Below are 521,595 nucleotides of genomic sequence, written 5' to 3' on the forward strand. Positions count from 1 at the left end.
GCCCAGTTGTGTCCGGCCCTCAGCGACCCCATGGACTACAGCCTTCCAGGCTCCTCCCTCCATGGGATTTTCCAGGCAGGAGTACTGGAGTCGGGTACCATTGCCTTCTCCGCAATAAACGCCACAGCTACTATCAATTCTTGTCTCCTAAGCTCCCTTACCCCAGGTCTGGCAGCTGTCCCCAAGGCATAGCCTCTTTTCTAAGTCTCTGCTCCTTGACCTGGAGGCAGTGCCTCCCTCTTCTGACCTGGAGAAAAAGAAACAATCTAAGTTCACCTGGAACCTGGAGGGCTGAGAATAAAGCAGAAGTGGCCATTATAACATCTTGCCCCCCTCCCTTGCCCCAATTCCCAACAGAGCTACAAAGGCCTGGATGGGTCCCCTTTGGGAGGCCTTCACTCAACGACATGAGCTCCTCGCATCCACACAGCCCCCTTCTCAGTGTCTGACAACAGGGCACCAGGACAGCAGCAGGCCCCAGAGAGCCTGACTGTGCCCAGCCAGCGGGCAGGACAGTACTGAAATGTCCACGGCCCAGGGGCTGGTTTCTAGGACCCTTTGAAGGGCTCATGTGGGGAAGGCTTGCTAGGAGCTCTGTCAGTGAGTGGGGCTGAAGACTGGGTCTAGGTTCATTTTGAGGTCCAAAATTCGTACCTGGGGCAGGCCTAGAAGAAGCCCAACTTTCCTGGGGCATTGCTGTGTTGGGGACTCCTGCCAACCACTGCCCTCTGCCCTCAGGCACTGGTACCCCTGCTTAGTGGGCATCTCCACGGTGCTTCCCCGGGGGCGGCTGCCTCCTTCAGCACCTTCTAAATTTAGGGCTTGGGCTCTATGACTCATTACTGAATTTGCTTTGCTACCCTCCTCCAGGAGTGTGCTCCCACGGTATTTTTATCTTCTGCTGCCTCAGACTGATTAATAAGGCCCTAGAATCCTGCAGCAGCCACACACACACCACTGAGAGCTCCCCAGTCCACCCACCCCAGCTCGGCTCTGGACTGCTCTCTGACCAGGTCCTGTACTCCCCTTCCCTTTACCTGGCTGTGCACCCACCCCCACCCTGCTGTGCCCCAAGCCACAACCCACCCAGGTGTCCACATCTGGCTCCAAGTGTGACTGCAGTGGCAGGGGGAAAAGAGAGATGGAGCCAAGGCCTGCCCCCTCCCAACCAGCTGCCAGGGAGAGCCCTGGCCAAACACCAGGACACCTGAGTTCTGGCCTAGACTCACCCCCACCTTACTTTGGGGCTCTGGGTGAGCTCGGTGGTCATCTCTTTCCTTCTCTATAAATAAGGGGTTTGAACCAGACCTCCACTAGGGTGGCCTGGACCAGAGCTGAAAGTACCAACGGACCAGACCACCACCTTCAAACAGGGTGAGCTGGGGGTAGGGTATCTGATATCCGGCCCTGTCTTCCACCCAGGCGCCTCTCTGCCCCCAGCTCCTGCTCTGTTCAGGGGACACACACAGGTCAAGACGCTGCTATCAGCCTTTTGGGACTTCTGCCCTGCAGGGAGGAAGGGTCATGGTTCTGGTCTCACTGCCCAGGGCTGTACTGTACAGCTGTACTGGGTAAGAATCACCTTAACTCTGGACCCAGGTCATCGGGAACATGAATCACATGTGTGTGGAGGTGTAAATGCTCCCTGCCAGGTTCCTAGTGCCAGAGGGAGAAATGGGGATGCAAGTGTCCCTCGCCTCAACTTTCATAAACACAGGCTGCCTGGGCGCAGAGTGGAGGTATCTGGGAGGCAGAGAGACCAGGGGTGGTGGCATCTCCGCCCCTGCTGGACTCTGGGAGAACCCTATCTCCAGCTGGCCTCCACCTGTGTTCATGAGTAACAAAGAGCGGCTTAGTTACTAAGTGGGTACCATGGGCCTAGTGCTGTTATATGCACTTAACAGTTCTTAACTCATTTAATTCATAGTTACACCTCAGACAGCCCTGGATACGGCTTACCACTCCCACTCTAGAGACAGTGAGGCTCAGAGTAGGGTAGTGACTCACCAAGGATCACAGCATTAAGTCACTGGGAGGGCAAGTTAAAAGCTGAGTCTGACTGCAATCCTGGCTTCTGTTTGTACCCTAAGGTAGCTCTTCTCAGCGTATACATTAGACACTCAATAAATGTTTGATGAAGATGTTTGATCACTGCCATGCCATGGAAAGATCCCTATCCTAGTCCAGTTTTATGCCAGCTCCTTGTGTGTCCTGAAGAGAATGTTTTCTTCCATTAGCCTCAGTTTCCCCTGCTGAAAACAGAGACAAGTGAAGGCCCAGAGAATGAGATAGTTAGAGGTGGGGAAGATCTTGAATTTCTATTTCTACAAACACCTTCCTTTCATGACTTGCCTGAGGAGGCCCCATTTGCAACCGGACCTTAGCTGCTCCAAGCCCCTCCCACACCTATGTCCAGAACTTCTAAGAGCACTCCAGAGAGACAACTGGGCACAGCCCCGCTCCAAGGGACAGAGAGGTCAGTATCTTGGTTGGTGGTATGCTTTGCCCACGATGCCACCTGACAGCTCCACCTGGTGGGCAAGTGGCTCCTAAAGCCTCTCAGCTCAACCTGCATCACCTCCTCTCAGCATCCAAGCCAGCACAGGTACCACCTCCAGCTGTCATGGGCAGCTGTCAGAGCCCCAGATGGAATCATCTGAGCACCCAATTCCTCTCAGGTTCAGAAATAGAGACCACCCTTTTCCATTCAGGGTTGGTCCCCTTAACATTAGCCCCTCATCTGTTACATCTGATCTCCTTCCCTTACCTGGGCCACTCTTCTGAGAAATAGGATCTGTACAGCTTCTGCCACACTGTCCTCTGTCTCCAGGATTCTCCAGTTCCTCCTTAATTTCTTGCCTTTGGTAGTCATCTCAACAGAGCAGGGTCTTCCTCCACTAGGCCCAGCAGGTAGGAGGATTAGTAATAGGGGCTTCTCTAGACTCTGGGCATAGTCTGTCTCTCTAACCCTGTATGCAAAAAAGACACTAATCCAGGAGGTGCAGGGAAGGGCTCCAAGCCCAAACGCTGGCAGCCTAGGTTTTAGCCCTTGCTCACAGACTGCTGAGACCTGGAGCAAGCTCCTGCCCCTGTAAGGGCCCTCAGTTTTGCAATTTGTAGTATGATGAAATAGTTCCTCAATCTGCAATCACCCGATTATAATAATCTGCTGCCCTTATAGACTGCTCGGCAACTTAGTTTCATTTCTGCATCTTATTTGATCCTTCCAATATCCTATTTCCATTTTCAAATCAGAAAGCTTAGGTCCTCAAGGGAACAGAATTACCAAGGTCACACAGCAACTCAGAGACAAGAGTCTAGAGTCCTTGCATCCTGAACCATCGTTGGTCCCTCACACGCAAAGATGCTAGGACTCTCGCTGTATCACTTTCTCTGACCCGCTGTTCCACTGGTAAAATGAGTGCTCAATGAAGGGAGCTGTGCTTAGCAAACCATTAAAAATAAAAGGGCGGGGGGCAGAAAAATAACGGGACCGTTACGTTACTGTTTATTACTGTTATCTTTGCTAAGGCGCCCCCGCGTGTCCATCCCCAGGCGCTACGTTGGCGCAGGCGCTCTTCGGTGTTTACAGAAGCCCTGAAGCCCGACATTTGCGCTTGCGCCTCCCATCAGGGATCGCCCCACCGATCGCCGTCGGACGCTGCTTTCAAGTCCCCTAGTGGTTGTGGCTGGAGTGTAACTACGGTTCCCTGGGGCCCGGTCGGCTCCGCCTTGGGTTGAGGCGTCTCTACAACTCCGGAGCGGCGGAGATCTAAGCAGTGGCAGGGAGAGGCATAGCGCTGTCCCTCCAGACTCCTGCATCTCAAGTCACCGTTGCGCTAAGACTCGGGTGCAGACTTTCGGGTCCCTCAAGGCACCCTTGGCGGCCGCGGTGAATTGGACTGGAACTGACCACGCACTGCCTCATGGGAGCCTTAGTTGAAACTACATTTCCCAGAAGTCCAAGAGGCCAGCGTCTTAGAAGACGGGCCCGGGGCTTGCTGGGAGATGGAGTGTGGCGATGGTAGTTTGTGCAGGAAGGGAAACGTGAAGAAGCGGTGGAGCCTCCGGTTTTTAGCCTTGGTTGTGGTTCAAGCTACAGTTACACGGTAGCTGTCAAACGAAAAGAATAATGCTGTTGGGCTGAGTGTTGGGGTGAGACTACACTCCCAGGGGTCACCATTGCCTGTGACTCTCAGTTCTCTTACTGCTTGTAACGATGGAAATATTCTACAGCTGCACTGTCCAATTGGAGAAGGCAATGGCCACCCACTCCAGTACTCTTGGCTGGAAAATCCCATGGATGGAGGAGCCTGGTAGGCTGCAGTCCATGGGGTCGCAAAGAGTCGGACACGACTGAGCGACTTCACTTTCACTTTTCCCTTTCATGCATTGGAGAAGGAAATGGCAACCCACTCCAGTGTTCTTGCCTGGAGAATCCCAGGGACAGAGGAGCCTAGTGGGCTGCCGTCTCTGGGGTCGCACAGAGTCGGACATGACTGAAGTGACTTAGCAGCAGCACTGTCCAATAGGGTAGAGACTAGCCTGTGGCTACTGAACATTTGACATGAGGTTAAGTGCCATGAAGGAAGAAAAATATTTGAATTTATTTAAAAATTAAATCCAATTAATTACTTTTAGTTAAATTTAAATAGCCACCTATGGGCTCAGCTCAGTCGCTCAGTCGCTTCCGACTCTTTGCGACCCCATGGACTGCAGCCTGCCAGGCTTCCCTGTTCATCACCAACTCCCGGAGCCTACTCAAACTCATGTCCATTGAGTCGGTGATGCCATCCAACCATCTCATCCTCTATCGTCCTCGTCTCCTCCTGCCTTCGATCTTTCCCAGCATCAGGGTCTTTTCCAGTGAGTTAGTTCTTCGCATCAGGTGGCCAAAGTACTGGAGTTTCAGCTATGGCTAGTGGCCACCTTATTCCACAGCGCACAGTGTACTAGACCTCCTAGTGTTCATAATCAACAATCATCTTCCTGGTTCGTGAGACCTAAGACTTTATAGTTTTCTTTCTACTCTGGACTGAAAAAAAAGTACACCACGTAAAAGTTGAGAACTACGTTTTATTTGTAGCCTTACTGAGGACTATAATTTGGGATGGCAGCCTCTCAGATAGCTCTGAAGGACTGTTCAAAAGAGGTAAGGGAGGAGCAAGGAATTTTTCCTGAAAAAAAAAAATGTATAGTGAACATCCAAAGATTATTGCTATTCATACACAAGAAACCAGACGTCACAAATTAACTCTTAGTGCCCTTTTATGTATGGGAAAATGCAAGAGTCTAGGCTCACTAAAATTATTCCTTTGGGATGCTTTTGAACTGTGGTGTTGGAGAAGACTCTGGAGAGTCTCTTGGACAGCAAGGAGATCCAACTAGTCCATCCTAAAGGAAATCACTCCTGAATATTCATCAGAAGAACTGAGGCTGCAGCTGAAACTCCAATACTTTGGCTACCTGATGTGAAGAACTGACTCATTGGAAAAGACCCTGATGCTGGGAAACATTGAAGGCAGGAGAAGTAGACGACAGAGGATGAGATGGTTGGATGGCATCACTGACTCAATGGACATGAGCTTGAGTAAACTCCAGGAGTTGGCGATGGACAGGGAGGCCTGGTGTGCTGCAGTCCATGGGGTCGCAAAGAGTCGGACATGACTGAGCAACTGAACTGAACTGATGCATGTTAAACTATCTAGGGTTAATATACTGTTTTTCTCCATCCAGAACTCCCACTCAGGGTGCGCCCATTGTAGGGGGTAACTGCAGGGGCTGATGACTTGATGGCAGGAAACATTTTTGTTTACTTACTTGACACGCAACATTTTTTTTTTTTTTTGTCCACATTGCCTACTTAGTCTATGCAGATTCCACCTCCTTTGTGTGTCCCTTGAAAATCTAAAAATTAGTTCAGGCTGTAAAAACCTGTTGTGGTATTCATCAGGCTGGAATAACAGACAGAGAGAAAGCCAGCAGCAAAATTAATAAGAAACAAAATTTTTCCCAGGGACATACTGCAGCTATAAAATACCGTAACAACCCTCTTTGTGGAGTGACTATTTCTTTCTTACTCACTGAGCAATTTTGTTTTCTAAAATCATAGACTATCAGAAATTTTGCTTTTAGAATAGGAATGGAACTCTTGCCTGGAACAGCTAAATCACTAAGAGGACAGGGTTTAAAACCCAGGTGCAGAGAGATTCAGAAAAGGGACTTCTAAACATGTATTCCACATGAGCCTTAACTTTATTGTTTCCAAGGAAACAAGACCCTGAGTCCACTGAGCAGTCCAGACCTGATGTAGGCTACTTTACACACAGCTCTGGTTTGCTTTGAACTATCAACTACTGCATGATTTACATTTCACCTAATTCCACCTCTCTCAGATCCTATAAGAACTCTTTTTCTTTCTGTTTGGTAGGACACTCCATGATTCCTCTGATGTGCTGTCTTCCTCATAGCAATGGGTCAATAAACCTGACTCCATTGGACTATGGATTGTCCCCGGTGGTCTTTGACTGACTGGGTTAGAACACCCTGAAATACTGGTGTCCTCCAGGTTCCCTCACAGGCCCTCTCTTCGCTGCATACTCTCTTTGGATGACCTCATTCACTTCCATCCATAAGCTGATGATCCCACAATTTATGGCTTAGGTCTCTCTTTGGCCTCTGAGACATCTACTTCTGGTTGACTCAGGTTCCTTAAACTCCGTGAATTTAACACTGAATCTTTTTTTGGAGGGGAGGGGCAGCCACTTTTCACTGCTGAACTATGCACTGACCACCTCTGACCATGATGTGGGTAGGGACACTCCTCACCTGGGTCAGATACCTCCCCACACACTGTCCTCAAACTGCAGCACGCTGGATCAGCTGCTTTTCACATAGGTCAGCAGCCCAAACCTTAGAAAGCTGGGTGGGGGGCGGCGAGCAGGGGTTGGGGGCTGCAAGTGGAAAGTGGGTTTCAATTACTCTGCCCCTTTCCCCTAATCCCTCAGTAATGGTCGGGGCCTCAAAAAAGAGACTGCAGAGGCAATCCCACCTGCCTTCCCCTCCTCATGTCTCATGGTCCCCTCCCTGGAACCTTTTCCAGTGGGGTCTCCAGCTCATCCAGTCTTAGACCCTACTAGTGCCTTGGAAATTTCATAGCCAACTGTTTTCACTGAGCCTGGTGGCTATGCAGAAGGGTGAGGTGTGGCCTGCCTGCTGCCTGGAGGGAGGGTGAACGCTGTGGGAAGAAGCTTCATCTTGGGCTGTGTTTGGTTTTCTCTTAAACACAGCTAAAAGCAAATACACTTCAACATCTTGAGGATTTGACTTCCATGTGAAGGACCCTCTAGCCATTTCTATTCCACTTTACCTCTGCCACATCTCATCTACCAAAGATGTTTGTATTCCTCTTATTCATGTAACTTTAATCTGACTTTTTGGAAAATGAAAAGGGGTCATCTTTCCTGTCCATTTCAAAGCACTGTTTACATTTACCCATATTGACTGATGCCCAAATCACAAGTTTCTTTCCTTGGTGGATATAGCTTCAGTATCCCATTCCAAACATTGTTTTCCCTTTAAAACAATAGTCAACAGTGCGTTCATGTGGTTTGTGAGGAAGGTTGGGGGTCCTAGGACCCCATCAGCTACAGATGATCTTGTTTCCCTCAAACCCTGAGCGTTTTGACCTCTTCATGCTTCTAAACCATTTAATTTTTAGTTCTATATTGTTTAATTCATAATCTTTGGTGGACCATTGATTATAGACATAAACAACTATTTAAAGAGAAGCATAAAAATAAACCTGTAAATCTGTCTAAAGATGATTGTTACCAGATTCTTGCATTCATCCAATCAAAATTTATATACAGTATATCCAGATGTCACAGAGACTACAAAGCCACAGCTAGAAGAAAGAGAAAAAAAGCAGACATGATGGCTTTTTGTGTATGGCGAATAAAGCCAGTCCACTCTCACAGGTGTCATTTGTGAAAACTGCTTGCAAACAGCTGTCTGAACCTTTAATCTCATCGTTTAGAAACAAAACATAAACATTAGAAACAAAAAAATAAACCTGTTGGATTTTAAAAAGTATTATGAAGTATTTCAGACATATACTTCCAATGTTAGGACACACAGATCCAGTTTATTCTTTGGGTTTTACTGAATTCCATCTTTTGAGTATACCATATGTAACCATGCATCTTGTCATATACTGGAGTGCAACTGCTGGGACCAAGGGTGTGTTTGAATGATTCTGTGTGTGTGTGTGTGTGACTGTGATGTAGCCAAAGTGCCCACCCAAGAAGTTAGGTCTATTTACACTCCCACCAGCAGGAATGATGGCTCCGTTTCCCACACCCTCACCAACTCTAAATATTAATAAATTTCTTAATTTTTACCAATCTGATGACTGTAACATGACCTCTCATTCATACTTTAACTTACACTTCACTAGTTGTGCATAATTTTTGTGTGTGAACCATTTGGTTTTGTTCTTCAATAAAAATCATTGCCCATTTTTAGGTTTTCTGCTCTTCAGCTGACTTTACATCCTTTGGATTTTTACTAATTTGTTATACATGTTGCAAACATTTTCTCCTCATCTACCTCTCTATTTGCCTCTCTTTTTACTTTGTACATAGTGTCTTTTTTTGATAAAAAAAATATATAACGTAAAATTACTATTTTAAGGACTTCCTTGGTCCAGTGGTTAAGACTCCACACTTCAAAAGCAGGGAGTACAGGTCCTATCCCTAGTCAGGGAACTAGGATCACAGGGAGCAGCCTAAAAATATATACATATATTACCATTTTAATCATTTTTAAGTGTACAATAGTTCAGTGGCATTAATTACATTCATCATGTTGTAAAACCATTACCACTATTTCTAAAACTGTTTCATCATCTCAAACAGAAATTCTGCAAACATTAAGTAATAACTACCCATTTCCTCCACATGGCTCTGTAACCTCTAATCTACATTCTGTTTTCATGAATTTGACTATTCTATACATTTTATATAAGTGGTCACAAAATATTTGTCCTTTTGTGTCTGACATTTCATGTGGTATAAATTTTCAAGGTTCATAGAAGTTATAGCATGTATCAGAACTTCATTGATTTTTATGGCTGAATAACATTTCACTGTATGTATAAACCGCATTTTGCTTATTTATTCACCTGTTAATGGACATGAGTTGTTTCCACCTTTTTTCTATTGTGAATAATATTATTACGACCCTGTGCCTGTGCTCGTGCACGTGTGCTAAGTCGCTTCAGTCATGTCCGACTCTTTGCAACTGCACAGACTGTAGCCCGCCAGGCTTCTTTGTCCATGGGGTTCTCCAGGCAAGAATTCTGGAGTAGGTTGCCATTACCTCCTCCAGAGGATCCTCCTGATGCAGGGATAGAACCTGAGTCTCCTGTGTCTCCTCCGTTGCAGGTGGATTCTTTACTGCTGAGCCACTGGGGAAGCCCCATTATGAACAAGGTTATACAAATATCTGTTTCCACTGTTTCCCCATCTATTTCCCATGAAGTGATGGGTCCAGAAGCCATGATCTTTGTTTTCTGAATGTTGAGCTTTAAGCCAACTTTTTCCTCTCCACTTTCACTTTCATCAAGAGGCTTTTGAGTTCCTCTTCACTTTCTGCCATAAGGGTGGTGTCATCTGCATATCTGAGGTTATTGATATTTCTCCCGGCAATCTTGATTCCAGCTAGTGCTTCTTCCAGTCCAGCGTTTCTCATGATGTACTCTGTATATAAGTTAAATAAGCAGGATGACAATATACAGCCTTGAGGTACTCCTTTTCCTATTTGGAACCAATCTGTTGTTCTATGTCCAGTTCTAAGTGTTGCTTCCTGATCTGCATACAGATTTCTCAAGAGGCAGGTCAGGTGGTCTGGTATTCCCATCTCTTTCAGAATTTTCCACAGTTTATTGTGATGCACACAGTCAAAGGCTTTGGCATAGTCAAGAAAGCAGAAATAGATGTTTTTCTGGAACTCTCTTGCTTTTTCCATGATCCACAGATGTTGGCAATTTGATCTCTGGTTCCTCTGCCTTTTCTAAAACCAGCTTGAACATCAGGAAGTTCACGGTTCACGTATTGCTGAAGCCTGGTTTGGAGAATTTTGAGCATTACTTTACTAGCATGGGGAATAGATGGGAAATAGATGGGGAAAGAGTGGAAACAGTGTCAGACTTTATTTTTTTGAGCTCCAAAATCACTGCAGATGGTGACTGCAGCCATGAAATTAAAAGATGCTTACTCCTTGGAAGGAAAGTTATGACCAACCTAGATAGCATATTCAAAAGTAGAGACATTACTTTGCCAACAAAGGTCCGTCTAGTCAAGGCTATGGTTTTTCCTGTGGTCATGTATGGATGTGAGAGTTGGACTGTGAAGAAGGCTGAGCACCAAAGAATTGATGCTTTTGAACTGTGGTGTTGGAGAAGACTCTTGAGAGTCCCTTGGACTGCAAGGCGATCCAACCAGTCCATTCTGAAGGAGATCAGCCCTGAGATTTCTTTGGAAGGAATGATGCTAAAGCTGAAACTCTAGGACTTTGGCCACATCATGCGAAGAGTTGACTCACTGGAAAAGCCTCTGATGCTGGGAGGGATTGGGGGCAGGAGGAGAAGGGGATGACAGAGGATGAGACGACTGGATGGCATCACTGACTTGATGGATGTGAGTCTGAGTGAACTCCAGGAGTTGGTGATGGACAGGGAGGCCTGGCATGGCTGCGATTCATGGGGTCGCAAAGAGTCGGACACGACTGAGCAACTGAACTGAACTGAATGAATAACAACACTGAGCACTCTTTCATGTGTTTATTGGTCTTTTGTATATCTTCTTTGAAGAAATGTCTATTCAAATTATTTGCTCATTTTTTGAATTGGGTTATTTTTGTTGTTGTTCAGTCACTAGGTTGTACCTGACTTTTTGTGACCCCATGGACTATAGCATGCTTGGCTCCCCTGTCCTTCACTGTCTCCCAGAGTTTGTTCAGATTCATGTCCACTGAGTCTCAGTGATGTTATCTAACCATTTCCTCTTCTGCCCCCACTCCCTTCTCCTTTTGCCTTCAGTCTTTCCCAGCATCAGGGTCTTTTTCAAAGAGTCAGCTCTTCACATCAGGTGGCCAGAGTATTGGAGTTTCAGCTTCAGCATCAGTCCTTCCAGTGAATATTCAGGACTAATTCCTTTAGGATTGACTGTTTTAATCTCCTTGCAATCCAAGGGACTCTCAAGAGTCTTGTCCAGGACCACAATTCGAAAGGATCAATTCTTTGGTGTTCAACCTTCTTTTATGGTCCAACACTGTATTTGTACATGACTACTAGAAAAACCATAGCTTTGCCTATTGGACCTCTGTCGGCAAAGTGATGTCTCTGCTTTTCAATATGCTTTCTAGGTTTGTCATAGTTTTCCTCCCAAGGAGCAAACCTCTTAATTTCATGGTTGCAGTCACTGTCTGCAGTGATTTTGGAGCCGAAGAAAATAAAATCTGTTACTGCTTCCACTTGTCATGAAGTGATGGGACCAGATGCCATGATCTTAGTTTTTCGAATATTGAATTTAAAGCCAGGTTTTTCACTCTCCTCTCTCACTCTCATCAAGAGGGTGTTGAGTTTTAGGAATTCTTTATTTTTTCTGGATACTAGACCCTTATCAGAGATATATCTGCAAATAATTTCTCCTATTCTGTAGGTTGTCTTCTCACTTTCTTGATCATCTCCTTTGATGCACAAAAGCTCTTTTCTTCCTTTATTGCCTGTGCTTTTGGTATCTGGAAAAGGCAATGGCACCCCACTCCAGTACTCTTGCCTGGAAAATCCCATGGACAGAGGAGCCTGGTGGGCTGCAGTCCATGGGGTTGCGCAGAGTCCGACACGACTGAGAGACTTCACTTTCACTTTTCACTTTCATGCATTGGAGAAGGAAATGGCAACCCACTCCAGTGTTCTTGCCTGGAGAATCCCAGGGACGGGGGAGCCTGGTGGGCTGCCGTCTATGGGGTCGCACAGAGTCGGACACGACTGATGCAACTTAGCAGCAGCAGCAGCTTTTGCTTTCATATTCATAAAATTATAGTCATAAAGATTTTCCCTAATGCTTGTTCAAAGATTTTTAAAATAGTTTTAGCTCTTAAGTTTAGGTCCATTTTGAGTTAGCTGTCTTGTATATGACATGAGGTAAGGATCTGATTTTATTCTTTTGCATATGCAAATCCAGTTGTCTCAGCCATTTGTTGAAGAAAAAAATATTTCTTTATTAAATTGAGTTGGCATTCTTGTCAAAAAGCAATTGGCCATTGATGTATGGGTTTACTCCTGGATCTCAATTTTATTCTAATGGTCCTTGTGTCTACCTTGATGCCATTACAACCCCCCCCTTTTTTTTTTTACTGTTGTAGCTTTGTAGTATATCTTGAAGGGTAAAGTCCTTCAAATATATCCTTTTTCAAGATTATTTTGGCTATTCAGGATCCCTTGTAATTCCATATGAATTTTAGGATTGGCATTTCCATTTCTGCATGAAAGACTTGTAATTTTGATAGGGCATGATGTGTTTTATTGTCCAGAAATTTTATATTTTGATATGGTTAAATTACCTATCTTTTCCCTTATGACTTTTGTGTTATGCATGTTGTTTAGGAAGGTCTTCCCTATCCCAAGGTTATCAATAAATTATTCTACTTGTTTCTGATATCTTTATCATTTTATGATTATAAGTCATAATGTAATAATAATCCATCTGGAATTTACTTTTGCATATGGTGTGAAGAAAAAAAATTAATTATAAATATATATTTTTGCTAACTGAGTAACTAATTGTCCTTACATAAATTATTGAAAAGATTCCTTTTTTCTATATATTTGAAATGCTACCTTCATCTTATATTAAATTCCTACATGGGAGGATCTATTTTTGTTCTCTATTCTATTATTATCTTGCCTATTTTTGAACAGGCAGCACACAGTTTTCATTATATTAGTCCTTCCTCAGTCTTAAAAATATTTTTGTGGTATTCTTTTTGAGATGAGTTTTAGAAACAACTTGTCAAATTCCATAACAATGAAATCCTATTGGAATATAATGGGAATATATTGACTTCATAATTTGTGTAAATTACATTTTTATTTTTAGTCTTTCCAACTCCAAACATTTATATTTTTTCTTTCATTTAGATATTCTTGTATGTTCTTCAGTTAATTTAATTGAGTCCATTAAGATACATTAAATATATAATTGATACGATCAAATTAATTTATGTTGTTCATTTTCAGCTAGTACATTTTTTCTTGTTATACTTCTAAATATATTTATTTTTGTTGCTGTCATGAATGACTTTGTTTTTACTACATTTTCTAACTGGACATTACTGGGATGCATAATAACTTCTGAATATATTTTCTATATATTACTTATAGAAACCTTCCTACAGGTTTACTAACAGAGTTAAGCAGAGATCTATATACAAGGTTGTTCAGTGTAGCACCGTAAAAGCAAATAATCGGAAATAATCTAAATATTTATCATTATGATATTGATTTATATATATAATACATCTATACAATGAAATACTTTGAAGCTTTATTTTATTTATTTTTGACCATGCCCCCTGGCTTGTGGGATCTTTGTTCTCCAACAATGGATTGAACCCAGGCCCTCAACAGTGAAAGTGCAGAGACCTAACCACTGCCTGCCAGGGAATACCCTATTTTGCAGCTTTAAAAGGAATGACGTATGGGAGGTTGCTTTGTAACACAAGAAGTTCAACTCGGTGCTCAGTGACAACCTAGAGGGGTGGGAAGGGATGGGGGTGGGAGGGAGGTTCAAGAGGGAGGGGACATATGTATATTTATGGGTGATTCATGTTGTATGGCAGAAACCAACATAACATTGTAAAGCAATTATATTTCAATTTTAAAAAAGAGAAAATAAAATTCTTGGCAAATAAAAAAAGGTTAATACCATATTAAAAATCAATGTGTACAAAATAAATTGGTGGTCTTCAAGTGAAAAAAAAAGGAATGAAGTAGATCTATGTAGTCTGATATGAGAAGTTCTTTAAGATATATCGAAAATATATTGTTACATAAAGAAGCAACATGTAGAACAGTGTGCAAATGCTACATTTGTGTTTTTATATTCTTGTATATACCATGAGGTCACAAAGAATCAGACACGGCTGAGTGACTTTTACTTCCACTTGCACATATATAAATATTTCTGAAAGGATGGGTACACACTAAGTTGTTAATGGTGTTAATTGTTAATGGTGATGCTTCCAGAGAAAGAGACTGGGAAATTGGTATGTATCCGTAAAATGATGTGTTCACGCCCATTTTTCTCTTCCAGGGAGCAGGGGAACACTCTGTTTCCCAACCTCCTAGGAGATGTGATCTCACCAGTGAGGATGTGGGCAAAGAGTGTGTCACTTCAGGTCTAAGGCAATTAATTATCAGTGTGAATGTCCACCCCCTTCTCCCCCCACCACAACCTTTCTCCCATCTGAACAGTTGGGATCAAAGTACTTTGTGATGATGGAGATGCTGGTGGAAGCAGCTTGGATCTGAGTCACTGCTGAAGGAGAATAGTACACCAACATGGTCTACCTGGCACTGGAATATGAGGGAGACAAATGTTTGTTTTAAGCCACTGAGATCTGAAGGCTTATTCTGAAAGCTGGGGTCTTTGTCCCGGAATCTGGGCTGGACTAGGACTGCTCTGGCCAACAAAACACAGAGGAAGTAAGGCTATGCTAGTGTCTGGTCTCGAACCTTAACAGACTAGCAGCTTTCTTGCTGTCTGCTGGAATGTTTGTTTTGGGATGTATCCTTTCAGAGCCTAGCCACCGTGTTCGGAGAAACCTGAGCTGTGTGAGGGGCCACATGCAGGGCTTTCATTTTAGGTTTTCAGCTAGGATTCACCTTCCAGTCAATAGCCAGCATCCCCTGCTGGTTAAATAAGTGAGCCATTCTCAGCAACCAGCCCCGCTGAGTCTTCATATGACTCCAGTGGTTGTGACTACAACTATGTAAGAGACTCAAAGCAAGAAGCACCGGAGCTCAGCCAACACTCACAATCATGAGGGCTCTTAAGAAACAGTTGTATTAAGTAAAAAATAACCAAGAGACCTGGAGGAGGAAATGGCAACCCACTCCAGCATTCTTGCCTGGGAAATCCCATAGACAGAGCAGCCTGGTAGGCTGAACACACATACACACACAAAACCAAGAGACCACTGAATAGTCTGTCCTATGCTAGCCAATAGAAACATGTGAAGCAAAGAGGCTCTCTCTTATACTATTTGAATTTTTGACTATGTCCATGTTATTTTTCAATTAAAAATAGTTACAATTTTGAATTCCAAACTTCTACGCACTGGGTCGTGAGAATTGTTTCTGCATATTTTTAATGAGAGCAACAGGGGTAAATACTTACTGATCACCTAGTCAGTTGACGCCAGGCCCTGTTCTAGGTGCTTGAAGACAGAGCTGGGATCAAGGCTGAACTGGTCCTGGCTTTCCTGAAGCTTCTAGCCTGGTAGGAGAGAGAGGTCATAAACAACAAAACAAACAACACAGAAACATGATCCTTTCTGAGAGTGATAAATGCTCTGAAAGGAACAACAACTGGATGATCTGCAGACACTGATTAGGATAGAAGCTATTTCATTCAGATTGGGTCTTCTGAAATCTGACTTGTAGGCAAGAGTCAGCCCATAAAAGTTTAGGAAGAAGAGCACCAGGAACAGGGGACAGCCAGGGCAAAGGTTCCACAGTGGGAGTTTGCCTGTGATTTATTTTTCTTTTTTTAGAAAAATTGATTTATTTTTGGCTCTACTGAGTTTTTGTTGCTGTCAGGTTTTTCTCTACTTGCGGTGAGTGGGGACTACTCTCATTGCAGTGGCTTCTCTTGTTGCCAAGCACAAGCTCTAGGGCTTCAGTAGTTGCGGCTCCCAGGCTCTAGAGTACAGGCTGTAGTTACGGTGCACAGGCCGAGTTGCCCCTCAGTTTGTGGGATCTTCCCGGACCAGGGATAGAATCCCTGTCTCCTGCATTGGCAGGCAGATTCTTTACCACTGATCCACCCGGGAAGTCTTAGCAGTTATTTCAGTGTTGTGAATAAGGTTTCATCCAACAGTAGAAGAGGTAAAGTCAGAGATGTGGGCAGAAGCCAGACTAAGCAGGGCCTTGCAAGCAACAGAAAGGATTTAGGGATTTGAGTAGAATATGCGGAAAAGCTTTAGGAGGGTTTTAGGTAGAGTGACAGGAACTGATTTAGGTTTTAATAATCACTGGCTGCTGGGAGATGCCTAATCCAGGAGCAAGTTTCAAACTACACTCTAAAGTACATTAGGTCTCTAAATCATGATATAACCACTTTTTATATTTATTGGTCATCACATCATGGCTTTCTAACATAATCAAAGATATATTAAGCAGCATGTTAAATGTGAAGCATAAATAATTCATCTATATATTATGAATATCATCTAAAAATTTAAGTGAACTTTATAGTACAACTTTTCATATTCTAAAGATAAAAATATTTTTAGTCAAAATCAGATACTTCTTTTATCATATACTATTCAAACATGACAAAATTATTTTAAATTTCCTAGATTAGGAAATCCTGACCCCAATATGACTCTCCAACTGAGAGAAATAATACCTCTCTGCCTCACAGTAAGGCAGAGCCTTGACAATATGCCCTTCAATATACAATAGCCTTAGTTCCTTTGATGGCGTCCCCAGGCACCTGCAAGTCACTCACTTCTAAGAGGGAATTTAATTGTTGCCAATTGGCCCTGAGCCTCCATGGGTACCATCCCCTTCTCCTGGGCACACCTAGTTAATGTTAACACCCACCACCCATTCCTTCAAGGGACAAGGCTAGGCTTGGGCTGGGGCCGAGTTTAGGGAAGGCTTAACTGAAGTGCAGGCTCAACAAAGCTTTCCTGGAAGAGGTGACTTATGAGTAGGAGTCAGGCCCACTAGAGGGAAAGGTGTTGCACACAACACGCATGGCATGTTCAAAGGAAATGAGGGTCAAAGACAATGGCACAGGAGGACTGAGCGCAATTCATTGTGGTTTCAAAGCACAGCAGCATTCACGCTCCTGCGGGGGTCTCCAGCAGTTACAGCTTTCCAAGACCTGCCACCCATTCCCATTTGCATTTCAACAGACCTGTCACCTCTACGGCCTGCAGGGCTCCACTGAATCACTCCTTTCATACTTCACAGCAGCCTGTTTGCAGAGCTCTGGACTGGGGTCTCGCTGGAGACAGTTTTATCACAGTTCCTGCAAGCTGAGGACTCAAGTGAGTGTACCAACAAGAGATGCCGCCGCTCTTCCAGAGCCGCCCACATGGAGTAATAGGTGCAACCCCGAGTCAGGATACTGCTGGCCGGCTCAGCCATCCCCTCTCGTGCAGTCTCAGGAAAGCATTTTTTTTTTCCCTCTGGGCCAGGGGTTTGCTCGATGAAATCAGCTGCATTCCTTTACTCTCAAGGTCGTAAATTTTCTGCGATGAACTGGAGCCTAAAACCTTGCTCCGGACAGGGGCAGTTCTGCCTCCAGTCCTTTCAGGCCAGAATCTACTGGAAGTTTTTATATCCTCAAAGCTCTGCGTTTGTTCTTCTCGCTCGCTGCCTGGTATCCGTTTCTCTCGGCGAATTCCTATTTCATTCCTCATGATCCAGATCAGTGCCATCACCTCCGCAAAGCAGGGCCTCGTCCCTCAGTCCCTTCCTCTTCCGTACTTTCGTATCTCGCTGTTTCACACTGTCTGCCTTGTCTGTGTCGCCTCCCCTCACAGATCTTGAGCGCCTCGAGAGGAGGGTCCGGGTGTGAGGGGATCTCCAGGTCCCCAGTTTAGTGCACTGCCTGGTCCAGAGTGTCTGTTATTGTTGACTTCGGTCCGGGAGCGGTGGGGTTAAGGAAACAGGCCCCGCCCCCCCAGAGGCCCCGCCTGCGGAGCGCGCCAACAGGAGAGGGAAGCCGTCTCAGAGGCTCCGATCTCGGTCCTCGCTCACAGCTCCGACTGCCATAGGAGCCCTCGGAGAGGTGAGACTTTTTGTGGACTCCTGGTGGTCTAGACCCCGTCGGCGGTTCCCTGCCGGTTTCGTTCCGTTCTCCCCCCAAGACCGCACTTGGTACAATCCGGGGATTCCCCGCCGCGGCCCGCCCCCTGACGTCACGGAGTCCCCTCGGGGCCCCGCCCCTGCCCGGCCGCGCCTCCCTAGACTAGAACCGCGCGCGGTGCTGGCCGGAGAGGGCGGCCATGGAGGGGCCCGGCGCCCCCGGCGCCCCCGCCGCCCGCTGGAAGCGCCACATCGTGCGGCAGCTTCGACAGCGGGATCGAACGCAAAAGGCCCTATTCCTGGAGCTGGTGCCGGCCTGTGAGTGCACTGCGCCCGGGGACCGTCGAGGGGATGGGGCTCCGGCCCGGGGAGAGGGTTTGGCTGGCTCTTCCGGTTGTGACTCAAGTGCACCGATGCCTGGTCGCCTCCGAAGCCTGGGGCCTTCTGGCCCCTCTATCTATTACGCCCCATCTCCGACTAGCCAGCGTTCCTACCTTTTCCGATCCAGGCTCTGCGGAGAACCCCCTTCTCCTGGACCGAGCTCCCTCCTGGTTCTCCCGCTCTTTCTCGCCCCTCAGGGCCTGGGATGGGCTGGGCTTCCTATGCACGGGTTCATAAGCGAGTGTTGGATTTTTAGGGTCTCTTAGCCTTCCCCTTTCTGGGAAGTCCCCAGGACCTATCAGTCCATTTGGTCCCCATAAGCACAGTGAAAGATCTCGGAATTGGCCAGAACAGCTACTTCAAAACTCTGAATCTCTAGAGAGGGAGCTCAGAGTCCGAGGCTTCGCCACAGACAGGTGATCCTGGTTCAGGTTTTTGGAGCATCTCGGTGCCCAAGCAACCCCAGCCTGAGGGGGAAGTAGGGGCTCCAGGCTGCAGAGGGAGGTGGCTGAGCCTGGGGAAGTCAGATTCTGAGAGTTGTTTCTGGGGAGCTGGTCAGGAAGGGGTGTGGCAGTTCAAGCCAGGATGAGCAGGTGTGCATCTGTGTGTGCACCTCTGGTTATCTGAGATTGTATGTCTCAATCTCAGGTTCAAAGTCTAACCACAGTCCCTCCAGCTCCAACACTGGTCCTAATCTTGGCTGCTGCTTAACCATCTCCCCCAGCCTCACAACTGAACTTATTGCTCTTGTCCTGGGACACTTCTTTGCAACCTTCCAAGCTGTTGGTCCTCTCTGGGGATGTGAGGCCAGCCCTCTACCTGTAGGCAGCCTCACTTCTCCACTGCTCTAATGGACAATGGAACCTTCCAATATGAGAGAGAAGTCACCCCCACCGACCCACTGGGAGCTGCAAATCTGTGGGAGTGGAGTGATCCTGGAGGGCTGAACTCAGAGACATTGCAGGTCCAGTCTTCTTTGTGGTCTTGGACAAATCTTAACCCTAAACCTCAGATTTCTCACTCATAAAGTGGGCAAAATGGCATCCTCTTTAGATTTGCTAGTGGGGCCAGAACAATGCCCTGGGGCTTGGGGTGGGGTTTTGTGTGAGAACAAGGCCAGCAACCTAGGTGATCCAGCAACCTAGGTGATTGACCTAGGTGACCAGTAGGGAACAGGGAGAGGGAAAGGGGCTGAGGAGTCAGGCCTGGTCCTCACCTCTACCCCACCCTGAAACTGATGAGAAAAGAGGAAATGACCAGGGATGGGGTGGAGGGGCTGTATTCCAGGGTCTGTAACAGAAACTACCAAACTCAAGAACTTTCTGTTCTGGCCTGAGGGGAAACTTAAAACAACCCAGGGGAAGTCAGGACTGTTTTTTAGTACTGCTACAGAAAGTTAGAGTTCCTGGAAGGGAAGTTTCTTGCCAAAGGCCACAGGCTAGTGGAGCTTAGTTTGTTTCATCACTCTAGGGCCAGGCCCTGCCTTGGGGGAGGTTGAATCAATCCCTGGCCCCTTCCTTCCCTCGAGACCCTCAGCAGGCATTGGCCAGCTATCTCCTTTCCCCTAATGGTTGTCCTTCTCTGTCCCTGGGAGAGCAGGTCTTCTCCTGGGAGGGTCTGGGGGTTATGCTCTTAGGAGGCTGTGCAAGGGCTGGAGGTCCTGATGGAGCTATACTCATCCCCTGCAGGCAAGGCAGAGCCCAGCCTGCCAGTGGCTCCCCCTTCTGCATCACTAGACTCCTGCAGCCCTCCCAGCCAGAGAGGTAACTTGTCTGCCTGGAGTCTGCTGGAAAGTGTCCATCTCTGCTCCAGGCTCACCCTTTTGCACCCCTAGATAACCGCCTCCTGGAGAAAGCTGAGCTCCTGGCCCGATTCTCAGAGGAGCTGCAGCCAGAGCCAGACGATGTCACTCCCTCTGTCCACCAGGGTCCCTGGTGAGTGTTTGTGTCTGTTGTCACAATGGGCTTCCTGTGCCCAGGCCCTGCCCCCACCACCTCTGCTGGGTTCATTCTCTCCCTGGCACCTCATTGGCCCTTGGCTGCTGCCCAGGGGAGGGGGAGGCAGGCTCTTGAGCCTTCCCCCAGGCCAGCTGCTTAGAATGTCCTTCTCAGTTCATCTCTCTGCCTTTATCCCACCCCTCCCCCTCAGCCCCTCTGCACATCTGTCTTTCTGTTTGCCTGCTCCTCACCTGATGCCTACAGAAAGTACATGATGCCACTTATTTCAAAGAAGGAGTGAAAATGAGAACCAGGGATGGGCTGGGGCTCAGAGTTGGGAGATGCTTCTTGAGAGGGGTCCTGGCAGGGGAACTCTGGGGCAAGCCCAGAGCAGAGGAGTCATGGGCAGCTCCAGTTCCTGGAGATTTAATCTTTCATCTGCTGACTTTTGGGCTCCCACCTTCCTCAGGAGAAAATGCATAGCTCTGGCTTCAGACTTTTCACACGCATCCTCTGGATGAACGGTGGGAAAACGAACACCGCTCTGATTTGTTGGCAGGGAGAAGGAGTCAGACCAAGGCTTATCACCAGCAGCTCTGAGGGTGAAGTGGCAAGAGGAGGCGGAGGGGCTCCGGCTGGTGTGTGGAGAGGTAGGCGGGGCAGGGGTCTGAGAGAGAATGGGGTGGGCCCAGGATCCAGAACTTTGAGGCTGGGAGATGTGGTCCAAGGGAGCCAGCAAGTGAGGTAGATTCCCCAAGTCCAATGCCTTGAGACCAGACAAGGCTCAGAGTGCTCTCAAGCTTGGCCCTGGCAGCCTAGGATGAAGTGGGCTCCAACAGCAGCTGGAGGAAGTGAGGTGAGAGCTTGGGGAGGAGTGTGAGGTGTGCAGGAAACAGGCAGCCTCTGTTCCCTTTGGATGGTTCAGCCTGCTCTGCTCATCACTTGCCCTGCAAACCGTGGGGCCCAGCACCAGCTGACGCTCAATACACATTTGCAGACTGAAAATAAGGTGGTCCACCTCCATGGCGGGGTGTGCTACCTCTACCTGACACTGAGCACCACCCCCCCCACCTCTCCTGCTGCCATGGTGTCTCTTGGCTTTTGTTGCTTCTGAACTTCCTTTTCGGGAAGCTACTTTCCCTCCTCTTTATCCCCCTCCCTGTAGATGTGGGTGTTCTTTAGAACTTGCGTGGGTTTACTGACTCTCGTGGACTTTCTGTGTTTGCTAACTCCCAGATCCATCTCTAGCTCAGGTTTCTCTTAGGAGCTCCAGACTTTTTCTCAGCTGCTTTTTGGACTTCATATCTAAAACCAGACTCATCGTCGCCTCTGTAATAATATGGTCAACACCACGTTGATGATACTGGGTTAAGTGTTACTTCAGCTAATCCTCTACTTTATGGTTTCAGAGGAAGCAGAGGCTTTGAGAGGTAGAGCCAGGATCTGAACTCTCTCCTACACGAATCTGCTTTCTTTGATCTCCATTTATTCTGTCAACAAATATTTATTGACAAGTACTATATTCAAGGCACAGGCAGCGCAGCAGTAAACAAGACCTGGCCCCTTGAACCTTCTAGTCCACTGGATGAGGCTGAGGAGCCATTAAATACTTACCTAGATGTTGTTGTTCAGTCACTAAGCTGTGTCCAACTCTTTGCAACCCCATGGACTGCAGCACACCAGGCTTCCCTGTCCTTTGCTATCTCCCAGCTTTTGCTCAAACTCAAGTCCATTGAGTTATTGATACCATCCAACCATCTCATCTTCTGTCATCCTCTTCTCCTGCCCTCAGTCTTTCCCAGCATCAGGGACTTTTCCAATGAGTTAGCTCTTTGCATCAGGTGACCGAAGTATTGGAGTGTCAGCTTCAGCATCAGTCCTTCCAATGAATATTTAGGGTTTTTTTTCCCTTTGGATCAACTGGTTTGATCTCCTTGCAGTCCAAGGGACTCTCAAGAGTCTTCTCCAACACTACAATTCAAAAGCATCAATTCTTTGGTGCCCAGCCTTCTTTATGGTCCAAATTTTACATCCATACATGACTACTAGAAAAACCATAGCTTTGCCTATATGGACCTTCATTGGCAAAGTGATGTCTCTGCATTTTTTTTTTTTTACTTAAAAAAATATTTATTTTTAATTGATGGATAATTGCTTTACAATATTGTGTTAGTTTCTGCCACACATCAACAGATGTCTGCTTTTTAATACACTGTCTAGGTTTGTCATAGCTTTCCTTCCAGCAAGCAAGCATCTTTTAATTTCATGGCTGCAGTCACCATCTGCAGTGATTTTGGAGCCCAAGAAAATAAAATCTGTCATTGTTTCCATTGTTTCCCCATGAAGTGATGGGACCAGATGCCATGATCTTCATTTTTTGAATGTTGAGTTTTAAGCCAGCCTTTTCACTTTCCTCTTTCACCTTCGTCAAGAAGCTCTTTAGTTCCTCTTCACTTTCTGCCTTTAGGGTGGTATCATCTGTATATCTCAAGTTGTTGATATTTCTCCTGGCAATCTTATGATTCCATCTTGTGCTTCATCGAGCCTGGCATTTCACATGATGTACTCTGCATAAAAGTTAAGTAAGCAGGGTGACAATATACAGTCTTCACATACCTGTTTCCCAATTTGTAACCAGTCCATTGTTCCATATCTGGTTCTAACTGTTGCTTCTTGACCCACATACAGGTTTTCTCAGGAGGCAGATAAGGTGGTCTGGTATTCCCATCTCTTTAAGAATTTTCCACAGTTTATTGTGATCCATACAATCAAAGGCTTTAGGGTAGTCAATGAAGCAGAGATAGATGTCTTTATGGAATTTCCTTGCTTTCTCTATGATCCAGTGAATGTTGGCAATTTGATCTCTGGTTCCTCCATCTTTTCTAAACCGAGCTTGTAGATCTGGAAGTTCTCGGTTCACATACTGCTGAAGCCTAGCTTGAAGGATTGCCAGGTCACTTGCTCAACTAATGTCCAGCTGGGACTATGAACCCAGGGAGAGCCCCTCCCTCAGAGCCCCTACTGTAGTTGCAGCCACATTTGAGAGGTGATTCTCAAACATCTGAGCCCCTTTCTGGGCTGTGAGCACCCCAAGGATTGAGCTGTCTTTGCTTTGTCCATTATATCTCTGGGGCCTGTCTCCACAGTCCATGCTGATGAATATTTATAGACTAGGTGATAAATGCAGAGAAGGCAATGGCACCCCACTCCAGTACTCTTGCCTGGAAAATCCCATGGATGGAGGAGCCTGGTAGGCTGCAGTCCATGGGGTCGCTAAGAGTTGGACACAACTGAACAACTTCACTTTCACTTTTCCCTTTCATGCATTGGAGAAGGAAATGGCAACCCACTCCAGTATTCTTGCCTGGAGAATCCCAGGGACAGGGGAGCCTGGTGGGCTGCCGTCCATGGGGCCGCACAGAGTCGGACATGACTAAAGTGACTTAGCAGCAGCAGCAGCAGGTGATAAATGAGGTAGATACTTTGGCCATCTGATGCAAAGAGCCAACTCACTGGGAAAGACCCTGATACTGGGAAAGATTGAGGGCAAGAGAAGAAGGGGGCGACAGAGGATGAGATGGTTGGATGGCATCACTGACTCAGTGGACATGAGTTTGAGCAAACTCAGGGAGATAATGAAGGACAGGGAAGCCTGGCGTGCTGCAGTTCATGCGGTCACAAAGAGTCGGACATGACTTAGTGACTGAACAACAACAATGGGACTTCCCTGATGGTCCAGTGGCTAAAACTCCACACTCCCAATGCAAGGGGCCTGGGTTTGATCCCTGGTCAGGGAATTAGATCCCACATGCCACAACAAAGACACACCTAAATAGTTTTGTTTTGTTTTTTTTAAAGGATACTTAAGAAAACGAGGTAGATCATTCCCCCCTCCATTGGTAGTTATCAGTCAGGAAACCCAGGGTCACCGCTGCCTTTCCATCCATTGCAACCTTCCATCCATCCTGAGCTAGTCACCAGCTCATGGATCCTGCCTCCAAATCCATCAACTTCCACTTCCTGTACCCCATCTGACCTGGTCCAAGTTATTCTCATTACTCTCTGGATAACTCCTCTTTTGGCACCCCCTCCTTTCTCCATTCAGTACTCAGAGTGATATATTTTTTATAATAAACAACGATCTCTATTAAAAAAGACAAGTAATACACAAATACATGCTTGTTGTGACATTTCAAGAGAACAGAAGTCCATAGAGTAAAAAAGTAAAAGCCCCTTTCGCCACTCTCCCCATTATCAGTTTGGTGCCTATTCTCCAAAGCTTAGCCTGGCTCCCCAGTTGGGTTCTCCAGCCTCAGGTTGCATTTCCTGCCCCTCTCTTGTCCTGAGCTCCTGGTCCCCTTGTCTGGGATACTTCCAGGCACCCCTTGTCCTCAGCACTGCCTCCTCATGACATCCTCAGCCACAAACCAGTCAGTTCCCATTGGATATGCCAAGGGACAAGGAAAGACTTTTTCTTTAATTCTTAGTCCTGTTTCACATATCACAACAAACATGTGTTATCATTTTAACTTTTTACTGAAGTAATTTTAGATCCACCGGAAGTTGCAAAGACAGCACAGAGAGGTCCTGTGCAGCCATTTACCCAGTGCCTCCCAGCGGTTACACCTTAGCCTGACTGGAGCACACAGTCAGGGAACAGATGTTAGGATGAAGTGTGTACAGCTCTTTGTCATTTTGCCACCTGTGTAGATCTGTGTGCCCATCAGGATACAGCACAAGTTCATGACCACCCTGTTTTAGTCACAACTCAGCCCTCTCCTCGGACAATCCCTAACTCCTAACCACTAATCTGTTTTCCACCTCTATTATTTGGATTTTGAAAAGCATCAAAAAATACTGAATCCCAAAACATCAATGAAAGTATATGATAGGTGAGGAAACAGAAGCAATGGTCAGATTGTTTAATGGTGGAAGGAATTATAAATGTTATAAACTGGGCCAGGGGCTTCCCTGGTGGTCCAGTGGCTAAGACTCCATGCCTCCTAATGCAGGGGGTGCAGGTTCAATTCTTGTTCAGGGAACTAGATCCTGTATGCCGAAACTGAGATCTCATGTGCTGCAGCTAAGACCTGGCACATCTAAATAAATATTAAAAAAGAAAAAACCTGGGCCAGTTATAGACCCTGAATGTGCAAGGCCCCTACCCCAGCCCACTCACAGGGAGTCAGTGCAGGCAGACACCAGCCTTGCTCCTCAGTCCGCCTCGCACCAGGCCCACGCGAGGAAGAGTGCAGGGACGGGTTAGTAGCAAGAGCCCCCAGCTTCAGTGCTTTCATGTTCCTCTTGCCACCGCGCTGGGCACTGCTTCTCTAAGCATCTGTCTCTCTCACTGACCCTTCAGCTCTGTGCTTTCCCCAGCTCTTGGCTCTTGGATGGACGGTTCAGTAAGGCGGGGGACAGATGAGATGACCCTCCCCCGACTCTGGGGCTGGGGGGCAGCTCCAGTATTCAGTCTGGGCCCTGTGGCTCGCACAGTCCATTCCTGTTCTTAGCCTGCGTGCCTCTGCTCAGAGCATCTTGTTGCTCTCTGGGACTTATGCTTGGTAAGCCAAGGCTTGGAGAGGTGGGGAACAGAACACACATCCCTTGAACACTTGCAGCCCTTTACTTGGAGCATGTTAGGTGGCCTGGGTTCAGATATCAGTTCTGCCACTTAGCTGTATGACTTTGGGCAAGACACTTAACTAGAGAAGCATCAATGTCCTCATCTGTAAACTGGGGAGAATGGCAGTAACTAGCAGATTATAAAAGAGTTGGTACTGTAGAGTGCTCAGAACAAGACCCAGCACATGTTGAGTGCTACATAACCAGTCACCATTATTTGAAATACTATTCCTTATAGTAATTCAGTGTTACCCTACGAGGTAAGCACTGCTATTCGCGTTGGACAGGTTCAGAGCCGTTAAATCACTACCGCGGGTCACAGAGAAAAGTGGCGATGCAAGGAGTGAAACTCAGGTGTTAGGCTCCAGAGCCTAAGGCCCTTCCTTTGATCCCTGAAACAGCAGTGTATTCCTGTGCTTCATGCCTTAGCTGTCTGCTTCTCAGCTTTCTGCTGAGCTAGGGGGCGGGTGGGAAGAGAGGCACACCCCGTCCTACCAGTCTCTCCCGCTGGAGAGGGGCTGGAGGCTCTGCCCAGAGGCGCCCATGCCTACCTGTCCCGCGCCTCCGCCGCTGCAGATGGCCTACCAGGTGGTGGAGAAGAGCGCGACCCTGGGCACTTTGGAGTCGCAGCTGGAGGAGCGGCAGAGCAGGTGAGGCGCGGGAGGGGCGCACCTCGGGGAGGCTCCAGGCCATCACTGCCGGGGTGGGGGGCACGGGGTCACCCCGCGGGTCTCCAGAGGGGCCCGACAGCGTAACGCCCCCTAGGCCTGTGGCTGGTCGCAGAGGCCGGGAGCTGCAGGACTTCGAGGGAGACGTGGCTTAGCCTCCGCGCTGGCCGCGTGGCCAGGAGCAAGTCTGTCTCAGCTCTCAGACCGGTTCCCCCAGGGTGGTGACGGAGATGCTCCCGGTCCTCTAGGCTGGCAGCTCTGAAGGCCCGCGTGGAGCAGCTGGAGGAGGTTCGAGCGAAGAAGGCCGGACAGGTGCGCGCGCGGCGCGCGCTGAATGAGGAGCAGCGGGCGGCTTACGAGGCGCTGCGGGCGCGCGTCGGGCACCAAGAGGCGGCTCTGCGCAGGCTCGAGGAGGAGGCGCGCGACCTACTGGAGCGGCTGGTGCAGCGCAAGGCGCGCGCCGCCGCCGAGCGCAACCTACGCAATGAGCGCAGGGAAAGGTGAGAGCGCCCCGGGGGTCAGTCTGGGAGGCGAGCTGTCCTGGTAGGGAGGGGCCCGACCCCCCTGTTCCGACACGGGAACCACCCGACTCGAGGCTTTTCTATCCCAGGGCCAAGCAAGCGCGGGTGTCCCAGGAGCTGAAGAAGGCAGCCAAGCGGACAGTGAGCATAAGCGAGTAAGAACGGGGATGCGCCGGGGACCTGTCTGACGAGCCTCCGCTGGGGGCTCTGCAGTGCCCTTCCCCCGCCCCCCCGCCGCTGCTGTTCTACCCTGACCCCACCTGCCTGCAGCCATCTGTGCACCTGACCACAAGTGTGCACAGTCACGGTGCCAAAGCCCCCAGGAAGACTGAGCCCAGGACACGTGCGGAGACAGGTGGTCATAGGAGCCAGCATCTGCGCCCACCACACACGCTCCCGCACTGACCCTCTTCTCTGGGGATGCCAGTCCTCACCGAGTAGGGCCCAGGGGCACGGAGCGGCTGGCCTGGTCTCTTAGCCGTCCTAAGCTTCATTCTCTCTCCCAGGAGCCCAGACACACTAGGCGATGGGATCAGAGAGGAAGCAGAAACTCTGGTCCTGGCTAAGCCAGGGTCCCTGGAGAGTGAGGCTGGTGAGAAATGGAAGCGGCCCTTCAGGTGAGGACTGTCCCAGCGCTCTGAGCTGGCCCCCTCCAATCTTTCTAAGGTGAGGACTACCCGAGCTCTGAGCTGGGCCCCTCCAGTCTTCCTAAAGGACCTTGGGCCAGCCTTTGGGTTGAGAGGGCTTTGCGCAGAGACTGGGGTACTCTTGGACCCCAGGGCAGCTGAAACTTCAGTACCTGGAGCCCTTTGGGGTCAGTGCCACGCCAGGGACTCCAACCTTTGTCCTCTCCTTTTTCCTCCTCCCTAAGACCAGAGCTCTGGGGCTGGGACGACAGGTTGGTGAAAGAGGGTGACAGGAGGGAGCTTGTGGGCAAGGCCCAAGGCTCAGCTGTCACAAGCATGTGTGTACACACATGGGGACATCAGAGCATGTATTTGTACAGACTTAGGTGAGCGTACCTGAATGCATGTGAAGCATGTGTAGATGTGAACTCACATGGGTGGGACCCGATTGAGGCTTCAGTCCTTGGGTGCCCCTCCCTCCCTCTCCCCCATCTATCTTGATTTGCCTGGCATTGAAACTGCCCCCCTCCTCTAGCCCTTTCTTGCAGGTGGCTGGTGTCCAGGCCTCAGGGTGGTGAAGGAACCCTGGGGAGGGGCATGAGATGCTGGTCCCCAAAGCCTTGGCAGCCTGGTGGGCCATGTCATCTCAGGACACATGCTTTCCTGGGTATTTCTGGGATCTAGGTTTCCCCACACCCCTGTCCCCAGCCTTGTGCTATCTCAGGTTGGGGGCACCTTCATCCTACCCCACAGGTCCCAGCTCAGCCTCCCATGAACTTTTGTTGGGGGGCACCTGGGTGGTGAGGCAGTTTTTACCTATCATGGTGAAACTGGGAGACTTCATTCCAAATCCCTGCCCTCCTCCACCTTCCTGGGACTTCTCTGGGTCACCGTGCTCTCCTGGCATTGGAGGAGTAAGTTCTTGTTCTGGCTCAAGAGTGTAGGGATGAATGACTGCGGTCCACACACCCACCGGCCAGTCCCTTAAACATCTCTCTCGATTCTGCCCCAGGTCAGCCTCTGCCACCTCCCTGACGATGTCCCGCTGTGTGGATGTAGTGAAGGGGCTTCTGGAGTAAGTGTGTGTGCAGCGCTGTGTGTGTGAAGGTGTTGGGTGCCTTGGATGCCTGTGTCAGACTCCTGGAGCCCAGGCCTGGGCTGTGTATGAGTCCTGGTCTGTCCTTCCATACTCTGCCCAGCACTGTGTGTGTGTGTCTCTGCTGAGCCCCAGAGGCAGGAGCTGGGTGCATGGCCTCATTCCTAGCCCCTGCCTGGCTGTCTTCTGGGCTCTGTCCTTCATCCAGGGTCCTCACAAGGGACCAAGGGCTCCAAGGTGAGGCCAGACAGGAACTACCGCTCATTTGGGAAACAGGCTCAGAAATGTCAGGGCTTCGTTCAGGGTCACAGTACCAACCAAGCAGTGCTCCGAGGTTTCTCAGGATCCACCAACCCCATCCTGCCTCTGTACTTGTCTCAGTGCCGCTGGCCATGTTCTGCCGCCTTCTGTGTCTGCTTCCTGTTGCTGTTGCTTCAGGAGAGCTTGAAGGGCCTTCTCCTTCTCAGAAGGCCTTGCTGAATGCCCTCCTGACCCCCTCCCCCAGTTTCAAGAAGAGAAGAGGCCACTCAATCGGGGGAGCCCCTGAGCAGCGATACCAGAGCATCCCCGTGTGTGTGACCGCCCGACTTCCCACCCAAGCTCATGATGTGCTGGTAAGGAGGAGCTGGACCAAGTGCATGGGGTACGATATGGGAGTGCCGGTCCCAGGAGCAGTCTCAGGAGGCTGGGGAAGCAAGGATGGGCCCTTCAGTGGGAGCAGGAGTTTTCCTCCCACAGCTTGTGCTGGGAGCCCTTCGGCATTTTATAATGAGAGGGAGAGACAGGAGGCCAGGTAGGGGAGTACTGGGAACATGGGAGGAGGCTACTACCAGGGTCCATTCAGGGGTGATGAGCCCCCGTGGGGCCAAGTTTGAAACTCAGAGTTCAGAGAGAGACCTCATGTGTGCAAGGTTGGTGACAGAGAGCTGGCTGTGAGTGTGCACAAAGAGGCGTGTGTGGCAAAGACCAAGAGCACTGACCTCCCTTTTTCCTCACAGGATGCCCACCTCTCCGAGGTCAGTGCTGTTCGTTTTGGCCCCAACAGCAGCCTCCTGGCCACCGGAGGGGCTGACCGCCTCATCCTCCTCTGGAATGTCGTGGGAGGTGAGGGTCGCTGCCCTCAGGCAAGCTCAGTCCTTTCTCTCCAGACCTCACCCTCAGCTTGCTCCTTGGGAAAGGTGTTGGGTCTCTTTGTGTTTCCTCACCCGGTCATCCTTGTGGGTAGTGGCCAGATGACCCCTTGGCAAGAGTTCTGGGCTCAGTGCTCCTAAGAAGGGCAGAGCCTCTCACCTCCTGGAGTCGAGGCCTGCATGGTGGGCAGGGCTCAGCTCAGATGGTCCCTGTTGGGGTGGTGAGAATACCATGTCAGGACATTCTACGGGGATAGACCCTTAAGCAGGTCTCTTGGGTCCACCAGGCCACCTAGCATCACTGAGCTCTCAGAACTCAGTTCTGAGACATGTGTTAGCTGTCTGCTCTGTGCTCTGAAGATGGGGGTGCACTGGGGAGCGAACGCTGGCTCCTAGAGGCTTCCTGGAGGAGGCGAGTCCCCAGCTGCCTGGCCTGGCTTGCTGTGTGACCTAGGGACAGTCCCTTCTCTCTAGTCCTCTCCGGACATCTGTGAGGTGACCTGCAGCCCCCTGCTGGCAGTTCAGGAAGGTGCAGCCTCTAGCTAGAGTCCCCCGACCCCCAAGAACAGACCCAGCAATTCTGTCCTCTAACTTGGGAGAGATTCATCTTCCCACTCACAGTACAGGCTCCTCCGTTTCATGAGATTAGTGACTTCATTTCGCTTGTTCCTTCCCCTGGTCCCCCCAGGGCACCTGAAGGCCAACCAGACCCTTGAAGGAGCTGGCGGCAGCATCACCAGTGTGGACTTTGACCCCTCGGTGAGAGGACCTGGGTGGCATGGGATGCCCCTCCCCGAGTCTCCACACCGGGCAGGTGGGGCTCTGGGGGAACATCATGGGTATCCTAGAGCCATGTGTCCTGAGAGGGTGCCTGGATAAATCCTTCTCCTGGGCCTCGATTCTCCTCTGCCTGCCTGGGTGACCTGGGCCAGGGGAAGCGCTGAGGCGGCCCGACTCCAGCTTTCTGGCCAGGCCCAGGATCTCTTCTTTCCTGTCCCTTCTCCCCAGGGCTCCCAGCTACTGGCAGCTACTTACAATAAGGCCGCCCAGCTCTGGAAGGTTGGGGAGGCACAGTCCAAGGTGAGGCCTGACTGCGGAGGCAGCCTGGGGGAAAGGGGTCACGCCTCGGGTGGAGGGGTTGGTGACAGGGTTTTGGCCATGCCCTTGACACTTCCCTGGGATGCGCAGGAGACACTATCTGGACACGCAGACAAGGTGACGGCTGCCAAATTCAAGCTGACGAGGCACCAGGCGGTGACTGGGAGCCGGGACCGAACGGTGAAGGAGTGGGACCTCTGCCGAGCCTACTGTGAGGCCCAGCCCTCCCCTTCTCCCCTCACCAGGACCCTTGCAGGCCGGGCCATGGGGGGCTGCAACCTGATCTCTGGGAGGGGCTCCAAGACTTACAGGCATTTGGGATGAAACCTCCGAAGGCTCCTCTTCTGTCCTCCATTGGTGACGCTTTCCCTGGTTTCTTGGTGACCTTAGGCTTTGGGCTGGAAAACAGGGGCCTGGGTTCTAGTTCTGGGAGGACACTGTACCTCTGGGGCTTCTGGGCTTCAGCATCTCCGCACGTCCAGTGGGCTGGCTCACAATCCTTCTCTGAGTCCAGGGTTCTCTCTACTCCTTGGTTTAGGTTCCAGGACCATCAATGTCCTTTCCTACTGTAATGACGTGGTGTGTGGGGACCATATCATCATTAGTGGTCACAATGACCAGAAGATCCGGTTCTGGGACAGCAGGTGATAGGCGCAGGCTGTGGGCAGGGGAGGTGGGGACAGGGCTCCTGTGTTTTCTTCCTTTTTCTGGCCATGGAGCAGCTGAGGGTACCTTGGGGAAGTGAGGCTCTGGTGGCCTCTGTGCTAGGCTTGGTCCCTTGAAGGCTTTGTGGCCTCTGGAGAATCGTGCCTCCTTATTGACCCTTGGTCCAACCACCATACTCTGCTGGGTCTTGCCAACCGAGTCCCATGTTCAGTTCAGTTCAGTTGCTCAGTTGTGTCCGACTCTTTGCGACCCCATGAACTGCAGCATGCCAGGCCTCCCTGTCCATCACCAACTCCCCGAGTTCACCCAAACCCATGTCCATTGCATCGGTGATGGCATCCAACCATCTCATCCTCTGTCGTCCCCTTCTCCTCCTGCCCTCAATCTTTCCCAGCATCAGGGTCTTTTCAAATGAGTCAGCTCTTCACATGAGGTGGCCAAAGTATTGGAGTTTCAGCTTCAGCATCAGTCCTTCCAATGAACACCCAGGACTGAACTCCTTTGGATGGACTGGTTGGATCTCCTTGGAGTCCAAGGGACTCTCAAGAATCTTCTCCAACACCACAGTTCCCATGCAGTTACCACTTTTTAGTCAAAAAGAACCTAAGAGCCCAGTGTCAGGCTTGAATGGTTTATAAAAGTAGCTAAGACTAGAACCAGAGCTAGAGCCAGCCCTGCCTCAGGCTGCTTCTTAGCAATTGCCTTTGAAACCCTTTGCTCTCCCTTTCACATATTTAAAGACAGACTTTCATTGCTTTCCCCCCAGCACTTATTTTAGTGGCTCAAGGGTTTCAGGGGCTCTGGCTTCAAGTGAGTTCCCGCTGGAAGGCGCTGGCTGTGGTGGGAGATTAGTTGTCAGCCTTGGGGCCTGAGGGCTGGCTCTGGACTTTTGTTGGTCTGTCAGGAGCAGCCTTGTCAAGGTGATTGCTCCTCATCCTCGTCTCCTTTCCTGCTCCTCAGGGGGCCCCGCTGCACCCAGGTCATCCCTGTGCAAGGCCGGGTCACCTCCCTGAGCCTCAGCCACGACCAGCTGCATCTGCTTAGCTGTTCCCGAGATGACACACTCAAGGTCATCGACCTGCGTGTCAGCAACATCCGCCAGGTGTTCAGGTACCTGCCTTGTGCCCGCCGGCCCTGTGGCTTTGACTGGGGCAGTTGGGCCTGTGAAAGGCCTGTTGGCGGGGGGCCCTCCATGGAGGCCCCTCTGGACCAGGGCCTGCTGAGGGGCTGAAGCCCTTGACAGAGAGGAAGCTCGTTAAGTTTTGGGCTGAGGGCAGGAAGTGGCAGCCCCCTCCATCCTGACCTGTCTATTCTCAGGGCTGATGGTTTCAAGTGCGGTTCTGACTGGACCAAAGCCGTGTTCAGGTGTGTCCGTGAGAGCACCCATGCCTGAGTGTGTCCTGTCTGTTTGGGTGTCTGCATGTCCATGTCCTTACCTCTGGTCTCTTCTCTCTCGCTCTGCTGTGGCTCCTGCAGCCCAGACAGAAGCTATGCCCTAGCAGGGTCCTGGGATGGAGCCCTTTACATCTGGAACGTGGACACTGGGAAACTAGAGAGTAGCCTTCGGGGACCCCACAGGTGAGCATGGCCACTGACCACCACCCCAGCCCCACGGCCAGTCCTGCTAAGCTGATCCCAGGTCCTGACATGCTTGGGATCTGGAGTCCCCGGCCCTTGTCCCATGCCTTCCATCCCTGCCCCCAGAGCCCTTCACAGTTCAGTCTTCCCATGTGCACCTGGGTCCACTCCCACCACAGCCCTTAGAGCCCACTTTACAGTGAGGCGATGGGCGCAGAGAGGCCCTCACACAGCCCAGGTCCAGTGAGGAGGGGCAGGGCCAGCTCCCGACGCTCCTGAATCCTGTCTCTCCCTCTCCTCAGCGCTGCTGTCAACGCCGTGGCCTGGTGCTACTCTGGGAACCACGTGGTGAGCGTGGACCAGGCCAGGAAGGTTGTGCTCTGGCACTAGCACCACGACTTCCTTGCCTGAGCTGAGGCTCTAGTCCGAAGCCTGAAGCCGGAGGAGTTCCCCACTGCCCCAGACACTTCAGGGTTAGCAGCGGGGTGGGGGTGGCTCAGGGTGTTTAATGGGTAAGAAGGCCTAGCAGGACCTGGCCTGTTGGTTTAAAAACAAGGTGTGAGTTGGTGTGTGTGTGGGGGGAATCACAGTATTATTTTGTTTTTTTATCTGTTTCTTCACTTTCCTGGCAAAAGTGGGGGGAAAAAAATGCATTTAAACTGGTATGTGCTTGCTTCTCTTCAGCATTTAGAGAATGGAGAAGCCTCTGGCTGGAGGCACATGGAGACCCAGGCTTGGCTCCTGTCCCTTCCATACAGAGCCGGGGCGGAGCGGTCTGATCAGGAGACAGCAGGAAGAAAGGGCCAGAGGCAGCAAAGGGCAGTGGCTTTTGGAGCCGTGGACATTTCTCCTGTGCTCCAAGATAGTCCTGGTTCTTGGGCCCTCTCTTCAGGTGCCCAGGGTAGACTGAGGCTGAGGAGGGACCATGTGAATTCTGAGAGGAGCAAGAGAGACAGCCTGGAGGGGGCCCTGTGGAAAGAAGCCTAAAAAACCAGAGTGACGTCAGGTACTCTGAATGCCAGGCCTGCCTTTAGACTGGGGCCATGTTCGTGCCCCAGAGGCAGACCCTGGAGTGGGTGGGGAACACCTTCCGTGTGTGTCAGGGAGGACAGCCATGGGCTGGGCCAGGGCCTTCACTTACTTTAGCAGATTTAATCCACAGGACAAGCCTCTAGAGCAGACTTAGTAGAGTGGAACCTGGGCACCCCACTTTCTTCCCCAACCGAGGGCATGGAGGAGGGTCAGAAGGACAGCCACTGCTGGTCACTGGGTGTCGAAGGGGACGCCTGTCTCTGAGTGATGGGGGCTGACCTCTGGGGGTCTGCTTAGTTGAGATTCAAAGGCTTTACTCTGCAACTCTTGGCCTCCTCCATTTATTACCTTACAGAATCCTCCCTGGGGAGTCCTGCTGCCAGTCCCAGGGTTTTGGAAAACCATTTCCAGGATGGGCAGGAGAGAGCTAAGAGCCTGGACTCTGCAGCTAGACTGTCTGGGTTTGAATCTCTGCTCTATTGTTTAGTAGCTGAATGATTTTGAGCAAGTTACCTTCATGTCTTTGTGCCTTAGTTTCCTCCTCTGTAAAAGGGGCTAACAGTAATATCTACCTCAAAGATTGTTGTAAGGACTCAGTGTATTAGTATTTGTAAAGTTCCTGGCACACTGCATACCCAAATCTACACTCTGCTGATCCCAGCTCACCCCTGGGCTCTGGTGACATACCCAGCTGCCTCCTAGGCATCATCTCTTCCCCTCACACCCCACATCTTCTTGGCCACAAAGGCCTGGGGCTGTTGTGTCTAACTCTCCATTCCTGCTGCCACTGCAGGCCACCTTCTCCTAGACCTGCTATCTCTCCAACCTAGACCCTTTTTGCCACAGCCAGAATGACTTTCTGAGGATGCATGTTGGTCACACATCCGGCCCTTTGAAGTTCTCCACTGCCCACAGAGAAACTCCTTACCTGCAGGATGTGGCCTTGCTGGCCTCGGCCGCATCTTCACCTCCTTGCTGCTCTGCAGTGTGTCTCACACAGGGTTTTCTCTCTGCCCAGAATGTTCTTCCTGCCCAGCCTCTAATTCAAATTTGTCCTTTAGGATCCCCTCACTGAGAGCCTTTCCTCACCTGCCAGGCCGGCTAGGAGCCTCCTCCGTCTCTATGCCTCCCTGCTTTGGGTATGCCTCCCTCTGTCTCAGTCAGGGAGCTCTTGAAGGAGGCCAGGATGGGAGCAAAGCACTCTCTGGGATCAGGCCTCAGAGGCACAGAGAAAGCCTCAGGAGATGTTTATTAAATGATTAAATTCTCTTACTCGAGGACTCAGCAAGTCTGACAGTCGAAGTCTCTAGCGGCCACCAGGAGTCAGCAGCTGCCTAGGTCTGCCGAGGCCATTCTCCCACCTCCTGGGGTGGAAAGACCAATGCTTCCAGCAGCCGCCATTACTGAGCTGTCAGGCCCTGTGCCTTCTATCCAGTGTCTTACTTGTTCTCCCAACCACCTTGTGATGTAGCTATCTTACAGATGAGAAAATCAAGGCTCAGAGAGGGTAAGCGATACGAGGTCACCAGAGCTGGCACAGCTGGACTGTGGTCTTTAAACTATTGCATTCCCTGCCATGCTCCAGCGGTGTGCCCACGGCCTCCACCACCAGGTGGGCGATTCTAGCTCCCTGGACTTCCCTGGTGGTCCAGTGGTTAGGAATCCACCAGCCAATGAAAGTGTCACAGGTTCAATCACTGCTCCACATGCCGCAGGGCAACTAAGCCCACGTGCCACATCTACTGAGCCTGTTCTCCAGAGCCTGCAAGCTGAAACCACTGAAGCCTGCCTGCCTAGAGCCCGTGTTCCGCAACAAGAGAAATCACTGCAAGGAGACACCTGTCCACTGCAACTAGAGAGCAGCCCCCTCTCACTGCAACGAGAGCAAGCCTACATGTAGCAACAAAGATCCAGCACAGTCAAAAAAAAACAAAATAAAAAATTACTGAAATCCCTCCCTGCATCTTCTCTTCTTCATTCTGGCTCTGGGAGCCTATGTCTGAGTCTGGAGGATTAGTATCCTTTGAACTGAGGGACATGCAGGGCTACAGGAGGGACATGAACTTGATCCTGGAAGGCTGTTACCAGTTCCACCATCTGGGGCAAGCACTTCCCAGGACTGCAGTGGAGACGGCTTAGAGGACACAGAAGCGGTCATCAGAAAATGCCTTGACTCAACTCCTGGCAGAGTGCCCTCCATTCCCCTCAAGCCTCCCTTTCTTCATGGGGCAGCACACGCTTGCCTCACCTCCGGGAGCACGTGCACACCTTAATTTACTTGGAGGGAATGCTTCCTGAAGGAGCAAGTCTGGAGGGTCAGAAATGGGCCTAGGCATTGCAGGGAATGAGGCAAGTGTGAGGAGAAGGGTTGGTAATGCCATGCAGGGGAAGAGCTCGGAGGGGTGCCAGCTGGGCAGGCTGCACCTCTAGTCCTTGTGGTCCTGGGCAGGGCCAGAACCCTGTACGGAAGACTGCTCTGGGTTTCCGTTCTCCAGTCACTACTCAGGTGTTCAGTCGCTACTCAGCCTACTCTGAGGTTGCTGGCCTGAGTTTGTTCCCTAAAGTCCAAACTGTCACCTTTGGGACTTCCCTGGTGGTCCAGTGGTCTTTGCAAGGTAGGAGGCACAGGTTCGATCCTTGGTCAGGGAACTAAGATTCCACATGCTGCAGAGCAACTGAGCCCATACGACGCAACTACTGAGCCCATGTGCTCTGGAGTCTGAGAACCACACAAAGGAGTCTGAACCACAGCAAAAGACCCTGCATGATGCTACAGAGGTCCTGAGTGCTGCAACTGAGACCCGATGCAGCCAAATAAATAAATATTTAAAAAAAAAACCCCTTCAAAACTGTTGTCCTTGCTGTCCATACGGATTGAGGTCCAGAGAGAAACCAGCAGAACCAGGATAAGAATCCAGGCTCCTGATTCACTCTTCTCAAAACTGGACTCAGGTTCTGCAGAGGTGCTGACCCATCTTCTGGAGGCCAGGTTCTAGGTTCCACTCCCAGTTGTCTTCCTGAGACCGTGGGCAAATCACAGTGGGTGGATTTTCCCGACCTGTGAGACCCTTCCTGCTGCATGGCTCTGGGCCTCACCAGTGGAGACCTGGCTCTTCCCCGGGTTGGTGTACAGACATGAGTACCGCCTCCTCTGCCAGCCTGAGGCTTGAGAGGGAGATGTGACAGAGGTTCTTGTCCTGGGCTCTTACTGCCCCTGGTCATCTCCCTGTCCTGGGAGAGGCACCTTGGCTTCACACTGCTGTTGCCAAGTCACCCCCACCAGACATAAGCCCTCTGGTGACAGGAATGGGAACTGAGCCATTTGTGTCTCCATGACCAGAATGTGGCCTGGGGCAGTAGGTTGCTGACTGGACAAATAGAGATTGAGCGGAGGTGGTCTTGGACCTTAGTTCTGCTCTGGAGGAATCCTGGAGGCACGAGGTGTGGACCCATCTGTGATATGTGAAATGCCATGTCTGGTACAGGTTGTTTTCTTTTTATAGATGGACATTTCACCAGTCAATAATATTTCAGCTTATCTCTGCATTATCTTACTCAATTCTCCTGGCTCTTATGAAACTCGTATTGTCTTCTCCTTCCCACTTTACAGATGATAAAAGCAAGGCCCAGAAGGGTGAAAGGATGAGTCTAAGGTTACAGCTAAGTGAGGTAGCCCAGGGACTTGAATACAGGTCTCTTACACTCCCCTGCTATTCACAGGAGCAAGTGAGTGACAAGAAGCATGTGTATTTGTTTAGCACACAGTGTGGAAGAGGTGTTCCTTTCTGTTGTTTCAGGATAACATTCCAGTAAAGTATTTCCAGACCAGGGCTCTCTGAAACAGACGAGGCAGAAGTATTGCATTTATGTTTTCAGCCAGTGGGACCAGGGGAAAGTGGTTCAGGAATCAAACGCCCTCTGGAATTAATTCTTGACAGATCAAGCGGTAGGTAACAGCCTCTAAGAGGAAACTTAAACTGGTTGTGTTAAGTTGTACAATTTGGGGACAAATCACAACTCTCTCCTTATAAACCAAAATTTCCGTAACTTGGTTGTATTTTTGTCATGAAAAACAGCTTCATAATGAGCAATTAAATGCAAAGATTCAGCCAGATTGTGTCATAAAGCCACTCAGAGGCCAAAGAAATAACTTGCCTCACTATAGAAAGCTTTGGCTGGGTTCCCTGGGCAGTGAGTGAAGGGTGCAGCACAGTGAGATTACAACCCAGAGGAAGGAGTTCGTTTTGTCCTGGTGGAGAGTCCAGTGGCTTGAATCTTCAACTTCTGGCCATCCCGAGAGGTCTGTTTTAGTAGAGTCTTCTCAAATACTGTGACTTTTTTGTGTGATGTTCTCATTGTGCATCTAGAAACTGAACTTACATGGAACATAAAGGTTGGATGAGTCCTTGGAAATCATCTCATTCTGCTTCTTTTAAAGCTGGGGGGTGTGGCAGCCCAGTGGAAAGGGTATCATCAAGCGGTGGCAGGGCGGAGGCTGCAGGATATCCTCCCACTCGCTTCTGCCTGCCTGTGGCTGTGGGCTGGGGTGGGCGGGACGGGTTATAGAGGAAAGGGATTCAGGTGCTGTGCTGTGACTCTGGTTTGGGTGCCTCATGTTTAGTTCCTATGATGAAGGAGGCCCCGCTATAACTATGATACAGGGGTGGGGCAATCAGCTTAATTCTGTCCCCTGGTCATAGACCAGGCCTCTGGTACCAACGGTAGTCTTAAATGTGAGCACCTTTCAGTAGCAGGGGAAGACAGAAGATGGAGATGATATTAATGTGTACTGATAGCCCTTAACATATTTATGGTAAGGCACTTTCACACCCACTCCTTCCTTTGGGCCTTATGACAGCTCTGGAAGGACAGCAAGGCACAGCTCTGTAGGGGAGGTGCTGAAGGTGGGGCAGTGATGCTGAGGAAGACCACGCTGTGCTGCACACTTCACATGTCCTTCTTGGAGCCACGGCATTACTAGGTTTCTGATGGGGACACTGAACAGCTTCAGTGGGACCCAGGATTTAACTCAGACCTTCTGAGTCCAAAGTCCACGTTGTCTTCTATGCTGTTGGTGGGAGTGTCAACAGATATAATCATTTTGGAGGCCAATTTCGCAACATCTGACAAAATCAAACCTATACATATTTTTTGTGCTGCTAGTGGTAAAGAACCTGCCTGCCAACACAGGAGATGTAAGAGATGCAGGTTCGATCCCTGGGTCAGGAAAATCCCCTGGAGGAGGGCATGGCAACTCACTCCAGTATTCTTGCCTGGAGAATCCTATGGACACAGGAGCCTGGTGGGCCACAGTCCACAGGGTTGCAAAGAGCTGGAGATGGCTGAAGCGACTTAGCATACAGCATGACAAAATGAAATACACACATACATTTTTAACTCTTAAATTACACATTTAAGAATTTAGCTGATATTTTTACTGGAACAAATTTATAAACAATTAGGTAAAAAGGTATTAATTTCAGCTCTCTGATAGCAAATGAATGGATACAACCTCAACATCCATCACTATAGGAATGTTTAAATCATGCTATGCCCAAACAATGGAATATAATGCTGCCTTCAGAAAGAATGAGGTAAATCTAAATGTATTATATAATTTCACATATGAAAAGGCAGTGTTGGCACATGTAAGTTCTATGCACAGAAGACGTCTGGAAGGTTACATATCACACTTGCCCAGCTCTGGAAGAGGAGGGTTGTGGGGGCCCTCCTCAAACAGTGGTCCTCACTGGGGTGGCTGGTAGCCAGATGGACTCAGCTTTCTACCTGGAATCCTCCAGCCACCCCTGTAAAATCTCCTTCTCTTGGCTCATGACTCCTCAGGGTAGAGGTTTAGGAAAAGGACAGAGGACTACAGAGTGCCCACTGCTGGGAGTCAGCAGTCGCATCAATCTGAGGGGACTCAGTGGCCTCCTCCTGGCCCTCGCAGCTGCAGATTTGGGGCTCCCTCCTCAGTCACCTCAGCACATTCTCTGCCTCTCCTTTCCAGCACATATCATACAGTACTGTCCTCAGGTGTATACTTTCCCTCCATGGAAAGAACCTTGACGGCCAAGGCCACAACTTACTTATTTTTATCTCTAGCATTCAGGGTATTACCCTTGGCAGGTGGGTGGCACGGAGGGCTGTTTGTTCCATGGATGGGTTAATTTACGTCCCTCTCTTTGTATCTGTTGTAAGATTTAAAGGAGGGCCTGAGAGTGTCTTTAAAAGAAGCACTGTCTATTTGGAAAAGCCTGTTTACCCAAATCTTATAAGAAAAACTTAGAAAACGTAATTCCATTCTTTTTTATTATTCAACATTTTATACATAATAAATACAAAGTTTTTACAGCCACTGTAAAGAAAGCACTTCTGCACAGAGGCGCCTCCTCTGAGCCCAGCCCTGTGCACTGTGGCGCGGGGTTACATGTCCTGGAGGGACGGGTTCTTATTAAAAAGGAGGCATATTTTTACAACTTCGTTTTTTTAAAATAAAATTAGCAGCTCTTCCAAAAAATATTTAAAATATAACAAAAGATTTCAAATAACTCTCTGAGAATGTGGAAAACCCAGATTCAAGGACAATTTTGCTAGCTAAAGAGAGAATACAAGACTGGGTGGCAAGAACTGCCCAATTTCAGCACTTTGAAGATTTTTAAAGTGCTTTGAAGATTTTTAACTTGTCCACAAACCTTAAAATCTTAAAAAAAAAACAAACCCACCCTTTTAATTTCTTTTGTAAACTTAAGAATAAGTTTGATAAACACAAAAAGACCTCAAATAGATCAACAGGTTTTAAGAAATGCAAAAAAAAAATAAAAAGCCTCAAATCACAGAGAAGATTCATCAATGGATACTGTCATTAAAGTGATCAAATGACTATCTGAAAACTTCTTCAGTTTTATTTCTGGTCAAAAATCCCATGGGGACATTTGGTGAGCATTTCAAGTTTTTAGAGATTCTTAGGAGGGATGGCATTTTCAAAGCAAAAGACAACTTTTGGATTAAATTCTGAGAATTTTGATTTTTTAAAAAAAGGAAAAAAAAGCAACTGGCAAACATCCCTTAGTTCCTAAGTAATGCACTCCCTATCTTCCACTGGAGGTGGAGGGCCACCAGAGGCCTCTGGGAGCCACTGCTGTGGGTTTGTTAGTCTGCAGGGAAGGCTCCTCCTGGCTCTCCCTGTGATATGGAGAACTCGTCCTTTCCTTGTCAATTTGCACCGTTCAATCCTTTTGTCCTTCTTCATAGGAAGCTGGTTTACTCCTTGAGCCACAGATTCTTCCTCCCAAGGAAATGTCAGGTCAGTGGGACCTGGGAAGCTGCATTTTATGTGGTGGGTGGCTGCTGGTCTAGGCCAGTGGACTAGCTTGGGAATAAAACAATGCTAGGTGCCTCCCCAGTAGAGAAGCTTGACAAGGCAAGTATGTGTCCTCAGTTTTATCAAGACATTCAAATTCTAAGGATACTGGTCATGATAGTATATGCTGCAAAAATTAAGATGAAAAATACCCAAATATAAAAAGAACACTAAGTCGGCTCATTGCAGATCTGGAAGCTCCATTTCTGCTTTAGCCGCAGCCTCCTTTCTATTAGTCTATGTGATGGATGAGATTCAGCTACTAGTTCAGCCCCTCCATGTTAGCTCCGCTAATACTAAATGAATGGCATAAATATTAATACAAAGGACACTGTTAATTGTTTTAAATCTGTTAGCTGTGGAAGAGATGTGCATTATTGCAATCGGTGCTAAACTCAGGGCAGTCTACTTTTTTCCAATAAGGTTTCAGTTTCTCAGTCTGGGGACCAACTGCGGGGAGGAGCCAGCCTCTCCTGAAATCCCTCCTGCTGCTTTCCTTATGTAGCCAACATGATCTGATTAAACTCAATCAGATAAGCCAAAGCCACTTGAAGAAAGATGAGCATCTTTGCCACGTCCTCGTGGCCACAGTAATATACTGTACGAGTGCATATGATCAGCATCTCTGTGACTGTGCCCTGAACGAGGCCTGGTCTTGAGTCTCATACAAAAATGGGTCCCTGGTAGGCAAGAGGACTGTCCCCCTTCTCTGCTTCTAGGGCCCACTAGGATTTGTGCTGTGCTAGGAGAGATGACATAGAAAATGACAACAAAAAAAGGCACGAAATATTAAAAACGTGGGAGGTGTCAACCAGGCCACCCGGTCACATATAGTCCTCCTTGTTTTCGCTCTGTTCGAGTCATCATCATGCAAGCAAAGGTGCCTAAAAAACAAGACTGGCCAAACTCCAAGCCTGGCCTTGATTGTAGCAGTAACGGACAGGCAAACCCATCATCACACCAGTGTGATTTCCACATCCTCGATCTTCTCTGCGGGCCTTCGGTGGTTCTGCGTAGGAGGAGGGGGAGCTGCCCGGACCTGAGCAGGAAACCATCACATGGTCAGTCAGCTTCCTGATTCAGTGGCTGAAGCACTGAAATCCGACCAATCATTTATTCAAGGACATGGGCACTTGAGGGCTCTCAGAAATGTTCTAGGCATGTGCTTTCAACTTAATTTTCACAGCTTCTTACATTGAGAAGGACAGACTGCTCTGGATGAAATGTGAAACTCACAACTCAGGTTCTTCCCTGGGCTGAAAGCCTCATGGCCACAAGAGTCTGTAGTCCTGACAACCTTGGCCCAAGCAAAGGCCTAGAGTTGGAAGCGAGAGAGAGCAATGCTTGGAGAACTGAAAAACCTTTAAGCATGTCTTGGAAGGAGAGATGCAAGAGATGAGACTAGAGGGACAGGCTGGGGTAAGTCATGAAGGGCCTCATTAAGTCATATTTAAAAATCTGAGCTTTATTCTGTAGGCAAGGAAGAGTCTTTGGGGGATTTTAAGCAGTAGTACCAGATGTGTGAAAAGATGACTCAGGTAAAAGTTTGAAGAAAACAGTGGTGGAGGGCAAGAATACAGGTTGACAGTTTTGGAGCCTCCTGTGGTTGTCTCAAAGAGAGCTGATGTTGGCTGGCACTGGGGGAATAGAGGGGGACAACTTGACAGTCATCTCTAGGTAACCCTGGCAGGCCCTGCGATGACTCTTCACAAAAGGCAGGGTCAGGGAGGTGTCACGAGTGATGCCAGAGCACTAGCAGGATAGGGGTACCACTCACCAGGATGGGAAATAAGGAAGAAGGATGACATCTGAGAAGGAAGATAATTAGCCAGTTTTTTGCTGAGTTTTGGGGGTTTGTTATATATATACACTGAGATTTCCACAGATCTGAAGCTCAGAGAAGAGATTGGATAGGTAGTTATAAATCTTAGAGTTGTCAGTAAATAAATGGTTATCAAAGTCTTGGGAGTAAATGAGATAACTCAGGAGTAAGTTTAACGACTTTAAGAGCAGTAGCCCTGGGACTCCTCTGGTTGCTCAGTGGTGAAGAATTTGCCTTGCAATGCAGGGGACATGGGTTCAACCCCTAGTCATGGAACTAAGATCTCACATGCCATGGAACAACTGAGAGGCCGACCTGAATGCCCAACTACTGAGCCTGCACACAGCGGCTACTGAAGCTGCGTGCGCTGCAGCCCACACTACAGAGTCCGTGCAGTGCATCGAAAAGATCCCACACGATACAACAGAGATTCCACTTGCTACAACTAAAATCTGATGCAGTCAAACAAATTAAAAAAAAAAAAAAAAAAAAAGAGGGAAGCGGTCAGTGGATGGAACCCTGAGAAGCATCAAGAGTTGGAATAAAGGCAGAGAATCCCTCAAAGGTCAATGAAAAAGAAAGCCAGGAAGTAGAAAGCAGACCAGGAAAGTGTGGTGGAACAAATGGGTCCACTTATCTCCACTACTGCTCTTCCCCACTAGTTCACATTGCTGTCCTCTCTTGCTTGGACCATTGCTCCAGCCTCCTAACGACTCCCCATGTTCATTCTGTCACTTTCTACTCATTCTCCACCTAGCTGCCACAGTGTGTTTTAAAAAATCTGGGATGTCCCTGGTGGTCTAGTGGTTAAAAATCTGTCTCTCAATTCAAGGGATGCAGGCTTGATCCTTGGTTGGGGAACTAAGATCCCACATCCTTCAAGGCAACTAAGCCCACTCACTGCAACTAAAGAGAAGCCCATGCCCAGTGACAAAAAGCCCATGTGCTACAATTAAGACCAACTGCAGCCAACATAAAATTATAAAAATTAGTAAGTAAAAATAATTTTTAAAAATGCACAATCAGTCATACCACTATCTGGCTTACAATCTTACAACAGCTTCCTATCACATTTAGGATCACGAACCAAGTCCTTAACAAGGCACTCAGTATCTGCTGAATGAACAAAGACAAAGGTTGTAAGTGGCTCAAAGAACTGTGTCAAATGCTGATAAGAGGGTCTAGGAAAATAAAACTGCAAATATAACTAGATTACCATGTGGAAGTTAGACCCTGGAAGAACTATTTCACAGTGAGGTAGTGGGATGGATTTGATGACAGCTGAGTGAGGGGTGGGTAGAGGTGATTATTTGTAAAGAACAGATTTTCTTTGAGAATAGAAGCTCTCAAACCTCAAAAGGGCATGTATCTTATATCATCTCACTGTCTGTCAAAGAGGAAAGCAGAGGCCTGGGGGAAAAGTTCTCAATAAATGCCTGCTGGGAAAAAAAAAAAAGTTTCTGTTTCACAATTAGACTGCTTTAATGCTCACAGAGCTTGTTATAATTTAAATATACTTCCCATAGTTGTCACCTGGCAATCTCACCATGGCTCAGTGAGGAAAGTGCCAGTGTAATAAGCTAGACCTTCCAAGATGTGTTGATTTCTATAGCCTTCCTTTTCCAGAGCTCTGTTTAATTTCCCAAGTCCATTGCAACCTGGCATGGAAGAAATTAGCAACAACACAGGGGTCATGGAGCTCCATTAATTTCTAACTTTCAATCTGGAAGAACTATGCACTCTATTACTCTGCTAGATAAGAGACTTACAGGTCGCAGTTTCCCATATGAGGTCTCAGGAGTATGCCTGGATGCCTGCGAGAATCCTGGCGATTCGGCATGGAAGCTGTTTTCTAAGGGAGGGAATCAAAGAAGCTCAATTTATTTGTGTTGCTGAGCAATATAGATGGTAATTCAGATCTGTTTACCCTTCAGATGAACACATGGCTTTCTAAATTAAAGTGTATTTTGATACATGCCCAGGAGACCCCTTACCATTTGCTGAAGGAGAACGGGAGAAGTACTGGGAGCCCCTCTTATCTGGGCTGGGGTAAGGGCTGCTGGGAGGCTGGTCATACAGCGGCAGTGGAGGCAGGGAGCCGGGCGGTTTGGGGGAAGGAGAGACCTGCAGCAAAGGAAACAGAGGTTACATAGTGCTCACTTCAGGAAGGAGATCAGCTGGCTTCTCTGACTGCTCCTGGCAAATAACCCTTCTCTGGAGCTAAGTTATGATTGTTAACTTTTTTGACCAGCCTGCTGCTGCTGCTGCTAAGTCGCTTCAGTTGTGTCTGACTCTGTGCGACCCCATAGACGGCAGCCCACCAGGCTCCCCCGTCCCTGGGATTCTCCAGGCAAGAACACTGGAGTGGGTTGCCATTTGAAGATGATCTCTCTTGGTAAATGCATGCATGCTAAGTCGCTTCAGTTGTGTCTGACTCTTTGTGACCCCGCGGATTGTAGCTCGCCATGCTCCTCTGTCTGTGGGAATTCTCCAGGCAAGAATACTGGAATGGATTGCAATGCCCTCCTCCAGGGGATCTTCCGGACCCAGGGATTGAACCCACGACTCTTACATCTCGGGCGCTGGCAGGCAGGTTCTTTACCACTAGGACCACCTGGGAAGCCGCACTTGAAAATATGTGGGTTAAAGTATCTTTTGATATTTATTTCTAACATAATTCCACAGTGCTAAGAGAAGAGACTCTGTATGATTTCAATACCTTTAGACCATGACATTTTTGCACCTTGTTTTATGTCCCTGTATATGTTCCAGTGTCTCCTAATTTACACTCTATGGGAACTTGAAGAGAATTTGTATCCTATTATTGTGTGAAAATTGTATAAATCTTAATTACATTGAATTGGTTCACAGTGCTTTTCAGGCCTACTATATCCTACTTCTCTGTATATTCATTCTACTAATGTTTGAGAGTTTGATATTGAAACTCCATCTAAAAACCTTAATTTATCTACTTAAAAAATAATTGTAAAACATGGTGGAACTATATGCAACCTTGCTTTGTATTTTCCAAGTCTCTTGTGAATCTGTTATCATCCTTTCATAATTAAAAAAAAGTAAAATAAAAAAGCAAATGAGCCTGGAATAACCACACTACCACCAGTTTTGTGTTGCATTTAACTTTTTCCTTCCATAGATCTCATTATATTACTGATTTTAGTTTAAACAGTTACCAAGTCAAACCATTCTGTAGAGTTCTATTGAAAACATATCAAATTAGTCAATTCAATGAAGAACAAAAAAAAGAACAAGTTGTATTTTTCGGTGAAGATAAAATAACTGGCTGAGTTTCTGACTTCCCCAGGCTTTGTAACTGTCATGTTCAATGGTCATAATACTGTACAAGCAAGATGGGCAGACATATTCCTTATGGTCCTGGACCTGCCAAGCCTGTTGTGACATATCTGAATCAGGAGTTTCCCGTAAAGACAAGTTTTGCTATGATGAAGTAAGCCTCGGGCCACATGAGTCCATGGGGCTTTGGAAGTCTCATTAGTTCTTGGAAAAGGACTAGCAGGACCTGGGCTGGGCAGGGAGATTCTGACAGTGAGGGAGAGAAAGAGGTTGCTAATATTTTTACTGTATAAACTAACCACAGAGACAATATATTCCCTCTCCAGTTTCTTTCTTTCTCCTCGCCAAACCAGTCTTTTGTAGGTCACACACAGTGTAGTATTTTGGTTCCTCAATTCAGAGAGCAGAATGTGGGAGACATGAAGTGTAATATAGCCATTACACAGAGCCTGACTGACAAGTCTCTGCTTCCCAAATTCAGTCTTGTGGAAACTTGGCAACCAAAAATTGGAGTGGTAAGGGCAAGGTTGAGACCACAGCCCACTTCTGTGTGGGTCAACAGACTCTTTGGGAGTTATTTTCTTTAAATATCTTTTAATTCCGCTTTTTTCCCCTGTTGTGCACCTGAATCTCTCGCATCCAAGGAGTGTCACCGTTTTCTGAGGTTGAAAGTTCTTCCACTAGCACCGATGGGAAAACTCCAATCCGCCCATTGAATTCTCCTTCCCAGAAGCCATCGTCATCCTGGTTTTCTTTGTTCAAGATTCGGATGATTGCTCCCTCAGGAAAAGATAATTCATCATCTGTCTGGCCCTCGTAGTCATAAAGTGCTTTCACGAAACAGACTAGGTAGCAAGAGAGAAAAATGCAGTAAGAACACTGACAACCAGGTAACTCTTACAACCACCCCATGCACAAGTGACAATTAAAGACTGTCGAACGGAATAAGAGCAGAGCTGTGATTTTGTACTCACTGAAGAGCAACTCTAGGGTTCTACTGGACATGATACACATGGCCAAATAAATACATTACAGAAAGGGAATAAACCCATGTTTTTAACCAACTGAAGGCTGACTCCAGGGTAATAGGGTTTATGCCAAATGTGACCAAATAAAGAGTGCCTTGTTTCAGTCTTTACCACTGGCATCTCCGTTGAGGCTGCCTGAAACGAGTTCGGCCTCCGTGGAATTGCTGGATGTGTGTGACCGACTGTCCAAGGCAGCCAAGGACTGCAGCATGCTCAGCAGACTGTTCGAAGTGGGGAACTGTAGGTACTTTTCTGGCACATAACCCACTTGGCCGACTTTATTTCGAGCCTGAGTAAAAGACATGTGACAAAACAGGTTTGCACACACAATTTGGACAGGGTACAACAAGAACCAAAACAAACTCCTGAAAATGTCACAAGAAGGGGTGATATGAGCAAAGGAATATACCTTTACCCAGTCTTCCATATCTCCATCTTCAATCACTTCTAACACCTCATGTTCCTCAATGGTCAACTCATCTGGTTGAGAAGCCTGCAATGTAGGATGGTCATGGACAAAATTAAAAAGGTTAGATAAAGAGCAGATGTGAACTGATCATAACAGAAACTGGGGATCAAAATATTGAAATGATTTTGAAAAACGTATTGAACATAAAAATTTGAGTGTTGTAAAACTATCATAATGAGGTGAAGTTTTACTTAAAAAACTAAACAAAATAAAGCCACAACAAAAACTGGAGAAACGGAATCCTCAAGAGGCAGTCAGGCTCAGTGAACACAGCACTCTGCTGGAGTAGGGGACCTGGGTTCCAGCTCCAGCTTATGTATCTATTGGTAAGTTATTCAACTTCTTGATGTCTCCATTTCTTCAAAATGACAATCCCGCCATTCTTGGGAAGATGGGGGTGGTGGGGGGTGGGTGGAGTCAGTGTGGGATGAATAAGCACAGAACCATGATGGTTTGGGAAGCACAGGCAAAGGAGAAAGCAGTGAACCAGAACTCCAGCACAGGGCTACAGTGGAGGTGCAGGCGGTGAGAATGCAAAGAGCTATGTATATGGACTGAATGACAGCTTGAGCGGTGCCTGGAATTGGTCTCGAATCACCATAAAATAGTGGCCAAGAGAAGTAAGTTGTAGGAGAGAAATGATTGATTTTGGTCAAGGCTTGGATTTAAGATGCTCCAACTTGACTGTAGACACTGGGCTGATCCATTTGGGTGCTTCTGCAGAAGTTGCTGTGACTTTTTTTTTTATTTTTAAAGTAAATAAAAGCAAGAGTCCACTGGCATTGGACACCCAAATGCTGCCCGTGAGGCTGTAGAATCTGAGGGCAAACTCTCAGGGACTCTGCAGAGGGGTTAGAGGAAGAGACTTTGTTTCCTGAAGAGACTTGTCTGTTACATGTAACAGGAGGGATCTGCAGGCATTTTCTGGTTCTTAGTGAACAGTTGTAAAATCTTTCCCCAAGTCTCAAGATCAGTGAAAACTATCAGTTAAGACCATATAGCTTTTCAGATCTCACAGTCTCAAAGTATAAAAATATCTCCAAGTTACATAAGCAAAAATAAGGCAAGGCTCATTTCCCAAGACTCATTTCCCATTGCATGTACATTTCATCAAACCCAGATTCTGGACATTGCTATAACAGCTGCTTGAGATAGAAAAACAGTACTGAAAATGGCTGACTAATTACAGAACTACTACAGGATCAGAATTTTAAGCAGATTACCTCTGACCTAACAAAATAAGAGAAAAAAAGAGTCCACTGATTTCTGATGGCTTTTCCAGTGGAACTTCTTCACTAATCTGAAACCACACTATGCCTTGAATATACCAGAAAAAGACACCTATATAACAAAGATGTTTTTCCTAATTCTGTGGCAAAACTTTTCAAAGGTTATCAATACAATCAGATTTCAATGTGTGTGAGAGCAAAGCAGGAGAGTTAAACACCTTTAAATATATTGCTGTCCTTGTAGAAAAGTCATGAAGGTCCATGCAAGTTGTCCAACACTGTTACATAAGCAGTGCTATATATAGCATTGTTATACTAGCTTGATCATACCATACCTAAGCAGTGACCAATTCTTTCACTTGACAAGGTCAAGTTCTTCCCATGACACTCAAGACCCTGTGGTCTCCTGATGTTTTGGCCCCAGCAAACTAATCCCTAGTATCTGAATACACCATGTTATGTATTGTCTCTATGCCTTTCTTCCAAGAGGCCTTGATCTCTCTTTCCCATTTGGTAACTGGAATTAGATTACTGTGAGTTCGAGTCCAGCTTCAGTCTCTTTCTACAGGCAAGTGACTGTAAGACCTTTCAGAGTCTCAGTTTTCTTTTTTATTCCTATTACAACACAAGCTCCAAGCAGAGATTTCTGTCTGTGTTGATCAGTGCTGTATCTCAAAGCCTAGAAAAGAGCACAGCATGGTACATGGAAGGTACTCAAGTAATATTTGTTGAATTAATGGATTGGTTGATAATTTCTTCCTTATAGGATTATTGAAGGGATTAGAAAAAAATATATATATATAGATAGATAGATAGATACTCGGCACACAGGAATTCATAAATGGTAGCTATCATTATTCCCCATGATTTGATGCCTGGCTTATATGTATACCAAGACCACCCACAATGAGCTGGTTGCTTTTTCCTCCTTTCATTCTTACAAAGCTTTGAGCGTCCCTCTAACACTGACTATTGTGGCACTCCAGTTAGCTGTTTGCACTTGTGGGCTTTCTAACAGAATGACTTCTTTAAGGCAGGGAATGTAATTCTTCTCACTCATCCCAACCAAGGACAGCAAGTAGTCAGTACATGGTTATTAAATAAACACAGGGTCACACACTACTTCATGAAGTCCTGATACACAGTGACCGCCAGAACCCCAGAAGCAGCCATGCCCTCTGCTTCTACCACCACCTTTCTAAATTTCCTGTTTTCTGTTAAAACAATATGTTTTTTCCTGATCATAAAAGTAATAAATGTTCACTGTAGAAAAGCTAGAAATAGGTATAATCGAGATCTTAAGGTAATACAATTTGGCATCTTACTTTCTTGATGTATCATTTCTTCTTACAAAAAAAACCTCAAATGTAATTTTTCAATTATCCTCATAATATTGTTAGGATTATATTATATGAATGGTTAATTTATTTAATTATTTCCTTATTGGACTGCTAACTTTGCTCTTATAAAGTGATACTATGATGAAAAAAAATTGTGTACCCAGAATATTTTTCTATATTGTGGGTCACTTGCTTAGGACAAATGCTAGTAGGGTCAAAGTAACAAGCATTTTTAAGGCTTTTGAAACGAATCCTTAAATTTAGCTTTTCTTTGCTCTTGCTAGATTAATTTAGGCTTTCTTTGCTTGTCTGGACCATAGGAATCACAATTAGGCTTATAGTTAAGCCTCTCTCTACTCTAACTTACCCTCTCTGGAATATCTCTACCATGAGCAGGGTTACTTTATTTTAAAGCCCAGTCTGATTTTAGGACACATTATGGCTTCCCTCAGCCAGGATAGAAGCCAAACCTTGGTGTGATCTACAGGTTTATCTGACATCTTTACTTCCAGCTGCTCTGTTTCCCACGTTTGATGCTCACATACCTGTCATTTCCTGGACACTCTATTATCTCATCAAACTGTGTCTCTGCATCTGTTGTTTGCTTAGAAGGCTCTTTCCCTTCTCTACCTCATCATTGTGACTAGAGAGACCTTACTCCTGACCTCACTGAAATGCTACCTTATCTGCAAAATTCCTCAGATGCAATAATCAATCACTCAGATCCTTAGGACCCTCTCCATTTAAAGACCTTAAGTTTAATTCTGGGACTTCAGAGTAAATATTACACTGAGACAGAAGACAGGGAAACAATCCCAACCTAGCTGTATAATATTTTAAAAACATTGTGTAAGTGTTTTAAAGATGACTTCAAATTTTCAGAAGATTATCAAAACAGTTTACATTGGGAAGACAAATCCCAACTCTTTTAGAAAAGAAGAAGTACTGTTAAATATACAATACAAGGATGTTAAATGAAAAGAAGTCTGGTAATCACCGATATTGAGGAGTAAATGATGTCAGTTTTTCACTCTCCAGGCATGATGCTGGTGGGAGTGAGACTATTCCACATATGCTTAAGATTCTCTCCACATACGTCCTCTGTTCTTGTTCCTCAAGCATGGCATTAACATGAAAGGGATTCATTAAAATGAAAGGGATTCATTCATTCAAGCTTCCCTCACATCATTCATTTATTTGTTCCACAATTATTACCTGAGGACCAACTATGTGCCAAGCACTGTCCTAGGTGCTGAAGACATATATGCAAGGCACACAAAGTTTCTGCCTTTAGGAAACTTTAGTGCAGAGTTAGATAAAGAAATATGAAAATAAACAAGATTAAGTTTGGTTAGTGATAGGTTCTATATAGTATCAATTAATAAATGAGGACAGAAGGGCAATGGGATAGAGTAGTGACTGGGAAGTTGTGTATGTATTTAGGTGGTCGGGGAAACCTGAGGAGGCACTATTTGAGTTAAGCCTATATGAAGTGCACTGGGCAGTCAACCAAGAATTGGGAAAAGGCAGTTCTAGGTAAGGGAAAGCAAGTGCAAAGTTGTCAAGTCAGGAAGGAGCACAGTGCTTTTGAAGACTGAAAGGCAGCCAGAGTTGCTAACGTGTAGTGAGTAGGTTCAGTGGGTTGGTCTGACATGAAGCTAAGGAGACTGGAAGGGGCCAGATCAGTCTGGACATTACAGAGCCTAGTAAAGAGTTCATTTTTCTTTGTGTGATGGAAAGCTTAAAAAGAATTTTAGGCAGGGGAATAAAATAATCTCCTATATATGTTAAAGTTAAGTTTGGCTGTAGGGTGGGAAGTGGACTCTTGGCAGACAAGTATGAAGAAGTGATACCAATTATTAATTTTTTTTTTTACACTAATCAAAGTAACGGCCTAGACCAAGATGTGAAATGTGAATGGATTCCGAATATGTTTTGGAGGTGGACTCAACAGGACTGGCTATTGACTGATGAAGGGAGTGAGAAAAGAGAGGAACTGGGAAAAGAAACTCAATCTACTTTGAGTAAAAAGTTAATGTGAAAGCAGGGCAGGGGTAAGAGAGATTAAAAACTATTATACCAAATCAGCTTTGGAAGTTAGAAGAAAAATCTATTTATCCAGGCCCCTGCTTAACCTGGAAACAAGAGATGGTTATATTAATATTAGGATAGGCAAAGTTTAACAAAACTATTTTTTCAAGAAATTTTACTTTAATACCAATTTTGAGAACTATCCTAATGGAGAGCCTTGTGCCAAGCAGGCAACTGATAAGGAGAGGAGTCTTATTTACAGAAAATTTACTAGATGCCAGGCCTTGTGCCAAGCAGGCAACTGGTAAGGAGAGGAGTCTTATTTACAGAAAATTTACTAGATGCCAGGCACTGTGCTAAATGCTTTGCTATACAAGTGTTATCTCATTTAGTCCCCACATTAGCCCCATAGTATTATCCCCATAATATAGATAAGAAAACTGAGGCTCACAGTGACCAAGGGACTAGCGTGGTTATGTAGCTTGTTAGTGGCAGAGACAAGATTTTAACTGAGGCCGTCTGACATCAGAGCCTAGACTCTTCCCTGTTATGTTACACTGCCTCTAATATGAACAGAACACCAACATTATGGTAAGTACAGCATAAGAGGCTGGGTAGATACCGTCACTTGTACCTTCAGAGTTGTCACAATTTAACATGAGAAATATGTTAGAGAAATACAAACCTTATAGGAATAAACAACTTTGCAGGTGAGTGGGTAATTTCTTAAGGTACCAGAAGGGCTGGAACTGCTGTCATCAAAAACATCCATGTTGTCCTCAAACTCTTCTCCTTCTTCTCTTTCAGTATCTGCATTAAGCTAGGAAAAATCAGAGGCCACTGGCTAGCTTACTTAGTTACTTCAAGAAGATGCATGAAAGCAGCAAACAACGGGATTGTTTCAAAATGTTAATTTACTCATTCAACTGCACATAGGAAAGTGTCTGTTCTGTTCTCACTTGCATTTTTCATGTTATGAAAGGACTGAGATTTTTCTTTCTTTTTAAAACCAAGAGTCAGTTAAATACTGACTAATGAAGGCCTCTTACCATTTAAAACTGATCATATTAGCAAACATAAAAAGATTTCTAAATGCTACCAACACCTTGGAATGCAAGAAGATCCAACCAGTCCATTCTGAAGATCAGTCCTGGGCGTTCATTGGAAGGACTGATGCTGAGGCTGAAACTCCAATACTTTGGCCACCTCATGTGAAGAGTTGACTCATTGGAAAAGACCCTGATACTGGGAGGGATTTGGGGGCAGGAGGAGAAGGGGACGATAGAGGATGAGATGGCTGAATGGCATCACCAACTCGATGCACATGAGTTTGGGTGAACTCCGGGAGTTGGTGATGGATAGGGAGGCCTGGAGTCCTGCGATTCATGGGGTTGCAAGGAGTCAGACACGAGCGAGTGACTAAACTGAATGAACTGAACCAACGATGTAGAGAAACAGGTTTTCATCTATGGCTGGTTTAAATGTAAACTGGTACCTCCTTGGAAAAAAAAAAAAAAAAAGCCTGCACAGCAATGAAGACCCAGCACAGCCCAAAACAATAAATAAATAAAATTACTTAAAAAAAAATAGATACGGATAAATTAGAGCATGTGTGCTCTGCTGGTAGGAATGTAAAATGGTGTAGCTGCTTTGGAAAAATGCTATGATGGTTCCTTAAAAAAGTTTAACATAGAATTACCATATAATCCAGCAATTTCACTGTATTCCCAATGCTCTTCAATTTTAATTTCTATTCTGTTCTTTCAATCATTTTTCCCAAAAGACTTTGAAAGCAGGGATGTGAATAGATATTCGTATACCAATATTGACAGCAGCATTTATTCACAATAGCCACAAGGTGGAAGCAACCCAAGCATCCACTGACATGGCTGGATGAACAAACTGCGGTATATGACAGCAGAATATTACTTAGCTTTAAAAAGGAAGGCCATTCTGACACATGCTACAGTATGGGTGAACCCTAAGGGCATTAATATTAAATGAAATGCGCCAGTCACAAAGAAGACAAATACTGCATGATTCTACTTATATGAACTACCTAGAGTAGTCAAATTTATAGAGACAGAAAGTAGAATGCTGGTTGTCAGGGATTTTGGGGCTGGGGGAACAGGGAGCTACTCTTTAATTGGTATAGAGTTTCACTTTTTGCAAGATAAAGAGTTCTGGAGATGGATGATGGTTAATGGTTGCACAAAAAAATGTGAATGCACTTAATGCCATTGAACTTTGTATTTTAAAATGGTTTAAATGATGAAGTTTATGTTGCATATATTTTGCCACAGAAAAGGGCACAGTTTCTTTTGAAATGTAATTTCAAGGAAAATAAATGAAAATAAATCCAGTTTCAAGGTATATTACTGGCCATAGCTAAAAGGCATATATTAATTAAAATGGAATTAAGTGTAAAAATGTATTTATCTAGAGTACTGTCTATTACATTAAAATGCAAATAACACTTAAATGAGCATAAACATCTGACAGAGGTAGGCAGAGTAAGAAGAACTAAGACTGGGGAACATAGGAGATTGGCTTGTTCTATATATCTCTGAACTATAAACAAAAAGTAAGTTTTACTTTTTAAATTAAAAATCCATCAAAGAAGAAACAAAATAAGTTTAAAGGTTTCTTGGTTTCTAGCTACATACAAACACTTATTTGGCTACTTTTCCCAATGTTCAAACATACAAAGGCACTAAGATTTACACAGTAAGGATATAAAGGATAGGCAGTCAGAATTGGGCCTTATGGTAGAACAATTAATTAAAATATCAAACACCTACTTAATGCTGAACACTAAGCTAGGCTCTGAGATATGAAATGAAGGACATAGTCTGCTTTGCAGGAGTTCACAACCTAGACTGGGAAGTCAGCATACCCAAACGCTGAGTGCACAGACAGCCCTGTGAGTGTGGAGAGAGTGACTCGAGAAGAAGGTCAGAGCAGATTTCTGTCCATGGGATTCTCCAGGCAAGAATACTGGAGCAGGTGGCCATGCCCTTCTCCAGGGCATCTTCCGACCCAGGGACTGAACCCTCTTACTCTCCTGCATTGGCAGGCAGGTTCTTTACAACTAGCGCCACCTGGGAAGCCCTCAAACTAACAAACATATTTACATATACTTGGAAGATGCCTTTATACTCTAGAAAAGGTTACAGACAACTGTGGGCACAAAAAGCAAAACAAAACACCCATATATCCATGAAAAAATTAAAGCCAATGTGGGTAGAGCAAGTTTCCAAAAATACAGTGTAAGGAATGTTAATATGTACTGTGTTTTGGCACTGGGAATCAGTTCAAAATGTTTCATCTTGGCAATGTTATCTGATACTAAACATTCTTTTTTTCTTCTTTATTTTGAATTCATTTTCTGATTCTCACAGAAGGGAATGGAAGGTTGCAGTGACAGCAGCAGGGGTCACTGCTACATGCTTTTGCACTGCTCTTGCAGTTTTCCAAAGTATGTCATCTCAGGACAGCTTCTTCCTTTTTCCTCTGCCACCTTCTGTAACTTAACTGTTGCAACGTTTCCTTTTTTTTTTTTTTAAACTGTTGCAATGTTTTCTTGACCTAGCATTTCTAAAAGCACGTTCTTCCTGTTTCTTAACTGCTCACTTATCCCTTTTCCTTCCTGTCCCCTGACAGAATTTTAATCAAAACTATTCTTTCCAGTGGTACTAATAATTTTCCTTTCTGAGATGTTGTAAAATGCTTACTCTTATTGCAATGGCAGATAAGAAGAACCTTTCTGAGTTGGTTTTAGTAGCTGACCTCATACTCAGCAAATTACCTCTGAAGGGCTTCATCAGCTTTATGGATCTGACAGACTTGGGTCTGAATGCTGACTATGCCATTTATTTGCTGTATGACCTTGGGCAAATTATTTGATTTCTCAACTTCAATTACCTCATCTCCATAATGAAGACAATTACTTCTTAACAAAGTTATCATGAGGATTAAGTGAGGCAACACTTAAACCCTTAATATATGCTTGGTACAAAGGTGACACTGAATACATAATTGTTGTTTTTATGAGGAAAGGAGAAGATAGATTAAAAAAAAAATATCTGGTGATATCCAGCTTAGAGGAAGACAGCTCCCTGTAAGTGGCTAGCAGAACCTCTGAATTCCATCTAGACAGAAAAGTGGTCACTGTGAACATCATTCCAAATACAACACAGGTATATTATAAAAGATGATGTTGAAAATATCAGCCAAATGGATTTCTGTTTCCAGGCAAGATGGAGTATCAGGGACCAGGGTTAAACCTTCCAGAAAAGGCTAAAAAACTGTTCAAAATTTACAAAAGAACCGCTTTCAAGACACTGGACATTATGTGATGAAGAACAGTGATCCTTGCGGGAAACAAACAATTTCCCCAACCTACTACCTGAAAAAAGTTTCCAAGATGACATACACCAGGAGGGAACCTAGAAGAGGTTGGTGATCTACTGGAATTGAAGACATGAAACTGGGACTTCAGGAAGGCCAAAGTGGCTAGGGCTTGCACAGTAATGAAGAAAAGAGAAATGCATAGAGAGAACTCAGGAAATCTGCAGAGGGTCCTCCTTAAGTCTTCAGCTAAGCACTGATCAGAACATGTACATCAAGAATGACTCGAAGCCACTGATAGAACCCCTCAAAGGATTAGAGGGAACCATCCTCAGCATTCACACGGGCCTGGGAACATTTCCTGTTCCCTCTTAACAGAGCAGAAAACCTCACAAGGCATAGGGCATCAGGTAGAGAAATTAGAAAATCAGTAAGGATGCGGAAGACTTGAACAACATTACAAACCAATTTAATTGACATTTATCAAAGATAACACCTAACAATAGCAGATTATATATTCTTTTCAAGTACACATGGAACATTTATTGAGATATACCATACAATGGGCCACAAAACAAGTCTTGATAAATTAAAAATGATTCAAGTGTGTTATCTGACCACAATGGAAATATATTATGTCATTAACAGAAAGGTATCTGTAAAATTGCCAAATATTTGGAAACTCAATAACACTTCTAAACAATCCATGAAACAAAGAAGAAATTAAAAGACCAATTAGAAAATATTTAAAATTGAATGGAAATAATAACACAATATATCTGAGTTTGTGTGGTGGTGCTTAAGCAACATGTAGTGGGAAATGTTTAGTATGACATGCCTATATTGAAAAAGAAGTAAAGTCTCACATCAGTGACCTCAGCTTCCATGTTAAAAATATTAGGAAACAGCAAATTAAGTCCAAATTAATCAGGAAAAGGAAATAATAAAAAACAAGAGCAGAAATCAATAAAATAAAAAAACAGAAAACAACAGGGAAAAAAGTCAATGAAATCAAAAGCTGTTTTGTTTTTTGGTGACGATACATCAAATTTACAAACCTCTAGTAGGATGATCAAGGGGGAAAAAAAGGAGAAACAAATAACCAGCATCAAGGAGTAGGAGAAGTGATATCACTACAGATCCTCCAGACAATCAAATAATAAAAAATATTATGAACAACTTTATGCCAATAAATGTGGCAACTTACATGAAACAAACAAATTTTTTGAAAGACACAAATGATCAAAGTCTATTCAAGAAGACTAAGTTGAAGAACCCTATCTCAATTAAAGGAATTGAGTTTGTTGCTTAAAAAACTCCCACAAAACTCCCCTCCAGGTCCAGGCTCTGTTGAGTTCTACTAAACATATAAGGAAGAAAAAAATTCTACATAGGCTTCCAGAAAATTGAAGAGGAAGGGATTCAAATTATTTTATGAGACAAGCATTATTCCAAAATCATACAAAAACAGTTTAAGAAAACTATAGACTAATAAAGTATCCGCCATAATCAGACATATAAAATGCTAATCAAAATTTTAACAAATCAATTCTAATCAATATATAAAAAGGATAACAGTTCATCAGGAATGCAAAGTTGGTTTAATATGTGAAAAATCATCAGTGTACTTCACCATATTAACAAACTAATAAGAAAAATCATTTAATATTTAGGACTTTGCTGTAGCTCAAACAATCAAGAATTTGCCTGCAATAGGAGACTGGGGTTCGATCCCTGAGTCAGGAAGATCCTCTGGAGAAGGGAATGGCAATTCAGTCCAGCATTCTTGCCTGGAGAGTCCCACGGACAGAGAAGCCTAGCGGGCTACAGCCCATGGGGTGGCAAGGAGTCAGACACAATTAAGCAACGAACACTTCACTTCAACATCCATTCCTATCAGTAAACTAAACAAAAAATGGAGGAAACTTCCTTGACATGGGAAAGGGCATCTACAAAAATCCTACTGTGAACATCATACTTAATGGTGAAAGACTATGCTTTCTCCCTAAGTTTGGGAACAACGCAAGAACATCATATTGGTTCTCACCACTTCTATTCAAGCAGTGTACTGGACACTGGAGCTGTTACAATAAGGGGGGGTGGGGAGGAAGTAAGCATAGAAGGAGATAAAAGGCATTTTGAATTGGAAAGGAAGACGTAAAACTGTATTTGTATAGAGGTTACATGATTATCTATATAGAAAATCTACATTAAAAAAAAACTAATGAATGAGTTTAGCAATGTTGTAGGATACAAAATCGATATACAAAAATAAATTGTATTTCTATATGTTAGTAATGAAAAATCAGAAGTTGGAATAAAAACTATTAGGACAGCATCAAAAACTATGAACTAGAGATAAGTCTGACAAAAGATGTGCAACATCTACACACTGAAAACACTGCTTAGAGAAGTGAAAGACAATTGAAAGACTCAATATTGTTATGATATCAAATATCTTCAAGCTGATCTACAAATTCGCTGTAATCCTAATGAAAAAATTCTGGTAGGTTTTTCTGGTAGAAAACCGATTTTAAAATTCATATGGAAAAGCAAAGGAATGAGAATATCCAAAACAATTTTGAAAAGGAAGAAAGGTGGAAGATTTCACCTGACTTCCGGACTTAAAAGTTACAATAATTAAGACACAGCAGCACTGTCATCAAGCTAGGCAAAAAGATCAATGAAACAGAATAGGAGGTCCAAATACAGACCCATACATATATGGTTAGTTGATTTTTGACAAAGATGTAAAGGCATTTCAGTAGAGAAATGACCGTCTTTTCAACAACAACAAGAAAAAAGAATTGTACTCACTCTTCTTAACTCATACAATCACAAACTTAAATGTAAAACCTAAAATTATAAAACGTACAAGAAAATCTTTATGACTTTGGGTTGGTCAAAGGTTTCCTGGTTATATCACAGCATGGTCCGTGAAAGAGAAAAAAAAGTAAGTTGGACTTCAACCAAAAAATTTCTGCTCTGCGAAAGATACCGTTAAGAAAATGAAAAGACAAGGCACAGACTGGGAGAAAATTACATAAATCATCTATCTGATAAAAGATTTGTATCCAGAGTATAAAAAGAACTCTCAAAATACAATAAAAAGAGAACAAACAACCTAATGAAATATGCCTGAAAGACATGAATGGATAGTTCACTGAAGAAGATATACATGTGGAAAACAAGCATGTGAAAAGATGCTCAACATTATTAGTGAAATGTAAATTAAATGATAATGATCCACTACTGCACACCTATTAAAATATCTAAAATTAATAAGATTGACCATACTAGCTATTGGCAAGGTAGTGGAACAACCGGAACACTAGTACTCCATTGATAGGAATGTAAAATGGTACAACCACCACTTTGGAAAATAGCCTGAGAGTTACTTAAAATGTTAAACATATAGCCACTATATGACCCAGCTAAAACAGACACACATAGCAGTTTTACCTGAAAGAGCCCCAAACAACTCAAATGCCCATCATCAGAGTGAATGAATAAACAAATTTTGTGGTATATTCATACAACAGAATATAACTCAGCAATTAAAAGACTGACATGTAACAACATGGATGCTCCTCAAAATAATTATGCTGTATGAAAGAGGTCAAACAAAGTGTATGTTTTTAAATATGTGTAATCTATTGTATTTCAATTATACTTCAGTAAAACTGTTAAGAATAATAAAGCTTGGGAATTTTAATGACAACTGGTTGCACAGTACTTGAAGATGCTATAAGACCATTAATTACATCAAAATAGGGCAGTCGATAATTCACCAGATGCTTAAAACAAGAAATGAAAAAAGAAAAGATACAGCAATTGAAATGAATCACAAAAAAGGTTAGCGTAATAGTCATCCAAGGAGTGAGAAAAAAAAGCAGGGCTTTAGAGGCAGACATATTTGGGTTCTAATCCCAGCTCTCTCCACTTACTAGCTGCGTGCTGCTGGGCAAGATAGTTAATTCTTCTACCTTCTCATCTGTAAATACATTCAGGATGGTTGTGATCATTAATTAAAATAATATATGAATGTGCCTGACATGGTACCTGGTACAGAACAGATGATTTACCAAAGTGAATACCCTCTTTTCGGTAGTATTTTTAGCTTAGTTGGTAGAACTGGAATAAATTGCTTAAAGTTCAGATTAATATTTTTGAACATGTATCATGTGTTAGGACCTGTGTCAAGCACTTTACTTGTTATGGCTATGGAGAAAGTCAAAGAACATAAAACGGCTAGAGATACTTCTCTTAGAAGTGAAATGCTCTAGCTTTTCAATGCCTATCTTTGGTCTTGGCTGTCAGTATGAGACACTGGTTCTCTTGATCTGTGGACACCAACCCAACAGTCATTATATGCAGCTAGATAATTTCCAGCCCCTGGCAAAGGGTATCATGAGCAGTGAAGGCTCAATACATGCTTACTGAATTGAATTAAACTGATCCTACTGGGAACCTGAAATGTCAGTTTCATTAAAAGTGTGGACATTTTTAGTATGGAGTTTAGTCCAGTAAAAAGATGAATGCCCATCTGGAAATACTGTAAATAAAAAAGCAACTGAAGATTTTTGTAGGTGTATTCCATTATTTTCTATAGTTTACATTTCTCTCATCATGAAAATCCATTGTTCATTTCTTTGGGATTTAGCTCAAGCCAACAAACAGGTTTCTGTGTTATAAAAACAAAGCCCATTGGATGCAAGGACTATAAAGCATTACTGAGGCAGATGGGAACCAAATTAGCATCCTAAAGGTTTAAAATCTTTACTCTTGCCTTTCAAACACATACTTAGCATGATCTTCATAATGAACAGACTAGAACTTATTTCTATGCAACTCTGTGAAATGCTCATATACTTAGGGATGCTTCCCAACAGAGTAGATGTCAGGATGCCTTGGCATAGTAGTTGGGGGAAGTGGTTGAAAACAAGGAAGTCATGTAAACACTGTCAGCTACAGTCTGAAAATCTAGAGGGGAAAAAACAACAGACAGAAAGAACAAAAATAAACCAACCTCAAACTAAGAATCTCTGACTCAGTAATTCTAAGATTCTAACTTACAGAAAAAAAAAATCCCCGGTATGGAAAAATGTGTAAAAATGTTTTAAAGAGTGTTATTTAGACTATGTGGAGGCAAGCCAAATACTAAACACAAAGAGTTAAGTAAATGCATTCCTGATGGGATATTACACAGACATGAAAAGGATGATTATGAAGGTCATCCGTCAATATGGAATGTTAGCTAAAAATACCCAAAATTAACCTTATTATGATACAGGTGTTCAAAAAAGGAATAGTAGAAAGAGGAAGGAATTCAATTAAGTTGCTAACAGTGTTGTTATAAGGATGGCGCTTTCTTTATTTTCTTCTCTGCCATACTTCCTAATTTTTTGTTATCTAGTTATATAATTTTTCTATTCTATAATAAATATAATTTCAAAATTAGGTTTTAAACTGGGTAAGGGTTTCTGAGTAAGAGAAGGCAAGAAAATGAGAAGGGATAAGTGACAAAAGGGGCGACTGGGTCACTGGCAGCAATCCAATCATAGGAGACTGTAGGCAGGGTCTGATTAACCATCAACTGAACAGTTATACCAGTAGAATGCCCTCCATTAAAAAATGTTGCTATATTGTGATTTTTTCCCTTCCTATTCCTATATTCTGTACCACAGCATAATACAGAAGGTAAAGAGTTAATACTCAAGAAAGTATAGTCCCTTCCTTATTCTGTAAGATAAACAATATACGTTTTTAAAAATATTTATCTCTATAGGGCACTTTACATTAGTAATGTCTAATAGTACTATTAACTATGTTTTCCAGATGAAAGGGAATTCTAAACCTGATGATTAATGCTTTTGCTGGCATCTGTAATGGAAGAAATCATTTGGCCCCCGAATGTGTATTTCTACTCTCTGTTCCTCTCCAGCTAGCTGTCAGTGTGAAGAGCTACAAATTCCTCCAAGTTATTTCAGGGTTGTCATTTAAAATCAGGTTAAATAAATATTGGGACTTCATTAAACTATTTTATGCTTACATCTTTCCCTTATTTATACTGATAGTAGAGCATCCACAAAATACATCCCTCAGCTGAAACCGAGAAAACACAGGTTCTGTAAGAGCGACTAGAGGGAAGAAAGAGTGGAATGGGATTGCAAAATGCTCCTTTCACAGAGGATACGACATGTCTCTAGATGAGCTGATGTTTCGGGACAGTTGTCAAAAATACCCGATTTATTCAACACTTACAGCCAGTCTGTACTACTCACTGCCAGATACTATACTAGGGACATCTCCTTCATTTCCTTCCTTCATACTCAGATGCCTTCCTTTATCTCTTGTTAAATTTCTTTAAAGACTATCCCAAATGACATTATCTTTGTGAGGACATTTCCTTCTCTCCGATTTTTCAAGCTGGTATAAGCATACCTTGGAGATATTGTGGGTTTGGATTTGGACCACCACAGTAAAGTCAGTTCAGTTCAGTCACTTAGTCATCTATGACTTTTTGTGACACCATGGACAGCAGAACATTAGGCTTCCCTGTCCATCATCAACTCCTGGAGCTTGCTCAAACTCATGTCCATCCAGTCAGTGATGCCATCCAACCAACTCATCCTCTGTCATCTACTTCTCCTCCTGCCTTCAATCTTTCCCAGCATCAGGGTCTTTTCCAGTGAGTCAGTTCTATGCATCAGGTGACCAAAGTATTGGAGCTTTAGCTCCAATGAGTCCTCAATGAATATTCAGGACTGATTTCCTTTAGGATTGACTGGTTTGATCTCTATGCACATAAATCTATGTTTACATTATACTGTAGTTATTAAGCATGCAATACTGTATGTCTAAAAAATTTATATACCTTAATTAAGAAATACTTCATAGCCAAAAAATGCTATCATTTGAGTCTTCAGTGAGTCATAATCTTTTTGCTGGTAAAAAGGTCTTGCTTCAGTGTTGATGGATACTGACTGATCAAGGTGGTGGCTGCTGAAAGTTGGGGTGTCCATGGCAATTTCTTAAAATGGGATAACACTGAAGTTTGTGGCACTGACTGACTCTTCCTCTCATGAACTATTTCTCTGTAGCATGCAAAGCTATTTGATAGCATTTTACCCACGGTAAAACTTTCAAAACTGGAGGCAATCCTCTTAAACCCTGATTTATCAACTAAGGTCATGTAATAGTCTAAACCTTTTGTTGTTACATCAGCAGTCTTCACAACATCTTCACCAGGAGTAAATTCCATCTCAAGAAACCACTTTCTTTGCTCATACATAAGAAGTAACTCTTAATCCATTACAGTTTTATTACATGATTGCAGCAATCAGTCACATCTTGAGGCTCCACTTCTAGTTCTAGATCTCTTGCTATTACTACTTCTCTTGCATTACTTCCTCCTCTGAATTCTTGAATCCCTCAAAGTCATCCATGAGGGTTGGAATCAACTTCCAAAGTCCTGTTCATATTGATATTTTGACCTCTTCCCATGAATCATGAGTGTTCTAAGTGGCATCTAAAATGGTGAATCCTTTCCAAAAGGTTTTTAACTTACTCTGCCTAGAGGCATCAGAAGAATAACTATCTAAGGCAACTACAGACTTATGAAATGTATATCTTAAGTCATTAGACCTGAACATCAAAATTACTCCTTGATCCATGGGCTACCAAAGGGATACTGTATTAGCAGGTATGAAAACAACATGAATCTCATTGTACATCTCCATCAGAGCTCTTGGGCGACCAGGTGCATTGCCAATGAACAGTAATATTTGCAAAGGAATCTTTTTTTCTGAGTAGTAGATCTTTTAAAATTAAAAAAAAAATTTATTTGTTTTTTGGCTGTGCTAGGTCTTGGTTGCTGCATGGGCTTTTCTCTAGTTGTGGCAAGCAGGGGCTGCTCTCTAGCTGCAGTGGGAGGGCTTCGCATTGCGGTGGCTTCTCTTGTTGCAGAGCACAGGCTCCAGGGACGCAGGTTTCAGTAGCTGCAGCACATGGGCTCAGCAGTTGTGGCTCACGGGCTTAGTTGCTCTGTGGCATGTGGCATCATCCCAAACTAAGGATCAAACCCCTGTCTCCTGCATTGGCAGGGCAGATTCTTTACCACTGAGCCACCAGGGAAGACTGCGTAGTAGATCTTAAACAGTGGGTATAAAATATTCATAAAGACATGTTGTAAAGTGATACACTGTCATCCAGGTTTTGTTCCATTTACAGAGCATAGCAGAGTAGACTTAGCATAATTCTTAAAGTCCCTGCTGCTGCTGCTAAGTCGCTTCAGTCGTGTCCGACTCTGTGCGACCCCATAGACGGCAGCCCACCAGGCTCCACTGTCCCTGGGATTCTCCAGGCAAGAACACTGGAGTGGGTTGCCATTTCCTTCTCCAATGCAGGAAAGTCAAAAGTGAAAGGGAAGTCACTCAGTCGTGTCCAACTCTTCGCAACCCCATGGACTGCAGCCTACCAGGCTCCTCCATCAGTGGGATTTTCCAAGCAAGAGTGCTGGAGTTGGGTGCCACTGCCTTAAAGTTCCTAGAATTTTCAGAATGGTAAATGAGCACCGGCTTCAACTTAAAGTCACCAGCTTCCTTAGCCCCTAACAAAACAGTCGGCCTGTGCTTCGAAGCTTTGAAGCCCAGGCATTGCCTTCTCTCTATCTATGTAAGTCCTAGGTGACATCTTTTCCCATGGCAAAGCTATTCTGTCTACATTGAAAAATCTATTTTTCAGTGTGACTACCTTCATTAATGATCTTAGCTAGATCTTCTGGATAACCTGCTGTAGCTTCCGTCATTAGCATTTGCTGCTTCACCTTGCACTTATATGTTACAAAGACAGTTTCTTTCCTTAAACTTTATGAATCAACCTCTGCTAGCTTCCAACTTTTCTTTTACAGCTTCCTTACTTCTTTCAGGCTTCATAGAATTGAAAACAGTTAGGGCCTTGCTCTGGATTAAGCTTGGCTTAATGGAATGTTGTGGCTGGTTTGATCATTTATCCAGACCACTAAAACTTCCTTGCTACCAGTAATAAAGCTTTTTTTCTTTCTTATCATTCACATATTCACTGGAGTAGTACTTTTCATCTCCCTTAAGAACTTTTCATTTGCATCCATAACATGGCCAAACATTTGGCTCAAGAGGTCTAGCTTTTGGCCTATGTTGGCTTTTGATGTTCCTTTCTCATTAAGCTCAATCATTTCTAGCTTTTGATTCAGACTGAGAGATGTGCAACTCTCCCTTTCACCTGACCACTCTATAGATTATTAATCAGCCTAATTTCAATATGGTTGCATCTCTAGGAATAGGGAGGCCAGAAGAGACGGAGATAGACAGAAGAATGGCTAGTCAGGGAAGCAGTCAAAACACACAAACATTTATCAATTAACAGGTGGGATTTGTGGTGCCCCAAAATGTTACAGTGGTAACATCACAGATCGCTGATCACAGATCACCATAACAAACGTAAAATGAAAAAGGAAACCTTTAATTTGTTAAAAAATGCAATTGTTTGTGAGCACAATAAAGTGAAATGCAATAATAAGATATGTTAAGTTTTTCTGATACAATTTTACAAAACCATGAGATTTTGGAGCTGGAGGGTATCTTAGAATTTCTGAAATCCAGAGACTTTTTCCAATATGTGCTAAGGAGTTAGTAGTTATCAAGTTCAAGTTTGCTACACAATAGTTCAGTCATACACTTCCATGTATCATTAAGATCCATAGAAGTCTGTCTGCTCTACCAGTGTGTAAGCTTTTTGAGGAGAAATACCAAGTCTTGTTCATCTCCAATTTGCCAGGAAGTGGGCACATAGGGATAAATGCCTGCCCAGTTGATAGAAAAGATGCTAGTCTGAGGAAAACCATGGGGTTGATAAGTTGCCAACAGTAAGTACTGTTGAAGAAGCCAAAAGCAAGAATGTATCTGGAATTTGTTATCATTGTAAGCTTTGTTAAACAGAATAACATGAATTAGATGGAAGTTGTGGCTTTTAAAAAGACGCAATGGGAAGAGACATTCCATGAGACAGAGCAACTCTGTTGTATTTGAAACAGGCTAAGTTCTTCTAACTCCAACGTCAAATAGGTGATATGTACTTATTTTCCCCAGCTGGATTACCATTAATAGTGAAATAAAAATAAACCTTCAGTAGACTGCTTTTCCTTAAAATGCACATGCACTCACAATCTTCTTTAAATGTACAAGCGTATTCTCATTAGAAAGTCAGAATGCCATGTGAAAAAACTGACAAAACTTCCAGGAATGTTCTTAAACTATGGCCACTTTCTCTAGCTCAATTCCTTTTATCTGAAGAGCACAAATATTGAAGAGGCATTATGGATATAGTGGAAAGTCAGGAGATTAGAGTTTTAGTTTGCTACTATGCCATCTGGGCTTCCCAGGTGGTGCAGAGGTAAGGAATCCACCTGCCAATGCAGGAGACAAAGAGACATAGGTTTGATCCCTGAGTTGGGAAGATCCCCTGAAGTAAGAAGTGGCAACCCACTCCAGTATTCTTGCTTGGAAAGTTCCATAGACAGAGAAGCCTGGTGGGCTACAGTCTAGCGGGTTGCAAAGAGTCAGACATGACTGAGAAACTGAGCACACACACTATTCCATTTATCTGTTGATTCATTCACTTTGTACTGACATGTGCCAGACACTTTGCTGTGCAGAACAGTGAACCAGGTAGGCATGGAAATTACATTTCAGGGAAGAAGATAGATGATAAATAAAATTAAACAAGAAGACAAATACAGATTGTAATAAATGCCATATGGAAATAAACTGGATGAAAGAGAATAATGGGTAGGGAGATAGTAGGAAAAAATAGTTTGACCAGCAAGGCATTATATATCCACCTATGTAATATCAGGCAAATCACTGAACTTTTCTGATACTCAGATTTCCAGGATGAAAAACCATGGTTGAACTGGATGACATCAGAGTGGAGAACACTCTTAACCTGAAGTAAGAAAACTTAAGCATGAGTTCTGGCCTTATTCATAAACTTATACCTGTAGCACTGTTTCCCTGATGAAAGAAAGAGACTGTGAGCAGAGTGTGACAGTCCTTGTGAACTGAACAGACTAAGTCATGGACTGTGTTCCTTTCCCTTCTTTAACACTGTTTACAATGCTTCGGATGTTTATTTTCATTTACACTGAAGAAGACCTCTGAAAACTCTGGAAACATTAGACTAAAATTTTTATCCTGCTACCTCCGGATAAGAAATATATCTACTTTTATGAATGGGATAATGATAAATCTACTAGTGATAATATTTTGTCACTATATAATGCACATTTTAAAAAAGTACTATTTTTTTCTTCTCTCTTTCTTTCCTACACTAAGTTTAACTCAATTAGTGATAGACTAAAGGAAAAAACCACAAACCATTAGAAAATCCATTACTTTTTCTTTAAAATTTTGGCTATTATCAAGTTTGGTTACACAGTCATAGGAGAGCATCCTTTAGTGGAGTTAGCCCATCATATTCAAGAGAAACTGTACCGAGTGTAAGGTTCCGTTATTAGTCACTGCAGGAAGGCGGGCCCATCGTTCATTTTCCAGTTCTTCCATCACTTGGTTCATTGCACTCTTTAGCCATGTGTCGACAGAAACGCCAATCTGCTTTAGTAGGTCCAGTCGGGCTTCAGCTTTCAACTTAATTATCTAAGAGAACCAAGAAAATGGTCAGAAAGCAAAGCATTCTTTCCTCAAATTAATTGATTTAAAGTTATTCCTGATTTAGTAATTAGGACAATCTTGATATTCACTAGTAATTCTTCCTTGGCATAGATGTTAATTTTTCACTTGATGAGAGAGAGAGAGAGAGAGAGAGAGAGAGAGAGAGGTAACCGGGAAGGAAAAGGAAGATGTTAATGCAACATAAAGTCTGCTCTCCTCTCCTGTTAATAAGGCTACGCCTCAGAACATTCTAAAGTTTAACATATTCAACAGCCTTCTAAACCATTTCCTGGACTTTCTCTTTTCCTCTATAATCCACCTTTTACAAGTCTAGGAACGATCTCATCAGTCACTTCTCTGCTTAAAAACACCCGTGATTCCTGACTGCCTACTGAGTAAAGATTTTAAATTAGATTCTAATGCAGCTACCAGAAACAGGAGATGTTGAGGAATAAAAGAAGTTTCTATGCTCCAAATTCAAGAAAAGGAAACACTGCCTGTTCTTTAGCTCTTGTTCCAAGCCATAAGCAAGTAATCATAGAATTACTTCAAACCTGTCCCAATCAAACAGTAACTGCTTTGCCCAGTAGCCATGCCTCTAAGTCAGCCAGTCAATGACAGTCCCTTGCTTCGGCAAGGCAGCCAGTCAACCACAGCCTCACTCCAGTAAGATCAGCAGTCAAGCTTGCACTCCTGCTTCCAACAGTCCACCAATCTCTGTGTGCTAGTGCTTAGTCACTCAGTTGTGTCTGACTCTTAGAGATCCCATAGACTGTAGTCCACCAGGCTCCTCTGTTTGTGGGGATTTTCCAGGCAAGAATAGTGGAGTGGGCTGTCATGCCCTCCTCCAGGGGATCTTCCCAACCCAGGGATCAAACCCAGGTCTCCTGCATTGCAGACGGATTCTTCACTGTCTAGGGAAGAATAGACCTCCTTCCCTACCAACTTCTAGGGAAGTCCTATCTCTATACATCAGTTAAAAGTGGTGTGCAAGTATGTAGTACATTTCCAGTTTTGAAAATCTGCCAGTCCCTGAAACCCACACTTCTCAAAACCCTTTGCATCAGTTCTACTTTGTCAGAGAGATTATATTTTGTAAATATCATTCTTTTTTTTGCTTTAGCAAGTAGTAAACTCAGCCTCACTGTTCTTTGTATTAAGAGTGGTGGTGTCTTCCTCAACATTTGAAGGCACCATTGAGATCATTTTGAGAACCTTCACTGGATGGTCTTCTATGGGACTCTTGGACAAACAAGTGTGCTCACTGAGCCCTTACAGTATACAATTTTGATCACTCTCTGGACTCTCTGCTAAGGGAGTTGGTATCAAAAAGGATCTGAGCTCTGACTTCTTTCACTGAGCTCTCATTGCTAAATTTATTTTGTATTTCTAAGTTTTGCACAGTGAGACTTCCCTGGCACTCCAGTGGTTAAGATTCCACTCTTTCACTGCAGGGGGCACAAGTTTGATCCCTGGATGGGAAACTAAGATTCTATATGCCACATGGGGCAGCCAAAGGGAAAAAAAAAAGAGAGAGAGATAAAAATTCATATTATATAAGATTAACCATATTAGTCACTTTAAAGTACACAATTCAGTGGTTTTGGATATCACATAGACCTTAATATACAGTAATTAAAGATTCTGGCTTGTGGCACACTACTTGGCAAACAGACTTGCAAAAATCTGTTTCTTCTAATAATTTTTTCTTGGTAACAACTTTATTGAGATAAAGTGCACATATAATTTACTAATTTAAATTATATAATACACGACTTATAGCATATTCACAGACACATGCAATTATCACAACTTTATTTTTTAACTTTTTATTTTAAATTGGAGTATAGTTATTTAACAATGTGACAGTTTCAGGTATACAGCAAAGTGATTCAGCTATACATATACATGTATGTGTATATACATATACATGTATCTATTCTTTTTCAAATTACTATCCCATTTAGGTTGTCACATAATATTGAGCAGAGTTCCCTGCGCTCGTGCCATACAGCAGATCCTTGTCCATTTTAACTGTGGCGCTGTCACCACAACTTTAGAACAGTTCAATCACCTCCAGACCTCCCCACAGCCCCGCCATGTCCTTTAGCTATTGCTCCCCTATCCCTTATTCTCTGTAGCCTCTGGAACCACTAACCTACCGTCTTTCTCTATGAAAGAAAGTGAAAGTCATTCAGTCGTGTCGGATTCTTTGTGACCTCATAGATTGTACAGTTCACGGAATTCTCCAGGCCAGAATACTGGAGTGGGTGGCCTTTCCCATCTCCAGGGGATCTTCTCAACCCAGGTTTTAGATTTGCCTATTCTGAACATTTAATATAAATAGAACCATACAATATTTCCTGTCTGGCTTCTCTTACTTAGAATAATATTTCTAAAGTCCATCCATGTTGTAACATGTATAAGTAATTCATTCCTTTTTATGGATATTGCATGGATATAACACATTTTGTTTATCCATTTGTCAGTTGATGGGTTGTTTCAACTTTTCAGCTAATATGAAAATGTTGCTATGAACATTTGTATACAACTTATACATCAGTGTACAAGTTTTCCTGTAGACCTATGTTTTCATTTCTTGTAGATAAATACCTAGGACTGGACTTACTCAGTTATAAAGTCACAGTATGTTTGACCATTTGGGGAAATTGTTTTTCAAAGCAGCTTTCTCACTTAACGATCACACCAGCAGGGTATGAACATTACCATTTCTTCACATCCTGGCAACACTTGCTAATGTTTGCCAGTTTTGACTCTAGCCATCGAAGTTGGTGTGAAGTGGCATTTCACTCTGGTTTTGATTTGTTCCCTGATGACTAACGATGTCAAGCATCTTTTCATGTGCTTTTTAATCATCTGTATATCTTCTTTGGAAAAATGTCTGTTCAGAACTTTTGTCCATTTTAAAGTTGGGTTGTCTTTTTACTGTTTTTATTGTGTCTTTGTCTTTTTATTGTAAGCCTTTTGATGTATTTTAGATAAAAAGTCCCTTATTAGATATCTGATTTGCAAATCAGGTCAGTTTAGTCACTCAGCATGTCCAACTCTCTGTGACCCCACAGACTGCAGCACGCCAGGCCTCCTTGTCCATCACTAACTCCTGGAGCTTGCTCAAACTCATGTCCATTGAGTCGGTGATGCCATCAAATCATCTCTTCCTCTGTTGTCCCCTTGTCCTCCTGCCTACAATCTTTCCCAGCTTCAGGGTCTTTTCCAATGAGTCAGCTCTTCACATCAGGTAGCCAAAGTATTGGAGTTTCAGCTTCAGCATCAGTCCTTTCAATGAATACTCAGGACTGATTTCCTTTAGGATGGACTGGTTTGATCTCCTAGCAGTCCCAGGGACTCTCCAGAGTCTTCTCCAACACCACAGTTTAAAAGCCTTAACTCTTCGGCACTCAGCTTTCTTTATGGTCCAGCTCTCACGTCCATATATGACTACTGGAAAAACCATAGCTTTGTCTAGATGGAACTTTGTCGGCAAAGTAATGTCTCTGATTTTTTATTTTCTGCTTTTTAATATGCTGTCTAGGTTTGTCATAGTTTTTCTTCCACGAAGCAAGCATCTTTTAATTTCATGGCTGCAGTCACCATCTGCAATGATTTGCAAATATTTTCCCCCATTCTATGGGCTGTCTTTCACTTCTTAACAGTGATACATAAAAGTTAAAATTTTGATTAAGTCCAATTTATTTATTTTCTTTTGTAGCTTGGGTTTTTGGTGTCATATCGAAGAAATTAATTCAAGGTCACAAAGGTTAATCCCCATGTTTCTTATAAGGGTTTTATAGTTTTAACTGTTTTATGGGTATTTGATCATTCTGAGTTGAGTTTATTTTTATATATGGTGTGAAGTCAGGGTCTAGCTTCATTCTTTTGCATGTGGATATCCGGTAGTCTCAGAACCATTCTAGTATGTATTTTAAACTAATATAGGCAATGAAATGTTTTTAAAAAATGAGTAAACTAACAAACCTCTTTTTGGAAATTATAACTAAGTCATTTAACTGCTAAAGCAGAGAATCAAAGAAAATACAAAGAAAGAGAGGGAGAAAAAGACACATACACACACACACACATAAGAGAGATCAGTATATTATATTTTCTCAAATCTAATTAGTGTAGTTTTCATAAGATTTATTTTTGTCGGTACTTTGCCAAACAATTAAAGAACATGGTATTTGCAAACTTAGACTGCAGTTCCAGAATAAACTATGTTAGCCTTTCTTCAGAGTTCCAACTGTTTATATTTCAACAACTATTTAAAAGCAGAACTTTGCAGTGTTTTCAAGTGCATTTTGATGATCTGCCAATTAATTAAAATTCTGCAGAGCATCATTCTCTGAAACTGGATGGCATTCCAGATACTGCTTGACCAAATCATCTTTAAAACTTGTAAAAAGATAGAACTTTTTAAAATGATGTTTTAAAAAGTCAGATCTTTTAAGATATATAACCTTGGTGTATTAACACTGTCAATTAACCAACTTTAATGTAAAACTGAACATACGCGTATCCAAGTGTCACACCACGGTTGAGTTTATGAAACTTTTTGACAGTTACAAAATCTGTAAACCTAATTTGGGCTTAATTAACTTATATTCAAAATATCATTTCTCTAAGGATAAGAACTGTGTCTATTTGTAACCCTACTATTTAGGTCAGTGCACACAGTAGGAAATGAATACTGGTAGATAATACCATTTGCCACTCAATTACTTTTGGTATCTTAAACCCCTCCTCACCCCCAAACAACTTTTATCATATATACTAGGTACTATATAATTATACTATTTCATTTAATTCATACAACAAGCCTGAGAATGTATATCACAAACTCTACTGAATAGGTGAAAAAATGATTTAACCAAGGTCATATCAATTGTGGTAAAAGGTTACGTCCAATGAAACATGGGAGTCTCCATGCATCCCCTCCCACATTGATTGTGGCCTTGTCCATATGATTATCTTTTTGGCCAATGGAACATATACAAATCTGATAAAAGCAGAGGCTTGATAAGAGTGTTACTAGGACTTGATTTCTTGGTATATGCCTCCACTATGTGAGGAAGACCTGTTTAGCCTATTTGAGGATGGAGGGCCATACGGAAAAAAGACCTAGTTCTCTAGCTGTGTGCAGCTCTTTGAGTAATCATGGGCAAGTCATGGGAAGAACTACACAGACAAAACCCAGATGATGAAAGACAATAAATCATAGTTGTTTTTGCCATTAAGCTGGATATTTTCCCCCCTAAGGGCAACAACAAATTACTGTACTTAAATAATTTAATTCCCAAATATCTGGGATATCTTTCTGTTACTGCTTTCTAATTTTATTCTGATGGGCCAGAGAACATACTCCACATAACATCCTTTCAGACTCAGTGACATGGGTTTGTGGTATAGCCTATGGTCTTGCTAAATATTCTCTATCTACTTTATTTATATTATTATTATTATTTTTTGTCCAGGCCTCATGGGTTGTGGGAGCTTAGTTCCTTGACCAGGGATTGAACCCAGGCCCCCAGCAGTGAAAGCACAAAGTCTTAACCCCTAGACTACCAGGGAATTTCTCCATGTCTACTTTAAAAGAACATAACAATATATTCTACTCCTGTGGAGTGGAGGGTTCTATAAATGTCTATTAGGTAAAGTTGGTTCATGTGTTATTCAAGTCTTCTATATATTTACTAATTTTATAGCTCCTTGTTCTATCAACTACAGAACGGAAGGCTGAAGTCTCAAACTACGATTATAGATGTGTTTATTTTTCATTTTGTTGTCAGTTTTTATATGAACTATTCTGTAACTATTATTAGCTACAAACACATTTAGGATTGTTTTGATGAACTGTACTTCTTTTTAATCATTATGAATCATCATCTCTCTTAACATTTCTTATGCCACCTATTTTGTCTGATATTAATATAATCACTTCCATTTTCTAATGATTAGCATTGCTTCCCTGTGATGAACAACAGCTGAAATTTATGCTCATTTTTTTGGAGGGGGGCGGGGGGGAGCCTTCTAGCTGTTGTTTCTTGCCAAGTTCCTTGGAGTTTCTGTTCCACATGTCTATTTAGGTTTGGCCAAGGATTTGGATGGCTATTTATATGCAAATCTGAGAACTCCCTGACTTCCCAGCTCAAGCCAGTGAGGCTGAGGCTCTCTGCTTGAATCTTAGTTGTACAGCCCTTCAGGAAGAGCTGTAAAATGTAAATGCCACCAAGTATAGTCCCATTCTTTGAACAGTCTATTCCTCTCAAGTTCTTATATGCTTTGGGGCATTTTCCAGTTCTATCAAATAGGTATTTTAAATATTTTTACCCTAGATTAGATTAGTAATTGTTATCTAAAAGAGGATATAAGCTAGTCCCTTATTATCAGAAGCAGAAACCCTTGAAGAGATATAGTCTACATTCAAGAAGAATTCCAAGAGATCTTAAATGTCACTCTGTAGTATTATTAATATTTGCATTTTAATTTTGAAACTATTTAATACATATGCAGAATAAAGCAAATAAAATATCATGATAATATAGGAACTAAAAATCTCAATATAAAATAAAAGATATACACATAAAAGCCAAAGAAGTTTAATAAAATCTTTCCAATTTTAAATTTTAACTGGGAATATCAGTATGAACTCATGATTCTAAAAAAATTCCTAGCTCTAAACCACAAAGAAAGGGCCAAGAAATAGATGACTCCCATTTATTTCTATACCACAAACCAGGTGCAATAAGCACCTTCACAGCCTAGACTTTGGTATCTAAATATTATTCTATATACTAAAAGAAATCAGGGCTTCTTGGAGAAAAGGTTAATTCTAAATATGGGCAGAGAGAATACAAAGCAAGCCTAAGATAGCTTTCACTCATTTCACATGCTAGCAAAGTAATTAATTCTCAAAATCCTCCAAGCTATGCTTCAACAGTACCTGAACCAAGAACTTCCAGATGTTCAAGCTGTTATTTAGAAAAGACAGAGGAACCAGAGATCAATTGCCAACATCCACTGAATCACAGAAAAAGCAAGAGAATTCCAGAAAAACATCTACTTCTGCTTCACTGACCACACTAAAGCCTTTGACTATGTGGATCACAACAAACTGGAAAATTCTTCAAGAGACGGGAATACCAGACCACCTTACCTGCCTCTTGAGAAACCTGTACGCAGGTCAAGATCCAACTGTTAGAACTAGATAAGGAACAACAGACTGGTTCCAAATTGGGAAAGCAGTACATCAAGGCTGCATTGTCACCCTGTTTATTTAACTTCTATGCAGAGTTATTGTCTAACATCATGCGAAATGCCAGGCTGGATGAAGCACAAGCTGGAACCAAAACTGCCGGGAGAAATATCAATAACCTTAGACATGCAGATGACACCACCCTTATGGAAGAAAGTGAAGAGGAACTAAAGAGCCTTTTGATGAAAGTGAAAGAGGAGAGTGAAAAAGCTGGCTTAAAACTCAACATTCAAAAAATGATCATGGCATCCGGTCCCATCACTTCATGGCAAATAGATGGAGAAACAATGGAAACAGTGACAGACTTTATTTTCTTGGGCTCCAAAATCACTGCAGATGGTGACTGCAGCCATGAAATTAAAAGACGCAAAAAATAAAAATAAAAATAAAAGACGCTTGCTCCTTGGAAGAAAAGCTATGACCAACCTAGACAGCAAATTAAAAATCAGAGATATTACTTTGCTGACAAAGGTCCGTCTAGTAAAGCTACGGTTTTTCCAGTAGTCATGTATGGATGTGAGAGTTGGACCATAAAGAAAGCTAAGTGCCAAAGAATTGATGCTTTTGAACTGTGGTGTTCAAGAAGACTCTTGAGAGTCCCACGGACTGCAAGGAGATTAATATAGTCAATCCTAAAGGAAATCAATCTTGAATATTCATTGGAAGGACTGATGCTGAAGCTGAAGTTCCAATATTTTGGCCACCTGACACATTAGAAAAGACCCTGATGCTGGGAAAGACTGAAGGCAGGAGGAGAAGGGGATGACAGAGGGTGAGATTGGATGGCATCACCAACTCAATGGACATGAGTTTGAGCAAGCTCCAGAAGATGGTGAAGGACAGGGAAGCCTGGCATGCTGCAGTCCATGGGGCTGCAATGAGTTGGACATGACTGAGCAACTGAACAGCAGTAAGATAGCTTGCTGTGCTAGAAAGCAAATTATGTTAAAAGACTAAGAAGAGTAATATGAAAAGGACACAGAAGTTAGCTTAAATGGACTCCCACTGGCCAAATTTAGACAATATGGGGCTTAAAGTAGAATAACTATAATATTAAAAAAAATCAAATGAATAAAAATCCATAATAAATTGAAAGTACATAAAGTGGGACTCCATGAGGAGACACAAAGAATAAGTACTATGGAAAGAATGTCTACCATGGAGCTGTGAACTGAAAAAAAAAATCCCAGAGATTGTATAGGGCTGAAAGATGTTGCATTTCTATACAGCCAGAGCTGAGAGACCAGAGATCTTGTTGGATTCTCAAGGCATAAGAAGAAATGGCAGAAAGGAGATCCATTAGTAATAAGGCTAAACTAGACCTACTGGAAAGGCTACTCTAAACCAATCTAAACAAAGCTTAAAAATAAGTCTTGAACAGATCTAACTGATCTGCAGATCAAACTGAGCTGGCTGCCCAAACAAAACTCAACAGGCTTTAACAGAGGAAAAGAGAATCCAGACACTCACTCAATAGCCAAACAGTCACTATTTCTTGTATTCAGTGAAAAAAAAAAAAAGTACTAAGTATTTGAATAAGAGAAAAATACAAGCCACAACCAAAGGAAAAATCAGTCAGTAGAGAGTGAGAAATCATAGAATGAGTAGATGAGAACTTTAAAGACACTTTTATAAATATACATAAGGACTAAAAGGACATCATGAAGATAAACAAGAGTGAACTGTCAGATACAAGGAACCAAACCAAACTTATAGACCTAAAAATGTAATATATGAAATAAAAATTCACAGGATAGCCTTAATAGCAGGTTATAACTACAGAAGAAAAGATTCATGAACTTGAACACATAACAACTCATCAAACTGAGATTATGATAAAAAATAAGGCTGGTAAAAGTGTGTGAGGTCATCTTTATATGTGATGTGTAGGACAATATCAAGTGATGTATTATTCATGTTGTTGGAATTGAACTAACCTATTTGACATCAGATCATTTGTTGCCTGGTCACAAAAGAATTTTTGGGATGACAGAAATATTTTCTATCTTGGCTGTGGAGATAGATATATAGGGGTATGCATTTGTCAAAGCCCATGAAAATGTTTACTTGAAATGGTTACATTTTATGTATATTATACCTTAATAAAATTGATTTTTAAAATTTCAGGATGACATTGTAATGATACTTAAGAAAGGGAGAAAAAGACTCACTTGCTGCCACTGGAGGTGACTAATACTTGTTAATTGCAATGGAAAAAGAAAAAAGAACTTTAACAGTGGAAAGATTTGGTAGTACCACCTAAATTGAAAGTGACTATTCTTAGCATCAATTGTGAGAAAACTTGATAAAAACATACTATGATGAAAAACAGTATCATCTATAAAGTATTCTTGCCTAAAATAAGACTATGATCAGGCCTTTAAACTTGTAACTTATAGCACAGAAATACACTCATAAATTTTATACTGTAAAATATTAATAGTTGATTTAGCATGTTGAAAAATAAATACTCTTCATCTTTTTTGTACATTTGAAAACTTCTCACATTAAAAACTGAAGAAAGTGATTAGTTAAGACGTCCACCAACATGCTACATTATAAGAGTACAGTATCACCTTGCAATAAATAAATCTGAAGGTAATATAAATTTGGATATATATGATTGGAAATTTTGTTTTTATAGCAGGGTCACCCTTAGCATTTCATTAACCTTGTAGCAATGAGGACTGAGCAGCTTCCCAAGTGGCTCAGTGGTAAAGAATCCACCTGCAATGCAGGAGACACGGGTTTGATCCCTGGGTCGGGAAGATCCCTGGGAGAAGGAAACGGCAACCCATCCCAATATTCTTGCCTGGGAAATCCCATGGACAGAGGAGCCTGGTAGGCTACAGCCCATGGGGTCACAAAAGAGTCGGACACAACTTAGTGACTAAACAACAATGAGACCTCACATTTTATGCAACTGAAGTTTTTATACTTCTCTTATAGCATTATGGCAAAGTCTTACCATTTCCCAGTCTTGGAGTACAAAAGTGACACTGTAATTTTGAATTACTCAAGTACAAGAGAATTGTGTCCTGAAACACAAGTCATGTACAGCCTCCAGAAAGGGCATTTAAAACTCCTAGTTTCTTGAAAAGGTATCTTAAAAATGGGTATGATATGGGTGGCTCAGCAGTAAAGAATTTGCCTGCAATGCAGAACACACAGGAGATACAGGTTTTATTCCTGGGTCAGGAAGATCCCTTGGAGGAGGGCGTGGCAACCCACTCCAGTATTCTTGCCAGAAAAATCACAAGGACAGAGGAGCCTGGTGGGCTATGGTCCATAGGGTTGCAAAGAGTCGGACACGACTGATGTGACTGAGCACTAGCATGTCAGATCAAGAAATGTGTATCTGTATGACAAAAGACATTTCAAAAAATTCAAATACCTAAATGCCAGATTAAGAAAACTCTTTAAATTTTAATTTGAGCAGCTATTGCCTCGTTTCAGTTCTTAAACTAGGGGCTACAAAGAGTAGCACAGCTAGCAGTCATAGAGATCATAACAATGTAACAATTTTGTTCATCAGTTTAAGTCTAGTATATTCATCAGAATCTGGCACACAGCACTCATTGTTTTTTAAACTAATCAAAGAGTCCATCCCGAAATTAACCAGCCAATAATTATTTAATCATTACACAACCTCTATTATACTGTTCTTTGGAAATAGTAATCTATTCTTATCCTTTAGAAAAGCACAGGCCATTTACATTTTCAATTTCTTATGACTGGAAAATTTTTTAATCTATTACTGAGTACCATAAAGGTTTCTATTCTAATTAGCAACACTAAATGGAAACACAATATAGAAAAGATTAGATAAAGCAGATTAACCAACAAGGGAGGGTAGGATTCATGTTGGTAGGAGTTAAACACCAAACATAAAGGATATAATGGATTTTTAACTAGTTTCTTCTCCCTTCTGTTTCAGTATTTATAATAAAGTAAGTAACTGTTGAATGGAAAGAGAAAATCCAATGCAAATGACATACAGGCAGAAGAAAGAAAAAGGAAATCTATTGAAACTTTTACTGTCAATTCCTCTGAAGGCTCTAATGGTCCAGCCTATACAAAAATCTCATCATGACAATACTGCAAATAATCCCCTAATACTACCCTCATATTTGCCATCTAATTTAACTGGATTATTTTTTGTAACTGATAAGTGGAAATCAAGTCAGAGATCATTTTATACAAGTGGTAGGATTAACTGCATTTCACAGATAATAAAAACAGATAATGATTCTGGCATTGTGGTTTTTAGAATATTTCATATTTCTGGTAAAAAAGTTATCTTTGAGAATGCAGACTTACATACTAGTATTAGGAGAGATGAGACATTCTGTTGTGTGAATCTCACTTCATATTTTAAGCTTTACAAACACAGGGCAGTTTAGCACATTCATGGAAATAACAGGTCATTCAACCTAAATGCAGACTTTGTGTGAATGATACCTACTACTGCTATTACTGGAGGGCATGGTGGAGGTAGGGTACCAGATGGTGACACTATGGATAAAGTCTGGAAATGGAAAATACAAGAGAGAACACATCCTTCAGAAAACTTCTGAGACTTGTCCTGTCAAGACTCTGAAATTGACTTCACCCAGAGTTTGTAGAAACATCAAACAAGAAAAGCTCTTCTACACAAGCCCATGTTTCTCAGACTAGGCAAGAGCCTGCCAATGTACTTGGCCAGCACCCTAGGGCAGCTGTTTAGCCATGACCTTGAATTCAGTGAGGAAAAGGGCTATTTATTGTTCATTCTGCTCTCTTTACTATGGAGGCTGTGGGTCATGTGCTAGGAATAAAGGCAAGCTGAGGTTACTGGGGCTTCTCCAGGCCAGGTAGACAGCAAGTCTTGTCTGGTTCAGATCACTTCCATGGGTGGTGTCACAAACACACTCATATTCCCTGTCTTTGCTGATGCTGCCTTTCCGCTCACTACCAACCCCTACTCCTTGCCCCACCTCAATCACTGAAACACTTCCTCAAATCTAGAGATCTGAGAGAGTGTTTGAAAATCACTAGTTTAGATTAATGCTCAATCCAATGCAAGAAGTGCTTGTACAGAATCTTCTTACACACTTACAGCGCTGCACTAGATCCTGGGCAACTTATTTTGCCACTGGGCATATCTGACTGTTACAAAGTATTTCCCAGTAGCAAGCTCAAATCTGCCTTCTTCCTACCTTCTGCTTTTAGGTCTAGCTCTGCCTCTTGAGGTTGCAGGGCACAAAACTGTGCTATCCCTTTTCCATCTGTCAATGCCCACCTTAAGTTTTACCTCTTTGTATTACCTGCCCTAATAACTTATCCCACAGTGACCCGTGTGCCCTTTGGTTTCCTTATGTGTAGACCACTACTCCTTGGCACTTATGCGTTAGTCTTAACTATCTTGGGCATTCTTTCAGCCTTTCTAATAAGAACATGTTCTCACTGAGGGCTGCACACTCAGTCTTTTTTTTAAATGTCTACTTCCATATCCCTTAACTATGATGCATTGGATATGTAACTAAATACAAATGAGCAGGGGTCCTCCATGAACTGGTCTTAACCGTGATGACTTTCCTTACTTTGCACCACATTTTCTTACAAAAATCTTCTATCCTAATCAAATCCAACTGCCAACTATATCCTATATCTTTCTCCTTTGCAAATAACTTTTCTTTCCATCTCAACTTGTCCCTCTCTAGGTCACAGAATATTAGTGTATGGTACACGAACTTCTGAACACTACACATAAAATGTGTATTTTTCTGTGGTTGAGAGGGTTTTATACTGTCATATAATCCTCAAAGGATTCCATGACTCCCTGAAAGATTAAAATTCAGTGCTTTAACTTTATTTTTGCCTTGTCTGCTTAATCAACTCTTGGCACTAAATTTACATGGATCAGTTTCTATACTATTAATCTTTATTGTGGCCTAATTCTTTTGCTATTTAATATTTCATGATTGTAAACCCTTCATAGTGGGCTTAGTGTATTTTTGTTATGTGTACTACCTTGTATGAAACAGACATTTAAAAATAATGCTCTGGACACAGATGGTGAATCACCCTTCACATCAGTCAGGGTGTAGAGACTGGATTCTAAGGCCCAGGGCGCGCCTGTGACAGCGCTGGAGCTGGGCTGAACGCCACAACGGCTCCCGCCTCACCTCTGCTTTACGAATATTTTCTTTAGCTTCATCTATTTTCTGTTCCAACTCTGCTCGGTTTTGTTCTGGGACTGAAACTCCATGGCATTCCAGATCATCTAGAACCTATTAAAGAAAATAGGAAAACGATAATTATTTTCTATTTTTCTCTTATTAAATGACTAGAATGTCTAGATAATTTTAAAGACTTTAGTGACAAGTTTCCATGATTCCCTTTTTAACCTTTGTTTCCATTTATTTATTTGAAAAAATTTTTAAAAAGCTCTGAAGTAATTACAGACTTACAAGAAGTTGCAAAAGTAGGACAGAGTCTCTTCACCCAGGTTCCCCAATGGTAAAAACCTGTCTAACTACTGTATAAGATAAAATCCAGGAAACTGACATTGGCACAATCTATAAATCTTATTTGAATTGCATTTTTTTGATATGCACACCTTTAACTTAAAAATGACATGAATATAAAGCACTGCTTCCAAACAACAACTAATACAAAATGGCAGAAAGTCTATTGTAGCTTCATACCCTACCAAGTGTTCCCTACTTCAAGATAACCACTGTCCCATCAATTTACTTGCATTTTATCAAACCGTTTATTACATATTTCCTATAAACTTTGCCCATTTTTAAAAAATAATAAGATCTATCAAATGTGTCTAAGAAACCTTCGTGTGTTTGTACAAATAGACTGACATCATCCTCTAATCCACTGATTCAATAATTCAACTGTATCATACTTTATTTGCTCTTACTTTACTGCCATTTGAGTTTTCAAATTTCTCAATATTATAAATATTACTGTACTAACTACCTGGGCTTCCCAGGTGGCTCAGTGGTAAGGAATCTGCCTATAACACAGGAGATGCGGGTTTAATCCCTGGGTCAGGAAGATTCCCTGGAGAAGGAAATGGCAACCTAGTCCAGTATTCTTGCCTGAAAAATCTCATGGACAAAGGATACTGGCAGGCTACTGTGCATGAGGTCACGAAAGAGTCATACAAGACTTTGCAACTAAACAAAAACAACAACAACCTAGTCAATGACTCTTTGAACACATGAGGATATTTATCTAAGGCAAAACATAAAAGTAGAAATTGTACATTTTTATAGACATTGCCAAATTGCTCACAAGAGGCTGTACCTATTTTTCTAGTAGTGTGTAAGAGCACATTTCTCTACATTTCACCAACACTGGATACCATCAATCTTTGAAATTTTAAAAAGATTATCTCATTGTTTCAATTTTTGTTTCTCTGTAATAGAGCATCATTTCATATCCTCTATTCATTTTTCTAATTTTCTGTCTTTTTATTATTATTTAAATATATTTCCTGCTAAATATGAGTCCTTTTTCTGTTATTTATGTCATAAATATTTCCTCCCATTCTATTGCCTTTCTCTTAACTTTCAGAAAACCTGTTGTTTTACAGAAAGTTTTAGCTTTTATGTAGTCACATTCATCAATCATCTTACGGTATAGGTTCTGGGTTTTGTGTCTTACTTAAGAAACCATTTGTAATATGCCAAAAATATTCTTATTCTTTTTTTTTTTTAGTTTTCAGTAGTCTTGTGTCTAGCACTCAGGTCTTTAATTCTTTTGAAATTTACCTTGCATATGGCAGAAGGGAGAAATCTAACTTTATATATTTTTCCAAATACACAAATAATTGCTATAATGCCATTTCCTGAGTAAATCCTTTACTCAAAGATTTGAAATGCCATTAACAAGTTTTTATTATGAAATATTTAAATACACTCAATAGACTAGTGTATTTTAAATACACCAAAATACAAAAATAGACTAGTATGATGAATTATTAAATATCAATCTCCAAGATTCACTAGTTAATGAAACTTCTCCACATTTGTTTTACCTATTCTTTATTTTTCTGTGCTAATGAAAAGCATTTTAAAGCAAATTCTAGACATCTTGTCATTTCATTCCTACATGCTTTAGTAAAAGTCTCTAAAAACTTAAAAAAAATACAACCATAATACTATTATCAGACTTCACAATAATCCCTTGGTCACCTTAATATGCTGTTCATCATTAAAATTCCCTGCTTGTCGAAAAATGACTTTTTATAGTGTTTTTTTGAATCAATATCTAAAGGTCCATACATACACAGATCATTTTCTTTGATACATTTGTTAACTTCTGTATGATGCTACAGCTTTAAAACTACAAATATCTCATTATTATTATTATTACTGGCTATTGCTGTTTTGCTGTTTAGTCATTAAGTTGTGTCAGATTCTTTTGCGACCCCATGGCTATAGACCTCTAGGCTCCTCTGTCCATGGGATTTCCTAGGCAAGAATACTGGAGTGGGTTGCCATGCCCTCCTCCAGAGGATCGTCCCAAGTCAGGAATCGAATCTATTTCTCCTGCTAGGTAGGCAGATATCAGACATGTTTTAGGATCAGATGAAGTTCCTTTGAAAATATTTTTAAAGTTTCACTGAGATTTCACTGAAATTACAAATAAATTTAATTACAAAAATTTTTTTAAATCAGAGAAAGACAAATACTATATGTTAGCACTTATATGTGGAATCTAAAATATAAAACAAACTAGTGAAAATAACAAAAAAGAAACAGATTCACAGATAAAGAGAAAAAACTAGTGGTTACCAGTGGAAAGAGGGAATGAGGTAGGGGCAAAATAGGGGTAGGGGATTAAGACGTATAAACATGCATAAAATTAAGAAGCTATAGGGATATATTGTACAGGTATTTAGTAGATAGTGGAAAACATTGCTGAATGCTGAATTATAGGAAAAATATCTATCGGATATTTTTCACACAATAAAATTCAACTCCTTAAACTGGTTTGATGTTTGACTTAAGTTAGATATAACCTCGGAGAAGGCAATGGCACCCCACTCCAGTACTCTTGCCTGGAAAATCCCATGGATGGAGGAGCCTGGTGGGCTGTAGTCCATGGGGTTGCTAAGAGTCGGACACGACTGAGCAACTTCCCTTTCACTTTTCACTTTCATGCATTGGAGAAGGAAATGGCAACCCACTCCAGTGTTCTTGCCTGGAGAATCCCAGGGACAGGCAAGCCTGGTGGGCTTCCGTCTATGGGGTCGCACAGAGTCAGACACGATGGAAGCGACTTAACAGCAGCGGCAGATATAACCTACTTAAAGTTAGATGTAACCTACTATTGCACTTACCCGTTGTTGGTGAACAATAGTTTTGTGCTCCCGTGCCACACGTGTGGCCCATTTCCGAGCCTCTTTGTTTAAACTGTGCTCTTCTGTGGTCCCTGTTTCTGATTCTAGCTGTCGGCTCTACAACACAAGAGAGAACAGAGGGAAAAGTACTGTTATCCTTGTTGAAATCACTACCATTTTGTAGGTAGACCAGAGGGCCTTCATTTAATCAGCACTCAAAACAGGAGGCATGCTCCACTACTGTGGAAAGCAATGTCTCATGTCATAGGAGATTAGCAGAAGACAAAGAGGATGGTATAAAAACCATAAATGACCACAGATTTTTGTCTTCCACTGCTGAACATTAAAGCTTCATATCTAATACTGTAGCTTGACCCATTTTGGGTGTGAAGAAAACTAAGCTAAGCAAAAAAGTATTCATGCCAACTTACTATGACACTAAAATAGCTGCACAGACAAAACAGAAACAATTTAATAATTTCAATGAATTCAATAATCCAATGATTCAAGAAGGAATCATTGGATAGAAATGAAAAGAAAAAAAATAAAACAATACAATAATAGCAACACAACCTAACCATCCTCAAAAATACTGGGCTTTAGTTACAGGTCCATCACCAACTTACCACCAAACCTCAAGCTAGCTTTTGTCCTTCTTCTGGGCTTTACTTGTCATCTCAAAGATAGGGATGCTAGAGCAAATGATCACAAAGAACAAACTGCAAAATCTAACTAAACAACAGTTAATAGTTAACCCCTATTATGCAAGGTACTGTGGCAAGTGCTTCATGTAACTTTTATAACAATTTTATGAAATGGGTCACATGGTCATTTTATAGAAAAGGAAACTGAGGTTCAGAGATGTTAAATAAAATTTCCAGTGTCTACCAGATAGTAAATGTTATAACTTCTGATTCCAGAACTAGAGCTCTTAATCATTAAACTGTTTTAACTTCTTCTAAATAATGAAGAATTCATAAAAAACAATCTTTATTAAAATTGGATTAAAAATTTAATATTTGGGGGGGACTGTAGGCAATGTTGAAAAACTTTTTCTCTATGCAGACATTTCAGCTAAAGCTAGATTATATAATGATAAAAGAATTGAAACATATCTAAATCTAACCAACTTTACATTTACATTTTATACTGATTCATTCTTTGGGCTATTAGGGAATTATATTTGGTTTGCAAAAGGATCTAGGCATTTAAATTCATCTCTGTACTCAGAAGCCAAGGTTTAAAATGTTAAACCCTGAATGTAGAATGGAAATGTAATCTATAGGACGTATGGTAGAAAGGTATACTCTGAAGAGCTCAGGTACAGATTTTTGAGCCAGAAAGATCCAGTTTTAATCTTCTCTATGCCATTTACTAGCTTTATGATCTTTTGGGTTGTTAGTTAATCTGCGTTTTAGTTACAGTTGAAATTGGTGAAAAATGCCATCTATCTCAAAGGGGTTATTTAGGACAAAATGACATTTTCTTATAGCATATGTGTAAGTATCCAATAGATGGTAATTGCTAAAGACCCAAAAGAAAACTACTTGAAACAAAAAAATTAGCATTATTGCTAATAAAAAAATCCAAATAATTCCCAGGTTCCTGATAGCCCAAATAATGAGTCAAAAACAAGGTGATATAATGAAAGATTGAGATCCAAAAAGAATAAAACTGTAGAGCACAGAGTAGATGAGAAAGGAGGCCGCTAACACAGAACTTTAATTTTTATTACTGAGGCACATTGTAGGAACTGGTAAACTGGTCTAAAATGTGTCTTGGCTGCATGGCCAACTTGCCTACACAGAATCTTTACCTTTTTACTGAGTATTATCTGTGCTTGAAAGCTGTGCTTTTTTTTCCTCATTCCCTATGGGTTTACTATTACTCAGAATGGAGTGCCAATGATCAGGACAGATCACAAATACCACTGACTGGGAGATGTGATTTTGGGATCTTCTGGGCAAGGAATGACATGTAAAGAAAATTCAAGTAGATTGATTGCTTTCATGAATTCTGACATCAAGCCATGGAAAAACATGGCTAACTATAATACAGTTCTAGACAAATGAGAATTCCTTATAAGGAAAACACAGGCCAGGGTACTAAACAATACATAAAGAAATGTTCTAATGCCACTCCCACAAATAAAGGTCAACATAAATGAGAATCTAGTAAAGATCACTACCTTTTTAAGATGGTAGTGTCAGTAGTGGTTGATTCCAGGAAAGGATCTGTTAGTGACTGCTTCTTTTTAAAATGGTGGCTAATTTAATCTTTAGTTCATACTTTTAATACTTTTCCTCTATTTCTTAAAAATGTTAAAATATATAAAAGAACAGTAACATACATAGGCTATTCAGAAATAATTTAAAAAACACTGTTATTTTCCTAAAGCAGAATATGAGACTAAAAATTAAATACCACACAACACAGTAGATTAGCTCTGGAAAAGTTCACTTATTTAACTTGATTATTTTATAACAATTCTCTGCATAATAGACAAAAATAGTTCAAATTGCAAACTGAAGAGAAATGCTATAAAAGGAATTTCCTATCGACTTTTAAATGTAGGTTAGGTAGTTTATTAGTCTGTCAGTTTGGATTATTTGATAACTCAGGTCAACTCCCATGATTCTTGAAAGTTTTGGAAACATCAGATTTCAGAAATCATACAAGCTTTAATAAAACATTCCAGAAGCAGACAGATATTTTCCTGGAAAATAAATGTCAATCCAAACACAAGCCTATGCTTTTGAGTACTCTTCTTCTGGTTGGAATAACTACCCTATCTTTTTTGGTCCACAGACAAATTCCCAGTTATTTTTCAAATCTCAGTTCAAGTCCACGTTCTCTGCAAAATCTTCCCTGATATTCCCAGACAGACTCAGGGATTCCTTCAGTTTAGACATATCTCCATTATATTAATTTATTCATTTGTAAGACATCTACTATGTGGCTGCTGTCAGGCTAACATAACATTATACTGTGACTACTGCACGTAAGTTTCTTCCTGTTTGTCTTCAGGCAATATGAGGCCCTAAAGGATTCATTCCTGGCGTGTAGCACCACGCCTAACAGTACACAGAATGCCCTCAGTAAAGGCTGGTTAACAAATATAACCTAAAGTGAGGGCCAGGCCACCAGATTACTAGTATGGTGCCTTCAGAAGTGATGAGAATAACATACTGTATTGGAATCAGTTTCTAATGGATAAAGGAAAGTATTTTGTGTGCAGAAGAACAGGATGAGCAGGAGAAAGAGGACTAATAGTAAATTAATGTCGTGCATTTTAATCCAGATTCTCAAAGCTCATTTTAGGACTGAGATCCCTCTGCTCTTGTAAAATAAAAGATCTCTTTTTTCATGTTTAAATTCTCACTACAAAATCCATTCAAAATGGATGGCTAAGGAAGGAATTTTTTTTTTTTTTGATTCCCCAACTTAAGGAATCTTTATACATTTTATTTTATGAAATTTATTTGTTCTTTAAAAAGTAGCCATTGAATATGAAGTGCATTCACTCCTCAAAGAGGCCTGGGTATGTCACTCTGGCTCATATACTTAACTTTCTCTCTGGGCCGCAGCTTTCTCAACTGAAAATCAAGACATCTCTAGATGAGATGAAATCCCAGATCCTTACCAGTGCTGCAATTAAGAGAACAAACAGGCTCACGCATTGGCTGTAATCAGAGGGAACAGTGTGTTTCTCTGCGTAAGAGACCCAGAAATTATGCTATTCTATTGCTACTGTTCTCTGCTCCAAATTTCTTCTTAGCATTATCTGAGAGGATAGTCTCAAGAGCAGAAGGGCCTTTGTAAAGATAATTAAAATATTCTAAAAGCCTATAAATTTACTTGGAATTTTTAATTCATGACATAATTTTAGGATGTACTGGAGATGAAAACCATAAAGACAAACCATGGAAAGTGCAGGATGTCAAATTTCTAAGATGGTTAGGGAGTACAGATAATGCAGATATTAAATATCTATGATGCACTACTGACTGAGAAAAAAATAGCTGAAATTCAAGTCTATTAATAATCTACTTATAAAAAGTTGTGTGTCCATTATCTAGGTAAGTATATATCTGCAGAGAAATGTTCAGAAGGATATTGGCCAAAACGTTACCTGTGGTTACCTCTGAATAGTGAGGGTTTAGGTGAAAAAATTTTTAATGCTTTTTTATAATTAGAAAACTATACAGCTATTTTAATTTTTAAAAGGGTATCATTTATTGAATATTTAAGCTCTGTGCTTAAATGTGTGTTTTACATACATTTAGATCTCAAAACAATACTAATAGAGACTATTCTCAATTTATAGGTGTGGAAATCTAGGCTCAAAAAAGATATATGTCTCTCTAAAGCCTTTTAGCCAGTAAGAGCTAGATCCAGAGTTTGTGTTGAGACCTCTTGAGATTCCTGCTATCTTTTTATGACCATAGAGAGAGACAGAGAAAGTCACTCAATCGTGTCAGATTCTTTGCAACCCCATGGACTATACAGTCTATGGAATTTTCCAGGCCAGAATAGTGGAGTGAGTAGTCTTTCCCTTTTCCAGAGGATATTCCCAACCCAGGAATCAAACCCAGGTCTCCCTCATTGCAGGCCGATTCTTTGCCAGCTGAGCCACAAGGGAAGCCCATACTTATATGACCATACTGTCTATTACTTGTTCTATTTATCTAACACTGATAACATAGAGAGAGTAATACTGAAAAAGACATTGCTAAAATACAAATTTCTTTTCAATGAAATTTTGGCTAAGTTTTTACTGAATGCTAAGACATCTGTAGGCTTAAACTAATATGTCAAGAATATTGGAAAGTGTGGGACTTCCCTGGTGGTCCAGTGGCTAGGACTTCACACTTACACTGCAGGAACACAAGTTCCATCTCTGGATGGAAACTAAGATCCTGTAAGCTGCACAGTGTAGCCCCCCCCAAAAAAAAGAAAAAAGAAGAAGAAGATATTTTTTGATGTAATGTTGTTTTTAAAAAAACAAAAGTCAAACCATTTTAAGAGTTTAGGAAGGCTTTCAGAGCCTAGCAATGTTACTTTCAAAAATCACCAATCCAAAAAAAAAAAAAAAAAATCACCCATCTTTTTAGAAAGTAATATTAAAGTCTTTTCAAAATTTATAGTTATTAAATAACTTTAAAGAACTACACTACAAAAAAAATTTTTTTTGGGGGGTGGCTGCTCCTGTGGCTTGCGGGATCTTAATTTCCTGACCAGGGATTGAATGTAGGCCCTCAGCAGTAAAAGCAGGAGTCCTAACCAGTGGTCTGCCAGGGAATTCCCTTTCTGAATTTCCTTTCTGTCCTAAGGCTGAAGAACTTAGGACAGTCCTCTCTGAACACCTGACAGTAGACACTGCTGATTCTAGAAAGGGACACTCATGTCTATAATCAGAATCTTTCCATTTGGATATTATTGCCAGTATATGTACAGGGGGATGGTATCTATCTATTCATCAGGAGTATTTTCCATAAATTTTCTACCACAATGTGTTTATGTTGATGCTGCTGCTGCTGCTAAGTCGCTTCAGTCGTGTCCGACTCTGTGCGACACCAGAGACGGCAGCCCACCAGGCTCCCCAGTCCCTGGGATTCTCCAGGCAAGAACACTGGAGTGGGCTGCCATTTCCTTCTCCAATGCATGAAAGTGAAAAGTGAAAGTGAAGTCGCTCAGTCGTGTCCGACTCTTAGCGACCCCATGGACTGCAGCCTACCAGGCTCCTCCACCCATGAGATTTTCCAGGCAAGAGTACTGGAGTGGGGTGCCATCGCCTTCTCTGATGAGTCAATGCTAAATGTAATGTAAGATTCCCATCAACAGAAAGAGCCACTTGTAACAGTGAGAATTTTCAGGTAAATGCTTTGCATGATATATTGATCACATATAGATGTTTTTATAGACAAGGGCATTTAAAATATATTTATTTATTTGGCTGTGTTGGGTCTTAGTTGCGGCACATGGGATCTTTTAGTTGTGGCATGGTGGATCTAGTTCCCTGACTAGGGATGGAACCCAGGTCCCTTGCAGTGGGAGCACTAAGTCTTAGCCAATAGACCACCAGGGAAGTCCAGACAAGGACATTTTTGCTAAATACTTATTTTTAAATAGATGCAAAAATTGCCCCACTTAAGTGAAACTTTAATATGCAAAATTCTAATTACAGCAAGCGGTTGTCTTATTTAATATAACTGTTAATCTATAGAAGGTGGAATTAAATGTCAGAAGTAGCATTTTAAATAATAGAAAAAGATCATATATTGGAAATTGATTGTCAGCTCTTTTCTTTTTTTCATCATTTCTGTGAAGATCTTATTATTTGCAGTTCCAAGAAGGTAAACAGGAAAGGGTCCTCTCATCCCCACCAGGAAGTTTGAGGGAAATGTTCCCTTAAGGTTTTCCTGCTTGTGTGTGTGCTGTGTGTGCAGCTGCTTCAGCCATGTCTGACTCTTTGTGACCCCATGAACTGTGGCCTGACACACTCCTTTGTCCATGGGATTTATCAGGCAAGAATACTGGAGTGATTTGCCATTTCCTACTCCGGCGGCTCTTCCCTACCCAGGAATTGAACCCTTACCTCCTGAGTTGCAGGCGGATTTTTTACCACTGAACCACTGCCTGTTTGTACAGATCAGTTTTGTGGACATGCATGTTTCTTGTATTCTTTCCCAGGTTAACTTTGTCCTTTGTCACAAGATGTGAGGAAATGCTCCCTAAGTGTACACAACACTAGTTCTGATAATGGAAGGGAGACACACTGAGATTTATGTAGGGCAGAGAGGTGCTGAGCAGAGCAAGTCATGTACTTTTAAGAGGAGTAAGAATGGACAGTAACTATTAGCTACTTTTTATTCCAGACATATTGCCTCTTAGCCTTAAAAACTGCTGAGAGGTTGGTGAGTTATCCTTTGTAGAATAAAACAGGAGAGAAAATCCCAAGGAACTTCCAGTGATCAACTCAGTAAGGGAGTTGAAAACTGGAGGCCATGACTACAAAGTGTTATCATATTTCATAATCTTGGTAATGTCTTCTATATTTTATATTTAAGTATTTCCCATAGTAATTTGTGGCACAACCTAAAAAAGAAAAGAAAAGAAACATGCTTGTCTTGAGGATAGGAGAAAAAAGGCTGTCAACATTTATTTTCTATCTACTACGTGCCAGGCATTGAGTCAAATCTAATTTTCAAACTCAATAAAGTACAGTCATTTCATATAAGGAAGCTGAATCATAGAGGTTAAATATATATAAATATGTAAATAAAAATAAATACAGCCAGCACATAGCATAGCTAGGATTTGATTCCAAAGCCCATGATTTCTCATTGTACAACACCTGCATGAATCTCTAACACAAAGTTATCACCCATGTGACAGCTGAATGACTTTAAACATAGAGATTCTGATAAATGTACTTGTAAAATCTCTCTCACAGAATTTACATTTATCCTTCTTTTGGTGGGGGGGGGGGAATTTAGGGTACATTTCATATCCTTCTTAGAACAATCTTATACTAAAAACTTTCATTTAAGTGAAGACAGATGAACTTTATTATTTCTAGAAAGATTTTTGCCTTTCAGGTCATCTGATACCAGGAGATACAAAGAAGGGATACCTTGGAAATCAGCAATTCTATATGGAAACAGAGACATATAAATCTTTCAGTATTAACCATGAGTCAGCTACTAAATTACTACATCAGATGGAACTTGTCACTGATCACCGTAACTTATAATCATCTTAAGGTTAAACTAAGATTCCTAATTTAATTCTCTGGCTGTACAGTATAGATCATTGTGACTTTAGAAAATAATTTTGGCCAGTTCCCTTTGGTATATTACTCTAAAACATGACTTAAAATAATCATATATTAAAATAAAATGAAAAGGAATTTTGATGTACTAGCAGATAAAAAAAGATTAAGCCAAAAAAAAACCACCAAAAAACAAAAAACAAGAAATGCAATACTTTCAACCCTTAACTAAATCCCAGTGGTTAATATTGTGACTGTTTTCAACTGTACATTTTTTGCTTTTGTAGGGAAAATACTGGAATCTGATGGTTTATATTAGAAACTTTTCAGAAGAAAATAAGTTACATTTAATCATGATGATGACTTTAAAAGTCATATGGCTTTCCTAAATTTAACTTATCTAAATCAAATATTGACTACTCTTCTCTATTTAAGGCAAGGGCATATACAAATTATATGCAATAAATATCTATTGGGTGAATAAAAATGAATGTGTTAAATCCATAAGGATTCAAAGTTCCTAATATAAATTACAAAATCCAAAGTAAAATAAAGGAAGAATACTGTCCTGCAGACGGAACTTGTTTGCAATTACCACATGGCTGTCATACTTGAAAAGATTCCATAGTTACCATATGTAAAACTCAAACACAAAATCTGGCTGCAACCTGCATTTACAGTGTTGTTCAACTCCTTCACCATACCAAACCTACTTGCTATTTCAAATACCGTAATGCATTTTCAAGCTTTTCTGGCTCTAATACTTATTAGCTGAGTGATCTTGAGCAACTTTCTTAAACACAGTTTCCTAAACTATGAAGATTAAAAAAAGCACCTAAAATATAGGATTGTTGAGAGGATTAAATGAGTTAATACAAGGAATTCAATTAGAAAAATGTCTAACATGAAATAAACCTTCAGTGAATGTCACTTATTATTTTTATTATTTTCAATTGTTATTTTCACTTCCCAGCATGTTTTTTTTTCCAATCCTGCAGAGTAAATTTCAATTCACCTTTAAGATCTAATCCATATTAAGAAGACACACAATCTGATAAAAAAAAAAACTAAAGATCTGAACAGACATTTTATCAAAGTAAATATATGAATCACTAATAAGTCATAAGAAGATATTCAATATCATCAGTCATTAGGTTAATGCATATCAAAACTGCAATGAGATTCTATTTTATATCCTCTAGGATGACTAAGCAAAGAGACAGATGATAAAAAATGGCAGTGAAGATACAGAGAAACAAAACACACACACAATGGCAGGCAGAAACACAAAATGATAGCCACTTTGGAAAAGTCTGGCAATTTCTTAAAAAGTTAAACATAAGTTACCATACGATTGATGCAGCAACTCAAGAGTAATGAAAACATATTCATACATTAACTTATACACAAATGTTAATATTAGCATTACTGATGATAGCCAAAAGTGGGTAATAACCTAAATTTCTATCACTGATTAACAGATAAACAATATGTAGTGTGTGGAATACTATTCAGCAATAAAAAGGAACAAATTGTCGATACATTCTAAGACAAAGATGAACCTCAAAAACTTGCTAAGTGAAAGAAGCAAGACATAAGAGACTACGTATTGTATGGTTCAATTTATATGAAATGTCTAGAGAAGGTAAACCTATCAAGAAAGAAAACAGATTAGAGGTTGCCTGCACAGGGGGTGGGAATATGGATTAACAGTAAATGGACATGAGGGATCTTACGGGGGTCATGAAAATGTTCTAAAACTTATTTGTGATGCTGGTTGTACAATTTGGTATATTTACCAAAAACCAGTGAATAATACACTTGAAATGGGTGAATTATATGATATGTAAATGTCTCTATAAATTTTAAAAAAAAAATTATACCACATCAGGATGCATTAACTGTACTCATCAACAGACACCAAGAGCATTCTGTCAGGTACAGCACTTGCCTGATTATATTTTACTTATTTATGTACATGTCAGTGAGCTTCTTGAGTTTGGGCTCTTCACATGTAGTAGCTATCCTCAGCATCTGTCTGAATGATTGGCACTCAGATAGATACAGTAGGAACTCAATGTCTATTGCATTGAAATGTGCTCCAGAAAAGGATAGGAACAATAGCAATTTCAGAAATACAACAGAAGATAGTGGCAATCAGTCCTTCCTACATGCCGTACATTTACCCAGCAGGAGAAGTAAATTGATGGGGCACTGACTGGTGCTCTCCACTCTGTGACAGGCTTAGTGCTACCAACTCCAAGAGGAAACCAGAAAAGCAACGGAAACAATGGTTCTGTTCTCATATAAAAGAACAGTACTAGTCTATACTGGGTAAAAACAATTACTTGGGATTTTATTTTTTGTGGGCAATATGAATACTTAATCTAAAACAAAACAAAAAGTATATACAACAAATTTTACAGGTAAAAACATTTTCAAAATGATTATTCTAAAACTTTCAACAGTTGACAATCTGGGGTGATTTTTATAAATGTGTGAGCATTTATCGTTTTCCATTATGAAAAGATTAATTGCTCCCCAAGTGCTGAACATTTCTTCCCTGAAAACACAGTAGCATTTAGAAAGAACATTAAACTGCAATTAGGATGTCAATGTGTCGTTAATTCACTGTATGACTCTGGACAACTCTCTTTTCCTTTTCAGGCTTCAGTTTCCTCTTTAATAAAGGCAAGATTAGTTCTAAGGTTCTTTCCAGCACTCCTATTGAGGAAAACTAAGATGCTTCAGACAAGATGACAAATGAGAAGCTCAATCTTTTTACTATAAATAGGAAAAGAAATCCCTAATTTATAAGGGAAAAGGAAAAGCCCCAGCTTATTCATTCAGTAGCCCCTTACACATATATTTATAACTTTCATCCCAGTACCAGGTCCCACCCTTCTTTTAACATGCAAACCCATATACCCCTTCCCTCCCACCCCTAACCCATACCCCCAAATACCTCAGCTATGGTCATTCTCAGAGCACTGACAGGGGAGAACTCAATATCCACCAGCTGGGCAGCTTTTAAACTCTGCCCAGTACAGATTGCACAAGGACAGAAAACAGCATAGAGTTAGAATTGTAAGGCAAACAGGGACACAGAGCTAAGAACATTTAGCACAGCGTTTAGAAACAAAGAAGGATTCAGGGTTGTCATGGGACTTCAGATGAGTGAGATCAGTCCCTATCAGCCTCATTTTCCTAAGGAAACTGGGAAAAGGTAAAATAATCTCAAATGGGTCACAATTTTAAGTCAAGCTTGGCAAACTTGTCCATACCCGGTATCCTCAGGACAATGTCTCTGAGTCGTTAAGCAAAAGCTGATAGATTAAAAAAGGCACTACTAAGGGCAAGGACTAATAATCTAGCAGGAAATGCTGATTTCCTACATTCCTTTATATAGCCACTAGCAGGGCTACTTTAAATTTAGTAGGAAAAGTAATGAAGACACCTCCAGCAAAGGTTTCTATTAAACTGATACCATTAAACTCTGGTATCATAAACTCCCCTGGTCTTGATTCTAAGTTTACCAGAGACTTTACCAATATAACTTGACTTCCCTCTTAGCTTACCTGCATTGAGAGAATGTGGTAGATATGTGCTTTCTTACCTTACAGAAGTAAAATACCTTTGAAAAAATGTTATTAAATTAGTATTCTGGTTCTTTTTTTTTTTTTTTTTAATTAAAAAATGGCTATCATTTTTCATAGAGCAAACTCAAGGATAAAAGTATATGATTAATGTTTGCTTTTTATACATTGCCATTTGTGTTACATTGGCATTTGTGTTAATACTTCCATAGTCTAAGAAATCTGAAATCTGAAAGGGCCTAAATTTTTAAATAAACCCAGTAAAATATTTGTATACACATATTCATTATTCTATTTATTAATTCCATTCTAGTTAAAAACCATTGGTTTCTTCAGAAGAGTATACATGTGAAGAATTTCATAAATAGAAAGTATAAATTTACATCTGAATTGAAAAAAATTTATTGAATATTTTTCTATTCTTCCCTCAGTTCAGTTTTCAGATTTCCATTAACTTGTTCTATAATTTAACCCTACTAAGTAGAAAGTTGTTAGCATAAAGATGTTGGGTGTGTCAGTCATATTTTAGAAAGGAATGTCACAGTTTCTTGGCACCCTTACAGTTTTGTTATAAAATTGAGATATACTCAGTCTTTTTTGTCTGTCTATTCCAAAGAGAATAGTTATTGAAGCACAAACATAGCTTAAAAACAAATAAAATGAAAATCTGGAATTCCCTTACAGTATCACTGTCACAAGGCTGGAACTGGAAGGGCTGGGGTTTGTGAAACACAGCATTCTCTTGTAAAAACAGCTGAAGATTATAGTCTCGTACCACCTAAAGAGAAAATAAAATATCTTTAAGGTTAAAATGTTCAATAATTGCATTTTTAAAATTTAGGGTTTTTTCTGTAGTTTTCAAAAATGAGAAATCATCTAGTACTACGTGGTCAAAAAGAAATGATAATTACAATTTTTTTCATTTCATTTATTTTTAAAATTTTTATTTATTTATTTGGCTGCATCAGGACTTAGTTGAGCATGTGGGATCCATTTCCCTGACCAGGGATTGAAACTGGGCCTCCTGCAATGGAAGTGTGGAGCCCCAGCCACCAGGGAAGCCCTTCATTTTGGATAATAGTTGTTATCCTTGTGCCCCATTTTCTCAAGAATCTAAATATGGAAAGTACTAGGTTAGAAACTAGCCCAGATTTGGGGACTGGACAATATGTACTATTTTAAGACTGCAGAAAGATGGCTATTACACTAGATGTTATTCTTTTGAATGGGGATAGGTAGATGCAAACAGGGAAGCACATCAGTTTTTTCTAAACCAGTTCTAAAGTTTTAAAGGCCTCTTAAAGTTTGCTTTATGGAGACTGCCATCTACTAGGAAACTGCCAGATAACCTTGTACACAGCACAAAACAGTATTTTTCTAGTACTTCTCGCCACATTTCTAAGGAAGTTATATTCCAATTACCATCTTAAAGCATACCAAGAAGAACAGACTAGACAGTACTTTACAGAGAAGAGAAATTTTGATACACAGAAACTAGCAAAACAAATAGCACTAAAAGAGAGCCCTCTAAAACGAGTTCACTGCTATATTCCCTGGGAAAGAGTAGAAACCAGCAACATTTGATTGTACAGAAATCCAGTTTCTAGTTTGCTACAGTGCTTACCCTTGACTTGTCTTTCATCTGCTAAAGCTCATTAGACCTCTGCCAGAAGATGGGCAGAAGAAGGAAATAAAGTTTATAGCAGTCTTTGGCTATACTTTAGTAGACCTGGGAAAAGAATTCATTCAGGAGATGGAGAAAGTAGGAGGTATATTTTGTATTTTACTTACCAGTACATCCCAATTCTCTATTGTTTCCCTCCCCTGCCTTCAACAATCATTTACTGAGAGAGTTTACCAGGCCTAATATTAAACGCAGCAGAGAAGGCGTTATACACAGAGGAATAAATATGAATAAACAAAGTTAGTATCTTCAAGGAATTTATAATCTAGAAACTCGGACAATTAAACAGATTACACAATTAAAATACACTAACAAAGTACACAGAAGGCACCAGGAGAGCGCAAGCGCTATTTAATTCAGACTCCGGGGTGGGGTGGAGGGAGCAGTGATTGGAAATACATGGTCAGGGAAGGCTGGCTGAATAAACATATCCTTAAAGGGAAATGTGTTTTTTCTTTTCCTGGATTCCAGCTTTAAGCTAGAATAACTGAGAAAGCTCCTGATACAGTCCTGAGACACAGCCTCACTAGTCACCATGCAGAAAAAGCTAAGAGGATCATCCTCTGGTTGCTAAACCTAAACCCTGAAGCACAACAAACCCAACTTCCTTCCTTCCTTCCTTTCAAGAGGGAGGTATCAATCTTTTTAAAAATTTTAACTTTTTGGTATGGAATATTTTAAAAAGAAAATAGTATAATGTGTCCCCACGTACTATGAACCAACTTCCAAAACACACCAATTTTTGTTTCATCTAAAACCCACCTACCCCTTCCACCTTCTATTAAACTGAAGGAAGTCCTAGACATATTATGTCACCTATAAATATTTCAGTGCAACGTCTAAAAGACAGATTTTAGAAAACGTATATTAAAATGTACAATGAACATTATAAAACAGTAACTGTTTAATTTTTTGTTCATATTTTTTAAAGTTTTTCACATTAGGATCACAATAAGGTTCCTACAGAGCATATGGATGATGTTGCTTAGGCTTCTTTTCATATATAGCTTCTTGGGACTTCCTTGGCAGTACAGTGGCTAAGAATCCATGCTACAGTGCAGAGGCTGCAGGTCTGATCCCTGATCAGGGAACTGAGATCCCACATGGCACATGGTGTGGCCCCCAAAAAAATCACATATAAGTTTCTTCCTCCATCTCCCTCACCCACCTCACTTGCAATTTACCTGCTGAAGAAACTGAGTTTTGTTCTGTAGTTTCCCATAGTCTGAATTTTGTTCACTCCATCCTTGTAGTGTTCTATTTCTTGTGTGTCCTGTAAGTTGATGTTTCACTGCATTCACATTTATTGTTTTATTTTTTGGCAAGGTGGTGTTTACTTCTGTGAGGAGGCTTGCCTCTGACTTGCCTCTTTTTGCTGTTAATAGCTGTAGTGGGCTGAACGAATGGTGGTTCTCCAAAAGACAGACCCCTGCCCTTGGCACTGAACATGTCAATGCTACCTCATTTGGAAAAACGTCCATTGCAGATATAATTATTAAGGATTTTGAGACTAGGAAATATTCTGGATTCTGTGGCTGGTCTCTGAAAGTAACGATAAGTGATGTTATTATAAAAGACAAACAGAAGTAAACACAGAAGAGGAGCCAGTGAGACAAGAGGCAGAGACTGGAGTGATGTGACCACAGACAAACAAAAGTCTGAAGCTATCAGAAGCTGAAAGAGGTAAGAAACCGATTATCCTCTAAAGCCTTTGGTGGGAGTGCAGCCTTGTTGACACTTTCACTTCTGACTTCTGGCTTCCAGAACTGAGAGGGAATAAATGTCAGCCATTTTAAGTCATCCCGTTTATGGTAATTTGTATAGTAACCCTATGCTATGCTATGCTAAGTCACTTCAGTCGTGTCCGACTCTGTGTGACCCCATAGACAGTAGCCTACCAGGCTCCCCCGTCCGTCCCTGGGATTCTCCAGGCAAGAACACTGGAGTGGGTTGCCATTTCCTTCTCCAATGCATGAAAGTGAAAATTGAAAGTGAAGTCGCTTAGTCGTGTCCGACTCTTAGCGACTCCATGGACTGTAGCCTACCAGGCTCCTCCGTCCATGGGATTGTCCAGGCAAGAGTACTGGAGTGGGGTGCCATTGCCTTCTCGAACAGTAACCCTAGGAAACGAATAGAACAGACCTACGATGATAAATGCCTAGACATTAGGGGCTGCAAGAACTAGAGAGTTTTCTATGTTTCTATCACTTTGTCAAGGGTTCCATCATTGCTTTTTCATTTATTAGCTAGAATACTTCTATAAGAGAAACTTTCAAACTCAATTATTTAGTTACCTTGAGGCTGATTTTGTATAAGACAGGATAAACACTTGCCTCTTCCCTTGATTATCTAGTTTTCAAATTGGTCTGTTTCCCTAGTAACCTCAAATGAATGATCAATTATAGCTTTAATAAATTATTATAAAGTCATGGATTTAAAAATATTTGATTATTTCAATCTACTGCTATGATTATCAATGCTAAAATAATCTCATCTTTGGCTAACAAGATCATATCTTGAGTCCCTGGAGATGACCTAGTAGTTTTTGATAGTCTCCTTGCTTTCCATTATGACTAATTATTTAATGTTTACTTTAAATATTTTATGTCCCAGATCTAGAATCAGTGCTATTTTCCCAAGAAGCACTGTTTTTTTTTTTAATTTTTTTATTTTTTTTTGAATATTCTTTTATTTTTATTTTTAAACTTTACAATATTATATTGGTTTTGCCAAATATCGAAATGAATCCGCCACAGGTATACATGTGTTCCCCATCCTGAACCCTCCTCCCTCCTCCCTCCCCATACCATCCCTCTGGGTCGTCCCAGTGCACCAGCCCCAAGCATCCAGTATCGTGCATCGAACCTGAACTGGCGACTCATTCCATATATGATATTATACATGTTTCAATGCCATTCTCCCAAATCATCCCACCCTCTCCCTCTCTCACAGAGTCCAAAAGACTGTTCTATACATCAGTGTCTCTTTTGCTGTCTCGTATACAGGGTTATTGTTACCACCTTTCTAAATTCCATATATATGCGTTAGTATACTGTATTGGTGTTTTTCTTTCTGGCTTACTTCACTCTGTATAATAGGCTCCAGTTTCATCCACCTCATTAGAACTGATTCAAATGTATTCTTTTTAATGGCTGAGTAATACTCCATTGTGTATATGTACCACAGCTTTCTTATCCATTCATCTGCTGATGGACATCTAGGTTGCTTCCATGTCCTGGCTATTATAAACAGTGCTGCGATGAACACTGGGGTACACGTGTCTCTTTCAATTCTGGTTTCCTCAGTGTGTATGCCCAGCAGTGGGATTGCTGGATCATAAGGCAGTTCTATTTCCAGTTTTTTAAGGAATCTCCACACTGGAGGAATCAAACTACCTGACTTCAGGCTCTACTACAAAGCCACAGTCATCAAGACAGTATGGTACTGGCACAAAGACAGAAATATAGATCAATGGAACAAAATAGAAAGCCCAGAGATAAATCCACGCACATATGGACACCTTATCTTTGACAAAGGAGGCAAGAATATACAATGGATTAAAGACAATCTCTTTAACAAGTGGTGCTGGGAAAACTGGTCAACCACTTGTAAAAGAATGAAACTAGAGCACTTTCTAACACCATACACAAAAATAAACTCAAAATGGATTAAAGATCTAAACGTAAGACCAGAAACCATAAAACTCCTAGAGGAGAACATAGGCAAAACACTCTCTGACATACATCACAGCAGGATCCTCTATGACCCACCTCCCAGAATATTGGAAATAAAAGCAAAAATACACAAATGGGACCTAATTAACCTTAAAAGCTTCTGCACAACAAAGGAAACTATAAGCAAGGTGCAAAGACAGCCTTCAGAATGGGAGAAAATAATAGCAAATAAAGCAACTGACAAACAACTAATCTCAAAAATATACAAGCAACTCCTACAGCTCAATTCCAGAAAAATAAATGACCCAATCAAAAAATGGGCCAAAGAACTAAACAGACATTTTTCCAAAGAAGACATACAGATGGCTAACAAACACATGAAAAGATGCTCAACACCACTCATTATCAGAGAAATGCAAATCAAAACCACTATGAGGTACCATTTCACGCCAGTCAGAATGGCTGCGATCCAAAAGTCTACAAGCAATAAATGCTGGAGAGGGTGTGGAGAAAACGGAACCCTCTTACACTGTTGGTGGGAATGCAAACTAGCACAGCCACTATGTTTTGTTTTTTTAAAGTGAGTAGAAGTACATGGAAAATAAGACCTGTACAATAGAGTCACTGGGTTAGTAACTGGTCTCTCTAGAACAATTCATTTTGAAAGGAAGTTGCAAAGAGATCCTATGCACCTCCCAGTGTTAGCATCTTGCATAAATACAGTAAATGTGAAAATCAGGAAATTGACACTGGTACAAAACATAAAGTTTATTTAGTAATGTCACCAGTTATATTAATATATGCACTCATTTGGGGATATGTGTGTGTAAAGGCTTCTACAATTTTATCACATGTATAACTTCATGCAACCACTATCCCAATCAAGATATTTAACTGAACCACCGCCACATGACTCCCTTGTGCTATTCCATAATACTTCCCTCTACTTTGTTTGTTTAGTGACTAAGTCGCATCTGACTTTTTTGCCATCTCATGGACTGTAGCCTCCCGGGCTCCTCTGTCTATGGGATACTGGAGTGGGTTGTCATTTCCTTCTCCAGGGGATCTTCCTAATCCAGGGATTGAACTTGCATCTCCTGAACTGGCAGGCAGATTCTTTACCATTGAACTACCTGGAAAGTCCCTTCCTTCTACTCTCCTCATCCCTAATTCCTGGCAACTGCTTATCTGTTCTCTATTTCTATAAATATGCTATTTCACAAATATTACATAATGGAATCATGCACCATATACCTTTTGGTATATGTTTTTGGCTGCATGGCATAACATGAGGGATCTTAGTTCTTCCATGAGGGATCAAACCCATGCCCCTCATAGTGGAAGTGTGGAATCTTAACCACTGGACCACTAGGGAAGTCTATTTTCATTCAGCATACTTTCCTTGAAGTTCATCCAATTTGTTGCATGTATCAAAAAGGAGTTCACTCCTTTTTATTGCTGAGTAGTACTTCATAGTATGGAAACACCACCATTTATTTTGGTCCTTCACTCACTGAAGGTCATTTAAGGAGCTTCCAGTTTTCAACTATTATGACTAAAAGCTACTCTGAACATTTGTGTGTAAGCTTCTGTGTGAAAATAAATTTTCATTTTTTATAGGATATATGGCCTATTTTTCTCTCTGTAAAAGTGTTACTGAAGTATAACTGACATACATACAATAATCTGTACATATTTAAAGTGTATACTTGATAAATTTTAACTTTCCTATATATCTGTAAAAATCATCACAATCAAGATAACGGACATATCCCTCATTTTCACAAGTTTCTTCATTCCCTTTTTAATCTTTCCCTTTCTGCTTCCTTCAGTCACTCCTTGTAACAACTGAGATCCAGCCTTCAATCTCGTTACTGATGTAACCTTCAGCAACTAGCACAATGACTTCTGTCTAAAGTAGTATTCAATAAACAGCTGTTAAAGAATACCTCCCTATCCACCATTGAGATTAAATAAAACATTACCATTACAGTAGAAATCTATACATCCTCTCCTTATTACATTCCCACCTTACTTCCTAAGGCGTGTTCAACCTTTCTTTTTTTTAATTTTTTTTAAGTTGAGGCATCTCTCCCATTCCCCAATCCAAGGACCCTTTTAAGACATTTTCCCCCTAGTTGCTCTCTTTGATTACATTTTAATATCACAAGTATATGTTATATATTTATGTACTGTGGCCCATTGTAACATATAAGATTCTTTTGGCAAATAACCCCTCAACATCCAGAAGCACTTTTTACTCCTTTGGGGGACTATCTGGCCCTCTGTGAATGCATGCTCCTCTAGATATAACCAGTCTACTAAATTTTACTGTGCTCCTCTTTTTAGATTTCCTTTTAACAGTGTTATTACATATGATGTATCTCAAAATGATACTGTTTTCTTGGATATTTCTGAATGCTATATAAATGTGTGTGTATTCTTTGCAAGTTGCTTTTCTAAAAATTGAAGTATCATTAATTTACAATGTTGTGTTAGTTCCAAGTGCTAAAGCAAAGTGATTTAGCTATACATACCCATACACATTCTTTTTCAGATTCTTCTCCATTATAGGTTACTATACTGAGTACAGTTCCCTGTGCTATACAGTAGGTCCTTGTTTTGCAATTTGCTTTTTGCTCAACATCACATTTGTGAATCTCATCCATATTAATGCATGTGCCTACAGAGCTTTCATTTTTATTGCTATATGGTATTCCATTATTCATCTTACTGGTGGTGGACAGTTATTTCTAGCTTTTTCTAATCTGACAAAGGAAGTTGCTATGAACAGTATCTCAAAGTCTTCTGGTACCCACTCTGGGGCCAGAGTTTCTCTATGTTATATTCTAAGAAGTAGAACTACTGAGTCATAAGCTAAGTGCATCTTTAAATTGACTAGATAATGCCAAATGTGTTGAAATTGGATATATCAATCTGTACCCCTCAGGGCAGTATACAAGCTTCTGTTAATCCATATTCTCATCAACAATCATTCTTCTCAATTTTTGTCAATCTTATAAGTGTAAAATAGAATCTCATAGTGATTTTAATTTCCAGTTCTTTGATTAATAGTAAGTTTAAGCATCTGTACTCGTTTCCTAGGGCTTCCATGACAAAGGATCATAGAGGAGGTGGCTTAAACAAGGTAATTCTGTTTCCTCACAGTTCTGGAGGCTAGAAGCCCAAGATCAATGTGTTGGCAGGGGTGGTTTCTTCTGAGGGCTTCTTTCCTTGGCTTGCAGATGATCGTCTTTTCCTGGTGTCTTTTGTGGACTTTTCTTTGGCCTATTCGCACTCTAACCTTCTATGAACGCCAGTCATATTGGATTAGAGCTCATCTGTATGACCTCATTTTACTTAACCTCTTTAAAGGCCTGATATCCAAGAACAGTCACATTCTGAGGTACCAGAGGTTAGGACTTCCACATATGAATTTTAGGGGATACAACTTAGCCCATAAAAGCATCTTTTTTATATGGTAATAGCTGTTTGTATTTTTTTATTCTGTGGGACATGTGTTATATATAAGTAGTTCATTCCTTTTTATGAACAAATAATATTCCATAGTATGGATAAACTGTATTTTATTTATCTAATCACCAATTGATTGACATTTAGAGTGTTTACAATTATTGGCTATTATCTCCTGGAGAAGGAAATGGCAACCACTCCAGTATTCTTGCCTGGAAAATCCCATGGATGGAGGAGCCTCGTAGGCTATAGTCCATGGGGTCGCTAAGAGTCGGACACAACTGAATGACTTCACTATGAATAACACTGCTATGAACATTTTTGTACAATTTTTTTGTTTAAACATTTGTTTTCAAAAAAAGTGGAAGTATCATATGGTAACTCTGTCTCACTTTTTGAGGAATTACTGAACTGTTTTCCACAGTGGCTACACCATTTTACATTCCTACAACGTACAAGAGTTATAATTTTACCACATCCCTGCCAACATTTACTATTATATGTGTGTTGTTTTAATTATTAAAGCTATTCTACTAGGTAGGAAGTGGTATTTCATTGTGCTTTTGCTTTTCATTTACATTTCTCCAATAACTAATGGAAGAACTGGACAAAAAAGATCTTCACGACCAAGATAGTCACGATGGTGTGATCACTCACCTAGAGCCAGACCTCCTGGAATGTGAAGTCAAGTGGGCCTTAGAAAGCATCACTACAAACAAAGCTAGTGGAGGTGATGGGATTCCAGTTGAGCTATTTCAAATCCTGAAAGATGATGCTGTGAAAGTGCTGCACTCAATATGCCAGCACATTTGGAAAACTCAGCAGTGGCCACAGGACTGGAAAAGGTCAGTTTTCATTCCAATCCCAAAGAAAGACAATGCCAAAGAATGCTCAAACTACCACACAATTGCACTCATATCACACGCTAGTAAAGTAATGCTCAAAATTCTCCAAGCCAGGCTTCAGCAATACGTGAACCCCGAACTTCCAGATGTTCAAGCTGGTTTTAGAAAAGGCAGAGGAACCAGAGATCAAATTGCCAGCATCAGCTGGATCATGGAAAAAGCAAGAGAGTTCCAGAAAAACATCTATTTCTGCTTCATTGACTATGCCAAAGCCTTTGACTGTGTGGATCACAATAAACTGTGGAAAATTCTGAAAGAGATGGGAATACCAGACCACCTGACCTGCTTCTTGAGAAACCTGTATGCAGGTCAGGAAGCAACAGTTAGAACTGGACATGGAACAACAGACTGGTTCCAAATAGGAAAAGGAGTACGTCAAGGCTGTATATGGTCATCCTGCTTATTCAACTTATACGCAGAGTACATCATGAGAAACGCTGGGCTGGAAGAAGCTCAAGCTGGAATCAAGATTGCTGGGAGAAATATCAATAGCCTCAGATATGCAGATGACACCACCCTTATGGCAGAAAGTGAAGAGGAACTCAAAAGCCTCTTGATGAAAGTGAAAGTGGAGAATGAAAAAGTTGGCTTAAAGCTCAACATTCAGAAAACAAAGATCATGGCATCTGGTCCCATCACTTCATGGGAAATAGATGGGGAAACAGTGGAAACAGTGGCTGACTTTATTTTTGGGGGCTCCAAAATCACTGCAGATGGTGACTGCAGTCATGAAATTAAAAGACACTTACTCCTTGGAAGGAAAGTTAGGAGATCCAACCAGTCCATTCTGAAGGAGATCAGCCCTGGGATTTCTTTGGAAGGAATGATGCTAAAGCTGAAACTTGGCCACCTCAGGTGAAGAGTTGACTCATTGGAAAAGACTCTGATGCTGGGAGAGATTGGGGGCAGGAGGAGAAGGGGACGACAGAGAATGAGATGGCTGGATGGCATCACTGACTCAATGGACGTGAGTCTGGGTGAACTCCGGGAGTTGGTGATGGACAGGGAGGCCTGGCGTGCTACGATTCATGGGGTCGCAAAGAGTCGGACACAACTGAGCGACTGAACTGAACTGAACTGAATAACAAATGGTGCTTAGGATCTTATAATGTGTACATTTTCCTTGGAAAAATATCTATTCAAGTCCTTTGCCCATTTTTAAATTGGGTCATTTGTCTTTTATGTGTTGATTTGTAAAAGTTATTTATATATTTTGAATATTAAATTCCTAACAGGCACATGATTTATAAATATTTCTCCCATTCTATGGGCTTTTCCACATTTTCCACAATGTTCTTTGATGCACAAAAACTTGTAATTTGATGCTGCTGCTGCTGCTGCTAAGTCACTTCAGTCGTGTCCGACTCTGTACAACCCCATAGACGGCAGCCCACCAGGCTCCCTGGTCCCTGGGATTCTCCAGGCAAGAACACTGGAGCGGGTTGCCATTTCCTTCTCCAATGCATGAAAGTGAAAAATGAAAGTGAAGTCGCTCAGTCTGTCCGACTCTTAGCGACCTCATGGACTGCAGCCCACCAGTTCAGTTATCTATCGTCTTTTGCTGCTGCGCTTTCATGTTAACTCTAAGAATAAACTGGCAAACCTGCGGTCACAAAGATTTACTTCTGTATTTTCTTCTATAATTTTACAGTTTTAGGTTGTTGGCCTATTTTGAGTTAATTTTTATATATGGAGTGAGGAAGGGGTTTAACTTTATTCTTTTGCATGTGGTTATCCTATTGTTTTATCACCTCTTGTTGAAGAGACTATTCTTTCTCTATCAAATGGCCTTGACAACCTTGTGGAAATCAATTGGCCATAGATGTTTGAGCTTATTTCTGGACTCTCAATTCTTACATGTCTAGCCTTATGCTAGCACCACACTCTTAACTATCATAGCTTTGTAGTAAGTTTTAAAACTGGGATGTGTGAGTCCTCCAATTTTGTTTTTCCTTTTCAATGTTTCAGGATCCCTTGTAGTTCCACATGAATTTGAGGACTGGCTGTTCCACTTCTGCAAAAAAGGTCATTGGAATTTTGAATTGCACTGAATCTCGGAGAAGGCAATGGCACCCCACTCCAGTACTCTTGCCTGGAAAATCCCATGGACGGAGGAGCCTGGTAGGCTGCAGTCCATGGGGTTGTGAAGAGTTGGACACAACTGAAGTGACTTAGCAGCAGCAGCACTGAATCTATAAATTGCTTTGGGGAATACTGAAATATTAGAGATATGAAATCTTCTAATCCATAAACATTTATTATTTCCATTTATTTGGGTCTTCTTTAATTTCAGCAATGTTTTATAATTTTTCAATGTACAAGTCTTTTGTGTTTTGGTTAAATTTATTTCTAGGTATTTATTCTTCAAATACTATTGTAACTAGAATTATTTTCATAATTTTCTTTCAGTTAATTCACTGATGAAGTGTAGAAACATAACAGATTTTTGTGTTTTGATTTTGTATTTACAACTTTTGCTGAGTTCATTTACTAGCTCCAGGACTTTTGTGGATTCTATAGGGTTTTTTAGAGAAGGCAATGGCACCCCACTCCAATACTCTTGCCTGGAAAATCCCATGGATGGAGGAGCCTGGTAGGCTGCAGTCCATGGGGTCGCTAAGAGTCAGGCACGACTGAGCAACTTAACTTTCACTTCTCACTTTGATGCATTGGAGAAGGAAATGGCAATCCACTCCAGTGTTCTTGCCTGGAGAATCCCAGGGACGGGGGAGCCTGGTGGGCTGCCGTCTATGGGGTCGCACAGAGTCGGCCATGACTGAAGTGACTTAGTAGCAGTAGCAGCATAGGGTTTTTTATATATAATCATGTCATGTGCAAATATATACTTTTACTTCTTTCTTTTCATTTTGGTGCCTCCTATTTCTGTTTCTTGCCAAACTGCTCAGATCAGGACGTTCAGCACAATGGTGAATGAGTGAAAGTCACTTAGTCCTGTCCAACTCTTTGCGACCCATGGACTATACAGTCCATGGAATTCTCCAGGCCAGAATACTGGAGTGGGTAGCCTCGCCCTTCTCCAGGGGATCATTCCAACCCAGGGATTGAATCCAGGTCTCCCATACTGCAGGCGGATTCTTTACCAGCTGAGCCACAAGGGAGGCCCATTCATTACAGTGGTGAATAGTAGTGGTGAAAGCGGGCATCCTTGTCTGATCCTATCTTAGATAGGGAAAGCTTTCAGTCTTTCCACACTGAGTATGATATATGATGTAGGTTTTTTAAAAATGCCTTTTACCATGTTCAGGAAGTTTCCTTTTATTCCTAATTTGCTGAGCATTTTTATCATAAGAGAGTACTGAATTTTGTTATATGCTTTTCCTGTGTTTTTGAGGTGATCGTGTGATTTTCCCCTTTATTTTATTAAGTTTATTTTTTTTGGCACATCTTTAAGGTATTAAGAGTGACAATACTAGACAATTTAATTTCTGAAGAAATATAGAATAACCCTGCTATTTTTGAGTTGTTAAAAGAGCTACATTATTAATTGGTAGGAATTTCCTTATACAGACAGAAAGCAAGCATACATAAACAAATTGTAAGGCCAGTAGAACCACCTTTAGAATTACTATACTAGAGAAAATCTCTCTGACAGTATCTGCTTCAGTTACATGCACAAAGCATTTCATAAAATATTAAGAAGAAAAGCAAGCTTTCATAAATAATTAAAATTAAACAGAAGTTCCTAGGGCCAGCTGTTTCCCTTTAGGGAATGAAATGTATAGAGGGCATTATAAAATTTACAATGTGTCTGTGGATTACCCCCAAAATACATGTACAGTTACAATTTAGATCTGTGGAAAAAAAATGAACTTCCTTCAAAGACAAGCTAGTAATGGTGTAGAATAAAAATCAAAAAAATTTTAAACTTCTTTCTGGATTATCAGATCACTAGGTTGCTTTTAGCAGGATAACAAAAGTAGCAGAACAAGCTCTTTGTTAACAGAAAAGCACACGGCATAAAACTTCTAGGTGTGAGCTCTTCTGGTACTAGGAATAAAAGGGCACATCTCCTAGTTACATCATTCTTATTAAATTTTTATTACTACCACTTTCAATCTAAACATAAGAGCATCTTATTTCTTCCTCATCCCTGGGGAGTAAGATACCCATATGAGTGAATGTAGAGGAAAATAAAGGCTTATCTCTTTATGTGTCTAAATCAGTTTATACATTTTTAATTCATTTTCTATGAAAACAATATAAGCTAAAGAGATAATATAGATATTAGTAGAGCATGGAAAACAGTATGTGTGTGTTTTTGACCTCAGGCAAATCACATAAACTTCCTGGGTCTGTTTTTCTTTCTACAGAATGAGCAAGATAATACCAACCTCATGGAGGTTGTATTAAAAACTAGAAAACTGTGAACTGCTATATAAAATAGTAGCACATTTTAAAGACTAAATGCTTATCTGTTTTATAAACTAAAGACAGTATGCTCAAACATTCTTGGAAAAATATTTCAAAAAAAATTTTGTCTAGGGACAATCTCTCTGATAAAATTAGGAATGAAAAATGTCACTCACTTATGTACTCCCTCCATTAAATGGAAACTGGAAAAACTTCTAAATAATTCATGGGTTAATGAGGGGGGGAAATGCAGATGCGATTTTAAAAAGCCCTATGTACGTATCACAGAATGCAATTACAGTAGAAAGAGAAATTTTTTAGGCTCAAGTGGATTTATTTGAAAAGGCTGAAAATAGAGAACCTAATAGAAAAAGAAGCCTAAAAACATTAACTGTAATAAAGTAGAAAGAAATAATGACTATAAAGGTAGTAATTAAGGAGATAGGGAACAATAACACTGAGAAGTAGAACAAGAGTTGGCTTTTGGAAAAGATTAATAAAATAGATTGGCAAGTCCGATCAAAATAAGAGAGAAAGCACAAATAATATTAGAAATAAAAAGGGAGGCGATTACAGAGGCAAACAAGTTTATATGCAAATTTATGCCTTCAAATTTGATAAATGAAATAGACAATTTGTCTAGGAAAGTGAAGTTACCAAAATACACTAAAAAAGATGCAGAAAACCCGAATCGACCAGTACATATAAACAATCTGATTACTAGTTAAAAATCAACTTCTTCATAAAAGGAACAAACCAAGACATTTTTATAGACTTCTACCCCCAACATTCTCTTATGGAAAATGTCAAATGTATACACATTAAAAAGAACTGTGCAGAAACACCTGTAAACCACCACCTAGACTCTTTAATTAACATTTTTTCTACATTTTCTTTCATAACTATCCATCTACCCATCCATTTATCCTCTCTATATGTTCATCCTTTTACTATTGAATCCAAGGGGTAAAAATATAAGAATACAAAAATATGACAAGATTTCAAAGCACCAGGCTAGTGATATTTGTATTTCCACGAGAACTTAGCATTTAAAATTTTTTTCTAACAATAGAATTGGAGCTATGATACACTGAAAATAATAAATACACATGGAGGCAATTCAGAAAAAGAAAAGGGACATAGACTGCGCCCTTTTCTTTCCTGTCTTTGGCCTCTGTCTTGTAATATGGATACCCTGATTCCTTTCCAAACAACTTTCTAAGGTATTGGCCAGTTCCCACTCCTCTGGCCAAAAAAGAGAATTGAACTGGATCTTTTAAAATAATAGTCATAAAATGAATGTATTTTAATAAATGCATTCAGTCAGGAAACATTTACTGTGCACTTCATTTATCAGAAAGAAAATAAGATTAATTAACCACAGGAACAATTTATCTTCCAAAGGATACTTTCTCTACTGCAAAAAATTTTAATCTGTCAGATCCTAAAGAAAAACAATTTGATTTATTTTCTATGTAAACAGTGTGACATGCTAGCAAACTTGAATGAAAAGATAACTATCAAAGAATGACAGCATATAGAAGGCAAGGTTAATTGTTTAAAGCAAGTTAATTATAACATTAATTTGTTTATCAATTATAAAATTTTAATTTTCCTTTTTGTGTCCCTTTATTATTCTTCGTACCGACACATGACTCTGTTGTTTTATGAACTGAGTGCATTCAAAATTAATTTGAGTGGAAAATAAAGTTCTTAAAACTATTCTTTTCAAAAGCAACAGACATGCTAATAATGACTGCTGTCCTGAGACAGCCTGTATCATCACCTCCCTTTTTGACCTTCATCAAGAAGAACGAAACACCTTTCAACTTTGTTAGAAGGAATACTGTTTTCAAAAAATTTGTCCTTTAAAGCATTCTAATGTCATTGGTACATTCATTTTGTTTCTATCTAAAGATATTTTCGATTCTAAATGGATATATCCCATACTTCACTGAAGGTAACTTGCCTTGCTGGAGGTTTCTAATAAAAACTGGAATGTGTTCTGCACAGCTTGGCATGTCTCTAGCTCAGTCCGGCTGAAGGCGATTAAATAATCCTTAAGGTGGTCATACACATTTCCATCAAGAGCCTATAAAAGAGTAAACAAAAGCAAAAAAATTATGAAAAAGCTCTGATATACAATGCTTGCTGTTAAATTCAGTTTAAAATCTATTAATATAAAATAAAAGATATAGGTAGGTTGCTAAGTAAAGAATAAATATAAATCTTGAACAATCACTTGGGAAAACACTGAATTTTTCTAATAAGTAGGAACTCAAAAAAGGTAGAGCCCAATACTGGTAAAGATGTGGGGAAGTATTAAACTTGAGAGACAAAATGCTTGGTTTCTGATATTTGCTCATCTGCTTACTAGCTATGTCAACATCTCTAGTCCGTTTATAAGATTAGGTATGGGAGCTGAATGAAATAATAGATGTAAAGGATCCATATGCAGTGCCTGGAACAGAATGGACATTCTATAAACATTAATTTCCTCCATTTTCCCTCATCCATTATTGGTAGGATTCTAAATTCATATATTCTTACTATACAGCAATCAGAGAAAAACCACAATAGAAATAGTAAAATTTAAAAAAAGAGTCAGAAATTCTGTTTTGGGAAAGAAACAACAATGTAATATCTACAAAGAAATTTAAACATTCTTATTTATTTAAGTATTTAGATCAGGACTCCTTAAAAATTGAAAAAAAGAGAAAATCACTAAACATTTGAGAAATGATTAAGTTATGATATACATAGTGACTAAAATATGCACAGCCACCAAAACAAAAACCGTGGAAACTGTGTAGATGGTAAACAATGTATTGAACAATTTTCAGTTAAAAAGGATACATAGATAAAAAGGATAAATAGAATACATACACATTAGCAACAATGATGGGAAAATATATCAATACATCAATAATAATAAAAATAAAGGTTCTTGCAAATCAACAGAGATTCTTAAAACCAGGGAAAATTCACACATTTAAGTCACCACTGAACTATTTTAAAGTGTGCAATTCATTGACTTTCAGTACACTCACGATGTTGTACAACCATCACTACTACCTAATTCCAGGGCATCTGCATTGCTTCCAAAAGAAATCCCATACCCATTAAGTGGTCACATCCATTCCTACCTTTCTCTCCATCTCTGGCAACCACTAACCTACTTTCTTCTTCTTTTAAGTGGAGGAAAATTGCTACAACACTATAAATGTTGTATTGGTTGCTGTCATACAACCACTCAAACCAGCCACAATTATATACATATACATATACATATACATATACATATACATATACATATACATATATCTCACCTGTCTCTTGGGTCTCCCTCCCCTCCCCCCACCCCACCCCACCCCTCTAGAACACCACAGAGTACCTTGCTGGGCTCCCTGTGTTATACAGCAACTTCTCACCAACTATCTGTTTTATACATGGTAGTGTATATAGATCTATACTACTTTCTCCATTCATCCCACTCTCTCCTTCCCTCACTATGTCCACAAGTCTGTTCTCTGTATCTTCGACTAATCTACTTTCTAACTCAATGAATTTGCCTCTTCTGGACATTTCATATAAATGAAATCACATGATATGTGGTTTTTTGTGCCAGCCTCTGTCATTTAACATATTTTCAAGTTTCATCAGTGAATTAGTACATCATTTTATGGCTTCCCTGATAGCTCAGTTGGTAAGGAATCCACCTGCAGTGCCAGATCCCGGCTCGATTCCTGGGGTCTGGAAGATCCCCTGGAGAAGGGATAGGCTACCCACTCCAGTATTCTCGGGCTTCCCTTGTGGCTCAGCTGGTAAAGAATCCCCCTGCAATGCGGGAGACTTGGGTTCGATCCCTGGGTTGGGAAGATACCCTGGAGAAGAGAAAGGCTACCCACTCTAATATTCTGGCCTGGAGAATTCCATGGACTGTATGGTCCATGGGGTTGCAAAGAGTTGGACATGACTGAACAACTTTCACTTTATGGCTGAAAAATATTACATTTTATGGATATGCCACATTTTGTTTATTTATTCATTAGTTGGTGAATCTTTGGGTTGTTTTCACTTTTTAGCTATTATGAATAATGCTCTGTGGACATCTGTGTACAAGTTTTTGTTTGAACACCTGTTTCCAGTTCTCTTAGGTATATAATTAGTAGTGGAATTGCTGGGTCTCCTGATGGAAATTCTATGTCTAACTATTTAAGGAACAGACAATCTGTTTTCCACAGTGGCTGCACTGTTTTACTTCCCCATCAGCAATATATAAAGGTTCCAGTTTCTCCACAATCTCAACAACATCTGCCATTTTCTGTTTTGTTTTGTTTTTTAATTATTCGAGCTGCCCAAGTGGTATCTCATTGTGGTTTTGATTTTGCATTTTTCTAATGACTAATAGTGTTGAGTGTCTATTCAGGTGCTTACTGGCCATGTGTATATATTCTCTGAAGAAATGTCTGCTACTGCTACTGCTAAGTCACTTCAGTCGTGTCCAGCTCTGTGCGACCCCATAAACGGCAGCCCACCAATACACACTTTTTCAAAACTTTTCATCTTATATTGGAGTATAGCCCATTAACAATGTTGTGATGGTTCCAGGTGGACAGCAAAGCGACTCAACCACACATATACATGTATCCATTCTCCCCTAGACTCCTCTCCCATTCAGGCTGCCACAAAACATTGCAGAGTGCCCTGTGCTATAGGATAGGCTCTTACTGGTTATCCATTTTAAATATATAACAGTTTCCACTCATTTTTTAAATTGGTGTTGTTTGTCTTTTTGTTGTTGAGTTGCAAGAGTTCTTTATATATTTGGGTACTATTTATATATTTGGGCTTCCCAGGTGGCACTAGTGGTAAAGAACCTGCTTGTCAATGCAGGAGAAGTAAGAGACACGGGTTTGATCCCTGGGTGGGGAAAATCTCCTGGAGGAAGTCATGGCAACCCACTCCAGTATTCTTGCCTGGAAAATCCCATGGACAGAGGAGCCTGGTGGGCTACTGTCCATAGGGTTGCTAAGAGTTGAACATGACTAAAATGACTTAGCACATATTTATATATTTGGATACATATATATTACTAGATGGACTTCCCCGATGGCTCAGAGGGTAAAGAATCCATCTGTAACGCAGGAGACACAGGAGGCACAGGTTTGATCCCTGGGTCAGGAAGATTTCCTGGAGAAGGAAATGGCAACCCACTCCAGTATTCTTGCCTGAAATATTCCATGTACAGAGGAGCCTAGAGGGCTACAGTCCGAAGAGTTGCAAAGAGTCAGACAAAACTGAGCGACTAAGTACATCTTACTAGATATATGATTTTCAAATATATTCTCCCACTTTGTGGGGTACCCTTTCACTCTATCAATAGTGTCCTTTGATGTACAAAAGTTTTAAATTTTGTTGTGGCCTAATTTAACTATTTTTTTCGCTTGTGTTTTGGTGCTATATCTAAGAATTCTCAATGGAGGTTTTATAGTAAGGAAAAATATTTTTTTCTTACTTTGGTTATTTAATTAAACATTCACTATAAAACTGACTCAAACCACAAATTGTGTCCTCAAAGCAGTAATAAAACTGCAAATTTCATTGTGCTTAAACCACTAGATGGCACCAGCAAGCACTATAAATATAGACAGTGCAAATTCCTTAAGATTTCTTTCCATGAGGTTATGTAACATCCCCAGAGAGACTGCTGGTGTTAAGTCTGAATAACAATTCTTACCTTACGACTACTTTTCATGAACTTGTTAAAAAATGAACATACAGCTGATATGAGGTTTTTGCTTTAGAAATGCTCTTGGTAGATAGTCATAACCTTGTGTTTGCAGGAAACCACTGGAGCGTTTTATTTAACATAGCAAATGGGAATACAGGCACCATGCACTGCCACCCCCATAGTTTCTGAGTAGATTGGGGGTGGGGCCTGAGAATTTGTATTTTCTAACAACTTGCTGCTGGTGGTCTGGGGACCATACTTTGACAACCACTGGACTAAATGAAGAGTCATTTTAGCTGATTAGGTTGAATATTTACATAGACTTAGATCCTGGTGACCCTGTGACTCCAGCACAGTGACTGGAGGTAGAAATCCATCGTGAATGGGGTCAATAGCACCAATATATCAAGTAGCCAGATGAGCAACTGAGAACCATGCTCTACTTCAGAGGTATAAAGGCAGCATGGGAAAGAACTTGAGTTCTGAAAATAAGCTGGATATGGGTTAGAATCTCAGAACTTTTATTTCATTATTTTGATGGTTCTCTCGTCTATAAATAGGGAACGTGGGAATACCACATACTCCACGGGACACTGTAAAGATCAACTAATGTAAGGGAATGGCACAGTGTTAGTCACCTTTTTTGCTTTGCTTAAAAATCACCAATACAATATTGTAAAGTAATTAGCCTCCAATTAAAATAAATAAATTCAAATTTTAAAAAAATGTCAAAAAAAGTCTTCAATGGACTGGTTACATATTGATAATCATTAAAGCTGAGTAATGAATACATGGGGGTCATTATATTACTATTTTTACTTTGGTGTATATGGGAAATTTTCCATAAAAAAAGAAAATCTGAACATCAGACTAGAAAGAAAAAGTGGTGCTACCCCCCAAAATTTTAAGCTCCCACTATACATTTTGAAAAAATTCTTTAGCTGGTATCTAAGATCCTTTATAATCTAGTCCCAAATTACCTCTCATCAGTATCATCTCTCATCACTGTTGTCTGTACTGTAATCATATCCCAACCACAACAAGTCATTCTGGAAAATGACATTTACTATCACGTTTCCAATTAAGTTATTCTCTTAGCCTGCAATGTCATTCCCCTTTTCTCACCTACTCAAATAGTAATAATGATGGCTAACAGGCAATTAATATTTATTAATGGCTTACTAATATTGCAAATGCTTTACAAAACTGATTTAACCAGTTCCTCCTTAGTGTTTCTATAATTTGTATATTGCATGGGTATTACTGCAAGTCATGGATTAAGTCTTTTTCAGGCACAGAGCCTGGCAGATAGCAGATGCTCAAAGACATTTATAGAATAAATGAAAGAATGCTTTACTCTACAGAGTTTAATATAGCAACAAAAATGCCCTGAATTAGCCAGCTTATAGGCACTCTGCGTGTGTGTGTCTCTGTGTGTATGTGTGTGCACGTGTGGACGCACACACGTGCACCCATGTGCACCCACACAGAGTTGCTCACTTGTGTTCAACTCTTTGCAACCCCTATGGACTATAGCATGCCAGGCTCCTCTGTCCATGGAATTTTTTGGCAAGAATACTGGAGTGGTTTGCCATTTCCTACTCCAGGGGATCTTCCCAACCCAGGGGTTGAACCTGAGTCTCTCACGTCTCCTGCATTAGCACGCGAACTCTTTACCATTGTGCTACCTCAGAAGCCCATAGGCAAGCTATTCTCACTGTATTCCAGTTAAGAGAAAAACGTACCATTAATCATGTACCAAACACAGTAAAGGCATCTCTTGGCTTCAGCAATTCAAACGAGGCTTAACGAATTTACATTAGGTAGGAGGTGGGTCAAGTGATTGGAAGTCTCTTCTACCAGACAGAGATTAATTTTAAAATATTTCTTTCATCATATCATCATGTTCACCAGAACATGATGAGAATATTAAGAATTCTGGGAACCCAACCAGAACTCCCCAAATTTTATAGGGTTACAGAATTTATTAACTTACCCACGTACCAATTTTTCTGGTTGATAAGGATAAGATAGCTGGAGGCCTTCTGGCCTAGGTGTATTATTGCTCGTGTTCATAAAGTTAATGCAGGAGGTACAAAACTTAAGAAATGGTTAGAATTCAAAGCAAAAGAAGTGGATGATTACCCTATGACTGGCTCTACCCCTGCCTCAAGTTAACTACAGTTGTTTGAACCAGTGATGGTGCTGAGAGATGAAGTTCAAAGCAATTCTGGGTAGTACTGTCTCAACCTGGTTTGTGTTTAGTAGGTAGATTGCATATATGGACTTGAATAAAAATCCAATAATTAAAAAGAATTAGTTCTTTAAAACAATTAAATTACTGGGAAAAAAAGGAGAGAGCTTGAAAATGCTTTATAAAAACTCTTCCATCACAGTACTTATCCTTATCACACCGAGTACTTTATCGCTATCTATCACAGTACTTAGTAACTATATCATTTGGATTATTGCTGCAATCTCCTATTGCTCGGCATACAGTTGTCCCTCCCACCAACTCATTTGCACACTGCAGATAGGAGGATGCTTCTAAATTGCCTACTGGAAGGGCTGATATAAGCTACAATTACCATCTATCACCCTTTAGTAAGGAGTCTCTTAACTGCAGATAACAAAGATTCAACTCAAAGTAACTTGCACAAAATGGGAGTTTGTTGGCTCAGGTAAACAAATCACAAGGACAAGATGATGCTTGCTCAGGAACTACCCAATTCAAGGACAGTCTCTGCCTCTCTCCTCTGCTCCTCACTCCCAGCTTTACTCTGCCAAGTTTCTCATCACTGCTTTTCCCTGTGAGTTGGTCTGAGTCTCCTAGTGGAAAGAATAGGCCATTTTCAACTTATCTTTCACCTTCCATCCCAGAGATCACCTAATTTAGGTCAAGTGCCAAAATCTGCCCAATAACCCTGAGGAAGGGGCAGGGGTGTGATGCTCTCTCTTGCATACCAGCTTGGCCTGTAAGTTTACCCCTGTGGTCAAGAGAATAGGATTTGAGGGAGAGAAGGGATGCAGAGTCATATATGTTTTATGTCTTGGGATTCCACATAAAAAATGCCACTACTAAAAAGGTTTGGAACTACTGCATTAGACAAAGTTTTGTGAAATTAATTTCTTTTCCAGCTTATACAAATTTTTACCAGTGTTACATAACATCATTAGGCTTACCTTTCTGATATGGGACTTGAGTGTGGGCTCATTTTTCTTTTTTTTTTTTAGCATGTGAATTCTGACTGGCATATTATTTGTTTAACAGATACATATTAAATACTACCAGTATGTCAAACTCTGAACTCAGCACAGAAGACACAGTGGTAAACAGACAAGATCCCTCCCTTCACGGAACTTAACAAACCAAAAGGAAAGACAAATAGGCATTGTAAGTGCCTATTTTATGCTAAGATTTTATGCTATCATTAGGAGTTATGAAGCAAAAAGACAAGAGGGCTGTCCAGAATAGATAATGATTAAGTAAAAATCTTAATAAGCAAGAGTTAGCAAAACCAAGGAGGAGAGGGACAGATAGACGTCAAGAAAGAGGAAAAGCCTTTGTGAAAACCTAGAGGCAAGGGAGGAATATTGGAAGAACTAAAAGATGTACACTGTTGGGATAACAGGGAAGAGAAATGGGGAGAATAAGTGAAGAACCAAGAGGTAAGCCCTGTCCAGATCATGCAGTCAGAAGATTTTTTGCTTTGCTTGTACTTTAGTTTAAATGCAATGAGTCGTTAATGAACACAGTCTAGCAGTCAAGTAAAATACGTGGTTTGGAAGCATTCTCCTAGCTGCACTGTAGAAATGGGTTGGCAAGATACAGGGCAATAGGAGATTGCTGCAATAACCCAGAGGAAACAGGATGTCTGGAAGGTAGTAGATAAGTAAGAAATGAAATCAACAAGATTTAGTGATTAATTAGATGTTGAAAGAAAGGCAGAGAGGAAAGTAAACCTTTACTTCCAAGTGTCTGATCTAGGCAGGTGAGTGGATATCATACATTGCGCTAAGAACACAAGAAGAAGCGCAGTTGGAGAAGAGAATGGTTTAGCTCAAGAGACAGTATGATATATAAGTGTGAAGCTCAGAGAAGGGAAATAGTGTCTGGTTAAAATTTAAGTCTGTAAATTACATGCTACATGTTATTTTTTCATCAGAGTAAAGCTGACCCAATTAAGATAAAGTAAATGCCTGATTATATCTACTTCACTCTCAAAATAAATCTTCAGTGCCTCCCCTCTCTTATAATTGGGGCCTGCTTTTGCAGCTTCCACTCTTGTCACCCTTGATTCATACAGATCACTAGGTGCAAGTGATAATAATTCAACAGCTTGCCTTACTATTTCTGCTTCTTTTCAATTAAACAGATCCAAAAGCTTGAAATAGACAATTTTTATTTCAAAGCCGAATCAGATACAACCCAAAAGCTACATGTATTTCTTATAAATTTAAAGTAAGGTAAAAACTTTTAAAGCTTACAATAAAAGTGTCACAACTATAAGTTTGACAAGGACATGCATGATAAAGATGCATCTGAGCCCTGTCTAGCATTTACATGAGCAAGGCACAAGAATGTTCTCTAAGTACACTTGTTTGTTCAATTTCAAACCAGTAGATGTGCACAAACTTCTATTCCTATAGAGATCTGCATGCACAGCCATAAATTTCATATTCAATGATACATTAGAATTCATATATATCCTCGGAAATGGCAGGATAAGCATTCTTTCAAGGTTTATACAAATATGAGTTAATCTGGCAGTATGAGATTCTCAGTGGTCTCCACCATGCAAAAATTTGGTAGGAAACTCACTCAAATGTAACTTTTAAGCACAAATTTTGTTTCTGACTACTTGGTACCAATTGCTATGGGAAGAAGTCTGTAATATCTAAATTGAGAAACCATGGGGCTTTTGTTTTAATCATTTTAATAGTCTGAAAAAGCTGAAAGGCTTCTGAATGCCTTTGAACATCCATATTCTTTTCAGATTCCTTATATATTACTTATATTATATATATATATGTATATATATGTTCCTTACATATTACAGTACTCCTTTATATATTACTTTTGCTTTCTTTATTCATTTGATCAACTTGATCTCTAAAATCAGTTGAGTTTGGAACACAAACTCACAGTAGTAAATACTCAAAATAGTAAAGGAAAATTGGGATATCCTAAAGACAAATTCAGAGGCTTAGAATTATAGGGTGTTCCACTACACATTTATTTTATAGGAAAGTATAAATTCCTGGAACTTGTTTGAAGAGGGAAATTAATTAGGAGTTAGGAGAAAGAAAATGTGTCATTTTTCTAAGCATTTGATGCAATTTCCCCTAACGTAAGAACTTTAAACAGTGGCCTCCTTATATAGATCCAGGAAGGGCAGAGATTTTGTAGTAACAGAGCTATGCTGAAATTTCTTGAGTTTCCTTAATGAAGCCTAGAAAAAACAAACTCTTCTTTTTCTGAGAGCAATGGGCATTCTAAATAGTCTTTGGTAAAAGTCAAGAATATAAATATCAAGATGATGATAAATAAGAGCTGTCTTAAAATTAAATCATGAAATTCTAGTCCTCCTTTACTGATGCAAAACAACAATGACTGCCTGCCTGCATTTGTGTATCTTTCTGAGAAGACTTTAAGCTGCACTTAACTAGGATGCAAAGAGAAAGTAGATTTTTACAAATTTAAAGAGATCAAAGCAAGTCCTGGGTTAAATTTGCATCACTGTAAATATATTTAATATATGGTTGAGTTTGTCAATTGATATAAAGTAAAATTAGAAACACGTCACCTAAATTTTTACTTGGTTATTTTATTTAAAAGCACTGAGTTACTTCAGGTTCTATGAAAGAGGAAAACAAAGCTTCTATCTGTGAATTACAAAGCCAGGAAAGGAAAATTTAATACTGCTTTTCTGTAAAGTCTGTATCATCCTCTTTGAGTTACTTAGAAGCATGTGTCATCTAGTTGTGAATGTGCTAAAACCATCTCAATATTTGGGTTGCAACCTCAAAGCAGCATGGTCCAATAGAAAGCCTTGAACCACATACACCTGCATTCAAATCTCAGACCTACCACTTAACTAGCAACGACACTTTGGGGAAACACTGACCCCAATTTAAATTCCTGATCTGATAAGAGACTAGAGAGTATGGTACTTACAAAAGACGGTTATTAAAATAATAAAGCTTAAATATTTCTATATTCTACCCAAGAATTTCACCTATTTCCCATAGAGGACCTATAATAAAGGATTTTGATGAAAGATTTGGTTTTGAGTCTTGATTCTATTATGTACTTAAGCTGTATAACCTCTCTAAGCCTCAGTTTCCTCATCTATAGAGAGATAAGAATAGTATCTCCTCATGAGGTCTGTAAAATAGTATACTGTTTTAAGTACCTTGTTTCTTTTACTAGATCTTTTTAAGATTTTTGTAGTGGTTGCCTGAGGATTACAGTTAACACTTTAACGTAAGCAAACTGGTTTGGATTAATGCAAACTTAATTTCAACAGGATACAAAAACTATGCCCCTTTATAGCTCTACTCTCCGTCTTCTGTGCTATAATTATCATAGAGATATATCTTCATACAGTATAAGCCCATCAAAACTTTATAATGTTTGCCTTAGGCACTATAATTTATTTATTTTTTTAAAAATATAAATTTATTTATTTTAATTGGAGGTTAATTACTTTACACTATATTTTAAATCAGACTTAAATTATCTACTCCTTTTGCAGACTGGATCATCTCAACTGTCTGATCTTTAAGTTTATGGATTTTTTCTTTTGTTGGTTCAGCTTTACTGCCAAATCCTTCTCTGTGTTTTAGTTTCAGTTACTGCACTTTTCAACTTCAGAAATTTCTACTTGGTTTCCTTTTATAATTTCTGTCTCTTTGTTGATATTCTCTTTGGTAAAACATTGTTCTCATACTTTCTTTTATTTCTTTGGACGTGGTTTCATTTAGCTCTTTAATCATATTTATGATCTTCATTCATAAGTAGGTGATTTAATAGAATCTTTGTCTAGTAAGTTCTAGTATGGGCTTCCTTGAGGTCAGTTTCTATTGGCCCCTTTTTGTTTCTGTGAATGGGTTATATCGTCTTGTTTCTTTATATGTCTGGTTTTTGGTTAAGAATAGGACATTTAAATATAATGTGGCAATTCTGTCCTGCACTAAGTTGCTTCAGTTGTGTCTGACTCTTTGTGACCCTGTGGGCTGTAGCCTGCCAGTCTCCTCTGTCCATGGGATTCTCCAGGGAAAGATACTTGAGTGGGTTGCCGTGCCCTTCTCCAGGGGGTCTTCCTGACCCAGGGATTGAACCTGTATCTCTTATGTCTCCTGCACTGGCAGGCAGGTTCTTTCCCACTAGTGCCACCTGGGAAGCCCAGAAATCAGATTCCCCTCTCCCTAGGATTTGTTGTTGCTGCTGCTATTTGTTTATTTAGTGATCATGTTTTATCTCTGTGCTCCGGGGAATCTCAGAACTTTGTAAGGAACTTCATGCACTCCACAAATACTTGATTTAAAAGCTTTAATGTATATCATTTCAACTGTCTTTTAAATATCCATGAATTTTAGTCCCTCAGACATTCATTATTTTCCATCTCACCCTTCTGCTAAACGATCTTCATTTTTAATAAACACAGCAGAATTACCAATCAAGTAAAATTATGTGACAAAGGTGAGTAAATTAAAGCAGCATACTTCAAGGGACTCACACCAAGACTATACTGGCCTGAGTATATACTTTAGGAAATCTCTTTTGCCCCATCCCAGTCTCAAATCTATTTTGTCACTCACATATATACTTGGAGGCAAAAATAATTAGAGTAGCTTTCCTTATAATGGAAGCTGGGGATATAATCACATAATTTTTGCCGTCCACAGATTATCTGTGAGAATTTACATTTTTTGCTTTCATTTTAATAAATCATTTTAAAGGATATAATTTAACCCAGGATTATACAGATGATCATCTTTTATTGGAGTACTGCCATGTGATTTCTGTGCCAATGCTTTTGTTTACAAACAGTGGGCCTAGCAGTTTTACTCCAGTGGTCCTAGGTTAATGAGAATAGATTCTGAACTTAAAATGATGGTAAATTGAAAATGTCAATGACATACTTGAAACACAGTGAAGATAAAATGACATCAGTGGATGCTATACTAACAAAGCAAACAGGGTGGTGAGAGAACAGTCACTATAGGCATAAGGTAGTACAGGCACTGAGAACTCAGCCCTGAAGAGAATATCATAACTTACATTTCGAGGAGCAATTTAGGGTCAATGGATCATTATCAGCTATTATATTTAATTAATTGTCAATTTGAATTTCACTGATTTTATAGATTTGCTTGTGATTAAATAACTGTTTTGGTTTTATACTTGTATAAAAGCCAAAAGCATACATTTTTAACCTAGGCTTTTTTATACATATTTATATAACAATGTAATCAAAATAATCTAAGAGCCTGCCTACAGGAATTTTTGCCCATGAAAAACAGGTTCCTAAATTATTCAAAGGTAAAAAGTTTCATCACTCTTTCAGTTTTTACTCCACCACAGGGCATGCCTCCTGCTTAGTTAAATAGCAGACTGTTGTTTACCAACTGTACCACTCCCATACTAAAATGGGGCTCTTCCTCAGCTGTGGTCCTGATGACCAACAGGAAGTGATGATATGGGCATAGTTTCATAGCTGGAAGCAAGAAGATGTGAAGGGACAAAAGACTGAAGGAGGACACAGGAAGGAGAAAGTCTATTAACATGACTGAAACTCAGATCTTTAGGTACGTAAACCAGAACAATGTCATAAATTTTCTATGACGTAAACCATAAATGTCAGTAAATAGGACTGTTGAAAATAGAATTTTTGGCATTCCAACTTAGAATGGAATCTAGAATTTTCCCACATTCATCTTTTGATTGTGTTATTTAAATATCATCTTTTGAGTGCACTTTTGAGACTGAGGTATTGAAACGCCAAAAGTATTTAGGATGAAGAATATAAAGCCTTAGTTTTAATTCAGGAAGCATTATTCCAGATACAGGCAATCTGAAAGTTTCTCAAACTGAAATTTCAGGGAAGAGTTAATACACATTTCTTGGATATACAGAACCATTAATGGAAAGGAAATAGATTGGTGCTCTTCTGAACTACAACAAGTGGTTGTACTGAATGGGGTCTGATCTTTTATAGCTCAAAGATAGCCTCTGACAGGAACAATCTTAGATATATGGTACATTAACATATGATAGCTACATTTCTTCGGAGAAGGCAATGGCACCCCACTCCAGTACTCTTGCCTGGAAAATCCCATGGATGGAGGAGCCTGGTAGGCTGCAGTCCGTGGGGTCGCTAAGAGTCGGACACGACTGAGCAACTTCACTTTCACTTTTCACTTTCCTGAATTGGAGAAGGAAATGGCAACCCACTCCAGTGTTCTTGCCTGGAGAATCCCAGGGACGGGGGAGCCTGGTGGGCTGGCGTCTATGGGGTCACACAGAGTTGGACACGACTGAAGTGACTTAGCATAGCATAGCTACATTTCTTTGCACCCGAATTTTCTATTAATTTGTACTATGATACAAGGACTTAATTCTATAGCAAAGGGGAACTCTGCTCAATATTATGTTATATTATGCTATATATATTTATTTATATATATATAAATGCTATATATATGCTATATATATATATGCTAACATTATATTATGTTAATATTAAATGGGGAAAGAATTTTTAAAAGGATATATGTATATGTATAACTGAATCACTTTGCTGTACACCTGAAACTAACACAATATGGTTAATCAACTATACTCCAATAAAAAAAAGTTAAAAAATAATTATTCAACAGTTCAGTTCAAAAAGTATTTCTTGAGGTTCTACACTGTGCCAAGAATGATGCTAAGGGTTGAGTCTGTGTTTATCTGTGTGTATTTGAGTACATAACCATGAAGAATTTGGCCAAGTATTAGAGACAAGCATGTAATAGTATGATTTAATTATACAGGGTTCTAGTAGAGAGGCACTGGAACAAATGTGGAGGTTTAAGGAAGATTTTCTGGAGGAAATGATGCCTGAGCACATGTGAAAACCTTAAGAATTACATTGGTCACATTTTAAATTTTAAAAAGTGGCTCAATTCTTAGCAACTGATTTAGTATTTATCAATGCTTACCTAAGACTAACATTATTTTGATTATTTTTGTTTTCCTAATAAATCAATTCAGTAGGTTTTAAAATGGTTTTTAAGTTGTACTCTAAAGCTGATTTAAGATTACAAATGTTTTCTAAAAAATACAGTAAGGATAAGAAGCATAGACATTTTGGTCTTTACATTTAATAAAAGCGGGCTCTGAGTTAAACATGTAAAGCAAAATGTTTTCATATTTTAATAGAGTAGTCAAGTATAAGGGGGGTTGCAGTGGGAGGCATATCGTTACTCAGTGTATCAAAGCTTTCAAGTATAGAGTCCATGGAAAATAATTTGGCTTTTCTTATTATAAACATTCACATGTCCATACTGAAGTCAGTTCCAGCAACAAGCTCTGCTGTGCTCAGCAGTAATCGAACACAGAAAAAGCATTAGCTCAGGACATTCAAAAAAGAAGGAAGGAAGGTCAAGAAAGACAGGATCCATTTTTCAGTAAGAACAATGATTCCGCTTCTAAAAGTTACAACTAAGCATTTTTGTACCCACTAAGTAAGACTGCAGGTGTAACAGACTGTGCCTTAAATATTTTTTTAAGTAATGGTTTAAAATTATCAGACAAAAATTAAGTTTCTGTTTTTTATTCCAAAGTTCCATGCAGGGTACCTATAACAGATTTCTTTAAAGAGATACAGAGGTTCATTCTGATTTTAAATGCTGCCTATTTGGTAAAAACATTCCAGTTTTTCTCTGTTAGATTTTGATCTCTTAGAGAAAACTATCTGGTTTACAGGAAATCTATGAAGATGGTGAGTGAATCTTCCTGTAATCAAGAAGTAAAATTCAGGGAGCTTCTTCAACAACATCTGACTGCTTTTTCAGTCTCCTCTGGCAAGAGCCATTAGAGTTTTATGCAACAGTGCTAATAGCCTCTGTGTAGAAGGTGCAATCAAAGCCAAACTAAAAAGGCATTTATGATTATGCTTAGCTCTAATTTCATAGAAGCAGAACAAATAAATTTTAGCCCTAAGTGGGAATCAGCTTCCTTAGCCTTTTAAACTCATAACTACCAATAGCCTGAAGACTGAAAGTGTTACAACATTTAAATAGAATGAGGCTTTGTGTGTATGTGTGTGTGTGTTCATTCTAGGCTTATCACAAAAGCACCACACTTTTAATACCTAAAGGCCTTTTAAAAAGCAAGTTAGTATTTTATTTGATATGAATGGGTTTGATCAGACACATGCAAGTCTACAAAATGCAGTTTCCAAATATTAGTTTAATATCAAGGAAAATAATGTATGTAATGAGGTTAGTATCAATATAACGAGTGGAAAATAATAAGTAGTCAATGCATAAGACTATTTTGATATTTTTATTCTCCTTTAAGGGGCCAGAGGTCATCTGGATCTTGTTAAATGTTGTATCTCCAACAAAAGGCACACAGAAGGCACTGAGTAAATATCTGTTAAATTATCAATGAATGAATGCCCTGCAATGAAAATGTGAGCTAACCGTACTATATCTTCCATATCTAAAGTAGTATGTAAGAGAATATAAGTACTTAATAAAAATATGTTGGATGTCAGTTTGTTTGGTATAAAATATGAACTCCAACTCTGTTAATGTATCATCACTATCTTTAGCATTAACTATCTTATCCATTTAATGATCCATTCTTTTCTTCAACTTTTAACTGTTCTGAAGAGTTGTTTACATAGCACAAAATAAAAACGTGCAATTTACCAGTAGTAAAAAATTAAAATAATATTAAATTAAGAGTATTACATTCATCCAAACTGTTGCTCTTATAGGTATATTTATTTAATTTTAAAACACAGCTTTGATAACATCAGGAATAGGTACTTTTGCACACTGTTTTTCAGGGTATAAATTGATATAATCTTTGTGGAAGGTAATGAGTCTATACGGAAAATATTAACAAAGCTTTGTTTTTGACCAGGGAACACATTTCTTAAAGGCTGTCTCAAGGAAGTTATCAAAGAGGTATACAAAAATTAGTATTAAAAAATCGTCACTACAGATTTATATAAACGGACAAAGTGAAGTGAAGTCGCTCAGTCGTGTCTGACTGTTTGCGACCCCATGGACTCTAGCCTACCAGGCTCCTCCATCCATGGGATTCTCCAGGCAAGAGTACTGGAGTGGGGTGCCATTTCCCTCTCCAGGGGATCTTCCCGACCCAGGGATCGAACCCGGGTCTCCTGAATTCCAGGTAGATGCTTTAACCTCTGAGCCACCAGGGAAGCCCAAAAAGGAAGATGAAACGGACAAAAAGGGACATGAAAATCTACGGCATGTTAATATAATAAAATACTATGCAGTCATTAAAATCACATTTTCAAGTAATATTTAAAGGCAAGAATATTTCAAAATGCATTTTATATGATAAAAGTACTTGTGAAAACAAAATGATACCAATTTTGAAGCATGTATATACAATATATTCATAGAAAAAATTAGAAGGTATCAGGATAATGCTCCCCTCATAGAACGAGTCAGGAAGTTCTCCCTCTGCTTTTTTGGAAGAATTTGTTAATTCTTCAAATATGTGGGAGAATTCACCTATGAAGCCATCTGGTACTACATTTTTCTATAGTGGAATTTTTTTACTACCATTCAATCACTTTACTTATTATAAAATCGTTTACATTTTTCTATTTCTTCTTCAGTTAGTTTTGAGTTTGTGTTTTTAGGAATTTGTCCATTTTGTCTAGGTTATTTATTGGTATCTGTTTATAGTATTCTCTTGTAATCCTGATTTCTGTAATACTGGTAATAATATCACACTTTCATTCCTGATTTTAGTAATTTAAATCTTTTTTTTTGGGGGGGGGGGTGGGACGAGGGGAGGTATCAGTGTAGTGGATTGAATGGTGGCCCATAAAAGATATATCCATGTCTTGTGACTTCCCTGGAGCTTCGGTGGGTAGGAATCTATCTTTTCACTGTCAAGGGTGGTGGTTCAATCCCTGGTTGGGCAACTAAAATCCTCTAAGCCCTGTGCAGTCAAAAAAAAAAAAAAAAGAAAAGATATATCCATGTCTTAACTCCTCAAACCTATGAAACTGATCTTATTTGGAAAAAGGGGCTTTACATGTGTAATTAAGACTCTCATCCTTTCTTTTATAAGAGACAGTAGAAAAAGAGACAGGGGAAAAAGTAAGATGAAAACAGAAGCAGAGTGATGCCAGTCTACATGCCAAGGGACTGCTAGGGATTACCAGCAACCACAAGAAACTTGCGGAGGTATGGAATGGATTCTCTTCCCTCAGAACCTCCACAAAGAACCAATCCTGTTGACAGCTTGATTTTAGACTTCTGGCTTCCAGAGTTGTGACAGAAATAAATTTTTGTTGCTCTAAGCCATCATATTTGTGATAATTTGTTATGGCAGCCATAGGAGAGAAATATAGTCAGTCTATCTAAAGTCTGTCAATTTTGTTGACCTTTTCAGAGAACCAACTTCTGGTTTTGCTGATTCTATTGTTTTTCTATTTCTTACCTCATTTATCTCTGCTCTAATGTTTATTATTTCCTTCCTTCTCCTGGCTTTGGTTTAGTTTCCTCTCATTTTTCTAGTTCCTAAGATGGAAGGTTAGGTTAGTGATTTGAGATTTTTCTTCTTTTTTAATGTATGTGTTTACACCTATTACACTTCCCTGATAGCTCAGTTGGTAAAGAATCCACCTACAATGCAGGAGACCCCAGTTCGATTCCTGGGTTGGGAAGATCCCCTGGAGAAGGGATAGGCTACCCACTCCAGTATTCTTGGGCTTCTCTTGTGGCTCAGCTGGTCAAGTATCCGTCTGTAATGCGGGAGACCTGGGTTCGAACCCTGGGTTGGAAGAACCCCTGGAGAAAGGAAAGGCTACCCACTCCAGTATTCTGGCCTCGAGAATTCCATGGACTGTACAGTCCACGGGCTTGCAAAGAGTTGGATATGACTGAGCGGCTTTCACTTAAACCTATTACAGGCTCTGGAAATCAACCAAAAGCAAACAATATATTGAAAAACTGTTGACCTCTGGGTAAGAATAGTGGCAATGTGAGGCATTTTTGCCTAGGGTTGGTCCCGTCTCCATTCAGTTAGGTAATAGTTCTATTAGGATAATGGTGGCAATGAAAACCAGCAGGTTCACTGCCAGAGAGACTAACGTGATTTGGAGCAAAGGGTTAAAAAACTCATGTCCAGAGGGTTTTTGTTTTTTTTTTTAAGATAGGCAAGAAGTGGATTTCTTCAGAGAGAAACACACTCCACAAAGTATGGGCCATCACAGAGGGTGAGTACCCTGTCTAGAGATATGTAACAAACGTAGTGATCTTGGTAGGAAGTGCTTCAGGAAAACCAGTAGCTCTGCTAGTCTGAGACTGTGGTCCTAGTTGGGGTGATCATCTGAGCAGCAGATTAGCCAGAAATTTAACATAAAGATCCTGGAAATGAAACAGCAGAAACTTCCCATGTATCCCTAACTGACAGTGAAGCATGAGGTAGATGCCAACCCATGACCCCCACCTCCCACCATAAAGCAATTGGAGATTCATTCTCTATTGACCGAGACTCCAAGACAAGAATAACAGGACAATTAAGCGAGGAGGCTGGGCCCTGCCCAGACCACGTATCTCTTATTCCTGAAGTCCCAAAACCTCCCTGACCACATATGCACAGAAAAGCTACTTGCAGGCCAAAGAGGGGAGCAATGTCAAGGGATGAGCTACCCATATGCCTCTTCGGTAGGGTCCATCTTGGCTAAGAAATGTGTGTACCACATGGAAGGATCCTAAGAATACCAAATATGGACTGTGAATAAGGCAAAGCAAAATGACCACCCAAAGGAAAACCAGAAGAAATGCCCATATAAATGATGTAAACTGCCAAGAGGGCGTGACTCAGAGACTCTTCCTCTGAGTTTGCCTGTGTGTCTATCCACATATACCGTACTCTTTTTTCCTCTTAATAAATACTTTACTTGCTTCACTACTTTCTGTCTTTCTGGAAATTCTTTTCTGCAAAGCTGTAGGACCAGGGCCCTTGTCACTGATCACTGGTCTAGTGGCTAGGATCTGGTGCTTTTACTGCCACAACTTGGTCTCAATCTCTGGCTGGGAATCCAAACCCTGTTCCAAGCCTTTGGAGGCTGAGGCCACCCAAGATTAATAGGAAGGCTATTTGTACATCCAGATGAGACCTTCGTAGGCACAGGAGGAAAAAAAGCAAGGTAAGAAGGACTAGACTTTGAATACACTCCCCAGCAAAAAACACATTCACCCAAAGGGTAAAAGCCTTACTAGTTTGAGGTATTTGAGTACAATTTCTGACCAATCACAGACTGACTACCAAACTATGCAGACTCAGGGATGAATCACCGAGATCCAGGCTTAAAAATAAGAATAAAAAAGAAACTGAGCAAAGAGACCAGCAGCAGCATACAGCAGAATAGACAGATTCTGCAGAATTAGTCTGGGCAAGCAATGACCAAACCAACTACCCAACTCAACAAAAATAACCCTTTGCGGGTAGGATGGGGTAAAGAACCCAGATCTTTCAGAATTGTAATTTCAGTAGTCCAATTTTCAACAAAATATTATGAGACATGCAAAGAAACGTTAAAATGTCTGCCATACTCAGACAAAAAAAAGAGGCAATAAATATTGCCTGAGTAGGCCAATATATTTGATTTAGTAGAAGCAGATCTTAAAGCAAGTTTTATAAAATGTTCAAAGGTAAGACTTCCCTGGTGGCCCAGAGGTTAACACTCTATGTTCCCAATGTAGGCAGCCTGGTTCGATCCCTGGCCAGGGAACTAGATCCCACATACTGCAAGTAAGATCCACTGCAGCCAAATAAGTAAATAATTAGAAAAAAAAAAATGTTCAAAGGAAATTTTGTTCAAAGAATTAAAAGGAAAATATAATAACCACTTAATGAATAAGGAATCTCCATAGCTGGATATCCATGCGTTGAGAAATAAAAGCAATAGATGACACAAAGCCTTGCACATGAATGAACTGCTGGTACATGGTACAAAGTTGATGAAATCTCAAAAAATACCATGCTAAGTAAAAGAAGTCAAACACAAAAAGCCACAAATTGTATGATTCCATTTATATAAAATCTACAGAAAAAGCAACCCACAGACACATAAAACAGACTGGTGGTTGTCTGGGGCTGACAGTGGGAGCTGGCATTAGCTGCAAATGAACTTTTAGGGGTGACATAAGTTTTCTAAAATAAAATTATAAATTTTATAAATTTTCTTGACTGAATTGTGTATTTATCATGGGTGAATTTTATGGTATGAAAATTATCTTAATAAAGCTGTTTTAAAAAACTGTCAATATATTAATAAAGTTACATTCGTATGCATTATGAATGAAATATGTAAGGAATATAAGGCAAATATATCCAAAAAAGCAACAGACACTATATAATAGGAAAAAAAAGATGTTCCACATCAGCAGGAAGAAAATTATAAACATTAACTGAATGATGTAAGAAAAAAATCCTAAAAATATAGGTATCTACCACTTTCTGATGGAGAAGGCAATGGCACCCCACTCCAGTACTCTTGCCTGGAAAATCCCATGAATGGAGGAGCCTGGTAGGCTGCAGTCCATGGGGTCGCTAAGAGTCGGACACGACTGAGCGACTTCACTTTCACTTTTCACTTTCATGCATTGGAGAAGGAAATGGCAACCCACTCCAGTGTTTTTGCCTGGAGAATCCCAGGGATGGGGGAGCCTGGTGGGCTGCCGTCTATGGGGTCGCACAGAGTCGGACATGACTGAAGTGACTTGGCAGCAGCAACCACTTTCTGAAAGCTTGCTTGATGCTATTTCACTTTTATGAAAGGCTTACATTAGTATATATTTTTTACTAACTGAAAGAAATCTAAAGAGGATTTTCACTTTAAAAAAAAAAGAGAGAGAAAGCAAAAACAGCATTCAGCATTTGTTTTGGACTGAGTTGTTATAGAGGTAGTGTGCATCCCAAGCTGCGAGACTGGCACTGCCAAGTCCTTCCCGAAAAACTACACTCAGCCTCTCAGCACCAAGCCACCGGAGCTTTGAACTGTGCCTGTTAGCAGCTGTGTTTTATTTACTCTGTGCATTTGTTGGCAAGATGTGTCCTAAGGTAATTGCTCCTTTGTTTTATGCCACTTTGGCTTATAAAATGTTTCATAGAAACACTCTACTTTCAGTTGACAGGGGAAACCGGTGCTGAGATGAGAAGACTCAAGATTAAAATACATCATCCAAGTAATCTATAAATTAAATGTAATCCCAATTAAACTACAGATAGGACAATAAGCTGATTCTAAAGGTAACGGAGAAGGACCATTACAAATCAATATAATTTTGAAGAACAGACAGTGTGATATTGGACAGGAACAGACAAAAAGACCAATGAAACAATCCCAAAACCAAGAAATAAATGTCCATGTATAAGGGAACTGATTCATAAAAGAGGTCAGTCCAAATCAGATTGTCCAACAGATTTATAATAGAGATGAGTCCAAATTTGATTGTTCAACAAATGGTATTAGGACAAGTGGTTATCTAGAAAGAGGAAATATAGAATTCCTATCTTAAACCATACATACAGGTAAATTACAAAAGGATTAAAGGCTAAGTCTACAAAAAAAAAAAGTTAGAACATCTAGAAGAAAACACAGATTAATAACCATATGATTTCTAGGCAGAAGCATAAAAAATACAATAATGGAAGAGAATGATAATTTATGATTACATAAAAATTCAAATCTTCTGTTCATAGAAATAAATTTAAAAGCATTAGGCTTTGTTACTTTTGTGGGGGTGGGGGGTGGCCTGCGCTGCACAGCATGGAGGATCTTAAGTTCTCCAACCAGGAATGGAACCCACTAAGATCCTTGCAGTGGCAGCATCACTGAACCATGCGGGAACTTCCTGGACTTTGTTACCTTTAATATATAACAAACAATTAGTATTCATAACATAAAAAGAATTCCTACAAATCAGTAAGAAAAATATAACAGGACATCCCTCATGGTCCAGTGGTTAAGAATCTGCCTGCCAATCCAGGAGACATGGGTTTGATTCCTCATCTGGGAAGATTCCACATGCTGTGCAGCAACTAAGCCCATGTGCCACAATTACTGAAGCTGGCACACCCTAGAGCCAGTGCTCCACAACAGAAGCCACTGCAATGAGAAACTTGCATACTGCAAATAGAGAGCAGCTCCTGCTCAGCACAACTAGAGAAATCCCCACGTGCAGCAACAAAGACTCAGCATAGCCAAAAATAAATAAAACAAAATTTTAAAAACATTAAAAAAAAAAAAAAAGAAAAATGATGAAGGATATGAGTAAGCAATTCATAGCAGAAAAAACAGGAATGATGAATAATGCTCAACTTCACTAGTGATAAGGGAAATGAAAATAGAAAATACCATTTAAAACGCAACAACTGGTAAAAATTAAAATACCTGCAATATTATGCCCTAAGGAGGATGTGGGAAAATGGGTACACCTATACAGTCCTGGAGACAGTATGCAGTGGTGCAGTTCTTTGGGTAGTACTAGACTATCGGAGAAGGCAATGGCACCCCACTCCAGTACTCTTGCCTGGAAAATCCCATGGACGGAGGAGCCTGGTAAGCTGCAGTCCATGGGGTTGCTAGAGTCGGACACGACTGAGCGACTTCACTTTCACTTTTCACTTTCATGCATTGGAGAAGGAAATGGCAACCTGCTCCAGTGTTCTTGCCTGGAGAATCCCAGGGACAGGGAAGCCTGGTGGGCTGCCGTCTATGGGGTCTCACCGAGTCGGACATGACTGAAGCGACTTAGCAGCAGCAGCAGCAGAAGACTATGTATATACTCTGTGGTTTAGTAATTTCAGGTGCAGATGTATGTGTATATGAAAATATGTACAAGAATATTCACAGGAGCATCATTTTAATAGTAAACTATTAGAAATCACTCAAATACTTTCAATAGCATATGTAAATCAAATGCAGTTTATAAAAAGGCATTTAATACAGATGCTAAAATGAATGAGTTATATATATTTAGATAAGTTTCAAAACCATAATGTGGTAATTAAAAATATTAAGTTGCAGAATAAGCACAATGCCACTGTATACAGTTTCTTTAAAGGCACACAGCAATATTTTAAATTGCTTATGAATATATACTTTGTGAATTTGTAAAAAGTATTGAAAACATGGTTAGAATAAAAGATGGTAACCTCAGAATAGTGGCTGTCCCTAAGGTAGAAACAAAGGAACAAGGAAAGAAGAAATGGAAGAGATGAGTCACAAAGGGATTTAAAATATATCTGTATCTGATTTCCTTAAAAAAATTTTATCTAAATCTAATTTGCTAACTTTAGTAATGGACACATGAACATTTATAATATTATTTTTGTATTTTTCTGTATGTTTGAAATATTTTATAATCTGTTAATGTTGAAATAGGAAATTTGTTTACTACTGAACAAAAGTCCAAGTTCTGCCTGACAGAAAGGTTTGAGAGAGAAAGTTATTAGTGAGAGATTGTATCAGGACAAAGCACAGAATGGCATGGTATATACTGGTATGGCAGAGCACAGATGTTCAGGAAGACTCAAGTCTTGGTTGGCACTTAAAATTCTGTAGAAAACAAATCTACAGCTAATTTAGGGGTTTTGAAAGAAATCTCTTCTGCTTCTTCACTTTCTCTAATTTCAGTACTCATTAAGGTTTCTACCTTTGATTACAGAAAGGCAGGAGAGGTAAAATTCACACACTTTTTTTAGTTATTAACAGCTGTAATTAAAGGGGAGAAAACGGAAGAGAATTATTGATGAGGTTTATAGATGAACAACCGGAGAAGGCAATGGCACCCCACTCCAGTACTCTTGCCTGGAAAATCCCATGGACGGAGGAGCCTGGTAGGCTGCAGTCCATGGGGTCGCTGAGGGTCGAACACGACTGAGCGACTTCACTTTCACTTTTCACTTTCCTGCATTGGAGAAGGAAATGGCAACCCACTCCAGTGTTCTTGCCTGAAGAATCCCAGGGACAGGGAAGCCTGGTGGGCTGCCGTCTAAGGGGTCGCACAGAGTCGGACACGACTGAGGTGACTTAGCAGATAGATGGACAACAGAAATACATTAATTCACCTTTCACTTACACTGATAATTGATTTTGATTTATAATTTGGGCAGCTATCTTCCGGTCAGCTTTACCCCCATGACTTAACATATACACTAATGACACTCTCTCTATTGTGTACTTCATTGTGTCCGTGAATAGAAAATAGGTAAACTGCTATGGAATAGTATTTCACTTATCGCTTAGCATTATATAGGTTAAAACTATAAATTATATTAAAGTATATAATATAAAAACAATATACATAATAAAATAAAAAACATATGTAATATATACAGTTAAATTCAAATCAAATGGGCAGAAGTAACCAGAGTGTCATCTAAAATATGCTTCTAAGGGAAACATTATAGCTTAGTCACTCCTGTGTGGTAGAGTAGTATATAGAACACAAATGTCAGTCTATTCAAGAGACAGCATCAGAAACGAACATGGAATTTGAAAACTGTACACTATATACAAAGAGCAGCTAGAACAGAGGAAACAGAATTTTATGGGGTTGGAGGAATATATGGGAAATCATTTTGTACAAAAATCATAATCTCACTATCTAGAAATAATCACTTCTAAATATTTTGATGACTATCCCATCTATCTGGACATGTATTTATACAATAGACTTCAAAAATAAATTTAAGGCTATATCTTATATATTATTTATGAGCCATTTAAAGTTAGTATAGTGTTATTTTCCATGTCATTAAATAATATTCTACAACATAAGTTAAAGAGGAATTATAGCATATAACAACTAGATATATCTTAATCATTGCTTATATTTTATATTACATATTTATATTGTACAAATTAATGTTATATATAACATTCTATTTGTTATTAAATAATTATATTTTAAAGTATATTATATTACTTCAAATTATTAAATATTTTATTTTTAAACCTTTTAGTTCCTTTTAATTTTTCATCTCATTGTAATCTCATGCATGTCTATTTAGTTTCTCTGTCCATTTTTCACCTGAGATTTTTAGGGGCTTCGTTTTTTATTTTTGCTATTGAACTGCATGATTTCTTTATATACTGTAGATGTGAACCCCTTATCTATGATTTGCAAATATTTTCTCTCATTCCACAGGTTGTCTTCTCATTTTGTGGATAGTTTCTTCAGCTGTTCAGAAGCTTTTGTTTGATGCAGTCCTACTTATTTAAATGTCTTTGCTTCTGTTGCTTGTGCTTTTGGTGTCATATCTAAAAAAATCTGCCAAGACCAAGGTGAAACAGCTTTTTCCCTATGTTTTCTTCTAGGAGTTATTTTATAATATCAGGTCTTATGCTTAAGTCTTTAATCCATTTTGAGTTAATTTTTGTATATGGTATAAAGTAGGGGGTCCAATTTCTTCTGTATATATAGAGGTAAATCCAGTTTCCCCAAAACCATTTATTGAAGTTTCCCCTTGAATATTTTTGGCTCCTTTGTCAAAAATTAGTTAAACTTATATATGAAAGTATTATCTCCTTTTTTAAACACCCGGTTTGTAATTTTTTCGTATTTCTTTTAGGATGTTTTAATTTTTCTTACTGATTTATAAGAACCTTTTAACTCCTATATTGTCATCTACCTTATCAGATATTTAGAAACAGCACAGATAGTGGCTGTGGTAGAAACTGTCTACTGTCCACCAAAATCTGTTCTCCCTTTTTTCCTGGGCATGTGGTGGGATTATACTTCCTGGCTTTCCCTGCTGTTAGGTGTGGGCCTTGGGAGCCAACACAAACGTGAACAGGAGTAATATATGCCACTTTCAGCACTACATCTTAAGATCTAGTATGTCTTTGCTCTCCAGAGAAAGGTTCTCTTTCCTGTACCCTTTAGCTAGAAGGCAAATAAGTCAACATCCAGGTTTTGCCAAACAGGTGATTTGAGAAAGTGGTAGAGTCATCTTGCTACCTGGGTACTTGAATAATTTCCTGAGGCAGAACCTGTCTACCCTGAACTATGGGATGAGAAATAATTAACATCTATCTTGTTTGAGCCATTACATTTTGCGTCTATTTCTGTAGGTTAACCTGTATCCTAATTAATGCAGAACTAGTATCTTGTAGTGGAATGTTCTTATAACAATAACAACAACCACCAAAAAGCTAGTATAGGTGACATCTGCTAAGCAGCGTAGTAGAGAAAACAGATGCTGCAGATTGGAAAGCTGGAAATACTTGTTATACTATGGCAAAACATCAGATGATACTGCTGCCTGTATAACATGGTCAGTAGACCAGAGTTATAGATTGCTTAGTTCTAAGACAGAGTTTCTCAATCTTGGCACTGTGGTTTACATGTAAAGCACTTACTACAAGCCTTGGCACTTAGCTCAATAAAAGTTACTTATTGTTGTTATTATCGTTGTTGCATTACACATTTTAAAATTCTGGAATTGTCAAATTTATCACCATATTCCCATATAGTGTCCACTTTTGCCAGAATACTTAAAAATCTCCTCCTCACACTGCCTCTGCTAAGTCGCTTCAGTCGTGTCCGACTGTGCGACCCCACAGACAGCAGCCCACCAGGCTCCCCCGTCCCTGGGATTCTCCAGGCAGGAACACTGGAGTGGGTTGCCATTTCCTTCTCCAATGCATGAAAGTGAAAAGTGAAAGTGAAGTCGCTCAGCTGTGTCTGACTCTTAGCGACCCCACGGACTGCAGCCCACCAGGCTCCTCCGTCCATGGGATTTTCCAGGCAAGAGTACTAAGATCAGCTAAATTTTCACCTATGTTTTTCTCTGTTATGTTTATCTTTAACAAATCTAAAATCTGGTATGTATAGGGATCAGAATTTTCCTTTCTCTAGAGCCTCACCATCATTACCTTTATAATCAACTTTCCCACTCATTTGAAATCTACCTTTTCAAAGTTTGTTTATAAGCTCTTAATATCTAACTGAGATTAATCATGCTTGCTGAGGAAATGAGGCTAGAGTTGAGTGAAGCAGATAAAGGTGCTATTCATAACGCTGAGAGAATATTCTAACTGACAAGAATACTATAAAAAACACATTCTTTTACTTAAAAGATAACTTTCTGAATCCACATGTTGTTAGCACTCTCAATAGGCACATTTTACAGCATTTTATTTTTGGTAAGAACCAAAAAAATCCCTACATCATTATGCCTGCATATGTTTTACCAAAGGAAGATAAAGTTAAGAAGGAAGAGTGCCACGAGTCTAATGCTTGGAAACTCCCTACATACTTTCATTTATATAGGTTTTGCTTGGTTACTCAGCTGAAGTCACTTTCTCTTCTCTATTTTAATGTCAGAAAGATAAATAAGGTCTGTAAGGGAAAATACTAATCTACTATTAGCCTTCAGTATTTTTAGAGCAAAAAACAGTTCCATATACTTACTTTTCTGTTTACTTGTGTTCACCAACTTTAGCTATCCTGGTAAGAAAATCTGGTTAGATACAAAGGAGTTTATTAATATAGCTAAAATGCTGATGGCATTACCAACTCAATGGACATGAATCTGAGTAAACTCCGGGAGTTGGTGATGGACAGGGAGGCCTGGAGTGCTGTAGTCCATGGGGTTGCAAAGAATCAGACACGACTGAGCAACTGAACTGAACTGAACTGAAAATGCTGTTATGTCGATTAGTAGAAGATCACAGAAGGTGGAAAGAGAAACTGAATACTCAAAGAACACTTACTACATGCCAATCACTTATACACGTTTGAAAGTGAAGTCCCTCAGTCGTGTCCGATTCTTTGCAATCCCATGGACTGTAGCCCACCAGGCTCCTCCATCCATGGAATTTTCTAGGCAAGAGTACTGGAGTGGGTTGCCATTTCCTTCTCCAGAGGATCTTCCCAACCCAGGGATCGAACCTGGGTCTCCTGCATTGTAGGCAGATGCTTTACCATCTGAGCCACCAAGGAAGTCCCTACATACATTTACAACTCATGAAAAGGATACTGTTAGCCCTTTTTTGACTGATGAATAAACAGGATTGCACAGGTCAAGAGATATAAGGCAATGAAAACCTACTCTTGGAGGAAGACTTTCATGATAAAATTATCTTTTTCTTAATGTCAGTCATTTAACCTCAATGCTGTATAGCAATTATACTTCAATAACAACTCCCCTCAAGTGAAAAAAACAGTTCACCTTCTCAAGAACCTCAGGCTACCCTGAAGCAAAAAGAGCTATTTCTCTACTGGCTCTAAATACTTCAAATTTCAAAAAATTTTATTACTGGAAGTGGAAAGAATAAAATAAATGTGTGAAGTTACTGTATTCCAATAGAAAATAAAATAAATATGGTATTAAATATTAAACAAAATAAAATATGCCAGAAAAAAAATGAGATGCCTAACAGTCTTGGATCAGAAAGAAAGATTAAACTTCACGAAGAATATTCTGAGAAATGGTCTTAAGAGGGTTTGCCAAGCATCAGAAACCAAGGCAGAAAAGTAAAATCCAGGTCTTAGAAACTTATAACTGGTGATGCCAATTCCGTTAACAGGGTCTTTGTCAAAATATCCCTAATCTCTAATTCTATTTTCTGATTTACAGTTTGAAAGTTAACTGACACTAAAAGCCAGGTTACTTGATACTTATTAGCTTATTTGACACTAATTCTCCTCATAAAAAACGTAAAATATCTATCTAATTTACAGGTATATAAACAGACATCACTAATGTGTCACCCAAACCATTTTTATCCCCCCAAATTTATTAAATGTGAATATGCAAAAAGTCATTCAACAAATATTTATCGCGAGTCTACTACTTGTTATACATTACTTTAAGGTGGTGGGGATATTGTGTGGAAAGAAAAACCAGACCAAATCCCTGTTCTTAATTATTATGACTGGTTATAACAAGTACAATAAAGAAGAACAAAGTAAAGGATTAGACAGTGAAGAAAAGGATGCTATCTTACACTGAGTAATCAGAAAAGCCTCACTAGTAAACTCATGTTCAAACCAAGACCTAAAGTGAAGAAACAGTAAGTTATATGGATATCTGGGGGATACTTGCTAAGGAAATCGCAAGGGCAAAGGTCCTGAGGTGAGAGAATGATTGTTGATAGTGAGAAGGCCAATATGGCTAAATTACAGTGATGGAAAAGTGGTAGATGACATAGGACTTAATAGTTTTGACTTTTAAAATGAGTGAGAAGAGAAGCTACCAGAAGGTTTTGAGCAAAGGAATGACTTCTGACTTAGGTTTTTTATTTTCTGGGGTAGGGCACTGTGAGGCAGGTGGGTTCCCCAGCCAGGAATTGAAACCATGCTGCCGGCACTGGAAGCACAGAGTCTTAACCACTGAACTGCCAGCGAAGTCTTGACTCGGGCTTTAAAAGGATTGCTTTGCCTGTTGTATGAAGAATAGTCACTGAAGGGAGGGGTAGAAGCAGAGAGTCAAATAGATTTGCTAAGGTACATGCAAGAGATAATAACAGTGGCTCAGTTTAGAATAATAATAGCAGTGGGGATGGGGAAAAAAATGGTCCTATTTATAGGTACAGCTGAAGGCACCTACTGATGGGACAGATACAGGATTTGGAGAGGGGCAACAAGGGTGACACTGGCCCGAGCAATTGCAAGGACATAGCTGCAATTACTGAGATTAGGAAAATTCAAGACTGGCAAGTTTGGGAGGGGAAAATCCAAGTTTAGCAGGTGACCAGAGTGGTCATGAGATGAGTAATATACAAAGAGACCGAGCTTCAGGAAATATATTGAGGATAACAGGAGCCTAACTTCTGTCAAAGAAAGCATTTGCATACAAATACAGATAAGGGGAAACTTAGACGGAATTCTGAGGTAGTAAGATTGGAACTGGACATCTCAAGGTGAATTTATGTTTACAGACTCATGGACAGATACAGAAACAGGTATAGCTGTGTATATGTCTATACATCCTAGCCCTGGTCACTGAAAGGGACTAGAAGCAATAATTCCCAGAAGCAATGAGCATACTGATTACCAAGAATTTAGCTTCTAAATATTATCTTCTACTAGGAAACAGTTTATTCCAGAATCAGGACAAAGATAGTAAATGATAAGCCTGGAGTGTCTTTCACCAGAAAGGAAACACTAAGAGAATAATAGGCACATGTGTGAAGGACAGGAGCCAACTTGACGAGATTCCTATTGATCAAGCATGGAGCAATTTAAGCACAACAATAAATAAAAAAAGCAACAAACTGCAATCCACTGAATAAAATGGAAATCCATGACTATGATATGAATACATAGGTAGATAGATAAGAACAGAAACTTCTTCCTTATGGTAGAGTGACAACTAACAAATGTAGAAGAAATGATGAAAATATTTCATCATTCGGCAACCATCAGAGAAGTGGTTGACTCAGGAAGGTTTCATCAAAGTATGCTAAGACTGTGGGTAGTGGTTTGATGAACAACAGGATGTTGGCACACTTTTCCCCCAAAATACTTAACACTGTATAGGAAAGAATAGTGACTTTATAGTGCAAAACAACCTAGCAGATAACAAACCAACTGATTAACATCACCAGTGGTAGGAGAGGTTGACATCATGTGTCTCTTGATGTGATAAGAAGAGCACAGGATCATTTCTGAGGTATTTTTGTCAAGAATGTATGGCCTGACATTGGACATGTAGCAATGCTGGACAAACCCAGCCTGATGAGGGACAAGCTACAGAATCAAAGGCCTATACTCTTTCAACTGTGAAGATCATGAAATGCAGGAAAAAACAGAGGAACTCTTCCAGAATGAAGAAGACTAAAGAGACATGATAGCTAAATGGAACCAGTACAATGGTACTGGATTGAATTTCACATTAGAAATAAAAAAAAAAAGATATTGTTGGAACACTGGTAAAATTTGTATTGTGTCTATGGACTGGATGGTAGTGCTGTATTAACACTGATTTCCTGATATGGATGGTTTAAGGTTTGGATAGTTAGGTAGAAGAGTAGCTTTATTTGGGGTAAAAAAAACATTCTAGAGCATTTAGAAGTGGCAGGGCATTATGTCTGCAATTTGCTCTCAAATGGATTGGAAAAAGAATAATGACAATGGATACACATACAAACACATACATACATATATATTACATGTTAAATGGAGAAGAAGAAAATGAATAAAACATCAATGGAGGAATGCAGGTAAATGGGATTTCTCATTTTTTACTGTTCTTGTAATTTTTCTATAGGGTGGGAATGATACAAACATAAATTATTTAAAATAACAATTAACATAAAAATTAACCTTTTAAAAATTGAGTGATAACTATATGCACACGTACATGAATGCTAAGTCGCTTCAGAAGTGTTCAACTCTTTGCGATCCTATGGACTGCAGCCCACTAGGCTCTTCCTCCATGGGGATACTCCAGGCAAGAACACTGGAGTAGTGGGCTTCCTAGGTGGTGCTAATGGTAAAAGACTCGCCTGCCAATGCAAGAGACCAGAGTTCGATCCCTCATCTGGGACGACTGCACAGATGGTGGAGCAGCTAAGTCCATGTGCTACAACTATTAAGCCTGTGCTCTAGAGTCTGGGAAGCGCAACTACTGAGCCCATGTGTCACAACTACTGAAACCGGTGCGTCCTAGAGCCCATGCTCCACAACAAGAGAACCCACTGCAATGAGAAGCCTGGACACTGTAACTGGAGAGTAGTTCCCACTCACCACAACTTGAGAAAAGCCCGCATATTCTCCAGGCAAGAACACTGGAGTGGGTTGCCATTTCCTTCTCCAATGCATGAAAGTGAAAAGTGAAAGTGAAGTCGCTCAGTCGTGTCCGACTCTTCGCGACCCCAAGGACTGCAGCCCACCAGGCTCCTCCGCCCACGGGATTTTCCAGGCAAGAGTACTGGAGTGGGGTGCCATTGCCTTCTCCAATGAAGACCCAGCAAAGCCAAAATAAATAAATAAATAATATTATTTAAAAGGAAAAAGAATGCTGGAGTGGGTTGCCATGCTCTCCTCCAGGTAATCTTCCCGACCCAGGGACTGAATGCATGTCTCTTATGTCTCCCACATTGGCAGGCGAGTTCTTTACCCCTATGGCCACATGGGAGGTCCAATAACTGTATACATACATACATATGTGAAAACACACACACACATGTACACACGATCATGTTTTTACCACTTAACTACTTCACTCTGCTTTAATCTTTAAGATTTTGACTATATTTCACCTGCAAACTTAAGCAGTATTTTACAAAGCGAAAAATGGCTTGCTTTAAGTCAAATCGCAGGTGAACCTTTGGTACTAAGGAGCAGAATACAAAAACAGAATGAAATGTTCTAAAACAGTCATTGGATTTCAAGTAAATAAACACTGTGGGACAAAATCTACTAACTGGAATTTCTTTATAGAAAAGTAGTTTCCCACATTGATCAATCAGTTTCTACCCAAGTTCACCAATTCTATATTCTCCTTTTATTAAAAACCACATTCAGAGAAAGGTCTCATCTCCCTAATTCTTATCTGTAATCACTTAAAACTTATCAGATTTAGGAAAAAGAGTCTACCTTAACCAAATACTCCTAAGAAGTAATTTTTTAAAGCTGAAAACAAAACTCCAGAATCTTGTTTCAGAATAGAACTTTCTAGTCTACCAAAATACCTGACCTGTTTCCATCTTTGGAAATAGCACTGGACTAGATCAGTCTCTCAATTGCTTTCTTCCCCTGACACACCTAAAAAATATGATACATGTTCACCAGAAATACGTAGGGTGTGCATATGCCATCCTCTATCTGGAGGGTGAGCTGGTGGGTTAAAATGATTTGCAAGCCTGGATGTTTCTAAGTTTCTGTCAGTACTCCACCAATTTCAAAAATTTTAATCCTGGTTTAACGGTCATCTTTCTCTTCTACTTCATATAGTCTACAGTCTTTGTTCAACAGAAAGGCTTGGTCTGTTTTGAAATTAACAATCTGGACTGTCAATTTAAGATCTGCTCCTATAGTTGGTCAAGTGTCACACTAAATGACAAGTCCCCACAAAGGGTGGGCCTGATTTCAATAAATTGCAAAGATAGCCATTTCTCAGCTCCGCTCCCAACAGCTTTCTGTGTTTTTTGAAAGGAGCAATAAAAGTATTTAATATTGCATGTCAGACACTGGGTCAATTACAAGTAAGTCACATACTGAATGGTAGAGGTAGAACTACAATTCAAGTTCCTCTAAGTTTCTGGGGGTGTTTTTTGTTTTGTTTTGTTTTTGCTGTCATTAAGATACCTCAGACATTTAATGCACTGACCTAAGTCTGAGTTTGAGGAAGATATTTTAAAAAGGACAGATATATAGAAAAAAATCTACATACTTCAAATACATATTAATTTGGCATATGTATGTTTTAATCTGCTGTTCCTATAGATCTAAATGAATCCAAAGCAGAGATTTACTAGGTTGGGGACACCGAATATGGGGCCCATGTGCTAGCATTTGCTCCTCTCACACTCACAACAGAAACTGGTAATGGATCATGGCCTTTGAGCCTAGCAGTCTCAGAATACTTCTTGGCCCAGCATTCCAAACAGCCACTAATTTATTACAATTGGCACATACACCAAAACTCACTTGCCTTTCCCATTTCTTTTAGATTTGCCAGGATTTTTAGCAAATAGTATGTCTTCTGTAAGCCACCAAAAAGTTGTCTCTGCTTGGATAATGTTGGGGGTGGAGGGAAGGTATAGGAAAGGAAGAGAGTAATAATCTTATGGCTTAAAGGATGCAAGTAAAGAAAGGCTGTGACAAAAAGAATTCCCAGATGTTAAGAAAGCTGAGCCAGAAATTTAGGGTTGAGGCTACAGAGAGTAAATTATTCTTGGGGAGACAGCTGAACTACAAGTATATAAATCGTGGTGCTTCCAGGCCATTTTGAATTGTGTTCCTCTGTATTTAGTGCTGCTTTAAATATGTGTAGTTTAGAAATGTGGGTTTGATCCCTGACTTGGGAAGATCCCCCGAGGAGGGCATGGCAACCCACTCTAGTATTCTTGCCTGGAAAATCCCATGGACAGAGGAGCCTGGCAGGTTAAGTCCATGGGGTTGCCAAGAGTCGAACACGACTGAAGCTACTGAGCATTCAAGCATGCACTTTCCCACCATGTTGTGTGCCTGCTATATTCTGGGCAAAAGGAGACAGCACTTAATATACATTTACCTCACAAAATATTCCTCAAATCAATATGGACACTTAGCAGCCTCATTTTACAGATGAGTTAACTGACAAAACAGAAATAATTTGCTCAAAGTCACAAAACTATGAAGTGATGGGGCCAAGAATCAAATCAGATTTTGCTCCAAAACTTCTCTCCTTTAACCATCACATTATACTTAATTATGAATAAAACTGAAAAAAACTTAGATGAAAAAATTGAGTGTTAATAGCTAACAGGTTTCACAGCTGTTGAATTAACAGTGGCTAATTAAGAGACAGGTAAACTTGGAAGTACATCTTTACTAACCTAGTAACCACAGGGTTCTATTCATTTCAATGATTTTATCTAATCCTGGGGGAATAAACAGAAGGAAAGCTTATCAAATGTACAAAGATGAAATATCATGAATGAAAGAATCAAGATTCAAATGAATCTCCAAAGACTGGAATAATGGAACAGAAATCAAGAGGATTAATTTTAAAGGAACAAATGCAAAAAAATCAGTGGAATATGTACAGGATAAAGGATGACTGGTTGAAGGCTCTAACCACACTGATGTTCCAACCACACTGATGAGAAAAAACACTCTACTGGCCTTTGCACTGGTTCTTCTCTCTGCTTAAGATGCCTCTTATAGCTCTTCTTTGAACAGGAAAATCCCACCGTCTATCCTTCAAGGCCCAACACAAATGTCACTATCTCTGAGAAGTCTTCCTTACTCCCTGAGACCAGGCTGGTCATTCTTTCTACTCTGTGCTCTATCACACTGTGTCCATGTTCTAAAGGTACACATTTGTCCTCCTCAGCCCTCAAGGACAAGTGCTGTGTCATTCATTATCTTTTCATCTGGAGGCCAGCAGAGTTCCTGACATATATTAGGCACTCTGTAAATGTTAACTTTTATCATCATGATCAGCAGAATCCTCCTAGTAACTTCTGAATCAATCCTCTCATCCTTTTAAACTAACGCCCCCAGGTCAGGGGGTAATGGCCTTATTTGTATTCTTGCTTGTAGTATCCATCTTTCACGCTGCTGCCATAGTCATCTTCCTAATATGAAAATCTGATCATTTCACTTCTTGATTCAAAAGTCTCCAATGGCTCCCCACTGTCCACAGAATCTTCTCAGTAGGGCATAGAAGTCCAGTCATATGCTCTTCCTCTAGCCCGGTCCTTTCTCTTGCTATGTGCTCCTACTGCACATTCTACTGTACAGATACCGTACCTCTGTAGTCTGGAATCATAGTTGTCTCTATATTTAGAATGTTCTCAATCTGCCTGTTTTCTAGGAAAACTGGATTTGATTCAATTCTATAAATATTTACTGAGCACTATTCTATGGAATAAAACACAATAGTAAATAATACACAGTTCCTCCTTTCGAGGCCTTACATTCTATCAAGTGAGACAGAATAACTTGCATTAAAAAACACCTCTGTGAAGCCTTTCCTGACTTTCTTCCTCCTTCCTCTGGTCTCATTATATTTGTACATAGTGCCATTATAGCATTATTTATTGCAAAATAACTGCTTACTTGCCTGCTGGCTCTGCACTGTACACTTCATGTGGGCAGACTGTTTCTCATTTTTATGCTCTTAATACTAGTAAACAGATTCATACATTAATATATTCAACAAATAATTATATGCTAGGTACTGTGCCAAGCTCCAGAGATACAATTTTGAGTATAAAACAGACACAACTTTGCTTTCATGAGGTAGAAAGTATACTGGGGGACAGGCAGGAAAGCAAGAGGGCAATATAATCAAATACGCAATTACAAAGAGGAACATAATGAAGGAAAGAAATCTGCTGTTATGAGAACATATAATGAGGAATCTGATATAGTTTGGGGGAAGTTTCCCTATAGAAACAAATTTGAACTGGGAAATGAACCATGATTAAGAATTTAAAAAGTGAATGGGGAGAGTGAGGAGAAGAACGGTTTTAGGCTGAGAAAAGAATATATGCAAATACCTTGATGAGAAAGCTTGGTACTACTGAGGAACTAGAAGAGAGTCATTTACTGAAGTGCAGAGTGAAGTAGGGAGATTCATGAAATGAGAATAAAGAGACAAAGGATAAAAAAGTGAAATAACCCAAATGTCCATCAACTGATGAGTGGATAAACAAGATATGGTATAGCCATGCAATGGAGTAGAGTTTCATCATAGAAAGAATAAAATGTTGATTCATGCTATAACATGCAGGAATCTTGAAATTATACTAAGTGAAAGAAGCCAGACACAAATGGCCATATATTGCATGATTCCATTTCTATGAAATATTAAGAACAAAGCAAATCCATGGAGATAGAAAGCAGTTTAGTCTGGCAGGAGCTAGTGGGTAGGGAGAACAGAGAGTGATTGTTAATGAGGTCTAACGTTTCTTCTTGGGAAGATGAACATATTCTAGACTAAGATAGATAGTAGGGTATGAGTTGTAAAACCTTGTGAATATAGTAAAACCCACGACACCTTAAAATGGTGAATTTTATGGTATGCAAACTGTGTGGATCACAATAAACTGTGGAAAATTCTGAAAGAGATGGGAATACCAGACCACCTGACCTGCCTCTTGAGAAATCTGTATGCAGGTCAGGAAGCAACAGTTAGAACTGGACATGGAACAACAGACTGGTTCCAAATAGGAAAAGGAGTTCGTCAAGGCTGTATATTGTCACCCTGTTTATTTAACTTATATGCAGAGTACATCATGAGAAACGCTGGACTGGAAGAAACACAAGCTGGAATCAAGATTGCCGGGAGAAATATCAACAACCTCAGATATGCAGATGACACCACCCTTATGGCAGAAAGTGAAGAGGAACTCAAAAGCCTCTTGATGAAAGTGAAAGTGGAGAGTGAAGAAGTTGGCTTAAAGCTCAACATTCAGAAAACGAAGATCATGGCATCCGGTCCCATCACTTCATGGGAAATAGGTGGGGAAACAGTGGAAACAGTGTCAGACTTTATTTTTCTGGGCTCCAAAATCACTACAGATGATGACTGCAGCCATGAAATGAAAAGACGCTTACTCCTTGGAAGGAAAGTTATGACCAACCTAGATAGCATATTGAAAAGCAGAGACACTACTTTGCCAACAAAGGTTCGTCTAGTCAAGGCTATGGTTTTTCCAGTAGTCATGTATGGATGTGAGACTTGGACTGTGAAGAAGGCTGAGCGACGAAGAATTGATGCTTTTGAACTGTGGTGTTGGAGAAGGCTCTTGAGAATCCCTTGGACTGCAAGGAGAATCCAACCAGTCCATTCTGAAGGAGATCAGCCCTGGGATTTCTTTGGAAAGAATGATGCTAAAGCTGAAACTCCAGTACTTTGGCCACCTCATGCGAAGAGTTGACTCATTGGAAAAGACTGATGCTGAGAGGGATTGGGGGCAGGAGGAGAAGAGGACGACAGAGGATGAGATTGCTGGATGGCATCACTGACTCAATGGATGTGAGTCTGAGTGAACTCCAGGAGTTGGTGATGGACAGGGAGGCCTGGCGTGCTGCGATTCATGGGGTCGCAAAGAGTCGGACACGACTGAGTGATTGATCTGATCTGATCTGATCAAGAAATAAAGTTGGCAAAAGAACACAGAACAAGCAGTGTCTTTTAAATTATCTTGACTTCCTTTCGGTTTCCTTTGGAGGAATAAGAAGCCATGAGGTTTCTATGTAGGGTATGGAGTAGCACTTCCAAAATTACTTTCTGAACAAATAAATAGACTTCTTGATATACAACAACTCAATGCTTTTTATAACATGCAGAAATCTCTCTGTCTTCTGATTTAAACTTTTATAACATTTCTTGTCAAATAATCTTTATTTCCAACTATATTGATGGAGGATAAATTTTCATTTCCTAAATGAGCCTTTATTCTGATTTCCAAAATGATAGTGCTGAGATGGAATTCCAGAAAGTCTTAAAACTCACTACTGCTCTTGATGGCATTAAGGGCCATGAACTACTTGATAAACATAAGGCCTGCTCAGAGAAGTCAATGCTTCTGATCAGTCACCTTCACTCCAGGGATCCAGTGGTGCATCTACGTATCTGAGATTCATTTTCTGACCAACACTTCTCCTTGGTGCTTTGATGGTTTTATAATAGTAATAGTAAAGATGTTGCTACAAACTGGCAAAACAAAACAAAAACCAAGACCAGCTTGTTCCCTTCAAAAATTGATGGGTAATGACTTTAAGGCCCCATCCAAGGATTCATATCACATGAAAAACGATTTTTCTTACACACACACGTGCGTGTGCATGTATGTATTTGTGTGTGTATATACGTTACCTTTTATCAGCTTTTCTTTAAGATAATTTCAATAGTACACCTGGAACATCACTTAGCCTCAGTCTCACTTGTTAAAGTAAATACATAAACTCTGCTGCAGAATGTTAGATTCAATGGTAATTGTCTACTTATTCCCTTCAAAATCTTATGAGAGAATAAACTCCATCCCAGTGCTTCTTCATCTATAGACTTATTCCTTCTTGGATCATATTATAATCATTTCATTTCATTTGGCTTTGAGCTATTTTTCTCAAGAATAAAAATCAGATTACTGAATTATGCAGAAAAGGTTACTAAGAATTTAGGCTGTACCACCTTGCATGGTCAGTTAACTTTTTTTTTGGTCAGTTAACTTTTAAAAGTACATCTGAGAGACAGAAACAAAAAGAGAGACAAAAAGAAAGGGACAAAGACCAGTCTTTGCCTTTATTTTTTGAGAGTAGAGTGTTTAATCACCATTTTTTTTTTTTTTTTTTTTTTTTACTTCTCCCTCTGCTTTGTACAAAGTAGAAATTTAGGAAAAATTATCTTCCTTTTTCTTTAAGAAATCACTAAATATAAGATGCACCACTGATTTAAAAACATTAAAAGATTTTTAAAAACCCTGAATCTTAGAATCAAGGAAATATGGTATGTGTCAACTAACTGATTTAATAAGAAAACAAAATGACCTGACATGTGTTTAAGTTAGATATTATAAAATCATGTCTGAAACTGGAATTCAGCAAACTCTATGAGTTTGAGCATAGAGCAAAGTTTATGCATGTTATTTGTGATAAAGAAATACAAAATTTAAGTGTAAATGCTTTCCTCAATGAAACTTCAAACCTACACATTGTCCACGCTAGGTAAAACATCACCAAATGCACGCAAGTGAGGCCTGATCCTCAGTCATAGGAATAAGACACTCTGTTCAGAAAAACTCCTGTCTGAAGGCAAAGACTATTTTTAACTGTGACTAACTACCTCAGTGACAGAATATAATCTGTGTTATATTCTGTGACATCATTACATCAGCCTGAGACTCAGAAGCAAAAGCTACCAGAATATCAGAAAAATGAATACTATGTGCCTTTTCAAAATAGCTTGAGAAGGAAAAACAAAAGGGAAAGGTTTTGATAAATGACTGACAAACAAAGAAAACTTTCTAAAGCCAGAAATGGCTAAGAATGCTGAAGACTTTGTTCACATGTCACTTCCTTTCTTAGCCCCAAAGCTAACACCATCAATCTCCACTACCTCAAGTTTTTTAACCAACAATAAATACATTACAGAATCTAGGAAGACCAATGAAAACCTAAATCTATATTTCCAGTGAGCAAAAATAATCTAATATTTTTAATATATAAAAGTGGCCTAACACAAAAAATAATCAAATTTAATGGAAAAAGATTAAACTTCATTGAAAACTGCATAAAAAGCTAGGATAATAAATAGTCTAATATTCACATCCTAATTTGCTCACAAAATTTGGTTTTTTTAAAAAGCTACTTTAAAGGCATTTTAGAATTTTTTCCTCAAGGTCAAAATTTTTTCAGTTTCATTAAAAATCCCTATTGCAAGGACTCTCAGCTCTGCCTCACTCATACCTCTCCCCAAGATAGATGGAAGCAGTGATTTCTGCAATATATCACTTTCAGCCCCCTGCTCATAGAGTGCATTCCTGTGAAATCATGTACTCTGCTACCATACATCCTACACCCCATATAAGGCCTGGCTAAGATGCTAACTATGAAGAAAGGCCCTCTACAAAGAAAGACCGACTGGAACCATTCCCTCCTCATTCATTCAATGTCAATTTTAGGTGCCAAGTATAAAACAGGGAACAAAACAAGAGAACCTACTCTCAGGAATCTTACATTCCAATGAGATCTGATGGCTATCTGTACCATTTGTATTCATAGTAATGCATAATTGGAAGGAAGTATTCATGTACATATAGAGTTGCCTTGAAGATTACATGAGATAATATGAATGTAAAGCCTGTACAGAATAAAAGCCCAATAAATAACAGCTATTACTATTACATGTTCTTAGAATGCAGTTATTTTTATGAAGGTCTTCATTCCACTTCTAATTTTAAAGGCCCCAGTAGCAAGGATTCACATTGCAAGCATCTCACTTCTTCAGTAAAGAATTACATGCTATACAGAATGAAGAAAATAAATGTGCAGTCTTAAAAATGAATGAAATTCTGACACACTAATAACATCTGTGCATGAGCGCTCAGTTGCTTCAGGGTGTCCGACTGTTTGCAACCCTATGGACTAGAGCCCACTAGGTTCCTCTGTTCATGAGATTCTCTAGGCAAGATTATTGGAGTGGGTTGCCATGCTCTGCTCCAGGGCATCTTCCCAACCCAGGGATGGAACCCAAGTCTCCTGTGTCCCCTGCACTGCTGGCGGATTCTTTACCCACTGAGCCACCTGGGAAGCCCACTTATAACATGAGTGAACCTTAAAGACATTATGCTAAGTGAAATAAAGCAAACACAGAGGAACAAATATTGTATGATTTCACTTACATGAGATACCTACAGTAGTCATATTAATAGAGATAGAAAGTTGAATAGTGGTTTCCAGGGGGCTAGAGAAGGGAATGGGGAGTTATTATTTAATGTGTACAGAGTTTCAGTTTGAGAAGATGAAAAAGGAGGGATAGTGGAGGTGGATAGTGGTGATGGCTGTACAACATGGTGCATGTACCTAACATCACCAAACTACACATATAAAAACGATTAAAATGGTAAATTTTATGTTATTTATATCTTACCAGAATAATTAAAAAGTTAGTTTTCTCACTTTCCTTTCCCCAAAAGATCTCAGAACAAGGCAAGCATGTCCACTTTCACCACTTCTATTCAACTGTACTAAGGATCTTAGCCAATGATATATGACAAGAAATAAAAAGACTTATAGACTAGAAAGACTATCTTTATTCAATTTGACATGATCATGATCACTGAAAATTGTAAAGAATCCACAAAAAAGATACCAGAACAAGTGAATTTAGGAAGACTGTAGGATACAAGGTCATGTGGCAAAACTGCATTTGCAAAAAGAAAAAAAAAAGCCACAGCAATATTTCTGGTGCACATGTTCTTCTATAAACTTTGCACCCCCTGTACTCTCACCCCATTGAGAGGTAGAATCTATGCTATCAATCCCTTTTGATGATGGGTACAACTTTGTAACTTTTTCAGTGAATGGAATGCAGAACACTCTATGACCTCTGAGACTATTTCATAAAAGGCAATACTGCCTGTGCCGGATTAGTCTCCCTCCCTCATAGAAGGCTTCCTTTTAGAAGGCCGGCCATTTCCAGAGACGTTTCCAGGACGGATGGCCCCCTTTTAACTTTATTTCCTCACCACCTCTCCCTCTCCATTCTGCCTTTTTAATTTTATTAATATTTCCTCACCTTCCCCCATCTCTGTTTTATAAAACAACCTGGCATTCAGACCCACGGAAGATGGTTATTTTGAGACATTAGTCTGCCATCTTCTTGGTCAGCTGGCTTTCCAAATAAAGTTGTACTCCTTGCTTCAAGACCTTGTCTCTTGCATTTACTGGCCTGCTGTGCAGGGAGCAGAACAAGCTTGGATTTGATAACATGTCTACCTGTGCCCAGTAAAGCCAATCTAGTGACATCTGATAGTGGTGAAAGAAAGTGCAGTGCTTATCACAAGGCACCAATACAAGGAGAAAGGGTGGTTCATGCTCCAAAACCCCTGAACTCCTGAAGAGTTTCAGCAAAGCATTTTCAAAGGCAAGGTGAAAGAGGCACACCAGGGTATGTGATCAGCTAATGCACAATTCTTTTTGATTGGCTGATGGTGAGGTAACAGGGAAGTATCACAGGGGTTAACATTACACTCCTCAATGCCCATAGGTCTTGGGGCTACATGCTCATGATCATCATGTAGTTAATTTCTTCCATTTGGTGGTGGTTTTAGCATCTGGTATCTGGACGTACTGAGGCTCAGGTTCTTTGTGTCTCAGCACAGAAGGAATTCAGGGAGAGGCAAAGTGATAGGCAAGACACAGAATTAATATAGGATGCTTGTAAGAGATGCAAGTGGGTAGGCGAGGTAGCTCTGCTTACTTGTAGACTTTTTGATGACAGCCATTTTGACAGGTGTGAGGTGATAGCTCATTGTGGATTTGATTTGCATTTCTCTGATGATCAGCTATGTTGGGCATTTCTTCATATGTCTGTTGACCATCTATATATCTTCTTTGGAAAAATGTCTATTCAGATTTTTATCCATCTTTAAATCGGATTGTTTTTCTTTTTTTTTTTTTAACATTAAGTCATATGAGCTGTGTACACATTTTGGATATTTATCCTCTATTGGTCATTCCATTTGCAAATATTTTCTCCCATTTAGTAGGCCTTCTGTTTTGTCCACAATTTCCTTTGCTATGCAAAGCTGTTATGTTTAATTAGATCATAGTTGTTTATTTTTGCTTTTGTTTCTTTTGCCTTAGTATAAAAAGATCCAAAAAAAATAATCACTAGGATTTATGTGAAAGAGTATTCTGCCTATGTTCTCTTCTAGGAATTTTATGGATTCAGGTCTTATATTTAGGTTTTTAATCCATTTAAGTTTTTTTTTTAATAGTGTGAGAAAATGTTCTAATTTCATCCTTTTAATGTAGCTGCCTAGTTTTACCAACACCACTTATAGAAGGAATTATCTTTTCTCCATTGTACATTTTTACCTTTATTGCTGTAGATTAAATGACTCTAAGTGTGTCAGTTTATTTCTGGACTCTCTGTTCTACTCCACTGATCTACGCATCTGTTTTTGTACCAGGATCATGCTTTTTATTAATTACTGTAGCTTTGTAAAACAAAGATTTACAAAGTGAGGCGGCATGATACTCCAGCTTTGTTCTTTTTTCTCAAGATTGCCTTTGTCCATCAATTATTGTTGACTCTCCAGCCCAAGACATCCAATTAAGCTCTCAAGTAAGAATACTCAATTTCCTGCTGGCCCTGTCCAGTGGAGAATATGAGCAGTACATTATCATGATCTGATTCACATTTTTAAGAGATTACTTTGAAAAAAAAAAGTAGCATGAGGATTAGCCAGCTAAAGCTTAGAATTCTATTTAAAAACAAAAAACAAAACCCTGTCTTGGAACAGTGTTTCCAAATCATATTTCAAGGAACTCTAGTATTCAGCATAATGTCTCAGGAACTAAGGGAAAGAAGTAGAAGATGACATATGCAAGTACGGGTAATGGGGCCCACACAAAAGGGAAAAAAGCTCACAGCTTTAACCAAACAACTTCCTTTTTATCTGCTTTCTATATAAGGATTCCAAGTAGGAGTTTGTAGCAGTTATTCAACTGTTATGTAGGAGCTTGTAACAATTATTCAACTGTTAAAAATATTTTAAAATCACTGCTTTAGAAGTTTGGTAAAAATGGGCAAGAAGCCTCCTAATTTTCTCTTTTTGTGTCACAGGGAGCCAGTCATAATATAACCAATAAAACAGCAGAAAGGATCTATAATCTCATATTCCATGTACTCTTTAGGGGCTGTTCTAGAGAATTGTAACCTTCTATAGTGTTTCTGTCTCACTACTTATACGGATCATGTCCAATTTATCTTCGTATCACAATGCCTATCACCAAATATACACTTAGATACTTGTTGAGTTTAAGATGACACACAAACAATGTTAAAAGATATAAGAAAAAGTGCTGTAATACAATATCGTCTCTTTGGTAAAGCTGCTAATACATACCACTCTATGTATATTTCCTTAAGAAATTCTTGCATAAATACACCAAGAGACACATACAAGAATGTTGATAGCAATACTGTTTATAAGAGTAAAACAAAAACAACTAAAATTTCAGTTAAGAAAATGAGATGCAGTCACACGGGGAGCTTCCATTTTGCTAGTACTATTTCATTTCTGAAGCTGAGTGGTAAGCTAATGGGTAGTCATTTAATTTTTCTCTGAATGTATTTGTACATTTAGAAAATTTCATACATAGGTTTTAAAGTCCTATACCAAGGGTCAGAAACTATGGCCTGTGGGTCAAATCCAGCCTGATGCTTATTTTTATAATAAAGTTTTACTGGAACACAGCCATTCATTTGCTTACATATTATCAATGACGATCCTATAGCATCAGAGTTGAGTGCTTGTAACAGAGCAATCTAAAATATTTACTATTAGGCCCTTTACAGAAAATGCTGCTCACCTCTTTCTGTTCGATTTCAAGATATAGAATGCAAATGAAGAAGCAATTAATCCAAAATAATATGAATACAATTATGGCTATGGTTATTGGGGACAATGGTGACCAGGGTTACTGATAGTCAGATAAAGGAGGATGGGAGGAAAACAAAAACTAAATAAGCTTTAGATCTCTGCTGTCCAATAGAACTTTCTGTGATGATGGTAATATTCTATATCTGTACTGTTCAATATGATACCCACTACCCAAGTCACTTTTGAGTACCTAAAATGTGACTCTTGTTACTAAAGAACAGAATTAAAAATTTTACTTATGTTTATTTACTTTAAATAGTCACATGAACCTAAGGACTACCATATTTGATAGTACAGCTGCTGCTTCAGTTGTCACCTGAAATCTAGGAGGGGGTTCTTCAAGGGAACAATGAGAAACGAAGAGTTGCCTCTAGTTTAGAAAGTTTCAGCCACTGATGGAAAGGCAAAAGTAGGGCAAAGTTACAAATAGATTTGAGAATCAAACAATACTAAAAAAAAAAAAACAGGCCAAATAATTACTCTCTCCAAGAAAAAGTATGTAAAGAGAAGCAGAGAGCCAGTCTTGACTCTTCTGTTGAAGTCAACCTCTTTGAGGTCTTCCATGTTAATTTATTAAGTGAATAAACATTACTAGGTGAATCAGAGGTATAATATCTAGAGCAATGGCAGGGTAACCAGAAGAGTTATGATTTAAAATCAAGAAGATGAGAGTTACAAATTCTACATGAGAATGAAGAAGACTTTTGGAATAATTAGTGTTTTAGTCAGAAAAGCCTTAAAAATAAGAGGCCTGGATACCAATAATGACTTTCTCTTCATTTAACCAAGACAAATGTCTGTAAAAGATACACCATACTATCGTATTTTCTATATTTTGGTCACATATAAAGATGTTCACCTTTTATTATTTTGCCTAATTATCAACTAGTTAGATATGTCTGGCATCCACTTAATATCTGTCTAGAAATAGGGTCCTAGTATTAAGTTCATCTAGTCAAGGCTATGGTTTTTCCTGTGGTCATGTATGGATGTGAGAGTTGGACTGTGAAGAAGGCTGAGCGCCGAAGAATTGATGCTTTTGAACTGTGGTGTTGGAGAAGACTTTTGAGAGTCCCTTGGACTGCACGGAGATCCAACCAGTCCATTCTGAAGGAGATCAGCCCTGGGATTTCTTTGGAAGGAATGATGCTAAAGCTGAAACTCCAGTGTTTTGGCCACCTCATGCGAAGAGTTGACTCATTGGAAAAGACTGACGCTGAGAGGGATTGGGGGCAGGAGGAGAAGAGGACGACAGAGGATGAGATTGCTGGATGGCATCACTGACTCGATGGACGTGAGTCTGAGTGAACTCCGGGAGTTGGTGATGGACAGGGAGGCCTGGTGTGCTGCAATTCATGGGGTCGCAAAGAGTCGGACACGACTGAGTGACTGATCTGATCTGATTAAGCTTTCAAAAAGTCTTTCATTAGATTGACATTTTTTTCTCTTTTCTACTAGGATGCATTATACTTCATCCTTCCTCATCCAAACCACTAAGAAAATATTTCGCAAGCTTCTAAAAGTAAAAATATCAGCTTATATATTGCACAAGAACACTACAAAAAAGGAGCATTTGAGGAACAAATTACAAGGCGTCCTAGCAGTCAGCTGAACTGCTTTCCCATAGATTTGATAAAATCAGTTATCCAGTATGCATGGCCAAGCAACAGTTCTTTTTTTGTTGTTGCTATTGTTGTTTTATTTTGGTGTTCACAAAAACCTGCCTGACAATACGCAAACACTAGCAATATATTTAATGTCCACTCTAATCATAAAGTATACAAAGTATTCCTTGGGAAACCTGTCTAAATACTTTTATTTAGAAACTAACATGATCTTACTCTTTAGAATAATCATGACGGGGCAGAATTTGCAATTTTCAATTGTTAATTTTATTCTACAGTTCTCTCAGAATTTATGACATTCATGGTATGTTACTGCTTATTATACTAAATTTTACTATCAATAATATTGGAATGGTATGTAGAAAAGAACACAGCATGAAATCTAGGAAAGATATGGGTATGAAGTTACAGAAATCTTGATTTAAGTCCTAACTATTATATAGATCAGCTGAATCTCACTGTGCCTCCACCATCTGATTTGTAAAACAGGGAAAAAATAATATTTACTTCGAAAGATATTATGAAATAATGAAATTATGAAAAGCTAAATGAAATAATGTATTTTAAGCTACCTAGAGAAGAACCTAACAATGTTAGACATCCAAACAGTTGCTCTATTCTCACTCCCAAGTATTCAAGGTCTCTTCTACGCTCTCCCCGTCCTCATCCTAAAAAAGTAAGATTTATTTAAAACAGAATAACAGAATTTATGTTATTTAATAGGATGATAATGACATGTATACCAATTTTCAAAATTAACAAAACACTCTTCATTGTCTTATTCGCTCCTGACAGAAATCAAAAGAGATAAGATAGGGCAGGATTATTCCACATTTAACAAGGAAAGAGGAAATAAGTCTAATGAATGGGTGTAATTTAAAGAGCTAATGGCACCAGCTCTGAAGGCAGAGAAACCTGCCCGAGTTGAATCCAGGCTTTGTCATAGTTTCCTCATTTGTAAAATCAGAATGATTCATTCTGCAAGGATAAAAATGAGAGTAATTGTTCATTCACTTTTCAATAAGTATTAATTTATAAACATTCGCACGTATTAGGAATCAAACACTGTACTAGATAGCAAGGATGGAGCCTCAAGTGATACAGACAATAATTACTGTCCTCATGGAATGTATAATTAAGTGGAAGATAAGCCAGTTATCACATAAATCACATAAATACAGGTAAAACTACAACCATCTTTCAAAGTGCTTCAAAGATGTGATAAATCATTTTATGAGACCATCAGATTGGGTGGGAGTGTAACTGGGTTAAGGAGATCATGGAAGCCTTCCTCAGCAAACAACACAAGAAAAGAGATCTGAAGAAATGATGAAAAGAGCAAAGTAGTAGTTTTGATCAGCTCAAGAGGAGAGATATAAAGATACTGATATTTAGCTTTCCCTACAAACGGCCCACCAGAACACCATATAGGGAAGCTCAAAGTTCATAAGTCCTACCCACAGACTAAAAGGGAGACCACATACGGAAAAGAAAACTTCAAAATAAATTCTATCATTGAGACCATCAGAATTAAAAAGAGAAGATAAAGCACAGAAACCTGTTATATATAAAAAAAGGAACATTCAGGATATTAAAGGAACAAAATTTAGGATAATAAATGAACAAAAGAACAAAAGGATATTAAAACCATGCTGAAAATAATTAAAAACTTAACAAAAAACTATAAAGCTGAAGAGGTATCTCAGACAGTAGAGCATAATAAAAAAGGACAATAAAAGAAGAAAAAAGAAATTTGCAGGACTAGACCTGGAGATCTAACATCTTAATAACAGGAGTTCCAGATAAAGAAAACAAAAGGGAAAAACTAATTTAAGAATCAAAGGACATTCTAGAAATATTTCATAAGCTGAAAATAAAAAACACTAGAGCAGATATGAAGAATGAAGAATCAGATGGTTCAGAGTTCTCAATATCTGTGACCCCATGGACTATACAAGACAACAGGAAACAAGATAACAACTGTCTTCAACATTTGAATAAAAAAGGTTTTTAACCTTTAATTCTACACCTAAGTATGAGCACAGAAAAATAACACCTTCATAACATAGTATCTTTAAAAACTTACCTCTCATGCCCACTCTCTCAAGAAAGTACTAGAGGACGTATTCCACCAAGGAACAAAGTATACAAAGAACAAAGAAGATGCGGTACAGGCAGTTGAGGACATTACACAGGAGACAGGCCAAGAGAGGTCCCAGAATAACCCCATTACAGGGCACACAGAGGGCAATTAAACCAGACCAGAGGAGTGTAACACAAAAGATAAACATAAGGAGGGCTGTCATCTAAGATGCTATCAACTGTTAATCTAAGAATAGAACATCCCAGAAATATAAGGGAAAAAACAGGAATAGTCGATTGTTTTAAATCCCTGAGAAGGTGGGAGGGAATGAGATACCATCCAAAGCTGAAGTGAAACGATCATCTTTAGAAAGGAGAAACAACTCTTGTTATTAGACTTCTTAGAAGAGTCTTCAATACAGATGAAGCCTGTAATAGGACAGTAATGGAATTCCCTTTTAATGGTTTCTCTTCTCTAAAAATTAGCAAGAAAGACCACTTGCCAAGTGTGAAAGAGCTGGGTTAAGTCTGAGATTTTAAGAGAAGGGAAAAAGTTGACAAAATTGTTGAAAATAGTAGAGAAAGTCAACCAGGGAAATACAGGAGGATATCTGAACAGTGTTGAGGATCCATTTGAAACTGGTTCCACATTAATTTGGGCTTCCCTGGTAGCTCAGATGGTAAAGAATCCACCTGCAATGCACAGGACCTCGGTTCCATCCCTGGGTTGGGAAGATCCCCTGGAGGAGGACCTGGCAACCCACCCCAGTATTCTTGCCTGGAGAATCCCCATGGACAGAGGAGCCTGGTGGGATACAGTCCATGGGGTCACAAAGAGTCAGACACGACTTAGCAACTAAGCACAGCACAGCCACATTAATTTATGATCATGAATCTGCTTTATTGAAAGATTTTCTTCAAGAGGACTTGATTATTTAGATGCTGGTAAAGAGTGGTTCATCCAGAGTTGGGATTTCATTCATTTATAGGCTAGTGTGTTATTTAAATAATGAACTATACACACTAACCAGGTCAAAGAAGAAAATGAGAAAGGATAATATGCATAAAGTGATTAGAATTGCCTGGAGAATCCCAGGGACGGGGGGAGCCTGGTGGGCTGCCATCTATGGGGTTGCACAGAGTCAGACATGACTGAAGCGACTTAGCAGCAGCAGCAGCAGCAGCAGGGTAATATCAAGTAATCAAAAGAAAAAAAAGACAGTTGTGATTACTACTATCCATAGCCCTTTTATGTGAATTCATTATTCTGACTTATCATTTCTAAATTATCTCTCTTTAACTAGCCTGAGCTCTTTAAGAATAAGAAGAGTGTCTTGTTTATTTTTGCTTCTTCCAAAGCCTAGCACAGTAACTACCATACTACAGTGAAAGTGAAGTCACTCAGTCGTGTCGGACTCTTTGCGACTCCGTGGACTGTAGCCCACCAGGCTCCTCGGTCCATGGGATTCTCCAGGCAATACTGAAGTGGGTTGCCATTTCCTTCTCCAACCATACTATAAGTAACTATTAAATGTGTATCATTGTATGATAAAATCAATGACTCAAATTTCCTGCTTTCAAGCTATTCATATAAAACCGTTTTAATTAATTTTTTTGGAGTATAGTTACTTTACAATGTTGTTTTAGTTTCTACTGTACAAGAAAGTGAATCAGTTATACGTATACATATATCCCCTCTTTTTTGGATTTCCTTCCGATTTAGGTCACCACAGAGCATATAATCGAGTTCCCTGGGCTGTACGGCAGGTTCTCACTGGTTATTTATTTTGTACATATTATCAATAGTGTATATATGTCAATCCCAATCACTCAATTCCTCCCATGTACCCACTATCCCCTTGATATCCATACATTTGTTCTCTACATCTGAGTCTCTACTTCTGCTTTGCACATAAGATCATCTATACCATCATAAAAATTTTGTTTAAAAGATTTCAGTTAAGCTATTGTAACATTAACAAAAATCCAGAAAATAGACAGCCACTAAAGGCCCACTATCAATTCAATGATAGAAACTTACTAAGTAGCTAACGGTATAATTAATGGATATTATTCAATATTGCAGACTACAGAATTTGCATAACGAAGGAAATGAATTAGCACACACAATGTGAAATTTGAGAATATAACTTCCTGTTTCTAAAGGACAGGAGGGATTCCTGCCTTGATTTTTTACCATTCAATACCCTATAATGTTTCATGAAATGAGTAATCTGAAGCATATTTACCCAATGACGATAAAATACCTAGGTGTAAAAGGACTTCAAAGTGTGTTCAAAGATACAAAATCTGAGGTCCAGCTAGGCCCATTAACCTCCTTTTTTTTTTCTGGCAGGAAGCAGATCCCCAAATAATACTGTACCTTTGCTGGCATATAAAAGGTTATAGGGTTTTAGGTAAGAAATCTCTTTTGACTGTGGATTCAACTTAAAAAAAAAAAAAATTTTATTTTTGCTACTGTTTAAATTAATACAATGTTCATTTAAAAATATTCAAAGGGGAAAGTATATATTTGCCAAGTCTCCAGTTGGTCCTTATAAGTCTGAAGCACTATGCAACCCCTAATAACATGTCTAAACCTCTAGGTCAACTATTTTATGGGAAAATGTCTGAAGAGTTCTCGTCTGAGATATCAAAACAATTCAGATCTCTCTCATCTCTTATATTCTAACCAGCAGAAGTCAGAATAGCACAGAAATCAGGAAAAGGGGTTTCACACAATAAATCAAAAGGAAATAAAAAAACTGCAATAGGATACTTCTTAGTTCAGTAGTACTCTCTCCATCCCTCCATTTTTCCTTAAAGGTTCCAGTATATGACCTGTTTCTATTTTCAAGGAAAGAACCTGTAGTTTCTGGACAGTTTATCTCTTTCTCAGAGCCACCATATCAAAAAAAAAAAAGGAAAAAACAATAACTTGCTGCACTCCCTTCTCAACATCTCTGATTTGTAGAGCAAGCAATTCAATCAAAGCAATGTGTTTGGACAGTCATTAAGAACAATGTATTTGAGAGGGATGGGTTGAAAATAAAAACAGAATAATCAAGTTTGGGCCCTTGAGAAGACAGAAGAAAAAGAGATACAATTTCAAAGCAGAACTTGTCTACCAGCCCTGAGGGTAAAACTGGCAGCAGGTTAAAAAAAGTTTCTTCTCCACCCTTTGTCTTTTCCTTGAGTTAAAGTTAAAGATACATATAGATGTATAAAGAGCAAGACCAAGATCGAATTTTGGTATACAAGTAATTGTAACCCATTCTAACATCCTCATATAACTACTAGTTATATTTTCTCTTGTTTTACCCCTAGGCACTTCAAAATCATAAAACATTAATGCACAAGCTTATCTATCAATTAAGTATAAAATGATTAAATTTTAAAAATCTAAGCCTTTGACTGTGTGCATCACAATAAACTGTGGAAAATTCTGAAAGAGATGGGCATACCAGACCACCTGATCTGCCTCTTGAGAAACCTGTATGCAGGTCAGGAAGCAACAGTTAGAACTGGACATGGAACAATAGACTGGTTCCAAATAGGAAAAGGAGTATGTCAAGGCTGTATATTGTCACCCTGCTTATTTAACTTATATGCAGAGTACATCATGAGAAACGTTGGGCTGGAGGAAGCACAAGCTGGAATCAAGATTGCCAGGAGAAGTATCAATAACCTCAGAAATGCAGATGACACCAACCTTATGGCAGACAGTGAAGAGGAACTCAAAAGCCTCCTGATGAAAGTGAAAGAGGAGAGTGAAAAAGTTGGCTTAAAGCCCAACATTCAGAAAACGAAGATCATGGCACCTGGTCCCATCACTTCATGGCAGATAGATGGGGTAACAGTGGAAACAGTGGCTGACTTTATTTTTCTGGGCTCCAAAATCACTGCAGATGGTGACTGCAGCAATGAAATTAAAAGACGCTTACTCCTTGGAAGCAAAGTTATGACCAATCTAGACAGCATATTAAAAAGCAGAAACATTACTTTGCCAACAAAGGTCCAACTAGTCAAGGCTATGGTTTTTCCAGTGGTCATGTATAGATGTGAGAGTTGGACTATAAAGAAGGCTGAGCGCGGAAGAACTGATGCTTTTGAAGTGTGGTGTTGGAGAAGACTCTTGAGAGTCCCTTGGACTGCGAGCAGATCCAACCAGTCCATCCTAAAGGAGATCAGTCCTGGGTGTTCATTGGAAGGACTGATGTTGAAGCTGATACTCCAATACTTTGGCCACCTGATGCAAAGAGCTGACTCACTGGAAAAGACCCTGATGCTGGGAAAGATTGAGGGCAGGAGGAGAAGGGGACAACAGAGGATGAGATGGTTGGATGGCATCACCAACTTGATGGACACGGGTTTGGGTGGACTCTGGGAGTTCGTAATGGACAGGGAGGCCTGGCATGCTACAGTTCATGGGGTCGCAAAGAGTCAGACGTGACTGAGCGACTGAATTGAACTGAACTGAAGCTTTTAAAAAATAATCATATATTAATAACCACTATATAGTAAATAAATGCTGCTGCTAGGGAATAATACAACCTTTTACTATGATTTGTCTTAAACATTTTCTTATACTAAAATTAATTCAGATTATATGAAACAGAGGTTACATAGACAATACAAAGTATATTCCATATTCCAGCAAAAAGCAAGGTATTGCCTGCTATTCTATAGACTCAATCCCATACACCCAATAGTCAACTCAAACAAAATTACTGCAGATATTAAGGCTGTATTACCTTCATGATATTAACTAAATCTGTTTGATAGTAGCGATCCTGGTGTGCATTTGCTGCCGCTAATGTAAGAAGATAATCATTCCTTGCGTGGGTAGCTTTGGAATTACACTCAGATCGCCGGGCTTTTAACTAAAACATAGCAAGAGGAAAAAATAGTTAGTGCAAACCGATACAGCACTGAAAAACATACAAGGGCACTACCACTCTTAATCGGTTCCCCAATAACAGTAAAGATGACCAGGTGAAGAAACATTTATATGCATGTAAGAATTCTTCAACACTATTGAAGAACTCAATAAACAGTGACTAGAACTGTGTCACATAGTAAGTGCAGTTCAGTTCAGTCACTCAGTCGTGTCTGACTCTTTGCGACCCCATGAACTACAGCACACCAGGCCTCACGTAGTAAGAGGGTTTTCAAATATTTATTATTTATACTTTATGTATTTTCAAAGCTTTTGAGAGAACTTCAAAATTGTATGCTCATTTTATTCTGATGGGACAATAATGGTTCTCAAATTAAGAAAGCCTCTTATCTTCAAAGACATCAGTAAATCTGCTGGAGTTAGAAAATCATTTTAAAAAAATCAACACCCTCTAATGTGGCAAAAGAAATGCATGCTAGAGGGGAGCTTAGCAGACAAAGGCAGGTCACTAAATTTATTTATCAGGTATTCTACAGCTTGAGGATACCACAGGAAAAATTCACCTGCATCTGGCCTAGAATATTGTGCTTAGAGGTACAAACCTAAGTGAAATGGATTTTGTAAAGCTTTCTAAAGCCTAAAGACCAGTTAAAGTCTCTTGGACTAAGTGCTAAAGGCAACAGTCCTAAGCAGGTTAGGCACAGAAATTTACCTCTAAAGCAATCTTGAGAAGCAGGGAGTATCCAAAGGGCTGACACCTCGTTGAAAAACCCCATGAACTGGGAAAAAAGTTCTTCCCTAATGACTTTAAAATGCTTCTCTATATGGAAACTAGATGGAAATAATTTAACTGCACCTTCAAAAGGCCCAGTTCTTTTTTTTTTAAGCTAAGGTTTCTTGTGAAATAAAGTTTTCAAAAACTCACCTTTACACTTGCCTTCTGTAAACTGATTCTTGATTGAAAAAGACTAAGTTTAGATCTATAATGAAAATAGAAAAGTATATTTAGTAACTATCAAATTACATAATGATTATTATAATTAATAAATTTTTTAAAAAGTGACATTTTCCCATAACACCATTCTAAAAGAGAACTAGATAAATAGAAAACCAAATGCAATTATTATTTTCCTTTATTTTACTACAGGAAGAATTTAATATTATGGTGAAAAAGAAAATAGTGGGATTAATAAAAATATCCTGAATGAGAAAAATACAATTTGACAAATTCAGTATGTTGGTATTGCCTAATAAACAGAAGCCATCAAACTATAGGTTATTCCCAGTACCATATAGTTGCACATACTTTAGTACCTGCAAGGAAGCTTAAAGAAGCCCATGGACAACCAACCTATGGAGGCAAAGATTAGCAGGCTTTCCCGGCCTGTAACAATAGGCTGCAATAGGCTGTAACAATGCCAGGAATGCAACCTACAGTATGATATTGACAGGCTCTACAAAAGCCTTAATTCCATCATGTCTCCCACTAACAGTTCTTGTTGGAGTGCTCCCTCCACTCTTAACATAGTACTCAGAACATAGTGATAAAGCCCTGCAACGTTCTACCCTGTATGATTTTACTGTTTAACCTTCTCTTTTCTGGGGTACTTATTTCTCTCAATCCCTCTCAGCTTGTGAGGGGCACCACAATTAAAATCAGTAATAAAAATATGGTGAAGTGAAGTGAAGTCGCTCAGTTGTGTCCGACTCTTTGCGACCACCAGGCTCCTCCATCCATGGGATTCTCCAAGCAAGAATACTGGAGTAGGTTGCCATTTCGCTTTACCCAAACAACTAGAGATAAAAGTAAGGAGAAAGTCAACAGACAAATGCTAAGGAACAACCAACATTCCCACGACCAGTGATTTTTGAAGCTGCAATGTTTGTCTTGACTACAGTGTCATGGTGACTGCCATGGGAAAAGTCAATGCATGTGCTGGACGCTATGCCATAATATGAAGTAAAGTTGCAGGCTATTTGGTACTGGAAGACAGAGAAAGACAGTCTTTGCTGAGCCAATGTGAAGAGGATAGCAAAAGCTGTCTCTCAACTTTCTAAAAAGAGAAAAACACTCTCTTGTTAGATGCACAAATATGCATCCCAACTGCTCCACTGTTTAAAAAAAATAGTTGGATCTAAAATACTCCTGTTATTTTTCTACTTTGTTATTATATTCATACTTGATGGGGGTTTTATTAGTCAGATTCCTATTCGTTTTGATCTAGAAAAGCAAAGGCTACAGACTTTAAAATTGGAGTGCCTGTTCAGGGTTAAGAAAGACTGTGTTTGGGGTATACTCATTTCTACTTTTTTTGTAGCCATTATCTAAATAGTCTGAGTTGCATCTGGATTTTCTAATATAAGGATTTAAGTTTATGGTTTCTGCTTCATTTGCTAATCCTCATACAATCCTTGTGTGGCAATAAAGAAAATACTAGTAACAAGTAAAATAATAAAGTTTCTAACTTCAAAGATTATCATCTAGAACAAATAAAATATATATTGATACAAACAATGAACTATACTGCATACTCCCCCTTCCTCACCCACCTTCCAAATGTTAATGTTCCTTAGGTTTCCAAACTCAACTTCTCATCTCATTTTATATATGATGCCATCATTTTAACTATCATCTGATATGCAACTAACCCCCAAAGCAAGATCTTCAGGCCCATATTCTCCTGTGAGAGTCAGATATATAACCTTCTACCAAATACATTAACTCCACGGTCCCACAGGTATTTCAAAACCTATATATTTAAAGCGGAACTCATCCATCAAACTGTATACTTCCTTCTATGCTCTCTCCTAATGTACACATCTGAATGTACACATCCCACTACCTGTCAAATCATCTGTCAAAACTGTATATACCCTAGTTTTCACTTCCCCTTCCTGGTCTTTCTTCTCATCTCTACTTAGAAAAACCATTCTTCAGAACTGTGTCCAAATACCACTTCTTCTATAAAGGTTTCCTTTCTCATTAGGCAAAATTAATCTATCTTCTAGACTTATATAACAGTGTTTTCACATAACTACTAAAATAATTACTAGGTGACATTAGGCATTTACTTTCTTTGAGTTTACTGTGAATAAACAAACCATAAATTTACTTTAATACACATTTGTTTTTAATTCTAGGCTTTAAACTTTTTGAGGGCAAAGCTTATCTTACTGATTTCTGGATCCATGGTACCCAATATAGAGTAATCATTCAAAAAAAAAACTTAGCAAGTGAATAAAGAGATATTTCTTTCCCTGTTGTAGAATTAATTTTCATGAAAAGTTACACGTGGAACTAAATGTCTGATCTGCTGTACCCTCTTTGAATCTGAACCATATTAGGAGACAGTTTCTTGTGATCAGCATCTGTGCCAAATCCATTTGTGTGTGTGTTAGTCGCTCAGTTGTGTCCAACTCTTTGCGACCCTGCAGACTGTAGCCTGTCAGGCTTCTCTGTCCATGGAATTCTCCAGGCAAGAATACTAGAGGGGATTGCCATTCCCTTCTCCAGAGGAGCTTCCCCACCCGGGAATCGAACCCTGGTCTTCTGCATCCCAGGCAGATACTTAACTGTTTGGCCTACAGGAAAGTCCCTGTGTCAAATCCATACCTCTCAAGAAAAGCCCCATAACTGTCCTCATTTTCACCCGTGGACCTTGGCTCAAGTAGGTATTTATATATGCTCTACAAAATCTGTCAATTCTCTGTTTTCAAATCTCTGAGAATTTAAGAACACAAGTTCTTAAAAACCACCATGACAGGATATCCCTAATGGAGAGAATCTAATCTAAAAACTTCAGATCTTACTGGGAAGATGGGTTCACCAACTCTTAAGAAAGTATAGGAAATATCTGTATGCTTATAAAAATAAAAAAATTAAGAAAATAAACTAAGGGAAATATTAAATATGTTTTCCAGTAACATTAAGCATGTTATGAGTATTCATTTACCATCCCTTGATACAAAATACACTTTCCAGGAGCCCCTAAATTTTCACAACATTTGCCTATGAGATTGCTTAATTTCCTGCAGACAGAAAAATATATTAGAAAGACACCCCTGACTCCTTCCTAGTCTGCACAAGTGTTCAATTGTACAGACTTTCTGATTCCATGACTAGGAGTTCAAACTTCTACATTTTCCATCAGTGAGCTGACTGAATGGGAGTCTTACCCTTCCTTACAGACATCTTCAGAATACCATTCAATAACACAGGTGTCTTTATTCTTAAGAAATTTTAATCTTTCCTCAAGCTGTCCCTGCAAAAATCTCTAGCTGCTAGTTTTACATTTCTTTGTGTTATAAACTGCCAGTTCCTTCTTTTCCTAATTATTTTTAAATAAAGGACTTGTAATTCACATATACTGAAAGTGAAATTCACACACAGTTGCTAAAGCATACATTAAAAAGTGTATGTTAGAACTTCATATAAGAGAAAATTCTAGAGCAGGATTTCTATACTGAGGTCAGTGCTCTTGTTCACTTGATGTGTCCATCATCCTTCAGTGGCACACTGAGCATCAGGGATTTTTCAACTACAATTGATTTAGTCTGGCATGAGAAAAATGAGGCTCTAAAACCCTGATATTCAGACATCTAAGCAACTTAAGCAGACTCTTGCTAAGCTTCCAATACACTGTTCATTTGTCTTCTTTCTTTTTCAAAATTCAATTTAATGTGAAAACTGATCAAACATTCTCATTTTGCTAATATTAATGTAAATAAAATCAACCAATGTAAGAGAAAAATTTGATCTAAAGTATGTAACATTTACAGGTCTGATGAAATGCCCTGTACTAACAGAAAACAAAGTACTGGCAAAAATAACATTTATTTGCATAATGACTTTTTCAGAAATGCTAATACACATACTTTGCCTCGATGTCGGCTTTCTCTCGTACTGCATGAGCCATCTGTTCAGTCTCAAAGTACTTCTTCTTGCCTTTAGCTAAATCTTTTACTGTCTCTTGCAGTTCAGTTTGGATCTTTGTCAACTGGTCCACACACTGTAAAATACAAAGTGCAGTTATTATGATTTTAGTCTTTAGGCTTACAGAAAATGAGTCTGTCCTAAGAACTATGCACTACGCCCTCAGGATGGAAACCCAGGAGAAGAATCAGCACATTTAGAGCCCTTCAAATTGCAAATTAAAATCCAGTGAACAGCTGGTACTCCCATTTCAAGTAATGTATGGAATAGTGTCACATTTTGCCGAATAACTCTGCTTTGAGAAATAACCTCTGAGTGCTGCTGATAACTGACTACGGCATAAGAGGAGCAACAAAGAAAATGTTCTCAGTGTTGGAGCACAGCAATAAAGGCAAAAGATTAAAGCAATTCTGTAATCTTCATAATATTAATAAAGTCTCCTATCTATATGTTTGGGGAACTGATGGCACAAAGGATACTGAAGGATTCATGTCAGAAGTGAGTGAAGGAAGAGTGAAATCTGAGAAGTTTAACATGGTAAGTCCAAGATGAAGGAGAAAACTAAGAAACCTGGGTAACACATAACAATTATTACTCAAAACTATCCCAAATTCAACTCTTTGGATATACATACAGATTCGAGGAGAAGGGACAGACATAATAACTCAAAGAAATATTTAATGAATAACTCTTATAACACAATGGGGCCCAAGTTACACTGCTTTGGGACCCTTCTGGATGTCCAAAGTGGAATTTTTTTCCCCAGTTGGACACAGTTTGAGGCCAGTTTCCCCAGTTTCACCAGTTTGAGCTCAATTCAGCTCAAACCTCCATTGAAAAACTTCTGAGCCTGGAATAACACTGTCAATACATGGTGGAGACTGAAGAAACTCAGCAAAGCAGGAAGAGACACTGGTTAAGAGACTACTGTGCCAGGATGAACAGTGTAGAGTAGAACAAGAACATCAGAAGAGCAAGGGTAAAGCACAAATAAATTTAAACGTAAACATTTGACATACAGGCTAGAGTTTCTCAGTAACTTAGGTGTTAAGAAAGGGACACTCTACAGGAAGAGAGATCTGAAAGGTTCCCTATGGGTACATTTATTGAGCATGTAATAAGTGTCAGGCTATGAATAAAGGGTAGAACCAAACAAAAACACCTCTTTCCTCCTTCATGACAACCTAACACTGCCATAGAATAGTGCTAAACATCCCAATAATGCCAGGCTTGCATGTGTGAAGAGCTAAGAGAATGCTCCATGGCTACAATTAGATATTAATAGTCAGGAAGTGGAGCATAGCCTGAAAAAATACAGCTGTGTTTAATGGGCAAAAGGGATGGATTATTTAAAAGAGTCAGGTGTAAGGTATCTATATCCAAAATGTACATCGAAAACAATGAAACTTGGCCTCAGAAAAATTAATCAATGAAAGGAAGCCCAAGAGTACCATGGTGATACACAGCACTGAGAAGGTTGCTAATTTGAGTATTTTGAGAGGAAATGAAACACAGTAGATCAAAGGTTTTCCTGAGGATTGCAAGCCATGTGGATAGAATCTTGGAATATTCACACAGAGTGAACACCATGGGTACATGTACATGAGCACATACACACAAGCACATGCATATACACACACACACACACACACACACACACACAGAGCCACTCACTCCTTATATCCCTACCCTTTGAAGGAAAAGACATCTCTCCTTACTCTCAGGTAACCAAATAACTCATAAATATTAATTAATTTCCATCTATAAAAGGTTATTAATTAAATTACATTCTATATGTGCCACAATATTCGATGAATTTTGTGTTATTCATATTTTTAAAAGCACTTCTCAAAAATCTCTTCATTAAACTCTAGTTGGGTCTATCCTACTTGCTTTTTCTCTTTACATAAGTTTCTAAGATAGTTTATCAAACAGTATTAGAGAGAGCCTGTGTACACAATGAAGAGATCTCTTGTGACCTTTCTTCCCTAGCATTCATTAAAATAACAACCAAGTGTTTTCCACCATCCAAGTGGACTCTTTCAAGTGAGAGTAATTTGGGTTCTTCTTCAAAGGAAAATGCCTGCACACAGCAAAATATCAAAAATATTTATTAAATAAGTCATCAAACTTAATTTGCAAAGGAATAGGATTTCCTTTCCAATTTTTAAAATAAATTTTTTTTTCTGTAGAAATACAATATTCCAAGGAGGATTAAGTTACATACTTAAAAAGAAGCTTAATAGTACCTAGGTTAAGAAAAGCCTTGATGTGATACATGTCCAACTTTTTCCTAAGAGGTATTAGCACTGAACACAGACATGAATGTAAGTTTACATTAGAGCTAAGGGATCATACAAAATGAAAAACGTGGATATTATAATTCAGAATTCTATTGAAGAAATTAAAAGTATGATTCCTGAGTATGACACAGATACTAGGATAGATAGACCTGCTAACAACTTGAAGGTTCTCTGACCCGGTAATCATGTCCTGGAAGTTCATCCTAAGAAAATAACTTTTTAAAAAATTGAATTTTTATTACCTTAGTGGTAATAAAACAGAGGAATGATTAATAAAGGAGAATAAATGAAAGATGTATTCAGAAGTAAAAAATAATAAACATAAAGCTTGTATAGAAACATTAACAATAAATTAGGAAATAGAGAACGCAAAAAAACAGAATACTCTTAAAAATAATAATCCATGTATTAATTACAACTACTATAAAAACTAAGAAGGTAAAGGAGTAGGAAACATAAATAGTCTACTGAGGTGAAGAAGCTATTTTTCTGTAAAACTATTTAAACAATAAATAAAATTGACAAAATAGAGAAAATTTTTTAAAAGAACATGAACATTAAAATGTTACAGAGCGGTTAACATTCAAATATATAAACAGTTCAAACAATTTGATACTTAAAAAAACCTGATTAAAAAATGGGCAGAAGACCTGAATAGACAATTTTCCAAAGAAGATATGCAGATGGCCAACAGGCAAATGAAAAGATACTCAACATCACTAGTCATCAGAAAAATGCAAATCAAAACTACAGTGAGGTATGACTTCACACCTATCAGTATGACTATCATCAAAAAGACCACAAATAACAAACGCTGGCAAGGATGTGGGAAAAAAGGGAACCTTGGTACTCTGTTGGTGGGAATAAAAATTGGGGCAGCCACTGTGGCAAATAGTATGAAGGTTCCTTAAAAAAACTTAGAACTACCATATGATCCAATAGTCTACTCCTGGCAATATATCCATAGAAAATGAAAACACTAATTTAAAAAGATACATGCACCTCAGTGTTCATAGCAGCATTATTTACAATTGCCAAGATTTGGAAGTAATCTAAGTGTCCATCAACAGATGAATAGGTAAAGAAGATACGGTATACATATAGCACATACATGAAGGAATACTACTCAGTCATAAAAAAGAATGAAAATTTGCCATTTGCAACAACATGGATGGATTTGGAGGGTATCGGAGAAGGCAATGGCACCCCACTCCAGTACTCTTGCCTGGAAAATCCCATGGATGGAGGAGCCTGGTAGGCTGCAGTCCATGGGGTCGCTACAAGTCAGACAGAACTGAGCGACTTCACTTTCACTTTTCACTTTCATGCATTGGAGAAGGAAATGGCAACCCACTCCAGTGTTCTTGCCTGGAGAATCCCAGGGATGGGAGCCTGGTGGGCTGCTGTCTATGGGGTCACACAGAGTCGGACACGACTGAAGCAACGCAGCAGCAGCAGCAGCATGCTTAGTGAAATAAGTCAGAGAAAGCCAAACAGTGTACATTAATACTTATATATGGAATTTAAAAAATAAAGTAGTGAATACAACAAAGAAGAAGCAGACTCATATATATAAAGAACAGATCAGTGGTTACCAGTGGAGTGAGGTAAGGGGAGAGAGGCAAGAGATAAGATACATGAATATACTGTGCAGCACAAAGAATATATCCAGTACTATATAGTAACTATAAATGAAGTATAACCTATAAATATTTTAAACCATTATATTATTCAACTCAAAATAATACTATAAATCAACTATATTTCAATTAAAAAGATATTACAGACAGAATTTTAAGTCAAATTGGTTTTGATCATGAACAATTTGTTTTAGACTATCCTCTTCTAGTCTATTAACTATAAAAGTTAGACAACAGAGATTTTTAGAAATAGCCAGAATTAAAGAATAGCAATACACACTGGACATAAGGGACTTGATATCTGGAAGAAGAGAAGCACAGCTAGGTAAGCTCTACATTCACCTTGACTTTTTTCCTTAGGGCAATTTTTGAATCATGGTACAGAAAAGTACGGAGAAGGCAATGGCACCCCACTCCAGTACTCTTGCCTGGAGAATCCCATGGACAGAGGAGCCTGGTAGGCTGCAGTCCATGAGGTCGCTAAGAGTCAGACATGACTGAGCAACTTCACTTTCACTTTCATGCACTGGAGGAGGACATGGCAACCCACTCCAGTGTTCTTGCTTGGAGAATCCCAGGGATGGGGGAGCCTGGTGGGCTGCCGTCTCTGGGGTTGCACAGAGTCGGACACGACTGAAGCGACTTAGCAGCAGCAGCAGCACAGAGAAGTAGAATATAAACAGAAAGTGGGGTTGTTTTTTTTGTTGTTGTTGTTGTTTTTGCTCTTTCTAACTAGACTGTGGAAACAGAGGTTGGAGTTTGAAGGGTGCCAAAAGAGTAGGAACTTGAGAGACTCAATCTTGGAAGAAGGATACTACAGACAAGCAAGCCATAAAATCTGTATGCAATTTCCCCAAGTCATCAGTTGACTTCTAAATGGCATGTGTGGAATGAAGCTCCAAGAAATTTGGGAAAGAACAGTAGCTAAAAGGCTAATGAGCTGAGCAATGAACAGCTACATGAGCAGAGCAGCTACATGATGTTGAGAAGAAAAAGGCTGGAGTTCAAGTCTTGTCAAAACAGAAAGGCTTTGGTAAATATCCTACACTTTCAGGTAAGACCCCAGAAGTAAGGACAAAAGTGAAACAGACAAGCCTAAAAAGTCTAACGCTAGATAGACCCTAACAGAATCAAAGTGATTAAATAGTATTCTATCTGCCTGCTAAAAAACTTAACTCTCTTTGGAAACAGAAAACATCTTCCATAGCCTCTACAATTTTTATCCACAATATCCAGCACCATGACGCTTACAAAAGCAGTAGACCCAAGTAACTAAAAACAAGCAAACAAACAAAAAAACAGATAATGATAAAAAGAGACCTACAGTGTTCACATAGTGGAACTATGAAACAGAGATTAGGAGTAATACATTAAACAGGAGAAAGAAAAAACATGAAGAATTGCATCAGAAACATTGACTCCATTTTTTAAAAGATAAAAAATTCTAGAACTGAAGAATACACTGAGATTCCAAAAGATAAGTTTTAAAAGCAGATTAGAAATAGCAGAACAGCACAGGAGCACTATGCACAATAGTCAAGAAATGAAAACAACATTTGTAACGACCTATACGGAAATAGAATCTAAAAAAGAGTGGATATAACTGTATATAACTACACTACAGAAGAAACGAAGACAACATTATAAATTAACGATACTCAAAAAAAATTTAAAGATGTGGTATACACAATACACACACACACACACACACACACACACTGGACTATTATTTAGGCATAAAAAGAGCAAAATTTTGCCATCTGCAGCAACATGGATGGACCTATAGAATATCATACTAAATGAAGAAAGTAAGACAAAAACAAATATTATATGATATCACTTATATGTGGAATCCAAAAAATACAAATGAATCTATATACAAACAGAAACAGACTCACAGACATACAAAACAAACATATTATCAAAGAGAAAAAGCAGGAGAGAAGGGATAAATTAGTATAGGATTAACAGATGCAAACTACTATGAATAAAACAGGGAAGTAACAAGGATTTACTGTATAGCATAGGGACCTATATTTAATATCTTGAAATAACTTATACTGGAAAATGACCTGAAAAACATATAAAACTGAATCACTTTACTGTACACCTGAAAATAACACAGTATTGTAAATTAACTCTACTTCAATCAATCTGTAAAAACACACAGAAAGAAAAAGATAAATAGCAGGACAGAGTGTTAATCAACTGGAAGATAACAGTTGAAAATTCAGACTGAAGTGCAGAAAAAAGCACATTAATAAAGAAAGTGCAGAAAAATTACAAAAGACATGGACAGAGACAAAAAGTCTAATAGCAAATAAGTCCTAACAGGGAGGTAAATGGAATTATGTTATAAAAACATTTTTACATTGTTTAAGAGGTGACAAAATACTAATTCACAATAGACTTAAAGTTTGAAAAGCAGTAAAAGTATCAATTCATGGTAAATTACAGTATGTCAAAAAAGCACATTGCAATCTCTAAAGTAATTACTAAAAGAATAACAAGATTATAAGATTAAAAAGCTAATAGTGAAGGAAATTTTGATAATAAAATGTGTAAGATTGCTCAATGTCATTAATCCCCAGGGAAACTACAAGTCAAAACCACAATGAGATATCACCTCATACCTGTTAGGATGGTTATTACCAAAAAAACAAATGACAACAAGTATTGGCAAGGTTGGGGGAAAATTGGAACCCTTGTGCACTGTTGGTGAGAATGCAAAGTGGTGCAGCTCTTTATGGAAAAGAGTATGGTGATTCCTCAAAAAATTAAAACTACAACTACCATACATTATCCAGCAATCCTACCTCTAGGTATTTATCCAAAAGAAGTGAAATCAGCATCTCAAAGAAATATTAGTATTCCATGTTTACTGCAGCACTATTCACAAAAGTCAAAATATGGAAATAACCAAAATGTGGATAAATGCATGAATGTATTAAAAAATATGGTATATACATACAGTAGAATATTCTTCAGCCTTAAAAAAGAAAGATATCCCATGCAACAACATGGTTGAAACTAGAGGACATTATGCCAAATGAAATAAGCCAGTCACAGAACAACAAATACTGCATGATTCCACTTAAGTGAAATACATAAAATAATCAAACATAAAAAATTTCAGTTATACAAAATGAATAAGTTCTAGAGACTGTCTGCACAACATTGTGCTTATAGATAACAATACTGTATTGTACACTTTAAAAATCTGTTAACAGGGTAGATCTCATGTTAAGTGTTCTCATCACACTAAAAGAAAAAAGAAAAATACAAGATTAATCCAAAAGGAGGCTAAAAGAAAAAAGAAAGTACGAAGAAAGGGTTGGAGTACAGAACGAAAAATAGATGATTTTTGATCCTATGTGGAGTCAATTGTTGTAAAGTTTGGGAAGTACAGTTGGAGAAGTCAATATTTGTGGCCATGTGCTGCTTATCTTGCTCCATTGGGAATCCATCTCAATTTTTCTTTGGAGAATCATCTTTTCCCGTTTTTAGTCCATGTAGTTTGCATGAGGACTGTAACCTCTGTAACTCAAGATAAGTCAATGAGCCTCAATTCTGATAATTTTGTTAGAACTTTGGGGAAAGTGGAAAATGTGGACTTGCTAGCTCTGATATTTGTAAATCCGGCAAGTTAGGGGCGGCACAATGTGGGGAGAGTTGCTATGCCATGGAGAGTTGCTGAAGAATGAAGCCACTGGGGAAAGCAGAGCTAATGGATGGGAAGAAACATGAATTCTAATGCCATCATTTGAGCTCCTGGATCCACTCCTGTCTGGATTCCATCCATGCTGAAATTTTTAGTTATACATTCTCTTCTTGGTTTAAGTCAATTTGAAGTAAGTTTCTGTCATCTGCAATTTCAGAGTCCTGATAGGTATGCTCAATATATGGTGTGTGTGTAACTCACTTCAGTTGTGTTCAACTCTTTGTGACCTATGAAGAGCCTGCTGGACTCCTTTGTCCGTGGTATTCTCCAGGCAAGAATACTGGAGTGGGTTGCCATTCCCTCCTCGAATGCTCAAAATATATTTAGTGTTCAACAACCGCTTAGATAAAACATAAACACCATTATTACTGGCTATAATATAAGTTAATTCACAGATAAGTGGACTTGTCAAACCTCACTAAACATTCTTTGCCCAGGTATGTTAAGTGAAATTCAGATCATAAAAGAGCACAAATCGGTTAACTCTTTCAAAATATTCTGATATTGAGAAATGCAGAACTTCCAATAATTCAATTAGATTTGGTGAATGCACTGGCTATTTGAAACATCATATTTCCTCCCAGTTAGGAGGGAGTTGGATCAGTTCTCTACCTCTGTCTCCCACTCTCTTTCTGTGTGCGCTGATGGATACACACACACACACAAAACATTTTTTCTTCCAATCGAAAGCTTTGTTCGGTCAGTGGTCATGTACTGTTTTGAAAGAAAATTTTGAAAGAGAATTTTGAGCAGAGGCATTCTTACAGAAATATGTTAAAACACATTGATACTATGTAAATGCTTGAAAGAGATATATTTATTAATAACATTGATTTTGTGCTACTAAAATCATCTTTGGCAAACATGGAAGATTAGTTTATTTAGTTTTTGTTTGTAAAAATTAGTGAAAATCCAAAGGACAATTAGAATCAAAACAATGGCTTGTGAAATATTATTTCTTTAAATAATTACTTTAATAATTTTTAAAGTATTAATACTTCCATAAAAAACATTTAAATACTTTATAGGCATCATGATAATCTCTAATTTTATAACTATTTCCTAAGAGGATATAATTCAATTACCTACTTTCAATCACAAGCTTTTAATAAAAATCATATTATTCTTTCTATGAATTTTAAAATTCTGTATAATCATTTAAAAACTTTTATGTAGTTCATATAATTAAACCTTAGAGTAACCCAAATTTGGTAATAACTTCACTTTCACTTTTTGCTATATATGGTCAAGATGTGTCAATTTCCTTTAAATTATTATGCAAAATGGATCAAACTGAAACTAAGATTTTCTCAAGACTTAGTGGGATTAATAACATTGTAATTGTTTTAATATATACCAACCTAAGTAGGTCTACTTCCTTGAATTAAATTGAAAAGTGATATTTGTAAGAAATGTTTACTGAGCTTTCAGATTCAAATCACACTCATCTTTGTCAATTAATAAAATACAGTAGCCAGAGGGAACATGTTGAAATCAGACAATCTATGTTAAAATCAGAAACATTTGGACCATAGACAAAAACTCAAAGTGTAAAATGCAATTGAACATAATCTTGCAGATTATAAATGTAGTAATGAGATATTAAAGGAAAAGAACAAATAGAAACGATACCCGTTTTAGTTGCTGTTCTTTTAGGCTTCTCACTGTCCTTGCAGGCTCAGAAATGAAGTTTTTATAGTTTTCACATATATTGATCCGAGACTGGGCTACCTGCATTGTTCCCTCGAGAAAAGATTTCCAAACAGGATACATGCTCCTAAATTCAAAGAAGAACAGAAAAGTATTAGGCAGAGAAAAGGAAGAATAAGTTGCCTAACCTTTTGCTCTCTGGCTAGCACTGACAAACAGAATTAATACTTTCTTTATAGTTTAAAGTGTATTTATATTGGTTCATAGGTAGTAATGTTTTTAGCATACATAACAAGTAGAAACATGGAATACGCTCTATTTCTCTATAGCCTGACAATGGGCTGTTTTGATTCATTAGCTATTCTTGATACTAAAGTGATACAAGGATTACAATTCTAGACAAAGCTAACACTATAAAAAATTAGTGAATAATTCAGACTTTTCAGGCCTTTCACTGTTTCAGGACTGTCATTATGAATACCAAATTTCATTATTCCATTAAGGTATTTTCCTGATTTTAGAGATGAGGCAACTGAGGCTCAGATTTAGATCACCCTAGCTTACACAAGAATGTGGCAGTACTGAGTTTTAGACAAATACCTCTAAAGTACCTTTTCTTTCAACTATATTATATTGCTCTCTTACATAAATGGATGTGACTGGAAAAAAAAAGTCATGAACAATTGCTTATGTTCTTGAGAAGTATATTTGTTAGACAAAAGAAGTCTACGTTATTATTGCTCTACATCTGTTTCTCTGTTGTAATAACACTTAGCCAGCATCTCATTGCAGCTTGGAGTCATTCCAACTAAGTTCCATCACCTTTGCTTGATAAATGTGCTCTCATCAATCTTTTGATAACGTCAAAGAATTATTTATCCTTTGCTTTCCGTAGCCAATTTCCTTTTCAAACCTTCTCTTCTGCTTTCCTAAATGACTTAGTCCCAACATGATCCTATACTAGTTATAAACATATTTTATAACTTATAACAATGAGTGGTACTTTGCTAAAAAGAGATATTGCACTGATATATATTCATCTCCTAAGATTTCTCTTCTTGCGTCTATGGATTTTCTACTACAGCAATATAGAGGACCATGTGCTGTAGTAGGAAATCCATCAGACGCAAGAAGAGAAATCTTAGGAGATGAGGGGAATAGGGAAGAAAGAATTCCTTCATCCACGCTTGCCCCTTCTTCCTTTTACCCCTCCATCTAACTGACTGCTGCTCATCCTTCAAATCTCAGCTTAAATGGAACTTCCTCAGGGAAGTCTCCCTGGAGAAGGGAATGGCAACCCACTCCAGTATTCTTGCTGGAAAATTCCATGGACAGAGGAGCCTGGTGGGTTTCAGGCCATGGGGTGACAAACAGTCGGACACGACTGAGTGACTGACACTTACAGGGAAGTCTCATGATCACCACCAAACCAATACACAGACTCAATCAAATCCCTCCCTATTCACATGGTTCATATGGTTCTAGCACTTTTCCTTCAATTATAAGTATCTATATGTAATTGTTAACGTTTGTCTGTCTCACTATGGAAAAAATTTCCTGAAGGCAGGGGTGTATGTCTTTCTCACAATTGTATTTCTATGGCCTAGCACATGGCCTAATAATTAGAAAGGTTATAATAAGTATGTATTGAATGAAAACAATGAATGGATGGATGAATGTATAAATCATAAGGACTGTAAAATAAAAAGAAAAATCCTCTCATTATAGAGTTTAAAAAGAGATCTTTAGAGATTAGCAAACAAATAAATAGCAGGCAAATATTTTCAACAATGGAACACCATGAATTGCCTGAAATTCGGTTACCAGTTAGTGAGAAGATCTGGGTTCCAGTTCTAGTTTAACCAATAAAATGTTCTGTAACACATCTCACTACACTTTCATTTCCTCTACTGGAAAATGGAAAGATAATAAAAATATCAGCACCATGCACCTCAAAGGGCTATTATAACAATTAAATGAAAATGATGTGAAAATTCTTGCCATACAGATTCTTTTAAATGAATAAGTAGTAACAGTCACAGAATTGTACAAGAAATACTACAAAAGTACTTTGTAGAAGTACTTCTTCTTAATATAATAGTCGTAGTTCCAATGACAGTGGTGTTTTTCATTTCAGTTGAAAAAATAATAATGGGTTGTAGAGTGAGTTCCTAAAAGTTTCATTTCACTAGGCTTCATATATAAAATTTTGAAACATAAGGAAAGGTATCAAGCATTTACAGTATTTTACTATTCTGCTCAGTTAAGGAAAAAAGACTCAAAATTATAAAAGAAAGCAAGGACATTCTCTTAAGAACCTATCACATGCTAGGCACTATGGCATGTATTTTACATGTACTATATCATTTAATCCTTAGGACAACTTTGTAAGATAGGCATTATCCCCATTCTGTAGAGGAGAAAAAGTAAGGCTTGGAGAAGCTGAGAAATTTTTCTGTGGCTATTCACCAGGAACTAGTACTCTCATGGGCATAACCTAGACTTTGCCATTATCAATAACTACCCCTCTACTCTAATACCAATTTAATCATCTAATCTCTGACCAACGCCTCTTGCTTCTCCTCACTCCCTTTAGGATTCTCACTTCAACAATTACTCAACCCAATCACAGCCCACAAACCATTTCATCTGCCTCCTTTCCACTGTCTTTTACTCCCTTCTCATAATCTCCCTTTATGGCTCTCTTTATCCAGCCTAGATTTCCAGTATTATCACTCTCTAATGTACACCCTAGTTACCTCTGCCTCACTCTCTTTCCATCATTATAATTTACAAATTCCAAACTTGTTTAAATCCAAAATTCTGTTTACACCATACCAATGTCTGTGCAACAGAACACTGCTGGAGAAAATAATCATGCTACCTATTCTCAGTTTAAATTGCAAATAAACCTTAGTGTTACCCTTCTCCAAGGGATCTTCCCAACCTAGGAATCGAACTGGGGTCTCCCACACTGCAGGTGGATTCTTTACCAACTGAGCTATCAGGGAAGCCCGTGTTACCCAGCAATCCTACTATATTCCCCTAATTTACTTATTTGCTTACTCTTATAGATAATTATTTCCTACATTTTCCTCTCATCTCAAACCTCTAATATGACCACACTTTTCAGCTGATAATGAAGCATGAAGACAATGTCCACATGCTCCCTCCACATCTACCTCTCTCCCTGCTTTTGCACCCATATACTGTGTTTTCCTTCTTTTTACTCCAAAAATTACTTATGTTCTGAAGGCCAATTTTTCACATCTGTACATTATATAAGTTCTGTCTGAGGAGGCCTTACAAATAGCTGTGAAAAGAAGAGAAGCAAAACGCAAAGGAGAAAAGGAAAGATAAACCCATTTGAATGCAGAGTTCCAAAAAATAGCAAGGAGACATAAGAAAGCCTTCCTCAGTGATCAGTGCAAAGAAATAGAGGAAAACTATAGAATGGGAAAGACTAGAGATATCTTCAAGAAAATCAGAGATACCAAGGAAACATTTCATGCAAAGATGGGCTCAATAAAGGACAGAAATGGTATGGACCTAACAGAAGCAGAAGATACTAAGAGGTGGCAAGAATACACAGAACTGTACAAAAAAGATCTTCACAACCCAGATAACCACGATGGTGTGATCACTCACCTGGAGCCAGACATCCTAGAATATGAAGTCAAGTGGGCCTTAGGAAGTATCACTACAAACAAAGCTAGTGGAGGTGATGGAATTCCAGTTGAGCTATTTCAAATCCTAAAAGATGATGCTGTGAAAGTGCTGCACTCAGTATGCCAGTAAATTTGGAAAAGTCAGCAGTGGCCACAGTACTGGAAAAGGTCAGTTTTCATTCTAGTCCCTAAGAAAGGCTATGCCAAAGAATGCTCAAAGTGAAAGTGAAGTCGCTCAGTCACGTCCGACTCTTTGCGATTCCATGGACTGTAGCCTACCAGGCTTCTCGATCCATGGAATTTTCTAGGCAAGAGTACTGGAGTGGGTTGCCATTTCCTTCTCCAGGGGATCTTCCCAACTAGGGGATCAAACCCAGGTCTCCCGCGTTGCGGGCAGATGCTTTACTGTCTGAGCCCACCAGGGAATCCAAGAATGCTCAAACTACCACACAATTGCACTCATCTCACATGTTAGTAAAGTAATGCTCAAAATTCTCCAAGCCAGACTTCCACAATACATGAACCGTGAACTTCCAGATGTTCAAGCTGGTTTTAGAAAAGGCAGAGAAACCTGAGATCAAATTGCCAACATCCGCTGGATCATGGAAAAAGCAAGAGAGTTCCAAAAAAACATCTATTTCTGCTTTATTGACTATGCTAAAGCTTTTGACTGTGGATCACAATAAACTATGGAAAATTCTGAAAGAGATGGGAATATCACACAACCTGACCTGCTACCTGAGAAATTTGTATGCAGGTCAGGAAGTAACAGTTAGAACTGGACATGAAACAACAGACTGGTTCCAATTAGGAAAAGGAGTACGTCAAGACTGTATATTGTCTTGCTTATTTAACTTACATGCAAAGTACATTATGAGAAATGGTGGGCTGGATGAAGCACAAGCTGGAATCAAGATTGCCAGGAGAAATATCAATAACCTCAGATATGCAGATAATACCACCCTTATGGAAGAAAGTGAAGAAGAACTAAAGAGCCTCTTGATGAAAGTGAAAGCAGAAAGTGAAAAAGTTGGCTTAAAGCTCAACATTCAGAAAACAAAGATCATGGCATCTGGTCCCATCACTTCATGGCAAATAGATGGGGAAGCAATGGAAAATGTGACAGACTTTATTTTTTGGGGCTCCAAAATCACTGCAGATGGTGACTGCAGCCATAAAAGTCAAAGACGCTTACTCCTTTGAAGGAAAGTTATGACCAACCTAGACAGCATATTAAAAAGCAGAGACATTACTCTGCCAACAAAGGTCCATCTAGTCAAAGCTATGGTTTTTCCAGTAGTCATGTATGGATGTGACAGTTGGACTATAAAGAAAGCTGAGCATCAAAGAATTGATGCTTTTGAACTGTGGTGTTGGAGACTCTTCAGAGTCCCTTGGACTGCAAAGAGATCCAACCAGTTCATCCTTAAAGAAATTAGTCCTGAATATTCATTGGAAAGACTGATGCTGAAGCTGAAACTCCAATACTTTGGCCACCTTATGCGAAAAACTGACTCATTTGAAAAGACACTGATGCTGGGAAATATGGATGGCAGGAGAAGGGATGACAGAAGATGAGATGGTTGGATTGCATCATCGACTCAATGGACATGAGTTTGAGTAAACTCTGGGGGTTGGTGATGGGAAGGCAGACCTGGCATGCTGTGGTTCATGGCATCGCAAAGAGTCAGAGATGACTGAATGACTGAACTAAACTGAACTCAAGAATAGCAATCCAGCAATTGTGCTTTTTCCTACAATATCAACTTTTTTCCTTTCTACTGGATCATACCTATATAATATCTTCCATCTTAAAAATAAATAAATAAATAAATAAATAAATCTTTCATCAACCCTTCCATTTCTATCACCCCAATGTCTGTTCCCTTTAACAGCAAAACTCCTTGAAAGAAATGTCTGAAATTACTGCTTCTGTTTCTCTTCCTAGTCACTCTTGATTCAATTCAAATAAGGCTTTAACATTCACCATTCTGAAATCACTTGTCAAAGTCATCAAAGATCTCCCTGTGGGCTAATCCAAATAGTCAATTCAAGTTTAGGCCTATTATTCAGCCTATCAGCAGTACTGACCTAATTTATCCTCCTTAAAATGTTTTCTTCACTTGGCTTCCAGATTATTACTCTCTCTTGATCTACCTTTATCTCACTAGGCACAGATTAGTCTCCTTTGCTGGTTCCTTTTGATCTCTTTGCCCTGTAAATACTGGAGTGTCCACACAGTCAGCTTCTTCTCTCCTACAACTTCTTCTCTCCTACAACTTCTTCTCTCCCATAACCACACAGTCTCTTAGATAAGCTCATGCAGTCTCATGGCTTTAAATACTGTCAATATGCTGACTATTCCTGAATTTTTAATTCAGACATCTTCTGTAACCACTCAGTTGCCTGTTTAACATATCTGACTTGGATATTTAGTAAGTATCTTAAAACTTAATGTCTGAAACCAAATTCTTGATTTCCCTAAAATGTTCTATTAATCTATTTCACCTCATTGACAGCTACCCAAAACTTCTAGGTGTTCAAGCACAAACCCCTAGAGTTATCACTGATTTTTCTTTTTTTCCCCTTCATATTCCACATCTGATCCACCAAGAAATACTGTTCACTAGATTTTTTAAATATAAAGGAAACGGATTACTGTCTATCTCTGTCTATCCACTCCTACTACCCTGGTTTTAGCCACCATTATCCCATACTTGGATTACTATAATAGCCTAAATGACCTCTCTCTGATTCTGCTCTTGTCTTCCTAAAGTCTATGGTCTACACAGTATAGCCACTGCAGTGCCCAGCACATCTTAGTACTGTGTGTTCTTCTTACTATGCTTACTATCTTTATCACAGAGTGACATAATGTTTAATTACTCATATGCTTATTGTCTTGTCTTTCATTAGAATGAAGGCTTTTATTTTTCAATTAGAATAGAATGTGAATTGTAAGATATATATTTTTAATTTAAAAGTTGAGTCATTTTAACAAAAAAAGATAACAATGGCACAGGAGATATAAGGCACAAACTGTGTAAGACATACACGAAGAACTTAGGATACCCCTTTATTAGAGTGAAGACACTCTGATTTTATTTTTACTTTTACAAAGCAGAAGCTTTGTCTTATTCACTCCCGTATCCTCAGCACACAGAACAGGGTCTGGCATAGCAGGCACTCACTCAATATATATTTACGGGAGGAAGGAGAGGAGGGAATGATGGAGACCAGATTCAAATCCAGGATCTGTCTGGCTTCCAAACCTCTGCTATTCTGTTGACATAAGATTGCTCCTGGTCCCAGCAATACTATTAAAGAATTTTTTAAAAGAGTCTTGGACTTCCCTGGTGGGGCAATGGATAGGAATCCAACTGCCGATGCAGGGGATATGGGTTCAATCCCTGGTCTGGAAAGATTCAACATACTACACAGAAACTAAGCCTGCAAGACACAACTACTGAAGGCCATGCACCTAAAGCCTGTGCTCCGCAACAAGAGAAGCCACTGCAATGAGAAACCTGAGCACCACAATGAAGAGTAGGTCCTGCATGCTGCAACGAGAGAAAGCCCATGCGAATCAATGAAGACCCAGCACAACCAAAAATAAAATAAAAAGTAAAAAAAAAAAAAGTGTCTTCACTCTAATAAAAGGATATCCTAAGTTCTTCGTGTATATCTTACATAGTTTGTGCCTCATATCTCCTATACCATCGTTATCTTTTTTGTTAAAATGACTCACCTTTTAAATTAAGATATATGTATCTTACAATTCATATTCTACTATAATTAAAAAATAAAACTTGCCATAATAATTAAGTTATAATTAGTATAATCCAAAAATATCGATCTAGGATTCCTCACCAGTCCAGTGGTTAAGACTCCATACTCCCCCTATTACAGAGTGAAGTAAGTCAGAAAGAGAAAGATAAATACTGTATATTAATGCATACATATGGAATTTAGAAAGACACCACCGATGATCCTACATGCAGGGCAGCAAAGGCAACACAGATGTAAAGAACAGACTTTTGGACTCAGTGGGAGAAGGCAAAGATGGGATGACTTGAGAGAATAGCACTGAAACATGTACATCATCATATGTAAAACAGATGACCAGTGCAAGTTCAGTGCATGAGGCAGGGCACCCGAAGTCAGCGCTCTGGGACAATCCAGAGGGTTAGGGTGGGGACGGAGGTGGGAGGGGATTCAGGATGAGGGGACACATGTATACCTATGGCCAATTCATGTTGATATATGGCAAAAAACCATCACGATATTGTAAAGCAACTATCCTCCAATTAAAATAAAAAAAATTAATGGGAAAAAAAAGGTCCCACACTCCCAAAGTAGGAGGCATGGCTTCGATTCCTATGGGGAACTAAGATTTCACATACTGCATGATGTGGCAAAAAAATTAAAAAAAAAACACAAAAACTGATCCATATGCCACCTAAAATCATGCTGTAAACTATTTCTCATATAACTAATGCACTGGAAAACAGATCAAACCTTAGCAGGAAAAAAATTTTTATTTTATTTTATTTTACTTTTAAACTTTACAATATTGTATTGGTTTTGCCAAATATCGAAATGAATCCGCAACAGGTATACATGTGTTCCCCATCCTGAACCCTCCTCCCTCATCCCTCCCCATACCATCCCTCTGGGTCGTCCCAGTGCACCAGCCCCAAGCATCCAGTATCGTGCATCGAACCTGGACTGGTGACTCGTTCCATATATGATATTATACGTATTTCAATGCCATTCTCCCAAATCATCCCACCCTCTCCCTCTCCCACAGAGTCCAAAAGACTGTTCTATACATCAGTGTCTCTTTTGCTGTCTCGTACACAGGGTTATTGTTACCATCTTTCTAAATTCCATATACATGCGTTAGTATACTGTATTGGTGTTTTTCTTTCCGGCTTACTTCACTCTATATAATAGGTTCCAGTTTCATCCACCAGGAAAAATTTTTATTAGGAAACCAACCAACAAATTTATTTGACTGCAGCAGTGGTCACATAAATCTACATATGTGATAAAACACCACAGAACTTAATATGCATACACCTACATACACACAAACGAGTGCACGTAAAACTGGTGAATTCTGAATTAGACTGGTGGATTGTATCAATATTGATTTCTTAATTGTGATGCTGTATTACAGTTATGCAAGATAATGCCACTGGGGAAACTGACTGAAGATCGTTAAGAGCGCTCTGTCTTATTTCTTAAAACTGCACATGAAACCATTATTACTTTTTTTTAAGTAAAAACTAACAAACAAAATCACAGATCTTTCTGGACTTGGAAAACAACATCATACATCAAGAAGACTCTAGAAAACGCTGGCAAGTTAAATTCATAATCTAAGATTAACTTATATAGTGACGGATACAAGGAGAAAGTATGGTGCTTAATAAATAAGTGTCCACGTATTGTTGGTCTTGGTAGTAGATAGGGAGACTACCCTCATCCTAGATAACAGAAGTAAAGGCAGGGAATGACTGATACTTAGTCCAGCTGAGGTGTGATAAGAACTGCAATACAGCTGCAGCTTAAAGCTCCCAAGAGCTGGGGAACCAAGCATGAAAGAAAGAGAAATGGCCAGAAAGGAGGAAAGAAGGGTAATTTGGGGTCAAGATTCCTTGTGGCTTTGGATATCATAATTTTTAAAAAATTTCATACTATTAGAAGGGAGAAACAATAGAAGATTTTCAAGTAAGGGGTGAGAGTAGGCCTGTTTTACAAAGACATATATATGGTTGGTGGTACTGTGGCAAATGAAACTGTGAAAGCAGAGAAGCAGCTACTTAACATTCCTAAGAGAAAATGAGGTCTGTTCCCAAGCTGCAGAGTTCATAAAAACACAGATCATTACTAGTTTATAGGCAATATTTAAAGACAGGAAAATAGATAAGATTACTTAAAATAGTCACTAGAGAGCTGAGGGAACTCCAAGGAATATTTACATAGAAAAGACCTGCTATGGTCTGAATGTCTGTGTTTCCCCAGAATTCATAAGTGGAAATCCTATTCCTCAAAGGTGATAATGGTATTAGGAGGTGAGGCTTTGCAGAGGTGAAGGCAGAATGCTGCTGCTGCTGCTGCTAAGTCGCTTCAGTTGTGTCTGACTCTGTGTGACCCCATAGACAGCAGCCCACCAGGCTCCCCCGTCCCTGGGATTCTCCAGGCAAGAACACTGGAGTGGGTTGCCATTTCCTTCTCCAATGCATGAAAGTGGAAAGTGAAAGTGAAGTCGCTCAGTCGTGTCCAACCCTTAGCGACCCCATGGACTGTAGCCCTCCAGGCTCCTCTGTCCATGGAATTCTCCAGGCCAGAATACCGGAATGGGTAGCCATTCCCTTCTCCAGGGAATCTTGTTTTTGCTGACTATATAGAGCTTCTCCATCTGGCTGCAAAGAAAATAATCAATCTGATTTCAGTATTGACCATCTGGTGATGTCAATGTGTAGAGTCTTCTCTTATGTTGTTGGAAGAAGGTGTTTGCTATGATCAGTGCATTCTCTTGGCAAAACTCTATTAGCTTTTGCCCTGCTTCATTTTGTACTCCAAGGCCAAATTTGCCTGTTACTCCAGGTGTTTCTTTCTGACTTCCTACTTCTGCATTCCAGTTCCCTTTAATGAAAAGGACATCTTTTTTGGTGTTCTAGAAGATCTTGTATGTCGTCATAGAACCGTTCAACTTCAGCTTCTTCAGCATTACTGGTTGGGGCAGACTTGGAGTACTACGATACTGAATGGTTTGCCTTGGAAACGAACAGGGATCATTCTGTCATTTTTGAGATTGCATCCAAGTATTACATTTTGGACTCTTTCATTGACTATGATGGCTACTCCATTTCTTCTAAGGGATTCTTGCCAACAGTAGTAGATATAATGGTCATCTGAGTTAAATTCACCCATTCCAGTCCATTTTAGTTCACTGATTCCTAAAATGTCGACCTTCACTCTTGCCATCTCCTGTTTGACCACTTCTAATTTGCCTTGATTCATGGACCTAACATTCCAGGTTCCGATGCAATATTGCTCTTTACAGCATCAGACTTTACTTCCATTATCAATCATATCCACAAATGGGTGTTGTTTTTGCTTTGGCTCCGTCTTTCTGAAGTTATTTTTCCACTGATCTCCAGTAGCATATTGGGCACCTACTGACCTGGGGAGTTCATCTTTCAGTGTCCTATCTTTTTGCCTTTTCATAGTATTCATGAGGTACTCAAAGCAAGAATACTGAAGTGGTTTGCCATTCCCTTTTCCAGTGGCTTACCATACTTTTAAAAGTTAGGTTGTATAAGTTAGCCTGGGGGCATAACCTTAGCCTTATTTCTTTGGTAGCCCACATCCTGAATTTCAAACAAACTTGGAATATAACCTATCTATAAGTTGGAGTTCTTCTCTACTGTTTAGCAAGCAAGCTCTTCCTAGGTCAGGCTTTACTTACATCAGCAATACTGTTAAGGTTTCTTATATATTCTTCAGTTTTCTAGCTCTGTTAAGAAATTATCTTATGATCCAGTAACCTGATAAATATTCAGATTCCAAACAACACATTTCAATACTGAGTTCTTTTTTTTTTTTTTTCTATTTTTAAACTTTACATAATTGTATTAGTTTTGCCAAATATGAAAATGAATCCGCCACAGGTATACATGTGTTCCCGATCCTGAACCCTCCTCCCTCCTCCCTCCCCATTCCATCCCTCTGGGTCGTCCCAGTGCACCAGCCCCCAATACTGAGTTCTTTTACCCTGGATTCTCTGCTATTGCTTCATGAGTAATAAATAATTAGTCTTAACTTCAACCGGACTGCAAACTCTGAAACCTTGTCTTTGACATAGTTTCCCTCAACACTAAGGACGGTCTTGAGTACAAAAGCTAATAAATACTTCCAAATTAACCGCAAAAAAAGACATCCAAGTCTAAACAAAATTATAAATACTTTAAAGATATCTGTATGGATTTGGAGAAAATATTTGCAAATGATGTGACCAACAAGGGATCAGTCTCCAAAATTAGTCTCGTTAGCTCATGAGGTTTAACAGCATCAAAGCAAACAATCCTATCAACAAATGGGCAGAAGATCTAAGTAAACATCTCTCCGAAGGAAACATACAGATGGCCAAGAGGCACATGAAAAGATGTTCAACACTGCTAATTATCAGAGAAATGCAAATCAAAACTACAATGAGGTATCACCTCATACCAGTCAGAATGATGGATACATGCACCCCAATGTTCATTGCAGTACTCTTTACATTAGTCAAGACATGGAAGCAACCTGAATATCTACCAATAGAGGAATGCATAAAGAAGACGTGGTACATATATACAATGGAATATGATTCAGTCATTAAAAAGAATGAAATAATGCCATTTGCAGCAACACAAATGGACCTAGAGATTGTCATACCAAGTGAAGTAAGTCAGACAGAGAAGAAAAAATATCATATGCTATCTGTTATATGTGGAATCGAAAAAGAAATGATACAAATGAACTTACTTAAAAATAGAGACTCACAGACTTAGAGAACAAATCAGTTTCTGGGGGAAGGGATAGTCAGGGAGTGTGGGATGAACATGTACACACTGTTATATTTATAATGGATAACCAACAAGGACCCACTGTATAGCACATGAAACTCTACTCAATGTTGTGGCAACGTAGATGAGAGGAGGGTTTGGGAGAGAATGGACACGTGTATATGTATAGCTGAGTTCCTTCACTGTTCACCTGAAACTGTCACAAAATTGTTAATCAGCTATAAAACGTCTGTATGACGACACAATTTATATTCCATTGTCACCCACCTTCTTTAAAATTTGTATGTGGATATTGACTAGTCAATTTCTGGATACCCTGGGTGTGTATAAAGTATATATATATATACACACACACAGACACACACAAACTCTTTTTCCCTAGGCTCACAGAATTCTATCTGTTCAAATGTAGAATTTGTTTCAGAAGTAAAGAATCAAGATCATGATAGAACATTACTATCCTGTTTCATTATTGCTATAAGAGTGTGTTTCATCTATAGGTCACTGAGGAAACAAGTTATGTTCCACTGTCATCTATCTACTTTAAATTCTTTATGAGAGTGTCCATCAATTAAACAGAATGTAATCTAGACTTAAGATATATGAAAATGATCTACTGCGTATAGATTATATATGTTGTAGAACATTAACACTGTTTAATAATTTTGACATTATGTCTAAAAACACAGCAGAGGAAAGGAAGAAATTTTTTAAAATCCTGGAGTCTTTATATTATATATATGTGACATGGCTCTGTGTGAAACAAGTTTTAAAGAAAATGGGCAAGAATACTGATTAAGTTACCTGTAATCATTCCGATCATCAGCTTTTATTCCAGGCCAATCTCTCTTCAGATACTGACTAGCCAACTTCTGGATACCCTGTTAAAAAATACAAATGTAATATAAATTAAATTATAAAATAAATATTGTCCTATAAAGGAAGCTCTTTTCCTTAAAATACACTACTTAGCAAATCCCATCTTTCTATATGTAAATTTAATTCAGAAGTAAAGAACCAATGATAAATGGCAGAACACTATAACTGGTTTCATTATTTTCAAAGTCTTCTTTTGTTCTCATTTTTAGGAAAAAGGTAAGTATAAAGATGAGAAAATTGAAACTTAATTGAAATGCTTTTCATTTCACCAAACTATGTGACCAGCCATAGAAACAAACTACCCCTGGTATATCACAGGGAACACAGCTGTCCACCTCCAGAGCTCTGATGACTCAGTCTGACATCTCAATTTCCCATCATTCCTCTGCTGCAGCATTTATTGCATTTCTGAATCCAAGGAGCCAAACTTATATACCAGAAAATAGTACATCACATTCAATTTGGAGCTGACAGATAAATACTGGCTTGAAAAATTAATGCACAAACTCTGATGCTATTCCATACTAGTAATTTTCAAGACAAGACTTCAGAGTTTTTTTTTTTTCTTCTTCTTTTTAAATAATACCATGGCACAAATCACTTAAATGGGAAAAATTAGTTTCACAAAGAAATACCCAATTATTGTTATCCATACAAACATGAACCTAGACAAAACAGTATTTATTCATAACATGTACAGTGGGTATCAGAATACCCACTTCTCTATTTGAATAGAGAAGACGATTTCATTGGCAAGAGAGGTTAAATTACTCACTCTGAGTATAGAACATACTACTTTTAGAAGGAAACATATGTGGTCCCCTAATATTGTAACAGAGCCCAATGTAAGGGATCAGAAATCGTTAAGTTTGGGGTATTCATCTCCATACATGCAACTTTAAAAAGAACAAATCAAGTGCTGAGATGAAGAACAATCACATTAATTGGCTGCCTACTTTCAGCACAAATTGTCCAAGTAAAATCGATGGTGCATTCTATACATGATACCTTTCTAGTAAGGTCTGATGCCAAATCAATTTTGCTTAATTAAATCCACTGTTGAATGCTTCTGTTGAATAAAATAATAATGTTTATTATTTTTTTAATGAGCCCAAGCAAGAATAATAGAGAAGCTCCTTTGAATCTCAATTCCTTTTGAACTTGCCAATAGTTTCGTTTCACTGTTTTCAGGTCCTACGTATTCTGAAAACTAACAAACAACTGCATATCCACGACACTCTCACTTACGTGCCTTGTACTTTAGGCAATACAATTATTAAAACTTCTCTGAATCTGGACAGATTTTTTTTTTTCAATTCTGTACCTTTTTCAAAGCGTTATTTGTATGAAATATCTTCCCATCACTCTCATTCCTTCTGGCTGAATTCTCGCTGCTCCTCCTTTAAACTGATTTTTAAATTTCCTAACACAAAATATTAAAATGTATATAAAGAAAAATGTAGAAAGTTTCATTGCCTGTTTGGTTTCATTTCATTAAAGGAGAACAGTTTATCATTCTTTATGCATTTGTTAGCTTGAATTCTTTTTTAAAGAACTATCCCCTCACGGACTATTTGGGTATGTTAAGGTACAATTCTTATAGGAAAGGCAAGATAAATATTTGACTGCCTAGTTTTAGTCCCGGAGAAGGCAATGGCACCCCACTCCAGTACTCTTGCCTGGAAAATCCCATGGACAGAGGGGCCTGGTGGGCTGCAGTCCATGGGGTCCCTAGGAGTCGGACACAACTTCACTTTCACTTTCACTTTTTACTTTCATGCATTGGAGAAGGAAATGGCAACCCACTCAAGTGTTCCTGCCTGGAGAATCCCAGGGAGGGGGAGCCTGGTGGGCTGCAGTCTGTGGGGTCGCACAGAGTCGGACACGACTGCAGCGACTTAGCAGCAGCAGCAGTTTTGGTCCAAAAGTGAAGAATGAATTTTTAAAGTAACATTATGCACTCACATGTTTTGAATAATGGATGTGTTTCAATCTATTGCAGTCATTATTCTCTCAGTGCTCCAAATGCTACATCAGTGGTCAGTGGGAGTTCCTCCAAGTTGGCGCCCACATTATGACCCCAACATATTTAAATAATTTTGTTTTCTTTTACAGTTCCTATTCCAGATCTTCAGTAAGCTAGTTTTCCAAGGAATTCTGATTCCTTTCAGAGAGAAACCATATTCAGAGACCACAATTCTAGGTACTTCCTTATCCTTTTGGTCATACTTTGTATCTTCCGCTAAGAGGGCTTTTCTAACCACATTGTATACAAAGTAGCTCACCCTTCACTCAGCTGCTATCTCTCACACTACCCTCAGTTCAGTTCAGTGGCTCAGTTGTGTCCGACTCTTTGCAACACCATGAATCGCAGCATGCCAGGCCTCCCTGTCCATCACCAACTCCCGGAGTTGACTCAAACTCATGTCCATCGAGTCAGTGATGCCATCCAGCCATCTCATCCTCTGCCGTCCCCTTCTCCTCCTGCCCCCAATCCCTCCCAGCATCAGAGTCTTTTCCAATGAGTCAACTCTTCGCATGAGGCGGCCAAAGTATTGGAACTTCAGCTTTAGCATCAGTCCCTCCAACGAACACACTACCCTACAGTATTCATAATCCTTATACACTGCTCATTGTTACTGTCTGGTTTCAATATGTTTTGTCTATTTGCTGACTATAAGCTCTTTCAGGTACCAACCTTGTCGTTTTTTTAATCACTCTGTCTCCAGGCTATATATAGCAGAGCCTAGTATTCAGTTGATACCAATAATGTTCCCTGACTGAATAAATAAATGCCACCTACATAATTTCATTCCTAATGTATAATACTCAAACTCCTTTTGTGTTTTTGCCATTTGAAGTTAGAAACATTTAGACCAAAATTTCTCTGGGTCCTTAATTTTCATACACTCAAAGAAAAAAAACATATATCAGATTTCTAACATTATGACCAAATGGTTTTAATATGATAAATAAGCTCATTAATAAAATTACAGTCAAATTTGACCATCTTCATTATCAAAAGGGAACACACATGTAGATACGCAAGCAATGAAAAAAGTACATATTTTATGAAGATTCAAGTAAATTAAGATTCCTGAATTCAAAGAAATCATAATATGTAGACAGAGTAAGAAGCATGCAACATAAAATGGAAAGCAACAGATGGGTTACTGCCTTAAAAGTGGCAGTAAGTGATACAAGTACCCAGGAGGAAAAAATTATCTGATATTTTCCTAACAAATTAATTTAAATACTATTATAGTGACTTTTTCAGTTTAAACACTGCTAAAGTGGCTGCAGAACACTTCATACAGAACATGGGATGTGACAGTAGCCTCAGATTATGAGGACTAAGAGGCCAGAATGGCTGCACTATAAAGATACATAAAACAAATGAACTCATTAACAAACATCTCAACACACTTATCTCTCATAATTCCATTAGGCCCTGTTACAATACAGAAAAATTTCTGGACACTTAGAATACACAAATTCTACTTGAAGTCTCAAAACTAGTTAAGTTTGAATTAGAATCCCTAGTTATCATTCTAAATCTTCACCCTAAAAATCATTTTGAAGTAGATTTTATATAATTCTTTAAAATTTTTTTGAAATTATTTCAACTTGTTATCTTTTTTGTGCATTATGAGTTACAAAAGCAATTTCTAGAGATCTGAACTACAATGTTGAACTGTATTAAACTGAATGGAGCCCTTCAGAGATGAGATGAGGGATTCATGAAATAGACAAACAGCGAGAGCTTTAGATGAAAGGCTTTATTCAAGTTAGTTCACAGAAACAGGAATCATGACTCCTGTGTGTGCCATGCAGCTGTTCAAGATCTAATCTGCATGGACGCTCAAGAAATATTCCATGGCCCTGATAGGAAAGGTCATAAATAACACTGCATGCTTCTGAAAGCACTACATACTTAACTAGTCTACCTTTTACACCATGCTTAAGGCTATATCTTATGTATAAAAGGTTTCTTTGTACAGAAAATAAACTCTACCATGAGTAAATGGCTAAGGAAAATAAATCTGTGGCTGGCAATTTTTTTTTTAAGTTTTTTTTTTTTTAATTTCTTCCCTAGCCCACAATATTACTATCTAAAACTGGTGCATTAGACATACAATATTTATTTATATTTACATTAGGATCATTAAAATATAATGCTGATTTGATTTCTAATACAGTTTACTCTGGAGCAGTGGTTTCCACAAAAATGTACTATCAGTATACTCTTTGGAACACCCAATAACATCCCATTTCAACTTTTAAAAAGCTATCAGTGTCTGATGTAAGACTTGCTTTGTTTCACCTCTCAATAACACTTGTTATATTGCTCTAACAAGTGAAGCAACACAAAGAAAGTCACTGTTCAATAGACACTGGGAAATGGACTGATGGCTTAACCTTTTGTCCATTTACCACAAGAAGCTGAGCAGAAGTGTGCTCTCTGGCTCTCACACAAGTTATTCTGTATCCAATTTTGTCACGAAATTCCCAATATTGTGTAAATGATTGTTAAAAACTAAAGTCCACGTAATAAGTTGGATACTTCTCAAACTGATGTATATTATACAATGCCTTTACTATTCTAAAATTATTTTAATAGTAATAAAGAACTTAACACCCTCTCCTTAAGGGAAGTTTTGAAATATTTTTCATTGTTTTGTACATCATATAACTGAAGTTAAAGTAAAAAAAAACATTATTTTAAATTATATAATAAATTGCCTTTACATACTTTTCTATTCATTACATGATAAAATGAGGTATTAATCTCATGTTACATATTAAACATGTATTTACATATTTTAAGACTCTTCCTTTTATCAAAAATAAAGACTGTGTTTAAATGTAATTATATAAGAAAAAATTAATTATTTAACTTCTAATGACATATTAGGGGGCAGCAGAGGATGTGATGGTTAGACAGCATCACCAACTCAATGGACATGAATCTGAGCAAACTCCAGTAGATAGTGAGGGACAGGAAAGCCTGCCGTGCTGCAGTCCATGGAGTTGCAAAGAGTCAGACACGACTCAGCAACTGAACAACAACGACATATTAAATGACCTATTTGATTTTAGAACCGAACAGAATCAAAAAGAGAAAGAATTTAACACTCATCCATGATAAAAAAAACTCTCAAGAACTAGCAACAGAAGGAAACTTCCTTAACCTAATAAAAGGCATATACAAAAAGCCTACAGTTAACATACTTCTAGTAGAAAATGAATGCTTTCCCTGTGAGACTGAGAATAAGGCAAAGATGTGCTCTCTCACCATCCTTTACCACATTGTATGTGTAGTCCCTAGTTGCTCAACCAGTAAAGAAACTGCCTGCAATGCAGGAGACCCAAGTCCAATCCCTGGGTTGGGAAGATCTCCTGGAGAAGGGAATGGCAACCCACTCCAGGATTCTTGCCTGAAGAATCCCATGGACAGAGGAGCCTGGCGGGCTACAGTCCATGAGGTCACAAAGAGTCGGACACGACTACGTGACTAACACTTTCACTTTCATGCATAGTCCCACCTAGTACAAAAAGGCAAAAAAAAGAAGTTAAAAGAGATACAGACGGACAGGAAAAAATACAACTACCTTTATTCAAAGGTGAAATGATTGTCTATGTAGAAAACCCCAAATAATCTACAAAAAAACCTCCTGGAACTAATAATTAAGTTTAGCAGGTGGCAAGATACAAGGACAACATATAAAACTCAATTGTTCTCCTGTGCACCTGTAATGAACAAGTAGTGTTTAAAACTTAAAAAAAAAAAAAAGGATAGCATTGTGGGCAAAACGACACTCAGGAATAAATCTAACAAAACACTTTTTGGAAAAGTCCAAAACACTGATGAAAAAAATCAGAAAATCCCATGTTAATGGATTAGAAGAGTTCACATTATTAAGATGTCACTTATTCTGAATTTCACTTATTCATTCACGGCAATCCAAATAAAAATTCCAGAAAGCTAAATATCAAAAGACTGATTTTAAAATATACATGGAAAGGTAAAGGTACCAGAAATAGCCAAACATTTCTGAAAAATATGAACAAAGTCAGAGGACTCACATTATGAGTTCAAAGCTAGTTACAACACTACACTATAATGTTACAGTGTGGTACTGGCAAAAGAAAGGGCACACAGATCAATGGAATAGAAAAGAGCCCAGAAATAGATCCATACAAATACAGTAAACTGATTTTTCACAAAGCACAAATGCAATCAGATGAAGAAAGGATAGTCTATATGAATAAATGCTTGGAACAACTGGATAATCAAATGCCAAAAAATGAACATAAACACGTATCTCATAACTTACACAAAAATTAATTCAAAATAGTTCATAAACATAAATGTAAAGCACATGTACAAAGCATGTAGGGGAATACAAATCTCTTTTACCTCTGGCAAACAGTTTTTGCATGTAATATCAAAAGTAACACATGAAGGAAAAAATTAAAAATTGGACTTTATCACAATTAAACTTTCCTTTGGGAAAGACACTAGGAAAAATACATGCAAATAACATATTTGATAAAGGACTGCATCCAAAATATATACAGAGCCCTTAAAACTCAACAGTAAGGAAAAAATCAACCCAGTTTTTTAGAAGAGCAAAAGATCTGAACACACACTTCATTAAGATGATGTAATGATAGTAAATAAGCATATGAAAAATACTGAACATCACTTGTCACTATGAAAATGCAGATTAAAACAATGAGGTACCACTACACATCTATTAGAATAGCTCAAATCTAAAAAAATACTACAATGTTAAATGTTAATGAGAATGCAGAGCCAAAGGACATGCCTCTACTGGCGGAAATGTAAAATGCTACAACCACTCTGGAAAACAATTTGGAAACTTCCTATAAAATTAAAGACTTCCCATACGACTCAGCAATAGCACTCCTAGGTAGTCCACAAACTGATGAGAAAATTTATGTTCACACAAAACCCTGCACATGAATGTTTCAAGCGGCTTTATTCATGAAAGTGGAAGAAGCCAAGACGTCCCTCAATAGACGAACAAACTATGGTACATCATTACAACAGAGTACCATGCAGTAATAAAAACTAATTAAAAAATAAAAACTAATAAAAAAATTTGAACAACTTGTATAAGCCTTTTTTTCTTGTTAAAATTTATTTTTTAGTGAAGGATGATTGCTTTACAGAGTTTTGTTGTTTTCTGTCTAACCTCAACATTCATGTTGAAGTCTTTTCTTCTGGAAAATTTTTGGCCATGCTGCATAGCGGGCAGGATCTTAGTTCTCCAGCCAGGGATTGAACCTGTATCCCTCCACAGTTGAAGTGTAGAGTCTTGACCACTAGACTTCCAGGGAAGTCCTGGATAAATCTTAAATGCATTTTGCCAAGTGGAAAAAAACAAATAAAAAAGCTATATATATACCTTGTGAAATAAAATACGTGTTGGTCTTTGTCCCTAGTTCCTGGCACAGAGCTCATAAAACTCTTGTAGATAGAGGTGCTAGGAGAATTTTGTTCTAACATTTAGCCTTTGAGCCCCAGTTCATGACACAGAGTTCCTAAGTCTCACTGATTTTCCTGGGTGATAGCAATGTCTTTTGTTCTATCGGGTGACTCAAGGTGGGCTCCTGGATGACGGCTGGTCACCAGAAAGACCAAGCCATATTTCTAGAATTTCCAGCCCCGTTTCTTAATCTCTAGAGAGGAGAAAGGGGCCAGAATGGAGTTAATAATTGATCATACTCACATGATGAAGCCTCCATAAACATCCCAACAGTATGGGGTAGAGAGTTTTCAGGTTGGTGAAAATGCATAGATGGTGGGAGAATGGCATATGCAGGGAAGGCAAAGAAGCCCTACACCCCTCCCCACATACACTTGCCCTATGCAACTCTGGCAGAGATGATGAGAGTTCAAAATGTGGAGGAGACACTGGAGATCAAACCAGACTGATAAAGATATTTAGCAGGGAAAATTGACATGATAATGGTTGGTAATGGTCGGCTTCCCTGGCAGTTCAGGAGTAAAGAACTGGACTGCCAACGCGAGTCTGATTTGTGGGGTGGGAACCCTGGAGGAGGAAATGTCAACAGCTCCAGTATTGTGTTGGGAAAATTCCATGGACAGAGGAGCCTAGCAGGCTACAGTTCATATAGGGTTGCAAAGAATCGGACATGACTGAGTGAATGAGAAAGAAATGCAAAAAAGCAAAATGGCTGTCTGAGGAGGCCTTACAAATAGCTGCGAAAAGAAGAGAGGCAAAAGGCAAAGGAGAAAAGGAAAGATACAAGCATCTGAATGCAGAGTTCCACAGAATAGCAAGGAGAGATAAGAAACCCTTCCTCAGTGATCAGTGCAAAGAAATAGAGGAAAACAATAGAATGGGAAAGACTAGAGATCTCTTCAAGAAAATTAGAGATACCAAGGGAACATTTCATGCAAAGATGGGCTCAATAAAAGACAGAAATGGTATGGACCTATCAGAAGCAGAAGATATTAAGAAGAGGTGGCAAGAATACACAGAAGAACTGTACAAAAAAGATCTTCACGACCCAGATAATCACAATGGTGTGATCACTCACCTAGAGCCAGACATCCTGGAATGTGAAGTCAAGTAGGCCTTAGGAAGCATCATTACGAACACAACTAGTGGAGGTGATGGAATTCCAGTTGAGCTATTTCAAATCCTGGAAGATGATGCTGTGAAAGTGCTGCATTCAACATGCCAGCAAATTTGGAAAGCTCAGCAGTGGCCACAAGACTGGAAAAGGTCAGTTTTCATTCCACTCCCAAAGAAAGGCAATGCCAAAGAATGCTCAAGCTACACCACAATTGCACTCATCTCACATGCTAGTAAAGTAATGCTCAAAATTCTCCAATCCAGGCTTCTGCAATATGTGAACCATGAACTTTCAGGTGTTCAAGTTGGATTTAGAAAAGGGAGAGGAACCAGAGATCAAATTGCTGGATCATGGAAAAAGCAAGAGAGTTGTAGAAAAACATCTACTTCTGCTTTATATGACTGTGTGGATCACAATAACCTTGGAAAATTCTGAAAGAGATGTGACTATCAGACCACCTGACCTGCCTCTTGAGAAACCTGTATGCAGGTCAGGAAGCAACAGTTAGAACTGGACATGGAACAACAGACTGGTTCCAAATTGGGAAAGCAGTACATGAAGGCTATATATTGTCACCCTGCTTACTTAACTTATATGCAGAGTACATCATGAGAAATGCTGTGCTGGGGTGAGGCACAAGCTGGAATCAAGATTGCTGGGAGAAATATCAATAACCTCAGATACGCAGATGACACCACCCTTATGGCAGAAAGTGAAGAAGAACTAAAGAGCCTCTTGATGAAAGTGAAAGAGGAGAGTGAAAAAGTTGGCTTAAGCTCAACATTCAGAAAACGAAGATCATGGCATCTGGTCCCATCACTTCATGGGAAATAGATGGAGAAACGGTAGAATCAGTGGCTGACTTTATTTTGGGGGGCTCCAAAATCACTGCAGATGGTGACTGCAGCCATGAAAAGAAAAGATGCTTACTCCTTGGAAGGAAAGTTATGACCAACCTAGATACCATAAAAAGCAGAGACATTACTTTGCCAACAAAGGTCAGTCTAGTCAAGGCTATGGTTTTTCCAGTAATCATGTATGGATGCGAGAGTTGGACTATAAAGAAAGCTGAGCACTGAAGAATTGATGCTTTTGAACTGTGGTGTTGGAGAAGACTCTTGAGAGTCCTTTGGACGGCAAAGAGATCCAACCAGTCCATCCTAAAGGAAATCAGTCCTGGGTGTTCATTGGAAGGACTGATGTTGAAGCTAGAACTTCAATACTTTGGCCACCTGATGCGAAAAGCTGACTCATTTGAAAAGACCCTGATGCTGGGAAAGATTGAAGGCAGGAGAAGGGGATGACAGAGGATGAGATGGTTGGGTGGCATCACCGACTCAATGGACATGAGTTTGGGTAGACTCCAGGAGTTGGTGATGGACAGGGAGGCCTGGCGTGCTGCGATTCATGGGGTCGCCAAGAGTCGGACATGACCTAGCAACTGAACTGAACTGAGCAGATGAACACACAAGAGGAAGAGATAAGAAGGAAGGAAACAACAAAGATGACTCTCTGTATTTTGGCTTTATACAAAAGGACAGATGGTGGTATCTTCCCCAGGGATGAATACACAGGCAGGCTACTTAACTGCAGAAAGGGCTGCTGGATTATAATATAAATGATCCTAGATTTAGCAGAAGTAAAAGAAAAGAGAAGTCACTAACTCTCCTGAAGTGAGAGATGTCAGGAAAACCTATATGAACTTAAGTACTCTGGAACTGGATCTGAAAAAGGCAAATATGAATTTGACCACCTGAGAAAGGAAGGCAGTGTTTTAGGTTTTGGCAAAACTTAGAAAAAAAAAAACACAAAAAACTGTGATATAAAAAATAATAAACAAAATGCAGAGAAGTGTTGGTGGGGTAAATTTTTACTTCAAAGCAACCAACTTGTTCTTTAAAGCTTACATTTACACTTTATATAATGAACTCTTCTTTAGTATTTAGGAGATAACTACTCTCAAAGAAGTTTTCCATGAAGTTATTCCTGTACTTTAAGAAAGACCCTCCAGGTCAGAGTCAAGGGAGGGGATGCAGTCTCTTGGCCCTGACCAATGCCTGCCCGGGCAGGGGTTCCTAGGCTCAGAGAGTGAGTTGTGTGTCTTGTCTGTCTGCCTGTACCAAGGGTGGCCGGGGGCCAGGACTGCTTGTTCTGAAGTCTAATCTGGTATTTCTGCAGCCCCCTTCTCCCCATGTGCCTCTTCCCCCCACCTCTCCATGTTCCTACCCATCATGAACCCTGTACATTTGCCATTTTACTGCCTTTTTTTATACTCAAAGCAGGTGCCTTCAAAGGCTGATTAAATAAACTTTTTTTTTTCCTCCCTGAAAAAAAAAAAAGAAAGACCCTCCAATGTCTTTCTTTTACATAACTCAGACTAAAAGCACTATTACTACCACTGTGCTTAAAATGCAATCATAAAAACACATTTTAAAAGATGTTTTCTTGAAGAGTTGTGGTCTTAATAATAACTAGGATACATCATTTTAAGTTAATTTACTGTGCTTATAAAGCTCAGTGTTTCCTTTAATATAAATAAGAGGTAGAAAATTATCTGCTTGAATTATGCTTAGCTATCCAATGAATGTTGCTATTACAACAATGAAGAGAAAGTATGTGCATAAATCCTGTTGGACTTAAACAGAGAAGACATGTTAAATGTCCAGTTTATACAATGCTGTTGCCAATATAACTTGGCGGTTTGTCCAGTAAAAGGTTATCTTCCTTTTAGGAGGCAAAAGGCCAAATCTACCTGATATTAAATACTAAATGTCAGTTATCTGATCATTTTCAAGTTCACGTCAACCATCCCACTCCAGACAGTTTTGTTGACTCCTATAGAATTCTTTCATTTATTCCCAAACAATTTATATTCAAGTTTTAATCAAGAGAAAATCCTACTGACTACAAGCACTGACTTAGCTTCTCTCTCTTACTTCAATAGTTTTTACTGCATTTTTCCATTTTTCAGTAGACTGTTTAACCACAAAATGATGATTATACTTTTATGAATTTTTTTTTCTTCCCCCCACATTTTGGGAATTTTTCTTTTCACATTGCTAGAAGCCATTAGTAAGAAAAACAATAGTTTTCACTAAGTGTTACAGTCATATTCCAATAGAGATTTATATTATTTGCTATCAAAAAATAAATTTAAGGGATTTATTTTATAATATCTAAAACATTACCAATTTGAAGACATAAATGATGACACATTTTGAGAGCAAAATATACTAACTTTGCCTTATTTAGAATGTTAAAGAGTCACTAGACATCATCAAAATTATGTTTTTTTCAATTGTTAAAATTAAAGTTAGATTTCAAGGCTTCTGACTGAAGGGTCTTATTGAGGAGGAAAAACAAGGTAGGTGCTGTTGTTTTTAAATAATAACGAAAGTGTTATATTAGTCAACATAACTGAACTATCCACTTGATCTCAAAGACAGCTAAAAAAGCAGTTCCTTCTTCAAGCAGAAACTGGAATGTTTCAAATCAACAAGTAAATAATTTCATGAGCTGGACCCTTTGTTTTTTGTTGTTCAGTCGTTAACTCATGACTGACTCTTTGGATCCCATGGACTGCAACATGCCAGACTCCGCTATCCTTCACTAGCTCCCAGAGCTTGTTCAGATTCACATCCACTGAGTCAGTGATACTGTCTAGCCATCTCATCCTCTGCCACCCCCTTATCCTTTTGCCTTCAATCTTTCCTAGCATCACGGTCTTTTCCAATGAGTTGGCTCTTCGCATCAGGTGGCAAAAGTATTGGAGTTTCAGTTTCAGCATCAGTCCTTCCAATGAATATTCAATTCTTCAGGATTGACTGCTTTCATCTCCCTTGCAGTACAAGGGACTCTCAAGAGTCTTTTTCAACGCCACAATTCAAAAGCATCAATTCTTTGCTGCTCAGCCTTCTTTATGGTTCAACTCTCATATCTGTACATGACTACTCAAAAAACCATAGCTTTGACTATATGGACTTTGGTCAGCAAAGTGATGTCTCTGCTTTTTAGTATGCCGTCTAGGTTGGTTACAGTTTTCCTTCCAACTGAAGGAGGGAATAGCAAACCACTCCAGTATTCTTGTTGTAAGAACTCCATAAACAGTATGGAAAGCATCCTTAGTTATCTTAAAATAGAGGGGGGCAATCCAGAAGAGACAGACAAAATGTGACTGAATATTTAAGGCCAATGAAAGCCATTCTTCCTCATTTCTCCTGTAGGATAGAAAACATAATTAACCATTAAAGCTAACAGCTGAGTACTTAATATTCACACTCAACTAATATTTAAAGTCAGGCTTCCCTGGTGGCTCAGTGGTGAAGGATCCACCTGCCATTACAGGAGATGCAGTTTCGATCCTTTCCTGGAGAAGGAAATGGCAACCCACTCTAGTATTCTTGTCTGGAGAATCCAATGGACAGAGGAGGCTGGTGGGCTACAGTCCAGTTCAGTTCAATTCAGTTGCTCAGTCGTGTCTGACTCTTTGTGATCCCATGGACTGCAGCACGCCAGGCTTTCCTGTCCACTGCCAACTCTCAGAGTTTGCTCAAGCTCATGTCCATCAGGTTGGTGATGCCATCCAACCATCTCATCCTCTGTCATCCCCTTCTTCTCCTGCCTTCAATCTTTCCCAGAATCAGGGTCTTTTCAAATGAGTCTGTTCTCCACATCAGGTGGCCAAAGTATTGGAGTTTCAGCTTCAGCATCAGTCCTTCCAATGAATATTCAGGACTGATTTCCTTTAGGATGGACTGGTTGGATCTCCTTGCAGTCCAAGGGACTCTCAAGAAACTTTCCAACACCACAGTTCAAAAGCATCAATTCTTTGGTGCTCAGCCTTCTTTATAGTCCAACTCTCACATCTATACATGACTACTGGAAAAACCATAGCATTGACTAGCATTACTTTGTTGGCAAAGTAATGTCTCTGCTTTTTAATATGCTGTCTAGGTTGGTCATAACTTTTCTTCCAAGGAGTAGTTCAGTTCAGTTCAGTTCAGTCGCTCAGTCATGTCCGACTCTTTGCGACCCCATGAATCACAGCACGCCAGGCCTCCCTGTCCGTCACCAACTTCTGGAGTTCACGCAGACTCAGGTCCATTGTGTCAGTGATGCCATCCAGCCATCTCATCCTCTGTCATCCCCTTCTCCTCCTGCCCCCAATCCCTCCCAGCATCAGAGTCTTTTCCAATGAGTCAACTCTTTGCATGAGGTGGCCAAAGTACTGGAGTTTCAGCTTTAGCATCATTCCTTCCAAAGAAATCCCAGAGCTGATCTCCACAGGGTGTGGGCTATCACAGAGGGCGAGGGTGCTGGCCATGGAATCTGGTGTGGTTAGTTTTTATGAGCTAGGTGATTTCATATGGTAATGAGTGGGAGGATCACTCCAACAATTGGGGAACCACCCACTCCTCAGTCTTTTGACAGTGCCTTGGAACTGTCCTGGCACCTCTGTATCATTTCGCTTGCAGACTGGGGCTCAAGGTTTAGTTGAATTTGACTTGTCATCTTGGACCCATTTGATTTTAATGGTTTATGTTATGCCCTTGGGCTATGTCATTCTTTGAAAAGTTATGCCCTGACTCCTTCCCTCCTGTTTCATGCTCTTTTCCTGAGTCCCATCTGGGCCCACAATGTTGCCTCTACAATCTTCTGGAGGGACAACCAGAAAACAGCTGGCCCTTGGGAGAGAAAAACTGTACAATATCCAAGCCCTCTAGATAGTCAGGCCTTCATCTTCCATGTTTCCTACAACATGCAACAACAGTATCTCTCAGTGGACCCGCCAGGGTGGGTGACGGACACACAATGCCTGCTAGAAGTCCATCTGTTGGTGGCATCCCTTCAAGGGCAATTGGGCTTCCAGGGATAATGTTTGCCACTTTGGGAGTTAGCCCTGCAGGCTGTTTGGGCCCAAACCCTTGCCACACTTCTCCTAAAGTTACAAACATAACTTTGGACCAAATCTCCACTCCACTTTTATGGAACATGTGGTCTGTTGCCTCTTACCAATTTGTTCTTAAGCCACTTACTAACACTACAGTCAGGACCCTGCCCCTTGTAGGCCACATTGCTCCACCCCACTTATTATTAAAATACTCTTAATGCCCCTAACAGGACCAGATAACCCACTCCTTTGTCATTACATCTGCTACTACCTAAAGTGGGTCTATGACAATGAAATGTTTACCATTGGAAACATCCTAAACTGCTCTTATGGAGGACTAGGGGAGGAAATCAGTGACTTACATTCCCTCAGAGCAATAAGAGGATAAGGCTTATGACTGTTTCACCAGGTTTGCAGTCTCAGGACACAGGCTTGAATTATTTTACATCATGATATCTTTTCTCATCCACAGTGGACAAACCAGCAATGAGTTAAGATTACAACCCCTTAATTCTACCCAGCACTGGTCACGCTGGAGACCTTGGGGATACCCAACTCCAGTCTGGGGGTCCCAGGAGGTAGACCTGCCTTGACCTGCCTAAGGATCTGGCCCTCGGAAGGCTGTCACGTCTCAACCTGCTCGGGGATCCACCAGTCCAGGGGTCCCAGGAGGTCGACATGCCTCAACCTGCCCAGGGACCAATTCTCGGGAGGCCAACATGCCTTGACCTGCTGATCTCCAGGAGGCTGCCATGCCTCAACCTGCCTGGGGATCTGCACCCTGATCCAGGGACGCCCGGGCCTCAGGTTGCAACAGTACTGGGTAGGATAAGCTTCAGAAAGACTCATCCCTAAGGAAGTCCACCCATGGAAATAGAAGGAAGCCTATTAGCTGTGGGATTATGCCCAGTCTCAGCAATAACTCAGGAGCCCAACAAGAACCCCATTGCTTTTCTGGAAAGGTTAAAAGAGGCCCTCCAAAAGTTTATGAATCTGGACTTAAGACTCTTACAAGGGACAGGTGATTTTACGGGACAAATTCCTGTCCCAATGTGCATCAGACATCAGGATAAAGATACAACAGCTACACCAGCAGGACACTGCCGCCTCTTTAGATGAGATGGTCCAGAGAGCCACCAAAACCTTTTATAACAGAGAACAGGAGAGGGAGGCCATGGCCCAGGAAAGGGAGAAAAGGAAAGAGACAAGGCATGCCCAGATGCTGACTGCCCTCCAGGGAAGCCCTATGGCAAACCCCAAGTCTTAGGCACAAGGCAAATGCCTAATCTGTAGACAGGCGAGACACTGGACCAAAGAGTGTCCAAACCGTGACAAGTCTCCTAAAACAGCTTGCTACAAATGCTATCAACTGGGACACTGGGTGACACTCTGCCCTCAGGACCCAAGAGCCTCAAGATCAAGCGCCAAGCCTTCCCTCATGATGGTTCAACAGGACTAAAGCAGCCCACTCCAGTCAGCCTGCCTGTTACAGACAACCATCACGGGGCTGGAGCCAAGGGTGCAAATGGATGTGGCAAGTAGGTCCGAGAATTTCTTGGTTGACACAGGGGCTACCTACTCTGTCCTGACCTCCTGCTCCAGAGCCTTCTCCCCGCAAACCTGTACCATTTTGGGTGCTACAGGAAAAACAATTACAAAAATATTCACCTGAGCACTTCTTTGCTGCTGAGATGGATAAATATTTTCCCACCAGTTTCTGGTGGTCCCTGAGTGTCCCACTCCCTTATTGGGAAGAGATCTTTCCCTGCCTTTGAAATCTTGCAGCTATTGCAGTCCTGATAGAAGATGCTTTAAAACTCTCTCTTGGGGGCAAACTACTTTTTACCAGCCACCAAGTGAAACAACTCCTGAATGGGAAAGGCCATTTATGGATGTCTGATCAAAGGATCTTCAGATATCAAGTACTGATGATGGACAATCCAGGCCTGACTATAACCTCTTGTCAGGTTCTTAACCCAGCTACCCTCCTGCCTACCCTCAAGGGCTATCTCCCCTTTTACTCTTGCCTAGAAATTTTGGACCATTGGATAAAACCCCAAGAGGGATTGTAAGAAGATCCTCTGATCAATCCTGAGGAAATCTAGTACACTGATGGAAGCAGCTTTGTCTTGGATGGAAAAAGAAAAGTTGGATATGCAGTAGTCTCCAATTTTGAGACCATAAAGACTGTAAACCTTTGCCACCAGGTACTTCAGCCCAATTAGCTGAGCTCATAGACCTGACTCAAGCTTTAGAGCTGAGAAAAGGAAAAAGAGTAGCCATTTACTCTGACTCCAAATATGCCTTTCTGGTGCTACATGAACATGCTGCTATTTGGAAAGAAAGAGGCCACTTGACCACCCAAGGGTCCCCAGTCAAATATGGTGACCAAATCCTTAGGCTCTTAGAGGCAGTACATCTGCCCACCGAGGTTTCAGTTCCCACTGTAAAGGACACCAGAAAGGGAGCACAGAAGTGGCACGAGGGAACCAAGCAGATGATCAGGCAGCTAAGAGAGAAGCATTACAGAACAATGACATAATAGGGGTTGCCACCTTAGTTCCACAGACTAATTTGCCAGAAACTCCTTCATATACTGAAGGTAAGACTCTTAAGGCTAAGAGTGAGGGCTTTCAAGAAGATCATACGGGGTGGTTCCAAAAGGAGGGACTCCTTTTTCTGGCTGGGAACCTCCAATGGAAGTTGGTTAACTCCTTACATGCCACCACTCATTTAAGGGAAAAGGCCCTCCAAAGATTACTAGAAAGGTCCTTCATACGGACAGGCCTCCAAACAACTATAAGCCAAGTGGTCTCCTCTTGTCCCACTTGCCAATTAAACAATTCCCAAGGAGCTCGAAGACCCCAGCTGGCCCAGCCTGTTCAATGACATGGGACCTACACAGAAGAGGACTGGCAGATGGACTTCACCCAGATGCCAGTTTCTCAAGGGTATAAATACTTATTAGTCATGACAGATACATTCACAGGATGGATTGAAGGTTTTCCCACCCAGACTCAGAAGGTTGAGGAGGTGGTAAAAAAAGAAAAACTGCTCCATGAAATCATTCTGAGATTTGGTCTGCCCAGGTCATTACAAAGCGACAATGGGACACCATTTATTTCTAAGGTCACCCAAGAGGTCTCTAGAGCATTGGGCATTACTTATTATCTCCACTGTGCCTGGAGGCCTCAGTCTTCAGGAAAAGTAGAAAGAGCCAATGAATTCTTAAAATCAGCGATAAAAAAGATAACCCAGGAGACCTCCCTGGGATGGAAGGAGGCTTTACCAATAGCTGTCCTCCACACCTGTATTGCCCCTAAGGAACAGGCTGGTCTTAGTCCTTAAGAGATGCTATATGGGAGACCTTTTGTTTATGTCAATGACCTCTTCCTAGATCCAGAGGTTCAGACCCTCCAGTCTTATACCATGGCTTTGGGCAATCCCAATAGGATATATGCTTGGGGGTGTCAACCAGGACCCAAAAGATTCTAAAACGCCACCACTATATGTTTCAGGGACTCAAGTCCTAATTAAAGTCTGGAAAGATGGGTCTCCAAAGGCTCAACTCCAGCCCACATGGAAGGGCCCCTACCCTGTAATACTTTCTACCCCCACAGCAGTCAAGATACCAGGACATGACTCCTGGATTCACTACTCACTAGTCAAGCCATGGAAGAAAACAGAAGAGGACACTCAATACACCTGTGAGCTCCTGGGAGATCTCAGAAACCTATTTAGGACTACAAATGAGTGTCATTCTAATGAACACCCTCAAAACTAAGTTTTGGGGCATAAGATTTCTCAGAATAGTTCTACAGAGCCAACACTGCTTAACAGGGGTTGTACTCCAAAATAGACAGGAGATAGATCTCCTGATTCCTGAACAAGGAGGGACTTGAGTCATCTTGAATGAGACTTGTCATTTCTGGGTAAATACCTCCAGCCAAGTTAAAGTCTCACAGTCCTCAAGAAAAACATTCAGACCCTACAGGATCTCAAAGAATGAGCTGGAGAGTTCTCAGGGTGGCTACAATCTCTCTTTGGGGGATCTTCCTGGCAATGGGAAATCTGGAGTTGGCTAATGCCCCTACTAGTCCCTGTCATCACCATATTGATGCTGCTTATGATTGCTCCACATATTACCAATTGTCTAACCTGTTTTGTCTCTGTCCAGGTCAACAAGCTACAATATGCAGTGCCAGTTCAACAAGAACATATAAAACTACAGCCAACCAGAGAAAATATCACTCACCCTTTGATGGACACCGCTATAAGGGCTCTGAGACCTGAGACTAGCAAGAGGGGAGGCCCAATGCCCCTCACCATCCCAGTTCAGCAGGAAGTAGCCAGAGAGACCTCGACACACTACTCCCAAAGAACTGGGCCTCACATCTCTTAAAGGGGGAATGTTAGGTAGTTAGAATAAGAAACAGGAGTCCAAAATGCTGGTGGCTAAAAGACAAAGAAGGGAAAAGCCCATGAAAACAGAACAAAGGAAGGTTCGAGGACCTGAATGAGGACCTCAGATAAAACAAACAGCACTCCTGGCTTGCCCAATTTACATAGGGCAGGCCCAGGGGGAGGAGAAAAACATATAAACATAGGAGCCAAAATTGGGCCGGGGGGGGGGGGGGGGGCCTTCTCTTTGCATCTTTTGGGTTGGCTCGCCCTCATGCCTCGAGGATATATTCTCTTTTGCTTTCTAAATAAAACTGAGCTGTAACATGGAGCTGTAACACTGGTGTGTACGAGGAAATTACACGTGGCTGTAACACTGGTCTGTCCAAGGGCTATAACACTGGCCATCTGTCGCTTCAAATTTTTGTTGTGATGAGACAGAATCAAGGAAATTACACACTCCCCAGACAAAATCAAAACCAATTACCATTAAAAATATCTTAATATTGGTCATAAATATAAAAGTCTAAAAGCTACACTACCCATTAGGGTGGCTACTATCAAAAAAAAAAAAAAAAAAAAACCCAGAAAACAAGTGTTGATGAGGATGCAGGAAACTAGAACTGTTGGTGGGAATGTAAAATGGTACAGCCACTAGGAAAAACAGTATGGAGGTTCCTTAAGAAATTAAGTATGGGGGGAGGAGGGTTAATTCAGAGTTTTGGATTAACATAAACACAACTATAGATAAAACAGAACCAACAAGGACCTACTGCAGAGCACAGGGAACTCTATTCAGTATTCTGTAAAAACCTATATGGGAAAAGAATATGAAAAAGAAAGAAGACACATGTATGTGTAACTGAATCACTTTGCTGTACAGCTGAAACTAGCACATTTAAATCAACTATACTCAAATAAAAAAAAAATTTTTTAAAGGGAATAAAAAAGAAACTAAGTATAGAATTATCATATGGTCCTGTTGGGTATTTCAAACAGGAAAAAGGAGTCCAAAATGGCAGTGGCTAAAAGACAAAGAAAGGAAAAGCCTGTGAAAATGGAACAAAAGAAAATCCAAGGACCAGAGTGAGAGCCAGAATAAGAACATCAGGTGAAACAAACAGCCCTCCTGGCTAGCCCAATTTACAAAGAGCAGGCTCAGTGGGAGGAGAAAACCCATATAAAAAGAAGAGCCCAAATTGAGCCCCTCTCTTCTTTTGGGTAACCCACCATCATGCCTCGAGGATGTATTTTCCTTTGCTTGCCAAATAAAACTGAGCTGTAACCGAACTATAACACTGCTTCCCCCAACCCCTGCCCCATTTCAAATCTTTGCTGCAGTGAGACGGAACCAAGGAAATTACACACTCCCCTGACAGTCCAGCAATTCCATTTCTGGGTATATATTCAAAAGAATTAAAGGATGGACTCAAATAGATATTTATATACCCATAATCATAGCCTTCCCAGGTGGCACAGTGGTAAAGAATCTGCCTGCCAATGCGGGAGACACTGGAGATCTGAGTTCAATCCCTAGATCGGGAAGATCCCCTACAGGTAGAATGGCAACCCACTCCAGTATTCTCCTCTAAAAAATTCCATGGACAGAGGAGCTTGACATGCTACAGTCTATGGGTCGAAAAGGCTTGGATATGATTGGACACACACACATATTCATAGCAGCATTATTCATAATAGCCAAAAGATGTAAGCAACCAAAGCATCCACCAATGGATAAACAAACTGTGGTATATACAAACAATTTCATATTATTCAGTTGTAAAAAGAAAAGAAATTCTGATGCACACCTATCATACAAATAAGCCTTGAGGACATCATGCTAAATGAAAGAAGGCAGAAAAAGAAAGAAAAATACTATACAGTTTCCACTTAAATGAGGCAGATTCACCAGACAAAAAATAAAACAGTGGTCTTCAGGGGCTGACGGGAGATGAGAATGGACACTAATTATTTAATGGATATAAAGCTTTAGTTTGACAGGATGAAAAACTTCTGGAGATTGTACAACAATGTTTAAACTGCATACTTAAAATGTTAAGATGATAAATTGTACGTGTATTTTAACAGTGAAAAATAACACAGTAAAAAATTTTGAAATAAAAAAAAAAAAACCACACACAAACTAAGGAGAGAATCTGAGCTTTTCTTTCCATAAAGCATGAGGTCAGTCTCTGATACAATTTCATGTACTGTTGTTGTTCAGTCGCTAAGTTGTATTTGACTTCTTGCTACCCCATTGACTGCAGCACCCCCAGGCTACCCTGTTCTTCATTATCTCCCAGAGTTGCTCAAACTCATGTTCGTTGAATCAGTGATGCTATCCAACCAACTCATCCTCTGCAGCCCCCTTCTCCTCCTGCCCTCAATCTTTTCCTAGCATGAGGGTCTTTTCCAGGGAGTTGGCTCTTCATGTCAGGTGGCCAATGTATTAGAGCTTCAGCTTCTGTCCTTCCAATGAATATTCAGGACTGATTTCCTTTAGGATTGACTGGTTTGATCTCCTTGCTGTCCAAAGGACTCTCAAGAGTCTTCTCTAGTACACAATTCAAAAGCATCAATTCTTCGGTGCTCAGACTTCTTTATGGTCTAAATCTCACATCTGAACATGACTACTGGAAAAACCATAGCTTTGACTATATGGACTTTTGTTGGCAAAGTGATAGCTCTGCTTTTTAATATGCTGTCTAGGTTTCTCATAGCTTTTCTTCCAAGGAGCAAGCATCTTTTAATATCATGGCTGCAGTCACCATCTGTAGTGACTTTGGACCCAAGAAGATAAAATCTGTCCCTGTTTTCCACTTTTTCCCCTTCTATCTGCCATGGTGTGATGGTACGAGATGCCATGATCTTAGAATTTTGAATGTTGAATTTTAAGCCAGCTTTTTCACTCTCCTCTCATACCCTCATCAAGAAGCTTTTTAAATTCCTCTTCATGTATGAAAGTCAAAGTGTTAGTTGCTCAGTCGTGTCCAACTCTTTGCAACCCCATGGACTGCAGCTCGCCAGGTTTCTCTGTCCATGTAATTCTCCAGGCAAGAATACTAGAGTGGGTTGCCATTCCCTTTTCCAGGGGATCTTACCAACCCAGATATCAAACCCATGTTTCCTGCACTGCAGGTAGATTCTTTACTGTCTGAGCCACCAGGGAAGTTCCTGGATGGCAGGTACTAAAGTATTCTCCAATACAGTTGCCTCCTCCAATCAAGGATAACAACACATCAGTCTCTCTCTCTCTCTCTCTCTCTCTCTCACACACACACACACACACACACACACACACACACAAATATATATAAAGGGAAGGCAGAAATTTGATAAGAGGTGTGTTAAAGGGAAGGTTTTGTTTGTTAATTTAAAAATGGAAGAATAACATAGACTGAGAGAAGAAGCCAGTGTTAACAGTGATTGAAAACCAAGAGAAAACATTATTTGTGGAAGGCATGGCAACCCATTCCAGTATTCATGCCTGGAGAATCCCCACGGAGAGAGGAGCCTGGTGGGCTACAGTCCATGGAGTCACAAAGAGTTGGACATGACTGAGCGACTAAGCACAGCACATAAAAATAAGGTAAACATACCTGGAAAGGGTTAGGGTCAAGATGAAAGGTTGCCTAGAAAGATGAACACTGTTTCAAACAAAGAAGGGAAGATAACGAGTATCCAGATAAACTTAAAAGGAGAGGAAGGTCACAAAATTAAAATAGTTTACTTTTTTAATTATCATGAGATCTTTCAAAATGAACTAGTATAATTTAGAGTAGAGATCCCAAAGCTATTTCAATTGAATAATCTATCATTTAAAAAGTATATGTATATTTAGTTTTAAATAATAACCCCAATGCTTTGTATTTATGTATTATATTGACTAGAAAGCATAACAAAAACACAACTTTAAAGGGATGAGATAAATATTTGATAGTTAACTTTCCAATTTGATAGGCTCATACGTTATATGCCAATAACTACTATCTCAAGACAGTTACAAGTTTAAAGCTCCTCATTATAAAAGTGGTTCAAGAAAATTAGAGATACCAAGGGAATATAGCATGCAAAGATGGACACAATAAGGACAAAAACGGCAAGGACCAATCAGAAGCAGAAGAGATTAAAAAGAGGTGGCAAGAATACACAGAAGAATTATACAAAAAAGGTCTTAATGACCAAGATAACCACAATGGTGTGGTCACTCACCTAGAGCCAGACATCCTGAAGTATGAAGTCAAGTGGGCCTTAGGAAGCATTACTATGAACAAAGCTAGTAGAGGTGATGGAATTCTAGTTGAGCTATTCAACTTCTAAAAGATGGTCCTGTTGAAGTGTTACACTCAATATGCCAGCAAATTTGAAAAACTCAGTAGGGGCCACAGGACAGGAAAAGGTCAGCTTTCATTCCAACCTCAAAGAAGGGCAATGCCAAAGAATGTTCAAACTACCATACAACTGAGCTCATTTCACATGGTAGAAAGGTAATGCTCAAAAACCTTCAAGCGAAGCTTCAACAGTACGTGAATCGAGAACTTCCAGATGTACAAGTTGGATTTAGAAAAGGCAGAGGAACCAAAGATTAAACTGCCAACATTCACTGAACCATAGAAAAAACAAGACAATTCCAGAAAAACATTTACTTCTGCTTCACTGACTACACTAAATACTTTGTGTGGATCACAACAAACTGGAAAATTCTGAAAGAGATGGAAATACCAGACCACCTTACCTGCCCCTTGAGAAACTTGTATACAGGTCAAGAAGCAACAGTTAGAACTGGACATGGAACAACAGACTGGTTCCAAATTGGGAAAGGAGTACATCAAGGCTATCTATTGTCACCCTGCTTATTTAACTTATATACAGAGTACATCATGTGAAATGCTAAGCTGGATGAAGCACAAGCTGGAATTAAGATTGCCAGAAGAAATATCAATAACTTCAGATATGCCAATGATATCTCCCTAATGGCAGAAAGCAAACAGGAACTAAAGAGCCTCTTGAAGGTGAAAGACCTGAGTAAAAAACTGTCTTAAAACTCAACATTCAAAAAACTAAGATCATGGCATCCAGTCCCACCTTCATGCCGAATAGATGGGGGGAAAAATGAAAACAGTGACAGACTTTATTTTCTTGGGCTCCAAAATCACTGGGTATGGTGACTGCAGCCACGAAATTTAAAAAAGCTTGCTCCTTGGCAGAAAAGCTATGATGAACATAGCATATTAAAAAGCAGAGACATCACTTTGTCAACAAAGGTCTGTACAGTCAAAGCTATGGTTTTTCCAGTAGTCATGTACGAATGTGAGAATGAAGGCTGAATGTTGAAGAATTGATGCTTTTGAATTGTGGTGCTGGAGAAGACTCTTCAAAGTCCCTTGGACTGCAAGGAGATCAAATCAGTCAATACTAAAGGAAATCAACCCTGAATATTCACTGAAAGGACTGATGTTGAAGCTGAAGCTCCAATATTTTGTCCACCTAATTGAAGAGCCAACTCATTGGAAAAGACCCTGATGCTAGGAAAGACTGAGAGTAGGAAGAGATGGGGGCAACAGAGGAGGAGATGATTGGATGGCATCACTGACTGAATGGATAGGAGCTTGAGCAAACTCTGGGAGATAGTAAAGGACGGAGAAGCCTGGTGTGCTGCAGTCCATAGGGTCACAAAGAGTCGGACACGACTTAGTGACTGAACAATCGTAAAAGTGGTTCAGTTCAGTCGTTCAGTTGTGTCCAACTCTTTGCGACCCCATGAATCACAGCATGCCAGGCCTCCCTGTCTATCACCAACTCCCGGAGTTCACCCAAACTCATGTCCATCGAGTCAGTGATGCCATCCAGCCATCTCATCCTCTGTCGTCCCCTTCTCCTCCTGCCCCCAATCCCTCCCAGCATCAGAGTCTTTTCCAATGAGTCAACTCTTTGCATGAGGTGGCCAAAGTATTGGAGTTTCAGCTTCAGCATCAGTCCTTCCAGTGAACACCCAGGACTGATCTCCTTTAGGATGGACCGGTTGGATCTCCTTGCAGTCCAAGGGACTCTCAAGAGTCTTCTCCAACACCACAGTTCAAAAGCATCAATTCTTCGGTGCTCAGCCTTCTTCACAGTCCAACTCTCACATCCATACATGACCACTGGAAAAACCATAGCCTTGACTAGATGGACCTTTGTTGGCAAAGTAATGTCTCTGCTTTAACATCACTGTTAACATCACTGAAGTGGTTTGCCATTCTCTTCTCCAGTGGACCACATTCTGTCAGACCTCTCCACCATGACCTGCCCATCTTGGGTGGCCCCACACAGCGTGGCTTAGTTTCATTGAGTTAGACAAGGCTGTAGTCCGTGTGATTAGATTGACTAGTTTTCTGTGATTATGGTTTGTGTGTCTGCCCTCTGATGCCTCTCACAACACCTACCGAGCATTCAAAGGAAATGAGCTCTCAAATAAAAAACACAGAGGAACCTTAGATATCATAATGGGAAAGAAGGCAAGCTGAAAGGCTATATTCTGTGCGATTTCAACCATATGACATTCTAGAAAAAGAAAGATTATGGAACAGTAAAAAGATTAGAGGTTTCCATGAGTTAGGAGGGATAAAAGGGAAACAGGTGGAGCACAGATGATTTTTAGCTCATTGAAATTATTTTGTGTGATAGTATGATGCTGGATACATGTCACCAAACATTTATCAAAATCCATAGACTGTATAACATGAAGAGTTAGCCCTAATGTAAACTATGGATTTCAGGTGATAATAATGATAATGGAGGTTCACTGGCTGTAACAAGTGTATCATTCTGGTGTAGAATGTTAATAGGGAAGTCACATGCCCACATGCCCCATGCATGTGCAGGGGCAGAGGGTATGTGGGAATTCTGAACTTACTGCCCAAAATTACTGGAAACCTAAAACTCCTAAAACTTAAAGTCTATTAAAAAATAAGAATACCATCTACCTCAAAAAACAGACTTGCATTAAACAAATGAAACAGCACACTAAAAAAGTACCTGATGTGTATACTACAGGTATTTAATAATGTCTCTCAGCAGTATTCAATCTTTAATTCATTCAATAAATATTTAATGAGAACTATGAGAAGTGACTGTCACAACCATATAAATTTTGTCCTCAAATAACTCTGGTATGTAATTTTTTTAAAAAATGCCTACTAAGTCACTGATCACTTCTTTGATTTTTAGACTTCCCTTACATAGTATGATTATAGGGTCAATCAATTATAGGTTAATTTTAACATAAAAATTTAATTCAGTTGATTATTATGTACAAGAAATATCAACATTATGTCATATGTAAGTGTAAAAAAACAACAAAAATTTCCCATCATAGACTGAATACAGATGACTAATAAAATTAGTTAAAACAGCAATGTGTGCACTATTAGGACAGAGACTTCCTAAATGAGTTATGGGATTCATTATCAAGGAAACTGAATGAAGTAGGACTGGTTAGCATTTCAAGACCTTAGATATTTCTTCTTCTTTTGCTGACTTCAAATGTTTAACTATTCCACATAAGTGAAATGGACGCATACAAAACATTAGACAATACTTAATTTATAATTTATAGAAGAATGAATACAAATCATTTTGAAGTTTCCTTTTAAATTCTCACATCCCTAATTAATATTCATGAGGATAATTTCACAAAGGCAGTTACAAAACTATGCCAGAGGGGGCATGGAAATATATAGTTGTGCCAGTGGAAGAGACAGGAAATTTCTCTCTCCCCCAAACGGAAGAATTAAGCTCAACATAAACATTTCCTAATGGTTTCATAATATTTTAATCAAAGTATTCATCACTCAGAAATAACACTATAAAGAAATAGATAATAATGTTGCACAAAAGCCAAGTTCTGGACAGGTGGCCAGTCTGCAGCTCTGTGTCAGCAGTCCAAACCCACCCACAATAGCCCTAAAGACGATTATGCAAATGCCAGCCAACCCAGCTATTTTCCCAGGAACAGGAGAAGGGCTCCTAGTAGAAGCTATAATTGTTCTGCAGTCATGTGGAAAAACAAGCAGGTTTTTTTTTTTTCCCTTGGTGTAGGCAAAGTGCTTTCATTAAGGCTACCACCACAATATGTGTAAGATCTAAAAACACACATACACAAACACATGTCATGAAAAGACATGGAAGAGTCTTGAGTGCATATTACCAAGTGAAAGACGCCAATGTGAAAAGGCTATATACTGTATGTATTCAGGGGCACGGGTGGCAATCGGGAGGGTTGTGTATGTGTCCTTGTGTTTGATGTCTATTTCTCAGACGGCATACACAGCTTATTCCACCCTCTTCCTTAAGTTCTCCTTGCTGCGTAACTCTGCTCTACTTTCTTAACAATACCAAGTCTCTTCTATAGGTTATACCTTCACTTATCAATAAGATATATACAGAAATAGATTAACTTTTGACCACCGCATCTATAGGCATAAGATAAATGTTGTCTGGCAAAGTGGAAATAAAAACTATTCTTATTCTATATGCTTAAACAGAGTGCCTAAAGAACTATGGACAGAAGTTCGTGACATTGTATAGGAGGCAGTGATGAAGACTGTCCCCAAGAAAAAGAAATGCAAAAAGGCAAAATGGTTGTCTGAGGAGGCCTTACAAATAGCTGAAAAAAGAAAAGAAGCTGAAGGTAAAGGAGAAAAAAAAAGATATACCCATCTGAATGCAGAGTTCCAAAGAATAGTAAGGAGAGGTAAGAAAGCCTTTCTCAGTAATCATGTAAAGAAATCAAGAAAACATTAGAATGAGAAAGACTAGAGGTCTCATTAAGAAATGAGAGATGGGCATAATAAAGGACAGAAATGATATGGACCTAACAGAAGCAGAAGATATTAAGAAGTGGTGACTAGAATACACAGAAGAACTATACAAAAAAGATTTTAATGACCCAGATAATCATGATGGTGTGATCACTCACCTAGAGCCAGACATCCTGGAATGTGAAGTCAAGTGGGCCTTAGGAAGCATCATTACGAACAAAGCTAGTGGAGGTGATGGAATTCCAGTGGAGCTATTTCAAATCTTAAAAGATGATGCTGTGAAAGTGTTGCACTCAATATGCCAGCAAATCTAGAAAACTCAGCAGTGGCCACAGGACAGGAAAGGTCACTTTTCACTCCAATCCCAAAGAAAGGCAATGCCAAAGAATGTTCAAACTACCACACAATTGCACTCAGCAATGGCAACCCACTCCAGTACTCTTGCCTGGAAAATCCCATGGACGGAGGAGCCTGGTAGGCTGTAGTCCATGGGGTCGCAAAGAGTCGGACATGACTGAGTAACTTCACTTTCACTTTTCACTTTCATGCATTGGAGAAGGAAATGGCAACCCACTCCAGTGTTCTTGCCTGGAGAATCCCAGGGATGGAGGAGCCTGGTGGGCTGCCGTCTGTGGGGTCGCACAGAGTCGGACACAACTGAAGCGACTTAGCAGCAGCAGCGGCAGCACACGCTAGTAAAGTAATGCTCAAAATTCTCCAAGTGAGGCTTCAACAGTTCAAGAACTTCCAGATGTTCGAGTTGGATTTAGAAAAGGCAGAAGAACCAGAGATCAAACTGCCAACTTCCATTGGATCATAGAAACAAGAGAGTTCCAGAAAAACATCTACTTCTGCTTTACTGACTAATGCCAAAGCCTTGGACTGTGTGGATCACAACAAACTGTGGAGAATTCTTAAAGAGATGGGAATACCAGACCACTTTACCTGCCTCCCGAGAAATCTCTGTGCAGGTCAAGAAGCAATAGTTAGAACTGGACATGGAAAAACAGACTGGTTCCAAATTGGGAAAGGAGTACGTCAAGGCTGTATATTGTCACCCTGCTTATTTAACTTATATACAGAGTACATCATGCAAAATGCCAGGCTGGATGAAGCACAAGCTGGAATCAAGATTGCCAGGAGAAAGATCAATAACCTCAGATATGTAGATGACACCACCCTTATGGCAGAAAGCAAAGAAGAATTAAAAAGCCTCTTGATGAAAGTGAAAGAGGAAAAAAAAAAAAGAAAGTGAAAGAGGAGTGAAAAGGCTGGCTTAAAACTCAACATTTAAAAAACTAAGATCATGGAATCTGGTCCCATCACCTCATGGCAAATAGATGGCATCGCACAGAGTCAGACACGACTGAAGCGACTTAGCAGCAGCAGCAGCAGTATAGTACAAACTCTAGGGCAAACAATAAAAAATTTTAAAAAGAAATATAACTAATATGCTAAGAAAGGACAAAAATGGAATAATATAAAAGGCCCAGTCAAAACCACAAAAAGCAGGAGAAAAAGTGGAAAACTAAAAAAGGAACAAAGAACAACAGCAACAAACAGAAAATAGTAACCAATACGGTAGATATAAATTTGACAATATCAGTAACTACTCTGAACACCAGTGGTTTAAATGCATCAAGTAAAAGACAGACACTGTCAGAGCAGATCAATAAATAAGATGCAATGATATGTTGTATACAAGAAACCCACTTTTGATATAAAGACATTTATAGATTAAAAGTAAGTGGATGGAGAAAAATACATTATACTAAAGTTATCAAAAGGAAGCAAGAGTAGCTACATGAATTTCACACAGAGCAGACTTCAAAGCAAGGAAAGTTATCAGGTATAAGTAAGGGCATTAATAAGAGGGCCAGTTCTTCATAAAGACATAACAATGCTTAATATGCATATGACTAACAACAGAGCACTAAACCACGTGAGACAAAAACTAGTAGAACTGTAAGAAGAGGTTCAAGATGCTGGGACACAGGTACACCCATGGCTGATGCATGTCGATGTATGGCAAAACCCACCACAACATTATAAAGTAATTCAGTTCAGTTCAGTCGCTCAGTCGTGTCCAACTCTTTGTGACTCCATGGACGCCAGGCCTCCCCATCCATCACGAACTCCCAGAGTTTACCCAAACTCATGTCCATTGGGTCGGTGATGCCATCCAACCATCTCGTCCTCTGTCGTCCCCTTCTCCTCCTGCCCCCAATCCCTCCCAGCATACAGTTTTAAACTCATAAGTGTAGATGCAAAAACTCTCAATAAAATGCTAACAAATGGAACCCAATGATGTATAAAATATGCCATGACCAAGTGAGATTTATCCCAGGGTATGGTTTTTCCTGTGGTCATGTATGGATGTGAGAGTTGGACTGTGAAGAAGGCTAAGCACCGAAGAATTGATGCTTTTGAACTGTGGTGTTGGAGAAGACTCTTGAGAGTCCCTTGGACTGCAAGGAGATCCAACCAGTCCATTCTGAAGGAGATCAGCCCTGGGATTTCTTTGGAAGGAATGACGCTAAAGCTGAAACTCCAGTACTTTGGCCACCTCATGCGAAGAGTTGACTCATTGGAAAAGACTCTGATGCTAGGAGGGATTGGGGGCAAGAGGAGAAGGGGACAACAGAGGATGAGATGGCTGGATGGCGTCATTGACTCGATGGACGTGAGTCTCAGTGAACTCTGGGAGTTGGTGATGGACAGGGAGGCCTGGAGTGCTGCGATTCATGGGGTCACAAAGAGTCGGACACGACTGAGCAACTGATCTGATCTGATCTGATCTGATGCAAGGTTGATTCAACATTTGAAAATCAATTAATGTAATCCATCACATCAACAGGCCAAAAAGAAGAAAGTCACATTATCATATTAACAGATGCAGAAAAGCATCTGACAAAACCTAACACCCACTTAGGATAAAACTCTCAGTAAACTAGGAATCGGGCTTCCCAGGTGGCTCAGTGGGTAAAGAATCCACCTGCAGTGCAGGAGATACAGGAGACATGGGTTTGATCCCTGGGTTAAGAAGATCCCCTGGAGGAGGGCAAGGCAACCCCCTCCAGTATTCTTGTCTGGAGAATCCCATTGACAGAGGAGCCTGGCAGACTACAGTTCATAGGGTTTAAGAGTTAGACACAACTAAAGTGACTGAGCATACATGCATGCAAACTAGGAATAAAGAGGAACTTTCTCAACTTGATAAATACTAGTATTATACTTAGTGGTGGGTGATTTGAAGCTTTCCTGATAAGATAACAAGGCAAGGGTGTCCCTTCTCACTACTCCTTTTTGACATCATACTGGAAATACTAGCTAATGTAATAAGACAAGGAAAAGAAATAAAAGATATACAGATTGGAAAGGAAGAAATAAAATTGCCTTTTGTTTGCAGATGACATGATCGTCTATGCAGAAAATCCTAAAGTATCAACAACAACAAAACCCTCCGGAACTAATGACATAATTGCAGTAAGGTTGCAGGATACAAAGTTAATACACAAGAGTCACTTACTTTCTTACAAACCAGCAATGAAAAGTGGAACTTAAAATCATAATACCATTTACATAATCATTTAAAAAATGAAATACTCAGTTATATATGTAATGAAATACACACAAGATTTCTATTAGGTATAGGACAAAACTCTTTGCATCATAGATTAAATCATTAAAAGCCTCTATTAAGTAGTGAATGCAAATATTATTAGCTTTCATAGACAAATATTTATCACTCTCCACCTACTTTTCTGGGCAACCTGCCAAGAATTTAAAATATATCACTTAAAATTTCTATTTCTTTAATTGTTCCTTCCTATTTGGGTTACCAGACCCATTGACTATTTGTGTAACTAAAGGAATTAATCAATTAAATTACATACAATTATTATTGTTCTCTTAAAACACTGACTCAGCAGTACAGAATTTTTCAGAATTAAAAAAATATTTCTGAATTTTAAAATCAAACATATAGCAGAGACTGCTAGCTTTACTGGTATCCATGTTTTCCCCTCCTTCAAGGCATACACACAGATGAGATTTTTCCAGCCTCCTCTTAAATTAGATATGACCGTTTGACTAAGTTTTGGCAAATGGAAAGTGAGAAGAAATAATGCAAGCCACATTCAGGTCTGGCCTATCAATACCTCCCCTGTGCAAGGAAAAGACTCATGCCAAACAAAAGGAGGTGAATTTGAAAAGAAACTAAAGAAGACAATTGATTTTAGTGTATGTAACTCTGCAATACGTGAATTCGTAAAATTACAACTAATTTTTAAATTAAAACAAAAAGATTCCTATGAACCAGTCAAAATGTCTGATACATGCCCAAATAATAGGAGAGAAAAGTTGTTAGCCTCATTGTTTTCACTGTATCTTATCCAAGGTTATATGAAAAGAATATGATCATTCATAATACTCAGTGGCGTGATATACTTGAATTTATATTCTGAATAAATGTAAACTACAAGAGGGAACAGAGCATAAACAATCTTATATTCTGCCTTGGATTCATATAGATAGAACTATATGAATAAAGAGTAACTATATGAATAAAGATAGAACTATATGAATAAAGGCAGTTTTATTTCTTAATATCTGTTCTTCAGATAGAACAAAAAATACCACCTATTGGTATAGTGGATAAGAATCTGCCTGACAAGACAGGGAACGTGGGCTCGATCCCTGGTCAGGAAGATTCCACATGCTGTGGAGCATGCACCACAACCACTAAAACCTGTGCCTAGAGCCTCTGTCGGAGAAGGCAATGGCACCCCACTCCAGTACTCTCACCTTGAAAATCCCATGGACGGAGGAGCCTGGTAGGCTGCAGTCCATGGGGTCGCACAGAGTTGGACACGACTGAAACAACTTAGCAGCAGCAGCAGAGCCTCTGTACTACAACAAGAGAAGCCACTACAATGAGAAGCCCAAGCATAGCAACGAAGAGTAGCCCCCGCTCGCCGCAACTAGAGATAGCCTGCACACAGCAATGAAGACACAGCACAACCAAAATTTAAAAAAAATAATAAAACAAAAACAAGACAACAGCTATTGACAATACCTATTCACTTTCAAGGATACTGTAAACAGTCCTGAAATAAAGTATTAAGCCATGATGTAACACAAAACACATCTATAAAACTGTTCCATGATTTCCAGCAGCAAATATTTATCTTCTTTATTCCACAGATAGAAGTCGAATTCTTTTTTCTTTTCATTTGGCATCAATATGATACCAACAAGTACTTTCTAGGACTGTGATTATCAAAATGCCATAAAATGCATTGATTTTTTTATAATATGCAAAGCACTGTATTCCTCAGAGTTCACTCAATAAGTATTTCCTAAACGACTATATACAAATGATGCTGAGCCAATGACTCTGTCATTTCATTTCAGCTTAGCAGCAACTGTGAGTTATTTATTAACCCCACTATGAAAAGGAGGAAATGGTGTAAGTAACTTATTTGGAGTGGTTGTGTTAACAAATGATTGAGCCAGAACTAGAACTCCAGTGGTCTTATTCTGTTATTTCTTTACATATTACTTATAGTCTGTGAAAACATATACTATTTCCAAAAGTGATAAAACGTCACAGAACATGAAGAGGAATAGGAAAACAGAGTAGATAAAAGTAGAAAAACCGAGCAATGGTAGTAAATCAAACTGCAAAGAAGTAAGGAAATGACCCAAAGCATTTGAGGCACAAGCCAGAGCAGTAGCATATATCTGTGTATCCTGTATAATTTAGTAATTAAGAGTCCCTTTCCTCAGAGGATCTCTTATCTTCTGCCATGGACATGCATCTTAGCACAAAATTTACCTCTGATCTCCTTTCACCCAGGGTTCAAGATGGTCTAGTATCACTTTGCTATTTACAAGTAATAGGCATTTTAGAGACGATTCCCTACAAACAGAATGGCTTGCTTAACCGTATAAGGATCAGCTATTGGTGAACTAATGCTGCATAACAAACAACTCCAAAAATGCCAATGGCTTACAGTATTAAATACAAATTTGTTATGAACTCAGATTTGGCTGGAGCATCTCTGCTTTAGGTTTGTGAATCAAGTTCAGTGCTCCTTCACTTATCTTTTATTTTGGACCCCAATCCAAAGGGGCAATAATTAACTGAAGCAATCTTTTTTTTCTTGTTGGAAATGGGTGAAGTACAAGAGAGCTAAAAGAAATTTCGCAGGGCTCTTAAAGCCTCATCTTAGAAATTGCCTGCTGCCACTTCCATCTCCATTCTATTGGCTCAAGGAAGCCGTATGATCAAGTCCAAAGTCAGTGAGTCAGAGATGAATATATCAGCCCAAGGAAAAGGATGGGAGAGGATTATTTGCTGAGAAATTATTCACTTTACCACAAGTTCTACGAGAAACTCCCACAAAAATTGCACTTGTGTTCAATGATTGTGCACATGTAGCAAGGTGATGATGAAGTAACTACTATTAAATTCTCACAGGAGAGCTAAGAAAAATAGAAAACATAAGAATGACAGACTCAAGATGCAAAAACTTCTCAATAAAACTGGCAAAGTCAGCTATGTCGATACAGTGGACTCTCACAAAGGTAAAAGTTCTGCTGTGGGTTCAGAAAAGAATGGAGAAGATCTGCTATAACAGTAAGATACATAAAAGACTTAGTGGTTCTGAATTTAAGTTCAATAAAAGCCACTAATATAATATAGCTACCTGTAAGGATAATGCATCTTAGCCCATATGAACAGTAATAACATCACTGGGTGAACAGTACATAAGAAATGCATAGTAAAACTTAATAAAAATTAAAATACAGAAGAAACAGACTGCTCTGAGCCAATCACACCCATAGGATTAACAAACTGGATTTTGACCTGAGTATCAATGTCTGAGGAATAATGATAGGAAACAAGATAGGTGAAAGGTTTAAAACTGAGTTACATAGGTCATTCAAGTGTGAACTGAATAAACTACACAATTTTACGACTGGGAAGACTAGGAGTGGTGCACAGACTTGCAGAAAGAGATGAGAGCAAGCATACAAGCAGTCTTCAAATTCCCAAAAGACTGTCATGCATCCAAGAAGATTGCCTGGAAAGGAAGATTTTTGCTCAACATAAATAGGATAGAAAATGAATGCCTTGATTGACAAAATCACTACCAGTGAATCAGAAAGAAGTTCCATGGCCTCTGTATGAGTGGCTGCAGGTTTTTTCTGTAAAGGGCGGAGAGTAAACACTCTCGGCTTTGCAGGCCATATGATCCCTGTGTCAACTCCGCCAGTGCAGCAAGAAAGCAGCCAGAGATAACACTAACAAATGAGCCCTGACTATGGTCCAATAAAACTTTACTTATAAAAGCAGGTGTCAAGCCAGATGGCTGTAGCTTGCCAACCTGTCTTTTCTATTAAAAAGGGAGAATGGGACTTCTTCCTTGGTGTACAGTGGATAAGAACTGCCTGCCAATGTAGGGGACATGGATTCCATCCCTGGTCTGGGAAGATCCCACATTTTGTAGAGCAACTAAGTCCATGCGCCACAACTACTGAGCCCACATGCTCAAACTACTGAGCCTGAGTGATGCGATTACTGAAACCCACACACACCTAGATCCTGTGCTCCACAGAAGAGAAGCCACTGCAATGAGAAGCCCCTGCACCACAGCAAAGAGTAGCCCCTGCCGGCGGCACCTAGAGAAAGACCATGCAGAGCAATGAAGATCCAGTGCAGTCATAACAAAAATAATAAAATAAACCAAATAAATAGAAAATAAAAAGTTTTAAAACATCAGTGCTGAATGAAATAAAAAAGGAGAAAAATAGATCCTTCAAAAACAAAGCTTAGTTGAGGAATTTAGAGGGAAGAGTCCTGATGTCTGCATTTACTTTGAAACACATCAAAAATAAAATGGAACACTAAATAAAAGAAAGACCAAAATATGGATAGATACGTGATAAAGCAAGTATACTAAATGGTAGGGTGTATGCTGCTAAGTCACTTCAGTCGTGTCCAACTCTGTGCGACCCCATAGACGGCAGCCCACCAGGCTCCCCCGTCCCTGGGATTCTCCAGGCAAGAACACTGGAGTGGGTTGCCATTTCCTTCTCCAGTGCATGAAAGTGAAAAGTGAAAGTGAAGTCGATCAGTCGTGTCCAACCCGTCCAACCCTTAGCATGGCTGCAGCCTACCAGGCTCCTCCGTCCATGGGATTTTCCAGGCAGAGTACTCGAGTGGGGTGCCATTGCCTTCTCTGGTAGGGTGTATATATACTTGCTATATATAGCAAGTATACTAAATGGTAGGTGGGTATATGGGTGTTAACTGTTATATTCTTCAACTTTGTTGCATGTTTAGATGTATTAATAATAAAAGGGAATAAAATTAAGCATATTAACATTTTAACATCCTTTCAATATGACAACAGTTGAAAAATTTAGTGACTACAATATACTTGGCTGCAAAGAAAGAATTTGGAAGGAAGCACAAGTACAAATTAAATTTGTACTTGCTTCACAAGTACAAATTAAATTATTTGAATTAAAAACAGAAATAGAGAACTAGTTAACAGCACACAATGGAAAATTAAATAGAAGAAAAGGGGGGTCTCATTCAGTTTGTACTGATCATTTTTAAGGAGTCAGAGAAAATATTTAAAAAATCAGAGAAGGTACTTAGGTAACTAGCATCCGGGCTTTAGATCGCTCAGAATTCCAGCACTGTTTCTGACCTAAACATCAATGTTCTCTATAAAAAAGCAAAAAGCAATTGCTCTCTTCCTGAAACCTGGGATATATTAAAAATCCTAGACTGCTCTAAAATGCTCATCAAAGCTATGGTTTTTCCAATGGTCATGTACAAATGTGAGAGCTAGACCATAAAGAAGGCTGAGTGCCAAAGAATTGATGCTTTCAAACTGTGGTGCTGGAGAAGACTCCTAAGAGTTTCACCGACAGCAAGGAAATCAAACCAGTCAATCATAAAGGAAATCAACCATGAATATTCATTGGAAGGACTGAAAAGCTGAAGCTCCAATATTTTGGCCATCTGACGTGAAGAACTGACTCATTGGAGAAGACCCTAATATTGGGAAAGACTGAGGGCAGGAGAAGGGGATGACAGAGGATGAGATGACTGGATGGCATCACCGACTCAATGAACGTGAGTTTGAGCAAACTCTGGGAGATGGTGAAGGACAGTGAAGGCTGGTGTACTGCAGTCCATAGGATCGAAAAGAGCCGGACATGACCAAGCAACTGAACAACAACAGTAACAAAAATGCTCAGTTTCCCTGCCCTTATTTTAAGTATAGTTATAATCTCACTTCACTACAATTGGATTCTTAATCTATGTGAGTGTGTGCATACACACACATAGATTCACATGCGTTGTTATCTTATCTTAGACTCTCCAGTCATTTATTCTGCTATGAAGTGTCTATCCATGAGAATGCATATGCTAATAAGAAATAAAGACAAATGACTACTCTATTCTATTCTACTCTATATGGCACCCCACTCCAGTACTCTTGCCTGGAAAATCCCATAGATGGAGGAGCCTGGTAGGCTGCAGTGTATGGGGTCCCGAAGAGTCGGACACGACTGAACGACTTCACTTTCACTTTTCACTTTCATGCATTGGAGAAGGAAATGGCAACCCACTCCAGTGTTCTTGCCTGGAGAATCCCAGGGACGGGGGAGCCTGGTGGGCTGCTGTCTCTGGGGTCGCACAGAGTCAGACATGACTGAAGCAAGTTAGCAGCAGCACTCTATATGGTATTATCATCATCATCATCATCATACTATTTTTATAGATTGGTTATCCGAAGCACAGAGTGGTTAAGTAAACCACCCAAGGTTATACAGCTAGTAAGTGACAGACTTAGGATTCACACCATATTCTTAACCATCAAGTTATATTCTTCATTTAGAAAATTCTTATTCTCTAGAGAACCATATTTAGCAAATAGTCAAGATGCCTAATTCCCCAAATCTAAAAGCATTGAAAATGGGCCCCAGTGCTTAAGAACTGAGCCAAACTAGACAAAGAGAGCCTCAGTTTAAGAACTGGCATATCTTATTCCAAAAGTAATTGATAGTCAATGCCTTATCCACAGTATTCTCTTATCATTCACTATTATATGTATTGTTTCTCTTTATAATCTTACTAAATACAAGATTTTAGAATCTACTAAATCACTACTAAGTAGTGATTTAGAAACTACTAAATTAGTACTTTTTACTTAGTAGTGATTGAGAGACTACTAAATTAGTACTTTTTACTTAGTAGTGATTGAGAAACTACTTGATTTGCCTTCTACTATTTATTCTTTATGCCTTATACTATATATTCATTCTCATATCTGCTTTATCCTACATGACTAAATCCTCTCAGGATAAAGAATCAAGTTTTATTTATCTTTGTAGAGACCCTGAAAAAAATGATTTAAGAAACCACTTGCTTATATTTCACAACTCATCGAGTTCTAACGTTTAAGTCACTAAAAAATATTTGGAGACTTCCCTTGTGGTCCAGAGGTTAAGAATGTGCCGTCCAATGCAGGGAACACAGGTTCAATTCCTGGTCAGGGAACTACGACCCCACATGCTGCAGGGCAACCGAGCCTGTGCCCCACAACTACTACACACCTCAGTCACTAAGTCCACACACTCTGGAGTTCAAGCACCACAACAAAAAGCCCGCGCCACAGGGAAAGATCCCACGTGCTGAAACTAAGACCCACTGCAGTTATAAATAAATAAATAAAATTATTTTAATATATGTTCATTAAAATTAGTTAACAACATTAATAGCAGTTCAATACAAATGAATACTCCTTGAATCAATGTTTAGTTTACATTTATTAGTTTGTGAAGACTAAGAGTATAATTCTGCTAAATTATATACATATAATATTTTAAAAACTGAATGCAAATGTCATTAAGTGGATGTAAGAGTTTAATCCTACTATGAGACATAAAGTTTCTGCAAACTATTTAAATATAAACTTCAATAAATGATTGATTTCTGAGACTATAAAGGAGAAATTCACATTACACAAGCCACCTGTGGCTATTAATTAATGGTCAAAAGATATGCTTTTATTTCTTTCTAACAATATCACCTTTTTGGCTTAAGAATAACATTTTATTGATTCCTATTCTGAGTTGGAATTTTCATAGCAGACATGAAAAAAGCATTCTTCATTTCACCCATAAAATGTTATTTAAGCATTTATGGTGTGCCAGATATTGTACTAAGTACTAGACATAAATCACGAGGGAAATATAATCCTGTATTGAAGGACTCTCTAGGTGGGGAAGTGAGGGGTGAGTATTTCCTGGGCAGTGTTATGGTTTCTTCTTCTAAAGCAAAAGCATTAGGTCACTTCCTGCTTTCTCAGAAAATCCATAAAGCAAATCAACTTAGAGAATTAGAAAGAGCAACAATTTATGTTAAGAATGCTGCTGCTGCTGCTAAGTTGCTTCAGTCGTGTCCAACTGTGTGTGACCCCAGAGACGGCAGCCTACCCTTCCCTGGAGTTCTCCAGGCAAGAACACTGGGAGTGGGTTGCCATTTCCTTCTCCAATGCATGAAAGTGAAAAGTGAAAGTGAAGTCGCTCAGTCGTGTCCGACTCTTAGCGACCCCATGGACTGCAGCCTACCAGGCTCCTCCATCCATGTGATTTTCCAGGCAGGAGTACTGGAGTGGGGTGCCATTGCCTTCTCCGTATGTTAGAGTAACATCAGTTTAAACTAAATTTAAACTTAAATTAAAATCAAATTTCTGCTCATTATTTTTACTCATACATTATATTAAAAGGTTGGATGGAGTTTCACCCATTTTTACATTCTTTGAGACCAGCTGATTTAAAATCAGGCTATGCTGCTTATCCAGAAGCCACTCTGCAGGTTATGTAAAGAATTCATCAAAGAGACAGACAGTTCTACTTACTACAGAACAACTGATGTTCAGATACAAAAAACAAGAGACCTTTGTGACTGCTAATCATAAAAGACATAACATGTACATTAAGAGAAAAGATAAAAACTTATTTCAGATATGAATTTCAAATTTAAACTCAACTGAACTGGTGATTTAAAGTGCAAAAACGTCTCTCACATGGGCAATACTTTTAAGCAGTGCTCTATTGAGGAGCGCTCAATTCAGTTCAGTCACTCAGTCATGTCCGATTCTACAACCCCATGAACCGCAGCACATCAGGCCTCCCTGTCCATCACCAACTCCCGGAGTCCACCAAAACCCATGTCCATTGAGTCAGTGATGCTATCAAACCAATTTATCCTCTGTCGTCCCCTTCTCCTCCAGCCCTCAATCTTTCCCAGCATTAGGGTCTTTTCATATGAGTCGGCTCTTTGCATCAGGTGCCCAAAGTATTGGAGTTTCAGCTTCAACATCAGTCCTTCCAATGAACACCCAGGACTGATCTCCTTTAGGATGGACTGGTTGGATCTCCTTGCAGTCCAAGGGACTCTCAAGAGTCTTCTCCAACACCACAGTTCAAAAGCATCAATTTCTTTGGCACTCAGCTTTCTTTATAGTCTAACTCTCACATCCATAAATGACTACTGGAAAAACCATAGCCTTGACTATTTGGACCTTTGTTGACAAAGTAATGCCTCTGCTTTTCAGTACACTGTCTAGGTTGGTCATAACTTTCCTTCCAAGGGGTAAGCATCTTTTCTTCTCATGACTACAGTCACCATCTGCATGATTTTTAGAGCCCAGAAAAATAAAGTCAGCCACCGTTTCCACTGTTTCCCCATCTATTTGCCATGAAGTGATGGGACCAGATGCTATGATCTTCGTTTTCTGAATGTTGAGCTTTAAGCCAACTTTTTCACTCTCCACTTTCACTTTCATCAAGAGGCTCTTTAGTGCGTCTTCACTTTCTGCCATAAGGGTGGTGTCATCTGCAGATCTGAGGTTATTGATATTTCTCCCGGCAATCTTGATTCCAGCTTGTGCTTCCTCCAGCCCCACGTTTCTCATGATGTACTCTGCATATAAGTTAAATAAACAGGGTGACAATACACAGCCTTGACGTACTCCTTTTCCTATTTGGAACCAGTCTGTTTTTCCATGTCCAGTTCTAACTGTTGCTTCCTGACCTGCATACAGGTTTCCCAAGAGGCAAGTCAGGTGGTCTGATAGTCACATCTCTTTCAGAATTTTCCACAGTTTACTGTGATGCACACAGTCAAAGGCTTTGGCATAGTCAATAAAGCAGAAATAGATGTTTTTCTGGAACTCTCTTGCTTTTTCCATGATCCAGTGGATGTTGGCAATTTGATCTCTGGTTCCTCTGCCTTTTCTAAAACCAGCTTGAACATCAGGAAGTTCACGGTTCACATATTGCTGAAGCCTGGCTTGGAGAATTTTGAGCATGACTTTACTAGCATGTGAGATGAGTGCAACTGTGCGGTAGTTTGAGCATTCTTTGGCATTGCCTTTCTTTGGGATTGGAAGAAAACTGAACTTTTCCAGTCCTGTGGCCACTGCTGAGTTTTCCAAATTTGCTGGCATATTGAGTGCAGCACTTTCACAGCATCATCTTTCAGGATTTGGAATAGCTCAACTGGAATTCCACCACCTCCACTAGCTTTGTTCTTAGTGATGCTTTCTAATAAGGCCCACTTGACTTCACATTCCAGGATGTCTGGCTCTAGGCCAGTGATCACACCATCGTGATTATCTGGGTCATGAAGATCTTTTTTGTACAGTTCTTCTGTGTATTCTTGCCATCTCTTCTTAATATCTTCTGCTTCTGTTAGGTCCCTACCATTTCTGTCCTTTATTGAGCCCATCTTTGCATGAAATGTTCCTTTGGTATCTCTGATTTTCTTGAAGAGATCCCTAGTCTTTCCCATTCTGTTGTTTTCCTCTATTTCTTTGCATTGATAGCTGAAGAAGGCTTTCTTACCTCTTCTTGCTATTCTTTGGAACTCTGCATTCAGATGTTTATATCTTTCCTTTTCTCCTTTGCTTTTCGCTTCTCTTCTTTTCACACCTATTTGTAAGGCCTCCCCAGACAGCCATTTTGCTTGTTGGCATTTCTTTTTCATGGGGATGGTCTTGATCCCTGTCTCCTGTACAATGTCACGAACCTCATTCCATAGTTCATCAGGTACTCTATCTATCAGATCGAGGCCCTTAAATCTATTTCTCACTTCCACTGTATAATCATAAGGGATTTGATTTAGGTCATACCTGAATGGTCTAGTGGTTTTCTCTACTTTCTTCAATTTCAGTCTGAATTTGGCAATAAGGAGTTCATGGTCTGAGCCACAGTCAGCTCCTGGTCTTGTTTTTGCTGACTGTATAGAGCTTCTCCATCTTTGGCTGCAAAGAATATAATCAATCTGATTTCGGTGTTGACCATCTGGTGATGTCCATGTATAGAGTCTTTCCAAAAACTATGGTTATCATAAGTTAGGAGGGAAAATATCCTCTTTTCAATCATATTTATACATGTAGCTACATCAAGAGTCTCAAATTAATACCAGAATAAGAAAATCATTGTCAGTTACTATATTAGTTTCCAAGAGCTACTGTAACAAAGTATCATAAACCAGGTGGCTTAAAAGAGAAATAGGGCTTCCCTGGTGGCTCAGTGGTAAAGAATCCGCCTACCAATACCAAAGACATGGACCAGTTTGATCCCTGGTCCAGAAAGATCCCATACAACACAGGACAACTAAGCCCATGCACCATAACTACTGAGCCTGTAATCTAAAGCCCGGGACCTGAAACTATTGAAGCCCAAATGCTCTCAAGCCCGTGCTCTGCAACAAGAGAAGCCACGCAGTGAGAAGCCCATGCATCACAACTAGAGAGTAGTCCCTACTCGCCACAACTAGAGAAAAACCAAACAACGAAGACCCAGCACAGTCAAATAAATAAATAAATACATTTTTTAAAAAAGAAATGTATTCTCCCAGAATTCTACTGACTAGAAGTCTGAAATAAAGGTGTCAGCAGCCTTGGTTTCTTTTTGAGGCTCTAAAAGAGAATATGTTCCTTATCTACTAGCTCTAAATCAGAGCTTCCCACGTAATGCATTGCACCCCCACAGTAATACCAGGAATGAGAATACCTCAGCCTTTAGGTGAACTAAGAGAGGCATGAGGCACTGAGCTGCCAGGACTGCCAATTCTGCATTCTTTAAAAGTTCTACAACACTTTTTCTAAAGGTCATGAAAACAGTCAGGTTTATGCTATAGCAACTTGGCATTAAGATCTGAGGTTATTACTGCACAAATGACTCTGAAAATCAGGCATTACATAGTAATATGTAAACATACATATACTACATATGCCAATATTCTATTTTAAATAGACAATCTCAGATGTAACATATTAATGTAACATTGTTATAACTAGATATCATCACAATTTGCCCATCAATCACCTAAAAATCAAACTGACTAGATTCCTGACTTTAAAACTTACTAGTCCAAAACATGATTAAAAAGTTATATACACAACTTACATAAGGTGCCCACTCTTGCCACTTCTATTCAACATAATGCTGGAAGTACTAGCAAGAGCAATCAGACAAGAAAAAATAAAGAAAAGGCATCCAAATCAGAAAGGAAAAAGCAAAATTATCTCTGTTTACAAATACATAATCCCATATGCAGAAAATGCTAAAGACTCTATTTAAAAAAAAAAACTATCAGAATAAATGAATTTATTAAAGTTGAAGAAAACAAAAATCAACATACTAAAATCAGTTGTGCTTCTTTACATCAACAACCTATACAAAAAGAAAACTAAGAAAACAATCTCATTTATGATAACATCAAAAAATATTCCTATTTTAACAATGCAAATAGTGTATTGTCCTGCTATATCCACTATCCTTATTTAAAGGTTCTTTTTAAAAAAAACTAAGCAGAACATACCCTGTTCAAACATGATATAACACCACTCAAAGCCTAGTTCTAACCTTTTCTCTTCTCCTTCTGGGACTCCTACAATGTATAATTAGTCTGTTTGATAGTATCACACAGTTTCTTTAGGCTCTGTTTTCTTTTCTTCAGTTCTTTTTCTTCCTCATTCTCAGACTTAATAGTTTTCCCTCCTGTCATTTTCCACTTTTTCCCTTTAAGGAGCCAGCCATTAAAGAAAAGAGAACCCTTCTACATGGTTGATGGGAATGTAAATTGGTGTAGCCACTATGAAAAACAGTATGGAGGTTCCTCAAGAAACTAAAGATAGAACTACCATATAATCCAACAATTCCACTCCTGGATCTGTATGAGGAAAAAATGAAAACACTAATTTGAAAAGATATATGCATCCCAATGTTTACAGCAGCACCATTTACAACAGCCATGATAACATGGAAGCAACGCCAAGTGCCCATCAAGGAACAACTGGGTTTAGAAGATATGAGATACACACACGTGGCACATGCACTGGAATATTAACTCAACCATAAAGAAGAATGAAATACCTCCATTTGCAGCACTGTAGACACACCTAGAGAACATAACGCTTCGTGAATAAGTCACACAGAGAAAGAAAATACAGTATGATACCACTTATATGCAGAATCTAAAAATACAAATCAAGGTATATGCAAAATAAAAAGAGACTCGAAGACATAGAAAACAAACTTGTGGTTACAAAAGGGAAGAGGAAAGGAGGAAGGAACAAATTAGGGGTATAAAATTAACAAACTACTATATATAAAATAGATCAGCAATAAGGATTTACTGTGCAGCACAGGGAATTAGACCTAATTTCTTATAATAACGTATAATGGAATATAAAATGCAAAAAACTGAATCACTATATTGTATGTACACTGGGAAACTAATAAAATATTGTAAATTGATTATACTTCAATGAAAAAATAAAAAATAAAGTTTAAAAGTATATCCTGCATATAAATCCTCAATTATATGTGTGATCAGAGCTAAATAAGTTCTTAAAATTAAAACAAATAAACAAACAAGATAATAAAACTAAATATAACAAAGTTTCTTAAAAAAAGACAAAATTATAATAGCAAATCTACATGCCAAAGAATACTAACATTTACTCAGATCTACCACTGTTTCTCCTAATAGTTCTTAAAACTTTAAAAATCAAACTATGTATATCAAATATTTTGAGGAAAAAAATCTGTCTGCTTTTCTCCCAAAATTTATTTCTAATTATTGTTGCATAAGTTAAGGAGTTCAAAAGTAAAATAATTTTAAAACATAAGTATCAACATGCACACAGAAAATAATCCTCAACTTTTTCTCAAGATAATTATCTTTATTGCTCTTCAGGACAAGGCTAGCAAAATAGAAAATTCCAAGTATATAGTCCAGTGTTTTAAATAACTTTACCAATGATTCTTCAAGAGCAATGGCCAGAAAGCTAACTGTACACAGCTAAATTAAGTTACATTTGAAACTTTTACTGTGAGGAAATTCACCAAAAAAGAACCCTGCCACATACACAGGATAGTGGGTAGTATGCCCAACTCTTCATATATTTCTTTCTTAAAAGAATAAAAATAGCAAAAAGTTGTACTTGAGGTGTGACTGTATGATACCACAGGCTTTTTGACAGAGTGTCCGTATTTGCTCTGTGTCCTCAGACAAGGAGCCGCCCTTAAAGCCCACAAACTTTTCCTGCTCTTTCTCTCCAGCCACAGTAACCTTTTGTATCCTTCCTTCACTACCAGCATTCCGCCAAAGACTACAGGAAGTATATTAATACACAGAACTCGCCTTTAGCAACTTCAGTTTGAGTATTCCAAATAATTTTACCAATACCTCAGTGGTTAGCTAACTGTAGTCAAAAGCCAAACTAAATTTTACCCTAATACTTAATGCTGTTTAATGACTCACATTGCTTCTGTGTTTTTAGAGATTCATTTGCTCTATTTGTATAAATAGATATGCCATACATCTATTATTTCTGAAGAATTACAAAATGAATTTCACAAACCGTGCTTAAAAATAAAACATTAATGTTCTTATAGGAAATTGAAAGTAGCAAGAAACCTGAAAAAATTCAGGGCTCAAATTCCTTCAAGTGTAAGTAAGGATATACAGTATTGTTTTCTTTCTTTCTTCTAACATTCCCCTAAAAACATATTACAAGTTTAGTCTGCATGTACTTGCTGCTGCTGCTGCTGCTAAGTCGCTTCAGTCGTGTCCGACTCTGTGCGACCTCATAGACGGCAGACCACCAGGCTCCCCCGTCCCTGGGATTCTCCAGGCAAGAACACTGGAGTGGGTTGCATGTACTCAAGGTACTATTTTTCAAGTTGCTGTCATCTGATCAATCCCACTTAAATTCTTTTCCTTCATATTTTTCTATTGGGACAGCTCATCTGTATGATCTCTAAATCTCACAAATAACACTCAAACTTTTTGGCGCATTAATTCTTTGTGTAGATGAACATATACCATAAATAATAACTTCTATGAAGTAATAACGTCATTCTTTTCAATTGACTATAATGCCACATTAGTTGTTTTGAAGAGAATTTTTTTTATTTTTAAATTTTATTATTATTCTTTTTGGCTGCACTTCACAGCCTATGGGATTTTAGTTCTCCAAACAGGAATCAAACCCTTGACAGAGTGCAGAGTCCTAACCACTGGACCACCAGGGAACTCCCTGAAGAGAATGAATTTAATACATTTAATTGGAAGTTAATATACAACCATAGAAGTTCTTTAAGTACTAGGACTTTTTTTTTTTCTTCTTTTTTTGGCACGCATATCCACAAAAGCTGGAAGAGTGCTCAAAATATTTTCTCAACACATGAAAAGTGGTATATCTTTAAATATACTAATTTTAAAATAATACTTTCATAAGAAAATTAGAGTAATTCCTTATAGAGCATAGATTCCCCATTCACCTACAGTTCAACTAAGGAAATTATCAATATTCATAAGACTTAGCTCCTGACAGAGATGAACCAAAATATTAAAATACTTAAAAGAATATTAAATACACTGCTATAAATGGATAACCAACAAAGACCTATTGTATACCACATGGAAAAAAAGAATATTAAATACAAGAAAGAAACAAAAACACGACTACCATATTTTAAAAGACTGCTTTAAAACTGGTAAAATTGATAAAGAAAACTAAAAATTGTTCACATAAATTATGATCCCATTTCTTTTAAATATATTTAAATAGTCTTGATTGTTTAGATGATGTACCAACAACAAATAGCCAAAACTATGGAATGTCCCAGAAAGGAAGTGTCATTATCAAATATTATCCATTAGATAGTTGGCAGCATAAACGTTCCACATACTTTCAATTTAACAACCAGCAGACTCTCTAAAGGAATTTCCACAGCAAGAGATAAATGTTCTGATTTTCAGTGGATTTTTAAATGTGTATAAATGAAAGCTAAGAATACACCAGCTTTGACATTTTAAAAAATTTAATAATTTAAACTGAAATGTGTAAGTTAAAATTAAAACATTCTCAGATGTTTAATTTTTCTTTAATTATGCCTTGCAAATGTTTTTAACATAACAAATATTCATTTTTTTTAGCATGAAAAAACCAAACAAAAAACAGAAAAGGCATGAAAACTGATCTTGAAAACTGATAAATGATAAAATGCTCTGCTATCACTGTTCAAGATTCAATCAGGCTAGAAAATTGGCAATATCAGTGATGTGCTCTAGTTTATCTGTCACAACAAACCATAAAACCTCATTAGACTCAACATCACCTGTGCAGTATTTTTGTTAAAAATTTAACCTAAATCTAATCATGAAGGAAAAAACCTGGATTATTCGAAAAAGCTTTTTATGAGACAAGTAACCAGGTAAGTAAAACAGGTAAGAGAAATCAAACGGAGCAAACTTTCAGTTACAAAATAAATGAGTCGTAGGGATGAAATGTACGGTTGTGAATATATATACTTGTAAAATCTATTCACTATTATTTATACTTGTAAATACTTCAGAATATTGTGAATATTATTTTCTCCTAGAATGTTCATAAACTTCTTTGTAGTAAGAAGCAACTCAGTTCCTCATCTGAAGATTCAAATGGAGTAAAAGGAGGGAAAAAGTGAGAGAGCCAAAGAAGAGGAGAATGCAGGGATACCAATGCTTCTCTCCAACAACCATATCTGCCTGTAAGCCAAAGAAGGATGAGAGAATGGGGACCTTCTCTTGCAAGCTTACCTGTGCATACTCTCTTTCAATAGCAGCCTTCTTCTGACTGAATGTCCTAAAAACACAAATAAAAGTAAAAATTCGTTACCGAAAAAAATAATAATAATTTTATGCAAAGTTATCAACACACCCTCAAACACTGTTTCATAAGCTGTGTTGAGGGAAGGCACAATATGTCAATGATCTATGTATCTGAGAATACCGCTGACACCATAGACTGGAGTTAAGACAATCTTAGGACATTCAAATCCTAGCTCCACCACTTATTAGCTGTATGACCTTGGTCAAGTCACTTGACTTCTCTGTGCCTCAGGTTTCTATTTGGTAAAATGGGTATAGTAATAGTATCTACCTCATAGGGATAATGTAAAATTTAGTAAATGACAATATATAAAGTGCTCAAAATAGTGTCTAGCACAGAGTAAAAGACAGATGTGGGTATATGTGTGTGTGCATGTTAGCTACTGTCATCAGTATGGCTAGCGCATAGTAGACATAAAAATGTTTACTGAATATAATAACATAGAGGGAACCACAGAAAACAAGGTAAAAATCAAGTTTTGATCAGCTTCTCAACATGAAATAGTCAAATCATTTCCTTCATTCTAGTCTTTTATAAGAGTCAACAAAAAGTACAAAGGCACCACATGTTATAGTATGATGAAAACCTTTTTCACACATGTATTATATTTCATAGATTTTACAGTAAACAATTTTGACAAGTTCCTCTGTCCATGGGATTCTCCAGGCATGAATACTGGAGTGGGTTGCCATGCCCTTCTCCAAGGGATCTTCCCAACCCAGGAATCGAACCCACATCTCTTGCATCTCCTGGATTGGCAGGTGAATTCTTTACCACTAGCACCACCAGGGAAGCCCCATTTTATGATATTATTATTCATTTTTTAAGTAATCAGCAGTATTTTCTTCTATCTTAACAGTACATGAAATACCAGTGGACCTTACAAACCACCGCTAGTGGTAAAGAATTTGCCTGCAATGCAGGAGACCCAGGTTCAATCCCTGGGTCAGGAAGATCCCCTGGAGAAGGGAATGGCTACCCATTCCAGTGTTCTTTCCTGGAGAATTCCATGGACAGAGAGGATCCTGGTGGGCTGCTACAGTCCACGGGGTTGCAAAGAGTCCAACTCGACTCAGCAACTTTTCACTTTCACTTTTTACAAACCACAGGCAAGGTAGAGTCAATGAAACATGATAAAACATTAACAATTTACCTTGAATATATTGAGTTTAACTGGAGGAGGGCATGGCAACCCACTCCAGTATTCTTCCCTGGAGAATCCCATAGACAGAAGACCCTGGTGGGCTACAGTGCATAGGATCACAAAGAGTTGGACATGACTGAAGCAACTTAGCACACATGCATGCATATTGGGTTTCAAGGCTTTTCTGTGAGGTGTCAGGTATCTGTGTTCTTAAAAACACTTCAATAAGGCAGAGATATCAAAGTGAAAAGTGAAAAATATAAAGAAAAGAGCTGGAATAGAAAAAAGGCAATAAAACAAAACTCATTTTAATAATTATTTAAATTTACCAACATAACTATTCATCTCATATAAAAAATGAAAGTATTTAAGATTTTGCTACATTTGTTTTGGATGAATAACTATTATTTAAATTTAAAAAGGAAGGAAATTCTGACATACACAACAACACAAATGAACTGTGAGATCTCTGAGATCATTATGCTGAGTGAAATAAATCAGTCACAAGAAGACAAATACTGTATGTTATCATTTATATAAGATTTGACTTAGAGCAGTCAAAATCACATGGACACAAAGTAGAATGGTAGTTTCCAGGAGCTAAGAAGAGGGGATAAAGTAGTTATTACTTAAGAAGCACAGAGTTTCAGTTTTGCAAGATGCAAAGAGTCCTGAAAATGGATGGTCGTGGCAGTGGAACAAAATGAATGTACTTAACAGCACTAAACTATACACTTATAAACAGTTAAGATAGCAAATTTTTTATGGATTTTACCATAGGGGAAACAGTGGAAACAGTAGCTGACTTTATTTTTTGGGGCTCCAAAATCACTGCTGATGGTGATTGCAGCCATGAAATTAAAAGATGCTTACTCCTTGGAAGGAAAGTTATGACCAACCTAGACAGCGTATTAAAAAGCAGAGACATTACTTTGCCAACAAAGGTCCGTCTAGTCAAGGCCATGGTTTTTTCCAGTGGTCATGTGTGGATGTGAGAGTTAGACTATAAAGAAAGCTGAGCGCTGAAGAATTGATGCTTTTGAACTGTGGTGTTGGAGTCTTGAGAGTCCCCTGGACTGCAAGAAGATCCAACCAGTCCATCCTAAAGGAAATCAGTCCTGGGTGTTCATTGGAAGGACTGATGTTGAAGCTGAAGCTCCAATAATTTGGCCACCTTGTGTGGAGAGCTGACTCATTTGAAAAGACCCTGATGCTGGGAAAGATTGAGGGCAGGAGGAGAAGGAGATGACAGAGGATAAGACGGTTGGATGGCATCACTGACTCAATGGACATGAGTTTGGGTGGACTCCAGGAGTTGGTGATGGAGAAGGAGGCCTCGCGTGCTGCAGTTCATGGGGTCACAAACAGTCAGATGTGACTGAATGACTGAACTGAACTGAACTGATAGCAAGAGAATAGAGCAAAAAATCTTCTGAAAATCTTCATATAAGACGTAAAGGCATTTGTTAATAGTCAACATCAGTTTCTCATAAAATCTCTTTTAAAATATTAATGGCTGCTATTACTAAAAGATGAACAAAAACAAGTACCAACAAGGACCTAGAGAACTGAAAACTCTCATACAGTGCTTATAGCAATGTAACATGGTACACCTGTTTTAGAAAATAGTCTGTTAAGTGAGGAGGTCTTAGGAGGCCTCCAGATCTGCAATTGGTATCAGGAGTGAGAGTTGTCTGGGGACTCCCTAACTCTGTAATTCATCACCAGGATAAGCAGAACACCTAAGAACATTCAATTTATTAATGGTGGTAGTAGAGATGGGACATCAAAACCATAATGATGAATATTAAAAATAAACACACCCACCACAATGGCTAAAATTAAAAAGACTGATAAGTATCAGTAAAGATAAAACGCAATGAAACTACATGTTGTTTGTGGGAATATAAAATGGTACAACCATTTTGAGGGAAAAGAAAAAAACATCTTCTTATGTAACTAAACATCCATCTTGACATATTTCTAATGCTAGAAATTTACCAAGAGAAATGATAACAAATGTCCACAAAAACACTTGACAAAAATATTTACAGCACTTTTATTCATAAATAGCCCTAAACAGGAAATTATACCAGTGGGATAATAGGCCAACAAACAGTGATACATTCTTACAGTGGAATAAAATTGAGCAAGAAAAACAAATGAACTGTAAGATGATCACCACATTTCTACTACTCTGAGTTAGTTGACGTCTTATTTTACAAATAATAAAGTTGAACAATAACATCAGAATAAAAAAATCATTCATTAGCACAGATAGCAAACTGAGGTAAGGGAACTACTAGTTATTTATCAGGACACTGGTGAGTCTTTCATAAAGAAAACTTTACAGTTTTGTCCTGGAATATAACACCTGTTTTTAGAGATATTATTACCAAAAATATGGCAATAGCATTAAAATGATGACATGAGAATACAAAAAAAAAAGTTAATTTTGAACAAGGCAAGTAGAATGAACAACTGAAGCTATACAAATCTGACAGAGATAAAATTATTTTGCCCTAATAAAAAATATTAATTCACCAACATTCATTGAGCATCTTCTGAATTTCAGGTATTCTACTAAATATGCACTGGGTGTGTAAAAATGAATGAGACATGGACTCTGCTCTCAAGGTATTTATTAGTATAAGATAAACAAATGATGCCAAGATCCACAAATACTACAGGCATAGAGCGAAAAGTAGAAAGCATTTTTATTTCTTATTAACTAGGTAACCTTGGGCAAGTTAATTTTCCTGATCATGTTTCAGTTTCCTATCATGAAATAGGAATAACAAGAACATCTATCTCATATAGGATTATTATGAGGATTAAATGAGTACATATTGGTAAAGCACTTAGACCTGGTACACAGCAAACACTAGAAAAGTATTTACTAAGTGAAAATATCACACCCATAGTTTATAATTATGAAATTTAATCCAGTTAAAATATTAAATATGCAAAGCACTACCAAAAAATATATTTAAAGTACTTCTGGTCTTAAATAATAAAGTCAGAATCTCCCTTCTCCTCTCAGAAATTACCCAAAAGCAACAAATAGAATAAAAAACAAAATGCAAACATGATCTCCAATAAAACTAGGAAACATGAAATGTAAGTGGAAGAGAGGCCTGAGGAGAGACAATTAAATTGGAGAAAGAGGGTAAAATATAAGGCATGAGGTTACAAAACTCAAAAAGATGTGGGGAGTACATTTCTTCAACTGCACTTACTGAGGTATAAAATTTAAACCACATTCCCAACAACAAGAACAAGGGACATAGGCTGGTGGAGGAAGCTTTGCTGTTTAGTTTGAAGAAATAAGAGGAGAAAGTATTAAATTAGAAATCACACAAACAATTTACACTGGTAGAAATTAGATTGCTGGTGTAGTAGAAAAAAAATAGTAAGATAGCCTGTACTATGCATGGTCCTGCAATAGCCAACCTTCTCCGGCTAAGGAGAAATAAAACAACTCATACACTCAATCCTGGTACAACAAAAACGATTGTAAATGTGAAAGACTGTAACTACCCTAAAAAGTTGGTATTCTAAAAAGTTTGGTATCCTAGAAAGTTGTACAGGAAAAACCCTGTTCATTCAAAAATAACCCCAAAGGGAGCAAGAATAGATCTATGCAAATATAAAATTTTAAGAAGAAAAAAAGGCACAGGAAAAAGAGAGTAGCTGAGAAACATTCATGAGAAAAGTGCTGCCAGAGAGCAGATGAATTTTTAAAACTTAAAAAACAAACAAAAAACCCCAGTGAGGCAAACACTGCTTGCAGATATGCTTAGAGTGTCAAAGTACAAGAGAGTAGCAGTGGTGAGAGTGGGCAGCCAGTCTTGTCCCTTTAGGAGGAAAGCTTTTTAGCCTTTCACCACTGAGTATAATGTTACTTGTGGGTTTTTCATATGTGCCCTTTATCATATTAAGGAAGCTTCCTTCAATTCCTAGTTTACTGAGTGTTTTTATCATGAAAGGGTATTGAATTTTTTCAAATGCTTTTTCTGCCTCTACTGAAATGTTCATTTTTTTTTTCTCCTTTCATTCTATTCCTTGATTTTTTTATGTTGAACTTTTGCATTCCTGGAATCAATTTTTCTTTGTCATAGTGTATAACCCTTCTAATGTGTTGTTGGACTCAGTTTGCTAGTATTTGTTAAGGATTTTTACATCAATGTTCATATGGGATACTGATCTGTAGTTTTTTGTGGTATCTTTGTCTGACTGGTTATCAAGGTAATAAGGACATCATAGAGTTAGGCGTGTTCCCTCATTTTCCATTTTTTTGAAGATTCTGAAAAGGACTGATGTTCTTTAACCAGTTCTTCTTTAACCATAAGGTAAAATTCAAGCATGAATTTTAGTCCTCTCACTCACATCAGAACATGAGTACTAGAAAAGCTAATGATACCAAAAATTGAATGTAAGCACCTTCCTAAGGCCCACTGACTAATACCATCACATTAGTATTGGTTAAGATTTCAGCAAGTGCTCTAACAGTGACAAGGGGGATATATGGATACATAAGAGCTGGTTCACTTCATGGTACAGCAGAAACTAACATAAGATTGTGAAGCAACTATAGCCAAATTTAGAAAAATGTGTTGAGATAAAAGTAAAGATATTACATGTGAGCCTCGCTCCGAAGAAGAGGGACAAGATTCCTCCCCATCGGTTACAGCTTCCTCGGGAAACTGAAATATGAGTGATGTACGCAGAGTCCTCATACCATGCAGTGGTCCCATAGTGAAACCCACTCATTAAGACTTGCTCTCACCTGGGGTGGAGGGTGGACGGGTCATGGAGAATTGGCCATTCAGTGATCTGAATATCCACAGTGGTCTCAGACTAACAAAGGAGAAACTGAGCCACATAAGAGGGCTGAAATGACTCGAGGGTGACTCCTAGAGGAGTTAAACTCACAAGTAGCACACTGATTTTTGTTTGAAACATTATTAGTTTTAAATCTGTTTTCCAGATATAAGGAAATCCCTCCCCTCAAGCTAATTATGACTTACAGAAATTTGGCAATTATACCTTTGTAAGCAGAATTGAAACATTTATCTTTTTTCTCTACCTGATCCTCCCAGAAGCTGAAAACGCTCAAATTACCAGCAGTTTTATTAGATAAATTAGGAAGGCCATCTCCTAACAGGGGCAGGAATCTCAAGGTATTTCAGTTCAGTTCAGTCGCTCGGTCGTGTCCGACTCTTTGAGACCCCATGAATCGCAGCACGCCACGCCTCCCTGTCCATCACCAACTCCTGGAGTCTACCCAAACTCATGTCCATCAAGTCGGTGATGCCATCCAGCCATCTCATCCTCTGTCATCCCCTTCTCCTCCTGCCCCTAATCCTTCCCAGCATTAGGGTCTTTTCCAATGAATCAACTCTTCGCATGAGGTGGCCAAAGTATTGGAGTTTCAGCTTCAACATCAGTCCTTCCAATGAACACCCAGGACTGATCTTCTTTAGGATGGACTGGTTGGACCTCCTTGCAGTCCAAGGGACTCTCAAGAGTCTTCTCCAACACCACAGTTCAAAAGCATCAATTCTTTGGCACTCAGCTTTCTTCACAGCTTTCTCGCATCCATACATGACCACTGGAAAAACCATAGCCTTGACTAGATGGACCTTTGTTGGCAAAGTAATATCTCTGCTTTTAAATATGCTATCTAGGTTGGTCATAACTTTCCTTCCAAGGAGTAAGCGTCTCTTAATTTCATGGCTGAAGTCACCATCTGCAGTGATTTTGGAGCCCCCCCCAAAAAAAATCTGACACTGTTTCCACTGTTTGCCCATCTATTTCCCATGAAGTGATGGAACCAGATGCCAAGATCTTAGTTTTCTGAATGTTGAGCTTTAAGCCAACTTTTTCACTCTCCACTTTCACTTTCATCAAGAGGCTTTTGAGTTCCTCTTCACTTTCTGCCATAAGGGTGGTGTCGTCTGCATATCTGAGGTTATTGATATTTCTCCCAGCAATCTTGATTCCAGCTTGTGCTTCTTCCAGCCCAGAGTTTCTCATGATGTACTCTGCATAGAAGTTAAATAAGCAGGGTGACAATATACAGCCTTGACGAACTCCTTTTCCTATTTGGAACCAGTCTGTTTTTCCAACAGGTCCAGTTCTAACTGTTGCTCCCTGACCTGCATACAGGTTTCTCAAGAGACAGGTCAGATGGTCTGGTATTCCCATCTCTTTAAGAATTTTCCACAGTTTATTGTGATCCACACAGCACTTGGGGGACTTCAAAAAGGGAGGAATTCACCTAGATCTGAAGGTGAAATATGTGACAGGCCTTTGGCATGGCTTTCCTGGATCTAAGTGGCCAGAAAAGCTGGCTTCTTTTACTTTTAAAAAGTTTAATCTGAAATTCCTTATAAAAAGTTCCAGCAAAGCCAATTTTTAAAAAGCCCATGTGATCAATTATATAAATCATCAGGCCAAGTTTATTGAAACCAGATTTATTTTGCAAACAAATTAGTCTTAATTTGGCTATATTCAGTAGAAACGAGGGTAATTTTTAGAGAGAAAAGTATTATGTTTCAGTGGATATTAAACTCTAGTTTTGTTAATTGAGGTCTGTATTTACTGCCTAAGACTTACTTCTCAGACAGCTCCTTGCTGTTATGTTTTATTATTGTAAAAAATAAATTCAATTAAAAGTTTAATTGAATTATTAAAAGACTCTAAGTTTGTTTCTAAAGCTTATCTAAATAATCTTTGGATGAAAATCAGATGCCCATGACCTGAAACCAGGGTATTGTGTATACTAGAAGAGACATAATTTAAAGAGCAATCTCTCACCTAGATGGAGGACACATCAAACACTCTTAACTACCTCCTGCACAGCAAAACTGAAGGGAACAGACTCTTGAATTAATATTTACACTTAGAACAAGCCCCTGCATGGATTGGCCTATAGAGAGGGTGGCTGACCTTAAAACAAGGCCCAGAGAAGACACTACCAAGCCAGGATGAGAAGATGACACCATCTGAAGTAGACAGGTGATCCAAGATGCAAGACCAGGCCTGTATACCAATTACTTTGATAACTGCTCACATCTTTGCTTGCTAACTAAATGCATTTCACAACCTTATACACAGTTAAAGTTAATTGTTAGCTTTATGGTCAATTACCTGTATCCAGTACTTTCGGACTACCCTGGTGGATTTCTCCACTCCAAGGCTCTAACTGAATAGCCCTTAGGAAATTTGCTCTAGAAAAAAGATATAATTCTGTTCAGGCAACTAGCCGATGTTATTAGGTGGGATACCCTCACCTGGCCAATTAATAATACCTGCTGTGTATGACCCTGGCCATAAACACAAATTTGTTTTCGGGGTCACTCAAACTAAATCAGAACAGCAAGCAAAATTTCAGCCAAAGAATATAACCTCCCTCAATTGTGGAATGGATTTATGTGGTTAACACCAGGCTGCAGTCATTTAGATTTAAGATTCCCCTCATGTTGGGAACCAAGAAACCATATTAATAATACTAGGAAATTGGGCTGGGTGCCTATGAATAATACCAAAATATAATCTCCCCAAAGATAAGGATTGGTACAGAACAGGCTAAGTAAAATGATCTGAGAATATACTAGGCAACACCTAGCAGAAGTTCTTGGCTTAAATTCTTATGACCTTACTAACACTACTAGCTATATTATTTGTATTTTGCCTGTTTTGCAAAATTATTCTTTCTTGCATTACCAAATGTGTGCATGAGCCTCTGATAAAATGACTACTAGGTGACTTGAAGCAGCTGACTAAATAGCTCTATATAAGGTCAATGATTGTAACAGTTTACATATGGGAAGAAGCAACAGAGGGAATCATTTCCTGGACCATACCAGGTGGTGTGACAGGTGGTCCAGAGATTTCAGCTACTATTAACAGGGCCTAGTCCAGTAAAAGCACATTTTGTGACTATCAACAAAATCCCTGCCTGACCTAGGAATGAGCATTCCTAGCACCATGGGACAAAACAGAAATGGTCATGAAGTGCCTCCCAAACCAAAGTAGAATTTATGACAATGAGGGGACTGAGCTAACCAAAAATTGTCCCTTACCATCTGCCTCTACAAGGATTAGGTCACTGCCAATGCAGCTGCTAAACTTCAAACAGCCTGAAAGGAGTGTGAACTCCTGAAAGGAGTTCAAGGTGGAGATAAGGAATCAGGCACTCTGTTCTCTGGAAAAAACTGGCAGAACAGGACTTCTAAAGTCCTGTTAGTTAGATATCTTCAGGAGAAGATTTTATGAGCCCAATTTCTTACATTTTCTCCCATCTAGAAAAGCACTAAAATCATTAACAGAGACATCTGCTTCTTGTGACTAGTAGCAACCTTCTTGTGACTAGCAGTAACCTTCTACCAAAATGTGTGCTTTATTGCACATATCCCCCTTCACCAAAATCACATATAGCTGATCTTTCCTCCTACCTCCTCAGAGCGGTTCCTTGGGGCTATCTGAGAGGCTATCTTCCAAACTATAATCCTCATTTTGCCCCCAAACTGTACTTCTAACAAGTTCCTAGTCGGTACAGATACTACTAATCTAGGAAATTGGGCTGGGTGCCTATGAATAATACCAAAATATAATCTCCCCAAAGATAAGGATTGGTACAGAACAGGCTAAGTAAAATGATCTGAGAATATACTAGGCAACACCTAGCAGAAGTTCTTGGCTTAAATTCTTATGACCTTACTAACACTACTAGCTATATTATTTGTATTTTGCCTGTTTTGCAAAATTATTCTTTCCTGCATTACCAAATGTGTGCATGAGCCTCTGATAAAATGACTACTAGGTGAGAATCAGAGAATTAAAATTATAAAACTACTCATCCTTCCTTGTTTCACCAAAAACAAAATAATTAAGTCATTATAGATACAGTTTTAAAAATCATGTACACATGAAAGGAATAAAAACAATAACAAAGGAGACCAGCACCTTCTTACTAATCCAACAAGGTTTTGTTAAAAGTAAAATAAACTTGAAAAGTCACACATTATTGCGCTGACATTTTCTCTTTTTTTCGCCTGCACCATGTGGCATGTGGGATCTCAATTCCCCGACCAGGGATTGAACCTGCATCCTTGGCAGTAAAAGCATAGAGTCTTAACCACTGGACTGCCAGGGAAGTCCTTTGTTGACATTTTCAACCTACAAATAATCTATTCAGGACCGACTGTCCAACTGATAATTCTAAACATCTTAGAAATCCACCTCTCCTATAGCATCTCTTAGCCAAAGGAATATTTCCTGGAATGCCTAAAGTCAGGAAGAAGATCTGAAATGTGTATTAAGCAACTCCTGTAACACCAGTTCTCATCTTTATTTACAAATATGAATAATCTGTGATGCCTTTAAATACATATATGCCCAGATCTCTCCCCCAAATCAACCAACTGTGATTCTTAAGAGTATGTGTGTTAGTTGCTCAGTTCTGTCCGACTCTCTGCAATCCCGTGGACTGTGGCTCGCCAGGCCCCTCCATCCATGGGACCCTCCAGGCAAGAAAACTAGAGTGGGTCACCATTTCCTACTCCATCTTAAGAGTAGGGCCAATCATTTGTAACGTACACAGGTGATTCTTCCTTATACAATGCATTGTTAGCACCTATATCTGAATAACCTATGTTTAATTCTGGGAATTCAAAACTATTTCAAAGAAGGCAATGTCATCAAACTGTGATGGCAATATTCAAAAATCTGGAAAAACTCTATGATCTTCCTCATCACATAACTAACTATCTTTCCTCCTTTCCCTGCCCCCTACTTCCAAACACAAGAGCTGGGGAACATAACTTCTCAGATTGATTAAATGCAGCCTAAAATAGAGCTGCTTTTTCTCTAGTTACATGTGTTGATCAACTGACATATTAATTGGGCATCTTTAAATTTTTTTGCCTTTCAGCTGTTGATGTACTTTGTCTTTTTATGTATAAATAAAGAGAACTAATGTCAAAATTAGTTACCTGAAAACAGATAATTTTATCACATAGAAATGGAAACCAAGCTTGTCATGAACAGGCCCTAAGGGGAAAAAAAAGGACTTCCTTGGTGGTCCAGTGGCTAAAACTCCAAGCTCCCAATGCAAGGGTCCTGGGTTCGATTCCTGGTTAGGGAACTAGAGCCCATATGCTGCAACTAAGATCCGGTGAAGCCTAATAAATAAGTAAAAAAAAAAAAAAAATAGGCCCTAAGATGAAGACAGTCACAAGAATTCTTCCAATGTATTTTATCATAACATCCTTTACATAGCATCAGTTCAGTTCAGTAAAAGTTGCATGATAACAGATTACTATGTCCTCTCATTTTTCAAAATGTTGATCTCATGGCACATGTGCACACTCACACAAAAGACCTGAATGCAAGTATTAAAAAATCCCACCTAAAACTGCATTTTTAAGTTAGAAAAAAAGAGTTACCATTCATTAAGATTTATCAATATTAATCAAGTTGCCAAATCATTTTGTCAGGAGATCCATAATCAAGTTCACCTTTGAATACCATGACTCTAAATGTTTCCATTTATGATATATCATGTTTAAGACCCAATTTAAGATGCCAAGTCTTCTTTGCCAGGAAAAGAGTGGGAAACATTCATTAGTCAGATAATCTTTTATTGAAATGGAACACACATTCTTTTGAGATCATGGCAAAGAACAAATATCAAACAATTTAATTAAATGAAAATTTTTATTTCTAAAGGATGCAAATTAAAGCAAACAATCTCCTACTATTTGTCTTTAAATATCATTAGTGCAAGATATATCTTATTCCTCACACTTGAATTACACTGTACATTTAAAAGATAGTACATCATAAATTTTTCACAGCTTTCAGCCTGACAGTTACTCATAAAATTAAACAGTGACATCTTTTTCCTCGCTTTCTCCTTCCTTAAAACAACACTGATATATAACATAGAGGAGGTGTGAAGACTTAAATTTTAGTACATGTGCTAATATATCAAGACTAGACCAAATGTCAAAAGATGCTATATTAACAAAATAGGCCATTGTCAAAGCCATTTTTTAAGCCTTAATAAAGTTTTACAATTTGCTACTATTATTCTTCTTTATTTTTTATAAAGTAAGAAATGAAACTTTGAAAATATGATTATTTTCCTAAAAGTAAATATACAACCATTCTTTCCTCAGGAAAGTATTTGTCCTCATGCATATAGCTATATAAAATGAAACAATGTAATTGGCTAATAAGTACCTATTTCCTAAATAAAAAGCATTTCAATACTTTCATAACATTAGCTTCAAACATTTAAATAGTAATCTTTTATTAAAGTGAATTTACTAATATAAAGTATCATGAGAATATACACATTTCTACCACCCAGTATGAGCTGATTCTAAGCTATTTGTGGAATATATTTTATTTTAGGTACATTGGCAAAAGGTTAAAAATAAACATCATTAGGTGGCCAGAAAAAATCTTGGTATATAGCAGGACTTTAGCTCTATTCAGAAATGGTATCCTTCACCCTGTGACCACAAAACATCCTGGTCTTAACTTTTAAAACAACCCAAAAAAAAGGCATTTTTGACTCTGGAAGTATTTCAAAATATAGCCTAACCTAGATATCATTATTGGAAGAGCCAAGAGATCTTTAAAACTCCATTTTTTCACGTAGTACTTCTACAATCCTGGATCAGAAAAACCATGAAATTCCACCCAGTGGACCTTCTTCCATCCTGTACTAATTAGCCAGACTCAAAGATTTGCAAGGCACTGAATCTTACACTTCTTCTTTGGTATCTATTCTAAGTAGTAACTCTTGAAACAAAGACACTCCCTCCCAAATATCTAGACATGTAGGCACTAAAAATGCTGTGCCCCATTTATTTAAAATAATCCTGAAAGATGTCTGCCTTCTACTTTTAAGAGAACTGAGTACAACTATCAAAACTAGGGAAACCATGTTCCTATATTCAATGGATTTCTGCCCAAATCTAATAAAGACTGAGAAAATATCTATCTACATAGGTGTTCTCACTGCTTGGAAACACTATGAAATTTCACTTGATTTCAAACAATATATACCAGTAATTTTCAATGAAACAAAGAACTTAAATTTTAAAATCAGGCATACACACAGGTTCAAACCCAGATATTTCATCACTCAGTACTCTGATCTTGGGCAAGTCACTTAACCAATCTGACACTCAGTCTCCTTCTCTATAAACTGGGGGTGATGATGATGACAACAATGATGACAGAATTTATTGTTGCTGGGAGGCCCTGAGATATAACTAATGTACAATCTCACACGCTAGTAAAGTAATGCTCAAAATTCTCCAAGCCAGGCTTCAGCAATACGTGAACCATGAACTTCCAGATGTTCAAGCTGGTTTTAGAAAAGGCAGAGGAACCAGAGATCAAATTGCCAACATCCTCTGGATCACCAAAAAAACAAGACAGTTCCAGAAAAACATCTATTTCTGCTTTATTGACTATGCCAAAGCCTTTGACTGTGTGGATCGCCACAAACTGTGGAAAATTCTGAAAGAGATGGGCATACCAGACCACCTGACCTGCCTCTTGAGAAATACATATGCAGGTCAGGAAGTAACAGTAAGAACTGGACATGGAACAACACATTGGTTCCAAACTGGGAAAGGAGTACGTCAAGGCTATATATATATTGTCACCTTGCTTACTTAACTTATATGCAGAGTACATCATGAGAAATGCTGTACTGGGGTGAAGCACAAGCTGGAATCAAGATTGCCGGGAGAAATATCAATAACCTCAGATACGCGGATGACACCACCCTTATGGTAGAAAGCGAAGAACTCAAGAGCCTCTTGATGAAAGTGAAAGTGGAGAGTGAAAAAGTTGGCTTAAAGCTCAACATTCAGAAAACGAAGATCATGGCATCCAGTCCCATCACTTCATGGCAAATAGATGGGAAACAGTGGAAACAGTGGCTGACTTTATTTTGGGGGGCTCCAAAATCACTGCAGATGGTGACTACAGCCATGAAATTAAAAGACGCTTACTCCTTGGAAGGAAAGCTATGACCAACCTAGACAGCATATTAAAAAGCAGGGACACTACTTTGCCAACAAAGGTCTGTCTCGTCAAAGCTACAGTTTTTCCAGTAGTCATGTATGGATGTGAGAGTTGGACTACAAAGAAAGCTGAGCACAGAAGAATTGATGCTTTTGAACTGTGGTGTTGGAGAAGACTCTTGAGAGTCGCTTGAACTGCAAGGAGGTCCAACCAGTCCATCCTAAAGGGAATCAGTCCTGAATATTCATTGGAAGGACTGATGCTGAAGTGGAAACTTCAATACTTTGGCCACCTGATGCGAAGAACTGACTCATTTGAGAAGACCCTGATGCTGGGAAAGATTGAAGGCAGGAGGAGAAGGGGACAACAGAGGATGAGATGGTTGGGTGGCATCACCAACTCAATGGAGATGAGTCTGAGGAGACTCCAGGAGTTGGTGATGGACAGGGAGGCCTGGTGTGCTGTGGTCCATGGCATCGCGAAGAGTCAGACACAACTGAGCGACTAAACTGAACTGACAACAACTAGTGTTGACAAGAACATGGAGAAATTAGAAAAATATATCATTGTAGGAATATAAAATGGTGTAGTCCCTTTGGTAAACAGTCTGGAAGTTCCTTGAACATTTAGAGAAAAAAGGGACTTCCCTAACTGTCTAGTAGTTAAGACCCTGTGCTTCCACTGCAGGGGGAACAGGTTTGATCCCTGGTCAGAGAACTAAAATCCTGCATGCCATACAGCCAAATAAATAAATAAAAATAAAGACAGAGTAAAAAATATCATCAAGCAAGTCCACAAGTAGGTATATTTCCAAAAGAAATGAAAATAGAACTTCCCTCGTAGTCCAGTGATTAAGAATCTGCCTGCCAATTCAGGGGACATGGGTTCAACTCCTGGTCCAGGAAGATTTCACATGTAGTGTGGCAGGTAAGCCTATGTTCCATAACTACTGAGCCTGCAGTACTGAAGTCCATGCACCTAAAGCCTGTGCTTTACAATAAGAGAGGTCCACAATGAGAAGCCCACATACCACAACAAAGAGTAACCATAACTCACCACAATTAGAGAAAGCCTGCCAGCAGCAATGAAGACTCAGCACAGCCAAAAATAAATAAATTAAAAAAATCAATCTATTCAAAGTGCCTTGCTGTTAAAAAAAAAAAAAAAAGTAAAGACACATGTATATGGGAAAAACATGTACATGAATGTTCCCAGAAGGCTTATTCATAATAGCCAAAAGTGAAACAACCCAAACGTCCATCAACTGATGAATGGATAAATGAAATGTGGTATATCCTAGAAATAAAAGCAAAAATAAACAAAGGGGATCTGAACAAACTTACAAGCTTTTGCACAGCAAAGGAAATGTATACAAAATGAAAGACCACCTACAGAATGGTGAGAAATATTTCCCAGAGAGAAAATATCTGCAAATGCTGTGACGAAAAAGGGTTTAATTTCCAAAATATACAAATAGATCAAACAGCTCAGTATCAAAAAAACAAAAAAATCAAAAATTGGGCAGAAGACCTAAACAGACATTTCTCCAAAGAAGACATACAGATGGCCAACAAGCATATGGAAAGATGCTCAACAATGTTGACTATTAGAGAAATACAAATCAAAACTACAATGAGGTATCACTTCACACTGGTCAGAATGGCTATCATCAAAAGCCTACAAATAATAATGCTGGAGAGGATGTGGAGAAAAGGGAACACTTCAGAACACTTCAAACTGTTGGTGGAAATGTAAACTGATACAGCTGCTATGGAAAGCAGTATGGCGGTTCCACAAAAAAACTAAAAGCAGAGCTACCATACGACCTGGCAATCCCACTTGCAGGCAAACATCCAGGGAAAACTCTTCATTTGAAAAGATACATGCACCTCAATGTTCACAGCAGCACTATTTACAGTACATATGAAAACAACCTAAATGCCCATCAACAAATGAATGGATAAAGCAGATACGGCATATAAATAAAATGGAATATCTTTCAGTTATAAAAAAGAATGAAAAATGCCATTTGCAGCAGCATGGATGGACTTGAAGATTATTATACTAAGTAAAATCCGACAGAAAAAGGCAAATATCATATGATATCACTTATATAAGAAATCTAAAAAATGATACAAATGAACTTACTTAAAAAACATAGACAGAGGACACAGAAAACAGAGTTACCAAAGGGAAAAAACAGGCTGAGATCTATAAATTAGGAGTGTTAACAAGTACTCACTACTGTATATAAAATAGATAAACGGGACTTCCCTGGTGGTCCAATGGTTAAGAATCCACCCTATAATGAAGGAGACCAGGGTTCAATCCCTGGTCAGGGAACTATGATCCCAAATGCTGCAGAGCAACTAAGCCCATGCACCTCAACTACTGAGCCCAAAAGCTCTGGAGCCTGCTCAACACAACTAGAGAGCCTGTGTCCTGCAACTACTGAGCCCTCAAGCCACAACTAGAGAGTCCATGCACCACAACGCAAGATCACACATGGTGCAACAAAGACCCCACGTGCAGCCAGTAAAACTTGATGCAGCCAAATAAATAAATAAAATTATAAAAAATAAAGTAGATAAACAACAAGGTCCTACTATATAGCAAAGGGAACTACATTCAACATCCTATGATGGAAAATGATCTGAAAAGACTACACACACACATACATATGTGTATATGTGTATGTATATATATATATATATATATATATAACTGAATCACTTTGCTATACAGTACAACATTGTAAACCAACTACACTTCAATTTTAATAAACTGTCAAGCCAGCAATCATTACCCAGCAACTATACCCTCAAAATGACTATATGATGAAATTTTCACATAAAACAAAACTAAATTGTCACTAGCAGACCTGAACTTCAAGATACACTAAATGGAAATGCAATTTAAACCATAATGAGATATCACATTACACTTTGTATTAGACTGGTGCAAAAGTAATTGCAGTTTTACACTGCTGAACTTTGCCATTTGATATTGGAATACATTCTTAAATAAATGTAGTTATGTTATATATCATTTTAATGTGCATTTCTTGCTTTATGTTGTTTGCTAATGAATTATTACTTGCTATTTATTTTATATGCATTTTAGACTATGGAAATGATGTTAAACAAAAAGCAAATTTGAGTGATTTTCTTATTCAAGTTCAAAATGGGTCATAAAACAACAGAGACAACGCACAACATCAATACATTTGGCCCAGGAACTGCTAATGAACATACAGTGCAGTGGTGGTTCAAGAAGTTTTGCAAAGGAAATGAGAGCCTTGAAGATTAGGAGAGTAGTGGCGGAGCACCAAAAGCTGACAACAATCAGCTGATTACTGATCACTGAAGCTGATCCTCTTATAGCTACACAAGAAGTTGCCCATGAACTCAATGTCGACCATTCTATGGTCATTCGGCACTGGAAGCAAATTGGAAAGATGAAAAAGCTAGATAAGTAGGTACCTCGTGAGCTAACTGCAGATAAAAAAAAAATCATTGTTTTGAGTCATCTTCTCTTATTCTATGCAACAACAATGAACCATTTCTCAATCAGTGGTTATTTGTGACAAAAAGTGGATTTTTATGTGACAACCAGCTCAGTGAATGGACCGAGAAGAGGCTCCAAAGAACTTCCCAATGCCAAACTTGCACCAAAAATAAAAAAGGTCATGGTCACCGGTGGTCTGCTGCCAGTCTGATCCACTACAGCTCTCTGAATCCTGGTGAAACCATTACATCGGAAAAGTATGCTCAGCAAATAGATGAGATGCACCGAAAACTGCAACGCCTGCAGCCGGCATTGGTCAACAGAAAGGCCCCATTCTCCACAATGCCCAACTGCACATGGCACAACCAACACTTAAGTTGAACAAACTGGGCTACGAAGTATTGCCTCATCTGCCATATTCACCTGACCTCTCTCCAACCGACTACCACTTCTTTAAGCATCTCAACAACTTTTTGCAAGCAAAATGCTTCCACAACCAGCAGGAGGCAGAAAATGCTTTCCAAGAGTTCACTGAATCCCAAGGCATGTATTTTTAAGCTACAGGCATAAATAGATTTATTTCTCGTTGGCAAAAATGTGTTGATTGTAATGGTTCCTATTTTGATTAATAAAGATATGTCTGCATCTAGTTATAATGATTTAAAATTCATGGTCCAAAACCACAATTACTTTTCACCAATCTAGTATTATTAACTCAAGGTAAACAATGATAGATTAAAAATGCATGGTGTAACACCTAAAACCACCACCTGAAAAACAGACAGGTATAGCTAAAATTGCAAGAGAAGAAAATGGAATACCAAAAATATTCAGTTAGGTCAATAGAGCTGAGAAAACTAGTATATACATACCTCTACAGTAAAACAGACGAAAAGAATTCCCCAACGAGAAAGTTGGCTAATAATGCAAAATACATTTTACCATAGAAACAATATGTTAAATGATGACTATGATATAAAACCTCTGAATAAAGTTAACTAAAATAAAATTTGAGCCTGGACATGATCTAATCACCCAATGTTTGCTTGTTTGAAGACAAAACAATTAAAAAACACACAAAGGAACACAGTAGTACACAAAGCCTGTTTCTCCAACTCTGAATTATAACCTGCTTGAGATCAGTCGTTTTACAAACAGAAGTCTGTGAATCAAGTGTTCTTAATATTTGGCATATTATTAGAAATAAACTGTAAAGCCTATTAATGATGAAAATAACTTCACTAAATACTAATTAAAGGCCAAAATTGAAAACATAAAATAAAAATAAAGAAAGCCAAAAATGACATTTTTATCATCAACTGGCTCCTCTGTCCATGGGATTCTCCAGGCAAGAATACTGGAGTGGGTTGTCATTTCCTTCTCTAGGGGATCTTCCCAAGGGGATCTTCCCAACCCAGGGATCGAATCCGGGTCTCCTGCATTGCAGGCAGATGCTTTATCCTCTGAGCCACCAGGGAAGCCCCCAGTATAAACTCTTACAGTATATTATCTCTAACAGACATGCAATAAAATATTTACCAATACTGGACTTCCCTGGTGGTACAGTAGATAGAAATCCGTCAGCCAAGACAAGGGATACAGGTTCAATCCCTGGCCTGGGAAGATTCCACATGCTGAGGAACTAGGCCCATGTGCCACAACTACTGAGCCTGAATGCTGCAAATACTGAAGCCCACGCGCCCACAGCCTGTGCTCTGCAACAAGAGAAACCACCACAATGAGAAGCTTGTGCCCTGCAATGAAGAGGAGCCCCAACTCGTCACAACTACAGAAAGCCCACGACCAGCAACGAAGACGCAGCGCAACCAAAAAAAATAAATAAATGCTACATTGACACTTAATGGTAGAGCTTAAAAAAAATTTTTTTTTACCAATACTGAATCATTTAGTTTTAGTTTTAAGAGTATATAATATTTACATAGTTCCAAATTCAAAGTTACACAAAAAGGCATACAATAAAAAGTCTAAGGGACTTCCCTGATCGTCCAGACTTGGCCTCACAATGCAGAGGGCACTGGTTCAATCCCATCGGAGAACTAAGGTCCCACATGTTGTGGGGTATAGCCAAAAATATTTATTTTTAAAAGTCTCTGCCTCTCATCTCCTTCTCCAGCCACCAGTGGAGGGTAAACAACACTAAAATATAATCAAGGGGTATACATTCCCAGTTGTTTCCTGTAGGACCACAGATGTGGTAACACTTTTCTTTAACACCAGAAATAACATTTTCTTTTTGAATTGGGATTACTCACAAAACAGAAAACATCCAGATGACAAGATACTCGCACATGAATGCCGAAAATGAGATCAAATTGAATGTAAAGTATAACCAAGAAGAATACTATGAAGAAACAATAAAATGAAATAAAAATACCAGCTAATATTCTATTAAGTTAGTCCTGACCAACACAAGACAGGAAATCTGCAGCAATGGAACAAAGGAAATGGTTGCAAGTTTCCGTGCCTACTTCCCAAACTAGTCACTCAAGAGTCAACAGCACAAACCAGACTTACAAACTAACTCCTGCTTATGCATCAGATCATTCCTGAAGACTGATACCAACAAACAGCATCTGTGAGATTCAAACGGGCATTCGAAGAATTTACAAACATCAACTGAGCACCACAGGCCTCCTCAGGTAAAAGGTTTCATACTTTATACATTCAAGACTGAATTGCCAATCCTCAATTATTAGGGTAAATTACTCAGCTAGGAGCAATTCAAGCTCATATTTGTCCTTCCCAGCTTTCAGTTTAGCCACTTTACTACTTATTAATGCTTTCACCTAAGAAGTAAAAGGACTTTAGCAAAAATGGTACTACCTGGAGGGTCCTTAGACCATGATTTCCCCAAATTATCAGAAGGCCAAAAGTGGCAAGATCATTAACCACTCCTGTGTTTTTAAGAGGAGACTCCTAAGAGGCTACTGGCCTACTGGCCCATTTTTTAAGGTAAATGCAAAAACCTGCTCCTGACCTAAGTCAGTGAACTTCAAAGGAATCGAAAGGAGGAGATACAAATGGTTTCTAAAGAATCTCTTATTCCTAATCTTCTTGGAACAACTGGAATTCTAGCTATATTTTTCATAATCTAACATCAACATATCTTTTACACTTTTATGGGAACTACTAGGAGTAAACTAGAAATGGGTCCCTGTGGCAAACAGGGCAATAAGTAACGTGGAAAAGCTGTATTAGTGCCACCAATATCTATTTCTTACTGGCAAGTACCAGTTCTCCAAGAAGGTAATCACATTCCCAGCCTCCTCTGCAGCTACGCTGCAAGGCCATATGAAGCAAACTCAAGCAACAAGATACAAGGGAAAGACTTTTGGGAAATTTTCTGGTAGAAATTGTCTTCCCTCGTAGAAGGAAAGGAGGGAAGGTAAGGAGAGAAAGTTTGCATAAGGAAAAATTGCACTTCCGCTTTTTCCACCTAATGTTGCATGAGATTAGCATCTTAGAATTGCATATGCCATCTGCAATCACAAGGGGAGTCATTATCAACATGGAAAGATGGAAGGTACCTAGGACTGCTGAACTTGGTGGAGGAAATTCTTTAGCATTACTGAACAGTTTATCCTTGAGGTTCATTACAGTTTTTAATTCACAGGATAACTCTTTACAGGATGAGTAAGTCAAAGACCATGATTTCTGAACTGATGTTCTTAATTACTTAACAAAATTACATTCCACATGCATCTGTTGAGCATCTACTATGTTCCATGCACTAAGCAAGAAAGCTTTTATGTGAGCTACTTTAATTATCAAAATAACCCCCTAAGGTATTAAAACTATCATTGCTGATAAGAAACATGAGGCTCAGAGAAGTTTAAGTGACTTGTGCCCAAAGTCACATAATTAATAAAGATTAACAACTAGGATTCATATCCATGTTGTATATCTCTAAGCTAGGGCTCATTCTAGTAGCTGTGATCAGCTACCCTACCACTCAGATCACCTTTACAAACTCCATATTCATTTAACTGTGGCTAAAAAGACCAAATCAAGGAAAATCGCACATAAAAATTCTTCAGCACTTCTGTTCTTAACCTAAGTGGTGGGTAACTTTCATTATTAGTCCTTAGTTTAATTCCACCTAACTCTGTTTAAAAAAAATTCTCCCTCTCATGATTTACTTCATCTTTAAATTCTAATTTGAAAGAATACTAGATTGAGAAACAATAATATTTGTTGAATGAACAAAAAAGACCAGGGTCCAGAACCTGACTTCCGACTTCGAATTTTCATTATCTAAAACTCCACTGATTACAAGTCACACTGTGTTACACTAAGAAAAAATGCTCCCATTTAAATTGATACAATGCTGTATCACAACTTTACTTATTAAAAGAGCTCTTTTAAACTTCATTAAAATTTTAGCATACATTGCTCCTGTGCATAATTTTTAAAAGGTAAAAGAAATAAATTGGTGAATAAATTGGTCACACTCAGGCTCAAATTCTTCTGAATCACTTTTTTAAATCAGTCATTACTGTTTTTCCACACAATATCATCTTCTGTGCCATGAAATCCCTGGGTGATCCAGCATTTGTATTCAAACCATATCTCTGAGATTTTCTTCCAAGCCTGCTGAAAACTACTCTGCAAGTTCTGTGCATGAAGAGACAACAACCACATCACAAACAAAAGCAACTATAAGATGGATCCAGATTTTAGAAATCTAAGAATGTAAAAATATATGCTTATGAGAATTAATAAAACACAATAAATATAGATAGCCAGTGGGAATCTGCTGTATGACTCAGGGAGCTCAAACTGGTGTTCTATTACAACTTAGAGAAGTGGGATGGGGTGGGACATTCAAGAGGGAAGGGACACATGTATACCTATGGCTGATTCATACTGATGTATGGCAGAAACCACAACATTGAAAAGAGACTATCCTTCAATTAAAAATAAATTAAAACTAAATTAAAAAAAAAACACAATAACTTACTTTGTTATCTTGCATATCCTGAAGCTACCAACGGTGAACATCTACCATGCTTGGTGTTTTACCTATCTTGTTTAACTCTTTACAGAGCAGCAAAAAGTTAGGCATTAACCTTATTTTACATACATGAAATATGAAGCTCAGAGAATTTAGTAATTTGTCCTAGATGATCCAGCTAATAAGTGGCAGAGCTGGGTTTCAATCTCTGGTCTATCTTCAAAGTTCTTACTCTTTTTTACCACTTGAGTGGTTCTCAAAATTTAGAGCACATAAGAATCACCTCAGAGTGGGAAAAATACTGCATATATTTGCAAATCATATAGCTGATAAGATAAATGTATAAAGAACGTTTATGGGACTTCCCTGATGGCCCAGTGGCTAAGAATCTGCCTTCCAATGCAGGGAACATGGGTTTGATACCTGGTTGAGAAACTAAGATCCCACATGCCATGGGGCAACTAAGCCTTCATGCCATTACTAAAGAGCCCGCGTGCCACAACTAGAGAAGCACACGTGACAATTAAGACCCAGCAGAGCCAAAAAAGGAACTCTTACAACTCAACAGGAAAAAGACAATCCAATTTAAAAATGGGCAAAGGATGTGAATAGACATTTATCCAAAGAAGATATGCAAACAGCCAATAAGCACACACAAAAGCCCTCAACATCATAAGCTATTAGGGAAATGCAAATCAAAGCCAAAATATGATACCACTTCACACCTAATAAAGGCTTCCCAGGTGGTTCTGTGGTAAAGAATAGGCCTGCCAGGCAGGAGACTTGGGTTAGATTGATCACTGGAGAAGGAAAGGCCAAACCACTCCAGTATTCTTGCCTGAAAACTTCCATGGACAGAGGAGCGTGATGGGCTATAGTCCATGGGGCCACAAAGAGTCAGACATAACTTAGCAACTAAGCAACAACAATCACGCCTACTAGAATGGCTATAATCAAATGCTATTTTGACTTGATTTGATGTTTGATATAATCAATAACAAACATTATAAATAACAAAAATGTATAGAAACTGGAACCTTCATACATTACAGCTAGCAGGAATATAAAATGGTATAGCCACTTCGGAAAACAATTTCAAAACAATTTCAAAGTTCCTCAAAAAGTTTATATAGAGTTACCTCATGACTCAGCAATGACACGACTGAAGCGACTTAGCGGCAGCAGCATGACTCAGCAATTCCGCTACTAGGTATATACCCAAGAGAAATGAAAACATAAATCCACAGAAAAATTTGCTCAAATGAACATTATTCATAATAGCAAAAAAGTCCAACTGATGAACAGATTAAAAGAATGTAGTATACCTACACAATGGAATATTATCCTGCCATAAAAAAGGAATGAAGTACTGATGCCATAACATGGATGAACCTTGAAGATATTATGCTAAGTAAAAGCTGAAGACCATATGTTGTATGATTCCATTTATATAGATTTTACTTCCACAGAGAAAGAACATAATTGCTTAAGGCTGGATAAGGTGATGGGAAGTGACTGCTAATAAGTACTTTCTTGAAAGGAGACCAAAAATGTTCTGAAGTATAATGATGGTTGTATAACCGAATATACCAAAAAAAAAAAAAAAAAAAACCCCACTCTGAATGGGTTAATTGTATGGCAAGTGAATTAGATCTCAATAAATCTGTTTTTTAAAAACCCTCTAGAGATTTCTCTGGACGTCCAGAGGTTAAGATTCTGCCTTCCAGTGCAGGGGGCACAGGTTTGGTCCCTGTTTGGGGAACTAAGGGCCCACATGCCTTGGGGTGTGGCTAAAAGTTAAAAACCAAACAACCGTCCGAAGAATTATCATAAATAATATTAGGTGACAGAAGACAATAAGCTTCAAAAACAATTCTGCAGAAGCCGGGAGGACCCCATGCTCGAAGGGTGGCGGCCAAGAGGAGCTACCCCGCGTCCGAGGTCAGGGGGAGCGGCGGAGAGGAGATACCCCACGTCTGAGGTCAGGGGCGGCAACGAGAGGAGTTACCCCTCGTCCGAGGTCAGGGGCAGCGAGCGGGAGGAGATACCCCACACCCCAAGCCTGAGGCCGGGGTGGCGGGCGGGAGGAGCTACCCCACGCCCCTAAGCCCGAGGCCAAGGGCCGCAGCGGGGAGGAACAACCCCACGTCCAAGGAGCCGTGGCTGCGAGGCCACAGGAGGGCCTAGAGGAGCTATCCCACGTTGAAGGTCAGGAAGGGCTGCGGTGAGGAGATACCCCTCGTCCAAGGTAAGGAGCAATGGCTGCGCTTTGCTGGAGCAGCTGTGAAGAGATACCCCATGCCCAAGGTAAGAGAAACCCAAGTAAGACGGTAGGTGTTGCAAGAGGGCATCAGAGGGCAAACACACTGAAACCATACTCACAGAAAACTAGTCAATCTAATCACACTAGGACCACAGCCTTGTCTAACTCAATGAAACTAAGCCATGCCCATGGGGCAACCCAAGACGGGCGGGTCATGGTGGAGAGATCTGACAGAATGTGGTCCACTGGAGAAGGGAATGGCAAACCATTTCAGGATTCTTGCCTTGAGAACCCCATGAACAGTATGAAAAGGCAAAATGATAGGATACTGAAAGAGAAACTCCCCAGGTCAGTAGGTGCCCAATATGCTACTGGAGATCAGCGGAGACATAACTCCAGAAAAAATGAAGGGATGGAGCCAAAGCAAAAAGAATACCCAGCTGTGGATGTGACTGGTGATACAAGCAAGGTCCGATGCTGTAAAAAGCAATATTGCATAGGAATCTGTAATGTCAGGTCCATGAATCAAGGCAAATTGGAAGTGGTCAAACAAGAGAAGGCAAGAGTGAATGTCGACATTCTAGGAATCAGCGAACTGAAATGGACTGGAATGGATGAATTTAACTCAGATGACCATTATATCTACTACTGCGGGCAGGAATCCCTCAGAAGAAATGGAGTGGCCATCATGGTCAACAAAAGAGTCCGAAATGCAGTACTTGGATGCAATCTCAAAAATGACAGAATGATCTCTGTTCGTTTCCAAGGCAAACCATTCAATATCACAGTAATCCAAGTCTATGCCCCAACCAGTAACGCTGAAGAAGCTGAAGCTGAACGGTTCTATGAAGACCTACACGACCTTTTAGAACTAACACCCAAAAAAGATGTCCTTTTCATTATAGGGGACTGGAATGCAAAAGTAGGAAGTCAAGAAACACCTGGAGTAACAGGCAAATCTGGCCTTGGAATACGGAATGAAGCAGGGCAAAGACTAATAGAGTTTTGCCAAGAAAATGCACTGGTCATAACAAACACCCTCTTCCAACAACACAAGAGAAGACTCTATACATGGACATCACCAGATGGTCAACACCGAAATCAGATTGATTATATTCTTTGCAGCCAAAGATGGAGAAGCTCTATACAGTCAGCAAAAACAAGACCAGGAGCTGACTGTGGCTCAGACCATGAACTCCTTATTGCCAAATTCAGACTGAAATTGAAGAAAGTAGGGAAAACCACTAGACCATTCAGGTATGACCTAAATCAAATCCCTTATGATTATACAGTGGAAGTGAGAAATAGATTTAAGGGTCTAGATCTGATAGATAGACTGCCTGATGAACTATGGAATGAGGTTCGTGACATTGTACAGGAGACAGGGATCAAGACCATTCCCATGGAAAAGAAATGCAAAAAAGCAAAATGGCTGTCTGGGGAGGCCTTACAAATAGGTGTGAAAAGAAGAGAAGTGAAAAGCAAAGGAGAAAAGGAAAGATATAAACATCTGAATGCAGAGTTCCAAAGAATAGCAAGAAGACATAAGAAAGCCTTCTTCAGCAATCAATGCAAAGAAATAGAGGAAAACAACAGAATGGGAAAGACTAGGGATCTCTTCAAGAAAATCAGAGATACCAAAGGAACATTTCATGCAAAGATGATAGGACAGAAATGGTATGGACCTAACAGAAGCAGAAGATATTAAGAAGAGATGGCAAGAATACACAGAAGAACTATACAAAAAAGATCTTCACGACCCAGATAATCACGATGGTGTGATACTGACCTAGAGCCAGACATCCTGGAATGTGAAGTCAAGTGGGCCTTAGAAAGCATCACTCTGAACAAAGCTAGTGGAGGTGATGGAATTCCAGCTGAGCTATTCCAAATCCTGAAAGATGATGCTGTGAAAGTGCTGCACTCAATATGCCAGCAAATTTGGAAAACTCAGCAATGGCCACAGGACTGGAAAAGGTCAGTTTTCATTCCAATCCCAAAGAAAGGCAATGCCAAAGAATGCTCAAACTACCGCACAATTGCACTCATCTCACATGCTAGTAAAGTCATGCTCAAAATTCTCCAAGCCAGGCTTCAGCAATATGTGAACCGTGAACTTCCAGATGTTCAAGCTGGTTTTAGAAAAGGCAGAGGAACCAGAGATCAAATTGCCAACATCCACTGGATCATGGAAAAAGCAAGAGAGTTCCAGAAAAAAATCTATTTCTGCTTTATTGACTATGCCAAAGCCTTTGACTGTGTGCATCACAATAAACTGTGGAAAATTCTGAAAGAGATGGGAATACCAGATCATCTGATCTGCCTCTTGAGAAATTTGTATGCAGATCAGGAAGCAACAGTTAGAACTGGACCTGTTGAAAAAACAGACTGGTTCCAAATAGGAAAAGGAGTTCGTCAAGGCTGTATATTGTCACCCTGTTTATTTAACTTATATGCAGAGTACATCATGAGAAACGCTGGACTGGAAGAAACACAAGCTGGAATCAAGATTGCCGGGAGAAATATCAATAACCTCAGATATGCAGATGACACCACCCTTATGGCAGAAAGTGAAGAAGAACTCAAAAGCCTCTTGATGAAAGTGAAAGTGGAGAGTGAAAATGTTGGCTTAAAGCTCAACATTCAGAAAACTAAGATCATGGCATCTGGTCCCATCACTTCATGGGAAATAGATGGGGAAACAGTGGAAACAGTGTCAGACTTTATTTTTCTGGGCTCCAAAATCACTACAGATGGTGACTGCAGCCATGAAATGAAAAGACGCTTACTCCTTGGAAGGAAAGTTATGACCAACCTAGATAGCATATTCAAAAGCAGAGACATTACTTTGCCCACAAAGGTTCGTCTAGTCAAGGCTATGGTTTTTTTCTGTGGTCATGTATGGATGTGAGAGTTGGACTGTGAAGAAGGCTGAGGGCTGAAGAATTGATGCTTTTGAACTGTGGTGTTGGAGAAGACTCTTGAGAGTCCCTTGGCCTGCAAGGAGATCCAATCAGTCCATTCTGAAGGAGATCAGCCCTGGGATTTCTTTGGAAGGAATGATGCTAAAGCTGAAACTCCAGTACTTTGGCCACCTCATGCGAAGAGTTGACTCATTGGAAAAGACTCTGATGCTGGGAGGGATTGGGGGCAGGAGGAGAAGGGGATGACAGAGGATGAGATAGCTGGATGGCATCACTGACTTGATGGACATGAGTCTCAGTGAACTCTGGGAGTTGGTGATGGACAGGGAGGCCTGGCGTGCTGCGATTCATGGGGTCGCAAAGAGTCAGACACGACTGAGTGACTGATCTGATCTGACCCTTCTTACTTAACTTATATGCAGAGTGCATCATGTGAAATGCCAGGCTGGATGAAACACAAGCTGGAATCAAGACTGCCAGGAGAAATATCAATAACCTGAGATATGCAAATGACACCACCCTTACGGCAAAAAGCGAAGAGGAACTAAAGAGTCTCTTGATGAAGGTGAAAGAGGAGAGTGAAAAAGCTGGCTTGAAACTCAACATTCAAAAAACTAAGATCATGGTATCTGGTCCCATCACTTCATGGCAAATAGATGGGGAAAAATTAGAAAATGACAGACTTTATCTTCTTGGGCTCCAAAATCACTGCAGACAGTAACTGTAACCATGAAATTAAAAGATGCTCCCTCCTTAGAAGGAAAGCTATAACAAACCTAGACAGTGTATTAAAAAGCAGAGACATTACTTTAATGACAAAGGTCCATCTAGTCAAAGCTATGGTTTTTCCAGTAGTCATGTACTGATGTGAGACTTGGACCATAAAGAAGGCTGAGTGTCAAAGAGTTGATGCTTTTGAACTGTGGTGCTGGAGAAGACTCCTGGGAGTCCCTCGGACTGCATGGAGATCAAACCAATCAATCCTAAATGAAATCAATCCTGAGTATTTATTGGGAGGACTGATTTTGAAGCTCCAATACTTTGGCCACGTGAGGTAAAGAGCTAACTCATTAGAAAAGATCCTGATGCTGGGAAAGATTGAAGGCAGCAGGAGAAGGGGGAAAAGGATGAGCTGGTTGGATAGCATCACTGACTTGATGGACATGAGTCTGAGCAAGCTCCAGAAGACAGTGAGGCACAGAGAAGCCTGGCATGCTGCAGTCCATGGAGTCCCAAAGAGTCGGAAACAAATGAGCGTATGAACAACAAACAAGACCAGACCACTTCTGTGTGCTAAGCCAATTCAGCCGTATCCGACTCTGTACGACCCTGTACAACTCTGTACAACTCTGTTCGGGACTGTAGCCCGCCAGGCTCCTCTACCCATGGGATTCTCCAGGCAAGAATACTGGAGTGGGTTGCCATGCCCTCCTCCAGGGGATCCTCCTGACCCAGGGATCAAACCTGAGTCTCTTAGGTCTCCTGCATTGGCTGGTTCTTCACCGCTAGGAACCCTTGGGAAGCCAGATTACCTCTAAGTTTCCCTTTTATATATAAAGGTATCTGAGACAATGAAAAAAAAGTCTCAGAGCTCACATCAACAGACTTCAGAATCCAATCCCCAGTGACCCCCATGAACCAACAGTTTAGAGAAGGTAACATATAGCATAGCAATTCCTCACTTGAGGTCACTAGACCTGCAGATGTCTACAGTGAAAAGACAAGTGCTTCTTGAGCCAGTTTAAATTTTTCAGAACATCTGTAAGAAATCATACATACACTTAGCCCTCTCTGAGGTAAAGTTTATGTATCTTTGCCTTTGGTTGTACTCGTGTTACTAGCTTTAAAATACTGACTCAAAGCTGACTCACAGCTCAGTAATATGAACAATAAAAAGTAAGAACACAAATTATTTGTTAAAATGTATTCTGATAGGCAAATGTTTCCAAATATGGGAGCCATTATGAGTTCCTTGGTTAAAAGCTTGGGAAATACAGATACGGGAAAGTAAACAAGTCTAGTGAAGTGAAAGTCACTCAGTCATGTCCGACTCTTTGTGACTCCATGAACTATCCAGTCCATGGAATTCTCCAGGCCAGAATACTGGAGTGGGTAGAGTCCACCTCAATATGATTCACTTCCTCTCAACTGTGCCTTGGTTTCCATTTTCATCTATAAAATCAACAAATACCATAGTATCCACCTGACTAAAATTCTAAGATTTTTAAAATATTATACAACAACCTAAAAATGTCTACTAAGAAGGCAGTTCTTTATATTCTGGGTCCCTTCAAAGAACTTTCTTTATTGACTGGAGTTAGCACATCATTAGAATAAACAAGAAATACATTATACTAATAAACAACACATAGACTGTAGGATTCAGAAACTTACTTATACATGGCCTTAGAAAGCAAAGAGAGAATAAACTAATAATAAACTAAAAAGAAAGTAAAGTGTGCTTGTCTACTGCTGACAGCAAAAGTCAACAGGAAACACTTCAGTATAAAATCTCCCCAAAGCATGGAATGTGCCTGATTAACAACAAATGAGTTATCTTTCCTTCTCATACTTCACTCCCAATACACCAGCTTCCACATGCACCCCTAGAACAAATAAACTGAAGAAGGGGAGGAGAGCAATGGGGAAAAAACACGATACCATAATCGGCCTCCTTTCAAAATTCCACAGGGTGAGAGGGAGTGGGGAACTAACCATGGTTGGTGGTAATAGTGGTTTAGTCACTAAGTTGTGTCTGACTCTCTATGACCCCATGGACTGCAGTCCACCAGGCTCCTCTATCCATGGGATTTCCCCAGGCAAGAATACTGGAGTGGGTTGTCATTTCCTTCTCCAGGGGATCTTCCACACCCAGGGATCAAACACGCAGACCCCCATCCCCTTTAGTAACCAATAAGTTTGTTTTTTAGGTCTGTGAATCTATTTCTGTTTTGTAAATAAGTTCATTTATATAATTTTTTAAGATCCATCTTCATAATTTTTGCTTTTTCCAGAATGTTGTATGCTAAGTCACTTCAGTCGTGTCCGACTCTGTGCGACCCATAGATGGCAGCCCACCAGGCTCTGCCGTCCCTGGGATTCTCCAGGCAAGAACACTGGAGTGGGTTGCCATTTCCTTCTCCAATGTATGAAAGTGAAAAGTGAAAGTGAAGTCGCTCAGTCATGTCCGACTCTTAGTGACCCAATGGACTGCAGCCTACCAGGCTCCTCCGTCCATGGGATTTTCCAGGCAAAAGTACTGGAGTGGGGTGCCATTGCCTTCTCCAAGGGAAGCTATAACCCAGAATAAAATTTTCCTATTTACAGTTTAATGTGTTGTGGACTTTTTTTTTTTTTAACTTTTTTTAAAGTCACAAAAATTTTTTCTCTGTCTACTTCTTTATGTTAAAAATCAAAGTTATCTGAATTTGGGGATAGTAAATTCATAGTAATTTAAACTGAGTATAACACTGGTGGGGGATGCATCAGTGAGAAGGAGAGCTATTTATGGGATTTTAGGGAGGAAGGTGGTGGTGAGAGCCTCAAAAAAGGAAAAGCAGGCAAGATCCTTTACAACAAAATACATATAAAAATCCAAGCTCAGAGATTTCTAATGAATTTTTAAAAGGTCATTCCACTTGCTAAGACAGACCAGAAAAGCCAGACCACCTTCTCCTCAAGCAATAAAAGTTATGACTATTGAGAATAGACAATTTTAAACTTCCAATTCTGCATTACCATTAGGGAGAAAAAAGCAAATCAGAAATCTAAAGTTATGTTTTAGAAGGTAATATAGTATTCTGCTCACAACTATTTAAGAATGAAGGGATTCATCTCATTGATTTAATACAAAGGAGAACACACTCCTTTAAAATATAAAAAATCCCATTAATCCTTGGCGCACCAACAATCACTGTATTTACATATTATACATAAATACTCTGGCTTCCTAGGTGGCTCAGTAGTAAAGAATTCTCCTGCCAATGCAGGAGACTCTGGTTCAATCCCTGGGTCAGGAAGATTCCCTGGAGGACATGGCAATCCACTCTAGTATTCTTACCGGGAAAATCCCATGGGCAGAGGAACCTGGTGGGTTACAGTCCATGGGGGTCACAAAGAACATGCACATACACAGATATACTCAACATCAAATAGCCAAAGTACAACTTAAAGTGCCTACATGAGTCAAATTAAAATGACACCACCTATTGTTGTTAGTCACTAAGTTGTGTCCAACTCCTTTGTGACCCCATGGACTGTAGCCCATCAGGCTCCTCTGTGCATGGGATTTCCCAGGCAATAATACTGGAGTGGGTTGTCATTCCCTTCTCCAGGGGATCTTCCTGACCCAGGAACTGAACACGCTTCTCCTGCATTGACAAGCAGATTATTTACCACTGAACCACCCAAGAAGACCCAACACCACCTATAGCTCCCTATAAATAGAGCTTATAAAATGTATCACCTAAAAACTAATAAACTACACTTAAATAATCCACTTAACAGTTACATCCACTTAACAATTCTGCCAGCTTAAACAAAAAGTACAAAGATACAAACCCGAGTAAGGCTTAGCCTATGACTTCAAGGAATTCATATGATGGGGGAAGACAGAAGCATGTGCAAATCAAAATCATTTGAGATCACAGAGAAGAGCAAACTCACAAACTTAAATGGCAACCAGAATTTGCCAGATGAAAACCGGGAGGGTGCAAACAAAGGCATGAATGTAGAGAACACAATTAGATAACCAGAAGTCCTGAGTGGCCAAGCCAGAGGATTAAGAAGGAAGGATAAATGGGCATGAAATGGTAGTAACTAAGCCAGGAAAACGGAGCTTGTAGCTTGCAACTGGGTTGCAAAGGGCTACATATGCTATAACAAAGTGTTTGGTCTTTATTCAGAAGACCACAGAGAACCTCATATATAATAGCGATTAGAAAGTTAACTGACGACAATGTGGAAAACAGATTTAAACGGAGATTGGGAGAAGATTAGAAGATACGAGAACACTAAAGCAATAATTAGGATATTACCACAGCAATGCAAGTGAAATGTAATGAAGTCAGGAATAATACAAACAACTAAACAGTAGCAGCGGGAGCAACAACCTAGACCAACTTGGCAGCAACTGTGTGTCCATCTAGTTGACCATAAGTCAAGGAAGAGGCAACAGGGGAAACAGAGAAAAGAATGCAAACAAGAAGTCTTTAGAATATAATCAAAAGGACAATGACTACTGACTATTCATACCCCACAGAAGAACTTTACTTACAAACTAAGTCTGCCTTCCTAAAACTGCTAAAATATAAAATGCCTTAGTTCACTTAATAGTTGTTACAAACTTAATTTTAACCATATGAAAAATTTCGGGTATCTTGCACAGGAATTATTTAAATCTAAAAACATCCCTGTGGCCACAAGAAAAGCAAAGAAACAAATACAGAACTAAAATAGAGTAGTTTTCACCTGAAACTAACACAACATTGTTACTCACCTATACACCAAAGTAAAAATAAAAGTTAAAAAAAAAAGTAGTTTCCAGTCAGAAAACAATGATCTTGGTATATCCAAGTTTGGATGAGTCTAATTAATATGCCTTAGTTAGAAACCCTGAAAAGGTATGTAAATAGTAGAAATATTCATAAACACTACCTAAATTAAATATGGGAGGGGAAAAAAAAGAACTATTAAATAAAAATCTTTGGGCTACGAACAATTCAGCTAACTGAACACATAAATATGACAACATATAGTTGGTATTTTTCATGAAATCAACATGACGTTTTGTGCAGCACAGGAAAAAATCTGATGAGGCTTACAGACCCAATTTCAGTTTAATAAATACATTAATATAGGGAAATAAGAATGGCAGCTACTCTGTTTCAACATGCAAATCAACCTTTACAAAAATATGTTTGCTGAACTGTCAGTTTGTATTATAGAACTGCTAAAACAGTGGTGTTTCTTTCAATAAACTGAGTCATGATTACCTCCATAAAGAAAGTTACTGACTTTCCCAATGCTGGCAAGATGTCTTATCTTTTAAATTCAAAGTTAGCTGATTGTGGATACTGGTTAAGTTTAACAATAAAATCTGATAAACACATGTCCCACTAAATTTAATGTTCAAACTTATATTTGTCATGTTCTAATAATCACCTGAGGTTGACTGGCTCACCCCCAGATATTAATCATTAACCAGGTGTCAGTTTAAAATTCCAGGTGAAATCGTTAAGGTCAATAAATGCAGAAAGGTCAATTTAGTAGAAGGATTAAATAAGAATTTCCATTTCACTGTTTATATAATTTGATAAATTTGTAAGAACTTTCTATTTTCATAAAAGTATGTGAACGTTATAGGTTTCTCCACTGAAGGAAAAAAGTTTGTATTGTGTTAGTTCCAGTTACAATTTCTAGCTGAGTTAAAGCTCTAACAGCCTTAAAGCAGGAAATCCAAAAGGAAATTCCATCATCAGTTCCTGGGGCTTGGTAACTCAAAGGTTCTTTGAAACAGAGATATAGAAGTTCTCCAACTATTTACTATAACCTTACCTCATATCTTCAAGCAAATCACATTCTGCTTGATGTTTGGCTTGAAGTTTTGTCATCTGTTCAACTTGAATGTTTTTCAGTTCCTGTGTAACTTTCACCTGAAATATACCACATATTTATAAGGGCTTACCGCAACTTTAAAAGATTATTTAAGGAAAATATGTAATACTTGTCAGAATATATAACTGTTACTTGCCTCTCCTCTGAGGACCACAATCCTGTTATTAGCCACCTAATTTTGTTTACTTTTTTTAGCAGATACTTAATTTTAACAACTAGCCAAAATCACCTGAAGCAGAAGCTAAATGAAAGTACATGAGTATAAAAATTACAGATTAAAGAGGTGCAAAATAAACTGCCAGTCGTTTCATTTCATGTACAATACCTATCTAGGTCTTCTTAGAGCTTTAAAAGAGTCTGTCTTCTACTTCTTCCAAACAGGATTCAAATGTATTAACCATAAGGAGAGGTGAGCAGAGCATAGATGGGAGAAGGGGACATAAGAATGCCTAATATCTAATGACTGAAATTTACACATTCATGAAATTATATGCATCCATCAACTACAAAAATTATTCTATAATGGCTAGGAGAAGCACACTCGCAGGATGACGCCCTTGCTGACAGCACATCAAATCACAATCTCTTGTTCACGAAGAAGAAAGCAAAAGTGACCTTCCAGCATAGGCAGTGCTTTTAAGCCACCCCAGCAAGCCGGTTCCCGAGGCATTTCCACTTCAAACAGAACAGTAAATGCAAATTGGCCAGTGCCTCACCCGCCAGGTCAGGATTCAGGTTACAGTGGGCCTGGAACCCTCGCCGCCACCGGAGCAGGGCTACCGGAGGGCTACGTGTGAAAAGAAAAAGACTCACTTGGAGAACCCAGGTGAGAAACAGAAAAGAAGAGGGAGCAGACACGAGTGAGTTAGGCATTCACCAAATGTTTGCCCACAAGGGGAGGACAGAACAGCCTCCTCCACCCAGCACCCTGAGTAGACAGTAACCATCTGCAAGATTGAAACGACAAGGACACAGCCTCGGTCCCTGGGAAAAAAACTGGGGAAGAGGACACTGAAACAGTTCTGGAAGGGTTGAAGCTGCTGACAAGTCCGGAGCACTCGTCACTCCCACCCCAAGCCCAGATCGCGGCGAACACGCCACGCACCGCCCGGTTCTCGCTCTCCTGGGAAGAGAATCACCACCTTCCTCTCCCCCTTGTCGGAGGGGCGGGGCAGGAACCGGGAAGAGAAAGGCAGGACCGTTCAATGCTTAATTTCTTGTTTTCCCCTGGGGTGGGGTGGCTATTGCGACTTCTTTTCGGTCGCCCGGTGGGGAAAGCGGGCCAAATCTTAAGGCTAGGCTGGTAACAAATGTCCTGTAAATCGGCAAATGCGCGAGGGTGGCAACAAGCGAGAGGGGAGCTCAAACCTGGTGCAGACTGAACAGTCACACAAACACAAGGCTCTGCAAAGCTGCAGGGGCTCCCCCACCTCCCCTCGGTGCAGCCCCGGAGAAAGCACTTTGCAGAGAGCAGCACTGCCATGCGCGCGCTCACACACACACACACACACACACACACACACACACACACTCGAAACTCTTGTGAAATGTCTAGGGTTGGGGGGTGGTCTCCTGTGCGTGGAGGGGACAAGCCACGGCCGCCCCTCCGCCGCGAAGGCACCAAACACGCGCGCCCCCCTTCAGGAACCGGCGGCAAGTGAGTGACAAGCCCGAGACGACCGCGTTCACGGCCCCCTGCGCAAAGGGGGAGGGGGCGCCGCGGTGCCCCAGCCGCGTTCCTTGTACGCATCCCCGCCCAAAACCTCAAAGACCCCCAGCTGCATCCTCACCTTCCTCGGCGGCGGCTGCATGATGCTGAAGGGACATCAATCCTCCTCCCACGGCAGCGTAAGTGAGGAGACGAAAAGGAGGGTCGAGAGGAGAGGGCCGCCCCGGGAGCGGGCGTGTGCTTGTGTGTGTGTGTGTGTGTGTGTAAGGAGAGCCTGAGAACGAAGACTCGCCCGGGAAGCTGCAAGGCCGGCGGGTGGCAGAAGAACCCGGGTCGGAGGGTGAGTGTGAAGAGAAGGAGGAGGAGCCCCGGGAAGGCCTGGGCTCTGGCGGCCCGGGGGGTGTGTGAGGCAAGGAGGCGGAGACCGCGAGGGGGCGGGGGCCCGGCTGCGGGGGAGCAGGGTCTCCCAGCCTCTGGAGCAGCAACCCTGTCGTCCCGTCCCCTGCCCTCCGCGCCTCCCCACCCGCCGCCGGCTCCGCAGTTCCTCACACGCGGCCCTCCCACCCCCACTAAGGCAGCCCGACCCTCTCTGCCGGGCCCCGGGAGGTGGTAGGCGGCGCCGCGCTCTGTGCTTCGGTTCCTCCACTCAGGCCGCGGGAATTTCCGGCCCCAACGCGCGGCGCAGCGCCCCACTCCGGCGGCGGAGGGGACAGCTTAGGCCACAGCCGGGCTCGAGGGGCCGGGCCAGGCTTCTGGGAGGGAGCGCGGCCGCGGCTCGGGGCTCCGTATGGCGGCGGGGAACGGAGGGAGCTAACGGATCGGTCGGCGAATGAGAGGGGTAACAACGCTATCGCAGCACGGAAATCCCCCCCGTTCTCTCCGAGAATGGCACGTTCCAAACGCCTCCTGTCTTCCCTCCCCCACAGCGGGAGCCAGCCGGGGGCTTCCCGCGCGCTTTCCCGCCTGCCCGCCGCGGTGCGCGCCTCCGGCGGGGGCGCGCACGTGGGCGGGAGAGGGCTTTGCGCCGACGCACGCGCGTAAGCCGCCGTCTTCTCCTGACGCCCACTCGTGTGTGTGAGTGTGTGTGAGTTACAATGTGGCGGGAGGGGGGTCAGGCAGTACGCCTATTTGTTTGAGGGAGTAGCAGAGTGCCTTTTTTGCTTCATGGTCCTCCAACACCCCTACCCTCTCGTGCAGATGAGCCTGGCGGGCCAAGGCACCTAGGAGCGAGCGTGGACAAGTCCTTTCGCAGCGGCCCCGAATGCCTGGCTTGGGTGAGGGCGAGGGCGAGTTGCCCTGCAAAGGAAAAATCGGTCGTCTGCTACAGGGCGTCCAAGTCCAACCCTATCCCCCATTTCACAGATGGAAGGCCAGAGGAGTGGAGACTTTATGAAGGTTACACAGCAGTGCTAGAATCTCTGGGTAACTAAGTGTTCTCGAGGGTACAGAGAAACAGGTGCAGATGACAATCAAGAGGAAAAGTAAAGGAGGCTCCAGGGGCAGTGGAGGAAGCTCTTGAATGAGAGTCAGGACCTCTAGGTGCCATCCCACTCTGGGTGCCAGTCCACTCTGCCTGCGCCTAGCTATTTGGGTGAGCTCAGGCTTCCTCATCTCCCAACCAGGATGCTCTGGTCTGCTCCCCGGGCTCCGTCTTCCTCCTCTATCCAGACCATCTGGGTGTAGGGATATCAGCCTCCCTTGAAGTCCTTAGAAAAATGAAAAACACCTCTTCCAGAGCCATAGGGATGTGTGGAGGGTGAATTAGAATGCCCCAGTTTATCAGAAGTTGGGGTCTCAAACACCTGTTCTCAGAAGTGGGGTCAGGCAAAAAGGAAAGTGAGTGAAGCCTGGAGAGACCCAAGTAACTTGACCAAATCCTCTTGGCCAGCTATTAGGACGATGGAACAACCTAGATTGTTTACATTGTTAGCCTAGATTCTTGAATAGGAAGTTGATAGAATCAGAGCTATGCTTGAGGCAGATTAACCTGTATAGGAATTGGAAGACTAGGCTTGCTATTTCTGGTTTCCTTGAGGCCATTCATAGTGAACCCTTTATCAGAGTCCTCAATTAGTATCTGGGAAAGCCTGGGGCAAGGGAATAAGTGGGTGGAGGCCCAGCTCCCTGACCTCTGTGGGCTAGGGTGGAGGTAGCCAGCCTGGGCTCAGTTCTACCAGCAGTTCATTGTGAGGCCTTGACCTAATCAGTTCATCTCTTTCAACCTATATTTCCTCACCTGTAAAATGGGCATCTAAAACTAGCCTCACAGGCTCGTTATATTAAATAAAATTTCTCCTACCACAGGGCCTCTCGTATAGTGCTTAATACAGGCTGGCTGATTCATCATTTATCCAAAAAGTATTTTCTAAAGTCCTGCTTTGTGCCAAGCCTTGGATCAGACACTGGGGACACAAGGGTGAACAAGGAACAATCAGCCTGGGCCTTCACCGTGGCTGAGTTCCAGGCTAACCATTCCATGAATGACACTGGACTAGTGGAGAGGAAGGGGTAACTGCTTGCCCAGATGCAGTGTCCTGCAAACAAAAAGTTACAACTAGCCTGGTCCAGAAATTACCCTCCCTTCACTTCTCTTTATTGGAAGTGAGCACTAGGCATATAAAGGTGCTAGATGTTGGGAAATTTGGGATCCAGTCTCTATCATTGATCTGCTAAGCCTTCTCTAGGCTTTGATCCACAATTGCAGAATAAGATAAGTGAATGAGCCTGGAACCTAGTAAGCTTTTCACAGCTGAAGTCAAACCCTGGGACTTGACTTTATGGATTGAGGAGGGTACCCTCCACCTGATTTGCCCTTATTTTGAAGCCAGGAATGGCACTGACTTTCTGGAATGATTTTCTTTACAGGTGTTGTAAGAAGCTAAGAGGCAACATCAGATGGGCTTACTTGCTAACTGCTTTCTCAAAAATGTGGTTTCTTTTAAAATGTGTTTAATATTTACCAAGTGCCTTTTCCCAACCCCAAACTTTTGTATTACTTTTCCAAACTAATCTTCATTATCATCCTATGAGAGAGTATTGTTTTCTTCATTTTACAAATGAGGAACCAGAGGCTCAGTGAAGATAAGTGACTTGCCCTGAAGTGATGGATTTGGGACCAGAACTCAGTTCTCCTGTTTGCCTCTCTGTGTGCTCAGCCACTCAGTCGTGTCCGACTCCCTGTGACCCTATGGACTGTAGCCCGCCAGGCTCCTCTGTCCGTGGGATTTCCCAGGCAGGAATACTGGAGTGGGTAGCCATTTCCTTCTCCAGATGATCTTCCCAACCCAGGCATCAAACTCCCATCTCGTGCGTTGGCAGGTGGATTCTTTACCACTGCACCACCTGAGGTTGCCTCTATGAGAAGTGTTCAAAGGAATTGGGAGAGTTCACCCAGGGAAAAAAGCAGATTTGGGAGGGTACAATCCATATGTTCCAGACTCCACAGGAATAGAGAAAGAGATTTCTATATAATGTAAGCCTGACTAAAATGTCCCCTTTGAACCAGGCTGGGGACTTCCAGAGTCTTGCTCCTACGATGCAGGCAAGCACTCTTTTACAGTCAGACCTCTTGAGATTCTTTGGGGGAAATGCCATAGAACGTTCCTGTGGCCCTGGAGACCAAACTGGTACAGGTCTCAGCTGCATCTCAAGAAGGAGGTTTTCCAGGCAGAGTGGCCCCTGGAGGGAGTGAGCTCCTCCATCCCTGTGACTGTGCAACCAGGTGCTGGCTCCCTTCCATCGAGGAGGCCACAGATGGGATTCTTACCCTGAGAAGGAATTAATAATAGCTACCATTTATTTCCCCTCTTCCATGTTTCAAGCTCTGAACTAAGCATATTATTTTCATTGCTTCTAACCCTCACCACAAACCCTAGCAGTACATATGACCCATTTCACAGATTTCACAAACTGAGGCCCAGAAGTAAAACGACCTACCCAAGGTCACACAGTTAGGACAGGAGAGCGAGGCCTAGCCCCTGACTACCTCTAGCTCTGAAGCTGTGCTCTCCCTTCAGCATGCCTGCGGCTATATAGTCTCCTGGAAGGAATGTGATTCTAAGTCAGAGCCAGGACTGAAAGTTGACCTGGTACAGATGTAAAAGTGGGCATTGAAAGACAAGCTATTTTCGTATTCCACAGGACTCCCAGGAGAAACCTCAGGTAAAGTATGCACCAGCACTTGAGCATGGCTAACATGGAACAGCACCCCACCTCACCCACTCCAGCACCCCAGAATGGACACCCATGACAGGTTAGTACTCCATTCAAAGCTTTCTCCAAAGAAGGTGGCCAGCATCCCATCTGCCCATTCTGCACCAAGGCACCCCTTGCTGTAGTGGGGATTCAAAGCCTCCTCTATCCCCTTCCTTGCTTTGTCATTATCTCCCACTCACACTGTTGCAGACTGCTCAGGACTACCTGTCTCCCCATCCAGATGCCAGCTATCTCCTGCCTGAGCCCCGCACCCCGCCCCTGCAAGCCGACCTGGGGACGCTGTTGCAGACAATGCAGTCTGTGAACCTCACCCCCATTCACCTCCCTTCTACCCTAGTCACCTTTCCCCGTCTATCTCCAGCTCACACACACACACTGGTTTTTGCTCCTGCCTGAGGTATCTCTCACACAGGCCTCTGTTAAGCCTGATGTAGAAATGAGCCTGTCTCTTCCACAGCTCTCAGACAGAGAATCACAGCCCACTGGAGTGAAGCTTCAAAATCAGCCACAAGAAGAGGGTAGAGGCTCTTCCTAGGGCACAAAGTGGGTCTGTGGCAGAACTAGATCTTAGATTCTATCCAGCATCAAAAGCCCCTTATTCTGGGCTCAGTTGTAAGCAGCTATCTGAGGTATACTCCAGGCCCTGTACTCCAGCAGCCCACAATCTCAACACATGAACCAAAGGTATGCAGTAAGGTCAGGACATGCAGGTCAGCCCAGGAGAGTCAGGTAGCAGAGATCTAAGGCCAGAGGTGAGTCCCTGAGAGGCAAGCACTGGGGTAGGGAATTACATGCTCTGTCAGTGCCCCTGTCAAGGAGTATTACAGCTCGGGGTGGAGGTAAGGGGACAGCCCCAAGGCTATAATAGGAGCTAACCATCACATGATTTTGACATCAAGAGGCAGGAAACCATAGATCTAGTCCTATCTCTACCAGGCACTCGCTGAGTGTGACCTTTGGCACATTGCAGATTCTGCCCTTTGTTCCTCCTAGGTGGGTGGGTGCAAGTCCAGTGAAATAACAGGTACATGATCTGTAAAGGGCTGGGGAGCTATGTAAGCAAGTGACTACCCAACCTGGGATACGTTAAGGAAGGCTGAATGACTGCCATGTGGGATGCTGACCAGGGCTTCCCACTGGGAATTGCACTATGATTACAACTCTGTGAAGCTGGACCAATGGGTACAACAGGTTTGGGTGGACAGCACAGGGATTTGGGGTCAGCAAACCTGGGTCAGATGTCCAGCTCCTCCTCCGCCTAGCTTTGGATTCTTGACCAAGTCCTAAAACCTCTTTTAAACCAGGTTCCCTTGTCCATAAAAGGAAAATAATGATTTTTTGCAGGGTTGTGATGGGAATTAAATGGGAATGTTTATATAAAATGCCTACAACATACTGGCCTACAAATATGAGTTTCCTCTGTGTGTGCATGTGTTTTCCTTCAGCTTCCCTGCATTTTCATTCTGGTTTTGTTTGCAAGTTTAAAAAAATAATAAAACACAAAAAGAGGAATTCCCTTGGGAGGAGGTTGAGCCCAGCTACAGTCTTGGTTTTGTCCTGACTCACTGTGAGGACCCGGGAAGTCCCTGCCCTCCCTCAGCCTTCGTTTCCTCTTCTGGGACACTGGGACTTCCCAGCCTGGAAGGCATGGGATGCTACCCATCTGGGAGCCTCTTCCACAGAGAAGACCCTCCAGGCTGAGCTGGGGGTTGGGAGGTCAGGCAGGGAGCAGGGGAGAGAATTGTTTCCGGGGAGGGACAGCTCTATAACCACTGTGCACTGGCCTGTGGAGGGAGCAGACCCTATTCAGCTTAGGAAGCCTGCTGCTTACTTTCCCACAGCTTGCCTAGTTAATGCCAAAACAGAACATGCTTGCCTGCTCCCTGCTGGGGGGCTGTAGGCCAAAATGAGTGTCCTGGAGGGCTGGCAGAGGCCCTGGCATCCTGCCTTCTCCCTGGGCACCCACCCTTTGCCTGTCTGCAACACATCCATCCACACACCAGCGTACTGTGGCATGGGTGAGCTGAGCACCACTCTCAACCAAAGTTGGCCCAGTGTATGGAGACAAACTTCCCCAGGACCTGTACTCCCTCTCTGATTTTCAGCCCTCCTAAATGGACAGCTCCAATCCCTAAACCCATCTGTCTTCCTGGTCCAGCCTTGGCCCCATGATGGGATCTAATTCTTGCCATGTTGCTGTGGGCAGTGCGTGTGGCATCAGAATGCTGGGAGCTTCTGTCAGTTGCTATGAGAGGGAATTCCCTGGCTCAGGAAAGCTCTTCCAGCGGAAGGGAGCAGGTGGTGAGTCTCCCTGAAGAGACAGACACCGCCAACACTGTAGGCAGAGCCAATCCTGGGGTAAGAAGCGTCAAATCCACCACCCCTGCCTTCTCTGATGCTTATCTACAGTGGGCACAGTAATAATAATAGCTCACACTTTATAATAGCTACTATGTGTCAGCACGTCACATAAATAATTTAATTCTCGCAACAAATTTGAAGTAGTTAATACTATTGGCCACGTTTTACCCTGCAGTCGCTAAGGGTAATGCAAACTAAGATTTGTACCCAATTAATCAAGGCTCCAGGGTCTGTGCTCTTAACTGATGTGCAAATCTGCCACCAGAAGATGGTATTTCCTATCAAACCCAGTTCCAAATTTGAAATCTGGCCAGATGCTTGCCCTAGTATCCTGGAATCTAAGTGTTTTTTGCAGACTTGCCTCAGCTGAGAATCACCTAAGGGTGCTTGTTTAAAACACAGTATCTTCATCCCCTCCCTGAGGATTCAGAAGTCTTTGTGTGGGAAGAGAGGCAGTGCCTGACATGTGGTAATTGCCCATAAATATTTGTTAGATGAATGAATGCCCCTGCCTTGTCTGAGCCTATGCCCATCTCTAAAATGAGGTTATAGTTACCCACCCAGCCTCATCTTCAAAGTGTGCCTGTGTGTTGAGCCTCTCTGTGTATCTGCACAAGCTTTGCTTGGGTGTGAGGAGTTGTTTACACATTGGTCTGACCCCTCATGATAGCTGTAATAATAATAGCTAAAATTTCTTACACGCTTATGGAGTACCAGGCACAGCCTGGTACTTTGGGCTTTGACTATATTAACTCATTGATTCTCACAACACCAGTTATCCTGACTTTAAGGATGGGAAGGGCTTCCCTGATAGCTCAGTTGGTAAAGAGTCCGCCTGCAATGTGGGAGACCTGGGTTCGAACCCTGGGTTGGGAAGATCCCCTGGAGAAGGGAAAGGCTACCCACTACAGTATTCTGGCCTGGAGAATTCCATGGACTGTATAGTCCATGGGGTCGCAAAGAGTCGTACACGACTGAGTGACTTTCACTTCACTAAGGATGGGAAAACAGAAGTTCAGAGAGGTTAAATAACTTCCCCGTGATCACACAGTTAGAAGCAGGATTGCAACTCCGGTATCCAGATGATTAACAACTCTGTCATAGTTTCTGGCCTCATGCAACCTCTTCTCTCAAAAACTGGGCTGCCAAACTGTCAAACTTTTAGAGCAAATGTAGTATTCAAGGAGGAGAAAATGAAAAGTTGAATTAACAGGAGCTACAGATGGAGAAACAAGATCTAGAATTGCTTCACTATTGTTCCAGCATGAGTAAGAAATTCCAAAGCTAGCTGTGCTAGCTCCAAGTGGGGAAGCTGCCTCTGTCTAAAAGAGGGGACTCGGAAGGCTGAACCGGAAGTGGGCTTTGATGCATGGGAGGTGGACATTCCCAGGAGAGGAACAGTGAGAGAGAGCAAAAACCGCAGGCTGCATGGGCCTGAGCCATGTTTAGGAGCAGCCTGAGTAGTGAATCCTAGGAAATCAGCCTGCAGAGGTACACTGTGGTCTTCCATGGGTGTCCCACTTTGATGTTCCCTCTAAATGTTGAAAAGTGTTGGGCTTCCCTGGTGGTCCAGTGGTTAGGAATCTGCCTGCCAATGCAGGGACACGAGTTCAATCCCGTCCAGTAAGATCCATGCCGTGAGGCAACTAAGCCACCCTCTAGTGCCCACGAGCCACCACTACTGAGCCTGCATGCTGTAACTAGTGAAACCCGCACACCTAGAGTCCATGCTCTGCAACTAGAGAAGCCACTGCAACGAGAAGACCACATACCGCAACGAAGACCCAGCCCAGCCAAAAATAAATAAAATTTAACATGATTTTTTTTTGGAAAAGTGATACCCCTTTAGGGTGTTTCTCACACTTTGTAATAAGCATGTGCATTCCTCTCACCCATCCTATCAGTGCTCCCCGTCCCCATAGATCTCTGGGAGGAGGTTTTATTTGTCACTATGTTCCCAGCACTTAGGACAAGGAATCTGGATGGATGGATGGATGGATTGGAAAGCCTGAAGAACCTGAGGCTTACCAGCAGTGGAGTGTTAAGTGTGGGCAGCCAGATAATAGAATAGAAGGCCCAGTACAGCTCCCTAAGGGAGGGTGTTGCCTGAGGGCCTATTCAGGCCTGTCATCTGTTTTTGTTGAGCCCTCTGTCCTCACGAGGTACACTGGGTAGTGACTTCACTGCTTCTCCCCACAGTGGGAGGCTTGTGAGTGCACGGACCACAAAGGGGACAGTGTAGGTCTGAAGGACAAGGCACCTTGTGCTGGGTCACACTAACTCCATTGCCTTTCCTCCCTGTACACTGGGCATTCAGCTTGGGGTCATGGCTAAGAGCTTGGGTTAAGTTCTAAGTCAGACTGTGCTGTGCTTAGTCACTCAGTTATGTCCGACACTTAGCAACCCCATGGACTGTGGCCCACCAGGCTCCTCTGTCCAAAATTCAAACAAGTCAGACTAACTGGTTTGAATTGTGGCTCTACTGCTTTCTAGCTATGTGGCCCTTCACTGTATAATCTGGATACTCTTTATCTCACATTGGCCCTGTGACCCGGGGCCCAGCTCTCTCTGTCTCTCAGGCACTGTGTATGTTGGCGTGGTATTAGGGAATCACTGTGGATGGTGACTGCAGCCATGAAATTAAAAGACTTGCTTGCTTCCTCCCTGGAAGAAAAGCAATGACAAACCTAAACAGCATGTTAAAAAGCAGAGACATTATTTTACCTACGAATGTCCATATAGTCAAAGCTATAGTTTTTCCAGTAGTCATGTATGGACGTGAGAGCTGGACAAAAAAAAAGGCTAAGCACCAGAGAATCCATGCCTTCGAACTGTGGTGCTAGAGAAGACTCTTGAGATTCCCTTGGACTGCAAGGAGATCAAATCAATCAGTCCTAAAGGAAATCAACCCTGAATGTTCATTAGAAGGACTGATGCTGAAGCTGGAACTCTAATATTTTGGCTACCTGATGCACAGAACCGACTCATTGGAAAAGCTCCTGATGCTAGGAAAGATCAAAGGCAGGAAGAGAAGGGGACAACAGAAGATGAGATGGTTGGGTGGCATTGCCGACTCAATGGACATGAGTTTGAGCAAACTCTGGGAGATGGTGATGGACAGGGAAGCTTGGCATGCTGTCGTCCATGGGGTTGCAAAGAGTCAGACACAACTGAGTGACTGAACAACAAAAGTCTTGTTTAGGCTTCAGAGACTGAGGAAGCAGTGCAGGCCTCTGACCTTGCTTCTGACCTGCCTGGACACTGTCCTGACTACCTGCCTGCTGTGAGTACAAGCCACCTGGCACCACAGATTAGATAGGGGACAGATCTTGGAATTGTTGAGCCCTTGGAGGGGGTCTGGCGACCCATGCTGGGCTTAACAACATTCCAATATTTGCAAAACAAAACAAATAGCACTATAAAAAAGATTAAACCAGAGCTGCAGTTTCCTCTGATGATGCTATCAGTTTGCAGCCTGGGATTATAAGGGGGAACCCCCAAACTACAATTTTGAAATCTCACTCATGGAGTAGACAAACTGCCCGGGACTTTTCCCGAACTGGGACTCCAGATTGCTGTTACACGGGACTTCTCAGCGCTGTTTGAATATGCATGTCGGTCAAAACCCAATTTGGTGATGTATGTACTATTACTCTCCTTTCGTATTCTATTTCTCTTTCCTTTTAATGACTGTTTATTGGAAGTAAAATAGATAATTCTCTATTAGATATTGATTCTCTTTTTTTTAATGATTGTATACTGAAAGTAAGATAGATAATTCTCTATTAAATATTGGAATTGTTTACTTATAACAAGTGGTTTCTTTTGTTAACAAATCCTTTGAACCTGAAATGAAAGTTAAAACTTTCAGCAAAACACATAGTTACCCTTGAGACCCTTGTGGCTCTGTTATTCTCCAAGTCCCCAGACAGTGCTTTCCAGATGATAGCAATAGGAAGGTAAACGTGAAGTTTGGTCCTTTCTTTCTAGGGCAGTAAGGAAAGCTTTCTCCAACCCAGCACTGATCACAGAGAAATGACTGGGTCAAAGCCATAGGCATCATCCAGATATTCCATCTGGATGACAAATTTTCAGGCATATCTGGAGATGGTTATCCTCTATTTGCACCCGACCCAGACCCTCAGCCCTCCAAGAGGTTGATCCCTGTGGGCTGCATCACAAGGCACCCTTGCTAACTGGCTTCTACTTGGGTTTTGATGATGAGAAATGACAGGAGACCAGAGGATGAGAGAAGAGAGACATTGGGCTTTCTCCCTTTGCTCCCTCCCTGCTTTGCTGCCTCCCCTCCGACCTCCTTGATCCCATTTCTTCTTGGCAGGCCCACCTCTCACTGGGCTCCAGTAATGGGACTCCTGTCCCTCCTTTCAGCCCTAGTCTCTGAGTGGGAGCCGCACCATTTTTCATCTGTTCCATTCGCCAGCCTACATCTCAATACAGCAGTCCCTTCATTAAGCCCCTTCTATCCAACCCTTAGAGGTGAATTGCTTCCTGCTAGCCTCCTGGCTATTATACTAAGTGTAATAAATCAGACAGACAAATACCAAATAATATCACTTACATGTGGAAACTAGAATCTAGAAAATATAACAAACTCATAAAAATAACAGAAAAGGAACAGACTCACAGATATACAGAGCAAACCAGTGGGGAGGGGGAGGGGCAATATATGGATGGATAGGCATAATACAAACTATTATGTATAAAATAAGCTACAAGGTTGGAATATAGCCAATATTTTATATTAACTATAAATGGAATATAACCTTTAAAATTGTGAATCACTATATTGTATACCTGTAACTTACATCATACTGTGTATCAACTATGCTGCTGCTGCTGCTAAGTCGCTTCAGTCATGTCCGACTCTGTGTGACCCCAGAGACGTTAGCTCACCAGGCTCCCTGTCCCTGGGATTCTCCAGGCAAGAACACTGGAGTGGGTTGCCATTTCCTTCTCCAATATCAACTATACTTCAATTTTTAAAAAAAAGAGAGACTATAAAAAAGAATACGGGACCCTCCACCTAGACCTGCCTGTTTGACTCACGTCAGGTTGAGACTTTCTCCAGAACAAAGACCCAACCAGCGTGGCCTATGAGCAGCCCTCCCATGCACCTGCTCTAGGACAAACAAGTGCAACGTGGCTTCTTTGAGGGCCCCAGGGTCTGATTATGACTGTCACTCTCTAAATGCACTCTTGTGGGAAGAGTCAGATGAGAGAGGGGCTCTTGCTGCAAGGTAACAGTGACTGGATTAGTGAACCAAGACCACAGAACAAGACCTGCCTCAAGGCAGGGCATGGCCAGGCCACCACTCAGGCAGGGTGGGAAGTCAGGAACCTGCTCTGCCCAGAGAAGGCTCCCTGGAGGGCCGGGCAGGGCCTGATGGGGAATCACAGGGTGCTGGAAAGGCAGAGAGGAGAGGGACAAAAAGCTTATCTCAAGAGACATCTGAGCAAAGGCTTGGCAGAAGGAAGTGAGATCTCTGAGGGGCAGGGACCTAGAGGGCTGCACAGTGGCAGTGGCAGGTGCCTCTCTGCCTCCTTGGACGTGGCACCTAACGCTGCCTTAGCCTGCAACAGGGCTCCCACCCCAGAACAAGTCTCCCACATTCCCTCCCAAGCTCTCTCACCTTCCTCAGGTTTGGGCTGCCAGTCAGCCAAACGCTTTCACTTCCCTTGCTAAGCACACCTGCCCAGACCGCAGCCGCAACAGGGCCCAGGTTTCAGTTCCCATTTCCTCCATGCCTCTGTAGTCTCCTAAAAAGTTTCAATTTCTCAACAGGGGTTGGGTCTGACAGTGACCTAATACTCTCAATCTTCTGTCACTGCCTCCTTGCCAACATTCCTGTCTCTCCCCCAACCCAGCTGTCTCCTATCCTCTGCCCTCCTGTGGCTCAAGACTCTTCTGAGGCTCCTCCATCCTCCAGATGAAGCCCAGGCTTCTTAATGTGAGTTTCTAGGCTTTTCACCACATGACCCCTGCTGACCTACCGGGCCTCACCTCTCAGTCTCACCATTTTAGGTGCCTTTTGTTCCAAACACAACATTTATACACACCTCTCCAGACATCATCAGGTTCTTTCAGCAGCTTGACATTTCTGAACCTGCTGTTCCCTCCACCTTCACCCTTTCCCTCCTCTTCTCTGCCTGATAAACTCATATTCATCCTCCAAACTTCTACTCAAAATCCCTGCTCCTGGAAAACCTTCCTCCTTCTCCCAGATCAGAATTAATCTTCCTGCCTCTAGGTCTCCATGGCCATGTTAAGATCTGGATGCCAGCACTAAGCTCAAGCTGACTAGATTTCTATTTAGTTGTGTCTTTTTCTGAACTCCTCTTCCTTTCAAGTCTCTGGTGCAGTGGGACTGCTTTTTAGCTCTGTGACCTTGGGCAGGTTCTCTGTCACTTAACCCACTCTGGAGCTCTCCCTAAGCCCCAGGCTAGATTGGGTGCTCTCTGTTGACAGGTTTTCAGCACCCATATGTACACTGATAATCACAGTCAATCCATGGTTCTTTAACTATCTCCCACTAGGCTGTGAATATCTCCCTGTTCTCAAGGGACTTCTGTCTCCCAGCCACCCCCCACCAGCATGGGCCCCAGCTCTGGACCAGAGAACACACTTATGCTCTCACCTGTTGCTGTCCCATGGGCTTTCAGGGTGGAAGCTGCAAGGTGCCCAGACAGTTTTACTTCCTTCTTGGCTGCAGAACGTTGAGAGCAACTGTCAGACCACAGGCACTTCCGTTTCACTCAGAGTCAGGCTTCCTTTTCACCCCTTCCCTAGGCAGCAAGCCGACCATGGGCTACGGGCTCTATGCCAGCTCCTGGGAGTTTTCTTTTTTCTGGGGGCCCAGCCCAGATAGGTTTGGTGGTGGACTCCCGCTAAGGACAGTCTCCACACTTGGGGATTTGTGGCAGGAAAGCCTGATTACCCAAAATCCCGGAGATTGGAGTCTTGACCTCATTTGACCTGTATAGCTGTGAAGTGAACAGCCTCACATGAGGGAACTCTTGCAGAATTATTAACACTCAGAGCCCTTGATGAAGCCTGTCTGTTTTACAGGTGGGAAGCGTGCATGAGTTCTAAGTCGCTCCAGTCATGTCCAATTCTTTGGAGCCTCTCCAGGCAAGAATACTAGAACGGTATCCATCCCTTCTAGGGGATCAAACCTGCAACTCTTAAGTCTCCTGCATTGCAGGCAAGTTCTTTACCACTAGCGCCACCTGGGAAGCCCCCACGAGACTGAGGTTCAAAAAGGGATTTCCCCAGAACAGAAGCAGTGACGTACCCAGGGCATTGATTTTAGGGAGGACTGACCTGAACTAAAAGGGCTTCCCAGGTGGTACTAGTGGTAAAGAACCCACTTGCCAATGCAGGAGACTTAAGGGACACGAGTTTGATTCCTGGGTTGGGAAGATCCCCTGGAGGAAGAAAGGACAACCCACCCCTTTCTTTCCTGGAGAATCCTATGGACAGAGGAGCCTGACGGGCTACAGTTCACAGGTTTGCAAACAGTCAGACGTGACTGAGCGACTTAGCCCAGCCTGAACTAAATAGTCCCAATCTGTGTTGCTCGTAAGTGTTTTTGCCTGTCTAATGTTTTGTTCTTCTGTCTGCCTTTCAACTGCCCCCATCCGACGGTGTTGCTTCTCTGCTGCCTTGGTGAGTGCCCACCTACTTGACCGCAACAGCAACTTCTCACCCCTAAGCTGGCTGCCAATTAATCTTTAAACGATCTACAACAAGATCACCAAGGGTGTAAAATTAATGTGTAAGATACAAGTAAACAGGCGCAGATCAAGGGCTTGAGAAACATCTTTGGTTTATTCAGGGACCTTTTATACTTAAGAGTCTGGCTTCTACAGCCTTCCCTCAGCAGAGAAAAGTCCAAGCTCAAAAATGGGATTTGGGAATATATTCTTACAACTCTTTACCAGTCCTCGCTGGTCATACTTAAATTAACCCTCCTGTGCCTCTCGAAGGAAGACAACCACTTGATAACTTAGTTTCATCCCCAGGGCTGCTGGTGGTGGTTTAGTCGCTAAGTCGTGTCCAACTCTTGCAACCCCATGGACTATAGCCTGCCAGGCTCCTCTGTCCATGGGATTTCCCAGGCAAGAATACTGGACTGGGTTGCCATTTCCTTCTCCAGGGGATCTTCCCGACCCAGGAATTGAACCTGGGTCCCCTGCACTGCAGGCAGATTCTTTACCAGCTGAGCCACATGCACTAGATCCAGTGTGAGTACAGAAAAGGTTGTGGAGAGAAAAAAATAGATGGAGACAATGATTTCTGAATCTGACATGGGGTTGAATCTCCATTTTTCTGGCCTGGAGAATTCCATAGACTGTATAGTCCATGGGGTCGCCAAGAGTCAGACACTACTTTCACTTTCACCTTCATAATGAGATCCAACAAGGTCTTGTCTTCAGGGAATTCAGCACATTGTGAGGAGAGAAACAAACATGTAAAGAGTTCTACAGTGGAATGCATCATGTGCCCAGATGACTAGCTTTCTCAGGGAAGAAATTGCTTCTCAGGGATCTTCATAGATAAACTCACCAATCAGAGAAGTGAGAGCAGGGCTGCAAGCAGCTTTCTGTATTCCTACCTACCATTCTTGCCTGCTCTCAAAGCCCTTCCAAAATCAGACTCCCAGACTTCTACATAACCCTTTGCCTTTCCCCCAGGCTTTATTCACAGGTTGTTGGTCAACAAGCTTCCCATGATCTTCATTTGTGAAGACTCTGTATTAGGCCCTGGGGACTTATGGCCTTGAGGAGCCCCCAGTCTGGTGGGGGATGGATGCATGGAGAGACAATGACCACACAGTGTGGACTTGGTCTGAGGGAGGGAGGCAGAACCAGGGAGCCAGCAAGGGCACCTGAGCCATTTTGACAGGTCAGGGAAGACATTCTGCAGGTGGAATCTCCTTTGATTCTCCTAACATTCCTCTAACATATCTCCATTGTACAGGTGATAAAACAGACACCCAGAAAAGCTCAATGCTCTGCCTAAGTTCATGCAGTTAGTAGGTGGGGGGATGGGGCGGGTGTGTTCACTCCTGGGTACCCAACTGCAGAGTCAGAGGGTGGCATCTCTGGAAGAGTGGGGTCTAGGGGTGGGGGTGGGACCATAGGTGGGATGTTCAGAGATACCCAGGGAGGAGTAGAAGCTGAGAACCTAGAGCTGGATGGAACCAGCCAGATATGCCATCTCTCCCCACACACAGTGGAGCAAAGAAGACAGGAATACCTAACAGATCATCAGTTCATGGCTTTGGGACAGCAGAGCTGGCTCAGACCCTGGACACCATCTCCTCCAGAGCCCATTAATTGGAGGCTCATTCAGAGCAATTAACGAGGACATACAGCATCACAATAGAATGGGAAAGACTAGAGAGCTCTTCAAGAAAATTAGAGATACCAAGGGAACATTTCATGGAAAGATGGGCTCAATAAAGGAAGGAATGGTATGGACCTAACAGAAGCAGAAGATACTAGGAAGAGGTGGCAAGAATATACAGAAGAACTATACAAAAAAGATCTTCATGACCCTGATAATCACGATGGTATGATCACTCACCTAGAGCCAGACATCCTGGAATGTGAAGTCAAGTGGGCCTTAGGAAGCATCACTATGAACTAGTGGAGGCGATGGAATTCCAGTTGAGCTATTTCAAATCCTAAAAGATGATGCTGTGAAAGTGCTGTACTCAATATGCCAACAAATTTGGAAAAGTCAGCAGTGGCCACAGGACTGGAAAAGGTCAGTTTTCATTCCAATCCCAAAGAAAGGCAATGCCAAAGAATGCTCAAACTACCACACAATTGCACTCATCTCACATGCTAATAAAGTAATGCTCAAAATTCTCCAAGCCAGGCTTCAACAGTATGTGAACCATGAACTTCCAGATGTTCAAGCTGGATTTAGAAAAGTCAGAGGAACCAGAGATCAAATTGCCAACATCCATTGGATCATAGAAAAAGAAGGAGAGTTCCAGAAAAACATCAATTTCTGCTTTATTGACTATTCCAAAGCCTTTTACTATGTGGATCACCACAAACTGTGGAAAATTCTGAGAGATGGGAATACCAGACCACCTTACCTGCCTCCTGAAAAATCTGTGTGCAGATCAAGAAGCAACAGTTAGATATGGACATGGACAGGAATACATCAAGGCTGTATATTGTCACCCTGCTTATTTAACTTATATGCAGAGTACATCATGAGAAATGCTGGGCTGGATGAAGCACAGGCTGGAATCAAGATTGCCGGGAGAAATATCAATAACCTTAGATATGCAGATGACACCATCCTTATGGCAAAAAGTGAAGAAGAACACAAAGAGCCTCTTGAAAGTGAAAGAGGAGAGTGAAAAAGTTGGCTTAAAGTTCAACGTTCAGAAAACGAAGATCATGGCATCCAGTCCCATCACTTCATGGCAAAAAAATGGGAAAACAGTGGAAACAGTGGCTGACTTTATTTTTTTGGGTTCCACAAATCACTGCAGATGGTGACTGCAGCCATGAAATTAAAAGACGCTTACTCCTTGGAAGAAAAGTTATGACCAACCTAGACAGCATATTCAAAAGCAGAGACGATACTTTGCCAACAAAGTTCCATCTAGTCAAAGCTGTGGTTTTTCCAGTGGTCATGTATGGATGTGAGAGTTGGACTATAAAGAAAGCTGAGCACCAAAGAATAGATGCTTTTGAACTGTGGTGTTGGAGAAGACTCCTGAGAGTCCCTTGGACTGCAAGGAGATCCAACCAGTCTATCCTAAAATTCTCCAAGATTATATTATATATAATATAATAATATTAATATTTAATTAATAAAGTATTGTCTCTGCTTTTTAATATGCTGTCTAGGTTGGTCATAACTTTTCTTCCAAGGAGTAAGCGTCTTTTAATTTCATGGCTGCAGTCACCATCTGCAGTGATTTTTGGAACCCAAAAAAATAAAGTCAGCCACTGTTTTCACTGTTTTCCCATTTATTTGCCATGAAGTGATGGGACTGGATGCCATGATCTTCGTTTTCTGAACATTGAACTTTAATATTAATATTAATATTTAATATTCAGTCCTGAATATTCATTGGAAGGACTGCTGCTGAAGCTGAAACTCCAATACTTGGCCACTTGATGTGAAGAACTGACTCATTTGAAAAGACCCTGATTCTGGGAAAGATTGAAGGCAGGAGGAGAAGGTGACAACAGAGGATGAGATGGTTGGATGGCATTACCGCCTAAATGGACATGGGTCTAAGTAAACACTGGGAGTTGGTGATGGACAGGGAACCCTGGCATGCTGTAATCCATCTGGTCACAAAAAGTCAGACACGACTGAGCAACTGAACTGAACTGAACAGCATCACAGGGGCTGACCCTGGATTAGAACCCAGAGGCTCTAGGCCCTGGTCCAGGGCTCTGTGCACAGCCCTAGCTGCCACTATGGCATTTAATCCGATCTACATTTATTGACATGTGTGCCAGATTGGAGACTCTTCCAGGCACCATGGAGATCACAGAGATCCTCCCCATTGCTGCTGTCAGGAGCTTACAGCTGAAGTGGGGAAGTCAGATCTGGCTTTCAGACCTGGACCCCAGACAGCAAGTGGCAAGTGGGCAGCAGGCATGAATAGGGTGCTGGTGTTGTGACACACAATACTCTAAGATAGTGACTAGAATCAGGACTGATAACATTTTAGCAGGACATGTCAGAATTTTAGGAACTCCATATAACTTACAGAATATTTATATTAGTGATATTTACCATATAATATAACCTAAGAAGATTCATTACTCATTTGATAATACTTCCCACATAATTTAACCTACCAGATGAACCTAATTATTTTAATATCTCTCTTTGAGTTGTTTCAGGGGCCCTCTGAAGCATCCTAAAGTTAGCCAGAGTGTAGTATCAACACCCAGACAGCCAAGATTTTGGCGGCACTGGGGAGTGGACGGGGGAGGACCTTATTGCTCCAAAGAGCCCTGGGCAAGTCCTCAGACCTCAGGTCTCCTGTCTGTTCTCAGAAGGGACTGGAGTCAACAATCTGAGCTCTCTCCATTCAGGCCATCAGGCCTCTACCCTTGCCTGCCTTTCAAGGGTTGGGAGGAGGGGCTGGGCTAAGCTTCTGGTAGACCAGGTGGTGGGAGGCACAGGAAGTGGCTTGAGCCAGCCCAATTGCCCATGTCAGGGCTGACCTATTACCAGCAGGGAAATCACAGAGTCAGCGCTCAGACATCTGGGAGGCGTTGGGCAGCCGGGGTATTTTTAGAAGGCTACAGGCAGACATGCCCGGAATCCTGGGCGTTCCTGAGCCAAAGAAGCTGGGAGGCCCACAGAGGGTGAAAAAAAGAGGTGGCCCTAGTCCTGGCTCTTAACTTCACTGAGGTCAGCTGGACTTCCGTTTCTCCAGGACCAGGCCTATTGTGCTCGAGCTCTGGGTCCCCTGACTTCACACTGATTTGCTTCCTTCTCCCACCCCCTGGAAGCATGGAGTCCTAACCACTGAACTACCAGGGAAATCCTGCTATAACAATTTGAGATCACTTTGGGGTACCTTGGAGGGATCTGTTGATTTTCCAGGGCTGACACAAGGAACCTCCAGTTGAGGGGCAAACTCTGGATTATAACCAAAGGATGAGTATCAGTTTTTTCTAGAGCCATGCCTTTCCCTCTTGGATTGTTTCTGAAAGACGACGTCTCAGAATTGGAGCAAAGGGTAAGATGATCTTTTTAGCTCTGGACCTATCTCAACTACCAGAAAAGTTGCCTAGTTTTCAGCAGCAGCTCTAACAAACAGATGCTCCTGCTTCCTTCCCCCTACCCTTTCCCCACCAATCCCTTCACTTCATTGAATTACAGGTGGAGATTGAAGCCCAGAAAAGGGCATGTCCAGCCCAAGATCCCTCATCAAGGATGGACTCTGACTTCTGTCGGGAACCTGCAGATTCTCATGTGGTCAAACCACAGGAAGGACACTCCCAGGACTGCCTGTCACAGGGAGAAAGGCTGAGGGACTGGGGCGTGGGGCAGAGGGCAGGAGTCCAGCCCCACACTGTGCCCTATCACAATGGACTCTGCAGTGTAGATCTGTCTGCTCACCTCTCCAGGATTGTCTGTCATTCCAGCTCATTTCTCAAACCAGGTTTCTAGCCTCAGTCATGAGTGTCTGCAAAATCACTACCTGAATTTCAGAATGTTATACATTCACTTTAATTAATGGACTAGGCGTATTCTTTCTGCCCCCTTCTGATGCCTATGTCAGAAGCTTTCTCTATCTCCTTTGCTGCTGCTGCTAAGTCGCTTCAGTCGTGTCCGACTCTGTGCGGCCCCATGGACGGCAGCCCAACAGGCTCCCCTGTCCCTGGGATTCTCCAGGCAAGAACACTGGAGTGGGTTGCCATTTCCTTCTCCAATGCATGAAAGTGAAAAGTGAAAGTGACGTCACTCAGTCGAGTCAGACTCTTAGCGACCCCATGGACTATAGCCTACCAGGCTCCTCTGTCCATGGGATTTTCCAGGCAAGAGTACTGGAGTGGGGTGCCATTGCCTTCTCCGCTCTATCTCCTTTATACTTTAATAAAACTTTATTATACACACACACAAAAAAATAATTAATGGACTAAACAAGGACTTCCCTGGTGATCCAGTGGGTAAAAATTCACCATGCAGTGCACGGGACTTGAGTTCAATCCCTGGTTGGGGAACTAAGATCCCATGTGCCACAGGGCGACTAAGCCTGAGCACAGCAACTGCTGAGTCTGCAGGCCACAACTAGAGAGTCCATGCACCACAACGAAAGATTCCGAATGACACAACAAAGATCCTGCGTCACAACTAAAATGCATGCGTGTGTGCTAAGTTGCTTCAGTTGTGTTCGACTCTTTGCAACGCTATGGATCATAGACCACCAGGCTTCTCTGTCCATGGGATTCTCCAAGCAAGAACACTGGAGTGGGTTACCATGCCCTCCTCCACGGGATCTTCCCAACCCAGGCATCAAACACACATCTCTTACATCGCCTACACTGGGAGGTGGATTCTTTACTATCACTAACGCCACTTGGGAAACGCACAACTAAGATGCAGCCAAATAAATAAATATTTTTTAAAATAATAATAATCTAAACAAATTGATGGGCTTCCCAGATGGCTCAGTGATAAAGAATTTACCTGCAACGCAGGAGACCTGTGTTCAACCCCGGGGTCAGGAAGACCCCCTGGAGAAGGAAATGGCAACTTGCTCCAGTATTCTTGCCTGGGAAATCCCATGGATAGAGGAGCCTGGCAGGCTACAGTCCATGGGGTTGTGAAAGGGTTGGATATGGCTTAGCAACTAAACAACAACAAACAAATTGACAGGAGAATATCCTGGCGTGGCTGGAATGCAGAACATCTAATAAAACAGGCATCAGTCTCCTGCCCTGAGAAAGAAAAACTGAGTGGAGGAATCAGGTTCCCTGACTTCAGACTATCCTACAAAGCTAGTCATCAGAACAGTATGGTGTGTGTGTCAATCACTCAGTCAGGTCTGACTCTTTGTGACCCTTTGGACTATAATATAGCTCGCCAGGCTCCTCTGCCTCTGTCCATGGGGATTCTCCAAGCAAGAATACTGGAGTGGGTTGCCATGCCCTCCTCTACCAAACAGTATGGTACTGGCACAAAAATAGACATACAGATTGATGGAAGAGGATAGAAAACCTAGAAATAAGTCCATGCACCCATGGTCAATGAATCTATGACAAAAGAGGCAAGATCACACAATGTTGTTAAGACAATCTCTTCAATAATGATGCTGGGAAAACTGGACAGCTACATGTAAAAAAAAATGAAATTAGATCATTCTTTAACCACAGTCACAAAAATAAGCTCAAAATGGATTAAAGATCTAAATGTGAGACTGGACACTGAAACTCCTAGAGGAAAACACAAGCAGAACACTCTGACATAAATTGCAGCAATATGTTTTCTATCCATTTCTCAGAATAGTGGAAATAAAAACAAAAACAAACAAATGGGACCTACTTAAGCTCAAAAGTTTTTGCACAGCAAAGGAAACAACAAAATGACACAGAGTGGGAGAAAATATTTGCAAATGATGTGATCAATATGGGATTAATCTCTAAAATTTATAAACAGCTCATGATGCTTAACAGCATCAAAACAACTCACTCAAAAAGTGGGCAGAAGACCTAAATAGACATCTCTTCAAAGAAGACATACAAATGGCTAATAGGCACATGAAAATATGTTCAACATCGCTAATTATTCAGTTCAGTTCAGTTGCTTAGTTGTGTCCGACTCTTTGAGACCCCATGAATAGCAGCATGCCAGGCCTCCCTATCCATCACCAACTCCCGGAGTTCACTCAGACTCACGTCCATCGAGTCAGTGATGCCATCCAGCCATCTCATCCTCTGTCGTCCCCTTCTCCTCCTGCCCCCAATCCCTCCCAGCATCAGAGTCTTTTCCAGTGAGTCAACTCTTCGCATGAGGTGGCCAAAGTACTGGAGTTTCAGCTTTAGCATCATTCCTTCCAAAGAAATCCCAGGGCTGATCTCCTTCAGAATGGACTGGTTGGATCTCCTTGCAGTCCAAGGGACTCTCAAGAGTCCTCCAACACCACAGTTCAAAAGCATCAATTCTTCGGCACTCAGCTTTCTTCACAGTCCAACTCTCACATCCATACATGACCACTGGGACAACCATAGCCTTGACTAGACGAACCTTTGTTGGCAAATAATGTCTCTGCTTTTGAATATGCTATCTAGGTTGGTCATAACTTTCCTTCCAAGGAGTAAGCGTCTTTTAATTTCATGGCTGCAGTCACCATCTGCAGTGATTTTGGAACCCAAAAAAATAAAGTCTGACACTGTTTCCACATCCTGGAATGTGAAGTCAAGTGGGCCTTAGAAAGCATCACTACAAACAAAGCTAGTGGAGGTGATGGAATTCCAGCTGAGCTATTCCAAATCCTGAAAGATGATGCTGTGAAAGTGCTGCACTCAATATGCCAGCAAATTTGGAAAACTCAGCAGTGGCCACAGGACTGGAAAAGGTCAGTTTTCATTCCAATCCCAAAGAAAGGCAATGCCAAAGAATGCTCAAACTACTACACAATTGCACTCATCTCACATGCTAGTAAAGTAATGCTCAAAATTCTCCAAGCCAGGCTTCAGCAATACATGAACCAGGAACTTCCTGATGCTCAAGCTAGTTTTAGAAAAGGCAGAGGAACCAGAGATCAAATTGCCAACATCTGCTGGATCATGGAAAAAGCAAGAGAGTTCCAGAAAAGCATCTATTTCTGCTTTACTGACTATGCCAAAGACTTTGACTGTGTAGATCACAATAAACTATGGAAAATTCTTAAAGAGATGGGAATACCAGACCACCTGACCTGCCTCTTGAGAAATCTGTATGCAGGTCAGGAAGCAACAGTTAGAACTGGACATGGAACAACAGACTGGTTCCAAATAGGAAAAGGAGTACGTCAAGGCTGTATATTGTCACCCTGCTTATTTAACTTATATGCAGAGTACATCATGAGAAGTGAAGGACTGGAGGTTCCTTTAGAAAACTAAAAATAGAGCTACCATATACTCTGCAATCCCACTCCTGAGCATTTATCCAGAAAAAAGCATGATCCGAAAAGATACATGCACACCAGTATTCACTGCAGCACTGTTAACAACAGCCAAGACATGGAAGTAACCTAAATGTCCATCAAAAGAGGAGTGGATAAAGAAGATGTGGTACATATATACAATGGAATATTACTCACCCATCAAAAAGAGTGAGATAATGCCATTTGCAGCAACATGAATGAACCTAGAGAGTGTTATACTGAGTGAAGTAAGTCAGACAGAGAAGTATCGTAAGTCAGACATGGCATCCTTTACATGTGGAATCTAAAAAGAAATGATACAAATAAACTTATTTACAAAGCAGAAACAGACTCAAAGACTTCCAGGATAAACTATAGTTGCTTGTACACTGCTATAGTTAAAATGGATAATCAATAAAGACCTACTGTATACCACATGGAACTCTGCTCAATGTTATATGGCAGCCTGGATAAGAGAGCCGTTTGGGGGAGAGTGGATACCTGTATATGCATGGCTGAGTCCCTTTGCTGTTCACCTGAAAGTATTAACAATATTCTTTGTTAATCAGCTATGAAAGTGTAAGTGTTAGTAGCTCAGTCGTGTCTAACTCTGCGATCCCATGGATCCCCACCAGGTTCCTCTGTCCATGGAATTTTCCAGGCAAAAACATTAGAGTGGATAGTCATTCTCTTCTCCAGGAGATCTTCCTGATCTCAGGAATCAAAGCCACAGACCCACATCTCCTGCACTGCAAGCAGATTCTTTACTGTCTGAGCCACAAGGGAAGCCCTGATCAATTGTACCCTGACACAAAATAAAAAGTTTAAAAAATAATAATAAAATAAACTAAGAAGCAAAAATAAAGAAACAAACCAAAAAATCAGGCATCGGTCCCCATGTCTGGGTTTATCAGCAAACTGGCTCCAAAGAATCCTGCAAGGCCACACTGAACTTCAGTACAGTGTCTCGAACTGATATAAGGTTGAGACTCACTGCTCTAGCTACAAGGCTTATTTCCTTCCTGCAGGATTCTGGGCAGAGAAAGAAGGTGCTCAGTAGGGTTCAGAAGACCCAGGTTCTAATCTTGTTTCTGTTCCTAGCTCACTGAATAACTCTGGACAACTCCCTCCCCACATTGAGGTCTAGGTCTAGACTTCTTCGTTAATCAAAGAGTTAATTTGTGTTAGACAATTCCCATGTACCCTTCTGGCTGATGTGATAGGGTTCCAAATAATAATGAACTACAATCTTATCCCCACCCCCCCTTGACCCCCTACCCCACACAGGTCATCCCAAACCCACCTCTGAGGCCAGTGCTGCACCAGGCTGATAGGTGGAAACAGAGGCAGAGAAGAGGAGCCTGGGGTAGGGGGAGAGAGGGTTATCAGAAGGAGATAAAGCAAACATCCTGAGGGAGTTTGGAAGTTATCAGGAAGAAAGCCACCAGGCCAAATAGAGCTCTCACAACCAGCCAGGCTGTCAGCTAAGACCCACCCTGGAAGGCCTGGAGGCTCCTCCCAGGGTGGTGGGATTCCATATCCTGGGCTCCTGAGAGGTCTGGGCACCTTGCCCTCACCTGTGTAAGACTCTCCTCTAAAAACTAGCTTAAAACTCAACATTCAGAAAACTAAGATCATGGCATCCAATCCCATCACTTCATGGCAAATAGATGGGAAACAATGGAAACAGTGACAGACTTTATTTTCTTGGGCTCCAAAATCACTGAAGATGGTGACTTCAGCCATGAAATTAAAAGACACTTGCTTTTTGGAAGAAGAGCTATGACCAACCTAGGAAGCATATTAAAAAGCAGAGACATTACTTTGCCAACAAAGGTCCATCTAGTCAAAGCTGTGGTTTTTCCAGTAGTCATGTATGGATGTGAAAATTGGACCATAAAGAAAGCTGAGCACCAAAGGACTGATGCTTTCGAACTGTAGTGCTGGAGAAGACTCTTGGGAGTCCCTTGGACTGCAAGGAAATCAAACCAGTCCGTCCTAAAGGAAATCAGTCCTGAATATTCACTGAAAGGACTGATGCTGAAACTGAAGCTCCAGTGCTTTTACCACCTGATTCAGAGAACTGACTCTTTGAAAAGGACCCTGATTCTGGGAAAGACTGAAGGCAGGAGGAGAAGGGGATGACAGAGAATGAGATGGTTGGATGGCATCACCGACTCAATGGATGAGTTTGACCAAGCTCCAGGAGTTGGTGATAAGACAGGGAAGCCTGGCATGCTGCAAAGACTCAGACACAACTGAGTGACTGAACTAAACTGAACTGAAGGTTCCTAAACAGGCCATCCCCTACCGTCCCTCCCCATCCCTCCGTGCAAGGACCCAGAACTATCCTCTCCTATACCCTCCCCCCATCCCAGCACACACTGGGTCTTCAGGACACAGAGGCCCCCAGGCAGTGTGAGAGCTACCTCCTTATGACTAGACCACCTCCCTCTAATTCTTACCCCTTGGGCTTGCCCAACTTTCATAGATTGCTTGGATTTCAAATTGGGGGTCCCTTACATCAGGAAGCGCTCCAAGATTTCCCCACAGGTCAGGGCCTTGCTGTTTGACCTCTGAGGCTGGGAATGGGTTCTATTAAAACTTTCTCACTTTGCTGGGAAATTAAGGCCAGGGAATTTTAAGCCTGCAAGAGCAGCTAGAGTAGGAGGAGATGTCTGTCCTCTAGGCCCCTGACCTTGACCCCAGACACCCTGCTCTCCAAATCAAAGTTCCCCAGCACCTCAGGCAGGCTTTGCCTCTTGGTGACAGTTCGTTGACTGGATAAACTCCTCTGGGCAACCTACTGTCTGAGCTATCAGTTTGTCTTGCCTTGTCATCCTGTGCCTGAAGGGGTCTCCTGAGGACATAGGCTGGAAAAATGATTAAGGACATTGTGAGTTGGGAGAAGTCGTGATGGAGGGGGCATGGCTGGAGGAGGAAGTATATGGGCAGGGAAGTGCTTGGGGGTAGGACGACACTACCACATCTAGAAGGAAGTGGCTGCCTCTGCACCTAGGTGTGGGACCACCCTAGTTTGCTTTTTTTTTTTTAACTTTCAATTTTTATTTTGCATTGAAATAGAGCAGATTAACAATGTAATAGATTTGGGTGGACAGCAAAGGGACTCAGCCATACATATACATGTATCCATTCTCCCCCAAACTCCCTTCCTATCCAGGCTGCCACATAACATTGAGCAGAGTTCCCTGGGGACCATCCTAGTTTTGATTCCTAGTGACTTGGGCCTCACCATGGCCCAGACGAAGAGGCTTCTAGAGCCAGGAAGCCACAGATTATCACCTCCCAGAGAGACACTGCCATCCCCAGCGTGGTCTGTTCTCAGCATCCCAGCCCAGGAGAGAGCACTGGGCAGTGAGTTATGAAAGTGTGTCACTTTGGGCAGGGCATGCCTCCTCTCTGGGTGGCTTCATGAAGTCTAGGTGAGGAGCTGGCAGTGGCTGACTGGAGACAAAAAGGGCTGGTGACGTGTTGGGGTGGGGTGCTCATGTGTGAGGATACTTTCTTTTGGTCTCTCCTTCCCTGTCTCCTTCCCTGTCCCCCACCTAGAGTTCCCTGAAGTCTCTCTCTAAGGAACTTGGTGGCACAGTGTAAAATTGAAACAGGAGGGAAATGGGCAAGACATAACCCTTAAAAGAATGACATAACCCGAGGACATGACATAAACTAATTAGAATCAAATAGGTCCAAGATCAAACCAGTCAATTCCAAAAGAAATCAACCCTGAATATTCATTAGAAGGACTGATGCTGAAGCTGAAGTTCCAATACTTTGGCCATCTGATTCGAAGAGCCAACTCATTGGAAAAGACCCTGATGCTGAGAAACACTGAAGGCGGGAGGAGAAGGGGGTGACAGAGGATGAGATGGTTAGATAGCATCACTGACTCAATGAACATGAATATGAGCAAACTTTGGGAGATAGTGAAGAACAGGGAAGCCCGACATGCTGCAGTCCATGGGGTCATAACGAGTCGGACACGACTTAGCAGCTGAACAATAACAGCATAAAAAATGACAACCCCATACCCTAGTACCTGTCTCGCCTTCTGAGGTGGACTACACTTTGTCTGTGGAGTGTGTTTTTCTCTAAATAAATCCACTTGTTACCTATCATTTTGTCTCTCACTGAATTCTTTCTGCAATGAGACATCCAGAACCAGAGCTTCATTAAGTCCTGAAGCCAAGTGTGTGATCTCAGTTAAATGACTGGGTTCCAGTCCCAACTGGATTCCATGGTTTCAAAATGTCCCTGACTCATGGCCACTTCTCTTCTACAGTGCTAAGTGGAGGAGGCTGGGTGTAACAGGAGGAAGTTTCTTGTTCTTTGTCCTTGAGGAAGGACTTAGCCAGCCAGCTTGGAGGAGGCCCTCTCTGTTTTAGCATCCACTTTAGGTTATCAGATGTAAACAGCCCCTGGCAGAACAAAACAGAATGCTTGTGGCCTGACAAAAGCTATCTCTCACAAGATCCAATGGGATGCAGAGTTGGGGAGGAAGGCAACACATTTGCAGGGGACAAAGGAGCTTCCAAAGCAGAGCAAAGACTAATAGAGTTTTCCCATAGCAAAACTGGCAAACTGGTCATAGTAAACACCCTCTTCCAACAACACAAGAGAAGACTCTACACATGGACATCACCAGATGGCCAACACTGAAATCAGATTGATTATATTCTTTGCAGCCAAAGATGGAGAAGCTCTATATAGTCGGCAAAAACAAGACTGAGAGCTGAGTGTGGCTCAGATCATGAACTCCTTATTGCCAAATTCAGACTTAAATTGAAGAAAGTAGGGAAAACCACTAGACCATTCAGGTATGACCTAAATCAAATCCCTTATACAGTAGAGGTGAGAAATTGATTCAAGGAGTTAGATCTGATAGACAGAGTGCCTGAAGAACTATGGACAGAGGTTCATGACATTGTACAAGGAGTCAGGGAGCAAGACCATCTCCAAGAAAAAGAAATGCGAAAAAGCAAAATGGCTATCTGAGGAGGCCTTACAAATAGCTGAGAAAGGAAGAGAAGTGAAAAGCAAAGGAGGAAAGGAAAGATATACCCATTTGAATGAAGAGTTCCAAAAAATAGAAAGGAGAGATAAGAAAGCCTTCCTCAGTGATCAGTGGAAAGAAATAGAGGAAAACAGTAGAATGGGAAAGACTAGAGATCTCTTCAAGAAAATTAAGAGATACCAAGGGAACATTTCATGGAAAGATGGGCACAATAAAGGACAGAAATAGTATGGACCTAAAAGAAGCAGAAGATACTAAGAAGAGGTGGCAAGAAAACACAGAACTATACAAAAGAGATCTTCATGACCCCGATAATCATGATGGTGTGATCACTCACCTAGAGCCAGACATCCTAGAATGCGAAGTCAAGTGGGCCTTAGAAAGCATCACTACAAACAAAGCTAGTGGAGGTGGTGGAATTCCAGTTGAGCTATTTCAAATCCTAAAAGATGATGCTGTGAAAGTGCTGTACTCAATATGCCAGCAAATTTGGAAAAGTCAGCAGTGGCCACAGGACTGGAAAAGGTCAGTTTTCATTCCAATCCCAAAGAAAGGCAATGCCAAAGAATGTTCAAACTACCGCACAATTGCACTCATCTTATATGCTAATAAAGTAATGCTTAAAATTCTCCAAGCCAGGCTTCAACAGTACGTGAACTATGAACTTCCAGATGTTCAAGCTGGATTTAGAAAAGGCAGAAGAACCAAATTGCCAAACATCTGTTGGATCATTGAAAAAGTAAGAAAGTTACAGAAAAACATCTATTTCTGCTTTATTGACTATGCCAAAGCTTTTGACTGTGTGGATCACAACAAACTGGAAAATTCTGAAAGAGATGGGAATACCAGACCACCTGACCTGCCTCTTGAGAAATCTGTATGCAGGTCAGGAAGCAACAGTTAGAACTGGACATGGAAAAACAGACTGGTTCCAAATTGGGAAAGGAGTATGTCAAGGCTGTATATTGTTACTCTGCTTATTTAACTTATATGCAGAGTACATCACGAGAAACGCTGGGCTGGATAAAGCACAAGCTGGAATCAAGATTGCCAGGAGAAATATCAATAACCTCAGATGATCCCACCCTTATGGCAGAAAGCAAAGAAGATCTAGAGTCTATTGATGAAAGTGAAAGAGGAGAGTGAAAAAGTTGGCTTAAAACTCAACATGCAGAAAACTAAGATCATGGTATCCAGTCCCATAACTTCATGGCAAATAGATGGGGAAACAGTGACAGATTTTATTTTGGGGGGCTCCAAAATCACTGCAGAAGGTGACTGCAGCCATGTTATTAAAAGACGCTTGCTCCTTGGAAGAAAAGTTAGGACCAACCTAGACAGTGTATTAAAAAGCAGAGACATCACTTTGCCAACAAAGGTCCATCTAGTCAAGCCTATAGTTTTTCTAGTAGTTATGTATGGATGTGAGAGTTGAACTATAAAGAAAGCTGAGTGTGCAAGAATTGATGCTTTTGAAGTGTGGTGTTGGAGAAGACTCTTGAGAGTCTCTTGGACTGCAAGGAGATCCAACCAGTCCATTCTAAAGGAAATCAGTCCTGAATATTCATTGGAAGGACTGCTGCTGAAGCTGAAACTCCAATACTTTGGCCACCTGATGTGAAGAGCTGACTCATTTGAAAAGACCCTGATTCTGGGAAAGATTGAAGGCAGGAGGAGAAGGGGATGACAGAGGATGAGATGGTTGGATGGCATCAGCGATTCAATGGACATGAGTTTGAGTAAGCTCTGGGAGTTGGTGATGGACAGGGAGGCTGGGCATGCTGCAGTCCGTGCGGTCTCAAAGAGTCGTTATGACTGAGCGACTGAGCTGAACTGAAGGAGCTTCCAGAATGCTGGTGGAAGAAGGCCCAGCCCCTTCCCTTGTGAGGTCCAAAAGTATTCAACTCTCTCCCAAGACAGCTATCCCCAGCAAGTTCCTCTGCTCAGTGGGATAAGGACCCTTGGGTCTCCCAGGGGAACTCTGGTATGGGAGAGGGGACTTGTGCTGGTGGTTGTGTGTTCCTAGCTGCTGGGCTTCTGAGCAGCGGATGGAACAAGCCTGGAGCTCAGCACTAACCTTGTTTGAAATCAGTTAATCCCTGAGGTGTGTGAGCAGTCTGATGAGGTGGGAGAAACAGCCTCTAGAGGGACAGTCTTACAAATAAAACCTGCTATTAATAAGATCTTGTGGGAGTCTAGGCGATTATTGGGGTGGGGTGGGGGAATGTGATTATAATTTGTATCCTAAGCTGATGGAGTAATCATAGCAGTTCCACGTAGTTCTCAACTTCCTGAGGCAGGGTGAGGGGGACCAGACAAGTGTATTATCCCTCTGCACCCAAGTCAGCTCAAGACAACCCTGGGAAATGGGAGGGAAAGCCAGCTCTGGGCCTCTTTCTGCACTTCACTTCCTGCAGGTCCTTCTCGGGTACCCTTCAAGAGCTCCCAGCTGCTCTTCATCCTCAAGATTCCACCATGCCCCCTCCCCCAGGTCTACACCCCAGGATTGTACTGAGGTGTTCGGGTTGTCTCTCTCTATCAGACTTATCCAGCCAATGTCCAGATCCCTCTGAACCACACTGGGGCAGACCAAAGCAACTTAAGGAGTTGATGGTGCTGGTAGGTTAATCTACCCACTAGAGTTTCACATTCATCCCTTCCCTGATTCCATTCACATTTTACCAGGGCTCTTACTTCAAAAGGCAATCATCTGAGCAATAGGTTGTTGGAATGTACCACCTCGACAGTCTTTCAGCTCTGTTGTGCAAAGAAGGTGTGATTCTGTACTGCTGGAATTTTAGGAACCTTGAAACAAATGTTTGGGAAGATATTTCCTTTTTATATATATAAATCAAATTTTGTTTGTTTGCACTAGCTCTTTGTTGCTGCACACGGGCTTTCTCTAGTTGTGTGGTGTGTGGCCTTCTCATTGTGGTGGCTTCTCTTGTCATGGAGCATGAGTTCTAGGCATGCAGATTTCAGTAGCTATGGCGCATGGGCTCAGTAGTTGCTGCTCGAAGACTCTGGAGCCCTGGTCCAGTAGTTATGGTGCACAGGCTCCGTTGTCTCGCGGCTTGTGGGATCTTTCCAGAGGAAAGATGGAACCCATGTCCCCTGCATTGGCATGTGGATTTTTATCCTTTGTACCACCAGGGAAACCCTGGGAAGATATTTTCTTGTCAAATAGGCACCCTATGCTTACCCACAAAGATAGCATTTTTCTGCCTACACATGAGCCAACCCAGATGAGGCCCAGCCCCAGCTCTGACCTTCAGTTCCCCTGGCCAAGATGCTAAATTCAGATCTCTCATCAGTCATGAAGCAGGTTAGATCAGTCACCATAGGCACGTGCCTGGGCGACCAAATTTGCCTACAATGAAATCCTGATTATGGAAGAGGAATCTTTAGCCTGCAATGTTTTCCATACCCAGCACAAAAATGAAAACATTTCTTCAAGACTACACTAGGAAGAAAAAGAGACAAGCAGGATAAAGGATATGATAAGTGAATACAGCAGGAACCAAGGAACTGAATCAAACCTTCATTTAACCAGCCTGATTATCTATGCCCTGTATTTGCTAATTCATTCTTGCAACAAAGCAATCAATCTTCATTCAGCTAATCAATGAATGAACCAGTCTTTATTCAAGCATCTTAATTTATTGGAACAACCAGTTAATTTAAATCTTTCACTTTCTTTCTGATTTCACAAATCAACCTGCATTTAGCAAACAAAGTACTAAGTAGTCATTCAGTCTTTATTCCAAGGCAACATACAAAATATCAAAGCTCAGGACTGGAAGAGCCCTCACAGAGTACCTGGTTCAGCCAATTTAATCTCATAGGAACCCTCTCCATTGGAGCTTTGCCAGATAGTCACCTGGACTTTACCCAGTTCTTCTAACAATAGAGCGCTCACTGTCGTCAGAGGTCGCCTGGACTGTTGTGGGACAGCTCTGGCTGTAAGAACATATTTCTCAGCCCCTTTGTAATGTTCACATGTGCTTCTGGTGCTCCTTCCAGGCCACCTAGGACAACTCCGCTCCTGTGCTAGGAGAGCTGTCAGTAGGTACAGATGGAGACCATGTCCTTTGGGCTCCCTCCTTCCCTCACCAGGCCCTTGCAGGTGATGTTCCCTCTCGGTTCCCTCTTTGTCTGTCTCTTCTGGTCACCCAGGCCTCAGTCAGTCCAGGGCTCTCTCTTGGATTGGGAATTGGATTCAGAGGCCACAACCCAGGTGTGATGTGACCAGCTCTGAGGTAAGGGGACTGTCACCTCCAGTTCTGAACGACCAAGGCCCAGAGTGTTTGCTATGCCTGCTGTTTTGTGAAGGAGTCTCCCCTCCTCCTGTTCTACATGCTCCCCCACCCCCTCCCTTAGCTAAGGCTGAGCATCCCAACGGCAGCTGGTTTACAAACTTGCTGGAGGCTGCAGAGTTGGCCAGGCCCAGAGCTCTTCCCAAGTTGGGGCAACAAGGCTTAGGTGGGCCCAGCATTCCTCATCCTCCTTCTCAGGAAGGAGCCAAGCCATTAGCAGCAGGAGATGAAGCAGGAAGACAGAGAGAAGGGCTTGAGTCAGAATAGGAGCAAGCAGAGGCTAAGGGAAAGAAGAGAGCCACTGCATCAGTTGGGCTGTGGGAACCAGTGACAGAAACAAACTGACCAATTTAAGCAGAAGAATAATTTCTTAAAAAGACTCCAGGTAATTTGCAGAAATTTCAGTTAGAGGGTGATTTAGTATAGAGGTATATCTTTGATTCTAAAGAATTAAAACACATGGCAGGAATATATATACACATATATATAAACATATATATGTGTGTGTGTGTATATATATATGTGTGTGTGTGTGTGTGTGTGTGTGTATATATATATATATATATATATATATATGTTTCAGACAATTTAAAACCTCCCTTCCTCCCATGCCTTCTCAGGAAGCTATAACAAGGTAGTTTGAGGGTTTCTGGTTTGCTGAGAACAAAGTCTAATTCAGGGTGCTGGCCTTTCCTACACTAGATCACAGCCTTACATCATGGGTAAGGAAGAAAAGCCCAGAGCAAACTGTGCTTCAAAAAAAGGAGGCAAGAAAAGAGGGCACGGGAAACCCTGGAAAAGAGAAAGGCTTGGGATAACTTGAGGGGAGAGAGTCATCTGATGTAAACCCTACTCCATCTCTAAACAGCAATCTTCAATATGACGGCCATTTCTCACTAAGGCATCGTGGTGAAGAGTTCATGCTTGTGCTCAGTCACTAAGTCATGTCTGACTCTTTGTGACCCCATGGACTGTATAGCCCACCAGGCTTCTCTGTCCATGGTTCTCTAGGCAAGAATACTGGCGTGGGTAGCCATTTCCTTCTCCAGGGGATCTTTCCCACCCAAGGATCCAACCCATGTCCTACACTGGAAGGCAGATTCTTTACCACTGAGCCACCTGGGAAGCCCAGTGAAAATCTGCTTTAGGATAACTGACAGGAGTATTAGTCTTGCTTGCTCCTTGGTGAGGTCCATGAGTAGAAGCTGTGGTGGGAGGGCAGACACACCTGAAGTGCAATTTTGGACCCTGCCCAGGGCTTTTTTTTTTTTTTTTTTTTAAATTTTTATTACTTTATTTATTTACTTTTGGCTGTGCTGGGTCTTCATTGCTGCCAGGGCTACTGTTCAGATGTGGAGTGCAGGCTTCTCACTGAGGTGGCTTCTCTTGTTTCAGAGCATGGGCTTTAGGGTAGGCAGGCTTCAGTAGTTGTGGCACGTGGTCTCAGTAGCTGCCTGCCTGGGGCTTTTGATAGGAAGTTAAATTCTCAACTTAATATGGGTTTCGATCATTACCCTAAGTAAAGAGCCAAACATACAACATTGTACCTACAGTTAACATTACTCTATTGTGGACTTAGGAGAGGGTACATCTCACGTTGAGTGTTCTTGAGTTCAGTTTAGTTCAGCCGCTCAGTTGTGTCGGACTCTTCGCGACCCCACGAATCGCAGCACGCCAGGCCTCCCTGTCCATCACCAACTCCCGGAGTCCACCCAAACTCATGTCCATCGAGTCGGTGATGCCATCCAGCCATCTCATCCTCTGTCGTCCCCTTCTTCTCCTGCCCCCAATCCCTCCCAGCATCAGGGTCTTTTCCAATGAGTCAACTCTTCGCATGAGGTGGCCAAAGTATTGGAATTTCAGCCTCAGCATCAGTCCTTCCAATGAACACCCAGGATTGGTCTCCTTTAGGATGGACTGGTTGGATCTCCTTGCAGTCCAAGGGACTCTCAAGAGTATTCTCCAACACCACAGTTCAAAAGCTCAACTTTCTTCACAGTCCAACTCTCATATCCATACATGACCACTGGAAAAAACATAGCCTTGAGTAGATGGACCTTTGTTGGAAAAGTAATATCTCTGCTTTTTAATATGCTATCTAGGTTGGTCATAACTTTCCTTCCAAGGAGTAAGCGTCTTTTAATTGCATGGCTGCAATCACCATCTGCAGTTCTTAGCAGTATAAAAATTAAAAAGTCAACATGCTACTCCCTCCGCACTGGTGCAAAAGTGCCAGTGTGGGCTGATTCAGCCCAAGTAGAGATGACCCTAGACTATTACCTCATTGCTAGAGGGAAGTTGTGGCTATGAGGTCAGCATTCTGGCCTGATCAAGAATGGAGTTTTCAAAAAGGTGTGGAGATAAAGGAACCCTCCTACACTGTTGGTGGGAATGTGACTTAGTGCAGCCACTATTGAGAACAGTATGGACTTTCCTGAAAAAACTAAAAATAGAGTTGTTATATGATCTAGGAATCCCACTCCTGGGCACATATCTGGAGAAAACAATAATTCAAAAAGATACATACACCCCAATGTTCATAGCAGCACTATTCACAATAGCCAAGACATGGAAGCAACCTAAATGTCTATCAACAGGTGAATGGATAAAAAAAGATGTAGTATATATATGTAATGGAACATTAATCAGCCATAAAAAAGAATGAAATAATGCAGCATTGTGAATGGACTTAGAGATTATCTCATTTTTGGCTGTACTGGGTCTTAGTTGAGGCAGCCAGGATCTTCTTTGTGGCATGTGGGATCTAGTTCCCTGAACAAGGATTGAACCTGGGCCCCCTGCATTGGAAGCACAGGGTGTTAGCCACTGAGCCACCAGGGAAGTCCCAACACTATCATCTTAAGTGAAATAAATCAGGCAGAGAACAACAAATATCATATGATATTGTTTATACGTGGAACGTAAAAAGAAAATGTTACCGATGAACTCATTTACAAGAAAGAAATAGACTCACAGACATAGCAAACAAACTTACAGTTACCAAAGGGGATAGCAAGGGTTGTTGTTGTCATTCAGCCACTAAGTCACGTCTGGCTCATGGACTGTAGCATGCCAGGCTCCACTGTCCTCCATTAACTCCCAGAGTTTGCTCAGATTCACATCCACTGAGTAAGTGATGCTATCTAATCATCTTATCCTCTGTTGCCTCTTTCTCCTTTGCCCTTCAATCTTTCCAATCATCAGGCTCTTTTCCAACAAGTCAGCTCTTTACATCAGGTAGCCAGATTATCGAGGCTTCAGCTTCAGCAACAGTCCTTACAGTGAGTATTTAGAGTTGATTTCCTAGGATAGACTGGTTTGATCTTCTTGCAGTCCAAAGGAGTCTCAAAGTTTGGGAGGAAATAAATTAGGAGTTTGGGATTAACATATACATGCATATATTAATTAATATAATACATGTATTAATATGATACATATATATATTAAAAACAGTAAACAACAAGGAATTACTGTATAGCACAAGGAACTATACTCAATACGTTGTAATGCTGCTGCTACTTCTAAGTCGCTTCAGTCGTGACCAACTTTGTGTGACCCCATAGATGGCAGCCCACCAGGTTCCCTCGTACCTGGGATTCTCCAGGCAAGAACACTGGAGTGGGTTGCCATTTCCTTCTCCAATGCATGGAAGTGAAAGTGAAGTTGCTCAGTCGTGTCCAACTCTTAGCGACCCCATGGATTGCAGCCCACCAGGGCTTCTCCACCCATGGGATTTTCCAGGCAAGAGTACTGGAGTGGGGTGCCATTGTCATCTCTGAATATGTTATAATAACCTATAATGAAAAAGAATCTGAAGAATATATATATTCTTTTGAATCACTTTACACACTTGAAACTAATACAACCTTATAAATTAACTATAATTCAATTTTAAAAAGTGGATTGTTCAGAAGGTATATTAATCATGATCCTTTTGGTTGCAAATAACAGAATTTCAACTCTAATGTGTTAATCAAATCAAGTAAAGAAAACCCAAAAACATAAAAGGAGATGGTGGAATTATTGGCTCACAAAAATGTGAAAGCCAGGAATAGGGCTAGCTTCAGGAGTGGCTAGATCCAGGCTCCAAGAATTTGTCTCCATCTCATCACTCCGCCTTCTTTTGTGTTGGCTTCTCTCTCAGTTTATGTCCCCCCATGAGGTGGCAAGATGACGCCCTGAAGTACAATCAGGATATCATCAACACTACTGGAAAGAGCTTACTGTCCTGAGTTCTGTGGAAAGTACCAGGGTTGAGTCTTATGGGCCTTGCTGAGTTACTTCTCCAACCCTGGAGCTAGGAGGATGGGGTGAGCCACACAAGAAATCCTTGAATTGAGAGCACAGGCAGAGAAATCTCCCAAAGGAAATCAAGGTGCTGATACCAGAAATGGGAATAGGAAAAATAGCAGTCCGTGAAAAACGGAGATGTGTACCCTTATGAAATGAGCTCAGAAGATTGATGTCAAACCCCCTCCCCCAAACTTCCTTGTGTGACCCCAGGCTGTTTAATTGAACCTTGAAGAACACATGACTTATTAAGAAGCCAGAGTATCTCCAGGAAGGGGCGAGGTAGACTGGGGGAGATACCCTTGGCTGACTTGGCCCCCCCACTCTCTCCCGTCTCAGCCTTAGCTTCAGAGACAGGATTTCCTGGAGCTGGAGCTGCTTCTGTGGAGCTGACTCCTAGACAAGCACTGAAAACCTCTGGTCAAGGCTACATGCTACCAGAAAGGAGAGATATTTGCAGAGATCATAGCTCCTGGGACAAGAGAGGAGGATGCTGAGTCATGGTTAGAGCTTCCCAACGAAATGTTACAGGATGGTGGTGGGACAGAAGGAGAGAATTGGCAAAAATTAAGAGGTTTTAGGCTCTGGCTGGAAAAGTGCATGGCAACCCACTTCAATATTCTTGCCTGGAGAATCCCACGGACAGTGGAGCCTGGCAGGCTACAATCCATAGGATCACAAAGAGTCGGACACAACTGAAGTGACTTAGCAGGCAGGCAGGCAGAGGCTCTGGCAGTAGGAACCAAACATGGATTCAAAGCTGCAATTCAGCGCCTTCAACTCTGTGCAAGAATGACCAGTGCCATTTAAAGTGGTATGCAGTGATAAGGAGAGGTGCCAGGATTCGTTTATCTTAAAGACAACAGAAAGGAGACAAGTGCTCCCCACGTGTGTTAAGACTGGAAAGATTTGTTCTGTGAGCCATGAGCTGTAGGACAAGATGTACTTGGAGAATCTGGCCCTGCTAGAACAGATAACCATGGGTACAGTGATAGGGAAGCTTTACTGAAAAAGGTACAAACTCCCCAGATGCTGGATTGCCTATGCTGGATATTTTCCATTCTCTAGCCTTCCCCACTCTGCTCTCTGCCCCAGAAGGCTGACCTGGGTGGACTTAGTTAACGGAAGTCCTTGCTTCTGGCTTCAGGCTGGGCTTGGCCAATGGAGATCCCAGGAAGGGAGGAGAGTGAGGGCAGGGTAATTTACTCCCTTGGCTCCCTTCTTATGGCAGTGACTTGGGTTGGCTCTGTCCCTCAACTAAAGGTCACTGCTCCTCTCAAAGAGGCTGACTCTATGTGACTCTCTCATTCCAGGTTCTAGTAACTGCTCCTCACCCCCCTCGGCCATTCAGGCCATTCTGTTACTACTAGCTCCAGGTTATTGCACTTCAGGTTCCCCTATACTCAGACTTCCCTGGTGGGCCAGTGGTTAAGACTCCTCGCTTCCACTGCATGGGGCACGGGTTCCATCCCTGGTCCCTGGTTGGGGAAGTTTCACATGTTGCACAGTGCAGCCAAAAAGAAAAACAAATTTTTAATGAAAGAAAGAAAAGAAACATCCTCCATTTTCCATTGAGTGGGCCATCTGGGCCTTGCTGGGCCCCTAAATGATGCTATCTCTGAAATTCTCCCTGTTAACTGAGTGGGAGGAAGAAGAAGGGGAGGTGAGTTGGGCAGTCCTCAGAGAATAAGAAAGAGCAGCAGAGTTCTGGCTGCAGGAGCCAGTGCCAACTGCGGAGGCAGAAGGGATGCTGATATACCCAGACTCCTGAGTCTGCTTTCCTGGCAGGAGACATGGGCTGATGCAGGCAGGAGGCTAGCAACTAATAGACAGTTTTGCAGAGCCAGTCTGAAGCTCAGGCTAAAGCCCTGGGCATCCTTTCTTCCACTGAGGAGAGTCTGGTACCCAGGAGGATTGGCATTTGCTGGCCCCTACTTGCTAATCAGATTGAAGGGCAAACTAATGAATGCAAAGGACTTAGGAATTTGAAACACTCCAGCACTTATTTTCACTGTGATCAGGAAAGCCATCTTGTGGTAGATGTACCTCTGAGCTAGTTCAGCTAAGTACGTCATTTTTCCCCTTTATAGGAGATGGAGAGCTCAGAGCTGAGGCAGGCAGGGGCCTACTTAGTGCTGGAGAAAGGCGGGGATCAAAGGTATGGCATAGGGCTCATCTCTGAAGTGAGAGAGAAGATCCTGGCTGAAAATTCCACTGCGGCTTTCCAGGCCCCTTTAAATGCTAATTCTTCCACATTTCAACCAATAGAGCTTCTAAATCTCCTGGATTTCTCTTCCCCTTCAAAGCTAAGCAAGTGCATATGGAAGGCAGAGGAGAGAGAATAGAGACATCCAAGAGCTTCCTTGAAGAGACTGGGGTGCCTGCACAGGGGGAGAGAGGCTTCTCCCTCTGGATACTGTCTCTGAGCTAGAACCCTGCAGGCTCATGCTGGTGCTTTTGCCTGAATAAAGTGTAGGGAGAAAGCCGGGCTGTGGGCAGGGAGGACCCGGGCTGTGTTCCCATGAGACAGGGGTTGTTTGTGAACACAGATAGTGGATTAGAGCATTCTAGAGATAAGCTCATGGAAGGGCCTGTGTCAGCAAGCTTGTCAAAACCAGGATATGTTGGAGGAAAATAGGGCCACCCCTCCCAGTTCCTCATACTTCCCATGGCTCCTTATGAAAGAGTGTGAGGGTCAGAGGAGGTACAGGAACCAGATGGCCAATCAGCAGGCACAAGGCCAAGCAGTAGGACCCCTGATCCAAGGGACGGGCTGGGGACTAACCAATGGTAGGGACAAAGGGAGGCCAGGTGGCCCTATCTGTGGGGATCCTTGGCAAAGAGGGGGCCAATGTAGAGCTAAACAGCACCCAAGAAACCACACACATCCCCTCTGTGGAGACCACCATATCACAGAGGCCACCAAGGCCAGAAGGAACCACAGCAAGACCAGGGAACCCTCTTTACTGCAGGTTGAAGTTGGGCTGGCAGGAGATCTCGTCAAGCTTCCTCCCCAGCCCCAGGAGTTAGTGCCCAGCAAAGAGCAGAGTGTGTCATGGGCACATTATGGTCCATTCTCATGCTAAGCCCCTCTAGTCACAATTCTAGGCTGGATAGCATAAAAGAATTGTTATGAATTGGATAGGAGACTGAAGTTTTAAACTTTGCTGGTCTGAGTTTAAATAACTGAATGAGACCAGAAAGTTATAAAAACTCTATCCATGATGTTAAAAAAAAAAAAAAAAAAAAGAGGAAAGAGGAAAGGGAGTAATTAGGAAGAAAAAAAGACCCAAAATTGCTTCACGTTGTCCACCTCAACAGGTTGAATGAAACTCCTTGACAATCACTTGCGATAACAAAATGGCCACTGGCCTCTCACCTCCAAAGGATGCATCCCAACCCCCCACTCCCACCCCACCCCAAGCAAAACAGAGAACTTGTGAAACAGGGTGCCTGCAAAAGTCCCAAGTTTCCCTCTGGCTGGTCACCTTGGGTGACAAGCTTCTCCTGAACCAATCACTGTGGCCAAAAGATGGAATGTACTGACTGGTCTACCTTAGGTCTTATTTTCACCCTTCGAGCTGCCTTCCCTGGGACCACAGGTTCCCTAAAGGGAAGTGTGAACTGCAGAAAAGAAGAGAGGGAGGATGAACTGGGGGTGGGTGGGAGGGGGGGATTTTGTGTTGGTGAGTCTCCCCATTCATTCCTCTGAGAGCAAAACGTTTCTGCCCCAAAAAGAGAGTCAAAGTAAAACTAAAATTTCAGCTGTTTTGTAATTCCCATTATAAAGGCCATGGGCATTCTTAAAGACTATGTGGCATGGTGGGTTGCCGCAGCAGGGCAGAATTAAATATCCCTGCAGTAAGAAAAAGGAGGGAAAGGGAGAATGAGATGGGCATGAGCTCTTTGGGGCATCCAGGTTCCTGAAGGCTGGGAGGGGCATCACAGTGAAGGAGTGGACTGCTCCTGTGAGAAAAGTCACGGCTCACGGGGATTTTCTAAAGTGAAATTGTGAAAGTGAAAGTGAAAGTGAAGCAAGCCACAATAAAATCGCTCTTGTTTTCCATGTGAAATCATCAGTTAAAAAGTCAGTCTCTAGGGAGCTCAGCTTGTTACTCTGATGGCCTAGAGGGGTGGGGTGGGAATGGGGAGAGGCTAAAGAGAGAGGCGATTTATGTATATGTATAGCTGAGTCACATTGTTGTACAGCAGAAACTAACACAACATTGTAAAGCAATCCAGTTAAAAAAAAAAAAATCAGTCTCTTTTACTACAGACCAGAGTGGGAAGCTCAGCGACTAAATGCAATGTGGTATCCTGGATTGGATCCTGGAAGAAAAGAGGACATTGCTGGAAAAACTGGTGAGATCCAATTAAAGTCTGGAGTGTAGTTAATAGTCACTAGCAATGTTAATTTCTTAGACATTAAAATGTGCCTGCCCTCTCCCCTTGAACTCCCATGTCCCCAGACCACTCCTCCCTGTACCTGGGAGGTGAGGTGAGGTGTTCAGTGATTTAACAGAGCTTTGCCACTGGGCTGAGAACCCCAGCCCAGAGACCCCTGAATCTTTGGTGCAGGTTGGCTACGCCTTACCTTCTGCCATGTGTGTAGACAAGTGCCATGACTCCGGGCTGTGTTCTGACCTGACTAATTTCATTTAATCCTTATATCAGCCTGGAAGGGTAGGGATCACTGTCCCCATCTTACAGATGGGGAACTGAGGCTGCAGAGGCTGCTATTTGCTTTCTCTCAGAGCACCTTCCTGAGACAGATTAAAAAAAAAACAGCACCAACAGCTCTGGAGCCAGGTGAGTTGATAAGCAGAAAAAACCGAGAGAATGTGGAGAGGAAAGGTCACTTCTGTGTGCCACAGTTAGTAGACTCTAGAGCCAGGAGGATTTCCAGGGAAAAGGGGATGAAGAACTCATTCATGTCCCATTCACAAGCCCTGCTTTCCCTTCACGATCTGCTTCGAGGCTAACGTTAGCATTCCATCATTTGTAGCTTAGGACGGCCCACTCCAATGGCTCTTTGTTTCTGTTGGAAGAAGGTCCCTGCTAGGGCCTTTATGGGTCAGTGCTGGGAGGACTCAAAACAGGGCATAGATGGGAGAAACGATTTAGTATCTATTTTTTGCTAAGCCCTAACATGGGCCATGGGGATCAAGATGACTCAATCCCCTTTCCCCAGAGAACTCGAGCCAGGGAGTATGCTGACTGCCATGCACAATGTGGTCAGCTAGTCCATGGGAAACAGGGCTCAGGACTGTGGAGGCCCCCAGCCTCAGAGTGTGAGGGAGGGGAACAGGTGTGTTTAGAAATACTGGCTAGACCTCACTAACTTGGTAGCAGGGTAGCCAATAAGGCCAGCAATCCCACTGGGAAGGAGGACCTCAAGTTCTATCTCTGGTAACCTCTCCATGAGGAAATCAGATGAAGATCGTGGTGGAGCTGGCAGGGTGGCCCCGGCCTCTGCACCTGGGCAGCCCTCTTCCTGCAGGTGGAGCTGTACCTGGGCAGGGCCCCCGTGGTGACCCTGAGCAGGGGCAGGGCTCCCAGCAGCCGTGATGGCCTCTTACCATTCCAGATGCCCTCCAGAGCCCTCACAGTGGGTGTGAGGCTGTGAACTTGCCGTTTGCCAGCTGTCTGGAACCGGATCAACACAGCAACCGCCTCTCACCTCACATGCCAGGGCTCGTGACGCCAAAGTGCAAGGCTCTCTCAAGTGCTCTGGATACCTCTCCAAGGACATGCCAAGTGTAAAGTCCTCTGGGCCTATAGCCCAACCTGAAGCATGCGTTTCTGCAGAGCTTCAGGAAAAAGGATGCCCCTGCTATCGTGGGGATGTAGGCAGTGTGCTCGGAAGTGCAGCCATCATTGCATGAAGGCTTTTCCACAAGCAAGCATTCCTTCTGTTCTTGTGAGATGAGTGGGAGGGGGTCAAGATGATTCCCTACTGGGGAAGATCCTGATTTCAGGGAAGAAGGACCTAGAGAGAGCCAGTGGCTCATGGGACACTGAACACTGAGAAGGGAAAGGTGGGGTAAGAGTTCCAGTAACTCTCAGGGTCTTAGAGAAGATGGTGAAGGAAAGACCATGAAGCTGGATACAGGGTGGATTCTGCCACAGAGAATGCGATACTTGAGATTATTGCTATAGGTGGGGAGGCGGATGGGAGTGTCCATGGACAGCGGACCTGCCTGACCCATGGGGGTCACTGGATCCTGGATCATCAGAGCCAAAGGGGCTACAGAGCCCATGACATCCATTCCATTACACTACAGGAAAGACCAAGGTCCAGAGGAGAAAAAAGTATGTCCTAGGTCACCTGTGGGTCAGGACAGGGTCTAGCCTCATACCAGAGGGCTGCCTCCAGGCCAGAGCGTTTCCCAGCCATGCTCAGGAAAGTCAGTGTTCTTTCTGCATCTGGGGAAAGGATAGGACCCCTAGAGAGATGCTGTGGTGCCCCTGACTTGTTTCTCGGATGATGAAGCAGTGTCAGAGGGGGCCAGAGACTTGCCTGAGGCCAGGCAGCCAGTGAACAACAAAACCTAAGGACCAGACCCAGAACGTCCTGACTCCCAGTCTAGATTTTCTTACTGCTCCAAAGTCTCCCAAGGAGAAGAAAGGGCAAGGAGAAAGGAGCCCACACTTCCTGGGCTTCTGTATGTGCCAGATCCTTAACACATATTCTTTCTAATCCCCACAACTTTCAAAGCAGACATTCTTGATCATGTTTAACAAGTCATGGAAAGAACAGAGGTTCAGAGAGGCAAAGCCCCTTGCCTAAGACCACCCAGCTAGTAGATGGTAGTGCAGAAACTCAAGCCTGAGTTTGTTTACTTCCAAAGCTTGTGTTCTTGTCCCTAGGTTTGGGATCCAGGGCTGACAATGCAAGGAAGTAGGGGGAGGAGGAAGCCAAGGGCCAACTCCAAACACCGCCGAGGCTCCTGGCTACCCGGTTGTGGCAGCGACAAAGATCAACAGAAACGACCTTGGGACAGCAGGATCTTGCCTCCTGTTGCCATTTTTTTTTTAAGGTATATTGGTCCACACCTTGCAACAAAGCCACACAAAGCAAACAGAGGTGATGGCATGGCTTCTGGTGTTGCTGAGATACCCACTCCCAGTGGCTTTGGGCCAAGGCGCCATTGGCTTCAGAAGCTCAGATTCTTAGCATGATCCAGGAGCTTAGACTCTCTCAAAGCTCTAGCATGGACAGGGTCTCCTAAGCTTTCAGTCCACCCCACCAGAAGAGGGCTCCACTTCACAGACTCCCCAGCTGGGTTCATCCAAACCCCACTCTCACACCCTCACTGCTTATCTCTAGAAGAAGTTCCTTCTGCTGAAGAACTGCCTTTCTTACTCTGAGCTGAGACCAGCCTCCTAGGATCTCCCCAAATCTCCTTTGGGGCACAAAGTCAGCTGCCCTATGGCCCCAAGTGGCCCTATCAAGCTGGGAGGACAGTGACTCTGCATCTTCTCTGCTCCTGGTCTAAAACCACCTGGGCAGGGGCATCAGTGCCAAAGTCATTCCTGAGACATGGGCACAAAACTACCCAGAAGAGCTGGTTGGCCACCTCCCACATTCTAGGCTTTAAGCCTCTGCTAATGCACCCAGATAGCAAATCCACCTTTGTGCTGGTCACGTTCCACTGTTTTCCTCTCATCTTAGACCCCAAGGCTTTATAAATTTGATCTAAGTACAAGGTCTTTTTAAAATTTCCATCTTGTAAATATTAGCAATTCATAGAGGTATATACAGTTTATGTACAGCTTCTTCTGCATCATCTCCTTTCATGCTTAGTGCAGTTTACTGGACCTCACAGAGATGGCTGATGTGAAGCGCTCCCTGGTGAGCCTGATCATGTCAGGGGGCCCAGCAACAGCTGCTGAGATGACCATGAGCATTAGGTGGACAGGACCCTCTGCTCCAAGCAGTGATGGATATAAGATCATGGGAGCCCCCCAAAATGGAGACCGTGTAGCCTACATGAGGGTCCAGAGGGCTTCCTGAGGGCTGCCTCAAAGGCAGGGTTCTAAGGGCGAGTCTGATTGGGAGCCCGCAGAAGGGGATAATGAGTGGAGACTGTCTGGTTTAGGTGGAGTCCTTCCTGAGGCAGAGGGGGAGCCAGATGCATTGAAAGTCCCCCCACCAGCATTTGGGTCCCCTCAAATGAGGATTACCACCCCTCCTTCCTTCTCATTAGCAGAGAAGAAAATGAAGGCTCAGCCAAGGCTAGAGCTGAGATCTCCCAGATGGGCCCCCTAACCAGGAATGTTTGTCAGACTTGAACCAGGCAGGCTCTGGAGTCTATCCTGAGCTCCCTTTGGCTGGAGGAGTAGGCCCACCCCTGCCCTCTTGGGGCTGCTCTTGGGGAGACGGACTTTTTTATTTTGTGTGAGGTCATTCAGGCAAGCAGATTCCAGGAAGACAGATGGTGGAAATTCAGGCACAGGCAGCGAGCCTGTGGGCATCAGTCTGGAGCTGGACTGGGATCCCAGTCTCTGGGCATGGGATGAGTTGCTTGGAAGCTGGGTCTGGCTGCAGATCAGAAAACTGGACCCACCCCATCCCAGGCCAGGCCCGCGGGTGGGTCCAAGCTAAACCTCCACACAAGGGTCCATTGTGGCCGCTCAGCCTAGCCCTGGGCTCCGCCAGCCCTTCCGGCTCCCGGAAAATGCTTCCCGTCTGGCAGCTCCAGGAGTGGCCTGTCCTTGGCCAAGGCACTGGCCCCACACCCAGGCCTCCCTTGCCCAGAGGTTTCCTGACGCCAGCTGCTCAGAACCCTTGGATCTGGCTCCCATTTCACAGCCAGTGTCCTTGAGGCTCAGGGATTGGGCACTGGCCAGAACAGTACCCCTGCACCAGAATCCAGCACTCTGGCCATTTTTTCAGCTCTCACTGCCCACAGGAAGCAATAGGATTTCAACTCAAAGAGGGGAGATGGCTATCCCATCGTATAGCTGATAGCGGCAGAGTCTGGGTGAAATGACTGTGCCCAGGTGTTTGCCCATGCTGGACCTCTCAGGAGACACGGGCACTCTTGGTTCAGTTGTGTGGCCTTGCAAGGATCGCTGTTCCTGTGTATCTGGGCGCTGGGAGGATCACCACTGTCAGTCTAGGCCTGACATCCTGAGCTTTTAAATTAGATATGGACACACTGAATAGGATGAGAAGCAGCTCTGGAATTTAAGAGTTTGACAGCCTTGCACCATCTCTGTGTGCCAGGCTGCACCAGGGCCAGAGGCTCCAGGGCTTGAGGGTTCCCAGCTCTTGCCTTGGCTGATAGCGCCACCTGGGGCCCAATCGGCGGGACCTGAGTCCAACCGGAGCTGCCACTGCCAGCCTTTGCTCATTGAAGGATCTCTGTGCCTCCCTGTGGTAGGTACTAGAATAATGAAGGAATTCTGGCGCCAGACATGGGGGAGGAGGTCCCCTGAGAGTGACCACTGGGGATGAAGGGCTGGAACACGAGGCAGTCCAGCAGTGATGAAGAGGAATTACCATCATCCCACCCCCTGCCCCCCAACACTCCTCTGCCAGGTCCTGGGGACTCTCAAGGAGTCAATTATGATCTCATAGATAGGGATGAGCTAGAGGTGGGAGCCCAGAGCCAGACACTTGGAGCTGAGTCTTAGAGAACGACAGTAATTTGCCTGTGAACACAACTGAAGCAACTTAGCATGCACTCAAAGGGCATTCCAGGCTCAGGGAACAGCTTGTGCAAAGGCACGGAGGGGTGAGTCTATGTGTGTAAGCTTGAGAGTGACAGGATAAGGGAGAAGAGGAAGTGCCAGGATATGAGGTCAGAAAGGTCACAGCCCTGGGTACCTGGGCCATCACAGATTCCCCGCAGTTCCGTGTCTCCCCCACTCACCTCCTGGCTTGACCCCTGATGCTGGCAGGTACACAGTCCCTGCCTTGAACTCCAGCCCCATCCCCTCTGGGTCAGGTTGTTGTTGTTGTATCGTTGCTAAGTCGTGTCCAAGTCTTTTGTGATCCCATGGACTGCAGCCTGTCAGGCTCCTCTGTCCATGGGATTTCCCAGGCAAGAATACTGGAATGGGTTGCCATTTCTTTCTTTAGGTGATCTTCCTGACTGAGGGATCAAACCCAAGTCTCTGGCATTGGCAGGCGGATTCTTTACCACTGAGCCACCAGAAGCCCCTGGTTAGGTTCAGTTCAGTTCAGTTGCTCAGTCATGTCCAACTCTTTGCAACCCCATGGACACCAGGCTTTGCGCACCTTTGCCTGTTCATCACTAACTCCCATAGTTTACTCAAACCCATGTCCATTGAGTCGGTGATGCTATCCAACCATCTCATCCTCTGTTGTCTACTTCTCTTCCTGTCTTAAATCTTTCCCAGCATCAGGGTCTTTTCCAATGAGTCAGTTCTTCACATCAGGTGGCCAAAGTATAGGAGTTTCAGCTTCTGCATCAGTCCTTCCAATGAATATTCAGGACTGATTTCCTTTAGGATTGACTGGTTGCATCTCCTTGCAGTCCAAGAGACTCTCAAGAGTCTTCTCCAACACCACAGTTCAAAAGCATCAGTTCTTTGGTGCTCAGCTCAGCTTTTATGGTCCAGCTTTCATATCCATACACGACTACTGGAAAAACCATAGCTTTGACTACACAGACCTTTGTCAGTAAAATAACGTCTCTGCTTTTTAATATGCTGTCTAGGTTGGTCATAGCTCTTCTTCCAAGGAGCAAGTGTCTTTTAATTTCATGGCTGCAGTCACCATCTGCAGTGATTTTGGAGCCCAGAAAAATTAAGTCTGTCACTGTTTCCATTGTTTCCCTATCTATTTGCCATGAAGCGATGGAACCAGATTGCATGATCTTCGCTTTTTGAATGCTGAATTTTAAGCCAACTTTTTCACTCTCCTCTTTCACTTTCATCAAGAGGCTCTTTAGTTCTTCTTTGTTTTCTGCCATAAGGGTGGTGTCATCTGCCTATCTGAGGTTATTGATATTTCTCCCAGCAATCTTGATTCCAGCTTGTGCTTCATCCAGCCCAGCATTTCACATGATGCACTCTGCATAGAAGTTAAATAAGCAGGATGACAGTAGACAGACTTGATGTACTCCTTTCCCAATTTGGAACCAGTCTGTTGCTCCATGTCTGGTTCTAACTGTTGTTTCTTGACCTGTATACAGATTTCTCAGGAGGCAGATCAGGTGGTCTGGTATTTATTCCCATCTCTTTAAGAATTTTCCACAGTTTGTTGTGTGGGTAAGGTTACCCAGCATCAAAGGTCCTGATTCCTGGAGCCTGTCCTCTTCCTGAAGGCCAGGAGCTAGGTCAGGCTTCTCACAGGTTGATTATAGGGGACACAGTCTTGTGATTTCTCTGGCCTCCAGGGAGCCCAGCACAGTCCTTGGATTAGGAGAAGAATCTTCAAACAGTTGTTGAATTCTGGCCTCAGGTTCCTCAATTATAAATTAGGCATAATCAGAGCGCCTATATCATGGGGATGTGGTCAGGATTAAATGAGAAAATGCCTCTAAAGTCACTCATTAGCACCTTGCTGGCATGGGTTGATGTCAGAGGCTTTCCCCCATTGCCCATCCCTCTGGGCACATTCATTCCAGAAAGGGAAGCTGAAGGGCTTCAGATCTTGGCCCCTGGGCTGCTTATCCCCAGCCTCGGTTCTCTTTCTGCCTTCCTGAACCCAGAGAGGCTCTATTGTACACCCAGCAGGGCAATTTGCTTTTTGTGCTCCTCTGTATGTTTTGTTGTTGTTGTTGTTTTTTTTAAGAAAATACTCAAAAGCAAAGGGGGAAAAAGGGTACAATGAGCATCCATATGCTCCCCTAGATTCAACAATTAATGATTTGCCTTGTTTGCCTCATTGCTTTCTCTTTTAAAAAATCTGAATCATTTGAAAGTGAGTTTCAGATACCATGTCGCTAGATGACACCCATACCTGAGCATAAAGCTTCTAAGATTAAGAACACTTTCTTAATCACAATCCTGAGGAAAGGATGAATAATTCCATACTATCACCTAATATCCAGTTCATATTCACATTTCTCCCAATTTTCCCCAAATATATTTTAAAATTATTTTTTCAAAGTAATTGCACCATTTCACATTCCAACCAGCAGTCTATGAGGATTCTGACTTCTACACATCCTAACCAATATTTATTATTGTACGATTTTTAAAATTATGGTTATCCTTGTGGGTATGATGTGATATCCCATAGCGGTTTTGATTTGCATTTCCTTGATCACTAATGATGGCAGGAATCTATTCTTGTGCTTATGGTCCACTTTTCTATTTGTTTAGCTGTCTATCTTATTTAGAAAAAATGTCTAGTTAGATCTCTGCCCATTTTAAATTTGATTTGTTTTTTATTATTTAACTAATAGTTTTTATATAGTCTGCTGCTGCTGCTGCTGCTAAGTCACTTCAGTCATGTCCAACTCTGTGCGACCCCATAGACGGCAGCCCACCAGGCTCCCTTGTCCCTGGGATTCTCCAGGCAAGAACGCTGGAGTGGGTTGCCATTTCCTCCTCCAATGCAGGAAAGTGAAAAGTGAAAGTGAAATCACTCAGTCGTGTCTGACTCTTAGTGACCTCATGGACTGCAGCCTACCAGCTCCTCTGTCCATGGGATTTTCCAGGCAAGAGTACTGGAGTGGGGTGCCATTGCCTTCTCCATTATATAGTCTAGATTCTATATTTATCTGATATATGATTTATAAATATTTCTCTCCATTCTATAGATTGTTTTTTCATTTTTTGGATGGTGTCCTTTAGAGCAAAAATATTTTTGATTTTGACAAATTTCAATTTGTAAAAAACATGTTTTTTTCATTTTGTTGGTTGTGCTTTTGTTACCATATCTAAGAAACCACTGACAAATTCAAGTTCCTGAAGATTTACTGTTTTAAGCATTTTATGCTTTTAGCTCTTAAGTTTCTGTATTTCATCATTTAAAATTAATTTTTGTATACAGTGTGAAGGAAGCAGATGACTGCATTCTTTTGCATGTGGCACCAATTGTCCCAGCAACACAGAGGTGAGAGAATGAGAAATGCTGACAGCCTGTTCCTCCCAGGAATATACCACAGCCCTGGACAATAGCCCTGGTCTGGAACCTGGGAAAAACAGGAGCTCTGTGTTCTTACCTTCACCTGTCTACATGGGGGCTTCCATATGTTGAGGTGGTAGGGGCAAGGAAAGAATGAGTCATGGCCCAAATGCTCCAGACTCTTACTGTCCTTGCCAAGATTTAATAGATTTTTTTAAATATTTATTTTTATTTATTTGACTGTGTCAGGTCTTAGTTGCTGGTTATGGGGTCTAGTTTTCTGATCAGGGATTGAACCCAGGCCCCCTGCATTGGGAGTACAGTCTTAGCCACTGGACCACCAGGGAAGTCCCTAGATTTTCTTGAATAAACATCCCCTCATTTGCTATGTGCTGTGAGGGCAATTTCCAGATAATGACACACACATATATATTTGACTTTGTAATATATATATAGTTATGGTTGTTCCACTGAGAAGAGGGTCTGCAGGGCTCCTCACACCACCATTGCACAGGTTGTCCATCGGCTCATTATTTTTTATTGCTGAATAGGATTCCATTGTATGTATGGGCCACAATTTGTTTATTCACTTATCCTTTGATGAACATTTGGGTCATCTCCAGTTTGAGGCTATTACAAACAAAGATGCTTTGATTAATTGTGTACAAGACTTTGCTTTGACATATGCTTTCATTTCTCTTGAGTTCATTCTCTCTTCATTTCATTCCACCTAGAAATGGAACGACTGGGTTATATAGGAGACTTACGTTTAAAATTTTAAGAAATTACTAAACTGTTTTCCAAAGTGGTGGTACTATATTACATCCCCACTGACAGTGTTTGAGAGTTCTAGTTGTTCCATATCCTCATCAACACTTGATACGGTCAATCTTTTTAATTTTAGCCATTCTAATACAGGCTTCCCCGGTAGCTCAGACAGTAAAGAATCTGCCTGCAATGCAGAAGGCCCAGGTTGGATCCCTGGGTCAGAAAGATCCCATGGAGAAGGGAACGGCAACCCACTCCAGTATTCTTGTCTAGAGAATTTCATGGACAGAGGAGCCTGGGGGGCTGTAGTTCCATGGGTCACAAAGAGTCAGACAAAGCTAAGTGACTATCACTTAATGACTTCACTTAATAGGTATGTAGTCTCAAAAAGTCAGACACGACTGAGCGACTTCACTTTCACTTTTCACTTTCCTGCATTGGAGGAGGAAATGGCAACCCACTCCAGTGTTCTTGCCTGGAGAATCCCAGGGCCGGGGGAGCCTGGTGGGCTGCCGTCTATGGGGTTGCACAGAGTTGGACACGACTGAAGCGACTTAGCAGCAGCAGCAATGACTAATAATGTGTTTGAGCATCTTGTATCTATGTTAATGAGAGGTAATGATCTATAAGTTTTCTTTTTTTCTAATGTCTTTGGTTTTGATATCAGGGTAGTATTGGCCTCACAGAGTGAGTTAGGAAGTATTCCTTCTGCTTCTAACCTCTGAAAGACATGTAGAGAATTGGTATAATTTCTTCTTACATATTTGGTGGAATTCACAAGTGAACCCATCGGGGTCTGCTGCTTTCTGTTTTGAAAGTTTATTAAATTATTGATTCAATTTCTTTAACAGATATAAGCCTATTCAGATTGTTTATTTCTTATTGTATGAGTCTTTGCAGATTGTTTCTTTCAAAGAATTGGTCCATTTCATCTAGGTTATCAAATTTGTGGGCATAGTTCTTCATAATATTCCTTTATTATCATTTTAGTGTCCATAGGATTTGTAGTGATTGTTCCCTTTCATTTTTTGTTATTAAACTTTTTATTTTGCATTGGGGTATAACTGATAAGTAATTTATATCCTCTCTTTTTTTAAAGCAGTTAGCCTCCTAAAGGTGTATCAATTTTATCAGTCTTTTCAGAGAATCAGGTTTGGTTTCATTGCTTTATCTCTGTTGATTTTCTGTTTTCAGTTTCACCTCCAAATCTTTTTATTTCTTTTATTCTCCTCCCTTTGGATTTAATTTGCTCTTTTTCTAGTTTCCTAAAATGAAACAGATTATTGATTTTAGATGTTTCTTCCTTTCTATTAATATTACATGCATTCAATGCTATAAATGTCCCTCTAAGCAATTCTTTCACTGCTTCAAATTTTGATATTTAATTTTTATTTAGTTTAAAATATTACACATTTCTCTTGAGATTTCTTCTTTGACCCATACGTTATTTGGAAGTGTCTTATTTAATTTCCATGTGTCTGGGGATTTTCTGATTATCTTTCTGTTATTGATTTCTAATTTAATTTTTTTGTGGTCTGAGAGCCAAAATTACATGATTTCTATTCTTTTAAATTTGGTTAGGTGTTCTATTATCCACAGTGTGGTCTATCTTGCTGAATGTTCCATTTGAGCTTGAAATGAGTGTATATTTTGCTGTTGTTAGATGAATTAGGCTATAGATATCAGTCATACCCAGTTGATTGGTCGAACTACGTCCTTACTGATTTTCTGGATGCTAGATCCACTTCTTTATTTAAAAATTTTTTTCTTTTATTTTGTATTGGAGCATAGCCGATAAACAATGTTGTGATCATTTCAGGTGAACAGCAAAGGGGCTCAACCATACATACACATGTATCCATTCTCCCCCAAAGCTAGGTTCACTTCTAACAGGGCTGCTGAAGTCTCCAACTACAATAACAGATTCATTTATTTCTCTCTGTACTTCTAGTAATTTTTGTCTTTTGAGCATCTTTCCATGTGCTTATTTCCATCATATGCCTTCTTGGTGGAATATCTGTTCATATCTATTGTCCATTTTTGATTGGGTGGTTTGTTTTCTTATTACTGAGTTTTCACAGTAATTTTGTTTTTTGCTTTGGCCTTTTATAGTTGTTTTGGATAGAACTCCTTCTATGGATACTGATTTTGATAGCTTCTGCCAAACAGTAGCTTGTCTTTCCATTTTCCTAATTGTGTCTTTCAAAGATAAAGATATTGATGAAGTCCTACTTATCAATATTTTTCATTTGCAGATCATGTTTCTGATATTGTATCTATGAATACTTTGACTAACTGGAGGTCAGAAAGATTGTTTCTTTGGTCTTCCTTCTTTCTAATTTTTGGTTCAGGTTGTATGTACAGTTGTATATGTTGCATTTTTTCCCAAAAAAACTTAAAACTTTTTTTTTTTAGTCTATGGGAAAGTTTAAAGAATAGTATTGTGCCCTTCATCTGTAGTACATTCATTGTTAACATTTTGCTACATTTACTCTGTCTCCCTGGATGTGTTTCTCCTCCCAGAAACATTTGACAATAAGTTGCAAGATTCTGTAACACTGACTTTTTGCAAAGTCTAAGCTAGTTGTCCTGAAAATATCCAGCAACAGCCACGTGTGTCATTTACTAAGGGACAAAGGCAGCACTAGCCCAGTGCGAAGGGCTTCAAAATCACAGGAGCGAAGAAGAAAATAAAACGGCCTCTTCCCTTTATTTCAACTCCACGATCCCAGGAGAGCCACTTGTCTGAGAAGTGGGTGGGAAGCACACACAGGGCTCAGAAGCAAGTCCCTGAGTCCCACTGCAATCTGCAGTCCTGGGGCCACTTCCTGCAGAAAAGCCCACGCCTGGGGCACCCCAGCCTCCCTGTGTGACCTTGAGCCTCTCTGGGCTAGCTGGTAAAAGTAGATAAGGTGACTGCTTGGCTGCCCTGCCAGGAGAATATTTGTATCTGTCTCGCTCTCTCTCTTTTTTAATAAAGCAATTTCACTTTAAAAAGTTATTTATTTATTTGGCTATGTTGGGTCTTAGTTGGCATTGTGGGATCTATAGTTGCAACATGTGAGCTCTCAGTTGGGGCAGGTGGGACCTAGTTCCCTTACCAGGGACTGAACCCGAGCGTGCCCAGTCACATCCAACTCTTTGCAATTCCATGGACTTCAGCCTGCTTGGCTCCTCTGTGCAAGGAATTTTCCAGGCAAGAATACTGGAGTGGATTACCATTTCCTTCTCCGGGGTATCTTCCTGACCCAGGGATTGAACCCATGTCTCCTGCATTGCAAGCAGATTCTTTACCACTGAGCCACCTGAAAATCCCAGGCCCCCTGAATTGGCAGCATAGAGTCTTAGCCACTGGTCCATTAGGAAAGTCTCTTGTATCTTTGCTGTAGTAACTTCTCTATTGTCAGAAAGCAAGGTGCCCCGTCCTCCAATATCTTACTCCCAGTTGGCCTGTCCTTTAACCTTTTTCCTCTTGCTGGGGACTCTGGATCCTGGCTGCTTTTGTCTGGAATGTCAGTCCCCTCCTCCACCAATCCTTCATCCTTCAAGGTCCAGGTAAGTGTCCCTCGCCTCAGATCTCCCCCTACATCATTCCATTCTTTAAGTCAAGTTTGCACCTCCCTCTTTCCTTGAAGTAAATCCCTTACTTGCTGTGGGTCAGGCTTGTGCCAGAGACTGCTTTACATTCCTATCTCATTCAGCGCTATGACAACACTCAAGGAAGTTTATTACAGCCAGTTCAGAGATTAGGAAACTCATCCTCTGCATACTGGGCAAGGTCAGTTACCCCAAATTAGGGCAGAGCGAGATTGGCTCAGGTCACCAGCTCTCCTACAGAGACACTGGAGCTCTCATCTGCAACCCCAGCAGTCTGTGCACAGAGAGGTCAGGCCTCTGTCTGATATACCTGCAATCTGTAATCTGTCCCCTCACTTCATCTCCATGAGTCTAAATTGGCCTCTTGCTCACAGTCCATATAGTTGCAGGGTTGCCTCCTCCGTGAAGCTTTCCCTAATTCCTACTGAAAGTGATGCTCCTTTTCTGTACACCCCTGCACCCTAAAATCAGTGGCCCGACTCATCTGCTTTTTCCATCTCTACTCAGACCTCATCTCCAAGCGCCCAAGGTCCTACATACTGGCACTTAATCAGCTTTATTCAATACATTTTTAATATTTTAATTTATTTGCATTGTCTTTCTAATATTTACTGATTTTTAACCTTCTTTTGACTTTTTTCCCCCTTCAAAGCATGTTTAAACTGTCAAAGAAATTAGGAAAAAATAAAAACCATGCAAAATTGTCCACAGATAACCAAATCAACATTTTAGTAGATTATTTTTTAGTCTGATTTCTATAAACACATATAGAGTTGAGATTATACTGTATAAACAGTTCTAAGTCTACTTCTAAAAAAATCTAACATTACACTAAAGACATTTTCCATGTCATTAAAAATTACATGGGTCACACCCAATAGGATGGCTAGACTAAAAGAAGGACAGATCATAACAAATGTGGCAAGGATATGGAGAAATCGATCCGAACACTCGTACAATGCTGGTGAGAATGTAGAACGATGGAGCTTTTGGAAAACAGTCTGGCAGTTCTTCAGTTAATTAAACATAGAGTTCATATATTTTTAAAATTAAATTTTATGACTTTGGCTGCATCGTGTGGCATGTGCGAATCTCAGTTCTCTGACCAGGGATTGAAGCAGTGCCCTTTGCATTGGGAGCACAGAGTCTTAACCACTGGACCTCCAGGGAAGTCCTGCATAGAGTTAATATATGATCCAGCCATTTTACTCCAGCAATGTACATTCAAGAGAAGTGAAAACATATATCCACACAAACACTTGTACATAAATGTTATTAGCCGCATTATTCATTATAGCCCCAAAGCAGAAACAACCTAAATATCCATCAGCTAATGGATGGAGGCCATGGCACCCCACTCCAGTACTCTTGCCTGGAAAATCCCATGGACGGAGGAGCCTGGTAGGCTGCAGTCAATGAGATCGCTAAGAGTTGGACACGACTGAGCGACTTCACTTTCACTTTTCACTTTCATGCATTGGAGAAGGAAATGGCAACCCACTCCAGTGTTCTTGCCTGGAGAACCCCAAGGACGGGGGAGCCTGGTGGGCTGCCGTCTATGGGGTCGAACAGAGTTGGACACGACTGAAGTGACTTAGCAGCAGCAATGAATGGATACATTTTGGTGCATCCTCAGTGAAATACCAATGCATGCTACAACTTCAATGAACCTTGAAAACATTGTGCTGTGTTTAAAAAATAAGAGTCAAATACAGAGGACCACGTATTACGTGATTTCATTTTCATTTAATGTCCAGAATAAGCAAATCTACAGGGACAGAAAGTAGATTTGTCGGCTGCGTTAAGGGGTGGGAGAGACTTGGGGGCATATGAGAAGTGACTGCTAACAGATAGAAGGTTTTGTTGGGGGGTTGTCAAAAATGTTTCAAAATCAATTACAGTGATGGTTGTAAAACTTCGTGAATATGCTAAAAACCACTGTATACTTTAAGTCCATAAATTGTATGTTATGTGAATTATAGATCAATAAAACTGTTATAATTAACAACAAAAAAACTCCATGACAGCATTTTTAATGTCTCTAAACACTATTCCTTTGCACAACTGCATCATAATTTATTTAGATTTCTATTGTTAGGCCTTTATGGTTTCCATTAATTCCTTTGTTTCAAAACATTTCAAACACACACTAAAAAGAATATTGTAACAGACCCTTGTACCCATCACCCACTTCAACGATACATCAACGCAATTTTTGCTTTTATGGACATGGATTTGGTGAACAGTCTTGTGCATAATCTTTGTCCACATTCCACACTGTTTCCTTCCATTTACACTGAATTCAATTCAGTTCAAATCACTTCCTCAAAGCTTCACAGTGCCTTCCCAGGGTATCCAAGGGATGTGATAGATCAGATCCCACCGTGCTCCTGGGGTGCTCCCAGTCTGGTGTGGGAGATAGATATTGAATTGGGGGGATTAGTTGGGGCCGAGGCTGTGAAATTGGAGACAGTCCTCGCCCTGTACCCAGGAAGGGTGCCCCTCACGCACTGGAGTCACTCAACCCTAGGAACTTTTTTCCAAATCTTAGCTCAGTCCTGTCTTTCTTCTATTCAGCCACATGGGGGCGCCAAAATCCAGAGTCTTTCACAGCCTCATCTGGGAAGGTGGCTGGGGTGGGCTCTGTGCCCCTTTTCCTGGTGATCTGGCCAGGTGATGGTCCTCTTTTGGCCTTAGGATCCTCACGTGGCAAATTTTGGAAGCGAGCCATGTGGCATCACCAGTGCAATATTTCGGTCTCACACCTTTAACGAGCTCTCATCAGCAGTGTATCCTGGACTCTCTTTCCCAGCATCTGCTTCCAGTAGTCCAGGAGATCCAACTGAGTTCCCCTCCACTCTGGATCCCAGAAGAGATTAATGCCTACCAAGGCGACTTCACACTTTTTTCAGAGGCCTACAAGAAGCAGTTTACTCCTCTAGGAGTGATTTGGGCAGCAAACTTGCTGGTAATGCATGGCTGATAGGTAAGGGGTCTACCCACTGATGCCCCACAATTCATGCTGGGAGCCACCCAGCTCTGGCCGTGAGGTTAGGGTGTGGGAGGAGGAAGAGAAAATGAGTCATCAGAGACTTACAAAACCCCGACCTAACAGACGTCTGGCCCAGCCCAGGGGGGACTTGGCCCCCAGTGGGCATGGTCTCTAGAGGACCACGAAGAGTGATGTCTGACATAGCTAAGGGCTGAGTCAAAGGAGAGGGTGTTTCTTTCCTAAGAGGGCTTATCCTGAGTTGAAGGGGTCTCCAGCTTTGCAGTTCTGTCTCAGCCAATGCAAGCCAGGCTCTAAGCTCTGTAGGGATGTCTGTCTCCCTCTGGGGGGCTCTCTCAGCTGTGATCCCAGCATCTCTCTATTGGCCTTGCCCCGGCTTGTCCCTGATCCTTCCCAGGATGCCTCTTTTAATCCAATGAGTTGGCAGCAACCATCAGGTCAGAAGCCACTCCCCAGATTGCCAAGAAGTTCACCACAGAGGGTGGGGCAGGGGGAAAGAAAAGGCCAGCTCACACATCCTGAGCACCTACTCTGTGTTGGGCTGGCCCTGGCCTCTTTATACATGTTATCACATTTCTTTCTCAAAATGGCAGCCTCACAAGACAACTTTTATATATTTACTTCACAGAGGAGAAAGTTGAAACTCAGCTGGGCAGTGTGAAGACTCAAGCCCAGGCTGGGCTGATTTGGGCCTAGGTCTCCTATCTCCTCCCCACCTGCCTTCTGCACCTGCTCTGATTGCCCCCCTGCCTTCTGCATGTGCTCTGATCTGCACCGACTCCAACCTCCCTGCCTCTTGGAGCTACTTCACTCCTGCACTCGCCCAGGCCTACCCAGCTGCACATACGCTCCCAAGCTCACCTGCACCAGGGTGCAGCCCATCCCTGACAGCAGCCGACTGCCTCTTAACAGTCATGTGACCTTGAGCAAGTCACCTAACCTCTGTGAGCCTCAATTTTCTCATCTGAGAGTAGGACCATAACTCATAAGAGTTGTTATGAGACTTAGGACATTATATGTAATCTTGTTAGTACCTGACTAAAAGTTGACTGTTTTTTAAAATGTTAGCGATGTGTGCTATTATTGTACACCTGCATCTTTGTACACTATACGTATAAAGTCACAAGCTGGATACACAGAGGCACCAGGACTGCCATGCACATCTACATACCCACATAGGAACACAAAATAAAACAGTCAGCTACCTGCTGCATCACGTGCCCACGTACCTGAGCCAGGCTCTACTGGGGTTGGTTGAGGAATACCTATGAAACCAAAGAAAGGAAGTCTGGCCTTGGGGTCCACCCAGGCTGGCTGGGAAAGTAAGATCTGTGATCAGAGTAGTCTGCAGACCAACCTGGGACCTTGTTAGAATCTTGAATAATTTCACGTGCCACCCCAGACCTTTGGAATTAGAATCTGCAAGATCTTCAGAACACAAGGCAGAGAGGAGGGAAGTGGATCCAGCTGCTGTTCCTAAGCGGGAGGACCTGACTTTAGACCGAGTACTGGGGATCTGCATCCTACCTCCACAGCAGGCTGGTAGACCGTCTGGCTCTTCCTCTGTGGTTGGGAGTTGATGTTAGGTGTGAGGCCATCCAATTCGGCCTTGGGAACACAGACAGCCTGCCTCAACCTGTTCTAGAAGAATATAAATAGCAAAGTCCTTCCCTGGACCCTCCCAGGTTCTGATGGGCTGGGAGATGGGAGCTACATCAGGGCCCAAGCAATAGGCAGAGGATGCCTGCCCTTCAAATCCCCTTCTGAAATGTGTCCATGCTCATCTGTGACTCTCCAGCCAACATCATGGTAAAGCCACTGCCAGAACTCTGGCTGACCTCTCCAGCCTTTAGTGGAGTGTGGGCTCAGTCCCTCAGGGACGTTGGAGCCTGAAGCCTGGGCCAGGGCTCTCTCCCTATCCCTGTTGAAGCTAATTTTAGGGCTGCCTTGACAGCTGCCTCAGCTCAACCTGGGTCAATTCCCAGCCGCTCAGTTTTGGGGTCAGTGGGGGTCAGCTGGGGAGTGGGCCAGGCCAGCCCCAGCTTTGGCTGCAACAGATAAAACTAGAACCTGTAACCCCTGACCCCGGCAACCATTCCCACTGCCTGGAGGGCCCCCTCAGGGCTGACCAGCAGGACAGGATGGGAACTGATCCTGTTCTCAGCCTGGCACACACTCTGCAGACAAACAAACCAAGCCCAGGGAAATCTGGGAGTCACGGAGATCAGAGAATCAGGACCTCAAGCACCCTGTAGCTCAGCATCTTGACTGCAGAAGGCAAAGGGCAGAGGGCTGAGGTCCCTGCCAGAGTCACGAAGCCAGGGCTGGCAGCGCTGGTGCTGCAGCCTGAGCTTCCTGGTGCCTGACCAGGTCCTGTGCCCTGAGCACCAGGGCTGGATAGATGCAGAGGGGCCGAGCGACTGAAGTAGCCCATGAAGGTTGAAAGTGAAAGTGCAAGTTGCTCAGTCGTGTCTGACTCTTTGCGACCCCATGGACTATATGGTCCATGGAATTCTCTAGGCCAGAACACTGGAGTGGATAGCTTTTTGCTTCTTCAGGGGATCTTCCCAACCCAGGGTTCAAAGCCAGGCCTCCCACATTGAGGGCGGAATTTTACCATCTGAGCCACAGGGTAGCCTAAGAATATTGGAGTGGGTAGCATATCCCTTCTCCAGCAGATCTTCCTGACCCAGGATTTGAACCGGGGTCTCCTGCATTGCAGGTGGGTTCTTTACCAACTGAGCTATCAGGGAAGCCCATGAAGGTTAAGCCCAGGTATTGGCCTAGAGGCTGCAGAGAGACGACCCTGCTCAGGAATCCATCCTCCCTGATGCTAACCCAACTCATATTTCATAAGCTCCTTGTGCTGTGCCTAGAGGATTTGGGAGCAGATGGCCCCTGGGATAGTTGACAGAAGAAAGATTCTAGCCTCTGAAGATAGATAGATGGAGTCCTCGCTCTGTCACCCACATTCTGGTCTTTGGTTTCCTCTCTGATGAAATGGATGCAGTGATACACAGTCACAGACTGGCTGGGAGGATGAAGGGAGGATGGCTAGTGTGCTGGCAACTTCAGCGTGCTGTGACCACAGGGCGGCTCATTGACTGGGGACAGGCTCCCTCCTGTGGGTAATCTGGACCCTGAGGGGCTCTCACAATCTCAGTCCCCACTACGTTCATCCCCACCCTGTCCCGCACGGGGCAATGTTGCAAGAAGAAAGGGGAACAGATCTTGAAGACGACCTGGGCGAAAGGGAAAGGAAACACAAGCAGGGGCCCCAGAAGGAAGCCGTGGTTCTCCCCATCCCCCACTCGCAACCTTTTCTCCTTCTGTTCCCGCTGTTCCCATCTCCTGTCAAGCCCTTCTCACTGTTCTGTCCCTCCCACCTCCCCCTTCCTGGTTCCTCTGAGTTCCCTCACCCTTGCACCCTGAGCCCCTGCCCTAGAAGTTCTCCAGTCTCCGGTCTGCCAGAGGGAGTGTGGATGCGCATGCAGCGCGCGTGGAGTTGTGTGGCGCACGGCTGCCACTCAGTAAATATGTAATGGCCCACCCCAGATCCTTCTAGAAACAAGCCTATGTGTACATGAATAAATAGACAAATGTTTACTGGCTCTAAACACACACACATACACCCTGAGAAAAGCCTTGTTTACTCACACCCTCCCTGGAAAACAAGTTGATTCCTGCAGTGGACTCTTCTGATGAATGAAGATGAAGGAATCTACCAGTTAGGAAGGAAGGAGCATTCCAGGTGGAGGGATCATCTTAAAGCAAGGCTGGGGGCTGCAGAATGCTTAGCAGTCTGTGGAACAGCAGTGTGAGGTGAGCTGGTGAGGCTGGCAGGGTCCAGATCATGAAGAACCTCAACTATCAGGCCAAGGAGCTGATTTTATCCTGAGGGCAATGGGGAGGTGTGGAGAGGTTTTGAGCAGGAGAACAATGAGCTTGGATGTGCTGCCAGTAGGATCACTCCCTGCTGCTGCAGGGAGCTCGGGACTGAGGGCAGAGATCAAAGGAGCTCACTACTTCAAGGTTCAGGTGAGAGAAGATGAAGTAAAAATGAAGGTGAGGCGAAGGAAGGTGAGACGTGGACTCTCCCCAGGATATCACACATGGATGGCCGGGACTGAGTGAAATGGAGGAGGGCAGGGAGGGAGTGAGAGGAGGCTCCATGATTCTCAGGTTCTGCCCACGTGGCCAGCTGGCTGGAGGTGCCCTCACTGAGGTTGAGACAGGAACAGGCTTGGGAAGAAATACAGAGCTCACCTTTGGACATACCAGGGAGATCATATGACTAGAGGTGGAGGTATCTAGACTGGGCAGAGGCCGGGGGCCGGACAAATCTGGACAGACCTCTCGGAGTGACATTCTCTGGATGTCTATGAAGTGTTCCAAGTGTCCCCAAGACAGTCCATGAGGCCCCAACCACCCATGGTCTCCAAGACAGACAAGGCCTGGTTGTGAGCCTCAGAGAAGGAGGGGGAATAGGGTCCGTGAAGGGTCTGTCAAGGATAGAGGGGAGGCTGGGGCCTAAAGGTAAGGGACACCCCTAGGGTAGAGGCTGGCACATTGTACACCCCCATGGTATAATACATAATCAGAGGTGATTGTTGGCAAAGGTGCTTACAGGATAAACCTGGAGAAGAATGTGACCCCGAGGTTTTGTTTCCTCAGGGTTTTGAGATTACCCAGGAGAGCTCTGCTGCTGACAGTGAAACAGGCCATAGACATTATTAGAGGAACAGAAGGTGTGTTTGTGACAAATGTCAAAGCGATAACCAAAGAGGGGAACAGAGCACATTACTCATGTGGCAAGCACATTCCCATCAGCACACGCACCGTTACTGCCATGAGAGGGCGCCATGATTTTATTGAGCGCTTACTATTCATACATTAAAAGGGATGTCTTTGGTACAACTCTGCCGTGAGAACATAGCTATTAGCTGAGACTAGATGTTGCCCTTCTAGGGCCCAAGAGTGGGCTCTTGCCTAACACTTGGAAATGAATGTCCGAGGAGAAACGCTCCCTGACAAAGCAAGAGACTTTCTTGGGAAGGGGCACCTGAGTGGAGAGCAGCAGGGTAAGGGAACCCAGGAGAACCGCTCTGCCGTGAGGCTCACAGTCCTGGGTTTTGTGGTTTTATGGTTGGTTTTCAGGTTGTCTCTGGCCAATCACTCTGACCCAGGGTCTTTCCTGGTGACGTGCACATCATCCAGCCAAGACGGATTTCAGCGAGCATAATTCTGGGAGATTGGTAGGACATAGGGACTGGGGTCTCCTCTCTCCTCTTGACTTTTCTTAAATTCTTCCTGTTGGTTGTAGTTTGTTAGAGAGAAGAGCCTGTAGGGCTAGTCCATGAGGTCACAGAAGAGTCTGAAACTGCTAAGTGACTGCGTGCAAGCTAAGTCACTTCAGTCATGGCCCACTCTTTGCGACCCCATGGACTGTTGCCCGACAGGCTCCTCTGTCCATGGGATTTTCCAGGCAAGAGTACTGCAGTGTGTTCCGTTTCCGTCTCCAGGGGATCTTCCTGACCCAGGGATCGAACCAGCATGACTCTGGGATTGAGTCCCCTGGCCATTCTCAGGTGTTGTGTGGTCCAGAGGGTGCTCTGGGACAGACAGGTGAGAGCCCGGCCCCTAAGCTCAGCCAGTCCATCTCATCCCTGAGCTGTTACTCTCTCAGTTCCCAGACCCAGGCGGGGCTGTGACTAGAGGAGGGAGCCCTGGGCCTCGAGGGCCCCCAGACCCACAGAGAACCACACTCCTAGCAGAGGCTGTACTGCATACCTGTGGCTGGGGGACTGCTGCATCATGCTGTGTGTGCCACACAAGGTGAGATGTAACAGGGGCAGTTTCTTTCAACAAAGTCATATTCAGCACCTGCTCAGTGCCAGGCACTGTTCTGGGGTCTCCAGAGAGTGCACAGGATTTGTGTTTTAACTTGAGACTGATAATAAACAATGTAGCATCAAGGAGGGAAAAATGAGATGAAGAAACACAGAGCAGGAAAGGGGGTGGGCAATTTCAGCAGGGAGAGTGGAATGACAATTCTATAGAAAAACCCTAGCCTGTGGGTCTGACTGGCTGGGTGATTTTTGTTAAGTCCCTGCCTCTATGAGTGTTGAAGAATTGATGCTTTTGAACTGTGGTGTTGGAGAAGACCCTTGAAAGTCCCTTGGACAGCAAGGAGATAGAATCAGTCACTCCTAAGGAAAATCAATCCTAAATATTCATTGGAAGGACTGATGCTGAAGCTGAAGCTCCAATTCTTTGGCCACCTGATGCAAAGAGCTGACTCATCAGAAAAGATCCTGCTGCTGGGAAAGACTGAAGGCAGGAGGAGAAGGGGATGACAGAGGATGAGATGGTTGGATGGCATCATCGACTCAGTGGACATAAGTTTGAGCAAGCTCCAGGAGATGGTGAAGGAAAGGGAATCACGTCGTGGTTCAGTCCATGGGGTCTCAAAGAGTCGGACACAACTGAGTGACTGAACAACAACTGAGTCCATTCCCAGCTCCCCTCACCTCAGTTTCCTCCTTGGGAGTTAAACTGAGTCATCTCTGAAGTGCCTGAGTGGCTGCCCAGTCCTCTCACATGAAGTCCAGCCCCACCCACTTGCTCCTGCCCAAGAGACACCCCCTTCCAGCTACCCCACCCCCAGTAGCTCTGGGCAGCAAGCCAAGCAGGAGCTGAGAAGCCCAGGGACTCAGAACTGCCCTAGATGCAGTCTGGCAGGTGGTGACTCACCTGGGGTTGTCAGATCCGGGAAACTGCCTGGGGGTGGGCTAACCTGGAGCCTTCCTGCCCGGCATTACCCAGGAGGGCCCTGGCCTTTCCTAAACCCCCTTCCCCAAGGGTCCTTCTGCTCCCCAGGAGGCCCAAGTTACAAGCAAGGAGTTGCAGGGGCCCAAGGGCTTGCCAATGCCTGTCCCCTCTGGGTCTCAGTCTCCTAGTCCACGTATGGGGGGTGGTATGAGACTAAATGGGCTTCCCAGGTGGCACTAGTGTTTTAAAAAAAATACCTGCTTGCCAATGCAGGAGGCATAGGAGACACAGGTTCGATCCCTGGGTTGGTAAAATCCCCTGGAGAAGGAAATAGCAACCCACTCCAGTATTCTTGCCTGGAGAATTCCATAGACAGAGGAGCCTGGTTGGCTACAGTCCATGGGGTCGCAAAGAGTCGAACAGTACTGAAGTGACTTAGCACATGCATACACATGAGACTAAATAATCTTCAGTATCACTTCCATCTAAATTGGGGCTTTGTTGAGGATGCTGTTGGAGGCCCAAGACTTCTCTGATGGCTCCCTGGAGGCTCAAGCAGGGGCAAGTGGCAGGTTCTGAAATGGGGGTGAGGAAAGGGTTACCATGTTTAGCTAATAAAAATTGAAATTTCAGAGAAGCAAGGAAGAACTTTTTAGTATAGGCATGTCTCCAGTGTTATTTATTCTAAGTAATTATTCACTATATGTCAAACTCAGATTTATTGGGTGTCTGGTATTTTATCTGGCAGCTCCACATGGGGAAGGTGACTGGAGCTGGGACTTCAACAAAGGAAGGTCCTATACTCTCAGATGACCAGAGGCCTGATCACCTACCTTGCTGTTCTTTGAGTTCCTTATCCATGGACTTCTTGATGCCCTGATAGAAGGTGGGGCGGGGGGTGGGGGGTGGGATTTCCCTGGTGGCTCAGGGAATACAATACAGGAGACACAGTATTGATTCCTGGTCCAAGAAGATCCCATATGCCGAGGAGCAACTAAGCCCGTGCACCATAACTATTCAGTACTCTAGAACCCACGAGCCGCAACCACTGAAGCTGCCACTCCTAGAGCCCTGGCACTGCAATGAAGACCTAGCACGGCCAAATTAATAAATATATAAATTTTCCAAAGAAGAAGGTAGGGGGATTAGGGAGGGAGAACCAGAAGCTGGGGAAGACCAAGAGCTGTGTATAGAGGCAGAGAGGCCCCAGGAGGCAGCACCTGGATTCCTCCTGCCGGATATCCAGCCAACGTCACCACTCCTCCTCCCAATAAGGCAGACTGTTCCCGCCATCGTCTCTGGCACAACCCAGACTCATTCCCACCTCCACATCCCTGCTGTATTCCTGCCCGCTTCCCTCGTATACAAACTCCACCCACCGCAGGAACCTCCCTCAGCTGTTCTTCACCATCAGGACCTTTTCCTCTGAGCGCTGTCAGACTCATGGTCTCAGAGCCATTCAGCCAATCAGGTGCCCTCTGTGTAGCCAAACCCATAGCAGTGATCAGGACAGACACAGCTCCTGCCGCCATGGAGCTCACCATCTAGTGGGGAGACAGACGCGTGACAATCAGCAAACAGGGGAATAATCGTCCTTTCACAGGACAGACGAATTCACGTGACCGGGGGCTTCGTGCCTGTGGGGCCCTACCTGTTCTGTTTTATTTGGGCCCTACCACAGAACAGGTTTCTGTATTAGTGGAAAAAATTAAAGTGCTGAGGGAGAAGAGCAGAAGGAAGGCCTCCCAGGAAACCTGCCCCCTCACATTTGGAAAAGGGGCCTTCCAGGTGAAGGTCAGGTGTGTGCAACGAACTAAGGGGGAGAGAAGGTGACTGATGTGGAGAATCGGCACAGGTGAGGCTGAGAGCCTGCCAAGAGCTCCAGCGCTGTGGTCCCATGACCTGGGGACCACATGGCATCATGATGTGTCATTGCTCAGAGGGTGGCCTGTCCTCTGAGAGTGCATTTCCAGAGGGCAGGGGCTGGGTCTTTCTCTTCTCTCGTGCTTTCTAAAACTGGGCTGAGAACCCCAAACAGAAGATGGTTTGATAGAGAACTGAGGAAGGGGACGGCTGGTCCCAGCTGGCTCGGAGGACCAGTCACACTCAGGGCATCAGGTGTTGCGGGGCCAATTTTAGTAGGTGGAAACAGTTGCTCAGCAATATTAGATAAGGTGAGTGGCTTTCTGCCCTACACGGAGGCCCCTGTTGCTTTCAGCATCTGTTTATCCAGGCTGCTTCACACCATGGAGTGGAGCAGTGCGGTGACAGTGACGGGCAGTGTCTAACTTCTAGGCGTGCGTGCTTAGTCGCTTCAGTCGCGTCCAGCTTTTTGGGACCCATGGACTACAGCCTGCCAGGCTTCCTGTCCATGGCATTTTCCCAAAAGAATACTGGAGGGGGTTGCCATGCCCTACTCCAGGGGATCTTCCCGACCCAGGGATCGAACCTGCATCTCTTGTGTCTCCTGCATTGCAGGTGGATTCTCTACCACTGAGCCACTGGGGAAGTCTTACCTACCAGACACTAAGCTCCAACTCAATGAACCAGTCCCCTTACAGATATAATCTCCAAAGCCCAAATTAAAGAAGCAGGAAGTTCAGGTGCTAGGAGTTTAGGCTAAACCAGGATTTTAACACAACTTTATCCAGTGCTGAGGGTCAAGCTTTTATTTTACTGAGGCGCCCTTATTTTTAAAGTATGCTGTGAGATGTTGCCTATTCTCCGCACTGAGAAGCTCACTCCAGCTTTATCCCTTTCTGATCTTTGCTATTTATGCTGCTGCTGCTGCTGCTGCTAAGTCGCTTCAGTCGTGTCCAACTCTGTGCGACCCCATAGATGGCACCCACCAGGCTCCACCATCCCTGGGATTCTCCAGGCAAGAAAACTGCAGTGGGTTGCCATTTCTTTCTCCAATGTGTGAAAGTGAAAAGTGAAAGTGAAGTCGCTCAGTGTGTCCAACTCATAGCAACCCCATGGACTGCAGCCCACCAGGCTCCTCTGTCCGTGGGATTTTCCAGGCAAGAGTACCGGAGTGGGGTGCCATTGCCTTCTCCGACTCATGCTGCAGATGCTGGCAAAGCTGTTGCTTGTGAGCTCTGCAGCGGCCTTTGCCCAGGAACAATAAGGGAGGGAAGGAATCAGGAAGGTAGAGGTGAGGCCGGATCCTCCTGGGGTTCATTGGTGCTTTCCCAGGGTGCCCCACCCTTCCTCCAGCCCACAGCCCTGCCTACCCTGAGTCATGTGCTCCCCAGCAATATTGGGGCAGCTGGGCCCCTTGCACAGGCACAGCCTTCTTTCTCTGTGGCCCAGGCTGGCACCGTCCTACTATGCATTGCCCTGCAAGTGCTTTGCTCCCTCAAGGTATTCAGTGGCCACAATTCAGGATTACTTCTGGGCAAGATACCTCATGAATTTGTGTTATACCATGTCTCCCCTGCCAGACTGTGAAGGACTTGAGGAGAGGAACATTCCATTCTCTCATCTGTGTGCTCAGTAAGCACCTACTGTGTGCCAGGCAGTGTTAGGCACCAGGGTGTGACTGAGGCTGAAATGCCCAGAGACTTCCGACTGTTCTGCCACCCTGGCTGCCCCTGGGTGTACCGCACAGGCCTCCTTGCAGTCCTTCAATTAAAGGGCTAGTGTCTGGCTCACCAGGGGTATTCTTGGAGCTCAAGTCACATCGACCCACGTCTTGGACCTCCTGGACTTTGCAGTCCTCTCCAGGCACGTGCCTGGTACAGGGCAAGTCCTCATGGAAAGGTGGGGTGGAGTGGTTTTCACAGTGATTCACCTGATGATGGCCCTGGAGAATATAAAGTACTGTTGGACATGGACATGCCCGAGACCTCAAGAGCCATTCTGTGCCAGCCTCCTCACCAGTAACCCTTGGAGTCAAGTTTATCTGTGGGTAGATTCTTTGCTACCCATTCCTCTTCTCCCTCTGGCTCCAGTATCCAGCCAGTCCTCTCTCTCTCTATTCTGGCTTCTGTATCACTCATGGATTGGTGGTCTTGGCAGCATGTGCCACTTCCCTGGAGCCTGTGGACTTCTCAGCTCCATCCAAGAACCTTGACAGGAACCTGAGACCTTATATCAGGCTTTGTGCTAAGCACATTACATGAATTCTCTCTTCCTCCAACAATTCTATAAAATAGACATTATTAATCTTTATTTTACAGTTGTGGAAGCTGAGGATCATAGGGTTTAAATAAATTAATAAGTGATGGAATCAGGGTTTGAATCCAGGGTTGTGCGTTCCTCTTAACCTCTCCAGTGCCCCGCCCTGCATTCATATTTGAGAAAGGCCCTGTTCAAAGGCATCCATGGTGTCATCATGTACCAAATGGAGGAATGTTTGCTCAGTAGAGGAGGAAATAATCCCTAATTAATGGGTGGGAGTATCTATGGATATTGTGTACAATTGAGATATCATTCTACTGTTGATTTAGAACATAACCATCAGGCCTTGAGACTACACCTGTGAAAAGGCAGTGAGGCATCTCATCTAAAGTTCTTCCTAGTTTAAGTCCCCTGGGGAAGATGAGTGGACCAGGGCCTGGAAAGCAGACCTGCTATGAGGTCTTTGATATGTAAGTGAAACCCTGACTCAGTCTGAATTTTTTTCTCTCTTTTTTATTTTTTATATTATCAAAGTATGATAATACATTTATTGGAGACTTGGAACAGAACAAAGTTACATATAGCTCTACTATATATGACAATTATTTAAGTGGATAAATTAAGATTTTTAGTTGTAGTTTCAATATCAAACTCTCAAAATTTAATAGAATGAATATACAGAAAAGTAGAAGGATACAGTAGATCTGAAAAGCCCTATGAACCAATTCAACATAATTAAGAATTATACAGTTTTCACACAACAGCAGGTACAAATTCTATTCAAGTTCCCATAGACTATATAAACTAGGAGACACTGGAACATATTAAGGGACATAAAACAAGGTACAAAAACTTCATGGTCTAAAGGTATTGAAATCATACAGAGTCTGTTCTCTTATCACTGTAAAATTATGTTAGAAATCAATATCAAAAGATATTTGAAAATAACCCACATATTTTCAAGTGCAGTGTGATGTTTACCAAGAGATGTTTGTTAGTCTAGATATTTAAAGGTATTGGTGTCTACAAGGGGACTTCCAAGTCAGGAAGAGGCTGGTGAGGGACTTGGAAAGTAGCTGCTGCTGCTGGTTCTAAGTTGCTTCAGTTGTGTCCGACTCTATGCAACCCCATAGACGGCAGCCCACCAGGCTCCGCCATCCCTGGGATTCTCCAGGCAAGAAAACTGGAGTGGGCTGCCATTTCCTTCTCCAAAGCATGAATGTGAAAAGTGAAAGTGAAGTCGCTCAGTCGTGTCCAACTCTTAGCGACCCCATGGACTGCAGCGCACCAGGCCCCTCCGTCCATGGGATTTTCCAGACAAGAGTACTGGAGTGGGGTGCCATCACCTTCTTTGTTGGAAAGTAGGGTAAGCCCTTATTTTTCTTCCTGGGGTCAATTCACACTTAAGAACATCTGTTACACCAAACTAGTAGGTCACACTCCACTCTGTTCATTTCTTCATTGCCATTTCTATCTGAACAGCCTTGTTATAGCCCTTGTAAGGATTTTTAAAGCATACATTTTAAAGACAATCTTTTAAAATCAAGTTTGTAAAAGAATAGTTTTTTGGTTTTTTTTTTTTTTCCTGTGCGGCATGGCATGTAGGATCTTTGTTCCCCAACCAGAGATCGAACCTGTGCCCTCTGAAGTGGAAATGTTAACCACTGGATCACCAAGGAAGTCCCAAGAATAGTTTTATATTCACAGAAAAGTTGCAAAGACTGTTCAGAGGATTCTCATATACCCCTACCTGATTTCCTCTATTGGACCATCTTATATTTGTCACAACTAATGAACAAATACTAGTACATTATTAACTAACCAGAGTCCATACTTTATTTGAATTTCCTTAGCTTTTACCTAATGTCCTTTTTCTGTCCCAGGATACTTCCTCACGTTTAGTTATCATGCCTCCCTACACTCTTTCTGGTCTGGACAGTTGCTTAGACATCACTTGTTTTTGATGACCTTGACAGTTTTGAGGTGTATTGGTCAAGAATTTTGTAGACTCTCTCTCATTTTGGGTTTTCCTGATGTTCTTCTCATGATTAAACTGGAGTTCAGAGTTCTCTGGAATAAGACCTCATAGATAAAGTGCTGTTCTCATCACATCAGATCAAGGTACATTCGATCAACATGACTCATTACCATGGTTGTTAACCTTTATCACATGGCCAAGGTTATGTTTGCCAGGTTTCCCACTTCAAAGTCACTAAGAGGACGCGTTTTGTGTTGTACCAACCCAGCTCACTAAGACGGGGTAGGGGGGCAGCACCCCTGGAAGTCTGCCTGGCAGTGATAGTAGTAACCAATGAGAGAACCCACAGAGAGGGAGGTGAATCTCAGCGGGGTGGCAACCTGCTAGCGTCAAAGGCCAAAAAGCTCGGTTACCAGCTTTAACAGAGAGCAGGTCTCACCCATCTCAGCTGCTCCAATGCTTGGCACAAGGCTGTCTGTTGAATGCATTGGATTTTTTCCTTTTGCAGATGTGTTTTTTAGATTGTGGTGAAATTCACTTAACATAAAATTATGCACTTTAAATTGCATAATTCAGTGGCATTTATATATTCATAGTGTTGTACAACATCCCCCCCATCTAGCTCCAAAATGTTTTCATCACCCCCAAAAGAAACCCCCAGAGCCACTAAACAGTCATTTCCTGTTTCCCTCTCTCCTCAGCCCCCACATTGATGCTGGATATTTCGTATAAATGGAATCATATAATATGTGACCTTTTGGGTTTGAGTTCTTCCACACAGAATAATGTTTTCAAGGTTCATTTGTGCTATAGAATGTGTCAGAACTTCATTCCTTTTACGGCTGAGGAATATTCCATCATATGTATATACCACATTTTGTTGATCCGTTCATCCATCGCTGAACATCTGGGCTGTTTCCAGCTTTTGGTTGTTGTGAATAGTGCTACTATGAACACTCACGTATTTGTTTTTGTACCTGTTTTCAGTTCTTTTGTGTATAGCTATGCATGATTGGACTTTTAAAGAAGGTGATATATCTTCACAAGTTTTCAGGAAGCTGGTCAAACTTATGTAGCAGCTCTGGTTATGCACCAGGGCCTGCGGGAAAGGGGGTTTCTGCCTTGGGCCCAGTTCAGGTTATCATCTTATCAGTAGGTTTTGATAAAGATAGCACACGTGTATCAAATTCACTTACAAGAAGCCAAGAGGGAGATTTAAAAAATCACAATTCAAGTATCTTAAGAGAGCAAAAAAAAAACAAGTCTTTTTTTGGTTTCTTCAAACGATTATCCAGGAATAGGATGTGGGTGAACTGGTTTATCAACAATAATGCAAAAATGAGCTCAGAGTCTGAGCTGACAACTCTACGTGAGCCAAGGCAACAGCTACCAAATGAGCAAATGAAGATAGCATTAACACAGTGAGAATTCCCTGGCGGTCAAGTGGTTAAGACGCCGCACTTCCAGTGCAGGGGTATGGGTTCATCCCTGGTCAGGGAACTAAGATCCCACATGGCAAAGCCAAAAAACAGACAAAAAAAAGAGAGAGAGAGATAGCACTCAGAGAGAGATAACTGCCCTACTCTGCTCCACACCAGCCAGACCCACCTGGGGCTCTAAATCCTCTCAGACATGCGACGTGTGCTCTGGGTCAGGAGAAGGTGAATGGACTACAGAGGCCTGGAAACCAGGTCACGTGACAAGAGGGCAGGGAGGCTGGAGCAGTCTTTTTTGCCCAGGGTCTGCAAGACTGGGGCCCAGAAAAAGGAGGCTTTTTACCCATCAGAAAGTGAGTTCCCTTCCTTTCAGGGAAGGATATACGGAATGAACAGGGGAAAGATTCAGAAGGACATCAGGTATGCCCAAATAACTCGGGGGCATTGGGGGAGGGGGGTGGATTCAATACTTAGAAACAGATATAGCCTGAGGGGGAGAGAGGGGCAAGAAGAATGAACCTCCAGAGGGGTTGATTTCATTAGTTGTAGGGAGAAGGCAATGACACCCCACTCCAGTACTCTTGCCTGGAAAATCCCATGGACAGAGGAGCCTGGTGGGCTTCAGTCCATGGGGTTGCTAGGAGTCGGACACGACTGAGTGACTTCACTTTCACTTTTCACTTTCATGCATTGGAGAAGGAAATGGCAGCCCACTCCAGTTTTCTTGCCTGGAGAATCCCAGGAATGGGGGAGCCTGGTGGGCTGCTGTCTCTGGGGTCACACAGAGTCGGACACGACTGAAGTGACTTAGCAGCAGCAGCAGCAGCAGCAGCAGCAGGGAGGTTGTAGGGAGTTCCCTGGCAGTCCAGTGTTTAGGACTGTGTGCTCTCACCGCTAAGGGCATGGGTTCGATCCCTGGTTGGGGAACTAAGATCCCACAAACCGTGCAGTGCAGGAACAAAACAAAACACCAAACTGACTAGATGGTAAAATTCCAGGAAAATATATTTTATGCAGGAAAATATTTTATGCCATTATGATGAATTTTTTAAAAAAGCAAAGGATACAGTTATACATGCATTATGACTAGGTTGCAATGCATAGGAAACTCTGATACAAAACACACCAAAATCTTAATGTCAGTTATGTGTGGACCTCCCCAAACAGGGCACAGTTCCTAGGCTGGCATACAGTACCATCCAGGCACTTGAAAACTTCAATAAACACATGATGTTTTGTTTGAAGAGTGAAAGAAATAAGTGACTCAAGAACAGGAAGGAGAGCCTTAGCCCATGCTCAGGTAGAAAGGACCTGAGGGGCAGGGAGATCCCAAGACTGGCACAGCACTGCCCAACAGCCCTGGGCAATGGCCAGGATGGAGCAGCCTCTCTTTTCCCTGTGGCACTGCAGTCAGCCATCAGCATGGACAGACTCTGAGTCCTGGGGAGCCAGGGGCAGTGTGTGCGTGAGGCAGTGTGTGCAGCTCATGTGGTCCCCAGATATCGCTGTGTGAGAGCCTGGATTCACTGAATGCCTCCATAATGCTAGACTGGGCTAATTCTTTGCATACGTTTGTTTAATCCACACAGCAAGCCCACCAGGTCAGTGTTCCATTTTATTTATAGGAAAACTAAGGTCAGAAAGATTAAGCACCAGGTTATACAGCTTGTACATAAGAGAGGTGTTTTTAACCACAATTGCACACAACCTCAAAATAGCCTACAACACTTCAGCTTTCTGCTTGGTAGGGTGGCCTGTCTGTTGTCCTTCTTGGTCTTGATGCAGCTCCATTGATGGTTTGGTTACTGCATGTAATGATACTTTAACTGTGGCCTTGGAGAAAGGAACTCCTGCTCACTTCCTCATCTCTCAGGGGTGGCAGAGAGCTGGAGATAAGTGTTGCAGAGACCCCACTCCCATCCCCAGCACTGGCTCTGTTGGGTTGTTCTGGAACCTGCAGGCAGGTGGGGTCTGTGTGGCCTTAAAGACAGAGAGGAGACTCTCAAAGAAATCACAAAAGGCAGGTCTCAGGTCCTAGGCTGGGGTGAGTTCCTGTTGCCAAGGAAGGGCACTGTGATCAGAGCCTGGACAGGACAGTTGAGATTTCACAAAAGGGTAGTTGGAGGTCATGACCACAGAGGGCCTTTCTGTCCTTCAGATTCTAAGATTCCACAATTCTAAGACTCAGATATTGACAGGGTCAGGGAAGGAGTGATGGGGCAGTAGGTGGTACCTTCTCCTACCTGGTCAGATGCTTTCAGCCTACCCACTCAGGAACATAACCTTGCCACATGCCAAGAATGGGACTGGTGTTTGTGTGGCTGCTGGTGGGACTTCTCCTGAGGGTCAAGGAGACTAACTCCTGGAGATCAAGGAATAGCTCTCTGAACTAACTCAGGACACATGTTCCATCACATGCTAGGGAGAACGGGGTGTCTGGGCTGGGTGCTGGGGATACAGAGAGTGATCGGCCAATCCCTGCCCTTCAATGGAGGCGGACAGACCCAGAGTTGGGAGCTTGATGCTGAGACAGAGGGCACACAGGGGATGTGGGAGACAGAGGAAGGGCGTCTAACTCTGCTGACACGTACCCAAGGACTTTGCAAGGCTGGTTCTCTCCTCCCTCATTTCCTCTAACAACCTGTGGGGCCCAGGCTGGTGGCCTCAAAATAACTAAGGGGTATGCAGAGTCTGCCTGCTGCCCAGGCCCCAAGTACACTGAGTCAAGGCAGCCCGGCTCTGGTTGATAGACATCAGGGGAGTCACAGCTGCCACATGTGGCCTGTTGGGAAACTGAAAAGAGTTAGTGGCTTGTGGGTGTTGAGTAACCACTGGGCTTCTTGAAACTTCAAGTTTCTTTCTGTACTACTCCCCATCTTCCTCTTCCAGGGTCAGACTGGGGGCTGGGGAGGATCCACAAGCCGTCATTTATTTATTCATTCACTAGTCATGTGCTCACCACCTCCCCTATTCTTGCCTGTCCTGGGCTTGGGGGACTCAGAGAGAAATACACAGGGTTCTGCCCTCCTGGGTTCCCTGGCTCAGCTAATGATGCCACCACCCAAGGTGGAAATCCAGGCATCAGTTTCGACTCCTCCCTCATTCCCTTCAGGTCCCCCTCTTCTGTTTTTCTGTAGTGTCCTGTACTTCCCCTGTCACATCATTTATTACCTTTTATGTAAAAACTCCAGTTATCGATCTCTTCCTTCTGGACTGAACGAAGGCAGGGACTTGTTTTCTGGTGTATTCCTGGCACCCGGCAAAGTGCCTGCACTTAGTAGTTACTCATTAAACACTATTGACTGAATTAGTAAATCCCTTTAATTTCATTCCTTTAATATTCCTTGAATCCATACCCTTCTCCCTTTCCCCAGCCACAACTTTTGTTCAGATCTCATTTTCCACCTGAACTATTGAAAAGTCTTCTCATTGCACTGCCTGCTTCAACTCCCCTATTCAATTTATTTCCCACACTACAGCCAGAGTTCTCATTCTAAAGTGCCCGTCTTCCTCCTCAGAACCCTTCCTGGCCCTCCATCACTCACAGGAACAAGGCTACATTTCTTGGATGAAAAAAAAAAATTAGGGTAGATATGACTGATCATTCCACTATCTTCTCCTTCCGAGGTGATCAGGAAGATAAGCAAAAATACAAAAACTTACTGTGATACTATATAAAGAGAAGATCACACACCAAGTATGAGGGAGGAATTGCACTAACTAGATGTAGACAGGAACCAATTGAGAAACACATTCTTGGGTGACACATCACTGGCTTCTCCCTCTAAAACAGAATGGCATGTGTCATACTGTGCCCTTAACTGACCATGTGCTTCCCACTTCCCTTTGCTGAAAGCTCCTTAAGGACAAGAACCATGTCTAGAATTTATCCTGGTGTCTCTGGCACTTGGCACAAGGCTTGACATGTAAGAGACATTTAATATATACTTGTTGAATGAATGAATGATAGGATTTTAACAAATTAATAAATGAAGACCCAATAGTTCTTTTTTCTAAGTAAATAAACAGACTAATTCCCACTACCCGCTCTTCTCTCAGGGACCCAGGGGCAGCACTGCCTAGATGGACCTTTGGCCATAACCTCCAACCATACAGGATTATCTTCTAAGCCAGTCAGGGTGATTGATAGCATGGATTCCAGGGCCAGAAATTCATGGTAGAGTACTGGCTCCATCAGTTACTAGCTGTGTGAGCTTGGGCAAGTAACCCAACCTCTCTGTGCATCATAAACATCATACAGCCAGAGTTCTCATTCTAAAGTGCCTGTCTTCCTCCTCAGAACCCTTTACAGATGACATCAACCTTTGTCATCTGTAAAATGGGAATAGTAATAATGCCAATCTTGGTTGTTGTGAGAACTAAATTTATCAGTGTGTGTGTAAATTTAGTATATATATATATATATATTTAGCATATATGTATACACACATATATATAAATAAATATATATTATACCATATATATTGTACAATATGTGGTATGTATGGGCTTCCCTGGTGGGTCAGCTGGTAAAGAATCCACCTGCAATGAGGGAGACCTGGGTTCAATCCCTGGGTTGGGAAGATCCCCTGGAGAAGGAAACAGCTACCCTTTCCAGTATTCTGCCCTGGAGAACTCCATGGACTGTATAGTCCATGGGGTCACAAAGAGTTGGGCATGACCGAGCGACTTTCACTCACTATGGTATACGTAATATATAATCTATATCTAGATATAGATATAAATATAGTGATATTTGATGACAGTGGTGATAATTCCCTAATAAACTCCATCAGTTTCTCTATTTTTGTGTCTACAATGTCTGTTTCATAGTGGGATTGAGACCGCCACCATTACTGAGCGATGCAACATCAACCTGAGGGGGGCAGGAGGCAGTGCCTGCCTGGCATTTTCTCTGCCTAGTGCAGCAAGAGTGAACAAAAATAGTTAACACGAGGCCTGTGAAAAGGTCCTGCACAGGAGGAAGAAAATTGTTCTGAAGATTCAGATAAAGAACTTATGATCCCTGAAATGATTTTCTGTAAGAAACAGAATAAACCTCTGAAAGTCATCTGCTTGGTATTCTCAAAACAAACACACCCCAGGAAGCTCTGATACAGTAGTTATTTTCTGGGTGCCTCCCAAGTGGGCAAAGAATGTGAACAGTTTATAGAAATGAAAATGCCTTGAAAACATCAAAGGATGCTTATTTCTCTCATAAGAGAAATGCAAACTGAAACTATAGGAAACATGATTTTTTTTCACTTATCAGACTGGCATCAGAGAAGGCGATGGCACCCCACTCCAGTACTCTTGCCTGGAAAATCCCGTGGACCGAGGAGCCTGGTAGGCTGCAGTCCATGAGGTCGCCAAGGGTCGGACATGACTGAAGCAAGCGACGTAGACTTCGCAGACTGGCGTAAATCCAAGAGTTTGATACCATAGGATTGTGAAGTACACTGTGAGAATTTTAAATCTTTGGGGGATTTGAAGAATTCACTCCTCCCTCCTTTTCAGCCATGTCGTTTTAAGTGAGATATCTTCCACTTTAGCTCCAGGGGTGGGCCTGATGGCCTGAAGCCTACTAAATTTTGCATCATCCAGAGGAGATCATAAAAAATTCGGCAGGCTAACACCAAACTCCAGGTCATAACAAAGACCTTTAACTCTTACTAAACTTTTCATTCCTTACTTTTTAGTCCTAGAGTATCTTCCCATTGGGTTAATTTTATCTCTTTAAGCAGAATGCAAGCTTTGTAAGAAGATTCTGTTACACTTTTTATCCCCTAGTATCACTGACTCGATGGACATGAGTTTGAGTGAACTCCTGGAGTTGGTGATGGACAGGGAGGCCTGGTGTGCTGCGATTCATGGGGTCGCAAAGAGTAGGACATGACTGAGCAACTGAACTGAACTGACTGAACTGAGTACTGGACATGTGACAAGCACTCAACCTTTTAAAAAAAAAAATTGGGCAGGCTGCTTGAGCACTCCTAGCTTTTGTTTTCTTGTCTGTAAAATGCAGAGAATAGTAGAGACCCATTGGGACTTCCCTAGTGGTCCAGTGGTTAAGACTCCAGATTTGCAATGCAGAGGACACAGGTTTGATCCCTGGTCAGGGAACCAAGATCCCACATTTTGCAGTATGGCCAAAAAAAAAAAAAAGTAGAGACCCTTGGAAATCAGCCAGCACAGTGTGTAGCACATAATCAACAAGTGCTATCTTCCCAACTCAGGGATTGAACTCGAAATTGACTTTAGTAGCCTGGAAAACCCCATGGACGGAGGAACCTGGTAGGCTGTAGTCCATGGGGTTGCTAAGAGTCAGACACGACTAAGCGACTTCACTTTCACTTTTCACTTTCATGCATTGGAGAAGGAAATGGCAACCCACTCTAGTGTTCTTGCCTGGAGAATCCCAGGGAGCCTGGTGGGCTGCCGTCTATGGGGTCGCACAGAGTCGGACATGACTGAAGTGGCTTAGCAGCAGCTGGATACATACAAGTTTAAACATATGTGTTCGACGATCCAAAATCTTATAAAATTACAAACTGGAGCTCCATTTTCTAAATCATTATTAAAGATAAAAACAAGAAAAACCCAGAATGTACAGCAAAGAACAAAAAACAAAGCAGTAAGGAAACACAAATATAAACAAGTAAAGTGAGACTACATCAGTTATGAAATAGATATAAATAAATTACGCCATGCTCGGCAAAGATTGTCACAGTCTCAAGTTCAAAAATAAAATTCAGCTAGACTATATTCTGCTTATAAGAAATACTTCAAATACACAGAATGTCCAGGTGTAGTAAAGATGTACATGTGAAAAATAAGACATGAGTATTAAAAGAAAACATGGGGAAATGATCTTGGAGTAGGAAATGTGGTGACCCAAGGACTAAAGAACAGATAAAACCAAGGAGGGTCTTGGAATGCAGGAATGGAAAAACCAGACCTATATCATCCTTCTCTCCCCATGTTATAACTATTAACAGATTTCAGGTGCTCCTAAGCAGTGTAACCTGTCTCCTCTCCTACCCCACAGGGAGACGGTACTTGCCTTACTCTTCCCCCACCCAGTATACATTCCTCATGCAATCAGCAAAGGACCCCCAAGACCCCTATCCCACTCCTTGTACAGTGAGTAAAAAAGTGGACTAAAGACTCCTGTTCAAAGGTCGGTTCACCCTTGAGCTGGCCCACTGTTCTAACAGTGTCTCCCATTCTGCTGCTGCTGCTAAGTCACTTCAGTCATGTCCGACTCTGTGCGACCCCAGAGACGGCAGCCCATCAGGCTCCACCGTCCCTGGGATTCCCCAGGCAAGAACACTGGAGTGGGTTGCCATTTCCTTCTCTAATGTATGAAAAGTGCAAAGTGAAAGTGAAGTCGCTCAGTCTTGTCCGACTCTTAGCAACCCCACGGACTGCAGCCTACCAGGCTCCTCTGTCCATGGGATTTTCCAGGCAAGAGTACTGGAGTGACATGCCATTGCCTTCTCCAGTCTCCCATTCTAATAACCTTTATTTCCCTCTCATTCTGTCTCATGTCTGGAAATTCTTTTCCAACCCATGTCCAGACCATGACAGGAAAGTGTTTTCTAATTAAGGCTCAAAAGCCATAGGAGAAAAATATTGATCAATTCAACCATGGAAAAATAAAAACAGAAAAACCTAAGTAAATTCAAAAGACAAATGATAAATTGGAAAAAATTATTCTTAATTCAGATAGCACAGAGACAGACAATCTTCCTAAAATACAAAAAGCTAATAGGAATTGTGAAATGAAAATATCTCCTGCCATATCAGTAAACAAGAAAAGTCACAGCCATCAGCAATTTCTGGCCTCCAAATGTAAACAAAGTCTCCCAAAACTGTGATCCAGCAGATGCTGCCACCCCCCACGGTGATTGCTGAGGAGCTGGGGAAATGCAAGAAGCAGCCATCTGCCACTCCTTAAGGTGAATGAGGAAACAGGATTTGGCCCCAGATAGCCTAATAGTCAATGGCAACCCACTCCACTACTCTTGCCTGAAAAATCCCATGGACGGAGAAGCCTGGTAGGCTGCAGTCCATGGGGTCGCTAAGAGTCGGGCACAACTGAGCGACTTCACTTTCACTTTTCACTTTCATGCATTGGCGAAGGAAATGGCAACCCACTCCAGTATTCTTGCCTGGAGAATCCCAGGGACAGAGGAAACTAATGGGCTGCCGTCTGTTGCAGAGTCGGACACGACTGAAGCGACTTAGCATCTTAGTAGCAGCCTACTGGTCATGTACGGTTATGAGAGCTGGGCCATAAAGAAGGCTGAGTGCCGAAGAATTGATGCTTTTGAATTGTGGTGCTATAGAAGACTCTTGAGAGTCCCTTGGACTGCAAGGAGATCAAACCCGCCAATCCTAAAGGAAATCAACCCTGAATATTCATTGGAAGGACTGATACTGAAGCTAAAACTCCAATACTTTGGCCACCTGATGCAAAGACCTGACTCATTAGAAAAGATCCTGATGCTGGGAAAGATTGAGGGCAGGAAGAGAAGGGAGAAACTAACAATGAGATAGTTGGATGGTATCATCGACTGAATGGACATAAGTTTGAGCCAACTCCAAGAGATAGTGAAGGACAGGGAATCCTGGTGTGCTGTAGTCCATGGGGGTGCTGGACTCTGCTCACAAAGAGTGAGACATAAATGAGTGACTGAACAACAACAAAGCTGGGGTGCAAATGAAAGAAATGGGTTCAGTGAGCCCAGAGGCTTGCATCTTCCCATACACAGAACACTGAGTTCCTTAACTTGATATCTGATATGTTTTGACTACCTGCTCCCTTTGTTGCAAACTTGTATATATATAGCCTGACTCCCTCTTCTGCTTCCTTGGAGCAGTTTTCTCGGAACTACTGAGATGCTGTTTCCCGGGCTCGGAGTCTTAAACATTCCCATCAAATAAAATAACTCTCTACTTTCAGGTTGTAACTATATTTTTCAGTTGACAGAATCAATAAGCCCAACAATCTTAAGAGAAAAATGGCTAAAGGATGTAATAGAAAAAGAAATGCAATAGATCTTAAATGGCTCTTTTGTTATGAAAAGACATGCTCAAAATAATAGAAATGCAAATTCAAGTTCCCAGAGATGCGATTTTTCACCTATCAGATTGGCAAAACTCAAAGTTTGCTATCACAGTGTTGGTGAGACTATGAAGGAGTAAGGTCTCTCATACAGTGCTGGTGGGAGGGTAAATCGGGACAATCCCAATGGCATGCAATTTGGCGGTAGTTATCAAATTTACAAACACACAGTCCTGTTGATTAGTAACAGTATTTCTGTGAAATTTTCCTATGCACACAGTTATTCATTGCAGCATTGCTTGCACCAGCAAAAATTGGAAACAATCCAAATGTCTACCAACAGAGGATTAATAAGTACATTCGGGTACCTTGATATAATGGACTTTTCTGTAGCACCTAGAAAGAATGAGGAAACTGGCAATGTGCTAATTAAGAAAAATCCCCCAGCTACAACTGAAGGATGATATGCAAGATTATGTGTACATATGTTTTGTGTTTTTTTAAAAAAGGAAAATAAGCAGCAATATTTGTATTTGCTGGGAAACTCAAGGATACACAAAAAAATAATAAAACCACTTTCCGGCTTAGGGGTGAAGGGAGGAGTGGGACCTGGATAGATAAATAATGGAGAATGGAGGCAGATTTTTCTCTGAATATCTTTTTTTCTTGTATTTTTAATTTTTAATTGTCTAAACATGTAAATACATTACTCATTCAAAATTTGAAGTAGAAAGTTAAATGACAAAATTTACATTAAAAACCACAGACAAAGCTATGTTAGGTAAATGCAAAGTAGGGAATAGTAATAGTGATATAAAAACTAATGCAAAGTGAGGCTAAAAGCATTACATGGGCTAAAAGGGGGATACTTTGGTCAGCTACCAATTTTCACTTGCCTTGGGCACTTGCCATTTAACTCTACAAGGATTAAATCACGTGCTGCTGCAGCTGCTGATTTTCAACACCCGCCTGAAAGGCATTCAGGGTGGTGAGCAGAAATGAGGCATTCTGCGCTCCGCGAAAAACTGGCAGGACAGGTCTTCAGATAGTTAGATATTTTCAGGAGCCGATTTTATGAGCCCAGTTCTCATAGCTCTTTATATCTGTGTGTGCATGCTAAATTGCTTCAGTCGTATCTAACTCTGCAACCCTATGGACTGTAGCCTGCCAGGCTCCTCTGTCCATGGGATTCTCCAGGCAAGATTACTGGAGTGGGTTGCCATGCCCCAGGAATAGAACCTGCGTCTCTTGTGTCTCCTACATTGGCAGACAGGTTCTTAACCACTAGCACCACCTTCATATCTAGATAAGCACTTAAATCCTTCTTGGTGACACCTGTTCCTTGTGACTAGCATAAAGGTTCTGGAAAAATATGTGCTTGATTGCATGTTTTCCCCCTTTACCAAAATCACAGATGTACAGACACTCCCCCCTGACTTTTTGGAGCAGTTTCTCAGAGCTGTCTGAAGTGCTATTCCCAGGACCGCAGTCCTCACTTTGCCCCAAATAAAAGGTTAATATAAATAAAGTATTGGGATATATCATCAGCAGTCTGTAATAGAATAATAAATGCAAATAGATCTTAAATGGCTCTTTTGTTAGGAAAAGATGGTTTCATACTTAAGTTCATGCTTTGCTTAGTTGCTTCTGAGCAAGCAACTGTCTGATTCTTTGCAACCCCATAGGTTATAACCCACTAGGCTCCTGTGTTTGATTCTTTACCACTTGAGCCACCTGGGAAGCCTGTTACAAACATTACATAGGCTAAAAATAAATACAGATATACTTTATTTTAAAATATGTGTGTATCTATGTGTATAATACAACTAGACTAATAACATCTCAAAACATGGATCCTATAAAAAGTGACGCATGGACTTCCCTAGTGGCTCAGTGGTAAAAAATCCATCTGCCAACGCAGGAGACATGGGTTCGATCCCTGACCTGGGAAGATCCCACATACCATGGAGCAACTAAGCCTGAGCGCCACAACTACTGAGCCTATGCTCTAGGGCCCAGGAACCACAACTACTGAGCCCAAACGCCTTAACTACTGAAGCCCAAGAGCCCTAGAGCCACTGCTCCCCAACAATAGAAGTCACTGCAATGAGAAGCCCAAGCAGCACCTAAAGAGTAGCCCTCACTCACTGAAATTGAGAAAAATCCCTGTAGCAACAAACACCCAGAATAGCCAAAAATAAATAAGAAACAGTTCCTAAGTCTAAATATTCTCCTAAAAAGACTCCTAGTGGGTCAAAGAGAAATAAAAAAATTCAATTACCAACTATTTTAAAACAATGATAAAGACAACTTTACATATCAAAATGTACAATGTACAGCAAAAGCTGCATTTTCCCAATTCAGTGGGAAAACTTAGCTTTATATGTTTATGTTATTTAAAAAGAATGATAATAAACAAAATAGGCATTCACTTGAATAAGCTTGTAGAAAACGAGCAGAAAAGCTACCCCAAGGTAATTAAAGAAAACAATAAAGATAAAAGCAGAATTAGTTTGTAAACCATAGTACTGAGAAATATATTCAGGTGCATTTTAAACGAGCAAACAGTCTGTAGTATGTCATATAAAACCCGTTATGACTTGACACTTGCAATCTACCTTACCCTTTGATATGGGACCCCACATTCATCTCCTGCCATTCTGAACTATTGGAGAAGGAAATGGCAACCCACTTCAGTGTTCTTGCCTAGAGAATCCCCATGGACAGAGGAGCCTGGAGGGCTACAATCTATGGGGTCACAAAGAGTTGGACACAACTGAGCAACTAAGCACATTCTGAACTATGGACCCCTTGCTATCTGAACCAAATAGGTTGAATTACATAAAATGTTTGAGAGAGTGCTGGTTCTGAGAGCTCTTGTCTGTTGCTTACCATTGCTGTCCACCAGTCAAGTCCACCTGCCCTTTAAGGCCCAACTCAAATGTCTTCTCCTCCAGGCAGGCTCTGAAGCTCCAAACTATAGCTCAAGCCAGACCGGGATAAGCTCTGCAAGAGAATGGGGTGAATCCAACTTTGGGGGCAGATTGGAGGTTAAATCCAACTATGGTGGGTTGGGGAAAGCTGCCTGGTAGAGGGGGGGGGCCTTGAACTGTCCGGTTCAAGGAGAAAGGATTTCAGCCAGCAGTGAGCATGGGGAACGAGCTCTGCAGGAAAAAGGAAGAGCCCGGGCAAACGGAGGGCTGTGTGAAAGGACCAAGTGGTTAGGAGAACTGTGGCATGTCCCATATGACTAGGCTGAGGAAGGTTGATAGAGCATGGGGACAGGGGAGTGTGGATCGGTAAACGGGGCAGGTCACAAAGGCCTTGAATGACATGTGAGGGCTTATGCTGTCTTCCTCTGTGGGTGATAGACAGTAGCCAAAAGTTTCTGAGCAGGATTGTGAGCTTGGAAATGTTGGATGGTCAGCTACCTAATTGAGCCCTACTCTCACTGGTGGTAGGTGGTATGCGGGGCAGGGGGCGGGGAATTCCTGAAGCTGGCAGGCTGCCCAGGAGAAGCTGGGGAGAGCCAGGGTGGTTAGCTCTGGGGGCCTGGGCCTGGGGCTGGGTAAAGGGTCTGGCTGTGAGTCTGTTTCTCCTCCTTGACCTGTTTCTTCGGTTCTGTTTGCTACCTCCCCGCCCCCATCAATGCAGGGCCAGGAAGAGGCTGGGAGGCAGCTCCCGGCAGCTCCCCAGTCACCATGAGGCTTTTCTACCCACTCATTGGGCCCAGCCCCCACAGGGGCCTCTGTGGTCAGGTCTTTGTGTCTGCACAGTGGCCCTCTTTGTCCTGAGCAGCACCCTCCCTCTCTCTTCCCAACCACCCCCTCTCCTGTGTTACAGAAAGCACCCGTTTTGCAGAGAGACTGGCCAAGACTCTGATCTTGGCTTCCCATACTGAGTCTGTGTGTGAACCTGACCAAGTCATTTTGCCTGAGCCTTAGTTTTTAGTTCATGAAAAGGAGCTGTGTGAGGAATCTAATTCCTGAGGAGAATTAGTCTGCTGCCTCCTGCTGAGAGGTGAACAGCACGTGGTGTCCACACAGCCCCCTACCCAAGCTCATGCTGGTCATTGAACCTCCTACTTATATCTCCCACCTCATCCTCACCACTGCCTGACCAGGTGGCCATCATTTCCCGTTTGACAGATGAAGAAACCAAAGGTCTGAGGACAGGGCTGGCTTCATAGGTCTGCGACCCATGCTTCGAATGTCCCCATACTTTGATTTAACGCTCTGCTATACCATCTTGAGAGTCTTACTAGCTTTGGAACAAGGGGCCTGCATTTTCATTTTGCCATGGATCCCTCAAATTATGTAGCCTGTCCTGCTGGCAGGGAGGCAGAACAGAGGCTTGCTTTGGCCTGGACCAGGCTTCCTGCCTCCCAGGCTGCCTCCCCTGGGTGCTTGCATCCTGGCACGTCAACAGCCAGAGCTTCCAGGCTGCATTTGACATCGGAGGCCTGGCCCCTGCTGGGGAAATCTGAGGAGCACAGTTCCCGGTCGGTGAGGGAGGCAGGGATGGTCCAGGCCAATGCAGCAGTCCAGAGAGCAAGCAAGACAAGCCTTCTGGAGCCAGTCCAGCCCTCTGTAACTGGAGTCGCAGTGTGGGTGCCAGCGCCATGGCTCAGCTATCACTCTGGGAATGCCACACCACCTTCCTCCCTGCCTTGCAGTTTCAGGGCCAGGGGACCTACTGCAGACTCGCTGTGTGATTTAGACATTCACTTCTGATTTCTGAACTGCAATTTCTCTATATGTAAAGTGATAATGATCTACCTCTTAGGGTGCTGGTGAAGATTAAATGAGGTATTTTCAGACAATGACTAGCACAAGAATGTGATCGGTAGAGTTCTTATTCACTCACATAACAAATATTCATGGAGGTTGTCTGGGTGACAGGGACAGTGCTAGGTGCTGGACATTTAACTGTAAATAAGATGAACTCTAGCCCTGCCCTCAAATAGATCCCCATAAGAGGGGGAGATAGATATCGACAGTAATCAGATTGTGATGAGTGGTGTGACAGAGGGACCTGGTGGGGCGCCTGGGCTGGGACTTAGAGGAGTGATGGTGGGGAGTCAGGAGAAAGGGCCAAGGGTGGAGAAGCATCAAGGGGCATTGCAGGCAGAGGGAGCAGCAAGTGCCAGTCAGGAGGCGGGAGATGGCCCAGTGCAGCAGCATGGCTGGAGCAGAGGCAGGAGGTGAGGTAGGGGGAGGAAGGCCCTGGCCTGGCAGGCTGTAGAGCCAGGCTTTTCATGAGGGTGGTGGGGACACCGGAGGGTGTAAGGCAGGCAAGGCTAGGAGGGGTAACGGAGTCACCACCCTAGCCTGTGAAGGAGGGCTTGGAGGTGTCATGTCCCAGCTGAACGACAAGGCCTGAGCCAGGGCAGGGGCTCCAGCCCCAGCACAGATTCTCAGAGCTGGCTTCCTCAGGGGAGACGAGAGCAGTCAGAGAGGGAAGATGAGAAGGCCTGAGAGAGCCAAATGCCTCCGCAGAGCTGGAGATGCAGGAAGCCTCCTAATGCCTGGGGAGAAGTGCTGCTGGGGTTGCCCTCCCCATCCTAACCTGCTGCTGCTAATGGAACCCTGCTCCCTGCCTCCTCTCCTGGTCCCCTCTCCTCATGGGGAACATGACGTGTCTGGGCCTTCTCCATCAGCCTGCCTTGGCTGCATGGTTACAGGAAGCCTCCCTCCATGCTCTTTCTTTACTCATTCATAATGGGGACTTGGGTGGGGTTTGCTATGGAACTCATGGGGCCTCAGTTCCTGGTCAGATCAATGGTTCATCAAACTCTTACAAGGAAATGTAAGTAAATACAAAGATAAAAGCAAAGGAGCTCAGGTTGAAGAGGGATGGCGGCTCCTTAGGCTGTAAGTAGAGGAGACTTAGCTAGGGGATTTGGAACCTGGTGGACTTGATGATCTCCAAAGCCCAGTGAGGAGAAAGTCAGGGGAAGATATCAGGAGACCTTGACTTCCAACCCCTCAACAGAAGGGCATCCTAACCCCTCACACCTAGGCCACTAGGGATGATGGGCAAAACCCTGAAACAAGAACCTCAGATGAGCCACTGAGAAAGGAATCATTACTGCCACTTTGCAGAAGAGGAAACTGAGGCTCAGAGAAGCTTCAAAGGACGTGAGGCAGAAGGGGACCTGAGCTGGTTGTGGGGTTCGAGGGCAAATCTCTTTTGTCTGTGCCTCAGGCCCAAGTTACCTGTGTGGTAGCTTAGACACCGCGGGTCTCAGGGATGCAGGTTTTTCTGCTGTAAAGTGAGCAAGTTGAACCAGAGCAGGAGCAGAGCCCTGGGCTGGCCACCCTCCAGTAAGCTGGAACCTGAGGCAGAGCCCTGGGTCCTCATACTGATACCAAAGGAATTTTTCTCTGGGCCAAAATAGCATTTACAGTAGGCATCTGATGGGAGAGGCGAGAAGAGGGTTGGCTGAGGTCTCCAGTGTCCAGGGGGCTTTCCCTACAATGAGACCCCAAGGCCTGGACTCCTCAAGTAGGGGCCCCAGGGATTCCTAGCCCCTTAGAAGCTGCATGGATCCACTCGGACAATAGATGGAGGAGGCTGGACAAGGAGCCTTTGTGTCTCCTGGGTGAAGGTCCCTGGGGCACTGCCGAGGCGGCCCAGCCACACAGAGCTGTGTGTCCACCCTATTCCCACTCCTGGCAAGACTGCAGCCAGGCCCAGTCAGCTGATGTGGGACCTAGCAGGACCCAAGGTCCCAGGGCCCTGGGCAAGCTCCTCGGCCGCAGAAACAGACCTTCTGTGCACTGGTCCAGACACTGACTGTCCAGAGCCCCACAGAGAACAACACTGACTGGTGGAAGGGTGACTGTGATCACCTCTATTTCACAGAAAAGGAGGCCCCCAAAGGGCTGGAATTGAATCAAGGTCTCCCAGAGTCAGTGCTGAAGCTGAGTCAGAACCTGCACTCTCCAAGCCTAGACCAGAATGAGAAGGGGGTGGTGGTCATTTTCATTCATTCATTCAAGCATTCCAACAAGTATTGAGCAACTCCTGGGGCCTCTGCGACCAGGAGAAAGACAGCAGACAGACTGGTCCTTGGTCTCCTGGAGCTCACAGTTCAGGAAAGGGACAGACTAGAGTCCCTGGCTACAGGAGCATTCCGAATGGGGTTGAGGGCAGAGAAGAGAGTAATGTGTGTGGCCAGAGTAGTCTGAAAAGGAGCTCAAGGGAAGTAGCTCAAGATGACAGACCAAAAAAAAACCTGTTCTTAAGGAATTTCCATTGACTCTTTCTGGCTGAGATTAAGCACAGAGAGAGCACAAGAGGCTCCCTTCACTCTCCTTGCCAAAACTGGAGGGTCAGGACCCTGAGCGCCCAGATTTCCTCCCCGCGGGCAATGGGAGGCCAGTGCTCTGAGCAAGGTCCCTGAACAGGTTCTCTGGAAGCTCTCGCGGTGGGCAGTGACAGCGGTCACAGAGACACTGAACTTTGCAAAACTTTAGCAAAGTTTCTGAAAGCCTTTCATCACCCAAATGAGGAAGGCCAGGGAGCCTCGGTCCCCAGGCGGTAGGGCAGTCGCCGCCCGTCCCTGCCCGGGCAGCACCCTATGGCCCTGCACTGTTCCCGAGCGGGTAGCCGAGTGTCTGTCCCCGGCAGGAGGTGGCGGCGGCAGTGCCTGGGTCTGTCCGGAGTCCGGCCCGCCCCCGGCCTGACCCGGAGGTGTGGGGAGCTGGGCGGGGCGGGTGAGGCTCTCGGGCACGTGTGTCCCCGCGGTGGCGCGAGCACTTGGGAGCCAGGTCGGGGCACAGCGTGAGGACGAGCGCCCTGCGAGGTGAGGGCGGGCCGCCGGCAGGACCAGCAGGCGGAGAGAGGGCCGCGGGCGGGCTGGCCCGGGTGCGCGCGGGGTGGCGACTCGGCCGGCGCCCGGCAGGCAGAGCGGCGCGCGCGCGGCTGGCCAAGAGAAGGCACGGTTCCAAACCCCTGTGAGAGCTCCGGCGGGTCCGTGGTCAAGCTCGGGCTCCACCGGAGTTTGATCGCGGGTAATGTGGACGGATACCCCGGGTGAGTGCGCATATTCGGGAAAATGTGTGTGTCCCTGGGTGAGAGCGTGCGCGCCTGCGGAGTCGGGTAGCTGAACCTATGGAACTTGTTTGTGTTTGTGCTCCGGTACGGGCGCCCCCGCAGCGTGGGACCTAAGCCAGAGACAGGCCAACCCTGGAGGTCCCGAGCCCCCTCTCTCCAGGGGCACCCTGGGTGGCAGCCTCGCCTGGGCAAGACTGGGGCGGGGCTGGGGCTGGGGGGTGGGTGGCGCGAGGAGCAGTGGCCTGGAAGGACAGTTAAGCCTCTGTCTGGGGACTTTTAATCTGGCGGGCTGCTGTAGGAAGGGTCAGCCTGGAGAAAGGCAGTGCCCTCTCTCACCTCCCTAAGGAGGGCTCCCAGTGTCAGGCTTAGGGTCCCTCAGGAGCCAGACCCAAGGGCCAGGCCCTGCTGCGGACCAGAAATGCCAGTTTGGGGTTTCTGGGGCTGATGGCAGCTGTTCTTCCAGTACGCACCCTCAGTTTCCCTGGGCTCACAGCCTGAAGTGCCCACTTTGTTTTGGATCTGGCTGGAATAATGGGAGTTTTTGAGGGCCAGGGTGGGGCCCAGGTAAAGTCTCAGCTGTCTATTGGTGGAAATGATTGGGAAAGAGAGTCTTTGAGCAGACAGGGCCCCCTAAAAGCTCTCTGGAGACCCAGAGACCTTCCCTCCATCATGCCTTGTACACCGTGTGACCCTGAGCAAGGCATGTCCCTTCTCTGAGCCTCATCTGTAAAAGGGGAATAATAGTGATGTGGAACTTAAGGACTATCAAGGAGCTGTCGTGTGGGTCATGCTCAACACCAGTGTCCTCTTGGGCAGGCTCACTCTTTGAGGTTAGGAAGATCAAATCCTGGGGGATAACTTCCTGAAATTCAAATCCCAGTCATTTTGCTCCTTTGGCTAAACTTTCAGAGAACTTCCACTGGATCACATCTGAGCCCCTTGGGCTGGGACTCAAGGCCTCTGAGAGCTGGTCCTTGCCACCCTCTCCAGCCACCTCTCCTGCCTGACTTTCCATCCTCCTAAATGCATGTAATCTGCTGCAAATGCTAGTCACTTTCTTGCCTCTGGACCATTCCATAGTCTATGCTCACTGCCTGAAATGCCCTTCTACTCATCTTCCTCAGTTGGAGAACTACCCAGCTTAGATGCCCCCTCCTCTGGTAAGCCATCCTTATTTAGCCAGGTTGGATTGGAGCCTCTTCTGGGCCCTTGCAGTCTTAGAGCCCTAATTCTACCTTGAACTGTTAAGGTCTCTGTCTCCTGCTTCTCATTCCCAAGGTCTCAGAACCCCTGGAGGGCAGGAACTGGATCTCACTCCTTTTTGTGTTGCCAGGATCCTGCACAGCACTGAGCTGAACTGGGAGAGCAGCAGCAGCCCCTCAGCCCTGTCCCCTGTCCCCAGCTTCCCCAGGGAAAGCCTGTCTACAGTGGAGCTCCACATCATTATAAAGAAGGGGAAACCGGTCAGGCCATCAGAATGGGTGGCACAGATTGTCCTAACAGTGTGTCCTGAGGCACTACAGGACTCAGGGTGTACAAGATGAAAACTTGGATTTCATCCCGAAGGCAAATAGGGAGCCATGGAAGGTTTGTGTGCAGGGCGTGGTCAGAACAGCATTAATAGACAGTATATGTTTTTCTCTTTCTGACTTATTTTATTCTTTATGACAGCCTGTAGGTCTGTCTGTCTGTGCAAGTGACACTACTTTGTTCCTTTTTATGGCTGAGTAATATTCCATTGTATATATGTACCATATCTTCTTCATCCATTCATCTATTGATGGACATTAGGTTGCTTCCATGTCCTAGCCTCAATTTGTATATAGTGCTGCAATGAGCATTGGGGTGCATGTGTCTTTTTGAACTATGATTTTATTTGAGTATATGCCCAGTAGTGGGAATGCTGGGTCATATGGTAGTTCTATTTTTAGATTTTTAAAGAACCTCCATACTGTTCTCCATAGTGGCTGTATTAATTACATTCCCATCAACAGTGCAACAGAATTCCCTTTTCCCCACGCCCTCTTCAGTATTTATTGTTTAGATTTTTTTAAATGATGGTCATTCTGACAGGTGTGAGGCGATACCTTACTGTAGTTTTGATTAGCAGTTTTCTAATGTCTGTTTAGTTCTTCCACCCATATTTTGATTGGGTTGTTTGGATTTTTTAACATTAAGCTACATGAGCTGCTTGTATATTTTGGAGATTGATCCCTTGTCAGTTCCTTCATTTGCACATATTTTGTCCCATTCTGTATGTTGTCTTGTTTATGGTTTCTTTTGCTGTGCAAAAGCTTTTAAGTTGAATTAGGTCCCATTTGTTTATTTTTGTTTTCATTTTCATTATTTTAGGAGGTCGGTCAAAAAAGATCTTGCTGTAATTTATTTCAGAGTGTTCTGCATTACATTTAATTCTTTAATCCATTTTCTGAGTTATTTTGTGTGTTTGGGAATGTTCTAATTTCATTCTTTTACATGTAGCTGTCCAGATTTCATAGTACCACTTATTGAAGAAACTGTCTTTTCTCCATTGTATATTCTTGCCTCCTTTGTCATAGATTAGGTGACCATAGGTGTGTGGGTTTATCTCTGGGCTTTCTCTCTTGTGTAAAGTGCAATGCTTGGGCGAGATGTGTGATATTCATAGACCTAAATGCATTGTGACAATACTAGAACATGATCAATAGTGAGGGATGGCGCTGATTATTGGCGTTTAAACTATTGACTGCTTTCCTCTCCCTGTGCCCTCTCTGCAGAGACAGCTTACCAGTAACATTTTATAAAAGTCCCTAATTTATCTTCCACCAACCCTGTGAAATATACTGGGTTCCATGATAGTTCAGTTGGTAAAGAATCCGCCTGCAATGCAGGAGACCTCGGTTCAATTCCTGGGTCGGGAAGATCCTCTGGAGAAGGGATAGGCTACTCACTCCTCTGTTCTTGGGCTTCCCTTGTGGTTCAGCTGGTAAAGAATCTGGCCACAATGCAGGAGACCTGGGTTCGAACCCTGGGTTGGGAAGATCCCCTGGAGAAGGAAAAAGCTACCCATTCCAGTATTCTGGCCTGGAGAATTCCATGGACTGTATAGTCCATGGGGTTGCAAAGAATTGGGCACGACTGAGCGACTTTCATTTTAACCCTGTGAAGGAGAAATTATTACCCCCATTTTGAAGATGAGGAAATAGAGGCTCAGAGAATACCTTGCCCAAGGTCACAAAGCCAAGGTGACAGCAGGGATTCCTGCCCACCTGCCCTAGCTTTTTCTTCCCCATTCAAGACAGAATCCCCATCTGGGTGAGGCTCTACTTTTCAGGCTAAGGGAAGTTTGAATTCCTTCCGGAAAATATGTCTTTATTTCTTGCCTGTGGCCTGATGACCCAGCTGCTGCTAAGATAATATCTGTTCAGGCTGTCCACAGGGATGGAGAAACCTTGCTGATTTGGGTGACAGGAGGTGGCGCTGCTCCTGGTGAAATCTTTCCTCTTCCCAAACTTCCTTCTGTGAGTCTGTGTGGTGCACCATTTTTAAAGTTTAGTTTTTAACTTTTATTTGGCTGCTCTGTACCTTAGTTGAGGCATGTAGGATCTTCAGTTGTGTCGTGCTGGCTCTAGATCCCTGTGCGTGTGCATGTTTTGTCACTCAGTCGTGTCCGACTCTTTGCTACCCCACGAACTGTGACCTGCCAGGCTCTTCTTTCCACGGGATTCTCCAGGCAAGAATACTGGAGTGGATTGCCATTTCCTTCTCCAGGGGATCTTCCCAAACCAGGGATTGAACCCAGGTCTCCTGCATTGCAGGCAGATGCTTTACCATCTGAGCTACTAGGGAAGGCCGAGGATAAGTTCCCTGACCAGGGATCGAACCTGGGCCCCCTGCATTGGGAGCACGGGGTCTTAGCCACTGGACCACTAAGGAAATCCCTGGTGCACCTTTTGACCCACATGTTCTGCTTAGGCTACTTTTGTGTCCTCAGGCCTGGCCTCTCCCAGCTGTTGGGCCCTGATGTGGGGAGGTTGACTATGGGAGCCTTCCTCACCTCTGTATTCATCCTAGAGGTCAGTTGTAGGAGTAGGCCAGGCTGGGCCTGCTTTTTTTTTTCTGTCCACATCACCCAGCACAGGTTGGACACAGAGAAGGTGCCAGTGAGTGTTGGGGAAGTGAATGACCAGAAGAAAGTAGGTGTTATAATAGAAAAAGAAGGTCTTGCTCCATGGAGAGCTATAGTTGGTTCTTGAGCAGAGGGTTCCTGAGAGCTCTTATGTGTCAGTAATTCTCCCTGTTTGATCAATGAAGAACCTGAGACTCAGAGAGGGGAACTGACTTGACCAAGGCTGCACAGCATGGATGTTCCAAATTGGAACCTGAACCTAGGGTTCTTGCTTCTTAAGGGTGGCTGGAGGCCTTCGGGTATGATGGATCAGGGTGGAGTCCAGGGCATTATGGTTCTGAGCTGATTCAGGTCAGCAGCATACTTCTGTAACTCAGTACTGGGCTGGATTGTGTCAGAGGTGGGCCAGCTGGTTTAGAGTCTTGCCCTGGAGGTTGTTTGGGGGGAACTTAACCCCGCACTGAAAATAATTCGAACACCAGATCTGGATAAGGCCCTTCCACTTAAGGAAGTGGTCTCAGTTTCCTGATCTGTAAGCCAGGAGAACCAGCTTGGCTGACCTCTGAGACCCGCACACTCAGATATTCTGAGCTCAATGCCAGTGGGTGGCCCCCACAGTCAGGATCCTGAGGACTCCCAAGAGGGAGAGAGACTCCAGAAGGGGCTCCAGAGACCCAGGGCCTCCAGAGGAGGCTGAGAGGCATCACACTGCAATAGCACCTGCTGATAACATCTGAGGTTACCCCTCAGCTATTTCCCCAGACCAGGCCCAGTGTTTGTGATGCAGAAAGCGTACCAGGCAAAGCTGGGCACCTACGGGCCTTCAGCCCCAGGGAGGACATTTGGGAGAGGGTAGAGGATGACTTGGGAGAAGGCAATGGCACCCCACTCCGGTACTCTTGCCTGGAAAATCCCATGAACGGAGGAGCCTGGTAGGCTGCAGTCCATGGGTTCGCTAAGAGTCGGACACGACTGAACGACTTCACTTTCACTTTTCACTTTCATGCATTGGAGGAGGAAATGGCAACCCACTCCAGTGTTCTTGCCTAGAGAATCCCAGGGACGGCGGGGCCTGGTGGGCTGCCGTCTATGGGGTCGCACAGAGTCGGACACGACTGAAGCGACTTAGCAGCAGCAGCAGCAGAGGATGACTCCAAAGCTCCTCATTGTCCTCCAACTCAGCCTTGCCCTCTCTTTACCGTCCCTCTGCCCCAAGCCATAGGGATAACTGACAGTTTCCCAAAATACTATGGATCACCTGCCCCAGTTTTTGCTCTTTGCTCCTCTTCTCTCTCCACCCACCTAAATTCCTACCTATCTTCCAAAACAGGTGTCCTCTCCTCCAGGAAGCCTTCCCTGACCACACCCCCTTTCCATTAGGGGCCCTCATGTCTCCTTCAGCCCTGATCACCCTAAGATGTCATTGACTATTTCTGGATCTTCCCCTGTCCTCTCTCCTCCACCTTCAACCTTGACAGTGAGCTCAAGATCATGGAAGGGTCTAACCCACCTCAGAGTCCCCAAGCGCCCCACACAGACAGAGGTGCAGATATGGCAGCCTCTGTAAAGGGTGAGTGAGTGAAGGGGTGTGGTGGGGTCTAAGTCTTGCTGGGGGTGCCTAGGTTGCTCTCCCTTCTGAGGATGGCCTTCAGTGTGAGAACCTTGATCTGTGGTCAGTCTGGCTGTCATCTTGCTACTCTGCCCATGCTGCTGCTACTGCTGCTAAGTCGCTTCAGTCGTGTCCGACTCTGTGCGACCTCATAGACGGCAGCCCACCAGGCTTCCCCGTCATACCACACATTTCCTGCCCCTATTATCTTCTTGGAATACCTGCATCCTTCCCACCTTCTTCACCTGCTAAAATCATAACTCTTTTAATTATTTCACAAAATCTAAATCATCTCCTTTAGTTATCTTGACAAACTTACGAGGCAGGTACTATTCTTAGATTGCAAGGAAATTGAGAGTTAGGCTGTGGAGCTGAGGCTTGTCCGGCTCCCACGGCTGGGAATGGAAGAACTGGGATCTCCCCCCTGCCCAGTGCCCTCCACTGCCCCTCAGTGGTTCGGGTCCAGGGCCTATGTTTCCCTTCACAGCACCTCACCTCCTGCAAAGGCAGGAGTTTCCAGAATGATGACAGGTCACTTTCCCCTGCTGGACTGGACAGGGCCAGCCAGGTGGGTGGCAAGCAGGCAATACATTCCAGAGCCACCAGAGTGGAGAAGCTGGAATGCTGTCCAGCCACCCTGAAAAATCTGTAACCAGTTTGGGAACTGCCCCAGCCACTCTTCCTGGCTTTGGGCTCACTAGCCTGGGGCCACAGAGAGAAAGACAGGATGAGGAAGAGCCAGGTTGGGTGAGGGGGAGAGGCAGAGCCAGGTCCAGGGGGCAGGTAGTGAGTCTGCATGCCAGGCTTGCTCTGCCCCTGGCTTATCGGTGACCTTGGGTAAGATCTTGGGCTACCCTTTCGGGCCTTGTTGGTTTGCCTTTTTGTTGTTTGTTTGTTTTTAACAAACATGAGTACAATGAGTACAGTAACATCATGGCTGCTTCACAGTGGGGAACTACCAGGAAGAGTAGATCTTGGCCTTGCCAGTAAGACGTGTTCCCTCTGGTGGAGAACTAATCAGAACTAATTCCCTCACACTAAAAACTGTGGGAGCTTCCTGGAAGAGAGGATCTAGGAGGCAGTGGTCATTTTACCCCCAAACTGAGTTTGACTCTTGGGGGGTGTCAAGTCAAAAGACACAACCAAGCCAAAGAGCAGGAGAGGGGGACTTCCCTGGTGGTCCTGTAGTTAAGAATTTGCCTCCCAATGCAAGGGACACAAGTCCGATCCCTGGTTGTGAAAGATTCCACGTGCTTTGGGGCAACTAAGTTTGTGTGCCACAACTATTGAGCCTGTGTGCTGCCACTACTGAAGAGCCCGAGTTCCGCAACCAAAGAAGCCACTGCAACGAGAAGCCTGTGCAGTGCAACAAAGAGTAGCCCCACTTGCTGCAACTAGAGAAAGCCTGCATGCAGCAACAAAGACCCAACACAACCAAAAATAAATAAATGACCAATAAGGCCAGAATGATCCCATGGGAGTTAAATTGCAGACCTGAGGCTTGTCTGAGTCCCACAGCTGGGAACTAGGAAAGAGTCCCATAGCAGAACTAGTATCTCCCACCTGTCCAGAGAAAGCAAGATGTTCTACCTTAGTCTTTTCAGTGAAGGCATCTCCTTAGGAGAAGCCTGGATGAGACCCTAGGTGAAGAACTCTTTTCACCTTGTCACTAGACTCCCGACTACCAGCCGGCTGGCCCATGTCAGCCTGAGACTCCTGGGCAAGGTGCACTGGGAAAATCGTGGTCCAAGGCCTTTCCCGGTGTCCCCCTCCCCTTGCCCTATTCCCATGGTTCCCCCATCTCCGCCTCTCTCCACTTTCCCCACACTTGCATGGGCTTCCAGCTTGGGGGCCTGGCTTCAGCTGTCTCAGACCCTGGTCCCCCATTGCAGGGAAGTGAACCTGGGAGAAAAAGGAATGTTCTTTTTCTCTGAGATGGGTCTGAGGTTCTGGTGGACACTGGGACCTGCCCACACAGAGTCATTTTTCCACCAGTCACCATCCCCTCACTGAAGCACCGTGCCTGCTCTGTGGGAGGGGTCCCAGGCAAGACATACAACCAGGGCCAGAATCTTGACCTGGGTGCCTGTCCTGGCTCCGTCTCTGGCTCATTGTGAACCCTTGGGCCCTAGTTTCCTCCTCTGTCAAATGGGAGTTTGGCAAAGGTGATTTCTAAAGGCTGTCCAGGCTCTGGCTGTCTAACACTCTGTGTGTGTACGTCTGAATATGACTGTCTGCATCTCTGTGTATCTAGGTGTGCCTGTGTGTGTCCATGTGTGTTTACCACACCTCTGGAGGAATGATTAGTGGTGGGATGACGGAGGAAGGGTATCCCAGATAGAGACTCAGCTTGAGGTGAACTGGGTTGGCCACAGTACCATTGAGTGCATACTGGGAAGCCAGGATATTGAGTGTTTCCTGTTGTGGGGCTGAAGCACAGACAGGGACTGAGGGAGGGGGCACTGGAAGCTCAGCTCAGCTCTCTAGGATATGGGGGAGACCCTCCCCAGCAGAGCCATCCTCCAGTGAAAGGGGGTTCCTGGGAACACCTGTACAACATGTGAGCTAAAAGGGAACAGTTAGGGGCAAGAGTGGGCAGAGGACACTCCTGCCTACCGGAACAAGCACTCCTGGTCACTTTCTGCCTCTTTCAGACCAGGGCTGGCGCAGAGGAGGCAGCCCGGGGAAGGCTCATCCTAGCTGACTTCCTGTGACCCAGAGCCCCAGCTGTCCCCACCTCCCTGTCTCTGGAGCCCACGGCATTGCCTGCCCTGAGAAATGCTGGAAGCTGGGCGAGGCCCCAGGCTGGAGGACCTGTTTTTCCTGTTTCCCACAGAGCTCCCTGCAGCTCGGTCCAGGCCTGTGCATTCATGAGTGAGGAACCTGAGCTGGAGCTGAGCATCCTGACAGCAAGAGCAGGGTCTGGTCAGGTATGGGCGCGAGAGGGTGGGGTCTGCTGGCTGGGAAGTTGGGAGGCTGGGGCAGGCAGGTTCGTGCATGTGTATACACTGACCTGGGGTAAATCAAGGGGATCCATGCCCTGCTACCTCATCCCAAGCTGTGATGAATTCAGGCTTCAGAGCCAGACAGCCCTGGGTATCAAATCCAGTTTTTCCAATACCTGGCAGTGTGACCTTAAACAAGTAGCCTAACTTCTATGGCAGTATCTGCTGAGGAATGCGGTGAGGAATGAAGTGAGGATGCTGGAGGGGAAGCTGCTCAACCCAGACTTGGTCCCTACAAAGTGAAGAGGGTGGAAGTCCAGAATCAGGAGCTCCTGACCCCATGACCCGAGCCAGAGAGGTGTCAGATAGAGGAATGTGGATCAGACAGCTGACCCATCTTCAGAATGCCTGGGTCCAGTTTCTTCCCTCTGGTTCTTCCCTGATTCTGTCCAGAGAAGAGCAGGGTTCTTGAAAAAGACCCAGTCCAGGAGTCTGCCTGGGGCAGGAACAGGCCTCAGGTGGACTGGGCCCCTGGAGAGCTGGTGTGACCCCTGGCCACCTAGGGTCAGCAGCTGAGAAGTCCTTCAGTGTCGTTTTCCGCTGAAAGAACCTCAGTGTCATTGTCCACTGAAAGGAGACCAATATCATAAACCTTAGCCTCCTCTGGGCTCCCATAGCCTCTTGTGCTTGCTTTACTCACTCATTCATTCATTCTCTCATTCATGTCATACCTGCTTTGGATCAGGCCTTTAGCTGGAGGACAGGGCCAGAGAAAAGAATCAGATAGGAGTTCCTGGAATGTTTTGGGATAGAGGGTGGAGACACAAATCCCCAGCAGGATGTATGGAATGCCCTGTGGGGTTAGTGATGCAGGGAAAGAGCCTTGGAGATAAGATGAGATTTGAGAAGTCTTGAGGGATGGGTGGAGTGCTGTGTGAGTGGGTCAGGAAAGGCTTTCCAGACAGAAAGAACAGTGACACACACAAAGGCAGAGAAGCCTGTCAGGGCACTCACATGGCTCACAGCTCCCACCACACTCAGAGCTCTCGAGGGCAGGGCCAGCCAGAACTGGACACAGAGGGGTAGCTGAGTGGTGCTGGACAAAGTTAGGTGGGAGCTGGTCCCGGGCAGCTGGGAGTGAGGCCCCAAGGGTATCAGGGGTCAGGAGAGGCAGTAGGAAGGGGAGATGGAGAGGCCTGGGGACTTGGCTGGCTCTGTAAGCAGGAGCCGGTCAGAGGGGTGGAGAGGGAAGTTGTATTCACAAGCTGGTCGGCTGGCCTGTGGAGGGAGAGGGCAGGCGGGGTCAGTCTGGACAGGGGCTGCGGTGATAGAGTCCCTAGCTGCCTTGGGAGGGTGGAGGCCAGGATGTCTTAAAACAGGTGGAAAGGGCAGCTCCCTTGGTTCATGAGAGACTTATGGAAGTTTCCACCCCTGCGTCAGTGTCCGAGACTCCACCGTGAGTAATTACCAAGGAACTCTGTGACCAGCTATGAGATGGGGACATGAAGGGAAGATGAAGGCCCTGACCCTCGCTCTGAGGAGAGACCTGCCAGGCCTCAGCACCAGGGCAGGAGCAGAGCAGCAGTGTGGAGGTGGGGCTGGGGTGGGGGGTGCCCTGAGCATGCCCAGTGGTCACAGCACCTAATGAGGGAAGTGTTGGTACCACAGGCTACCAGGCCAGGGGATTCAGCACCTGAGAGGTCTGACCCTCAGGAGGGCAGGAAATTCCTGCTGTCACCTAGGGCTCTGTGGCAGAGCTGGACACCCCAAGCCAGTGTCCCCAGGGGGAGTGTGGCCCCTCCATAGATCCTCAGTCTCACACCTGGGCCTCCCTGCTCCTTCTGCAGCTCCTGTGAGCCAGCAACCTCTGCTCACCCCTCAGTGCTTCAGATCTGGTGATCCCAGCCTTCACCCTTCTCCACAGCCCATGACACCCCTTTGGGGCACCGCACACTTACCGTGTCTGACACTGAGTTCCCTCTCCTCCTGACCTCTGAGCCTGAGGCGTCCTGGCCCCTTCTCCATCCAGACTCCCTCCCAAACAGCTCTCAGACCTCTCCCCTCATGAGGTCCCCAGGCCTGGCCCCAGCATGGGCCTGGTGCCACTCCCTTGGCCCACCACACTCACCTGCTCCACAACCTCCAGGACCTTCTGTTGCTCCTCTGCTTGTGGCCTAAGAGGGCTCCCCAAAGAGGTCAGGAGAAGCCACAGCTGAGCTGAGCCTCAAAGCCTGTAACACAGTGTGCCCACCGTGTGCCAAGCGTGGCTCCAAAGGCTTTAAACAAATTGCAGGCCTGTGACATAGCTTCTGTTGATCACCTCATTTCACAAATGAGGGGAAAAAGGCAGCCTGGGTCCAGAGGCCAGCTTCTTCCTAATCACTGGATTAGGATAAAGAGTTGTCATTTCAACAGATGGAGACGCGGGGCATGCAGGGATTCCAGTCTGAAGGAGTAACGTGAAGCATGGCTGAGAGGGGAAACGTGTTGTGTGCATTCAGGAAACGGCAGGTCACAGGGATGCGGACGGTGACAGAAGCTGGGTTATACAAACCGCTGGTACCAGCCTGAGGAGCTGGGTTTTCTCCTGAGATCAGACAGGAGCCACAGCAGCTTTCCAGCAGAGGAATGACATTCTCTTTTCCAAAGATCTCTCTGGATGGAAGGGACTGAGGCTGGAGACAGACTGATACAGGGGCTCCAGCAGCAAGGGTGGAGGTGACACGGCTGCAAGGAGCTGGGTAGGATGCAGGAAATGCTTTAAAGCTGGTTCCTGAGTCAAGAGGGGTCCTAGCAGTTTGGCTCTGCCAGTGGCCCCTGATCTCATATGTACCTTCTCATCCTGTATCTCCCCTGACTCCTTGGGGAGGAACCTGTGTCTGTGGGAACAAGGTCATGAGGACAGGCTCCCTGCCTCCTCGTCGCATCTTTGCTGACAGTAGCAGGCAGGGAAGATAGAGGAGGGAGGGTTATGGGGAAAGAAGGAAGCTGAAAAGCCAATTGTCCCTCAGCCGCCCTGATCTCAACTTCATGGGCCCTGAGCTGCTTCTGGGAGGCCTGGCTGGGCAGGAATCTCAGCGTCTAAGGGAATGAATGTCATTGGCCCCACAGAATCTCTGAGTTCCAGCCTCTCAGAATCCTGGGGTTCCAAAATAGGAGGGATTATACAGCCCCAGATTCTCAGCGTGAGGAGGACTCACACATCATCTGCCTTCTGTGTCCTCCCAGACACACCCACACACAGAGCACAAGCCCTTCTGCACTCACTAGGGAGCCACTTGCACAGCCCCATAATCAGGGAGTTCTGCTATGACTTCCAGCCTGCCTTCTGAGACCTTTGGGCACATCTTTGCCCTCCAGACTGGGATAGTCTGAGAGAGCTCTTCTTAGTTACATTGGAGGGATGGGGAGAGGAGTAAGGTCGCATCCTGATCTCCAGATGCTCTCTGTCTGGGTGGTCAGGCACCATAGCTGCATTATATGCTCACTGGGAACAAGGAGAAGGTCGAGGTGGTGGTGATGTGTGGAGAGAAGCAGGGCAGGCCTGGAGGAAGCTAAGTTTGCCCCACAGAAGTTCACCATTACCCCCATTCCCATCTCCACCCCAGACTTGCCTGCAATCTTCAGGAAGGTCACTGCCCCATCTGGTGGCCTCAGAGGCCAGGGAACAGGACTGCTGTTTACAGATGCAGAAAGTACCAGAATATAGGAGTCCCTAAAAAACATTTGCCGAGAGGTGACTGAATAACTAAAGAGGGAGACCCTTACAAAACTCCCTCAAATGCCAAAATACTAGGCACAGGGCCAGAGCCTCCCAGAGAGTGGAAAGATAGGCCAAATAAAAGAACTTCCTAATGCCTCCAGAAAGGTATGAGCTGCCCTAGGCAGAATCCTAGATCTGGGACTCTATTCCTGAAGTTCTCAAACACACACACACACAAAAATTTTAAGGCAACATGCTAAGTATTTTAGGCTTTGAGGAATATATGGTCTTTGCCACAACTGTTCAGTGCTGCATAAACAGATGGTCATGGCTGTGTTCCAATAAAGCTTTATTTACAAAAACAGACTGGTGGGCTGGATTTGTCCCTCAGTTTGCCTACCCTTGTTTTAAATTGTTAGAATTATATGATCCTGACATTCAGGGATCTCATTAAGGTCCCAGGGTTCCAAGGTTCTGGGCCCTCTGTGTCCACAGAGAGAGGCAGATCAGATGCAATAAAAGCCTTGAATGTGGTTGGTCAGATCCTAACGGAGGTGTCTGTGGTCACTTGGAGTCCCTCATGGCCTGGGTCAGGCGGGTGTGTCAGGCCTCCCTGCTGGGTCCCCGGCCATCCATGACCCTGATGGTTGTTCTCTCCACCCCCACCCCACCCTCATCCCTGCTTCCCTTCAGGGCCATGGCCACAGGCCTGGACACCTGGAATGGTACCACCAATGGCACGTGGGATGGGGATGAGCTGGACTACAAGTGCCGCTTCAACGAGAGCTTCAAGTACGTGCTGCTGCCCGTGTCCTATGGCGTGGTGTGCGTGCTCGGGCTGTGTCTGAACGCCGCGGCGCTCTACATCTTCCTGTGCCGCCTCAAGACCTGGAACGCCTCCACCACGTACATGTTCCACCTGGCCGTGTCGGATGCGCTGTACGCCGCCTCCCTGCCCCTGCTGGTCTACTACTACGCCCAAGGCGACCACTGGCCCTTCAGCACCGTGCTCTGCAAGCTGGTGCGCTTCCTCTTCTACACCAACCTTTACTGCAGTATCCTGTTCCTCACGTGCATCAGCGTGCACCGGTGCCTGGGCGTCCTGCGGCCGCTGCACTCGCTGCGCTGGGGCCGGGCCCGCTACGCCCGCCGGGTGGCGTTCGCCGTGTGGGTGCTGGTGCTGTCCTGCCAGGCCCCTGTGCTGTACTTCGTCACCACCAGCACCCGAAGCAGCCGCATCATCTGCCATGACACCTCGGCACCCGAGCTCTTCGGCCACTTCGTGGCCTACAGCTCCGTCATGCTGAGCCTGCTATTCGCGGCGCCCTTCGCGGTCATCCTGGTCTGTTACGTACTCATGGCTCGGCGGCTGCTAAAGCCGGCCTACGGAACCTCCGGCGGCCTGCCACGGGCCAAGCGCAAGTCCGTGCGCACCATCGCCATTGTGCTGACTGTCTTCGTCCTCTGCTTTCTGCCTTTCCACGTCACCCGCACCCTCTACTACTCCTTCCGCTCGCTGGACCTCAGCTGCCGCACCCTCGACGCCATCAACTTGGCTTACAAGGTCACCCGGCCGCTGGCCAGCGCCAACAGTTGCCTTGACCCCGTGCTCTACTTCCTGGCTGGGCAGAGGCTCGTGCGCTTTGCCCGGGATGCCAAGCCACCCACAGACCCCACCCCTCCCACCCAGGCTCGCCACCGGCTGGGCCTGCACAGGTCCTACGGAACTGACGCCAACAGGACAGAAGACTCGGCCAGCCGTGAGAACTCCAGGGGGACAGAGTCCTCGCTGGCTGGTAGTGGCGCTGACACTAAGGACATCTGGCTGTAGAAAGCTGAACCCCTGTTCAAGTTTACAAGAGATGGGGCTGTAGACTTGTTCAAACGGGACAGTCTCCCCAGATATGGACCATCAGCGACTCAGGCAGGATGGTCAAGGAAGCTGTGACCCCAGTGCTATGTCATTTGAGTGGGCCTCGGACTGTTCTCTGTGGTCCAGAGAGCGTGACAGTCCCCACACCCTTAGTCACCATTTGTATGTGCGGGGTGGGGAGTAAGATCTTAAGAAGGGAGTTCAGGGACAATGCCAGCCCTGGCCTGACTCCCACATAAATACCCGGCTGTGCCTTCCAGGGTCCCTGGGCTGGGCTCCAGCCTAATCAAGTCAAATGGAGAAACAGGCCCAGAGAGGAAAGCGACTTTCCGAGGTCACACAGCCAAGCCTGGGCCTGAGCTGCCTGGGAGGGGTGGGGTCACAAGTTGACCAGAGGACCTTGGTAAGGGGTAAGGACTGAGCCAGTGGTTCCCATGATGAGTCGGAGTGGTCTGAGTGCCATCGTGGGCTTGGCTCTGAGGAGTACCCTCAGTCCAAGGGATGCATGTCTGAGAACTGATGTCATAAACCCATCATAAACAGTTTATGATGACATAAACTGATGTCATCTGGAGGCTGGGACTGATACTAAAGGTATTGTTACTGCTGAGCCAGGCCCCATTGTATAGTTGGAGGATGGGGTTACAGCCTGGGAAGCTCTCGCCATGCACACTGCTGTCCTTTCTCCAACCTGCTCTCTGCTGCTGCCTGGCTTCCCACAGGCTGCCTCAGGGGTGGTCTCATATGAGGAATAGTCTCTCCATACACGCAGGTCATCCTTCACTCTAAAGTTAACTGACTTTTCTGCCTGATTTTGCTGGCCACAGAGGGTCCCAGTCCTTAGGGTCCCCCCAGTTTAGGATTTAATGGCAATAACCATTAAGTGCTGATAAATGTTAAACCATTTAACTGACTGTCCAGAGAGGGTGGGGGGAATCCCTGATTTGTAAACACTGCCAATAGCTATGGTACAAATAATCCTACCAGGGCCAGCTTCAGACTGCCAGTGGGACATCAGTCTCCTTGCAAAATGCCTGAAAATTTAGCAGCTGGCTCTTTTGAGCAGGTACAAGTTTCTCTAGCACACCACTGGATAACATGAATGGTTGGGGCTGTGTACTGTGCGTCAGGGAAAGCCTCCTGGAGTGGCAAGACTTCCGAGAAGAACACTTCATCAGGGAAGAACATGAAAGTGCAGGTGCCAGCTAGCTCTAGCCTTTGGGCAGGAATAGGAGAAGGAAATGGCAACCCACTCCAGTATTCCTGCCTGTAAAATCCCATGGACGGAGGTGCCTGGTAGGCTACAGTCCATGGGGTCACAAAGAGTCGGACACGACTGAGTGACTTCACTTTCACTTGCAGGGCAAAACTGACCTCACTTTTAACTTCGAGAATAAGGATTATCTCTCTCTCCCTCTGGGAAAGCCCTTCCCTGATGGGCCCACTCTGCCTGCTTTCCCCTCTACCTCCACCTACCTCCGGTGACTTCTCCACCCTTCCCACTCTGCCTCGTCAAAACCGCACCCTCAGTGTTGCCCTATTTAGAGTCTAGCTCCAGGGCTCCCCCGTGTGACAGGGACCTGTCATGAGCCATGACCCAGACCATAGCTCTGCATTGTGTAGTGTGGGTGACTTGCCCGTAGTAGTGTGGAGTGCTCACCTCCCGCATTCTAGGTTCTATACTTCTGTTAATATAGCCGGGATCCCTATGATTATCTTTGTGATGATCTCTTAGAGTCTGTCCTTGAACCTTTCTTGCAGGCCTGAGTTTCCTACCAGCTGCTGCTCAGGCTGAACCCCATCTCAGTTTATAAGGAGCCTCTACCCAGGTGAGATGCTCTACTGACCAGGAGTGTTGATGCTGAGCTCTGTCTCCCTCAGCCCTGCTCAGACCCAGAGGCAGGGAGTTATACGTCATGACTTTGGGGGCCCTTGAATGTGCATCTGCAGTTGGGGATGGGACTGTGTCCCATGGGCTGAAGTTCCCCTGGTCCCCACTCCTTTCATGTCCTGCCCACTTACCCCTCCAGCAGCTGTCCTGAGACCGCAAGAACTGAGGACTCAGCCTCCGCAGCACATGGAGACCACACTATGGCCTAGCCTCAGGAAGCCTTCCGTGAAACCAGTGCCTGGAGATGCCTAAGGACACAGGACCTAGGGGACAGGAGGAGTTTACTCACCATCCAATCCTGTGGCCGACTCTGGTGGGGGTGGGGAATGGAGACCCTAAGGGAACCATGGACAGGCCCAGGCCCCATCTCTGGACCCTGGTCAGACTGCCTGGCCCCTTTTTGTGGACATTGGGCCTTGCTGCTCAGTGGGCAGACCACCCTCCTTGAGGGTGGGTTCCCGACCATGTTGCCTTATACTATTTTCAGCCCAAGTAAGAACAGGATTTTCCACTCCTGGCCCCAGACCATTGTCCAGCAGTGACGTGGAGGGACCTGTCTGCTCTCAAAATATCTCCTCTTACTCTGTGGGCCTCCCTGCCCTTTCCCCACCTCCTCAGCCTGACATCACTTCCTGGGGCTGTTGACTCCGGAAGGCCACTGTGACAGGGCGCAGCCCCTGACGGACCCCGGGGACTATCAACTCAGCTGCAGACTCAAGGCCAGAGAGGGGCGGGGCCTTGCCCAAGGTCACCTGGCAGGTCAGCGTGGCGCCTGGATGTGCGCCAGGGGCTTGGACCGCCCCAGCTGCTCCGCTCCCTTCCGTGCAGGTCAGTGCCTCTGTGGGAATCCTGCCGTCAGCCCCACCACCTCAGCTCTTCCCGCCTCTGACGGAGCTAGGGAGCTAAAGCCAGGGACCTGGGGCACTGGGGCAGTGGGGGAACAGCTGGGAGGAGGAAATGCCTGCTGACTGGCCAGCAGCAGCTCAGCTCAGGAAGCTTCATGCAGCAGAGGCAGGGGCCCTGGCACATAGAGGTCTCTTCTCTGGGTGGCAGTTGTCCTGGGGCCTATGAGGGACACTCTGACCCTCCAAAGGCTAGGAAAGGCCCTGGGTAACATGCCCTTCAGACACAACTACTCCAGTCTTGGCAGGTCAGGCCACCAAAGCTACCCTTCTACCATCACCCTTGTCATGGAAGATTTGGGTGGATGTCAGAGTCAGGCACCTAAGGAAGGGAACCGAGGTATTGACCTATGTTCCAGGCACCAGACAGGGCCCTCTTACATCCATTGTAATGTTTCTTCACTACCTCCATGTGAGATAGACAGTATTATTCCCATTTAGCAAATGAGGGAACAGACTCTGAGAGATGAGGACTTGCTCCAGGTTATATAGGCAGTAAATGGGGAGTCAAGACTGAATTCATGTCCATCCGATGCCCTGAGTAGTTCCCTTTCCAGTGTCCCCTGCCACTTGCAGTCCCTGCGGGGCAAAAGCAACCCTTCAACCTTCATGTGATTCAGGATGAGAGAGACGCTCCAGTGAGGATGAGGTTAAGAGCACCAATTCTCTGCCCAGACCACCTGCATTTGAGTGTCTCCACTTTTCTTCAGCTGTGGCATCTTGGGCAAATCACTGAATCTTGCAGCCCCTCTGTTTTCTCATTTCTAGAAGGAGACACTACCTCCCAGGTAGGGCATTGGGAGGCCTGAATCAATACACATGAAGCACTGAGATCAGAGGCTGGAACATAAGCATTTACACATCGGGCACTGTGCCACGGAGATATGGAGACGAACCAGCTGGCCCCTGCCTTTGTGGAGTTGACATAATTTAATATATAACCACACTGGGATAAGTGATTTGAAGGAAAGGACCGTGTGTCCGGCCAGTGAACAATAGGGTGTCCCCTATGGGCGAGGCTTCCTCAGGATGTGGGGGAAGGGAGCAGGCCATCCTGGGTTGAGGGTGGGACCACCCTCTGCCCTGCCCGGCACTGGGTGGCACTCAGGCTCGTGAGCTGGTGTGTGTTTACAGAACCTTGTCCGGGTGATGGGCTGTGGAAGGGCTTTAGGGAGAAGTGACCGTGGGAAGGGGATGAACAGGATGCCCTTGGTCTTCTGGAGGGCTCCCACCCACCCATGGCAGCAAGACTTGGCCCTTTCTTCCTGACTGGTGGTACCCACCAGGGCGCTGTAGCCACTCCTTGGTTTATCCAAGAGTCAGAGACCCAGGGTTGGAGGACCAACCTGGAGCTGGGCCAGAGCAGGCAACGGATGGCCAGTTTTTGCTGTGTGACCTGAGTCCATGTGCCTGCCCTCTCTGGGTCACTCTGTAGAGGCTGGAGACCTTGTCTCTCACACACCAGTTCTCCCTAACTTAGGGCATCAGCAGCCTAGATTTTTCATCAAAGACACAGCTAACAGCTGCTCCCCCAGGCACTGCTAGGACCCATGAGCCCTCAGTTCTGAGAACTAGAGTGAGGCAGTGGGTCTCCCCTGGCATCAAGTGAGCAGAAAGATGAAGTGAATCCACTGGTACCCCACGGTGCCTTGGAGTAGAGCCAGCTGAATGTCACGCTTCTGCCTCCTGCGGGGTGAGGCTGGAGCTTGGCCAGGAGTGACTGGGGTGACAGGTGAGGGATGCATTTGCCTTCCCCATGGGTATGTGCTTGAGGTGGAGGGTGTGAGGGTGAGGGAAATAAGCCCCACAAACCAAACTCATCCTCCTCTGCTCTGCTGTGCCATGTGACATGGTGAATCCCCTTTTCCTCTCTGGATCTCAGTTTCCAATTTCCCCATTAGCAACAAGCTTGGCTCTGCCCATCCACCCCTCAGTGGCCCAAGCCTCTTCATGAGGGCTTGCCCTTGTCTTGGCTCCAAGTCAGCCAGGTGTCCAGTCCCAGCCCCATCCCAGCCAGGAACAATGGACCAGACCACGCCAACTCCCAGGGGCTCACCCATGACTATTTTCAGCCCTTGAAGTCAGAAAAGGGTTTTTCATTCCCAGCACAATGGCTGCCCTATACCATTGTCCGGCAGTGCCCCAAAATATCTCCCCTGCCTCTACCCTCTGGGCCTCCCTGCCCTGCTCCTCACCTTTCAAACTCGACATCACTTCCTGGGGCTGTTACTCCTAAACACCACTGCGAAACAGCATGTGAGTCTCCTGGGAGACATGACCAATTAGAATCAGTTTTTCTTCTTGACAGGGACCCCCAGGGATTATTTGGCTGCATGGAGGGACTGGAGACCCAGAGAGGGCTGTGCCTTGCCTGAGGCCAAGCAGTGGTCAATGCGGAGACTAAACATGAGACCAGGGCTCTCTGGCTCCTTCTGCTGCCTCAGCTGCCTTCATCAGTGCTGGTCTGTACCTGCTGGGAGGATCACTCACCTTGGAAGTCCTGGGGCAGGCATCCTGGGGAGAAGCCTGAGTGGTGTGGGTGGGAGGTGGGTGTATCTTGGCTTCTGACCTGCGAGCTCCCCATTCACTCTTCAGGGAAAGGAAGAGGTCGGGGGACACAGGGAAGCTGAGGCAGAAAGAGCAGGGTTCTGCCCCAGTTCAGCCACCATCAGCTCTGTGATTGCAAACTCAGTTTCTTCATCTGTAAAATGGAACTGATTGTACTTCCTTTCCAAATTTACTGAACAATGAGCGTGCGGTAAGGCACAAACACACAACTTTTACTTTCCTCGCATCGATGCTCTCTGCTCAGTAATGTCTAATTTCCCTTTCCATCCATGAACTTGCATATTTGGCAAACTCCAAAACTTTGAGTCACTCTTGGGTAACAACTAAAGTTCAGTCCAGTTTAAAGTTCCAGTTGCCTACTGAATTTACTGCTTCCTCCTCCTCTCCCCCAGCGCTGGCAGGACCCTGCTCCCCGTCCTTGGGGTGCCCCTCTCCTCTGGGTGTGGGGCAAGATGAGGAGGAAAGGGGCCAGCGGATCATCTCCAGGACTGCCCCAGCCCTCTCTTGCTGTCCTTGCGTCTCTAGCTCTGATAACCTGACATCAGTGCTACTCTGCACAGAGTCCCCACAAACACCAGACCACACATTTTTTTGCCAGACTCCTTTTAAAAAATATTTATTTACTTAAATTGAAGGATAATTATTTTACAATATTGTGATGGATTTTGCCACACATCAACATGAATCAGCCATAGGTATACATGTGTCCCCCATCCTGAACTCCCTTCCACCTCCTTCCCCACCCCATCCCTCCAGGTTGTCTCAGAGCACTGGCCCTGGGTGCCCTGCCTCATGCATTGAACTCACACTGCAGACCACACTTTTGTAAGAGTCTCTTCATTCAACTATCCCAGAGTGACCAGTTTGTGCCCCATCTTTCCTGCTGAGAGTCTGAACTGATACACCCCAGACTCCCTCAGCGATTTTCCTAGAGCATCTTTCGCCTGGCCTGGGGGTGGGAAAGCCCTTGTCCAGCCCCCTCCCCACTCCCACTCTGTTGTGAATTCACAACTGCAGAGATGTCAGGTGTTGAGCTTGTAGAGTCAAGAGAGGAGGTGGTAGGGAGCCGGGGTAGTAAACTGAAAAGGTATCTAACCCCAGTTGTTTCTAGGTTTCTTTAGTAGGTGGGTATTCTACCCCTCTGTGTCCTCAGATTTATGTCCTGGAGCCAAATTCCAAATCAGCAGCCACATGAAAAGTCCCACTTCATTATGGGATTAAGCTGTTAGGCCAGCCTTTGTGACCAAATCAATTGCAAAATGTGGGGGAGGAAATTAAAAGTCAATTTTCCTCCCAGTAACCATTCTTTGCAAAATAATGCCCATACTTTAGCAATGTGGATACCATAGCATGATCCACTCAACAGGAAATGATTCCTAGCCTTGTAATTTGTCAGCTCACTTGTGTATCTGAATAATACCAGTATCTGTTGTTATAAAAAAAAAATAAATAAAAGTCATCACACAGCCTGTGCTAATGTGTGTGTGTGTGTGTTCACATCTGTGTTGAGGGAGAAGGCTGAGGGGGAGGGGCAGTCCCGGCAGGTACCACATAGATCCCTGGAGTAGAAAGGCCACAGGTGAATGACCAACCTGCGGGAGAAAGAGAAGGACCAGGAGGGGCTGCCAGGAGGTCAGACTAGAACCAGGACATGGAAGTAGACTGGCTTGGGGATGGCAGGAAAAGATGGGAGCGGGCAGAGGACCCAGCTGCCAGCTCTGTGGATCCCCTTTCCTTCAGTTTCCCTCCTTCCTCACTCTCCATTTCCCTCCACCTTTTTCTCCACGTTCCTGGTATCCCTGGAAGGAAAGGAAAGCAAATGGAGCTGTGCAGAGCTTCAGACCTATCTCTTCAATCTGAGCACTGGTTCAGCTCCCTTGCCTGGCGGCGCTTAGTCCCCTCTGGGTCTTCAGTCCATGCTGCCCCCTGGTGGCCAGAGTTCGCAGCAGCAGCTGAAAGGCAGCTTGAGGTCCAGACCCTCGCCCGTGGAGTAGAGAGAAGAAAATGACCCTCTTGCTGGCAGCCAGGTTGCTGGGGTGTGTAAGATGGAGATAGGACTGCGAACTGAAACTGGGAACACAGTTTACAAAACATCTGACTTACAAAACAGGTAACCGTTCCTGACCAAGCTGTGATGTCCATCTCAGATTAAACTCACTCTTGTAAACACCCATGTATTTATTTAGAGCAGCGGTCCCCAACCTTTTTGCCACCGGGGACTGGTTACATGGAAGACAATTTTCCATGGACCAGGAGTGGAGAATGGTTTGAGGGTGATTCAAGTGTACTAAATTTATTGTGCTCTTTATTTCTATTATTATTATATTGGCTCCACCTCAGATCATCAGTAGATCCTGGAGGCTGGGGACTTCTAATTTAGACCCACATGTTCCAAGAGAAAACCACAAACTGATTTAATAGTAATTCTCCTGTGTTCTTAACATAGGATCTCTGACTGTTCCAGCAGCTTCCTGTTTTGAAAATTCTGATAAGTCTCTGCCAAAGACCATTCTTTGACTCACTTCAGCCCCAACAACCTTATAAACACCCCTTCCTTAACTCTTCCCCTTGGAGACACCCCACAGAATCCCCTGATGGGAAGTCTTTGCTGCAGCAAGTAATAAGCCAAGCCTTGTTGGCTCCAGGTGTGTTCCTGATGGTGGGGACTGATCTGCAATGACAAAAGTTTGCTGGCGTTGTGGGTGAGTTTCAGCTCTTTATTGCAGGTGACATTTCAGCTCTCCATTCCAGCCCACCCACCCCCATGGGCTCACAGGGACTCCCCACTGTCTCAATGTTCAATCCTGCTGACTGTGCCAATTGTCTCGTTGTATCTCACCGTTCGCTGAACCCAGGGTAAGCAAGGCATGAGCTAGGAAGAAGCTGGAAGAAGATGCAAGGAGTTGTAGACATTTAAATGCAGACATTCTTATTCTCCATGGCAAAGCAGATGTGCTTTATCCTCTACTAGCAGACACAGCAGCAACAATGACTACATAACTCAACTCAGTACAACTGAACTTGACTAGACCACAAAGGCAGTTCAGGTGGTGCTTATATAGGACCTAGCACATGTGCAGTTACATAATCATTATTTACAAAACGTGGGGCAAGAGGCCGTGGGGCGAGAGAGCCTGACCACTGCCGTCTTGGCTAATTTGCTCTTTCCTTACACCCACCTAGAGCCCCACAGCCCATAGTGGATCCATCATGCTACACTCTGGTACCAGGACAAAGCTCAGCACTGTGGGGTATTTTATTCCCTCAGAAAGGCTTATGACTGTCTGCTGGTTTTGTAAAGGGAAGAATTGAGGGGCAGGGACTTCCCTGGTGGTCCAGTGGTTAAGACTTTCCCTTCTAATGCAGCGGGTATGAGTTTGATCCCTGGTTGGGGAGCTAAGATCCCACATGCCTTGCAGCCAAAAAAAAACCCCCCAAAAAACAGAACATAAAACAGAAGCAATATTGTAACAAATTCAATAAAGACTGGGGAGGGGTGCGGAAATGGCCCTCATTAAAAGGAAAAACAAACTTTGGAAAAAAAAAAAAGAGAGAGGCAGACACTGCTGCTCTGTCCTCAGGGCCCCTCTGAGGCCCAGTGTCCCACATGGGGTTTCAAAGGTACTCACTTGGCCCTCATTGGTTCTGCCAGGAGCGGGGGTCCCCTAGGACAACTCTGTGATGTCCTCTGGTCATGGTTATCCCTTTGACCTCCTACTTACCTTTAGGGAGGCCCCAGATGGTGTCCCTACCTTCACTGGCTGCCAGGAAGACACCCAAACCCTGGGTCTGAGGACACAGCTGAGTGTTGGGGAACAGGGCTAGAGAGGCCCTCCCCAAGGCTTGCAGAACTGGGGGAGGCACTTAGGCCTTGAGAGCCAGCACCCCCCACCCCCCCAGTCTGGTCTGGGAGCTCTTCCGAAGGGAAGCCAGAATCTTCTCCCCACTCTGAAGCTGGGGCCTCTGAAAGGATCTGTCCCCCCACAAGGGTCCCCTCTGCACCTCCTTCACACCCCGATATCATTTGCTTCCTCCCCCACCTCCAGAGATGGAGAGGTGACTCCTTCCTAGGCAACCCCTGTCCCTGGAGGACAGCCTCCTCACAGGAACCCTGTCTCCCCAGCTTGGCCACAGGGGCACACGGCACACCTCTCTGCAGCCCAGGGCAGCCACGGAGGGTGTACCCATGACCCCAGGCTGGCTCTTCTCCAGGCTGGCACCCCCAGCTCCCTCCCCTGTCCTGTTCCAGGCTTCCACCCTCACCCAAAGCCCTGGCTCCTCTGTATGCCCCCCAGAAGTCCTTGCCTCCTCATGAGGCAGTCTCCACAACTGGACTCCATCCCTTGGGAGATGTGACTGAGCTCAGCTGCCTCTCCTGGCACCCCCATGTGACTGCTCTGGGAGAAGTTCAGATTCACTCACCACCCATGAGATGCCTATAATTTGGATCCCGCCAGCATCTAGTAGGTAAGATGCATCTGACTGTCAGTCATGAGGAAGGGGGGGCCTTGAAATGAAGTGGGAAGCACCAGGTGGGGAGGGGTCTCAGCCAGCCCTCCAGGACCCACACCCACATCCTCACCGCAGACCCACACACTTTGTCCACAAGCTTTCACTCCACCTAAGCCAACCCAGCGCCCTCACCCACGAGGCACAGAAACACACAAACCTTGGAGACTTCCATTTGAATCTCAACTCTGCCTCTCATTAGTCAGATGACCTCGGGCACCTCAATTTCCATGTCATTAAAAAAAAAAGGGAAAATCACAGTTCACATTTTGTTTGCATTGTCTGATTCTTCCTGAAAGCTCTCAGAGGACAGGGATCTTTGTCTAGTTTGGTCACTGCTTTACCTCCTGTGTCCAAAACAGTGCCTAGTATGTAGGAGGTGCACAATTACTCACTGAATGAACGAATGAGATTCATAGTGAGGAATAAATAAGATAAACCATATAATGGTTTTGTTGAACATCTAGGATCAGTGGGTACTCATTATATAATTCCTTTCCTTTACAAAGCAAGTCAATCATTTCATGTAAGTCTCACAAGGGCCCTTGAAGGCAGAAACCTTATTATTTTTAACATATTTATTGAGACATAAATAACATATAGAATTGATGCTTTTGAGTTGTGATCCTGAGAGTCCCTTGGACAGAAAGGAGATCAAACCAGTCAGTCCTAAAGGAAATCAGCCCTAAATATTCATTGGAAGAACTGTTGCTGAAGCTCCAATACTTTGGCCACCTGATGCAAAGAGCTGACTCATTGGAAAAGACCCTGATGCTGGAAAAGACTAAAGGCAAAAGGAGAAGGGGGCAGCAGAGCATGAGATGGTTAGACCGCATCACTGACTCAATGGACCTGAATTTGAGCAAACTCCAGGAAATAGTGGAGGACAGAGGAGCCTGGCGTGCTACTGTCCATGAGAATGCAGTCAATCATGACTTAGTGATTGAACAACAACAACAAAAATAACAGTGGTAAAGAACCCACCTGCCCATACAGGAGACATGAGAGATGTGGGTTTGATGCCTGGGTTGAAAAGATCCCCTGAAGGAGGGCACGGCAACCCACTGCGGTATTCTTGCCTAGAGAATCCCATGGACAGAGGAGCCTGGGAGGCCACAGTCCATAGGATCACAAGGAGTCAAACATGACTGAATCGATGCAGCACATAAAGTGTACCCATTTAAAATACACGATTCAATAGTTTTTAAAGTATTTACAGAGTTGTGCAAGTATCACCCCCATTAATTTTAGAAAAATTTCATTGCCACCAAAAAGAAGCCCTGTACCATGAACAATCAACTCCCCATTTTCCCCAGATCTGTCCCCTCCCCACTCAAGGCCTAGGCAAACACAACTTTCTTTCTCTATAGATTAGCCTAATCTGCACCTTTCATGTAAACGGAATCACACAGTACGTGGCCTTTTGTGCCTGGCTTCTTTTACTTAGCATTGTATTTTCAAGGTTCATTCATGTTGCAGCACATAGCAGTACTATATTCCCAATAATGCTTCATGTGTATGGCTTTGCCACATTTTTTCTGAGGAACCTTATTATTATTGATTATTATTTATTCAACAAATATTTACCAAGCATCTACTATGTCCCAGGTACTGCTGTAGATTTTTGGCAATCATCAGTAAATGGAAAAGAAGATCCTTCTCTCTAGGAGCTTATACCCTAGTAGGGTGAGAGAGCCAAAAAGAACTGATATCAAAGAGCATAAATTCCATGATGTGTTAGGAGGTGACAGTGCCATGGGGGAAATGGCAGAACAGGAGAGATTAGGAAGACAGGGAGGATGTGATTTTAAATAGGGTGGTCAGGTAAAACCTCAGGAGAGGCTAAAACAGAGCATTCTGTTTTAGCCTGAAGGAGCTGTGGGTGTTAACTGAGGGGTTATCTGCAGCAAGAGCCTTCCAGCTGGAGGAAATAGTGAGCACAAAGGTGTGGCTGTGAAGGAGGCTGGTGTTCAGGGTGAAGACAGAAGAAGCGGGGGCCATAGACTGGGGGAATCTGGTAGGTCAGTGAGTGAGGTTGGAAAGCCACGGCAGGTACAGTCTGCCTTGCATTTTAGAAGGCTCAGTCTGGCTGCAGTATGGAGAAAAAACTACAGTGGGGTGAGGATGGGAGCAGCCAGAGCTGGAAAGAGCCAATGTAGGACTCCGAGCAAGAGAGCATGAGGATTAGGACCAGATGGTAGCAGTGGAGGTGGTGAGAAATGGAGGCATACCAGATGTATTTTGCAGGAACAGCCAGAAGGATCCCCAACAGTTTTTTCCTGCAGGGTTTGGCGAGCAGTGAAACCAAAAGTCAGAGGCCTAGCAAGGTGCCATGCAGCTGGTCAGAGAGTAGAGGAGTGGAGGATGGAGCTGGGCTGGCCAGAAGTTTCCCAGGTCTAGGGCAGAGTGGGAGAAAGGCTTCTGGGGCAGAAGGTCACAAACCAGCCACAGGGTAGCTGAGCACTGATTTGATCAATGACTTTTTTTCCTCTTCCCCTCAGTTCCCCTATGATGGCCTTTTAATTGGGTCTATTTGTTCCAAGGCCATGGGCTCAGCAGACGCCAGTATTTGCCTGTTATTAAGCAGATTAGGAAATGGCACTGGGTCCTGGGCAGCCAGAAACGTCAGGGCAGGGGCACAGGGTCTCTGAGGAGTGACTGCAGGCCCTTGATGCACTGTGAGAACACGCCAGGCAGCTTGCCTCTGCCCTCACCACCCCTCAGTGTGCAGCATCCCTGCCCCTGCCTTGCTTACCTGGTAAACACCTCCCCCTCCTCCTCCAAGCCTTGTGGACTGCCATCCCTGCCCTCACTGGCTCATCTCTCTGGGCAGAGACCTCACATGTGTGCCAAGGAGGGATGACTCCGACAGAGGACACACGTGGTCCACGTCGGGGCCATCAGGAAAGGGGGCACACGCAACACCCACGCAGCAGGGACGTCACAGTTCTGCTGAAGTGAAAGAGACTTTTCCCTTTCCCCCAGTTCTTGCTCGGGAGGAGTGGTGGGGGTGGGCTGGGGAGGAGGGGCAGGAAAAGAAGGAGGAGAGGAATTAGTGTTAAATTCCCAAAATGAAAACAAGCCAGAAACGTAAACTCGACTGAAGAAAAAGAAAACTGTCCCATGGCAATAACAAATTCAGGCTGTTAAAAAAAATTGGTTACTTCTATTTTAGACTTTAAATCTACTGATTTCCTCTGTGAAGTTCTCTTCCCTCATCCTCCCATTGCAATTTTGGGATAAATTAATACTCAGTGCTTACATTTTTATGACTTTGAAAGTATTGTTCGAAGTTAACATCTAATCAGTTCAGTTCAGTCCCTCAGTCATGTGCGACTCTTTGCGACCCCATGAATTGCAGCATACCAGGCCTCCCTGTCTACACCAACTCCTGGGGTTTACTCAAACTCATAATAAAAAAAAAAAGTCCATTGAGTCGGTGATGCCATCCAGCCATCTCATCCTCTGTCGTCCCCTTCTCCTCCTGCCCCCCATCCCTCCCAGCATCAGAGTCTTTTCCAATGAGTCAACTCTTTGCATGAGGTGGCCAAAGTATTGGAGTTTCCAATGGACACCCAGGACTGATCTCCTTTAGAACATTAATACTAACTAAAATATTAATTTAGTTAATATCTAATAGCGTTCCATGATTACATTTTATTTCTTGCCTAACTTTCTGTTTTTCCTGGAATTAATAATCGCCACACTCTACACTCTCTAAGTCTAATCTACACACTCTAAGAGGGACATGTTCTAAGGACAAAGAGAATTATAAAGAAATCTTGAACAGCGTTGGTTATCATCTCGTGAGTGGCTGTTAAAACGTGGCTCATCTGAATTGAGATGTGCTGCAAGTGTAAAACACACACTGGATTTTGAAGACTTGGTACAATAAAGAGGAAAAATATCTCATTGATTTTTCATATTGGTTACATGTTGCAATGATAATAAAGTTAATGTTACTAAAGTCAATTTCACTTATTTCTGATTACTTTTTAAATGTAGTTACTTGAAAATGTTAAACTACACCTGCGCATTGAATTACATTTCCATTGGACAGGTCTAGGCCGTTATCATCAATGGCCATGAGTGCCCCACAAGTAGTCTCATATACCTGAACCCACTGACCAGTATTAGCATCACAAAAAAGAGAAGGCGATCAGTCATTATGTCTTGCTAATGTGGTGCAATAGGAAGTACAGACCACCACATGTGAATTCCTGCTAAAAAAAAAATTGATCCTGAATCTGATCAAACTGATTTAGCTATCAGTTTTCAGGAAATACAGGGTACAGAAGAACATGTTAAATGACAGTTTGGGGATGCAATTAGCCAGATCCAGAATTTGAGGACTTCTACAGAATAAAAGGGTATGACAAAGGATGAGATGGCTGGATGGCATCACGAACTTGATGGACGTGAGTTTGAGTGAACTCAAGGAGTTGGTGATGGACAGGGAGGCCTGGTGTGCTGCGATTCATGGGGTCGCATAGAGTCGGACATGACTGAGCGACTGAACTGAGCTGAACAGGATAAATGACCTACTTCTTTACTTTAAAAATGGGGGAAAATGGCAGACAAGTAAACATAAGAATCAAATTGAGGCTAAGGTCTCGCCTCTACTCACTGCTACAAAAGTGTGGGTCCCAAATCCCAAAATGCCCAGAAGCTATTTGTCTCGAAGGGGCAGAAAATCAGAAACAGAGAAGAGACTGTACCACATTTTGTTTTTCCCCACTCTTCTATGCTGAACCCCTCCCCCAAAATATATTGAAGTCCTAACACCCAGTAGCTCAGAATGGTACTTAATGGAGAAGGGATCTTTAAAGAAACAGTTAAGGTAAAATGAGGTCACTAAGATGCCCCTAATCTAGTATGACTGGTGTCCCTACAAGGAAAGATATTCCGATACAGACACACAGAGGGAGGGTGGTATGGAAACACAGGAAGAAGATGAGCATCTGCAGGCCAAGGACCCAATCCTGCTGTCACCGTGACCTTGGACTTCAAGCCTCTGTATCGGTAGGGAACTCATTTCTGAAGTTTAAGCCACCCAACCTGTGGTACTTTGTTAGAGCAGCCCTAGCAAACCTCTTATTGTGGATGTGGGAATCATCCCATTTTTTAGAGTTTGATAGGGAGATACATTTTCTTTGCACGTATCTCCCCATATGGGAATGCCTGTTGACGTGACTTTACTTAGGGCCTGAACTTACCCTTGCTGGGTTAACAAGTTGTCACCATGGTGGAGAACCTGGCCCTAATTACTCTACCCAAGTTCTTACCTTTATACCCCATAGCTGTGTTTTCTCTTTAATACAGTGCTTCATGGATTTCTGTTGTCATCCATCTTGATGACTTCTGTGTCAAAGAACATCAGCTCCTGTGTTGGGTGAATGACTCAGCTAACTTTCTTTCTCTTCATTGTCATCTCTATGTACAATATGTTGATGATAATAATAATAGTCTATGACTGCTTTGTGGCTATTTGCAATCCATGATTATATAAGGCACCACATCCCAGGGCTTCCCAGGTGGCTCAGTGGTCAAGAATCCACCTGCCAATGCAGAAGACACAGGAGATGCAGGTTTGATCCCTGGGTCAGGAAGATCTCCTGGAGGAGAAAACAGCAACCCACTCCAGTGTTCTTGCCTAGAAAATCCCATAGACAGAGGAGCCTGGTGGGCTACAGTCCATAGGGTTGCCAAGAGTCAGATACAACTAAATGATTGAGCACACACACACCACATCTCATCAGATGTGTTCAGAGTTGAGGTTTGGCTTTGTGCAAGCACACGTGTATATGTGTACAACTATGAGATGGAATTTGTTAGAGCCACTGCCCACACAGGGCAAAAGCTTAAGCCAACCTTCTGCAAGGTCAGTGTTACCAGCCACTATCTATATGACAGCTTCTTGGTTCTTTAAACATCTTGTACCAGCACCTATGTCAATAAGGACGTGGTGGTTTCCACTGAAGTGGACTTAGCTATCAAGATACCTAGACTTCATTTCTTTTCATTTGCATCCAATTTGCTGAAGGCAAATCAAAACCCAGTCATAACCTGCCTCTCTCACATCAAGGCTATTTCTCTTCTTTGGGTCAGTAGCATTCTGTATCTTTAACATTCTCTAGGGTCTGTGAACCAGGGTTGGTGAGCTGGTGAGTTTTCCATTCCAATGTGGGGGTCATGCTGAACTCCCTATTTAAGGCCCGAGGAACAAGGAAAATGCTGGTTAAGATCCAGGAAAAGCAATGATAATATGAGGAGATTCAGGATTTTATTTTCCTGGTGTTTTTTTCATGGAGGAATTCTGTCTCTGTGTCCATTCTATGGATGGAGACTTGTTCAGTCTTCTAAGAGACTCACTTCATCACTTCCCTCATAGTTAATCTTGGTTCGTGCTTTGCTTTCTTATCTCCTGTGCATCTTGTGTACAGTTTTGGCCAAGTGTGTTATTTAACTCTAGACATTACGTTACTTTGTCTCCTGCTCTTTTTTAAAAAATCTTTTATTTATTTATTTATTCATTTAATTTTATTTTTGGCTGGGCTGGGTCTTCGTTGCTGCGTGCAAGCTTTCTCTAGTTGCAGCCTCTCACTGCAGTGGCTTCTCTTACTGCAGAGCATGGGCTCTAAGATATGTGCATTTCACTATTTATGGTACATGGGCTTAGTTGCCCCCTAGCATGTGGGATCTTCCCGGACCAGGGTTCGAACCTGTGTCCCCTTCATTGGCAGGCAGATTCTTAACCACTGGGCCACCAGGGACTCCCTCCTGCTCTTTTCTAGATCCATACACTATCAGTCCATAAGCCACCTGAAGAAAAGTTGAACACCATGATTGCATCCCTAAACCCAGAAGTGCCAACTCTTTGGAACGGTTCTCTTTCTTGTCGGTTCTGTTACTGGAAAAGCCAGCAAGATTCCAATGAAATACCTCTCTTCCAACCTGCAGAAGGAGCTCAAGGTGGATCCAAACCCTCCTGATGATGCCTTCTTGTTATCCTTGCTTTTGTTCTTCTGGCCTTTCTCATCCACTTCTGAGAGTGGCAACATCTAAGAGCTTCTGCCAGTCAGGTCTTCAAATGGTGGCACATGGGAGTGTTTCCACACAAGCACGCTCTTCACACTTCCCTCTCCAGGAAATCAGGGCTTTTTTCTTTGAAATTAAAATTACATCCCCGTATTCTCAAACTTTGGAGGAAAAAAATAATTGGAAAGAACAATTCTGTTCTTTCTATATGACAATTTTCAATAAATACAGCATCACTCAGTATTTTTCTGATCTGAAATTGCCAGAAGCCAAGATCAGCATTGTGTATGTCAAGACAATTAAACTCTAGATAATATAGAGGACATGCAACACCACCACCACTTTGGTGCCATTAATGCTAAAAATTCACCCATTCCAGTCCATTTCAGTTCGCTGATTCCTAGAATGTTGACATTCACTCTTGCCATCTCTTGTTTGACCACTTCCAATTTGCCTTGATTCATGGACCTGACATTCCAGGTTCCTATGCCATATTGCTCTTTACAGCATCGGACCTTGCTTCTATCACCAGTCACATCCACAGCTGGGTATTCTTTTTGCTTTGGCTCCATCCCTTCATTCTTTCTGGAGTTATGTCTCCACTGATCTCCAGTAGCATATTGGGCACCTACTGACCTGGGGAGTTTCTCTTTCAGTATCCTATCATTTTGCCTTTTCATACTGTTCATGGGGTTCTCAAGGCAAGAATCCTGAAGTGGTTTGCCATTCCCTTCTCCAGTGGACCACATTCTGTCAGATCTCTCCACCATGACCCTCCCGTCTTGGGTTGCCCCTCGGGCATGGCTTAGTTTCATTGAGTTAGACAAGGCTGTGGTCCTAGTGTGATTAGATTGACTAGTTTTCTGTGAGTATGGTTTCAGTGTGTTTGCCCTCTGATGCCCTCTTGCAACACCTACTGTCTTACTTGGGTTTCTCTTACCTTGGGCGTGGGGTATCTCTTCACGGCTGCGTCAGCAAAGCGCAGCCATTGCTCCTTACCTTGGACGAGGGGTATCTCCTCACCGCAGCCCTTCCTGACCTTCAACGAGGGATAGCTCCTCTAGGCCCTCCTGCGCCCGCGCAGCCACGGCTCCTTGGACGTGGGGTTGGTCCTCCTGGCCACCGCCCCTGGCCTTGGGCGTGGGGTTGCTCCTCCCCGCCGCCGCCCTTGGCCTCGGGCGTCGGGGCTTGGGGTACCTCCTCCCTCCCGCAGCCCCTGGCCTTGGGCTTGGGGTGTGGGGTATCTCCTCCCGGCCGCCGCTCCTGACTTTGGATGCAGGGTAACTCCTCTCCTCGCCGCCGCTGACCTTGGATGCTGGGTATCTCCTCTCGGCCGCCCCCCTGACCTCGAACGTGGGGTAACTCCTCTTGGCCGCCGTCCTTCGGGCATGGGGTCCTCCCAGCTTCTGCCCCTGACCTCGGATGTGGGGTGGCTCCTCTCGGCCGAGGAATCCCTCAGAAGAAGTGGAGTGGCCATCATGGTCAACAAAAGAGTCCGAAATGCAGTACTTGGATGCAATCTCAAAAACGAAAGAATGATCTCTGTTCGTTTCCAAGGCAAACCATTCAATATCACAGTAATCCAAGTCTATGCCCCAACCAGTAACGCTGAAGAAGCTGAAGTTGAACAGTTCTATGAAGACCTACAAGACCTTTTAGAACTAACACCCAAAAAAGATGTCCTTTTCATTATAGGGGACTGGAATGCAAAAGTAGGAAGTCAAGAAACACCTGGAATAACAGGCAAATTTGGCCTTGGAATACGGAACGAAGCAGGGCAAAGACTAATAGAGTTTTGCCAAGAAAATGCACTGGTCATAACAAACACCCTCTTCCAACAACACAAGAGAAGACTCTATACATGGACATCACCAGATGGTCAACACCGAAATCAGATTGATTATATTCTTTGCAGCCAAAGATGGAGAAGCTCTATAAGTCAGCAAAAACAAGACCAGGAGCTGACTGTGGCTCAGACCATGAACTCCTTATTGCCAATTTCAGACTTATATTGAAGAAAGTAGGGAAAACCACTAGACCATTCAGGTATGACCTAAATCAAATCCCTTATGATTATACAGTGGAAGTGAGAAATAGATTTAAGGGCCTAGATCTGATAGATAGAGTACCTGATGAACTATGGAATGAGGTTCGTAACATTGTACAGGAGACAGGGATCAAGACCATCCCCATGGAAAAGAAATGCAAAAAAAGCAAAATGGCTGTCTGGGGAGGCCTTACAAATAGCTGTGAAAAGAAGTGAAAAGCAAAGGAGAAAAGGAAAGATACAAACATCTGAATGCAGAGTTCCAAAGAATAGCAAGAAGAGATAAGAAAGCCTTCTTCAGTGATCAATGCAAAGAAATAGAGGAAAACAACAGAATGGGAAAGACTAGGGATCTCTTCAAGAAAATCAGAGATACCAAAGGAACATTTCATGCAAAGATGGGCTTGATAAAGGACAGAAATGGTATGGACCTAACAGAAGCAGAAGATATTAAGAAGAGATGGCAAGAATACACAGAAGATCTGTACAAAAAAGATCTTTACGACCCAGATAATCATGATGGTGTGACCACTGATCTAGAGCCAGACATCCTGAAATGTGAAGTCAAGTGGGCCTTAGAAAGCATCACTACGAACAAAGCTAGTGGAGGTGATGGAATTCCAGTTGAGCTATTTCAAATCCTGAAAGATGATGCTGTGAAAGTGCTGCACTCAATATGCCAGCAAATTTGGAAAACTCAGCAGTGGCCACAGGACTGGAAAAGGTCAGTTTTCATTCCAATCCCAAAGAAAGTCAATGCCAAAGAATGCTCAAACTACCGCACAATTGCACTCATCTCACACGCTAGTAAAGTAATGCTCAAAATTCTCCAAGCCAGGCTTCAGCAATATGTGAACCGTGAACTTCCTGATCAAGCTGGTTTTAGAAAAGGCAGAGGAAGCAGAGAGCAAATTGCCAACATCCACTGGATCATGGAAAAAGCAAGAGAGTTCCAGAAAAGCATCTACTTCTGCTTTATTGACTATGCCAAAGCCTTTGACTGTGTGGATCACAATAAACTGTGGAAAATTCTGAAAGAGATGGGTATACCAGACCACCTGACCTGCCTCTTGAGACATCTGTATGCAGGTCAGGAAGCAACAGTTAGAACTGGACATGGAACAACAGACTGGTTCCAAATAGGAAAAGGAGTATGTCAAGGCTGTATATTGTCACCCTGCTTATTTAACTTATATGCAGAGTACATCATGAGAAACGCTGGGCTGGAAGAAGCACAAGCTGGAATCAAGATTGCTGGGAGAAATATCAATAACCTCCGAGATGCAGATGACACCACCCTTATGGCAGAAAGTGAAGAGGAACTAAAGAGCCTCTTGATGAAAGTGAAAGAGGAGAGTGAAAACATTGGCTTAAAGCTCAACATTCAGAAAACAAAGAGCATGGCATCCAGTCCCATCACTTCATGGGAAATAGATGGGGAAACAGTGGAAACAGTGTCAGACTTTATTTTTCTGGACTCCAAAATCACTGCAGATGGTGACTGCAGCCATGAAATTAAAAGACGCTTACTCCTTGGAAGGAAAGTTATGACCAACCTAGATAGCATATTCAAAAGCAGAGACATTACTTTGCCCACAAAGGTTCGTCTAGTCAAGGCTATGGTTTTTCCTGTGGTCATGTATGGATGTGAGAGTTGGACTGTGAAGAAGGCTGAGCACCGAAGAATTGATGCTTCTGAAGTGTGGTGTTGGAGAAGACTCTTGAGAGTCTCTGGGACTGCAAGGAGATCCAACCAGTCCATTCTGAAGGAGATCAGCCCTGGGATTTCTTTGGAAGGAATGATGCTAAAGCTGAAACTCCTGTGTTTTGGCCACCTCATGTGAAGAGTTGACTCATTGGAAAAGACTCTGATGCTGGGAGGGATTGGGGGCAAGAGGAGAAGAGGATGACAGAGGATGAGATGGCTGGATGGCATCACTGACTCAATGGACATGAGTCTGAGTGAACTCCGGGAGTTGGTGATGGACAGGGAGGCCTGGTGTGCTGCAATTCATGGGGTCGCAAAGAGTTGGACACGACTGAGAGACTGATCTGAATGCTAAAAACCCTCAATAATACAGGATGATTCAGTTCAGTTCAGTCGCTCAGTCATTTCCTACTCTGCAATCCCATGAACCGCAGCACGCCAGGCCTCCCTGTCCATCACCAACTCCCAGAGTCCACCCAAACCCATGTCCATTGAGTCAGTGATGCCATCCAGCCATCTCATCCTCTGTCGTCCCCTTCTTCTGCCCTCAATCTTTCCCAGCATCAGGGTCTTTTCCATGAGTCGGCTCTTTGCATCAGGTGGCCAAAGTATTGGAGTTTCAGCTTCAACATCAGTCCTTCCAATGAACACCCAGGACTGATATCCTTTAGAATGGACTGGTTGGATCTCTTTGCAGTCCAAGGGACTCTCAAGAGTCTTCTCCAACACCACACTTCAGAAGCATCAATTCTTCAGTGCTCAGCTTTCTTTATAGTCCAACTCTCACATTCACACATGACCACAGGAAAAATCATAGCCTTGACTAGATGGACCTTTGTTGGCAAATTAGTGTCTCTGCTTTTTAATATGCTGTCTAGGTTGGTCATAACTTTCCTTCCAAGGAGTAAGCGTCTTTTAATTTCATGGCTGCAGGCACCATCTGCAGTGCTTTTGGAGTCCAGAAAAATAAATCAGCCACTGTTTTCCATTGTTTCCCCATCTATTTGCCATGAAGTGATGGGACCAGATGCCATGATCTTCGTTTTCTGAATGTTGAGCTTTAAGCCAATGTTTTCACTCTCCTCTTTCACTTTCATCAAGAGGCTCTTTAGTTCCTCTTCACTTTCTGCCATAAGGGTGGTGTCATCTGCATCTCGGAGGTTATTGATATTTCTCCCAGCAATCTTGATTCCAGCTTGTGCTTCTTCCAGCCCAGCGTTTCTCATGATGTACTCTGCATATAAGTTAAATAAGCAGGGTGACAATATACAGCCTTGACATACTCTTTTTCCTATTTGGAACCAGTCTGTTGTTCCATGTCCAGTTCTAACTGTTGCTTCCTGACCTGCATACAGATGTCTCAAGAGGCAGGTCAGGTGGTCTGGTATACCCATCTCTTTCAGAATTTTCCACAGTTTATTGTGATCCACACAGTCAAAGGCTTTGGCATAGTCAATAAAGCAGAAGTAGATGCTTTTCTGGAACTCTCTTGCTTTTTCGATGATCCAGCGGTTGTTGGCAATTTGCTCTCTGCTTCCTCTGCCTTTTCTAAAACCAGCTTGAACTAGACACCTAGATATGTGTTCAGGACCTCAGCTACAGTGGAGGGTGGTTGAGAGTATGAACATTGTGCACAGTGTTACCCAAAATGGCATAAATTTTTCTGGAGAGAAAAAACAGTTTTCCTTGTAAAATTTGTCATTTGTCATTTAAAATCAGTGCACATAAAATTGGACAGACTATTCCTTTTCAATTTTGCAATAAAGCTTAACATGGAAAAACTCAACTGAACACTGACAATAATAACTGTAGAAAAGGTATGTGAGTTGACTTAAACTTTGTCTCACCAGTAAGATTATAAGCATCATTAGGGCAAGAGTCATTTCCTATACTTCCTTCCATTTTCCAATGCTTCTCCCCTATTTAGTTCATACGGCTGACATATGGAGTGTTCAAGAAATGCCAGTTGAATTGGAATATCTTCTTCTGTTGTTTACATAAAACAATATTTAAAGAAAGTTTTTTATTAACTACTCTGTGGTAGGCACAGTGCTCAGAGTTTTACATACCTTACCTCAGTTAATCTTCAAACCACTTAAGAGAATTATTTTATCCTACCTTCTATGAGTCACCAGCCCTCTGAGCAGCAAAGGTGTGGCTTTGTTTTGCATTTTCAGAGGTTCCTGCTATCAGGTCCCTGGGTTCCAGTTCCAGTTCCTTTCCTTCCTAACATCGGGCAAGAGCATTGCCCTCTCTAAGCCTCAGCTTCCTCCTCTGAGAAATGAGAGTAATCACCTGTACTGCTAAGTCACTTCAGTCATGTCCGACTCTGTGTGACCCCATAGACATCAGCCCACCAGGCTCCCCCTTCCCTGGGATTCTCCAGGCAAGAACACTGGAGTGGGTTGCCATTTCCTTCTCCAATGCGTGAAAGTAAAAAGTGAAAGTGAAGTCACTCAGCCGTGTCCGACTCTTAGCGACTCCATGGACTGCAGCCTACCAGGCTCCTCCGTCCATGCGATTTTCCAGGCAAGAGTGCTGGAGTGGGGTGCCATTGCCTTCTCCTGCAAAACTACTTAGAAAACAGTAAATCCCTCTACAAAATTCTGTTTATAAAAATTTTCCATTTTTCTCGATAATGAGATACTATCAAGTCCCACCATTTGGAACAACTTTATTAAATGTGACATCTTGATTTAAGAAAGTGATATTTTTAAAAATTTAATTTTCTATTAAAGAAGGCATTCACTCAGTTCAAACAAAACACAAATGAAAGGTAAACAGTGAAGAGGCTCTCTCATTAATTCTACAAAAAACCTGATGCAAAGAGCCGACTCATTGGAAAAGACCCTGATGCTGGGAAAGATTGAGGGCAGAAGAAGGGGACGACAGAGGATGAGATGGTTGGATGGCATCACTGACTCAATGGACATGGGTTTGGGTGGACTCTGGGAGTTGGTGATGGACAGGGAGGCCTGGTGTGCTGCGGTTCATTAATTCTACAAAAAAACCACCATTCATGGCTTTATCATCTTTCCAGATAACTGTATGCATGCATAAATCCTAAAAGCTGTGTTCTTTTTTTCTTACAAAAGGCTACACATTCATACACGTATAACTGGCTTTCTTTTGCAGATTTCCTGAAAGTCTTTTTACACCAACAAACAAAAAGCTTCTTTGTTCTGTTTACAGTCATAATTTATTTAGCCAGTTCCCTGTGAATAGACATTTAGGTCATTTCCAATCTTTGGATATTGAATTTGTTGATTTTTAAAGAGCTGAAATGAATGAAAACATCAATTCTTTCTTCATTAGGAAGTTTAAATTATTTAACCAAACAATAAAATCTGGCTGTACCTCAGATTTAACATGCTTAGTCGCTTCAGTCTTGTCCGACTCTTTGTGACCCCATGGACTGTAGCCTGCCAGGCTCCTCTGTCCATGAAATTTCCCAGGCAAGAATACCGGGAATGGTACACATTCAGCAAGTCTGATTTGAAAGGAATGGGGATCTGTGTGTACCCAGTGAAAGATTTGACCCCTGATCTGAAGTTTCCACCCTCATGTAATTTGGCTTCTTGCTCCCCGTTTTGATTTTGTTACCCCTGATCCCCCTGCAGCAAGCAGTGTTGTGGGGTCAATGAGCTTCCAGATGTAGTTTGAGCAGCAGACCTCTGTCAGCTTTACCACAGTCACTGTGCTCCTTTTAATTCCAGCTAACTTCTCAATCAGGAGCAGCTCTGGTGGGCATGGTAGGAGGGAGCCAAACTGAAAAGAGAACAGCCTCAGTCTTGCCTCGGAAGTCCTGATTTCTAGTTCTGACCAACATTGCCTAGATGTATAACCTAAAGCAAGTCATATAGTCTTTCTGAACCTCAGTTTCCTCATCTGTAAAATGGGGATAATCAGAGTATCTATTCAGACTCTATGTACAAATGAAGCATGACAATGTTCGTAAAGCCCTTAGTATGATGCTGGCTCATAGCACATGTGAAAAAAAAGGTAGCATTTGTATTAACACATGTATGTGGAATCTAGAAAAATGGTACAGATGAACCTATTTGCAGAGCAGGAATAGGGATGCAGACATAGAGAACAGATGTGGACACGATGTGGGGAAGGGGAAGGTGGGACGAATTGGGGGCATAGCCTTGACAGATATATACTACCATGTGTGAAAATAGATAGCTAGTGGGAAGCTACTGTATAGCACAAATAAATAAAACTATAGCATGTTTTATTAGTAGAACTTGGAAGGGTGAGCAGGACTCATGAAGAGGATAAGGAAAGGAATGGCATTCCAAGAGGGCAAACAGCATGCATAAAGAGAATTTACAAACTGTGACCATGGTAGGGAGGCAGAGAGGGGACTGTTGAGGAAATTGTGTAGTTGAGGAAACTAAGACCTAGAAAAGAGCAATGAATCACCCCCCACCTCCCATCAATGTACATGAAGGCAGGTGGGAATCCCAAACCCTGAGGATCGACTGCCAGGGCTAAAATTCCTGGGACATGAAATTGTGGATTAATACCAGGTTGGGCAGCTGGAATATGGTAGGAATGTGAAAGGGGAAACTTCTGGAAGTGGTGGCCCTTTTCAGGACATCAGTTGCCCACAGACACTGGATGAACAGAACAAAAGGAGCAACGTGGGGCTCCTGGACCTCAGGAAAGGGGTTGGGCGGTCTTGGGACCATGGTTAGGGCTGAAAGAGCAGCACTGGCCTTGGGAGGAGGCTGCAGACACATCAAAACTGGGGGCTGACAGTAGCAGAGTAGTCTCAAAGTCGTTGGAAATGCCAGACATAGCTTGTCAACTCTGGGTCTCACTAGACGCCTGCCAGCTGCTAAGGCTCCTGAGGCCACGGACAGAGGCTGGGAGAGGGAGGAGGAAAAGGGAGAAGAGAAGGAGGCAAGTGTGCTGCCAGACCCGGTTGAACGAAGGGCTCTCTGACCTCTGCTGGAGCCGAGGGGATGAGGCCTGGCTCCTGGGCCCTGCTCTGAGTCCGCCGCAGCCTCCTTGCTTCTCCCAAACCTGTCTGCTCTTTGGCCTCAGTGACACCACACTACTCCGCTGCACATCTCACTGTTCTGGCTGCTCCTCCTCAGTCTTGCCTGCGGACATCTCTTCTTCCCTCTTTTAACAGATGGCTTCAGCCCAAACCCTCGTCTTGATTTCCTCTCTCCCATTAAGCAAACTCACCTGTCCTATGGCCCAGAGAACTGAACATTAAATTGGTATGTTTCCCAGATCTGTGTCTCCAGCTCCCTGCCAACCCTGGGGGTGATGGGATGTTATTTTATTAAAGAGCCACCCTGTTTCTCTGACTTGATTTGTGTGTGGCGATCAAACCACTTGGCTAAGCTAATCGGATAGACACGTCCAGTGGTTGGAGCACAGTCTCCACCAAAATCAGATGAGGGTCTTCATACCATCTAGGGGCAGTGAATGGACCAGACAAGAAAGGCTGAGGGCTGAGGACTCGGGATAGGATGCTGGGAAGTCAGAGCCATCAAGCCAACCCCTACTGTCCAATTTCAACACAGATTCCCTCCATCTACCCACCTTGGAGAACCAGGGCTCAGCCTACTGGGGGTAAATGGGGCTCCTTTCCCCTGTATCAGATGCTGGAGCAGGTCCCTGATCATGAACCCCAGCATTCACCACTCCCTACACCCCTGCATCTTCTTGCTAAGAGTACCTGGGACTCTTCCTAAGGGCTTTCTCTGGCCATTTGGAGCACACTTGGCCAGAAGTGTCAGAACATTTGGAGACCATCCTTTAATGACAGCCAGAGTCGATTGATACATGCTCTGGATTCCTTGCCTCTCCTGTGGGACATCTCTGAGGCGGATTCTTGCCACCTCCTGGAGGTTCCTGATGGGATTACCCCCCAGTGATAATCTGCTCTTTGACCAGTGTTGGGCCGCACCTCACAGGCCTACAAAGGCCTGTGCTCACCCAGCTTCAAGATCGAAAAAAGAGTCCAGAGTCAGCAACAGAGGTATCAGTGGTTTAATGGATGGGGGAGCACACACCTCTGAAGCAAGGTCTTAGAGCAACGGTGGTGTCGGTCTTCCCTCCCAGAGGGTAGATGGAGAGATTGCCAATTATGGGGGAAACTGACATTGGGTTGGCTCATTGGTTATCAAGGAAACCAGCAGAGGGGCATGCCCCTCAATACCTCTTGGATAAGAACAATCACTAGCTAGGGCCTGGGGTAAGTATGTAGAAAGTTTACTCATGTGAGTAAGGTGTAGGTGAAGCAAGCACTGGAAAGGCGATAGATGTACAGAGAACAAGGGAACAGCCACCTTGAGTGGCCTGACCATACAACCACCCGGAACTGGCTTCTTTCCTTTTCCAGGCCCTTATTCTGGTGCTTTCAGGATCATCTCAGAAATTAACTACTTGCATTTGAATCCTTGCCTCAAGATTGGCTTCTAGGGGAACCCAAACCAAGATACTCCCTCTGTCTTCCTTACAGTCACAATCTGCCTAAATCCTGCTGATTCTACCTGCTAAAAAGTCCTCACAGTCCCCTTTCTAATCAGCCCCTCACTTAACACCCCTCTTCCACCCCCACCACCTTGGTCACCTGCCTGGACTACTGGCCCTCACTTGTCCCCTGCCTCCTCTCCTGCCCTTCCTCACAGCTGCTGGGTCAAGTGAACTTTTTAAGACATGACTGATTATGCCCATCCCCTACTTATACCCTTCCATGGCTCTTATCCCCCTGAGAGTAAACCAAGCTTTTGAGCAACATTCATGGCCCTGCAAGACCTGGTACCTGCCCCGTCTTCAGCCTTGTCTGGCCCACTCCTCCCTTCCACTGGACCCTCCAACAGGACTGAGCCACACAAGGGTCTCAGAATTGGCCATGTTCTCTCTCACCTCCAGGTCTTTGCATGCTGCCCATCCCCCCTCAATTTCACACAGCTGACTCTAGTTATTCTTTGACATCAGCTTAGAATTTGTACCCTGACTTCCCTGTGCCCCTTGTCTCCAGGCTGGGCCAGGGGTCTCTCTGGGCTCCTATGCCTCAGTGCATGTCTCTGCATCCCAGTCCCTCCCACAACCTGGCTTACCCCTCTCTACACCAAACACTTCTTGAGGGCACTAGCCACAGTCAATTCATATTTGTATCCCCAGTGCCCTGACCATGCTGGGCACACAGAAAGGGTCAGAGAAGAAATGAATGATAATGATGACTCTAAATCCCCAAAGAGACCTATATTCATTCCTTCATTTAGTTATTTATAGAGCACTGTGCCAAGTATAGAGAAAACAGGGCTGGTGAACAACAGACATAGTGTCTGTTCTGGAAGATCTCTGCTGATGAGGGAGTGATGTGGAGAGATGCATCAGGCTGGAGTATCAGAGGCCAACACTGGGGCCTTGGGAGCCAGAGGAGGCCCTAGGCTCTGTCTGGTGGGGTGAGGGACAGAGAAGCCTTCTGAGAGGAGGTGCTTCCACTCTGTGCTGGCCCTGTTCACCCTCTGTCTTTGCAGAGCATGCAGCAGGTGGTGGGGAGTCAGGAGAGCCGCAGAGTTTAATTGTGTGTCCCCTACAATCTCATCTCCTCTTTCCCATGAAAGCTGACCTCTACCCAGTTGAGCATTCCCATTCATATGTTTATACATGAATAGAGTATTATTTTGCATGTTTTAAAGCTTTATGCTCATAGTATCATATTGTGTGTGTCTTTCCATATACTTCTTTCTTCAGTCTGATTATACTTGTGAGGTTTAGCTTTCTTGATATGTTACCCTAGTTCACTCATTTTCTCTGTTGTATAGTATTCCATTACATGTGTATACAGGTATTCCCTTTTTATCAGAGCACAGCCCATTCCTAACAGTAGATCTGTAGATAGTGAAAGCTCATGCATGCATGTGCTCAGTTGTGTCCAACTCTTTGCAACCCCATGGACTGTAGCCCACCAGGCTCCTCTGTCCATTGGATTTTCCAAGCAAGAATACTGAAGTGGGTTGTCATTTTCTTCTCCAGAGGAACCTTCCAGACCCAGGAATCAAACTGGCATCTCCTGTATTCCAGGCGGGTTCTTTACCACTGAGCCATCATGGAAGCCCAGTGAAAGTTCCTATTATATAATTTTAGTTGGGAAAAATAATAATATGTTGCCAGCTCATCTGTAAACTTCAACTAATTTTATCCCAATATCATTGAAATTCTTTAAAACAATGAATGATCACCAAAGATTTCTGCACAGTATAAAGCTCTGTTGTCCAATATGGTATCTACTAGCCACATGAGACTATTTAAATGTAAATGAAGTTAAAAATTTCAGGTCCTCAGTTGTACTAGACACATTTCAAGTGCTCAGTAGCCACATGCAGCTGAAGGCCATCATATCATATTGGACAGCAGATATAGGATATTTCCATCATTGCATAAAGTCCTAAAGCATTTAAAACACTGATTGATTCATTATCTGACACTGAATGAGCTTTTTATGTTTGTCTTCTCACACATAGGACAGTTCCTATGTGTGATAGAGGGGGATGTATGCCTGCCCAAGGGGCTTTCCAGGTTGCGCTAGTGGTAAAGAACCTGCCTGCCAATGCAGGCGATATAAGAGACCTGGGTTCAGTCCCTGGGTTGGGAAGATCCCTTGGAGAAGGAAATGGCAAGCCACTCCAGTATTCTTGCCTGGAGAATCCCATGGACAGAGGAGCCTGGCAGACTACAGTCCATAGGGTTGCAAAGAGTCAGACACAACTGAAGCAACTTAACACGCATGCCTGGCCAAGCTTACAACTTTCACATGTTCAGCCCTCTCAATGAGCTTTATTACTTCCAGATTTTCTTCTAATGAGTGAGCTTTCTTCAGCCTCTCAGATTCAGGCTTTCTCACTTTCTTAGAAGACAGTTTTGCTTAACAATGAGAAGATTGCCACAATTCATACCAAATATGTTTAAGGAACTTGAGCATGACATGCAAGCCTATCCTATCTGAACAGCTGAGTTACCACCACAGCTCACTTCACATCATCTCACCCAGGCTTGTGCTGGGGAACACCTGCAGGTTTAAGCCAGGTTTTCTACTGGTTAAAAGTTTTAAAAGTCACGGTAGAAATTATCAGGAGAGTGAGTTCAGACAGCAAGGGACACTTGAATAAAAATGTATTTTCCATTCTCTTATTGATAGAGAATTAGATTGTCCTGAATGTTTTGCTTTAGATACAATGCTGTGATGTACATTTTTCTACACCTGCCAGAGTTTCTCCAGATTATTTATGTTGGAGTGCAATGATTCAATCTTAGACCATGTGCATCTTCAACTACTAGATATTGACAAATTGTTCTTCAGCTTGTATGTTTGATTTCTAGTCCCAACAACAGTACATAAGAGTTTCTGTCTCTCCACACCCTCAACAAAGTTGGTATTATCAAACTCTTTAATTTTTTCTAGTCTGATGTGTATGAAATGGTATTTCATTATGGTTTTAATGGAATTTTCCATGGTTGATTATGAGGTTAAGTATATTTTCATATGTGTGTTGGCCATGCCTGCTTTCTCTTCTGTGAAATGCCTGCTCATGTTTTTTGCTCTTTTTTCTATTAGGTTGTTTGATTTCTTCTTATTGGTATATAGGATCTATTTATATGTGCTGAAAAATAATCCTTCATTACATTTTGCAATGCCTTCTCTCAGTCTGTGGTCTCTTTTTTTATTTTAGTATTTTGGATTAATAGAACTTCTAAATTTTTATTACACTTGAGTTTATCGATTCTTTTCTCCCTTTATGATTTTTTTCTTTTTTGTTGTTGCCTTTGTTTAAGAAAGCCTCCTTAATCCTGGAACATAGTAGGAATTCAATACATGTCTGTTGAATACCAGCTGTGATGGGCACTGAAAGGGCAGGCTGTCTCGTCCCGGTGTTGCAGGTGTTGGGCTGACAGTGTTGTCATGAAGATGAGGGCATGGGGGAGATTATTGTAGAGAAGACGGCACTTCAGCCACCAGAGGGGAGAAGTCCAGGGAGGAGTAGGTTTGAGGTGCATGAGGATGGCTGGGCTGGAGGTGGGAACTGCGAGTGTCCAGCGCACAGGGGAGAGCCACTGCCCTGCCCCAGGGAGAATGTGCTCAGTGAGCAGAGAAGATGAGGATGGGGTAGAGCTCTGGGAGGAGTCTGGGAAGCAGGAGGAGAAGGGTGCTGTGGGGACCACACAGGGAGTTTCTGACAGTATCTAGAAGTGACTTCCTATGCACTCCTTCAGGGGCATGGAGATCACTGGGTCCTTAGAGGGGCCATTAGGGGGATGCTCTGTGAGCAGAGACTAGACAAATGGGCTGAGGACTGCAGAGGAGGCAACTTTTCTAAGACCACTGGCAGTGAAGGAAAGAGAAGGGGCAGTGGCTGGTCCAAGGCTTGAGAAGACACTGAAGCATGTTCACAGGCCAGCAGGGAGGGAGACCAGGATTCCCAAGGGTGCGAGGACCTGGCTGCAGAAGCAGAGAGCAGCTCTGAGCACTGCTGGGGCCTTCATCTCAGATAGAAGGAGAGTCACCGCTTGGGGAAGAGGATGCTGAGCAGAAAGGCCGGGGGAGGGGGAGCGGGTGGGGACAGGAACTTAAGTGAGTGCCCTCCACTAAGCCTGGCCTCAGTCCTAACATCTAACACAGGTCAGAACCAGTGCACAATTGCATACACCCTAAGTTGCTTCAGTCGTGTCTGACTCTTTGCGACCCCGTGGACCGTAGCCCACCAGGCTCCTCTGTCCATGGGATTCTCCAGGCAAGAATATTGGAGTGGGTTGCCATGCCCTCCTCCAGGGAATCTTCCCAACCCAGGGATTGAACCCACGTCTCTTACTGTCTTCTGCACTGGCAGGCGCCACCTGGGAAGACCAGTGAGCATTTGTTGAATGAATTTCTTGCTGAGTCAGGTGGCAGATGGGGCTGGGATATCAGTGAGTTAGAGCTTGTGAAGAGGGAAGATTTGGAAGGACTACCAGGAAGGGAGAGGAGAGCTTCCCTAAGTGAGAGTTTCTAGGGACCCAAGTCCCTTGAGTCACAGGTAAACACTTTCTCCCCACAAAGGACTGACAGCAACCGCCAGTACCACTACCCAGCCCCACTGCTATGGCCGTACCTCAAGGCCCCTTGGGTCAGGGGGACTACAGTATTATTACCACAGTTCATGATACCAAATATCCCTGCTCTGTCTTTGGAACTCCATCCTCCACATCCTTCCTGGGCCAGCTGCCATCATCTTTTCTCAGATGCTAAAACAGACTCCTGCTGCTGAGAGGGATTGGGGGCAGGAGGAAAAGGGGACGACAGAGGATGAGATGGCTGGATGGCATCACCGACTCGATGAATGTGAGTTTGAGTGAACTCCGGGAGTTGGTGATGGACAGGGAGGCCTGGCGTGCTGCAATTCATGGGGTCACAAAGAGTCGGACACGACTGAGCGACTGAACTGAACTGAACTGAACTGAGAACAGACTCCTATGTGGAGACCTGCTGCCACCTTGCCCCTCCTACCCATTCCTTAATCTCCATCTACCAGCTGGAGACACTGGCTAAAATGATATTGGATATACAAATACTGAATCATTACGCTGCATACCCAACACTCATAAAATGTTATACATCAACTATACCCCAATAAAAAAAGGATATCTGATTATGTCACTCTACTGCTCTAAATGCTTTGATGACTCCCGCGGTTCTTCAAAGGCCAAAGTCCTGATTTTGGGCTGGCTGGGCTGGCTGCTGCTGTTGCTCCTTCAGCCCCATCTCCCACCAAGCCTCCTGGCTCGTGGGGCACCACCCACTCTGGCTGAGCTTCATGTCCTGGAATGCTCCAAACCCTTTCCTGTCTCACCCTCTTCAAGTTTTCCCTGGCTGGGACTCTCTTCCCCCAACCATCACCTGACTGAGGTCAAGGCCAACTCGTCACTCTGGCCTCTGGGAAATCTTCCCAAAACTTACAATTTATTTATTGGCTGAGCCTAGGGGCATGTGAGATCTTAGTTCCCTGACCAGGGACTGAACCCATGCCCCCTGCAGTGGAAGTGCAGAATCCTAACCACTGGACCACCAGGGAATTCCTCCAAATCTTACAATTTAAACTAGATGCCTTCCCCCTCCCACTCCCATTATAATATCTCCTCTACCCCTCACTTTTCCTTCTAAGCACTTACCACAATATGTAATGACATATTAATTTATGTGACTATTTAACAACCAGGGCCCCCACTAGATTATAAACCCCATGAGGCCAGCACTATCTGCAGTCTCCTACTGACTTAGATCCACAGTCCTAGCACAGAATCTGTCACATAGGAACTCAATAACTGGTGACTAAAAGCTGCAATGGTAGCCAAGAGGAGGGGCTGGCTAGTCTGAGGGCTACAGGTCAGCGGAGGTTTCCAAGATGAGAGAATTGGAGGCCACTGTCCATAAGAGAGCTGAGGAGGGCTCTCCTGGTGGCTCAGTGGTGGAGAGTCCACCTGCCAATGCAGGAGACTCAAGTGTGACCCCTTATCTGGGATGATCCCATATGCCAAGAACCAACTAAGCCAGTGCACCACAACTATTGATCCTATGCTTTAGAACCTGGGGACTGCCAACTACTGAGCCTACTTGTCGCAACTACTGAAGCCTGCATGCCCTAGAGCCCATACTCCACAACAAGAGAAGCCACTGCAATGAGAAGACGCCCAAGCACCAAAACGAGAGAAAAGCCCCCACAGCGATGAAAATCCAGCACAGCCAAAAATAAATAAATAATATAAATAAAAAAATTTTAATGTTAAAAAAAAAGAGAGCTTAGGAGATAAAAGAGAGGGAGGAGGAGTGACAGGAGGAATAGTGACACTGATGAGCATCGGTGATGAGCCAGGCACTCTCCTCATACTAGCCCAGTATCACTTCCATTCCCATCTTTAGTCGGATGTTCACTAGCTGGCTGACCTGGAGTGAAATAATCTCTCTGAACATCAGTTTCTTAATCTTTAAAATGGATTTGTAACACCAAGCTCCTGAGATTATTATGAGGATCTGGGAACAGTGTATGGTATGGAAACTGCCACCAATCCACTTGGGGTACTTGGGCTTTGAAGTCCGACTGAGTTCAAATCTCAGATCTGCCACTTATTAGCTGTGTGACTTTGGGCAAGTCACTTCACCTCTCTGTGCTTGAGTTTCACCATCTGTAAAATAAAGATAATAATACTTGTGAGGATTAAACGAGGTAATGTATTAAAAGACCTAGAAGGATGCCTGGCACACAGTAGATGCTCAAGAAATAGCATTTATGTTTATCCCTCCTCCCTTTTCACTATCTCAGAACTGTAGAGTGTCAGAGCTGGAAAGTCGGAATCACCACTTAAGCCCTTGGCCTCAATACAAAGGAGGAAACCGAGGCCAAGGGAAGGTAGGAGAGGTGAGGGAATCTGGTATGGAGTCCAAGGGTCCTGGGTCCCAGTCCAGAGCAGCAGACCCTGACACCTGTGGCTCTTCCAAATCTATACCTCCCTCGGAGCCCCCAGCAGCGGGCAGCCCAGCCCAGCCCAGCTGGGAGGACTCCAGCGCCCGCGCAGGGCTGCACGGCTACACCCCTTCCCCGCCCCCTTGCTCTTGCGGCGCGAGGAGCAGGGAGGCCCGGGTGGTCTGAGCTGCGGCCGCTGCCCGTGCTGCGCTTGGATTCAGGGGCTTGCCTAGATAGCCGATAGCCGAAGAGAGCGACGTCCCCGGTCCCGCGGCACTGGTGCTGAGCGGTCCAGGTGAGGGCCATGCGGGGCAGAGGACCGAGGAGCAGGCGGTGCCGGGGCGCACGGGTACAGGGCAGGTCTGACCACGCGTTGGAGCCCCAGGTGGGGTTCCCAGAAGTGGGTGTGGTGAGTGTGGGTGTGGGATGGAGAGTGTCGGGGTGGGGGAGCTGGGGATTATTGTGGGCAGTGTTTAAGAAATTAATGTGGGCAACGTGTGTGTACTGGGTGTATGCAGTTAGCGATGGTGTGTGCTTGGTGTGTGTGTGAGCAGTGAATTGTGGCTTCCTTGGTGTCTCAGACGGTAAAGAGTCTGCCTGCAATGCAGGGGACCCGGCTTTGATCCCTGGGTCAGGAAGATCCTCTGGAAAAGGGAACAGCAACCCACTCTAGTATTCTTGCCTGGAGAATTCCCTGGACAGAGGAGCCTGGTGGGCTACAGTCCATGGGGTTGAAAAGAGTCCCACCAGACTGAAGCGACTAACTCTTTCGCTTTCTGCATGCAAAAAGTTTGTGTGGTACTTATCTATAGCTGTGAGTGACTGCCAGGGTAACCTGGGGGTTCCACATGTGTGCCCAGGGTGTGTGCCCACTGTCTGGTGGGAACCATCACATGGTGGTGCATGCATGCTTGTTGTGCCTGTTGTGAAATGTGTGCTCTCTATGTGTGGCACATCCATGGCTCTGTGAAGCATGCTGAGCCAAATAATGGAAGATGAGAAGCATTCATGCAGCTCTTACTACGGACAGATCATTTCCCATGACCCTAGGGTGGTTCTGGCTTTTTTTACCCAGCACCCCGAAGGGCTTGGGAGAGTGAAAGCTCACCCTGGATCTGGTTGGAGGAAGTGCAGCTAGTCCCATGCTCACTCTCCCACAGGCGTGCATGGGTGAGCAAAGCCATACACACACACACACACACACACACACACACACACAAGAAGCTTCTTTGAAGTCTCATTGTTTAATCTTCAAAACTCATGTAGATTTTGCAACCCTCTATGTAATGTTTTTGTAGAGTGCACAAAAATATCGTCTGGTAAGTTCCTATCCGGTGAGTTGACACAGGGCTTGGTGATGAGCTGGGTTTATCCTGCTGGGAGCCCTCTGGCACCTGCAAAGTAGGAGGAACCCCCTACCTGTCCTCCAAACTGAGATGGCAGGGCTTAGACCTCCTGGGGGAGTGCGGCAGTGTGGCTGGTATGTGGTGTGTGTGCATGTGTGCAGCAGAGTTGTGTGGTGGGATGCTCGAGCTGTGTGTGGCCATGTGTACTGTGTGTGAAGGAAGGGGTCACAGTGGAGTGGGGGTGTGTCTTGCATGGGGAAACTGGTGGGGTCTGTCTTGGTCATCTCTAGGGCAGGGGCAGGGAAACTGGGCTTCTCAGGAGGAACTCTTGACCATCAGTAATGTTCTCATCTTTTCTGCACTGGCTAGGCAGAAAGAGGCTTCAGGACCCCAGGGGACCGTGGGGAAGGGGGTTCCTATAGCGCGCCACCACCTGGGACTGTCAAGGCAGTCGTGTTGTCAAGGCCTGGTTTAAATCCTACCTCTGGCACTCTCTACATGTAGGACTTAGGGCAAAACTTTTCTGTGCCTCGGTTTCTTTGTTTGTAAAATGGAGACATTAATTGTGTTTGCCTTGTAGGGTTATTGTGAGGACTGAATGAGTTCCTGGATATAAAGTGCTTGGCACATACAAGCCCTTAACAGGTTATAAAACTATAATGGTAGTGATGGAGCCCCCCCACAGTGGTTCCGTTCCTGCCCTAAGACGTCTCTGATTCCACAGAGCCAATGATTGCCCAGGAGCTGGGCAGGTGGGAGTCTGAGGGCCTCCCATTTAAGAATGCCTGAGGGATCCGTTCCTGTCTCCAGCCTCGATCACTATTGAACTCTCAGTGACTCTCTGGCTCCTGGGAAGATTCAGTCTGAAAGGGGAAGATGTTGAATCTCTGGCAAGGCCTGGGATGGAGCGTGGGAGAGAGGCCGAGAGGAGAGGTGCCAGGGCAGCGTGGGGCTGGGATGGAGGCCTCTCTCCCGACAAACACCAGAGGAAACAGAAGAATGCTGGCCTGTGCTCGCAAGTGTGTGTGTGTGTGTGTGTGTGTGTGTGTGTGGACTGTCCATGGCAGGGGCAGAAGTGCTCTCTGCTTGGAATGAAGAAAGTTAAGAAGAGCAGGATCAAGGATGTGTGGTCCTCAGGCCAGAGCAGGCCCTGGGAGCTAGAGTGAGGCTGCAGTGTCAGAGTTCCAGCAGGTGGGTCTGAGCTCTAGACTGAGTGGACCAGGAGACTCCCTCAGGCTGGGCTTCGTTCTGGTGGAGAAAAGTTTGCCTTGGCCGAGCAAGAGCCGTTGTTCCTGGGGATTTCATTAGGTCAGTTTAGAGAAGATGCCCGGAGGCCTCAGAGGAGGAGGGGACATAAAAGGCAGTGGCCAGAGCTGTGGAAACTTATTTAGCGAGGGCACCTAAATATATCCAGGGTGGTGGCGGGGTGCTGTGGTGGGCTGGCAGCGAGGCTCAGGATAGTGGAGCAGCAGACCACTGTCCCCACTGTCCCCAGACAGGCAGTGCCTCGGCCCCAGAGGCCCTGGATGCCACTCTGGAGATCTGGAGAACAGAGCCCTGAGGAGCAGTGGAAGGCCTGGCCCAGACCCCACGGGCTGGGTGACAGGGCCAGCTCTCTCTTCTTGGCTGTCCGAGGGGTGGAATGGAGTCATGCTGGCCTCATTTCTGTCTCTCATTTCCTTTGATCTGTAATTCCAGCTCTAATTATTGATGATTCTACAGCCCTAGGTCTAAGAGTCTGTAATCTCAACTCAAACATTCTAAAAAAGCCTGTAATCCCAATTCCAACTTCTTTCCTCCAGCTTTAACATTTCCTGATTCCAGCTCCAGTATTCAAGCATTCTGACCTTGGCTCTGGCAGTCTGACACTTTCAAGTTTATAAACTATCAGGAAAGATACACTAGAGGTCACTTCAGCAGAATTATTTGAGAAGCCCCCAGGAAAGGGCCTGCACAACCAGCCAGAACCGTTGGAACTGCTTCTCTGGGCTGAGGGAACGTCCTTGGTCCATGACTACATGCTGCCTAGGAGGAATGACAGTGAACCCAGAGGTTCCTTCTCATCAGGGCAAGGGAGGTGCCTGGAGTAGATCGTGGTTCAAGGGAGGGTGTCCCAGGAGAGGAAACTGTTCAGATCCCGAGTTGTCCTCGTTCCCCACAGGATGAGGGATTTGTGGGATCACTGGGCTCTTGGAGGAGACACAAAGAAGAAGGGAAAGAAGAAGAAATGGGGCTGAGGAGAACCCAAAGGCAAACATTATTATGTTTGAGAGACTTTCCAAGCACCTTAGATCATAGAAAAGATTCCCGTGGTGCTAGTAAGAACAGCACCTTTAAAGCACAGCTGAATCTGAACTCAGCGTGGGCTGCAAGTGGAGAGCTGACGGCCAGCCCCCACTTTAGCTGTGTGACTTTGGACAAAAAAGTCACTTTCCTCTGGCAATCTGGTTTGCAGGACTAAAACTCCCTGATCTCTCTCTCTGACCACTGGGGACACCAGCACTATCATGGAAACCCAGTCCTTGGACCAGTCTATAAATATTAGTTGAATGAGGGAGCGTGCATGCTAAATCACTTCAGTCGTGTCCGACTCTTTGCAGCCCTATGGACTGTAGCCCGCCAAGCTCCTCCGTCCAGGGATACTAAAGAGGGTTGCCATGCCCTCCTCCCGGGGATCTTCCCCACCCAGGAATCAAACCCACCTCTCTTACATCTCCTGCATTGGCAGGCAGGTTCTTTACCAGTAGCACCACCTGGGAAGCCCAAATGAGTGAGGAGAGAATAAAGAAACGAATGAGCAGATGAAGAGAAGTAAAAATACAGCAGAAGGCACCATGGCTGTGATCCCTCTTCCCTTCTCTCCACTCAGCCTCAGCCCCCATGTGAGAAATTGTTCTCAGAACTTAAAGAACTGAGGGGCAGGGTAGAGGGGTGGGGTGGAGGGGCGGGGTGGGGGCAGTTTCCTTTGGCAGAACCCTGTACTGGTGGAGAGTTTAAGAGATGGGGGGCATTCCCTGGGCGTCACCCCTTGCCCTGCAGCATTTCCACTGCCAGCCCTGCCCAGAGCCCTGGGCCGCAGGCCTGCTGATTCACGGAGTTTGCCCTGATTATTTCCCGATGATCACCCCTCAGCCCCCGAGCTGACGACTGAAGCAAAGAGCTCAGGCGGTGGCTCTGGAGGCTGGGGTCATAAACCAGGAACCCCCAAGAGATTGGAGAAAGAGTGAAGCCAGAAGGTCCTGAGCCTCCAGGCTGAGTGAGGCGGGGTGAGGGCGGGAGGGGCCCTGGTATGAGCGGGCATTGGCATGAATGAAGGGAGGGGGACAGGCAGCACACACTCCCCGGGCACCTGCTGTGCGAGGCTGTCCAGTCCTTGCCTGTGCGCTCTGCCCTCCAGTCACCCTCACAGGAAGGAGGGCTTTGGGTGTATCCTTGACTTCTTCCTCATTTCTCATTATTCCCCATCCCCCCCATTCAATTATCAAGCCCCAGTGAACCCGCCTCCCTTGTATCTCTCCAGTGGTCGCCTTGTCTCTAGCCCTGTGACTCTGGCCAAGCTCTGGAACCCTCGCAGCCTCCCTACCTCCCACCTTCTACTTTGGCTGCCAGCAAGCTCACTCACCATCTCAGTCTAGGTTTCTGCTGCTGCCCTTCTGCTCTGCCTCTAATAGGATCATGCGGCATGTGTGGCTTTTGTCTGAGCTGCTTCTAGCCCTTTATGCACAGAGATGCAAGTTCTAAAGCCATGGACCAGTAAAATCTGGTATGTGCTAGATTCTCATGAGAACATCCACTGATTCTTGGATTTTTCACTTTTTTTTTTTAATTGCCTTTCCCACCATACTGACTCCCACCCAGACATGGAAACATTGGTGCACAATGGAGCAGTGTTCAAATCCTGGCTTTGCTGCTACTAGCTATACAAACCTTGGGCAAGTTACCTATCCGCTCAGTGTGCCTCACTTTCCCATATCTGTTATGGTAATAATCATGGTACCTACTCTGTGTGGGTTTGTGAGGATTAAGTGAGATAGTATAAGCACTCTGGTGAGTTCTGTGGTTGCCAGTATAGACTACCTGAATGGGCCTTAGCCATTCTGGGAGAACTGGCAGGATGAGGGGCTGGCTCTGTATGGAATGCTCTATATCAGTGCTTTTCAAGTGTCAATGTCTGCCTGCATCCCTTGAGGATCTGTTTCTTTAGGTTGAGGTGAGGTCTCCAGGCGCATTCCTGACCTGCTATCGAAGGACACCGGTGCTTTTGCTTGAGGTCCACACTTCATTCCACTCTGTGAGGACTTGGCTGTGGATAGGATCCTTGTAAACTGCAAAGTGATTGACTGTTGTACCTGGACGGGGGTTCCTGCTGGTGACTGAAGGCAGGAGGGTAGCTCTGCAGGGGTCAGTGCCCACAGGCAGCAGAGGGTCTGAGGACCCCAGGAAAAGGGTTTTGGCCTTTGGCACACACCCCCTCACATGAGAAGCCTACACCCAGGGCTGAGCAGACTAAGTTAATCCCCTAAGTATTCCTTTTCCTCTTATGTAAGTGCTTTTGTTCCCAGGGAAATTGAGAACCTGCTGTGACCAGGAACCCCACAAATCTTCCGTGGCATCCCAGCCTGCCTGAGATTGTGGCAAGGATTGCCAAGCCTGGGAAAACAAGGCCTGTGCACTGGGGGTTTGTGGGCATCCCTTTCCTAGTGGCTCAAACAGTAAAGAATCTGCCTGCAACTTAGGAGACACAGGTTCAGTCCCTGGGTCAGGAAGATCCCCTGGAGAAGGGAATGGCAACCCACTCCAGTATTCTTGCCTGGAGAATTCCATGGACAGAGGAGCCTGTTGGGCTATAGTCCACGAGGTCATAAAGAGTCACACACAACTGAGTGATGAGTACTCTCACTTTTTCACTTTCACTTACAGTAGTGGGCACGTGTGTACCACATGCAGAGACACAAGCACAGGCAAACATACATGTGAATGTACAGACTTCAGGGCCACAGACACACACGTGTGCCATATACACATGGGTGCAGTTCCAAACACATGCACCCCTGTGAATACATAGGCATCTTCCAGGTCAGACCCACACATTGCTGACCTCCCACCCCATGCAGACGTGTGTACCTGCCATTCAGGTAGGAACGTCCTCTCCCAGCCTAGGGGCCTGAGATGCATAGTTATTTCAGCTCACACTTTCTCCTCCTAGAATAAGGACAGTTTTCCCGGGCTTCCCAACTCTCCCTTTCCATGTCTCCCCTCTAACCTTCTCACCACAAGGACAGAGGAAGGGCTTTTCCTATTAGCTGCCAGCCTGCTGGTTGGGAACAGGGATGTTTTTCTCTTTTCTGAAGAACTGGTTCTGTGGAATTTTCACTTATTTCCCATCAAGGGTCAAGACCCTGCTCTGGGGGTTGCCTCAAGGCTCCACAAGCATGAGGAGGCTGGCTTTTGGATACACAGGCATGTTGAGCCTAAAACAACCTCTGTCATATGAGTAGCACCTGAAAGTCTGCAGACTGCCTTCTGGCCAGTGTCTTGCTCGCTCTTCACAACAGTCCCGAGACTAATTGCCTTCATTTCTCCATTTGGCAGATGAGGGAACCGAGGCAGGTAGCAGGTCAGGTCATGATAAGAGCTCTAAGTCAGGTCATGACGTGAGGGAGGGGAATGGGTGGAGATCCTCAGGGCCGGATGGGACTCATGTGAAGGTAGTTCAGTTCAGTTCAGTCGCTCAGTTGTGTCCAACTCTTTGCGATCCCATGAATCACAGCATGCCAGGCTTCCCTGTCCATCACCAACTCCCGGAGTTTACTCAAACTCATGTCCATTGAGTCAGTGATGCCATCCAGCCATCTCATCCTCTGTTGTCCCCTTCTTCTCCTGCCCCCAATCCCTCCCAGCATCAGAGTCTTTTCCAATGAGTCAGCTCTTTGCATGAGGTGGCCAAAGTATTGGAGTTTCAGCTTTAGCATCAGTCCTTCCAAAGAACACCCAGGACTGATCTCCTTTAGAATGGACTGGTTGGATCTCCTTGCAGTCCAAGGGATTCTCAAGAGTCTTCTCCAACACCACAGTTCAAAAGCATCAATTCTTCGGTGCTCAGCCTTCTTCACAGTCCAACTCTCACATCCATACATGACCACAGGAAAAAACCATAGCCTTGATTAGACGAACCTTTGTTGGCAAAGTAATGTCTCTGCTTTTGAATATGCTATCTAGGTTGGTCATAACTTTCCTTCCAGGGAGTAAGCGTCTTTTAATTTCATGGCTGCAATCACCATCTGCACGTGAAGGTAAAGTTGACCAAAATTCTAGTCTCTTGAGATTGGGCTAGGGGAAGTGGTTTCAGCCTCCAGGGGCTTAGAGAAGGAGAATTTGGCTATCAGAGCTGGGAAGATGGAGCAGGCTGGTGGTCCTAGGTGGGCCTAGTGGAGGAGCTGGCTGAGGACACAGGCAGCCTCTCACAGGTCAGTGCCCTGCCGAGGCTCAGCCCTTAGTCCACCCTTGTGGACCTGTCAGAGCAGAGGGGAACAAAGACACCTTTGCATTGCTCTGTGCTCCAGGCAAATCTCTGCCCCTCTCTGGACCCACATTCTGTCTCTACAATGAAACATCAGGGTTGGTTGCTGGATACTCTCCTGCAATCCTGGGGAAAGCGTCTGCAGGGCTGCAAGTGTAAGGCAGGCTTTGGGTGCTCTATGTTGCAGCCCTTGGGGTCCTGAGCTGTGGCCTGTGCCCAGGGATCTCCAGCCTGGGCCCCTGGCCTCTGTTTTGATCCACCAAGGCAGGGACTGGCACAGAGTTGGGGCTCAGGGCCTGGGGTCTGCTTCAGGTTTGGTGGGAGTTGGTCTTGTGAGAAGAAGACCCAGAAAGTCCCATCCATCCCTGTGGATCTCTGTCCCTTACCCTCCCTTATGTTTGTCTATAGTTCTTATCGCCACCTGACCTGCTGCATATTTGCTCATTAACTAAGATAAATTTGTCTCTCCTGTTAGAATGTAGATGCCATGAGGGCAAGGAGTTTGTTTTGTGCTCCTAGATGCATTGAACATGACCTGCACAGGAAAGGTGCCCAATAAATACTTGTAAAAAAGAAAGAGGAGGAGGACTAATCTTCGGATGGGGAGGGGCTGGCCCAGACCTACCACCGGCTTAAGGCAGAGTCCCCCTGACAGCCTTCTTATCAAACCCAAGCTCAAGGTTGGATTGAGGCTAGGGAAGGGGGTTGGCCTGAGCTCAGACTCCCCCCACCAAATCACCCTTAATCTGAAGAGCCATCCTCAGTCCCCTGAGGGAAGCCATGGCATCTGGACCCGTGGGGTGAGGACCAGACAATAGAGCCATTGGTCTCAGGGTCTCCACATCCTTTAATGGACCTTCCAGGCGCTGCTGAGAAAACCAGGTTAGTTATTCCCTGGGGTGGCAGTGAGCGGGGCCAGGACTCTCTGCAGACTTGAGAAAGGCTGCAGAGGAGAGGGCTGAGGCGTGGGGTGGAGATGAGGAGAAAAACAGTTATCTGCTGAGTGCCAAGCCCCTGGTCTTTAAATGCCACCTCACTCAGTCCTCCCAGCAGCCGTTGGGGTTGACTTGATGGTACCATTCCAGGGATGATCACACTCAGAGCGTGAAGTGACTGGGCAGTGGCGGGGTCAGCTTTGGCTTTAGGGCCTTGAGCTGGAATGTTCTTGGGATTTGGGTCCCCGCCCTGCTGCTTGCCAGCGCTGGGCTGAGTCAAGTTACTTCCCCTCCTCAATTTCTCGGTTTCCTCACTGGCTGTCTCCGGGGACGACTGTGAACCGTATATGTGACAGCTGGGGGCACAGGAACTGACCAGAAGGAAGGAGGGACTGCTCCAGGAGTCAGAATTTTCCCAACTCTTGACAGGCCTGCGTGGTGCTCACTGCCTCCTGGGTGAGTGTTCTGGGTCAGTGCCCTGAGGGTGCTGAGTGCCACCCCCTGCCCAGAGCTTGGCACAGGGACCACCTGCAGCCACTTTGGCTCATTGCAGGTCATGAGCCCACTCTCTCATGGAGAGAGAATGTGAGCGGACTTGGGGGTCCGCCTCCCTTCTTTGGCCTAATTGTGGCTAAAGCTACAGTCTGTGCAGAGCAGAGGGTGGAGGAGACAGCGACGGTGTGAGGACTTGGCTGTGAGGAGGAGTGAACAGTGCGGGCGGGACTGGGGGTCACACGGGCGGGACTGGGGGTCACACGGGCCTGGTCAGAGGCACTTTCCCTCTCTGGGCCTCAGCTTGTAGAATGGGGGTAACAGTGCTCTCCCCTGAGCTTTGGAAAACTAAGTGTTATATGCTGATGAGCACCTCTCAGGGCAGAGGCTGTGCCCGCAGGAGTCTGTGGTGGGAAGAGGCTGGGATGGATTAGGACCAGATGGGCATCCACGGAAGAGGCACTTGCCTCCGTGTGACTGGTGAGGAAAGTGAGTCCGGAGTCCTGGTGTGATTTGTTAAAGGGGAGCACAGCAGGGTGAACAAGTGTATCTAGGGGAGCTGGGTTAAAACTTCTCTGGCATTTCTGTTGTCATCCGGCTCCGACAACACCACACGGGGAATGCTGAGCAGCACTGCCCATGGGAAGGGCCCTGGCCTCTGGAAGGTACCAGGGACGCACATCTCTTGGCAGCTCTAGAATGGGTCCGAAGCCAATCCAGGGACAGTCTCTCTACCCGTCTGTATCAGATGATGTGATAAATGAGAAGGCCACTTGCAGACTCTAAAGTGCTGGGCCTCTGATGGTGCATCTGTGTGTGTGTTTGTGCAAGCCCTTGGGTGTGTTTGCATGAGTGAGAATGTGCAGCTTGTGAGTGTGTGTGCACATGTGTGCCTGTACGTGGTCCCCTGACCTGGCTGGGGGGTAACTCTGTGCTGCCCAAGGCTTCCCGTTTGGCTGGCACTTTTCTCCCCTAAACTTTTTCCAGTCTCTTTTTCCATGTTTCCTCATTGCTTCTTAGTTTACTGCCGCCCGTGGTCCGGAAACAGCAGTTGTCTCTGAGCTCACTGACTCTTCTCCCCTCCAGCCCATTCTCATCCCATCCTGCCCCTGGAGGCCCAGCTGCCCAGTCTGGAGGGCTGGCAGCTCACCTGGCTCCTCTGCACAGCCCACCTGCCACCTGCTTTTCCCTCCAAGGCTCTGTGCCAGCCACTCACACATCACTGTCCCTTTGGCTCCTCATAAAACCCCCAGCACCGCCTACCCAGGTACTCTTACTAATTTCATTTTACAGGCAAGGAAATGAAGTCTCAGTGAGGGGAAATGGCTTTCCCAACATTACGCATCCCAACTAGTGGCAACAGGGTTTCAACGCCTACATAACTCCAAAATCTTTATCCTTGACTCTTGCAGCCTACCTAGCAGGAGTGTACTGACTGGTTGACTGAATGAATAAAAGAACAAATGAATAAATCCCTCAGTCAATATTGAGCTGAAAGAGAAGGTTAAGTGGTAATAACAATGGCTATCATTTGTCACACACCTACTATGTATTAAGTGCTTCACATGAAAGCAAATGCAGCCAAGATTATTGTTACCCCATTCTGAAGTTGAGGAGGCTGAGGTTCAGAGAAATTAAAGTGTCTTGTTCCATGTTGGGCCCAAGATTCTAACTTGTCCTCCCTAGAGGAGGGGTGAGTTAGTGGAGCCTAGTAACAGGTGCCATTACAACAGAGGCCGGTCAAGACTCTCAGGAAGCTGTGTCTGTCGGGCCCTCCCCAGTGACACCCACCCTCACCCCTCTTGTCCTGGAGCCATTTCCCCATTTGTATCTGAAGTGGGTTTCTCTTTCAGTCTGAGGTGGGGATCTGCTGGCTCCGCTCTGACTGTTCCTCTCTGACTGTTGGCACATCTGGTAAGGGCTAGTGCCCTGAGCTGGGCATGTGGAGGTATCTTCCTGTTACCCCTGCCCCAGGTCCAGCCCTGTCGTTAACCACTTCCATGAGAGGGCAGGCCTGGGCAAGATGCAGATATGGGCCTATGGAGATGGCCTAGGCTGGCTCAGTGGCATATGTGCTAAGCCATGTGCTGCATGCCAGGGACCCAAAGGTGAGGAGATCTAGTCTTTGGGTTAAAGAACTCATTGGCTGGGTACTGAAGCCTAGATGAGTTAAATCTGTAGTGGGGGCAGAGCCTGGCATCCTGACTCCTTGTGCAGCACTGATTTTTATGTCCTGGAACAGAGTAGAGGTTGTTCTGTGGCCCCAGGAGAGAGCTGACCTGTGTTGTCTAAGAGGCAGATCTCAGCTCAAAGAGATGACAATAGCTCTGTCAAGTCAGGAGGATGAGAATCAGCCGTTCATTCATTCATAAGTTCTTGAAGGGCCTTCTGCTGGGAGGCAGGGTGGGGGTGGGGGACACTCTGCACAGAGAAAAAAAATCAGATGTTGAAATCAGAGTTGGGTTTGCATCTAGGTACCAGCATTTGCTGGCCATGTGATTTCAGACAAGTCATTTAACTTCTTGGAATCTCAATTTCCCCATTTGTCAAATGGGGGTACTAAAATCTACCTGGCCAGCTCATGGAGTGGACAAAAGAAAATACTGCACATAACATTACTTGTAGGTTCTTAGGGAGATTTGGGGCTTCCCAGGTGATGCTAGTGGTAAAGAACCTGCCTGCCAATGCAGGAGACATAAGAGACACAGGTTCGATCCTTGGGTTGGGAAGATCCCCTGGAAGAGGGCATGGCAACCCACTCCAGTATTCATGCCTGGAGAATCCCATGGACAGAGGAGCCTGCCAGGCTATGGTCCATAGGGTTGCAAAGAGTCAGATACAACTGAAGCGACTTAGCACACACATAGGAAGGTTTAATTCACTTCCTTCCTCATCCTGGAGAGCTCTTTATGAGGGAGGAGATATTCCTTTAAGTAGCAGCGAAACCATCATCAGTCTGATGGTTGAGGCAAGAGACAAGACTTTTAAGGTGTTAGAATGAACCCTCCAGATTGACAAACATTGACATTAAGGTGCACAGTCTCATTTCTCTTGTCACAGAGGGAAAAGAGAAGCACAGAGAGGCTGAGGTTTGAGGCAGCCTAAAATACCTCTGCTGTAGAAAGTAGCTCAAATAAAACAGACAATAGATTAAAAACTGAACAGTCACTAGCCTAGGTCTCCTGACCAACCTGGAAATCTCCGCTGTCAGATTCTCAGACTTAGTGAGTCACTGAGGACCTACTTGTGCCAGGCCCGCACCATGGCTATGTTATAGATTTATCTTTACAGCAACAGCAGCAACCATGAAAGGTTAATACTGTCATCCACATCTAGTCAGTGGGGAAACTGAGACTCAGAGTTTTATATCCCTTGCTCAAGGTCATACAGCTAATATTAATAGAAGCTGAGACAGGATGCAAAACCAGGACAGTCTGGCCCTGAAAACCATGCTTCTCCTACTCTGTGGGGTACTTGTTCCACCAAAGATGTCAGGCCTTAGATCAGAAATACCTGTACTGCAAAGGTAAAATATAAACAATAACCAAAAAGGAGTAATTAGGAAAATGTAAGTCAAGATCACAGTATGAGACTGCTTTATGCCTGCTTGGATGGAAATAAGGAAAAAGACAAGACAGTAACAAGTGTTGGTGAGGACATGGAGAAACTGAAACTCTCATATGTGGCTGATAGGAATGTGAAATGGGGCAGCCACTTTGGAAAATATTATCAGTTCCTCAAAAGTTAGACGTAGAGTTACCGTATGACCCAACAGTTCTCTTCTTAGGTATGTACCCAAGAAAGCAAACATCCACATGGGCACCACCATTGGCTTATCCGTTCTTCCATCTGTGGACATTTAGGCTGTTTCTACCTTTAGGCTGTTGTAAAGAATACTGTTAGGAACACTGGTGTATTGATATCTGTTTGAGTCTCTGCTTTCCCATCTTTTCACCTAGAAGTGAAACTGCCGGATCTTCTAGTAGTTCTGTGTTTGTTTCTTTCTCTGTTTTGAGGAACTGCCATTACTGTTTTTCACAACTGCACCATTTTACATTCCCACCAGCAATGTCCAGGGGTTCCAGGATCTCCACATCCTTACCAACACTTGCTATTCATGTTTTGTCTTATAATAGCCATCCTGATGGCTGTGAGGTGTGTATCTCCATATGGTTTGCGTTTGCATTTTCCAACTGATTAGTTTTGATGAGCATCTTTTCAAAACACAGGTTTTGAGTGCTTATTAGTCATTTGGATATATTCTTTGGAGAGTATCTATTCAAGTCTTTTACCAATTTTTGAATTGCTTTTTTTTTTGTAGTTGTTGAATTGTAGGAGTGAGTTCTTTATATATTCTGGATACTAATCCCATATCCTATGTATGATTTGCAGTTATTTTCTCCCATTCTATGGGTTGCTTTTTGCTCTGTTGATGGTGTCCTTTAATGCTCAAAAGTTTTCAGTTCTTATGGAATCCAATTTATTTTTCCCTTTGTTGTCTGTGGTTTTGGTGTTACGTTGGTTAGGGATGTTTTGATTGCATATGACAAATGCTACCAATTTGAACAGGAACTGTTTTAGTGAATGTAAAGAAAAATTCAGATTCAGAAGTAGACCTAGATCAGATATGGTTAGATCCACCAATTACAATGATGCCATCAGTACTCTCTCTTTTTATATCATTGCTCCTGATTTTCTTTTCTTTTTTAAATTTTTTTTTTTTTGGCTACACCAGGTCTTAGTTGTGACCTGTGGGATCGCAACCCAGACTCCCTGCATTGAGAGTGCAGAGTCTTAACCACTGGACCACCAGGGAAGTTCCTCTCTTGACCTTCTGCTGGATTACTACATTCTCATCCAAGTCCTTTCCAGAAGCACCAGGCTTCCATGGCCCTCATGGCTAATAATCCTGGGAGGGAAACTTTCATGCTGATTCCACCAAAAGCCTGGGGTAGACCCTAATTGGTTCCCCTGAACCAATCACTGGTAAGGGGTCTGGATGGATGCTCTGACTGACCAGCTCTGGGGCAGGTGCCCACTTTGAAAGAACAAGGTTACCATGGAATGGAGGAGGGGGCTCCCCACAGCCAGAGGTGCTTGACAGGCAGGGGGGTCCAGGAATCCAATGCTGGGCTTAGGAGGCTCTGTTTGAAAAGCCATACCTCATCTCTGATTTCCCATGGGGGCTTCTGGAAGTAGAGGGAATCCTTTTAGTTGATTCCTTAAGACTTCCTGGAAGAAGCAGCATTTATGGGGCCCTGTGATTAGTGAGAAGGTGAACCTTAGCAAGCCAGGTTCCAGGCAGGTTGGGCAGAGCAGTGGAGAGGCTGGACTTGCCTGTTACCTGAGAGCCTCCCTACGCCAGCCCTGGTGCACTGTAGGAGCTAAGACTATAGACTCTGATCCATACTGCCTGGGTTCATAGCCCATCACGCCTTCTACCTGTGCTACCTTGGCCAAGTCAACTAACCTCTCTGTGCCTTAGTTTTCCCACTTGAAGTATAAAATGAAAACAATGCCAGTATTGTCTCACAGGTCATGATGAGGATTAAATGGGAGTATTGTGTGTCTGGCACACCGGGCTCAGTGCTCGTATCATTATTGTTATATGTTTGATCCTCTTTTCTGACCACATTTGCTGGTACATTGGCCACTTCAGCTGTGCTCACCGTCCTTCCACGTGCCTCATCCAGTCTCTGCCCTTGCTGTTTTCTCTGTCTGAAACGCCCCGGCCTCTGTGGACACTTGGCCGTTTTGTTGCTGCCTCCTCTATCAAGACTTCCCTACCCCCAGAACCATCCCTTCCTGCCTGGGCTTCCACCAGGCTCTGGAACAGGATGTCTGCCTCGGATTGTGGGTCTTCAGGTACTTGTATGTTCCTTTTCTATGCTGAGCTCCTGAGGGTGGGATCTGGGTCTCCCATGTCATTGAGTTCACAGCCGGAGCCTGCCACCTGCCCTGTGGAGCGACCCAGGGGCACACACAGCACCGACTGGGACACACAGGAGAGCACAGCTGGACTTGGAAGTGAAAATGGGTTGGTGCCCTGTGGGTCATGTGTGAGTGGATGGGCTGCATGTGAGTGCTGAGAACCGAGGGATCAGCAGAGACTAGGCTTGTTCTTATCCTCAGGCACTGGGAAGCCATACAGTGCTTGGACGGAGGAGCCCTGAGGTTAGGTTTTTGCTGAGCAAGGACCTCTCTAGCTGCAGAAAGGGGATGCATTGGCTGGGGAGGTGGAAGACACGGAGCAGGAAGTGGCTGCTGACTAGGCTGAGGCAGGGACCGCAGGATGAGAGGAGGGAACAGCCTGACAGGTGTAAAGATGGAGAACAAGCAGAGCTTGGTGATTAATTTGAAGTGGGGCCTCAGGTTTCCCATCGGGGAAATGCAGTGAGTGGGGCCTTGCCCACCGCCCCCTGCACCAGCCTCTCCTCATGAGACTGGAGGGTAGCCGTCACGTGGCACTGATCACTGTAACCAGTTAGTAACCGTCTCTCCGGTGCAGTCCCATATACCCCCACAGTCCATTCACTGTCCTGGGTAGGGTCAAGGTCAAGCACAAGGCCAGACACGGAGGGGGCTTGGTCAGGTCTGCAGGCTCTAGGGACCAGAGCCAGGCCTCCTCGCCAAGCCCCCAGGAGACCCGGGTGTGCTGATGGGATCATTTGTCCCCTTAGGCAGGGTGGGGCCTGAGATCCTCTGCCAGCCCAGATCCAAACCAGAGACCGCATGGTTTCTTCCCGTTTTGACCTCCTCAGCCATGCCTCCCAGAGGCTGGTAAGGAAGGGAAGTGCGCCCTAGGAACAGCACTGAAAACAGTGCTGAGCACTGGGGCCAGGCCATAGCCAGGTGCTGTTGCGGGAGGAATTCCACCCCTCCCCAGCTGAGTGTCCTCAGGAATCATGAGTCCAGCCCCTCACAGCAGGGCTGAGACTGGTGGTGATTCAGTTGCTCAGTCGTGTCCGACTCTTGCGAGTCCATGGACTATAGCCCACCAGGCTTCTCTATCCATGAGATTTTCCAGGCAAGAATACTGGAGTGGATTGCCATTTCCTTCTCCAGGACATCTTCCTGACCTAGGGATTGAACCCCGTTCTCCTGCATTGCAGGTGGATTCTTTACCGACTGAGCTTCCAGGGAAGCCCTAGGGCTGAGACTAGGGCCCAGTGTTCAGTCCCCCACATCTGACACTCATTCCAAGGTCCAGAGAGCTGTGTTTATCCCAGGAGATGAATGTCTCTCTTCTCTGGGCCCCAGTTTCCTTAGCTGCCAAAAGGGTGTGAAGGAGAAGAGAGAACTCAGGAAGCTCTAAGACCCCTCTCCCCACTCAGAAATGGGAGGACCCACATGGGCTGGGCAGTTGTAACAAGTCATCCTTCTGGGCCCCTCTGTGTCCTCATCTACCAAAGCTGCACCCTTGCTTCCCCTGGGAAGAGACTGGGGTGGCAGACTTGGGAACAGGTTCAAGGGCAGAAGACCTCCATAGACTCTACAAGGCTGTAGACCAGGGAAGCCCTAGGGCTGAGCCTAGGGCCCAGTGCTCTGGGCCTTGGGTTCCCATCTGTGATCTGAGGACTGGAATGGGTTATCTCTGAGAACTTAACCCCTCCAGTCTGTCTTCCCATCAAGATGTCTGTCAAAGCTTGTCCAGGGGATGCAGAAGAGGGACGAGAGCCTGCTGTGAGCCAGGCATTCAAGGCCCCTGATTTGGCCCTACCACCAGCTGACCCTGCAGCCTCCCTTTCCCAGGGCCAGGACCCCTCTTCAGGCCCTGTTGTCTCACATTCAATCCATCCTCCATCCAGCAGCATAAAGAACCTCCTAAATCTCAAATCTGATCACACCTCTGCTCTGCTTTACAAACCATCTAGGGTTCCTTGGTTGGAGCCCATGAGGCAGAGGCCAAATCTATGGCCTGGCAATTGTGTGTTTTTGGTCCCTGTTGGGACCTGGCTCTGATGACCTCTCAGCCTCACCTCCTGCAAACACAAACACTTGTGGATACCTGTGCCTTTATATTGCCAGTAGGTCTCTCGGTGGGGAACACCCTCCCCTTCCTTGTCCATAGTCCACTAAGGAATCACCTCCTCCAGGGAGCCTTCCTTGATAACCCAGGCAGGGATGGGGCCTCCTCTGTCTTCCTAGAGACCCCATCCATCTTTCCATCAGCTGAGGCTTTTCAAGGACAAAAACCAAAGCCCAGTGAAATTCCTGCATATCTTAAGGCTCCCTGCAAATGCATGGCAAATGAATGAGTGAATAAGTGAATGAGTGGGTAGATAAGTAAAGATTGCAAGTGAGGCCATTTCTAAGCTGGCCTGTGATGAAATTATGAGTAAGAAGCACCACTGAGTGAATACCTGCTCGCAGCAGATTCTGGGCTAAGTGTTCTAGACTCATTACTACATTTGAGCCCCAGCAGTGCTGTGAGATGGGCACTGTTGTCTCTATTTTATCATTAAGGACACTGGAGCTCAGAGAGGTAAAGTCACTGTTAATAAGTTGCAGAGCCAGGATGGAAACCAGGTCTGCCAGGTACCAAGATCTGCAGAGGGAGCTGTGATGACTGGCAGAGGGTTGGAGATGCCAGGAATGGACATCTGACTCTAACCTGGACCCCACCCAGGGGTCAGGGTAGGTTTGGCGAAGTATATGGGAGTGATAGGGAGAATCAGAGTAACTGGGCTTGAATAGTTCTGGGTTTTCTAGGGAGCTCTGAGAAGAGACCCATTTGGGATTGGATCCTCGTGTTTTGTATGATCAGGGGTGATACTGGGGGATAGCCGAGTGAGCTTTGTGTCCCCACCCTCACCTGCTCTGTGATCAACAGCCCATCCTAGTCTGTGATACAGACAACTGATGTTTTCTCAAACAAATATCATGAGCTATGTAAAGGTATCAATCCTCTCACCTACCTCCTCCAGAATTCCCCGTTCCCACCTAAACAGACGTTCTGGTCGTACCATGCCTATCCAGAGCCCCACCCCAAATTCCCAGCAGAGTCCAGGCTTTTTCCTGGAAGCCACAGATAAGGCTCCCCTCCCCCCAGCCCTGCACCAGCCTCAGCAGGAGTGACATCAAACAGAAGTCACCTCACAGTGGCCTGTTTTTTCTGAAAGCCTGTGGCATCAAGGTCACTTCTGAGATTGAGATTTCCTTGTGATGGAACTCAGATAGTCACTGGTTCCCAGACCCCGTCTCACCTTGAAAGACAGGGTGCCTACTGCTCTCCCCTGAGCTGGGCCCAAAGACTCCCTGCTTTACCATGCCTGGGGCTCAACTGTATGGGTGTGAGAAATGGGGGCAGAGGGGGCAGAAGTAGAAGCAGGGCAGCAAGGACTCTTCCAGAAGCTTGATTGTGAAGGAGGAAGAAGCACAGCTGGAGAGGCACAGGTCAAGGAAGAGATGTTGCTAAGAGGAGAGCTGAGGATGGAGAGTGTTGTGGGCTGAGGGAAGGAGCTGGCAGGGGTGCAGAAATGCGGTGGTGGGGGGCAGCCTTGTATGTATTTCTGTGACCCAGGGAGTTGAAGGAGGAGCCTCTGAAAGGCGTTCCTTTGCTCTGAAGGATGAGTTGCAGGCTGTTGGGGTTGAGAGAAGGACCAACAAGAAAGATGGGGCGAAGTCTTGGATGAGAAGGGAGAGAGGCTGCTCTGGGACAGGCAGAAGTTTCGGAGCCCAGCCAAGCTGGGTGGCTATCAGTTCCTGGGTCTCAGGGCCCTGGGCTGAGTTACGTCCTTCATCCACATTTGGCTTGGCAATGCGGGGCTGAGCAGGCTGCTTGTGCCAGGGATGAGGGATACAAATGGAGGAGCTGTGATCTCAGGAGTCTGGTGTCCTGCGGTGAAGGGCCAGGCTCGCAGAGGAAGGGAGAGGCGCCAAGAAGATGCTGGCCCAGTGTTGGAGGCCTCCAATTCAGAAGCCCTGGTGCAAAGGGAGCGATGGTGTGTAGGCTGGAGGCTCCTGGGGGAGAGTGGGGTAGAGCTGGGCCAGTGTAGGAGGTGGAGGAGATGGAGACCTTGGACAGGCCGGGAGGAATAAGCAGGCAGCCCAGGCCCACCCAGCCATGTCCTGTTCAGCCTTCTCAGCTGGGATTGCTCACAGCCTGAATCTCAACACACACTGCCAGTTAGGGGCACCTTCATGGGTCTTTATCAGCCCCCAATCCCCAACATACACACACTGCCAAGTACCAACTGTAGCTTGTGATATAAACACAGCCTTGAGTCAAGCTCCCTATGAGCCATCAGATTTCTGTTCCTATGTCTACTCTGTTCTCAAACTAGCCCTAGAAATTCATCCATTCATCCATCCATTCAACAAATATTTGTTGAGTACCTACTATATGTCAGGCACCACCCTAAGCACTGGGGATGCAACAGTGAATAAAACATGAAAATCCCTGCCCTGGTGAAGTTTATGTTCTGATGGGAGGAGATAGACAATAAGCAAACACATAAAATAATACATTTAAAGATAGTATGTGCTCCCCTGTCCAATAAACCATTGATGTCTCAAAAAAAAAAAAAAAAAAAAAAGATGATACACGCCAAGGAGAAAAATACAGCAGGAGAGGAGATGAGTGTGTGCTGGTGGGAGGTTTAGTTTTCACTGGAGTGGAGGGACAGGGCCTCACCAGGAAGATGTCATTTGAGTGACCACCTGAAGGAAGTAAGGTCTGTCCCTATGTTTTTCATGCACACTCCACACACAAAAATGTACTCCACAGCAAGACCCCCTGTGGCACCCAGTGCCCCTCCACTCAATGCCCTGAGCCTGGCAGGTGCCTGACTTTGCTCTCTTCCTCCCAGGCCACCTCTCAGATGCCCACAATGGACTGTTCCTCCCATACTGGGTTGGCCACAGATGGGACCCCAGTCTCACATATGAAGGTGAGGGAAGAGGCCATGCCCCCCTCACAGTCCCCAGGCAGGGAGTGAGACACGATGGAGGCAAAGGGCTTTGTCCTCCCGTTTGGAAATGGTTATGGCCTCCTGACCTCCTGCCTGGTTTCTGGGCTCCACTACTAAGTTCCCTGGGCCTGGACATGAACCCTGGACTTGCTGGTGGGAATGAAGACCAGCTGATGAATAGTCTTGGGACAGTCTCTGCAGGGTGTCCTGAGGGATTGGGGGCAGCCAGCTTCAAGGCCCCAGAGGCAGGTTAGACTGGGGAACGGAAGCAGTGATGGGGGCAGCACTCAGGCTTGGTATGACAAAGCATATGTCTCAGTGAGTTCTCTCAAAGTGAAATGCAGTGACCTGGGAGAACAGGGGGCTTCCTGGTAGCTCAGCTGGTAAAGAATGAGCTCCCTGTCATGGGGAGTATGTGAGCAGGGGCCAGACAAGCCTGTCAAAGAGGCTTCAGGGAGCCCCTTCTCTGATGGGTGGAGGAGAGCTCTGTGTCAGATGCTCTTAAGGCCTCTCTGGCCTAGTGATCCAGAACTCAGAGACTTATCATTGACCCCTGAGCTCTGGGGTCCAGTTGGGTCTTTTGTCTCTGCCAGGTGGGCTCAGGTGCTAGAGATGGTCAGAGTAGGGCCATGCCAGAGGGCTGCCTTTTATGGGTAGTGAGGGGTTCCTCTGAAGTTTTCTCTGCACCCAAACCTTGCCTGTGAGAGTTGGAGACATAGTTACCTACCTTTGGGGCCTCAGTGTCTGTCTGTGAAATGGACAGGACCATAACCTGCAGTAAACATTCAGGCAATGTGGGTGGTCTGCCTTTCCTGAGGGTCAGCGCCTGGGGGACGCAGGTAGGCTCAGAGGTGCTACTCCTGTGGCCATGACCTTAATTCCCCGTGACAAGTCTTCTATGTCATCAGCCAAGATAAAGATTTGATTTGATTGTTTTGTTTTATTTTATTTTGCCAGGCAGCACCAAGGACAGAGCCCTGAGGCTCATCTTTACAGACTGGTCCACTCATCTGACATTTGCCAGTGCCTCTTGGGAGCTGGAGCCTGTGCTAGACTCTGGGGCCACAAAGGGAAAGCAGACCTTGTCCCCAGTTCCTAACGAAGTTAGAGAAATGAGGGTGTCTGGCTAACATTGTCCCTTGAGTTGTTTTTCTTTTCTGCCCTGACTCCCTGGTCTCCATTCCTTTGTCCTATCTCAGGCCACTGAGTTCCCGAGAGACAGGATGGAGTTGTGGATTTACTGTATACTTTGAGAAAATTCCTGATCTCTCTGGCTTCAGTTTTCCTGTAGGGAAAATGTCACCTCTCTTCCTGAGCATAGACTTTATCATTATTCAGATCTGTGTACAACCCCTGGCTCACCTCTGACTCACCATGTCACCTTGGGCAAGTCACCAGTCTTCTCAAAGCCCATTTCCTTGTCTTGTAAAATGTGGATAAACAGCTTACCACACAGGGCTGTCGTAAGAGTGAAAGAGATCCTGCCACAAAAGCACTTAACTGTGTGGCTGGCACCTTCTGGGTAGCCAAGAAGCTATAGCAGTAAAGTTGTTTGGGAAAATGAGGCTTGGGGAGGTTAAGTGACCTGCCCAGGATCACATAGCAAGTGAGTGATGAGTCTAAGACTAGACCCTGGATTTCTGCCTTTCTAGTTTCCTTCTCAGGAGATATTGAGATGACTGGTCACTCCAGAAGCTGATGGAAGAGGGGCTCTCCTCATGGAAAATGAATTGGGGGGAGCTCCCTGGCTGCCCCCATGGAATCCAAATCCAGGCAGGACCTGACAGTCCCTCAGTCGCTGCCTGCCCCTCTGCTGGTATCCTTCAGGCTCATGGCCAGTTCCAGCCTCCACTGCAGGGATATTAGGATTCTAAGGCCAAAGCTGTAAAGATGGGCTGTTGAGGGCAGCCCATGGGGAGGGGAGGCAGCAGGGTGCAGGACTATAGACTGTAGGCAGGACTCCTGATTTTAAGTAACAATCCTAGGTTAAACAGACTGAAGCATAAGGGGAATGTATTAGCTCATGCCTTCGAAAAGTCAAGTGCAAGGACCAGCCAGACAGCTGGACCCGGGCTGTTTCTTCCCCAGTGGACTAGAGCCTGGTGATCTGGGAGGATAAGTGGGTTTTGAAGGTACTAGTGGGGGCTGTCAGCCATGTGCACCTTTGCAGCTAAACAGCAGGGTCCTTCATGAAGGGAGATCCAAGTGGCGCACCTCCATGGGGAGATTTTAAAAGTGGGACAGCCTGGGGGGGTCTAGGCAAGAATAAAAGACACTCCCACACTGGCACTAGGGAAGAGGGCTTACTGAAAGGTCCTGGAATCTCCCAGAACCCTGGTCGGGAGGTGCTGCAGCCCCCATGGGCAAGGACTTGGAAAGTCGGCTGTTATGGACTCTCCTTCTTCTGGCAGGGGTTGTCTGTTGCAGCTGGCTCTCTGGGCTGTGCTCTGTGGCATAGTTCCTCACCCCAAGACTGCCTGTGACTTCTCAGCTCTGTGCCCATCAGGTCACCATGATCTCAGACCTCCTTATACACACACGTGCCTAAGGGAGAACCTCTTGCTAACTTTGCCAGGCCTCAGCTTCCTCATCTGCAAAATGGGGTTGGTAACTGTGAAGAGTAAATGAGATAATGGCATGTGAAGTACTTGTAACTCTGAAGAGTAAATGAGAGAATGGCTTGTGAAGTATTGTTGCACAATAAGAACATCTGTCCAGACTGTGGTGGGGATTACATGAGCTCACTGATGGGCAGCTGGGGCCTGTGCATAGTCGAACTGCAGGAGAGCCAAGTTTCTTCTTTACTCACCCTGTAGAGGCCAGAGAAAGACTAGAAGCAGCAGCTTCAACTCCCCAATTCCCCAAAGCTGTGGCTTCCCCTTCCTTACATTCAAAATGACTATTTCAGTTCCAGCTTTAATCTCTGTTTAGCAGGAGGCGAGAAGGGGAAGTGGGAAAAGAAAAGAGAAATCAAGTTCCCTTCCCTCTGTGTGCCATCCTCCTGACAAGTTTTGCCTGCTTTTAAAGACAGCCTGATCCCACAGGTGAGACCAAAACCCCTCCAGGAGGGGTTGGCTGTGCCCCGGCCCACTGTTCTCTCGGTGCCAGGGAGGAACGGACCTCAGGAACGTAGCCATTTATCTAGTGACAACTCAGGCTCAGAGAGGGTACATGGCTCACTCTGGGTCACACAGCAAGTTGGTGATGGATCCCAGCTTGTCTGACTTCTCAAGGGAAGGAAGCTGGGTCTTGATCTCTGTCATCCTGTGCCCGTGCTGCTAAGCTCACAGACCTGGGGCGGGGGGGACAGGCAGACAAGGGGGGTTTCCAGGTCTTGTTTCCCAGAAGGCAGGCAGGCAGGCCAAGGTTAGGAGGCCTCTTCCCTTGTCCAGCCTGGTCTGAGCTGGCTCCTGGCCGTCTGGCAGGTGGTGACTCAGGCTTCCAGCTCTTGCCTCTGGCCAGCAGGCCACCTCATCCCTTCCCGATAAGAGGGCCTTGGGGCGAGGTTTGCAATGGGATGAGGCTACAGAGTCATCAAAAGGGGTATCTTGAGACCCCAGGATCCAAGGGGCCCAAGGAGCTTCAACCCACCAGTTTTTTCTTATGTCTAAACTGGATTGCTTCTGCTACAGGCAGAGACCAACCCCAGGCATTGTCGTTTGAACTGAAAGTAGGAAACGGCAGAGATAGTCCCCTCCGAGGGGTGAGGGACTTCAGTGTTTCCACCAATAGCGTACATGGAGTGGAGCTGGGCGGTGAATGCTTGGTGTCTGGGAGACACTCCCTGGGCCTCTTCCTCAGCTGGAGGGCTCAGCCCTGGCCCTGGGCCCTGCCAGTGTCCCCATTGGCTCCTGAGAGTCACCTCACCCAGGTGGGGGATCTGAGAACAAGGCTGGAGCTTGTCCGGGCATGAGTGGGAGAAGGGCTGGGGCATGGGTCAGGAGGAATTGAAGTTGGGAACCAAGTCCTGAGGTTGCTCAGCTCCAGCCCCAGGGGCCAGGCTCCTGCAGTGTGGAGACGTGCCTTCAGCCCTCGTCTTAGGGCAGCTGTCCGAAGGCGGCAGGTTGACTATCCTGGGTAGTCTCCTGGCGCCATCTCCTGGCGCCATCTCCTGGCCAGAGGCCCTCAGTGCTGGGAAGACTGAGGGAATTCTCTGGCGGGACCATCTAAGCCAGGGCTTTGGGCGAACAATGGAAAAGGTGGCTGTATAGTGAGAAAGACCTTGTTGAAATGCCACCAGTCTGGGACATCTTGGAAAACTCACTAGCCTTCCTGAGTCTTAGTTCCTTAATTGGTAAAATGGAGAGAATAATTTTCACCACTACCTGCCCAGAACGGCAGATAGAACATCCAGCACAGGGTGGGCAGTGAAGAAATGAAAGATACCTGGTGCCGATGACCCAGATATCCTTGGAGACTGGGGTGCTCTAAGGGAGCCCAGAGCTGGGCTTGGAATGGATTCATTCCGTTAACAAACGTTTATTAAGTACTTATTGTGTGCTAGGGCCGCTCACATACAGAGTTTCATTTAATTCTTACAACAGCTTGTGTGGTAGGTCCAATGAACACTCCCATTTTACAGATGAGAAAACTATAAGGAAGGATAAGTGGGATGACTAAGAGACAGTGAGTGAAAGTGTCCCAGGCAGAGGAAGCAGCATGCGATGGGCCTAGGGGCTGGAAAGCCTGATGGGGAAAGCCCTGGTGGTAGCACCTGGGCTCTGCTTGAGGTTTTGTGACAGGCCACCCTTCCTCATTCTTCCCAACTGGTGCCCTCTTCACACAACTTATCCCGTGCTCTGGTTGCAATATTTTTTCTTCATTTCTCACGTCCTGCCTGGGATGCCCTCTTCATTCTGTGTGTCCAGGTCGTCTCCACCCTTTAAAGCCCAGCAGCAGTCATGTCTTCTCCAGAAGCCCTTCCAGGTGGACCCATGACCCCTAAGACCTGAACTCTCCTTCCTAGGCCCACCCAGAGGGCAGGAAGAGACCCAAGCCCTATCCTAGGGCTGACACCTTCAGAAGTCCTTGGAGCTGCTCCCATTCTTGGGACAGACACCCTGGTCTGGGCTGGGGGTGACCGCAGGAGGTCGTCCTGGGAATCCAGCAGTGCTGGACTGAAGGCCAGGCATTGTTACCCTCCTGAGCTCCAGCACAGCACAGATCAGACCAGGACATCCACCCGCTCAGCTGGCACGAGCGACCTCCTAGCACAGACTTGAATAAGCTTGTGCACCACTGACCAAGTGTTTTGTTTTTAAATATCTATTTATTTATTTGGCTGCACTGGGCTTAGTTGCAGCGCGCAGGATCTCCACTGCGGCATGCAGGATCTTTAGCTATGGCACGGGGCTCTCTAGAGCACGCAGGCTCAGTACTTGCTATGCTCCAGCTTAGTTGCCACATGGCATGTGGAATCTTAGCTCCCCAGTCAGAGAGTCGAACCCACATCCCCTGTGGATTGGAAGGCAGATTCTCAACCACTGGACCACCAGGGAGGTCCCTGAGCAAGTGTTATCGGCAGTTCAAACCTGAATTTTCTCATTTTGGTCTAAACTTTTGGCCCTGCCAGAGTCACACAGTGAGTAGGCACCAAGATAGAATGAGAACCTGGACCTCAAACTCCTGAGCAGGGATCGTCCCCTGCACCATTCTATCCCTGTTCCCCTATTTGCCTCCTCTGCTCCAAATGAAAGCCTGTCTCCTCCAGGTCACCCCCTGAGTACTGTCTCCACCACCAGAGCTGGCCCCCTCGGGACATCAAGGAGCCATAGCTCCTCCTCTGATTGTCCTAATAGCTGGTTCGGTGGTGAGGAGCAGCCAGGGGAGGGCTGGCACAGGCAGGGAGAATGCACCCAGATAAGTTCTTGGGGCATCAACTCTACCCCCACAACCTATACCCCTTACTCCCAAGGAGCTCTGGGCCTATAGTGTTAAAGGGACTAGTGACTGCTACATGGGGGAATGTGGGAGGATCTGATGGCATATAGTCACTCAATGCATGCTTGTGAAGACAGGGAAAGAGGAAGGGAGAAGGTGGCTGAGTAAGTGAGTGCCTAGGTGGATTGTCAGGAGTGAGCTATTGAATGAATGAAGAAAGGGGGGATAAGATTGGGATTGAGCCTATACACTATTGATACTATGTCTAAAATTGGTAACTGATGAGAACATACTGTGTAGCACAAGGAACTCTACCTAACACATTGTGATTACCTGAATGGACGTGAGTCCAAAAGGGAGGAGATACATGTATACATATGGCTGATTCATTTTGCTGTACTGTGGAAACTAACACAACATTGCAAAGCAACTGTACTCTAATAAAAATTAATTTAAAAATCTAAAAATATCACCCCCCCCAAAAAAAAAAAAGAATGGAGGGATGGGTGGAGGAGTGACCCAAAAGATGAGTCTGGGTATTACAGCTGAAGTGTTAGTCGCTCAGTTGTGTCCAGCTCTTTGCAACCCCATGGACTATAGCCTGCCAGGCTCCTCTGTCCATGGAATTCTCCAGGTAAGAATACCGGAGTGGGTTGCCATGCCCTCCTCCAGGGGGATCTTCCTGACCCAGGGGTTGAACCTGGGTCTCCTGCATTGCAGGCAGACTTTATCTTCTGGGCCAGCAGGGAAACCCCTCTTTAGGGGTTAAAGAGGGCCCGAAAGTTCTGTAATCACTAAACTACTCTTCTGATAGATGAGAAGACTGAGAGAGGGCCGAGGAGAAAGGAAGCTGCCAGATCTGTGGGGCTGGCCTTCCACCAGCAGTCTCTGTCCTCTCCCCCTCTCTCTGCATCCTCATCACCCAGTTTCTTCTGCTGGGGTGAGGAGGGTTCCAGGAAACAGAGCTTTTCTCCGCCTCCCTGCTCCTTAGATTCAGTTTCCATCAGGCTTTGGTGTGGAGGGCGGCAGGGAGGGGGCAGCCCCCGCAGGGGCTATTTCAGTCAGAGACAGACGTGGCAGGAAACAGAGGAAGCTGCCCTTTCGGAGGTGTTACAGCCCAGGCCGAGAGCAGAAGAGTGGAGAGCTTCGTGTCTGGCCTCCCCTTGAGCCAACACACTTGGGGCCACCAAGGCGTGCATTCAGGGACAGGAGGCTGTATGTGAGTGTTGGCACTTCTCAGGGGCCATGGGCCAGGGTGGAGAAGGGAGCGGGCAGGCAGGCTGGGTCCAGCACTGACCTCAAGAAGATCCAAGATTTGGGCAGGGGGGGTGGGCAGAGAGGAAGGGACTCCACCCAACTGGGGGATCAGAAAAAGGAAGAAGTAAGCTTAGATCTGGAGCTTGATGGACACTGGGTTTTGACAGAGATGGGTTAAATGGCATTTTGTGTGGAGGGTACAGCAAAAATGGGGAGGCTGAAGAGGAAGTCTGGATCTGTGGCTGTGGATGGCTATGTGGCGGTCTCGGGCTCTTGAGAACTGTGTGGCAGGAGAGGAAGCCGCAGAGTGAAGCACTTCATCTGGGTGTGGAGGTGAGGTCCTGGTGAGGCTGGAAGGCTCAGCAGGAGCCTAAATGTCAGGACAAGAGCTTGAGTTTTTCTCCAAAGCGCCAAGGGATCCAGAGAAGGCGAGTACCTATTATAAAGCACCACGGACCACACACCCCCCGCCCCCCCCGCCGCCCCCCACCCCCCCTCCCCCCCGCCACACACACATGTTGCAGACAGAGCAGCTGGAGCCCAGGAAGAGGCTGGGGTGTGGGCTGGTCCAGGGCACACGACCCAAGAGTGAGTGACAGATGTGAGGGCCCAAAAGAGCCTAAGTCAGCCGCTGCCTGGAGGCAGGGACCACACAAGCCCTCCCTGGGGACCAGCTCTTGCCAGGAAGTGGAAGCATCGCTCACCCCGCCCAGGTCCTCAGAGGCCTAGCGGATAAAGAAGCCAAGGTGACAGTCAGGCCCATCTTTCCAGGATCTCCTCAAGCAGCCCCTGCCTCCTTCCAAGAGGACCAGTCTTGCCAGGGAGTGGGAGGCAAAAAACACCCAGAGCAGGAGTGGGATGAACCGGGAGATTGGGACCGACACTACTATATATAAAATAGATAACTACTGAGAACCTACTGTATGACACAGGGAACTCTACTCAGTGCTCTGTGGTGACCTAGATGGGAAGGAAATCCGGAAAAGAGTAGACTTATGTTTACATATGACTGATTCACTTCGCTGTACAGCAAGAAACTAACCCACCATTGTAAAAATTAATTAAACAGGGAAAAAAAAACACGCCTGGAAACTCCAGTCACCTGAGTCAGAAGGCTGTCTCTCAGGGTGGTGTCTGAGGGCAACAGACCTCCCCAAAGAGAGCTCAGGGGCGCAGCACAGTTCCTTCTGCCCAGTTCCTCCTCCTCACCACGACCTTCTATCCTAGCAGGCTGCCGTCCTCTAGGACTCTGCCTGCTCCCGCTTCCTTCCCACCTGGGGTCACCCCGGGGGCCTCTCACCTCTCTCCACCCATGCAAATCTTCTTCAACCACCAGGGACTTGCTCCACCCTTCATCCTTCTCTGGAAATGTCCTCTATCCTATGTCTCACACTGAATCTCCCCCTTCAGATTGATATGTGACTATGAATACGTATATGTGTATGCATGTATCTGTTTCTGTATCCACCTATCTACATCTATACACTGTGCCACATGCAGTGAGCAAGTAGTGAGTACCCATTAAATGTCTGGCATGTGAAAACATGAATACTGGAGTGGATAGCCTTTCCCTTCTCCAGGGATCTTCCCAACCCAGGGATCAAACCCGGGTCTCCTGCATTGCAGGCGGATTCTTCACCAGCTGAGCCACAAGGGAAGCCCCATGTGAAAACAGGAGAATGAGAGAATGACCGGAACAAATGAATGAAGAGATGAATGAATGAACTTTCTCTTGCCTGAACTAATCTTGACTTCTTGGCAACAGTGGGGGGACCACTGTACTTTCTCCTCTGGCCTCCGCCTTGTGCTTAACTGGTTAGCTGGGTGCCCCACACTCCCAGCACATGGACTGTAGCCCCAGGAATAATGTTTGATAATTAAAGGTGATGTGGGATACAGACTAGAGAATCCAAGAATCATCATTTTTCAGTTACCCAAAATCTGGGTAACTTTGATTCCATGGAAATCAAATTTTCAGTTCAGTTCAGTCGTTCAGTTGTGTCCGACTCTTTGTGACCCCATGAATCGCAGCACGCCAGGCCTCCCTGTCCATCACCAACTCCCGGAGTTCACTGAGACTCACATCCATCAAGTCAGTGATGCCATCCAGCCATCTCATCCTCTGTCGTCCCCTTCTCCTCCTGCCCCCAATCCCTCCCAGCATCAGAGTCTTTTCCAATGAGTCAACTCTTCACATGAGGTGGCCCAAGTACTGGAGTTTCAGCTTTAGCATCATTCCTTCCAAAGAAATCCCAGGGCTGATCTTCAGAATGGACTGGTTGGATCTTCTTGCAGTCCAAGGGACTCTAAAGAGTTTTCTCCAACATCACAGTTCAAAAGCATCAATTCTTCGGTGCTCAGCCTTCTTCACAGTCCAACTCTCACATCCATACATCACCACGGGAAAAACCAAAGCCTTGACTAGACGAACCTTTGTGGGCAAAGTAATGTCTCTGCTTTTGAATATGCTGTCTAGGTTGGTCATAACTTTCCTTCCAAGGAGTAAGCGTCTTTTAATTTCATGGCTGCAGTCACCATCTGCAGTGATTTTGGAGCCCCCAAAAATAAAGTCTGACACTGTTTCCACTGCTTCCTCATCTATTTCCCATGAAGTGATGGGACCGGATGCCATGATCTTCGTTTTCTGAATGTTGAGCTTTAAGCCAACTTTTTCACTCTCCACTTTCACTTTCATCAAGAGGCTTTTTAGTTCCTCTTCACTTTCTGCCATAAGGGTGGTGTCATCTGCATATCTGAGGTTATTGATATTTCTCCCGGCAATCTTGATTCCAGCTTGTGTTTCTTCCAGTCCAGCATTGGGATAAATTAGTTTGGGGAGTTACATTTTACTCTAATATAACTTTTAAAAATCTTATAACTTTATTAGGTATATTCACATTAAGAGTAGCTCACACTTACTTGTGCCAGGCACTGATCCTCATGACAAGACTATGAGGTGGGTCCTGTATTATCCCTTTTTATAGATAGGGAAGCCAAGCACAGGGGTTCACTAATGGGCCTAAGGCCACACAGCTCATATGTGGCAGAGCTGGAATTTGAACCTGGACATCTGACCAGAGCCCATATGTTTGGCTTCAACCCTCTATTTCTCTCTGAGTGTATTGGCAGGACTTCATGTTTTTTCTGGGCCTCAGTTTCTCTCATCTGTAAAATAGGAAGAGGGGATGATTTGAGTCACTATCCCAAAGGTTTTCCTTTATAGGACCATTGGATTAAAGTTGTGAATTCTCTCTGGACGTCAATAAATATGGAAATGCCATTGGGGAGGTGAGTATCAACAAGTCAGACTGATCCCAAAAGGGGACCTCTTAAAACATTTGTGCAGCTGGCTCCCCCAAAACTCAGCCTGAAGGGACGAGTGGAAGGACAAGGTGTAGGATACAAAAGCATGGCATGGCATTTACTAAGCATACCATGTATCAGGTCTATAACAGTTTTACTGACAAGCACACAGGCCCAGCTAAGGCAAGCAACATTCCCTAGGTAGAACAGCATAGAAGTAGAGGAGCCAGGATTTGAACCAGGCCTGCCTATCTCTGAAGCTAGATTTATAAGCTTTCCACTCCACGTCCATGGGTCACGAGAAGTTGCCTCCTCTTAGACAGGCAGTTGGGTTCTGGCTCTGACTCTCCTAACTCTCTGAGATTGAGCAGTCAGTGCCCCTAACTGTGCCTGGATTTTCCTCTCTGTAAAGTAGCTGTAGACTTGGTAGGTCCCCCAGCCTTTGTGGGGAAGCTCTTTTCTCTGTGGCCACCAGAGGGCACTGTGGCCTCAGTGGCTTCGCCAGACCCGCCTTTGTAGCCTCAAGTCCAGTGGAAGGACATAGGGAACTCTTAAATCACCTCCTTTGCGACTGAGCACTCGTACACACAGATCACCACCTTCCCCCCCATTTTACAGATAAGTAGACTGCAACCAAAAGAAGGACCATGGATTTGGAAGATGGAGTCCAGCCTGAGAAGGTGAGCACAGCCCTTAGCCCAGAAGTGTGACATTCTGCTAATATTGATTAATTAATTAACAGGGTCTTCCCTGCCCTGGGCCCCAGTTTGGGCTCTCAGACACAGACCTGGCACTTCTCCTCAAGAGCTTTTCAGTCTGTGGGAAAGAGATAGACAGACAGGCCCACCATGACTACCATTCCCAAACTCCAGGGACCCCAGGGAAGCCCTGCCTAGCATGATTTAGCGCCTCTGACTATATGACATCCTGAGAGATGGGTGCGTCATTCCCCCATTTTCAGATGGGAAAACTGAGACTCAGGTAAGGTATTAATATACTGTGTCACTTGACCAAAGTCACATCACTAGTAAGTAGCAGAAAGTGAAAAATGAAAGTGTTAGTCACTCAGTCGTGTCTGACCCTTTGCAACCCCATGGACTATAGCCTGCCAGGCCCCTCTATCCATGGGATTGTTCAGGCAAGGATGGAGTGGGTAGCCATTCCCTTCTCCTGGGGATCTTCCCCACCCAAGGATTGAACCTGAGTCTCCTGAACTGCAAGCGGATTCTTCCCTGTCTGAACCACCAGGGAAGCCCAGTTGGGATTCAAACCAAAGTCTGTTGCTCTCCTCTTACAGAGGAGCCATTTGACTAGCATTTTGAAGGATGAATAGAAAGTCATCAGGAAGGTTGGTGGGAAATGAATATTATGGAAAGAAAATGAATTGGATTTCTCTCAAGTTTGAGCTTTATTGTATTCCGGATTTCATGAAAGTAAGGGCTGTGAGGGGCTTTGGTGGGGTGGTGAGTATCGGAGATGATCCAGGTGGGAAAATCAAGGCCCAGAGAGGGACAGGGGCCTACTGGGTGGTCCACGAGTGTGGTCACTGACCAATCGTGTGTTGCTTCCCCAGCCTCTCTGGATGTAGGAAGCCCAGTTGAACAGGCATGGCATGGGACAATGGCACAGGCCAGGCCCTGGACGCGCCACCCACCAACTGCGTCTACCGAGAGAACTTCAAGCACCTGCTGCTGCCACCTGTGTACTCGGCGGTGCTGGCAGTGGGCCTGCCCCTGAACGCCTGTGTCATCACCCAGATCTGCATGTCCCGCCGGGCCCTGACCCGCACGGCCGTGTACACCCTGAACCTGGCCCTGGCTGACCTGCTGTATGCCTGCTCCCTGCCCCTGCTCATCTACAACTACGCCCAAGGTGACCATTGGCCCTTCGGAGACCTCACCTGCCGCCTGGTCCGCTTCCTCTTCTATGCCAACCTCCATGGCAGCATCCTCTTTCTCACCTGCATCAGCTTCCAGCGTTACCTAGGCATCTGCCACCCTCTGGCCCCCTGGCACAAGCGTGGGGGCCGCCGGGCTGCCTGGCTAGTGTGTGGAGCTGTATGGCTGGCCGTGACAACCCAGTGCCTGCCCACTGCCCTCTTTGCCTCCACAGGAATCCAGCGGAACCGCACGGTCTGCTATGACCTGAGCCCGCCCGCCCTGGCCACCCGCTACATGCCCTATGGCATGACCCTCACAGTCGTCGGCTTCCTGCTGCCCTTTGTCGCCCTTCTGGCCTGCTACTGCTGCCTGGCCCGTCGTCTGTGCCGCCAGGATGGCCCAGCAGGGCCAGTGGCCCAGGAGCGGCGTGGCAAGGCAGCCCGCATGGCTGTGGTGGTGGCAGCTGCCTTTGCCATCAGCTTCCTGCCTTTCCACATCACCAAGACAGCCTATCTGGCGGTGCGCTCTACACCTGGTGTCTCCTGCCCTGTGCTGGAGGCCTTTGCAGCAGCCTACAAGGGCACACGGCCCTTCGCCAGTGCCAACAGCGTGCTGGATCCCATCCTCTTCTACTTCACCCAGAAGAAGTTCCGCCAGCGGCCACACGAGCTGCTACAGAAACTCACGGCCAAGTGGCAGCGACAGGGTCGCTGAGTCCACCAGGGCAGGACACCTGAGGGCAGGGCAACCATTCTGTTTGCCACTGTGACTGGGGCACCAGAAGCTCCACCAGCTCCAAAGCATGCAGAGAATTAGAGCTTAGCCCAGATGGGCATAGACTGAGGCCCTCACAGACCCCAAAACTTCAACAACTATTTATTAAACCCTTTTTCTGGACCAGGCTCCACGGGTACAGAGAGAGACAAGCCTGGGCCTGGTTCTCCAGAAGGCTCCAAGAAGCCATGGAGAATTCAGAAGTCATGTTAAGCTTCTCACAAAAATACAGTATAACATGTACTATGATTGAGGAGTATGCTGCATACTTTGGAGTCATCAATAAAGGGAGTAAAAGAAGATGGGAGATGGAAGTGAGAGCTTCTGGGAAGGGCCATTTGACTTGGGTTTTGAAGGATGAATATGAGCTCTCTGGGGTATGTGCTATGTTCTATTCATTCAGTATATCTTTACTGACACCTTGTGCTTGGGCCTGATTTGGTTCCAGGCCCCCAGAAGAACCATCTTGAGAAGCTCTCAGTTACTGGAGGTACAGACACTGATACAGTCATGTCAAGACTGTGACAGAGGGAGGCATGGGTGGGGGGCAGGGGTGCCCAGAGGATGCCCATGACCCAGTCTAGGAGTCTCTCGAATGGACTTGGGGTGGGGGCATTTGAACCAGATATTGAAGGCTGAGTGGGAGCTCTGAAAATGGAAGTGGGGAGCACTGGTTAGTGCAGCCTGGGCCATCCCTGTGCCAGGCTCTGCCCTGGGCAGATAGGCAGAGAGCTGGAGTGGAGGGCATGTGGCCTCTTGTGTGTGAAGGCTGAGAAAATAAGAGCCGTCTCATGGCCACCCTCCAGACAATGGCAAGAGTGGGGCAAGTGCTCCAGGCTGGGGGGCTCAGCGGAGGAATCAGGGAGCACATTTTAGAAGGGGTGGGGCCTAAACTGGGAGGAATCTAAAAGGCAGAGTGGAGGAGGCTGCATCTGGTAGAAGCACTGTGTCTACAAAACCCAGAGGCAGAGATGTGCCCAGGCCGATTATAAAGTGCCAGTGAGTTGCAGATAAGCCTGGGGTTGGTGTGTGGAGAGGGGTGCCAAGAAATGGAGCTGGGTGGGACTAGGGCATTTAATGAACTCAGATCCCACCTGTCCTACACTCGCCCCTCCAAATGTGCCTCTTTCAAGCTCAGGGTATCCTCGGTGCCTGGGGACACCTCCACCAGGGGCCCCAAGTGAGGGAAAACAGCCCTTAAACACTGCTTCATTCCTTTTTTTTTTTCCTGAGCTTTTAATTTTTTTAATTTATTTTAATTGGAGGCTAATTACTTTACACAGAGAAGGCAATGGCACCCCACTCCAGTACTCTTGCCTGGAAAATCCCATGGATGGAGGAGCCTGGTAGGCTGCAGTCCATGGGGTCGCTAAGAGTCAGACACGACTGAGCAACTTCACTTTCACTTTTCACTTTCATGCATTGGAGAAGGAAATGGCAACCCACTCCAGTATTCTTGCCTGGAGAATCCCAGGGATGAGGGAGCCTGATGGGCTGCCGTCTATGTGGTCGCACAGAGTTGGACACGACTGAAGCGACTCAGCAGCAGCAGCAGTACATTTGTTCCCCATCCTGACCCTTCCTCCCACCTCCCTCCCCATCCCATCCCTCAGGATCATCCCACTGCACCAGCCCTGAGCACCCTGTCTCATGCATCAAACCTGGACTGGCAATCTATTTCACATATGATAATATACATGTTTCAATGCTATTCTCTCAAATCATCCCACCCTTGCCTTCTCCCACAGAGTCCAAAAGTCTGTTCTTTATATCTGTGTCTCTTTTGCTGTCTCACATATAGGGTCATTGTTACCATCTTTCTAAATTCCATATATATGCATTAACATACTGTATTGGTGTTTTTCTTTCTGACTTACTTTGCTCTGTATGATAGGCTCCAGTTTCATCCAACTCATTAGGACTGATTCAAATGCATTCTTTTTAATAGCTGAGTAATATTCCATTGTGTATATGTACCACAGCTTTCTTATCCATTCGTCTGCTGCTGGATATCTAGGTTGCTTCCATGTCCTGGCTATTATAAACAGTGCTGCGATGAACATTGTGGTACACATGTCTCTTTCAGTTCTGGTTTCCTTGGTGTGTATGCCCAGCAGTGGGATTGCTGGGTCATCAGATCAGATCAGATCAGTCGCTCTGTCATGTCCAACTCTTTGCGACCCCACGAATCGCAGCACGCCAGGCCTCCCTGTCCATCACCAACTCCCGGAGTTCACTGAGACTCACGTCCATCGAGTCAGTGATGCCATCCAGCCATCTCATCCTCTGTTGTCCCCTTCTCCTCCTGCCCCCAATCCCTCCCAGCATCAGTCTTTTCCAATGAGTCAACTCTTCACATGAGGTGGTCAAAGTACTGGAGTTTCAGCTTTAGCATCAGTCCTTCCAAAGAAATCCCAGGGCTGATCTTCAGAATGGACTGGTTGGACCTCCTTGCAGTCCAAGGGACTCTCAAGAGTCTTCTCCAACACCACAGGTCAAAAGCATCAATTCTTCGGCGCTCAGCCTTCTTCACAGTCCAACTCTCACATCCATACATGACCATAAGGCAGTTCTATTTCCAGGTTTTAAGGTATCTCCACACTGTTCTCCATAGTGGCTGTACTAGTCTGCATTCCCACCAACACTGTAAGAGGGTTCCCTTTTCTCCGCACCCTCTCCAGCATTTGTTTGTAGACTTTTTGATACAACACTACTTCATTCTTAAAGGAGAAGTCAGCAGCTTGAGGAGATGCAGGGCTATCCCCAGGGCCACTAAGAGGCTGCTACATGGAGATCCCATGGCCTGGAGCCTGCAGATCAGCCTTGGGACAGACTGCCTCTTCTAGGTTCTACCCCTGACCTCTCATCTCCATCATTCTGGCCAGTGTGTACCTGGAAGGCTGCCTGGAGGTACCCTCATATCTCAAACACAGAGCCGAGCTTATAAAACCCTGGAAGGGCTTCTGTCTGGCTGTATCTCACTGTTCACTGAACCCAGGGTAGGCAAGGTGGGAGTGGGGAAGCTAGAAGAAAACTCTAGGAGCCATAGGAAGTGCAGGCATTCTTTATTCGCAGCAGCAAGGGAGACCTGCTTCACTCTCTAACGGCTGACACAGCAGCAATGACGACTGTGCAGTTCAACTCCACGTGACTCGCCTCGACTTCACTGGACTCCACTCAACTTGCCCCTGCAAGAGCTTTTCAGGTGGTGCTTATATAGGTTAACAGAACAGAAGTGGCCTGTGGTCAAGTGGGTCACCATGACGTGCATGCACAATGCTATAAGTGATCTCAGCTATTACATAACCATGTATTTACAAACGTGGGGTGAGAGAGCCTGGCCACCGCCATCTTGGCTAATTTGCTCTTTCCCTACAGCATCTTCACTGAAGGTCCCCGAGAAGGCAACAAAGGAGAATTATACCACACAAAGCCCTTCCAAGTCATCTTCACTTGTTTCCCCCCTGCTCACATCTCTTTCAGGCACTCCTGCTGGCTCCTCATCCTCTCTGCTCCTTGTCTTCATCTCCACAAACACCCACGCTCCACCCCCATTACTCCTCTAGTCCTTATTCCTTTCTCCCAGATCTTAGTTTTCCTCCCATAGAACAGCCTGGCTGGCCCATAGCTGCTGGTACATCACACAGACCCAGTACTGACAGAACTGGTCATGGCAAAGAAAGTGTTCTGCCTTAGAAGGTAGAATGGGGAGAAGGAAGGGCAGAGGGTCAGGCAGGGAGGGGAAGGATGGAATAACTTCTTCAGTATTTTTCCTTTCACCCTAATTTCCAAGGCTGTTCAGCCACAGGGACATTTAGAGAAGGGCTCTGCAGGGGTGAAACGCCACAGTAATGTCAGAGGTGTTCTTACAGCTGGTGGAGGAAGTAGCCCAACCCATCTTGGGAATCCATTCAAAGTGCCCTTGCTGGAGAGGCTGACAGTTTGGACAGAAGGCAGTTTGATTCTTTGGGTCATGGTGAGATGGATGTATGGGGACATCAGAAGACAGAGACTGGTTCTTAGTCCCTATATAATGCAGAGCTGTGCCAAGCAGGCCAGGTGTTATCCATCTTGCTTCTGAGTCTAGGCTCTTCAGCTGCCTGTCACGGGGGGTAGGAGATGGAAGAGCAGAAGGCAGAGGGCCTCCACCAACAGCCAATCCAGTGAGTCCCAGAGGATTGTTCCAGCAACCCACAAGAACTGTGACCCCCTGGTTACTTTTTCAAGAGTGAAAATTGTGGGCCACAGGTAAATCCCATTCCTAGTTTTCCTTGTAAGGCAGAATAGCATAAAGGGTTCAGACCCCAGAGCTAGATCGCCTGGGTGTGTATCCTGGCTCTCATTTACTAGCTGTATTACTCTGGACAGGCTATTTAACTTCTTTATACCTTAACTTCCCTAACTGTAAAATGGGAGTAATAATGGCACCTATTTCATAAAACTGTTGTGAGGATTAAATTAACTAATACATGCAAAGCACTTAGAATGACGCCTGGAACACAGTAGGCATGCAGTGAATGTTACTGTATAGTGGTTTCACCTTTTGTGCACACAGCTTCCTCTAGGGTCCATCTCTAAGAATAGGCATAGCAGGTTTCGAAACAAGGAGCTTTAAGCAGAAGATTGCAAGGGTTTTTCTTTCTCCTTTACTAGAAGGCAGCCAGTCTTTAAAGGGGGAAAAAAAACAGCACACTTTTTTGAGAACAAGAGCCATAATCCATGAGCCCTATCTGTTGCTGTAAGAAGGAAAAATCATTCATTACACGCCAGGACTGGGATTCCAAGCACCATATGGGGGCTTGAATTCCTCCTTCTCTTCTGCTTTTTTTCTTTTTCCTCTTCCCTATCCCCCTTCTTCCCCCTCATTTTAACCCAGAGCATTCTTAGTGATGGAGGGTAGGGGTCAGCATAGGGGCTTACCCTGGGCATGTCTACTTGCTGGAATGGGGACAGAGAAGACACAGACAGGGGTGGAGTGCAGTGAGGGGCAGGAGGGACCATGCTGGTTCAGAGGGGTCCAAGGATTCTTCTGTGGGTTAGGGAAGATTTTCTGGGGTTGAAGCAGTGCAGCTGGGTCTTGGGTAGTTGTAATTAGACTGAAGGAAAGGGGATAAGAGTGTTGCTGGTGTAGGGAACAACACAAAGGTATGGAGGCTGCTGGAGGAGGGATAGGAAGGGCTGTGGCCTGATACGAAGCTGGAGAGAAAAAGGCTGCTGGCCAGGGAAGCACTGGGGGCCATGAAGACAGTAATGCACACTGCCGGGATTCCAGGTACCATCAATGTGTTGTACACTCAGTTTCTCGTTTAATCCTTATAATACCTCCTGTTACAGATGGGGAAGCTGGGACTTGAATGTGGGAACTGACTTATGCAGGTCACATAGCCTCTCTCTAACCCAGATACTAGATCCTCCCCAGCTTCACCCTCCCTCCCCTCCCCTTTCCTCTCTTCACCTGCCTTCCAAGTGCCCACTTGCCCCATCCAGTCCTAGTAAGTGGGGACCCCGAGGAAGTTGTGCCAACTATAATGTCAAATCTGTTTTAGTTAGGCACAGTCTCCTAGGGGGCTTCCCAGGTGTGCTAGTGGTAAAGAACAATGCAGGAGACCCAAGAGATGTGGGTTCCATCCCTGTGCCGGGAAGAGTCCCAGAGGAGGAAATGGCACCCCACTCCAGTATCGAGGTGGGCTGGCTAGAGCCTTTGGACCAGGAATCCCCTTGGTGGAGAGGGAGGGTATTTAAAGATCTAAACTGGGCCTCCACCCAGTGGGAAGCTCACCAATCAGAGAATGGCTTGCCTGCTCACAGCATCTCATGAGTGCTCCATGGACACCTCAAGGCCAAGCTGCACGGTGCTGGAACCTGTGACCTGAGTCTCTGCTCTCCTCCATCAGCTTCCTCATCTGTGATTTGGGAATAAAAACCTCTATCCTCTAATCCAGAAGTGACGTGAAGACAAAACAGGACAGGTGTGAAAGAGCTTGGAAAATTACAAATTTCAGGACTTTCTTGGGGTCCAGTGGTTAAGTATCCACCTGCCAATGCAGGCGACATAGATTTAATACCTGGTCCAGGAAGATTTCACATGCCGTGGGTCAACAAGCCTGCGAGTCGCAACTGTTGAGCCCTCGACCAACTACTGAAGCCCATGTGCCCTAGAGCCCGTGCTCCTGCAGCAAAAGGAGCCACTGCAAATGAAGCCCACACACCACAACTAGAGAGGAGCCCCCACTCGCTGCAACTAGAGAAAGCCCGCAAGCAGCAACAAAGACCCAGTGCAGCCAAAAATAAGTAAATAAATATATAAAAATGAAATTTAAAAAAATAAAATCACAAATTTCAGATGGCAGGGGCCATCATTATTATTGGAGAGGAGCAGTGACTTCCAGGAAGACGATCCCCGCACCATACCAAAATTTCCTCAAAAGAGTAGAAAGAAAACAATCTACAGGAGACAAGAGTCTGATTTCAAATAGAGACAGAGAAAGGCACCCTTGGGGAAACTTAAACCCACTCCATACTTTTCAGATGAGGCCCAGGGAAATGAAAGGATTTACCCAACGTCACACAGCAAGGAAAAGGCAGAGAGGTAATAGGCCAGGCAGAGCTCTCTTCCTTACTATCAATTTCCCATTGAAGAGGGAGAGATATGCTGGCCGCTTTGAGGCAGAGCTGAGACAAGGTTGAGGTGAGGGACTTACTGGAGACTGGTCTCAACTCAAAGGGGAAGAGCTTTCTCCCTACAGCCATTTCCTGTAATCCAAGGGAAGCAGCAAGCAGGGCCCTGAGGTCCTCCCAGTCTCATGAGGTAGTCAGGCAATCCCTGAGTGTCTCCCATCCTACACTATGTCCAGCCATACCTGCTCATCTGGATGCACGGGGTGAGCGGTGTGTGTTTGGGGGTGGAGGGGGTTGATGGCAGCCACAGTCCTCTTGGGCTAAGGGGAACATGAGTATCCTCTCTTTCTAGGAAGGCAGAACCCAAGCCCAAGGAGGAGGACAATACTGCTGAGGGCTCATCAGGGATCTGGAATTAGCAAAGGCTGTCTGGAGGAGCATGGTGTCTGAAGCTCCTGAAATCTGAATTCGCCATTGCCATTGCCATTGGCATCCTGAATTTGCCAAGGCTATGGTTTTCCCAGTGGTCATGTATGGAAGTGAGAGTTGGACTGTGAAGAAAGCTGAGCGCCGAAGAATTGATGCTTTTGAACTGTGGTGTTGGAGAAGACTCTTGAGAGTCCCTTGGACTGCAAGGAGGTCCAACCAGTCCATTCTAAAGGAGATCAGCCCTGGGATTTCTTTGGAAGGAATAATGCTAAAGCTGAAACTCCAGTACTTTGGCCACCTCATGCGAAGAGTTAACTCACTGGAAAAGACTCTGATGCTGGGAGAGATTGGGGGCAGGAGGAGAAGGAGACGACAGAGGATGAGATGGCTGGATGGCATCACCGACTCGATGGACGTGAGTTTGAGTGAACTCCAGGAGTTGGTGATAGGGAGGCCTGGCGTGCTGCAATTCATGGGGTCGCAGAGTCGAGCATGACTGAGCGACTGAACTGAACTGAACTGAACCATTTCCTGACTTTGACACTGGTCAAAGTTACTTTGCCTTCAAGACCCATAGAGAAGGCACAGTGAGATCCACCTTCAAGGGGCGGAGTGAAACAGTAGAAGCCACCCACACCTTGCCTATCAGGAGGGCAGATCGGCCTCAGGTAGGAGTGTAGGTTTTGCAATGGTAAATTGAGGACGTTCCGTCAAAGCGCCTAGTGTGAGTGAAGTCGAAGGAGGGGCAGTGCACTCTGAGAAGGGAATAGCTTTGAAACGGCTCCTGAAAGGACTAGATAACAAGAAGGAAGTAAAGGAAGTGAAGTCTTAATCAGTTCTCGGGGTCTTTTTGTGGTGGGTGTTGCTTTATTCGTTCAAGGTTCCACACGGGTTGAGAGGAGCGGGGTGGGGGGGGATTGGGGAAAACCGGCCAGAAGAGGGCGCAAGAACCCCGTACCCCAGAGCGCCTCAGGAGAAGGAGGGGACAAAGGGGCGCAGGGCGTGCCTCTGGAAACGTGGGGGCGTAGTCACAAAGGGTGGGGCTCCTGGAGCTGCTTGGGGCGGATTGGGGGGGCGGTCAGAACTGGATTGGCTACAGAAGTGGGAGGGGCGGGGCGTTTGGGGGCGCCAGGGGCTGGACCCGGTCGTAGTTACAATGGGATTCGCCGCGATAGACCTGATAGGAGGCGTGGCCTGGGGGGGGTTAAGGGGCGGGACGGAGAGCAGCGAGCGCCCAGGTTGGCCTGAGGCGCGCACTGCTCCCCCTGGTGGCGGGTCTCTCGGCTGGCAGAGTGTTTCTCAGAATACCTGTGTCAGTGGTGTTTGTGGGTCTGAGGTTGCCATGTTGGGGGTCCCTGGGGCAGGAGGCGTTTCTGCTCGAAAGCAGTGGGTGCGCCACCCTGACTGTATGCCCGCGGAGCTGACCACACTCGGACGATTCGTGTTGCAGCGAGTTCTGGGGGAGGTAGCTCTGCCCGCCGAGCTCCCAAGGGGCTCATCTGGAGGGCTGCTTCAGCCAGCCTCTGCTCCAGCGGTCTGTCGGCTCCTCCCCGATTCCCTCCCCTCCCCCCCCCCCAACTCCCGATTCCCAGCCTAGCGTGCTCCCGGAGCCCACCCCCTCTTTTGGGCGCGAGGCCCCGCCCCCCACCCCCTTTCCTCTGCCACAAAGTTTATTTGCAACAAAAGGGAGCTAGGAGAGAGCAGCTCAGAGGGAGGGAGCGGGAGCAGAAGCTCAAGGAGAGGCAGGCCGGCCGGCTGAGGAGGGGGCGCAGAGCCGAGGAACTAAGCGTCGGGATCCTGCCGGGACCGGGTTGGGTCGAGATGCTCCGGGCCGCACCGGGCGAGGCGGGGGCTGGGCCCAGGAGTCGACGCTGAGGCGGGAGGGGTCGCGTGGGATGGAGCCGAGGCGGCCCGCGCGCCCAGAAACTTGAGCCGCCGCAGCTAAACCTCTGCTTGGGTCTCTGCACCCTTACCCCGCTAATTGCCTCGCACTGCGACTTGCGAAACCCCGGCCTTGGGACCCCGGCCGCTGCGCTTCTTCGGGACGGGGGCGCAGGGGGGGTTGGCCGCGGCTCCCCGAGGCCAGCCCCCCCAGAGTGAGTCCCGCCACCATGGCGGACGGGGCGCCCCGGCCCCAGCTATATCGCAGCGTCTCGTTCAAGCTCCTGGAGCGCTGGAGCGGCGGGCCCGGGCAGAGGGAAGAGGCCACGGACGCTCCGGGACTGCGGCGCCGCTCCTCGTGCCGACCGGTCGCGGCCGTCCCGGCCCAGCCCTCCCGGCGCGTGTCCAAGCTGGCGTCGGGGCCCCCGGCCGCCCCCGCGCAGCCGCGCCCGCTCCGCAGCCTCTCGCCGTCGGTGCGCCAGCTCTCCCGGCGCTTCGACGCACCGCGTCTGGACGACAACTCCACCGGGGCCCGAGACGGGGGCGTTTCCCCGGCGGCAGCAGAAGAAGCGGCAGAGGGAGCCGCGCGCGGAGCTTGGCCCAGCGTCACGGAGATGCGCAAGCTCTTCGGGGGCCCTGGCTCCAGGCGGCCCAGTGCCGACTCAGAGGCCTCGGGGACGCCCAGCCCTGACGGGGCCGCGTGGGAGCCCGCGACCCGGGAACCCCGGCAGCCCCCGACGCCACCTCCTCGGACGTGCTTCCCTTTGGCGGGCCTGCGTTCGGCGCGGCCGCTGCCCGGCCCGGGGATCGAGGGGAGGAGGCGGCGGCAGCAACTGGAGCGAGCGCAGCGTCCGGCGGATGGTTTACATTCTTGGCATAGCTTCTCCCAACCGCAGGCCTGGGCCCGGGCCTCCTCCTCCTCCTCCTCCTCCATCGTTTCCTCCTATCCTGTCAGCCGCAGCCGGGCTGCCAGCTCCAGCGAGGAGGAAGAGGAGGGCCCGCCGCCGCCGCTGCCCGGGGCGCAGAGTCCGGCCTACCACGGCGGCCACTCCTCAGGCAGTGACGAGGACCAAGACGGTGAGGGTGGCCACTGCCGGGGAGGGAGGACGGGACCCAGGCCTGGAAGCTCCTCTTTGGATAAGGACTGTAGGCCGGACAGTTATGGGTTAAATCCGAGCAGCATGGACTCGGCAGGGGGATCTGGGAGCCCCGATCCTCCAACTCCTCCAAGAGCTCCTAGCGAGGAAGGACCCCAAGAGTGGGGTGCTGGCTCTTCCCCCTATGTACCAGGCCCCCAGGAAGGACTTCGGCCCTTGTCAGACACTGTGGGGGGAACGTTCCGCGTGGCCAAGGTGAGCTTTCCCGCGTACCTGGCCAGCCCTGCAGGCTCCCGCGGTAGCAGCCGTTATTCCAGCACAGAGACTCTCAAGGATGAGGAGCTGTGGGCTAGCCGGGGTTCTGGGAACTGGGGTGTGTATCGCTCCCCCAGCTTTGGAGCCGGGGAAGGGCTCGTCAGGCCCCAGGTGCGAAGCCGCACCAAGGGACCTGTGGGCACCATGAGGGTATCGAGGGATGGCGGATTGGACCTAGACAAGAGCCGGCAACGGAAGTCCCTGTCGAATCCAGATATTGCCTCGGAGACCCTGACGCTACTCAGTTTTCTACGTTCAGACCTTTCAGAGCTGAGGATCCGAAAGCCTGGTGGGCGACCTGGAGACCTTGGAAGTGGCCCGGTAGATGGCAGAGATTCACCATCAGCAGATAGCTCGGTGGGGCAACTTGGGCCCATGCCTGCCCCAGCCCCAGCATCATCTGGCACCCGCCCCACACTGAAGGACTTGACGGCCACCCTCCGAAGGGCAAAGTCCTTTACCTGCTCTGAGAAGCCCATGGCCCGCCGCCTATCCCGCACTGGTGTCCTGAAGCCCAGCTCCTCTGAACTCCTGCTGGCAGGCCCAGGTGCCGAGGAGGATCCACTGCCCCTCGTCGTCCAGGATCAGTATGTTCAAGAGGCCCGTCAGGTTTTTGAGAAGATCCAGCGCATGGGTGCCCAGCAGGATGATGGCAATGATGTCCCCCCTGGGAGTCCTGACTGGGCAGGAGACATGACCGGAGGGCAGCGGTCTCAAGAAGAACTCTCCGGCCCTGAGTCGAGTCTGACAGATGAGGGCATTGGAGCGGACCCTGAGCCTTCTGTTTCAGCATTTTGCAGCCTGGGTCCCACAGGAGTTTGGCGACCCCTCTCCTCATCCTCAGCCCAGACCAACCACCATGGCCCTGGGGCTGAAGAGAGTCTGGGAGGGTGGGCCCTGGTGTCCCCTGATACCCCTCCCACACCTGGTGCCCTCCGCCGCAGACGCAAAATCCCACCTTCAGGCCCTGGTGGGACTGAACTGAGCAATGGGGAGGCAGGTGAGGCCTACCGGTCTCTGAGTGACCCAATTCCACAGCGCCACCGGACCGCCGCCTCTGAGGAGCCCTCTGGGTTCTCTGTGGATAGCAACCTCCTGGGTTCACTGAGCCCCAAGACAGGGCTTCCGACAGCCCCAGCTATGGATGAGGGCTTGACCAGTGGCCACAGTGACTGGTCTGTAGGCAGTGAAGAGAGCAAGGGATACCCCGAGGTTATTCAGAGCATTGTTCAGGGGCCGGGTGCCTTAGGGTATGTGGTGGATGACAGGGTTGCTGGCAAAGCCCCCAAGAAGAAATCTCTGAGTGACCCCAGCCGCCGTGGGGAGCTGGCTGGGCCTGGATTCGAGGGTCCTGGAGGGGAGCCCATCAGAGAGGTCGAGCCCATGTTGCCTCCGTCCAGCAGCGAGCCCATCCTGGCTGAGCGGCGGGCAGAACCAGAAGAGCCCAGTCCTGCCAGGGGCCGGGCACAGTCTGAGAGGGCCCTACCTGAGGCCCCACCTGCTTCTTCCACTGCCCACCATGATTTCCACCTTGACCCGAAACTTGCTAACATTCTGTCCCCACGGCTCATTCGCCGTGGTTCCAAGAAGCGCCCAGCCCGGAGCAGTCATCAGGAGCTCTCAAGAGAGGAGGGCAATCAGGACCAGGCTGGCAGCCTGTCTCTGGCCCGACCCTCCTCCAAACACATTCGCCATGCTAGTGTGCCTGCCACCTTCACACCCATCGTGGTGCCTGAGACACCGACTTCCGTTGGCCCCGCTGTGGCTGTGCCAGAGCCCATGGGCTTCCCTGCCAAAGCCCACCCCACGATGCAGGCACCATCTCTTGAGGACGTCACTAAGCAGTACATGCTGACCCTCCACTCCAGTGGGGTCCCTGCCCCAGTGCCTGTGGATATGCCCTGCCTGACTCCCACCGCACCACCGACTGCGGAGGTCAAGCCCCCTGAGGCAGCCCGGGCTCCAGATGAGCCTGCCCCAGCCAGCAAGTGCTGCAGCAAGCCACAAGTGGTGAGTCTTAGTGGGGGGCCTTCGGGGCAGGGCCGAAAGAGGGCCGTGGTTATGACTTCTGCAGGAGTCTCTTGAGTGTGCTCCTTGGGCAGGTGCCCAGGTGTGAGGGAGCTTCTCAGGTCCTGGAAGTGCCCAGGCGGTTTTAAGAGTGTTAATGACACATGGGTCCTGTCTACTCAGGCCCCAGAGGCTTCTGCTGGTGCTAACTCAGAGGTTCTTATCTGCTCCAGTGTATTCTGGGTGATAATTACAAAGGGTTCTAATCTGGTCCTTTATATGTTTTTCAGGGAATAGTTTTAAAGATTCATATTTGTTTTTTTAATCAATACATGAGGAGCTGTGAGGGTGGTGGAACTTTCTCATGCGCCTCGCTGACCTTCTGTAGGATATTTGAGTTCGGAGGCCCACAGATGACATGGGTTTGCCCTTCCTCATGTGGCTTGCCTGTGGTAGATCAAAATCTGGGTCTCAGCCTGGGCCTGGGAGAATTGAAGAGGTACAAGGCATGACTTTATCTCCATAAAGTGGAGAGGGCTTCATAAGGTACATTGGCAGCCCTGGCTTTTCTCTGTAACTCAACCTCCCCATTCGTAAAAATCGGGGGTTTTGGACAAAGTGGTGCCTCTATCTCCTTCCAGCTGTGCTATACAGATTTGTGGGGAGTCTGTGGCTTGGCACACTCTTTGGACCTGAAATCTGCCAAAGCCTCCTCCAATTAGAATGAGGACCTCTCGGGGAGGGCAGGGTCAACGGAAGGGCTGTCAGCAGACAAGACTTGGGAGCACTTGTCCCCTCATCGTGCAGGTTTGTATCTTCTCCCTGCGCCCCCATTCTGGTGACTCTGAGATGCTTCCTCCTTCCTCTGCCAGACCCCAGGCGCTGGGACTCATTCTCCCAGAGACTACCTCTCTGCCTTCTGTCTAGCTGTTTCTGGAGTTTGGGCTGTTGGGTTCACTTGGGTTCTAGGCAGTGTGATGGCCTGGCATCTCAGTTGGAAGCTAGATTTGAGGCTCTGGCTTTGAGTCTGGAGTGGAAATGGCCTGGGGTTATTTCAACCATGGCTCACAAACCCATTGTGTTCCCTGCAGAGTGAGGAACCTAAAAACCCTGAACCTTGGACTAATTTGGTCACTGCTGGTTCTCAGTGCTCTCACGGCCCACTCTGAACTCTCTCTCTTTGTTTCTCCCTCCTGTCTGTAGTTTTTTCTAGTCCTGGCTCTGGTGTCTCTCACAGAGGCTGCAGTCAGTGGGCAGGGAGAGGGAACATTTGGGCCCTGTCCTTTCTTCTCAGAGCTTGGTAGGGTAGCTCAGGTACCTGTTGTCTTTGTGGGGGTGGGGAGGGATGACAGCAGGGGCAGCTCCTGCCAGGGACCCCCTCCCCAGATTCTTTTCCCATGAAATTATCTCATCTGGGAGCCTTGAGGAGTAAGTTAGGGGAGTGAATCGAGGGACTTGGGGAGACTGCGGGGAGGGGGCCCTACTCCTAGGAAGAGGCAGTGAGAGGAGGTGGGAGTTTTTGCGGAATTGACTCCAGGTCTACTCTCATCACATTGTCCCCCTGCTCTGCCTGGTTTCAGGGAGAAGCTTAACCCCCCTCAGCGCCCCACACGCCCCAAGCTGCCCCCAGAGGTGTATGAGGTGGGACATACCTGCTCATAGCACAGGCTGCTCCCTGTGCTCGGTGGAGGCTCTCTCCAGCCTCCAAGCCTTTGCTCGCTCCAGTCCCCTTCTCTCTCCAGGCCCAGCGTAGTGTCTCCTCTTACCCCTTAGAGAACTGGTGAGTCTGTCGTTGGAAGAGCAGCATTTGAACCCCTGCTCCAGATCCCTGTGTGGCCTAGGGTCAGTCATGTCCCTGATTTTTGCCTCACCTTCGCCTTCTGTTAAGTAATGGTCTCTACCTGGCAGGCTTGTGTATACTGTGCGTGGGTGGTATGATCACACCCTTCCTGGGGGCAGGAGAAAGGGGAAAAAAACAGGGTTCACTGTCCCAGCTGCTTCTCGGTGACCAGCCTTGGCCCCTCCTCCCTGCGCCCTACTGCTTTCTGAGCACAGGACTGGGCATTCTGGCCTCAGTATAACCTGGTGGACTTCAGTCAGCTCAAAAGAGATTCACCATCCCCTGACTCCCCACTCACTCATAAAGCCTGGAAGTTCTCCCATCTGCTAGCCCAAATCCCTCCTGCTGTCCCCTTCCTTCTGGCTCCAGGAAGATGGGGAGCAGCTGTCCAGCCCTCCTTCTGGCCTCCGTGGAGGAGACAAGGTCCCTTTGTTTCAGGCCTGGGGTTCCAGTCACGCTCCCTGGGCTGTGGGTAGAGATGGTGTGATGTGGGCTCCAGAATAAAAAGGGAAGAGACTGTCATGCTTTGCTGATGAGGCAGAAACCAGTGTGAGCCCAACCAGGGGGCTGGCAGGAGAGGCTCCGGGAACGGAGGGGGCTCCTACCTGACCCTTGGGCTATGAGGAGTCCCTCAAAGTCAGGTCTCTCCCACCCCAAAGTCCGTTTCTGCCTTCTGCTTGGTGCTGCCCCCTCAGCTCCGCTGAGACCTGAACAGAGTCATCTTGGATTTCACAGTTTTCCCATCTGTACAGTGGGCGGTTAGACTGCCTGGTCTTTGAAAGTCTATAGGATGGACTCAGCCTGTAGGGTGGTCAAGGGAAACAGAAGGAGTCAGGATATGGCTGGAAAGGAGAGAAAGGCAGCTCTATGCAACAGCTGTAAGGACCTAGGATCCCAGGGAATAAGGGATCACTCATGGTCACTTTCCATGAACACCTGCTTGCAGATGTACTGGGTGGAGGAGGCCCAGCTGTGGAGCATTTCTGCCCTGCCCCCTTCCACATGCCTTGTCATTTCCATTTAGGCCCACAGTAACCTGAAAGATCAGCAGTTCATCCCAAGGCTGCCCTGTCCTGGCCCTAAAGTACAGAGTTGATCCAACCTTCTGTCCTCAAGTACCTGATACCCATTTAAGAGAAGAGGCAACTCTAGTCCAGAAACAGGAAGTGACTTGTGTCTCAGAATCAGATGGATGGACTCAGAGAACTTTAGCATATTGAAATGGCAGTAACAGCGGCTGACATTTATCAAGTGCATACTATAAAGAATCCGCCTGCCAATGCAGGAGAGGCGGGTTCGATCCCTGGGTCAGGAAGATCCCCTGGAGAAGGAAATGGCAACCCACTCCAGTATTCTTGCCTGGGAAATTCCATGGACAGAGGAACTTGGCGGCTAGAGCCCATGGGGTTGCAAGAGTTGGATATGACTTAGCAACTAAACCACCACCACCATATGCCAGACTCTCTGAATTTTTCAGTCTTCAAAAATCAAAGCTGTGAGACTCTCACAAGGCTGAATTCTTAGAATTGCAGGCTCTTAGATTCCCACTGAATCCTAATTTTGGAGGTGAAGGGGCTTGAGCGTCCCTGTTTCTTTTCTTGATGGAATTGGCCTGCCATCTGAGTAATGGGGTAGGGTCAACGGTTAGTGGGGGCCTTTCCTGCACTCCCAACTGTCTGAACACTTTCATGGTAGTTATTTAATGCTTTGGGGCCAGGGTTTGTGGTGGGAAGAACTTCAAGACTCAGGAGAACGCTGACTTTAAGGTCACGTAGTATGGCAGGGCAGAGCTGGGCTCATGCACCAGCCTGGCCTTGCCCGCACCCCCTGCCCCCAGCAGACATGGCCCCTATCCCCCTCTTGCCCAGATAGCCCCCTACCTTGCAGAGGACTGCCTGGCTACAGCTCTTTGTCACCTTTCTTCTCTCTGTCTCTCCTTGGCAGGGAACCCACAGGGTGGGGGTTCTCTCCTTTCCCTCCTTGGCTCTTCACTCTGATTTTTCCATGGAAACTGTTCTGGGAGGGGAGGCGATTAGGACATTTGGAATTCTGAGCAGTACCAAATATCTATAATTAAATGTCTTGTCACCCAGCAGGAGGAGGTTGGGAAGGGGAGGACAGGCAGAGGGCTGTCCCTTTTGTCTGTTTATTCCCTGTCTTCCCCTCCCCCCCACCCGCAGTACTTTCTAACCGTCCTGGGCTCTTAGGGGAGTGTGGCCCAGGAATGGGTCGTCCAACCCCCACCACAGGGAAGAGCTGGGGGATGGACCAGAGTTGCGTCTGACATTTTCCAGCCTTGAATTTTCAGGACCAGCTGGATTTGGGAGGCTGGGAAGCTGCTGCTAATCCTGTCCCCAGCCCCCTCCCAGTGCCAGGACTTGCCCCTCCTGCTTCCTTCCCGCCCATCTGTGATCTCTCAGGCTACATGTGCTGCCCCGCAGTGGGGTGGAGGCACCGCCAGGCTGCCGAAGCACTCAGAGAAGTCAGGATCTAGTAGCTGACTGGAAGGGGCTGTGGGATGTTGAGGGACTGGCCTGGGTGCTGGCAGGAGACGCTCCCTGGAGGAGGCTCTGTCTGGAGCTTGGCTTTGAATATCCAGAGAAGAAAGGGAGAGGTTCTAGGAGGAGGGCACAGCATGGGCAGAGGCTAGTAGGTAGGAAAGAACAGATTAAACTGTGTGTCCTAGGCATTTGTTTCAGAGACTTGGGTGAACTTTAATAAGGCAATGCATCCACCCTTGCAACAAATGCCTCTGAACCCCTGGATACTCGGGCACTCTTCTAGGCCCTGGGATACAGCTGCAAACAAAACAAAGGCCTGACCTCATGGAGTTTCCAGACTAGTGAGGAGACCGGTCTGTAAATGGATACCTTGTGCTTCAGAGAGAGATGAGGGCTGGGAAGCACAAGAAACCAGGATAAGGGACTAGAGGTTGACAAGAGGAGGGGGGAGGGATATATAAAATTAAGAAATCTGAATAAGGTCTCACTGAGGAGGTGAGACTGGAGAGCAGAGGCTTGCGGGGAGCAAGACAGGCGGCTATCTTTTGGGGAAGAGAGGAACAGCAAGTGCAGAGGCCCTGGGGTAAAAGTCAAGAGGACAGTGTGAATGGAGTTAAGTGGAGATGAGGTCAGAGTTAAGGAAGGGTGGAAGTGGGCTGGGGCCAGATGAGGTAGATTTCAGAGACCAATAGGAGGTCTTCCGTGTTTACTTGAGGTGAGATAGCAGGCCATATTTTGAGGTTCTGAGTTAGAGTAGTGACCTAATCTGACTTAGGCTTTCACAAGTCTGCTGTAGCTACTCTATGGGGGTAGACTGCAGAGGCCCAGGGGAAGGGGCATCAAGAGGCCACTGGAACAGTCTGGGGAAGAGATAAGGGGGCTTGGGCTAGGGCAGAGGCAACAGAGTAGGGGGTTTCTGCTGCAGCTCCTTGTGGCTGTGAGGGGTCACTTAGAGTGGGGAGGGGGAGACTGACAAAGCCCCCGGGGTCACCTGGAGCTGTCGGCTGCACCAGACGCCCCTGTCGACCTCTGTTGGTGTGGCTCAAAGGCTAGGAGGGTGAGGTTCTCAGGGCCCCAGTGGGGCAGGTGACAGTGCCTTATCCCACTGGTGGCTCCTCTGCAGCCGCTGTGACACCTGTCAGCTCCAGCTTGCGTGTTACCTGAGACAGGGAGCTCGCGCCACCCACAGGCAGTGCTGGTCGCCCCTCCCCTCTGGGATGCTAGGGGGGCATCCCAGTACATAGATGAAGCAGGCCCAGGATGGGCAGAGACTTGCCCCAGCTCCTGGGTCTCGAGTGGAATTGGGCCCAAGGTGTCCTGACTCCCAGGCCATACGTTGGCCCCACAGAGTTCCCACTAAGCAGAGCTGGCAGGGATGATGGTAGTAGGGCGGGGGGAAGGGGGAGTCCATGTTTCCCAGAAAGGCTTGCAGCCCTGGCGCACTTATTGGGAAACGTGCCCAGGCTGCCTGGCGCCTTGGCTGGCAGGCCCTGAAACGGGGGCGCTGGGTCTCTTGGGAAGCAGGAGCCTGTTAGGACCATGCTCCCCCATGGGAGTTGATCCTCCAGGCAACCCCCACCCCCACTCCCAGGCCTCTGGGGCATTCCAGGGGTGGACAGAGGCAGAGGAAGACTGCCAGGCTGCCATACTCTGAGCTGAGACTGAGCCCCAGCCCATCACAGGCAGGGGCCTAGGGCCCCAGCCAGGGTATCTGAGCCCCCTCCAGTAGCTTTGGGGCTTATGAGGGATGTCGTGGTATGACATGTGAAAGTTGGCACTAGGCATCAGGAGACCTGGGTTCTAGGCTTGGTCTCTCTGTTTTCCTGCTGTGTGGCCTTAAGTAAGTCCCTTCCCTTCTCTGAGCCATAGATTCCTTCATGTTCTTGGGCACCAGGAAGAACTCCCACTCCTGCTGGGAGAGGTAGCAGCTGTCCTTAGGAGGATCCCAGCTTGTATTAATAGACTGAAGTGCTGGTGGGTGGGATTCACAGTCCCCTTTAGCTTGCTGAGGAGACTGAGGCTCAGAGTGGGGCTGGAACTCACCCAGGCTTGGCCCCCAGGGACCCTATTCCCTACCACCAGCAGCTGCTCTGCACCCTTCCACACATATAGAGGGGGCCTGTCCCCCACACTGGTGGCAGATTGTGGGGCTCACTCTGGGGCCGGCACACAGAAGTGTTGATGCTGCTGCTGTGTGATGTTAGTACTTTCTTTGGGGTTTGGGGCAGTTGTGGAGCTCTGAAATACTCCCGGGGCAGGGAAAAGGGGAGAGGGGAGTCTCCAGAGGTACCTGAGGTGGGAGGAACATGAGCTAATTCCAGGGTCTAGGCTGGCAGATGGGTGGTGTATTAGTTTCCTATTGCTGCTGTAGCAAATTACTACGTATTTAGTGACTTAATACAAGTCTTATTTTATAGTTCTGGAGGTCAGAAAAAATGGGCTTCACTGAGCTAAAATTATGATGTTAGCAGGGCTGAATTCCTTCTGAAACCTTTAGGGAAAAACTGCCCTTTGTCTTCTCCATCACTGGAGGCTGTTGGCTCTTACTGGCTCCTGGCCCCTTCCTCCATTCTCAGAGCTGTCAGTCAGGTGGCACAGTGGTAAAGAATCCACTTGCCAATGCAGGAGACATAAGAGATGTGGGTTCGATCTCTGGGTCGGGAAGATCCCTTGGAGTAGGAAATGGCAACTCGCTCCAGTATTCTTGCTGGGAAAACCCCATGGACAGAGGAGCCTGGCGGCTATAGTGCGTGGGGTCACAAAGAGCCAGACACGAATGAGCGGCTCAACAGCAACGTAGTGTCTTCAGATCTCTCTCTCACACTGAACTGAACCTCTTTCCTCCCTTGTAAGGACCGTTGTCATTACTCTGGGCCTATTTGGATCATCCAAGGTAATCTTCCCATCTCAGAATCTGTAATTACGTCCGCAAAGTCCTTCTTGCCATGTAGGATTACATTCACAGGTCCTGGGGATTCAGACCATGTAGGATAACATAGTCACAGGCCTTGGGGATTCAGACGCAGACATCTTTGGCCTTTATTCTGCTTTTGACAGGTGGGCAGATGGGTCAGGCTGTCAACTTCTGGGAGCCAGAGCTCCCAGTAGGTGCTGGTCACTGGGTAGAGCTGGTGAACTCAGGCCCCCTGCATTTATCCTGCACTCATTTCTTTCCCTGATCATTTGTCACTTTCATTTCTCCATTCATTCAACAGTCATTTGTTGAGCCCTTGATGGGCAATAAGAACACACAGGGAAAGTTTGGACATCATCCCTGCTTGTCAGGGGTTCTCAACAAGAGTCTTAGCCTGCTGATGTGGGTGGGGTCCAGAGGGTGGCTGAGCCCTGCTCTGGTGGGAGAGGGACAGAAGAGCCAACGTGTCCCCTGTGGATGGGTTTGGCTTCTAGAGTGGCTGCGTAAAAATTGGGATGAAGTAGCTCCCAAGAAGGCAGTTGGCAGGAGAATGTAGAGCCAGGGCAGAGAGAGAAGTGTGGGATTTAGGGTGGAAATCACATCTCTGCTGGACTGGCCTGGGCTGGCTCAGGGCAGATGGCCAGGAGCTACCCCTCTGCCTGTGCTGGGAGCTCTGTGTCGGGCATTAGAGACCCTGGTACTGTTGGACCAGAGTCAGGCCCTGAAGGGCTGAGGTGCTGTCTGAGGTGGCCCTGAAGAGTGGCACATGGAGGATAAGGAGCATGGTCCGTGTCCCTTCTCAGGCTGGCTTTGGGACCCAGGGCAAGCATTTTCAGACCCCTCTGAATCTGTAAAACAGGTGAATTATCCCCTCACTCCATGAAAGATTATGATTAAGATTGAATGAAATCATGCCAGGAGGGTTTCCTCAAGAAATGTTAGCTCCTCCCCTTGTAACTGAGATGCTAGGATTCTGTGATCCTAAGAGACCCTGATTCCAAAATGCTCAGGTTCTCAGCATCTCTTTCCAGCCATGAGGCAGAGGACAGAGCTCCAGATAGGAGGGGTTGTGGGTTCCAGGCTACGTCCGTAGGGTGGGTGACCCAGCAGCCTGGGCCTTTGGAGGTGGGCAGAGGGGCTGGGCGGTGAGGTGGAGCCAATGCCCACTGACCTGGCTCCTGGCTCCCGCCCCCTCACCCGTTTTGTCACCACCAGCCCCAGTCTAGAAGCCGAGCAAGGTCCCAGACCCATTCGAACCGGCCTGTGAAGTGGATCTCAATCCCCTCTGCTACCCATCCCGGGCTGAGAGGCCCTTCAAGGTGGGAAGTCTGAGGTCCATGTGCCTGGTGGGCTTTGGGGTTAGACAGATGAGGGTTGACATCTCAGACCTGACCCTTGTCACACAGCTGGGTGGTATCTAACAAGTCGTTGCACCTCAGCTCTGAGCCACAGTTTGCTGCTCTGCAAAGTGGGAATGCTAAGGAGTTACTGTGAAGGCCAAGAGAAAACTTATGGAACGAATCCTCAGCCCATGAACCCAGGTCTGGAAGCTCTCAGAATTGTGGCCAATTTAAAGTGTATACTTCTGAGATTGCCAGTTCAGACCACAGAATCTCGTGGTTTCAAGATGAAGGAGTCTGAGTTTTGTTTTTTTTTTCTGCAGAAGACATAACTTTTAACTTAATTTTTTCATACATTTGAGATTATTACTTCTTGGTTCTGAGATTCTGGGGCCGGGGAGAAGCAAGGCTGTCTTAGGCCAGTGGGAGAGCACTTGGGGGACTGTGATGGTGGGGGCCAGGCTGAGGGAGCAAGCACCAGGTTGGTGTCTGTTTCCTGTTTATTGGTTCCCAGGGGGTGAGCAGGCCCTGCTCCCCGAGCAGCATGGAGCAGGAGGGAGGGAGGCCTGGGGTCCTGGCTGCCAGCCAGCCCCACAGCCTGGCCTCCTGGGACTGCCGAGACCCCCCTCCCCCAAGCCCCCTTGGACAAACATCCAGTCCTTTCCCAGGACAGGGCATTGGAGGTCAAGGAGCAGATGTGAAGGGAAGGGGCAGAAGGACGGGAAAGGACTCCTACCACTCCCACCAGAAAACCCTACTGGCTCCATCTTTCTTGACTGCCTGTGTCACCGCGGTCTTGCTCCTGGTTCCTCATTGTCCCTGTCTGTCTCTTCCTGTGTCCCTGGGGTGGGACCTGGTGTGAGATGTCCAGCTTCTTGGCAGACCAGGAGGCAGGAGAAGGAAGAGGGACAGGGCCTTGAATGCCGGGATGGCCCACCCAAGAAGACCCTTAGAAACCAGTGTGTCTTCTAATCACCCCTCGCCCCTGCATTATTCAGCAGGGAAACTAAGGCACAGTGAGGGAAGGGGTCTTGCCCAAGACCACACAGTAGAGGACCAGGCCCAGCCATCTGCCGGTGCACCTCACAGCTGGGTGTAAGGGGCCGCGCTGGGGAATTCTTGAGAGGACAAGGGACATAGTCCCTTGGCGTTTTAGAGAATCAGGCTGAACCAGGCAGGAAAGAGAAGCCTCGATGTATGTTTGGGGCCAAGAGGGCAGGGAGATCTCTGACCAGAGCGCATGGGGAGGGGCTGTGTGTGCAGGAGCCAGGTTTAAAGTCTCAAGGCCAAGTGAAACCGCAAAGGCTTTGTCCTGTGGGCAGTGGGGAGCCATGGAAGATAAGGAGCTGAGGAGGAGGAGGAGAGCCAGACGGGCACATTGAAAAGCATTCTCTGCTCATGGGGGGATGATTGGACTGGGGAGCAGGGAGGTTAGAAACCTGAGCTTAGGGGAGCAGGTGATACAGGGGTGGAGAGAAACTTACTGGGGCAGTAATTTGGAGGTAAAACTGAAACTTAAATTCAGAGGCCCTGTCCGAAGCTGGGGTAGGGGGAGTAGGGCCTGCTTTCCTTACTGGAGTTAGAGAATGAGGCAGTGGACAGGGTGCAGGGTCATCTGAATCAACCTCCTGCCTCGGGGCAGAACTTCCTCTGCATTTCTGGAAGGGCGAGGGAGCTCTGAGCCAGCTTGGGTCTCTGCCTCTGTGTTTCATGTGCTTTTCGTCTAACTTTGGATCTTCTTGCTCCACTGGAAGTGCCCTGCTTCTCAGTGGGTTCACCAGAGAACAGCAGAGCTCCAGGCTACACCCCCAGCCAGCTCTTCTGGGAGCAACCTGGGTGGGGAGCGTCTGAGAAGAAAAGGAGCAGGCCTGTGCTCCCTGGCTGGCTAGGACCCAAGACAAGGCACTTGGCCTCAGTCTTCCCGTCTGTAAAGTGAGAGTCCCAGAGGTGGCAGAGCCCAGAAGAGCTCTGGACTCTGCAGGCTCTCGGGAGCTGGGGGAAGAGGAACTGGTAGGTAAACAGGCAGACAGCCTTGCCAGCAGTGCTCACAGTGGGTCCTGTAGTCGCAAAGTATCCTCATGATGTTTGTGTCACAGACCCCAAGACACGTGCTGTTCTGTGGCCCTGCAGTCCTGGAAGCCTTCCTGGAGGAGAGGAGGGCAGAGGCTGTGGGAAGAGGAACTCAGATTTGGGGCCTGCTCCTGAGCTTCAGTTTCCTCATCAGAGCCCTAAGTATCCTTCTAGCTCTCCGCTACTTCTGGGCCCTCCTCTCTGCTCCCGCCTGGACCAGAGCTTCCAGGCTTCTCCCCAAGGCCAGCGGGGGCGTTGCCTGGGGCGGGTGAGGAATTTCCGAGGGAACAGCTAAATTCAGCCCCAGCTAAAAATAGTCTGGGCCTGGCCCAGAGGCTGAAGGAGGAGGAGGAGGAGGGCAGAGCCACGGAGCTGCTCCTCCACTTACCCCGCCTCTTCACCTGGACCCTGGGCTTGGGCTGGGAGGGCCTCCTCCCGCCTCCACCTCTTTCTTCTGCTCACCCCAGGCCTTTCCTCGCTGTGGGCACTGGCTTTCTGTTTGGTGTTCATCCTGCGCTCCTCCCGCAGTCTTGCTCCTCTGTCTCGTGTCTCCTCTGCATCTCCCTGCCTCCAGCAAAGCTGGAGGTGCCCGGCCAGGACCAGGCCTCAGGAAGAGGGCCCTGTATAGGGTGATGTTCCTTTACTGTCCTCGCCTGAGAGTCAGGACCCCTCCCCTACTCAGGACTCAGAGTATGAGTGAAGATGGGGTGGAGCCTCCAGTTTACCCTGTAACTCAGTGCTTGGTTCAGGTCAGGTGACTCGAGCTGTGGCAAGCCCTCCCATCCAGGCCTGTGGTGGGGCATCAGAACACATTAAATGACACAGAGGGAGTGGGGAAGCAGGAGGGGGAGAGCCAGGTGCTGCCCCCGGGGAGCGCCCAGGCTGCTCTGAGCTCTTTCCACCACCCGTCTCCAGCCCTATGTGGGCTCTGCCCTGGGGATCACAGGCCTGAGCAACCAGGCTGTTGGGCAAAGGGTGCTTCCCGAGCCCAAACTGATTGGGGATGAGGGTGGGAACTAGACACTGAGGCCCAGAGTGAGTAAGGTACCAAGCTCGGCTCACAGAGCTCGGGAGTGAGGAATAGAGGCCGACCTCCCTCCAGGAGATGCAGGAGAGAACCTTGTCTAAAGCAGAGAGAACCGGAGGGAAGTGATGGAAAGTCTGAGGAGGTCTAGTCCACAGCACCTGCCTGAATAAGGTGCAGGCGAGGGAGTGGAAAGTCACTAGTCACGGCCGCAGAGCTTGGAAAGCTCTTCCCATGTGCCTGGCACTGGTCTGAGCCCTTTCCACATATTCCCTCATTTAATCCTCACGACCTGTCTTTCGGGAGGGGCTGTTTCCCTGTTTCACAGATGAGGGACCTGAGGCACAAGTTAGGAGTTGGGATCCAAGCCCAGACAGTCTGGTTCCAGAATCTGTGAATATTACTTGGGCTCCTGGATTTCAGGACTGCCAGGGTTGGGGGGTGGTGCCGTCGCCAAGGTGGGTATGTGGGAGGAGAAGGGTGGGTTTCCTCTGGGCATGGGGAGCCCCTGGGACGCACAGGCCACAGTCCTAGGCCTCAGAACTAGCACATAGTAGTTGCTCAGTAAGTATTAGTTGCCTGGCTCAGTTGAATAGGAGAGGTCCTTGGGGACTGAGAGTGGGTGATGTGCAGGCAGAGGGAATGTTTCCTCCTGTCCTGGGCCCAGGAACCTTCTCGGGGTGCTCGAGAGCCGCTGAGGTGGGTACTGGACTCCGGGCTGGTGGAGAAAGCTTGGGCCCAGGAGGTCGGAAGGGTGCCGAGCTGAGCCACAGGCAGGAGAAGGAGGGTGGGGGTGGAGTGCAGGCCCGGCAGGGCTGGCGCAGTCCCGCCTGCAGTATCTGGAAAGCAGATCTCTTGGGCCATGGCCGGCGTGACTCAAATGGAGACAAAAAAACCTTCCATATTTGGACAAAGAGCCCAGAGAGGCCCGGACCCACAGCCAGCCCAGACTGCTTCCCCCACCCCCAGCCTCCTGCCCTGTCTCCCCCTGGGCCCCTAGCCCTGAGCCCTGTCCCACAAGTTTAATTCTTGGTCCTCAGGCAGCACTGTGGCCCCTTCCCCTCTGTCATCAGGCCACCTTCTGTGTGGCCAGGCCTGGGCCGTGTGTGCTGGGGAAGAAACACCCAGTGTTGGTCTCAGCTCCGCCTGGGTGTCCCTGGCAGAGCCTGCGGGCTGGATGGGGGACATAAAACCAATAGTTCCCGTGAGGTGGGGGGTTGACTGTAGACCCCCATCCACCCCAGCGTGAGCATAGCCTGAAGTCACAGCATGTAGACACACACACACACACACACACACACACACACACACACACACATGCACAATCCCCAGCGGACTTCTGTCCCCACAGACATCTGGGCAGATCATCAAAAGTGAGGACCTAGCCTGAGTACCCCTCCTACCTCGCCTGGAGCAAGGTTTAATGACAGTGAAGTGGGAGTCGATACAGGTGGCCAGGTGTCAACTTAACAAGGGATATGAGTTGGTGTTACCCATCTGGGGAGATGTGAACAGAGCAGGTCTTCTTTGCCCTGGAACCCTGAGTGTCCAACATGGGGCTAAGTTGGACAGTGGACACTGGAACCAGGTGCTTGGGGAGAGGGCCTCAGCTTACCTTCTGCCTGGAGCAGGACCTCGCTCCCAGGGGGAAAGTCCGGCAGTTTGACTGAGGACTGGGTGCTCATTGTCACTGGTGAAGTAACTGAACTGACTGCACAGCTGCTGCTGGCTTTTATAATTAGCCCTGGGTAATTAACTGTGGGATCAGCCTGGTAATGTGCTTGAAGAAAGCCTGGGGTAACCTTTAAAATTCAGTTCCATTTCCATTCACTGTGTCTTGTGCTTGTATATTCAGGGTGAGCATGTGGGAAGGGGTTCCTGCCCTAGGGAGTCCCATCTGAGAACTCAGACTCAGAAGGAGGGTAAGGGAGGCTGATGTGGGGCAGTGGCTAGAGCCTTGAAGAACCAATAGGACCCTGACAGACAGAAATGGGGCCAAGGGCTTTCTCGCAGAAAGAACCAGGAAGGCAGAGGCCTGTGATGGAAAAGCTCTGGTGCATTTGGGGTACCATGAAAGCTCCCTGGTTCTGAAGAAGTCAGGTGGGTCCTGGGGAGTCCGGAAGGCCAGCATTAAAAGTCTGGATTTGATCCCAGGGCAGTAATTTCCACGCTTTTAAAAACAGTAGAACCTTTTCTTCTAGGGGAATCTTGACACAGAGCTATAAACTAGGTCAACTTGAAGCCTTGTTGATTTAAGCGAAGGTGGGGGCCATGGCTGCCCTTTGACCGCGTCTTCCTCATGATGTACTTCCATGGAGCCCCCTGGGACTCAGGCAGAAAATCTCTATTTGGGGCAGTGAGGCTCTGGTGTAGGGTTTAGAGCTGAACAACCTCTCCCTTCAGTTTCTCTGCAGGCTCAGAAGTTCAGCACCGCCGCCCACCCCCCCGCCCCCGCCACACACACCCAAAAACCCAAGTTTAGCCCAGCCAGGCTCCCTGGGCAGGGACAAACCCCACTGAGAGCCAGCTCTCCAGGGGGAGCCAGGCTGATGGAGCACCCCACCCTGAGGCTCCTGTGAGCAAGCGATTCCCCCCACAGGAGCCTCCAGAGCTGGGTAGGGCTCCACTTGACCAGGAGGATGACCTGTGGGAATGGTGGAAAGACCCCGATTGCCAACTGCTGCTGCGTTGGCAGGAGGTGGGAGCTGGCATGCTGTTTGGCCCGGCTCACTCACTCACCTGGAGTCTGGTGGAGGCAGATCCTCTAGAGGTCCAGGAATCCCACTGGTACCTCTGGGGTAAGGTAATTTAGGTTAGAGTCAGGGAGACTTCCCCAGAGTTGAGAGTGAGTAAAAAGGAAGTGTGAACAGGTGTTGGCAGGAGGAAGCCTGAGCTCTGAGCCTGGCAATTCCAAGGCCTCAGGAGCCAGGCTTGCCGTCCTTGGGCACTGGCCTAACCTGGCCTGACACACAGCCTGCGCTCCCACTTCTTTGGCCACCAGAAACAGGAAATGAGTAGGAAATTGCCAAGCGTAAAGATAGGGGAGGCTGCACCTGGCAGAGAGACTAGCACATGCCGAAGTCTAGGGCATAGAAGAGTGTGATGGGTTGGAGGAAGTACGACAGCCAGAGCATGACGCAGTCACTGTGATACAGTGGGGAATTTGATGCTGGTGGGTCGGTGAGGACCAGGTCACCCAGGAAGTCGGGGGCCAGCCTGAGTGCTCGAACTTGACCCTGCATCCAGTTGTGTTGGTGTAATGGTTAGAACAGATTGGAGCCAGATGGCTAAGGCTCAAATCCTGCTCTTCCTCTTAGCTCTGTGACAATGAACAAGCTGTGGATCAGTTTGTGCATCTGTAAAATGGGGATAATTGTGATGGTACATGTTACAGGGTTTTGGTGAGAAATGTGATAATGTATCTGGTGGTGGGGCTGGACCACTGACCACTGAGGATCAGTAGGAAGTCATAAGGTAGATTGGAAAGAAAAGGGAGGTTAGTAGCCTGGCCTGGCTGAGGAGGGTTCCCAGGGGTGGAGAGAGTGGATGGAGTCACCAGGAATATCCTAGAGGGTCATCTTTGTGGGAGGAGGGAGAAACTGAGTTTCCCAAGAGAGGCTCAGAGTTTGCCCCCAGGCAGCTGCCCTAGGAGCAGAGCTAAGGATCTACCAGAGGTGGGGTGGGATTCTGTGGGCTTGAGGCTCTGCCAGTTTCTCAGTGGCAGAAATCCTCACCCTGCTGTAAAGCTGCCTGGTGCCAACCTCACTTTACAGAGAGTGTCTGTGGCCCAGAGAGGAGCAGGATTGTTCACAGTTGCCCAGAGGGTTCCAGACCCCCGGACCTTAATCCAGGCTGAGGACTTGTTTCCAAATTCTGATTCAATCAAAGCCCAGCCCTGAGGTTGCTCAACCTAAGGAGTGGGTGTGGGTGGGGAGGTGGCCTGTGAAGGAGGAATTTAGCAGTTCTCTGAAGAAAGGACTTTGTCAAGCCCCTGTATGACTACACGGTGGGCAGGGAGAGCATCTTGGAGGAGCTCGCAGGTGGGACTGGAATTGTCCGAGAGACCAATTAGGAGAGCAGAGAGAGAAAGCAAAGACACAGGTTCCAAACCCAGGGTCCAGGGCAGCGCACCATTCTTTCATTCCTTCCTCATTCATCTGGAGCCGCTCTGGACTTGGTGCTGTGTATAGGCGGAAACGCAGGGCTGTGTGCAGACACTCACAGAGACAGTGACCGCAGGGGTGATCAGGGCTGGGACCGAGATGTACAGCAGCTGGGAGCCCAGAGGGTCCCCACCCAGGAGGGAGTGTACAGAAGGGATGGTTCATTAGGAAGAGGCTGAGGCCTCTGATGGGTGAGAAGGAGGATAAGGGCTGCAGAGGCTGTTCAGAACTGAGATGTGAGGCTGGAGCAGGCTTAGGAGCCAGACTGTGAGGGGAAGGATTTTTTTTTTTTAATTCAATGTATATATTTGAAAATTTGAATAGATAATATATTCACATGGTTAATAAAAATCAAAATGGGTAAAAAAATCTCCTCCCTACCAATAGCCTCCCTGCCATATCCCGGGAACTGAGTTATTAGATCTTGTGAATCCTTGTATATGCAAATACCAGCAAATGCACTGACTTTGCCCACAGATAGTAGCTCACAGTCCACACTTCTCTCCACTGAATATCACTTGGAAGGCTGCCTCATCAGTGCCCTGAGAGCTTCCGTATTCCCTCTTGTGCCGCCTGGTGTCTCACTGCACAGATTACCAAGCGGTATTTAGCCACATTATAAAGGATATTTCAGTCATTTTCAGTCTTTTGCTGTTACAGATAGTGCTGCGGTGAATGAACTTGTTTGTAGGTTCATTTGTATGGGGCCTGGTGTATGTTTAGCGCAGTTTCTTGGGAGTGGAATTGCTGGAACAGAGCGTACATGTGATTTTAATTTTGATGCTGTCCACAGGGGTCTACTACCTGAAAAAGATACCTCTTCCCCACAGCCTCACCGAGTCAGACCTTTGAGAGTTTTCCCCACTTTGGTGGGTGACATGGTATCTCAATATATTTAATTTACATTTATCTTATAATGAGTGAGGCTGAGCATCTTTCCACTTGTCTAAGACATTTGGATTCTCTTTTCTGTGAACTGTTTGCATCCTTTGCCCATTTTTGTGTTGGGTTATTGGCCTTTTGTTTTTTAAATTACTTGGAACTTTTAAAATATTTGGGAGCTTAGTCCTTTGTCTAGGTTATGGATTACAAATATTTTTTCCTGACTTGTCACTTCACTTTCGACTTTGTTTATGGTATATTTCTGCCATGTAGAAATTTTAATTTTTGTGTGGTCTAATTTATCAAGCTTCTATTTTATGGCTTCTGGGTTGGGAGTCATGGTTAGAAAGGCCTTTCCTTGTCCAGGCTTATAAAGCCATTTTCCCATGTTTTCCTCTGGTATTGATATTTTATGTTTTCTTGTTTTATTTTACATTTACATCTTTGATCCACTTGGAATTCATCCTGTGTAGTGTGAGTTATGGTTCCAACTCGATTTTTCTTCCAGATGGCTGGCATTTTCAACTCAGGCGTTACTTGGTCAGAATGGGAGCATCTTTTTGGAGTGGGAGGGGAACAGGGCTGTGTCTGTTGGGGATCCGTGGCCAAAAGGTGAGGAAGGCTTGGAGAAGCATGGAATAACTTGATGGACAGGTGGAGATGGGGCACAGGCGGACGGCATCGCATCCCCAAATCCTCATCTGTGCTGTGTGACTTTGGACAAGTCCCATCCCTCTCTGGGCCTAGAGTATCATAGATGAAGGGGCCCTGGAGATCACCCTGATCCCAGGGTTGAGTGTAAGGAAGGAGGAAGCCAGCAAGAGAGGGCTGCCTGGAGGCAGGGGCATAGAGGATGGCCATCAGTCCAGCCCCGACTCAGGCTTGGCTGAACTGGAGGGGAGCTGGCAGTAGAATTCACTGTGTTCCTGGAGTGGGCAGGCGGGAAGGTGGAGATGGGCAGGCATCCATTTAAAAATACCCACTACAGCCCGGCACTGCAAGCAGAGGTGGGGGCAGGCCCTTTGCCAGCCCACCAGATCCAGGAATGCAGGGGGTAGCTGGGGGCAGGCACATTGTTGTCTCAGGACTGTGGGCTGAGCCAGTCATAGCCATTCTTAGAGGTTCTCTACCCCCAGACATGAAACAGGCATCCTTGGTCCTCACCAGTAGAGAAACAAGAAAGTCAGAGTGGACAGACACCACCCTCCACCCCAACCCAGGGTCTAGTCTTGGCTCTGCTCTGGACTTACTGTGTTACTGGGGTAGGTCCCTGTTCCCTAGAGTCTCTATCCATCAAAGGGACAACTGACCTTGCTCTGGTTACTCCCCCCACCCCTAGCTCTCACCCAGATTCCAGTTTAGATTAGAGCCGGAAAGAGAGATCTTGAGGTCCATGCCTCTTCCCCTTTACAGATGGGGAAACTGAGGCCATGGAAGGACCTGACCCCTGCCCTGCCTTTGCTCTTCTTGGCTTTCCTGGACCTATGGACCCTCCTCCCTGCCCCCAGCATGGCCTGTACCAACTCCCCACCCCCACTCCTGGGCCCCAGTGGTCAAATTCCAGGGCTCCATTGCCATAGCAACACCCAGCTCACAGGGCCCCTCCTCTTGGGGGTTCTCTGCTAGTCCAGGGAGGAGACAGAGAGGGCCTCTCGCCCCTGGGAGGTGGAGGGGTTGGCGGTGGGGTGGGGGGAGGTCAGACCCAGCTGGCTCTCGTTTGTTTTCCAAAGGAGAAAATGGAAAAGGCACAAAGTGTTGCAGTAAAGGTTTCTCAGTTATCCCAGAGACAGTGGGAGGGACAGAGGTGGTGTCCTGGGCTGGGGACAAGAGAGACACCCAGGAAGCCCCTCCCAACCTTGCTCCTGGAAAATAACCCCATAGCAAGGTCTGAGACCAGAGGATTTAGGATGGGAGATGGACAATCCTTCCCAAGGTCACCACTGTCCAATACTAAGGCCACTCAGGGACTGAGGGACCCAGCCCAGCTTGGCCTTTCCCCTGCACAGACCTGCCCATAGTACAAGGAGCTGCCAGGGGACCCTTGTAAGGGAGCTGCTTGGTTCTGGGGCCGCAAGAAAGGGCTGCCAAGGGCTGCCTGCCCTGGAAGAGGGGCGGTCAAGATTACCTCTGAGATGACCTGCCTTCTAAGCTTCTCTGGTTATTCATAACAGCCAACATTTATTGAGAGCTCTTTGTTCCAGGTCCTATGCCAAGTAAGTCCTTTAAATTCTCTCTTATATAGAGGAAGGAGCTGAGGCACACTTGTGGGCCTCCGAGTGCCCAGGGCAGCCATCAGTGCAGGCTTTTCTCCTTGCATATTCCTATGTATAGTTCATGATGCTGACATGGTGTGCTACGTGTTTCTGGCCTCTTTTGTAAATTTTTATTTATTTATTTTGGCTGCACTGGTCTTCACTGATGTGCACGGACTTCTGGTTGCAGTGAATGGGAGCTACGCCCTAGTTGCGGTGCTTGGGCTTCTCATTGCTGTGGCTGCTTTTGTTGTGGACCATAGCCTGGAGGATGTGCAGACTTCAGTAGTTGCAGCACGCAGGGTCAGTCGTTTGAGCACGGACTTAGTTGTCCTGTGGCATGTGGAATCTTCCTGAGCTCGGAATCAAACCTGTGTCCTCTGCATTAGCAGACAGATTCTTAACCGCTGGACCACCAGGGAAATCCTTGCTTCTTTCATTTAAGATTATACTGAACATTTCTCCATGGCATTTGAAAGAGCTCTGTGGTCAGTCCCCGCCTTGTGAAGAAGGCAGTGTGAGTGTCCTCCTCGTGCTGGGGGCCTGGCCTGCTATCTGAGTTTCTCCATTGGGCCAGAGGGACCCTCTCTCCTGCACTGTGGAATAGGTGTGGATATCCAAACTCCTTGGCTGCCCAGATGCACAAGTCCTGTCTGCTGTGAGACCTTGAGCCAGGCCCTGGACTTCACTGTGCCCACCATCCTTTTGTGTAAAGCAGGAAATAATAGCCCCCCCCCAGGAGGCTGATCTGGAGGCTAAAATAAATACCCATAAGTAGCACATTATGAACCTCTCAAGGGAGATCAAGTCCTGTTTGTATGCCATTGCTCTCTTCCTGTCTTCAGGCACAGTAAGGTTAATCGATTTACCCAAAGACCCACAGCAGTTCAGTGGAAGAGGGGCATTTGCACCCCAGCCCCACAACCTCCTGCTCACAAGAACCTGAGCAAGTTATGGGTCCTCACTGAGCCTCGATCTCCCCACTGAGTTGCTGTGAGGATCTGATGACATTAGGCCCTGCAAGCGTTTTGTAAACTAAAGTGCTGAGTTGGTGTCTCTTATTGTCAGTATCACAATAGTAAGCCCAGAGAAACGCTGAGATTTTAAGGCTGCAACACCAGAGGCCCAAGGAGCTCAGAGAAGGAGCGGGGAGTTGACAGATCTGGGCTGTCAAGACAGCTTCCTAGATGTAATGGTCCTAACTCTGATGCCTTGGGAGAGTGGCTCAGGACCTAGACTTGGCTCAGGCTGACCTTCAGCTATAAATCTTGTTGTGTACTGCAACCACCCCCCACAAACATGTTTTACACACAGACACACACCACACACACAACACATGGTGGGCATTAGGGCTGGTCACCAGTTGCTGACACAGTGCAAAAGGGCTTAGAAGCCATGGCTGCCTCTGGTCAGTCAAGGCAGAGACCACTTTTGTCAGCATGGCCCCAGCCCGGTGACAGCCCCCTTGAGGTAGGGTTGGAGGGATCATTGCGTAGGGTATAGTCACTGTCCCTGAGCATCTCGGCCACCCTTGGTTTGTCTGGTGTGATGGTGGGGTTGGGGTAGGGGGGCGGTGGCACTTCCCTGGTCTCTGGGTTAGGCCAGGGTCAGCGGGGCTCAGGGCTCACTCCAGAGCCAGAGTAACGGATAGAACTTGCTCCTTTCTTGGGAGTGTCCTCTGGGTCCTGGAATAGGGCAGGGGCATAAGAGGTAGGGGCCATGAGGCCTCCCAGCTGGTTGGGTCCCTTTGGATAAGCTGTGGTAGTGGAGCCCCAAGGGCCTGGTTCCGGCCTCAACTGCCTGCTACCCTGGGGGTCAGGAGACACTTTCCTCTCTGGGCCTCAGTGCCCATACGTAAAATGGGAAGGAATAGTCCCTTCCCTGGCTCCCTCCTTCAAGGGAAGATTGGATGTGGACATTCTAAAGGTGCTGTGCACATTCAGTACACTGATACTTGCTTCATTCATCCACTAATTCACACACATGGAGTTTACTGATCATGGGCTGGCTCTGCTCTAGGCATGGTTTGTGAGCTCAGAAGGGAAGGGAGCACCTCTGCCTTCTTCAGTCAGCATCCACGTCTAGAACAGAGGCCAGATTAGTGGGTTTATAGGAGCTGATAGGGGAGAAGGCAATGGCAACCCACTCCAGTACTCTTGCCTGGAAAATCCCATGGATGGAGGAGCCTGGTAGGCTGCAGTCCATGGGGTTGCTAAGAGTCGGACACGACTGAGCGACTTCACTTCCACTTTTCATTTTCATGCATTGGAGAAGGAAATGGCAACCCACTCCAGTGTTCTTGCCTGGAGAATCCCAGGGACTGGGAAGCCTGGTGGGCTGCCATCTATGGGTTGCACAGAGTCGGACACAACTGAAGCGACTTAGCAGCAGCAGCAGCAGGAGCTAATAGACCCTCAAGTTTCCCTGGGCCTTCATTGGTCTAAGTAGAATTTCTGGCACTGTGGGAAGTGGGGAAGATGAGCTCTTCTGGCTGTGGAGCTTTGAGAGCCCCCAGGATGATGTCTATGGCTCAGGCAAGCCCTGCCCCCCCTCCTCCCTGCCTCCTGGCTCCCCAAGGCTCTGGCCTGAGGCTGGCCTGGCCTTTCCCAGGGTGCCTGGCCCACAGCCTAGTGAGTCATCTTCCGCTCTAGAGGCAGGACACCCATCCCACCCCGACAACACACACAAATGGAGGCTTCCCCCCACAACTGTGCCTGGGTTCGAGGGAAGGAGGGAGGGAACAGGATGGGCTGGAAACAGGCACTGGCTAACTTCCGTTCCCACGATCCTTCACCCCAGCCTGCCTGCATGCTGGAGAATGGGTGGAGGTGAGGGAAGCGAGCTCTCCTTTGCAGAGCACTTACTCTGCAATAGATGTTCCCCCTCATTTTAAAAAAAGATTTATTTATTTATGGCTGCTCTGGGTCATCTCTGCTGCACACAGGTCTTTTCCAGTTGTGGTGAGCGGGGGCTACTCTCTAGTTGCGGTGTGCAGGCTTCTCGTTGCAGTGACTTCGCTTGTTGCTGAGCGCAGGCTCTAGAGCTGGGGTTAGTTGCTCAGGCTTAGTCGTCCCACGGCATGTGAGATTTCCCCAACTAGGAATGGAACCCGTGTCTCCTGCACTGGGGAGCGGATTCTTTACCACTGAGCCACCAGGGAAGCCCCACCCTCATTTTTGAAGTGAAAAAAACCAAGGCTGAGGGGAAGGGATATTTGCAACAGCTGAAAGATGGTGGTGCGGGGGCCCAGCACGTATGGGCCCGATACTCTGTGCAGTGTTCTGTGCTGAGCAAGGTTTAAACATTTTGAATGAATAATTTTTAGAGCTGGTAGGGAAGGGCTCTGTAAGCTGACCTCATCCACAAGTTCTGAGCCAGGACTGGGCCAGAGCACTGCTGTGAGCAGCAGTGTGCACAGGGTGGGTGGGTGCATTTCCAGGGAGCTAGGGTTGCTAGATTTAGCAGTTCAATGGACATGAGTTTTAGCAAGCTCCGGGAGGTGGGGAAGGACAGGGAAGCCTGGTGTGCTGCAGTCCATGGGGTCGCAAAGAGTTGGACATGACTGAGGGACTTAACAACAACTTTAAGACTTTGGGGTTCCCAGGTGGTGCAGTGGTAAAAAATCCACCTGCCAATAGAGGAGACACAAGAAACGGGTTTGAGCCCTGGTTCGGGAATATCCCCTGGAGTAGGAAAATGGCAAGCCACTCTGGTATTCTTACCTGGAAAATCCCATGGACAGCAGAGCTTGGCGGGCAGCAGTCCCTGGGGGTCAAGAAGTCGGACATGACTGAGCCTGCACACGCACTTAAGACTTCATCAGACTCCCAATGGTATTCCTGCCTACTGCCCATCCACCCTCCCAGCACACACACACACCCCGCATAAGCACACGCACATGCACACGCATCACCACTCAGATATGGGACCCAGAAAATCTGGGTTTTTGTTTCTCTGCCTGTAAAGTGGTGGTGACAGTCACAACCTCTTGGGCCCTGGAGATGAGTTAATTCAGAGTGTACTAGCTCTTCAGGAGATGTTTTTCACATCTGTTGGGGTCTGTCTATTCTCCTACCTCCTAACCTCCACCTCCTGCTTCCGGCCATTATCCATGGTGTTAAGAAACCCTTCCTTCCCAGGCTGGAGGATCCAGCTGTATCTTCTTCAAATTAAGGCGTGGGGGTGTGGTTGTGGGAGAGCCGTGGAAGAAGAAAGGGAAAAAACCCACATGAAACAAGGCTGAAGTTAAATTCAAACCACATGCACCGCAGCCCCATGCCATGTGGGCCTCTGCTGCCACCCATGGGTGTTTGGAGGAAGTGCAGTTCCTGGAGCTCCAACTTCCTCAGTCAAGCAAGAAGACTGGATCCTGGTACTGAAATCAGGGAGAAAGGTCAAACTGTCCACCCACCATCTCCGGGCATGACCTCACTTATCCTCCTCCCTCAGGGAGCCTGGTGAGTTTAGAGTCCACCTGTACCTTCCCTCCTTCCCCATTTGTTTACAGAGGAAGAAGCTGAATCCCAGAAGGAGGAGCAACTTGACAAGTCAGAGCAAGTCAATCAACAGATATGCATGGTGCACCTGTTGTATGTCAGGGACACAGCTGTAAACATAGAGAGGTCTGGTCTCTGCTTCTATGGACATTATCCAGGGGACAGAATAGAGAACACAGCCCATAACCATCTAATTTAAGGTACTCTAGGCCTGGTCCCGGAGAAGGCAATGGCACCCCACTCCAGTACTTTTGCCTGGAAAATCCCATGGACGGAGGACCCTGATGGGCTACAGTCCATGGGGTCGCGAAGACTCAGACACGACTGAGCGACTTCACTTTCAACTTTTCATTTTCATGCATTGGAGAAGGAAATGGCAACCCACTCCAGTGTTCTTGCCTGGAGAATCCCAGGAATGGCAGAGCCGGGTGGGCTGCCATCTATGGGGTCACACAGTCGGACACGACTGACGTGACTTAGCAGCAGCAGCAGGCCTGCTCATTTATGTTTTCTGTGACCCTGGTGAAGTCACACAACTCCTCTGACATGCTGATTATGTGGCATCAGACCCTAGCTTTGCTAAATCCCAGCCAGTTTTGCCACATCCAACTTCATAACCTCAGACAAGTTGCTTCACTTCTCCTCACCTTTGTTTCCTCACCCGTAAGATGGCAAGTTCTTTACCTCTGAGCCACCAGAGAAGCCCGTAAAATGGCAGTAATAGTGATATGTAACTCAGAATTGGTGTGAGGATTACATGAAATAATACATAAGAAACAGTGCCTTACTGGACATGACTTGGAAGTAAAAGTCCCCACCAACGGTATACGGAGTGCATGTCATTCCCTGAGATGAGGGGTCAGGAGTACAGTGGGTGGGGTGTCCCTTCTGGGCTGAAAGGTGGGCAGCGTGGTTGAGCCGCCAGAAGCTGGGCCTGAGTCCCAGCATAGAGAGTGAGAGCTGCCCCCTCAATCCTTTCAGCCATCAGAGGTGGTTTCTGGAAGGGTGGGTAGATTTTCTAGTGCTACAGAGGTTGGGGTCCCAGATGGACCCCTCTGGACCAACAGTAAAATCTGGGTCTGTGCAGAAATCATCCTCTTACTTCATGGCCTCCCATCAGGACATTAAGGACTCTGGGATCTTATCCCAGCTCCGCCACTTACTGACTCCATAACTATGGCTTCTTCACTTCTCTGGGCCTGCTTTCTCAGCTAGGTGGCTCTTACTCGGAATCTTTTGGGCAATCACAGTCAAGTAGTAGCTGGGCTGGACTCACCTTGAAGTCATGCTCATTCACAAATCTGGCAGTTTCTGCTGGTATTTGAGTAGGACCTCATCGGGCTGTCAGCTGGGGTAGCCTGCACATGGCCTCTGCATGTGACCTGGGCTTCCTTACAACGTGGTGCTGGGCTGTAAGAATGGGCTTGACTCGAGAGCAAGGTAGAAGAGCATGGCATGGGTATGGCCTAGCTTTGTTTTTGCCTTTTTTTAAGATTCTTTTTTAATGAGCATTTTTTAAAAGTCTTTATTGAATTTGTTTCAGTATTTCTGTTTTATGTTTTGGTTTTTTGGCTATGAGGCATATGTGGGGTCTTAGTTCCCTGACCAGGGATTGAACTGGCATTCCCTGCATTGGAAGGCAACGTCTTACTCACTGGACCACCTCGCTTTGGATGTCACATAGTATCCCTTCTGCTGGACTCTATTGGTTGGGGCAGTCACAAAGGTCCACCCAGTTTCAAGGGTAGGGAACATAAACCTCATCACTCTGTAGGAAGAGTGTCAGTACCATACTATAAGAAGACCATGTGTCATGGAAGATACTGTGATAGCTATCTGAAAAATGCAAGCTGCCACACTCCCCTGGACTGCTTATGAGGATAAAATGAGACAGTGATGTAAAGTACCTCTCCTTGGCACATGGTGAATGCTCAGCTATAGCTGTTTTTGGTTTTTACTGATGTAGCCCCTTCACTTTCCACCTCTGCCAAGAACCACAGGGATCCCCACGCACAGAGGTGCTGTGCAGTCGCGTGGCCACAGAAGACCGCTGACAGGGACGCACAGACACGTGCATGAGCCTGCAGCTGAAACACGTATTGTCTCTCATAATCCCACCTCCAAGTGCGCACTGTCTGACCTGAGTGGGGCAGTGACCCTGTGGCAGGAAGGACCTGAGGCTCCTTAGGCCCTTGATCTCTCCCCTTCCTGTTCTCAAAGCACATTCCCCAGAATTCTGGGGCCCATCCAGAGCAGCCAGTCCCGAGGGAGTCCTGTGGCTTGGAGACTGCCCTTGCAGCTGCCTGAGGCCTGGGAACTCGGTGGAGCCTTGAGAGGCCCCTCCTCCCAGAAGGGAGGGTTTGTAAGGGACAGGCTGTGACGTGGGAAGGGATGGATGATGGGAGGAAGAGGGAAGGGGTCTCAAACAGGAACAGATGGAGAGACCGAGGCCCCAAGAGGGGAAAGAGTCTTGCTCAAGGTCATATCACCTGGTCGAACCAGGATTTGAGCCCAAACTGTCTGGCTCCACAGTTTGCAGTCCTAATTGCTATGCCCAGAAATCCCTCTTTTGGAACTTTCATTGATGAACCTGAGGACCTGAGAAGGGCAGCAGCCATCAGCGAAATGGATAGCCCATTAGGTTGGGAACATCCAGTACTAACTCCATGCCCGTGGACACTGGTGGGGTCAGGAACGCAGACAGCCCATCTGGGCCATTAGCCAGGGCTCAGTTCCCAGGGAAGAGGCGCCTCCGTGATCCCAGCATTGCCTGTGGATGGACAGCATTTTGTTTTCTATCAATTCCGACCTGGGTCAGGAGAATGTGTCATTGTCTCAGTACAGATGAGGCTGCAGAAAGGCAATTCAGGCAACTAGGGCACCAGGGAGGCAGGTGAGCCCCAGGGGAAGTGGAGGGGGCTCTTCCCAGGGGAGGTGGTGGTTTAAGAGCACGGGCCCTGAAAGCAGCCACCCGAGCTCCACTGCTTACTGTGTAGGTGACTTCCCTGAGTCTCAGGTCCCCTGTTTGTAAACTGCAGGGATAACAGTATCGAAACCCTTTGTGTAGGACTGCCGTGGGGATCAAAAGAGCCAGGGCTTGGAAAGCAGGGGTGGGGTGCTTGGCACCTGAAAAGTGTTTAAATAGCATTAGTGATGGTTAAGAGTGGTGGTTAAGATTCTAAGATTTTGGAGTTCCCAGTGTTCTGATTTGAGCAGCTCTGGGGCCCAGACATTCTGCTGGTAAATACTTATGTATCTGTGCTCATGTGAAAGGCTGGAGACCCCTCCTGGCCTGCGAGAGCCTGATGGGACCCACCACCCCTGAACCTGCATTGTACTTGTCATTTTTGTTTTCAAGTTCCTATCTTCCCACACAGACTGTGGTGCCCAACAGGGCACAGACTTTTTTCTTACCTCTGGGTCTTCACCCAGCACTATGCTTGGTACCTGGAAGGTACTCAATAAATATTTGTTAAACTGTCAACAAATGAATAAAATAAAAACTCAGTTAACTTCTCATCTATTGGATCATGTGTCTATGTGTCCATTTGTGCTCATTTATTGATTCATCCTTCTGTTCTTCCACCCATTTATTTATTCATCCATCATCAATCCATCCTGTTATTTTTTCAGCCATTACTCATTAGCCATCCATTTGTCCATCCGTATGTCCTTTTTCATCACTGGTCCCCCAGTTGGCCCAGCTCACATGGCCCTAAGTGGGCTAGAGGTCCGGCAGGTGATTTTGGTGGGGCTCGGGGTGGGAGTGTGTCCAGAGGCAGGCTGGCGAGTTGTTAGACTTCCCTCAGAGCTGGGGAAGCAGTCACAGACTAGGTCAGGGTCGGGAGGATTGGTGTCGCCCAGGGCTGGCAGGGGTGCCCAGCTGGCCTCCTGGAGTGAGGCGGTGCCCTCGTGGATCAGAGCCCTTTCCTACCACTGGAGAGGGTGGTGTATGGGGTGTGGTGGGGTTTAGGGCATGAAGAGGGGGGCTAGATGGGCCTAGTCCAACTACCTGAACAATTAAAAACTATTCTGAGCCAGATTCACTTGAAACAACTGCAGATACCCAAAAGGAAAAGAAATCTGTGCCTGAAATGGGAGCTCAGAGGAGCTCCAACAGAATCCAAGCTGCCCAGGGGTGTCTTCAGCCTCCACCCCAGCTGACTGGACTCTGAGGAGCTCTGATACCTGTGCTGTTATCGGGGAGATGCCTGGACACCCTGATGCAGCAGCTCTGCACTCCTGTTCTTTCTCTCAGCGTCCCTCATCTCCCCACCCCCACTAGCCCCTGTGTTGCCACGGCAATGGGCTTGGATCTAATTAGCCGTCTTTAATGAAGCAGCCACAGCACACAGTGCCGTCAGCACCAGGCCTCACCCCACTCTCCAGGGCGGGGGCCTCTGGTGAACTCTGCCTTCTGGGCACCCACTTGCCTCTGGATCTCTTGACCTTGGGACCTGCCTGGCTCCTCCAGGAAGCCCTCCCTGAATACCCCTCACCCCCATTTCTTGAGGCATGAGTGATTCCCTCTGCTGAGCCCTGTGTGTTGTCTGGGAGCTCCTGGGTGCCAGCCAGAATGGATATATCTCTGCAGGGCCTGGTCCTGCTGGAGGGAATGAGTGCAACTCACTAACAAGCCCCAGCTCTACACTGCCTCGCAGCCACTTAGAGGAAATAAGGCCCAGGTCATATAGCTGGAGAGGGTCAAATAGGGGAGGAGGTGTTCAGAGAGAAAGCCAAATGTGGAGTTAAGTAGCTACAGTGATCAAGCAATGGGCCTGGGGTGAGGCCTTCGGACCACTGGCCCTTTTACTCATGTGGGATTACCTTTGGGACCTGGCTATTTGGACTGGTGTCCATCCTCCTTGCTCAAACCATCACTCAGTTAACTGGTCTGGCTGTTCCCAACCTTCCCTGCAATGTTATGAGCCCAAGAGGAGGAGGAAGAGGAGCAGGCCCTGCCCCTAGGGAAGTCCACAGTCCATCTCACTCAGAAGGTGACAAGTGGGGAGTCTCACTGGTCCCAAACCAGATGCAGAAGAAGGCTTGGGCTCTCCTGGAGCACCCCTGCTTCTGCCTCCTTGGGTGGTGTCAGGGAGGCTGAGAACGCGCATTTCTCACAGGGCCTCAGGAGTTGCACTGCTGCTGCTGCTGCTGCTAAGTCGCTTCAGTCGTGTCCGACTCTGTGCAACCCCATAGACGGCAGCCCACCAGGCTCCTCTGTCCCTGGGATTCTCCAGGCAAGAACACTGGAGTGGGTTGCCATTTCCTTCTCCAATGCATGAAAGTGAAAAGTGAAAGTGAAGTCGCTCAGTCGTGCCCGACTCTTAGCTACCCCATGGACTGGAGCCTACCAGGCTCCTCCGTCCATGGGATTTTCCAGGCAGGAGTACTGGAGTGGGGTGCCAGTGCCTTCTCCAGGAGTTGCACAGGGACGCACTTTGAGAACCACTGCTAGAGAGGGACCAGGATGGGAGTTCATGCAGAGCACCCACTCTTGCCTGCGTTCGTTCTTTCACTCAGCAGACTGGCTCAAGAGTTGCTTAGGGTGGGGCTCTCATGAGACCCAGGAGAGACAGATGGGTTCATCAGTGGTTCTCTCACTATGCAGGGCAGACTTAGCGAGCACCCATCAGGTGTCAGGCTCGGCCACCTGGTGCAGCCTCTGGGAGCACCCCCACCTCTGGGTAGTTAGTGCTCACTGCTCTGGGACCCCTGCCAGGCTCAGGTCACCCCGGTCTTCTCTTGCTACTTTCTTGGAATTCCCTATGCCTGTTTTCATTGTTGGCTACATTTACATTGTTGGGAGTTAAAATTTTAGTGTTGGATATCTGGGGACTCTGAAGATGCTGCTAGAAGATGCTGCTACTGGCCAGGGGTGTGGGGTGTGGACTCACCTTAGTTGAGGGCCAAACAGGGGGATGGGGAGGCAGTGGGGCAGAGCAGGATAGGAGGCTGCAAGGGCCAGCAGGAAGGGTTGATTCTGTGCCATGGGGATGCCAGGAAAGTTTCATGAGCTGGGACCTTCGTGGGCTCTTTGCCTCTGGGTGGGGACTGCTTGGTGTGTGGGGAGAAGGGAGAAGGAAGAATTGCTGGAGTTGTTGTTTCATTAGCCAGCATCTATGTGCAGAGGGCTATGGCTTATGAAAGGGTCGTGTGCCCTGCCCTCAAGGAACTTACAGTCTCTTGGGAAGAGAGGAGCATCAGTCTAGCTCAAATGTATAATTTTAATCTGTGATACCTGAGGCTTAAGAAAAACTGAGGCTCTTGAAAGCATAGAGCAGTTGCACCTGACCTAATCAGAGGTTCAGAGACCGCTTCCCTGAGGTGACATTTGCACTATGACTAGTCTTAAAGGAAAAGAAAAAGCACTTGTAGAGACTTCCCTGGTAGTCCAGTGGCTAAGACTCCATGCTCCCCATGCAGGGGACCTGGGTTTGATCCCTAGTCAGTGAACTAGACCTCCCCCATGCTGCAACGAAGAGTTTTCATGCCGCAACCAAGACCTGGTGCAGCCAAATAAATAAGTTTTAAAAAAGAAAAGCACTTGTAGGCGAGAAAAGAGACATGGGCCAGGGCCCTGGGGTAGGAGAGAGCCTGGTTTGTTTCTCGCAGTTAAGACGGAAGTGGCAAGGGAAGGGGCTCTCAAGCATGGGGGAGCTGTGGGGACTGGGACTGGCTTGGTTGATGGGGTCAGGAGTTCTCCACTGTGCAGGAAACCCAGAGGGAAGCAGGTTTGGGGAGGGAATACGTTAGGAGTGTGGTGAGCGTGGGAGCCTTCAGTATACTAGGGAATTATGAGTTCCCCAGGCAGCTGCAGGGCACATCAGAGCCCCATGGTGAGGTAGAAACTGGTACAAAACCAAGCTCACGTGTACCCCTCATGATTAAATCAGTCTGAAATAGGTTTGGGCACCACCTGGGATTTAGGGAACAGTTTCTGAGGATCCCACCAGGAGGCTTCCTGGAGGACAGTCTGGTGGTGGTGGGGGCTGTGCCTATAAATGCCTGAGCCCCCTACCCGTGGGGGTAGTGGGATGGGGTAGAGAGGAATAGGACTCAAAGCCTCTTGGACTGTCTCAAGCACAGGACACAGATCTACTGGGTGGAGCAGGTGTTGGAGTGACTCAGGGTATGCGGTTCCCTGGTAGTCCCCTCCACGGTCCAAGTGCTGTGTCCCTGGATGGAGGACAGGAGCAGTTTGCAGGGATGTGTATGTGTGCACATCCCTAAATTTGTGTGCCTATTTGTGCCTGGTTATAGTTGCATGAACACGGAAGCACGTGTGGCTGCCTGCAGCACTGGGTCGGTTTCACGTGTGTCAGGGTTCAGGTCTGTATGGGATTATGTTGTGTGTGTCCTTGGCTCTGACCCACGCGTGTATACTAGTCGAGGACCGAGGGCAGGCATCCATGTATGTGGGCTGGTTCTATGTGGGCATTTGCATGCCCCTGCGTGTGCCTCCGTGCGTACAGGTGTGGGAAAAAAGTGTACTCGCCTTTGTCCACGGGCGTGCGCGGACTTGTGTCCACAGAGAGAGATAGATCTGCGACCGGAGGCCGCCGTGTGGCAAAGCTGCGGGGGCGAGGCGGGGCGCCCTTGGCGGGTTGGGAGAGAGGGGCTCGAGTGGAGGAGGCGGGGTGGCCCGGGGGCGGGGGACTCCCTCCTCCCCTCCGCGCTGCCGGCGGCGCCGCGCTGGGCTCGCAGGGCGCACTCGCCCAGCGGAGGAGGCTACAGCGGCGCCGCGGGCCCGGCCGCCGCCATCAGATCGCCGCTGGAACTGATACCGTGCGACCGCCGCCGCGGCCCCGCTGAGCCCCGCGGAGGGAGCTTCGGTGGGAGGGAGGGGGCCCGTCGACTCCCGGCGCCCCCGCCCCGGCGGCGGCGGCGGCGGCGGCGGCTGGCCGGCCGCATGCTACAGATGGTGAAGACCCTGGCCCAGTTCACCATCGCGCTGGAAGACATGCGCGATCTGGGCCCAGCCGCCGCCTCCGGGGAGCCCGCCGTGGGGAGCAACAGCGCTGACCCTGAGGAGCCCGGGGAGGCCCAGGTACGGGGAGGGGGAGGGGCATTGAGGGACCTGGGCCAAGGCTTAGGAGTCTGGCGCCCCGGACTGGGGGAGGCACAGGCAGAGATGCTGGGGCCAAGCAGCTGCCTGGCTGTGGGGCTGGGGACTCAGTGATCAGTGATGGTGGCAGGGAGATGGAGGGTGTGTGAGAAGTCCTGGCAGGGGTGATGTGGCTAGCAAGATGCTGAGGTTTGGTGCCACCAGAATGCAAACTGGGGATGGCAGAAGGGCTGGCAAGCTCAGCTGGGTAGCAGGCCTGCACCCTGAGACCCAGCAGTGCTTGGCAGTCCTGTACTGAGCGCCGATACAGGTCAGCCTGGAGGCTGAGGCTGTCACCAGGGTACCCTGGGTCCACAGGCTTTTGCCAGCCTCTGTCTCAGGATGAACGTATGTGCTGGGGGCTAAGGGCGGTCAGTTTTGCTCCCCTCCTTGCCATCCTCTCCCTGGAGTCACTGGGCCTGGGAGGTGTCATGCTGGGGTGGCAGGGATGGTGTCCCCATTCCTGGCTCAGTGTGCGCTGCCCTGCGGGGGAGGGGGAGGCTTCCACCCGCAGTCTCTGTGCTTTGTGTGCCTCTCTGGGCCTGGACTCTGATTGTTCGCTCTCCTGGGCTCCAGTGGGGGCTGTGGTTTTGTCCTCCTCCCTGTGCTGCATTATGTGTTTCTCTAAGGACCTGGATGCATTCTTTCTCTTTGCGGGGTGTCTGGCCTTACGGCTCTCTCTGTACACATGTCTCTGTCTTCATGCCGCATATGTAGGAGTCTCAGGCTTTGGGTCATGATGTCCCAGTTATACTGGTAGGAGAGCCCCCACGCCCCGTCCTCCTGCTGTATCCCTTGGGCCCCACGTCCCCTCCCCCTTCAGTGCTCCGTGTAGTGAAGGTCTGGGATTGGGGCTGCTGAGGGGTGAGAGGCTCTGGGGGAGGCTGGGCCTACAGGGTTGTCCCGCCCAGAACAGGTGTGCCTGCTGATCTGGTTGACAGCTGCACCGCCCGTCCCCTGCTTCCCCTGGCCCCCACTGATACTCACACCCGTGTCTGGGCACGTGTGGAAGGGGCGCTCAATGCAGTGACAGGGAGCTGGCCTTGTTTTCCGTACCTCTACCTGACAGCTGAGTGATGGCCTGCTGTGCTTTTGAGCAGGGAGGAGGCTGGAAAGGCGGCTGTTGCAGCGTCAGCCTCGCTGCATGAGTTACTAACCCCAGCTCTGGGCCATGAGGCCCAGCGCCCGCCCTGCCTCCCTCAGGAGGCCTCCCTGCCCATGACCCTCACTGCTGGGCCTGGGGAAGTGCTAGAGGAGGGGGCTGTGCCACCCAGGGCCGAGTCTGGCCTGATCCTACAGTCGGAGCTGCCTGTCCAGCAGGGAGATGGATGTAGATAAGCAGCCTTGCCGAGACACAGTGAGGATGGTCCTTAAAGACCCAGTGTGGGCAGAGAGCTGCCCTGCTCCTCAGGTCCTCACTTTCCCAGCACTGGGAGGGAGGTGTTATTTGTTCCATTTCATAGAGGAAAATGTAGAAGTCCAGGTGGTTAGGTGACCACCCACGGTCACACAGCTGGGAAGGGCCAGGCTGGGGACCCTGTGGCTTATGGCTGGCTGGGCAGTCTGAGTGAGAACTCCGAGTTCTTGGGCCCTAAGACTCAGCATGAGGTGACTGAAGAGACTCGCTTACCCACTCTGCCAGTCACTGGCTGTGTGACCTCCGACAAGTCAGGCCACTTCTCTGACTTGACTTCCTCACCTCTGTATTGGCGATGATATGTCCTGTCATAGAGCTGTGAGTGTGAGGCTGAAGTGAGGCCACATCTGTGACACACTGAGGTGTTTCCCTGCAGGAGGTTGGGCATCTGGGCCTTTCCTTGGGAGGCCCTTCTGGCCCTTGATGCCCTCCCTCCCAAGCTTTCATCCTCGAGGGGCCTAGGTGGTGCTGCCTCCTACTGGAAGCTGCCCTGGTTTTTTAAGGCCTCAGAAGCGCTAGCATAGGTGGTCTGGCTGTAGCTGGGGGCTCTGAGACAGAATCCAGTGCCTTCTTACCCATCAGAGCACAGCGCTGAGGAGGGGGCAAGCCAGCCTCTTCCCCTCCCCCTAGGGGGTGTCATTCACACCCCCACCCCGAGTTCCTAGCATAGAGGCCTGCTTTTTAAAGTATGCCTTGTGGTAGTACAGACTTGGGGACAGGCCTGACCTCTAAGTCCCTGAGTCAGAGGGAGGGGGGGACCTGCGGTGTCTACGAGCAGAGGGGTGAGCAGTGGCTGAATCAGGCCGACTGGGCAAGCCCAGTGCTTAGGCCACTCAGCAGACACAGACTGGTGCACAGTAGTGATCAGCCCTGCTCCACCGGCTGAGTCCCAACCCTGAGAGGCTCCCGGGGTGGGGACTAGAGGGAGGCCACAGACACAGACACCCACCATGGCATCGTCACACACGAAGAGCATCCACGCTGACTGGCAGGCCTTCATGGCTGGAGCCCAAGCTCCTGCTGAGGCCAAGCTGAGGACTGACTGGGAAGGAGAGTGGTGAGGGGAGAATAAGCCCTAGAGATCTGGGGCCCAGCGGAGTTGGGACTTGGCTTAGGACCACTCCAGGAGCTTGGAGGAGGAGACCTCGAGTGGAGTCCTTGCCTGGGGAGAGAAGCTCTTAGAGCTGTGCCATCTGGGAAGGCTTCCTAGAGGAGGAATGGGCCAGAGGCATAGGAACTGGTGGCAAGGGGAGCTGAGTCCCAGGATGGAAAACAGAGAGGGCATCCCTAAACTGACTTCCAGAAGAACCTTGCCAGAGAACAGGGACTGCCCTGTCAGGGATGTGCACCTTCCCCTGAGGGTATGGGTGCGAGTCTCCATAATGCAGATCATCAGAGCCTCGGAATGGAGATATCGCTGCCTGGATCTCCTTAAAATGGGAAGAATAATCACACATACCTCACAGGATGGTCAGAAGGAGAAAATAGTGCACGACATTTAGAATAGTGCCTGGCGTGGAGTAAGGCTCAGTTAACCTCTTTCACTGAGTGAACCAGGACCCAGCCTTGTCTGAGAGGGGCTGAGCCCTGCCCCTGCCTTGCTGTGTGACATTTAGCACTGCCCTTACCTCTCTGGGCCACCTTTTCTTTATTGTAGCAGGAGGTGACAGTTTTGACTTTCTGGGATGATGTGAAGCCCTGGGTAGGGACTGACCCCACAGTACTCAGCCCAGAGGTGGGGTTTTTGGAGTTGGCAGCTGGAGTAGGGGTAGCCTGGAGGCATTGCCCTTCGCAAATGTGAGAAGCTATTGACTTTCTTGAGTCCTTTTCAGGAGTCCAATGGGGAGCCAAGAAGTAAACAGGAGATCTCCAGAGCTGCCAATAGCCCTGGAGAGGGGAGCAGAGGGATGAGAGTTGAGGAGCGCGGTCTGGGGAGGCAGGCTGGGAGTTGCAGGGAGAGGTATTGTCTGCAGGGGGAGCACGCGAGCACAGACCTGGAGAGTGGAGGTCCAAGGTGCTTTGGGGAGGACAGACCTTGAAGACCTAGGAGAGGGCTGGGCCCCTGTGACTGCAGGTGGCGCGTGTGAAAGGAACAAGGCACTGCTCACCCTCTGCCTTCTGTCCCCCCAGGATATGCGGAAACACGTGACCATGACCCTGCTGGACACAGAGCAGTCGTATGTGGAGTCACTGCGCACTCTGATGCAGGTGAGACCTGGGGTGGCCTGGGTCCCTGAACGCAGCTGTTCTGAGTCTGGGTAGCTGTTGGACATGTGGGAACACCAGGGTCCGAGGTTAGAGAGGAATGACCGTGGGGCACACCACCCGTCCGCAGAGGACGCTCCCTCCAGGGCAGGAGTGAATGCAGAGGGGCCATAAGGAGGCCAGACTGGGGCACCAGTGGCAGACGCTCCCTCCTCCTGCTGACCTCCTACCTCTCCTGGCAGTGCTGGGTCTGAGCTTAGGTCTGTGAACCCCCTCTGGTCCCACCCCGCCCCCACCCCACCTTCACTTCATTCACTGACTGGAAAAATGTTGGTTGAATGGAATTAAATGTTAGCATGCGCTATGTGTCAGGCCCTGTTCCAGGTGCAGGAAACACCAGGACAAATAAGAGACAAGCCTATGCTGCAGGAATTGACAGTCCTGCTAGGGACATAGTTGAGTATATGGGCTCTTAAGGCATCAGGTTGGGGTGGGGGGCACTTGGGAGGTAAAGGGTCAAGGAATTTTCCCTGGAGGACTTGCTGGTTTCCTTCTGCCCTGTCTTCTCAGTAGCAGGAACAGCTCGTGCAAGGTGGAGTAAGGAGAGACCTGGCCCTTTCAGGAGTCCATGTGGCCAGCACAGAGCACAGGGGTCAGTCCTGTGGTGATGCTGAGGGAGCCAGCAGAGCTCATGTGGGAGGGACCTTCAGTAGCAGGAGGAGAATTTGGACTCTACCAAGGGTCCTAAGAACTACTGAAAGGCTTTGAGCAGGGGCAGTGTGTAGTCTGACTCACACTTTATAAAATCTATCTGACTGCTGGGAGGAGGGTGCAGAAGAGGAGGCCAGGGCCACTGAGGCCAGGCAAGGGAGAAGAGGCCACCACCCGGGGGGAGACTGCAGAGAGGGGAGTTGGGGACAGATATTTAGGAAGTGGACCAATCAGGCCAGACATGGTAACTGGTTGGGCATTGGGCAAGATGGGGAAGCCCAAGTCATGGTGCCTGGGCTCTGGCCTAGGTGACTAAGGCACTAAAGGAGGCCTCTGTGAAAAAGCAGGGGTGAGATGGCAAGTTGAGGTTCAGACATGGGGGTCTGGAAAGCCCAGGGTCTGGAGCCCAGGATAGAGAGCGTGGGTCTGAGCTAAAGTGGGACCTGGTGGTCATAACTGGGGACAGGTTTTCTCAAACCACCTAGGCAGAGCAAGAGCGAAGGGTGGAAGGGGGAGGCTGGGGAAACATCCCAAGGATTCACTCATTCACTCCACAAACCCACCATGAAGCAGGCAGTGTTCTGCGGAGGGTTCAGCAGTGAATGTGAGTGATGAGGTCCTGTCTCCCAGAGCTCACAGTCTGTGGCAGAGACTGGCAATAACCAGACAGGCTATGCGTGAGGACACATGGTGATGTAAAAGTGCACGGAGAGTATTCTTAAAACAGGATATTGTTCAGCCAAAAAGGAAATTCTGACACATGCTACAACAAGTTCTTGGACATTATGCTAGTGAACTAAGCAGGTCACAAAAGGACAAATACTGAATGATTCCACTTATATGGGGTACCTGGAATGGCCAAGCAAATTCATAAAGACAGAAAGTAGAATGGGGCTGCCGGTGGCTGGGAAGGGGGACATGGGGAGTTGGTATTTAGTGGGTGCAGAGTTTCAGCCAGGGAAGATGAAAAAAAGTTCCAGAGATGAATGGTGGTGATGGTCCATAACATGAATGTACTTTAATGTGGGTATACTGAACCAGTCACTTAAAAATGATTAAAATGGCAAATTTTATGCAAATTATATATATATATATATATATATATATAGCATAAAATACATCATATATATATATATATACATCATATATATATATACATACATATATATATATATATACATCATATATATATATATATATATATATATATATATATAGCACAAAAATACATCATTTATATGTGTGTGTGTGTGTGTGTATTTTTTAAGATGCATAGAGTGGTGAGAACACGGAATGGGGGTCTGCCCTAGTGTTGGGGTCAGGGTATGGGGTGTTTAGCTGAGACCTGACGGGTAGGTAGGATTTAAGCAAGGGTAGAGCTTGGAGGGACTTGTTTTAGGTTGAGGACACGGCAGGAACAGGGCTGGGCGGCTGGAGGAAGCCTAGAACAACTAGGAATAGGGAGGTGGCCAGTGTGGCTGCTGGGCAAGGAGCTGACCTTTACTGTGAGCCCAAGGAAGTCACAGGAGGGCCACACCGGAATTCCATTTTTACGAGGTGTCCCTGGCTGCCAGGCAGGAATGGATGTGCAGGGGTCTTGGGGGGTCCTTGGTTGTCCCCCAAGTGGGAGTCAAAGGCGTCGGAATCAGTCCAGGGGTTTAGTCACTTGCTCCCTTCTGGGTGATGCCTAGTCTAATAATCTCGCTCTTCTGAGCCTCTGCGTTTTTGTCCTGTAAATATAACTAATCATGTCCTCCTCTCAGTGTGAAGATTGAAAGGTGATGGGGTGGGCATGCCCCTCTGCCTCTGAATCTCCGGGCTACCGGGCTGCACATGTGGAGGCTTGCAGGGCCTGCAAGTGGAAGAGCTAAGGGGGGACGGTGCTGAGGACACCGGCTGAGAGTGTGTAGAGGGGAAGGGCGCGAGCAGGAAAGACAGTGTCAGCTGAGACCAGCTCGCTTGACGCAGCCCTGCTGTGTCGAGGACTGAGGTCCCACCCAGGGGTCCAGAGCACAGCTCTGGAGCCATGCCGCTGGTGCTGAAACTTGGCACTACCTCCTCACCAGCCATGTGATCTGGAGCAAGTTATAGATCCAGTCTCTGCCTCTGTTTCCTCGTCTGTTGAGTGGGAACGATAATAAGACCTGTGTCAGGTGCAGAATACGAGATGCATTTTAACATACTGCCTGGCAATTCTGCCTGCATGCATGCATGCGCATTTGTGTGTGTATCTATAAAATCACCTTTAATCCTTGTATTAACCTTGTGAGGCAGATATTATCATAATGCTCTTCCTCATCTGAGGAAATGAAGGCTTAAGGAGGAAGAAACCTGCCCAGAGTCATCTATCTATTAAATGATATCCTAGTCTGTTTGGGGTGCTATAGTAAAAATTCCATTGATAGAGTGACCTAAACAAATAGAAATTTACTTCGCATAGTTTTGGAGGTGGGGAAATGCAAGATCAAAGTGCTGGCAGATTAAGTGCAGATGAGGACCAGCTTCCTGGTCTGTAGACAGCTGTCTTTTCACTGTGTCTTCCATGGTGGAAGGGCTGAGGGAGCTCTCTTTCAAAGGGCACAAATCCCATTTGTGAGAGCTCCACCCTCATGACCTGCTCACCTGCCAAAGGCCCCACCCCGAAATACCACCACATCGGGGCTTATGTTTCAACATATGACTTCTGGAGGGACCATAGCAAGCAGTAATACTAAGAGCTAACATTTATTGGGTGCTTAATATGTGTGCTTTTTATAAGTTAATTCATATAAACCTCACTATAGACCCCTATTTTACAGATGATGAAACTGCTCACAGAGAGGTAAAGCAACTGGTTCAGGTTCACAGTGGGAACGAGTGCCATAGCCCGGGTTGAATCCCTGTCAGTCTCACTCTAGGGTGGAGACTGGACTCTACAGCCCTGGTGATCCCTCGCAGTGACCGCTGCCACTCAAGTTGATTTGTATTATTCCTGAGGGCCAGGAGTTCACAATGAAGGAAGAAGTTAAATGCCAAGGTTAACAGCCAGAAAGAGGTGGGATTTGAACCCAGCTCCTAAGGGTGCACCCTTTCCTCAGTGTCACCGTCACCCTTTGAGTCTTTCTTCAACCTGCAGATCCCCAGCTAACAGCACTGCTTTCCCTGACCGACCGCTCTGTCTCATTTCCCACTGCACTTACTACCTTCTAATGCACTGTAATAATTTTGTCACTTAGGGTGCTGTTGTCTCCCTCCGACCACTAAATTGTCAGATGTACAAGCACAGGGACTTTTGTCTGCCCGCAGATGCAGCTCGTGCTTAGAAAGCAGGACGCACAGTAGTTGCTCAGCAAGTGTGTGGTGGGTGAGTGCAGGTGTCGGCTCCTAACAGGTTCTGCATCGAGGTCCCTGTCGCTGTTTATTCTTTCCTCCAACTGGTGTGCAGGCTTCTGTGTGAGGCGCTAGGACCTAGAAGTGAGCGGTGTAACTCCCACTCCTCGGGCAACAGACCCTGGCAGAGATCCTGCCGGGGCTCAGACTAGCCTGGGAGCTGTGAGAGAAAGGCTGCGTGTGTCGTCACCCCCGCCCCCTCCGCCTTTCCGGAATCTCAGACCAGGCGAGAGGATTCCGTTGAGCTTTACTTTCTCAAACTTGTTTTAGAACAAGCTATTTTTTTTTTTATGTTTGATGTAAATTTGATTGCAGCATTCCATATACTTTTTCCAACAGCCTAGTTTCTTTGGCTTGTAGTTACAGTTTAGGCCAGTAGAGGGCGACATCTACATGAGCCACTAACCACTGAGCAGGGCTATTCAAGCTCAGGAAATACCTCTGAATGCGGATTTGAAGTGAAAAATGGGAGTTTTAGTCACTAATTGACCAGAAGATCTGAAAACAGTGTTTCGGGTATTGTCAAATAAGCCTTCAATAACTTTCCATATACCTCGTACCTCTCTCTACTTTATTTAACCCACAGCAATTATGGTCTTTTAATTTACCACAGGATTTCTGCATGTAATTGATTCTAAGACACATTCTTCACATTTTACCATCTCTGAAATCCAGGTTCATCCCATAGTTGATGGCCTATAATAATTTAATTGACAGCATTTTTTTTTTTTTTGAGGTAAAGAAGAGTACTGATGCATCTTAGATTCGATGATGTGGTTTTTATTTATTTATATATTTAATTTGTGTATTTCATCTGACTAGATTGTAAGCTCAATCTGGGCAGGGATTTTGGCCTTTCTTGTTCACTGCTGTCTCCCAGTTTCTAGAGTAGTACCTGGCACATAGTAAATGCGCAATAAAATATTTGCTGAATTAGTGTGTGGAGTCTCCAGGAGCCCAGTCTTCTTGCTTTCCTCACTCTAAGCTCTGTTCATTCACACATCCAGCAAATCTTTCCTAACACCCCTCACGGTTGCTGAGTGAGGGTGATGGGGCTAGATCTTTCCATCGCCCTCCTGGAGCTCCCAGGTTAATGAGGGAGATCCTGGAGGCAGGGCCACTGAGCAGCAGGCCCAGGTGATTTTGTGTATACCTGGGCCAGCGGGTTGGGCTGCCATCTCTCTGAGGGGACTGGCACCAACCCTGTGGCCCCTCCAGGGCTATATGCAGCCACTGAAGCAGCCGGAGAACTCCTTGCTCTGTGACCCGTCACTGGTGGATGAGATTTTCGACCAGATCCCGGAGCTCTTGGAGCACCACGAGCAGTTCCTGGAGCAGGTGCGGCACTGTGTGCAGAACTGGCACGCGCAGCAGAAGGTGGGAGACCTGCTTGTCCAGTCGGTGAGTGGCCCTGCCGTCCACTGCTACACCCCCGCCCCACGGCCCTGCCGCTCCGAGAGACTGGATGCGGCCTTGGACCCCACCCCTACCCCCGAGACGGACTCGGATCCCCGATCCAACCTCTAGAGCTTGACGAGACACTGGCACTGACCCCAGACCCTGGGTTGACCTTGACAGCCCAACCCCAGCTAGACACCCTGACCTTGGACCCAGCCCCAGTTGCTGACGGTTTCCCTGGTAGCTCAGTTAGTAAAAAATCCACCTGCAATGCAAAAGACCCAGGTTCGATCCCTGGGTGGGGAAGATCCCCTGGAGAAGGAAATAGCAACCCACTCTAGTATTCTTGCCTGGAAAATCCCATGGACAGAGAAGCCTGGCAGGCTACAGTCCATGGGGTTGCAAAGAGTCGGACACAACTAAACCCCCAAACCAGTTGCTGACACTGACCTGACCCTAGTCCTGACCCTGAGCTGCCACTGACTATGACCCAGACCTCAAATGGATGATGGTAGTGACCTCAACCCCTACTTTAACCTGAATGTAAACAGTTGTCCTGGTCCTGACCCTGGACTTGGGCTTGGTGCTGACACCGGCCTAGTCTTGACTAGCTCTTTTCTCCATCAGGCGTTTTAATAATAATGGCTATTTGACATTTATTATGTGCTAGATATTCTAAATACAGTATATATATCAATGACACTAAGGAGGTAGCTATGATTGATTATTCCCAAGTTTAAAGCTGATGATTCTGGGAATTCCCTGGCGGTCCAGTGGTTAAGACTCCATGCTTTTACAGCTGAGGGCCTGAGTTCAAGCCCTCACCCGAGAAGATCCTGCAAGCTGTGTGGGGCGAGGCCAAAAAAAAAACCCCACAAGCAAAAAATAAAGTTGATGACTCTGCCACATATAGAGAGAAAATAACCTGACCAAAGTGACAGTTAGTAAGGGACTTCCCTGGTGGTCCAGTGTCTAAGACTCCATGCTTCCAATATAGGGGGCCCGGGTTCAATCCCTGGTCAGGGAACTAGACCCTGCATGTTGCAACTAAGACCCAGTGCAGCCAAATAAATAAACAAATGATATTTTTTTAAAAACTCACAGTAAGTGGTAGAGGATTCAACCCAAAAAACCTGGTTCCAGCGCCCATGCTCTACCCCACCCCTTGTCCCTTTCACCACAGACAAGACTTCCACCTGCGAGCTTTTTAAAATCCTACAACACTGATTGAGACCTTAGGAAAGGCATTGGCTTCAGAATTTTAAAAGGACTGTAAAAGCGAAACTAATAAACATTCAACTAAATGTCTGCAAAACATAACATGCCATTTTCTTTAATTGTTAAATTTAGTATTCATTTACATGGGTTTAATTACATTTGAAAAAATTTAAGTTACATTTTATTTTGCCAGAATTCCAAAAAAAGCACAATGATGAATGAGAAATCATAGTGAAACACAAACTAAATACTTACTCAGAGCCAAATAATTTCAAAAATAAAACTCTAAAACTCCTTCCAGAAAATTCTACTAGTAAAACTATTTCTATGGGATGTGGGTGTGTTTGCATGTGTTTGTGATGTGATGGGATGGATCTTGGGCTTACTAAGAAGGTCTTGGAAGGTGCCTGCTGACCTGGAAACTGATGTAACAGGAACCTTGGCTTGGCGGTGGTGGGACCCCAGCTTCAGTGCTGACATCTCCAGTCTGTCTCAGCCCTCAGTGTCACTGGCTTTATCCCCTCCCTGTCTGGACCTTGATGTTAACCAAGGGTAGCAGTGGAAGCCCTGGTCCCCCCGGAGTGGGGCATAGGATGTCCTGTCCCAGGATTGGGGGGTGTTCAGGGTAGGCTGTCTTTATCCCTGAGCTGCGTCAGCCTCTGCCCTGCAGCACATCTGATGGGGGGTGGGGATTGGCATTAAGAACCTAGAAACATGGATTTGGAGACCCAGAGGGGACCAGAAACACCACCACAGGTCAGCTAGTCCATCCATGGAGCAGCTGAGACAGGCACTGGGGTGTCCTAATGCCCAGCTGGGGCTTCTGCCGAGAACATCCACATTGAGCCCAGCCATCAGTTGTTAGCTACCGGGCAGAGCACACTGCGAGGGATGGGAGTACCTACTCCCTGGAGCTGGCAGGCTTGCCTTGAGGGGCCAGGGAGGCCAGAGGCCAGGTATAGTTCCAAGCTGAGCCCTCTTCAGGGTAGGAGTGCTTCCTGGAGGTGGCAGAACTGGAGCTCCACCTTGCCAGGGTGGGTGAGATTTGGATGGGGGAGGGGCCTTCCTGGTGGAGGGAATTACATGAGCAAAAGCCAAGCAGCAGGAACAAGTTTGTGTCGCTCAGCTGACAGCAAGGAGGGAGACCTGCCTGGTTGGAGACCGGGGGGTGAAATGCCCCACTGGGAGGGAGAGAGCCTGGTCTGAGTGCACCTGTGTATCTGCACGCACACGCACACGCCTAATCACACAGTCATACATAGACATGTACAGACGTCACAGTAGTAGCACATGCCCCATCCCTTAGAGACCGTGTCATTTTCAGATGGAGGGAAGAGTTAGATGTTGGCTCGTGAATCAGTGGAAACCTGGACAGGGTGAGGTGGGGAGGGGACACCTTGAGGGTCCCAACCTGCCTCTTCATCCACAGTTCTCCAAGGATGTCCTGGTCAACATCTACTCTGCCTACATCGATAACTTTCTCAATGCGAAGGATGCCGTGCGTGTGGCTAAGGAGGCGAGGCCTGCCTTTCTCAAGTTCCTGGAGGTACCTGGGCCAGGCAGGGGGATGGAGGCCACCCTTCTTGGGTCAGCTTTGGGGGTCTCAGGAGCCCCCAGCCTGGACCCCAGAGCCCTAGCTTGTGGGTCAATATCTCCCCTCAGAGCTAGAGGGGCTCACTGGGGACCTGTCCCTGGACGTTTCCATCTTTGCTGGTCATACCTCACTTGGGTGCCCATCAACCCTATTTCGGGTTTCAGCAAAGCATGCGTGAGAACAAGGAGAAGCAGGCACTGTCCGACCTCATGATCAAGCCTGTGCAGCGGATTCCACGCTACGAGCTTCTGGTGAAGGTGGGCATGGGGCTGGGTGGGCAGGAGGGCATGGGGCTGGGTGGGCAGGTGGGTATGGGGCTGGGTGGGCAGGTGGGCATGGGGCTGGGTGGGCAGGAGGGCATGGGGCTGGGTGGGCAGGTGGGCAAAGTCTGGAGGTATGTGGGGATGCAGGGGGCTCAGTGGTCCCCACCTGGTGGAGCCGCAGGGTCCAGATAGGAAAGTTCTCTCTAGAGTCTACCCACAGTCTCTTCTGTTCCAGCAGTCACTGTGGGACCCCAGAGCCTGACAGGGGTGGCTAAACAGGGGTTTACCGCCCATTTCCACCCAGGACCTCCTGAAGCATACGCCTGAGGACCACCCGGACTACCCTCTCCTGCTGGACGCGCAGCGGAACATCAAGCAGGTGGCCGAGCGCATCAACAAGGGTGTCCGAAGTGCCGAGGAAGCAGAGCGGCACGCCCGAGTGCTGCAGGAGATTGAGGCCCACATCGAGGGCATGGAGGATGTGAGTGCCGTCCCGCCTGGCTCCACCCATGCCTATGTCCACATCTCCGGTCACCTGGAACCATGGTCATGGCTGCAGTGTGTTTGCATCCATCTCGGTTTGCATCTGTGTCCTCCCCCATGTCTGTTTCTGGCCATATGTCCCATGGCCTGATGACACAGCATTGAGAGGGTGGACAACGTGTTGCTCCTACCGACTTGGCCCATGAATGGGGCCAAGGGTCACTAGGGTCTGGGGAGGGGAAAGGATTCATAATGAGCCTTCAGGACGCCTTGTCCCTCCTGCCCCACAGCTCCAGGCCCCTCTGCGGCGGTTCCTGAGGCAGGAGATGGTCATTGAAGTGGTAAGAAGTGTCCCATTGTCTGCCCACCTGTCCCCACCTCCCTGCTTGGTTACCTTCTCTGCTCACAGCTGCTGCCCTCTGGCCTCCTGCTCTTCCACCCCAGCAGGAGCCCAGGGTCAAATCCCAGTTTGCCTCTGGGCATCTGGAGGGCCCTCCCCTCCCTCGTCCTGGCTGTCCCCCTTGGGCACGGTGGGCAGGAAGGAGGGCTTCTGGGCCTGAATCCTGTCTCGGGCCCCACAGAAGGCAGTCGGTGGCAAGAAGGACCGGTCCCTCTTCCTGTTCACGGACCTCATCGTCTGCACCACCCTGAAGCGGAAGTCGGGCTCCCTGCGGCGCAGCTCCATGAGCCTGTGAGTGGCCAGGGTGCTTGAGGCCATTGTCCTTCCCTGGGCCCACTCCCCCGCCTTGGCCAGAGCACCCCTGTTGCTCCCCACAGGTACACGGCAGCCAGCGTCATCGACACGGCTAGCAAGTACAAGCTGCTGTGGAAGCTGCCGCTGGACGACGCGGACATCATCAAAGGTGGGGGTGCTGGGTATTAGGGGGTCTTCCTCTGAGAAGCCCACCTGGAGGATTTGAGCCGTGGCCAGGCTGGCTGGCTGTGCACCTGCTCTTCTGCTTTTGGGCCTCGCTTTCTCATTCTGTCCAAGGGTGCTGGCATGCAGGATCTAGTTTGTGTCCCACGGAGCCAGACCGACCACCTTCTGATTGGGCAGGGGCCTGCCGCGGACGGGCAGGGGCACTGGGGCTGCAGTGCTGCAGGGAGCGCAGACACGCCCGTAGCAGTTGATTCGCTGCACAGGTGCACGCACGCACCTCACCTTAGATGATGGCGCACTGTTCTGGCCCCGCAGTTTGGTGCCTGGGGGACAGGCACACTCAACTCAGGCCAATCAAAAGGCTGGCTAGAATGATCCTTTTGTTTGGGGCTGAGACTGTCGGGAGCTGAAGCAGCTTCAAAGTGCTGCTCCTCCTGCTGTGTGAGCGTGTTCCCCCCACCCCACCCCCGCCCGCCCCCTCTGCGCCAGATACTGCTCTCAGCTTCTCGCCTCCTCGTAACTCCCGTGGTCCATCACGGCCTTGTCTGCCTCGTGGCCTTTCTCCCTCAGCTCTCAGCCCCAGTTGCTCCAGGAGGCGCAGTCCACCCTCCTGAGTAGGGTGGTCATTTGGTGGTGAGGGCGACTGGCAGGCAGGTCAGACCCAGTGAGGCAGGAGCTGGTGAACCCAGGCCTGCCCCACACCGGCCCCTACGTAGGAAGGCAAGCTGATTATTGGTTCAATTCATCTCTTCTCACTAAAGAACAGGCTGGTGGATAAAATGAGTACCTCTAGGTCAGGTGTCTACCCCTGGTCCAGTCAGCTGTGGCCAGAGACTGGCAGGGTCATAGGGAAGAAAGCTTGGCTGCCCGGGTGGTAGAGGGTTGTAGGGGGACAGTTTCCCTCAGAAGGAGCAGATGTCCTCAGGCCTCTCTTGTCTAGTCCACTCCACTGCTGTCTACTCAGCCCATTTGTGAACGCTCCTAGCCAGGCAGTGTGGAGTGTGCGGGATGCTGAGCTGGTCTGTGGGGCCCGTACTTGGCAGGGATCAAGTATGGGACAGGACCAGGGAAATCTAGGTCATCAGCCCATTGCCCCCTTTGTGGGGGGAGTTGAGTCCCTGGGTCAGCACATTTGACTGCCTGAGGCTCTGCCTGCCCAGCTGACTTCCCCTGTGGGAGACTGCACCACCACAGCGGCCCAGCATCAGCTGGAGTCTGCATAACCTGGGAGCTGTCTGCAGTTTGTTCTTTGTGCTATTCCAGGGAGTTCTCCAAGAGACTGACACCCTGTGGCCGGTGGCTGTGAATCAGGCCCAGGCCCCTGCTCTCGGGCCTGGAGTTTCTCTCCAAGCTGCCCATTAACTTTGGGGTTGATGCTAACCCGAGGTCCGGCGGTTTACAAGCTCTCAGTTTGTCAGGCTGCTCCCCGCACCCAACTGCAAGTTGGGAGGGGAGGGAAGGAGTGTCTGTCCAAGCCTGACCTTGTCTGTCTCTGGATCTGCCCATGGCCTCCCTCTGTCCCCACTAGGGGCATCTCAAGCTGCCAATCGAGAGAACATCCAGAAGGCGATCAGCCGCTTGGACGAGGACCTGACCACCCTGGGCCAGATGAGCAAGCTCTCGGAGAGCCTCGGTTTCCCCCACCAGGTCTGCTTCTTCTGCCTGAGATTCCCTCACTCGGTCTGAGGGGGAAGGGTACAGCCTCATCCCATCTCTGAAGGAAGTAGTGTTCCAGGCCTGCAGGTTGGAGACACAGCTCCATCCCCAGCTGAGGGAGGCGGGAGGGCCCACCATGTCTGTGCAGGATCCAGGCTACCTCTTGGTCTCTGGGAAGTAGAGTCCCGTTTTCTGTCTGAGGGGAGAGGCAGATGCCCAGTCCCATCCCCAGGGCAGGAGTAGGCTGAGCGGGGAAGGGAGGCCCTGAGGCCTGGACCCTTATCCCTGCAGAGCCTGGATGACGCGCTGCGGGACCTCTCAGCTGCCATGCACCGGGACTTGTCGGAGAAGCAGGCCCTGTGCTACGCCCTCTCCTTCCCTCCTACCAAGCTGGAGCTGTGCACCACGAGGCCCGAGGGCACCGACTCCTTCATTTTCGACTTCCCCCACCCTGATGCCCGCCTTGGCTTCGAGCAGGCCTTTGATGAGGCCAAGAGGAAACTGGGTAAGCCAGGGCCCAGGCTGGTGCCCTCCTCCCAGAACCTTCAAGCAGGGGACAGCATCTTACAGCTGTGTGTGACATCAGGAGCCAGAAATCTCAGGATTGCCATGTCCTGTGTTCCAGTCCCTGCCAGTGGAAGGGTGGACTGAGACTTCTGCAGAGAAATACAGGACTTCCCCAGGGTTGGGAAGATCCCCTGGAGAAGGGAACTACTACCCACTCCAGTATTCTGGCCTGGAGAATTCAATGGACCATATAGTCCATGGGGTCGCAAAGAGTCAGACAGGACTGAACGACTTTCACTCACTCACTTGGGGGCTCTTTGGCAGGGATTCTGTGGATACGGTCAGCGTAGGGCAGGGGCCCTATCATGGGAGTGGGTGACTAGGACCTCGTACCTCCACCACACACGCAGACAGCAGGCCTGGATCAGGGAGCACTGTTGAACGGGTCCATAGAAAATCCTTAGAGACCTCTGGGTCTACCTCTCATATTGTACAGATGGGAAAATTGAGGCCAAGGACAAGCAGGACATTAACAACCAGTCACCTCATTCTCCCTAGAGAGACCCTGAGGGGCAGGAGAGGAAGGGAAATGGGCAAGGTCAGGACCAGGGTAAGGTGAATGCTAAGCAGTGTCTGTCTGTCCATCCATCTCCACTACAGCCTCCAGCAAAAGCTGTCTAGACCCTGAATTCCTGAAGGCCATCCCCATCATGAAAACCCGCAGTGGCATGCAGGTGTGTATGCACCTGGGTACCTGGGCGCATGTATTCTAAGCCAGCACGTGTTCATGTGTTTTTGTTCTTTGTACAGCATCGTGTACGTCTTGAACATTGCAGTGGTTCCCTGTGTCTTTGAGAGTACAGCTCTCTGCACAAGCACATGGACACTACATATGTGTCATATGTATATGGGTACATCCATGCATTTATGCATCTTTGCATGTGAACAAATGCAAGTGCATTTCACAAAAACTGATGTGCAAGTGTCTAATTCATATGCTTGTATGAGTCTATATACATATGGACAAAGTTACCATTTTTTTCATTTGTTACACATATACATGTATGTGTGACCATATTTGCGGTATATGTATGTGTATGGATATCTGTGTACACAGACATATATGAATGTATGTCACAGAAGGATGTGTGCATTTGATGCGTAAAGAGTCACGTGTGCTGTATGTGTGCACGTGTATGCTGAAGGTGTGTTGAGAATCCAGGAGGGCCTGGAGAGCGGTGTGGAGCTGGCAGCAGTTCCTCCATTCACCTTCCCCTGTCCCTTGGCGCCTTCCGCAGTTCTCGTGCGCAGCCCCGACCCTGAGCAGCTGCCCCGAGCCCACCCCCGAGGTGTGGGTGTGCAACAGCGACGGCTACGTGGGCCAGGTGTGTCTGCTGAGCCTGCGCGCTGAGCCCGATGTGGAGGCCTGCATCGCAGTCTGCTCCGCTCGCATCCTCTGCATCGGGGCGGTGCCAGGTCTGCAGCGCTGTTGCCACCGGTGAGGCCCGCCCGGACGGGGGCAGCCGGGGCGGAGGGCGGGGCCTGGAGGGAGAGTCCCGGCCCCTGACCCGGATGGTGGGCGTGTCCTGTGGATGTGGGCGGGGCCTGGGCGTGAGGACGTGTAGGGCAGATCCTAGCTCCTACTGCTGCTGCTGCTGCTAAGTCGCTTCAGTCGTGTCCCACTCTGTGCGACCCCATAGACGGCAGCCCACCAGGCTCCTCCGTCCCTGGGATTCTCCAGGCAAGAACATTGCCCCTAGTGACACTCATTCCCAACCCTTCGTCTCCCAGGGAACAGACTGCGTCGCTGAGAAACCCCCCAGAGACGGCACCCGAGCCTACCGGGCCAGACCTGGACGTCGAGGCGGCGGACGAGGAAGCAGCGACGGTGGCTGAGCCAGGGCCCCAGCCATGCCTGCACATCTCCATAGCGGGCTCAGGCCTGGAGATGACGCCAGGCCCCGCCGAGGGTGACCCCCGCCCGGAGCTAGTGCCCTTTGACAGCGATTCGGATGATGAGTCTTCGCCCAGCCCCTCGGGGACCCTGCAGAGCCAGGCCAGCCGGTCCACCATCTCCTCTAGCTTTGGCAGTGAGTGCCCAGCTTGGGGCAGGGAGGGGCAGCCCAGCCAGTGCTGATTGAATGAGAGAGAGGATAAGCACAACCATGGCATCCAGTCTCCTTAAGATACTAGCGCAGAGAGCGCCAGGGGCCAGCCAGATGGGCAGGGACTGTGACACCAAGGGCCCCAGGGGCAGTGGGTAGTCAGGCTGGATCCTGAGGCCCCTGCAATGGCCAGTTAAGGAAGATGGAGTTGTTGGGGATGGTGGTGACTGGTCCATGGTGGTGGATTGGAGGTGGCCAAGCTGGGACCAGGAGCCTGTAGCACTGAGCTGTCAAGTCATCAGGGTAACAAGGGCTGAACTGATGGTGGAGTCTGGAGGGCAGGGAGAACAGCAGTGGAAGACCTTGACCCAGAAGGGTGCGTTGAGGGGAGAGTAAGGCCTAGAAAGATACCACATCTTGGGCCTGGCAGAGTGGGAGAAAGAGCCTTTTGTCTCCATCAGATGAGGAGACCCCGAGCTCCAAGGAGGCCACAGCAGAGACCACCAGTTCAGAGGAGGAACAGGAGCCTGGCTTCCTGCCACTGTCTGGCTCCTTCGGGCCTGGCGGTCCCTGCAGCACCAGTCCCATGGATGGGAGAGCCCTTCGTCGGTCCAGTCGTGGCTCCTTCACCCGCGGCAGCCTGGAGGACCTGCTGAGCGTTGACCCTGAGGCCTACCAGAGTTCCGTGTGGCTGGGCACCGAGGATGGCTGGTAGGGACACAGGAGAGGCTGGAGTCTTGGTGCCAGAACCTGCAGTCCCTGTTTAAGAAATCATATCGCATCCTAAAGCAGAAGCAGGAGGGCCTTGGGTCAGATCTCAGGGATACTGCCAACCAGGGCTGCCAGAGGGTCTGAAACCCACAGGAAGGCCGTGGGATTTTGGTACCGTGGGGTGGCACCTGCCGTGGAGGAGATGGTGGTCGAGGCAGCTAGGTGGAGGGATTGGTGTGCCCAAGCACTTGTCACAGGTCCACACCACTGATCCACAGTGTCCACGTGTACCAGTCCTCTGACAGCATCCGCGATCGCAGGAACAGCTTGAAGCTCCAGCACTCGGCCTCTGTGACCTGCATTCTGTAAGGCCCCCCAGATGGCTCTTCTGGTTCACACCCTTCTCAGCTATACCGTAGATGTCCTTCTGCTCACCTGCACCCTCTGGGCACAGAGCACACAGGCGTGCCCCAGGCTAACTGTGTCTCCCACACACCGTGTGTCATTGTGCAAGTCACCGCCTCTTCTTAGACTCAGGTGCCCACCACCTAGAGAACAAGGGGTGGGAGGAGGTGATCTTTTGGAAGCCATAGTCATTCTGTCTGATGCCTTGGGCTCAGGGGACCTCCTTTGGCTTCCTGAAACCCCCATGACTCCTTTTCCTTTCCTAGGTATCTGAATAACCAGGTGTTTGTGTCTTTGGCCAATGGAGAGCTCGTAGTCTACCAAAGAGAAGCAGGTGAGTGTCCCCCTCCCCGCTGAGTAGGGTCTCCCTCCTGAGCAAGCTGGGGCCTCCAGACCACAAGTCTGGAGATGTGACTTTTGGTAACTCCCAGGTCTTTTCTGGGGTTTGGTGTCCTCATTGATAAATGAGGTTATTTATTAGCACCTTATTTCAGGGGAGGGTGAGGCTCAAATGCACTATAAGATTGAATCTGCTGTTTTCTTTATCCCACTCCTACTCTAGGCCGTTTCTGGGACCCCCATAACTTCAAATCGGTGACCCTGGGTGCTCAGGGGAGCCCCATCACCAAGATGGTGTCTGTGGGTGGGCGGCTTTGGTGTGGCTGCCAGAACCGAGTCCTTGTCCTGAGCCCTGACACGCTGCAGCTGGAGGTAGTGGGGATGGGGGTGGGGTTGGGGAATTGGTGACTTGGGGTGAGCCAGGCCCATGAGAGAGGAGGTGAGACCACAGGGCTATAAAAAAGCAACCAGCTGAGAGGTCGGGGCTTTCCCCCGACCACTGTGTGAATCTGGGCCAGCCCCTAGCCTTCTCTAATCCTTATTTGCTTCTAGCTGATGAAGGCTACAGGTACATGTAAGTTAGAACTCTTTAGTCCTCTTCCCCCTCCAGCCCTATTTCTCAGCTAAAGTATTGGTGTCTTTGGTGGGTGGACAGAGTTCCTTTCTGATGTCAACATCCCTTATCATCACTCTGGCATTTAGTCCTGAGTTCATTTACATGTGCATCAGTAGCTGTCAGCCTGGTAGTATCCAGGAGTAACTAAGTTCCCTTGATTTCCCTCTCACTGGTCCCACCGTTGGTTGGGTTGGGAGTGAAGAGGTGGAGAACCCGGGTTCAGGCCCAGGTCTATGACTGACTTGCCGATGCCTTTGGACAGGTTCCCTCCCCTTCTAGACTTGTTTCCCAGCTGTACAGGGTGAGGCCAATGATTGCTGTTAAGACTCTTCAGGCTTTGAACTTCTCTGATCATTAACTCACTCAACTTCCTTGGGGAAAGGGCACTGTAATTCCTGAGGTTTAAGTGGGGAGGCTCCAGTGAAGCTAACATTTGAAAGGTTAATCATCCAGGTCAAGGAGCAAGGCTGCCTTTCCAGTGGGCTCTCTGGAGAGATTTGGCATGAGTTGTAAGGAAGGAGGAACGGGCACTGGTGAAGCACAAGGCTGGGAGGGGCCGGTGAGGGCAGGCCTGTCACTCACCCATCTGTTCTCGACCCTCACCCCAGCACACGTTCTCCGTGGGGCAGGATTCCAGTCGCAGCGTGGCTTGCATGGTGGACTCCAGCCTGGGCGTGTGGGTGACATTGAAAGGTAGTGCCCATGTGTGTCTCTACCATCCAGACACGTTTGAGCAGCTGGCAGAGGTAGATGTCACACCTCCTGTGCACAGGATGCTGGCAGGTACTGACCTCAGTCTCCTACTGCCCCTTCCCTTGGAGCTTTTCTGTCCCTGGCAGTGAGGATACTAAGCCAGGGCCAGGACTCAGCCCCAGCGCTGGTCTGTCTCCTACCCCAGGCTCAGACGCCATCATCCGGCAGCACAAGGCTGCCTGCCTGAGGATCACAGCGCTGCTGGTGTGTGAAGAGCTGCTGTGGGTGGGCACCAGTGCCGGCGTGGTGCTCACCATGCCCACCTCACCCAGCACCATCAGCTGTCCACGGGCGCCTCTCAGCCCTGCTGGCCTTGGCCAGGGGCACACTGGCCATGTCCGCTTCTTGGCTGCAGTCCAACTTCCAGATGGCTTCAGCCTGCTCTGCCCAACTCCACCACCTCCCCCAGATGCAGGTGGGTCTACACATCTTATGCCAATCCAGGGACCTGGGCTTTGGGTTTAGGATGCCCCGCTGCCCTGCCAGAGGAGGGTTAAGAGGGAGGGAAAATGTAATACAGATGTGGAAGTGGCGTATATTACAGAAAGTAGGCTATAGAAAACCCAAACTAAAAATCTATTAGGATACTGTGTGTGTGTGTATGTGTGTAAAATTCTGTCCAGAGAATGTCACGGAGATGAGGAAGTGAACTAAGAATTAGAATATGGCACAGGAAGGGATACATACAACAGGAAATAAAACAGGACTAGAAATGATGTATAGGGCGGAGCGGGAAACAAACAGCACCAGAAAGCAGAGCGTAGAAGGGTCCGTAGGATAGGAAAGGGACTGTGAGGATTAGAAAGTGAATCCTAGTAGGTAACGGTGTACATCAAGGGGGTTGCAGTTGGCCAGGTCTTGCTCTGGCAGGACAGGAAGCCGTACTCCCAAGAGGAAGTGGCTGTGGGCATCAGGAAGCAGGGAGGCCTTGGTCAGGGGTTGTCTGGGTCCAGAGAAGACTCAGCTGCCCACCTGGGAAAGGGCTGTTGGAAGCAGGAGATGAGCACCAAGAGGGCTGTGTTGAGATAGTGCTGCCGCCAGTCACCCCCAGGCTCATGGCTCCTCCCTCTGGCCCCCCAGGCCCCGAGAAGCTGCCCTCACTGGAGCATCGGGACTCCCCTCGGCACCGAGGCCCTGCCTCGGCCAGGCCTAAAATGCTGGTGATCAGTGGAGGCGATGGCTACGAGGACTTCCGACTTAGCAGTGGGGGCGGCGGCAGCAGTGAGACCGTGGGCCGAGACGACAGCACAAACCACCTCCTCCTATGGAGGGTGTGACCCTGTCCACCGTGGCCCAGGACTCGCCCACCCACCCGCCCTCCGCCTGCTTGCCTCTTCCAAGCCCACCGGCAGACCCTCACACGAGTGTCTCACCGGGGCACACCCGTGCCTGCACAGACTGCCTCCCATCCTTGCGGAAGCATTGCCAATGGAGCACCTGCTGGCCAGCGGGGTCTAGGCCTTTCCCAGCCCTCTGGCTGCTCCGGTGCACCCAGTCATGATGGGAGGGTGGAGAGGGGGCATGTGGGCTGCCCAGGACCTCTGTCCCTGGAGCTTCTACCAAAGACACGGCCGGGCCTGGACCCCACAGGGCTAGGGAGGGCCATGTGCAATATTTGGAGGGTTTTCCTGGGGACAGTGGGAGGGCTGGGGGATGGAATCCTTTCCCGTGTACAGTATTTATGTTTCTTTTTAGATGTGTACCTTCCCAAGCACTTATTTATGCAATGACCTGGGGCAGGGAGTGATTGGAGAAAATAACAGAAGAGGGAAAAAAAACCCTGCCCTGGGAGTCACCCTGGGACCCCAACCAGCCTTCCTGGAGGGACCGGTCCCCCTCATTATGTACGCACACACACACTGCATGTTTGGGGCACTGAAACACTGCCCCTTAACGTAAACTTTCCACGGCCTTGTCCTGACTGGGTTGCCCTCCAGTATCCAGAGCAAAGGACCAAGTCCCCTCAGTCATCCAGAACAAGGCGATGACCGGGGGGGTGGGCAGTGACTCCCATCCGGGGGGCTTCCCCAGGCTCGGCGTTTCCTTGCTTGTTGGCAGTGCCTTTAGCGGTTTCCGAATGTGGGAACCCTGCCGGGGCCTCGTCCAGGGCCCTCTCCTGGCCTAAGCAGGGAAGGGGCCCTCGCTGTCTGCACATTGCCCCCCAGCCCCTGTGTCTCATGCACTGGCACACATGGTCACCACAGAGGGTGGGCCTAGAGGCCCCTCACTCTGACCACTGACTCCCTCTCTCCACATCCTCCCCTGGCAGCGGCAGCCCTTCCAAGGACACCCAAAGCTGAGGGGCCACACATGGCCTCCCTGGCTGGGAAGGCCACTCTGGAGACTAGCTTCCTCTGCCCCCACCCCCCCACCCCCAAACCGCAGAAGCCAGTCTGACCCCAGCCCCACGCTTCTTCAGCTGCAGCTCCAAAGGTCTGGTGTCAGATGGGGTTTGTTTGGTTCTGTTTTTGTTTGGGGTGGGTGGGTCATTGCGGTCTTAGATTATGTTTTTCTTGCTACCAAACAGTCATGTATTAACTTTCCTTGGATGATGAAGTTTAAAGAGTCAATAAATAGAAACACCAAACAACTGGTCCCCATCGGCAGCCACAGAGGCCTCCTGCCAGCAACCTCCGAGCTCCCCAGCTGCGTGGGCTCCCCGACAACTACCCACTTGGACAGACAGAGTAGGACTCAGAGACCCAGAAGAGTGCTGCAGTGGCGAGGCGGCCACTGACGTGCTGTGTTATCTCAGGCAGGTCACTGTGTCTCTGTGGGCTGCAGCTTCCACATCAGGAAAACCAGGAGTTCTGCTAGTCAGATGCTTTATAACCAGGGTGCATTTTAGAGTCCCTTACAGGTTAACATTGTAAATACAAAGCATGATACATAAATTATGTGTATGTAAATACACATTCCCAGGCTCCCCCAGCTCCTGAGTCAGTAGGCCTGGGATAAAGCTTGGGAATCTGAAGCTGACACATGCTACAAGGAAAAACTAGGCAAATGTGAGCCTGTCTACAGCTCCTACAAGAATCGGTGCTCTCCAGCAAAGCCTCAGGAGGCTCAGAACCTGACAGGCCACGGTGAGCAGGGGAGATTCCAAGTCGCTGTGATTTCTGGTCATTAAATCAGACATGAGAATGCAAAGGCTGACTACACAGGACTGTTCCTCGCAGGGGCACAGAGCCCTTTCCACCAGGGCGCACCAGCAAGACGTAAGGTGATGACTTCTAGAAAAAGAACAAATCAGGCTTCAGCTCTCTTGAACACACGTTTGAACATTTTCCAACCCAAACAATTAAGACTTTACAGAAATCATTTGCTAAAGAGGCGTGCAGGCTCACACTTGGCACACTGGTATTCACGTATCTGAGTTCTGCCAAGCCCTTGATGCCATGGGACAGACATGAAACATCTGGCAGCATCACTACTGGGAAGATCTGGAGGAGAGGGGAACAGAAAACAGATACATCACAGAGTAGAAGGCTACATTCACATGGAATTTGATGAAATGGCATAGAAGGAGCACAGGTTTTGAAGCTGAACAGAAACTTAGACTTTGCCACTAATTGGCTATGCAGCTTTGGATGAGTTGTATTCCCTCTGAGCCTCCATCTCATCATCTGAAAATTGGGGTTGATAATCCTTTCCCCCACAGGACTGTTGGTTGGTGTGCACAGATCTTTGGATTGCAAGGAAGAGATTTGTTCTGCCCAGAAATAAAGGGGGCGCTGACTAGTGGAAACGTGAACTAGAATCAAATAGCTGTTAGCACAGTGGCCCATGTACTGCTGCCCCATCTTAAGACCCCTGGACTCTCCACCTTGAGTGTCTGATTCCTGCCTCACCACCAGCCAGCTGCCATTTTCTGCTTCACAACTTCTGCTGCCTGAGGCCCTCTTCTGCCTCTGGACAGACTTCACTTTCAGCACTGGTTATCCAAGGCCAGATCCTCAGCATTTTCCCTAATAAGCCTCAGTAGGAATGGGCCCGGCCCAGCCCGCTGCTCCTTAGAAGGCCACATCCCAGGACACCGGGCAGCCTGTGGAGAGATGAGCAGCCCTGAGCAGGTCAGCTGTGGGCAGGGCGGTCCTGGGATGCACGATCGATCGCTAGGCACCCGGCCTAGGGGAGAACCTAGAAGGATCAGCTCCTCCAAAGCAGTGGTTCTCAATCTTGCCTGCACATTGTAATCACCTGGGGGGTCCAGGTCACATTCCAGACCAATTAGATCAGAATTCTGAGGGTGGGACTGACCCAAGTGTCAGTCATATTTGTAGGAAAACTTTTAAGTGAAGTATAACATTTGTACAGAATGGTACTCAAGTCATTAGTGGGCTGCTAGATAAGTTTATTAATAAACACACCCAGATTAAGAAACCGAACATTCCACCACTTGAAAGCTCCCACGTACCCCCACCTACTCTCCCCTTCTAGGGTAACTACCATGCTGGCTTCTGACACTGTGGTTTAGTTCTGCTAGTGAGGCGGAGAACCACTGTTTTAAAGGGCACAGCCAGGGACTTCCCTAGCAGTCTAGTGGTTGGGACTCTGCACTGCCACTGCCGTGGGCCCAGGTTTGATCCCTGGGTGGGGAAGATCCCACAAGCCATGCCACTGGGGTGGAGGTAGTGGGACTCGGGTTTGATGTGAGGAGTGAAGGAACAGCTTGAGTCAATGCAAAGAAGGGTCAGGAAACCTGGAGCAAGAGGTCTGAGGTGTAGGCCCAGCTGGAGCAGTGGGGAAAGAGGAAAAGGCCAGGGAAGCCAGAATGTGAGCTCTGCAAGGGGGATGTTTGCTCACTGCCCCATCCCCAGGCCACCTGCAGTGCCTGACACAAAGTACGTGCTCAATAAATGTTTAGTTAAATCTAGAGAATTCAGTTGCAGTTTCCCTGTAGGTCTTGAATGTTGCTAAATAATAGCCCCAGCTCCCGTTTATTTATTGCAAGCCAGGAGCTTGGACCATCCAGTTTCATCCTCAGTGGTCCTGGGAGGTTGGTACCATTATCCTTTTTTTCCGATGAGGAAACTGAGGTTCAGAGAGGCCAAACGCCTTCCTCAAGGTTGCCTTCCTACTAAGCAGTAGAGCCGGGATGTGCATGTGATCTGTCTGCTCAGGTCTCTGCCTCATGGAGGAGAGTAAGGGCAGTGACATGGGGTGGCTGGAGGACACGAGACAGTCCAAGCAGCCAAAGACACATCCAGCCACTCATGACGTATCTGGCTCATGTTCCTCATACCCAGCCTGGGAAGGACATCCTGACTTCAGAGGAGACAGTCAGGGCCAAAAGCCACCTCTTCTCCCAGGGGGGTTCTCCAGGTGTTTCCTTGGTCTAGATACAAACAGCAGGGTTTAGCTATACATCTGCCTCACAAGGAAGATGAGGTACAGAAAAGGACGGAGATTTACTTGATGTCACACAGCAAGGCAGCACTGAGGCTGAGGGTGGGTGTGGAGGAGAACCGGGCAGGAAGGTTTCCTATGGTCAGAAAAGTAAAAAAAAATGACCCAGGTGACCTCCGAGAGCTCGTCACATCTTTTGCATGCCTGCCAAACACCAAGTCTCTCTTCTGTCCTCACAGACCTGAAGCCACAGGCCAGATTGCAGGAAAGAGCAAGGGGAAGTACTATTTTGGGCCCATTATGGACAACGAGGAGCCTTGCCTGGCAAAGGCAAGTGAAGGGGCTGGGTCAGGGGCAGGATGCAGGGCTAAATGGGGAGGGGGCGATGTCGCAGGTACTGGGGAGAGAGGGCAGAGCCCAGACACTGGGCTGTGGAGAGGACACAGGGCGTGGGGACTAAAGGAGCAGGTTCTGAGCCCGCAGCGTAGAATAAGTTGGTGCCTCCCATGTGGGGTCTCAGCAGATCCTCACAATGCCCTGAGAGTGAATTTGCATTCAGGTGAAGTCACTAGCTTAAGGCCACACAGCCTGACAATGGCTTTAAACCAAGCCTCCCACTGGAGGCTAGAACAGATACAGGAGGACAGCCCGCCTTCTGAGGGATAGAACCTGGCCAGTTAGGGGGTTAGCCAAGTGCAGAGTCTTGAAATTTAAGTCTGAGCCATGACATTTCCTCTTGCTTTGGACAGTCACATTGGAACTTAAGGGTATCCACAGAGGGCGCCACCATTTCTGGTCCATAACCCTGTGCGTGCTACATCGCTTCAGTCCTGTCTGTCTGACTCTTGCCGTAACTTTTCAGGCTCCTCTGTCCCTGGGATTCTCCAGGCAAGAATACTCGAGTGGGTTGCCGTGCCCTCCTCCAGGGGATCTTCCTGACCCAGGGATCGAACCCGGGTCTCATGTCTCCTGCATGGCAAGCAAGTTCCTTACCACTAGCGCCACCTAGGTAGCTCTCATAACCCCAGAGGCAGCTATCTGCTCAGATCCCCTGCAAACAGCCCCTTTTCTCTGATCCTGCAGCCCAGGATCCCCACCCGACCTTAGGCAAAGTCTCAGTGGGTGGGGCCTATGTCCCTGCCCCTGGGTCACCACAGCTCACCCAGCTTCCTGGAGTCTTGTGCTGTGCTGCCTAGGATGAGGTACAGGACTTCTCTGGACTCAGTTCTCCGGCTTCCCTATCAGAGGTTCAACAAGATTGTCTGTCTCTGAGGTGCTTGAGCTCATTAAAATGCTAAGATTCTGAGGACCCATCTGAGATGCCAGGAGTTTTAAAAGCCTGTGATTCTAAGAGTCCTTTGTTTTCCTGAACCTGTGGTTCTCCAAGCTCCATAAAAAGCCGATCTAAATCTTTCCTTTGGCCTCCACAACTCCTTCCCTGTCTCCTCTCTCTAGCAGCTGAATGTTCCCAGACTCTTGGGCAGGATTCCAGGTGCAGCTTGCTGTGGTTCGGAGGACGGGGGGACTGCTCGCCTCCACCATCTCTGGTCATTTCTCCGGGCTCTGGTGGCTGCTCACCCTTCCCACATGGTCAGGTCGGGCCTCCTCACACAGAGCTAGTATGACCTCCAGGCAACATGTTAAGCAGCCTCATTTTCAGATGGGGAAGCTGAACTGGGAAGGGATTTGACCAAAGCCTCACATGGAGCTGGTAGCAGAGACAGGTCCAGACCCTCTCTAGTGGCAGTCCCCTTTGGCACCAGGGACCAGTCTCAAGAAAGACAGTTTTTCCATGGACCAAGGGAGGGGGTGGGAGAGGGGAGGATGGTAATGCCAGGAATGGGGAGGGGCTCTCAATACAGATGAAGTTTCACTCGCTGGCCGGACTCACCTCCTGCTGTGTGGTCCAGAGGTTGGGGATCCCTGCTCTATAGGACGTCTGGTTAATGGTCAGTACTTGACCAAAAAGCATATCCCCATCTGGCCTATTGAGTGCATGTGAAATGCCACTGTTTGAACTCCAGAACTTGGAACGGGGGACTAGAAGTTCCCCTTACAAAGAAAACATCTGCAGGGATAAGGGCATCCTGGGCTGCTTTAGCTCCTCACTAGGTCCCCAGCATGGACCTTTTTGGGCTCGGATGTGGGATATGTGACCCTGGGACCATCCCTGATCTAGTCCTGGGGGTCTCTGTAGTCATGCGAGGGGCCTGGCTGGGGCTATGATCCTAACATCAGTCATCTGGAGCCTCTTCTGCCCTTCCCCCACAACCTGGGCTTCGCCCAAGGAAATGGAAACTCTTTCCCTGTCCCCCTCCCTCTGCAGGTGTCCAGTTCTCCTCCTTGGATCTCCTGGACCCTGGGGACCTGACCTTTTCCACCCCCTCACCCCATGGCTCAGATTATCTGACTCAATTTATTTAGAATTCTCCACCTCCCCTCACAATCTATCCCTAACAACTTATTTACCTTCCTCCACCTCTGCCATGAGCTGTGATTATCCTAATTCTGGCCAGGCCTCTGCCCCCAGCACAAGGCCCTCCCTACTGTCTGCATCCCCATCCAGCCCCGCTGTCCCGGGAGAGCTGCTGGGGACCCCTGAATGTAACTGAGTTGGGGGAGCCTTGGCGCCTGAGCTGCTGGCCCACCATAAGGCACAGCTCCAAGGGGCACGATTCACAGAGCTAGAAATACAATATGATTAGTGCCCCCTTGCTGGGCACCCCATGGTTGAGGTTGGAAATCTGCAGGGTGGGACGGCTAGCTGTAGGAAACGGAAAGCAGTGTATCACCTGTCCTGCTGGAAGGAGGGACTAACTATCCCGGCGGAGGGTAGCGGGGTGGGAAGTGGAGGCAGGAAAGGCCTCCTGGAGGAAGGAGATTCAGGTCTGGGCCCTGAAGAATGGCAGAAGCCTACCCAGTGGGCCTCCACTATAGATTAACTTTCACCAGGCCTTTTCTCACCAAATGGGAGGGGTGTCTGGAGGCGAGCCTGGGCCTCCTCAGCAAGACAAAGTGAGTTCGTTCACCCTGGTTGCCAATTTCCAGGAGGAAAACGAGACCCAGTGAGGAGCAGCGGTGCCCCGTTTGCACTGGCAATGATGACAGGTCTCAGAGTAGCATCCAAGTCTCCAGTCT

The 521,595-nt window shown here is 44.6% G+C and overlaps 5 protein-coding genes, 1 long non-coding RNA gene and 1 other non-coding gene across 18 annotated transcripts; 4 read left to right on the forward strand and 3 right to left on the reverse strand.

Annotated features, from left to right (window-relative positions):
* The first annotated feature begins 18,284 nt into the window (after nt 1–18,284).
* ATG16L2 (autophagy related 16 like 2) lies at nt 18,285–36,633 on the forward strand. Of its 5 annotated transcripts, XR_008703078.1 has the most exons (19): nt 18,285–18,427; nt 20,325–20,424; nt 20,987–21,077; nt 26,629–26,702; nt 26,969–27,220; nt 27,331–27,396; nt 27,748–27,858; nt 28,880–28,942; nt 29,469–29,577; nt 29,962–30,067; nt 30,782–30,852; nt 31,102–31,173; nt 31,282–31,402; nt 31,730–31,835; nt 32,818–32,967; nt 33,175–33,222; nt 33,334–33,435; nt 33,738–33,908; nt 36,227–36,627. XR_008703078.1 is itself a non-coding variant. In XM_055549008.1 (18 exons), exons 1-18 carry the CDS (start codon nt 18,310–18,312, stop codon nt 33,823–33,825), a joined length of 1,848 nt encoding a protein of 615 aa, XP_055404983.1. In that variant the 5' UTR covers nt 18,285–18,309; the 3' UTR covers nt 33,826–36,632. The 5 variants fall into 5 exon arrangements, 4 of the variants coding, with proteins under 4 accessions (XP_055404983.1, XP_055404984.1, XP_055404985.1 ...); XM_055549008.1 differs by having other exon boundaries at nt 33,738–36,632; XM_055549009.1 differs by lacking the exon at nt 33,175–33,222 and having other exon boundaries at nt 33,738–36,633.
* A 4,129-nt stretch (nt 36,634–40,762) lies between these two features.
* Nucleotides 40,763–278,670, reverse strand: FCHSD2 (FCH and double SH3 domains 2). 4 transcript variants are annotated; one of them, XM_055549012.1, is made up of 20 exons: nt 278,267–278,670; nt 276,417–276,514; nt 241,917–241,962; nt 193,922–193,998; nt 180,853–180,997; nt 171,499–171,632; nt 167,549–167,603; nt 166,478–166,606; nt 113,186–113,308; nt 97,791–97,886; nt 85,739–85,855; nt 82,560–82,664; nt 68,943–69,104; nt 53,747–53,881; nt 48,402–48,485; nt 48,104–48,281; nt 47,589–47,809; nt 45,647–45,776; nt 45,422–45,504; nt 40,763–42,869 (listed from the first exon to the last, which is right to left on the reverse strand). In XM_055549012.1, the coding sequence occupies exons 1-20, from the start codon at nt 278,285–278,287 to the stop codon at nt 42,786–42,788; spliced, it is 2,223 nt and encodes a 740-aa protein (XP_055404987.1). In that variant the 5' UTR covers nt 278,288–278,670; the 3' UTR covers nt 40,763–42,785. The 4 variants fall into 4 exon arrangements, with proteins under 4 accessions (XP_055404987.1, XP_055404989.1, XP_055404990.1 ...); XM_055549014.1 differs by lacking the exon at nt 278,267–278,670 and adding an exon at nt 277,582–277,989; XM_055549015.1 differs by lacking the exon at nt 278,267–278,670 and adding an exon at nt 276,802–277,575.
* TRNAC-ACA (transfer RNA cysteine (anticodon ACA)) lies at nt 141,110–141,181 on the reverse strand. Its single transcript has one exon. It is a non-coding gene; the product is annotated as a tRNA-Cys (tRNA).
* An 87,881-nt stretch (nt 278,671–366,551) lies between the features above and the next one.
* On the forward strand, nt 366,552–381,692 carry P2RY2 (purinergic receptor P2Y2). 5 transcript variants are annotated; one of them, XM_055549016.1, is made up of 4 exons: nt 366,552–366,854; nt 372,314–372,553; nt 375,247–375,522; nt 379,934–381,692. In XM_055549016.1, the coding sequence occupies exon 4, from the start codon at nt 379,938–379,940 to the stop codon at nt 381,069–381,071; it is 1,134 nt and encodes a 377-aa protein (XP_055404991.1). In that variant the 5' UTR covers nt 366,552–366,854; nt 372,314–372,553; nt 375,247–375,522; nt 379,934–379,937; the 3' UTR covers nt 381,072–381,692. The 5 variants fall into 5 exon arrangements, with proteins under 5 accessions (XP_055404991.1, XP_055404992.1, XP_055404993.1 ...); XM_055549017.1 differs by having other exon boundaries at nt 372,462–372,553; XM_055549018.1 differs by lacking the exon at nt 372,314–372,553.
* Nucleotides 381,693–445,807: 64,115 nt separating this feature from the next.
* On the forward strand, nt 445,808–448,850 carry P2RY6 (pyrimidinergic receptor P2Y6). The gene is made up of 3 exons (XM_055547680.1): nt 445,808–445,873; nt 446,507–446,568; nt 447,462–448,850. Exon 3 carries the CDS (start codon nt 447,496–447,498, stop codon nt 448,480–448,482), a length of 987 nt encoding a protein of 328 aa, XP_055403655.1. The 5' UTR covers nt 445,808–445,873; nt 446,507–446,568; nt 447,462–447,495; the 3' UTR covers nt 448,483–448,850.
* Nucleotides 448,851–457,277: 8,427 nt separating this feature from the next.
* ARHGEF17 (Rho guanine nucleotide exchange factor 17) lies at nt 457,278–518,507 on the forward strand. The gene is made up of 21 exons (XM_055549021.1): nt 457,278–460,892; nt 496,026–496,103; nt 501,399–501,581; nt 504,226–504,342; nt 504,555–504,647; nt 504,958–505,134; nt 505,427–505,477; nt 505,718–505,827; nt 505,914–505,999; nt 507,545–507,663; nt 507,964–508,177; nt 508,840–508,913; nt 509,478–509,677; nt 509,971–510,269; nt 510,746–510,995; nt 511,274–511,360; nt 511,667–511,734; nt 511,963–512,111; nt 512,964–513,138; nt 513,254–513,523; nt 514,189–518,507. The coding sequence occupies exons 1-21, from the start codon at nt 457,701–457,703 to the stop codon at nt 514,383–514,385; spliced, it is 6,189 nt and encodes a 2,062-aa protein (XP_055404996.1). The 5' UTR covers nt 457,278–457,700; the 3' UTR covers nt 514,386–518,507.
* LOC129629181 (uncharacterized) lies at nt 482,865–484,105 on the reverse strand. The gene is made up of 3 exons (XR_008703081.1): nt 483,951–484,105; nt 483,598–483,640; nt 482,865–482,993 (listed from the first exon to the last, which is right to left on the reverse strand). It is a non-coding gene; the product is annotated as an uncharacterized LOC129629181 (long non-coding RNA).
* Nucleotides 518,508–521,595: the final 3,088 nt, after the last annotated feature.

This window comes from Bubalus kerabau, chromosome 15 (assembly GCF_029407905.1).
Source record: "Bubalus kerabau isolate K-KA32 ecotype Philippines breed swamp buffalo chromosome 15, PCC_UOA_SB_1v2, whole genome shotgun sequence".
Lineage (NCBI taxonomy): Eukaryota > Metazoa > Chordata > Mammalia > Artiodactyla > Bovidae > Bubalus > Bubalus kerabau.

What these genes read in the sequence shown, in the direction of transcription:
- ATG16L2 (XM_055549008.1), top strand. Translation starts at nt 18,310, where the DNA reads ATGGAGGGGCCCGGCGCCCCCGGCGCCCCCGCCGCCCGCTGGAAGCGC. An exon ending in CGCAATGAGCGCAGGGAAAG is followed by an intron (nt 27,221 to 27,330) that starts GTGAGAGCGCCC and finishes TTTCTATCCCAG; the next exon opens with GGCCAAGCAAGCGCGGGTGT. An exon ending in GTAGTGAAGGGGCTTCTGGA is followed by an intron (nt 28,943 to 29,468) that starts GTAAGTGTGTGT and finishes CCCCTCCCCCAG; the next exon opens with TTTCAAGAAGAGAAGAGGCC.
- FCHSD2 (XM_055549012.1), bottom strand. Translation starts at nt 278,287, where the DNA reads ATGCAGCCGCCGCCGAGGAAG. An exon ending in ATAACGGAACCTTACACTCG is followed by an intron (nt 53,882 to 68,942) that starts GTACAGTTTCTC and finishes GATTTTTCCTAG; the next exon opens with CTTAATGCAGATACTGAAAG. An exon ending in CATATGGGAAACTGCGACCT is followed by an intron (nt 42,870 to 45,421) that starts GTAAGTCTCTTA and finishes TTTCCTGCTCAG; the next exon opens with GTCCGGGCAGCTCCCCCTCC.
- P2RY2 (XM_055549016.1), top strand. Translation starts at nt 379,938, where the DNA reads ATGGCCACAGGCCTGGACACCTGGAATGGTACCACCAATGGCACGTGG.
- P2RY6 (XM_055547680.1), top strand. Translation starts at nt 447,496, where the DNA reads ATGGCATGGGACAATGGCACAGGCCAGGCCCTGGACGCGCCACCCACC.
- ARHGEF17 (XM_055549021.1), top strand. Translation starts at nt 457,701, where the DNA reads ATGGCGGACGGGGCGCCCCGGCCCCAGCTATATCGCAGCGTCTCGTTC. An exon ending in ACATCGAGGGCATGGAGGAT is followed by an intron (nt 505,135 to 505,426) that starts GTGAGTGCCGTC and finishes CCTGCCCCACAG; the next exon opens with CTCCAGGCCCCTCTGCGGCG. An exon ending in CGGCGCAGCTCCATGAGCCT is followed by an intron (nt 505,828 to 505,913) that starts GTGAGTGGCCAG and finishes TGCTCCCCACAG; the next exon opens with GTACACGGCAGCCAGCGTCA.